Source organism: Camarhynchus parvulus, chromosome 1 (assembly GCF_901933205.1).
Source record: "Camarhynchus parvulus chromosome 1, STF_HiC, whole genome shotgun sequence".
Taxonomy (NCBI): Eukaryota; Metazoa; Chordata; class Aves; order Passeriformes; family Thraupidae; genus Camarhynchus; species Camarhynchus parvulus.
The window spans coordinates 40,649,577-41,226,292 of record NC_044571.1 but is presented as its reverse complement, the minus strand read 5'-3'; the positions used below and the strand labels follow the sequence as shown (position 1 = coordinate 41,226,292).

Here is a 576,716-nt window from a genome sequence, read left to right as displayed (position 1 = left end):
ACTCCAGTGTAAAATTATTTCATGTAACACCCCAGGGTGGAAGGGATCTCAAAAGATCATCTCATCCAACCTGGTTCATTTCCAGACTAGCCATTATTAAAAGATTGTTTAATAAAACAAAAGAAGAGACACTGAATGATGAAGACACATTTAAGATACTGAGCAAATTTTGCCCTTGGAACAAACTCGGAAACACATTCCTGGCTTCATCTTCATCCATTAAATCAGAAGCAAATGCCTTCTCCAAAGATAGACTTTAGTCACACTAAAAAGGTGAAATTGTTGAAATCTAACACATGTTGTGACATACAGAAAGATGGAAATGTGTTAAAGGTTCCTTCTTCCCTTGAGACACTGCAATATCAAGAGCTGGTGATCTATATGAGAGGCAGATAGTAAATGATGAGCAAGATGCAGCTTTCTGATTCATTCCCCTCCTCTTCAGTGCTTGCCCTGCTATGAACAGAGAGCTGAGAAGGCCTTAGATGCTACTGAACAGCTTCCTGCCTACCCTGAAGCTGCATTCATCTGCTGGCTTTTACAAGACAGATGAAACTGGACTTAGCCTGTGGCAGGCTGTAATCATGCTTTATCACCTCCTGATAACTTTGGATGACATTTAAGGTGGTTAGCAGTTCTCAGTCAGGTGTGTGTCATGGCTGATGGATTGCCTGGACGTGCTTTTAATTAGCAGTAAGGGCTGGATTTAAGAAAAGGGCTGTAGCTGCTGGGCTTAAGTCTAGCTGGGTGGTAAGCTAGAAAAACCTAGCAAACAAAGAGCTGTGCCCTACCTTTAGCTCCTCACATGTGCTTCACACCTGGTCCATTTGGAAGTGTGTGACAGATCTCTGTAATCGCCTCATTGCTCTTGGAAAACATGATGATGTTGTCTGAATTGGCTGAAACATTCAGAAACACTGTCAGAACAATACTGTCCTTCTCCAGTTTTACAAACTTGGGCTGTCTTTCAGTTTGACACAACACTGAGAACAGTGTCATCTGCACTCAATCCCACCTTAGTCTACCTAAAAACAGAAGAGGTAAAGGATTTCTTGAATATTTCATGAAGTTTCCCATTGAAGAGAAGGCTGAAGACCAGCTAGACCTGAAAGCTAATCCATATATGCTGTAGAAAACACCAGGTCTGGGCTTTCCAACAGGGTAAGCAGCATTGTTAGGAGTCCAGAATGTAAAAGAGAGAGTCTTTTTCTGCTGTAGAAGAAAAGGAGTTGGGAGTCCAGAATGTAAAAGGGAGAGTCCTTTTCTGCTCTAGAAGAAGTGGTCTGAGGCGAACATAGCTAGAGCAAGAATGAAGCACTTTGCACTGCTCCCAGAAGCAATACAAAGGACTTGCAGGAAGAACCCATACCAGTCCTAATGTTAGGCCTTGGAAGAGGTATGTCTGACATGTCATGGATTTGGGATGTCACTGGTGACAAGCAAATGTGTTAATGGCCTTATTGAAGATAATTTCTCTATGACATAAAACTGCTGAACTCTACTAAATTCCGTTTTCAAAATATGAGAAGGTCACAGGAATTGCTGTGTGGACGTATAGACATAGTTCTGTATTTTGTGCATCATCTTTAAGGGGTATCACCCAGTCTTTGCTGGTCCTGAAGTGCTTATGTGAGCAGCACAGGTTGGCAGTGCTCACAGGAACTTGCATAGCATGTTCAGTGCCTCAGTTGTTTAAACAGAAGGAGGTGTACATACGTGTGTTTACAAACAGATGCATTTCTACTGCCATTATGGAAAGAATGACTAGCAGCATAGCACAAGTCATGAGAACTGCATACTGGCAGATACCCCAAAAATTGTAGTAATTAAGCAGAGGCGTCTCTTCCCCACCACATCATTATGGGACATGGGTGGAAGCCCCTTCTTGAAGGGCAAGGGGAGATGAATCTGCTGCAGGAGGGCAACAACAATTTTTCCTTCTTGCCTAAATGTCATGTGAAGTGATAGCCTCCCAGAAGGCTGGCATCATGGCAGGCTGGTTGAGGCAAAGAGAGCTGTGTCTCCCACAGTCCTTTTGATATAGGCTAAAGAGACATGTAAAGAGTTTTGCAATGTGATTATGTGTTGCAATTTTAAAGAGCTGTATTATCAGATGAAATACTGGGAAGGTACCAAACCTTTTCTGGCATACAAAACACAGCATTAGGAAAGTAATTCAGCAGCTCCTTTTAATTATTAATTTTCATAATATTTTTACTTTATATTACAATATTCTATTGTTTGGATTACTTTGTCAAAGTTTATAACATCCTCAAAATTTATAACATCCTTTCAGGTCTATTCTTCATGTCAAGCTGTTTTCTCTCTCTCTGTACTCAATAACATGGCACAGTACCCAGAAAGGGTTATTTGCATGTTGTTTTAAATACACTCATTCAAAACTACTAATACAATCAGATAACATGAACTATGTACAGACAGGATTTGTTATTCCTCAGTTCTACCATGGTTTCTGCCCTTAATGCCCTGACATTTGGGTAAGAGCTCCCCAGGGCATGGCTCCCTTGTGTTGGGGTGGGACCTGGCTTCCAGAGCCCATCCAACCACCCTGTCCAGGAGCAGGACAGCCAGGGTCACCAGGGCAGCTCCATTTCTGGGCATTGGTCAGCTCCCTAGGGATGGGGACAGGCTGTGGCTGGGCTCAGGCATTGGCCCATGGATGCAGATCCAGGCCAGGATCAGCAGGGCCTGCAGGCAGGTGCAGGCTGGGCTGCACCACAGTGGGGTCTGTGGCTCTTCTAGAGAAGAGCCAGCACCAAAGATTTGTCTTCAGAGCAGATCCCATGGGAAGGGATGAGCCCTGGCTGTGGGATGCTGTAGACTCATAGAATCAGTAAGGTTGGAAAAGACCTCCAAGATCATGAAGTCAAGGCTTGACTGACCACCATGTTTGTCAACTAGATCATGACACTCAGAGCCACGTCCAGGTGTTTATTGAACAACTGCAGGGATAGTGACTCCATCAGCTTCCTGGACAGCCCATGTTGACTACCTTTTCAGATAAGAAGTTCTTTCTGATGTCCAGCCTGTGACCTTCCCTGGCCCATTTCCTCTCATGTTGCCCCTAGCTGCCTGGGAGAAGAAGCCAATCCCTACCTGGCTACAGCCTCCTCTCAGGTAGCTATAGAGAGTGATAAGATCACCTCCTTTCTCCAGACTAAACACCCTCAGGTTCCTCAGCTGCTCTTCTTATGACTTTCTAGAGCCTTCGCCAGCTCCATTGCCCTTCTCCTGGCCTCCTCCAGCACCTCAATATCCTTCCCAAATTGAGGAGCTCAATATCTGAGGTGGGGACTCACAAGTGATGAGTACAGAGGGACAATCACTTCCCTAGTCCTGTTGGCCACACTATTTTTGATGCAAGCCAGTATTATTTTGGCCTTCTTGGCCACCTGGGCTCACTGCTGGCTCACAAGTGTTCTCACACTTTGCACAGACCTGAGGTCATACACATTGGGTGTGAGGTGCCTTGGCCATGAGGGTAGGGTAGGGGATCCTGGGCAATGTCTGATGGGTCAGGCCGTGCTGAGTGTCCCCATGGAGCTATTTCCAGGGTCCATGCATCTCCCTGGCTTGAGGTGGGGTGGGTGATACATATCCATTCCCAGTGGCCAGCGAGCCTGGGATGATACTGCTGGAGTGTCAATATACAGTCCAGGTCGGGCAGTGGGGCAAGGGCATCAGACCGTCCCTGAAGAGCTCCAGGGGCATGGGAGGAACTGGAGCTGCCCCGGGTTAATGTCTGGGCTGGGTGCAGGTGTTCAGATGCCCCTGAGGAAGTCGAGACCTGGGGCTGAGCCGGAGCTCAGGGCTGTGCAGAGAGTGAACACTGTGGAGAGCCTTGGGGCAGGTGTGCTGCGCTCAGACAGGAAGGGTCAGCAGGGCCCGGGTCCCACAGCACTGGAGCTCATGGTGGCCTGAGGGCAGAGGGGGCTCCCCACAGGGGTGGCAGGACAGGCCCTCTTCCAGGGAATGGGACAGCCCCAGGAGTGACAGTGCCCAGTGTCAGACACAGCCCAGTGATCACTAGGGTCCAAGGTCAAGCTGGCAAGTCAAGACTGCAGGTCAGGGACAGGGTCCAGCTCTGGATCAGTGGCCCATGGCCCGGGACAGCCTGGGCTGCCAGGCACTCCATCAAGGACCAAGCTTAAAAGCAGACCCCACAGGGCAGAGAGGGACACTTGTCATGGCTTTTCCACAGCACCGTGCTGGCTGGGAGTCTCTTCCCACATCTCCAGCAGGAAGGGAGATGTGCGCCATCAGCTGCACCCTTAGTGAGCTTGCCTTAAGCCCTGGCAGCCAAACCTCTGGAAGGGTGGATGTGGAGGCACTCAGGGCGCTTACACAGGTTTTCTTGAGGCTGAGTTAACTTGTAAGAGAAACTAATAATTTTTTCAGCATTGTGCTGTTTTTCTTTAGTGTTTGCATGTGTCTGTAGCACTTATATCACAATATTTCTGTTACTTTCCTCTTTCCCAGCCCCCTTGCTTCTTTATCTGTGTTGCAATCTTTTCACTTGGCATCTATCATCATTCAAAGCACTGAACTCTTCTATCCACAGCACCCTGGAGCTTGTTCATGTCTAACACTACAGCTTCCATTAATGCTGTCAGTGTACTGTAACATAGGCTTATTTTATTAGAGGCTGGGTTTGATCAGTTCATTCTATAAAAACCACGATCTCTTCATTGAGCCAATCACTTCATCTATAACCCTTTGGAAGTTCTCAACAAAGCACGATGACTTTGAATTTCATCCCAGCTTTCAGCACTGATCAAACACATGATTTGTCCTATCATTCTAACTTCACTGCATTTTAGCTCTTCACATTTCATATTTTTATGTAGACAAAGCCATTTTGGCTTTTTGCCACATACTGCAAGTCTAGGTTGAGTGCCAGCAGCAACAATGCACTTAGTGACAGCAAATGGCTTTTATCCAAATAAGTTTGCTAGTGCCTAGTGTCAACAGCATAAAATAAGGAACATAATGCTCTATCATCCTAAAGTAGCATTTTCAAATTCATCTCTTATTTTTAATGCCCAGTTAAGGAACATGATGAGAAAATTAGTTAATCCCATGAGGTTTTATCTTCATACCAAACACTGATTTGAATCAGTTGTTCAAAATCCCACACATTCTTAGACAAATATTCAAGAAGTGCTCATATAAATAATGCACGAGTGAGCAGTTTGCCCTTTAAACAACTAACAGAAAATGCTTTAAAATGTTATAAAGCATAGCTTGTACCTACATAGGTATTAAATACATGCATGCATATATATAATATATGTATGCATATATATATATATATAACTACATATATAGTTATGTATTTTCCTAAACACATGTATACGTAGATTTTATAAATCTAGTGTAAACCCTGAATTGGGTTACCTGCTGTATCCATATATTTGCAAAGCAATTCTCCTAGTGATCAGGATATGAAGTTTTTCTTTCTCTTCTACAGCAATATTATAGACTTTGAAGCAATAGTTTGACTTTGAAGGGTCCTTTTAAAGACTACCTACATCTGAATTCTCTGCAATGAGCTGGGACATATTCAAATAGAGCAGATTACTAGGAACCCCATTGACCCTGACCTGAAATATTTACAGGAATGGGAATATGAAAATTGTACTATTAATAATGGAATTATACTACACTACATAACACTAATATAATCATGTTAGTATTGTGACTGCAGTGCTCAATAAAAAGCAATACATTTGTGATGAACATTGAACTGTTTTCCTTCTCTATTTATGTCAACCAGCACTTCATGATTAACAAGTTAAACAGCAAACGTCTCAAACTGCAACTGCTGCATACCACTATAATGTTGAAACGTGATGTACTCCTTTTGATATAGTAAACTATGAAATAGTCTTTTTCCTCAGCTTTCCCTCTTCCAGTGATTTCATTGCTCCTTGAAATTCCTCTCTGGGTTGTACGCCTTCAGCCTATGCCTGCTACTCTGCTTGCTTGATTTCTAGGTTGCATGCATCTGGCAGAGACAGCAGAACTTGGTGCTCATCTGGAATGCACCCTTCCTTCTTTCAACACCATCTCATACTTCACTGCCAGTTCTCAGGAATTCTTTTTGTGTTTGTGTAATAGAACCAGTCATATTACCATACAGGTGGTGCCTTGCATGACTGAATTTAGTAGAGATGTCTCTGGGCATTTGATTTCTTTAAGCACTGTTTTCACTTCTTTGACTTCTGCAGAAGTCCTGAGTCACTGATTCTGTCTTTGTAACTTCTAGTTTTATTGCTTGTCCAATTCTCCTGGTTGTTTAGGCTTCCCATAACTTCCTAGCAGTGCTCAGGATCAATTTGCATGGTCTACCCACTCTGCACAGAATTTCTTTGGCATAACTGATTATTTATCTCATACATTGTTGTCTCCATGTTACCTTAGGTACCTCCTTTGCAGAGCTCTCTTTTCTCTCATCTAGATAACATCAGGATTGATTTGCACTTTTTTTTTTTTTTTTTTTTACCATAATTTTCTCCATAACTGATTCAGTTAGTGAAGTGTTTGCTCTCGCTGTGTTTGTCTTCATGAGCAAAATATATGTTGTCAGCAGCCAGATCTGTATCAGCACTGGGAACTCATCCAATTAAAAGTTTACAACAATTGACACATGCTGAAGTAGAATTCACAGACCGAAAGCTACAGCTTACCTGTGTAAACATTCTTGTCCTGCTGCAGAGGCGTCAACTGTGTTTAAGAACCGGCACTGGACATTTAAAAAGATAATATCAGTAGTAAAAGGAATATTGCATGTTACTGGCACAGTGTCCAGTTTAACAGAGACAGCAATATGTCATAGAATCAGTTATTGTGTCTATGGAGTTTGGGAAAAAATGGTTCAACAAAGGCCCATAGCAAAATGTTTTCCCCTTTCCAACATCATATTTAAACAGTCCTTAAACTCCTGGCTGTTTTCCAACTTTTTGTCTGTTCAGTAACAGAGAAAAAAGTTTTGATATAATGGAAAACAACACTAACAGGTTAACTTTCAACTTCACCTTGAACTTCTTAAATGACTGATTAACTTACTTCTTACAGTTTATAGAAGAAATGAGGGTTGTAAACAGGACTGCTTACTTCTTTCTTATCACTTAAGTATCTGTTTAATTTATTCATCACTCACACACTAACTCTCTAGAAACAATGCAGGGTGAAGTGCTTGTGACCATGAATTCCACAGTCATGCACTAGAAAACAAGGAAGATAAAGGCCAAGAAACCACTAAGTCCTCCTCAAGCCATGAAAGTGTAGTCTACAGTTCAAGTGGTGTCTACAGGCACTTTCCACTAAAGTAAGCAGCCTTTAGTGTCCCACCAGCATAAGAGTAACGAGTTTGTACTGGATGGGATGTGGGTAGAAAATGATCTAAGAGTGAGAAGGGGAAGAGACTTAGGAGTATGTATTGCAGTTTATCTAGAAATAGAAATGTGAAAACCCTTCCCATGATAATAGCATGATAATGGGTTTAAAAGAGCAAGGTCTTGCTGAGAAGGTACCTCTGCCTTAGATCCAGGTCACTAAGAAACAGACCCTGTCCTGCTGACCCTGGGTAGCTCCTCACAGGCTATGCTGATAAGGCACACTGCTGTGAATAGCAGAAAAGAGGAGTAGGGAGGGATGAGAGAGTGTTTGCATACAGCCATCCTTGCTTTTCCAGTCCAAATGAGCAGCTTCTGAGCTTGGGGGGGCTTTTCAGTGGTTCTGTTTGGTTGGCTAGATTTTTTGGTTTTGGAGGTTTTTCTGTCAGTGACAACATTCAAGGAAAGTCCAGAACAAGGCTTGAATTTAGCATCAGATATAAAACATGTCTTTGAGCTACTCTGAGTGCTCAGCCAACATCAGTGTCACTCAGAGGGTTTTAAAAAGAAAAAAGATACCTAATTAAATGTCTTCTCAATATTCTATGTGAATTTGCATAGTCTTTGACAAACAAAAAAGCAAACCCAAACCCAACTTTTTGTATGGTAGATATAGAACAAAAAATAATCTCAGCTCTCAGGAATCTGCTTCAAAGCTGGACCAATTTCTCCTCTATGCCCTTTCAAATTTAATGAAAATATATACTAAAGATTACATGAAGTTTGACGCCTAACATAAGAAAAATATTACTATATTATTTAAGAGCTATGCAAAATTGCTTCCTTCCTGTGTAATATTGTCCTCAACATTAAAACAACCTGCTATATTATAATGATGCTCTGTAGCAAACCCACTTCTCGTGTCTTTCAAGTTGTCTATGTTTACAAAAAATTTTCTATTCACTCTAGATGTGTAGGATGTGAGCCTATTAATAAGTCTGAAATGAAATTCCTTCTCGTGGTATAGCTTTCTGGTCTGCACAATCCACCTTTTGGGTCCTCCTTCTCAGTGCTGAGCCGAAGACTGGTTAAAGTGGGAGTACCAGATGATGGTTCAACAGGAAGTCCCAGTGAAACTCCTCTTGCTCTTTACATGGAATGTTAGTGATGTTTTATCACCCTTGTTTAACCCTTCTATGATCTGTGAAAATTCTACAGAAAAATTCCAATGCCAATGTTCAGTGTGGGATTTTATCACAGCAGTAACAGGGAGAATCAACACTTGAAGTACCCAAAAGGAAAAATACATATTTTGTTACTGTCAAAAGTGAAGGTGTACACCCAATATTAAAGGTAATTTCGTGTCACTAAATGGCATACACTAGTACCAAAGAGAAAAGTAGTTTGCTCCTTCTTTAGGGAGGAGGACAAAAGTACCAGGAAAGGTATAAATATAGCTGGAAGTAGGAATTTAAAAAGAGTGAAGGCTACACATGTCTGCAAAATTATGTGTATGTCCCACACCAGTAATGATTGCATACTCAGGAACTGAATTAGAATAGCTGTTGTTGTGTGGTGCTGCCAGCGCCTGCTGCTTTAAAGATGACATTTTGTTAAGTCAGTTGCATACTTTGAGGTTTCTTCATGGCATGAGGTTGCAGGAGCTCAGTCAGTGGTGGGGCAGGTGTTCCTGCACTACGTATTTCATGCAGAGTGTAAGAAGCAGAACCTTTTCTACATTGGCCAAGTGAAAAGTCTCAGTGGGGCAGCATGAGGCTCATTCTGCTGACTGCTGCAGCTGCATCACTGCTCAGGGACCACTTGCTGTTTCTCTTGTTGTTCCAGATCTACTATTCTATAAATATACCCGCAAACACTACCTCCTCCAGTTTTAGAGCTGCTTGCATGGTGGCTGGTTATGCCTGAATTAATTTCACAGCCTTTCAATGAGTTATTTTTCAAGTGTTGTGTGATCCTCCTAAAATGTTGTGGTAATCCGTTAAATAGCGCTGTACAGTTTGGACTCTGAACCTATTTTGCTAGATGGAATGGTTGTAAGTTTCCAATTAACTAAAAATTAAGCATTAACTGGAATACTTTATTGGAAAAAAATGAAAACAATTAATTTTTACAATTAGAAATTAGTAAATAAGTGCTAGTAATTATTTCCTATAAAGTTGTACCTTGTCTTGCTTTCTAAATATTCGTAATGCCTAGGGCCTTTCTTAAATCACTCAACCATGAAAATTTCTTTCAGCCACATTAACTTTCTGTAGCAAGTGGTACTGAACTTGTTCAAGTATAATTTGCTTATGTTATGCCTTTTTGCTTACACACGTGACTGAAGTGCTTTTCTCTCCACACAGTGGCATTAGTAAGCCCCTGGTTTACAGAGAAACATGCTGGCAATACAGATTATAGCTTTCATATTTTGTTTCTGTGGGCTGGGAGCTGCTATTGCTGCTACTGCATCAAATGAGTGGAAAGTCACTAGTCGAGCATCATCTGTTATCACTGCAACCTGGGTCTTCCAGGGTCTTTGGATGAACTGTGCTGGCAACGCACTGGGGGCTTTTCACTGCAGACCTCACCTTACCATCTTCAAAGTAGAAGGTAAGGAAGCATAATTTAACTGGAACTTATGGAAAACCATGTGTATTGCAAGATGCGAGCCTGAGGAGTAAGAGATTATTTTTGCTTGTGCAAGAAATTTTGTTTAAAGCATTGTGATGAATATAAGTAAATGGTTTTGTAGGCAAAATATCAGAAACAACTTTGTAAGAATGACATGTATTCCAAGAAAGATGGTAAGCTCTACTCTGTGGTTGGTAATATGTGATAAGTATACTGGACATAGTGCCAGTAATAAACTGTCAGTATCAAACCACTGTTAGCAGAGAAATGGACCAAACTGTCTTACAGCTCTAATTTCCATGGCAAAATGAGCATTGTGCTTGCTGGATGGTGAGAGGGGGAAAGATAGCAAGGTCTGTGACAGTTATCAGTGCTCTTTTTAGTGTCTGAAAAAATCAGAGAGCAAATAACCACATCCACGAATATGTGCATCCTGTGCAAATACTCATATACCAGGAATTAAGTGCTAGTGTATATACTTGCTTGTATAACGGGCTAACATTTTAACTTTAAAGATAAAAGGTGTGCTGTTTCAGAATGTCCATTTTAATGGGAAGTGCTAGATTTGTGAGCCATCTATCAGAGCGTAGAAACAAATGGAGGCTTCTTGCCTTGTGTCAGAAAGAGTTTTTCTCAGAGATGGAGGCTGGCTGTGAGTGTACCATGCAATGTGTTTTGTGTTTCTCTCAGTGTGTGAAGCAGTAAATGAAGAGTTTTGGTTTTGTTTGCTGTATATTACTTAGGGTCATAGACTCACACATATATGGAAGCATAGAATCTTGGGGATGTTCCAGATCCTTACCTTTTTTTGCCTTTCATCCCCTGACACATCAGACTATGTGCTGTGACATCCAGATCAACTCTTACACATACAGATATTTTTGAGACAAAACTCAGCATAATTTCTCTACATATTTCGTGGTGCCCTGTTTCAAATCATCACACATCATCCGTGAGAAATGTGAATGGATAAGAAGGGTTTTATTTCTTTTAAAGAATGCTGTTCATCAAAATTACTTAAAAGGCACAGAAACTCATCCCTATTTTTGAAAAGTGAATATTGTATTTTGTGAATAACCATTTATGCATTATTTCTGCCAAGATTTAAAGGAAAAAAATCAGCTCTTCTTCTTGGACATTGTTTAAAGCAATGTAAAGTAACTAGAAAGTACCATTATTGCTATTGTTAGTAGCACAAAATCTGCTTTCAGAATAATCAGATGTAATCTGTTTGCCACTTTTTATTGTTACTGTTATTTTCATCACTGGCATATTGAAATTTGAATAAACAGAAATGTATGTTATGCATGCATTGTTTAAATATATACCTAATCATCTGAGTAAGATTTTGTATGTTTGTTTTTTAGAGGAATATAGAGTAGAAATTAATTAATTAAAGTAGCACACTCTTGTTCAAGTAAGAGAGTAACAAGCTGATGTAATGACATTTAGGAAGTCTAATTTTAACTTGCCGGTGCATGCACCAGCAAAGGATAATGTTACATGTAGCACAAGCACTACTGGGAAAGAGTGAGGTATTCAGTTTGGAAAACCTGCTAAACATAAACTCCTGATAATCCAAGGAAAACAAGAGTTCAACAGGGAAAGGGCTTTGCACTGTCACTCTCTCATGGATTGTAAAACAATAAAATGCTCAGATTAAAGTAATGAACTCTGTGTCCTCAGAGCTTCAATATATCGTTATAATTTACATACTGAGGCCACGGAGGGCTGGCAATATACCTTTTCTTCTGCACGTTCATCTTTTTATGGAAGCTATTTGGAAATTTTCCTATAGCCAAAGACAAATTGCACAAGTTCCTCATTCCATTCCTATCTTTCCATTTTCAGGTTACTCTACAGAAAGTATTAGTAGTAACAGCAACAGTAGCAGCAAGAGTATTATGTTAGTGTAGTAAGTCAATCCTACTCCAAAGCAGACTCATTTGATCATTAAATGTTTAATTGCAATTTTTGTGAGGATTTTGCAGGGGAGGCTTCTAAAGGGGGTCTGTGAAGTTTTAAGGGGCTTTCCCCCCTGTTTTTCACAGCAAAAAAGGAAACAGACACATTCCAGAGGCCTTGCTCTGAGCAGGATTACCCTGCAGTTGTAGGCAGTATGCAGATATTTGCCAGAACTGACTTTCAGCTTGAGGGCTAGTTGTGCTGATAGGAGCATAGGAAAGGCAGTGAGAGCTCAGCCTCTGCAACACAGCCCAGGTACAGATGTTGAGGGGTTCATGTTTCTGGAAGTCTGGGTTAGCAGGGCCACACTGCTAGCAGTACCCAAAGCTAGCTGGGCTGTTGCCAAATGTACATGTGCATTCACATGTCCAGCCACGGTGTGCTCTGAAACATTCAGATGAAAGATCTTAGAGGGAGATCCTGAATAGTAATAGCATTGTAGCTACAGTCATTTAAGACGGTGTTTGTGGAAAGAAGCAATATCTTTTATTAAAGTAACTGCTTTGGGAGAAGCATGCAACAAAGTCATTCATCAGATCTGACACAAATACAACAAGCTTCAAGCTAAATATTATCTGGGAACATTGTCTCTTCAGTTAACTTGGTTCTGATTATCAGAGCACCAGATACACCCATGGAAATTGTATGACTAAAATCAAGAGACCATTACTCACAAGCATAAACTCACACAGCCAATAAATGCCAGAAATTAAAACTAGCAGTGAGACAACATTTTTTCAAAAACAGTAACCTTTGATTAACCACTCAGTCCTTATCAGCAAGAAAGATACATAAAGAGCATTCAAAGCATGAGCTGGAGAATCAAAACTCTGGAGTCATGAATTCCAGAAAGATACTGACTTTTTATGGCAGAGTTAGGACCCAGCCTGCCTCCCAGTGCTCCACAAGTCATAGTTAACTTCTTTTGTCATTCTTCTCATGTATATAATTCTGAATTCTTACAATGACAGAATTACCCAGATTTGACAAGAGCCATCTTTTAGCTATCAAGCATGGCTTGGAGATTTTATTTAGGTATTTTGACTTTGGTGATGTTACACAGAGCTGTTTCATTCATATAAAGTAAAGAATTGTAACTAGCCAACTGAGCTGTGTCTACATCCATTTTCTATGACACTTCCTCAGTCTGTCAGGACAGCTACTAGGCTTCTTCAAACAATTAGTTTGGCATTTTGCATGCCTTGCTTATGGCACTGCTTAATGACTCCTGTATGTTCTGGTTTTCCACACCATGAATTCAGGGAGGTGTACAAGAAACTAGGAGAAATCTGCTTCCTTGAACCTTTGCTTTATTGAGCCTCAGCTCTCCTGCTGTCATTTTGTCGGTGCCTGTTTTGTCAGAGCCTGATGGGGCAAATAGTGCTATCTTGATGGTAGCCAATATGGAGCAGGCAGCGCCCAGCTGTTCTGGGTCACATCAGGGCTGCCTTTTCATGGTACCACCACTGCAATTCAGATAAGCAGCAAAGGAAGTTGATACAAGAAAACTGCTATTGCAGCACCTGTACCCAGAGCAGCCTTGCATAGTCAAACACCATTTGGGTTCATCAGGGTGTGGGGGGCAATTCTAGCTGGGCTTCAGGGTGACACTAGCAATTTTGCCAGAGCAGTGTTTTCCTCTAGAGCAGGAAAGGACTGACATGAGATTGTTCCTTACTTGACAGAAACTTACTGCCAGAGAAAGCACGCTATGCATTTGTTTGGTGCGAGTTGACAGACCAGCCAGATATACACGCAGCAGCCAAGGCCAGGCTTCTCCTCAGCCTCTGAGGAGGGCACTTAGTGCTAAACCCCCCAGGAGCCAACACCACAGCTTCATATCCATCCTGAATGGGTTGGCAGGGGGTTAGGCTGCGTGAGCGTCGGGGATAGGGACTGCGCTCCTGCTCCCTGCTGCTTGGCAGATCCCCGTGCCCTGCCCTGCCCTGTCCTACCCTGCTCTCCCCTGCCCTTTCCCGCTCTGCCCTGCCCTGCCCTGCCCCGCTCTGCCCTCCCCGCTGCCGTGCCGCCGGGGCCGGGGGGAGGCGGGCGCGCTGCTCTCTCCATGGTGCTGCAGGAGCGGCCCCGGGAAAGCGCCGGCCGTGCCCGGGGGTGGTGCCCCCCGCCCGGCTGGGGACAGCCAGCTGCCCAGCTCCCTGGAAAGGCGGCGAGCATCGCCCCGGCTGCCCCCGGGGGAGTAGCCACTGGAGAGGAGAGGTTGAACTGTGCCCAGAGCCCGGGCAAGCAGCAGCTGTGTGAGCTTTTGGGGCGTCTCAGGGGAAGGGGCTGGGCTATCAGCCCGGGATGATTGGCTTCAGCTGTCATCAGGAAGGGAGAAATCCACCGGCACGGCTTTCTTCTGGCTGATGGTCAGCCACAGGGGACTCTGCTGGAGGATCCTCCCGGTAGTCAAAATGACAGAGTCACCAGGGTCGTGATTAACCCCAGCTGGTAAGCACACAGCTGGTCACTCACTCTCCAAACATCCTCGGTGGGATTGGGAGGAGAATCAGGAAAAGGTAATACCCCTAGGCTGAGGTAGGAACAATTTAGTAATTGAAATAAAACAAAACATAGCAATAACAATAGCAGTAACAATAATAACAATAGGGAAAAGAGAAAGAAGAGTAAAACCCAAGACAAAGAAGTGATGGACGATATAAATGCTCATTACCCACTGACCAATGCCCAGCTCATCTCCAAGCAGCAATCAGTCCCACACAGACAATGTCCCTCCCAGTTTATATGCTGAACATCTCTGTGGTATGGAATGTCCCTTTGGCTATTTTGGTCCATCTCTGTTTTCTCCCAGCTTCTTGTGCACTTCCTCACTGGCAAAGCATAGGAAACAGAAAAGTCCTTGATAAACACTACTTAGCCACAAACTAGAACATCAGAGGGTTATCAACATTATTTTCGTTCTGAATACAGAACACAGCACAGTACCAGCTACTAGGGAAAAAAAAGTAACTACCACAGCCAGAAACAGAGCACAGGATTCAATATTAAGTTGAGAGGATAACTGTGCCAAAGAACTTTCCTGTAGCAAGCAAATCCTAGGAAAAGTGCAAACTGAAGGGAGACATGATTGATCCATGTTTATTAGGCTGAGCCACCCCTCTGTTGAGCTTTTCTGTTCAATGGGTACAGCATCCATTTGGTGACTTAGAAAACCCAAGTAAAAACAGCTTTGGCAAAGTTGTGTCAATATGAAAGGAAATATACACTAAGAACAATAGCTTAAATTTGGGAAAGATGGCCATGAAAGACAGACAGAATTCCTCTCAGGCTTTTATTAATGGCTTAATTTCTGTGGCTTAATTTCTTTAGGTACTGTCCATTTTTCTGCAGGCAGAAGGATCACCATTTGGACTGACTGAAATGCTGATTTCAGCATGGGGTCTTTTGTATATGCATAGGAATAGGATGTCAAATCTTGGTAATAAAAGGTTCTGCACCATCACAGTTTGTATCTCCATTGTAGCAAGGTTATTTCCAAGCTCGCGGCCTCTCTCTGACATTAGATGACTGAGTCTGCTCTCCACTCAAACAATATAGCCTGAAACATATTTGGTTTCTAGAGAAGTCTGGTAATGCACTAGAGGTCATGAAACATCATTACTCTATACAGCAAATACTTTTGGAATCTCTTATATTGCTTATCATTGCCCCCACACCAAAAATTAATGAATAAAATAAATTCAACAGTTCAGCCTAGGTAGCAGTTAGTCAGAGCCATGCCATGCCTTATTATTAGGCTGGTTTCAAGTTAGAAAATGAATAGATTCATATGCAGCAGAGCCATTCATGAAGTAGCCTCTGGCAGAACAGATATGAACTGAAGGAGGTGGCTAGCTCCCATGTATCCAAGACATTTTTCCCACAGGGAGCTCCAGTAGCAGCTTTGCAGTAGATACAGGGCAAAATCCGGGCTTTTCAATAGGATGGTAAGTTCCAGAGGAAACCCCCCAGAGGCAGAATAACCCTGTGAAACCCAGATTTGTGGATCTCAGAGATGACATATAGGTTAAAGGTTTTGAAGTGGTTTTCAAGGATTCCTGCTGCTGAATATTGTCTTCTGTTTGAGCTCTTTGATTCCACGATTTTAATCTACATGCTCTGAAAATCCATGAATCTAAACCACAATGAATCACTATTTACTGCTGTTCGCTATGCAGGCTGTCTGGCTCTGGCCAATTACTTGAACCAGAGTATCCAGAGCTGTGGGCAGACTGGAAAGAGATGTGCCTACTGGGGAATCTGCAGCCAGGAAGATATAGAAAGGGAGTCCAAGAACTGCAGGACTAGACTGCATGGGGCCAGATGGAAAACACTGAGGATGGAGCCTTGAGAGGCTGCTGCCAGTTTTGGAGAAGGTGGCGGCAGGTTACAAAAGACAGATTCTGACACTGCTTTAAAATCTTCAGAGTTACAGGAAAACACAAGACCTTGCAGACCACTCCTCCTTTTTAGCTCATTTATACCTGGCAATTTGACAGCATCTCTGCAATCCTCTTTTTTGTGCTCTGAGCCTTCTGTCTTCTCACTGGACAAGGACAGAGGTTACAATGCTGAGATTTTTTCACTTTTGTCTAAATCTGCTGTCTAGACAAGAGTAAGGTTGCTTTTGCTTCTCTTCACTCAATTTTACAGATTTTTGCCACCCAGAGTGGTCCTCATTTGAAGAAAATCATTCAGGAAACATGAACAGTAGAAAGTGTTGCTCTTTGTTAGTGTGGTGCAGCTGGTGCAAGGACAGGAATGCAAAACTTGTTATGGGGGCACTAATAACAAAGCTCTTTCATCTTCTAATACTCACATCAGGATAGATTGTTATCTCCACTTTGCTTTTAGCTTTCTTTGATTACTGCTACATAGCAGCAGAGAGTGTACTGCAAAATGAATAGGACTCAGCAGTAATTGGTATGCAGCCAATGTCTTAAAATATCTCTGTTCAAACAGGTTTTGTAGATTGGTCTGCCTTGTGAGCACTGAGGTGGGTGAGGGGAACTTCCCTCTGGCATATGTTGAGGAGCTGAAGGCCAATGTACCTCTTCTTATCTTTTTAGCAGTCATGCTACAACCAGAGCTTCATTCAAAGTTCAGAGATACAATCCATTTCATTTTCACAAGTCCCTGCAGCAGGAGGCAAAAGGAGGCCAGGCAAAACCAGCTGTGATAGGCAGAGGGTAGGAGAAGGAGACTGAAGTGCTGAATTTGTAAATCATTAAAGCTGATGATTTTGAAATTCTCACTGCTAAGATTTAAGCTCTTGAGTATTTATTTTTCCATCATGGAGTAGTGCAAGGCAGAGAAGAGAAGCTAAGCAAATACCTCGAGAATGAGTATGGGGAAATGTAGGGGGAAAATATATGTACATAAAAATCTCTCCTACGGTTATTACATGGAGTTGGCTAGGCAAGTAAGAGTCACATTGGCATTGGTAGAGAAAAGAAATCCCTCCACAGTCAGTAGGGATATTAAATCCACTAATGCACGTGTTACCCTATCTCTCATAGTACTTATACATAGTTTTGCAATGTAAAGCAAAATACCAGATGGGCACAGCCATTTTATTAGAGATCTGTAAATAGGATTCCTCCCCATATCCCACATGCATCAAGTCCTACAGTGTCCAGTTATCCTTAAGAGCTTTCCCTGGAGTGGGTGCCATGGGACACTCTGCTGGTTTAGAGGCTGGTCAATGTATTCCCTTTGGTTTTTCATTGACTCAAATTAAATCAAATGCTTGGAGCTGAGGTGTTGTCAGGGGCAACTCAGGGCTTCAGAACCCCACCTTTTCAGAGTACTTGACTCAGTCCTGGTGCCAGTACTTGAGGGACCTCTGGCTGTGCCCAGTGGATTCCCATAATCCACCTGTCCTGGTTCAGGGCAAATCTGGGAGACAACCCCCAGAGGGGCTCCTCTAGGAAAGCAGATTCAATTGGCCCCTCCCCACAACTGGTTCAGGAGAAAATACCTCCTTGGAGAAAAGTGCAAAAAAACTGCTTATTAATCAATAAAACCTAAACAATATTAACCAATAAAACCTCTTGCTGCTCCAAAAGAGATGACAAACTGAGAAAGTCCCCTCCCCAAGTTGCAGTTCAGCTCACTCAGTCTCTGATCAGTCCCTCCAGTGCTGGAAATGCCGTGGCCCAGGCCCGGCCCAGTGGGCCACAGGTGTGAGCTGCCAGTGCTCTTCTGATGTTCAGTCCAGAGCAGGTTTAAACAGGTCCAAAGAAAAGGGAAAAAGGAAAAAAAAACAGTCCAGGGAACTTCTTTGCCTCAGCTAGCTAAAACTAACTAAAAGCAAAAGAGAGCTCTGTCCCGCTGTCTGTCCATCTGCAGACAACACAGTCCAGGAGCAGGAATGTGGAGGAGTGAGTGCAGTGTCTGAAAACAAACTGTGCCCTTCTTCTCTCCCCCCCTTCCCTCTCTGGAACAAGTCTTAAAGGTGCAAAACTTATTATTCAGCATAAACAGAACAAGACGATTTGGGATAAAAGCATCATATAGTTAACCCAGAACATTCCACCCTTTATCCCCATATCGTCAACTTACTACTAAAACTAATATATATTCTAACTCTACAAACACATACATTATACATCCAATATACAGCTATACACAGACAATGGTAACAACATTCAGCAAACAGTGATATTTACACATAGGTCTCACCCAACAATGAGATCTCCCTGAGGTACACATTGTGTTCTTCCATCTTTTTGCATTATCCACCGTGTGCAACCTGGTCCCTGAGCAAAAACAACCCCACGAATGGGTTTGTCTGTATTCGAGGCAAAATTAATCCAAACTGTCTTCCCTAACAAACATCTGACACGTACCACTGGGACTTTGTCTCCATCTACCCTATGCAAAGGCTCAGATTGTGCAGGGCTCACTCGGTTAGTAGAGCCTCAGGTGTTAACTAACCAGGTGGCTTTTGCCAGGTGATGCTCCCAATTTTTGAAAGATCTCCCACCTAATGCTTTCAGGGTGGTTTTTAACAGTCCGTTGTACCTCTCCACTTTGCCTGCATCTGGTGCATGGTAGGAGATATGGTACACCCACTAAATGCCATATTCCCTAGCCCAGGTGTTGATAAGGCTGTTCTTGAAGTGAGTCCCATTGTCTGACTCAATCCTCTCAGGGGTACCATGCTTCCAAAGGACCTGCTTTTCCAGGCCCAGGATGGTGTTACAGGCTGTAGCATGAGGCACAGGGTAGGTTTCCAACCATCCAGTGGTGGCTTCCACCATGGTCAGCGCGTAGCGCTTGCCCTGGCGTGTCTGGGGCAGTGTGATGTAGTCAATCTGCCAGGCCTCCCCATACTTGTACTTAGACCACCGCCCACCGTACCACAGGGGCTTCACTCGCTTGGCCTGTTTGATGGCAGCACACGTCTCACAGTCATGGATAACCTGAGAAATACTGTCCATGGTTAAATCCACCCCTCGGTCTCGTGCCCTCTTATAGGTGGCATCTCTACCCCGGTGACCTGAGGCATCATGGGCCCATCAAGCTAGGAATAACTGTCCCTTGTGTTGCAAATCTAAGTCTATCTTCGACACCTCTATTTTTGCAGCCTGGTCTACCTGCTCATTGTTTTGGTGCTCCTCATTGGCTCTACTCTTGGGGACATGGGCATCTACATGGCAGACTTTCATCAGTAGTCTCCCTACCCTGGTAGCGATATCTTTCCACTGAGTTTGCTGCATATAGAGATCCTCTGCACACAGGTATCTTTGTGCTACACTTCCCAGGACCCGTGCCCAGTGGCTGTGAGGGTTAGCCCCCCTCATCATTCCTTGGCTGATGACAGGATCTTGTGACAGGGATCCCAAATTACTCGCTTCACTACCGTCCAAAACTGTAACCTCACCTACAGCATCCCAAAGACGGACTAACCAGCTAATTATGGATTCATCAGGTCTTTGAGTGTAATCCTTCCTTAGGCCATGGAGGTCCTTCAGGGAAAAGGACTCAGTATTGGCTTCTGATGCTGTGTCAGTTGCATTAACTTTGGCTTTTGTATCAGTAATTGGTGTCAAGGGTCCTTCCCCTGGATCATCATCATCGGTCACTGGCCGATTGGTTTTGCTCATGTGCTTCTTTCCTGCAGCAACTGCTAGTGGCTTAGGCTCACTGTCTGGTTTAGCTCCAGCCTGAGTGGCTGGGGTGTTGGCTGCAGCCTGAGTGGCTGTGGTAGCTGCTGATTTATCTCCCTGCTCCCCTGCCTCTGTCTGCTGCCCTGCAGTATCTAACAGAGTGCAATAAGCATAGGCCAGGGCCCAGCTTACTGCAATGAGACTTTTCTCTTTAGAGTCATCATGGCGCTTCTCTTTCAGGTATTTCCCCATCTCAGCTGGGTTCTGAATTTGTTCACGTGGAAAATCCCAGTCTACAGAGTCAGAAAATTCCTTCAGGGTTTGGCCTATATTTTTCCATTCTCCACACCACTCAGGATTTTCCACACCTGGGTCTACTTCTGGGTCAGGGGTCTCATAGGCTCTTCTGGACATCTCAGCCCTCATTCTAGAGAAGCTGCAGACCATATGGAGGAAGCTTACCAGATTGAATACCAGAAAGATGCTCTCTTTAACATTCAGGGGAAACTGAACATTCTCAAAAAATGACATAACAGATTCAAAGGAGAAGAAGGAAAGGAAAGGCTGGAAATCCTCATTCCTTGCTCCTCCTCCAACAAACTGGGTGCAATTACTAATAAATTCCCCAAACATACTACTGGAACTGGGATGCAGGGTAGGACGAAGAAACCATAAACCATAAATATCATAAACAGATGCCAGTATCTTTGTAAACGCCCTATAAATCATTATCACCAAGCTCAGCACAATAGCTATTCCAATCTGTGCCCCTCTATTGTAAAAACTGTGTGTTAGGGACAATAATCCTAGTGACCAGAAAGGTATTGAAATCTCAAAAAAGTCTAGAGACCAGAACCACATGAATGCCTCCACCCCAAGAGACATTACGAATTCAAGCAACATGGCTACTGACTGCTTTAACCCACTACACAGCAAGCACAACCAACATGCAATCAATAAAGAGTTTTTCCACTTTCTCGAGCCACATGCTGGCTGCCACTAAATGTATTTGTTCTTGTTCAGGCCAAATTTGGGAGAAAATCCCCAGAGGGACTCCTCTAGAAAAGCAGATTCAATTGGCTCCTAACCAGTCCGGCAGAAAATACCTCCTTGGAGAAAAGTTGAAAAAAAATGTTTATTTAACAATAAAACCTAAACAATATTAAACAATAAAACCCCTCACTGCTCCAAAAGAGATGACAAACTGAGAAAGTCCTTTTACAAGGATTGCAGTTCAGCTCACTCAGTCTCTGATCAGTCCCTCCAGTGCTGGAAATGCCGCGGCCCAGGCCCGGCCCAGTGGGCCACAGGTGGAGCTGCCGGTGCTCCCCTGGGTGTTCAGTCCAGAGCAGGTTTGAACAGCTCCAAAGAAAAGGGAGAAACCACAGACCACGGAACTTCTTTGCCTCAGCTAGCTAAAACTAACTAAAACAAAAGGAGAGCTCTGTCCTGCTGTCTGTCCAGCTGCAGACAACACAGTCCAAGAGCAGGAATGTGGAAGAGTGAGTGCAGTGTCTGAAAACAAACTGCACGCTTCTTCTCTCCCCCCTTCCCTCTCTGGAACAAGTCTTAAAGGTGCAAAACTTATTATTCAGCATAAACAGAACAAGACCACTGGGGATAAAAGCATCATTTAGTCAACCTAGGACATTCCACCAATCTTCTCTCCACAGATGACACTGAAGCCTGGGTCTCCTATATGACTTTCCTCTTCGGGGATGCATTTCCTAAAACAGGAGAGAGCACATCACCTCAGACTTCTGTCCTTTAATGTAGGACTTTCTTAAGTGCCAGAGCATTTCTTAGTTGCTGAATGGAAAACATTTATATTTTCAATTTGGCAAAGCACATGCTGAAATTCAGGTACATGCAAAGTCCCCTGAGAACATTTCATTCATATCTCCCCTTAAATAGCTTGTGCAAGTTACCCAGACATTTGCCACTTACTTTTCTAAAAAATTACCTGAAACAGTTAAAAAAGCAGAAGTATCAAACCCTTCTGAGGACCATGCCCAAGTCTACTGACACATTTATTTGAACATTCAAGTTATGTTTCTTTTCTACTGTTAACTTTTCTAAAGAAAATGTGTGTTAATCTGGAGCTCTAGTAACTAAGCTCTAGTAAAACACCTCCTGAGTATTAACCTGTGTAAAGGCAGAATTTTTAAACTGCATATCCTGAGCTAAGATATGTTGTACTATTGAACAGTTTTCCATAACCAAGGCTTCCATGTAGATTTTAAAACTGTACACCACCAACTGGATGTGTCATTAATATTATTTTATAAGATTTTTATAGGTTAGACTCAAAATTTTTACTTCTAGCCCCCACCAGAAGTTAATCATATAGACTGTACTGGTGTTTGAAAGAGTACAATTGCATAACCTGACAGTCAAAATGAGAAGCAAAACTGAATACTTGAAGTTTCTCATTCCTGTGCTTTCAGAATAATATATGCTGGTTTTCTACCAAATCCACTCTAGCAATTTTTATAGTCACTATTACTTTTGCATCCAGCTAAGATGTGAGGCTACTCTTCTGCAGATACCAGTCAGAAACAAAGATGTGTCTAGGGCTCATATTCAGGGCAACGCTCACTGAATCATATTTCCAAAGGAAACCAGAGCTCTGAAGTTCTGAATTTCCTCTGTAGATGGAAATCTGCCAAAATCTTATGTTTTTTTGGAGACTGCCTTTTCCTTCTTCACAAATGAATTTCTAAACAGTAACACAGAATGTCACATAAAAGCCTTTCTATTGATATTTCATCCTGTAAGCAGCAAAAGCAGAAACCAAACTGCAGCCAGTAAGAAACAGTGAAAGTGACTCCTTGTGGAAAGTACTCCTTGTGTAATCTCTGTGTGGTATTTATTGGGCCACCAGGAGAACAGGACTCTTGGGATATATAAACAACTTCTCCATTGCATGCTCACTATGTGCCCAAGCTGCTGCCCCAGGCTGGCATCTCATCCCAGCAAACATCTCACCACATACTGGGCCCTGAGTCAGCCACCTTTTGGTAATAACAGAAATAGTTATCTCACAAAGTGGGAGAAAGAGGTAATTTAATTAACTAACTAACTAACTAACTAACTAATCGTTAATGGCATCTGGCTTTTCCATATCATATTTTTAATGGAAATCTTCCACCTAACAAAACAGATGATAAACTATATTCCAGCAAAATTAGTGCAATGGACAACTTTAATCTATACCACCTTTCAACATCCTCAAGCCTCACATAATTTTGTTTTATTCAGTGGCTATTACAAAACCTCCAATATTGTGCTTACTTAATATTGTCCCTAGAAACTCAGTTCTTCACAGAAATGCAGCATTTTCAGCTGTCAGTGCCTCTTGTGCCTCAAGGCTCCAATCCCCTCCAGGGCCAGGACATCCTGCACTGCCATAGCCATACCTTGGCCTGGGTCTCACTGAGGGTGCAGCCCTCCCAACCCATGGCTCAGCTAATCTTTCAGAGCAGTAAAGCTCCCCTGCCCTGGCTGCTGGTGGTGGCCCCTCTGGAGGGGCTGTTGTTGGGAGACCAGGGAGGGAGGCAAGAGAAGAGATGGCAGCTGAAGTCAGCAGTGGGTGTCTGCAGACAAACTGTTCCCCAAACTTGTGTCTGAGGGGTGCAGAGGGCTGCAGTGTGGGGAGTGCTTCCCCTCTCTGCCCTGGGCACGCACGGAGCAGAACTCTCTGTGTGTTAACAGAAACAAGCCAACATTTCCAGCCAAGGTACTTCACTCCAGTCTGTGTGCCAAGTGGCTGCACTACCTTCTTTGGTTAAGGTTAAGAGAAATGTTGTTGTTCAAAGGAGAAAACAAGTGGAGGTGTTTTCCCCCCTCACCCTTCCTGTCTACAAGTTCAGGCATCTCTGGTCTGCAGTTCCTTATAAACAAATGAAGGAGCTTTTGTGGAGCCTGTTGATAAGAGGTACTCTTCACCACTCCACATCCCACCAACATTTATTATTATTTTTATGTATGCAATAATATGCAAATGTTTGAGTGCTTCCTAAGGTCATGCACTACTTGTGCTGCAGCGGGGTGATTGCTCTGGTTAGTGCAGAGCCTGAGGGCAAGCCCAAGGCAGCCTAGGACACCTCAGGTTGTCAGGGCCAGCTGATAAGATTTTCACCTATCAGCAAGGTCTGTGTGCGCAAGACTCAGATACAACCAGGTGAAATGAGAGTCTGGGAGATAGGAATGGCTTTCTCCTGGGAACAGTTTGCAAGGAGATAAAACACTTGCAGACAGGGAAAGCGAGTCTGCTGTACAACAGCTGGGTTGTGGGGTAGGAAGAGAACTCCTGAAAAAATACAGCCATCCAAAACACATCAGATCATTAGGAAAGCAGAAAGTGAGCTTGCAAGATGCCAGGCTCTGCCTTGACCTAATAGTGACCATTTGGCCACCACTTTTAGTACAAGGGAGACTGGACCCAAGTTCTCAATTTCAGCAAAATCTACATGCTCAACTGGGAGAAATTCAATGATTTCCAAAAATTCCTAGAATTTTAAGCAACACAATGAGTGAGAGCTCTTATCTAAAGACTCTGAGTGCTTTCAGCTGCCTGTTCTTTACAGTTTTGAACCTTGGATAATATCATGAATCTGTATCTAGCAACAGAAATCCATGCTATATCCCCTTACTCATACACACTTACAGGACATGGTTACAGTCCTTAATACTGAAGGACTTAATGCTGAATAAGGGATGGAAGCAAAGAAATGTATTTGAGACCTACAAGACTCCTGAGAAGATTTTTAAAAGAAAAGGGAATGATGAGGAAAAGTCTGTTCCCAACCAAGATTTATTTCTATTATGCATGAGTCATTCAAAGTGGATTTGAAGCCAGAGACTTTTTTCACTGGCTTGCTCATTTTTCTCACTAAGTGAAAGAAATAACATTACTTCAGGGTCTGAAGTTCACTGGGTTATATCTGCTTTCACTCAATTCTACCAACAGCAATATTTTTGAAATGGATTTATTTCTTTTTGTTTTCTTATTCTCTCAACATCCCTGCAGCCTTACTGTCTCCTTCATGCTGCTAGCAGAGACAGGACCATAAATTAGGTCAGTGCTATGTCTGACCTGGTAGTTGCTTGGGTAATCTTAAATTTTTATAATCTATCCTCTCCTTTGCCTCAAAACATCTACCTTCTCCTTTCCAAATAACTTACTGGAAACTCAGCAGAACAAGAATTCCCTCAAGCTTCTGGCCAGCGGTGGGGGCTGTGTAGATGGACTAGCAGGGATCAATCCAATATCCAGGATCCTCTCAGTTGAAATCAGTTAATGCATATAGATTGTACTGTTTTGCAAAAGAAAAAAGGAACAATGAGCCTTTTTAAAATTCGTTTGTCTGTAAGATGTGAGATGGCTTCTGTTTGGCCCAAACAAAGTCTCTGCTGCTGTTGTGTGTCCACTTTGGGTACTACACTTGAAGCAGGATGAGGAAGACTTGGAAAGGGCATACAGATAAAAGCAACTAGAATCCCTCAAGTTTATGAAACATGCTCTGTGGGGAAATACTGGCGGAGTTGAGACTGTTTAGTCTAAGAGTAGACTGGCTGTAGGCACAGAGATAGTGTTCAAGTACGTAATAAGTGGCTGAAAACAGGAAGAGTATAATCAGTTCCCCATGTCCAGTGGTAATAGCACAGGAAATGGTGAGAGTGGATTACTACAAAGAATTAAAAGTTAGCAGTTTTATCATTCCGTCCTAAAAGCAACTGCCCATTTTTATGAACAGCCTGCCTCTAACCCTTAGCTTACTTTTGTTACTCTGCAGTTGTTTCACTCTGTGATTATCTCCAATGTCTGTGATATCTATGATATCTAAAATACCTGAATCAGCTCAGTGTCATACCCCATGTTCAGTTCCAGCTGCCAGAAGTGAAATGTGCGTCTTGATGTCCTCACCTCTTCTCTCTATGGGACTCCCTCTTGCAGCCTGTTAAGGTGGAAAGCCATAATTCAGAAAATACAGTGTATACAGCAGCTAGTGTCCACTTGCCAGTAGCCTTTGGCCTACAAAGATCTTTTAGTGAACTTTTGATCTGCAAAGGCAAGATGGTATTAAATCTTCTTGCACTTTTTTTAGAAGTATTTCCTACTTTTTTCCTGAATTTGGAGAGGGCATTTTGCTCTGTGATTACAGAGCACTGAGCTCTGTGCAACACATTTGATGCCAGGATTTGGCCTAGATGTTGCTGAGAGATCAACAGCCCAAAACAAAGGCAGGAAACTCACATTCATCCTATTTCACTTCTCCATGCTATTTTTACTGCCAAACATTTTATTCTATTCTCCTAGCATATCTGAAAAAGTCCAAAACAGAAGGGGGGCCCAGGGGGCAGGGAAAGACAATATAGGCCAAACTCCATGAAGTACTCAAGCTATATATTATCCTTCCTCTATCACATATAAGAATCTTGGATGGTCTGGGTCCTACAGTTCTCCTTTTTTCCTGCCTGGGAGATGTTATCCTGGTTCATCAGGTACCTGAAGCTGGATATAGATGAGGAGCTAAAATTACAGCGCTGGATCTTAAGCAGAGGTTTAGGATTTATCCCAGACCACTTTAGACATCAGTGCTGTAAAATGTAGTGAGTTAGCTTATCACCCTGTGATCACTTTATAGGCAGCAACAGGAAAAGGGAACCTTTTGGGACAGATTCTGTTTTATCCTTGGGACATGCCTACAGCAGGTCAGAGGAGCAGTGTAGACATGCCAATTGACAGTAAAGTAGATGGATGATTAGTGAAGGTATGGGCATACTAGGCAGGATTCAACTCAATCCTATCCTGACTCAGAAGATACCTACAGGTGGATCCACATACCTCAGATCAGTTGGATGTAATTCATTCCTAGAACTTTCAATCCAAAGATGAGAGCACATGGAAAGCAATTTCCTTCTGTCCTTCTGCAGCTAATTTTCCCATATCTCACATATCTCCTCACTCCTAGTCTTTGCTTGAAAAGAGCAACAATTTTACCAAAAGCTGCTGCAGGGGCAAACCACTGTGGCCTTTAAATTGCCACCTCAGATCAAGGAGCCCCTCTTCACCCCACATCATTCAGTCTTCACTGAATAGACCTTCATCTCACCAGGACTCAGGCTGTCCCTGATGTGGAAACTCTTGTCACCCCCTCTTTCCACACAGCCCAGGTGCCCTACTGAAATCCATGTTCTTCTTTAGCTACAATGTGGTGATGAGTGTGAGTATGGAAAACAAGTCCCTGATAGGCACTTCCTGAGAGCCATGCAAGAGGTAGTGCCACCTGTTTCAAAAACAGCCTGCCATGTATTCCTTTGAGCAAGCTTTTAGATAAAACATAGTCCTTGTGCCCACATGTGCACACAAATTCATGTTGTCCCTTGCTTCCTTTGTTAAAGATGGAAGAAATTAATAGAGATGCTTCACTTCTTGAAAGGTCATCCACAAATCCCAGACTGGTGGAGAAGTAATTACAGTGGGCAAAAAGGCTAATCAAGAGGAAGGGCTGATTAAGCTCAGTTTTGAAGGCTATGTCATTACCAGGCAGCTCTTAGGAATCAATGGACATTTTCATAAAGTGCTTAATAGTTGGAGTGAACTGAAACTCTAGAAACCCTTTCCAAAGGAGCCCTTTGTTGAGATGTTGGCAGTATATGGCTGGCTGGAGTCTAATAAATTAGTCATCAGATAAATCAGTCATGCCAGCTATGAGAGTGACACCAAAATAAACAGAATGTTTTAGTCAAATCCACAAAACAAAAGGAACAGCAAATCTTATTTAAAATTCCCCCATGTAATTGATGCATAATTAAGCTTCTAAACATGAATGCAAGTGTGCTGATCCAGAGTGTGTGACGATGAAGATTGTATCTTTGAAAGTAAATGGGGATCTCCGGATGCAATTAAAAGTAATTTTTGAGTTGCTAGTTCCAAGTTCCTACTGGCAAAATCCAAGAAATGCAAAGCCTGAGTAATTCCCAAATTACTGTAGTTTCAGTGCCAGGGAAACTCCACAGATTTGATGGAATTACTTCAGACTCAGACTTCATGAGGCCAACAGAACTTCCTCCTTTTAGAAACAGATTGTCAAATACTTTAAAGAGAAAATGTCAGAAAAAGTTTATGGAAATTACATTCTACTGGTACAAGAACAAAATTTGGGGGATGTGCAACATATGGGATAAGGTAACACAAGTGCTTTATCCCAGATATGCTGCCTTAAGTAATCTACCTTACTAGTCTAAAATACACAAACAGTCTGAACTCATTTAAATTTTTCTTGTCCTAAAACACCGACAAAATAATAACAGTGATGTTCTTATTGGTCTTCTTATCCTTGTGATTAGCTCATATATTAATCATTATTGTAATATTAAATATTTTTTAAAGCCACATCTTTTACCTTACACCACTCCTCTGAATGCCTGTTACTCTGGCAAAGGACACAAGTCCTGGAAGGGAAGAAGCAGGGCAGGTGAAAAACAAGCAGTGCAACTGGGCAGCAGATTGTGGGAGAGGAGAAGCACTGCTTTTAATTGGATTGAGGAAGTTAAAAATGTTGTCAGAAAGGTTTTCTTATCTACTTAGTATTTGTTTCCCAATAGCTACTATTTCAACCTAAAATCCTACATTTTGGGTGCTTAACGTCAGTTAAGTAAGCAGATTAAGTGGCCTTGTTGCATAGAGGATTCAATTCTCATGGGCTTCAGATATCTGCACTGAGATCTGGCAATGTGACCAATAGTAGTTTTTAAGTTTGGCTTCTTTTTTACAGTAGTTTATATACTATTGAATTCCACATCTAAGTTTTAATTCCAGCAATAAAGTTACATCCTTTCCCTTGAAGGATAAAACTGTATTTGCATTGGAAAATCTGTGCCACTTTCATTTTTACTATAAACCACAGAGATTTGAGAACAGATAAGGACTGGAAGGAAAGTATAACTCTGTAGGGCTATACTGCTTAGCACATTTGTGAATCTGATTTTGTTTCATGAGATATTTTCACTGCTCAACTGTCATCTATATTCACATATTTGGGGCAATACTTCTCTATTATGCAGTGCTCCACAAAGGAACCAACCAGAGGCGTTGTGCTCTATTTGCACATATCAGGAACCAGTGAAACCTGAATAAAAGCTGATTGCCTATTATTGGCTTCTAGTCTGTAATTGGCACTGTGCAAACACAAAGCACAAAGCAGTTCTGTCCCACAGTATTTATAATCTAGGGAGCAAAATTCAAAAGGAGTGTGTAGGTTTATGGCAAAATGGAGGAGGAGGTAGAAGGAGACAGCCAAGCTTGTTTGATCACCCTACTTCACAAAAAAGAAAAGAAAAAAATTCTTTTGGATTGGTGAGGTTGGCAGGCTCTTGGCAAGTCTGTTCCTCCAGGGCACTGGGAGTTACTCTACCAGCCACTGCTGCACTTCTTGGCTTGTAATATTTTCTGTCAAAATCAAGAAGGTACAGCACCCTTCCTGTCCACTTGAAATGCTTTATAGCTTATAGCTCTTTGTCATCTTGAAGAAAAGGATGAAAAATGTCCAGCCATAGCCCTTTGTCACAGCTGGGCCACAGAATAGGAAACTACATCTGACAGCAGCAGCCAGGGCCTTGGTGAACCCACTTCTCTCTAGTGCCCATGGGACTGTGGACCTACTGGAATGAGCCCAGAGCAGGGCCACTAAGTGAAACACCTCTCCTATGAAGACTGGATGAAACAGCTGGGGTTGTCCAGCCTGGAGAAGGGAAGGCTCCAGGGAGGCTTTACAGGAGCTTTCCAGTACCTAAAGGAGGCCTACAGGAAAGCTGGAGAGGGACTTTTCACAAGAGCATGCAGTGATAGTAAGAAGAGGAATGGTTTAAGCTGATGGAGGGCAGGTTTAGACAGATCTAAAGAAGAAATTCATTACTGGGAGCTTCTTGAGGAGAGGACATTAGGCAACAGAGATTTTCTAGGAGAAAGATGTCTTTACACTTTATTCTATCCAAACAACAAATTCAAGGTTGAGAAGAACTCGTGTAGGGAATATTTTTGTAACTGTGTAAAAAAACTCTCTTGATCATACAGATTCTCAGTAACCACCACAAAGGCAAAAAGTCTCAGTGGAGGAAATTCCTCATGCTGTCCATTCCAAAATAATTCAGGAGGTTGTCAGTTGGTACAACTGGATTTAGTTGTCCTCATCAATAGTGTGCTCTTAATTGCATATTTGAAGACCTCTATACCATAAACCAATATGGATTTTCCCCTTTGGTACTGCTCATGGATCTCACACTGTTCTTTTCTCTTTTGGACAGCATGTTTTGATGTGACACAGGTCTGGTCCTAATTATCTGACTAGGAATGAGATGAGTTGGCCACTTATCCAAGCTTCTGCGATATACCTAGGAAGAAGCAGATTATTTCTCTGTGTTTGTATGTTGCCTTTTTACTGATAATTAATTTATAGAGTCATAGAATTATTTGGGTGTGAAAAGTGCTCCACAATCATCAAGTCCAATCTTCAAATTTACCATCATCCATTACACATATATGACAGAAGCTCTTATATAGCCAGTTACATCAGAAACTAGGGTCCCAGAAACAACTTTATGTAAATACATCAAGAATTGGCCTGCTGGCAGGATTAATAAATTTGATGTTGTCCTCTAGGGTAAACATTCCTGAAAATTTGATTTGGGGATCCACAAATTACTGTCCACACAGAAAATAAAACTTTTCTCACCTACAAGGAAAAAGGAGAGGGAAGTGTCACTTTACTCAGGCACAGGTGTTTCTTCTTTCTCCTGTTCTCCTTGCTGTTTATGCTGGCATGATCAATTGGACTTTATTTGGAAAGAGGAGAGGTTTTACAGTGGATAATCCTTTTTGTCCTTGAAAAGCCTAAGAACCTTGTTGTTTATCTCTAAGGGGTTTTTTTCTATGGATTTATTCCTATTTCTACATATTCAAAAGTTCACTGGTAAAAGCCTAAAATCATATTGTTAGGATATTCTGTCCAATTATGACTAAGACATATAAGAGTATACAGACCTGGTAAGGTTTCCACAACGTGTAAAACATTATGAAAGTTTCTTTACATGTTTCATTTGAAACGCTGTCTTGCACAACCCTTGGATGCTAAGAATGTATGCGATTAAAGTTTAAACTTACACCCAGAACTCATTAATCTGCTTAGAGCTTCCCTCAGCAATATCAGTGAAAAGGTATGCACCAAACCTGATACAATTAACCTGATTATGTAAGTTTGGAGTATAATATCTCATTTAAAAGAGGGATGCACCTCCTTTTATATGCCTGGGAACTCCAGAGGAGCCTTCCTTGGAGCCCTGTGACCCATCATGTCTGGGGCAGCACCTGCTCTCAGAAGGGGCATGCAGGGGCTGCCAGGGAGCTAGGTGCAACTCTAAAAATCATCTTTCAAATAATGTGACAGAATTGGGAATAGTTTCATGTACATGCACATTGTTTCAATAGCATGTGCTGTAGCTCTGCCAGCAGTGACAGGGTTCCCATTTGCTTGCTGTGCTAAGGAAGGATGAAAAGCAGTAGGTTCAGCACAGATCCCTGCCAACCCCTCTGAGGGCATCATGGCCAGGAAGGTACTGGTGATTCAGTGGGTGTTTGGCATCCTGCCTTAGAATGTTTTCAGCAAACCTCATACTGTTTGTATTGAGTGTGAAAACTCAAGTTATACAACATTAAAGTACACCTTCCTACCTAAGTGCCCTTCTAACCTTTTAGGAAAGAAATTAGATTGATTTGATATAGCTAATTTGTACTGTTACATGTCTCTTTATTGTTTTAAAGGTACTTACAAGTAGTTAATTTCAGTACCTGTTAAAAGAAAGTCCAATAATTGATGTTTGCTGGTTTGGGGGTATTTTTAAAAGTTTGGCCCTGTTTGTCTTTCTCTAGGCTTCTATAATGTCACAATCCTCCACAAATCTATGAAGGCTCCATCTGTGGCACAAACCAGAGCAGGGCAGGCTGGTGATTGGGATTGTTCAGAGCAGACTCCAGAGCAGATTTATGCTGGGGAGAACGGTTGGTCTCAAACTGAGCCATGAAGTTTTACAACTGGCAACCAAGGTCCAATGCCTGAGCTTTTTGCTTCTGTATAGAGAAGTATGCACGTACTGAAAATTACATTAACTTCTTTCAGGCTGCTTCAAACTCATTATCTCATTCCAGGCTATATATAGCACACCTGCCTTGTCCTCATAAAACAACAGCCAGAAGGGCACCACACAGGCTAGCTGCCTTGGCAAGTTGCCCACTGAGTAATTCCTGTCCCCATCAGCATGTCCCCAAGATATAAAGAGAATGTGGCAAGGGCAGAGAACTTTACCCATTGAGAATTTGCTGTCATTTCTGATCTGCAAAGATCTTTAAAATACTTTTTCTGCCTTGAAAACACGTTTTTGTGTAAAAAAATGCTTCAAACAGATGGAATTACAAGGTCACACATATCACAGCCTTTCAAATATGTAGTGTTTAGAAATCACCCTCTGAGACTTTGGCTCTGTGCCCATATGTAGGCATTTCTCAGACAACATGTTTGTCTGATCCCTCACAAGAGAGCAGACAGAAGTCAGGAAGCATCAGGTCAAGTATTTACTTCAACTCATAGCTTATAAGATCAGACAGGAAGGTATTTCTTTCCAGACTTGCTGAGCACCCCTTGCATAGTGTCCCAGATGCTCCTGTGGCTCTCCTTCATGTCCAACTACTACTTTCAAGGTGGCTTTTGAGGGCTAAAGGAAGAATCCCCAGGACACAAAGCAGCAAGGTCTCCTGACGAGCACATTAAAACCAAATAGCCCTGGTGTCCTCCCCTGTATGAGAGGTTTCAGACTGGAATAATGTGAGGGGTGTTCAAACTCACCCAGTACTACGCAGAAACATAGAGAATGAGCCAAGTGTCTCAGCTTCAGGTTTTACTTGACAAGATCTGGCAGCCTGTTTTTGCAAAAAGCTTGCTCTTGATCTGTCCATGGATTCTTTGGATCTGCTTCCCTCTAAAGGCCATTCAGTGAATTATTGCATTGTCCTGAATGTCAATCAAGTTTTAACATGAAATCGATTCTCAGATGTATTCCTTATCTGGAGAGGTGTTTGAGCTCGATGAAGGAGAGAAATAAATGCTTTCAGGGTTATTTCTTGTTGTAAGACATCTTAAAAGAAATAATGTAGCAGTAAAGGCAGAGATTTATATCAGCAAGCAGAGGTTTTCATGGTAAAATTCTATCTGAAAATGAGTGTCAAGCATGAATACTTTCGTAGTTCCTTATTGCACAGAAAAGTGAGCCACAAAAGTGAACTGGTTTGTCCCAAGAAGAAATTGGGATCATACTTGTTCCCAATCCCATGCTCAGAGGGGCGAGTGGTTCTTTCCAGATGGGCTGAGGCATTTCACCTCTCAGGCATGGCTGCAGTATTGCTGCAGTTGCATGTGATCCCAGGTAAGGAGTTTTGTGGTGCTGTAGAGCTTGGGTAGACTGCTTCTTATATCTAAAGGTGAATTGCTCCTTCAGCTGAGGTGCTCAGATGTGTCATGAGACTGAGACCTTTAATTGAGGTGTTGGACTTCCATTGAACTCAGTGGATAAAGAGAATCACAAACTGGAGTGGCATGCTAAGAAATTGGTCATTTTGCCTGCTTGGTTAAGGAAAAAAAAAAAAGACACATTTAAAGGATACCTGTTTGCTATTTGGGCAGGCCATGGGAAATAGGATAATCCCAAAGTATACTAGTAATCTGAGTAATAATCCTTGTCAGCCAGCATTGTTGCATGGCTTCAGCACTGTATAGGCATCTCTGTAAGGGTGGAGATCAAATTTTAGGTAAATGGAGAACATCTCTCCAGACCTCTCTGCAGAAGGAGCACAGGAAGTTACACTCCTGAATTAAATTGAATGAATGAGGGCCTGAAAGAAAGATTTATACAACTCAGAAGGGAATAATTAAGATATTTAAACACAGGACATCTTAAAAGTCCTTAAAATACCCGAAACTTTCTGCAGGCCTGGAAAAGATGCACATCCCCCAGTTAGGGCACTGGAAGGTGCTTTAGGACAATTAAAATGGCACTAGCCTTATATGCTTATGTACTTGAGTTGCTCCTTAGCTCTTTTTTTAGTTTACTGTAAGTGCCCTAACCAGAGAAGAAATTGTCCTTTGGGACTGCCTCTTCTCTCTGCAAACTACAAGAATCTGCACAACAAATTTGAGGCAAATCTTTTAGCTAAAGCTGGCTAAGCTGCATCCTGTCCTGATATAAAGATGTATCTTTATCATCCTGCCCTGATATCAAGATATAAAGTAGTAATGGGGATCCTTAAATGTTTTAGCCCCTCCAGGTGTAATATGAATCCAGGCGGCTCCCAGCTATCTGGGGTTGGTTTTTAGAGACTAAAGTCTCCAGGTGCATTTGCCCACACTCACTGGGTCTTCACCAGGCCCTCCATCATCCTCACCATCATTGTCCACTCTATGTAATTTATTTCACTTACAGCATCTATTTTGGTGGCAATAAATTCATTTGACCAACACATAAACTGGCATGTGTTTCTGAGGACAGCAGGCTCCACAGATGAGCTTTGCCAATAGACAGCACATTTTTTTTATCTTCAACCTGATCCTAAATACAATGTTAGTGTTTCTTAAGACAGCTCACCTCTCTGTTATGTAACCATGCAGCCTCTCCTGCAATATTCTGCTCAGTGCCTGCTGTAAACAAGAGTGCTGCCACACTCCTCACTCTCTCCAAGGTCAGCCCCAAACTATGAAGCTTGTGCAGTTGCCATTGCAAGGCGCAGATGTGAAAAACAAAATTAAATGATATGAGGAGAACAAATGCTTTCATGTACTCAAAAGCACCACCAACCCGGTCCCTTACTGTGATTCACATTTAGTTCTCCTGAAAGGCTGAAAATTTAATAGTATCTGGAGAACTGAAACTTGGCAAGTCAAATAAACTCATTCTGCAGTTCCAAATAATACCAGAGGAGGTCGTTGTGTTCCATCAAGGGGATTGGGTAAATCTACAGGGAAAAATGAGCACATGTAACAAATCAATACCATATTGGTTCATTTTTTTTATAAAGGCAGGGGAAAAGTGGCAGGACATCTCCCATATACACAGGTCTCTAACCTGCAAGAGTGAAGATTTAGCTCCTGCCCAGGAAAAAAAATGTTCTACTGAATGTCACCGGGAATGGAACTTGCCCTAGGAAGGACAGCTTTATAGGACATTGTGAGAGGGAAGCAGATGGCCATTTATGCTGTTGCCAGCACATTTGCTCCTGTGTCCCCCCGTCTCGTCAAAGTAGGAATGGATCTACACATCCAAAAATCTCCTGCAGTAATTTATAGTTGTGGGGCAGTGGAGATATGTGAATCCTCAAAGAAGAAAACACTGTTCCTTTAAATATAAGGTGCACTCTTAGAGAGACCATTTAATTTGCTCCATAACATCCGAAACTCTTCAACAGAACACAGAGATAGCTGAGGCAACTAAAAGAGAAAAAAAAAATCAAGGGTAAGTAGGCAAGGTAAAGTTGAATGAGTCCATAAAGGGGGAAAAAGTGATCCATTTCTTACTTCAGCCTGTGAAAAAGAAAAAAAATATAATGCAAGTAAACAAAAGCAATGGCAGAAGATTAAAGTGTGGCAAAGGATGTCAGGTAGGAAGTTAAGCAGGTGGAAAATCTCTCCCTCCCCCACAGAGATGCCATGAAGTACAAAAGAATACATCAGATAACTCAGCTGAAAAGCATCATCATGGTTTGACCAACACATGCTGAGGTCTACTCACATGGCAAATTTGTGGTAGACCTTGCCTGGGAAAAGAATTATTTTTAGGACAAAATCATTCACACTGGATCTTCCCTACCACTCCCACAAATGCCAAAGAAAAGAACAGAACAGACATTTCCATAAAGATCACTTTGGATAGAATACATTGCCTCAAAAAATTCCCACCGACTCCTCCCATTCCACACTCTAAAATGTTGCAGTCTTGTAACAAGAACAGATCCAGAGCTACTCCCAGTGGGCACCTTAGAAGTCCATGTTAATTAGCTGCCAGCTCTGCAAGTGCCAAGCAGTGAAGTTCTCCCTCACCCACCTCCCTCACCACCTGCCAAGCATCAGAGCAGCGCAGTAGCACAGAGCAGAGCAGCAGCATCCCAACAGCTCTCCCTCCCAGGGGTAGTAAATGATTCAATGAACAAGATCTGCCTGAATAGATACCTGAAGAGATGCCTGTAATTCAGTTGAGGGCAGTAAGAGGGCATGCCAAGGCAAACACATTCCGGGTGACTTGCAACACGGTGTGAAATTTCACCCCATCATAAATAACGCAGTAAATGTGAATGTTGCATTTCCCAAGGTACTGGTAAGACACAACCTTTCCCTAAAGGGCAGACATGAAGGAAATGTATCACTGCTGCTCCTTAGCCCTGAAAGGTGGATCTGATGGATTCCTGCAGCAAGGATGACAATGCTATCCATTCATCCCACCTGCTGCCTCTGGGGTAAAGAAGGATGCTTCAAAAGCCTTGCACTCTGTCTCTCAGGGCACACATAGTACATAAATACCTGGGAAGACAATGAACAAAGTTGTATGCCTTCCTCTTTCCTGATGTGACCTTTTCACTGTGTTCTAGCTGTCCACAGTGTGATAACTTGATTTCACCACAATTTGAGGCCATACCCTCCCATGTGCATGAAAGTTAACCCACTTGGTATGACAAAAGCAGAATTTTTTGTTTGTGTCTGTACCTTATTTGTTCAACCGTTCATGGATAAAACAGGCATCATCTAAGAAGAGAGAAATCCTTCCCAAGTGTGACCACTGGGCCTGTTCACAGACAGGAGATGACACAGACAGTTGGCAAATTGTGGGTACTGTGTGCAGTTCATCACTGGTCTAGAAAGTTGCTTTTCCAGAGATGCACAGCTGGTCACTCCTTTCAACAGCGCTAACTCTTGTATTGAGCAACATTTAGAAGGTGGAGCTCACATCACTAATTTTAGAAGTCTAAAGAGGGTGTCTAAGGTAATCATCTCAAAGCTCTTCTGCAATAAGTGAAAGGAGACAACTCCAGAGAAATATGTATGAGGTCAATGAACTGGATCATCCACTGGAAGTGTCCGTCTACCAGACATAGAGTTTAGAGTCAGTGGCTTAGGCTTAGGCTAAATCCGAAACTTGAGACAACTGTGTTAAGACAGACAAATCCCATTCAAAATAAGTAAATGGCTCAGGCTTGTGGTTCATAGGTAAGACCCATGTTTGTAATACAAATCCCTCACGGATTCCTCCCTATCCATAGCTGTGTTATTGAAGAGTAAATCTTTCTTATAAAATGACCATTTCTCTTACTTTGCTGTGCCTTCCTACCTTCATGCCAGAACACTCCTAAGAGCTGAGAGGCTCTTCCTCAGGCCTTGCTACTTCTCCTCACACCTGTTTTCCCTGCCCATAGGCAGCATATTCTGAAGTGCCAGACAATTCCATATCTCTCAGATCCACAGAAGACAGATTTATTTCCTCCAGGTTTGTTTGAGACAGGTTTGTTTCTCTCTTCTCCTTTCTCACTTTTTTCACTGTCCACTCCTGTTGCAGGCTGTGCATCCCCATGCTTTCCTGTTGCTTGCATGGAATATCAAAGTGTCAACAGAACTATTCCTCTGTCACTCTGCAGGGTTTGGGAACTCATGGGAAATTCAGTCCCCAAAGAACAGATTTTTCCCATCCTTAGAAAGCCTACAGGCCCTGCTGCTGTGAGACCTCGATAGCAAAATGTGTTCAGTTCCAAGATCATCTGTAGTGCAGGAAGCCATGCTGCCTTTCAAGCTGTCAGGAGATGGGACCCATCACTAATTCACACAGGCATGACTGGGAGTGGGGAGCAGTCAAGGCTCCCTGGGTGTGGAGCATGGCCAGATCTACAAGCTCTCCATTTCAGGGGAACAAATTATGTTTCTGGGGGTAGTTGGGGTCTGCTGGAGCTCTGGACTGGACTCAGTCCATCACACATGGTTACTGCACTACCCAACACAGAGCAGGAGCTGCATATAGAACTCCAGGTGTTCACTAATGGAAAAACTTTGAGTATATCTATAGTCAACTATTCTGTGTAGTTGTGGGTAAGAGCAACTGAGACCCAGCTGTCTCTTTGTGGAATGGCAGAAGGGTTGGACTAAATGTTTATATATGTTATAAAGTGTTAGTCCTTTTCCCCAGAAGAAGTGGGTCTACATCTTTTCATATCGATGTGCTGCCCCATTGCTCCTCCCTTTTCAAGGACAGTAAGCAAGGGTAATACCTGACAGCTCAGCAGAGCAAGGCTGGCTGTCAGTACCATGACTGACTTGATCCTGCTTTATCCAAGCTGGGGAGAAGAACTGGCCTGAAGAACAGCTCATTTCACAAAACAGATCTCATTTCTTATTCCTGGCAAAGTGCCTTTTCTTTCTCAGAATGCCTGGAGGGAACTGATTATTTTGCTGATCCTTTTCACACCCTTGGCTAAGACTGCCAAAGATGTTGTGACCAGGGTCTGTCAGCAGTGCAAAGAGTAGTTTGTGATATTTGCAAATTTAACACAGTAAATCCATCTGATAATGTGTTTTATTTGCTATTTGCTTACTGATACCCAGCCAGGATCCAGTGAGATTCTGAGTGATCACACACCTCCAGCGTGTGACCATGTCATATCAGTGGAAAGCAGATGCCCTGCAAACACTTCTGCTGAGAGTGTACAGACTCATTATATCAGACTCTGGTAACTACCTGCTCAATTTTACTGTATCCTGCTTAAATCAGAAGATTGGAAGAAGTGTCATTCAGCTGAATTTGATGAGACAACTCAGAGACAGGAATGTCCACATCCCACCTGGAAAGCTGTCCACATTCCTTTCACTCCACTTTTTACACACTTCAAGTTTCAGACAATTAATCTCTCATTTAGAGGGTAAACTATCAGCTCTCTCTTTTTTGATAGCCAAAATTACCATTCTTCCAAAGTCAGAGACTCTAGGACCAACCATTTCTTTCCCTTGCATTATCCACCTGCCACATTTGCTTGTTCAGGGAGATAAGGTGTGTGATGTAACCCTGAAAAGAGCTTTTTCTTTTTACAAGTGAAATAATAGTTGCTGTTTGCTTTCCTGTGACTGGGTAGAGGATCTGATTGTGAACTCAGAGCTGCATAGATCTTAACACTAATCGAGGAATGCCACTACAAAAATGCCATAGTGGAGCTTGTATTCAGGCTTTCCATGTTGTTTTGTGTTCTGGATTTTCCAGGTGAATACATCCCAATGGAAATTTTAAAAATAATAAAAAACTTTATTTCCTTTGAGCTTTAGTGTATTCAGTTGGAAATTATATTTCACAAGAGGCCACAGTCTGATTATTAACTTTGGCAGCAGGTAAATTCACAAACCAAGAGTCATGTGTGCCAGTACTCGTAAGTGATCAGAAATTAAAGATTAGTCAGCATATAAAAACTCTGCTGTAGGACAATGAGGAGATAACTTCACTGTAACTATGTCCCTTTTCCATGTTTTATATGCACCAAACATATTTTCCAGTAGAGGGTGCAAAATTCATCTCCAGCAATACAAAAGCACTGCCTTCCTGCCAGCCTGTATTTGTGAATGACAAAACCCTTTCAGGTTGTAAATATCTCCGTTTGTAAATATGGGATTTGACACTAAAATATTTGACAGTATAAAATCTCATCCCATGACTTTTGTAATATAGATGACTCCATAAGAATCTGCCCATTTTGCTTCCTTTACAGTCAATAAAATGAATTAGGCACTCAGGGACACAGTTCTCCCATTTCACCCTGTATTTATCATGTGAGTAGCTCTGCAGACCCCTTTGACTATGGAACACGGAGCTCTGGTAACTAGCCCAGATGTGGACATCTGTGCTTTGGCCATCTGAGTTAAACAGAATCCCACCTCTTGCATTTGCCAGGAAATGCTCTACAGTGACAGCGTGGAACAGGGCTACCTATATTGTGCTTATTGCCAAACACCACTTGTCATATTGCATCATATTCACTTCAAATGTAAATGAACTTGTGGGAAGCTCTAATTACTTTGTTTGTGGGGCTACCATCAGTGTTGCAATACAGAGCAGAATGAAGGCTCATTTGCAGAGGCATTGAAGTAGTCTTGGCTGGCAAGGAAAGGGAGAGGAAGAGAGTTGTCACTGTGGTTAGACCACATTGTTAGTGATGGCAGCTGTCACACAGATCGATAACTCTCTTTATTCAAGTGTCATCAATCCCTGTTACCACTTCACATGGCCTTAGTCAGTGATCTTTAAACTTCACAGACCAGTGGATCTTGAGGAAGGGTTTGAAAGCCTGAAGTAAATCCTTCATGCTAAGCTTTCCTCATCATTGTTCACATGAAAATGAGCAAGCATGGATCATTATTCAAAATAATGACTCATTTCAAAGACACAAATGCTGTGGAGATTGTATCACCTCCACTGGATATGATACAATCTTCAAACATAGCTCTTCTGTGATTTCTGCACTCCCAAGGAGTTTCTTTCAGCTCAAAGACATAACCAGGACCCTTAAGCATATATGAAACAGTCATGACACTAAAACTCTTCAGTTAATGTGTCTCTGCATGCTCAGGTGCAAAGCCAGTGTCACATTTCTAGCCATGGCTCAGCCAGATGGGGAGGTTACACAGTGTGCCCTCTGTGGTGTCAGCAGACAAAAGTGGGCAAAATTTTGCATTTCTCTGGAGTCTCTGGTCTGAAAATTGCTTCCTAGGCACAAAGGCATCTCACCCTCACTCCCAGCACGCAGGGATAGCTACTCTAGTAGTATTGTCTTAATTTCAGAAGCAACAAGAGCCTAAAAAAATACATGAGCATACTAATACAGAAGGCAAGGTCAACCCTTACCACCACCATTTACAGATCCTTTCTGACATGGGCATCAGAAAGTGGTTTAGGACCTGGAGAAACAGCACTCACAGATGCTTCACACCTTCAATAAAATACTCCAATATTAAGAATGTAAATCCCTCACTGATTTACCTCTTCTGGTGTTGATCCTTCACTGCTATAACAACAACAACAACAACAACAACAACAACAACAACAACAACAACAACAACAACAACAATAATAATAATAATGAAAAGCCACCAGAATGAGCTCATAATCGTAGAATCACAGACTATTCTGAGTTGGAAGGGACCTATTAGGATCATCAAGTCCAGCTCCTGGCCCTGCACAGCACCATCCCCAAGAGTCACATCATGCGCCTGAGAGCATTGTCCAAATACTTCTTGAGCTCTGACAGGCTGGTGCTGAGACCACTTCCCTGGGGACCCTGTTCCAGGGCCCAAACACCCTCTGGATGAAGAATATTTCCTGATATCCAACCTAAACCTCCCCTGACTCTGCTTCATGTCATTCCCTTCGGTCCTGTCTCTGGTCATGAGAGAGATCATTACCTGCTCCTCCACTACCCCTTGTGAAGAAAGTACTATTGGGAGTTAGTTTTTTATGTGAACCATTTAGGGAGCTGGTCATGAGCAGACATAATTTAAATAAGACAGCAAATCTCTGGATGCACTGTGTGGAAATAATTGTGTGAACCAGTGCCTGGCTGTCTGAAGGGAGACACAAGGCAGAGCAGGACTAGAGCTCATTGACATAGCCTGGCAATTTCATCCTTCTAATAGAAAATCTGGCAAGCTCTACTGATGAGTACAAATTACTCCAAAACTAATTGCATGAGAGGGTGATTATACAGGGCCACCATCATAACTCTGGGTATTCCCAAGCTTGCAAATATTTTGGGACAATAGAGACAAGTCACTGAAGGTGATGGAACACTAAAGTGAAAAGTATTGTGTTGCAACAGTGCAGAGCATGCCCACAGAAGTGCTAAACAGTATGCTCAGTGCTCATCTGAGGATCAGCAACAGCTTAAGATGGCTTATCTCGCCAGGCGTGAATGCAGCCATACAAGAAAAAAAGTGAAATCAGCATCAAATGCTGGAAGTTATCAGGGAAAAAAACCTCAGAAACACCTCTCAGTTCAATACTACTGCTGCCCTATCAAAAACAAATGGACATGACTCAAGTACTTCCCTATTGCAAAAAAGCTCAGCTGTTGCACAAACAAACCAACACAGAACGCCATCCTTTGTTGTAAACTGCTGTTTGAGTGGAGCTGAGGAATGATAGGCACCTGAGATTCACAACCAGCTCATTTGGGAGCTCTTCTGTCACGGATTACACACTAAAGCAAGTTCTAAACCCAGACAGTGTAAAAGAAAAAAAAAAAAGGATGAAAAGCAAAATCCTAATGAAACTATTGTCCTGGTAGGCATTTTTAGGCCTGCAAAGCAGAGCTACAAAGAAATTACAAAGGAAGTACCTCTCTGTTTTGTAAGTAAATCTAGATAATTCCTGATAAGGCTAATGAACAGCTGTAATTATTACATGCCCTTCCCACTTCTAGTAATGAATTATCCTAGGGATATATGGGTAGTGTGCAGTAGTATGTAAGAATATCAATTGCAGAAGAAATTCTGTGGATAAAGAGAGGCTCTGTCATAGACACCATTTGTAGTGCCCTATCATAGATTTCTGTAAGGAAAGGGAAAAGAACATTTTCATCTGCTAAGGGGAGGGCTGGCATGTGTGCTGGGTTGTTTCAGTCTCCTCTACTTATCCTAAACCATTAGTCCTCTCTTGCTGTTTTATGAATGGGTTTCATCAGTTTGTAATGGTAATGCTTACTTATGGAGATGTGTATGTGTTTAATGTCATTAAGAAAACATGAAACTGTGGTTGGTGAGGTTGTTGCCAAATAATTTTTCTCCCATATCTAGGAAATAATGGTTTTAATAAGAGCCTGATGTATTCTGAGACATAGTGTAAGGCAGGGATATATAAAATTATTTGTATCACATCCTTTCAAAATAAATTAATAAATATGTATATGAGTGTTCCTGTTTGCTGTGTTCTAACACATGAAAGATTTTCTTTGTGAAAGATCAGTGGTTGGTATTTCAGCCTTCTTGAAAACCTGCAGAGCAAATTCTGCTCCCAGGGGTGTGCATCCTAGACTAATGGCTTTATTTTATTTACTTGTCCATATTAATATATTCAATGATGCCTGTGCCATGTAAAGAACTTGTGATAATTTCTTGGCATGATGAGTTTGTGGCATAAATCATTCCCATAAGTGCAGTGCCAAGCTTTGATGTACTTGAGAGAAGGCTTCTTTCACTGAGTTCAAAGTTCAGAAGTTCAAAGGCATTTCTGATTAGAAATTAACCTAACACTTTACAAATGAGAAGGGAATGACCTATTCCATGCCTGAAGAACTTGGCAGAGACCATTGCCACAAGCCAACAGACCACCAGCGTGCTAAGAAATGTCTCACAGAAGAGAGGCTGAGTTCAGGGACAGCACAGACAGGAGAGTGACCTCTTACAGTCCTGCCTTGGAAAACAGACCCCCTTGACTTCTCCAAGCCTTGTTTGGAGAGCAAGCCTGCAACACAAGCTGTTACATGCCTTATTTACAGTGCTCTGCATCTCTCCAACCACATGGTAGATATTGATCTGAGTATCCAGAAGGACGCCCACCCTTGGGGCACCACACCAGTCCCAAGGGAGTTCAAGCAAATCTAACCTTCCTGTCTTTTCTTGTGTGGCATGGAAACCCCTAAGCTGACAGACAGAGGCAGCGGGTTAATCACTGAAATGCATCTGGGCAAGGAGTCTCTCAGCTGACAGGCACGCATCCAAGGATGCTGCTGCTCCCTGCCAAAAGCCAGGAAACACACTGGCACTTGTGAGGCTCTTGGGGCAACTGGGCAGCTTCTGCTTGCACAAGACACTTCCTGTGGGAGCCACTGCTGAAGATGTGAGAGGGGCAGAGGGATGAGGGCTCCAAACCCAAGATGCCCATCTGTTGAGCCACTCATGCTGTGATTCACTGGGATGAGAACAGGCAACCAATGTGTACAAGTTAGGTGGAAGGCCTTGAAGAACCCAGGATAATATTGGGCTGCTGGAGTGGGTGAGCAGAGGCTGCTCAGTCAGCCCTCCAGGAGTGAGATTTGCTGGAAAAACACAAGAATTAACTTCTGATGAACACAGGGGAGGATTGCACTTTTCCTTTGATTTAACTGTGGTTTTTCATTTCTGTACTTTAAACTCAGTCCTCAAAACCCATCATGTTTTCCATTTCTCTGGTCACCCTGCACAGAGCTGGGGAATGACCTGTGCCCGAGGCTGGCAGCCTGCGGCCACCATGCCCACAGAAGTGGTGGATTGACATACATGGAGCCTGCAGGCAGGAGAGAGGCACTCGAGCTTTTGGTCATGTTTAAGCCACCCTCAGTCTGCAGAAATGTGCAGCACTGGGGCTTGTGCTGCCAGAGTTGGAGAACAGTTGTGGTGGAGGTGGATAAAACCTCCTGTAAAGAATGGGCAGGCAAAGGGCTTGGAGCAAGCTCCAGGGCATACACCTGCTCAACGAGGATCCCAGCCTGAGCTTAGATCCTGTTTGGGATGGGAGGAAAATTGAGACTTGTTCAGGCATGTGATCCCAAAATCAATATTTTCACAGCTCAGGGCATGTGACGTGTCACTGGAAGGTGCCTGGTGAGGACAATGGCTGGCACAGAGCTGCAGCTCCACACAGCTCCAGTCCTGAGCAGCCTGCACACAGGCATCTGTGAGCCGCTGCCTACAGCCCATGCCCCCAGCTTTCCTTTACAGACAGGAAAATTCCTCACATAAAACTGCACACTTTCCTGAGGTGTCCTGGATTTAATGGGACTGGGATAGAGTGGGATTTCTGGCTGGCAATAGAATTTCATGCATTTTTATGTTTGCATTTCATTCTAAAGCACAGAACTTCACACTAACAGTATATTCAGCAATTGCACAAGCACTTCCTCCAGCTAAATTGTAATGTTTGTGTCCAGTTCTCTAATGGACACAGTAAGCCTGTAGCTTTTGTATGCCATGTCCTAACTCTGTCTTACAAAACCAGGTTTTTCTTGTATGTATTTAGAAAAGTTAACAGTTCCCAGGATACCACATGAACAAAATGCTCTGGGCCATCTTTCCAAATAAATCCTTAATCCTCAGACATCACTGAAAGTAATTTTTTTCAATAGTGTGCAATCCAGTAGAAAAACAAAGAGCAGTCATTAAAGAAAATCAAACACACTGGTGTCTCCAGTCTCAATGTTTGGCATCCGCTGGCATTTCTATTTTGCCAGTATTTGTCAAGCAATTGACAATCAAAATCCACCATTTTGTCACCCAGAGACTTCTAAAACATGAATTTGCTGTTGAAAGATTTTCTGATTCCCGTCCACATAAAATAATTACAGCAAACACTAGAAAAGAAAAGGAAACCGAACTTTCCCAGAGCTAGAACCAAGTAAAGAGATTTCTGCATTATCCCATTGTCTTCCACTATGTAACTTTTTAGAAAATAAAAAGTGCAGTGCAATATTTAAATCCATATAATACCGCCAAAATCAGAAACATGTTCAGTTTCCCACCTTACAAACTGCAACTTAAGTTAAAGCTGTTTAAGAATTTCTCCTTTTCTAAAAGCAAAAATGCATTTCTGATATAAAAAAGACATTTTACATAGTGTTAATAATGAATTTTCAAAAGTGATTCTGCCCTTCTTCACCTGGCTTGCAGCTAAAGTGAACTAAAAAGCTGCAATGAGTACATAAATGAGCCACTGAAATAAACAATCAGCTGAGAAAAGACACTTGAATAAAGAGGAAAACAGAGAGGAAAACAGAAGAAAACCCCACAGTGCATACCTGGATCTCTATTATCAGTGGAAAATGCTTTATTTCTTTGCAAGGGCAATGGCAAGGTAGAACTACTGCAATGTAATGGAAGAAAAATACTTTCCGTATGGGACCATGAAAGCATTAACATAACAGGCAAAGCACATTATGTCCTGCCCTTGGCAAATATCTTGCTGGCTACTCTGGACTGTGACCCAGCAAAAATAAGCAGTCCAAATGAATTTTCTCCTAGGTAATATACTGCTTCATTTACTACACGCAGTAGTGGACTGTTTCCTCAAGAGTCAGCATGGAGGCTGGCCAAACACTGCACTGAAGAAACGGGAAAAACATGGTGATGCACACAGATTGCACACAAAAATGAGCTGAAGGGTTGCTTGGTACATTAAAAAACTTCCAAGTTCATTTGATCCAGCCAATTGGGAAGACAAGGGGAACTTGATCATGTCCCCCAGCACAAACACACTGACATTGACACCTATGTTTTAAGATGTTTGGGGTTTTTTTTCCTCCTCATATCTCATTACTGCCACTTTTATTTGTAATTTCTTAAGATCAGAAAATTTAAATTGGATTTTAAATCTGTCCTCTTTATCCAAGAGCCTGTACACCTGGAGGCAACCCCCCCTTTCACTAGAGGGTTTTACCCACTTCTCTTTGAAATACACACACCACGTCAGAAACCAAATCAATCCAGAAGGATCAAAAGGAGCAGTATTGATGATGGATCAAATGAACACTAATCACAACCGGTTTATTGATTTTTGAATCTGTCGCATATTATTTCCTTATCCCCTTTGTTTCTGAATTGCTTGAGCATGTTGATCTAAGACAGCTTTTAACTCTGTTTTGTCACCGTGACCTTTTTTGATCCCAGTCCATTTGCTCTGAAATTAATTACACTGCAGAAGCTGCTTTGCTCCAGGTTGTGGTTTTCAGGTTCTCAGTTAAATTAAATCTTTCTATGCCACAAGCTGGGACAATTGGTGCTTGACGAACAGTGGGGCCAGAGACAGCAAACCACAACACCCTCTTCATGGCACAACCATTCCCTGAGTAAAAAAGGAGCCCCTGTGGGAGCTGGGGTGATGAACCAGAGGAAGGCATGTGGAAGAGCTTCCTTGCAGAGAGAGATGCTGGTGGGAAGGTATAAGGCAGAAACTCACCTTCTCCTGTCTCCCCTTCCTTCAAATTGGAAACTGGGACAAATGCATGGTGAGGGCCAGGCTACACCTAAGCAGGGCTAGGTAAAGTGCACGGTGTAAATGATCACCTCACTCATGCTCTGCTGCAGTTTATTTCTGCCTCCTCCAGGGCCCTTGCCAGTCACCTCACATCTCCTCAACCACTCTCTCCAGTTGCTGCCACCCCCTGTCAGCTGAAGCACACACTGAACATCTTTGCTCCTGCATCCACTTGGGAAATGAGTCCCTCTTTTCCAGGAGATCATCTCTTCTTTTCATCCCTGCTCTGCTGTCTCAGGAAGGGTATTACACTGGCAGAGCTAAAGGTCTCTGTGGCACATGCCTCTCTTGGGGTTTTCTCTAGCATGTCCAGAGGCATCCTACAAAAATAAATTTAAAAAGAGGATGAACATGGAAAATTTCCTTATGTGTAAACAGCTGAAAAAGTAGTTAAATGCACTGCTGTTATGAACTGAAACGCACCTATCTGTGAAAAGAAGATTCCAGCATGTGCACTAAATAACAGGGTAGCAGGAACCACATGGAATCATGTTCTGGGCATAACATATAATCTATGATCATTAGTGCACCTGGGTGCCACTTAGAGCTATAATAAGTCAAATGCAGCCCAGTGCTCCTCCATCTGCTCCAGCGAGGTAACAAAATCACAGGGTAATAAAGTCAGGTCAGGAGGGACCTCCAGGGGTCATCTAGTCCAAAACACATCTGATCAGATGGGCTGGCTCAGGGCCATGACCAGTTAAGTCTTGAGCACCTCCAAGGAGGGAGATGTCCCTCTGGGCAGCCTGCTCCCACTGCTTGACCATCCTCTGGAAACTGACTTATTCCTAATACCTAAAGAGTATTTCTTGCCTTCCAACTCGTGCCCTTTGTCCTGTTGCTGTGCTCCCCTCAGAAGGTCAGCTCCTGCTTGTGCGTGTCCTCTGGCTGGGAGCTATCCTGGTGCCTGGGAAAAATGACAGACTGCTCCTGCCCAGATCTACCAGGTGCTCAGGAAACAGCAGAAACCAGCTGTGGCACACGAGGGCAGAAGTCATGCTTGGTGGGAAAGTGTTCCCACTGCAGGGACACCAATATCCAAACACTGTCCTGCTACTCAGACATTGGTCAGGACTCACTGACCAGTGACACTCAACTTCTTTGGCTCACTGGCAAGAATCACTTCTGAACCCCAACTGCTCTGGAAAACCATTTGCCTCTCTGCCTGCCACCTCAGTTAAATCCTTTTAAATTCCATTAGATACAAGATTCTTTTGTTTTAAAAACTTTCTAAAATTTTGCAAACTTTCTAAATTGCATTACATAGGGCTACATGTTCTTAAAATCTTTCTGGAGGTTTCCTGCCTTTCCACAGCAACCCGCCTGTGCTTAGCAAAACTTAATTTGATGTGGCGGCCACTTCTGACAGACAAGAGCTGCACCTGTGCTGTTGGCCAGGAGGAATGCACCTCCAGGAAAGTAGGAGATGCACTTCTTCACATTTCCTGCTGAGTTTGTTAAACAGGTTATATCTATTTTTAAAAGATTGTATTACAAACTTTCAGGGAACAACACAGGCTTTTCTCAACAAAATTAAGGCAAGCTGAAAAAAAAAGAAAGAAACAAAGAAACAAAGCATTAATCACAGTGTCAAGAAACAAAGTCGGTAATGTCCAAATGCACTGAACAGAGAGAGGGAGAGGGGAAAGTTTATGGCTTGAGGAATGCAATTTTTCACTCCTTTAAAATGCTCTGGATTGTCAGTTCCTATTAATTTTTTACTTTTTGTTATGTAATATATGAACTGCATAGCTAAAAATCATTCTTGTCCTGGCAGTTTACAAAAGACATGCAGTAATTTAATTTAATTCCTTTTTCCACCACTTAAGAAAAACAACGATAGCACCCCCAGTGAGGACAGGTGATTATTAACTGATGTTCCCAGTCTGATGGATTTTTTTTTTTTTTGCAAACATTCTTTTGTTTGCTCTCTTTTGAGGAAGAGGATCTGGTTGCTCATTTTTTAGGCAGCACTTTGTTCTGCACAATGCAGAGCACTGTGCAAGCTCCTCACTTACCGTTGTGGTAATCTCCTCTAATGTACATGCCAGTTTGGGGAGCCCTCCCCAGATCTAACACTGCCAACAGACCCAGGTGTTGACACTCTTATAAGGCTGTCAATGTTCCCCATATCTGCCTTACTTTTTCAATATTCAGACTCTCAGGAAAACCCTAGCAGACAAGGAAGCTGTCCTTCAACCGAAAAAAATAAAGCTGGGACTTTTTCCTTTTGCACAAGTGCTCTAGGCACCCTGGAAATCATAACATGGCAAAGCCAGGAAAGAGTCTCCAGTTGCCCAACCTATGCATGGTAAAATTACAAGAAAAATTACTCTGGGACAAAGGCATGACGACCCTAGCCTGCTTATCCTGGCTGCAGAACAAACGCTGTTGTCATCCAGTGTTTAACTTATGAGGCAATAATGATTACTTGTAATTTTGAGCCTGCAAGAGCTAAAATAATATCCTGTATTTCAGACTTGAGAGCAAAACTGTCTCTGAAGGGTTCTTCTGTACATGGCAACATAATAAACGTTTGTACTTTATAAAAATTCAACTATTTATTAATATTCCAGCCTGATTTGTAAAATGTATGTAGTTACAAAAACCTCAGTAGCCTGGGGTTGGTCTCTGCTGACTGGATGCTAGCCAGTGTTATTCCAATCTACAAGAAGGATATGAGGGAAGGCCCAGGGAACTACAGACCTGTTAGTCTAACTTTAGTTCCTGGAAAAGTTGCAGAGAAGATCACACTGGGTACTGTCAAAAGGCATTTAAAGAACAATGCAATCCCCAGGCACAGTCAACACGGGCTCACAAAGGGAAAATCCTGTTTAACTAATTTCATATCCTTCTATTATAAGGTCACCCACCTGGTGGATGAAGGGAAAGTGGGGGGTGGAGTTTTTCTGGATTTAAGTCAGGGATTTCATACTGTCCCTTACAGCATCCTTCCATACAAGTTGTCCAGCTGTGGGATGAATGGATTCATGGTGTGCTGGCTGAAGGACAAAGTCCAAAGTGTTGTAGTGGGGCTACATCTGAATGGTCAATGGTCACCAGTGGTGTTCCTCACACCTCATTCCTGGGGGCCAGATCTGTTCCATATCAGCAATCTGGATGCAGGACTTGAACACACTATTAGCTGATGACACCAGCCCGGGAGGTGCTGTTGACACTCTTGGGGGACAAAAGGTGATATCAATGCATTGGAGCACTAGGCAATGATTAATGGGATTAAATGTAACAAGTCCATATGCTGGTTTCTGTACCTAAGACAGAGTGGGAATAAGTACAAACTGGGAGAGGAGCAGCTGGAGAGGGATCTGGGGGTGCTGGTCGGCAGCAGGATCAGTGTGAGTCAGCCAAATGTCCTGGCAGCCAGGAGGGCAAATCCCTTCCTGGGGCGCATAAAACAGAGCATCACCAGCCTGTCAAGAGAGGGGATCATCCCTTTCTCTTTAACACTGCTGCAGCCTCTGCCGGAGTGCTGTGTGCAGTGCTAGGTCCACAATTTAAGACAGATGTTGAGGTCTTTGAATGCATCGATAGGAGGACAGCAGCTGGTGAGAGGCTGGAAATCATGTCCTGTGAGGAGTGTCTGGGTTCTCTGGGCTTGTCTTGTTTGGAGAAAAGGAGGCTGAGGCGTGATCTCATTGCTCTTTGCAGCTTCCTGAGGAGGGGAAGTTGATCTCCTCTCTCTGGAATCCAGCAATAGGATGCATGGGAATGGTTCAAAACTGTGCCATGGAAGATTCAGACTGGACATTATGAAAAGCATTTCTTTACTGAGAGCATGGTCAAACCCTGGAAGAGACTTCCTAGAGAGGTGGTTGATGCCCCAAACCCGTCAGTGTTTAAGAGGTATTTGGACAAACCTTTAGTAACATGCTTAAACTTTGGGTCAGTTCTGAAGTGTAAGGCAGCTGGACTAGATGATCAACACAGGTCCCTTCCAAATGAAATAGCCTATTCTAATATTTTTCCCCTAAATGCCATTTTTATGCCCAAGAGTCAATGAAACTTGCCACAAAAAATGAACCACAAGGGTTGTTTTTCTTAAAAAAGACATGAGAACTTTTCTTAAGTCCAAGGGAATAAACCCCATACTCAGTCAAATGACCCAGCACAAAACTGTGCTGTCGTATTGACATGATCAACTTATGAACAGAAGAAAACAGAAATCAGTCCCACAGCGGCCTGAGGAACTTTCAAAAACTTCCCAAGTCATTACTTGTCCCAAAACACAGGAACAAAAAAACCCCCAAAAATGCAATGCTACAAAAAGGCAAAACAAAGACTGAATCTTTTGCTCTACTACATAAAATATAAATAGCTAAGAAAGCCAAGTAAGCAAATCCAACACCAGAGCTATGGTGGCAGGAAGACAGAGGTTGAAGAGAGATATAGAAATGTCTTCATATGGATGTTAAAGCTCCTACCACATCAACAGGCCACAGTTGGAAAACTGGAAGATGCAGGGGTTAAGCTGATGGTAAAGGGACTTGCAGTTGCACAAGAGAAAGGAGCTGAAAAAAATATACAGGGGAGAAAGACAGCCTCCCAGATGAATGCTTTCCAATGTCTTATCCTTACGGATTCTGGCCAGCATGAAGAAAATGTCACCATGGAAGAGTATCTTCTTGCAAATTCCCTTACTCCAGCCTGGGAGGAATGCTCAGCTGTGCACTATGTTATTTGGGGTTTATATCACCAAAGCTGAGATCAGAAGTGCAACATCTTGCTCTGATTTTAGATGAGAAAGATGGTAACAACTGGACTAGTAACATAAAACATCCTCAGAAGCAACAGTGTCAGGAGATGAAAGGAGGAACCTTTCCCTGAAGCCAAAGCAAGTCTGGTTCTCCTGTACACTCCCAGCACTTCCCAGCATTCTGGATAAAACAGGGCTTACAAGGGAGTGAACATATAAATTAGCTGTGCTTGAAGGGTTCTTATGGGCAGGCAGAGAGTGGGTTTGAGGTTGAAATAATTTCATTTGTCCTAAGCCACCGGCATGGGCTCGCCCTGAAGTGCCTGGCAGCAGACAGGTGGCCCTCAGAGAGATGTGGATCCACGCTGTACATGGCAGCCAAGTCTGGCTCTGTTGAAAGCAGCACGGCCTGGGACAGCACAAATGGTTGTTGGACATCACAGCCAGAGGCCACAGCAGGTTCAGCAGAACTGCCCACCCTCAGCAGAGTCACTCACCAGCCTCCACTTCTGCTGGCCCTCTGGGGAGTGGTGTCTCTGCTCTTCAGGGAGAGCCTCTTCCTCTCCTTCCCAGAGTCAGGAGCTCAGACTCAGGCCTAGAGGTGTCCTGGCTGTGTTCCTGTCCTTCAACATTCACTCCAGCCTTCTGGTTATTGCATGACAGCACACCAAAAAGTTCTGATGGGCCCTGGCCAAAATTTGCCCAAATGCTGCTCCCTGGATTCACCAAGCAAAGCAGCGTTATCAACAAAACAATAGGTGAGCTTCCCATGTCAAGAAACACAATGACCCAAGCTTGGACTCAAGTCTCCTACCTCAGACTTGATTAGATGCTAGTTGATAGCTTGGATTAATCTACTTTACCATTTTCAACATAATTCCAGTCTGCAAGATCTCAAAGCACTATTATGGGGGGAAATATTGAAAAAATCTTCCTTTCCTTCTTCCTTTCTGCTGCCATGCCCTACGATAACTAGATCATAATACCATGGAGATGGGACTTGGATCTACAGTCATCCCAGTGTTCCAAAGTGAGCTCTGGCTACAGCCTGACACCACACAGGAGGCTGGCTCTCCTTCTTCAGGACCTTCCTTCAGGACCTCTCCTTCTTCTTCTTTCCCTCCTGGGAAGAGAGGAAGGCATCTTGGCACAGAGGTTGAATGGAGCTGCAGCATGCCCCATGCCCTATGCTGCTGTGCAAACAAGCCTCCTGCCTGCTTTTCCCAGTCTCTCTTCCCTGTCAATGCAGGGAAGTGCGTCACCTGAAAATCAGAGTACCCTCCTTGCCTACCAAGGAGGCAGAGAGCAGGCTGAGAGCCGCTGCGTCACTAAATGCGTCTGTGGACCCCCTTTTATCCTGCTGGAGCATTGACAGATCAACAAACACCCTGTTCCCACTGAGCTCTGACACACATCCAAAGGTACACCCAGCTCTGAGATTTTTCTCCTTTTTCTTTTTCTTTTTTTTTTTTAATATATGTCTGTAAGGCGATTACATCCGGGTTTGTGTCCACACAGCAAAACCAAAGAGCATTCATCAGAAGAATAATGATGCAAATATGGCTTCTTATCCTCCAGTGATTGGCCATCTGGCAAAAAGGTTTAGAAAATGTAACAATAGTTTTGACATAAATAGGAGGAAAGTAAAGACCGGCAGTGTACTTTCCACATCAATGGCAAATATACTACTGATGTGGAAAGTAAACAGCTTCAAACGAGGAGAAACCACTGAGGATAATGCTCCACCTGTGAGCTGCAGGCTCGAATGCCACTGCATGAAAACCGAGGAAGAAAATCCCAAGTTCACCACCTCACATTGCTATAACAGGTATCACCTGTGGCTGGATAATATCAGGAGCCAGCTGAAATTCAGAGGATTAAAAAACCCTACTTTGCGTTTCAAAAGCTTATGCCCCTGTAGGGATATGGAACGCTCGCGGTCAGCACACCCGTATTGTACAAGTATTCCTCGAAGCCACCCTCCTGGCGAGGCTCTTTGTAGGGAGGATGGCGCGGGGTCATCGGGAGAGAGACGCAAGCCTGCAGCTGGGAAGGAGATGCTAAGGGCGCACCTGTCCCGCTGCTGCCATCCCCTCCCGACCCCTGCACGAGCCCCTGCGGAGGAAGGGGGATCTAACCCCGCATTACAGATCGTGCCGCTGTTTGCTTTCGGGTCTGGTTCATTGGGCCAGCCCGGGGAGCGCCCCGCCGGGCCGTGCTGGGCTCCGTTTGTTCCGCGCGCCCCGGGGCGACGCCGGGCCCGGGCGGGGCGGGGCCGGTCCGGGGCGATGCCGGGAGCTGCCGGGGCTGATTGGGCTGCGCGGCCGCCCCCGCCCCGCCGCGCTCGGCTCTGCTCCGCTCGGCTCCGCTCCGCCCGCTGCCGCCGGGATCCGCCGCCCCGGGCTCCGCCGGGATCCGCCGCGGCTCCGCGCCGCCCGCCGCTGCTGCCGGGCCCATGGCGAGCACGTCGGCGGAGATCATCGCCTTCCTGCTGACCATCTCGGGATGGGTGCTGGTGTCCTCCACGCTGCCCACCGACTACTGGAAGGTGTCCACCATCGATGGCACGGTCATCACCACCGCCACCTTTTTGGGCCAACCTCTGGAAGACTTGCGTGACCGACTCCACCGGCGTCTCCAACTGCAAGGACTTCCCATCCATGCTGGCGCTGGACGGTCAGGCTCCCGCTGACCCCCACCCCGATGACACCTCCCGGTGTCCCTGCGCCGCTCGGCGGGAGCTCCGCGGCCGCTCCCGGGCCGGGCTCGGCGGGGCGGGCGGGCAGGGGGCTCGGGGCGCGCCGAGCGGGGCCGGGGGCGGCGGGGACCCGGACGAAGGCGGCTCCCCCGCGGGGTCGTGGGCAGGTGCCCCCGTGTCCCCAGGCAGGTGGCAGCGTGCTGCCTGTGCACACCTGTGCAAGCGGGCTTCTTTCTGCCCCCAAAAACCCATTAGCTGAGATTATATTTAGTGCCCAATTGTCCGGTTTGGCCTCTCGTACTGTCACTACCTGCCTTTTTTCCCCATCAGAAGAGTGTGTTTATGTTGATTTGACACAAGAAGAATGCAGGCAGATTTTTCTTGACGATTTATTTCCCGACTGTCGTGACATTCCTCTTTTTTATGGTTTTGCCAGCCGTGCAACGGTCGGTGGAGAAGAACAAGCCTTGGCGTCGTTTTGTTTTAATTAATGTTCCTCTGCTGGTTTTGCTAAGTGGTTATTAACTCAGATGTAATTGCTTCATTGATAAATGACAGTGTGAAAGCTCGGGGCAGTCAGGGATGCAAAGGTATGCAGAAGGGATGCATAGCTTTGCTCCGCTTTAGGGCAGTGTTATTTTGAAGCAAACCTAAGAGTTTTGCTATAGGGCTTGAAACCAAAGATTGAGTTGGTGCTGCGTTTCTTCCCTCATTAAGGGGAAACATTTTTGCCCTTTAAGGAAGCTGTACTGGGAAACTGGTTCACTGCAGGAAATCTTTACAACTAAACTTTTAGTTGATAAATCCACACTGATCATGGCTGGTAGAAACAGGAGAAGTGTGTCTGACATCGGTTTATGGCTTCAGAAGTGGCTGTAAAGAAAGGGAGGAAAGGCTTCTAAGATTATGGCACCTTTTCTAAGTTTATATAGTTATAAATTAATTCGATATGCAGTGTGCCAGTGGCTTTGATACTCACAAAAGATCATGCCTACTGTTCACAGTCTGGCAAGACATTCCCTTTGCACTGGAGTCTGAGCAGGTATTTTGGTGTAAAAGCTCTGTTTAAGAGGAAAGGAAGGTCTGTTAATCTAATCACTAGCAGAGATTAATACTAATTGTAACAGGGATTAATATGAACATGACGTTAGTACCAATATCAGAAAACCTTTAACCTCTGTATGTAGAAAAGGCTGAAAGAGGCCGAGATACCAAAAGGACGTAACACAGACAACCCTCAAGCACCACTGCAGGATGCTTCTCTCAGGGGCAGAAGGGCCGTTCCCAGACTTTACTTTGACCCAACCCTGTGGCAGCAGAGGAATTTGCCAGTTCCTCCGAAGGACAGGAGTGCTGGCTGGCCTCCACTGACATCAGTCACTCTGTGGTCAAGTGTAGCAGCTGAGAGTGTAATTTCCAGGACTGGGCAAGGAGCAGGGGTCTCTGTGCAGGCAGGCATGGAGTGATCGTTGGTGCGGAACCTTTTGGATCCCATGAACCTATTGTTTAGCCGTTCTTGTAGGTCTGGGTGAATCTGATTTTAAAGTAAGAAGAGCATAGTTACAAAGTATGAAGAATTTGGAGCATTTAAATTTTCAAGAAGAATACAACACTTGACAGCAAGATCTTTTCCCTCCTTTCTCCCAAATGCTTGTGCACTGAAACCTTGAGTGCTGGGTAGCACGTTCCACTTGGCCAAAGAATGAGTTTGTGAGGTGCCTTGTGCACAGTGAAGGAGCCATCAGCTCATTTTGGACAGAAGTGAATCTGAAATGCACGTCTGGAAAGGCCCTGTCCCAACCATTCTGGCCAGGTTGTTTTTCAGTAGTAGAAAGTTCTTGGCTTTAGTGTTTCTCAACAGCATCTTTAAATGCTTTGGGGACAGATTCTGTTGCCCAGGCACAATATGAATGGAGGGAGAGTGATGTACCGCCACCCTCCCTGCCACAGCACAGACCAGGCAAGCTGGGTGGGGTCAGAGGGGCAGCCCCTGCAGTCAGGGGTGCTCTCAGTAGCTAGCCTAGCCCAGACTCCCTTCCCTGTGGTTTCAGGCTCTGCAGGGAGCCTGTCAGCAGCTGACTGTGGGTGTGTATGTCCCCTCTTCACCCTAACCCTTCCCCCATGGGGAGTGCATTCGGGGCTGCGGTGTGTCACTCGTGGCTTAAAGAATTTGTGTCTCAACAAGAAGACAAGTCTGCCTCAGCCCTTGTCTAGGCTCTTCCTTCCCTCCTCCTCCCCTTTGCCCAGACTTACATGCCAAGGTAGATCCCATTCCCTGTGACTGGGAATGTGGGAACTTCGTGACTCCATCCTCAGGTGGGAGACTCAGAGTACACAAACAGGGTAGATCTGGTTTCTGTTCTCAGGGAAGTGTTTGTGAGCTGAAACAATAACCCTGTAAAGATACATGTAGTGACAATATGTTGCTCTCCTCAAAATGGTAGCGCATGACTGGAAAATTCCTAAAAATATTTCTGCTGTCCTAGGGAAATGTGGCTCAACTCCACTCCATCACAGAGATGGAGAGGATCTGCCTCTCAGAGCAGTTCCTCTTCTACAGAAATATTTTTTTTCACCAAATTGGAAACCTCTAAGTAAGCTGAACTTCTTATCCCAAAAGACTGCTCAGGTCTTCCAGGGGATCAGAGGCAAAATGAGGGGGAAAGAAATCGGTGTGACCATGCTTTGAGGAACCTGGTCTATGTGAGGTGTCCTGCCCTTGGCAGGGGGTAGGAACCAGATGACCCCTGAGCTCCCTGCCTACCCAAACCTCGATGACTCTGTGATTCTATGTCTGTTGCTGGAGTTCTGTGGAGTGCAGGAGAAGTCCTTCCTTCTTCAGAAGCAGTGTCATAGTTCAGGTCAGGGGTGCTCAGGAGATGGTTCCTCTTCACCCTTGTTTTGGTTTCTATCACGGAGTGGGTTTGGACTGTCCTGCCCAGCTTGCTGTGAGATGGCACAGCAGCAGGGCTGCCCTCATGGCTTTCAGGCCATCACTCCACACAAGTGGCTTCCAGAGAAAATTGCTTGTGGTCCCCTTCCACCTTTATGCATTCCTACAGAAGAAACCAATTTGGCCAGCCCTCATTAAGTGCTGAGCCCTACATTCTTTATGCAAGCAAAAATGTTCTTCCTGTCTGTGGGGCTTAAAGTCATTTTGGGTTTACTTTTTGTGCCACTGGTCATAGGTGGAAATTTACTGATGAAACCACCTCCCCCTTAAGAGGACATATCAGTTTCCATGTTTCCTACAGTGGATCTGATGACCTTTTGCAAGAACAGAGCTGAACAAAAATTCAGTTATGAGCTAAAAGAGGGTATTAGAGCTTAGAAAGACATACAAAAGCAATGGGTGTGTACTTTTGGAAGGAATCTGTGCTGTATCTGTAAGGCTACCTCTTCACGTGATGTAGACTGCAAAATGCCACCAGAGGCATTTATTGTGAAAGTGGCAATCCCCAGAACTTCGCATATATTTTTTTTTTCCATAGTGTCATATGATATGAGTACATGAATGCCTTCTAAGTCTTTGAAAGCATGAGGCAAGTGTGAGAGCAGCGAGGCAAGAAAGATGAAGCTCTAACAAGATTAATTTCAATGCAAGACAAAACACATTTGTTTGAAACAAAAAAAAAAAAAAAAGCCCAAACAAAAAAAAAACCCAACCCACCTTGAAATAGGTTTCTCTTGGAATGCTGCTAAACATGACTTTATGAGCAATGCATGTTTGTCTGCTTGTCTGTTTAAAACACATGGCTTTTTGCTGCTTGGGAGCTTCATTTGGGTGGTTGGTATGTACATGACAAATTTCCTGCAGGAGCTGGTGCAAATACAGAAAATAAACATTTGGAAAAGGACAGCTCTTAGTCTTGAGTGGAGGACTGTGAAAAAATAGACAGCTCCCTTTTGCACGCCTCTTCATCGTCATAGAATCACAGAATGTTTTGGGTTGGAAGGGACATTAAAAACCATTTAGTTCCAACCTGCCTACCATGGGCAGGGACACCTCCTACTAGTAAAGGTTGCTCAAAGCTGCTTTCAAACTTCAACACTTCCAAGGAAGGGGCATCCACAGCTTCTCTGGGTAACCTGTTCCAGTGTCTCACCATCCTCACAGTAAAGAAATTCTTCCTAATATCTAATATCTTCTGAATATCTAACCTAAATCTGCTCTTTTTCAATTTAAAGGCATTTCTCCTTGTCCTGTCTCCTACACACTCTTGTAAAAAGTCCTTCTCCAGTGGGCCTTTCCTGTAGGCCCACTTTAGGTTCTGGAAGGCTGCTGTAAGGTCTCCCCAGATCCTTTCTTCTTCAATCTGAATAAGCCCTATAAGTCTTGGTGCCCAATATAATCTTGCTTTCTTGAAAGAAAAAAGAGGTTTATTTCCTCTTACAGCCAAATGTTATACAGTGTTTGAATCTAGGATCTAAGCAATAGGAGATTTGATTTGGTGAAAATGTTGATTTCAACCCTTCATGCTTCCTAATGCTCCAGTCCACCTCGTGGGACTGACTACTAGACCCTTCTGCTTTTCCACAGTACTGGTGTACTGTGTAAATTGGGATTTTTTCCCCTGTATTTTGGTTTAAAATGTGTGCCAGTTGGCTGATTGCTCTGGTGAACTGAAACAAGCCCTACTATAGCTGGCCTACCCAATTTGGTGAATTATTTAGTGAGAAAGGTTATTCATTCAGCAGAACTGAGCAGTCCTCCAGCTCATGCTGTTTATAATTGAAAATGATTTCTGAGTGAGTGAGTTAATTATTTCTTGCTGTCTCACTACCCTCTACCTATTTTAAAACTGTGTATTGACCTTCAGGAAAAACTGAATTTCAGTCCTGTGGTTACTAGCAAATGTTGGATATTTTAGTTGGGGTGATTATTTACTGGTTTTCCTAGGAGGTTCAGACATAAATAAAAGTTTAGAGGACCTCCGGGTAAACATGTTCATGGTTCAGCACTTTAATGTGTCAATTAGCTAACTAACACTGTCAATAAATTGGACCTGTCAGAAATAATAGCTTCCTTTCCACTCTTCATCTCGTGCTTTACCTGTCTGCTACAAGAAATACATTACACAACCATCTAAAGCAACAAAAGCCAAGTTTTCCATGCCTATAGCAAAAATTAACAAAGCAAGACTGCTGTCTTCAAACCTGAGTCTTGCACAAATCACTCTCTCTCTTACATTCCAACATGTGAGCCGTGTGACAGTCACACTTATGTCACTGACTGTGTCTTTCTTGAGCAGGTGGGCTACAGAAGCCTTACAGTTGCAAATGAAAGAACTCTATCTGTGTGCCAGCAGAGGTAGATAAATGCTAGTAGGTTGTGTTCACAGTTGGGCAGCACAGTTCCCAGGTTCAGCAGGCCTGCTAAAATGGGGTGTTATGCACTACAAATTGCTTTGGTGCTCAAAGCTGTGAATCAGTGAGGGATTTAAAACATTGTTCAAGCACGGGGTGGTCATCCTAGAGCTGATATACCTTCGGCAGTGGCTAAAGGAGGTAGCACTGAGGATAGCAGAAGGTGGCCAGGTGTCTGTGGCAGCCATCTGCATCCAAAGCTCTGCCAGCCAGACACAGACTTCTCTATCAGGAACATATCCAGTCTCTTTCTGAGTCTCAGTAAACCCTTAGTGTCCACACATCCTGTAGAAAGGAATTCCACAGCTTCATTTTACAAACAAGCATACCTTTGTTTTGAATCTGCTGTCTTCTGTTTTCATCAAATGTCCTTCAGTTCCTGCTGTAGTATATTGCTTTCTTACATATTAAAACGTTTATGCAGGGTTTGGTGGGGTTTTTTTGTTTATTTATTATTACATAAAATTTGGTGTAATAGGCAATGACAATGTGGTTTCGCTCTCAACATTTCCACCCACTGGAGATCAAAGCAAAAAGAATTAATGCCCTAATAGTGGGAGTTCATTTTCATTTTAAATGAGATGTAACAACAGGTTATGAAGAAAAACATCTTATGACAGTTATTCAGCTGTGTAAGATTGCAGCGTTCCACCCCGTAAGCAGCGATATGAGATTATCACAGTCCTTCAATTACAAGATATTCTCGGAAGAGAGAAGAGGCCAAGCAGCCCATTGTCCCCTTGAAGGGTCCTGGCCTGGGAGGTCCCTCTGGGAGCAGTCTCAGGCAGCACAGCCAAACTGTTTGTGGCTGAAGCCAGGTGCAAGCTGTTTGTCCAGGTTTAAATACAGCAGTGATTTGCTTTATCCCAAGAGACTGCTGCTGTCCATGGAGCTGAGTGCGTGGCTGACTTCCTTGCAGAATGAGGCCCTTCTGGGCAGATCCAAATCAAAGCAGTGGCACATCCAGGCAGGCTGAGGAAGGCCCAGGACCCCAACCAGGGTCACTGCTGCCAGCCTCACTGCCAGCCATATTGCACCTGCAGCACAACTAGACTGGTGTAAGACTTGCTTTGAGCACACTGCACTCAAAGGGTGGCTCTGCAACTTGTGACCTGATCAGACCATGTGGAGTTGCTCTTCTAAACCTCTGCAGATGCTATACTCAGTGCCATGGGATAATGTTTGGAGCCCTGAGTGCCACAGTATGATTCTTATGAGCTGGGCACAGCTGATGATGCCCTGTGAAGGGCACACATCACCTGGAGAAACACAGTGGTAAAGTGATACTGTTCCAACCAAAGTCTGAGTCCATTTGCAATAGTGAGTGCCTGATGCTGCACAGAGGGAGGGAAACTACAGGAAAACTTGTCATGGTCCCAGTTCTCACATTAGCCTTGCTCTTTCTCTCACAGGTTACATCCAGGCCTGCAGAGGATTGATGATCTCCGCTGTCTGCCTGGGCTTCTTCGGTGCCGTTTTTGGACTGGTTGGGATGAAATGTACAAAAGTCGGAGGCTCTGATAAGACTAAAGCAAAAATAGCTTGTTTATCTGGACTGATTTTCATACTCTCTGGTAAATATACTTTATTTTTATCAGTTTGCATATTTGAAGTCATACCAGAGCCGCTTCTTTTCTGCAGAAACCCGTGCACAATCCTCCATGACTTCGTTGACTTCAGGGCCAGGCCCGAAGCTCTGCTGCCAGCTCCACTGAATGGTTTGTCTTATGCTTTTCAGGGTTGTGCTCTATGACTAGTTGTTCCCTGTATGCAAACAGGATTACGTCTGAGTTCTTTGACCCTTCTTTTGTTGCACAAAAGTAAGTACTTTCCTATACCCATAAATCTTTCAAACAAGTATTCCTTAGGTTTCCTACTGCACACCACAGCCTGTTTAGACAGAGAGCAGCTGCTTCTCCCCGTGGGCAGAGGAGGAGAGTGGGCTGCAGTTTTATTTAACCACAATTTCTAACTGGAGCAACCAGGTGCTGAAATTCAACAAGCAAACACTCTGCTGCACAGTGATGGCTCTGCAATCCATGTGCCCAGCTCTACCACAGGCTGGCAGGGCAGCTGGGTTAATTGGGAATGGAGCCTGCCTGGATGCCAGAGGTGCAGCAAAAGGATTGCACAAGACACAGGGGTTCATTAGGTGCATCATTTGATAGGGAAGGGAGAAAAGTATTTCCTGGAGCCTTTGCTAGAAGGTGGCTTTGATAAAGGTGTCGAGCACCGCGCAATCTTGATTCCGATTCCTCTTGAGGAGAGGTTCCTGCAGGCTTGGTGGAATTTTGCTGGCAGACTTTCAAACCCAGGTGACTGAAATTTGGATCATAAACCTTATCAAAACCCACGATCTTTTAAGCATTAACATAAATACTTTGCCTATACCTGTAATTAAATTTAAGAGAGTATTTATAGAATTTTGGGATCCACACCAGAGATAATGAGCATCCCTGAAGACTTCCTTTAAAGCTGTGCAAATTCTCAGGACCTGCAAAAGCAGCAATCCACAAACCAACACTTGGATTTTGGATTGACATTCTTAACTACCAGGTCTGAAAATGTTGGCTGTAAATTATACCATCAGAGACTTTCATGTTTTGCCTTAATACACGATTAAACTCTTTTTTTTAAGGCAAGGATTTTAAAGTTTTCTTGGCAGTGATTCCAGAATATGCCAAACATCAGGTGTACATTTCCCTGGGACCCAAGTAAGGGATCAGTAAGGAACCCTGACCCTTTATGTTTCACTTTGACAGAAAGAAAATAGTCTGAATAAATAACACTAAAGGGATCTACATTTGCAGTAGGGTTGACACTGCTTTTCCTGAAACAGTATTAGTTTTGTATTAGTAGTCTTGTATTAGTTTTCTCCATAATTCCCCTATAGTTTCTGTTTATTTGATGTAGAGAAGACAGGCTTGAAAGGCCACCAAAAGAAAGGAGGATGTGAGGTTCTTTGAAGAAAATGGAGCCTGGCTATATAGACAGAAGTTGATTATTCATCAGGCTTACTGTTCTTAGTGAAAAATACCATGATTGCTGCCAGAAGTCCTTTTCCTACACTGTATTCCTACCCTTGTCTGCTGCAAAAGAGCAGGCAGACGTTACGGTGGAATTTTACTGTGTAGGAATGAGAAATCCAGTTTAAATATTGAAATGATAGTAAAACATCCTCTCCAGAAATTACCTTTTTTTTGTGGGACAACCAGCATAGCTCAGCTGCAGGCAGACATAATCATGATTGCAAAGATAAAGGCAGAGAGGAAATCCTGAAATTTTAATTTGAGTTGTGCACAATGCACGTAGTTCATGCAATGACCTTGCATCAGACTGAGCTAATGGTGGCATTCAGCTCCTTCCTCTCTCAACTGATGCAAAATTTCCATTTTGTTGCCATCTCCAAACCCTTACTTTGTTATGCATTGCAGGCACATTTAAAATGTTTGCAGGTATATTGTGGAAATTTGGAATTGTCTCTTCACTGAGAGAAGGTTTCAACCTTTTGCCTTTTACTGCACATTCCTCTCTGGCAGTGTCAAAAACAGGCTTGAGATACTGTTAGTGGGAAACAAATGACACAAGATATTCAGCACCTTGTGTCAACCATCAGGATTTCCCTCCAGCCTTCTTTGCTGTTCTTAATTTAAATTATCTAACTTCCCATATAGGCATTGACATGCAATTGAAAAGCTTGAGTTTTCCTCCTAAGTACCAGTATAAATCAGAAAGGTTGTTCTCTCTGTTTGAAGATGTGGAAGAAAGACCTATCAGGACAGCTCTGCAACTCATTAACCTGGTGGTGTGGCACTCCCCCAAGCAGGGCCATACTGTTTAATCTGTTTAATCATGGTATAGTAACAAGTGTTGCTTCAAAAGTTCAAATAATCCCAACTACAAAGGCTGAACTCCACGTCTTCTGTCCCAGCTAGTAGGTAACACTCAGGTACCCATTTTCTACCCAATTCTATCAAATATAGTCATGATTTCTTTTCTGTACAATTGAAGAGTTTCAGGAAGGGAAGATAGTGCTTGGTCCCCTTAAATCCCTCAGCCTCTGGTCAACCATTTCGTTTGTTAGATAAAACCATGGAAACCTGTGTTTCCCACTGTCTGGGCAAATGGTCTTGGCAAATGAGTTTTTACTGCAACAGCCATCCTGGATCTTGGTCCAGCTCTGTTCTCCAGCAGTGTGGTGATCTGCATTGACTTCTGTGGGGAGCCTCATCCTGGTCCTTGCACCTTAGGTGTGCTCTGGCAGTCCTGGAGAGATGGAGGGATACCCATGAGGGAGCTTACCTCACATCTGAGCTAGTCCTTCTGATCTGCTTTTACAGGTCAATGAAAGAGGTGCCTTTGAAGTGTTCTAGAAGTGCACTTGGTGTGTATTTCTTGCATGTTGAATATGATGGGATCTTAGGTGATGAGCTCTGATGTAGATTTCTGTTTCTAATCAGGAACCCCCTGTTCTCAGAGAGATACAAATCTCCTTGAGTCATGTGAAAACTGTAGCAAGGTGGTTGGAAATGTGAGCATAAGTAGAATTCAAACTTTACAGGTTTGACAGATTTTGAAATGAAAAGGGAGAGTTTTCCAGGGTGGAAGGAGCTATGGTTCCCTTCCCAGCAGTTAAAATTGGGGGCTAGGTCTGTAAGCTCCATGCTGGTGTTGAGGAATGGTTCTGAGGCAGACTCAGTTTATTTCAGCTTGAGCTTGGGGTCTCCAGAGAGGGAGCCTGAACAAAGAAATCCCTGGGTCTTTATCCCCTCAGTCCATGCACCTGATCCTCATGTGCACTTCACAGATTTTGCATGTCCCTCCTGGTCCAGTGATTATTTATGATCTGGAGTCTTCTAACACCTCACTGGATTCTTTTTGAGTGTTTCTCCAGTGCCCTTTTGTAAAGATACAAGTTTTTCAGAACAGCTGACAGGTATTTTCAGATAGATATTGTGGTAATGTGGAATTAGGGCCTGGGCACATGGAAATGTTCACAACTAGCTGAGAAGTGCAGCTACACAGTGTTGCAGTTGCACAGGCAGGCTGTCAAGCAGGGGCTTTTATTTGGCTGCCTCACCACAGTTTACAACAAATCAATTTAGTAGCATCTGCTTGAACAGCACAGACTCCTGGTTGGTAACTGTGGCTGGATGGGGGACAGGGGCCTGTGTTTCCATGCAGGATCCCAGAAGTCTGGAGAAGATAAATGTCTCCTTAACAGGAAACTGCAGCAGAGAAAGAGCAAGACACGCACAAGTGTTTTCTAAAGGTGAGGAATAGGAGACTCTGGAGACTGTTGGGCTGCAGCCTAATGCAGGTCATCCTTCACATGCTTTTAGAGTGGTACTCAGGCAGAGAGCTGGGGAATGGAGCAGACAAGGAGCATCCATGGTTTGCTGCTTGTCTTGAAGCTTCAGCACTGAGGGGAAAGAAAATAATCTCTTCCCAATGCCCTTCTTTCCCTTCATTTACTACTGTTGCTTTAGAAACATGGACTTAGTGGCATAATGCTCCTAAAGCACCACTGTCTCCTCTCAGAGACAAAGGGAGCAGTTCCTGGCAGCAAACAGTTTGTGGCTGGCTGAGGCAGCAGAGGGAACCATTGCTGGTGACTGAGAACTCTGCCCATGGAGGTACTGGGGAGCAGTTTCTTCCAGACAGAATCCAGCCACAGGGACTAGAGAAGAAGATGCTGGAACATGCACCTGTGTGTGCAAATGCTTATACCAGACACACCTGTGTATGTATATGCATACATTGCATACATATACATTGCATGTGTATTCCATATGTATATTATGCAGATGTACAAACCCTCATGTTTTAAGCAGGCTGGTGTGTGGATGATGAGGGATGGAAGCAGACACATCCTGAGAGCCAGAGGGGAAACTTAAGGAGAGTTGTAGGCAGAATTTGTAGTCTCTGGCCCAGCAAAAGCCCCAGTCCAGTTTGGTTTGGGAGCCAACAGGAACAAAATTGAAATGGAGGAGCTGGTGCTGTAAACGGGCCACAGAATGACATAACCCCACAGCAAAGCAATCCAGGAGGAGATGCACAAAGACCAGGCCTTCCCCTAAGCCTAACCCAGCTGAGCAGGGAGAGAAGCATTGCCCAGCTGAAAAGAACATTGGTGAATGGCAGAGCTGCTGATTTTGTGGTAAAGAATGTATGTGTCAATGGAAAGTTATTCAAGAAAAATATAGTATTTAGTTATTTTATTCTAGAAATAACCCTTTTAAATCCATGTTCTCTTCTGTTAAATACATTTATTTACTTCTTGTAGGTATGAATTAGGAGCAGCTTTGTTCATTGGATGGGCTGGAGCATCACTCTGCATAATTGGTGGCATTATATTCTGCTTCTCAATAGCTGAAAACAGTAATTCTGCAAGGTAAAACACAAGTTTTACTTATTGAAAGAAATCAAAACCTCTGTATTTTTACCTGCTATATGTATGCAGTTTGATTACTGTTTCAAAACACGTTGTAATGAGATTCTGAAAAAGATTGTGTGGATAAAAGAAAATAAGGGGATGTAAGGATAATGCTTTGTCCACCATTAAAGAAAAGCTATTGGCTCAGAACAAATACTTGTGATACATATCTATATATATATGTTTCATAAATTTACTACAGCTGCAAAACAGTGCATTCACTGATGTAGGAAAAGTGGTCAGGTGGCTTTACAGGCATGAATAGACAAGTTTCTTTGATCTCAAATCATCAGAGCTAGTGGTGGTGGCAGTGGGACCCCCAGCAGCTGAAGATGGATGATAACAAAGAAGAACAGCTGTAGAGAATAACTATTCACCTAGGATCTGCCACAATTTAAATCTTTTCATCATTAGGCCTCAATTTACTTAGCTGTGAAGGAGGGATATGTGTTACAGGAAAGTGTAAAGACAGATGCAAAGAGATAGCTGGAGTGGCAATGTTTAACTAGAATGGGACCACGCAGAGTAGGAATGTGCCACCTCCCCTGAAATTTGTAGGTCCATTCCCATACATTTCTTCTGGCTTTATTACTAGAATGCCTGGATGCAGAGATGCCACCTGTCTGTGGGAAGAGCTGTAAATGGTTGTTTTTTTCTCTTCAGGAGGGGGTATGCCTATAATGGAGCCACATCTGTGATGTCTTCTCGTACAAAGGTGCACAACAGCGTCCCTGACAAAAGCCCACCCAAGCACTTTGACAAGAACGCCTACGTTTAGTTGCACTGTTGGAAGACTCAAAGCGTTTTTAAACGTGATTTTGTACGTTTCATTCAGAGTGATTCCCCCCACCCCAAGCCCTATGTACTTACCATTAAGACAATGACTTTTAAAAATATTAACTTGCAGCTTTTTACATATTGATGTAAATTTTATTATATAATATTTTAAGATTGATGTTGGTATTGTAAAGTTTATACCTGGAAATCATGAGCTGATGTTGCATTCTTGAAAAAAAATAAACGAGGTATTTACTAATTCAGTTTGTCATGTCAGCTGCTTATGGGAATGGCATCACACATGCTGTATTGGCATATTGCAGTTCAAAAATTCAGCTAGTGCTTTTTCTTTGTCTGTCCATGGAAATGTGATGACTTTTGAGGGGGTATTTGTACAAGTCAGTAAATGAGAACAGAGATTACAAATAACCACAAAATGCTTTCTAGATTGAGTCCCTAAAATCAGACCCAAACTCAGGTTTTTTGTGAAGTTTGAACTGATGGACCTGTGGAATTTCAATAAAAGTTGGTTATTTTGGGACAACAGTGTAAATATAAAAAATGAACAGTCCTATTTAATAATGGCACAGTATAGAAAAGGTTTTGTATCTGATATTATCTAAATTACATTACAACTTCAAAGTCAAGGTTCTTTTTGTTTTATGTTATTTTTGTACTTCATTTAAGTAGAAACACTACCATGTTTTTTTTAAAGAAGGAAGCAAATATGGACAAAGCAGAAATGTCAAGTACTTCTGCCATGGCAGGTTAGTGCTTTCCTTACTGTGGCTTGACATTGTAATTTTTTTTCCAGTTGTTGTCCTTTTATGCTAACAATTACTGAACTCCAGTACAAAAAACCCCACAACAAATCAACTTCCCCATATAGGAGGCATTTAATGATGATTAGTTTTAGAGCTGAGGCTTTTTTCTTTTCATTTAGTGTTTATTGTAAACCATGGTAGAAACTTAATAGTTTAATACATGGACATATTTTCTTTAAAATGTTGACAATTTTATATAAAGTTCATGATAAAATATAAAAAATATGCATTAAAGATTGTATAAAGTAATACTCTGCAGTATATTCTGTTCATTGGTTAACAGGCTTTCTTGCAAGACCAGTTTCAATCTTTAATGTAAACATTAGAGGCAAAATCTTCACCTCAGAGAAATGAAAGAGACTTTCACCACTGAACTCATGAGTGTGCAGGTTTTGGCTGGGGTAGAGGTAATTGTCTTCACTGTGGCTGGTATGGGGCTGTGTCTTGGATTTGTGCTAGACACAGAGTTGGTAACAGAGATGTTTTTGGTATTGCTGAGCAGGGCTTGCACAGAGCCTTTTCTGTTTTTCATACCACCACATCAGTGAGGACTGGGGGTGCACAGGAGGTTTGGAGGGGACACAGGTGGGACAGGTGACTCAAACTGACCAAAGGCATATTCCAGACCATGTGACATCATGCACAGTATATACAGCAGGGGAAAAGGGAGGAAGAGGAAGACATTTGAAGTGATGGCATTTGTCTTCCCAAGCCACCATTACATGTGATGGGGCCCTGTTCTCCTGGTATGGCTGAACACCTGTCTGCCCATGTCAGCAGTGAATTAATTCCTTGTTTTGCTTTGCTTGTGTGTGTGGCTTTTGCTTTTCCTATCAAACTGCCTTGATCTCAACCCACGAGTTTTCTCACTTTTACTCTTTCAAGTCTCTCCCCAGTTCCACAGGTGAGGGAGTGAGTGTTTGCATGGGGCTTGGCTGGGGTTAAACTGTCACAAAAAGAAAGAAGAATTACTTTGTTTCCAAATAGACATGGTCAGTAATGCATATTTCAATATCCTTTTTCAGAGTCAGATTGAAAGACACAAGAGCTCCGTAAACAGTATTCCTTGTTATTACAGGACCAATGAGAGAAATTACTGGGAAACACTTGATGTTTTCATCACCTGCATTTTGAACCCCAGCAGAACCCGAAAGCAGGACCTCCAATCAATCAGGAATGGAACAATTATACGTCTGAAGAATCACTCCAGTCTGTTACAGTGACTAAGCTGCTTTTTAACGTGCTTGTATTATCAGCTTCATGAAGGCCTTTTAAAACAAACAGACAGAACAATTAACAGTTATTAATACTCTTTTGGAGATTTTTTTGCTTTGCATTGTCTATAAAATAAAATTACATGCTATGTGAGCAAACACCTTTGGACTTCAGGAAGCCTCAAATTGCAACCAGTAAGCAAATGACAAGTGTTGATAACATGTAGATTGTTTCTCTCACAGAAGATAAAGCACAGGACAAGCAGTCAGTGCCAACCTTACTTTCCCTTCAAAAATAACCAGAAGTATCCTTATGTAACTGACACAGCTTCAACCTTTACATATATTGAAATGTTAAGGTTAGAAACTACTATATAAATTCTATGAAAGATTGAGGCTTTTGCTTTAGCACTAGTTCAAATATTTATCTCAGCCTGGTAAATCAGTTAGATACCTTGAACAAACCTGAAATGTTATTATGCTCAAGAAAAAGGGAGTTCCCTTCTCCCTTAAATTTGGAAAGAAAAAATACCTCAGATGATTAATTTTTAAGATGATGTTGAAGTCCAATAATATTATGGTTTAAAATCTCAAATTTAAGTTGGTATCTCTGTGTATTTATGTGTTTGTGTGGTTTATGTACCACTAAGTATAATAAAAACATGATATTTATATAGCAAGAAACCAAACACAAAGGTTTTCTTGTTCTTTTCTTACAAAACACCATCTATTGAATTACAATTTGTAATACACTGTACTTAACCCTCCTCTAGGTGGGTCAGTCCCTTATGAATACATTACCTTCCTCCTTTGGTGCACTCTTCTTGGGAAGGCCCCATGCATGTACCACAGATGCAGCACTGGCCTCGTTTTTCTGAACAGTCATTGCCTTCTGACCTCTGTTCTCTTTCATCAATAAAATGTCTTCTTCTACTGATGAAATATCCCAATCATCTTCATCAGCTTCTGCGAGCTAAAAGGGACAAGAAAAAATTCACTGTTTTTATTCCGAAACTAAATGAGGTTTGTTGTTTGGGTTTTTTTTAAAGTCAGGAACTGCAAACATTTCAAGTTCTGCCAGTTCTGTATCTGGCATAAACCTCTGTTTTCAGGTATTATATGCCAGCCTTTAAATAGAATTATTTTTTCTGGGATATTCCAGTGAGATGAAAGTCACTTAAGCATTAGAATGTAGATTACTTACATGAAAATAAAGATATGACACGCAAGGTGGCAGTTTACAAGCATTCTATAGTCAAACTAGGAAAAAATATTGCAGTAAAGGCCTTTTCAATTTAAACCAAATTTATTTAAAGATAAAATTAAATAATGAACATTTTAAAAACTGCATGATGCTCAAACTTTAAATATACATTCCCCTCAAGACTGAGTGTCAGCATGTACAAACATATTTTAATTAAGTGGTGGATTTGTATACTAAGTTAACAAAATGAGAGTCAATTCAGACAGATGAACCTGAAGGCAACGAGTCCATGGTCCTCTTACCTCATCTGCCTGAGAACTAAATATCTTCATTCAGCTTTAGCAAGAAGAACTACAGAATTTCCCCATTTTTCAGTCAAATGTGGTTTGATGGATTTGAGTTGTTTTTAGAGAGCTTAACTGTGGAAAGCAAACAATGTTTTCTCCCAAAGGTAAAACCTTATTTCACTGGAGTCTTCAGTGTTACAGTAAGGATCTAGATGGTGCTTCCATTGCATAGAAGGAAGGTTCAGATGCGATTAGAAAGCAATGTAAGGTATGTATACGCTAGAGAAAAATCAACAAATATGAACATGCTGTGTGTCTCAAAAGTGGGTAAGAGACTGCAGTACTGCTTATCTTGCAACATAACTCCATTTTAACATTGCAAACTGTTTTTCAAAAACTGACAGATCTGCTCAGTGTGCTGTATTATTAACATACCAGAATTCATTATTGCACTGTTTCAAATGATCTGCATTTGGAGGGTGTGGTAATGGGAAAGTCAGTCACATATTGAGAAATGCTGGAGGAAGAGTTTCCTTGAACATTCAAGAAGTCCCAAATGATTGTTAAAGTAAAAAATAGAGATAAACATGTCAACTTCAAACAGAATTCAGTTTTGACCAAGTGTAAATACATGGCACCGATCAAAACTGCTAAACAGTTTTATTAACTCAAAGACTTATATAAAGACATCTACATTAAATATATAAATATGGGCATAAATATATGCATATAATTACTAAAGTATACAAGATGGTTCTTCTGTAAAGACTGCAGAAAAAAAAGTAGCAGTGCCTGCCCTGGTTTCATAAGCTTATTCTGAACTCATGGTGTCCACACAAGATACATCAGGGACACAATGTATTCTAAATGAATCATAGCAACAATATTTTTCATAAAATGAGGGAAAGATGTGGGTTGGAAGAGATTTCAAAGATCATGCAGTTGAACTCCCCCACGATAGCCAGGAAAACTTTCCACTAGACCAGGTTGCTCAAAGCCCCCTCCAACCTGACCTTAAACACTTCCAGGGATGGGGCATCCACAGTTTCTTTGGGTAACCTGTTCCAGTGCCTCACAGTAAGAAGCTGCACCCTCACAGTAAAGAATTTCTTCCTAATATCTAATCAACACCTACTGGCTTCTCATTATAGTCTAATTTTCTGTCCAGAAGGATCTGTTCCATGATCTTTCTGGGCACAGAAGTAAGATTAACAGGCCAGTAGTTAATCCCAGGGTTCTCCTTCTTACTTTAAAAAAAATAGATTTATTTTCAATTAGAGACTTTTTTCAATCAGAGACTACACTCAGCTGTGATGGCTTTTCAATTATTATGGAAGAATGGCTTGGCAACTATATCAACCAATCTCCTTAGGACCCTGGGAAGCATCTCACCGAGTCCCATGGATTTATATAAATTCAGGCGACTCTGGGAATCTCAAACTCATCCTTCTACAACAATAGGAGGGCTTTCATTCCTCCAATCCTTGCCTTAAGGTTCAGGGGCTTGAGAGATGTGGGAAGGGAGATTATCAGTGAAAACCATGGCATTTTAAAAACATACGTTTTGAGATTTATTTTGCTACAGGTCTTTACCCTTGAAGCCCAGATTCCTGAACACAATGGCTCACCATCTAAAGATCCTTACAAAATCATCCTGGCAATTTAACTGTGAACACTTTGTGGTCTTGAAAAATTTGACACTACAAAGAATTTGGAAATAATGCTAGATAAAAAATTGCGCTGTAATAGTCATGTCTGCATTGATAATTTTGTCTGGTGCAATTTGCAGCTCCCACATAGTCAATGAACAACTTAGGTGTAATCAATGGCAATTACAAGGATACAGGCTAAATGTGATTATGCCATCCTCATGGCCGAAGTTGATTAGGACAATCACTCCTTTCTGGAAAATGAAATAGAAGTGTCACTGTTTCTGGGGGGAGTGATGAGTTTCAGATTTAACTCACAATCAGGAAGCCCAAGGGTAACAGTTTTATTATGGATAACAGGATTCTCAGTAATTATTAGTTGCTAATTTAGTGAAAAAATGTTGTACTGAATGCTAGAACTGGTACCTGTCTGTCTACTTCAATCTAGTAACAACTACTCAAACTGAAATAAAATCACTATCTGCTGTTGACTTCTCATTTGGAGTAACTTTTGTTCCTTTTAAAAACTGTTCAGACAAAGACCCCAAATTGCAGCAAAATGGTTTACCAATTACAGAACTCTAAACCGAGGAGAAGACCAGGACCTTAGGAGCCTGAGGAGTAAAGAATCCATTGTGTTAGAATTCTGCTGGTGAACACAGGCCATGCTCAATGGACAGCAACAGATCTGATGCACTCTAAAGCAGTTAGTGATTGTGGATTGATGCAGAACAAAGACCTATGGAATTTGTCCTCTCATTAAAACGTATTTAAGAGACCCATATCAGATAAAGCTCTTGAAATAATGTTTTTAAATGTTAGACAAGCAAATTCCTTTTTTCCTCCAAACAAGACACTAGGAAAACAAGTAAAGAAGGACTCTCTATGCTGCTGGAATAGAAGATAAAATTGATACCATGGCCAAACTTTGACCTGTAGTGATCCAAACAGATCAAGGTATAAGCCAAAAAAGCAGTGTGGATGAAATAACTTGCCACTGGTCCCTTGCTATCATCCTCTCTATGCAGCAGTGCAGGTGTACCCAAAAAGACTACTTGGCTGTAATTCCAAAGCTGTCTTGGAGAATTAAGTTCTTTGTTGCATCAAGATGATTTCAGTGTGAAAAAAAATTCAACATACATATAGTTCAATTACTGAATGTAATAATGCTGCATATTAAAAGCAATACCTTTAGTTCTTTCACGCCTTCTTTCTTAGTAAATGCCTGTGCAACATTAATTCCTCCAGCTGGTTTGTTCTTACTTCCATGGTTAGAAAGACTCTCTCCAACTTGTTTGGTCAGTTTTTGAATAACTGTTCCTAAAATTCAGAAAAAAATTAAATTGACAGTTTCCATTTGCAAGGAGGGAAAACTTTACTGTAAACCCTCTAGAAATCTTCCCCAGAGTAAAAATAAATAAAAGATGTCTCTCTGAGACAAAGATTGTGTCTCTTCCTGCATTTGTATAAAGAGCATGATACACATCTTTAAGTAATTTATTAACAGAAGCACATTAGCAAAAACATAAAGTGTTTACCTATGTATATATATACAATCAGGACTAGGTAGTCTGCCTTCACTATGTTTTCTAACACAGAAATATTACCATGAAATGCAAAATCATGCACAGCTGTTACAACATCCATATACAAATGCAGTGAAAAACCTTTGGAAGTTTTGGCAGGTGTTCCGGTTTCTTGAGGTCCATTTTCCTCCATCCCATCCCCATTGCTTTTGCCAAAAGGCTTCTGAAAAGCATGGACTATGCTGCTTGATGGTTTTGACTGCTTTTGCAATGCCTCTGGTGCTACATCAGACTGTTTCATATCATCTTCATCAGCTTCTTCCTCTGAACTGAATGGTGGTGTTCTAGGGAAAACCACATGCAACATGAGCACTTACTGGGTTTCAGTGCGTGCATCAACGCATACACGTTTAGGCTTCCTTGCATTTTCCTTTCCAATAATATGCATTTTTCCTAGTGCAAAATGACAGAATCTCCCCTAAATTTTAACTATTTAAAAGAAAAAATTAAAAGAAATCACGCTGCTAATTAAATTCAGAAAGTTATCCCAAATACTCTCTTATACACACATGACTCTTTCCATTTACGCAACCATCTTTACAAAACAAGAGACCAATATAAAACAAGTCTTGCCAGGCAAACACAGATGGGCTTTCATGCATCAGCAGGTAGAGCAAATTTCAGGGTCAAGGAATCTGTGCCACAGAAAGTCTCTTGTGACAACAGTTAGATGTGGGAATTTTTCATTGCAGGAAGTGTCAAAGTAATGCATCTGTTGTGAACGGAACATGAATATTGTATTTCATTTTGGCTGCACTATGAAAATATCAATAAGTCTCTAAATGCTATTAACACAGTCAGAAAAAGCATCTGAGAGAAAAACTAAACCAAGTTATTGATCTTATTGAATATCTTTTTCTCAACCACAACAAAGAATACATGTGCCAAAAGAACAACATGCTATCTTTCCGGGATTATAATAACACACGCAAATGGAGTAACACTTTAAATCAAAAAATGATTGTATGCAGCCCAGACAATGTTTATGAATTAGCTTAATAATAGTTTTTGTGTGGCAAACATGTCAACAAAAATTTTGTCTTCAAAAAGGCAAAGAAACAAAACATACGTGATGCTAGATGTCTTTCTGGAAGCTCCACTTCCAAGAATCTTCCTGGGGCTAAAAATAATGAGACAAGTTATTTCAAGACTGATAGCAAGCATAAAGCTTATATGGAAGTTTTGTGAATTCTTTCCTCAATTCTTACAATTGAGGAAATGTTCACATTAGCCACAAAACCCCAAACACATAGTACTGTTATGTGAGGGATGAGTGTTTTTAGATTAGCATCTCTTACTTTGGTGTAGAACTATAGTCAGGGATGACTGCTCTTTGTCCAGGTGGGTGGACAGCTGATGGAGACCACTTGGATGGTTTTGGAGGTGTGGCAAGCGAGGAAATTCCCAATGGGTGGCACCTATGTTTTTCTACAAGAAAAGTTATCTATGTCATTCATACAATCAACATTCAATATCTTTCACATTTAATTTCTACAATTAAAAATGCTGCAGACTATAGTTTCACAAAAAAAAAAAAGAAAAAATGCAATTCTTTTCTTCCAAGCAATTCAGAGTTACCATGATTTGGGTTAAAAAGTGCAGCAATTTGGAAAAAAATAAACCCCTTTGCTTTACAGCGGGTCCTCAGAGATCAGACACATTTCATAATTTAATCCTTGGCTATGCCAAGCATTTTGACCCAGGAAATTAAGCTTGTGATTGCAATTGTATTGTTAGTGCTATAAACAACTACCAAAAGTTAATGTTTATAAACATATATACAAATGTATATATATATATGTGTGTGTACAGATGTATGTATATATACATGTGTGTATGTATACACATATGTATGTGTAATATGTGTGTATATATACTCCTGGCAATCCAAAAAACCACATATTTTGATAGACTGGCTCTTGGGAATGTGACCAGACCTAGGGTTAACAGACTGTTCATGCACCTGGTGTGGGGGCTGTAGTTACACTTTTGCAACACAGCAATACAATACCAAGTAGAGAAGGTGCCATGGAGGTTGTGTGTGCAGCAGAAAAGGGGAAGAATGGGTTAACAGCCTTAGGTTTAGACATTCCTACATCCAAGTGTCAAGGGCACAAAGGAGGTTAAGTTCCTCAGAGCCTGATAGATTAATGGAGCTGCTTCTGATACCTTGGAAAAACAGAGCATAGGTAGAATCTGTCTATATTAGAGGAATTACAACAGTTAATGGGAAATCTAGGATATTGGTGCAAACATCCCTGGTTTCTCTATTATTGCCCATCCCTTGTACAGTTTGCTCAAAAAGGGAGTCATGGGAGTGGACTGAGCAACACATGAAGCAGCTCTGGAGCTTGGTCCCACAACCCCCCCAGGGACCCTATTACAGCAGAATGGGATTCTGCTGACAACATGGCACTGCAGCCTGTTTCACACTGGCCCTGATGGACCAGAGAGATTCAGCCCAACTGCATTGAAAGAGACAGAACAGAGATATTCTGAGCTGGAAAAGGGACTTTCATCATTAGTCCAAGCCATTAAACAAGTTGAGCCACTAAGGAATAACCTGTCTGGACAAACCCCAATGAAAGCTGTATTGCCTTCATTTTCCAGAAATGATACTGAGAATGATGCCAGCACATCTTCACTGAAGATCAAGTTAATAATCTGAGGACTCCTTATCCTTGTTGTAGAAGCAACTATTGCCATCATGAACCAAATTTGGTTCACACATCAACAAGCTCGACCTGCAGGGTAGAGACCCTCACTTCTATCTATGGAAGCTAATAACTACGGTAACTAGAGTGCAACATTAATTCCTCCACACTTCTCACTTGGGAAATTTACTGTGACAGCAAATATAAGGGAAGGAGATGAGGGCACTTTGCCCACTGAAATTAGAAAGGTGACCTCAATGCCACTGAATTTGATAGGGAATTTCAGTCCTGGTAGCATTTAATCAATTTGACTTAGGACCTCATTAAGAATACAGTAAGAAGGAAGATGGACAGCATCAGTGGTCGGACTCCCTCTTCAGATGGTCACTCACAGCTAGAAGAATTTTCAATAAACTACTTCATCCTGCTGTTGCTATGTTCATCCTGACTCTAATATGTTTTGTTTTTATCATAGACATAAAAATCTGGATAATGATCTGTCAGAAACATATACAGTCTGGGTGTGGTATAATGAAAGGTGTGGGGGAGAGGTATGAGCAATTGCTCTACAGAGGCCCCCCAAAAATCCATTAAACAGGTGTGATAGGGGCACCAAATTGAAGGTGTTTCTGTAGTCACGGGGTGCATAATGTCGGAACGAGGCCTGCAGCGATGAGATACATGATGAAGGGACTTCCATGAGATGTGTAGCCAAGAGATGTGTAGCTAAGGGATTACGTGGCCATGATGGCATGCTGAGGGGGTGGTAGGTTATCAGGCAAAGGCTGGATGACCCTCATTACTGCAGTCAGCCAGGGAAGAGGGATTGAGGCTAAGGCGTCACTGTTGGCGAATCTGGGATCACAAAACGAGACCAGACTCAGACTGTGACCCATATGACTGGTGCACCTGGGAACATGATCAGACTTCAAATGTTGAATTGGCTAAAATCAGAAATTGAGCACAGCCATATTCAGCCATTCAGATGTGTGAGGACCAGCTGGAAAGCAAGGGGGTTTATTTGCTTCCAAAGCACTACACTCCCAACACAACACTATGTATCTTGTCAGAGCTAAGATATTTCCTGTTAAACACCATGTCAAGAACCCTTTAAAGAAAACAGTTTAGTTGGCCATAACTATATAGAATGTTGACATGGAAAAGCAGGAAAGCAGCTATACAGAAATGTTGTCAAATAAAACTTTAAACAGCAGTTATAAAATGTAAGGCAATGAAATAAGGCCCAAAATGCACTGTAACCTTCGCCAGGAAGATGAGCACAGGCATCAGATCTGCTAGAAGATAATGATCTCTCTTCAACCCGAAGGCCAACTTGACGTTCAAGGCGCTCTCGAATTCCTTGAATGGCGGGCTCATGCTTCCCTTTGCGTTCTCTGGCATATTCAATAGCTCGCAAAATTTTATTTAAGCGATCACTTGATATTCCACGAACACCCTAAGGAAACAAATTGTATTGTAAACACTCTTTTAGACTTCAGATATCACAAAGCTTGTAGAAAAATCACAGAAGTTGGTAACATTGCTTACAAGCGTAGCCATATCCTCCACAGCTGTAATTTGATGGGCATCCCCTCAGGTTACTGGTTAAGGAATTACAGTTATTTAAAACACGGAAATTTAGCTTTGGATTTTATAGGTTGAGAACTGTAGTGAGTGAAACAGGAGTGAAAGAGAACAGAAGAAAAGTGGTACAAAGATTACCCTTCTTTTAAATAATTCAATATCTTACTGCTTTAATTCCCAAGGATTCCAGCTTCTCCTCCAGAGCTTGCTCCAAAACAACTCGCAATTCTTTAGTTAAAGAAGGATCAGACTTCAGAGCATTTATTAAATAGTGCTTACTTCTGTCTGGTTTTAGATCAATTTTCTCAATTTCTGAAATAAGAAGGAAAAATGCTGTTAAGAGAAATTTTTAAAATCCACATTACACGAGACAATTAAAAACTGCACTTAAGCATGCGTTCTTTAGAACCAGCACAGACCTACATGTGCACTTTTTATCTACCTGGAATTGTGTCATTTTCAAAAATGTTTACAAAAAAGCTTACAAAAGCCAGCTCACTTGGAATTTGTACCTCTGCACATTGTACTCACCACCACAAGTATCTTATTGCTCATTACAGAATCACTGTAAAGATACAGCACTGAATATTTGGGAACAAAGATCTTTATTTTTAGCATTGTTCTTGAAAGCTTCTGATAATAAAGAGAGACTATCTTCTGATACTTAAGTTCTCTAAACGTGGTATTTCAAAGAAAAGCTGAATTCTAGCAGGAATCAGAACAAGAATACTACAAACTTTTTCTTAAAAAAAGCTTCAAGCAACATGACATTCTCCGATAAAATCATCTACTGAAACGAAACCTTTGCAAAGTTCTAACACTTTCAAAAGTCTTGGTAAAGACAAAACCTTGTCTGAGGCAGACTGTTTCACAGAAAATACATGATGGATAATAGTCATCTTCAAAAATCTTTCAAGGACAAAGTTCAGTGTCGTGTTTTCTTCAATGCACGTCTGTGACATCATACATGCTTAAAACCAGACAAAGAAGTTCCTATCTCTTTCCCTTGCTTTAAGTGTCAACAATGACACTTATGTCAATAAAAAACTCTTATGCAAGCAATAAAGAATCATCTAGACATATTCTTCTATCTAAAATGAAGACTGACATTTAAATTAGGCCAAAGTATTATTGGGTCATACAGGAAAGTAAAGAAGCAAATCACACCCATTTAGAACCTGTCTGTAAACTGTCACTGGCAAGACAAAATTTTACTGAATGCCACTTAAAGTAAATGAAGCAATAATCTGTGGAACCATGATGGCTGCTTCTGTCTGGCAGTGGCCAGCAGAGCTGGCTAAGGGTATAGAACATCCCAGGAAAGCATGCTGTAAACCACACTCCCAACTCCCCTGAAATAACAGGAAAATCTTGGGCAGGAGTTTGTCTCTTCCCAGTATGCCTTAAAGGGCAGCAAAGTCATCTGCTACCCAATAGACAAGCACAGGAATGAAGGCATAATTCCATATTGTGACTTTCAAATATTGTATTTTTAAACAAATGTGCCTCTTTTTCTATTTGTAAACAACGACAGCTTATTAGAAAGCAGTTCCATTTAATTTTCATTTTTCTTTAAGGGAAAGACAAGCACCCCAAAGAGGAGACAAAAAAACCTCAAGATGCACAAATGACAAATTAGGCAGTTTTGAGAAACTGGCTTCCCATGGGGTCCTGGAAAGAACTATAGATATTGAAAACTGAAAGAGAGTCCATCTGCCATACTATTAGATCTGTGTTGAAGAGGACATAATCAGGCTGAAATCTCATGTGGTTTTGGGAACTGTGTGGACAACTCAGTTCCTGACAGAGATGACATTAAAACTGATTTATCTGGAGAACTGAGTCCTAGAAGAGGCAAACTATTGGTCTTGAGGAAACACAGGGCTATCTGACTATCCCCATTCAGGACAAGATGGCATTATGCAGTACAAAATCCTCCCAGAAAGCCATAAATGAGACATTTTAAAGTGGAAGGCTCCCAGGAGCCTTCTGAAAATCCTATCTCTTTCCAATGTTAATCCTTACAAAAAATAGATACATTTAAACTAATTTTTAAATTCCTAATTGCTAAATACTAATAAGGGTAACAAGACTATCCAGCATTATCCTAATTAATGACAATATTAATTCTTGCTAATTAACTCAAGCCAAATCCTCTTTGCCAGAGCAATTATTTAAGGGACTGTTTTCTTATTCATCTCCAAATACTAGATTTAACTTTTGAGACAAGGGACTTTACATCTGGTCCACTGTCTCAGCTCCTACATAATCCTAGAAAATGATGTTATGAGTCAAGAATTTTCACACTCTCCCTTACAAATGACTGTCATCAAAACCAAAAAAATCTTGGTCTATCTTTTCAGACTGCATTCTTTCTTTTCTCTTATGCACTTTAGGCCATGCCTTTAGGCACAGCAGAAGAAACAAAGACAATCCATCAAGAGAGAAGATGGCAAGCAAGAGAAACAGCAGAAGGAACGTCAAAAATGCAAACAGTCTTTATTTCAGATTGTTCATAGGCACTGGATTTTCCCTGGGGAAACCTCCCAACACATAGACGTATTCAAACAACAATTTTGTTTTCAAAACAGCATCATTTCTTTGAAATTTAAACTCACTGGCTGTAGGGCTCAAGACTGATTTTGATTTTCACACACAGAAGAGATTTTTATTTGGCGTTTCACCTAAGGTACTATTAGCTGCCTTCAGGAGAAGAACACCATGCAGGATGAACCAGTGCTTTCTGTTCTGTCACTGTAAATGTGGCTTTCTCCAAGGTCTCCTCAGAAGAGGCACAAGAGCTGCCAATGCTGGGCTATGCAACTTTACTCTGAATTGCACAACCCTGGCTGGAGCTGTAGCTCCTTATGGGTAGGTGCAAGTCAGATTACTTGTAAAAGTATCTGTGATGCATTCATGAAAGGTGGCAGCTCCAACCTCCACCATCAACCTCCTTCCACCTGAACTCTTTATCCGCTTATGTAGAGTTTAAAAAGGGAGTGAGCTTATATTGCCATCGTGTCAGCACAAAAAAATTTCCTAGTCAGGGGCTTTTCCCCATCATTTTTGCTCTGCTTAGTTCAAATCCCTTTAGACATATAGAATGTGACTGCTTTAAGAAATTAGCCAGATCTTCATAAAAACATTGAACTTAGATAAGGAAATCACAATATTTATAAGCAATAGCAAACAGGAGACTGACACAAACAATATTCCCACCCAAATCTCACAAATATAATGAAATACAATGAAAAATACTGTAGGTATCAAATAATATTTTTTGTTTTCAAGAAACACATGCCAGCATATTTTGAGCTGAATCAGTCATTACCTTTTTCCTCTTCTGAAAGCTCCTCTATGGGCTCCAGCATATGCACCAAGGGTGCCTGCTCTAATAATGAGGAAGAACAGGAACACCAGACAAAAAGGACAGAAAAAGGTCAAGGTCCAGAGAGGGAAAGTCAGAAAAAAAACCACCACACCGATGTCAACTTTCTTGATTGCTGACAACCTGCTTAGCCATCACAAACCCACTGCAACATGACTCTTCAGTGCCTCAGGGGTACATTTTTATAGAGGAGCCCCTAATACAATAGTCACTTCAGGAGTGATTCTGCTGTCCAAACACAGGTGTATGGTGTCATCCCAGACACATCAGAGTTTTAAGCTGTCAGCACAAGGTTGACTGATACATCACACAACTTGTGGAATGGCACCAGATAGGCCAGGTAGGGTAGTTTTAGACATCTACAATGACAGGGCCACCCAGGATTACATAAAATCAATATTCATGTTCATTTCTCATAAGAAGAAATTTTTTGAGATGCATTTAAAAATATTGTTTATGTCCAATTTTATACTAAAAGTTTAAAAAAGACAAGTGAAATGGACAAAGTGAACCTCAAAAATATATGGAAAAATATATTAACTCACTATTCCAGAGAGTTATTAAGTACTGAGTCCATACGTGCAAGACAGAGATTTAACATATATATATATCTGTGTATATATATATATATATATATATATATATGAGATAATTCCCAATAAACCAATTTCAAAAATCTTCAATCACTCCAACTGAATAAGATTCAGTATTATCACGTGTTTTAAAGAATTCTTGAAATGTCTGTGCTGCAAACAGCTTCCTAAACACAATGAATTTATCATTCTATAGGCTGTCAGGCACAATTTGCTTCACAAAAAATGAAGTCAGACTACAATATATTTACTTTATTAACTTATAAGACATGCTTGAAAATGATTATATGTAGACCAATTCAGGTTTTTAAAATGTTAATATTCACCTTCTACAAATTAATTGCTATCAATGAAAACTAGAGCTTGAGTGTCCTGTAGGGTTTACAATAAAAACAGGTATGCAAACTGTACTTTCAGCATTCAACTACAGGCATTATAAGAGAAAACAATTTATTGGTCAGTATTTTGGGCCTACATGCATTATCCCCATCCTCCACCAAAAAAAAAAACGTCTTGCATTATAAATGGTTGCTATGCTCTATGGGTAGACAAACATGGATGCTCTGTGAGAGATAATCACAGTGAAATGAGCATTTGGAGCTAAGTGACACTGCCACATCTCCAGTATTCCTCAATAAAGGGAATTAAATCTGGTGGCATAAATGCTTGGGTATGGGAGCTGGTCTCTCCATGCTTTCCATGCCTGTGGTGATATTCAGCCTCTCACCTGCTTTTCCAAGCCAATTATCAGACTTAAGATTTGCTCCCACAGAACTTGCACTAAATAAGAAGTTTTAAAAAAAATGCTTCTTATACCAGCACAAATCATTAACAAGATGCAAATATCAAGTATCTTAGGAAAACTTATTTAAAAGCAAAACTCTGAGAGAAAATTGGGCTTCTGATCTTTTAATCTCTAAGGGTGTAAAATTTATCACTGGCCAGAGCATTCCTGGGCCTGAAATGTGTCTGTTTAGAAGGACAGAGCCTGAAGCACAGATGAAATGTTCTAGGAAGATTTAATTAAGCTGCATGGGCACTGAGGCCTCTGAGTTTCTTGGTTGGACTTACCAATCAGTAAGACAGCTGCTGTGTAGTAGGATTTAATCTATGCTTGTTTTACCTGTACTTTACTCAAATGCTCTCTGCTTAAAGGGGCTGACTCATCTCTGCACAAGCCCTTGCCAAGTGACTTAATGTAACAGGAAAATCCCAGTCCCCAGAACTCAGACCTGAAAATGGTCTGCTGATCAGGCATAAAGGTACATGCTTCTCTTCCTCAGTGTATCAGAAACAGAGGAGATGAAAAAACAGGAACTACTAAGAACAGCCGCATGAGCAGACCTAAGATACATTACTGTTATGTGTAATAATGTTGTTTACTGCATGGTAACAGAAGAGATCAAATGCTAAGGCAGGAGGGAGTGCAACACCTTACAACACCAACTTCCCTTATGTAAAAAAGCCTTTTCTTTCTTTTCACTGTACACATATTCTAAGAGATATCTACTAAACATCACAATGGAATCACATTTAAGAAAAACCACTACTCTGGTTTACAGGCAGGTGCGGAGATGACCTCCCTTAAGGAGCCCTCTCCTTATGTTTACCAGACATGTGCTTCTTCTGGCCATCTATCATCACATATTAATTCTAGCCATCATTAAGGCCAGCAGAGGTGTGTCTATCATCCCATATCTTCCAGAGTATCTCTTCTGACAGCTAGTATGAGTGGAGACACAGATGAGATGTATCAAAAGTACAGGTTACCTTAATTTCTCAGTGGATAATTATATTACTGAAAAATTATGTGCCCAGCATACTTTAGGAAACAATTAAATATCTGTTTTAAAGAGCATTTGAAGACAATTTCTACACAGGTGGAACAGGAAAATATATTTAACAATAATGAAGGATTCCAGCTGTGTATGTTTCATGCATATCATATATTATTTGTCTGTTCTTATCTACAAGTTAAAAATATTCTGACAGTGCTACTGGAAAAGCAGTCTTCTGGCCAACATTTAAAGAAGAAATCCCATTTACTTATGTTGAAATATAAAATGCTAAAAAACTTTTAGCCTGAACAGAAGCAATAAAATTATCTATGGTGTAGTGTCATCTACAGTAAACACTTTGTACTTGCAATGTAACAACCTAGGAAAAAATGTAAAATGTAAGCCATGGCTACACTTATTTCATGCTCCTTTAATTTATACTCAAATTACACATACAAAGAGGTGCCAGACCTAATCTGTGATACCTGTAATTTGGACCATTGTTTCTCAATTAATGCATTTAATATATTTTTTCTCCTAAGTGATCAATAGAAAGCCACATACTGCACATAAGCAGCAGAAATATTAATTTCAAACCAATATTCCTAAGCATGATTTTTTTTTGACACTTACCTGAGGCTCCTAAGTTAGGAGCCCAGTCACCTCAGACTTCTTCTACAGTCATTGAAGGGACACAGGCAACTTCAAAGAGCATTCAGATCTTAGTTCAGCTGAACCAAACTCTGAAGGTGCCCCTTTTCTCTGTTTACTGTCTAGGAAGTGTAAGTACTTTAACCAAATTTTCCTCAGATGCTTCAGCTATGTCCCTAGTGATAGTTGAGCCTTGGTGTCCACACCATGTTTGCAGACTGAGACACAGGTTTTAATGAACAATCTAATTGGTAGCTTTGCTTTTTAACTACTGTCTTCAATTCCACCTAATATCATTGACCTTACAAAGACTAAATACTGAACAAGTATCAACATTTCAAGTAATATAGAAGCCAAAACCTAATTTTAAAATATTATTTTAAAAAATAAATTGTAATTAATCTGTTGCCTTTTTGTGAGACTGAAGTAATATTTGAAAGTAAGACCTAAGTTATATCTGCACAAAACCCTATAGGTAGCTCAGAAATGGATAGAAGAATGTTCTGCCAGAATGGCATTCAAGGAGCTCTACTATCTTTCACAAGAAGTCAGGAATATTAACACAAAAACATCAGACTAACATAGCTATTCTGCTACTTTACACCTAGGATAACTCATATTTGCAACTTGGGTATCTTTTCATAACACCGATTTAAGATGTGCAGAATGAATACTAGGATGCAAAAGCATCTGAGTGGCTTTGAAAAGTGTATTTAAGTTCACATTAGAGAGCCTTTTCTAGAATTAATTTTTAAAAAAAGAATGAAGATATTTTATATGCAAGCAATTATGTGATGATCTGTGCTAAATAAATTTGTCTACAGAAGTTACCAGGAAGTGCTTTCCTTTTCATAAAGGCATGAGATGCAGCCATGATGTCTTAATTCAGAAAGTCAATCCCTTGAGGAGTCCTGAAAACTTCGGGAAAAACACCATAACTTCTGCTAACCTCCAGAAAATTAGGTAAGGCAAGTTTAAAAAACAATCCAGAAGGGAAGAAAGGGGACAGACAGAGAGACCTGCAGAGATAAATAAAATCGTAATCAGCAAAGGAATCTGAAGGGAACACCTTCTTTGAGGTTTCATAATAAATTGATGGTGAATCTTTTGTGTATCAATGGCAGGAATAGCCTTTTCTATCTTGAGAAGTTTCACAAGATGTCACAAACTTCATATTTGAAGCAGCAAGAAATTATGAAAGATCTGAATGAGCTGATTTAAATTGTCAGAGTACAAAAAATACTAATGTTCACAGAAGTGTTCCTCAGGAACTGTGCTCAGTACAAATGAAAGCAAATGCACAAAGAACTAATGCTTGACAAGCTTGGTGGGTAAGTCTTTAGCAGCAATAAACTTCATAAAACTTAAATCTTAAATTCAGGGCACTTGCTAAACTACACGCTGTGAGACTTCTTAGCCAGAACCAGAACTACTGTTTTGGTGTAATGAGGCTGGCTTAAATGAAAAAGAATTAATTGTTCAAAACGCTATCCCTAATTCTCTATACTTTATATACTATTACTTTTGTCTACACATTATTCAACCATATAGTTTAACTTAGGAAGCTACAAGCAATGAACTACTAAACCTTGCATAGTTTAGAAAGAAATCTCTGTATTATTCAAACAATGTTGCCATAAAATAATTAGCAATAATACAATAATTTCTTCTTTTTTAACTAATTCTTGTCATAACACATAGTTGAAAAGGAGCACTACATGATTTTTTCATTCCTCATCAAGTTATGGAAAGCTTGATACATAATGCCCTTTCTCCACAGAGGCATTTTCAGAATTTTTTGTATTTGGTGAAAAAGAAAAATTATCTACATTTTTCACAGACAAATTCCATTTAGTCTCCCTGTGACAGGCTTAAAAACTAAGAGAAATAATTAGAAAAAAAATTATTCAACTACAATTCAAATCAATAAACTGTTTTTAAACATTTTGCTTGCTTGTTTTTCATTACTTAAAAGGAAAATAAAGAATTAGTTGATCACAGAATATTGGTATGGTAACAAAACTCTCCATTAATTTGCAAACTGATTAAAAAACAAAACTATTTTCACAAAACTATTTTCACAAAGTACAAAACAATGTAAATATAGCTCCCTTGCCCCCCTCCCCTTCTAAAGGACACCACAGTGCCACAAGTTAAAATACCTAAATAATGATCTATACGTAACCACAGGTATATTCTGGAAGAACTAGGACAGGATAACCGCCTATTTTGATTATTTCTTCTGTATTTTTACTTCTTGCCATTTGAAGTCACATGGAAAATACATTTCAAGACTTGCAAAGAAACATCTCCACATGTTTCCCTATACAAACTCCAGCAGATGCATGTATATATACTCCAGAATATCCATATAATGTACCTATCCAGTATAAGGATATTTTCAATTAGAAAACACAAATTTCCTCCTCAATATATTTCATCTAAGTGATTCAATGATATAACTATTCTAGGAAATATTCTCAGATTATTTTAATTTGTTTTTCATTTATTCTTCTCAGTAGTGCATCCTTATAATTATTTCATAGAAATTCTCAACTCTGACATAGAAATTATGTTCTTTCAATGTAACTACTCTTAGACCTATGATTTGACAAAAGCAAATGATCTGAGAAATGATTGGACAAACCTATGATCTGAGAAAAGAAAGGGTTAGATTTGCAAGTACTGGATCTGGACCTATCAAAAAAACTTACCAGGTGGGGGAATTGATGGAGTTGGTTTAGATTCTTGAAGACGCTCTACAGAAGTGTTCACTAAAATAACAGAATAGTAAAAAAATAATAAAATTGTATTATTGTAAACAATAGCCAAAAATACAGATTCTTAAATATAGCAATATTTAATCATATTTATAAATCAGTTATTTTTTTACATTAATGGGCAAAAAATAAACAAAACATTTACAAAATAAAAACTGTTCCTTCACAACATAAAGTACATCTCTATGTATGCTTAGCATTTTTAACACTTCTAGAATCAGGAAAAGAAACTACTAACTAAATCATCACTGGACTAGAATGTGATCATTTTTTTGGTCATGAGTGCATGCGGCCTTTGTGTCACAGGGAAGAAGTCTTGGCCCAAAGCTACTTAGTCAAGACCAGCCTGACCAGGGCTTGTATTCCCCAGAGAGGATCTGCAGCATCCACAAGTGACATCAATGAGTGCAAACACTCATACATCTATAGATCATGTATAGGGTGTAGCCTTGGAGTGAATTAAGCTTCAATCCTACATTGCTCAGATCAGCTTGGGGCTAGGAGCAAATCTGCCTGTGTGCCATGGACTCTTACTTGTCTGTGCTTCAGTGTGAATGAATATGACCAGCTAGAGCTGAAAAGCCACACAGCCATGCTCTTACTAAGCCTTCCTCAATCTAAACCTACTTCCTGCTCTTTGACCCAGTTCAAGCCAGTGTCTTGTTAATACATAAAAATGGTTTCCAAACTGGGATCAGAATTAATTCAGCAGTCATCAGCTATTGCAATAAACTTACTTCAAGTCACTGCAACTGCAACATTAACCCATACGGGTGTTTGTAGTGCAGGACAATATCCTGAAACACTATTATCAGGTTTAGCTACTTGTAATAGGCTTCAGATGTTAAAGTATTGCACAGACATAAATGTAATAGTTCTTAACATTCTTTGAACATCTGCATCTTAACTGACGATCAGTTTTGTCTCTTCTTTCAGTATTTTCCCTTTTGTGAGTTCTGCAGCCTAAGGACAGTCAAGCATGAAAAAAATCAATTAAAATTATACTTCATAAAGCAAATCTGGAAGTTTTTTAGATAATACACAATAAAGTTGTTCTATTTCACATCTCTTCACTATTCAAGCAATCAACTTTGTACATTAGAAGTCTTTACAGCTACAAAGCATGATCTTTGTAAATAGTGGCATGGAAACAGGTAGGTACCCTGTGAAAAACAAATACATTTCCAGTATTGATTTTATTTCAGTATTTTGTTAGCCAAGTTGATGTCTATATTTGTTTCAGCCAGGCTGCAGAAATCAGAAACTAAGTCTGTTTTTTCTTACAGTTTGTACTTACCATCATATGTTTTAACACTTGGAGCTGGTTTCACAGACAATTCTCTTATCTAAAGGAAAAAACACAGATATGTGAATATATACAAATGTAAATTATCAATATCTAGAATGAACATTTAGCAGGAAATACCTAGTTTCAGTACTGTTCCATAAGAGAAATTATGGGTTATGATTTGGGGAAAAAAATACTACTTCTGTGTCCAATATATATTTTGTTCATGCTTAATGAATGTTTCTGTGTTGCCTTAATGTCCACTCATGCTTTGTACATCTGTTATTGCAAGTTATAAAGTCAAATGAGAGCAGACTTAGGGGCCACTTCAGCACTTAAGAGTTTCAATACTTTCTTCCTCAGCAATTCATACTCCATTTTGCAAGCCTGGCTTCCAGTACATGGAAACACTGGAGTGTTTAATTTCACATTGATTTTAAATGCATGAACAGTTCTCTCTCTGCTTTACAGGTTTATCTATGTGACACCCCAGGACAAGCATTGAACTGACAGAGTAAAGGAAACACGCTGTCTGTAATGTGATCTAAAGAAAACAGGAAACTTGTGAATCCTATATCACTAAGACAATGTTCTGCACTCCAATTCCCCCAAAAATAGAAGAACATGAATCATTCAAACACATAGCCACTGTCAGATGGAGCTGGCACAAGATATTGGACCCTGATCCTCTTTATTTATCAGTTTGGTTATAGCCAGTAGTGTCATTCATTGGCGATTAAGTTTGGATTCTGCAAAAGTGTAAGCTATTTCTCAAACCCTTTTATTTTCCAGGGATTGAGAATGTAGATCTGCACAACTGTATTTCACAAACACCAAACTTGGATTCCTCTGAACCGATTACACATCTGTGGTCATACTGTTATCTTTCCAAAGGTCACTTTATTAAGGAAATTCATCTATGATTGTCCTCCATTTCTCCAGCTATAAAATTTGTGAAGGTGGAGATGTAAAAGCTATTATTTGTCTTTCCACTTTTTAAGCATTCAAATATAAGTTTAACATTAATCTCAAGCAAAATGTGTAAAATCAGATTTACAAAGAATGCACTATCTAATAGAGGAGTAGGCCACATAATCATGCCATAGTCTAAACTCCAGACTACCCAGATCTTCCCCACCAATCATCTCTAAAAATCTATAGTTATGTTTCAACAAAACCTTATTTTAGGCAAAAACAATTTCCAAACATAGAATCACAGGCTATCTCACTGGATGGGACCTACAAGGATCAAGTCCAATTCCCTCATTGGACTACCTAAAACTTAAACCTAAGAGCATTGTCCAGACATGCCAAGAGCTCTGACAGGCTTAGTGCCACGATCACTTCCCTGGGGAGCCTGTTCCAGTGTCCAACCACCCCCAGGGTGAAGAACCCTTTCCTAATGTCCAATCTGAATCTCCCCTGCTTCATTCCATTTCCTTGTGTCCTATCACTGATCACCAGAGAGATCAGAACCTCCTCCTCCATTGCCCCCCTTGAGGCTGTGATGAGATCACCTCTCAGCCTTCTCTTCTCCAAGCTGAACAAGCCAAGTAACAAAAGCTGCTCCTCCTAAAACGCCCTCAAGACCTTTGATCACCTTGTTTGCCCTCCTCTGGATGTGCTGAAATAGTCTGGTGCCCTTCTTACACAGAGGGCATCAATAGATAACCATGTTCTGAAACTGCACACAGCACTGGAGGTGAGGCAGCACCAGCACAGAGCAGAGCAGGACAATCCCCTCCCTCAATCAGCTGGAGATGCTGTGCCTAATGCACCCCAGGACATGGCTGGCCCTCATGGCTTCGAGGGCATTGCTGACTCACATTCAACTTCACATCACCTCAAACCCCCAGATCTCCTTCTGCAGGACTTCTCTCCAGCCTCTTGTTCTCCAATACGTGGGTACAAGTAGGGTTACCCCATCTCAGGTGGAGAATCTGGCACTAGGTCTTGTTACATTTCACATGGCAATATTTCAAATAATTATTCTCACAGTAATGAATAGGATACTTTACTTTTAGTGTGAGAAGTAATGTATTTTCAGATTTCAAACACTAGATCCCATTATGATTAAATCCTTTACACTATCAAAAAGTTTTGGTTTATTAAGCCTTTCTTTATCAAATGTGTTTTAATTCCTGGAACATTTCTGTGTCTCTTTTCCAGATCTATTCTTATTTATCAACATAATTTCCAAAGTGTAACCAAAGCACTCCAGCAATACTATTACAAACTGCGAATATTGAATATGCAGAGAAATATAAAACCCAAGTGCTAGTATAGTGTTTCTCTGTGTCCTGTTCTCTCTGAAACAGAGTGTTTCACAAAACAGACCTGCTTCCTCTGACTAATAATCAGATCATTCTGCTCCTGAAGCCTCTTCTCCAATTCTTCTATCCTCTTCCTGTAAAAGATGTTATTTCTGTTCAGGTCTTCCCTCGCTGATGTTTTGGTGTTCTCAACCTCTGACCGTAGCTACAAAGCAATCAGAAGAAAAGTAACATCATATTAACACTATACAAAATATTTTAATGCTACAAAGTCTAAACAAGCAAGTGTCATGCTTAGATATTTTTAACAATTTTTTTCTCTCAGCAAAAACCTGGTGTCTTCTGTGACTTCACTAGGACTTGTATATACCATAGAACAGTTGTCTGGATCACTTTTGAATTACACAAGGGAAACTACCTAAATCTCAACATAAAGAAAAGCACATACAAACACATTGCTGAGATTGCCTAAAAATAAGATTGCAGGAAAAAGTGTGTAGATCTATAAAAATGTTTTAATTATAAATAGTGTCCAGAAATGATACTTTGAGGACATGATATGTGAATCTGCATAATAAACCTAGTATATTACCTCCAAACGTGGAAGAAAGGGAACATTATTTAGGTGCACCATCCCAAAAGTAATACTTACATTACTTCTCCCTTATTCTATTCTTGCACTGTATGTGGGTGTATCTTTAACTACATCCTTTTTGGGGACTGTTCCATGGTTCATCCCCAATGTTTTCTTGCCAGAGGAGGAGAAGCATTGGTCAGACCACTATGATCTGTTCAGTTCTTACATGGTCACGCAGATGAAAGGAAAATGAAAGGAAAAGAAGCAAGAGAAACAAAGCAGCAAAGAGATTAAAAAGAAATGCAGATGTAAAAAGAAATCTGAAGAATAAAGCTTTGTATAGTAAAATATATAAACTGATGCAAAATAAAAACCCATGGTGTTTTCTCCTGGAAAAGCTGAACAGATTCTGTATTAGAAAGCTACAACAGAAAAAGCAATAGAGAAGTGATAAGAAGGAGAAAAAAAAAGACTGAGACATATGCCATAGGTCCATGGTAGCAGCAGGTACAGGGTGGATGAAAGCTACAGGTTGGCAAGTCAGATCTCAACTATTCAGCTACATAACATAGAATATACTGTATAATGCAGTGCTCGCAGAAACAGCTGTAAGCTGTAAGCTTTTCAAAAGACAGATACAGTTTCAGTTTTCTGTCAGATTCTGAAATGCTAAATTCATTTTCAACCCTGGCCTTAACTGAAACACCAAGATCCTACCATAACAGAAACACAGAGATGATAAATACAGCTAAGAGGACATACTCTTATAAAATTTTGATATCTGGCAGATGTACTAGAGCATATCAAGAACTACTGAAAGAGTAAATTAAAAGAAAAAGTCTCCTTTAGGTATAAGTGGTTTGCTGTGCCACTTACCAGGGACGTTTCTGTCTCATGGTCATGACACTTGGCTTGCATACAAGACACCCACTTTTTTTCCTGCATAGAGGAAATCCACGTTAATTCTTGCAAACATTTAATTTGATATATGCAGCTTTGTTTCTTGTTAATAGAACATGAGCATTTTGTTTGATATATGCAGCTTAATTTTTCTAAATAAAGCATAAATACTAAAAAGATGACAGAATTGATGAAATTTGAGTAACCCAGTATTTAATGCCTAGAACAGTTGATTTATATATCTGAGTGTAGCTTTCCTAGCAATCACTCTAGAAACGGTATTTTCTCTTTGATTTGTATATGCAGTCACTGTGAGTGAGAAATACACAAGCATTTTGATACATCTCTGTGTATTAACAAAGAGTAGTAAGCGTAGGGGGTTTTCACTCTAAAGAATGTAATTTTGAGCACTCATTAACAAGGTATTTTGCATAATAATGACAAAATCCCAGAATTAACATATGAGTTTTAGAGTGAAGCCAATTTTCTTTGATGAAATAAATAAAAAACATAAAGCAAAACTAAGTTTTGCACATCTTTGCACAGAAGTGATCAAACTTCTGTATAACACCAGCAGTAAACAAAGGTCTTCACATCCCAAAAACCATGAAAGAAAACAAAAGGCACAGGTTGGAAAATCCTGCCAGAAAGTTTTCTAATTTTCATTTTGGGAAATGGAACATTCCAACTTTTCTGTAAGTGGCCTCACGGATGGGTAAACATAACTGCTTTATTAGAGTCTTCTGGAATTGAATTGCCACCACACTTGGCAAAGACAGATATACTTAATCATAAAGAATAAGAGAATATCAATAAATAAGCATCAATTACTTAATTTATAATAGATAAAGAAAATAAATCCTTGTTTGCCATTATATGGATAGTATTAAGTAGTATTAAATCTCTAAAACTAGCAATTTTTGGCATTAAAAATAATGAAAATTTTACTTAGGGATTTCATATCCTACTCAGAGATGAAGAAAAATAAAAAGAAAGCAAGTAATCTGTCAAAAGCAATACATTAAATTACAGTGTTACCTGTTTTTCCAGAAGTTTAACCACATATGGATGATCCCGAAGATGATGAGGTTTCTCCTCTGTAAACTCATGGCTGTCTTTCAGTGTTCCTAAATTGGATTTTTGTTGCATATTGGACTTTTGTAATTCTAACAGTTGCTAATAGGAGGGAGGAGGAATACAAAATTTTCTTTAAACACAGTTATGCACAGATTGCATCAGATATTTCTCCCATTTCATGTGAGGTCAGCATTTATCAAATTTCACGTCATCAATAATATCTACATTTAAAATAAATATGACTTGTAAAAGTACACAAGACCTAGCAGCTGCAGAATGTAAGCTGCTCTGGAAATGCCATGCAGATTTGACTTCTGACCCAGCCACACTTTCATGATTCTCTTGCTAGTGAGCATTTCCAAAGCATGTACTGAAAACAAATTAATTTTGTCAGGACGGTAATGCAGAGGTTAGTGTCCTCCACACCACTTATGAAAATATTAACGTAAGGATACTTAACATGCAGCAACCACAACAATATCTACTAACCTATAAACAGGCATTCAAAGGCTGAGGAGTACAGAAAAAAACTGACATAACTGCTGAAGGGATCATTCATTCACACAAAGCAATCCTTTAAATAAAAAGACCCGCAACCTGAAATTATGTCAATAAAATACCTGTATACAAAAATACAATTACAGCTACCATTCAATCATTGTTTTTAAGAGTTCTGTAGGAAGAGCTTTACAATGACTATATCCCATTTCAAATATGTGAAATTCACTGCCATCTACTGTAAGGGATTCAAGCTTTAAAATGTTGGAAAATTTAAATTGCTTACATTTTCTAAGGTTGAATTTCTTGAATGTAAGTCCTTAAGCTCTTTTGTAAACATATCTTTCACTTTTTCTATTTGATCAGCAAATTTCTCTCTTTCCTCGTCTTTCCATCTATGAAATGATTGTAGAAACTCTTCTTCTTTTGATTTTTGCTGCTCGCATTCCTGAAATTTAAAAAAAAAAAATTGGTAATTTTTCCTCACGTTTAATATAAATTCAAGCTCCCAAACTACATGTGGAATGCAGTCACTTTCAACATTTGGGAAATATTGTGACATCAAAAAACATAACACCAGATTTTTTAAAGAATTCTAAGGTAGCAAATTATGCATTTTGCTAAACAAGCTAAACAAGCATGCTTCAAAACAGTTCAGGCAGTTTAGTATTTTTCACTGAAAAACACACAAATGACCTTACTTGGTCATATCAAAGATTCACTTACTTCAGTATCCTGCTCTCACAAAAGCCTTAAGTGTGTAAGTAAGAAAGGCTAATACTGGGGCAAGCAAACATGCATGTTCTCCTTCAGTCTCTAAGTTGCCAGCTGTTTTCAGCTCAGAGGACTTCTGGAGCCTGATACAGCCCTGTGAACTTCATTAACTGCATAAACTTCAATACATTTCTCCTCATACACTTTGCAGTCAGCTCCTGTGGCTGCATCAGCTTTAGCAACTGCAACACCTTTTGCCAATGAGCTCCACAAGCTGCATAAAGAGCCAAGCATTTTTCTTGTTGTAGTTAAGTTTGAATCTGGCTCCTGGTAGGTACATTTGATGGATTCTGAGCCCTGAACTGGAGAACAGAGAGAATCACTATTCACTCTGTGTAACTCATGACTTCACAGGTATCATTATCTCACCCTCCATCTTCATCAAGCGTTTGTCTCTTTTTCAGACTGAGAACTCTTAGCATGCTCAGTAATTTTAAATACTGACTGATCATCTTTGTAGCCCATCTCCATAACTTTTATAGCTCTATCCTATCCTTTTTGAGATGAATGGACTAGACTCACACAACACATTTAGGCTGTGGCTTGCACAGTAATTTTTCAGAATAATCGGTAGTATTTGATTTTCTTTGCTAGCTACTACTAACATTTCCCAGAGCTATATATCACAAGCTTAAGATCTTGCCCTTCAGTAACAGAACTCAGCTCAGAACCCATTGTTTCATAAATGAAATTAGAACTATTTTATCCCTATATGCCTTTACCCCACTTCATCCATTAGATTACTTCAACCATTCCACTACACAGTGAGGAATTTTTATATAGTCCTCAAATTGTTTAAAGTCCTGCATTTCACTGCCCAGGACATATGTATCTTTTAGGAAACACCAACATTTTTCCATCACAGCATTCACTACAAATTTGTTGTCTATAATATGCAATCATTGTACAACTAGGAAGAACAGGATCATCTGTACCCTTCAATCAAGGATAAGATCTTCTGCTCTTTCAATCAGAAGATAGTAACATTGTGCCACCTGAATTGACAGTGGATGTCAGTCATGGCAGATAAACTGTAACCAGTCACACCACACATTTCTATCTTCCCTGACATCCCAGAAAAACAGAGAAGTTTTGAAAGCTTCTTGTTGTGTAACACTGCAGACTGTAGCTTCAGGACATTTCAGGTAGTCTCCTTGCAGTTAGGAGTCTCAGCTAAGACAAGTGACTTCAAAAGAGGCCCCTAAGGCACCAAAAAATCCACATTGTTATGAATGAATGTGTTATGAATACTCCAAGTTCCACCTCATAAGCAAAACAATGCTTTGGGGGCAGGAGAAATATGTTATAGATGTACTTCTCAAAAGCTAGGCACAAATGAATGAGTAGAACACCTTCCACATGTCCACATAGGGCCAAGACCCATTATTCTGACAGTGCCTGTACTCCTAAGCGAAACTCTAGCAGCTTTTGATTTGGTCATTCAGGACTTTTGAAAATGGAAGCTGAACACTTCCAAGAAAGGAGGAACAAAAGGACTGAAGAAAGAGAAGTCTGAAGCTGAGTTCATGGAAAACAACACTCCATGTTTCACAGAAGATCAGGATTTCCTCTGAAAACAAGGAAGAAAATAATCATCCATCATAGACTATCAGGTTGGAAGGTCATATTGGATTATCCTCCAGGATAATCTGGTCCAGCCTTTCTTGACAACAGCACAAACTAGACAAGGTGGCCCAGGACCTTGGCCAGCTGAATCTTGAAAGTGATCAACTTTGGGAAATCCAGTACTTCTGTGGGCTGAGTGAACACAGTTCAAAGTGCTAATTCTTTTGAGACATTCACATTACTTAGTAAGTATTACCTTAGACAACCTGGCCAAATTAGCCTGTTGTTCAAACTCTAACTGGGACTTGGTGAGCTGCAATTGCTCCTTCAGTTTTTCAATCTCATCCTGCAATTTTTCTATATTTCCTTTCTTCTTCTGTTCTGTTTGAAAGAAACACAGATTTTAAGAACATTTGTTGCAATTTCTGGAACTGTAATACTTACTGCAAATACATTTCTAGTGTTTCAGTAACATTTTCACAAAGTGTGACTTTCTTAGACCATTTCCCTTCCCACTACCATGATTGTCCATAGATGCTTTTAAATACATATATTCTCTGGACTGATAACTTACCCTCAAATACTTGTACCACTGACATGTGAAATAGTTTATGAAATATTTACATGAAAAAGTACTCTAGAACCTAATTTCAAAGGAATCTAAGGAACACAGGCTCATAAAAAGGATGTACGAAGGACAAAGCAAACCTCAGTTATTCAATCTCTTAGGTTAAGTTTATTTTAAATAACCTTTGTAAGGAGTCCAATTGGAATACAACAAATTATTTATGTGGATAGAATTGAGGGAATATCAAACAAAAAATGTTAAAATGTGCAAAAATCACAATGATCTTCAACTGTGAAACATTTCATCAATTTACTTGCCCATCATCTGGGAATCTGAATATTATTTCAGAAATAACTGAATGGGATATTTTCCCAGAAGAGCCATTCCAGGATTTCATACAATTACTTCAACTGTTTCTGCAGCATCTTACACTATCACTTTTATCACGAGTAAGGTGCACAAGAGCTTCTTTCTTCTTCCAATATATTCACACTTCCCCTGCTGCTTATTCAGAACCCTCTTACTCTTGCTGCTGTTTCATTTGCCTGACAAGCTGCACTTCAGACCTCATTAGATTCTTCCCACTTTTTCTCCTCCCAAATGCTCCTTTTTTCCTAACTTGTTCTTATGCTAAGCACTGTTACTTGTCAATACTTGCTTGTCCTTAGCAATAAATCATAAGCATGCAGCCTACCAAGAAGGAGAGAAATTAGATACAAATGAAAGAAACTTTGACATCATTGTTTTTCAAACTAAACATCTTTTAGCGAAGAGAGAAAAAAGTATGCAAGTTAGTGATAAAGCAACCTTCAGTATCATAGATAGATGAAGTTAGACTACTGTTCTTAACAGTTTCTCTATCACTACATTTTACAGTCAGTTTAGTTCAGGAGAGCCTGATCCTATTCAAACTGATTACAGGTGGGGTGGAATATTTATGTATTTCTAATTATTATATATTTATAAAATTTATTTTCCTTAGCGCAGATTGTTCATTTGACCCACTCCTTCATAATATACATGCCTAAAGAGGAACTGTGCTCTGAAATGTGCTACTGGCTAAAGTATTCTACAGAAATGCTAGTTTGAAAAGATGCTGGAGATACGGCACACAGGTTTTTGTTAACTATTTTCCAGACACTGAAACATATGTTGCCCAATACATTGTATCAGTCAGTGGCACTCGCATTCACACAAACTGGGATCTGCCACTCAAAAATGAAAAGTAAAAACTTTTCTTCCAAGTTACACAAAATCGTGGGCTGCACATCCTCACTGTATTTACACTTTCCTAAACCACCTCTTTCAATTTTTTTGGTAACATTAAAGTACATACCGATCTCAGACTCTCCTGGGTGACGTCTTTGAATGTGACTTTGTAAAAAGGAATAGGTCATAAAAGCCTTTTCACAAAATGGACACTACAAAAAAAAACCCAAAAACAAATCAGTTTAAAAAACATTAGTAACATCTTTTTGGTAAATACAGTGGTTACAGTTTTGAACAGGTTATTACATTTTGTTCAAATGTAAAAAGAAGGTAACTTCAACAAATCCCATCTCACAAGAATAAGAACAAGAATTCTCATGGTACCCAGTTACTGTAAAGTCATTAGTATATTAATGCTATTTAGCATTTCACAGTGATGGTCATGAGCAAGAATCTGATTGTGCTAGGCACTGCAAACTGAACACAACAGACTCTAGCCAAGCAAATTCAAATTCAGTTATAAACCACAGATAATGATTCATATATGTAGGTAGAGAACTATAATAAAAAGGCATGGCAACCCTGTTCAGCACAATACACAGACTCCAGCCAACCAGTAGCTCAGGTGTTCTTAAGATTCATGCAACACCACAAAGTAGAGAACCACACAGCTGGAGAAAACCAATAATGATGGGTTTGAGTATATGAGTTGTAAGATGGCAATACTCAAAGGACATGTAAAATACTCAGACATTTCAACCAAGGTAAAGTAGCAGTACACAATTTTGCAAGAAAAGGTATGCAGCTGCATTAGTATGCCACATAGAATCCTTCTGAAGCAGAAAGTTCTTTCAATTACTGTTTCTATAATTAACCTACTAGTTTTGAATATAAATTTGAAGTCAAATTTGGATCCCACCCTTTTTGAAATATCCTTTTTGTTCACCTTCAAAATACATTCTACTAATGTTCAGAATATATTAAAAATAGGTGGGTTGTACAAGGACAGAAGCTGCATCTACAAATGCTGTAACATACTTTAAGACTATGCATGAGGGCCCCTCATCACTTTAGGGTCATTCATTACCTCTATCTTATACTTTTTTTTTTCAAATAAATACATTTTAACAGACCACAGACACTCAAAAAAGTAATTTCTACATATCAGTGTGATATGACAGTAAGAAACTAGCTTAACAGGTTCAAGATCTTGTCACCATAATCAATGCCAGAAGGAGGATCTGGGGAGCTACAGGCTTGTCAGCCCAACCTTGGTGCCTGGCAATGTTCTGGAACAGATCATCTTCAGTGTGATCACATACAGGACAACCAAACAATCAGACCCAGCCAGCATGGGTTTAGGAGAGGCAGGTCGTGCCTGACTAACCTGATCCTTTTATTACCAGGTGACCTGCCTGGTGGGTGAGGGAAAGGCTGTGGATATTGCCTGCTGGACTTCAGCAAAGTCTCAGCACCATCTACCACAGCATTCTCCTGGAAAAGCTGGCAGCTCATGGCTTGGACAGGTGCACTCTTCTCTGGGTTAAGAACTGGATGGACGGCCAGGCCCCAGGATTGTGGTAGTGTCGCATCCAGTTGACATGTGGTCACTGTCATGTCCCCAGGGATCAGTGGCAGGGACACCCAGTTTAATACATTTATTGATGATTTGGATGAGGGGATTGAGTGCACCTTAAGTAAATTTGCAGACAACACCAATTAAACAGGAATGTTGATCTGCTGGAGGGTAGGAGTGCTCTGCAGAAGGATCTGGGTAGGACAGATTGACGGACAGAGGTCAACTTTATGAGGTACAGCAAGACCAAGCACCAGGTCCTTCACTTCAGCCACAAAACCCCCTGCAGCATTACAGGCTTGGGGCAGTGTCTATAAAGATGCTCAGTGGAAAAGGACCACAGGGTGTTGGTCAACAGCTGCTGAGCATGAGCCAGTGTGTGCCCAGGTGGCCAAGAAGGGCAGTGTCATCCTGGCTTGTATCAGCAGTAGTGTGGCCAGCAGGGCCACAGCACTGATTGTGCCTCTATACCCAGCCTTGGTGAGGCCATACCTCAAATCCTGTGTCCAGTTCTGGCCCCTCACTACAAGAAGGACATTAAGGGCAGAGAAGGGCAATGGAACTGGGGAAGGGTCTGCAGGGTAAGACCTACCAGGAACAGCTGAGGGGGCTGGAGGTGTTCAGCCTGCAGAGAAGGAGGCTCAGATCCTATCACTCTTTACAACTGCCTGAAAGGAGGGTGTAATTACACAGGGGTCAGCCTCTTCTCCCAGGTGACAAGTGACAGGACAAGAGGACTTAGCCTCAAGCTGTGACAGGGAAGGTTCAGGCTGGACATCAGAAGGAATTTCTTCATTAAAAAGGTGGTTAAACATTGGCATGGACTGCCAAGGGAGGTGGTGGAGTCACCACTCTGGAGGTGTTCGAGAAATAATGAACACTGCACTTAGCGCCATGGTCTAGCTGCCAAGATGTTGATCAGTCAAAGGTTGGACTTGATGATCTCAGAGGTCTTTTCCCCAAGCTAAATGATTCTGTGATTGTGTGAGATTCCCAAATTTCATATTATATTTCAAATGCTGCCACTGGTGATCGGGTAGCCTGTAAAATATGCTTTTCAGCAAACACTAAAGCCATGAATAATTAAGACAAATTTTGTTCAGCAAATGCAAGACCTAATATAAAACCAAAATAAAGTAATATAATATGGCAGGAAAGCATTACTGCCAACCAAGAGGGACCTTACAGTGTAACAGATTGCACATGATTTACAGAACTAAATTGGCTGTGAAATAATATTATCCATTCAAGCACAAACTTCATGTCAGTTTGACTTGCTGGTAGTGAAAGAAAGCTCTTACTGCAGGAGACAGGATTAACATAGGGAACATTTAGGTTTTGAATTATGCAACATTTTTCTTGCAACTACTTTTCACTGTTAACTACAACATGCACTTTATGCCTACGTTGTACATGAGAATGTAAGATTTCCGAACAATGTATCAAAAAAGTGAAAAATATTATTTAAAATTAATTTTGTATTACATGAAGGTAGTGACCAACAAGACTTAAATTTACGACTTGTAGGTATCAGTACCATTTTATAGTAGCATTTCATGGTTAAACTTATATTGATCTTGGATTAAAGGCATTACAGCTGAATTCCAAAACATTTACATTAGCTGTAAAGTGCACCTCTGCTAAAAAAGGCTTATTTGTAAACAAGTAACTGGCTAATTTGCAAAACATCCAAGACTTTGAGGGGATGGAATCTGAACTACCCTCTCAGGAACACCAGAAAAGCCCCTCTTATCTGGCAACAAAGATCATGGCACAGAAAAATATCACAGACCTATTGTTTACTGATCACACAACTACCCTGCATTTACAAACACTGGGAAATAAATTATTTTGGCATTCAAACTCAGAATCCTGAAAACACTGTATAACTTCAGGTATTGTTCAACATCGTTCCCTGAACTCATTCTTCTCATGTGAACTTAAATAACTTCTAGAGAAAAGAAACAGAAGAATGAAAGGGGGGAGGGGAGATCAGAAGTTTACTTTATACGAAATCAAATTACAAATGGGACATAGATTTCTATCTCTGTTTTACTGCAAATGCCATTGAACAGATTAGCAATGAGACAAGTTTACTACCATGTTTTTCAGCTTCCACAGAGACAGGTGCACACTACAAATATTTCTGGAAAATTTGGTAACATTTGGCAATCACAGTGTGAGAACTATTTAAGTTTACACATAAAATAACACATTTATCTTTTGCAACACAGGACAAACTGCTTTGTGAGTTGCATAAAGGTTTTTTTTTAAATAATACCATATCAGCAGCTTGTCCTCGAGACTAACACTTGAATGCATGAACCTTGCTTCATGTATAGTTCTACTCTTGGGGCATAAGGTACCTTTTCCCTTACAGAAACACTTGAGCCAACTTAGCTGATGTCTTAAATATTGAACTTTGCCTGTAACTTTAAACATACAGAGCTAGCCTGAAATCATGTTAAGCCTGTGTTCAGTGTACTTCAGTTTACATTTGAAGCTGGAATTTGCATTCCCAAAACCTGAAAATGCTGATGCTGAAAAATACTTAGATCAAACTATCACACCATTGTAGTGAGACAAAAAAACCCTCCCAATATAAAGAGAGTGCCATGACACTGTCAGTCAGAACAGCTGTGTAGTAAGGTTCTTAAGAAACACCCTTTAGGAACAGATTGTTGTGGAATCAGAGCTGACCTAACTCACTGAAGCTTTTTACCATCTTGCCTGAGTCACCTCTGAGTCACACACACAAGCAGAAACTTTGTGCCTGGAGAACATCAGTGCAAGACAGTGCATTACTGCTCAGCATCAGTTCCAATGCATTTGCCCTGTGTGTTTTCTGACCATGCAGCTGGCAGACAAGGAAAGATAGCAACACAACAAAGTAGTAACATGTTTATCATAGGTTTTGTATGTGTGTGTATCTGACATTTCAGATGCATCTAAAGCAAATCCAAGAGTAAAGAGCATCTGTTAGTAAAAAGAGGATTTAGCAGTTAGAGGATTTAGTTAAAGATGATGTAGCATTCTCCCAAAAGTCTCTGAAACACAGATGGAAAACAAGTGCCAGCAATGCACTTCCTTTTGTAAGGTCACTGGTCCTTGCAGTTCCAGCCTTTCACCCAGCAAGCAACTGCACTCCAGCAGAGTGGGGCTGCTCTGCTGCCCATCCCAGCAGGCCCAGAGCTGACAAGGTGTGGGTGACTGGGCCACCAGGCCCTCTCTTCTCACCTGGTGGTAGTTGGCTCGTGCCTCCAGCATCATCTGCTGGGTGCTGATCATCTTCTTTCTCCGCCGGCATTCCTCCTTAAGCCCCTGGATCTCCTGCGAGCGCTGGGCCACCTCCTTGGCCAGCTGGTCACGCTGGGCCTGTGTCTCTCTCAGAGCCTCCTCCAGGCTGCCGAGCTGGGCACTGAGGTACTCCTGGGAGTGCAGCAGGTACTCGGTAGAGAGCTGCGCCAGGCGCAGCAGCTTCAGCAGCAGCGGGTCTGCGGGGCCCTGGCAGTGCGGGCAGCACTCCCGCTCGGCGTTGCAGAAGGTGACATGCTCCAGGAGCGCCTGCAGGACCGACACGTCCCCCTCCCGCGCCACCCGCTCCACGTCCACGGTGCTCAGCCGCCGCCAGTCCGGGTTCTCGTGCCGCACGCGGAACTGGAATGCGGGAAACGCCGCCGGCCCCGCGCCAGGCCCGGTTGCAGGCGGGTGATAGGTGCGCTGGGAGAAGGGCTGCGGGAGAGAGACACGGCTCAGCCCCGGCCGGCGCTCCCCGCCCCGCCCGCCCGCCCGTCCCGGCGCTCACCATGCCCGGGCTCCGTCCCTGCGGCTCCGCTCAGCGCCGGCGTCCTCCGCGTCGCTATAGCAGCCCCGGCCTGCGCGACGGGAGGCGGCAGTGACGCCGGGCTGTGCCGCCTCCCGCCCGCCCCGCCGCTCCCCGCCCCACGGCCCTTCCTTCGGCTCCGTGCTCGGCACAAATCCCGTCCTTCTCCCTCCCGGCATCCTCCTCCCGCGACGCCTCCACAGCCTCCTGGCAGCGCCGCGCCAGGGAGCTCTCTTCCGCGGGTCCCGGTGCTCCCGCTGCCCCGCACGCAGCGCATCCTTTACCGTCTTCACACGCTACTCGCATCAACAAACGTGTCCTCGGCTCCGCTCTTATGTTTATGCATCCTTGACACAGCTACACAGCACACGCTTTCTCTCTCCGAATTCCCTTCACTTCGCGAAGTCTGTACATGCCACCCTGCTCGCACGTTCACTGCATCAACGTGGCTCCCTATCCTGTGCCTCCTCCGTGCTTCTCCTGACTCCAACACTTCTCAGTCCTCTACCCCTGTGCTGTCCTGATTTACACTCCTCTACCCCTGTGCTGTCCTGTGCCCTTCTCCAGCCTCGCCTAGTCAACTTTCTCCTAGACGTGACAACACCTGTCGCCTCCCCACCATCAGCATTCATACATATGTCGCTTCTCTGTACATCTTCATGCTGCTGCACCTTCATGTGCCTCAGCTGGTAGCTCTCTGCAATCTCTCCAGTGCACCTCCATACCCCTCCCAATGCCCATACACCTGTCGGGTGCTTGCAAACACCCTCCTCACCTTAACACAGCCACACACTTTGCAGGCCACTCCAACATGCTCTTGTCACTCATCAAATCCACACACCTCTGCCTGGTATCAGCACACACCAGACCCACTCCTGCAACCACACAACCCCACAACTTCACCACATCTGTCGTTCCTGTCTCATTCTACCAAGCCCAAACATTTCAGCCCCGTGAAGCACTTAATGCCTTGCATACATTACCTACTTTACCATCCAGGCACAAATACTTTTCTTCAACGCAACTAACAACTGCCTACATCCCTGCCTCACCTCAATCCCCAGTGCTCCCCAGTTTGGTGTTTCACCTGCTCCTGCTCAGTTGCTTCAAACACTAGTTGCTTCTAAGCAGCAGCATCCTTCTCCTCCATCATACAAAATTAACCTATTCCACTCGTCTCCAAAAACCTGCTTTTCCTGTCACCATTTCTTAATATTTCAGTCCCCTAGCTACGTCTGCCTTACTCCCATGTTCCACATTTATACCTCCCTAACTTTTCAGTCCCTTCCACACATATTTTAGTTTCTCATCCTCTTGGTCATTCCTAGATACATACCTCTCCAAGAACAGCCGCACAATATATCTCTTATCATACACTCCATTCCATAGATTCCTCTACATGATGCATTATAGACTCACAGAAATGTTCTCAAGGGACCTCTGGTGATCATCGTCCAGTCCAAATTTCTGCCGCACACTAGTTCACATCACCTGTGGCATTTAAGATGAACAGACAATCCATGACCTCCCTGTACAACCTGTTGCATGTCTGTGCTCTCCTCCTGATGAAAACATTTTTCTTAATGTCTTGATGAGTATCTGCTTTTACCAAGATTAAAAAATGGTTTGAATATTTTTGCCACAATTGTTCAAGTAACTGTAGGCCACTACTAGAGGGCCCCTTTTCCTTCTCTTCACCACACTAAATAAGCCCAGCTCCTTCACCTTCTTCTCATAGACTATGTAAATACTAATCATGTTAGGCCTCCTCTGTCCCCTTTCAGCTCCTCCACATCGTTCATACTCCCCCTTAGTATTTTCCCCCATTTGCCTCCTAGGAACTTGTAATGAACCTCACCTCTCATCTACACTTTCAACATCGCCCTCTCCAATATAAGCAGTAACATGTCTACCAGTAATCACAATAGAGAACTACTTCCAGAAAAATACCAGCAATGTTGCTACATGCACCAACATACGCACCCTCACAAATTACAAGCTCTTCATTTTATGTAGATTTCTATGTAGGTTGTTGCTTTTTGAACCTTGAAGCTTAAGCCTACTGGTCACACTTACACCCAAGGTTCAGTTCCATTTAGATTCTTCCATTACTTACCACGCCACTTGTTTTTAATTTAGAAAAGATACTGTGTGCCTGTTTGCAACATTGCGGTCTTCTCCTGCAAGAATGACATTTTTACCACCTCCTTTTCCACGAACAGAGTCTCCAGCAAATCTTCAAAGAAATCTATTTAACTTTTTTTGATGTTATCAAATATAACTCTGCCATATTACACATAATGAAATCTAACTCCCGAAGATCTAAGCCCAGTATGTGCTCCATCTATTTGACGTAGGAGGAATTTCTTAACATAAAAACCACATGAATTTTGAAAGCTACCACTTTTTGTGTCAAGGAGAAGAAGCCTGAAAAAGCACACATTAAATAAGGGCCTTTCACTGATAGGTGCATGGGTTTAATTAGAAAAAAATAACCAAACATTATTTAAAGCCAGCAAAGTAAACCATGCCTGAGGACAGCTTATTCTCCTCAACCAATGTATCTAGTCAGGAATATCCATACAGATTTGGAGCATGCTGCTCCAACTAAACCTGCTTTAATTGAATGCGACCTTGCAGCAGTACATCATCTATCCATCATATAATGGTCTTTGTTGGGATGCACCTTAAAGACCATCTAGTTCCAACCAGCTGCCATGGGCAGGGTCATCTTCTAGTAGACCAGGTCACTCGGAGCCCCATCTAACCCAGCCTTGAACACTGCCAGGGATGGGAGGGGCACCACGAAGTTGAAAAGAGTCACAAGCCGCCCAGTCATCTCGATGGAGACAGAAGAAGTACGGACGGGCGGAGGCGGTCCTTTTCGATCATTTTTCCCTTTTCTTTCTGCCGGATTTACTCTATTCTGGGAGCTGTGCCCATGAGGAATTTAGGGTCATCACCCACCCGCGAGGCCTCCTCGGTCAAGGATGGCACCGCTTGCTCCCCCGGCCACCCCTCCTCTCCGGGACGGGCGGCGCGGGGGAAAAGCGGTGCTTCCCCGCGGCGGTGTCCGCGGGCCAGGCCCGAACCCGGCGCTCCGGGAGATGGCCGAGCACGGCCGGGCCTGCAGGAGGCCCCGAGCCGGGCTCCATCTGCCTGCCAAAACCTCGGCTCCACTCCGGAGCGCGGCCGCCTCGCCGCTCCCTCCCGCCTGCCCCAGGGGAGAGGCCCCTCCGGACTCTGCCTCCCGCCAGCCTCCTGCGCCCGGGGTGGGGGCAGAAAGGGACACTCGGCGCTCACCTCCGGCTGCAGCTCCGCGGGTCTCGGCGGGCGCCGCAGGGCGCGGAGGGGCGGAGGGGCGGCGGGGCTGCGGCCGCTCCCGCCTCGGCCGTTACCGGCGGTGCCTCGGCGGGCGGCGGCTGCGCCCCCCGGCCTCCGCCGGGCCCGTCCCGCGCCGGCCCCGCTGCCCCGAGGCCGCCCGCGGGTGGCGGCTGCGGAGGGGTCGGCGGCCGAGGCAGGCGAGGGCTCCCCCGCTGCTCGCCGACTCTCGCTCCTCGAGAACCTGCACGGCAGATGTTGATGCCCAGGCGGGATGTCCTTTGTCTTGATCCGGTCCCGAGCCTCTCCGACCGAGAAGCAGCCTTTTCTCTCCCTTTTTGTAAAATGTAAGGGAAGTTACAACAAGCTTTGGAAAAACTGCATTTGGAAATTCAAGGCACGTTCTGCCACGCAGTCGCCGAACACGACACGTTTTAACCTGTGGAGCAGCGAACTGAGCGCAATGGGGAGTCCCCGCCAGCGCGGTGCGGGCGGCGCGGCAGGGCAGCGGTGGGGCGGGGGCAGGAGCCCGCCTGCCCACCGAGATGGATGGGGGGTTTGGGGCTTGCAGGAGCCCGCCTGCCCACCGAGATGGATAGGGGTTTGAGGGGCTGCAGGATCCCATGTGCCCGCCGAGCTGGAGCGGGGTCTCGGGATCTGCAGCATCCTGCCTGCCCACCGAGATGGAAAGGGGTTTGTTGGGCTGCAGAGACTCGCCTGCCTGCCCGAGCTGGAGGGAAACCCGAGGGACCGAGAGTGTAGTGATAATCTCCAACGGGAGGAGGTGAGGAGCTTTCATGAGAGTTTTCTGACGTTTGGAAGAAAACACCATGTTCCAGTGCCAGGATAAGGCTGGGAGTATGCTTTCCTGCAGATATCTTAAACGAAGTAGTGTCAGGTGAAGTTGTTATTCTCAATGAAAATATGTATTGTATCATGCAGATAGAATAATTCCAACAGCTACAGATTACCTCAAATCCTTCTGATTTGATTTCTCTTCTCTGTAAGGGTTTTGAATTGTGTTTTTCAATTACAAATGCTGTGGAGCCTTTGTGGCCACAAGGAAAATTTCAAACAGTTTGAATTTAATATAAATTATGCTGGCAAATTCAGTGATGGAAGTAATCATTAGACACTTACAATACCTAATCTTCATTTAGGAATTCCATTCAGCATGGGATACACCACTGTGTTTTCCAAAGTACAGACTTACTGAGACACCAACTTACTTTTCTGAACCGTGAAATTCTGTTGCGACAGTGTAGATGTGGGCACATACACTGTGAACACCAGCTTTAAGAAAAGAGGCAGTCATTCAGGTGCTTCAGTTTTTGATGCTCCAAGGGTGCAGTTTTGATGCTCCTCAGCACACTTCAGTCACTAATGGGTGTTCAATCCAGAGGATCAGGCTAGTCTGAAGGAAAACCTGAACATACATAAAATATGGACATCCAGTCCTCAGTACTAGTGACTTTTGTTTCTGCAGATATTCATCTGCTGGGCTACTAAAGCACGTATTGCCAGAAGAAGATGCTTTATGAAGGCTTTAGTGTGGTAAACCTTAATTAAGAGAGGACTTTGAAAACCTGCAGTGTGACAGTCACAGCCTCTATGGAGCAGCCCTAAAGGCAAATATGCAGTACAAGTTGATGAGCACTTTATGTGAATAGTTGGAGCACTCAGAGAGCAAGATGAACAAGTGCAGGCCCTTAGGTGCCCAAGAAATTTTATACCCCGTGCTCTTAGAATGCCCTAATGACAACACCACAGTCTGTTCAGCATGCTTTCTAAGGATCTCTCTTGCTATGGAAGTGGTTTTTAGATCAAAGTCAATGCTAACTGTGTGCAAAAATGCTGGAAATGCTCTTGGGTTGATGAAGTGTGCAGAAATGTGGATTTTGGTTGCTTATTCTAGTATCTGTTTAATACAAAATACACAAGCAGGCCTTGGATGAGAGCTATAACCAAGATTTTTATGCTGAAGGGGTAGTTCTCACCCTTTCATTCTTTTATTCCTTATTTGTTCCAGAGCTTGATTAATCTTTAATTACTTGCTGTAGGTGGTACAGCCTCACTTGGCAAGGGTGGGTATTCTTTAACCCACATTAGTGCTGAGTTCTACCCTTATATACCTTTTGGTGACAAAAGTACTCTCCTAAAACATGTGTGGTTTTACTAGGAGAGGACCAAGAGCATTGCAAGGTATTTGTGAGGCTCATAGAGGAGCACCTGGAGAGCAACTGGAGAGCAGAAAAAGGAGAGTATTCTGATTGTGGGGTGAAATATGATGACGTCTCAGCAATGGCTATTTGGGAAATGGCCTGAGTAGCAGAGGTACTGGGCACTGAGGGAGGCTGGGCAGGGACAGCCAGGCCTGGCACTGCCCCCAGAGCACCAATGCAATGTGTTAAGTGAAAAAGTTATTTGTCTATTTTGTACTATGGAGGAGGACTACACATGTAGTACAAGATGGTTTAATTTGAGAGGGCAGTGGACAAACTGTCTTGGGAACTGAGAACTACACTATTCAGTAACCTCTCTCCTACAGCGTTCTCAGAGTGACGCATACAAGTAATCATTAACTCTGGTGGAAAGCTGACTTCACCAGAATGGTGCAAGTATAATAATGAGTCTAGCCAGATTCTTAGTTTATTTAATCTTTTCCTTCCTGACAGTTCCCACCATGGCACATTTTTCAATTTTCAGGAGAGCTTAGTGGTTGGCTGGGGTTAAACTGTGGCAAATACCTATAATACTTCCATTTGTTCAAACTTTCCATCACTCAGTTTACCTGAGGAAATAATCCATGTATTTTTATCACAGGAAAACAAAATATTTAAAAGAAAGGTAGAATGAAACACTCTCCTGACCCCTTTGTGTCACCTCCTTCAATCCAACAAATGCCACCAGCCACAATTAAGTAATTTGAATAGAGACAATGCTCTATGTATTTTAATAAATTTTATTTTTAAGCTTAGGTGCTTCAGACTCTTTTCAAATTAAATCTTTTTTATCTTCAATAAAACAGTTTATCTTAAAAGTTTCTCTTTACATAACAAGTCTAGCTGGATTTTACTGAGATGGCCAGCTCATTTATCTTCCTTTCTTCCAAATTTGGAGGGAATTTAACTTAACTATAGAGAAATGTCTGCAAAGACACTGAAACCATTGATGCAATTGCAGTAATAGAAAGGTCACACAAGCAAGTACTTGGGTTTTAACACTTAACTACCTCTAGATGAATTTTTAATGGCATACATTAGATATTTGTTCTTTTTCTAACAACTACATTGCACTTTTTCACTGATGTGGCAAGAACAGCCTGCAGTTGGGTGGGTAAAAGAGAATGCTAGATGGCATCATGGACCAATGGCATACAAGAACTTGTAAAATTCTGCATGAGGGGTCTTCTGCTGCCAGTGGCTTGAATGAATGTCTTGAGAGATGGAAACATTCACTTAGGAAGGAAGAGTATGGAGATGTCTGCTAGAGGAGGTAGAGGTAAGGCTGCACACATACATGCTCTAAATTCTGGTTAAAGTGCTTGGAAGTGCAAGCTTTGCTTGTTCGATGTTTTGGCAGACAAAATAAGAACAAACACCTTCAGTGATAGCACAGCACTTTGTCAATGGTATTTTTCACAGTTTATAAAATCAGAGACATTCAAGAGAAACAAAACAGCTTCCTGGTATCACAGAGGTTTGAAATTTGGAGCTGACCTGGGAAAAATATATGTAATTAATGATAGGTAAACCAAAACCAGTTTCACGGAAATCAAAACCAGTTATGGAAATAGATTGAATTTCAGAAATTGTTTCAATCAAGAAACAGGAAGAGTTCATTAAAGTTAACATTTTTCATACATTTTCTAAATAAAATTCTTTATTTCAGAAAAATAACAGTATCTCAATATTTGAAGCAAATTGTATTGATTTTCAGAGTAGATTTTAATTGAAACATATTCTATGCCCTAAAAAAAATACATGTTTTAATAAGGGCATAATTTCATAAATTTAATATTTTACTCCCTTGCCCTAGACAAGACTGGACACTCACACTCCCTTTCAAGTCCAATGACAAAGATCAGCTTTTCCAAGTGCAAGTTTACAGCATGTAAATTAAGTTCTTGTGGGTAAGTAGGAGCATCTCTGTTTCCATTTACTGTTAAGGAGCCCAGGTAAAGGAATTTCCCCACAGCCCTTTCCTGTGAACACCAATGCAAATGTGAAATTCCCAAAAGATGAGCCTACATGAATAAGAATCCCATGTTAAGCAGATGTACACTACTATTTCATTTAGCTCCATCACAGCTAAGTTTCTGACAGGGATGTACATAGGTGAGAACAAAAATTAGGTACAAGGACTAGAGAAACCTCTCGCAAGAAGTAGTCCTGAGAATACTACTTCTGTGTTATCATCCTCTCTTTCCTCCTCCTTTATGTTCATACTAGATTGTGCATACAACACAACAGTCCCTATATTGCTTCTATATTGTAACAGTGATTGTCTGCTCAGTTCAGTCTGCTATATTGCTTTTATATTCCTGGATCAGGAAACTTTTGTTAGGGTGGTTTTGGAATTGAGATCATTAATGAAATTCTATCTATCAGTTGTTTCACTAAGCAAACCTGGGTCCTCCACAGATATAACTATCTCCACCAAATGTCACCTTATTCAGTTCACTGTCTCTGAAGCAAAGAGTAGCTTCAAGAGTCATTCCTTGCTAATTGCCGCCCTCTGATGTTACTATATATTACTAGCAGCAGCTCAGGAGAAATTCCTTAGCTTTCCATCTTTCCAGCACTTTGAACATTAGTGTAGTCTTTCTCATCCACCCTTTCATGCCAGACTCAAGAATTCTGAAGGAACTTGTTTGTGAAACCAGCCTAATTTTGATGAATCCATTTGCAAGAGTTTTTATATTTCAGCTATATTGCTTTGCAATATAGGGAGGTGATTGTCCCACTCCGCTCTGCAGTGGTGTGGCCTCACCTCGAATACTGTGTGCAGTTTTGAGTGCAACAATCTAAGAAACACACGAAGCTGTTAGAGGGTGTCCAAAGGAGGGCCATGAGGATGAAGGGCCTGGAGGGGAAGCCATATGAGGAGCAGCTGAGGTCACTTGTTCTGTTCAGTCTGGGGGAGACTGAGGGGAGACCCCATTGCAGTTACAGCTTCCTCATGAGGGGAAGAGAAGGGGCAGGCACTGATCTCTTCTCTGTGGTGACCAGTGACAGGACTGAGGGAATGGCCTGGAGTTGTGTTGGGGGAGGTTTAGGTTGGATATTAGAAAAAGGTTCTGCCCCCAGAGGGTGGTTGGGTCCCTGGAGCAGGCTCCCCAGGGCAGTGGTCACAGCACCAGCCTGACAGAGCTCAAGAGGTGTTTGGAGAATTCTCTCAGGTACATGGTGTGATTCTTGGGATGTCCTGTGGAGGGCCAGGAGTTGGACTCAATGACACTAATGGATCCTAACTCAGGAAATTCTGTGCTTCTGTGATAAGGCAAGGCTGTATTTCCCAGTCCGATTTTCAGTCTCTGTAATTCTCTAGGCACATCGTTAACTACTTTTCACTCAAGGGATGTCAAGACGAGCAGGGCAGGAGAGAGCAAAGAGACAGGAGATGAAATACAGACGGCAGCCAGGCACACGCCCCGCGCGTCTTTAGCGGGCGGCCGGGGCGGGGCGCCGCCATCCCTGCTGAGAGCCCGGGCCGGCGCGCCGGCACGTCGGGTGAGCCGCCGCCATGTTGGGTGAGGCGCCGCGCCTGGGCGGGACCGACGCGCCGGGGCCGGGCGCGCTCGCGCCGCTCCCTCACGTCCGGCGGCGGGCGCCAGGCAGGGGCGGGCGCGCGCGGCGCGGCCAATCAGCGTCGCCCACGACCCTGCCCGGAGGAGCTGGAGCCGCCGCTCGGTTGGGCCCGGCCCGGAGCCGCCACTGTCGGGACCGGGGGCGGCGACGGAGGAGGAGATGGTGTCCCCCGCTGCCTCGGCCGGGCGCCTGGGCTCCGCGCTGCCCTTCCTGCTCGTGCTCCTCGACCTGCAGTACCAGGGTGAGCCGGGCCGGGGTCCCTGTGGGTCTGCGTTGTGAGGGGGGCTGTGCCGCGGCCGTCCGCGGCCCGTCGGGGTCGGGTCCTCGGCCGTGGTGGTGGTGGCTGGTCTCCCTTCCTCCGTCCCTCCTGCCAGGGCTGCGCGGTGTCCGCCATGGCGGCGGGGCACGCACCCCACACCTCCCCGCCTCCCCGGGCCCGTGTCGTCTTGAGGGGGGGCATATTTCGGGCACGGGTGTGAGGAGGGAGGTACAGCGCTGCCAGCTCATCGCTCGGGGCTGTGGCGAAGGGTGCGTAACGAGGGCACGGCCGCTGCCGTGACCTGTTGGGGTTAGTGGGAGATCCTGGCGGAGCGCTTGGGGGCGGCTCGCTGTGTGTGCGCTGCCCGGCCTGCTCACGGACGGGCTGGGGCTGCCGCTCGCCACTGCGGGGCCGCGGGTGCCCTGGTGTCCTCCAGTGCAGCTGGGTGACAGCACTGGCCTTCAGTGCTAGCCGTGAATTCCCCACTCCCGTGTGGATTTCGTGTAGTTCCGAAGTTCAAAGGCTTTTCCATTTGCCCTTCTCAGCCGCAGCCAGTGTTAGTACCACACTTAGAGATTCGCTGAGGCTTTTGATGGTTGCGTTGTTGAATTAGTTCTGTTTTTGTTTTGTTGTTATGGTTTCTGTTGGTTTTTTGTTGGTTTTGTTTTTTTTTTTTTCACCTCTTGCCATCAGTATTTGAAGTTCAGCTTATCTGTGCTTTGTGTAGCTTATTTACTTTCATAGTATCCTGCCAGCAACACCTGTGTAGCCAGACTTTCATTCACAGGCTGCTGTTAAGTTTTTAACTCTGCTATAGAATGGTGGTTACAGTCAGGGTTTCACCTGAGGGACATTCTTTACCTGCCAGTGGCAGATGGAAGTGGAACTGAAGCTGTCAGTAGTCAGAAAAGGGCTATGGACTTAAGGAATATATAGGTTAACATTAAAAATTCAGTTGGTGCACTAAATTAAATAGTTTAGCTGCTCGGGTGGCAACAGGAACATACTGTGGGAAAGACACCCTGCATTAGACCATGTACTGTGGTGTCAAATTGCCTTTTTTTTTTAAATATGCATTCTAGTAGTGTTAGAAGACAAATAGTAACTTTTGTCAGAGTATACTGTTTTTTTCCTCCCTTACAATGTGGTGCTCCTGCTTAGGATTCTTAATTTAGAGCAGCCAACCTATTTCAAGTATTTGGTTTAATGGCATTTGGGCATAGGGCATTTCCTAATTTGGGGGATATTGTCTTAACTTCAGTTAATAAAGATGTAGAGTACAGTAATAAACTGAGAAATGGTAGTACTGAATCTTATTTACTGAATTCACTAACTTCTTAAGTTAGGAGTTAATTTCTCGGAATGTGTCATTAGAGAATTTTTGGGGGATTTATGTTATTTAAGTATCTAGATTTTTTTTTTCCTCACAAATATTACTAGTCTTTGAGCTCAAAGGTGTTCATAGTCACATTTAAATTTGTATCTTGATGTCTTGATTATAGAAGTCTGCCTTTTGTCATCTGATTCATGAATCTGGAAGAGTCATTCTGTATTAACTTTGTATCTCATAGTTGATGGCAATGAATACTATTTATATCTGGCTGGTAAATACTCTTAGTAAAGACGTTTTTGATTCCTCCTCTTCACCTCAATTTGTGATGAATTTGGCATAGATCCTCTTTTGGGAAGATTCATTCTTCACTGTTGTTTGTCCACACTAATCACAACAAAAAGAGGTGGCTGAGGAGGAATAAAGGAGTGTTGTTCATTTCTCCCCTCTCCTTCCTCGTAGCAGGAGAAAGGAAATGTAATATGGGAAAGAATAAAGGGGCTCTGAGTATACAGAGCTCAGTTAGTTACTGTCATACCACAAGCATTAAGTGTTTCTTTTTCTCCCCTCATTTTTTTTTTCGCCCTAAGTTTGGGAGCTTTTTTGGGTTTTTTTTTGGCCCCAAATACAAAGGCCACTTGAGGGTGGGGCTTTTTTTGTCGGCCAGTCTTTGCTGTGTTTACCAACTTCCTTTGCAAACGGAGGGAGTGAAAACTTGATGGGTGGAAGTTGCACATATCTCTGCTCTATACTCTGAGGCTCCTTGTAAACCTCAGAAATGTTGCTTCTGAAACTGTTGGTGCTTGTCCATATCTTACCTAGTTCAGTCTAATTCTTGAAAGTCATGTTAGCAAATACACCTAAAGCTGAAACCAAACTGTTGAAAAATAACAGCAAACTTGAGATTCAGCGTCATTCTGATAAAAAAAAAATGTTGCAAAAGCAGGATCTCCCACTCTCCTGACAAGATAAGGCAATCATTAAGTTCCTCTATTGGGAAAAAAAATAAAAGTTTAGATGAATGCAGTTAAGATTAATGATATGCATGCTGCTGCTTTATCGTTGAAACAACTGCCTTTGGTACACAGCAGGAACTAATTCTGTTTATTTTTGTAATCTTGTTACTCAGCTTGGGAACAAGATTTAGGAAAAAGTAGGTGGAAATTCTACAGTGGGGGAAAACAGGAATGTGTAGACAAATGCAACATCTTGAAACTGTTTTCAGGTTGCAGGGCTTTCTTGAGTTCTTTGCAATGTGGATGGGACTGATTATACAGGGATATAGTTCAAGTCTGTGGACTTAGGTGCCTACATATTAGCACCAATTACCCTAATAAAACAAAAATCCTACCAGGAAGTTATCATTTATTTGAAGTGAGTGTATTTAACTGGAAAAACAGGTTAGCTGCACCTGCTTGTCTTGCCTGCACCTTCTGATTGTTGTCCCTTAAACAGTTGTCAGGGTTAGTACCAATTATATGGAAATAGTCTGGGGGTTTGTGTTTGTTTGGTATCTTTCTGGTTTTTTTTTTTTTTTTTGGCTCTTAGACTCTTGCCCCAGACTTGCGAGGACTCCAGGCTCTGAATTTATCCAGAATATTTGACTTGATTTAACAGCTCATTTGCGTGGTTGTTTGAGGCCCAGGGTGAATATTTAACACTTAGGCAGTCTTTAGAAATTATATTAAAATTAAAATACATGGAAGTTTTTAAAAATAAATTGTAAGCTTGCATATCTCTTGGGTAAATTTAGTTTCTTGGTGGAGCGTGCAGAACTTCTTCAACTGGGCCTGTAGTATCCAGCTCACCAATGTGTATCTGTTGTAAAGAGCTCTGTAGGGTGGGGTTTGGTGGTTTTTTTTTTGCTCCAGCTGAACTTTACTTCTTAGGCTCATTCCCAGACCAAAGAGTGCATAGGTACCCAAATAGTTTGCAGAGAATTTGAGTCCTTGGACTCCTGTGCTTCTGTTAACAGTTTTCAGATGTCTCCTGTGGGCTGCTTTATTTAGAGCAATTGTTTGCCTACAGCCAGAAAATGAATAAGCATAGATTTCTGTGAATAAACAGCTCAACCATCAGGTCAGTGCAGTGTTCCTGAGTAGTTACGGTGAGTGTCACTTTTCATCGTGGTTAGGCTGATGATGCAGGCTGCTCGTGGAGATTCATGCACCAATTTAGGATGTTCAGCAACTTGCAGAGCTGAGGTTTAATGTATGTCAGTGTTTAATGTATTTTACAGGGAATCTAGAGGAGTTCACAATTTGCTTCTTTATTTATCCATGTTGCTCCTGCTTTTATTACTTGTTTGCTATCAGTGGGCACTTTCTCATTGTTTTAGTAATTGTCTTCATTATTTTCAAGGAAAAAGATGGCTCTTCCACCTAGAGTATTATGTAACTGTAAAACTGTACTGCACATAACATGTTTGAAAGATACTAAATTGTGTAGGTACATCTTACTGTGGAAAAATGTATTCTTGGAGCTATCCTGATGTGACTGAATGTAAATCAAGGATGCTTGAGACTGTGGGAATTGAATGCCATATTTGGGTAGATGGAAAGTTCATCAAAGAGTAATTTATAGCCCAATTCTAGGATACCATTCCCAATTAGCAAGTTTTGAAAGATTTCAGGTGTTTGTGTGTGGGGAAACACAGAAGGGATGAAATTTAAGAGTTTTTAGTTGGTATTAGGTCATGTTAAATACTTCAGTCTGTTTATAGTTTTATACCTACCATACTGCTAGCATACTTCCGAAGCCAGGGAAGTTTGTGGTGAGCTTTTTTTTCAGCTCTTAGTTTTTTCATTGTGTTTCATATACTTGTTTTGTCATTTTAAAGGACACTGGACTACTTGATGATTGAAGCTTTAAGCTAGTGAAGGAAAATGGGCAAGGAAGAATGTCCTTTTTTGCTGCAAGTTGGATACATAAAATGCGAATACATTTTTTATATGCCTAGAATTGACTTTAAAATGAATCGTTTAGTAAGATCCTCAAATAAATATTTTTCAAGTAGGCAGTTTTTTTAACTCCATGTACTTAAACAAAAATATTCACTGGAAATTTGGGACTTCATGAAGTAATTTCCATTAATTAAAAAAAATTTGCTTTCTGTCATTGTTCTAAAACAAATAATTGAGTGGAGCCCTTGAATCCAGCGTGCTGACTTATTGTCAGTCTTTTAGCAGATAGAACTGTCTCTAGTGGATGCAGAGGGGATTTTGTTCATTTTAGTAGAGACAGCTCAAGGATTTTCTTGTAATGTGGAATTAAAAGAATTATGAGCTGTATCATGGTGTAGAAAGGAAAAAATAAATTAAGAACCCAGGTGTTGAGAGCTCCTACATCTAAAATCGTGATGATTTGGTGATAAGAAATTACTGTTTGTTCATTACAAATACATTGTGGTTTAATCACCTTTCAGTGTGAGAAGTTTGAATATACTTTCCTTCAATCAGCTGTACTTTAACGTTTTAATTTGATTCTAAAAACAACTTTGGAGCGCTACTGCATTTTTGTATTTAAAGTGCCTATCTGAATCAGCTCAGTGCAAAACCTGAGTGAAATAAGTTATAAATCATTGGGTTTTAATATAATGTGCTTATTCAGGATTTCAATATATTGCCTTGCTTAAATCTAGGCATAGGGTATCCTCTTAATAAATGAAAATTTTTCTAGTGTGAAAGTTTTTTAATAGTCATAAGCTGGTGGGTAATTTGTAGTGGAATTCTGCCGTGATCTGAAGACTCCAGGATGCAGGACACGTGAAAAAGCTGTTGCTGAGTTGATGTATGTACAGCATGTACCTGCCCTTGGCTGCCCATTTCTTCTCAACAATAGTCTTTCCCTGTTGTTTGAGCAGCAGCAATTTATTAGCTTTAAACTCAAACTGGCACTTCTAAGACTTACCACTTTAGTATGGTTTTCATGCTACTGGTTAAAGGAAATAGGAGTGAGAATTTTAATTGTGTGTCTAAACTTGCAGTCCCGTAGAAGTTTGCCCTGGAAATTATAGAGACAAGTGTAGTGGATGAGAAGCCAATCTTTAAGTAGCCAAAGAGTTCTCAGTTAAGTATGAAGTTACCATCAGGGTCATGAATTTTAGTTTAGAACCTGTGTGTATTTGCTGCATGTGTGTGTTACGAGTCCTTTCCAGATTCTTCTGAAATTGAAAGTCAGAGTATGTTACTGAAAGTGTGGATGTGTATTTGGTGCCTTGTCACAGTGGGGTGCAAAGCAATGTCTTGTGTACTTTGACACATCCTAATTGGGACATACTATGAGGTTATTAGACTGCAGGGTGCTTTACAGAGTCTCAGAAGCCCTTAGATTGTAAAAGACCTCTGAGATTACCTAAAGTGCAGGAGGATGTGACTTCTGCCTCTGTCAATAATGGTTTGTTACATGTGTTGTATTATCACTGTATGTGTTTGCTGTAATCAAACTGTTCATTCAGAGCCTTCATCTTTTTGTTTTTCTTTAAGGAGCTGAGTGTGGAATAAATGCAGAAGTAGAAAAACAACTTGAAATGGGGAAGAAATTATTGGCTGCTGGGCAGCTGGCAGATGCTTTGTCTCACTTTCATGCGGCTATAGGTATGTATCTCAGGGAGGTGACTCTTGTACTGAAATACCTTTGGGTAGGTTCTTCTCACTGTTTGCTTCATTAAATATCCTGCTTTCTTGCAAATTACATTCCATGAATCACAGAATTTGGGCTATCTTTATACAGCAGTTTGGACAGAAGCCAGCAGAGATGCAGTAGAATATTTATGCTTTGGTTTTGATAAAAGAAAACTGTTAAATTAACTACACAATACATAAACACTTAAGTCACTGTTGTTCTAGAAGCTAGCTGTATGAAAGGAATTAGAGTTGACTCTGATATTATTTGATGAGGTATTCCCTGTCTAATCCCATCAAGATCAGGTTTCATCTTTATGATGTTTTTCAAAGTATGAGTATGTCTTTGAAAGGCTGACTTTATCCATGCTTTCTCCTATCCAGTGCTGTAAAAAATTCAATGTTTAAAATAGTCACTCTCTCTCGTCTTATTTTTTCTTAATTAAATCTTGAAGTAGGTGGTGTCTCAGTGAAACTGATGCTGCAAGTTTGAGATACTGAATTGGCAGTGGAGAGCAAAATTGTCCCTCTCTTGTAGTCAGATAGTGAGTTTGTTCTTGTTTGGTGTTCTGCATTTTCAGCAAACTGAGAAGTTAAATGCTTGCTTTTAAGAATTTTAAAACAATTTAGCTGATTAAATCCTTTAATTGAAGCCTAGAGACAGCACCAGTAAAAAGCAGTGTCCATTAACACTACAGTTTCTTAATTGCATGGTACTGTTTTAACTTCTTGGACTTTGTTATAATGTGTACAAGTGCATTTTTTTCCTCTGTGAAAAGAATATTACTGAGATGTTATACATTGATGAGTCATACTGTTAATACTTTTTAATTTATGCCTTGGTTTAATAGTGAGATGTAAACGAAACATGGGTTGCTTCTGAGTTATTAATATTTTCTTTGCATTCTCCAAGATCAACTTCCCTTATATAAAGAGAATGGAGGAGGCAACTTGCCTTTTTTTCTGTTATGGAAGTTCCTTGTTCCACCTAGATGCAGTCTGTTCTCCTTTGATTTGTATGTTGCTGCCAAAGCATTTCGATGGGGTCCGTGCACTGTTAGTGCTACAGCCTGATTTTTTCCTTTATTATTGATTGGCAAAGTTGAACTTGGATTTGATGAGGAGACCAGTTCAGTGTGTGGCTGTGCAGGTCCTGGTGGTGTTGTAGAGGCAGCAGTGGTGTGAGGTGCCTGCATGGGTGAAACCCACTGCTTTGCCAGCTGTGCTAGAGCAGCTTGTAGAAATATGCTGTGACCATCTCAGCTATGACCTTTATGGGATTCTTATTTGGATACTGATTTTGGCCTGATTGCCTCATTTTTATCAGACTTCTTTGGATTTTGCTTTTTTGAAAAGATTTTAAGCATGATTTGCCAGTTGTGCTTGTGAGGAGGTAAGAATTCTTTCCTGGCTGTACTGCATCATTGTAGACTGAGGTAAATAGATTTTTCTGTCTTGTCTCAGGCAGTATATTTTTGGTTTTTTTGCAAACATCTGAAATAGAAGAAAACTGCGGTCCATACTACCTCTCTTTAGTTAAATTTTCAACTCTTTCTTCCATCCCAGCTTATGCTTTCTGTCTGGGTTTCAATTGCTGTTCATTACTGTTGCTGGAGTGCTGAGGCAAAGCTATGTGTCAGATAATCATCTGGTGATGAAATGTGCTTTCTGTGTTAGCTCTTTCCTACCTTTCATCCTTTGTGTATTAATCAAGTTCCTTAATTTCAGCTGTCAATTTGTACCTAGCGTACACCTTTAGGACTCAATGGTGCTTTTTTTTTTAAAGGGTATTAACAGTTGAATTTATTTGGTGTTTATAATGCTGACATACAAAGACGCATACTGCATGGGAGTGCGTATTAAATTTCAGCTCTGGAGATGACCATTTTCACAATCAAGTTACTGTAGAGGAAGAGTACAGATAGCTTCTTCTTGGTAATGGAGGTGGCCAGCTATGAAACTTCGTTGCTGATCATAAGATTTTTGGTGGTGCTATTTCTTCCATTTATTTTGAAGTTCAACTTTAACCTCAGATGATGTGAGGAAGAAAAATACTACTTCTGTTCCTCAGATATGAATGTCTGCAAATTCTGAATTGATTTTTCTGTTTTTAATAGTATACTAAAAGGTTTTCTGTATTCCAACATTGGGATGTTTCAGTGGTTGAAGTTACTTTTCCTTGAGAGCCCACAGTAGCTGTCACCTGTTTCTGTTAAATACTGCATACAGAAGAATATTAAGAATATTATTCTTGTTTTCAGAGACTGATGTTTGCCTCTTGTGCAGGAGTATGTGCTAGCTTGGAGAGTGTTAAAGTTGCTGGATCTTGGAATTTTGACCAGGAGACAACATGGAATGTGTGGGCTCTGAAGTTAGCCTTCATGTTGATAGTGTATGTGCATTTGTCTGCTGGTGAGAGGGAATGTTGGTGCCCACTTTATTACTAAGGAAAGAAGTTGCTGATATTTCAATGAATGATATAAAGAGTTAGTGTCTGTGTTGACATTGCACTAACATATTAGTAATTTTGGGAGTATTTGCATGTATCCAATATGGTGATCAGCACCTGGGCTGGAAAATGATGAATTAATGTGCTTTCAAACGTAGGCCTGCAGCTGGAGGTAAAGCATTAATACATAGAGGCTGTTCTCCCATATAAAGCTGAAGAACACATGCATATTTGACCTTCACTCTCAATTATTTGGCATTTACAGTATTTGTGTAAACTTTATTGTTATATAATTAAACTGCACAGAAAATACTTCTTGCATAACATTACAAATTTTATGTCTTATTAATGTATGCCATTGTTTCCAGTGGCTTAAAAGTCAGATGATATATTTTTAGTCATTACGGTTCCACTGTACCAGAAATTTCAGTAGCTTTGAGATAGTATTCTGATTAGTGTTTGTTTATTTGCAGAGGGAGACTCTGAGAACTACATTGCTTATTACAGAAGAGCCACAGTGTACTTAGCCATGGGCAAATCTAAAGCGGCAATTCGCGATTTAAGTAAAGTGGTTGAATTAAAGCAGGACTTCACATCAGTAAGTATTACTGGAACTGAAGATTTGTTCAAGTGTTAAAAAAAAAGAACTGCTTCAAAGAAGGTTTGGGGTTTTTTTCAGACTTTGCTCAACAGGAATAGAGAATACATTGTCCCTCAGAGGGCTTTAAAGTGGGTAAAATAATAGCAATGGTGTATGTGCCTTAATTTGCAACAATGTTGAGTACAGTCTAGACAGTTATTTGAACAACTACTAGTTTTACTAAGTTAATGGATTTATACTAAACACTTCTCTCACTTGTGGTTATTCTGTTGTTCACCAAGGCTTTGCCATTTGGGACAGGGAGAAGAAAGCACACAGATGCCTCTGGGTTTTTTTTCTCTTAATCAGCATTAGATTTGAGGTATCTGTTTTCCACAGTAACTGTCCTAATCTCATTGCATTCCTGTGTGACTGTTGCTAGTTCAGATTTGCTTACCCCTTTCTCCATTCTGTGTACTATATGTGGAGACTGCCCTGCTAGTTGGAAACTGATGCTGAAGTCCTCTCCAACTGATTCTCTCCGCTCTCTTTTTTGTGAGCAGTGGCATGTCCTGTATAGTTGACAATAAAGGAGCGAATGTTAAATTCACTGTTGTATGAAAATATTCTTATTAGAAATCAAAGTCTTCTAAATCATTGACTTTTCTTTTTACGTAGCTTCTATTATTCTGAGAGTTTAATGAAATTATTAAATGTGGGAATTGTTTATTATTTCTGCTATTTAATATGTAAGCAATTATAATCAGAAAGGTGGTGTAAAGTCACATTCACTATGATTTGTGAAACTTCTTACGTGAGTTCTTTTCATAAAAATTGTCTGCTTTTTGTCCCTCAGTTCTGGTGCAGAACAATCCTTTGCCATTGAAGAGGCCTTATAAGAACATTGTTAAATCAAAAAGACAAAGAATGAGTGTCATGATCCCTGTTTCAGCTTGTTAGCTATACTAAGATGAAACTTGTGTTCATACTTTGCTCAATTCCCATTTGTAAATAAAAAGTTATGTTTCATTTCAGGCAAGATTACAAAGAGGACACTTATTGCTTAAGCAAGGGAAATTTGATGAAGCAGAGGATGACTTTAAAAATGTGGTAAGTTGGAGACCAGTGTTGAGCTACATCAGTACTTTTAAGGTTGGGTTCTGAGCCAAGGTCACATCTGAACTCTGATGCTCTGTAGAGTATATGCTGTCTAGGCCTGAGTTTGTCTTTCCTGTTCTTTGCAGGCATAGTAGCTAAGCAACTTTTGTATGAATAAATGACCGGTGAAATTGCAGTATAGTGATGCAGATGAAAGGGGGTGTTGTCTGAAACAAAGACTTGGGAAAGTCTTTCTTGTTTATGCCTGGTACTTCATGATCTCTGCTTACTGGTAGCTGAAGGAGCAGCCTTCATTCAGGAAAGAGTGATGTAGTTGAACTCTGGTTTACATCACTATATTGATGTCTCCCTGGGAAGTCACTAGGGGCATCATGGATCAACCTTTGCAGGTTCCTATCTCTTTTTACTGATTGCAGAAGAATTCTTGATTCTTAATTTTTAGTCACTGAGCAGTTAAATCAGTACATTTCGGTGGCATCCCTCTGTCTCCTAATCTGCAGAGTTCTCCATGTTCATGAATGTCTGACAGTACTTTCTCTTCATGATCAGGAATCGTGCAGCTTCCAGCTAGCTACAAGTAGTTGGATATTACGCACCTAAAACTCACTTGGGCTATTTTTAGTTTTGATGGGTATTTTGTGCATTTCAGCCCTATGCTGCCAAGCTAAACTGATCTAACCCCAGAAAAAAAGCCCTCAAAGAATATGAATCTAGATTTCCTCTCTATTGCACAAAATTAATGTAAATATGAATATACCTAAGATACAGTCTTCATTCTTGCTTGCTCTTCAGGAGTTGCTAGTTTGAACAGCTGGTGTGTCCCTTAAGCCAAAATAAGAAGAATTTGCAAAGAAACAAATGCTGTCTTGTTGGCTGTCTCTGAAAAGATTGATGAAAAAAGAAGTTGTGTGGTCCAGATTGCAGCTGTTTAATGGAAATCTTACTAGGAAGTGAGGATGACAAAACTGGAGTGGTTATTCTGTATGTTCTGCAGGGCAGCTACGAGGAATGGCTCTTGCAGGTAGAAATGCACCAGGCAGTTCTTGTGTCTGTAGCAGAGCTCCAGCAGCTTATTCTGAAGTTCACGTAGCAATGGCATCTCTGGCTGCTTCTTCCCTCAGTAAGTTTCTTAGGAGTGTGTAGTCTGATAGCAGCGCAGCCCTGCTGTCTGCAAATGTGGGTGAGAGTTGCTCAGCTCGGATTAACTGAGGACACAGTTGCTGCAGTAACAATTATGCAGTGTCAGGGTTGATTGTGAGTCTGTGTGTGCATCTCTTTGCAGTTACTGTTTCTTGAAGTATTGCTTAATGCTGCATATGGAATTGTTTCTCCAGTCAACTGTAAAATATCTTTTCCTATTGCCAAACCTGCTGCAAAAATTTATTTGCTGCCTTTGGTCAGTTCAAATAGTTACAGTACTCAATCAGGATCAGGCTTTAAGTCTGAAGTAGAACAGAGTTTCTTCCCAGAAGCTAATGTAGGAAACGAGCATATTAGTTCTCAATCTGACTTCCATTTTCCTTTGTTTTGTTAGCAGTGTTGTCTGTGTAATTAGGGTGGTCTGTTTTGAAGAGCATAATTTTCAGTTAAGTACAATATATTCAAGCAAAATGACTAAATACTAAAGTAGTAATTTGCAAAAGGTTAAATTGTTCATGTGTGGAGTGGGTTAAATTGTGCTACATACCTTGAAATCTTTAAGTGGAATACCTGTTTCTTTGAGAGGTTTTCCTTGTTTTTTAAATCTTGCAGATTTCTCATTCCTTCTCTTGTAGTCATGTTCCTTAAAAAGGGTCTCAATAATTTAGGAGATGCAGTCATTTTTGAGGGAGAGAAAGCAGGAAAAATTCAGCCCATCTAAATGGAGAGAAGGATGACAGGTAAACTTTCACATCTTGTCAGACCAGTGGCTTTGGGTAGAACTTCAAAAAAACCCATAACTATTCTTCATATAAAACAGTAAACCTGTCCTTTAATGTGTACTTGTGGAAAGAAAATTAATGTATTCAAATTCTTTCTATATAATTTCATAGTATCAGGAGAAGGTTTCATTGTGAGCACCCTAAATATCTTTAAATGATTGATTGCTAAGCAGTTTCTCTGTATATTCCTGCCCTCTCTGGCATATCAGTACTGGCTGCCTTGTGAGGCAGTGCTAGTGTGAGAATGGGCAGTGGAAATGCCTAGCTGCAAAGGATACAGTATTCCTTTTTGGGAGCAGAGCCTCTTGAGATTCAGCCTTCATGTGTTATTTTTAGCTGTGTTTTTTTTTGTACTCTGTACTTTCCTGTTGGCTGAAATTAATCACGAGGTATGGATAGAGGGTGTGATTCAGACTTGTGCCTTCACATATTAAGCAATGCTGTGTTTCTAGAAACCTCTCCTTTTGGCCAACAGATGAATCAAGCTGATTAAATTTTTTACATGGGTCAGGTTTTACACATGAAACAAGGAGTAAGCAGAATTCCTTTGGTGATTTTACAAAGTTGTTGCTCGTGCTGTATGAATAGTAATTATTTCTCTGCTACAACTTTGGTTTAGTGTTCATATGCTTTAATATCAAGTTCCTTCTGTTTGGGTTAGTGGTTTCTGATTAACAGAAGTCAGCAGGACAGATCTGTGGGTGCATCAACATTCGTGTCCAGGGCCTCAAGCCATGAAAATCCTGGAATGTTTATTTTACCTGTAAGCATGTGATTTTTACTGAATATAAAAGGGATATTGGCATACTTTCATTGATGGAAGGCCTTCCGGAAAGGTGACAAAAACAATGCAGATCCTGGCAGCCCTATGTGCCTTTCAGTGTTGTCAGTGACTCTGCTTATGTTTGAGAGGAAATTACAAGCATTTGAGTTGGTGAATTCTGTAGAAGGTACGGAATTAGAGCCTTGTCTATTGGAAAGTGGGGAAAGGTCCAAATTGTTATATTTCTTTCAAATTCTAGTCTTTTTTTAAGACTGACTGTAACACAGTGCAATTTATTGCAATAAATATTGTAAATGGAGGTGTCCTAAATAGACAATTCTGTCTGCCTCGGAAGAACAAACACTTGAAGGCTCTACACTGAAGGCACCGCTTCTAGTTCCACTAGATGTCAGCCAAGACCAAGTGACTGAGCTCTGTACATCTGCAAATTGCTTTCTCATCTAAAGCCTCGCCTGTTGCAAAATACGTTGGACAACAGCTTTCCATGGTTGGTTGTTATATGTAATAGTACTGTTTTGGATGTAGGTGGGAGAGGCCATCTTATGGCACTGTGAGTTAATCAAATTGGGTTAAGTTACTAGGCAATCTAGTTGGCTGTTTGAGGCTCTCTTAACCACATCTGAGATATTTAATATAACATTAGATATTTCCAAATACATTTCTCCTGTTTTTTTTTTTTTCATCTGTCTGTCATTTTAGCTGTGTTACCTGATATGTTACCAGTGCTGGGCTTTCTTCTGTGCAATGTCCTTGAGTGGATGGATGTCTTGCTCTTAGATACCACAAACTATGGACGTTCCCTCATATCCCTTGGTTCCCTGTTTTACAACCTGAATGAGCAGGCTTCTTTTCGCTTTAGTTAATGTTACTTATTTAAATATCATAGCAATATGCTATTACTTATTAGGAGCTTATGAGTGTTTATTTTCATCATACTGTAGCACACACTCAATGACTTTTGTTTGAATGATACCTTGAAAAATTTCCCTGTCTCTAACTGGACATGTTGTGCTACCTAAAATTACCTAGGATGATTGACTCAAATGGTCTTGATTACTATTGGACTTGCCTCCATGATTGTAACATTGCTTTTCATATTCCACTGACATTTTCTCCAAATACATTACCGGAAACATACCTTGAGTCTAAGGAGATCATAAGTTTTCATGGAAGTATAAGGCTCATCCATAGCAAAGGCTCTTAATTTTTAAGCAAATGCTGAGAAATTGAGGAAGAAATCAAACAAGTCTGCTGGAACTAAAGAGTTCAGAACTTCAGAGAGTTTTGTAGACTTGGTATTTTTTGAAATTACAAGTGCAGAAATTTGCTTCTGCTACAAGCTCCAGATTTTAGGGAGAGAGTGGATGTGCAGCATCAAGGGCTTATAGGCAGAGTTCTAATCAGAAGAAAAGCTTTATGAGACTTACATTGCGAATCTTACAAAGAAAGAAAACTCTTTGATCACATTGTTGTTCTCTTGCTGAAAGACAATGTAGGGAATAAAGGAGAATTTTCGGATCTAGGTACAAGTTGATTTTTGCCAGGTAAAATGAAAAACTGCATAAGATTCAAAAAGATTTATAAAGAGGAATTGAAGACAAAGTATGGGACCTGTGCATCATTTTGGTATAGAATTTAGGCTTTTTCCTTTTGTATACTCAAGTGGTAGAACCAGGGGAAATTCTGGTAAAGGACTTCTGAGGCCTGAAGTTGAATAATGTTAGAGACATAAGCACAAAATACATGTATTTCAGAAACGTACTGGTGAGAAAAAGGGAGATGGCCACTTCAACATAAATGGGGGAAGAAAAAAGTATTGGATGTCTTTGAGTGACTTCAGTTCACATTCTGTGTATAGAATGCAAGATAATGCAAGTTTTTACTTAAAAACAAACAAGAAAAGTCATGCTGATTTATCCCTTTTAAACTTTGAAAGTCATTGAACACCAACAAGTGTGAAGTCAGCGATTCTTTCAAGCTACAGTAATGCTACAAATTCCCTGGCTTTGCAAGGGAACATCTGAGATTCTCTCTGGCCGTGTGTATCTTCCTGGGTGATAGTAAAGCTGCCTGAAAGATATTTTTAAATTTTTTCTTTGACAAGATAAACCTGCCTAAGAAAGAGGCAAGTACAATGTAATGACTTCCACTTGCTCAGAGAGAGGGGTTAAGAGAAATGAGAGTCCTTGTAGACAAAATACTAGACTTGTTTAAAACTACGTAAGAAACAGGACGCCTGACTGCCCAGCTGAGTCTTTTCCCTGGTTGTAGCCACTTAACTTGCTGCTGCAGCCACTCTTTGTGAGGAAAATGTAAGAAGCACAACTTCACAGTAACAACTGTCTGGAACATGTTTCATTTATTTCTGCTATGAAGTTATAAATGTGTATAGTGCTTAAAGGGAGAGATGCAATTAGGCCATGTGATTACACTGTCTGTTGCTCTGAGGAATCCAGCGTTTAACAGCTGATAGCAGCGGTGAATTAATCAGGTTACACAGAGGTCCACAACGTCCAGCAGGTGATGGGGGACAGTGACTGTTGTGTTTGATGTGTCCAGTGATGATTGATCAGGCATGAAGAACTGGATTTCTTTGACTTCTGACATCTTGCATTGAATCTCAAAATGTTTTTTTCTTCTGAAGTTCAGAGGTAGAAATACTTCCAGTGGAGTTTGGAAACCCACTTTATTCTCAGCTTTAGTCAGTTCTCCATGATATGATTATTCATGGGACTGAAAGAGATCCTTGAACAAGCATTTGAGCCTCTCTCCTTATCCATGTTTGCAGCTCAAATCCAATCCTAGCAATAATGAGGAAAAAGAAGCCCAGACTCAGCTGACAAAATCTGATGAGCTGCAGCGCCTACATTCACAGGCATTATCTGCCTACCAGCAAGAGGATTATGGAGCTGCTATTTCTCTTCTTGATGAAATCTTGGCAGTAAGTGTTAAGTCAAATGGTACTGTGAAAGTAAGAACTTTTGACATCTTTGTTTTTGTTTAATAGTTTCTTTACTGATGTGAAAATAACTTTGGTGTAACCAGTTTAGTTTTGCTGAGCACTGTGGGTCTATAATTGTGTTGGAGAGAGGAGAGGGCTGAGCACTAGCTGCAGAAGAAGTCATAGTCTGTCTTAAAGATACTTCAGTTAAACATCAATTACAGATAACTTTATTGATTATACTTTTCTATTTTTCTACAATTTGTTATTCTTGGGGAAGCTGGGAAGAAGTTTTTCTGAAATCAGTGAAGTTTTGCCAAGTATAGGAGTTAGTTTTTTTTTAATCTGGATTTTTCGTTGTATATATGCAGACAGTTTTAGTCTTGAGAAAATGAAGTAAAAAAGATTAAAAAAAACCCCACAAAATTAAAAATGTAGATAGCTAGCTGAATTTTCATCTTGTTCCTTAGGTATCTGTATTCATTGAATCTTAATTGGTGTAAATAGCCTGATAGTGCAATGTAAATAACTTAGTCATGTGGGCATTTTGTGTGTCATATAGAAATGTACTGAAAGACAGTTAACTGCTATGACTCTGCACATACAAATTAGTGCTGTTGACTTGGAGTTAACAACCTTGGAGCTTTTGGTGATGGAATGGCCACAGTGAATGAATTGGTTTATGGGGAGGTAGCGTGGAAAAGCAGGAAAGCCTCCTCTAAGAAGATAATTTCCAAACAACTGATAAGACTTAGACAGATTTAATTCCCTAAATCAAATTTTGATAGGCAGTTTCTCATAAGTAATTAGTTTTGCCTTACTGTGACAATTTTACCTCTCTTTATTCTTAAAATCCAGATATTAAGGTCAAACTTGGTGGAGCTGCATCTTACCCACAGGCTTCTTCCTGGAGGACAGCCGACAGCTTGGTCCTTGCTGTTCATTACCTCTATTCTTTTGGGAAGATACAATAATTTATGATTCTGATATCCTTTCCTGGAGGCTCAACAGACTGTTCTAGTTTAAGCAATGCCAGTAGATTTAATTCATCTCTCTGCATGAGTTCATTGCATCATTTACAAAATTTTCAGGCCTTTGTTTTTCTATTTGGGCAGGTGCATCACAGCATCCACCAGGAAGCAGAGATGCTAATTTCATGAGCTCTGCATGCAGCTTGAACCTTGTGCTGTTGCAGTTGGCAAAGTGAAATTAAATGGGATTTTTCTTTTGGGGAGCAAAAGAACTGAAGTGTTATGGACCAAAAACAAGCTTTAATTTTGATTTCTCAAGGTTTGTGTTTGGGATGCAGAACTACGGGAGCTTCGAGCAGAGTGTTACATAAAGGAAGGGGAACCAAGCAAAGCCATTAGTGACTTGAAAGCTGCTGCCAAATTAAAGAATGATAATACTGAAGCCTTCTATAAAATCAGCAAAATATATTATCAGCTGGGGGACCATGAATTATCTCTCAGGTAATTTTACTATTTGCTCTAATCATTATAATTGAGACAGAAAATATAATTATATAGGTAATGATAAACCATGAAGTATCTCTTGTATGAGGTTTGGATGGAGAATGCTGTGGTCTAGATCTGATAAAGGGAGTTCCTTTCTAGAAACTAAGGATTGGCAGTGAAGAAACCCATGTTTGTTCTTGGCAAGACCAACCATCAATGGTTCGAGGCATCCTGTTTCCTTAAACAGAAGCCGGAGTCCCTCTCCATCAGAGATGCTTAGAAGTGCTGTTTTTGTTGTGTTTCTCCTAGAAGGAAGTGCTTCTCTAAATTTCCTGTAATGGAGCTTTTTTTTTTTTTTAACTTTAAACCTCTGTTGAATTTAAGATGCAAACAGAAGATGTCTACATTATGTTATAAGCTTAAGGATAAATAAAAAGTACAGGAGCATCCAAGTATGAAGAGTTTGGGGTGCAGAGCTGTTTGCCTCTCATTCCTGCAGACAGTCCTGGATGACTTTTTTATAATGCCTTGTCCTTTTATTCAAACTGAGTTAAATTTAAGGTCTTATTCCCATATGTCCCTAGTCAATCTGGCAGATAACTGCCCTTGCCCAGTCTGGACTGTTCAGTTTGTGCTCTGTGCCTAGCTGCACAAATGATGGAATTCTTCCTATTGCACAGAAGTGGTTTCTGTGCCAATCATAATTTCAGATGTGCTGCCTTCATCTCCAGAATCCTTCCAAAATTATTTCTGCCACAGAGTCCCTTCAATAAGGTGAAGAGAACTGAAAAAGCCTGTGTTTCTTTCATTGGCAGATGGAAACTGCATGTGATTATACTTGCAAAAGTTTGTTTTATAGCTAGCCAAAAGTAAACATGAAAGTAATTGGTTTGCATTAGGCATTCCCTTTCCAGAGCCTACTTAATCTTGTGAGCTCATAGGTCACTTCTGTGATGACTTTAGGGAGGTGGCCATCACTTTGCCCAGTGATTTCAAGTATAGGTGGCATTTTAAAGCACGATTGAGGGCACGGTTGGAGAACAGAACGGAATCAGAAAGAAAGGGATAAGCCTCTTTCCTTTATTCTTATCTGATACCATTAATTTTTGCATCATGAGATATGCTGATAAAGAGTTGTATAGCTCTTGAACTTGCTGGGTGCTCTCTCTTGTCCTTCCCTTAGTTTCTTCCTCTTAAAGGCCTAATTGTTTTCAAATAGTAGGATATTTTTGTCTGTGCTTAGGAACAAAATAAGATTTTGTAATCTCTTTCTGAAATTGACATAGTGGTTGTGCTATGATGACTCTGTGGGATCCAAAACATTTATTCCTTCATATGACTGCATTCTGGAGGTTTTTGGTTTTTTTTTTAGACTTTGTACTATTTTGACACATATTTTCCCTAATCAGAGTCTGATTAAACATTCTTCATGGTGAAACATCAGCCTCAGGCTTGGCTGAGATTCCATCAAGGAGGTTTGTGTCTTAGTTGAGCTTTCTATTTCAAGCAGCACAAAATACACTTGAGTGTAGGAATTTTGTAATATATCTATCTATTCATCTGATAACTGCTGAATATAATTTCTTTCACAGAGTGCCTTTTCCTTCAAAGATACTCTTTAGCTCTTTAGTCAGTTATTACTGTAGCATTTAATCTTTTGTGTATTTGGCAACACAAAAGAATTAAAATCAAACCCAGATAAGTATCCCTGTATATTTTGGAAGACTCTTTTTGGTCTTACTTTATATTAATATTTGGATGAAGGGAGAGATCTATGAAAGAGCTCAAGTGTTGTTCTGAACAGTTTGTATATGCTGAATTGTGTCTCCAGGTAAAATTTCATAGTATGTGGTGACCGAGGTGTGTTGTTTTTTTTTTTTCACTTCTCTTTACCTCCCTGTGAAAAGTGAGGTCCGGGAATGTCTGAAACTGGACCAAGACCATAAGCAATGCTTCTCTCTCTATAAGCAAGTAAAGAAGCTCAATAAGCAGATCGAGTCAGCAGAGGAATTCATCAGAGAAGGCAGGTAAGTATTCACTGCTATATAAAGGAAAAAAATAGAAGAAATCCCACAAATGAAGCACCAACTTACTGATTGAGGAGCTGATTAAAGTGATGCTTTTTGCATGTGTCAGTTGAAGTGGGTACTGAGCAGAGCTCTCAAATTACAATTAAAATAAATATTGACTTGCATAGCAACTATTCTATTCTGATTCCTTCTGATGCCACTGTGTCCCTTTTGCATACTTAACTTCTTTCTGCAGCAGGTTGTAAGAAAAACAGGGATGAGAGTTTTCAGCTCTCATATATTATTACTGAGCACTGATGGGAACCCCATCTGAGCACTGGGCTCCCCAGTGCAGGAGAGATGAAGCTACTGAGAAAGTCCAGTGAAGTTCCACTAAGATTGGAGGCGAGGAGCATCTCTCTTCTGCAAGGAAAGGCTGGGATGGCTGAGAGTGTTTGCCCTGAGACTTCTGTGCTACAGGGTGATTTCATCAATGTAGCTGAAGGGAGGGTGCAAAGAGGGCAGAGCCAGGCTCTGCTCGGTGGTGGTCTGTGATGGGATCAGGCCAATGGCTGCAAACTGAAATGTGAAGTTCCCTTGAAAGTTACGATAGCTTTTTACACTGTGTCATTTCCACTGGTGCAGGTTGTCCAGGGGGTTTATGGAGTCTCCCCACTTTAGAGTTATACAAAAGCACTTTGGACACAGGTGTAGGCAGATTTCTAGAGGTGGCCCTGCGTGGGCAGTGGGGTTAGACGAGATGATTTCTAAGAGTTCCTTCCAACTTCAGCTATTCTGTGATGAAAGGACCATATCTTAAGACTAAAACCACTTAGTAACTCTGCAGTGCCTTGATGGCAGAAGTGGTTCTGACTGATAAGCTTTTTTTCTTTCATGCACCTTATTCAATGATAGACAGTGCCTCTGTATTCTTGTAGTTCTTGCTATACTTCAATTTTGTGTTCCCAAGCACATGACATCCAGCTGTAAGGACCCTGAACAAATAATTAGGTATTGTCAAGGTGGCTTTTTAAAATAAAGTATATCAGGAGTCTGAATAAGCACAACTGATGCCGCCTTTATTAAGCCAGAAGCCTATTTGGAGTCTTTTCACTTATTTAATCCAGCATCAGCGAAGTTTCAGGGAGTCTGAGAGCTTGCATTTCTCTAACTTGTAGCAACCTGTGAATTCAGTCTCACTCTTGTATTTTTAGGTAAATGTTCTAATCTGTTTCTCACTCAAACCATGTAACTTTAGCATTTTGAGGCCTTCACAGCAGAATAACACTTGACTGTGTGACTTGTGAAAAGAAAAGGAGAAAACATCTGCCTGATTAAAACTGTCATAAGGAGCTTTTTTTGTACCTCTGTGAATAGGTACCTTTTGTAGTGTGCAGATAGTCGGGACTCTTACTGTGAGCACAGAACTGAGTCCATTTCAGGTAGCAGTGGGGGAGATGTTTATTTTGAAGTGGAGTGCCATGTTGGACAGGAGGCAAATCTGGAGACCCTTGGCTGTGCATGGTGAAGGATTGCTATTGTTGTTGCTTGTGCATAAGCCTGACAGGCCTAGTGCCTGCTCTTCTGCCTCTCAGCACAGAGAAGGGAATGGGAGTGTAATTCTTGAAGTGCCTGCAAGTTTCCTTTATACTGTTGTTCTACACCTGGCCTTTAAGGCTATTGAAGGGAAGGTCCTTTGGTAGAAGGATGGGAGAATCTGTGAATTTTAAGAATTTTTAAATAAAACGCAACACCCTGAGATAGTGATTACATTTCATGATATTACGCTTTGTGATTTAAACAGGTATGAAGATGCTATCAGTAAATATGAGTCTGTAATGAAAACTGAGCCAGAAGTCCCAGTTTATTCTACTCGTGCCAAAGAAAGGATCTGTCACTGCTTATCAAAGGTAATTCTGCTTATCTCGCTCTAAATGTCTTCAAGACAAACAGGAAACAAAACTTCCACAACTACATGACTTTGGTTTTACTTTTGCCTCTCTAGAATCAGCAGGCTACAGAAGCCATCAAACTTTGCTCAGAAGTTCTGCAGCTGGAACCAACCAATGTGAATGCCCTGAAAGACAGAGCAGAAGCTTATTTGCTAGAAGACATGTATGAAGAAGGTACTTTTATGCCGTTGGCACATACTTAATGTGGATGTTTAAAATGTAGTCTGTGTTTCAAAGACTTTTTTTTAACATGCATTTTGATTCTACACCATGTTGTCCTTAATTAGCCCTGGTAGTTGCAGATTTACAAAAATACTTGGTGGTAATTTTGTCTTGATTAGTGTAAGTGGAATGTACTTGTTTTATCTACAGCAGAGTTGTCTTTACAACAGCGGACTGTGTTCAGGATGTTTTATGGGACTGTGCAGATTACTCAACTCAGAGACGTTTTATATAATCAGCAATGTCAGAGAATTGCATTTAGGTAAAAGGTATATAGAGTTAGGGTAATGTAAATCCATTTTAGGAGCTCCATTTTCATGTCTTGAGATGGCAGCATGAAATAATGCTGCTCTATTCCCTAGCATGTGCTGAGGGCAGAGGAAGGTAACAGCCATTGCTTCTCCTCCATGGATCTCTGTAGTGTTGCTCAGAGAGTAAACTGATTCTATTCCCGAGGCTGCATTTTCCATATGGAGTTTCTGTACAATGCATCCTATTACATGGAGTGATAGAAATGACCTCTACGATTATCAAGACCGACCATTAACCCAGCACTGCCAAGTGCACCAGTAAACCATGGTGTCTCCAAGTGCCATATCTGCATCACTTCTAAATACCTCCAGGGAAGGTGACTCAGACTGTAGCGAATTGGAAGAAAGAGAAGTTTTTGACAAGGTTCTGCACAAATGCAGACAGCCAACCTGGTCTTGTGCTGGGGCAAATGCCTCCCTGTTACAGGATATAGGGAAACAGAGAGGACATACCTGGGGTCTGGGAGTGCATTTTTCCTGTGCTGGTGCATGCTGGGCTTGGTTCTTCCAAGTGAAGAACCATGCTAGAGCAGAACTGTGCTTCTCCAGATTGTGTAACATCTCCTGTGCCTTCCCCCTGCCCTTGACAGCAGCGAGGTGGATGTAGTTATACTCTGCCTTCCAGCAGAGCCTCCATCAACAGCATTGCAGCCCATTACTGTTCATCTGCCTGGAGGTGTCTTCATTTATCTTTTGATGGCTGGTTTCTCTTTGCCACAGAGAACACCAGAGCAATTAAAATTGTAGTCTCATATTTAAAGGGGCAAAATGATTCTCATTCTTCCCTCAAAAATATTTTCAAGCTGGAGGCACCTATTTTCTGGTTAAAGGTAGGAAATTTCCAAGTACTTGTAATTCAGAACTTTGAAGGTGATTATTGTTAAGTGTTCAAGATGCAGTTCACTTTGTATAGCTGTGTTCTTGAGATGGTTTTAATTACTTCATAATCACATGGGATCCAAGGCTTGTCTACAGAGACAGATGTTTAATGACTCCATTTCTGGCATACCTCGTAAGTACAGGAGTCTATCTGTCTAGAGCACAAGTTTTGTCAAAAAAAGAAAAAAACCTGCCTTGCTGTTTCAAAATTAGTCAGAACATACTAATTTTTGTGTTTGCTTTTTTTCCTCTCCCCACTCTACTACTGTAGAGATTTCAGTAAGAGCATAAAGTGTTTCTGTTACTTCTCTAACAGTCTTGGCATGAATGTAGGTTGTCTGCAGTTACTCATGTTTGATGGGAAATTGGCCATCATTCCACATACAGAATTAATCTGTCACCTTTGGAAAAACGCAGGCAAGATACCAAAGCCAGCAAAGTTGTTCAGACATACAATATGATTACCTTTTGAGAGATCATGAAGATTCTTGTATAGAAATAGTGAGAGTTAGATTTGACCGAAGTATTTAAACTGAAAGTGACATTGGGAGGTAGTTGCTCCTTTCATGTCATGGAGCAGGATGAAAGGAAGTTTTCTGAAATAGCAGACCAGTAAGAAGCAGCAGTGACTCTTCTGTTTGCTTGTGAGATACTACTCCTTTTAGAAATAGTGACTCAAAAGAATTGATTAAATATCTCAGTTGACATGCTAGGAATTAGTAATAAGTCTCCTGGCTTCATAGTGAACTTCTTGTGGTCATGAAGTTGCCATCCTTTTCCACCTGCTTCCAACCTTCACCCCTCAGATGAAGAGAGCAAAGAGGAAAATCCCTACACTGAAGTGTACCATTAAAGAGGGAAGGGGCAATGTATACTTGCAGGGTGTGCTGGATGCATTCCCTCTGCAGTGTGCCGCACTGAAACATCTTCCCTTGTGCTTAATGCTTGCAGTCCTTAAATAAGGAAGTTGATTAAGAAAAAAAAAGAGAGATCTAATACTGTCATGGCAGGTAGCTGACCCCTGAGCAGGTTTCCCATTATGGTGCTGTAGGTGATGTGGTGCTCAGTGAGGCTGGGCAATCTAACCTGCATTTGGCAGGACATTCTCCTAGCCCCTCCTAGTATTACCTGAAGCAGATGTAGTTCAGTGGGGCTTAACATTACTGGTGTAATAAAGCAGCATAATGAAGTCCCTGCATTTTCACTGCTTTTATTAGTTTTGATAGTATATATTCAGCACAGATATTAGTGCGCAGTCCTGTTTTGGGGTTTTTTTTAATGACTGGACAAATTATTAAAAATATGAGTAGAAGCCAGAATGCTTTACGCAGCAAAGGCAGTGTCCTGTGATGTGAAAATAAATAGAAATTTCGTTTGATTTGTAGTAGCCTAGGAAATTGTTTGGGCTCTGGCAATACTTTTTGGAGGGTTTTTTTTTCAGTAACTGAAACAAGATTGCAGTGGTATCAGATGTCTGGGTAATACAAATTCATTAGCACTTCCTGCTGTCTTGCTCAGAAACAGTGGAAAACAAATGTAACACCTGCTGAGAAATAGCATCTGCTTGGAAATAATCTGATGCAAGTACTTTGTCTAACTTGAGAAACTTAAGAGACTTGGATCTGCAAATGAGACCTTGAGGATTATTGTAACAGTGAAAGAAGAGCAGTCTTATTAAAGACTTCAACTTGCTTCCCTTGATAAATTTTGATATTAAAGAATATATCAACTTGGTGTCTTAAGTACTGGCAATAATACTAGAATTTACTTAAAGAAGCGTAGACCTCAAATTTCTTAAAAATTGTTGTCTCTTCCTTTCATTCCTGAGAAATGAAACTCTTAAAATAAAAGTGAGAGCATGCCTTTGGAAAAAACCCACTAAAATATAACTGTTTGCATATTATGCATGCAGAGGTGTAAAAAGCCAATATTTGCCTTTTGCTAACAATATGCACTTACTGGTAGTCTGAAATCTGTCTTTATAGTCACTAAAGAGGAAGAGACTTTCTATTGTGTTGATTGAGTGCAGACTGGGGGAGAAGAATGAGTATTCATTTAAGGACTCTGGTTAATTCATCCTTCAGTTGAACAACAATGTGGGACTAATGTGCAGTGGGCTTTTCAAGTACTAATTGCTGAATCTTTCTTGGTTTCTGTTTCTTCATCCCAGTCCAAGATGCATTATGTTCATCCTTGTGGCTGTAGTAATGTCCAGAGAATGTTGTGACCTACATTGGTACCCTCCCTTCTTTTTCATGTCCCACAAGTGTGATGAACCTAAAGAAAGAAAATTACCTAATTCATGTGTAAAAGTGAATTTCCTCTATCCCACGATTTTCTAATTTAAGAAAAAAAACCCAAAACATGTAATGTTGAAACTAAAGTTTTGCTGTTTCTCTATGGTAATAACATAGCTTCAGTTTTGTTGAGTGGCTGAATTCTTTAACTGGAAGTTTGTGGAGTAGTGAAACCTTTTTTCATTGACTTTTTTATAAAAGCTATTAAAGACTATGAGACTGCTCAAGCCAATAGTGAAAATGACCAGCAGATTCGGGAAGGGCTGGAACGTGCCCAGAGAATGCTGAAGCAATCACAGAAGAGGGATTATTATAAAATCCTGGGAGTAAAAAGGTGAGCTACTAATTCCAGAGATGATGATGTGAAAGGTGGTTATTTGAACCAGTACTTCTAGGGCTGATCACTTGAATTTGTTCTGCTGAGTGTTAATTTTTGTTCTGTATCTTGCTATCTTCACTCTTCTGCTGTACTAATTTTTAACGTTCAGCTTGTAAAGTGGCATTTGTTTACAATTCCTTTAGAAAGAATGGAAAAACAGCAAGAAGAGAGGAAATAAATTCTTTGGGAAGAAATTCTTAGTATAGATGATCCTGAGTCATGTGGATGAGTTGGGGAAGAAGTGAAGACTGGCAAGAATTACTAGAAGTAACAAAAATTGTGGCAGATAGTGTGATAGATCTGGAAAGACTGACTGAACAACTTCCCTTGCTAATGAGGAGCAAGCAAAAGTTCTGAACTAGTATTGGTCATCCTTCCAATTGTGAGCTAATTTGATCTGTTTTTTGTTATCCATCTGATGGTAAATTCCTCAGACTGAGAACTATATTCTGCAGAGTCACTGCAGTAGCATCTTTCCAAGAGAAGTATATGGGTGGTGAAGGAGAGAGTGAGGAATTTTTGCTTAAGGTTGCAACTTGCTTCCTTTGTTTTGTGTGAAGAGTCCTCAGTGCCACTTGCAGAAGGTTAACAGCACCTCATAACTTTCCTGATGCCCTTAGTGTCTCAGTGTTTAAAATAAACTTCATTAGTGTGGCATATAAGCAACCAGAAAATGAAGTTATCTGTAATTTTATCCATCTAGAAATGCTCGAAAGCAAGAAATCATAAAAGCTTACAGAAAGCTGGCATCCCAGTGGCACCCTGATAACTTCCAGAGTGAGGAAGAAAAAAAGAAAGCAGAGAAGAAGTTCATCGATATTGCAGCTGCTAAAGAAGTCCTCACTGACCCAGGTAATGATGCAGTAGCTTCTTAGTTTTAGTCACTTTTTTTACATCAAGGTCAAAACAAATGTGTAAGTCATAACAAGCATTTCAGCTTCCCTTTTTCCCTTTCTGCCCTTACCGATCTTGAGAAAGCAGTACACTAATACTTGTATCCAGTCTGTTGCATGAAGTCAGATGTAATCTGTACTTACTGTATTTCAGTGACTTTTGTTAAAAGTCAAATAGAAATTATATTTTGAAGGTCTCTTCTAGGGATAACGTCTTACAGAGATTTCTAGGATTGGCCAACTCTGGATATACTTATGTCAAGGATATATGTGTTTCCTTCTGCTTCAAGAGCTATTGCAAACTGCATTTAGATTATAACAACAGCTGAAGTACTCTGGGGAAGCCCTGTTACTACTGTGCCATGATTCCACCTTGGTTTGTTTCCTCCAGAAATGAGGCGGAAGTTTGACGCAGGAGAGGACCCATTGGATGCGGAGAGTCAACAGGGCGGCAACAACCCTTTCCACAGGAGCTGGAACACGTGGCAAGGATTCAACCCCTTTGGTTCTGGAGGAGGACCATTTACATTCAAATTTCACTTCAGTTAGAGCCAAGACTGTTTCTGGGTGGCTGCTGCTGTTTTTTACTTAATTCATTGAAAAATAAAAAGTCTCTCAGTTCAAGACCCAAAATCTTAATTTCTATAATGTTGTCCTTAACCCAGAGTCTTACTGCACTAGAAGAAAGCTCCTTTTTTCTTTCGTTGGGTTTGGTTTGTGATAAGCTTGACAAGCTCACACTGATGGGGGTTGTGCTGCCTATGTATTTGCTGTGGATATGCAGGACACGTTTATTCCGATGGATGGAAGAAACCAGTAAGATGCTACTTAGGACAACACCTTAAATTTAGAATTCAAGTATATGCTTAAAGATAAAAATGCATGTAAATATTTTTGTGGATTGGGGCCTAATAAACATGGCAAGGGTAGTTACAGTAGTCTCTACGTTAACAAACTGTTGGTTGTGCTCAGCAGAATGATCCATCTCCCAGTATTTTTAAGAGGAAACCCAAGTGGCCACCTGCTGGATTGGTGATGGCAGTGCCAGAGGTGGGGAAGAGGCTGTGCACTGAACCAGTCCCAACAATCGCTCTGGACAAAGAGTGCTTGGGAGTAACTGTATCTGAAATACCTGCTCACTTTGTTGTTCACTAACCTGAAATTAATTGGGGTGATTTCCTTGGTGGAATTGTCAGCAGTGAGGTGGGGATGGGGGGAAAGACTTGTTTTTCAGAACACTTCTTTTCTGAATGTGATTTTTGGGTGTTTGTTTAGGTAAGATTTTTGAGTAGTTTGCACTTCAACAAAATACCTGCTTCAAATTTGAGCAGAAAATTTGATGTGACGTTTCCCTGACTCTGCAGCAGTTTGTTGGTTCTGTACATAAAATCAGAACTGAGACAGGTTGTGATGTGAGTGTACTACAGGAATGTGAGATTAACTCCAGCCTTACCATGCAATACAACTTCAGTTCTGCTGGATGGTGCAACAGGGAATTAGTACTACATGAAATTGTAGTAATTTTATGTTACATGTAACAGCATTGGTACTGCAGAGACAACTGTGTGCAAAAAGAGGGACTCACTTCCCACTAGCCAAAAGTCTGTTTCTAATTTTTTTTTCTATATGCACATACTTAAAATGGGTTTGGTGTAGTGGGTGGAGTTGTGTGAATGTGCTGTGTGGTGTTACCAGGGCTGCAGCTCGTAGGAGTGAGGAGTCTTCTCATTGTGTAACTGCATCTGTCATAATTACTGACTTAATTACTGAGTTTCATCAGCAGCCATTTTCTTGGAATGCAAGAATTACAGTTCATCAGTGTTCTCTCGATTGGATTTTAACTGGAAAACAATAATCAGTTGCTAGGAGTCTTCTCTTGCTTCAACTCCTGGCACTTGAAAACCTAAGCAGCCTCAGTAAAACAAATGAAATTAGCAAATAAGGCCTTCAGTCTGAAAGGGAGGGGTTTCTTACTGTAGCTGAAGTTGCTGTTGAAGCAGAACCCTTGGCTCCTGCCTCAAGTACTTCACCAACGTAATTGCAAGGCCATGCAGCTTTGTAAAATGTTTTTCAACAGCAATTTAAAGGTCAGTGTTCACAAATTTATATTTAAACTGAGGAGGTTGTGTGGTGATTTCTAATGGTTTATGGTACAAAACCACCACAGCAGCCTCTTAAACTGCAGTGTTGGATGTTCACTAAGTAGACTTTCTACAAGTTCAACTTGTGCTTGTGACCTGTCGGAAATATTTTTGCTCAAAATGTTGGAGATGCTCAGGGCTGTTGAAAGCGCTCAAGGCTGGCAGGGCTCTCAGGGGCTGGGGCTCAGACACAGGAACTGAGGAACAGTGAGGAGCCTGCTGCCCTGTGGGCTTGGCCTCTGTGCACCTGCTGCTTACTGGCAGTACCCAAAGTTGCACAGGTAGCTGTGGGGGGGCAGCCGTCTGTGTTCTCCTGTGGCTCTTGTCAGCCCTCTGCTCTGAGGGATGAGTCCACCCAGCTGTGCTAGCCCTGGGTTGTGTGTGAGCCACTGGAACACTTGTGTATTGCCTTGTTCACTACAGCAGGGGCTTCTTTTAAATGAGTATTGAATGAGCACCATGAGCAGTGTGCCCCATTGCGTACACGCAGGAGTGGCTGGGCTGTGGGAAGTCACAGTAGAGACTACAGACGGCTGTGCTTGTGTGCCAGGGGACTGCTGGAAATAAGTTCCCTTTCCAAGGACTGCCTTTGAGCAGCTTTAAAAGCTTGAGCTGAGAGAATTGTTTCCTGAGGTTTTTTTTTTTTTGTCTAGAGAAGGAATAAGATGTTCCCTCACAAGTAAATTCTTCATACAAGGCACTGATGATGGAGCAGTGTGGGTTTGTTTCTCGGAGGCAGCGGGACAGAGACAAACAAAAAAGGACCGTGTGCATTTTGAAAATGAATGAATGGGAATGGGAAAATTACATTTTAAGAACAAAAAAGCTTGAATGTAGTCAGTAGAAGAAGGAAGATGATTGATGCATGATTGCTGTTCATAGATTCCTTTTGTTGGAAGACAGGTTCTTGGAAACAATAGCAAAACGCGACAGCGGAGAACAAGGCTTTCTAGTATTGAGCAGCTGCTGTGCACAAGAAGTGTTACCACCCCGGTGCTGTTTTGAAGGGCACTGTGGTATTCTGGGAAACCAGACAAAGTTGTGTTTAAAAGAAACCATTTATGTTGCAAGGCTCTCCAGCTCCAGTGCTGCATTTCCTGACGTGACTCTGGCAAATGAAGTGCTGGTCCCATGCTGAGTGTTAATGGTGCAGGCGACACGCAAGGAAGCTGAACTTGCCTTTTATTTATTCGTGGGTGTCTGTAGTGCAATAATGTTCAGTAACTGAACATTGAAGTAAGTAAATGTCTCGGTAGTTTGTCAACCCTGAGATGTGCATGAAACATTGTTCCCATCATTGGCCTGTATGTAGATGCAAACTTTCTCTATGGAGTTCTTTCAGTTTTAATAAACTAGTTTCCAACTTGTTTTAAAATGAAGGTGGGGGGAAGCATATTTTACTTGGTAAAATACTGATATAATAATTTATCAGTATTAAAAGAGATTCAAAGTGAATTACAACCTGAAGAGCTCAAACTTGTGACACATGCAGAAAATGTGGTAGTTTAAACTTTAAAAACAAACAACAAACCTTAATGCTTGTTATCATTTCAGTTTTCAGACCGGTGTTTGGAACAATAATTATTCTTCTGTTTAGGGCTGTGATTTATAGGAGCTTTGCTGGAAACTAGCCAGGATAGCATAGCAGGTTAGTTGTATTTAAAAGTGCCTTATTGTAAGGTATTGTTTGCTCTGTAATACACACTTTTATCCATAAAGCCGTAACAAAATTAATGGGAGAATGATTTTTTTTTTTTCCCCTCAGCAAATTACTAAGTAGCAGTTTCATGTTTTAAGAAGGGTAAGTAAAGTTAGCCAGAGATTTATCAAATGTTTCAAATTATAAAATGTCTTTATATGGAATCATAAATCTACAAAGCAAGAACTGTTTTTTCTAGAACTGTGGGAATTATTTTATGGTATTTTTCACAATAAAGATATTTATGATGACAAGAAAGCACTGCTGCATATTTGTCTTCCCTTCTTTCCTCATGCTGCTCTTCAGGTTTGAAGCTGGAGCTGTGCAGGAATGCACAGGGCACTTCTGCAGGAAGAGGACAAGAGGAGGAAGCAGCCACATTCTGTGTGGAAGAGAACCTTGTATAAAAGTTAACTACAGCAACTGTAGAAGCCCTGTTGAGTGCTGATTTCACAGTGAGAACATCCAACCCTTGGAATATCCCTGGGAAACACTGGATTCCCCAGCATTTTGTTGGACAATAAAATGTGCCTGATTGGGTGCAGAGTCATCTTGCCTAGACTGTGCTTTTGCCAAAGAAGGCTGGACCAGGTGATCTTTGAGGTCCTTTCCAACCTGGTATCCTGTGATTCCATGAAGTCTCAGACTGAAGGCAAGTACTTGATTCAGGGAATGGGTTAAAAGGAACCTAACTGAGAAATATTTCTAATACTAAAGCTCTGGCTCATCAACAATACTGCACTAATGCCTGGTTTGTTCATTTTCTGTTAAATTTACCAGCTGATGTCAAGATCAAGACATAGAAAAGACACTCATAGGAATATAAATTGTAAAACCCCTTCATTTGAATAGTTCAAATGTTCTTTTGCTTATTTATCGAGTTGCACCGTGTTTTGGCAACACCCTAAAGCAGCATGTGTTTTTATCCCTTTCACAGGGCAGAGCACTGAGACTGGAAATAAAAAACAATCTCTCTCTCTGCACCTCTACATCTCACCTCACAGCAGATGCCTTGATTTGAACATTGCTGTTGCTCCCCTGCAAAAACACTTTCAGTAGAGGAAAGGCAGTTGAGGATTGGTGGCCATTTTTTTTCTTTGGCTCTATTAGCCAAGTAGGAAATGCTTATTGTGTAATGCAAAAAGGGACAGCAGAAAATAATCCATCTTTGTTTCTCCAGTGGTACCTTTTAATATTTTGTACAACATACACAATCCATAGATTTAGTATTAAAATATAATGGCATGCTAATGACTCAAAGTGCTGCCTTAAAGAGATCTTTAAAAAGTAGTGAATATGTTTGTGGGACCTTTCTTATTTTATAAACCATTCTATATAAAAAAAAAGCTTTCTTTGAAAGTAGTATTATGCAGAAAAAAAATTTGACTAGAACATTTTGTAAAAATATAGAAAACACTAGAAGATTGCATTAAACCTTTTACATCTTCAAAATTATCTCCAACAAATTACATTTATAAAATTATATTCTAATCATTTAAGCAATCTCAAGGAAATAGTATTTAAAGAACTATTTCTTTTTTTAAATCCAGTAGAGGTAATCCAATTTTAAAAAGAACAGGATGCTACAGAGAAAATGAACATGAAATCAGTGCATGAATTACCGACTTTTTATACTGCAGAACATGCTCACACAGATAATCATAATTAAAGAGAACTAAGGCTTCTTAAAAAACCTTTAACTTCTCTCCTAAAGCAAGTTTTCCAATATATGCTTCAAGCTTGGAATACCAAGGCAGATGCACGTGAAATGCTGCTGCAGAGTCAGGCCACAGAATGGAATTATAAACCTGAAAAATATTTTGAAAATAAAATAAAATAATGCAGCAAACAGTTGAATAATGGTTTGGGGGTTTTTGTCCTCCACTATGGCAAATCAGTTACTTCCTTGTTATGCATGGAATTTTTAGTAATGGTGCACAGGCATCTGCTAAGTCAATTACAAATCCATCTCTGTGGTACAAAAACAACAACTTAAAGTTGATGTTCAAATATGTTTGACTTGCTGCATGGTATCCTGAAGTAATTAAGAGAACAAGCATAACAAAATAGTTGCTGCACTGAAATGGGTCAGACATAAAGCGAACTAACATTAGGCTTTACTGACTTTTGCTATTGGGTTACACAGGATATACTCCATTGGGTACTTCATAAAAAGGAAATTCCTCAACAGACATTTAAAAACCTGTATGTGACATGTTAAAACTGTTCAAAATACATAAAGGTAAAACCACAGAAAATACCAAGAGCTGTAAAAAAACCTGCATGTCTCACATTCCTTAGTAATATGGCTTCAAAATATCAGCAACATGTGATTTTAAATACTTGCTCTTACAGTAAGAAATTGTAAATAACCAACAGCTGAGGACAATGACAGTGGATACAAAATCTCCTTCATTTCTCTATTTATTCGGTTATTTGTTGCTATGGAAATAATGTGCAATTCTTGCTGATTCACCTACTTAGTGCTAATTACATGGCCTTGTGTAACTTCAAGCATTTAAACTGGAAGACTTCTTACAAGAATGTGTAGTCTCATCCAATCCCATTTTGAAACCAGCACAGCCTGAACAACAGGGTGTGTATTTAAGGCACTAGATTTCACTTTGAGACACAAATTCCTCATTTTCAAATATGTGCATTGTAAGAACTTTTCCCTGCAATTTTTGTGGGATCAAAATGTCAGTATCCCATTAAAGCAACAGTTTTGTGAGTACAGGTTTAGAAAATTACAGAAGACACCAGTGATAGTCAAAAAATACTCATGTATTTTATTTTCAGTTATAAACAGGATGATGATAATCAAAAGTGAGTAGAAGCAGCTTTCAGGTACTGACCTTCTGATACAACGTATGCTGGTCGGAAAATCACCTCAACCAAAACCATAATGGAATTTTATCACACACTATTTAAGTGGCCAAAAGGAGCCTAAGAATCAAAAATTAGTTTTAAGAATCTAAGAGGGCATCAACCCTGCATAATAAATGAAGAGTGTCATTCCTTGCTTTAGCTTCCACGTGGACTTATCTTTGTGTGGTCTAAATTAGACAGTTTTAGGAAATTGTTTATTGTGACCACAGCATTTCTTGAGGGACAAAACTATGGGCACATAGCCAAAATTTTGATATTTAAATACAGTAGCCTAATGCATGGAATATGCACAAAACAGTTTTCAAGTACATATTTAATGTGTGTGTCCTCCCCCAGACTGACAATGCTGAACACATCTTCCTTCATATTCCAAAGTCCTCTGGGCAAACTGTACTTTAAAGAAGGTAAAGAGAAAGCCGTTGGGAAAGCTGCTCCAGGCCACTTAAAAAACCCCAAACCCCCAAGTACCTGTGGACTCCTCATTTTTGTATTGCATTTAAAATGTTTTAAATAACACTTTAAGTTATAAAATATTTGACTTCACATTAAAGAATGCTGCAAATAGTGCCAATGTAACAGCTGTAAATTCTGTTCTTCTTCCCAGAAGACTCTGGAGCTGTCACCGTTGCTGGTCACGGGCTGTGCTAAAGTTCATCGTGCTTGAGCCCTGGAGCCAAAGGGGAAAAAATACACACAAGAGTTACATAGAGACAGTGCCTGGGTTTGTAAGATGTGGAGAAAGCCTTTTACTTTCCATTTCCTGCTAATCACTCAGTTCAGGAACATGAACTTCATTTTTGGAGCTTTGTTACAAGCTGACCAAAAGCTTTCATAAAGAATAAAACCCACTAAGAATTCTTTATAAGTAAAAGTGAATTTGTTTCTCCACTCAAGACTTATAAATTTATATTTATCTGTTAATTTTTTCTTCAACCTTGAGAGCTCAGAACATCTTTTAATTTTGTTTTACATTAGTCCAAGAAGTCAAGTCTTACTGGGAGTCCTGTGGTTTTTTCTTTTGCTTTTGGGTTTTGTTTGTCTGGGGCTTTCATGTTAATTAATTCAGTTTAAAAATAATTTTAGTTAAAAAAAGAACAACAAAGCCAAACAAAACAACAACAAAACCCCCCAGACAAACAAAAAAACAAACTCCACCCCCAAACTAACTAAAATAGCATTTAGTCTACTGCAAAAAGGCTTGGATTGATAAACCTAGAGAGAGAGAGATGCAGAGGCAAATTAATACTCACTCCCCGACTGCTCAATAGACATGAGCTTTAGATTATCCAAGTGAAGTCTAAGCTAATGTGCTTTACTTAATATTTGTGGCTAAAATAATGTGACTGTGTTTGAGGTGCAGGAACAGGACCACTGAGCTTTCTCTTAGGTTGTGGCATGAAACAAGCGGGTTTGTCCTGCCAGTGTAACTCCTGTGGAAAGAAGCATCACACAACTATCAAACCCCACACCATTTCTCTAGGAACAAGGGAAATTACACAAATACAAGATTTGTGCCTACTGACCCCAATCTTAATTTCAACTAGCTGATATTTAATTTTTGAAAGCTAACAGCTGAATATGCATGTAAATTACCTTTTTGAAATAATGATGTTAGATTTTTCTTCTCTTTTTCAATTTGCTGTATTAAGTTTCGGATCTCAGAGTCATAATCAACCCACTCAGGAACTATCCGGGCAGCAGCCTTTAGTTTTGGTTCTTTGGTTTGGGGGTTGTTGCACTGAAAGTTTAAAACATATTAGATGTAAACAAAGCAAATGTGAAACTAACACCTTTTCAGAGAATTCAGCTCAAATGAATCGTAAATACTTTTTGCTGACTGTCAGTAAAGCACAGACATAGCTGGCGCAAGACTACTAAAATTTAGACAGAGTTGCCTAGGGAGATGCAAGATTGACATTGGCACATTGAAACTGAACCTGATGTGGGTTTTGAACAGAGAGCACCTGTCTTTAGAGCATAAACAAACTCATTCTAACCACTGTAAAGACACAAAGAAAACTATTTGCATACTGAAAAATCACACCAAGTTCCAACTGTCTGTTTTCCTTTCAAATTATGTCTAAAGCATCGCAAACAGTGTATGTGTGTTGTCAAAAAATCTAAATGGGGGAAAAATGGGATGGGGATAATGACAGGAAAAATATTTTTGTCTCTTTCTATTCCCAAAGAAAGAAACTTTCTTCTTCCTAAACATGGATAGTGTCCTGAGCATTATGCTTTTAAAACTTTGCTTTATCTCCTGTTTATAGCAATGAAACAGACCAAGAAAACCATGACAATGTTAGGGTTTTTGGAGGAACCTTCCATGTGGGGAGGACAAGAGCAGCCCATAGTGCCCAGACAGGTAACAGCACTTTGTCACAGTTCCAGTAACTTGGCTGACTATGCAAAAATTATAAGGAAAATTCATGTATGGGCATGAAAAGCTTCAATCCCATCTGATTAAGAGACAACAACACAATTTTCTGGCACAGTTTTCAGCTTTAATGTAAGCAGATTTGGTAGAGAGCAAGTGGGAGCAGTCTCAGAGGAGAAAATGTTTCAGGGGAAGGGATGGAATGTTGCAGTGCCTTCCAGCAAGGCTGCCTTTCATGACATGACGCACACTCAACTTGAAATGCCCCAGAAATCACAGCAATATTTTGAATCTGTACAACTCATTTAAGTCAGGATCAACTCACCAGGTCTATTGTTTTAGCCTTCTTCTTCGATTTATCATCACACCAGGTTTCACACCAAAGCCACTCCTGAGGGAGAGACTTAATGGCTACTTGATGAATCATATTATTGGGAAGATCCTGTACAAATTTTGTAAAATCATAAATTAGCATAGAATACAAACCAGTTTTCCATTCCTTGAAAAAAACCAAAAACAAACCCTGACTTTCGATTCCTTGAAAAAAAAAAAACAAAACCAAAACCCTGACTCAAGAAACATATAATACGGGATTATGCCACTACTCTAAATTGAGCTGACTTCTAGGAAAACAGATTCCAGAAACGAGCTTGAGAAGGAAAAGCTTTAAACTGCTATTCTGGCTAAGTTCCTTACTTTACTTCTAGGGATTTTTTTGACCTTTATTACATCCTCAGGCAATCTTGTCATGAAAACTCTGGGCCAAGATCTGGCTGAATGCAGGGAACAGCATTTATAAATGACAAACTCCTCAGGCAGGATCCAGGCTGGCTGCACCTGCTCTGGCCAGAGCTGCAAAAAACAGGGGTAGTAACTGGCACATCCATTGGTAAACACCCTCACACGTGCAACCCTTACATTCTAGTTCAGAATAAATGTCACCACTCAAGTGTTAGTCACATCTTATTTTGCCAATTCACACTGCTAAATGTGACAGAATAAAATAGCACATATTGCTGCATTATGAAAGATGTATAATTTAACTGAAATACAGACATTGGTACCAAAGAATTACATCAAATTATATGGGGAGCCAAGACATTCAGCATTAATTGAAATGCTTTATTTTTTAAAAAATTTGTAATTTTTGGAATGTAGTTGATCACCATTTGGAATGGTTTATCACCATTCCAATTCCAAAAGAAGAGACTGGTTTTCTGTTGTGCCTCTCTGACTTTCTAAATGAAATCACAATTCCTGAATTACTGCAGTACTTTTAGAAGCTGTCAAATAAAAAATTGTTACATGCAGTAAAATGTAGAAAGTCAGCTGTTAGTTTCAGGATTTAAAGTAAATGAAAAAAAAAAGAATGAATACAAAAACTGCTCTGAACAACATTACTGTACTGGAAGCCTAGTTTTTATGATGTGTCATTTTTTCTCCCTAGGAGTTCTATACTTATTCTCCTTTGCATTTAAAAACATCATTTCCCCTTCTATCTACTTCTCTTCTGTGGTTTAAGAACCTGAACTGCCACCCATGAAGATGGCACTGCAGGAAGATTAACAGAGAGCTGGGATTGCTGCTTCTTTGAGAAGAGCAGTGAGCACTCCAGACACGTATTTAAAACAAAATAGTAATAACAGAATTATAATGCATCCTTATCAGCAGATGAAAGCTCTCCAGATCTCAGATACATTGCACCGTGGTTTGTATTTCTAGGAGTATTGCTGTATTTTGTGTAAGAAGAAGCAATGAAGACAGCAAGTAGCTCCTATCAATATGGTCAAACCAGATTATTATGAAAATTCTACTTTGAAATATTCACTTTCCAAGTATTTCCAATTCCATTCTGCCAAGATTTAGCTACCTTAACATCTAGTCCTTAAGTGGCTTTTGATTTGATCCAACAGGCTAATAGGAGATATATGCTATCATGTATTAAAGCTGTAATTGGAAATATAAGAATCTTAAAATCTGAAGTTTTAGTTTTTTTGAGAACATTAGATAAAACCAATTTTCTGAAAACCAGCATTATGGTGAAAACCCTGTAACCTCTGAATCTTATAAGGTCTTTCTGAAAGACACCTTGTGCTTGTGGGTAAGACAGTGTTTGGAGAACACACAGCTCTTTCACATCAGGACTCTGCATGGGCAAACAGGGCCAGGAATTCCTTCTGTTGTCCAGAAAGATGTGAACTCTGACTGCTGCTGTTATTTCAGCCTTTTGCTCTCAAAATACAGCTAAAGGCTGCTCCAGCTCCAGATATCCAGTCTAATCTGAGTTTTTAGTGTGGCTGTATTCCTACTTTTCTTTGTCCAGTATCATAAGAGCTGCTATTTTCAATTTTTACTTTTATTTCTGGAGAAAAGAATGCAAGTGGCAATAATGTCCTTTTGTAAGAGAGAAACCTGCTTGCAGAGCAGGGGTGTGGAAAAGCACTGAGCAATGTGGGCTCTGCTACCATGGGATCCTGTTGCTGCTAGAGGCAGGTAAAAATCTTCTGTGCTAAAGTAATTCCACAAGGAAAAACCAAAAGCAGGGACAATCTCACTTATGAAGTCTTCTGAGGTTCACCCAAAGTGAGACAAACTCCAGCCACTCCAAGGTAACCATGTACAGCAACCACCAAAAGTGCATTGGAAGTTAACTTACAGAAGAAAATTGAATTTATGTTAATGGAAAAAAAAGAAGAAAAAGGAAACAAGCTCTTGGTAAACATGAATATAATTACCATTATCAGAATGTAGGGTTATCATCAGAAAAACATAAATGCACACAGAACTACTACAAATAAAAGTGAAAAGTTCTGTAATTGGGGTTATTCCTCATTTTCTCATTTTTAAACTATAAAAATCAGCAGTTTTCTGAGCTGTGCTCATAGGCACTTCTGAAAATAGGCTAAAACATCAGTAAATGGCAAACAGCTTTGGAATTATGTAACATTTACGTTGAGATACAAGATATTCCATACATATTGAGAAAGATAAAGAAAATAAACCCAAAAATGCTCAAAACCATATATACCTGATCCAGATTTGACAGACTATTTGGATCCTGACTAAGAGCCTGGTACTGGCCCCGAAGCCTGTCTCCAGCTGCAATCTTCCTGAACTTCTTCAGGTCCACAACATACAAGGCACTAAAAGGAATAAAAAACCCAAAGAAATATGATTTCTGGGGGTTCACCCTCTTTTTGACAATAGTAATAAAATTAACGAGAAAGTAAAACATGTTCCCATCCTGAAGGGATATTTTTCTTTATTAAGTGGCTGAAACTACCATAAAACAATGTCATCAGAATTCCTGCCTTCTTCATCTCTTACTGAGAATGGCTTTTGAATGGCTCAGTGATCAATACCACCACCCAGATTCCAATCCAGTTCCCAGAGTGCACAAGCAGTGTGTAAGGGCTTGTCCCACCTGATGTGGTATTTCCTCTTGCCCAGGTGTGAAGCCCAGTATCCCGATTTCCAGAAGCGGTACCCGTCCATCTCCCTGCGGCTGTCGCAGAAAGGAGTGTAGCCATAGGGGGCTCCATTGAGGTCAAGGTCTCTGAGCTCTTTCAGGTCACTCCTCACAATCTAAACAAGAACAGAATTTACTACTGTTTTAACGAGGGTAGGGATTGCAGCAGGCTTCACAACATTTAATTTTAATTAAGAAAACCCCTCAGATGCTACAACAGTGGGGTACAGATAAATTATTCCACTGGGAGATATCTACCAAATTACTGTTCAAAAAAATTATTTATTATTTTTTATTATATTATTAACAGTGGCCATCTGTGTGACACATTTATTGAGTAAATTATTTAAAACTGGCAATATTTTTTTAATTCACAGACCAGTGTTTCTGGTTGCCCAATATAAAATTCCTTAATTAAGAAACATAACTTTTGAAATCTACCAATCATGTCCCTTTTGAAGAATTCTCCTATTTGTTACCCACCTTGGGCACTCCAAAATTATTGCATCATTTGAAAAATCCTTGGATCTAATGGTAAAGTACTTTCAAAAAGAGGTTTTAATGACATTTTACACATGTCCTTTATTTGCTAATCAATCCTTCTTCCATCAAACCCCACTTACCTAATTTATCAGTGGTAAAAAAGGTTATAGCTATTTGGGAGCACAGAGAAGTCCTTACAGTAGTTAGGACAGACAACCAGTGTTCCCAGATGGTGTATCCAGGTGAAATTGCATTGAGTTGCAGTCTGCATTGCTACACCTAAGTTTAAATTATTCTTGAGCTTTGGAAAAGGACCAAAATACATCAGAATTTGTCTCAAGGTTTTTAATAACCTTGTAATAAACTCTTCAATGCCTCATCTGAGGCAGCACTTTGTCTTTCAGTACATTATACAATGTTCATTCCTGAATGAAGGACTGCATGCAAATTTAAAACAGAGATAGGATTAATCTTGAAGAAATTCAGCCATCTAGAAGTTGCTCAAATGGTCCAAATCACCTCAGACACTGGCCATAGTGGAGAATTCCTCTCACAATCAGCCCAGAGATGGAATCACTCCAGTATGCTTTCAGTGAAATGCATGTATAAGATCACACACATCTCTCCAGGTGCCTTTCTCTCCACACAGACAATTTAGGACAACTCAGTGTAGGGAAACTCTTAAAGCCCACCCAACTGAAGACCAGTGAAATTCTTGCATCTACATTCTGCAACACCACTGGTTCTGTTTGTACAACTGCAACAGTCTTTTGAGACCAACATCTGAATAAAATGGCTACAGAGAATGACACTGGATCAATTTAAGCCCAAATTAATTCCTCATACAGTAATATGCCATTATCTTTTCTTACCTGGTCAGCATCAACAAATATTATTTTATCCACAGCTAAAGGGAAAAGAACATCCAAGAAAAGAATTTTGTAGCCCCAGATAATTCTTTGTTTTTCTGTCTGTTGATAAAGCCAGCGGGGCCACTTATACTGGACCAGCTCATACTTGAACCCATACTTTTTAGCCATGTGAGGAATTACATCCTGGAAGAACAAAAAGAAGAACAAAAATCCATCAGGTGCACATATATGAGACACACAAGGGCTCAAAAGGAAAAGGAGTGAATGCTCCAAGGCAGCTGCAGCTGTGTTGGCCTTACTGACTATGTAATTTATTATTTTAAAATGTTCCCTTAGTTTTAGCAGTATCCTCAGCTACACCAATAGAAATAGCATTTCATGCAAGCTCTTGGGAGACTATCAAAAGAGAATAAATTATTATAATTTATCACTGGGCTTCATGTCCCAGAAAAGAAGAACCTTTTACCTAACCCTGGTATTTAAAAGATTCAGGGATTATTTTCCACTGTGAAAATTTATTTTGAATTATATAATTAGTAAACTGCAATTAAAAAAAATTACTTAAAATTTTAAAGAAAAAAAAAAAAGATGAAGACTTTTCTCCTACCTTAAATGTTGGGGAGAGATAGTTTTTCAGAAACCAAAATTTAACTGGTGTTTTTGTATGACGCAGGACAGAAAGCATCATAATTCTGTGGAAATATAAGTCTACAATAAACAAACAAATACACATGGGTCATTAAATTTCAACTGCACTTAGAAAGTCCTAAAACTCTAAGTATAATTTCTTTAACCCAATTTAAGTAGAAATTTTTATCTACTTCTAATTAAAAGCTTTAAAGAGCATGTGTTCAAGGGCACTTTGAGATGGCCTTATTTGATCCAGACAGGCTAAGCAACAGTAGAAGGAACAATTTCAAAAGTGGATCTATTAACATGTTTTATTCTAGGAGAGGTGCCCGACTAAATCAGAATAATGGTTAGTACCTTAAATATTAACTTGGCTACTGAATAACTTATTTTAGAATCTATTGGTTGAGTTTAATAGGTTGCTGAGAAGAAAAAAAGCAAAGTTCAAGTCAGACCCTCTTCTGAAAACCCTTAATAACTGTAAGAATCCCTGGTTTGGGTTCAATTATTTTTCACTATTGTGGTCTTTGGTGTAAGCAGTGACTTACAGCCTTACAAGAAGTCAAGTCTGCCTTAAAATCAAGGCATAACAAACTTGAGAGTAAGACAAAGCAGCAAGTAGGATGTTTCAGATTACTTCTTCTCCTTTAAAGTAAATGTGTCTTTCCCTTTATGAAGGTGGTTGTAGGCTGAAGGGAAGAAACACAGTGCTCAAACTTCAGATGACTCAGCCATCAAATCACCAGTGCTCAAATCAGAAAAGTAACACAGATGGTTGTGAAGAGATCTGGCAACACTGTAAGAATTCCTTAAAAGCACTCACTGCTCATTGAAAGGACCCTGAGATAAGTAAGGCCATATGGGCACGTAGTAAATCCACTTTGTATGAAACACAAATAGACACAACTCTAATGAAGTCACTTCTGTTGTGTCTGTATACAGCGCTGAACTTCATATTTTATGTTGTACTTCATACCTGAAAGACATTTTCTGTCTTCAAAGAATAATGGTATTTTTGAACATCTATATGTTGAGTCACTTTATTCTTAAAGATTAATTTAGTTCTCACTGTATACAACTTTTCTCGGTTTTGAAAATTTATTATTTGGATGTTGTTTAAAAAGTCAGTTTCTTTAGGTTGCTTGGTTTTATTAAGAAAATGTAGAGTACTGCTATGAAATTCTTGCTTCCCCTTTTACCTTTCCTTACCTTAAAAAACGTTCATATAAGTGGCCTGAAGCAACAGAAAAAATATTAAGAATATCACTTTTCTTTTCCTTCTCATCAGCTGGAATTTCTTCTGAAAACCTAAGAATTATTATAAATAATTATATAAAGTTAAAATTCTGCAGAAAAGAAATCCTACAAAATTATCATTAAACTCACAGAGAATCAAAAAATAAGAAAATACACAAAAGAAATATACATCCTGCAGTAAACAAATATATTTAACATTTTACTTCCATGACCCATGCCTAGGCTTAGGAGCTATAACCTTCCCCAGAATACTCTCATAGCTCTCAGAGGTCTGTGGTGATAGGATTTCCCAGTGTTTTTTGTAACACTTGTTGAATTCTTCTTCAGATTACTGTGATTCCTCTCCCTAGCAGCTAACCTATGTATTTGAGGTATGTTGTACAGAGGTTTCTGTTTCTGCTACACAGCATTCTTTGCTTGTTTTGAATACCAAAGTCTGCCAGGGCTGGTTGTTAATCAGGTGCCTTCCAGCACACAGAGGCAGGGTATGGTGGCTGCAGTCTCCCTCAGGCACTGCTTCACAGATCTCAGAACTGCAGAGCCAGATTGGTTATAGTTATCAAATGGTTATCAAGCCATTTGATACTGTTGGAAATTTACCTCAATAGTCTTTTTTGTGAGATGAGTCATTCCTCACACACTTAGATTGCATGAGTCACCCTATTACTTTTTCTTCTGGTTATATCCCTTTCAAAAGTATCCTTTAGAAAGTGTAAAAATAGGTATCCTCATAATCTTTAAGAGCAAATAAGACAAGTCTCAGATCTCCAATGTATTCAAAAGAATTCAGATCACTCCACTGATACAAAGCTGAAAGCTCAGAAATAGCTGAGAGGCTGCAATGTGTTTAAGTGGTGTGAATAATCTTTTGAGAAGCCCACGTTCTATTCACTCAGGCATGGTGAAAGAGAGAGACATCAGTGGAGCGGCATTGTCTGCATGGTGTGGCATCTTCAAAGAAGACAGACAACCTCTCAAGCAGCACTGGACTCTCACAGGCTAAACAGACTGCAGTACACAGGTCCAAGCAGTCTGCCTCCTTTCTTCCTGACTTTTTGTCCCATGTCTTATATTTAGCGATAGCAGGATTGAAAGAGTGTCAAGCTCTTTATAAAGCAGCCATCACATGTGAAAAAAGAAAATCAGGGTTTGATGCAAGGATCTTGAAAATATTGATTCTGCCTTACAGAAAGCAGAAATTTCCCAAAGGTGCTGGGCTGACCTTTAAGGTCACATGGGAAAAGCAGTCAGTTGGAGAAGGGCAGCTCAGGTATGAAAGGGCTGGGGCAAAGTGGTGTGCACATCTCCCATGTTAGAGCACATGGGGGTTCCTGTAGCGAACAATGTGCTGGTGGATATTCATTTCATTCTGGAATAACAAAAAGGAAGGGTATTTGACAAAACCCTAGATAGCAAAAAGCTGACAGCCTCAAATCATGCCCTTGAGCCACAACCTTGAATCACCGGGAAGAGCAAATAAACATCACTGTGTGAGCGGCTTCCCTGGCCCAGCCAAACTCAGAGCAGTATGAATGCCACTGTGATGAAAGGCAAGACCCAGAAGGTTGAGAGATCTCTGGCCCTGTAACCTTCTTAGAGGGAGTCAAGATTTTGATCTTTGCACATACATCCTTTGACACAGCCAATTAGAAGTAGGAAGTTTGAAGTCAATGAAAAATTCCTTCAACAAACATCATTCTTCAAAGGAGGCACCTTTGTGCAGTAACGTGTGTCCAGGGTGGAAGAAATTTTAGAGAATTGTAGCATAGTGGTCTGGGAGGGTCTCTGAATCTAGTCAATATGGGTACAAATTGCAAAAGGGGAAATTTAGGTTAGATAGTAGGAAGGAATTCTTTAGTCTGAGGGTGGCTAGACATTGGAACAGGCTGCCCTGGGTGGCTGTGGCTGCCCCATCCCTGGCAGTGTTCAAGGCCAAGCTGGATAGTGCTCTGAACAAGCTGGTCTGAACAAGTGGGAGGTATTCCTACCCATGGCAGGGGGTTTGAGACTAGATAATCTTCAAAGGTGCTCCCAACCCTTAACACTCTGTGATTCTATTACATCGTAACAGTAAAATAATCTGTGGATAAATGGTGATAAACATAAAAACAGCAACAGACACTCAATAAAATCTCAGGTCTGCAGGTACTTGTGCCACAAGAGGCCTCATCATAAGACATTTTAAAGCTGGAACAGAAGCCAGTCCTGGATATACTGAGAGAGGTGTGGGTATAGGACTGACTGGAGCCAACTGATTAGTGGATAAAGTAGAACTGCTATGCCTTTTCTTTATTTTCTTTAGCAGTCTGTGACTGACAACCATTGCCTAAGCTACTGAAAACTGAATAAAACCTTTTTTGAGTCTTGTTCAAAACAGCAAATTAGAAATACTACAAAGTTATTAGCCCCAAATGTAATGCTTGAGATGCTTATTACAATTACTTAAAAAACTCAAACTTTAAAGTAAAAGGTAAAACACTTGAGATTTCATAAATTGTGTCCGGGGGCAGGCAAGCAGCATTGGTTTGCTTTTTGATGTTCAGTTTGACATATATGAGTACCACATAACCAGCTGAGATTTTCACATTGAGACTGATTCCCTGCCACAGCAAAATGAAAAAAACAGCCAAAGGAGAAAATGAAGAGAAACTGGAAATACAAAGGAGGGATTAAGAAGGGAATAAAAAAGGAGATTTATATGACATCATAGCTTGTCTTTCCCCCTTTTAATTTACACTATAAATCCACTGGAGAGACTTTTAACACATTTGTATCAGTATCAAGTAAGAAAATTTACTTGCTATGAGTAATAATAAACAGGTCCTGGAACAGTTGAATTAGAATCAAGTTATGCATTACCTTGCAACTGATTCCACCTTTCCTTTTTTTCCTGTTGTTCCGTCTGTAAGAAGCTCTTCATTTACTTTATCAGGCTTTTTCTGTACCTAGTCAGTAAAATAAAGGTCTTTGTGCAACTTGGGAAGGCAGTTGATAGTAATTACTACTTGTATTGTTGTATCTCACTATGGTGTACTAACTGGCTAGAGCCACTAAGCATGGTGATTAATAAATCAGCAAGCATGTTTCAAGCCCTTTCTACATCTTTATCAAACAACAACTGCAAGTGTGGTGAATTTTATCTCATTTTCCTCCCTCACAAGTTTATGATCCAGCCATTAGCTGGCAGAAGCGTAGCACCTCACAATGTCACTTACCTGAGAGGAAATTGTCATTTTCATAAGCCCTTCACAGGGAGAAAGTGACAAATTTGTCACTGAAACATAAGCTCTTGCATCCAACTTAAGCAATTTCTGCTGTCTTATCCAGATGTTTGTAATGGCTCAAGATTAATTTCATTTACCACCTCAATTTCCTTGATTAAAAGGAATCTAATTGCTTTTGAAAACCAAATAGCTTCTTACACCCTGAATGTATGACTCTAATCATATTAATTTCACATGTTTATATTGTCAAGCTAACACAGATTTCTGTTGACACTATCCTGAAGCCACATCCTACAGATCAGTGAAGTGATTCTAGAGTTCAACTGAATAGCAGAGCTTACATATTCTAGTTATAAGCTTAATACACATACCACCTTTCACATAAAATAATATTCCTATTTTGGCTCTAAATAGGAAAACTAGGCCCCCTTTTACCCATTCTCTGTTGTTTAAAGACAGGCTCATCATGCTCCAGAGTCTTACACACTTTCCCTGGCTTCTGGAAACTTTCAGTTACAGGACTGGGGAAGGGACTGATGTCTGGTGTTTTGAAATACTGACAAATATTTTAAAAATATTTAAAATATATAGTGCAAAATACAGCGTATTATGAGGATCTTTCTCCTCAGTAAGTGGTGCTTCATTAGCTGTTTTTGATACATCTAATGAAAGTAATGTAATTTTGTTGGCACAAATTTGGTCGCCTAGGGTAAAATTCAACATAATTGATTTTAACATCCAGTCTGGAATCTGAACTTTGTGTAAAATCTCTCCTTACCCACTGGAGAGAAATGGATGTCTCAAGAGGTCATTCTCTTGGTTTAAATCCATATATGAGCAGGGATGAGCAGTCCTTTGGACTCTCTCCTGCTAAGCAGAAAGGGATTTGAGTCACCAAGACTGCACACTTGGGCACCTCGAGCTAGATGAGATAAATGTTATCTATGTTTAACAGCTATTTAACAAATCTCCCACACAATTAGTAGAACATGATTGGATCAAATTAACTACATTAATTTGCACATCCTTCTCTTTAATTATACAAAATCTAAATTATATATTTCAGTATACATATTTCAATTAAATATAGCCTGAAACGCATAAGTCATATTTCATACAAGGAAACACTGCATACATACTTGAACTTTGATAATTTTGCTTCTGAAGTTGTTTAATACCACAATAACGTCTGCCAGGTCAGCTACAGAATCTGTTCCTTCATGGCTGTGAGGAGAAAAAAAGCCCAGGTAAATGTACTGTCTCATTAAAATATGCATTGTTACTTGGGTTTAATCAGAGAATAAGGTTTAGAATTGCTGATGTTTACAGAAAAAATTACTTCACTTGCATCTAATTATATTTCAACTTCAAATTAAATTTTTAATTTGAATTTTTACAAGAAATTTATTAATCAATGAAAAACTGCAGTAAGCTAGAGCTAAACACATTATTATGTATTTTATATATATTATATTCAAATATAACAACAATTTATTTTTCAAATATGGAAAACAGCTTAGAAATTGTGTGATGGCATTAAATGTACTTTTAAAATAGATTTGCTTTTAAAAGTATAGGGAAGGCTTCATCACAGAGCTGAGATAGTGAATATTGGCTTTCAACTGGCTGGCTTTGGAAACTGTACCCATGAGGACACAGCTGTGCAAGCACCACATGAACCTCTGCCCTACTGAACACCAGTTTAAAGCCATTCAGGTGTCTCCAAACTACTGCAGTCCACAGAGTAGCTAATATGAAAAATGTTACTGTGATAGAGTGTAATAACAACATAATTTTCAAATTTTCTTGTTTTACAGCCCCTCAATATATTTCCCCTTCAATCTCTTCTATCTTTTATCAGCATTATGTGGGCTCCTCTTGCTAAAGCAACCCACACAATAATAGGGTTTAAGAAAGTAATCTGGTACCCCTTAGGCTAGAAAACAGAAGTATTTAAATCTTGTTTCAATGTGCATCATACCACTTACCTGAACACTGCAGGATTTTACACACTCATCTGAATTTTCTATTTAATATATTTTTTTGTTAAAATGTGCCTGTAATCACTAAGTCTCATGGAGATGGCCTATCCTTGCATAAAACAATGTTCAGAATTATCTGAACTCTTTTACTCTCTATTGTAGTTTTATTTTCACACTGAAAATGTCATACATATGCACACCCAGCCAATAATGGTCTTTGCATCACAGGGATGTATAGTACTCAGATATTAATTCCATTTTAAATAAAGTGTGTCACTAAAAAGTTCTAAAATAGTAAAATTTGATCCAAACACAAACTGCTGATAGCAGCAGCCGGCCCAATGTTCCATTTTTGCCCCCAATCTTCATACAACCAGTATTTTCTCTGTTACTCACTCAGTTACCTCAAAATCCCTATGCTATCAATTTTGTAGAGAGATATAGAGGATTCTGCTGATAAAGAGGATTTTCCAAAGTCTCTGCAATATTCTCAGAGTGTTTGGTTTGGATGTAAATTCAACAACATTGCTTTGTCTCCCTAAATCTCTTTCATGGATGCCTCCCTGTGGGCTCCATCTTTACTGAGTGCCAACTGTTTTACTCTGCACAGAACTCAGTTTGATGAATTTCTGTCCTACTATGAACCAACTTTTTAAATCCAAGCAAAATATCTTGCATACTGACAGCACTATGACATATGTAATAACAGCTACCTTAATATTATGTAATTGTGAAAAGCAAAACATGTCTAGCAGACTATTTACATCACTACTTTAACTTCAAAACACTTAGACGCTTTTAATACAAATAAGTACCAATATAATACAAATTATAATTTTCCATATGGGGGACAAAAGAATTTGGGTTCAAGAAATGGAGATCCTTTAAAACCTCAAGGCCAAGAAACAAACATACAACTCTTTTCCTAAATTTTAAAAGATAATTTCAGCTAGGCCGTCTGCATGACATCAAAATATAATAATATTATATCTTATATATGTCTACCTGCCTTTTTAAAAAGTAAAATATCAGGATTTTATAGATATCTTTAGCTATAAATAATTTTCTGCAATCTTATCTAGCAATACCTACTTGTTTTCCTACCAACATCAAAGTCCCAATAATCAGAAGTGCTCAGATTATTGCTGAGTATAACAATTTTTACTTTCCTAATATTCATAGTAATTTATTAATAACAAATTGATTTACAAGTATGATTGCATCAATATAATTATCCTTGTTAGAAGTAGTCTTTAAGAAGAAAGAGGCAGCTTATTTTAAATGGTATGTATTTATATATAGTAAAAATAAATTACTTCCAACTATGAGAGAAGCAAGTAAGATAAATACTGAGATGTAGAACATTCTAAAACTTCCTTTATAATGTGCCTCAAAGAAAACAGGTTCATTTCACAGTTCAACAGGAGAGGGTGTGACTAATATATATGGATGGAGAATATACTGCAACAGCTCTTGGCAAAATTCCACCCCATCAAACAGTTGCCCGAGCTCTGATAGAAACTTCATACTGTTAATACTGTAAAAGAAATATCAAAGATCCTGGTGCAGCCCTGGTGCACATACTTTTCCTGTTATACTTTCAGTCTACAGTTGGAGGAATGAGATGAAATAAATTGCATTGTTTAGATTCCTCATGAGGAATTTAGTTTTTAGTAACTATTTAGTTTTCAGTAATTTAGAGTTTTTAGTAACTTAGCTGAGTTCAATTAAGCCCATTTGTGTTACAGAGGGAAAATGAGCAAAATCCCAGCAGATAATTTAAATTTCCTTTGATCCAGGCTAGAATGTAGAGTGGTTTTGTTTCATTTTGTTTCATTATTTAACCCAACTGCACCTCATTACATTATTTTTTAACCATGCTATCTTATATAAATCACTTTATATTTCTTAAGAATTAAATGCTAAATTAGACAAATGGTACAGATGCAGTTGGTGGAGATAAGGTGAACCTCAAAGGGTAAGGACTGTGTTTTTCTGCTTTTTCAACAGATTGTAAATGATTTCTGGAAAAAAAAAATTGAAAACTGCAAACAAACAGAATGAATCTAATATCCCGTTGATTTTTCTCCCTGTAACACTGATATTAACTAAATGTTCAAAACCACAAAGAGGTTCAGCAAGTTGTTTTTTAATAGTAGCTGATAATTAACAACATATGGAACTATGTATTCCTGGGCTTCAAGTAATAATAAATATTTTATAAGAAAGAGACCTATTTCAAATCACATAATTACTTTGAGGGATAAAAGATATAACAGGAAAAAGGGAAAAAGAGGAAAAACTGCAGCTGAAATTAAATAAACAATACTGCTCCTCTAGAAGTGATTAGATCTAAAGCTTCAAGAGAAAGCTCTCATAGGCTACAGGTCTATGCTTTTACATAAAACATGGGGAAAAGGTGATTCTTCTCAGGAATAGTTGAAATGATGGTGAGCACATATATTCCTTTACATGAAAATCAACCATGGAAATTACAGATCTAGAAGCCATAGAGATGTCACCTAAATGCCAGTTACAGGAATACAACTTTCTTTCTATGGACAGAGGTTTCTTTCAAGAGAGGGAAATGTGGTGCAGTCAACATGCAGCCAGAGTCTCAAAATAAAGGGTGCTTTGATATCCCAAGCTGGAGGTGTAACCATAGTGATCCTTAGATGACTTAGAAAACTAAAAAACACTCAGAATTAATCAAAGAAAAAAGTCTAGAACTAAAATTATTACAATGCTCCTGTTAAAAAAAGATGCCACTTTTAAATATATTGCATTCAGAGGGCTGAAAAAAATTGTGAGAGGGAAATTCGTAGTACTTCCTCCAGATAGTTCTGGAGATAATTCTGGAGAGCAATGCTCCATTGGACATACTCTTGAAATTACATGTTAGATATGTTGGGAATGCCAAAATATTACAAACAAAACCATGAGTGACATTTCTACAGAATTTGGTGCAGCCATTGTGTGATAATGCTAACCATGCATGGAACTGACAGGGAAAGTGTCTGGTAGCTGTGCAACTGTGTAGTAAGGGACACTGCTAGCATCCAGTCTAGCTGAGCAGCTTGGCTTTATTATGCCTTCAATGCCTTCAAAAACACATGTAGCCATCAAAAAACAACAATACAAGGAAATAAGGTATTCTTTACAAACTTTAAATCATCACTGGCATCTTATACTTTTTAATGCTATCTTTGCTCACTTTCCTTCAGTGTTGTCAGATCTTTTCAAAATATGTTGCAGTTTCAGATTAATCTGTTCCCAAATGATGGATTCATACTTACGAAAAAACCTGATAAATCTCCTCAGATCTTCCCTTACGCAATCTCAGCGTCCAAGCACCTGGATTTGCTTTCAGCTGGAAATACCCCTAAGGAAAAAAAGGCACTTGTTCTGGTTGCATTTCAGACTCAACCATCTTCATATACAAAAATAAACTACTAGGCATTTGTACTAGCCCTGAAAGAAGTGTGTCAGGGATGGAACAACTTTCACCTTTCCTGCATGTCTGTTTTCATGTCTTTCTGTGCTCTATTTGTTTCTAGCTGAATTTGAGTTGCATACAAAAACTCCACCAATGACAGCAAGTAAAAGAGCAGCAAAGAAATAAATTATTGAACAGACCCTAAATTGAAAAGCTTCTTTGAAACTCAAAATTTTTGTCTGGAACAACTTTCCAAGTCAACACAATTCCTTGCCATTTTAGTAACACTGTAAATAGCTATTGCTATGTTAAAGTCACAGAGAGCAAGCTTTGAAATGTGAAGAATTGTCAGAAGTTTCATCATGCCAAACATCATCTACTGTTGAATCCATATTCAATACTTGTGCAAAATCAAAGATTCACAATTTATTAAGCATTTCATTCCTTACGATACAGTATTTAAAAAGACTAGAGAACAGCAGATAGGTAAAAGGTCTTACTCATCAAAATCCTTCCCTATCAAATTCCCTTAGCCATCAGAAAATAAAACTTTCACTTCAGAAGTCACATAGTCTTCTGCTCTACAGACTGCCAACATGAAAAATAACTACTTTGCATGATGAGAGAAATTCTCAGGTGTGGCTATGTCTCACCAAGGCTCTAAGCACTCACCTGAAAGCATCTAAAATCAGAGTCTTCCTTTGCCTGGATCATTATGTAACAAAAGGGGTTATTTTGTTCAGAATGTGAATCATACCTTACATTTGTCAGGGAATCTCAGCCTGAATACAACTGCCTCCTACCACCTACTACAGGCAATTAGGCTGCCAGTTTAGGCACTTCAGGCAAGAGTATAAAATTAGGCTGTATTCAAACCTATACTGCATCACAGGAGAGGAGCAGGGGGGAAAGCTCAACAAACTGGAGATGAGCTCAGCTCCAGGACGTGCCCATTACTTTTAGCATTACTAAGCTTGCAACACAGAGAAAGGATTTAAAGAACAAGATGCTCATGAAGAATTCTCATAAGATGTGTGCAATTGTAATGACTATTCCTATACTAAGTACTTACAAGGTTGGCCATCACAATAGTATCAACCAGGACAGGATTCTTCTTTGTGCCCAGAGTGAACTGTAACCCTCGAGGAGGTTGTCCAGTTGTCACATCAAAGCAATGTCCTTCAAGCAATATATATTCCAGCTCATATTCTGCTATAACTGCCCCTTTTATCTATGGAAGGAATGCTTCATCAATAAATTATGTCACTTAACCATGTGGAAAGAGCAAAATATTACAGTCACAAACATGTTGTGTGGGATTTACCACAAGGTAACTCCCATGGTCAAAAAACCCAATAGAAAAGTCCATCCACAGGAACTTAACTCAATTATAAAACAGGAATCCAAGACAAAGAGGAAGGATCACACTCTGGAGGGACCTTCTCTCTACTGACTGTTGAGGAAGCTGAGGCACCTCTGCCTTGCTAAGGTAAATCTCAGCTTTACTTTCACAATACACAGCTTTGTTCAATCAAACACCCTCAATATTGTGCATAAGCTTATTGACTCAATCAAATCTAAAGATTTTGAAGATGGGGGATTAAAATAGAATTAAATAATAATTGAAAGAATTGTGAACTAAAAGAGGATGAAATACATTTTGAACTACATTAATAAACAGTCATATATTCCAGTTTATATGAAGATTTACCTAGGTTACAAGAATTAGGAAACACAAAGAATCCTTTAATTGCTTTACTTTTATCTTAAATGTAGTATTTCTCTAAACACACAGCTCAACATTGCAGGTAAATTGCTTTAACTTGTACTTTGCATTCTGACTTTTTCTATTCCATTGCTTTCTTTTAAGACTTGCCTTTTTTTTTAAGAGAGAAAAGGAAGAAAAGATTATGACGATAGAAATGGTAAAATATTGCCTAAATAATCAATTACCTAAGAAAATATCTCAGGAGAACTGACACAAGACAAATCTTGCAACATTTCCACTTCCCTCTTGAAGTAGAATGGCCAACACATGTTTTACAGTGTTTGCAAACTGTTACTTACTTCCTGCAAATGAATGTTATCAAGGTCACAGGAACTGTTTACTGCTTCAACCAGCCAGCTTTCAGGAGTGATCATGTTTAGGGTCAAAAGAGGCGATTCTGGCAGTTCTAGGAATTTTGCTACAGGTTCAGAAGGAAGGTGCTTATTGATTCCATAAGTTAATTCTGGTTCCAGAACAAAACGATAGAAGCTGTTGAAAAAGAAGTGTGACAAAACCCAACTTTTAGTAAAATACGAATTTCAAACATGAAGCTCCTCTAAAATATTTTCAAATATAGTGAGTATTTACCAAGTACGATGAAATTTGGAGGCAAAGTAGCTCCTTATTCTTTTGGAATATCATCAGGCAATACCTACAGCATCTCAAATGGGCTGGTAGATGAACACAGACCTATTCATTTTTGGTAATTTTTCTGTGAATGTGCCTATTTTCCATTAACACTCTAAAGGCTATGAAAGTGAATATCCAAGAGGTGCCTTGGATTCTCAGAATCTGTATCACTGAACTATGCAGAAGGACCAACCCCTACTGGATGAAAAATCTTTGAGAATGGCTACTGTCACTAGCAGCAGCAAGGACAGAGCAGAGGAAATGTAGGGTTTCCCTGTTCCTGTCCAGCTCTTACCCCAATTGTTCCATACATAAAAGTTCTCCCAAGCACAAGGAAAGAAGCAGGCACGCAGCTTCAAAAGCCATCAAAATGATGTTCACACAAGAAGACACTCAGAAAACTGATAATTAGGACCCTCTTGTGGAACATAAGATGCAAGTAATTTCTCTCAAAATGCATAAAAACTAAGGACTTCTGCTTTGTGGGCAAATGATTAATTCTGCAGCCCTCTGGCTAAAGGACAGGCACTGCCACCAACCTCTCTCACAGGTAATTAGTGATATAAGTGTTAGGATTATAGGTAAAATACCTGCCCAGGAGATGGCTGTGCTTAAACATTTCTCTTAGAGGGAAAGAAATCTTCTTGGAAGGAATTAATTTCAGTGTAAATGTCTATCACTGAATTAGTGAACCATGATTTTTACACACAGATAAAAGAAACTTCAATTTATAGTAGATACATTCAGGATATCACGTTCTCAATGAAATATAACATCATCTCAATATAACAAATGCAGACTGTATATTTATTCAAATGAATTTAATTCCTAGGAGTACGGAATCTGTACAATCCATTACCCAAACAGTGGGCTGTAAAAAAGGGAACAACTTAGACAGATAATCCCCCTCTGCAAGTTTTCACAGGTATAAATGATTCTATTGATTTATTTAAGGCCTGTTAATGAGAGGTGTATTTGATGGACTAAATCACTTCCCTGTGATACCATGCTTGACATATTAGAACAAGAACTTTTATCTAAACAAGTGCAAACTGCTTAGGTAATGTTCAGTGGAAAATGAGTCAACAAAAATAACTCAGAAACACAAAGCAATGTTTACTTTTTAAGAAAAATACACCATTAAGACTGTTTTTCCAAAATGAGCACGACAAGCTATGAACTACTAACCTCTTCAGTGGCACTTCGGACAGCTTAGATCTGCAGTTCAAAAATAACCTGAGTTTCATATTGATAATGTCCTTGAGTACCTACAGAAAAAAAATCTCTGTAAAAAATGGTTCTTGGTAATCACCAAACTTGGAAAATAAGCCAAAGTTACCCTTGTGACATCCTGCCATTTCTCAAGTTTCAGCAGCAATCTAAAACTTTTAAAAGATGAAAATATATCTGCATATTAAAGGTTATTGTCAGATATTATAAATAAATATATGACCTTTCCTAAAACTGCATGATTTAGTACATGAGATTCTTGATAGTCAAAATATTAATTAGTCTTCTCCTATTCATGCAATTTTTTCAAGAGCAGCTCCCTCAATTTTATAATGCTTGAGTAAATGATATTATCACCTTGTTACATTGTGATTTTAAAACACTTGAAGGTCTCTAAGTACAACACACGCCTTTAATCTAACAACCAGACTTAAAACAATTGCTTTCACTCTTATTAAAATCACTGTACATGGAAAATTGTTAAATATATTGAAGTTCAGAGAACTATTTTAATACTCAATTACTTAATAACTTTAAATGTCAACAATAGACTAATGATGTATTAAACCATTCAATTAACTTCAAAACATTTCGGTAAGTTAACATATTTCTATTTTTTTCTCTCAGTTTCTTCATCTGTTAATTTCTAAAATAGTAATGTTCTGGATGCTGTTATATAGGAACCATAATATTAGGACAGTATTATTTTCTTATTTTTGTGAGCAATCTGTTTTGTTTTGCTTAAAGCTAACAAAGTTATTAATTTCCTTAAAGCACTCATAAAAACCTTTATCAAATTACCTTCAGCCCTTGGTTTCTGACACAAAGTGCTTACCTGAAAGCATAAAGCAGCTGTGCCTACATTTATGGATATCAGAAAGGCCAGTAAGACATCAAAAGCTAAGTTACAACACCAATACTAGTAAGGCTAATATCTAAAATTACTACAATAGCAAATAAATTGGGAACAAAGCAAGACAATATTCCTCATTAAATCTCTTTTTTATTATGACTATAATTTTTCTTTCCTCAGTTCAGCCCATGGCTTACACACATTTTTTACTACAATACTGTAGCTTTACTTAGCCCTAGGGACCTGTTCTATCCCTAGTTTCTTATTCTTATCTTTTGTGTCACCGTGACTGAAAAACTACTGAATAAAAAACAAAGAGTAAAGAATAGCATATTGGTGTGAACAAGTGAAGAATCAGGAAAGGAGAACCCAAGAGCACTGGAAGCATAAGAAGGGCAAGCATTACATGACATAAGTTTAAGACCACCAAAATCAAAATAGAGGTCAAAGTGACTCAAATATCGATCTACCATTCAGAATAAAGAGAATGATAGAAGCCTGTATGGACTTTACCTATAAACTAAGCAAAACCCTCATCCCAATAGGAAGAATGATTCTTCAGTAATCTGCATTGCTAGGCTTTTGTGTATAGAATGAAATTATCTTGCAGAAGGCTGATGCATCATCCCAATTCATCAGCTGACCATGAAATTTTGTACAGTAGCCAAAAAAAAACTAAAAGCCTTTCTTAATTAACATTTCAAAGGACTTTAAATAGGAAATGACAAATAGGACAATAATTCATTATCTCTGTGTTTTTCAACAATACAACTTCTGAAATACTGAACTTGGTTCTATTATTTAGGGCTTCTGAGGACACCAGAAACCAGGGCATTTGAGTCAACACATGAAAATGGTGACAAAATTACGAAGACTCTTTTATAGGACACTTGAAGAGTTCAGTCTGTTTACTTTAAATAAGAAAATTCAAAGAGTATGGAAATTTAGTTCAGAGAACACTGTAAAACATGGTTGAAATATTTCAGGAGGCCTGAAAATTATTCAAGAGCTAGTTTTATTGTGTATATGCACAATAAAAAGTCATTTGCAAGACACTTACTTGAGTTACCACAACTCATCTGAAGAACATTAACTCAGTAAACCATGATTATCTAACCAATCACTTGGAATTGTTTGTGAACTTCAGGATAATACAAAGTTTCTGCACTGAAAACAAACTTATAATAGAATCTTCAACAGAAGTGGCAAAATGATGAGAACATCAATGCTTACAGCATAGATTTAAACAAAAACCTGTAATTCCAAGTCTGAGATTAACAGTAAGGTTAATTAGCCACTGGAAAATCTCAGTAGGAGCTCTAATCTGTACTGAGACGCTTGGTAATATTTAAATTAGGAATTGAGTAAAAAATTATTTCTACTTTAAATAATAATTGTGCAAATGGAGCCCTGTGACATGCATTATATAGGCAATCAGACTAGATCACCAAAAGGGGCTCCTTCAGGGATTCCTTTTACTTTAGGCATGGAATATTAAATCCTCACTGAAGACAGAACGAACAAAGGAAAAAAGGCAAAAGATAACTGACAAGGAAAAAATAAAAGGTTTGATTTTTTTTCTCCACGTTTTTGAATTGTTGGATACTTACTGGAACAAGAAAAAAAAAGGTGGATAATTCTAAGAGTATATAGAATAATCTTTCCTCCTGGTTTTGGTGAACCATGAGGAAAAAAAATCCACAACTCGTCAATTTTGTCCTCCATTTTAGCAGAAGGAATTTCTACGTTTCTCACATCACCTTAGAGATCACCTTCATAACTTCAGGACTAGTTAGCTCTTCCATATATTCTGCTGAGAACTTATGTGGCCTAACCATGGTAAAGTTATGGCTGGCATTTAAATATTTACAGCAGACAGTGACTCTGCCTTGTCTGGAAATACTTGATGCTGAAGTCTGTAACAAAACTTTTTGAAAAAAGGGAAACACACACTATATGGAAGGGGCTACCTGCCTCAGTCTGGAGAGGATTAGAACAGTTCTTATGATACAATCCAGTACATATTTTAAAAACAGACAGAAGCTTTGACTGAGTTCTCATTTGTGCTCTGACTCATACCTTCCTCCATCCTTACACTGCCAGTCTCTCAGATTAAGCAGTAAAGTTTAGATTACAGCCCACCTCTAGCTATTTACACCTCTCTCAATTTCAATCCCACTTAGTATGAGTAACTTTTTGTTTGTACTTTTAATAAAAAATACCAAAAGATTTATTTGAAGTAGCTATTAAGTGACAGAAAGTAATACAATAGTTTCACCAGGGTGGCAAAACCCAAGCATTATATGGACATATTCAATGCAGAATGGGGCAAGAATCACATGTTCTGCCATGGTAGTTACTCAACAAATTTTGCACCGTGAATAGTTACCAATCCAATATAATCAGCTCTAATCCAATTATGTAAATGAAAAAAAAAGAGCCTTTAAATATAAATATATTCCAGTGATTAAAGTTTAATATATTCCAGTGATTAAAGTTTATAGTATTTAAATCACCTATCTATAGTAAGCTAATCAGAAAAGATTCATTTAACAACTTTGAATTTGGGGCTTGCTGTATTTGCATGTCTGTTTTGTTTCTACAGCAGGAGATGGTGGCTTTCCAGGTAATAATAATAATTATATATATATATATATATACACATACACACATATATATATACACACACACACATATATAAATTTCCCAGCTATTTTTCATTTTAAAAAGATATTGAAAAGTTTAATCTACATTAAAATATTTCTGGTTTGTTTGCTTTCAAGAGCATTTCATTACTGTCTCCTAAGGTTTGGCTTCTTGACTAAAACTAGAGCTCCTATGACTCAAGCAGGATCTGCCACAGTTGAACAGCTGGGGACACCATGGGAGTCATTCGCCTGGGCATGCATGAGAGAGCCAGTTGAGCTCAGAGGAATGGGGGTTTCTGCTCTGAGCTGCAAGATCCTTGATGTGATTTATACTCATAATAGGAACTTTTGGCTAAATGGAAAGTTTCCAGTCCATTTCAACTTGAAAATATTTTCATTTGGTAATATCAAGCTTTCATTTTCACTGAGAAGGGTGAAATGAGAGACCTAGTTCTAGAGGTAAGCTACTATTCTAGAAAATAGAAATAGCAAAATTTTTCATGAATTTTAAAAAATGTTTTACTTCGCTCCACTATATGAAGAATGAGTGGATGCTTCAACATTTGATATAAAAGGGTATGAAAATGGGAGGGGGAAAAGCACTTTAAGAATTTATGAAACTTGCATAATTTCTGCAGGAAGAAAAAAAGACAAAATAGGATGCAGCAAAAATCAAGTTGGAGGTTTCAGAATTATAACAGACCATAAAGTGAAGACAAAATTTACATTTTTATGGGAAACTTATAAAGGAACCTGAGACACAGTGATCTTCTGCAGTAGGTGAAAGAAGAAAATTTTAGCAGCTGTGTTTTTAAGACAGTTTCTCTTTAAAAGATCAATAGCTACACACAATGGAAGCCTATCTAGATATACTTGGTAGCATTAATCAACTGAGAAATATCCCTCCAAGAGCTGAAAGCTTTATAGTCCAATCTTCTTATGATGATATTACAAGTCAGATTTAGACCATCTCATTTAGGTGCCTTGGAAAACTAAGGTGATCTGGTTTAATGGAAAGAAGCACATATCTCCTGAGATTCTGAGATGCAAAAAATTATGTACACAATCTTCTCCTTTCTTTCTACTGACTGCAGAGAGCACTTACAGGCTCAACAAAGAGGACTGGGCCATGGGGGCATCTGAATTTTACTTTCAAATGAAATATTCATAATGATGAACTAGATCATCCTCAACTTCTTTTATGAATTAAAATAACTAAACACATATTTTAAAGGAAAAGAAAGAATAACCAAATTTTGTTTACTCTTTACTACACTGTATATGGAAATTAGAAGAAGTTTAGTAACAACTGAAGTACAAATAAGCAAATTATAAGAAATTAGTCCCATCTTACAATCAATAAATGGGTCATCTTCTGTGCTTCTCTTGTCAATGGATCCACAATAGCAACGACATCATAGAATGGGTCATTCTCTTGGGGCTCGACTTTTATTACACTGTTAAAAAAGTATTCAAAACAAGTGACATGAAAACTCAAAACTGAATTTGCTGAAAGGACAAACATTTTTAGAGACAGATTTGTAATATCAGAGGCGTTTAAGATTTTACTGCTCAAGAAAATATTTCCCTCATTTCAAGCAATAATCATGATTGCTCCCTGTGATACAATTAGAAAAGCTAAATGTGAACAGGAGTAAAAAATGTAGCATTAATCTACATACTTCTATACTGGTTAGTCATTAGATACATTCTCTAAAACAAAATCAGTAAAATAAAACACAGTAAGACTTTAAAAAGGGTCTTTTTGTCATTTGTTTACAGTTCCCTTCATGGAGATCTGGAATCATTGGATCAGACAAGTAGCGGTGGTGACATAATTTAAAAAGAAAAAAAGAGGGGGAAAAATGGCATTTGAGAAGTGTGAAACTTGACAGGCTGGACTAGCTTTATGCATTCCAGAAAATAATTCAGTTTGATAGACTTGATTAGGCTAAGTCAAGCCAACCCTAGTTAAAGTACTCTGTATTTACAGGAAGGAAATGTCAGTAAACTTCATTTAAAAAAACAAACAAAAAAGTCATATGCTGTATATACAGAAAAGGGACTATTGGAATTTGTTTTCCACAAAATATATGGTAGCAGCACAGTACTGACTGCTACGAGTGTAACTTTGAAAAAGGTGTTGGCCTCTTAGAAAAGGCTACCACTGATTTCACTCCTGCCTTCACCAACAGGCACAGTCCAACTGCACACACAACTACTACTGGAGCACCTTATCAACAAAAACAAGTAGAGATTACGAAACAGCAAAAATTTTTATAAAAATTTGTAATTTGATAATAGCTTTTGTATTACCATATGTCCTTTTAAAACATGCACCCATCTGCCCTTTTTTCAGCAAAGGGTAAGGTTGGGAAATCAATAGGCATTACTAATGAATTTATTAGGAAAAAGGTAAAGATGCATTATGCTATGGCAGATGAGCAGGCTGCTCATACAACAGTTTCAAAATTAGAATGCTTACTCAACTTTCCAAAGACTATGTAATCATCAGTACATTCAAATGTTAATAAAAAATTACTCTAAGCGCATTAGCATGACAAAACTGACCTGTGCTGTTCTTTGAGTAATTCAACATCTTGTCTCATCTCTGTTTTAGGCAAAGATGACAGCAGGGCATCTATTTTCATAATCAAATCACTGCCACTGTATTAAATAATGCACATAGAGTTTGGTTGTCATTAGAAAAGGAGCAGAACATTAACATTTTAATGTCAGTCTCTTTGCATAAAGCATCTTTAGGAAGCCCACATCCCAGACCTGGACTCTAAGGTGATTCACAGCTCAGGACTTGTAGCTTGGAGTTAAACCTTCAGCATGACAACGCCCAAGAACCACTACAGCCTTAGAGAAGCCTTGTGAAATGGACACCTTAATTTTAAGAGATGCAGAATTCAGTCACAGCAATAATTTTTCTCAGTTGTTGGGTCTCCAAGCCTGTGTAATTCGATGAAAATGTGGAGCTTTGAAGAAAATGTGGGGCTTGGTCCACAAGACAAAGTAAACCTGAATTAATGACAAGTTTTTATTACTTACAAATTTGCCAAAGAGACTTGATTCAGAATCAAGAGAAGTGAGTATATGATGTTAAGATATGCTGATATTTCTAGCTCTTTATTTATTTATTTAATTAAAAAAAAAGCCCATTTATGACAACATTAAGGAACAGACACAAATGATCTGGTTTCAATTCTGGGCACATCTTTCAATGTTTTCTACTGGAATTTCCTACTGAAGTTCCCTTAGAAATCATAGTTCCATTTCAGTGTTTTTAAGTCAGAATATCTGTCTAAATATATTTTGTATCTCACTACTTATCTCCTTTAGTTCTGTCTCTTGTTGATTTTGGTTTTCTGGTAATGATTCTTGCAGTTGTGCCAGTCCTTCTAAATAACAGAAATTATACTCAAAGTCCAGAGATACTGTAAGAAGAGCGTAATTTTGCTTTCTTCTTTGTACACAAGCTGTATCCTTAGACTAGAAGATTGCCTGAACTCATTTAATCTTTACACTTCTTCAGTGAACAGATGTGTGAATGTTGTCTACTATGGTGTCAGGGCACAACATCAGCCCATGCCTCTACAGGCTCCCTAAGTAACAATTCCCAAAGACAATGACCTCAAATATTAATACTCGTATTTGGCCTAAGATGCACTGTATTTTCTCAAGCTTATTATTATGCTTTACAATTACTCTTATATAAACAAAACCTAGTAGGAATCCTTTACTGTTAGCTGTACTCTTGGTTGTAAGGAGAGTGAAAGTAGGGAGAGTATGTGGAGTAATTCAGCAGAGCTGCACATAAGTTATGAGGCAAGAGAATTTTACCTTTTACTACTGTTTCCCATCTCCTTGACAATAGCTTTAATCTTCTCTGCTGAGGTACTGTATGTTATCTTTTCCAACAAATTAAAGTCTTCTGCAGAGAATTCATTTTCATCTAAAGGACCCAGTATCTTAGAGAAAAAAAACATTAAGTGTAGAATGTCCCAATAATGCTCTGTTTGTAAGTAAAAATAAACTACTATTTTAAATGAATGCACAATATTGAATATGAAACCCCAATGTCTATATACATCAATATTATTGATTATAAAACTAATTGAATTTTAGAGTAACTATGCAGTTTTAGGCTTTTAGAGTTATATGATTACAGTTAATTATCAATCACAATCACAAAGAATAACTGCAATCAAAATATCCATGCTATTTTTCATTATACATCCTTCTGTCAAGAAATACACTATTTAGAAATAACTCTAAGAAAAAGCTCTCTTATGTAAAATATTTTAAACTCAAATTACTATTTGTCTACCACACTCTTTAGCTTTTTAATTCTATGAACACAATCTCCTTCTACTACTTGTCAAATGAAGCAGAATGGATAGAAAGAATGGGAAAGGATACAAAATGCCTAATATGAGAGGATACAGGATTACTACATTTTTTGGTGTCTGAAAGAAAGGAGAAGTGCCTTGGAGTCCCAGAAAATAGCTTTGAGGATGTTGTTTGGATTTCCTACTCAGTCTATCAGGCCAAACTGACCCAAGACAACTTCAATAGCCTACAGGGCTGCCAGGATGTAGAATCTCATTATGTAAGTTGGGTGCTGAATGCATCTTCCTCAAAATTCAACTGTTTCCTATAAATGAGAGGTTATATAACAAATTCCACTTTTGATTTTTTTATTAATGATGTATGAGACAGATGAAACCACAGTGTAATTATGAAATACTATGGTAATTTGGAGAAGTCAATTAGAAAAAATTAATTTGCTCATAAAAGCAAAACTTCTGTGATGAAATAGCAAGGACAGAAATGAAGGATATCCCTTGTCTTTCTAAAAGTGATAGTTTAGAGTTAATAGTTTAAAGTAATATACATTATTAAATTTATCCAAATATTTTTATGAAACTTATTTCCCCAAAACTTAAAATATGACATTATTTTTAGCTTTTTTAGGCATGGAGAACAGTAATAATATTTTATAAAATAAATTCACTAATTTAGTTATGAGAGAGCTGACACAAAAAACCCAACAATTCTATAAGGCTTCATCAACAAAAATGCTTTCTATGTGTTTTTTAGCAGTATTTCAGTTGCATGTCAGCAGCATTTAGGATGCATAAGAGTAACTAAACTCACTAAATTTAAAGAGTTTCCAGTTATGAGATGCCAACATAGTTTTCTTTCGAATGGTGGAGTAAATCAAAAATAGAAGAATTAAAATGTAGTTTGCAAATTGTATTTGCAATGTAAGGCATTGACTGTCATTTAACAAGCACTAAATATTGAATGCAACATTATATTTTTTGACCACAGATCATCTATTGACCAACTGTAATTAAAGCTATTGATTTCAGCATATACATACAAAAATTGAAACAACAAAATTACTACACTTTTATCTGTATATTAAGATTTAAGACTATAAAACAACTATATATTTATTAAAATGTGGTGTTTTAGAGCTTGAAACTAACCTGCTCAGTGAATTTATATACATTTATTTACATAGTAAAATAAAAGTAACTTCGGAATCAAAAATTATTCTTAAGCACCACAAATAATAAATCAGATACTAACCTATTTTGAGAATTTTGTCAGATTAACTCTAAAATAGCTGTGGGAATGACATACACACATAGTAGCTTCAATGGAATGGAGTTAATGAACAAATTAGAAGTAAAACAAAATAAAAAAGCAAGATAACATACCATTCTTGAACAACTCTCTGAATAAATGGGAAATCAATATAATACATTTTCTTTAGTTTGAAACTGAAGTTCCAGAAGTAAAAAAATCCTAAAAAAGATTGAGAGACTTAATTTCCTTCTTACCCTGCCATTGCTAATAACAGCCATTTGCCCAGGAAGCAGCTTCAGAACCTCCTGGCAGAACATCTGTTGAGTTTTAATTAAATCCAGTCCTAAAGTGTTGTACTTCTTCTCAAAAGTATCACCATCCATTCCCTAAAGCAAAGGTAAAGCATGAGATGCTGGAATGATTCAGCAAAAATAAATTTTGTATCATGTGAGGAAATCAAAGATTTTCTTCAAGTTATGTGGTAACCAGAAATCAAAGTAACACAGCCACCTCAGCTTCCGTGTAAGCACACAACTGCTGGTGGTGAGCCCAAGAGTGCAGTCTGTACCCTGGGGCAACTGTGAATAACCATGAGAGCAAAGCTGAGCCTGAGGTTAAGCAATTTTTCCATGATCCAGCACAACAGCTGCATGAAAAGTAACACTCTGTTAACAACTCAACTGTATTCCCACTTTTAGAAAAAAGGTATAAAAAAATTTGTAATACTCTAAAAACCCAGTCATTCTAATATGGCCACTGGATACAATTTGAACATATTTTGGAGAAGCCAACATCAACCAGAAAGACACAAATTCATTTTCAAAGAGAGCAAAAACATGCCAAAATTGGAATTGCGTCTCACCTGTCAGAATTATTCTGACATGTATTCATTAGTAATAAAGAGACCAAGCAAACAGATTCATTCAGATACAATTAATAAAATGACATTAATTAGCAACATACTTAGCATACACAGCTTCATTAGAGACCTTTATGTCTTTCAAAATTTATTAAACAATGAAGCAAGAAATATGACTCAAAAATATTAATTTTCTAATATGGTCCAGAGAGTTTTCTTAGTCTTCCAACACTTCCTATTTAAGAAGACTAAAATTTACAGCTACTTCTGAGACAAAAAACAGTAGTTAGCAGCTGTTATTTCATAATTCAGTTTCACTCTCATTTAGTCTTAAATCTTTCTGAAGTCTAAATTCTTGAAAAACATTAATACTGCAATTGTAACTAAATGAGAGAGCTATTAAAAAACCCAAAAATTAAAATTAAACTATTTTGATCTCAATTTTATTTTATATCTGTATTCTGAATTTCTCAGTACTGTCATATTTTCTCCCTTCAAAGAAACTCTCTATTATTCAATCACATGAAAGTCATCAAAAATCCAAACCTGCTTGAGAAGAAACTGTATATGGGTTATAAACTTCAAGGCATTCAGCCAAACACTGTTATTCTCACCACCTTCTTCCAATAAGATATATGTAAAATAAAAAAGGAAGTAATCTAGTTTAGCTTGTACTCACTGGCGTGAGGAATTTAACAATTTTAGTTCCAGCAGCAAGGGATTTTGCTGTCTCTTCCTTACTGAGTTTACTTAGGAAACTTTTTAAGTTGCTGTGGTTTTGGGTTAAAAAAGCAGTCAAAATTCCTCTTGCAATGGCTGTGTTATCTTCCTTTATTTTTGACGAAGGATTGTTCAAAATCCCAATTCGAGCATGACTGCTTGTTTTCTGCAAAGAAAAACAGAACAATAAGTAATTTTACAGTTCCATCTGCTGTTACCTAATGTATTCATATAATTTATAACTATGTGAAATACCCTTGAGTATTTAATTTTTTGCAGCTATTTGTCTTTAGAAAAGATACATCAATGACTAATTCAGAACTCCAACTGTGAGTTAAAATGTGATTAGTAAGGATTTACCTATTCTGTGATAAATATTTTAAATAGAAGTGTTAAGTTTCTTTAATAGAACAATTGCCTTTGAGCATTTTGCAGAAGCATGTTTTAAACAAAGGACATAAACAAGTGGTCATTTACAGACTTCAGAACTAGTTTTATACAGGTCTACTTTTCAAAAATTATTGAACTAAGCATAAAATAAATACAAGAGAATTTATCCACTTATCACTTTTAAAGTTCAGCAGGAGCAAAATCCTTCACTTGCTAAAATCAGTGATGCCACTGAAATTTTACCAGAGACTTTGATGATTCTACGGCAGAATCAAGTAACACCACTAACTGAAGAAAAGATAAATGGACTCCAATGCAGGAAGGAAAAAAAAAATAAGGAATGCAATCACTGGTATTGAGCACTGGAAAGGCTTCCACTAATGGACAGAAAACTGATGGTCAGAAAACTATGAAGAAATACTGAGGAATCTGGGCTTGCTCCTCCTGGCAAAGAGGAGACTACAGAGAATTTGAACAGCAACCAAAAGCTACTGAAGGGGGAGTGAAAAACATGTCAGGGCTAAACCCTTCCTGCTACCAGCAAAGAGTAACAAGGGGTAATGCTCACAAAGTTTGGTCTGGCAGAAAAGAACTACAATAGGAAGGCAATGCAACACCAGAGTAATTTGAAAAGTAAGGGACAGAGCCTCCTCTTCGGAGATTTTCAAAAATCCTTCAAACACACCTACAGCCGACCGGATGTAATGAAGTCAATAATTCCACTTTGAGAGGGAGGCTGAACTGGATGACCTTGAGAGGTCTCTTCCAGCTAAGACAGCTCAAGCTTTTTTTCAAAGGAAGTAAAAAACTACCAGAGTTTTCAAAATAGCATGTATTAGCTGGAATAGCTAGAAGTGAATTTCCTTCAGCCATTTTCACTCCCAGATTTTTGCATGCTTTACTTCAAATGCTGATGGCACGTCACGAGCAAGTGGTGACTGTGCCAATTTTGCTACTATCAGGAATTATACTAGACCCTGACTTGAGAGACAGAAGGGCCTAGAAAAGAGTAAATAACCTCAATAAAATCAATGGACTTAAAAAAAAAATACTCTTTCATTTTATGTCTCATAAAATTTGAAAAGAACTACACCAAGCAACACATGAAATTCATCTAATGTTTTGGGATTTTTTGCTAGATTCTTGTCACCAACACAAGGGGACTTGCCCAGGTGGTTGTCACCTCTTAGACAGGAGCTGTGGCACATTTCACTGCTGAAGAGGGTTAAAAAATGAAGCTACAGAGGGAGTACATCTGTCAAGCCCAAGACATAAATCAAGCAGTTCAAGAAATTAAATGCTTTTCTGTAACAAGGACTTCTACTGAATATTCTTCTTTATCTTTTTTAAAGCCCCTTTCTAAGACATAGTTATTATCACATTCTCTTGGCAACATCCCAATTTTCTAGTTCCCTTAGGGTGGTTCCTATTTCATTTCTGATTAGAAAGTCCAGATGCCCTCTGATTTCAGTTTAAGTACTCTTTTAACCTGCCCCAAACATAAGGTCTTTCTGTCATTTATATTGACTTGACATTTACACTTTCTGAAGTATATTCATATTTCAGACATTCCTACCTTAAATCCTATTATTAGAACAGAAGAACTTAAAAATAAGCAAACTCATAAATGTGGATGATCCTCTTAGCTTATTAAAACACACAGGAAAATTGTTCTTAGAAGCACACAAACAGTACAGAGGAAAATGGTTGCTTCATGGCCACAGCTGTGGCACATAATACAGGAGAACACTGCTTAATGGTTCACATCAACAGGCACTATCCCAAAGTCCTTCCAAGTAACATTTTGGGCTACCTGATGGGAGCAAGTCTAACTGGGAAGAAATTCACCCTTTTAATACACAGTGTCACAGTTTGTCTCCTGCCTCACAAGTCCATGAACTAAATGACCATTGCCCTTCAGGAACTGAGCAAACAAAAGCACAATCTCTGAAGTCTGCACCTGATCAACAACAAAGTTGTTACACTTTTATTTAAGAGTATGATTTTTGAATGTGCAGAGAGAGCTGTTAAGAACATATTCATAACAACTATTTTAATAAAACCTGCTAGAAACTCACCAGGCTTTTCAAGGCATCAGAAAGCAGTTGTCTACCAGCTGGCTTATCAAAATCAGCAACAATCCAGACAGTAACAGCATACAATGCATCTTCATCTGAAAATTAAAGATAATCCTGTTTTACATTCTGAAGAATCTTCTCATGACTAACGAAAACCAAATTAATTCTGTTTGTCATTTCTAAATTCATGTCTATGTTTGACTGCTGACTTCAACTGTAAGAATAATTGCCACATCAGAATCCTTTGCCCTCTGAATTGAAGTAAGATTCTTAGAAGGCAATTTATCATGTTAATAGGAGAGAGAGACTAAAAGAGCTGATCCATTGTTACAGCATTGAGACAAGAGGGCCCTAAATAATTAGTTCCAATTAACAAAACCTGCTTTACCAGAGGTTACTTGTGAACATTTGATGAAGGATGATCATACAGCCAAGAATGAAAATAAGTAAGTAGTTACAGGGCCACATGATCTAGGCCAGTCACTTTCCCTGGCAGGATAGGGAAAGTTCTTCAACTAAAGGCAGGGAAAAACGTATCATTTTGGGACACAAATGGGAATATAATAAATTCAGTTCAAGGAAAGCAAACTACTGTACAAGTGCACATGCAGATAATTTCTGTTTTTCTTGCTCTATGGTTTCCTGTTCTTTACTTGTCATAGAAGAGCAATGGTAGGTGAAAAATTCTGCAAAATTATCTGTAGAAGAATATGAAGAATATCAGCCTACTCAGGTCTGCCATACATCCCTGAAACATAATGCACAGGGACAGAAATTTTCCAGGGTTGTGGTGAGATGTTAGGAAAAGATTATTATCAACTGTTGCTGTGGTCTAGAGAAACACATTGGAGAGAGAGATTTGAAATGTAGATTCCAGCTTAAAGGTTATAGGTTTTACACAAGATATCTCAATCTTACAAATAAGCCCACAGATTGAAAGCCATTCATTTGACAGCTCACTGGGATGTCCCTGTGGTTGTAGACACAGAATCAAGTAAGAGTCAAATTTATTTTAAAGAAATGTAGGTGTTTGGCATTTCTTTCTGACAGTGAATTAAGTAAAACTCGGTAAATAACACATAAAAACCACTGAAAGAAAGCACTTAATTAACAGGGTTTTTGTGTCCCTTGAAGGACTGATGTAAATGAGCAGCTGTTTCATAAGGGACGGACTATTGTAAAATTCCATGCAGAATTATGACCCCATTGTTGTAATATCTTCTCACTCAAGCAAAAGCACTTGCATATGCAACAAAAACATTTTACATAAAAAAGCATTTGAAATGTACAAAGACATTTGAGTTTTAACAAAGACAAAATGTATAAATGAGTTATAATTCATCAGAATATAAACTCTATATTTTTCTATAGAAAGACAAAGGCTTGCTCAGCAAAATCAAACCATCTAACTAGAAGAAAAATAAGGAGATACTTAATAAATTAGAAACATAATAAATTATTCCTTAAACTTAGAAATATCTAATTTTGATATAAACATACAAACTCTATACATTCTGCCCCTGACAATGCTGCAAGTAAGGGTCACTTGAAAACCAAACAGACTTCAATATCCTCAAGTAAAACCAAATGTTTGGAAGCTGAATCTATCTTCAAAGCTGCAAAAGTCTCGTAAAGGTTTTTAACTTGATGTTTGTAAAACAAAAACAACTAGCCACAACATCCATCCCATTTCAAAGCCACAAAAACTAACTACCCTGTTAATTATAATTTAGGTTTATAATATTCAGATATGCTCTGCTTCCTGAAAGAAGATACTGGGATATTGAGAAAGATTTAATTTACATGGAATCCTTGGAATATTGACTTATTTGGCATATTTTACTGGTAAATTTCAACAATTTGTAATAGTCATAAACGGACAGATAGATAACCAATACAGAACATTATTTACCTTTTTTTGTTAAATACTTCATATTATCAGAAATTACAGCACTTTTATCTTGTGAGTCCAAAAAGGAGAAAGTAGAGAAGTCTTCCACATGAAATGGAACTGCATAATGCAAAACACAAAGTATTAAATTATGAAAACAAACCCAAAAAAACAACTCACAAATCATAACAATATCCAAGAAAAGGAGTTACCAGGAGTGGATCTGAAATGTATGTATCTTCTTTCTGCTCCAAGAATACTGGGATTTATACGGGAAACTACATTGTTCTGATCCATAAGAAAATCCACTGCATTAACATTATCATCTAACAAGCCCTGGAGTAACAGAAAAATGTAAAATTTGTACTATTAAGACAGATTTTCAAGACAAACAAAGACCAAGTATTTGTATAATGTTTCAGCTGAGCTTAAAGTTTCTAGACACATCAAGTATGGACAATGTCAGGTCAAAACCATATAAATGTCACACAGATAGCATTTCAAAATACCAGATATATATTTTTCAATGAACAACTGCAGTACATCCTCAGTTTCAGGTGGAAAAATTCTATATAATGATTATATGCTTAGCTGATCCTTCAGCCTTGAATAATTTCAATATACTCTTTCAAAACCATAACCACAAATGATTGTAACAACTTAACTGCAGGTGCGATATTACTAATTTCAAGCCATCTCATTATAAAAAACTATAATATATAAACATGACTGAAACAATTCACTGTCAAATGCTTCACCCTGCACTCGTTAATGTTAAGCATACCATGAACACTGCCCGCTGGAAGAAGCCGGTGGCATCAAAAATCCTCTGAAGAATGAGCGTCTCCAGCTCTGCCGCATCCATCTCCTCTCTGGGAAAGGGCACGCCATTAAACAGCGCCTGAGGCAGCGGGCCCAGGCCACTCTTCTTATAAAAGGTTGCTCCTGCCTGATCAAATCAGAAATATCACAGGATTAAACAGACTGCGGCTGACCGTAGTAAAAAAATTAAACTAGTATCAAGAGAGGACGAGCTCTAATCTCCAAGCACGTTTCACTGTCACACCTTGTCATCAGTGGCAGGGACAAAACAGTGTTTGGAAACCTGACGGGACAGATGGGACTCATTTGTCAAACAGAATGACAAAGGAAATTGTAGATCCATATACATTGTTGTGAACTTTTGCTTTAACATCTTGCTGAGAAATTGTTTTTCATTTTGCTTAACATGCTATTCTTTTATTTTAAATAAAAATAAAAATGAAGCAAATAACATCAGAGAAGAACCCTGAGACAGTCAAAAATGCTTTTACCAAAGAAAGAACCCTAAAAAAAGTCAAAAGGTTTTTATGTTTGTAAGTCAAGCTTTATTTAAGAAGAAAGCAGAATTCAAGAGAGACCTCTTGACACGCCTACTAGAAAAATACTTGTGGCTCCTGAAAGCAGCAGGCAAAAGTAAACTTTCATAGTGAGAGTAGTAATGCAGTAACCTTTACAACATTTCCATTAATGACTGAATGGTGGCTGAAGAAAAATTTTATTCAAAGGTGCTGTATTTACTTGCTTTAATATTTAGCAATCCTTCAACTTAGTAAATGCATTGAGTTGTACACACAGCAATATTTCTTACTCAGCACAGCTCTAAACGTACCTTCCTCCCTTCATCGTATTCAGAACGAACGCCCAGGATACTCTGAACATTAGCATGGGGGTACTCACTCCTAAGAATGTGTTTCACATCATCAACTGTCAGAACATTTCCATCTTTCACTTCATGGTACACCTGGAATAATTATAACCCAAAGAAATTAAAAAATGTAGAAAGTTGTCAAACAACTTGATAACATTAATATAAGTAAATAAACAATAAATAAGTATAATATTTTTATAGTGTGCTAGCAGATTTTATACTGGTATAATTTCATATTGCTTTTATTGCTGTACTGCAGTTTTTTTATACTGCTTTACTATCACCATTGCACATATGCACAATTTTTTATTAGAGCACTGCTCTGACTGATCTATTATTACACCTTTAGTCTAAATCTGAAGTGGCCAAAGAAATACACCTATGTGAGCTACATGTGAAAGGTTATTTCTCTCTACTAATTGGAGAGGTAATCTAAATTCTCTATATAAACTAACATGGGTAGTTACCTGAATCCATATTAATCCAAACCTAAACTAGTCATTTTTCTGAAGTGATAATTTTTCCTTACCAATGTTTTTTAATTTCATAGAATAATATTTTATTACTTTCATTATACGTAGAATAAAAATTTGAAGTGAAAATTATTCATTTGTCTTCAAATGAGGAACAATATTTTCCTCTATAGCTCTGAGTAGCTTAAACTTTATATTATTCCTTCTATTTTTGTTAACTTTCAATTATATTTATCATTCCCCTTTTTATATTATGAAACAAAGTAAAGAGAAGAATACAACATTTTAAAAAGCACACTCTAAGTTATATTTTTTGATCTAAAATGGATAATTGCGGATAATGGATATTTGCTACCCATGGATAATTGTTACCCATGCATGTCAGCTCCCTAACATTTGTGGATTTCTCTTCCAAGGTATTCCTAGTTACTTCAATTCCTTTAATGTTAAGCTCTCTAAGTTTGTCCATGACACCATGACATTTTCTAGGCACTAAGCATAAAACCAGAAAACAAATGGAATAAAAATTGTTAGGTATAAGTACCATATTCCCTAACTTTTACCCACAGAGCCTTTACATAGATGGTTCACCTTATTTCTCCTCCATTCATCTCTAATCTCTGAAATTCCTGTCTTATAAGAATGTACATTCTCTCACAAAGTTAACTGGTCTCATTAAGCTGCAAGTCTGAAATACTTCTATGCTTTCTGCACCCATGGACAGCTCAAGCATGACCAAAGAAAAGAAATTCTCTTACTGTTTCACTTCCTACACTAGACAATAAGAAAGGGTTTTTCAAATCTTACAGGACTGCCAAAGTGACATTAAAATCCCTGTACTCCAAAAGACACAGAACACAAAGACAGGCCCATTACGTTAACATTAATACAGAATAACTTTTGATAATAATAAAAGCTGAAAAGCATGCACCTACTTTTTTATATTATTGAAGAAAACCTGTCAAGAGGCAAAATTACAAGAGCAAATTGGTTTATGCAAGAGGAAAGTATTTCTGCAAATAATTCTATAGACTGTTAATGCTACACATGCTTTTAATACTTCATTTCTGCATAAAGTAAATGCATACATCTCATGTTATCGCAAGGTAGCAAGACCCTGACTATTAATAAATAATAAACCAGAAATAAATAGATGATTTCTTATGAAAGAACTAACATTAATTATCGACATAAAGGCCTGAGAGGTGTCAGATTCCTCTGCAATGTAATTGAAAAGTTCTCCAAAGAGCTACTCCAGCATCTTCATTGCCATCAATTTCTTCTTTTGTACTTAAAATAAAAACTATTCCAATTCTATAAAAAAAATAAAAAGGAGATCATACATATTTACACAATATCTGCTTTACACAAATTCTAACACAAACACAGAAGAACAAAATGTTTGCATTCAAGTGATCTGCCCAGCACTTAGAGATAAAAACCCTGTACCTGGGTGGTGTTCCCATGACTGTGTGCTGATACAGGATACCAGCCATGCATCTTTCATCAGCTCTACAGTATGCTTAGGTTACCAGCTATGTACTGACTTTACATACACGTTTTACAGCTAACAATAATTAAGATTCCTGTGAGTCAATAGGGTTTAATCACAGTACTTCCTCTCCTTACCTGTATGAAGGTTTTCATTTTTTACATTCCTGCCATCATCTCTTAATGGCTCAAGTCTTAGTCTGTGCATTCTCTGTCTTTTATTTTTCCCGACAGGGATATCTTAAGTAGATGCACGAAGACAGTGCTGGGGTACTGGTGTCCCATCATCAGTGTGTGCCACTCCTACCAGCCCTTCTCTCACCTTTTTAACCTTCTGGGCTTTCCACCACCCTGACACTGCTATTCATTTTACACTCACATTGGTTTTAAACACACCTACTACTAACCCCTACATTTCCATTAAACGAAAGAAAACCCAAAGGAATATGAGGCTTGGGAAGGAAAAAGGCCTGTTGGAGGTGGTGCATTGATGCTGTTTTCATGTAAAAAGCCTGGACTGAGACTAGGCCATACTATGGTCCCTTCCAACCCAGACCTTATACTATACTTACGGTCCCTTCCAACCCAAACCCTTCTGTGAAGACAAACAGAACACTACAATCTGTCTTCCATTATGCTTTTGTAATTGAATGATAAAAAATTAAGAAAAATAACAACAAAAAAAGAAATATCAGAACTAGTAAAATTTTAAAGTAAAACGAAACACCTGTAATTTATTGAGGACACAAAAAGCCATTTCACAGGAGAATTTTAAATTTTAACACGCAATTCGTCTTGCTGAACTTTGGATATCCTTCTTGTATAAACTGTGGAAATAAACAGCCATTTCTGAGACCAATTCACTTTTTTTTTACAACTAGGTATCTCAGATCAACCAGACTCTTCCTCAGAAGCGTCTCTCTCTGAAATGATGTTTCACTTTCAGAAATTCAAAACTCGATGAGGATAATCTCACTTTGGTCTTTAAGAGTGTATATTCAAACAACATTAGATAAAGCGATCACAATTGAAAGAACTGAATTTTAAAAAATCCCTGAAAGCATGCTTTACATAACAAATATTTTTATTAGAATGGAACTTCTCAAGGGGACCCAGTGGAACTATTTGACAAGATAAATTTTTATCAGACTTTTGCAGTTCATTTTACACACACTCAGGTATGTTTTACCTTGCAATCTATTTGCTTAAGAATACTTAATACCTGAGTAAGCTTGACACAAATGGGTAATCAATGTTCCTTATTAGAACGTTGTTGCATTGGATTTAACTCAAATTCACATCCTCATCTAGCACAATAGAAAATGAAGAAGAAAAAAGGGAAGAATCCTTTTTTTAAGATTTTTCCTCAAAACTTTCAGTTTTCCTTACCTAAGTGGTACATCATGATGATAGAATAATTCTGCCAGCTTCATATAATCACCAGTATCTTCTTGGACAGGATCAACAAAAAGTACCTAAGAACAGAAAACATATCAAGCATCCAATATTTATTCTTAGTGTTTGCTTTTATTTTTTCTTCAGACATAAAATCTAAGGCAAGAACATTAATTCCCAAAGGAGCTGTACGCCCAAGCTGTTTTCAATTTTTTTAGAGCATTCATTGTAAGAAAACATTTAAGACTATAAATGAAAATAATATCAGAATTAAGGAATTTGGACCAAACAGTGAAAATAGGATTTAACCACTCACTGAACTTCAAACCAAGTGATCCAACTTTTCTCCTTTGAAAGACTCTGTGTCATTACTTTGCATTTATTAATAAACTCCATATTTATTTTAGAAAGATATAATGCTGATTTTTCTGTTACATCTTTTAACAAACTCTCTTCTGTTGTGAAAACCAAACAAAAATAAATCAACAACATTTTGGCTGAAAACTTCAAGTGAAAAATTGAGCTTTTGGGAAGATTTCTTCCTTCCTGTCTCACCAATCTTTGTATTCACTCTTTCACTTCGTGTAGCTTGGAGTATAAACTCAGATCTTTCAGGTATGCACAGAATTTAAAACTGGGATGTGTCTGCATAGGCAAATTATCCTTATGTGGCTTTAATTGGACATCAGTACCTCATTTATTCAACTTTGCACTGCAAACTCCCCTTACAATTCTTCCAATTTGCTAGGGTAGATGAAATGAAGCAGAGTAACTTGAAAATTTTGAACACTCCCACTCAGATTATAGTGGAATGGTGTGCTATGGATTTCTGTAGTACAGCTCTTATATTTAACCCTGAATACATAGTGCAATCTACTTCATATTACACACATCTTACACTTCACTATAAACGTACACTTTTTTATTACCTATTGCTGGTATTTTCATTGTCTTTTTACACACAAACTTTGCATCACTTCAAGCAACTACATCAGAGGGATCAAGTGCACCCTCAAAAGCTTTGCAGAGGACAGCAGGCTGACTGGTGCAGCTGAAGGACTGGAAGCCATTCAGAGGGACCTGGATAGGCTCAAGAAGTGCATCCATGGGAACCTCAGGAATTTCAACAAGGCCAAGTACAAAGTGCTGCATCTAGGCTGGGGCAGCTCCAGTTTATCAACACAGGCTGAGGGATGAACAGATCAAGAACAGCCCTGCCAAGGAGGACTTAGGGGTTGCTGGTGAATGAGAGGGTGGATTTGAGCTGGCAGTGTGCACTCATAGCCCAGAAAGCCAAACGTGTCCTGGGCTGCATCCAAAGCAGCGTGGGCAGCAGGGCCAGGGCGGGGATTCTGTCCCTGTGCCATGGTGAGACCCCACCTGCAGTACTGCATCCAGCTCTGGGGTTCCCAGCACAGGAAAGACATGGACCTCAAGTGGGCCCAAAGAAGGGCCACAAAAACAATCAGAAGCTGGAGCACCTCTCCTGTGAGTACAGGGAGACTTATAAGAAGGAGAGGGCTTTTTTTACCAGTTAGTAGAGACACTGTAGTGGTAGAACAAGAGGCAGCAGTTTTAAACTAGAAGAGGGGAGATTTCAACTGAATATGAAGAAATGAGGATGGTGAGACACCAAACTCATTGGTTTGAACTGGCTGCTCAGAGAAGCTGTGGATGGACCATCATTTAAATTGTTAAAGAACAGGCTGGATGAAGTTTTGGCCCCTGGTCATTGCAGGAGAACTGGACTAGATAACTTTTAATGGTCCATTACAACCCAAACTATTTTATGATTCTATGGTTCATTACATTACCTTTTGTAATTTTCATTTAAATCAGCAATAGCTGCTTCCCTAGCTTACTATATGACACAGAATCCTATTTACAGGGAAAAATTAAGCTACAAGACAATAATTACTATGCTTTATAACTTAAATATCTTTGTACCTCAGTTTACCATCTCTAAAGCATGGACAGCTACCATTACCTTCCCTCATGCATTGATAGTAGTGAATTTTCTATGCGTAGCATGGAAAGGAACATAAAAACTCTTCACAAAACTGTGCCCAAATCCATCTGCAAATCAAACTAACAACCACATAAGACTCTAGATAAAGTAGTATTCACTACTCTTAGCAGATCCACATAGAAAACTTAACAATAAATCTAGCACGTATTTTTTAATAAGCTGTCTGCCCACATATTAATATATACAGTACGCAAAAAAACCAAGGTTCTCCAAACTTACCAAATTATATAAATTTCGTCTGATCTCATGTAAAAATCCAGGAAATGAGGGTTTTAGCAGTTCCTGATAGCTTTCAGGCCATGTGCTATAGCCGTGATCTTGTTCTATATTATTAATCCACTAAAACAAAAAAAACGCTGCCATTTAGAAAACATGCATCGAACACTGAGAGAAATATGTGGGCATAATAATACTATAAAATGTCTCCCTTTCTTTTGTTAAATAATAACATGAAATAGCTTCTAAATTTTATCTTTGTTTTTTCTTTTTAATCAAACTGTTTTTATCTGCAGTGCACAATAAAACTAATACTGGATGGAAAAGGAGAAAGGACCATTAGTACTGTGTACAAGGACGTGAATAAAACCTTTTTTTTTTCCAACGGTGAAAATTACTTTCACAATGCAAACATCATAACAATGTATCACACAGATGTGTGTAACACGGCACAACCATCTTGTAATCCATGACCAGTATTTATCTTCAGAGTGCAGCAACAGAACTTTAGACAGATCAAAACAGACAATTAACATGTGGCTGATGTGTTCTTCTAGTCCCTTCTGTGCAAGCTGGGGCAAACAGAAGAGTGAAATGTGGTTCCTTCAGGTGCAAGAAAATAATATTTTAGTGCTGTAGTGGTTTTGGTTTGTGCCTTTTCCCCTGCTGTATAACCTCTGTAATGAAACCTGTGTAAATTTGGAAGAAGGGTAAAACTCACAGTCATTGGACAGCTAGAAATAATATATTTAAGTGGCCCAAAATTCACTTATCATACTTGTGAAATACACTTAGAAGTCTTGCATAATATGAGATATTATGTAGTATTATGTAGCTACATTAATTGATATAAAAGACAAATTGTATAGTTTGGAGTGTGCAACTACTCTAAATATATATTTCTTTTCCTTTAAACACACTATATCTTAATATTTTAACAAGGTAAAAACTGGAGAAAATTACTCATAAAAATATTGAAGGAATATTATCCTTGAAAACATTTTAAACTGCTAATTGATATATGGCCTTATGAAGAGTATTTCAACTGCAGTAAAAAAAAGAAAAACTGTTTCATACAGAGAATTATCAAAGACGTAATCTCGAAATAAATAACTTTAGTTACTTACTATTATTGAAGAGTGACGAATATCTAGTGCATAATTATTATCTGTAGGATGTACATGCAACCTCATAAATTTACTCAGGGTCTCCCCTTTGATTCCAAGTTCATGAAGGCCATGCATCACTTTTCCTTCCAGTTTAAGAGTCTCTAAAATGCTTTTTCAGGAAGATAAAGTACATAGTGTCTACGAATATCTCTTGTCATGACGTAAAAATTATTTTTAAAACTAAAAAGCATCTTCATGTTAATAGTCTTAGGAATGTTTTCTCTTTATATTCTCCCACAGCCTAATGTTTAAACCAACATCAGTTAATAACACTATGCCTCTAACTTATTTCAAAACATAATTACAACAGATTATACAATTCTTTTATTCATTTAGATCTATTTTATACAAAGCAATTTTATCCATACTTAGTAAGAAGTGGCAGCTTTCCTGCTGCACTGTCCTGCCTGAGGCAGAAATCCAGGCTAGGGTACCCTAAGAAGCAGCTTTGCAAGCGAGTAGAGAAGCGAGCAACAAGTGATGGAGACACAGATAAACTCTAAGCCTGTATCATGGCAGAACTCAGCCCAGAGGAAACACAGAGCCACACCCTAAAAGCTCCCAGAAGACCCAATGGGACTCTGGAACATCTGCTGCAACCTGAAAGTTCAAATTTGAGAATAAAAAGCCCCCTGAAGATCTCCACAGCAGAAAACAGCTGGCAAGACTTTGTGACTGCCTCATGTCTGTAATTTCCTGATTGCTCAGTAACAGGGATATGAATGCATCACTTACTTTTTTATAAAGTGCTTTCCACACCTTTTTAAAAGTACACATTAGATTCCTTCTATTTCCAAACTAATTTGACATGGTGAGTTGTGAAATTATAAGCAAATTAGAAAACATATTCCAAGAGAAAAGGCTATTCTCAACCACTTATACAATGTCCATACTCAAAAGCAAAACCACTGTAAATCAGTATTCCTCCTACTGGAACATTTCCTTGCCCCCAAAATGCAACAGGTGAGATTAGGACCATGAGCACAACTCCCCAGTATTATCAGTAAGTCTGTGACCTTCAAACAAAATGTATATCTTACCTAAAGGGATCTTGAAAATCCAGGTCAATATTAAGGCCATTTAGAAACAAACGTGCTTCTCCAGGTTGAATTCCAAGTGTTTCATGGAAGTGCTAAAAAGTAAAAAGTATTGCTTACTTATTTAGGTATATGTCTACACTAACATATATGAACACCCTTAAGCAATTCCGTGAAACAGACACATCAAATCTCTTCCACACAATTTCTTTTTTTATCTGAGTGTTGGAAAAAATAATGACCACATATTTTATGAGTGCTATTTAATACACTTCAGATGTACAGATACAAATGAAAACAACCTACCTTTACAAGGCAGAGAAAAGGACATTCTCAGTGTTTGCCAACAGAAAGTGAAAATACACACATACAGAAACACAGCTTTTAAGTTTTTAAATTATTTCTATATATCCATTCAGCAAAGGGAAACCTTGCATGTGTCCCTCCACTTGAAACCAGCTTTCTCAATTACTTAATATCTCTCAATTCTGAAAAACCTGTAGTTGAATTGTTTGAGGGAATTAGGAAAAACAGACTAGAAACTTAAAATCTTGTCGAACAAAGGGACTATGGAAAGAACACAGATGAGAGAGGGATAGAATCTTTGCTTGGCAAAGAAGAAGATACAAGAGGAAGGTGGTATTTAGGGAGTAAAGCATGTATTATTATTTTCCTACAGAGAGCTCTGAGGCACAACACCATTCAGTCTGTAGCAAGATAAGTGACAGGAGCAGCAGCGGTAGTGTATTCTAACTCATGACACAAGGAGCAGTCAGATTTCCAGATCTGCCTTAATTCCCAAGAGAGAAATAGAAAACACAAAAAACACACAAGATATAATTTTTTCCCAATTTAGCTCTCACTTGCTAAGCAAAGTAAGTGTGAACAAAAACTGTACTTTAAGAAAAGCACGCCTAGAGCAAGCAACTCAGGCTCAGTATATCACTCCTGATATAAACCTGTAACTGGACAAACGAGAGCAAAAAGAAGAGAACATTGAAAATGGTATCATTTCTGTAAAGTAGTGTGGTTACTTTCACACAGTTAAATGTAAGTAGGAAATGCAAATAGGAAAAGAACTGAGCTGAACTGCAGAATGGTTAAGGTTGGAAGGGATCACAGTGTGTCATCTGGTCCCATCTCCCTCTCAAAACAATGTCATCCTAAAGCACACTGCACAGGATAGTGTCCAGATACGCATTCTTGAATATTTCCAGTGAGGGATACTCCACAACCTCTCCAGGCAGTCTGTTCCAGTGCTCAGTCACTCACAAAGTAAAGAACTTCTGCCTCATCTCCAGGTGGAACTTCCCCACTCAGTTTTTGCCCATTGCCTCTTGTCCTATTGCTCAGCACCATGGAGAAGACCCTGGCTCCAATCACCTTGACACCTCCCTTTAGATACTTATGGATATCCATAAGTCAGAGGTAAGATTCTTAATACAATTTTGATGCTAGATATTTGATTGTCTAGAAGTGCACTGACTTTGTCATAAAAACATTGATGGAAGGAGTATTCAGGCATCCAACACTAGAATTTAAGGCTGATAATATTCATGGAATATTTTCTTGCTAAACTTCACCAAATTATTGCATTGCAAGTTGTGAGTTCAGTTTAATGAGGTTTTTTTTTTCTTTTCTCTGTAGCAGTTCTTTGTCTATTTCTTGCTTAGGTATCAACTCATTACACCTAAATCATCACATGTCTTTCACTTTTAATAACTTTATTTCCTCCCATTGCATTTCCTATTCAACTTTCATTATCTTGAGAGGGAATCATCCAGTTACACACAGCATGGGATCATATCTCTCCCGCTGCTAGATGGATGTATTGCAGTTCAAGAATGCACATGACAATTTATTGTGCTCAAGCAGCAGTGTTCAGGAAGTTTCTTTAATTCAACAAATTTTAGCTTTTAGCTGTCTAAACGCCTCTAGACTACAGGAATGATGTGACCTCACATGAAATTAAAACTTAGTGTGATAGGTGCATAAAATCCTCTTAATGTAGTTAATACATCAATGGAATCATAGCAGTGATTCAGCTGACCAACCACACATATCCATTGTAGTTTGTTTCAGATCCAAATTTTAAGTTACTTCTCCCAATCATTTCATTTGACCAGTCATTGATGTCATTTCACATGACCAGTCCTACAAGAATGGTGCCTAACATTTAACTGCAACACTCAACTTGAAAGAAAAAATCCAAACTGAACAGAGACAGACATAACAAATTCAACAAATATTAAGTGGCATCTCAGAATAAATCTCAGATCAGTCAAAATCACAGGAACAGGGACTCCACATAGTACAAGGCACAAAAAGATGCAGTGAATCAAGAATGAAAACAAAACCATCATCTGCCACAGATGATGTTCAAAACACCTTGCAGCATGGCTGCATGTGTGATTCTGAGAGTGTGGAAAGCTTAAAGTTTGCATTTGCTGACCATAATATAAGCAGCAGGCTTAGATTCAACACCAAAGCCATAGAAAAAGTAACTGATACCTATTTTGCTTTCCCAGCACACAATCTGTGACTCAACTCAACACTCCATGAAAATTGTTTGGCCTTGCCTAATTCTGTAAAACCAAAAGAGAGAATGGAGAAAGTTTCACGAATTGCAGAAAGTGAAATATTTGAATTACATATTTAAATGTTACCTGTCTCACAACAAATTTTTAGAACACTTAGCTCTTTCTCTTTAAGGAAAACCATGGAAGTTGCTACAACAAAAAAACTCCAAGAGCAGCAATACAATAGCAGTTCAAATGTCCGTCTGAAGAAACAAAAACAAACCTTCTGATTTTCTTCTATTTCATTTTGCATTTTCTTGTCTACAGGTACTCTTGTCAATGATCTGTTAAAATAAAATATTTTTATCACTCAACCACCATGGTTTTTAAAAGGCATTATTTTATATGAAATTGGTATTTTAATTAAACATCCAATGCACTGTAACTGAAGAATGCTGTAATTAAATCTTGAAAAGAAGAGTAATGCAGTATCATAAATACTGAATTGTTAAGACAAATATAGTTCTGTTTTACTCAAGTAAACCCATGTTTCAGATTCAGGCTATTTTTGTTTTGCAGTAATATCATCAATGCATTTTTTACCACTCTCAATCTTTCCTCATGGCTTGTTTTTCTGGATGTATATTATAAAAAAGTAAGTTGTTTGGTCATCTAAATTATTACCTGAATACATACCACATTTGCATATTTTAAGTTAATATTACTGTCTCCATGGTACTCAACTTTACAGCATGGAGAGCCACAGATTTGTCTGGACAAAGGCATGGAAAACATGCAAACGATGACCACTTTAAAATTAGCTGAGACTTAGAAAAAAAGAGATTTGAGATAGCGACCCTAAAAATGTTAAGCATTCACAGACAGAAAAAGTTTTAGTTTCTTCAGTCATTCCATCTTTTGAAGGTAACACATTGATTTGTCTTTTTTACCTTTGATGAATGTTCTGGAAGACTATTTTATCTTCCCCTGCCACAGTGTATTGTTTGTGAAGTTTATAATTATCGGACTTATCATAAAACACTTTCAGAGGCAAATCAATCTCTCCATGTTTTAAAAAAACCTAAACCATATTAACCTAACTGTCCTGACAAATGCCAAAAGAAATGCTCTAGTTGCCTATATGAACATTTTTTTCAAAACAGGACTGCACACATTTTACCAAATTTGTACAGGGCTTCAAGAAAAACTGGAATCATCTTAAACCTGGAAGTTAACTAAGCAAACTGAGAATGACCCTGCTAAGCCAGTTTCAAACTTGTGGAAAATAAAGCATTTAATAATATAAATTCTCATCTCCCCTTTAAAGAAACTGATTTAGAATAGATCTTGATAGTATACTCCAAATTTCTCACAATATGTCAGAAACAAGACATAAAATCAGTTTACTTTAAATAGCTATTAAAGCATTCCAGACCACCAAAGAGACATACTGTAGAAGCAAACAGCATGATTTCCAAGCTTGGTATTAGAGAGTTCTGAAGTAAAAAATTTCAAAAAATACTTCAAAAACCTGAATTTTATCATGCTGAACTCAACAAAAATAGTAGGGCCTGCAACTCTCAGAAGCACACGCAGTTAATAAAAAATGCACAGATAAAAAGGACAATCTGTATATTTCCAAATGGCTCCCACTGTGAGTAGCTAGGCAGAAAAATAAAACATAAATGGGAAAATAATAAAAAGACAAAGGGAAATACAAAGGTGGTCCAACATTAGCAAGGAAGTAAAATACCCATCAGCAAATGTAAGCTTTAGATAGCTATTCTAGTAATAGGAAAGCAATCCAAGGAACCATTGAACAGTTCCTTGTTTATGCATGGCAGTTGACATTGCAGGATTCTAGCATGATTTTATGGAGAAATTGTGATGGTTGACCCTTGAAAAGGACACCCTACCAACCTGAGGTAACAAGCATACCTGTGAAAGACATCTGTTCATTTTGAGTTCCCTCTTTTGTTCAATTTGTTCAGAGCTTCAAAATTTTTACTTACATTTCTGTAATCATCAAGTGCAAGACTCTAACTAAAGAGAAACACTTCAGTGGCTGAAAGTAAATGGACACTATTTATCTTTCTACATGATGTAGGAATGTTCTTGAATCACCTTAAGGTTGAAATAGTCTCTATAATTTTATGCATTTATATAATTTATTCTTATCTGGAAGAACATGTAGTACTCAAGGTTCAGGGGGAAAGAAGGGAACCTTTCATGGGGTCATATGTTAACATTTGTGAATGATTAATAAATAGCAAGCAAGAGAGCATTATAATACTTAATTATATGCTCTTTAAGAATGTAATAATAGGACAAGTATATAACAAATCAAAGATGAAAAATACCTTATAAAATGAATTATCAAAATGTTGCCATGACATATATCAGCTGGTACACTGCCTACATCTGATGACATTTTGTAAAATCTACCTCAGACTAACCTTTTCAAGTGGAAATACTGCGACACAAAAATACAGGTGGCAAATTAGAAAGTGAAAGAAAAATTCAGAGGAATGGTATATTAATTTTTTTAAGGTCTAAAGAACCCCATTTTTAAGAAATGTGCAGTATTTTATTTTCATAACTACAGTTCTAAAATTTGCATACAGCCTTCTTCAACCAATTTTGTGTAAAAAATGGTTGTTTTCATATAAAAATTGTCTGAAACTTACACAGTTTAAAAATACTATTATTATACTGAATGGCTATTTATCTAAAGTGACTAAGCAATATCTCTTCATTTCCTGTTTATTCTAGTTTTGTTTTTTTTTCAAACTAGTATTTTGAGTCATCAGGTTAAGCATGATTAGACTATTAATGAAATTTAGTCTGTGCACTATTTTTACACAATGCCTCTTTAAGTTGTCAATGTAGACCTACTACATTCAAATTATTTAAATATTTGTAATCTCTCATGTTAAAATAACATGCTAGATTCGCATGTTAGAATAAGTCATGTAGGACAGAAACAGTGATTCCCCTTTTAATAATTTTAAAGTCTTCTTATACCTTTACCCAGAAAATCCTTGAAGAGTAGGTAAGTTGAGCTCTCTAATGCCACAAATACACAACGCGAGTTGCAGTGGAATGTAATGATTTAATGACTTGTAAAATCCATGATTTAAATGTCACCTGGCACACTTCAAAATAACTTTTTTCCTGTCCTTTAAAGAACAGAACTGGACTTGAAGTTTGACATTAAGTACACTTCCACTATCTCCTACTGGAAAGCTGGATTTTCTGATTGCTAATCTAAGTGCAAACTTATACCATACTATTTCATAATAATTATGCTTCAGGCATTTTAAAAGGCATTTTGCTTCCTTGACACAAGATGTTACAATGGTAGTTTTTCCATTATGGTGTAGATTTTCTCCAACAGACAATCAGGGGTGACAATGAAATACTGTGATAATTAAACAAGAGTGGCAAAATGCGAACGCACGCTGCGTTAAGAACCCTATTTAGCATCACATTTAATTCAATAATTCAAGCAAATATTGCTGATAGGATTACATGAAGAACTTAATAAGTGTGAAGAAAAGCATTTCTCAATTATAGTACTACTGGCTTACAAGAAGAAGAATTTTTCATATTTGGATAGCTAAAATCAGGACATGTCCATTTATTTAATATTTCTTTTGAACTTTTATTTAGTAATCTGTTACAGAAGACAAATCTTCCCCAGTAAGAACACTACCATATAACAGCCAGGGCCCAATCTCAATAGCAACATTGTGCTTAGAACTAATGTGTGTGGATCCCAACGAAATTTATTAATGGTATTCTGCCTCTTTCCACTGTGACTCGTTCTGCTACTAATTCAACAGAAGTTTTCACCTGGGAAAATATCAGTCCAGTGAAATCCATGAGAACTAACTAATGACTAGCCTGTCCTAAAGTAATAGTAATTAGCATAGCCTCAAGTAATGATTAGCATGTCCTCACGGCATCTCCTGCATCACACAAGAAACATTTAAGAGACTGATCATGAGCTCTCCCTGGAGTTATCTTCTACTCAATGAAATTGCCTGGAATCCATCTAGCAAGCTGTCAAACGTGAATATGTGACTGCAGGATTTGGATAGAAATCTGTATTACTGTCATTACAGTACAAATACAAACATAAAGATAGCATTTTAAAAAAAACAAACTTAAATACCATACCTGGCTCTTATTGGGAAGTTCTGAGCAATGTCTTTCATTACCTTTAAGGCATCATAAACAGGGGTAGACATAATTCGAGTAGCTGCTTGAAAACTAAGATCTATCATGGGGGAAGAAAAATAAAATTTAAAAAAAGGAAGGCTGAATCAAAGTGAATAAGACATTCCTAGTTTAGCCTGATAAGCACTTCTTGGATGACAAAAATAGATGAGTGAGAGGTGGAATGTTAACTTCCATTTCTTAATACCTTTAACAAGAAAATAAATCAATCTTAAAACTAGGTTTCAAGACCCTTTCAACAGGCATATAAAGTGTGATCTGTCGAAGCCACAACACCCAGTTGCTGCTGTTACTACAGATAGTGAGGAAGCTGTAAACTTGGATCATACACTTAAAGCCCTTCATAAACTGTTAATAATTTCCATTTTATGCTGAATAGCTAGGATCCAAATATTCAAATACCACTGAGGCCAACTGACATGTTTTTACCTCTTTGGTTATCTCTGGTCAGGGCTGTCACTTACAGACCTCCCCTTGCAGCACCCTAACAGAGCTGAGTGCTGTGTAAGGCACCTTGAGGAAAAAGTACTTACTAATTACTTACCTAAAATATAAAAGCTCTTGAAAGACAGCTCTTGAATGGTGTTTAGGTTCATTTATAAATAGAAGTATGCCCTATAGCTGAAGTAGTTTTGCTTAAATTTAGCTAGATTTTTACTCTGAAGCTAATTAAAGGAAATCAGAGAGAAGCTGAGCCATTAATTCAGCCACTATAATTAGTCATTAAGAATGATCTAGAGTAAGCACCCTGTCATGTCAGCAGTAAGGGTATCAAAACTGCACCAAAAATTGTGGGGGTTGAAGACTGAAGATTCTGCACCATAAGCTACTACAAGTTCTCCTGACATAAATTTACAGCATCCCAACACTTAACTACTTTCAACACTAAGAACTGGTTCTTTGGGGAGCAGGACCAGTTTCCTTTTTTATATATGTAGCCATAACACCACAGAAAAGACTACCACTAAATAGAGACCTTGTACTGTCTTTTGAAGGTAGACATTAAAGGGATGGAAGCTTCCTGGCTGCTTCAGCTTTAATATCAGCCAAGTGGCATTCAATCACAGACAAAAAGAAAAATAGTCCAACCCATTATTTTCTTTTCCTAATTTTTTTCCAAAGTGGATTTCTCAAGAGAACTTTAAAGCAATATTTTTCAACTCTTTTTAACTTTGGACAAAGATAAATCCTGCAGTTGATCTTCATTGATAAAAGACTGCAAGTGAAGTACAATTATCTCACACAGCTAATATCAGACTGGACATTGCTAGCAAGCTCTGTAACATCAGGTCCCAAAAGAAACTCAAGCTCAGATGATTGCTCAGTCTCCTTCACTACACTAATATATAGGCAAACTAATTTTGATCAGGTTGTCCTCTAAAGCTGAAGACCATAAGGAGGAAAATTTACTTGCATAAACTTGAATGTTGTTACATTTTATGAGATTTATATTTAATTCAAGCTACAGCATGTCCTGCAAGTCATCAGCACATAAGCTTTAGTGATCAATGTATTTGTTTTCCTTTTCTACAGGAAAGCTTGTTCTTTCACTTGATACTATATTTTAAAAAATGCATCAGTGTGAACTCCAGTACATTGATAAAATTTATAAATTAAATGAAACAAGCTGTCCTAACATGTATTTCATCCTAACCTAGCAGTCATGTCAAAATTATATCTTTTGCCTGACCTCTAAAAACGTATCTAAAGCAAGTTTTAATACCTGAGATGATACATCAGGCAGAAAAACAGGCAATACATCTCTCCATCTTATAAAATTACTTCAATGTTCCTTTAATTTCTAGCATACAATACAAGGTATCAGCACATGCCTTTTAAATACTTGAGGTATTAAGGCCTTTTTATAAAATTATGTCTCTTCTTTGAAAAGCTTTTATCATAATGGCAATACATTAAAATAACAAAAGAAATATTAAATAGATTATTGTGGTAATTAAAAATAAAATGTGATATATACCCTGCATCTCCCAAACCTTCAGGGGTTCCATGCTGTTAGTAGTTTCAATTAGATGTTTTCTAAACTCCATCAGATTGTTTTTCAGATCAGGATGCATCCGTCTACAATAAAACATTTTATTACAAAAAAGAATCAATTACATTCATCAGTGTCTGCTCTTATCCACAGTACTGCTCATAGCTAATGTTGTATTCTTAGGATAACAACCAAGAATAAACTTTAATTCATTATGGAAACAAAAATACAGATTTTGGGTGAGAAAAGGTGGTTTCTGAGGGCTAAACCCCAGTTAAAGCGAATCATAGAATCATTTAGGTTAGAAAGGAACTGTAAGGTCCTTAAGTCCAACCACTAAACTATGTCCCTAAGTGCCACATCTACCCAGGCATGGCAACTCAACCACTTTCCTGGCCAGCCTGTCCCAATGCTTGACAAGTCCCTCTGTAAGGAAATTCTTACTGAATACCAGGAGTTCACTTATTTTGTAGTGATGTGTCTCCAAACCTGCCATATAAATTTAGATGGAATAAATGAAGTCAAAGATGGGACAATATTAACACGCCATACAGGTAACTGTTTATTTAGCTTACTATAGAATGATGTATAACTAACTGTACCTCAACTGTGCTACATATTGACTGTAACTGAATGCACTCTTTCTGGCATTAACTATAAGAGGTATAGGCAATACACTGTTGAGAACATGTTTTATGAACTGACAGCACTGACAAAATCAATCTACTGAGCACATAAATCATCTGTCAGAGCTAAAGAACATGGTACACAAAAGCTTAGCTATTTGTTTTGAGAATATAATAGGTAGGTAAAGAAGTTTTGAGGACAAATATTTCAGAGCCTGCTAGAAGATATGCTCGAAAAAATTCTCCATTAAATTTCTAAACATTTTATGTCTTCTGCTTACATTCATAACTATTTCACAGCTGAGAAAAGTAAAACTTTTGACATGGCTGTAACAAGAGGGACAATTTACAGACTACTGAAACATCTATTTCACCTCCTGCATAAAACAGAGAAGAGGAAAAAAACCCCAATGAATCTAGAAACAATGTCAAAAAGATAGAATTATCTGACAGCTTCACAAATCAGTCACAGTTGAGAATCAAGAGACTAAGTATAGCTAAACCTAGCAAAACACAACAAGAAAAAAAAGCTCAGATAAAGATATGGCATAAGCATGTGGTATTATCTGCCGTGCAGAATCTCAAACATATAGGTGAAACAACAGGGAAGCCCCAAGATCTGAGTGCACTTCTACCTCAACATGTTTGAGAACAAAAAGGCAGGAAGGGAGAGGACTGGCTCTCAAGAATTTACACAGAATTAGCAGCTCTGAAATCTGAGATTTACAGTTTAGTGACAATATTTACAAACAAGTTTACTTTTTGTTTTAAATAATGAGAGAATGACATCTAGAGAAGACCCACAACCTTGAGGTATTTTGCTGAAGAAAAAAATTTGAGATCCATGACACAGATCTGTTACAGGAAAAGGGAAGCACTTTGCATGACTGATACCACAAAATGAATCCAGCTGAGGACTGGAAGGAGTGCTCAGTAGGGTAACATTCAATTCCATTTAACAGACTGCAGCTTGGAGATAAGAGTTCCTGATGGAAGAGAATACAAACTCACAAACTCCAGAATGAGATGGTATCTATAACAAGCCCATCTTCCTATAAGTACCACTCCTTAACTCTATGAAATCCATTACTATCCTTCTTAAAAGTACCTTATGGAGATACAGCTCATGTGTTTGGATTTCTTCTGCTACTCTTGCATTTTGAAAACCAACATTTTGATTCTAATTATCTAACAAATGCGAAATCTCAATGTTCTAAATTTTCATTAGTGTTACCCAGGCAGATATTTTTAATTTTAATTTAAAAGTTTACTGTACACATTCTAAGATAATTAGAAAACTAAAAGCAATACATCGAAATTAACAGAATAAATAACCGTTGCATCTTTATGTTCACAAGGCAAAAAAAATCATAATTTCCACCAAATTAAGTAATTTCCAACATAAATCTCAATTATTCTATTAAAAAAAACCACACCTGGTTGAGGTTCCAGAAACAAATGTAAGAGTTTAATTATAACTTATATCAACTCACTTCAATTTGCCAAAGAGAAATCCTTGGACATCACTTTCCTCTTCCTCATCTTCCTCTTCTTTTGTCTCATTTGCTCCTGAATACATAACACATGTAGACAATATAAGCCAAGAAAGTTATTGTGGCATCATGCTTTTATGAATTATAGAACAGTTAAATAAAAACATACAATCACAAAGTTGTCATTCCCAGATGTAGTTTTAATTAAATTTATACTTACATATTTTGGCATCCAAATTAATTACTCTACAGAACTTTGCAACATTAATTTTTAATATAATTCATTCAGTGGTAACAATTTTAATATAAAATTCAATAGGTGTGGTTTAACAGTTCACTTCACAAAACAGCCATTTCTCAGTTTGATTAAATGATAAGGTATAACTCTCATCAGTCAACTACTACCAAATTTACACTTGAAAAGCCTGATAACCTTAAAGCACTTGATTCTCCAGCTGGCATTTGATGTAAATCAAAGATCAGCTTCTTCCCCTTTAAAAAAACAAAACTATTTTTTGACATGACTCAAAGGTCATTAAACCTTAGTCTTATGAGAGTTAACTTTCCTTTTATCTTATGAATGTCCCTGCAAAGTAACTTCTCTGTCCTCATGCTGTAGTTAGCACTTTCTATAGTAAATGTCTTATTTCAATACATTGTAACATGCACCAGTCCAAATTCTATAGTACATCACACCTTTTCTACAGAAGATTGTGAAGGTATTTCCATAGAAATTCAGAAAAAAACCCCTCAGCCCTGAAACACTAATGTGTAGATACTGTAGCCATTACAATATGAGCCATGCCAACAATCATAAAGTAACTGAAATACAAAGGTAAACAATCTCAAAATTACTGAGGAAGAAGACCAGACTGTGTTTTGAAGAGCCACAGAAAACAGCAATTAGAGGTCAGAAAATTGACTGTGTCCTAAGCACAGATCTTTACAAGTATTCTCATGTATTTTGACTTCTTAGTTCCTAATACCTGAGATTTCCTTCTGTAGACAGAAATTAAGTATAACCTTCAAAACATGAATGACTGAATATTGTACAAACTGAAGATTTCAATGCATTTCAATAGTATCTCCAGCAAGATATCAAATAAATTAAAAAGCCCACATACCTTTAACCTGTGTGTCGTCTACTGCTTTATATTCTGTACTCTTTATTGCAAGTTCCACACCATATCCAGATAAATACATTTTCCTGGAATTTGGTTTCTGCTTGACGATATTATTTTAACAGAAGAAAAAAACATAACTTACAAAATGTATTTAAAGGAGATTAACAATATCGAATATTGTAACTTTAAAACGTTATGACATTTAAGTCACTACTTAAATTCATCTTTCAATTCAAAGTGCAAGGCATATTGACAGTCCACTGAGAAGGCATGTAAAAGAAGGTGACAATGTCCTTTATCTCCTGCAAATCACAGAAAGGCTGGTCAAAATTGTAGTCTTCACACAATACTAGAAGAGGGACTAGAACAGGCACAGCTCATAGCACCCTACATAATTATTGATGCCTCACAATTCACATTTTCAACTGATACTCATTTCTTTGTAATGTTGCTAGACTTCCAGGATGTTAAGAGGAAACACTCTATTTTTGCATCAGACTTACTCTTTAAAAAAGTTTGATAAAACAATTAATCACTTTCTGCAAGGAGTATTAACAAAACGTATTAAAGTCTCACTGCAAAAAACAAGTTGCCACTTACTAAAAACAAACAACAGCTACTTCTAACTTTGGAGTGGAAGTCTGACATTCAATAGTGTAATTACACAAAACATACTTATTTCAGAATACATGTCCTAATTTGACCCAAATGTATGCAAATCCCCTTTCCAAAATGCAATTTGCACATCCACAGCAGCAATTTCTTGAAAGCCTTTGGAGCTTTAGCTTGCAATTTCTAAGAACCTTTCTGTACTGAGAATCCTCCAGACTACAAGTGAAAACCCAGCAGGGCTGGGAGGTTTCTCTGTCCATCCTCCAAGCAAACCTCAAGGCAGAGGGAGTAGAGAGCACTCCGTAAGTAGTCTCAGTGATACCGGTTAAAAAAAGAAAGAGACAGCAGAAAGACCGTACCTCTTCTGTTATCAATGTTCCCTCTTCTGGTATTTAATGTAAAAAAGGAGGGAGAATCCATCCCAGTATGTACCAAAGAACAAAAATGGAGGTTGTGAGGAAGGAAGAAAAGGGAAGAGAGGTCTGAAGACAGAAAAGGTGCAGGCAAGAAGACAACATGCATTTGGGAAGACCATGATGCATAAGCCAGGTAGATCAATGAGACATTTAATATGCAAGTAGGCATTTCATTGAAATAAAAGTATAAAAGAACAAAGTTCATTAAAAACTAAACCTCATACAACTTTGAATTCAAGACTGGTTTCCTCAAGTTCTCGATTTCATTACTGTGAGCAAACAACTCAAAGTCATCTGCAAACTACGTATCTCATCTCCCTGAAATTCCTGGTCTACAAAAACCACAGCAACCTCTCACTCCATCAGATTACTCTCAGATTAGTCACACTACTTAAGAGCTGTACTTTGAATATAAATCACAAAAACCTTCCAATAATCAAAACTGGGGACAATACAGTTCCATGTACTGGTATTTTTCTTGTTTTGTGTCAGGGAGAAGAGTAATTTAAGAATTCAGAAACATAATGCTTCAAATAGTGACACTATGGAATATAAACTTTTTAAAACTGGTCAATGATGTTGGCATGATAGTCCATGCTGCTGTATCTCAATGAACATGAGATTACACGGAGAATATGTAAAAAATATAATTGGTAATTTCTCAGTTTGATTCTCTATTCTACTTTCCATTTTTCTAATTCTTGTTACTAATATGTTCAGTCTGCTGCACCAAGATTAACCTGAGATCTTACACTGTACAAAACCAAAAAAGAAGTATTTCAAGATCAGTAATGCAATCAGTGCTTGCATGCATGATTGGGAACATTACCATGCTTTCCTGGCTTCATAGTTTGTATCTGGTGAATTACTTACCTAGAAATATATCTAATATTAGAAAATTATGTGTATTACACATAATTTAGGCAAACGCAGAAATAAATGTAGAAAAAGTGTTTTGTCAAAAGGCAAGCAAAGCAAAGACAGAATGCTAACAGTTTACTGAAACACTGTTGATTTGAATTGCATACCTGAACATAATGCCGGAGAACATAAACAATTTCCTCCTTTTGTGCCTTCTCAGATAAAATCTTGTGGAATTTGACAAAGTCTCTCGTGCCCATTTCTGCATACAGAATAACCACTGGGCCATCCGCTTTGAGAGTTGGAAATTTATGGTCTACCTTAAAAAGATATGGCCTGGGTCTGGTTTTAAAACAAGTAATGGTGATATTATGAAGTCAGAAAATGAATTAAAACAGTGGCAGTTTTTCTACTTCGTAATTAAAAAAACTAGTAAATGTTTATATGCTAAAATTATACAAGCCGTGTTAAAATCATCACAAAATAATCACGATTGCTCACAAAGAAACCCAGAACAACATATTCATTAATTTAATCATAAGAAACTGAAAAACCAGCACCAACTATAAATAACTGAAATATATTTTATCAAATCACAACACAAGCATATGAAAAGCATAGCACTTGGAGATTTTGTGTATCAGTAACAGCTTGAAACTTTTAATTTGAATGATACATTACATCTATCAGAGATGCACAGAGCAATCAGTGAGTAACAGAGTAGCAGAGGGAGATTCTGTGAAGTTTGAGAAAGCTGTCAACACACCTGGAAACTAACTGAGGTTATACTATTTTGAAACCATCAGGCTCTGTTAATTTAGCTAATTTTGCAAATTTTGACTGCCTACCTACACTCCTAATTGAAAACCAGGACTAGAAAGGTTACGCTGCAATGATTTCTTAGATGAATAAAGACATCTTTTGAATAAAACCTGGGAAAGATGGAGAAGTAACAGAGGATATAACTGAGTAATACACTCAAGGTACTAATTATTGATGAGCACACTTTTTCAAAGCTGCCTTTGCACTGACAACCAAAAGACCAGTAAACTGTCTCAAAGCACACCCAAGACAAGCTAGGAAACTCTAATTCAACACACAATACAGAACTGTGTGTGGTAGACACTCACTGAAGGGCCATACTCGAAAGGTGTGAGCAGGACACCAACAGTTTCCTTGATGTAGATCTTTGGAACACATTCAATGTAAAAAAAGCACAGAATCATTTACACTGCAAAAGCAACCTTTGGAGGTAATGTGCTGCAAACCCTCACTTCAAGCAGGAGTAATCTGCATGAGGTTACTCAAGGTTTTAACATCAATGTCCTATGTACGTTTGGTAGGTATGCAATCAAGGACTCATTTGTAAGGCAGAAATAAATGGAGGGGCCCATTGAGGCAAGCTGCCCCACTGCTATCACAGGACAAGACAGACCAAATAGGTGAGATCCAGGAGTCTGAAATGGCTCTTGAATGAGTAACCTCTGTGGAAGAACTGATCCAGATTTGCCCCAATAAAAGCACATGTGTGGGATGTGACGTGTGCAACTTCCTTCTCATAACCAGAGAGACAAGAGCTGCCACCTCCATGGAGAGAGCGGAAAACCTCAACCAAGTGAGCTTCTCTTTTTCTAACTAGCGTTATCCACTCTACTTCAACCAACCAACTAAGGTGGTTACTGAGTGCTGCCATGACTTGAATAGTGACAGTCTCATATCACAATGAACATGCTCCATGTTCATTAAGTGCTGTAATAACACTGCACAGAGCTCCTCTAATGACCTTGGGTTGGGAGTAAAGTGTTCAGCCCTTGTAAATCCAAGATAAGCCTCTGTTCTTTGTTTCTCTTCAACACTGAATAGTAGTCACAAGTAATTGATTCTCCTGCTCTTAGAACTGACAGGTAATTAATTTCCTGCCATAAGAGATGCTCATAAGAAGGCTGCCTGAAAGACAAGGAAGAACAGCTGGGCATATGAAAAGAAAATGATAAAAAAAATAAACAGATGTGGAGCTCAGCACTTGCTAATCAGTTACTAGGGTAGTACAGGCAACTATATGCTTGTCTAGATAGTACCCAGGATAGGATGCAGAAGCAATGGGATAGAAGACAGCAAACATGTACTGACAAATGTAAGGCACTGATTGTTTTGAGCAAAATGTGACTTTATTAATGGTTCTGCTCTTCACAGTGACAGCCCCAGAAACCTTAGTGTTGTGTTTTGGACAGTTAGTAAGATAAGCCATCCCAACCATTTAACCATGTGTTCTTTGACATGCCCAGGGCACTAGAGCTCTAGAGTCACTGCACCTACACACAAAGTATTTCCAATTAAACCCACACAGTCCATTGCAACATGGCTGAAAATGCAAAAGACAATCACAGCTGTTGTTGCATAAAGGACTGAATGAAGCAAAACCTTAACCTTGACATGCAGAATATCTGGGCTCTCCTTAGTCCAAAGAGCCTGAGACTTCCTGAATGTTGGATTGAGATTATGAATCCACACCAAAAAATGCTGCAGCCTCTCCTTCCTCTTCCAGTGAGATTTGAAATTATCAGTCCCTAAAGTCAGGACACTTCTAGCATCCTCATCCAAATATGGTGAGCAACTAAAAGCATAGTTTAAATAGGCCTGGCTGAACTGGAAGAGTCACGACAGACAGAAGACATAGACAGGAACACAAAGGAAAATACTTGGAAATAAAAAAATAATCAATAAATCAAAAAGCTCCCTTTTAAGAAAAGACAGAAAGACTGGTTTAGAGCAACCAGCTGTGACACAACACACCGTCCCTTACACAATTTGTTCACCTGGTAGCAAGCAAAGAACAGGAGCACAGCCCTACCATTATCACCTAGCCTAAATATCATCAGCACAGGTGAAGCATCTGCTACCCAGAGTACAAAGCGAACTAAGAGGGGAACAATTACCTGAACATGTGAATGTGAACACGTTTTTCTCAGAGTCTAGCTCCAGGTACTCTAAATATTTGAGTGACATAACTACTTTTGGGGTAGTGAAAAGGAGGGAAAATTTTGTCCCTCCAACTCTGAATGGTGTGATGTGACTAACTGAAAAGTTATTGAAAATAGAAGATAATCAAATAAAGAAACTTCAGTTTTGATGCAAGTTCTTAACAATTTCTACAAGTCTAACCCTCTCAATTCTAAATAATTCAGGATTCTATTGTTTATTATTGTGATTTTCCAGAACTTTGTAAATTTGGAAATAATATCTCCAGAGAGGAGAATGTGCTGAATCCAGCTAATTGCTTTAGAAGTTTACTATATTCAGTCATTGCAATAAAATGTTATGGTCTCATGATGCCTTAATATATGGCCAAAAGAATTCAACATCATATAAAAATATCTGTAGTATATTTTGGCTTTTATCTAGGAAAAAAAAGGACATTTTTCAGACATTAGTATTTTTTAGAAGAATATAACTGATACTGCAAACTAGACGGTAAGTTGTTTTTACATAAACCTTGGCTATTGAATAAACAGAAGACAATGATTTAGTAGGTTGTAATTGTATCAATGGACTTGGAATACACAACAAATCACACCTGTAGAATACAAAATTATTTTCAGAAGCAACCAACCCTGAAAGAGACAAATTTATAGGTTTTCAGGGTTCCCCCCCAATTTATATTTGACAGAAAGCAAAATCCAAGAAATATACCCTACTAAATAACCTTTCAGCTCTGCATATCTCCATGAAGTGGCTGAGGGTATGAACACTAATGTAAATCATGGTGACCATTGCAGGGAGGGAAAAAAGAAAAAAAATTACACAGAGGTCTTAAAAAAACATAAAATAATATCTTTAAAATTTAGATTAAACATTACACTTTCATTATTCTGTTACTGGTATTTTGATAGGTTCTACACATTTTATTTCAGAGCTTAAATTAATTCTGGACTGATGTTAGCTACCACAGGACAAAACCTGCAGAAAGGGCTGATACATAGAAAATCCAGGAAGAGGTGAGGAAAGGTTATGCCTTTCTATGCCCTGTCCATGAGGTAGACTCCTCTTCTACTCCTGTGCCAAGCCCTTGCATCCCAGACACCATCGACTGCAGTGACACTGACTATAAAATACCCTGCTGACAGACCTGTGAAACTCTAAGTTTCTATACAAAAGCACACTGTAACTTAAACCTGACTATCCCATGTTGAAAAAAAAAAGAACAAATGCAAAACTGTCCATATGATTAGAGGATCAAAGGTCTATGATTTTATTTTAAAACCTACTCTACTTTGATTCATAACTGATGAACTCTACTAATATTAAGCTCTTTAGCAATGTATTTCTCCTCTTAAACTAGATCATTATGTTTACCTCTTAGTAGCCTTCTTCAGCAGCTTTTTTATTTCATTAGTCTTACAGGTGTGCTTCTCATGGATAACCACAAATGCACGGCAGCCTTCTGGTGGAGGTTCATCAGCTGCAATCTAATATTTCAACAATTATACTCAACCAGAATGCTCTGATTGCACTTAAACTCACATCCCTTTGATTAAAGTAACTCAACAGCTGCCATTAAGCTGTGTTTCTAATTAAGCCCATTCAAAAGTGGGTACATGTGGGGGGAAAAGAAAAAAAAGAAAAATATTAAAAGATTAAGACCCTATAACCTTTGTGAGGTGTAGTCTATTAAATGCAGTCATACTCCAGAAAATGAAAAGTACATTTATGTTCTGTAAAGCCAGGACTGAGAAATCATCTTCAAAAAATCAGAGCCTGTGATTCTCACTCTGAGATATTTTTAACTTTGGTTGCTATCAGCAATCATGTCAACATCCGAAGATTAGACTTCTAAACCAATAAATCCCAAGCAAATAATGTCAATTTTTGATTCTCTTTCTTTCCCATTCCCTGCCTTTTTTAAAAAACTCTACTCAGCTATTCCAATATGAAGTAGGAATCATGTGACTGCATGTCAATGAGTCTGGATTCACCAGCTGAAAGGTAAAAACAAAAAGACATGAGTCTGAGATGATGATATTCCTCCAGAGAACACCTGCAAAACTCCCTAACTTCATTACAGCTTATTACCTTTCAGAAACATGGACTTCTCACTTTATCCTAAAGGTGGCATTGCCAAAAGGAGGAGTAGCAATTTTAGGCACAGTGAATTTATGTCCTCTCACTTTTTCATTAATAAAACTGTTTTTTCTAATTTTTCAATTTCTTAAATACTAAAACAATGAGAAAGATAAGAAATCCACTAAATAACAAATATAAATTACTTGAAGCTTCAGGAAATGTCCTACTCTGGAAATGTCTGAATTCCCACAAGATTATTTGAAGCAATGCAAGAAGTCCCCATGACCTGAGTTTTCAAAAATGAACAATTAAAAAAAAAATACATCCATACAACTGAACATGAATATTTGTCCCTGTCAATATAACCAGCTTATAAAGCATCACCTTTATCATGTTTGATTCCAAATAATACTGGCATATATTTCACTGAACTGTAACCATGAACATTATTTGGCCAAAATACCTCATTCAATCATGTACCAAATATATCAGGCAATACTGTCACCTGCTGAAACATCTGAACAGTTGGAGAGTAAGCCCGTATGGAAAGTGCAAACTTCAACAAATTGATTTGCAAATTGGATAAAAATTGTCCTGCTTTCTTCAAGATTAAATTGTAATAGGAGTACTCTGAATCTGTCAAAGAGACAAAAAAAAAAGACAAGACAAACTTTTAGAATTTAGCACTAAATGATGTGGCATATCTACCTACACTACATAATAAGCAAGCATTAATGCCAGTGCTGCTTGGCATTCAAAAGTCTTCAGTGTTGTCCACTAATAACTGTTTCCTACGAATCCAGAGGCCTAATAACACCAAGAAAACACCAACAGAAGAGAGCTCAATTGCACTAGTGAATATTGAAATTATTTTCAGCCTATAAAAACCCACTCAAAAAACCTATATGGAGAGGCCTGAATAGAGCATAAATTTACAAATAATTTCCTAACATTTAGTTTTGAAACACTCCAACCATGCAATTTACATAGAAGTCTTCTAAAGGTGTCATTCTTTGGGCTACTCTCACATATTCTATTTCTTCCTTAAATATATATGATAAAGAAGAGCATGAGAATGGATACAACATGTGAAGTAGCTTCCTCACTCCCTGCATATCTTGTATTTTCAAAGTCAAAATTAGTACTCTGAGTAAGAAGGTAGGTGGATGGTGTCTGGGAATGACAAAAGTGATAATACAGAACATTGGTTAGAAATAATTAACCTTCAATTCTCATTCTACAGGCATACTCAATTTTCATAACTAAGCAGCTTCTATCCTCTCATTTTCTTCTTTACAACCCAGTCGTGATTGGAAAAAAAAATCTTCTTTTGCTCTTAAAGCCTTGAGTACCTTCTTTCTGCCTTCTCCTCCTTAAAAAAAAATCATTATTTAGAAATGCTGAGCTTGCTGTAATTCCCTAGGAAAAAACACTAACATTAGAAAAGTAGATAATCTGCATTTCAAGAAAGCTCCTTCCAGTGAATTCTATCTGATGTCCTGGTTTCAGCAGGGGTAGAGATAATTTTCTTCCTAGTAGCTGGTACATTGCTGTGTTTTGGATTCAATATGAGAATAATGTGATAACACACTGAAGTTTTAGTTGTGGCTAGGTAGTGCTTACCCTGAGTCAAGGACTTCACAGTTTCCCATGCTCTCCCAGCATGGAGGTGCACAAGAGGCTGGGAGGGAGCATGGCCAGGAGAAGCTGACCTGAAGTGGACAAAGGGTCACTCCATACCATGGAATGCCACACTTGGTATATAAACTGGTGAGCTGGCTGGGAGTCGTCAATCTCTGCTTGGGGACAGGCTGGCCACCAGTCAGTGAGTGATGAGCAATTGTATTGTGCATCACTTGAGAGAAGTTTTATTCCTCTCTTTTTCCTGTTGTTATTATTATTATATTTCAATTTATGTCAATGATTAAATGGTTTTGACCTCAACCCACAGGTTTTACCTTTTCCTAATGCTCTTCCTCATCCTACTGGTGAGGACAGTGGACACGTGCTACTTAGCTGCTGGCTGGGGTTAATCAGTGACATATAATTGTTACTGTCTTACAGGAAATTCAATGGATGAAAAACCTATCTACGTTCTCTACACCTATACATAGCCTAGCAGAACCCAAATGGCAACAAAGCTGGTGAAGGCTTTCAAGAACAAGTCCTGTGAGAAGCAGATGAGGGAGCTGGGGATGTTTAGCCTGGAGAAGAGGAGGCTCACAGGAGACCTTATCACTCTCTGCAACCACCTGAAAGGAGGCTGTAGCCAGGTTGGGGTCAGCCTCTTCTCCCTGCTAAGTACTGACAGGACAAGGGGAAATGGCCTCAAGCTGTGCCAGGGGAGGTTCAGGTAGGACATCAGGAAGAATTCTTTCACTGAAAAGGTGGCTGAGCATTAGAATGGGCTGCCCAGGGAGGTGGTGCAGTCACCATCCCTGGAGGTGTTCAAGAAGTGACCGGACGTGGCACTTTGTGCTATGGTTTAACTGAGAACAGCAATCAGTCAAAGGCTGGACTCAGCCTTGGGGGTCTTTTCCAACCTTAATCATTCTATGATTCTAAATGAGATAAATTTGGCTTCACACATTCAAAACATTGAGTATAAAAATTTGGAAGCCACAAATCCTTCCAGACTGAAGAAAATTTGAAAACACAGTTAGTGAAAAAAAGTTTCAAATTATCTCCACAAAAATAAAATTAAACCTGAAATTCCTGCCTTTCCACTTAGCCTAAATAACATCCTATTAAAGACAATGAAGAGCCATTAAATATGTAATTCTAAAGACACTACCTTAAAATATTTTTACCCCAAGTCTTTGATTTTTTTGTTTACAAATTTCATCTGTGCTCTCACGGGTGTATTTAAAACAGCTGACATTTTTTCCTGGAAGATGATTATGACTACTATGATTTCAATAAGTAAAAAAAAAAGGATGTTTTTTTATCTGCCTTCAAAAATGACTGTACAACATTGACAAGGAGCTATCTATCAAATCATCCACTCCTACTACTTCAACTTCTATTAACACTGTTGGCTTCACTTAGAATACAACAGTACTTTGAACTTCACCAAGACACATGAATCCATGCCAAATGCTATGAGCTATCTAATGCAAACCAAATTTTTATAGAGTTTATTACATACACAGAATCACACAGAATATTCTGAGATGGAAGGAACCCACAAGGATCCTCAAGTTCAACACTACAGTGAACTTAAGTGGACCCTTAAAGCCTGTACATGGATTGAACCTGTGGCCTTGGTGTTATGAGCACCATGCTCTAACCGACTGAGCTAATTTCAGTTAATCAGAACTATGGTTTGAGCATTGCAAATTATTTTCACATAGTACCAAATCCTTTACATTTGGTACTACCTGCCCTCCATGCTCATTTTAACATTGCCAAAAGAGTACAATTCATAGCAAGTTTCTTAGGATGTTACAGGGAATCACAAAGAAATAGATTCTTTCGGTTATAAAATCCTGCATGACACCATATTACTACAAAATCTTTAACAAAGTCAATTTAAAAGTAAGTAAGAGACCACATTAACAGGATACAGCTCCAAACTGCAGACATCTGAAGCCACATGTATGAACTTCACATCTGCAAACTTTCGTCCTAGCCATGTGAAATATAGCCAAGAGGCCAACAAGGGCTGAAAACCTCACTCTGAAGATGCCTTAATTTGTCTGCTGAAAAACTCTCTCAACTACTCCCGTAGCCAAATTGATTAGATTGACTACAGCAAGAACTGAACAGCCAGCGAAGCAAACTCACATTTAAATGCTGACATTTCCTATCCACAATTTACAGCAGTATCTTTTATCACAGGCAAGGCAAACATAATGAAAAGAAACAACCAGGGCAGTCACAAAAGATAAGAAAGTATTATAGCACAGGTCCTCAGGCCTCCTGCACACACAGCACAAAATTAACCTGAATATATGCTGGTAACCTGCAAGAGAATTTGAAATACTGAGGCACAGGAGGTAGGGAGAGTAAATGTAAGGGACATAATTAATCAGAAGAACAGAGTGCTGGAATAATTACTTGGTGGGATGGGTGGATGAGGATTGTTCCAAGTGCATAGATAGGAATATCTGGAGCCACAGATCAGCTAGGGAATTAGAGGTCTCAGGTAACAGCAGTTCAAGCAATCACTGGCCAGTCAAATCTCTGTGCCATCCAAGCAAGATGCCAGTAAAGAGGGAATACTTTATTTTACTGCATTATCAGTATAGAAATCAGTTTGTGAAACTGATTCCTCTGGCATCTTTAGGTTTATATACACATAAAAATACTCCTTTAATTTAGTTGTGAATAATGTGTAGTCTTCTAAATTGCAAAAAACAATTTGCATGATGGTTGTTTATATGAAATATACAGTTACATTTTTTCAGAGAAAATTGCTTCCATAGAGAAAATATGTTTGCATGTTGGTTTTGTTTTGGTTTCTAATATATATTTATGAGGCTGCTGAAAATTCAATATATAAACTGAAGCACTTGGAAAGACAGTAAACACTCAAGTGATAATTAGTCAGCAGGGAACTGGCTACTTACTTTCCCTCAGTGATCACAAATTAACCTTTAGGGATAAAAAAGCAGGAGCAAGTTAAAAATGCCATCTTTGGTGGTTTTTTAAGTGCTGGTTTTACTATGAAATTTCTGCAGCTTTCATTTCTCTGTAATATACCTGCAGCCCAAAACAGGATCATCTGCCTTTGCTAGTACTTCACAAGCCTGACAGAAAATATGTTGCACATTAAGTAGCTATAAACAATGTTGTCTGGGTTCCCTGAAGACATTAATTCAATACAGTGTATCCCATCACTAACCTTTTCATGTTTTCCACATGGTATAATCAAGATGCTGCCCAAGTTGATTTGAGTTCATATTAAAAGGGAAAAAAGTTAAAAGCACCAAATACATCACCAGACTAAATGTTTCACCAAATTCCATGTAGATAATTCCTACCAAATCCATTAAACTGCTACAAATATCACAGTAAAACAGACCATTAATAAACTTAATTCAGTAATGCTAAATATTTTAAATTGGCAAATTAACAAGAGATGTTGATTATTCTAAATTTAAAACAACAAGTAATGAGAATTTATTAAAAAAAAACAGATTGAAAATAATCCAAGGGAGGATTTAGAAGAAAGAAGGCAAGCACTTGATTTTTTAAGTTGCCTTCTAGCTTCAACACTTTACAAGTCTTCTGAAACATTTAACTGTATGTTGGGATACAAGTCTATCATTGAATTCCTTTATAAATCCAGATTTTCAGCTTCAAATCTAGGAATTCTTTAGCTTTTATGAAAATGTTTCTATTTAGAAAAATAAAAAAACAATGCTTTCATTTCCTGTTTATTCATCCTCTCTACTCTTGGCATCACTCGGAGAATTACTGAAAAGTCAATTGCCTCAACCAATCCTTTTCCAGCCAGATCCTTTAATTTACTGAAGCAGTTGTTGCTACATCAGTTTTAACACATCATGACCATCCTTCTACATCAATCTGTCTTGACATGCAGCAGTTATGACAGAACTCACATTCCACACCAAACAGAGGACCAACTTCTCCTCAGATGTTATGTACTACACACCTCACTGTAAACTGTGCCACTGCAGTCTCGCAGTACCAGATTCTTCACTCAACTAAGCAGTTTCTTGTAAACACCTAATGCAGACTTCCTGTTCATTAAAAGCATTAATTTCCTTGGATTAAGACTACTCCAACTATGACTCAACTTTTAGGAAAATCTCTTGGTGCCAGAACTTCAAAATTTCCTGCATTATTTTTATAGGTGTGGGTTGGTCATACAGATAAATATACACATCAACTACTCAATATACCTAATTAAAGTAGTATTTTAGTACAGTCTCAAGGTTGCCAACTGCCAACATCTAACAGTTCATTGGCATGATAGGTCATGGAGATCATCCTACTGTAATTTATTTATTCTCAATCACAGAATTTATCCAGGTGAAGTAGGTATTTAACTAACAGCTAATTTCAACAGACATCTGTGTCACTAATAATAAATGTCATTAAAGCTTCAAACCCCTTGGAAAGTGTGTCTAAGCAAGAAAAAAAGAGATGGCTGATAAAAAACCCTGACACATCATCTAATACAGCAGTCTTATCTCAAAGAAATACCAACTGCATCTAAACCACTCATAGAAAAAAAAGAGTAAGTTAAAAGTGACTTCTGGAGGTCACCCTATCCAAACTGTTATCTAACGCCTGACTAGGCTGTTCAGGGTCTCATGCAGTAAAATTCTGAATTATCTGAATTAATAGATTCCAGAGCCTCCTGGAGCAGTGTTTCAGTGTTTACCCAAGCCCACGGCAGAAACATTTTCTCTAACATCTAACCACAACTTCTTAACCACAACAATAATTCAACTTCTGCCCTTTGCTTGTCTTCATACTGCTGTGTACCTTCAGGAAGGGCCTGGTTCCACTTCCTTTGCACATTTCCCTATTAGGAAACTGAAGATACGAGGTCTCTCCTTACTCCTTCCTTTCTCAGGTTCATTCACAGCTGTCTCAGCCTTTCCTCAGAAGTCTGCTCCACCCCTCTAAGCATTGCAGAGATCCTCTCCTAGATTTGCTCCAGTGATGGACTCTTGTCTTCCCTTTCACAGGGAGCCCCAGCATGGCGCCAGTACTCGAGATTCAGTCTTACAAGTGCCTCATACAGTGGAACAAACACTTTCTTTGACCTGTTGGCTACTCTCTTGTGCAGGAAGTCTGTAAAGTGCCCTTGCTGAATTTCCCAGTGTTTCTGTTGGCCTGTCTCTCAAGCCTGCAAAGGTCCCTTTAATTACAGCCCTACCTTCCACATTCTCCTCCCAGTTTTGAGTCATTGCCCAACCTTGTGGAGGGTGTAACACATGCCAACGTCCTGTGGGCTGAAAGAGACCTTAAGCAGCATTAGTCAACAGCCCTTGCCTCAACAAATGCTGCTAGCAGCTGACCACAGGCCAAATTCTGCACCTACTTCCATTTTCCATGTCCCCATGCCTTGTACAGGATGGCTTTTAGCAGCATTCGCCACCTGGGCATTTTGTTCTCAGTAACTCTCTCTGGTTTTGCACATACTTCTGACCTTAGGATATTAATCTCACAGGTGCTTTTTTCATTTTTCCAGTTCATACTCTATAATTAAAATCACAGTTCTTCATACATTTTTTGCTTTGTACTTTTTCTATTCTAAAGAAACAATGAGGAAAACACAGGAAGACAGTCAAGTCAAACATCACATTTTACTCAACATAAAAGCACATCATGGAATCAAGAGCAGCACAATTATGTTTAACATGCATGTCCCTGTTCCCTTCCTAGTAATCTTTTAAGTCTCCTGGCTGCTTGGGGCACTGCTGAGCATTCAAATAATGTTATCAGATGTACATTTTTAAGTTGTATTCAGTCAGTCACAATTGCTAAAACATGTTGTTTCTCAAGTTCTTTTACCTATATACAGCATTTTTCATGTACCTGCACTTCTCACTGTCATTTTCTGCATGATCTTTCTACAGTTTGTTAGCTTATGACTATTAATTTAACATTCAATCCCCTCAAGTCTCTTCTAGTGCTAGTGTTAGGTGCTTGCACTCCTGCCTAAAGAGTTGTACTGTCCTGTAAATAAAGAGCAGAATGAAGCAGCCTTACCTTGTTTTGAAGCCTTTTTCACCTTGTTCATCTGTTGACCTATCAAGCAGGTCTAATACCACCCAACCTGGTGTAAAGCCCCATTGATCTCCCAATTTCTCATTACCATGGACATTTCTAGCCAACTTCTCTCCAAGGTTTCTTCTGGGGTGGCTTTTTATGTTTCTTCTCCTGAATTTTATGCTTTGGTCTTCTCTCCAAATTTCTAAAAACTTAATATTCTTCTGTCTAATCATGCAAGGCTTTTTAAGTCCTATTTTGTCAGTGATAAACCTTTATTCTAAAACAACAGTACTGATGCTAGAAAACAGCCTCCATGCTACGTAAGAGTATTAAACCTTTTCTGGTAATTTAAATTTTTCCTTTAGCATTACCTAGCATTCTCATTTTAGTTATTTTTATCATTTTATGCTCTGCAAGCACCCATCTTACAGAAAACATGAAGTCTCAATATCCTATAAGCTCTTGGCAAGTCATGTAAGCAGGTAGGTATCTTTAATCTTTACACTTCTGTTCCATATTGTAGGAGCAGTTAAGTCCATCTTGTCTTCCTTTTTTTTGTAAACTCCTCTGCAAGTATTGCTCTTAGGGGAAAATATGCTACAGCTTTCTGAAGGAAACCAACCAAGTAAGCAATAATGGAAGAGTCAGGCTTGGTCTGTCTACAACTAATTAATGTGTTGTGTCTCAAAGTTAAATACAGCACAAGATAACATATTAAAAACCAGCATGCTGTTTAACTTACCTCCTTGCTTATAAACTGTTAATTCCCGCACAGTTTCCAAGAACTGCCAAAACTTCTCATTACCATCTTCTGCAATAAATTCACTGTTTAAAAACAAAAATTAATTGCCCATAGGTTGATTTTGTCCAAAGATGTACCACAGCAAAAACCCTGAGTTGTTCAAAATAATAAATACCCATCAGCAACCAAACATTAGATATCCAGTGACTAACAACCATCTCCAGAGCATAAACACTGAAGTGAGCTGTATTTTGGTCAAAAGATATTTTGAACAAAGCACTATCATCCAAACTCAACAATCAGAGCTGTAAAGTATGCAGACTATTCTCTTTTTACAGAAAATCCCCAAAACATTCACTTTATTTTTTCCACAGATAATCCAATATGCAGTTATAAATGAAATCAATTCAGTACACAGATTTTATTAAACAGTAGCTAACTATACAAATAAGAACACACTCTCTGTCAGGTTATAGTTTTTCATTAAATTACAGGCTTTCATCAATGACATTTGCATGGAGGGAGGCTGTCAATCCTTGAAACACTTTCAAACATGGGTTAATCCTTACCAAAGCATAAAAGGTAAGGTTTACTTCATACTAAATACAACTCTTCTTTCTTTTTTTTTTTTCAAACTGGAAGAGGCAAAATTTAGAAATTCTTTACTGTAAGGGTGGTGAGGCACTGGATCAGGTTTCCCAGAGAAGCTGAGGATGACACATCCCTGGCAGTGCTCAAAGCCAGGCTGAATAGGGCTCTGAGAAACCTGGTCTAATGGAAAACGTCCCTGTCCATGGCAGGGGGGCTGGAACTCGATGGTATTTAAGGTCCCTTCCAACCCAAACCATTCTGTGATTCTATGATTTACAGATAACATTTCTAAGGTTTGTGGTTTTCCTTGCGGGAATATCAGTTGCTTTCTCTCCCTCTGCTTATGTCTACCAAAAAGTTCCATCTGCTAGCATGACTATATTGTTTTCTAACCTTTACTTTGGAAGTTTGCCTCTCCTTTGATTACTGAAGCTTGCTGTTCTATCCTTCGTGGGTTTTCTCCAAACAGCAGCAAGTAAGTTCAAAAACAAAACAAATTTAAGCCAGATGGGCAGGGGAGCCACAAGCATCTAAATCTGGAAAATGTTTTCCTTTCTATTGTGAATCACAGAGTGGTTTGGTTTGGAAAGGACCTTAGAGATCATCTGGTTCCAATCCCCTGCTATGGACAGGGACACCTCCCACTTGAGCAGTTTGCTCCAAGCCTCATCCAGCCTGGCCTTGAACACTTTCAGGGATGGAGCACCCACAACTTCTCTGGGCAACCTGTTCCAGTGTCTCGCCACCCTCACAGTAAAGAATTTCTTCTGTACATCTGCTGTAAACATGCTCTCAGTTTGAAGCCGTTCCTCCTCGTCCTCTCACTGCATGCTCTCGTAAGAAAGCTCCCTCCTCATCCTTCTTGTAGGCTCCCTTCAGGAGGCTGAAATTAGGTCACCTCAAAGCCTCCTCTTCTCCAGGCTGAAGTTATGATTACAAGTTAACAATATCTTTTAAAAGTATTTCACCGTGTTTCACTCTCACAGGTTCGCATCTACACTAGTACCTCTATAATCACTTAATTAACGTGCAAACTGCTTGGAGGCAGACGAAGATGTGACCCAGCAGAAGGCAGGGATGGTATAATTGGCCCATTACATATCCTCGACCCAGCGTCCTGCAAAACGCCTGAGCAGGGTAAATACGAATTTACGCTTGTACAGCTCCCTCACAGCGTGGGAGAGCCTTGCCAGCACGGTCCACGGCACTTTCCGAGGGGAGAAAGCAGTTCAGCCTCACAGCCAAAAAGTATTTTTAACACACCCTCCGACAGAGAGAAACGCTGCCAGCCCTCCTTCCCGCTCAGCGGAGGGAAAAGGGGGTCCCTCCGCCCTCCTGCTCCCCAGGAGAGAGCCGGGACAGGGCGGTGCTGGCAGGAGGAGCAGAAGGAGAAAGAAGAGGAGGAGGAGGCTGCACGCACCTCGCCTCCAGCAGCAGCGGGGTCGCCGGCCACTTCGCCGCCAGGCGAGCGGTCACGGGCTGTGAGGAGGAGGCCGGAGCGGTGCCGCAGGGGCACGGCTGGGCGCCCAGCAGGGCGAGCAGCAGCGCGGGCGGCAGCAGCGGCGCCCAGCCCGCCATGAGGAGCAGCAGCGCTCGGGGACGCCCAGCCCCGCACGGGCCCGGCGCGCGCCCCGCCCACACAGCCACGCCGCTCTCCTATTGGCTGCGCCGCGCCCTCGGCGTTGAGCTATTGGTCAGCCCGGAGGCCAATCAGCGGCTGACGGGAAAAAAATAGGGGGGCGGCCGGCGCCGTGACACGCGGCGCCAGGAGTGCGCAAGCGTAGGAGCGGCGCTGCTGCCCCTCTCTGCCCTCAGGCGCGTCTGGCCCCGCCCCATCTGCAGGCGTCGGGGCAATCCCGTTATTTTAAAATTATTTTAGGTTTCGGGTTGTTCAGTGCAAGTGCGTGATTTACGTAGGATGCCTTAGGCTTGGGTGGCGGTGGCTGCAGGAAGGACATGGCTGTGTCCAAGGACAGCAGCCGCCTGCCCTGGCGCTCCCCCAACCTCCCGGTGACCCGTGTCCTGGCGGGCTGCTCTCCCTCGGCCGTTACTACGAACAGTACTAAAAGTCTTACTCGGGGTGCGCAGCTTCAAAGATAATATACACATACAGTTGTTCTTCTGAGAGGAAGGCATTTAATTTCCCCTTCCTCCAAGTTTTCCAAATCCACTTCTATTTTGAGATGTGTTTTGTTTCCTATCTGCATTTTTTTTTCTCTCAAGAAGCATGAGCTTCACAGGAACCCTGCCGCTGCCTTCTGCCTAGCTTACCTTGGAATTTTCAGACTCACGTTCTCTAATTGCTATTTTTTTTTCTGTATTCAAAATCTCCGTAATTAATTCCATTTCCTCGACAAAGCTGCTGCATTCCCTCAGTTTTTCAGACCTAAAACAGGGCTGGCGCTGCTGGAGCTGTGTTGTGGGATACTGATACAGAGCAGCTCTGCGCAGTTGTTCATTGGAGAAAGAATCCCTCAGCTGTATTAAAAATAGGGGGTATTGCCTTTTCCAAAATGTGACTCATGGAACTTGAAGCTGAAACCTGGAATGACTCATGAAACTGAAACCTGGAATTTGTCACTGCTGCATACACTTTAATTTCTTTTGCATGCAGTTATCTCCTAACTGCTCAAAGTTGCTTTGTGGGTGGTGGGAGCCAGTGAGGGCATAACTCCAGGGAGAAGGCTATATATATAGCTTTGTGTATGTGTATATATATCTATATCTATATCTATATATAGATATATAGATATAGAGTATGTATACACACACACACATATATATACATACATACATAGATATACGTATATCCGTATACTTTGGATGGTTAGTGATATATATGTATACTTTGGATGGTTAGTGCTCATCTCAAGCTATGGTACAGAAGCTTGCCGTCACAGAGTACCTGTACTTAACGTGCTTCTGGGTCTTTATAATGTTAAAGTATGAAAAATACCTCCTGAGGGTCATTCGTGTGTCAATTCAGCCTGGGGTCTTTGTGGTTGATCTTCTTTGGATTTATTCACACAAATTTGTGCTGTTATAAGACCTCAGATAATTTCCAGCTACTACCGTGTCACATCAGTGATGCCAATTTTAATGTTATTAGGTTAAGTAAACCTTACCCAAAACTGGTCGTGTAGCCTTAATACGCCTCTGCAGAAATAATGAAAACCACAGGAGTATTTCTCTTGGTTTATGCGTAAGGCCACTAGAAATAACAAAATTCAGCATCTTTTCTATGGAGAAGGGCTGTGATACACTAAGCAACTTGATTCTTTCATACTGACAGTTCAGGAGTTGCTGCTGCTAACAGGGCCGGCTTGGCGAGAGTACTGTATGGATGAGTAACTTTGGTCCCTTTGTCTTTCTATGCTAATAACCCAGGTATTGGGCCAAACTCTTCCATTCATAGAAAGTAAGTGATGAACTGATAAAATACACTTCCACCACTCCCTTAAAAAATTCACAGCAAGTGTGAATTTACAAAGCAAAGTTCAAAATGCTTTTGATGAACTTGGAAGAGCTCATGCTACACTTCTTCTGCACAGAATACGCCATAGCTGATTTATACCAACCATCTAAAAAAAACATGACAGCCCAAGTAATCCTATGGTTAAAGGAATTACAAGTTGCTTTTTTGATGTCTCTTCAAGCAATACTGAGATGTGCACAGCACTTTCCCCATGTATATACATTTATCATGCATTTTTCATATCTCCATGTGATTCAATGTGATGATGGATGCACCCACCTTACCCTAATCTATCAATTGCTTTTCTATATAAAGTTGCTGTGTTATATTCTGTTTTATATTGATATTGAAGAGTCTGCTGTTGTTGCTTAAATGTGAACTCCTAAACTTGTACTTTTTTCATCTTGAGCTGTAACAATTTATGATTTGCCATACAAGAAGGTAAATAAAATCTGCTGGCATTGGCTATGGAAATGTAACTAACTTTGAATTCAGTGGCAAGATAAAACAGTAGCTCTGAATCAAAGCTGTGATCATTAGTCTGTGGTGAGCTACAGAAAACTGCTAGTTCCAGTAGTTTTCTTGAGAAAAGATCCTTTCTGCTTAAGTACAGAAACTTTTGTTAGACAAGAAGAGTCTCTCTGCTGAAATATCTCTGTCTCGCATTTAGGGTTATTGTTTTATTAGGGGCCTTGAATTAATGACCATAGGTAGGCAAAATGAAATTGGAAGGGACCTCAGGAGGTCTCTAGTCCAGCCTCCAGCTCAGAACAAGGTTAGGTCTGAGGTGCAGTCAAGTGTTGAAAAAAAATCCAAGGCTTTCTAGGCTTTCTATTGCTTAAGATGCAGTTTGGATTGCTCCTTGGGAAGAAATACCATGTTGTAAGAGAACATTGCATTCCTTATAAAAGCTTTTGCATATTTATCAGTTTTTCCTTTGCTTTGGTATCTTAACTACGTTCTAGCCACAAAGAACCAGTACGTACTTTAAAAAAATCTGTTTCTGTATATTTGAGAAAGGCAGATTTTAATCTGTTAAACAAAATGCAAACCTAGAAGATGGAGAGCAGACTTAATCTTCATTTCTACAACAGAATTTTATTTAATTATTTCAAATAACACTTGGCCATTCTTGTACATACATTCCATATATATATGTGTGTGTGTGAAAAAAACTCTTAGTTCTAGGAAACCGTTTTTCAGCAGAACAGAAAAACAATTAGACTCAAAATTTAAAATTATTCATATCGCAGCTGTGCAAATAGGAATTGATTATCATAGCAGTTTCAGTGTGAATAGAGGGAGTGATTAATGAACGCTTCTCAGTAAGATGAAAATGTTTTGCAAGTCACAGTAAGCTATATCTATTTTATAGAAACAGTAGCAATAAGTAAAAATAAGTTGAGCTTCATCAGCTTATTCAGTTAGCTGAAAATAAAACTTTATTTTCCTTACAGATTGAAAACAATTTTCACTGTGAAAGGCTCCCTTTCTCCCTTACTTGGAGGTAAGGTAAATGTCAAACACTAATCAAATGATATTCCTATTACATGGTCATTTACTGGTGGCCTCCTGAGCAGTAGCTCCTGGCAGTAGCGGTAGCTCCTTTTATCTTGTGTGAGATTGGAGGCCAATCTCTTCAGAACCTGTCAAAGTCACTACTATGACAGGCATTTGAGGTGTTTCCCTGAAAAGACTTAGGATGCTGTACTGCATCGATTTTTGCCCATTCCATTATAGACCAGACATGGTTATTTGATTAGCATATCTCAATATAGTGTTATTCTGGAGCAGACCATGCAAAATATATTTCATAGTCTGTAAACTTTTCATTTTGATTTACAGGGATGGGCCAGTGAAAGAAGAATTGATGCAGAAGTAACATAAGCCTGGTTTTAACAGCTCACAGAATCTGCTCAGTGGCAACTTTCTAGCAATGAGAATTTATGCTCCTTTACCATGCCCATGCATACAGCTGCAGTGATAGTAAATGGCTTGCTGCCAGCATGCTTCTCTTTCCAATTTTTACTGAAAAGAAAAAGAAAAAATGAAAAAGAGAAAAAAAATGAAAAAGAGAAAAAAAATGAAAAAGAGAAAAAAAGGAAACTGAAGGAACATTTTGCTTTGTGAATTGAACATAGGAGTTACTGCCTCTTATTTAAAATTATCCACCTCAGAAGTCTGTAGGATATACTTCCAGGTCAACAAACTTCCTACAAAACTCTGGGCATGTCTGTACTGTGTAGTGGAGAACAGTAGAATGGTTGTAATGGGGAATGCAGCTCCATTTGGATACACCAGCTCAAGTTCATAAGCAATGCCACTGCTCTGCTGTGCCAACAAACAGTGTACTTGTATTGATTTTTGTATTGCCCTGGCTCCTACCATGCCAAATCTGAGCAGCTAACTACCATGCCAAATCTGAGCAGTGGATAAAAGCAGGGCTTGTCTACAATGTTGCAGGGTTTTTCTGAGTTTGTCTATGCTAAATCTTAGCTTATTATTCCTGGGTCAAGCTCATCATGTAGCATGAGTTGGCACTTCTTATGTCAACTAACAATCTTGGTTGTTAACTGACGTGCTCATAGTTAATCTCTTATTTACAATAGGCTGTGAGGTTCTTGGGTGTTGAAAAAAGTACATTTTTCCTTCTTTCTCTAGTTGTAAGTTGTGAATCTATGTACTTAGTGAAAGGAACACAGGTGATATGTTGATTATATATAATTTAGCCTGAAATGTACAATAAGGTTATTAAATCGCCATTGTTGATAATTCAAATAATAGGCACATACTTGTATTTTAGACCTGATTTGTCACATGCAACTGTTTGGGAGATTATAACTTCAGAAGATAAAATATTTATAAATAAAATGCATGAAGTTGTGTATTTTTATATTAATTGAGAAGCTGGTATGTGCAATGAAATGCCTCAAGACGATTCTGGCCACATAGTGCCACACCAGCACCAAAAGAGACTTTAGTGTGAAGGTATAGGTGTATTCACTGAGAAAATAAACTATTTCCCAGAATAGGGTAGTAGGATTTGAACTGTAGGCCTATCATGTAGGCATCAAAAGGTGCTATGAAAGATGGAAAATATAAAGATAAAATGTACCTGTACAGCAAAGTATATTAGTGATTTTTCCTTTTTAGTCAGATCAGTGAGCAGAGTTCTGAATCCTTTCCAGAATGCCTAAAAAAAGTGTAAATTGGGAAATTAGCTAGTGAGTCCTGAATGTGCACTCAACCAAGTCATCTTTGACAGAAGCGAGGACTGCAGAACCATGACGTACTGTCTACTTAAAGCCAAGTGCAGTTTTTCTTTGAACAAACTCTTCTACCCTTTTTAAACTGGGTCAGAATTGCAATTGTATTTCCACCTGCTCAGGGTGCAGACTGCACCATCCAGAGGGCTCCAGTGATGGCATATGCTGGGAGGCAGGGCTCTTTGACAGCAGCTCCTGGCTCAGGCTGAAGTACACACTCGGCAGAAACCATTGCCTTGCAAGGTGGCATGGGCTCATTGGAGAGGCGACTTGTGCAGTACTTCCTGTTCCTGGCTCTGCATGGAGCAGCACTTGGGTCACAGCAGAGCTGGGTGCCAGGAACAGCTGGCTTGCAGGCTTTGTGTGACTGAGCACCTGGTGGGACAAATCTCGTGTTTATTCCTCACTTCCCATTGAATGTCTCGTTAGTGCACCTCAAATGCAGGAACAAAGACTATAATGCACTTGAGAGAATCACAGAATCATAGAATAGTTTGGTTGGGAGGGACCACCAAAGATCATCTAGTCCAATCCCCCCTGCCATGGGCAGAACCACCTTCCACTGGGTCAGGTTATTCAGATCCCCATCCCCACAGACCTTGGATATTTCCAGGGATGAAGCAACCACTACCTATTGTCCAATCTATGTTCCAATGTTTCACCAAACAAAAATGACTTTCCAAATCCCTGTGCATTGTGTTGTTTTAATTTCAGAATGGCGATATGGAATTACACCTGTCTTTTATGGTGCTCTGACTCTTGACTGGACAAGGTGCTGAGCAGCCTGAGGTGACTTTGAAGCTGGTGCTGCTTTATGCACGAGTAGAACAAGCTGGCCGTCAGTGCCCTCATCCAGCCTAAACTGTGTGGTGTGATTTGGTGTGCTACTTATACAGAGCTTGCTTAGCGTTGGTAGCTAAAGTTGCTGAAGTTGTAGGTTGCAAGCTGTGAAATTTCACCAAGATATTTTGAACACATATTATGGTCAAGTAAAAGAAGGCCCCAGAGCCAGTTAAAGTCAGAAGATATGGAAATTGTGATTATCAGCCGAAGCTGCAACCTTAGAGAGAAGAAGAGAAATGTCCCATGTGGAGAACCAAGGAAGGATGGGAAGACTGCAGTCAGAATCCCAGAATCATGGAATGATTGAAGTTAGAAGAGGTCATGTAGTCTTAACCCCTGCTAAAGCAGGTTCACCTAGACCAGGTGCACAGGATCATGTCCAGGCAGATTTTGAGTATCTACAACCTCTCTGGGCAGCCAGTGTCAATGCTCTGTCACCCCCACAGTAAAGAAGCTTTTCCTCATGTTTGGATGGATCTCCCTGTGCTTCATGTTGCGCCCCATGCTTCATCATGAGCTTAGTATTACTACTGGTCCAATCAGTTGCATGAGGGGTGAGAAACTTGCAAGGGTATAATTGCCCAGTGATTTCTTTGTTCGGGGTCCTTTTTGGGGGGCACCCAGCTTAAGCTGTAGCACTCTTTATAAAAAGTACTTCATAGAAGAGTCACTTTTTGGCTTATTGATCTAGTGAAAGCCTTGTCAAGCACTGTTACAGTGGCTAGCATGTGTAATACTCGTAACTTGTTCTGTGACTCTTAAGCGTAATTTACTTTAATTAAAAATTTATGTAGCTAAAGCGAAACAGAACAAGCTGGCTGCTTTATTGGGTGAAATATGACAGATTTGTTTCCAGTGGAACAAATTTCAATGCTGTTTTTCTGGTTTTTGCTGCGTCCCTTCTATTGGTCTGTCCTTTTGTTAATGTTAGTGGCAGAGCAGTAGATGAATTTCTTGTCTCTCAGGGGTCATTTCAGCTCACTTCCCAAAGTGAAAAAGAATATGTACAGACAAGTAATCTAAAGCTATTTTTTCCAGTAATTTATGCTAAATATCTTTAGAGGAAAGATAGAAATATTACTTTTGAATTATGCAAATTAATATTTTATGTCCTTTTCAGTTAATCTGAGTATATAAAATTTTCAGTTTTTATGATTTACACACAAAGATAATTGCAATCCATTTTGTGAAGGCAGCTTTAAAAATCAATGTAAAAAATAACAGTTACGTGTAAATGAAAGGGAAGCAAAAAGCGCAGCCACAAGCTATTACAAATATAATGAAAGTGAATTTATTGCTCAAGATTTTTATGACCTTCTGTTTTTAAACCATTAAGAAGGACCTTCAAGTTTAATCCAAACTGGAGAAGACACATTCCCATGCACATATACATGATTTTCCAGGCAAATTTATACTAATGGAACACTGTGAGAATTAAGGCTCCCAGAAGGAAAATAAAAATTATGATTCCCATATCTCTGAAGTCAGCATGCTGTGTCCATCAATAAATTATAAAATGTGTGCTTTAAAATGTTTATAAGCCATAGAAAAGTAAGGAATTACGGGGTTTTTAGCACTGGAACATACACATATAAATTAAATTTCAGATTTGTAGTAGCTTAATATATTTCTTTTTCTGGCCCTAGCCAGTCAAAAATCCAAGGAAGTGTAGTCCCAGAAAAAAAAAAGGAGTCACTGAACACTTAAATGAAAAGTTGTGGTTTATATCTATATACAAGGTGATTAAAATATGCATATTTCTGGAGCTTTGCACCTGTGTATTGAAGTGATTGCACATAATTAGCAATGTGATTATCGAATATGTTTTCACATGCCGCATATAATTAGACTTACAGAAACACACTACATTTAGAATATTTTAATGTAGATAAACTTTGAGGGCAAAAATGAAGTGTTGTTAAAGAAAAGTAAATTGTTTAACCCCTGATGTGCCAGCTGCTGCTACCTCTATCTCCTGTGTCCTTCTGCTGGGAAGAGCAGTGGGATGAGCTTTTCCCCCCTCTCTAGCGCTGCTGAAGGAGCAATGTGCAGCTCCAGATTATGGGACACTGATGACACAGAAAGGAAAAAAAAAGAAGGCAACAGGATTAGTTCTGGATGAATGCTATCTTGATGCATCCTCTTTTGAATAACTTTGTCTCTGAAATAAAATTATCATTATAAATTAAATAAAATGGTCACAATTCTATGTGATTACCATATGGTAATCACACAGAATTAACACCTCAAACTAAGGGAAAGTTATGTTTGTCTATTAAATTGTAATAGAAATAGGTTTCTGTCTGGAAAATGTGGCTTTATTTTGGTTTCCTGTTATTCTTTTTTCCTGATTTCCTACATTAAATGAAGTTAAATCAGAAGTATACTGCTTGTAGTGGTTATTCACATTTGATACACTGCTGTTCACACTATAATATTTATAACTGGCAGTTGTCAACAAGAATTTACTATAGTATGTTAGGTTGATAAACTTGGGCCTTCTGAAAGGATTAAGGTGAAATGATAGGTCTACACTGTGATACTAAAGAATGAAAAGTGAGGTCCTGCCTGCTGGAGGCCCCAGCAATTTTTTTCAAAAGTATCTAAGAATCTTTTTTTCAAAAGAAAGTGCAAGCTTCTCTTTTTCCCCATGGTTTTGCTATAAATTTGGGGTTCCCAACCACTTCATTAAAGGATTGCAATTATAAAATGTCTGGACAACTTGTATCATACTATTTCTTAGCAGTTGGGAGAAATTATGATAATTGTGCTAAAAAAGTCTCTATTTAAATAAAATACATTCATAACATGTGACTTTTTATAAGTTTCAATTCAAATATTTTAATGCTTGTCAATTCTCAGTTATACTTGCACAAAACCATGGAAGAGGGTCCAGGGTTGCTAATTATTTTACAGATCAGATTCTGGTATTTCACTCACCATCAATGGTCTGCAAGCCACAGTGTGACTACACTGCTGTGGACAATCTCTGTCTTCTCTTAGCAGTGCAATTCTTATTCTATTCCAGTTTTTCTTTTGCTACAAGATGACACGCAGAGTTGGTAGTTTGTAGGTACATGCTTCTCACTGAACCACTTCAATGTGAGGTGCCCTTCGACCCCTTGGTCAAACAAGCTGCTTTGACCAATCTGTATTTTGATTGCCTTTTTCTGACAGACGAAGAATTATTCCCCTATTTTTTGCCAATTCTTAATCTGAACACTCCAGCAATCTTCACCTCAACTGTCCCTCTGAGTTTACAGTTTATTAATCTGAAACCTGTCGCAGTGTTGAACAATTTTTCTTCCCTCTCATATTTCTTACGTAGTCACTGGTCTGTTGCAAATGGACTGCAAGGCCAACATATAGTTCTGCTGAGGCTTAGGAGAGCAATTTTAGTCTTGACATTTGCTACCACAGATTGCCATTATAGGTTAAAATTCCTGGCTCTCATGGCAATTACAGTTCTCAATACTTTAATCCAAGATCATAAGACAGATTAGTGCCAGAGATGGATGTATCAAACCGAGACTTCAAACTGTGTATGAATTTCTAACCTCTCACCTACAGTGCTAGTGACTTTTCTGTGCTGTGACTGTTGTAGGTTGGCCAGATTTGAGGTAATAGGAGTAATTGTGCTGCAGCCTCAGCTGTGAAATAACTTAGATCCCTTCAGCATTAAATGTGAATTCCTCTCAGCCTTTTCCAGAAGTCCAACTGAACTTTTTACTGATGATGGGACCAGTATTTCACTGATCTGGTGGGGATAATTTAAAGCATAAATATTACCATTACTATATATTATGAATACATGAAGAGAAAATATTAAATCTTTGTATGGCCATACGTTAGGGAAGAAGCACTGATTACATGCCTTTAGGTGCTTATAGAATGATAGTGAAATAAGAAAGAGCTAAGAAAAATTCCTGAAGAGGAGGACTGAATTGTTCTAAAAATTCTCATAACAGCACATTTAAAAGTACAGTTCTTGAATTTAAACTTCAAAGGGTGCGGGTCGGCTTTCTGAAAAGAATCCAAGAAAGGTCTTGTATGAAATAGCAGCAACCCAGAAAGTGATAGCAGTTCTCAGCTTGCTGTTTTTCACTATGGAGTTGGAGGTCAGTTATAAAAGAAAGGTTCAGATTTGCAGACAGATAGGGATGCCAGAAGTTGAGCCTGATCTACCATTTCCCATGTTTTTTCTTCAGTTTTCACCTGTATCCCACAGAGATCAGATGAAGGACTCAGAGATCATGTACTACAGAAATCTTTTTTTTCCTTCTTGGAGAGGGAAAGTTCTTGGAAGATTTTTTGTTGTTTCTCTTGGGGCTTTTTGGTTTGCCTTTTAGTCTTTTGGTTGGTTTATGTTTTGTTTTTTTGTGTTTGCTTTGGTATTTATTTATTTTTTATTTTTACATTACAGCCCAAAGACTGAAAAGATTAAAAAAATAAAAAAGGAGAGGGAAGGTCTAGTGGGTTATTTCTAATAATATTTCAGACTTTTTCCTCTGAAGACACTAAAGTTTCTAGACTACATATGGAGTTGTGATGGGGATTTGTTTTGGATCAAGATAGGCTATGTCTGTCCATGGCGTATCTAGAAGTCTGTTTTGAAGGAAAAGACAATATATGGCTTTCATAACTTCAAAAACCTCAGTAATTTCACTTCTAAGTACAAGCAGAGGTGCTCAAGATAAACTGATAGTTGGATAAGTGACGTTTGATGGGCCCTTGCAGATCAAGAGCACCTGAAAGGAAGCAAAAGGCTTTAGTGTGATGGTAGGAATACGAGAATGCTTCTGTGACGCGTATCACCAGGTGGCAGTATTACACAGTCTTGCAATTCCTATCCTGTGCGGTATGAGCCGTTCTGGGGTACTGATGGGAATGTTGGTAGGGATATTAGTTTTTGTAAGGCAGGAGGAAGCATGCACCAATTTCAGAAGAGCTATATCTCTCTCTGTTGATCTCGCTGATCAGAGAGGAAGCTCCAATATGAAAACTTGGTTGTTGACTGCTTAGACACCCTGATCTTTAAACAAGGGAGTATATCACATGCTGCTAGACTGTTCTTTACTAGGAAAACCAAAACACCATATGAAAATGCAGTAGCAATATCTTTTACATGCTTATCAGAGTGACTGAAGCATCTCCATTTGGACCCAAATGTGGACAAATAAGTGTGGATGTGGTGCAGGTGACATGCATTTTATCTGTAATAAGTAGCCAAAAGCTTCTCTACACTCTAGAGATTGCATCATAAATATTGCAGGATTCAGAAGGCTGAGGGCTGGAAGGAATCTATGTGAGTACACTTAAGTTTTTCTATGCACAGGGCAGAAAAGAGACAACAATTTCCTGTGTCCTGTGAAATGCTTTCCTCATGCTGTGTCCATGTTGCAGATTCTGATTGCAGATAGCATACACAAACATCCTATGTTTAGGATTACAAAAAAACGACCCTGCATTTGATACTCCTTGCTTTCTCCCTTTGGCTACTTGTCATTTGATATTGCATCTTTCAATAATTGGAATATTTCTCACTTCAGGTTGTCATTACATTGCAAAGGTTCCATATTGCTGTCTCCTTATTACAACAGTTTCATACCTCCCTGATGTTTCTCATAGGTAGCTCCGCTAAGCACTGACTCTTCCTTCTTCTCACAGTAGCCAACTGACTCCAGTTCCCCTTTCAACCAACCACCCCACTCTTTTATTGCACTCTTCTTCTTATTGGCTACAGCTGTGGCCTGTTAAAGTCGATAATTGGCCCAGCTGCAACTCCTTAGGGGTAAGATTACTTTCTATACTACCTTTGTTTTCTTATATTCTATCCCCCTACAACTTCATTCAAAGTATCTTCCCACTCCCTGACTCTATCTATGGCCACGTCACAAAGCCACACTCATCTTTTGAATGGCCACAGCAGCCAGAGGCCCTTTGGCTAATTTGCTTAGCATCATCCTTGTTTCAGTTGGGATTATAGCTGAATACCAGCAAGGCTCCCTGTGTGCCTCCCCACTGTCTGGGCAGTGGACACCAGTAAGCCCATACACAGCCTTACATGCCAGAGATTTTCTTTGCTAGTTAACACACTGTAACTTCAAGCTGAGTTTTGTAAGTGTAACTCGGTTACACCACAGTACAAAATGCAAGAGGGTGAACACAAATTTTTCTGGCTTAAATTGAAACCTACAAATGCTCAGCAGTGTTGTCTCCATTAGTAAATTAAACATGTTCAGAAACTGTCTTGGGTGCTGACACCAAATAGCATGACATGGTCTGACCTACACTGAAGCTATAATCTTGGTCACTGAGTGCTGGTTGGAATTGCTTTCTGGAATGGTTGACTTCCAAATTCTATCCAGAAGTTGTTTGAGAGAGTGCTGGTTGGCACATATCCAAACATGGTTAGAACATTTGGTCATTCTTTATTCTGCTAGATGTAGAAAAAAAGATGACCAAGTTTACCTGGTAGAAAGAGAATCTGCCTTTAAATATCTTAAATATCATTATCTAAAAAATGTAGCTCAAAGTTTTCAGATATGTTTCATTATTGGGAAACTGCCTTCACTGACATTGTAACCTAAATAAAGGCATTGAAAGGTATTCTATTAGTTCTATGAGGAGTTATATGGTTGTAAACAAACAAAAAAGAAAAACACTAGAATGTTGGAAGCAATTTATGATGTTCCAGTTGTCCAAGGTCAGCATCTTATAGAGGTGGAATTATGACTACTAATAATATAAGCATAATAGCTGCAATACAGCAATATAGGATAATAAAGCATAATATAGCTGATCCTTTCTTTCATAAGGAAAACGTGCAGCAATTTGGTGTAAGGAATGACTTGCAGAAGCTCCTGCATGTGGACTGGCATATATGAGACATTGGCTGAAAACACTGTTTCTGGAGTAGTTGCATTCTGAGTAAAGGAATTTAAAGGTGGTCATAGCTAGAATAAAATTATTACATCCAGAAAAAAGAATGGCAAGCAAGAGAAGTGTGAAGTAACAATCCTTATACTGAATTACAACTTTATAAGAAGAAGGACTACTGGCAGTATGATGCATAAATTCTTTTACAAGGAAGAATAAGGCACTCAATGTGCCATTGAAATGAAGGTTTGATAAGTGCACATATTAGAATTTAATCTAATCCCTTTAATAAGGGAGGCTTACACTTGAAACATCGAAACAAATTAATCCCAGACAAATTACTGAAGTTGGCATTCACTTATTAACAATTCCTGTCCTCCTGACAAGGGAAACACCTGGGACTTGCTGCATGATGACAAATTTGTTTATTGGAAGTCTCAACTGGCTACAAGTATTGAAACAGCTCAGGTCAAGCAGTGATAAATAATTTATAGAAACCAGTATGAGGTAGGTGTCACTTTAATTTTATATTAACAGATCTATTAAATGTTAACCTTGTCAGACATGCAATTGCTAAATGAAATCATGTTTTTGTACCTTTGCTTCATAAAATATCACTTGCTTACTCATGCATTTTGTACAAACCTTGATGTTGGCAGTGACACGGTTTCACATGCCCATTGCTTCAGACTAGCAAGTACTGTATTATCCTTTAAAATATATTGTAAGTATGCCAATTTTTATTTTTAGCAACTTGGAAAATGTGTTGAGCGTTACCTGGGAATTGGCAAGGACAAGGGACATACTGTGTTGGAATTCTGAAGTATTTTTCTGTGCAACACTTTTACATATTAGCCTGTTTCTGGTAGAAATGAGCGTAGATTTGGCATGTAAACTTTAACAGGTAAAGGTATTCTGCCTAAAATTGTCACAAGGAACAGGTCATTCCAGTATTATTTTATTTGAATGTTTGGTGGGTGAACTCTGAGATACCTGCTGTCTGATTGGGATCTTAGAGAATTCTGAAAAAAAAGAGAATCCTAAGTCTTACATGTAAGTGTTTTATTGTGAAATCCACAAAAAATACATTGATTTTTGTAAGTTTATCTCAAAATTAGCTTTTAACTGACTTTGGATTTTCCTTGTAGTTAAAGTCTCATTGGAGGTTTATAGATGAGTTATGTTTGAAAGGGAAAATGTTGTGATTGAGCAGCGTTTACAACTTTTAGGTCTTAATTTGAACCCAGTCATGATCCCATTAAATCAATGGGAACACTACTGTTTTCAAAATGACCCTTTTCATTGCTTCATTGATGCTAAGGAGTTACAGCCACAGACTTGCAAAGAAGCTAAATGATTTTATTAGAACTTAATCCCACAGGGACTTGCACAGAAACGTGGGCATCTATAAAGAGAACATAAAATACTACCAAATGAAAACTCTGTGTTGTTGGTTGTGCTGTGGTTTGTGACTTTACATAAAGTGTGGTCCATGGACCATCATTAAGAGCATTCAAATTCATAAGTAAAAGCCTGCCTTTGAAAGCTGCATAAATACATTAATTCATTTACACCAAGTAACTTCTTCTAGTTTCAGAAAAAGGAGAATTAAAAGTCAAGTTTTAAAAGTCAAGTTTTTCAGATAAACATAATTATAAATATTTTTACTTCTCTGGTACATCTATTCCATTAATTTTTTTTTACCAGTCTTCATGAATCAGTAACCGTCTTGAGTAAGTTTAAATAAATAAAAATTTAAAATTCTAGTGAAATTGAGGGTTTCTCTGTTTAGCAACTTTAGTTTTGAGCTCCTTTTCATGGAGATGAAGGTACAGTATTAACAATCTGGTATTTAATGAGAAAATCTTAAATTATTATATCTCTGCATCATGTTAAAAGCATCAGAAGAGATACTTGAGTCTAAATCTCTTAGCATCACTTCTATTTCAAATGAATTTAGCCATATTTCTTGTTATGTAGTGGATAGGCTGAGATGAGAACAAAATGTTTCTGGATCTTACACATATAAATATCTAAATTTCTCTAGGACAGGCTTTGTGTCGCCTAGTAAAAGAAAGAGGTGAAAAGATGAACTCACTAAGTCCACACTTTGGAGGCACAGGGAGTCTGGAAGCAGGTGAGCACCAGACTGGTGATGGTCAAAGCAGAGGAGAGAGTCTGGTCTCCCTAAAGGGAAGGTTGGTGCTCTGCTGCTCATGCTGGCAAATAACATGGTGATTTTTCAAGGTGAAAATGCTGTTTTCTACTTCAATAAGAGTCAGTGAGTGCACATCTCTTGTCATTAGACGCAGAAAACTAAATAGGTTTATTTGACCAGACTCTGAATTCTTCTTCCAAAGGATAAAAGGATTTCCAATATTATGGTGCATGGCTGTACAGGGGTGAATTTCACCGAGTAACCCATTATGTTTTCCTTAAAAAATGTCACTGAAGGTAGAAGTGCATCATCTCTTCTCATGTTTTGGCAAGACCCAAAAATTTGCAACTGTCAGACTTTTAGTGGTGTATTACCACTACTATGGGAGGCTGAGAGTGTGCATGCATGTGTGGTAGATGTTTGGAGGTGGGTGGGGTAGGCTGCTGTTCTTGTGGACACCTCTTAACATTTACAGTTTGATCTCCTTCTGTTTAGAACATTTTCTGGTAATTTTTGTGATTTCTGGCAAGCTCTAATGAGAGCAGATACTCTACCCCCAAAAATCCAAGTACTCTTGGTTTCTATAAAAAAGTATTCAGTTTAAAATACATTTGTCTATTTTTATAAGTTCTAAACTTAAGTGATCCCATGGGAAGGCACTGCTCTTCTGTTATCAGCCTTGCAGAGGTGAAGCTGCCTTTAGAGTTGAGCAAAAAAGTTGCTTTAGCACTGTCAGATATCTAATTAATCCCTCAGTAAATAAAAGCATTCTGTAATTAAATAAGCAAGATGTGCAATCAGTTCTAAGACAAAATGCTTTGCATATTAATATATCGTAATCCAGGCTTGGTTTTGGATATGAAGTGTTTGTAACAGACTTTTAACATTATAGGGACCACACTTCAGGCAAAACACTGGGGTTTATTTTTTTTGGCAAAATTCTGCTGAGTGTGATCTGCGGGCTAAAGATTTGAATGTCTATTTAAAAAAAAAAGGATAATTTTCAGTAGGGAAACCTACACACTTTCAGGAGGTGGATTGTTGTAAATACACAAGAGGGATTGAAAAGTAACCTTTTGACATTTTACTGGAGCAGCTGCGCTGCTGGGGAACCGATGTTATTGCCTCGGGGAGGTGAAGGTGTTCTGCGAAGGGGGTTCATGGTTTGGGACGGTTTAGAAGACCGCAAGAACCAGCAGCGCCGCGTACCAGCTACGCTACAATTAGTCAGTTAATCTCTAGGGTGGTCGGCGCCGTCCGCCTCCTTGTATGAAGCACATGGGGTTATAATCACGGCCGTGACACCGGGAAGAGCGCGCGGCGCCCATTCCCGCCGGGAAAGCGATGGGAAATGAGGGATGTAGCGGAGCCCCGCTCACCTGGCTGCTCCCCGGCCCCTCCCATTGGCTGCCCGACGCCCCGCCCCCGCCCTCTGATTGGCTGCTGCCGCCTCCCGCCCCCGCCCCGCGCGAGGCAGGTCCCGGTCCGGTACCTGGAGGGGAGCGCGGGGCGGCTTCCCCGCCCCCGCCGGGCCGCCGCGCGCTCCCATTGGTGGCAGGGCCGGCGTGCTAGGCCCGCCCATTGGCTGGCTGGGCGGCCGGCCCGGTCGCGATTGGCCGGCGGGCGGGGGGCGGGGCGCGCCCGCCGGGAGCCGGGCGCTGTGTTTGGGCTGGAGTTGCGGCGGAGCGGGATCGGGAGCGGAGCTGTGCGCCCGCCGCCGGGTAGCGCGTTCCGGGCACGGCGCTCGGAACAGCCGCGGGCAGGGGCGCGGGATGGTGGCCTCGGGCGGGGTGCGGCGCGGCGCGCTGGGCTGAGGGGAGCGAGCCGCGTCGCCCGCCTGCCAGGACCATGCCGTCGGAGGGGGAGCCGTGCGCCCCTCGGCTGCGGGATCCGAGCGGGGCGGCCGCCCCGGCAGCGGCCGGCAGCGCCTGATCCCGCGCCGCGCTGCCCCCGCGCACCGCCATGGATGAGCGCTTCAACAGGTGGCTGCTGCCGCCGCTGCTGGCGCTGCTCTTCCTGCTCATCGTCTACCAGTACGTGTCGCCCGCCTGCCCCGGCGCCGCCTGCTCCCGCCGCCCGCCGGCCTCCGCCGCCCGCCGCGGGGGGGGCCCGGAGGAGCGGGAGGAGGAGGAGGAGGCGGCGGTGATGCCGCGGCTGGCGGCCAAGTTCCCGTTCGCCCGGGGGGAGCTGTGCCGGCGGGTGCGGTTCGACATGCGGGGCCGCGACGTGATCGTCTTCCTCCACATCCAGAAGACGGGCGGCACCACCTTCGGGCGGCACCTGGTGCGCAACATCCACCTGGAGCAGCCCTGCTACTGCCGGGCCGGGCAGAAGAAGTGCGCCTGCCACCGCCCGGGTGGCGACAAGGACACCTGGCTGTTCTCCCGCTTCTCCACCGGCTGGAGCTGCGGGCTGCACGCCGACTGGACCGAGCTCACCAGCTGCGTGCCCGCCGCCATGGAGCGCCGCGGCTGCGCCGGCAACCGCACCCTCAGGTCAGTGCCTTCTTTCCAGATGCTCCAAATCAGATCCCGCCTTTCCCAGCGCCCTGGGAAGGTGCCGTGGCAGCAGGGCGAGAATTGTCCGCTGCCGTCCTCAATAGGAAACAAACTGCGGGGTGTTCCGGGGGAGGGTCTGCTGTGGGCACTTGCCTACCCGCTGTGTTACCTGCGGTGCTTTCGCTTTGCCTCTGATTCGCGCTGACTCCGCGCAGCGCGCCCGCAGCTGCCTTTGGCGCGGGTTAGCGGAGAGAAACTCCGCTCCTTCTCCCGCAAGTTTCTCCTCTCTGTCCGTCCTCTCGAAACTCGTCTTTAACAAATCACTACGCTCTTCTGCAGTAAGCAGAGTGCCCCTGCAGAATCTGGATGGATCGCTGCAGCTGCTGAATGTTGTAACTAGCGGAGTTGGAAGTATCCAGAAACCCTTAAACTCTCTCCCACCCGTGTTTCGCGTTGGCACATAGGCAGGGTCTGCGCTTCCCGTGCCGTCCTGGCCGCTCGCTCTCCCTGCAAGCTCGGGAGAACATGTGTGGTCTCTGTACTGGCAAAAATCGCACTATGAATGTCCCTTTGGTGACCTGATGGCAGTGGAAAAGGGAATTCTGTGTGCACACCGCCTCTCTGCATGTTGTAGTGTAGTTTTGTTGGGTCTTGTGAAAGATCTTGCCTGTTCTAGACATGGAATAATTGTCGAATGGGTGATCTCTCTGGATAAGAGATATCTCTGGGTGATTCAGGAAGTTTTGGTCTTTGTTCTGATTTATTCACCGTTCAGTCAGATTATTCAGGCTAGCATTAGAACCTGTCTCTATTTGATTTTGGGCATGTGTGTTAAGGAGTTGTGAGCTGAATTCACTTAAAGCTCTGCACTTTAATAATTGTAATTTCAACTCTGTAAAACATTAAGGAAAATATAGGAAGAATGGCTTTTAAAAAGTTACTTAGTTTGGCAGCTACCTTACGTTCTTTCATTTTAGTATCCATCTTGATTTTATGAGTCCACAAACTTCAAATTTTCAGTAGAATTACTTCCACGTTGTGGTTTGTGTCTTGTCACTTAACATGTATAGTCCGTGACATTCATGGGCACATTTTCACAGGGTTTATTCATCAGTACAATAGAGCTGATTATTGTTGTTGTTGAACAATTTGAAGGTTATTTGATGTGAACATCAAAGGCCTTCCCATACGGCAAAGCTAGTTGCATTTGGAAAGACTCCAGTTAGGATAATTTAAATTTATTGTGGAGGTTGTGGACTTTAGCTATACTTGCAGAATACTGATAAGGTAATTCGTACAATTTTATGAAAAAAATTTAGCTGAATATGAAGTGTTTGTATTTGCTGATGGAAGAGAAATGCTGTGAATGTCTTCAAGGACAAAATGACTTGGTGGTAGGTGTAGAGCTTTAAGGGATATTCAAGAAACTTGCAATGTAAAAGGGAGGGGAGGAGGAAGAGTAATACTTGTAAAAGTGTCTGAAAATACATAATCTGCCAGTGAAATCCACTTTTTCTCTCATAAAGAATATTAGTAGGTAAACGACTGAATGCTAAATTCAGTTGCAAAGATATTACAAATGGGCAATAAAATTGGAGTAGTGGCTTCAGTACTATTAGAGAAAAACATTCTTGTATTAGGTAAATTTAAAACTTCAAGTTGAACTACACAGCCAGTCATAGTAGTTATTCAGTGCATAGTTAGTAATTACTTTGACTGAAAAAAGACGTGTAGTGATACTTTGCTATTATAGGTAAGCAGTGTTTTCTGGGTTTTTTTGGCTACTTATTTTTTTTAAATTAGTGGATCGATTATTTGACTAGTGTAAGATTGCAGTTCTTGATTTGTCTTTACGAGGGAAGCGCTGTGAATTTATTGCATGGTTTTAATACATGTTTATTCTTGTATTATAACCTGTGCTGGGAGACATCTTTACATTTTCCCTTTTGTTTTGTCAATATAACCATGTAGCTTGGCTTCTGCTTCTCTAGAAACTCTAAAAGGAATCAAATAACCCTAAAGTATGGATTATCTCTGCTGTGAATGTCTTTGCTACTGGTGAAATTGGAATCAAGCCCAAACTACTTTGCTGTACTATGACAGGCATGGATTTAAGTATTTTTTTAATGTCTGAATGGAGAATTGAGGAGACTGAATACCTAAAATAGGCAAGAAACTAGCATACGAGTCTAACGTGAAGTGTACTGAGTATTTTCAAGTCGTCTTTAAAGCTCCTGAATGTATTTGAAGCACTAGACTTCCTTGAGTAGCTCAACTTTTCTCTTCTGCCTTCCAGCTATGGTGTCAGAAAATGAGGCTAAATTGGTTAAATATCTGACAATGGATTTTCTTTGTGGCCAGGAAAACTTTTTTTACAGATTTGGTACCAAGGTGTTTGATCTCCTGTGCCGTATATTTGATGCAGTGAAGATGTTTTGTGTATTTCAGATTTTTTTGGTTTGTTTGTTTCTCCACTAGCAGGTGTTAATATAATCTATTCTTTCAGATCCTGGTATATGCAGTCTGTCTTCTAGTACAGCAGAGGGAATAAGGATTTTTAGTGTATGATAGTGAAAATTTGTTTCTTAGAGTGCTAAAAATATTGCTAAAAAGTTAGATTAAGTCCTGCCTTTTAACACAGATCTTCAGAAGATTTCATGAAGAAACTATAATTAGAATTCATGGGGGAAGGGGCTAGCTGATAAGGAGTGGATGGTCATGGTAAAGGTCCTGGAAGATCTGTGAAGCACAACATATCTTCAGTTTTTTTCTTTCATGGATAGTGTTTTTAAATCACATTAGGGTTTTGAAGAGAATTTTTCTTAGTTTTTCCTCTTCGTAATACTGGAGTTTTGAAGTCTCAGGACCCAAGATGAAACATGGGGCAAAAACTGATGCTGTGCTCCAGAAATCTGAACTTCTTTAAGTCCAAGTGCCAGCATGGACTTTTACCTCTATGAGACTTAATGGTATGGTGTGCCTTGTCCCAGCTTCAATATGAAAAGTTGTTGGTTATTAATGTATTGGATGCTACTGTGAAGTTGTAGAACTGTCTCTCTTTTGTTAGAAAACAAAATGACATTACTTTTCATTTGAATGACATTACTTCAAAAAACAACCAAACCAAGACAAAAACTGGAGATTTATTCCTTCAAATGTTTGCATATGTTTTCATTTTCAGGATGTGAGATTTTCTGCTAAAATACCTAAGTGTCTACAGAGCCAGGCTATTCGTTTTTCATACTCATGTGTAGCTTTCACCTTTACAAAAGCTGCTCTCTGTATAGTGCCTTTAATTTTTTTTTTTTAAATTCAAGAATTTCTTTTTAAAGAAACAGTCTTTTATGTGTTTGCATTGCCCTCTGAGGAATCCATTGAAGTTGGTGTTCAGCTCCACCCCCAGAACTTGGCTTTCCTTCAGAGGTGCCAAGAAGCTGAGACTGTGGAATCTTAGCCAGTACTGCTTGAGGAAAGAATGGGAAGAGAAATGGTGTGAGATGTCTAACCTACTATGCCAGGGAACAGTTGGTGTCAAGTCTGAGTGACATTAGGCTGCCTCTGCAGACAGTGGGGGGGAATAGAATAGCACAGGCAGCTCTTTTAATGGTCTCAGACATGTCTGAGACCTGCTGAATTGTCTTCTGGAGAGCCAGTTCTTCCATTCACTGATACTAGGGAAAGACTAGAATTATGAATTGGGACTCTGTGTCTAAAACTAGAAAAGTTCCACGTCCAATATTGCAGAGACATTGTCTAAACTGATTGTCTGCCTCTGTTAGGTTGCCAGGTAATCCTTGGGGTATGAGGTAGGGCTTGCTTTGCGTCTCTGCTCTGTGGAGAAGGGGTTGAGAGAACCTGAGAAGTCCTGATCAAGGCACTTTTTTATCCCTTGCTGATGATGCCTGCAGTATAATGAATAATTATTCATTATTGTTTATTTGAAGTTTGATTAAACTAGGAAGGGAATCTTTTAAACTATACACTTGAAAGAACACTTTATTGCAAGTTTTGTCTAATCTTCTAATATGAAACAGTGAAATCACTCAAGTTGTGTAAACCCCATAAGCTTTATTGTTAATGCAGTTTAGTTTTCAAAACTATTGATATTCATTAATTCACTTCCATTATACTCTGTGTTTCCTTGTCCTTTTTAACTTGCCATATGCTACATTTTTCTATGGAAGTGTAAATCAGCAGTAAACCCATGAGTCCTGAAATGGAGAAAGCTGAATAGAAAATATTAGTAGAATTCTTTTTCCTTCTTTGGATTCCTTTATTTGACTGATATATAATATATAATTTGACTATTGTGTGTTTTTTAAGATCTAGCTATAAGATAACGTAAGACAGACTCTGGTCTTTGCAGCTGTGGTAACTGATCAGCAGAAAAAGGTAAGAGTGTTAATTGAAAAATAGGACTATGCTGAAGATAGTGGAGAGAAGAGAATAAAAAGTCACAAATATTTAAACTGAAAGAGAAGCACAAATTCTCTTGTACCTTAGTATCTTCTACTGAAATGAGCCAGTAAATTCTATACAGTTTTTAAAATAAATATAAGGAACAACAAAGACTAAACAATTTCCAGTGGTCCTGCTACTGACTGTGGGTTTTTTACTTCCTTACCTGTCTCCAGTGTAATCTGCTCAAGGGTTTCATTGTCCTTAAAATTGAAAAGTGGTGTTGTCTTCCCCAAGTGCCTTGTGTGAATCTTGTTAACTTCAATTTTAAGCCCATTGCATCTTCTGTCTTTTGAGTACCTGAGAACAAATGGATCTCGTTTTCTCTGCAGTGCCTTCTGGGTACTTTGGTTCTTAGGAAGACTTCTTTCAAGCCTCCCTGCTTAAATAGTAACCAAAGCCAATTCACTCTGTCTTTATTGGAGGAACACAAAGAATGGCCTACTCTTTGGTAGTCGTTTCCTTGAAAAGTGATGTTTCAGTGGGGATACAATATTTTGTCTCTTATGTGTAGTACAAAATGGACCAGAAAAGATTACTTGGCTTATTCTGAAAGTTGTGCTTGTGGTCATACACTTCACTGATGTTTACCATTTTGCAGTTGCCTGACATTGACTGTCAGCTTGGGATTTAGACATTATTCATTTTATTATAGACTATTACTTATATTTTCCACTGTCTTTTTGTAGGAGCTTTGTGCTCATCCCCTGTGGATTTCATTCCCCTTCTGTCAATTTCTTTAATTTGCAAAATTGATTAAAGTTTTTTGTTCTTCCTAGCTTTTCATCATTGGCACATTTAGTAAAAATGATTTTATTTTCAGCATCCATGTTGTTGATGCAAACATAGAATAGAATGAAGTCCCTTTGTAATAAATCTTTTGTTTGATAACTCTCAGAATTGCTTTCCAGGGGGTTCTGCCTTGCCACATCCTATTTTTTTTCTGGACTCTGTTTTCTTTTTGGCTTATGGGAGTAATTGGAGTTGCTTGAAGTTGTCCTTTTTTTTTTTTTTAAGCATTTGCTTTCTTATATTCCTATTTTAAGCCAATTGCTGTATTTTAAAGGGAAATTAGGCTGTTTTGGTCCAAATTGATTGAGATAGTAATGCTATATTTTTCTTCTATTTGTTTACAGACAACTTGTCTAGAACTTGTGGCAAGAACTAGCAACTATCCTTAACTACTTTTGCACTGTATGTGTCACCTGTGAGTTTTCTCCTGTCAGAATAGCAGACAAATGATTGATGTACCAGAACTTTTCTGCATCAAGGTTGTCACAACCCTGAAAAATCTTTCACCCAAGTCTTGTCTTCAGACTTTTGAAGATACTGCTATAAATCTCAGCAGGTTGCCTACGAAAAATGACTAGAACTCATGTTTACTGTTAATTGCTAGGAATGATAAAAGAGTGGTCAGCACTATTTCAAATTGGAACAGATAGTTCTTACTCATCTGTCATTGTAATTTATGGGTAACTGGAACAGAGTAAGTGTTGAGCCAGGAAGGTGCATGCTGTGAAAATGCTCAGCTGTACTGCAGTTCTAGTTGTCTGGAAGAGAATTTAGTGATTTATCCAAACAAATCTGCCTTTTCCTGGTGTTTCTTTCTGGAAAATAGGCTGTCTAATAAGGTTTTCTTTACAGTGCAGGAGCTGTTCTCTTTCTTGTGCAGCAGCCAGGCAGAGAAGTCCTGTGGGAGAAGAAAAGAGTGGAAGTGTCAGGATCATGCCCTAGGGCTGTACAGTGTTATAAGACATAGCCTCTGTTTTGACTTTGTCATGTTACGATGCTTTTTAAATTTCTATTAACCATCTGCCTCATTTAGAATCCTCTTGAGTAGGATACTGCTTAAATTCTTACAGAGCATTGGGATATGTATTGGTTTGAGGCAGAATGGGAAAGGTTATTTTGTGAATGGGAAAAGTTGCTGTGTAATGCCATTACATGGATAGAGCTCAGATCTGTAGACCCAGCCAGTGGCAAAAATAGGAATAAAATTGTAAGCTTGCTTGTGGAGTTTTTTTTTGAGAACTCTTTGTGGAGAAGAAAAAAGTCTCTGCCAGCTCAGCTCTGGTGATCACAGAGAAGCTCAATGGAAAGTGTAAAAGATGTGGTTGAACTGAATGATTTCTCCCTTCAGGTGTGTTGACAGTTTTCAATGTCCTAACTGCTAAGTAAGCAAGAGTAAAGTGTCTCCTCCCAGAGTTTGGTGAACCCATGGCAGTGAACTGAGCTTCTGTATAATGTAAAGCCTCTGCTGCTGCTTGTGCAGAATGAGATCCAGTGAGAGCTAGGGGAAGCCTGTATTCTTTAATATTTTTAGTATTGCATTCAACTTCCTGCCTGTTCTCTGCAAGTATTTATAACCCAAATTTCTATGATGTCGTAATGTTCCCAGTTGTTTCAGAAGGTAACTTTAAGTCCCTTAAAAGCTCTATTATTGCTGAGCAAGGTTTTAAACACTGTGTAGGAGGCTAATTGCATGAATTAGGAGTCTCATTTGGACAGCCTCTAGATTACAGTTATTCAGCCCTGAAACAACTACTATTTTAAGGGAAAAAACTTAACAGAAGTATTTTGGGATTTTGTTTGAGATGGCATGAATCTTCTTTCAGAGAAATTGCTAGAGTAGCAAAATCAATAACTCTTGAAGTACTTATGTTCTGTTACATGATCAGTACTTGAGATCTCAATATGTATTGACTGAAAAGGTGTAAAATGGGTTCTTGTAACGATAGGACCTATTAGGATTTTGATTCTGCTGTGAAGATTACGCTTAGGTGATCTTATGTGTACTTCTAAAAAGATTCGGAGTGTGGCCCCCAGCTTAAAGTCATCTTAGAAAAAACAATGTTTAAACTTAGTGTCTTAACCCCCATTTTTTTTTCTTAATTCTGTAATCTGTTAGAAAATGCTTGATGTAAATGTGGTACAGTGTATATGTACATACACTTATATGTCAATTGTGAAAGTGACAGGGTCATGCAGGGTGGACTGTGGCTCTGAGTGTTTAAAAACTCAATGGAAATAACAAACATACTGGCGTAGCAGTGAATGAACTTTGAATGCCATATGAAGAATAATGTTGGGATGGGAAAGCAATGAGCAGATGCAACTTCATTTTCCAGAGAATGGAACAAACCATGATATTCATAATTGACTCGAGACTAATATTTCCCATTCTGTGAAGTAACTTGATGTTGATGAGAAGTCTTGCCACATGGTGCTCTTTGATACAGGAAGGAAATGGTCCCTTCAGGGGATGTGTGCGCAGGAGCTGACATCTCTGAGACCACTTACTTTCTGCAAATAAATTAAATTGAATATGAGGTCAGTGAAATAAAGTGCTTCAAAAAGCACTAATAAAAACTACAAATTTTTCTTATTTCTCATCTAAATTCTAATGATCTCAGTGTAAAGAACTTGATGACTTGCAGATTTCCATTTGATTTGCAAGCTGGCTTTTGTTTAGATAGAAAATACATTTTTTTCTCAGTGTTTGTATATTTGCATACTTGAAAGTGTCTACTTGCAATTTTTTACTTTAATTCCATGTATCTTTGCACACAGGCTCTGTCTGAGAATGTGGGGAGAGGAGGAATAGCAACTGATGGTGTTTGCTTGAGGAGCTCTTCCAAGGAAGAGAAGAAAGAGGAGAAGCGGTGTAGGTATAAACTGAGCCTCAAGTGAGAGTGAAGTCTGGAGTAAGCAGGGAGCAGAAATAACTCTGCAGTCTTGCAAGGTCAAGGAAGGATCAAAATTATGCAATTTGAAAGTTTTTTTTCCAATACAAATGGTTTAGGGTTTAAAGCTCTCCATATGTTCATTTTATACTTGCTGGAACAGAAATATACAGAGGTAATGAAAAACTTCAAGTACAAAGTAGTTTGAACTCCTGTTTTACATAGGTATTTTATTTTTAGATAAGTGTTGTAGTAAAAGACCCAAATAGTAAGTTAAGCATCTTAGTTCCAGCGGTGTAAATCCCTAACAGCAGAGTTGTCAGGTGGTGTTTTTATCCTTTAACTAGACTTTAATTTTTAGTGATAGGAGTAGGACCATTATTTTCCAAGAAGTTCCCAATGTAAATGATGAATAACTTCTGCAACTGCAAAACCTTTGTTTTCATGCCAGAAACGCCTCTGTCAGGCTAAAGCTAGGTCATTTCTATTGCTGACTTAACAAGGTTCAGATGAGAAGAGTAACTCAATGAAATATTTTGTTGTTTGCTACTACAAGTCATTTGGATTTATAGCATTACGTAGGAAGGGACTCTGGCAGTCATGTAGCTCAAACCCCTGCTTAAAATCAGTCTAACTAGAGCAGGTTGTTCTTGGACATGCCTGGAAATTTTGAGTAACTCCAGGGATGGTGGTGCCACAGGGTCTCTGAGCAGCTTCTTGCAGTGTTTGGCCACCCTCATGGGCAAAAGAGCTTTTCTCTTCAGCTAGCAGAAATGTTCCATTTTCCACATTGTGTTGGTTTCTTCTTGTCTTACTGCTGTGTGCATCTGAAAAGAGTCAGGTGATGACTTTTCTATTTACTCCCACATGAGAATTGAATAGAGTAATGTCCTCAAACAGAACAAGCCTCATGTGGTGACTCTTCATGTGTCCCAGCCCCTTCATCAGCTTGGTGGCCCTCTGCTGGCAGTTCCCACTGTACCAAGGTCTGCCTTTTATTGGTGAGCTGAAAATCAGACCCATCAATCCAGGTGCTGAAAGGTGGAGTGAGGGGAAGTCACTTGCCCCAGCCTGCTTAGTTGCCAACGGAGCTCGATCCTTGGTTAGCCTGCTTCACTTCCCAAGGGTGCATTTTGGTCACTCAGCAGTGTCCACCAGGAGCCCCACATCTATTTCTGCAGAGCTGTGTTCACTGCATGCCCAGCCTGTCTTGTGTGTTACTTCACCTCAGGAGCGAGTTTTCTCTTTTACTTAGAATCATAGAATCATAAAACGGTTTGGGTTGGAAGGGATATCAAAGATCATCTGGCTCCAATCTGCCTGCTGTAGTCAGGGACACCTTCCACTAGAACAGGTTGTTCAAAGCCCTGTCCAACCTAGCCGTGAACATTTTCAGAGATAGTCCACAGCTTCTCAGTCCTACCACCCTTACAGTAAATCATTTACCATGGCTGACCTTCATGTGTTTCCCATCAACACAGTTCTCCAGTGTGGGATTACCCCTGAACCTGCTGACTGGTAGACTCTGTCCTACCATCCAGGTCGTTAATAGAGAGTTTTAAACACCATTGGCATCACTGCCAGTTCTTGAGTGACGCCACAGGTTATCAGGCACCAGTTGGATTTTGTATGGTATCCCTGTCCCACCAGCATGCCTCAAATTCCACAGTGGGAGACCATAGCAAAATCCTTGCTGATGTCAGTGCAAACAACATCCCCTGCTCCAGGGAAGTTGCTCACTCACCTTTCCAGGGATGGAGATGAACTACCAGGGATGGAGGGAACTACCAGCCTGTAGTTCCTTGAATACTTCTTGAAGCTAAGTGTACAGTTTGGTTTTTATTTTTGGAAATTGGGAAGAAAGATTACAATGGAGAAGATGCAACATGAGAAGGTGTTGAAGTAGGTATTTTAACTGTTACTTGTTCCTCAATTTGAGAATTCTTGGAACAGGCTCAGAAACGATATTTATTAAATAAATGAAGGATATATGCAATGATTTTTTTTTCAATGTGGGCATCACATTAGTTTGTTGGAAGAAACAACTTATTACAGCAGTAACTTTTTAAATGGGCTATGATGCTTCTGTGACATCCGGTGTAAAGCTGGCATTAAGCATGTGTTACAAAAAATATGTTCCTTTGTACATTTATTGTAAGAATGGGATGGTATGTTCCTCTGGTGACTGGGAGGGTATTTTTCTTATTAAATTGATTTTAGTAGGTAAATTAGCACTTGAGTAGCAGTTCAGTAAATAAGAGGCAATCTGTTCCAGGATATGTTGCGTCAGCCATTTCTATTGAATTGTTTTTATCAAAAAAGCTACCATTTTTATAATTTCCATATTCATATTGAAGATGGTGTTCTTCAGAGCTCTAACTTCCATCTACAGTGCTAATGTTATTAAGATGATTTCTCCTTTGTTAAGGAGAAATCATCTTCTGTGTTAACATGAGAACTTCTCAGAGTTTGTAATGAAAGAACATACCTGTTTTGCCTTTTTTCCCCTGAATTATTGGATTGAACTCTCAATATATGTCAGATTTTATTGTGCAAGTTTCAGAGCTTCTGTAGGCAAATACAGAATCCAGAAAAAAAAAAGAGCAGCAAATATATAGGCAAAGAACTTTGCATTTATTTAAAGTGGATTATAAAGGCTTTACAGTGCCAAGCAGAAAAGATTCAGAAGATGTGAATAGTTAGTGTGTGCATATTTATTTTTTAGTGCTTAACACTTTACTTACATGAAGTAAAGGTTTAAAGTCCCTGTTTTCAAGACAGACTTGTGTCACAAGCTTCAGCTCAATTGTGTTAAAGTGGTCATGCCTTTTTGTCAGGCTTTTAAAGCCTGAAAACACACATTGAAATTATTTTCTTCAAACTGAGAATTTAGTTGCCTAAATGAAAGGAGTAACTGAAATTACTTTTCCTAAACAGCTCAGGCCCTCTCTAACACGTTTCTTTCTTCAGCAAAGTCTTTGTTTTGCTCTCCAGAGCCATGTAAATGTATTTTGAGTTTTGCAGCACTGCCTCTGACTTGTGCAGATTACTTTTTATCAGGCTATACCTCTTTTCATTTTGATTGAATTGCCAGATACCTGACAATGGGATAAAGAATCCCACTGTGATATGGGTCAGTACCAGCCATCTAAATGGCTGCTGGGCCTTGCAGTAGAGTAATAGGAAAACTGATGGACTGCATCTGACTTAGAGGTTGACTGGGAAGCTTCAGTGCTGCCGCACAGAACTGTGGCTTTGATTAGGAGAGCAGTGGGGATGCTAGAAGTTTATCATTCTTCTTTTGTGCTCTGCTACTTGTATTCCAGAACATTTTCAGGTAGTTTCAAGGAAAATATTAAGCATAAATCCAAACAAAATGCAAAAAAGGTGAATTGGGAAGTCTTCATTAGCCAGAAGGTCGTTGGAGTTGCATGGATATTTTAAGCCAAATTGCATGTTGTGTATCCTTTCAGGAGGTAGAATTTATGCTATATGCCTAAAGGATTTTCCCTTTGTACTGTATATATGGTTAGCAGAAGAGCTTAGAAGAACATGGAGAATATGCAGATTTCTTTTTTACAATCACTTTATTTTTATCTTTTTTTTTTTTCCTGTAAAGATGCCTACTACTTCTTGGATTACTCGGGTCATTTTCTACACTTCTGGTTTACTTTCTTGGCAGCCTGATGTTGTCCAGTCTCCCACATTGCTGTCCTTTCTATCTTGCCAACTCTTTTGCCTTTGTTTTAAATGTTTTCCTTGTGTGACTCACATCCCCGTTGCATTGTACCTGCTTGCTGTGCATACAGAGTGAGCTGGTTGGAGTAGTGCTCCTCTCTGCTCAGCGTGTCCAGCAAGCTGCAGGCTTGAATCAGCTCTTGGGCTTGTCTGCCCTGTTAAAGTTCAAAGGGACTTTTAGCTGTTTGGCTTTGCAAGAGCTACCAGCACTGACCAGTTTAATTTATCCTAAATTCTTTCTTTTATTGTTCTCTCTTTCCCTAGCAGTACACAGAAACAGATGATAAAAAAAAATGTCTTTTCTTCCTATCTAAAAAGCCAGGGGATTGAAAAGATGCATTTTTGTGTAACTCTGTGTTTCTGTCTTCTCCCTTAAGCTGCTGCTCAGAGGGCTTTTATAATTGCTTCCTTTTGATTTGGGTTCCTAGTTTGTCCCAGGATAAAGCATTAAACAATTGCAAGTTGTCTTGGTAGCACATGGCTCAGTCTTCTACTTTTGCAATGACTTGGAGAAGAAGGATTTAAGCTTAGTGTTGACAGTATTGGCAGAAAAATACTGTGTTTTACCATCGACTGTCTGATGGCAGTACTGAACCCCAGCTCTGCAGTGTGAGACACCAGTTCCATCCTGAGGCAGGAGCACGGGTGATGCCTCAGGTTTTAGCTGTTATATTTTTCACATTCTGTACTGCTTTAGTGTGTGGTTCTGAACTTCGTTTTAGGGGATAGTAAGCTCTCTTAGTGAAGGAGTGAAGGCTGATCTGGAACAGAGACCAGATGGAGCTAAAGAATAAAGTAGGTATTTATTAGGAGGCCTCAATGGATCCACCTTGGGCAGCACAAGAGCCCAGCCAGGGCTACACCCAAGATGAGCCCAGAATGGTCACCAAATGGACGACTGGTCATGAAGTCTCACATTTTTATAAGTTCTGGTCCATTAGCATATTGGAGTTACTGTCCAGTTACAGCTTTAGCCCATGAATTCCCATCCTTCTTGTTTTTCTCTCTTCATTCTGCTGTTGTTTATGCTCTTGGGTGTAAAATCTGGATCTGCTGTCCTTGGTCCCCAGTGAGAGAAGGAATTGTTTTGTCTACCTACTCCATGAAGACAACTTACTATCCCCTCATATGAAGCTCAGAATTACACACTAAAGCAGTACACAGTGTGAAAACCATAAAAGCTAAAACCTGAGGCATCAAGGGGAGTCCTTCCCAGCAGGTGAAGGAAGGCAGATAGGCCCTGGCTTTGTCCCCTGCCATAGAGGCAAAGGAGGGAGGTGCTGAAGCTCCTGTAACCTGGGGAGAAAAGGTGATGGTTTGATGGGACTGGAAATGTATCAAGTAAAGATGAGAACTTAGGTACAAGTAGAGGGGGAGATATCCCTGGGTTATATAGAGGAAAAAGGGATTTCATGAGAGAAGCAATTTGCAAGGAAATCCAAATAGAACATCTGTTTGCAACAAGACACAGGAAAGCACACTTCTCTAGCAAGCTAATTTTCAGCAGGTGTATTTGCTCTGCAGTGACTTCAATCTTAGTAGTCAATTTTTAGCTTCAAATTTTTGAGCTAATTTTAAGCAGTTAGCACATGCTTTCTCATTATCTTCTAATACAGATTTGTTTGCTTCCTACTTCTTGAATTCACATCTAGTATCTGAATTTTTATTTGCTTTTCTCTATAATCACAGGTTTGAAATTAAAAGAAACAGCAGCTCATGAAAAATCATGTATGTTATTCCAGGTCCTGGAGCCTCATGAGCAATGTGCTGTGTAAATGCACACAAGCGGACTTTATTGTGTGGCTGTTCTCTTCCCCTTCTTTCTCTTTGGAGCCCTTTCATTCTGTTCTAACCTCCTGGTTGTATTTCTCCCTGCTCAGCCTGGTGCCTGCATGGCAGCAGCAGTGGCTGAGGCAATGACTGATGTGGGGACTAAATTGCTGGACACAGTTAGTGAGTGTTTCATGGAGCAGTGAGTCTGCAAACCAGAAGAGGGAAAAGCAGTTTTGTGTGTGCTTCTGACCATTGTGTGGAGGATCTGGTTCAAAGTGTTACTGTCATTCTGTGAAATGTGTTTACATTTCTTGCAGGATCATCTACCTCCATCTCTGAAAATCCCCTGCTTTGTGGGTTTTGTTTTTCTAAAGAAAATGACTTAAAATTAAAAACCATGTTAAAGACAATTATAAAAGTAAAGTCCTTGGAAGTGGCATGGAAACTACTTGAAGATGCCATGTGGGAGTGTTGGAGGAGATGCATGCACCTATCAAAGATAGTAAGTCCAAAAATAAACTGGCATAGCATCGTTAAACAGCAGGGTAAAAGGTGGTTGCACAAAGCAGTTTTCACCATTTTTTAAAAGTTAAGTTTTGTCTGCAAGGGCAAAATGCAAAGCTTCATAAATTTCTGGCAGTGTAAGGTAAGAATGCATACATTCAGCTAAGAAAGGTGTTTGAGGAACAATTTGCAGGAGGTATAAAATGAATCTTTTTGAAACACACTATGAACAAGAAGCCCGCTGGAGAATGCATAGGGCTAATAGATGATCTCTCCTTCTATCCTCTAGAAATAAAGCTCTATCAAAAAAGAAGCTGTTGTCTTACCTCTTGTATCCAAGTTCATTTTTGAGCTTGAAGAAGTTCTGAACTGGAACCTATCATTATGGAGGATGTATCAAAGAATCTCTCTTCAAACTGAAGTGTTGGTAGAAGCAATTATGGAACAAGCTTAAAAAGAAAAAGGAGGGATAAAAAAAAAGAGACATAAAGCAGATGGTATTTAAAAGTGCCAGTTTCCAGAACTAGATGGTATTGAAAAGAGCCCAGGAATTAAGCAACCAAACTAGTAAATATAGATGTGTCCCTGTGCTTAAAACTTGGTGTTTGAAGAATTTGAAAGTAATTTTTAAAGACTCCTACTACAATAAGCTTAGCATCTGCAATGGGAAAGCTAGGAGAAATTATTAGAGGAAGTAGAATTAGCAGATAATTGCCTGGTATGGCATAGTGGGAAGCCCACGTGGCTTTTGTAATAGAAAATCATGCCTGAATAGGATGTAGAAAGGGGTTAAAAACATGTCTGTAAGGGAAGTTGAGTGGTTGTAGTATGCTTCAGATAAAAATGGTAACCGTATTTATCTTCCTGTAGTTTTCTTCTGCTCTCAAACCTTTTTCTGGTCACAATCTTAAGAAAAGTTTCCAAATGAAGAACTGAAAATTTATTCTTAGTTCTTGTAATACACTTTTTTTTGCAACACTTAAGATTAGTCTTCTAGATCTGGAATGCCATTGTGTGAAGAAGAATCTCTTAAATGAGAAGTTCAGCAACAGTGTCTTGTTACTGAAAAGCTCTTAGAACAGGCTCAGCCTTTTTTTATTTATTTATTTTGTTCAGAACTGATTAATGGCCTATGCACTTCTCCCACAATAAAATGCTCTCAGTCACTGTTCGTGCTTTAAGGCAGTGTTACAAAGATGCAACTGAAAGTTGTGCAGAAATTCATGCTGTAAACTAACTAGTTTTATCTCTGCTTGTGTAGCAATGGTAGTAAGCCAAGCGTCTCATTTGGGGCTTTTCAGTGTGGAACTTAGGCAGCTTTTATAAAAAAAAGTTTCATATCTGAGCTGAGTGTTGTTTGTCCTGCTGCTCTCACTCTAACTCTTTATCTCTTTATTTCTTTGGTTTGGTTTGGGTTTTTTTGTTTGGTGGGTTTTTTTGGGGTTTGTTTGTTTGTTTGTTTGTTTTCCTATTGCTGGCATTGAGGCTTTAAGTGTTTGTATTGTACGCTGAAACCAGGACATTAGCCTTGATAGCCCAAAATCTAAGTGGAATTCAGTCTTTGCAAATGGAACCCTGGGTGACAAATGATTGATTTGTTTATTGGCTTATTTGTTTATTGTGACTTGGGAGATACAGAAAAACTTGACAAATTCAGTTGAAGGAGTTGGTCATCAGATACACCTAGATTAGGAAAAGTTGTGAGAAAAAGTTAAGGATAATGGCATGGTTAGAAATATGGGAAACCTCAAGACAGGAATTCTGAATTTGACATGGGAGTTAAAAGATTTGGAAGGCACAGAGGAGGCATCCTTTTTTTTTTTTGGATTGTGTGACGGAGGACTGACAAGGGAAAAAAAAGGACATGGGATGGGCTGTGTTGTAACCTTAGGTGGACTGCAGTGGTGGAATCAGAGCAAAATGTCAGTAAGGCTGTGGGTAGAACAGAGCCTTTAAGAACTGAGTGCGAGTGGAGAGGAGAAACTGAAGGATATCTGAAGTTTGGCAGTGAAGTGTAATGGAGACTGTTGGAACTGCTCTTCCCAGCTTTTAAAACTGAGAATAGGTGAGCCTGGTATATTTTTCCTGGTTTTGGAAATAACTCAAATGCTTGAACTCCTAGCAGTTGCCTGTTCGAAACTTGTACATTAAGGGACTCCGTGGTAGAGTGATCATTTTGAGAATCATTGATAGAGAAACAGTTCTTAAATAATAGATGTGAAATCCTTGTAACTTGCCTGAATAAAACACAAACTCTTGAGGTAAGGAGACAAGAAGTTTCTGCATGCCCCAATTTTTTCATGCCTTTACAGGTACTTGGTTTATCATATCATCTTCAAGTTTCCTGTTCTTAATTGCCCATATAGCACTCAGACTCAGACTCATGCAGACATTTGCACTGCAATAGATGGATTATAAATCCATTGAATCAAAGTAATCATCATGGAGTACAGTAAACTTCGTGTGAAGTTTCTGTGAGCTGCATGTATATGCACCTTTTAATCCTTTCCATAATGAAAAGGCATTTTTGGCTTGATGAGATGTCGGAATGAAAAGTGCTCGTGCATAAAAAGATGTGCTTAGATACATCTGCTATGGTAAATCCCTTTCAGCTGAAGTTCTGAATCTGCAAATTCTGACAGCTTTTTATTTAGTGGTACAGTTGTTAGCACAGGTACATATGGTAGCAATGCTTAGAAATACTACCCGTGAGTTCTTAAATATGTATAAAGCAAAGAAATCCTTTCCCTTCATTTGGCATTTTTAAGATAAAGCACACTGGCTCTTGAAAATGTAATTTTAAATCTTCAACTACAAGCCTTTTTAAAAAATGATGGATTTTTTTTTCCTTCAGAAATACAACTTAGGACCCTGAATCAGACAGTGCCTTTAGTTGGAATTACTTTCTATATGCATCCATATTTCCCTTTTTATATTTAGTATAGGGACTGAACTTTTCAATCCCTGAATCTAAAGACTTGGTTAAAACAAATACAGCAAACCTGGCCAGATGAACCCAGGAAAACCTCAGGCTGAAGGAGAGTTAGTTACAAGGCTGGAAAACAAATTACTGCTTGCTTCACGTCATTCAAGTGTGCTGGCTTTTCCTTAGTCCTTCTTTCAAACCCTGTTCATTCTTCCCTTGCAGTGATTCCCCAGCTTGAGACAATCTGCATTTTCCATATTGAGATTTTTCCTCAGAGTCCCTGAGAAAATATCCTTACTCAGTCACCTTTTGATGCTTGACTGTGGTTCTGCTTTCTGAAGCTGTCAAGAACACTGTCAGTCTTAGCTGCCCTGTAGCTTCCCTACTTGCCATCTGTCCCTATCTGTCACATGTGTGCTTTGTTACTATATTTTTAATGGCTGAGTGCTCAGTGTTTCGGGAAGACATCTCCTTTCTTTACCATCTCATTCCTGCAAACTGCTAGTTTAGTCTTTGCCACATGGCATTTTATGATTTGCAGGGAGTTTTATGGTGTACTGTAAACTGTAACCTCATGAAATAGTGAAAACATCAAATTCTGTAAAGGATGAACATGAATTTGTATCTTTTTGGAATAATATTAAGTGTGAGTTTGCCATGCTTCTGTTTTCCTGCATGCTTGCCAACAGAGGCTTGTACTCGACCGTTTATGTCAGTTACACTCAGGAAAATAGTGTTTGTTTACTCTCAGTATTCCCCCAATGACAGTGGCTTCACATTCTTTACAGCTATTAAGTGACCTTTTTTTTCCTTTGTAACTTTGATCAGTGCAACCAAGGAGGTATTTTATTCCAATTATGTCAGCTCATATTCCTTTGCACCCCTTATTTCATTCCTGTATATATATATGTTGATATATTTTAGAAAGAAGAGGTAAAAAGTGTATTGTGGAGAAGAACTTGTTACAAAAAATGTCCTTAATATTTTGGAAGTGCATAGGAAGAAATTTTAAGCTAATGACACCTCATTCAGTTTTTTTCTGTTGAAAGTAGGTCAAGACTGATTTTGACCCTGTTAAAATCAGAGTAGATTATTATTTTCTTATTTAACAGTGCCTGGCTCCTGAGTGTAGAGAAGGGAGTGGGGAGAAAGGGCCAAAGTACTTCTCTGGTCCCCGCTCTAGATTTAATAGTATTGTTCAAATAGTATTGTTCAAATACTGTTTGGTACTGCAGGCTGAAGTGCCTGTGGGGGAGCAGCAAAGGAGGGGCAGATGGAAAAGCAGCTCCAGAGCTGCAGTGATAGTACAGGGCTTCCTTGTGCTTCCTAGGAACTCAGGTGAGGAATCCCTTGTTTTATTTCCTTTTCCCCGCTGCAGTATGTACCACCATCATTAATGACTGCTTTGGATGTAAATAATAATGGCATAATGACACTATAAAACTTTTTTATTTGTCATTAATAGAAGCAAATTTTGTACCTGCAGCTGATGGTATGAATGTCTAATGCTTCTTCAACAACTGCTTTTATGTTAAATTTCTTGAGGAATTGATAAAATGTGCAATTAACTGATAAGCTTAGTGGGTGTAAACTTAATTACATCATACCCTACTTATGCAGAACCTACATGCAAGTTTACATCCCACTTTATTGTGGGAATTGAGACTTCTTTTTGTTTAAGCTTGAGAATTATTCTCTTCTTGCAGATTAGCCTTATTATAGGCTATTTGATGTTCATTTTTGAAGACACACCTAGGCATATTATCTTGGAAAGAGGACTGCAGTTACTGACGTACTTGAGAATAACTATCTTAACACTTTTGCTTGCTGTTTAGAGACTAGTTTTTCAGTGCTGACAAGTTGAGAAAAACAAAAATTCTGATTTATATGGATTTAAGAGCCTTTTATGTTTATAGACATGGGTAAATGAAACTCTGAAGTTCATCTGTTCTAATTTAGGAAATGCTAAATGTGTCTTTTTGTTATTGCCTAGCCTGTAGGCAAATTGTTCCCCCAGTGCACACAGAGTTTTATTTACAATTGCATAAGTGTCCCTGGTGCCTGCTTTGGCAATTCAGTCACATATGTTGGGCAGTCCTATCAAATAACATATCCTGCATTTGTGTCTTCTGGCTCTTGGATGAAAGGGAAGGGGAAAAATGTTTTCCTTAAAAGAGAGTGGTTTATTGATTTGTTTGTTTTTATTTTAGATACTTCTTAGAGTAGCAGAGAATGCTGATGTCCATAGTTGAAAAAGATTTAAAGTAATGATGTCAGCAGCATCCTTGTTTCAGAAGATGGAATGAATGCTTATCTGTAACTTCCCATATTCCTATGCTGCTATTGAGAAATAGTAATAAATAGGGAGGTCAGCTCACTGAGCAACCTTAAATGGGTTGTTGCTTGTTTCCACTGATCTCGGTATTAGACTGCTTGACTCAAATGCTTCGTCTGGAACCAGTCCCACTAACTAAACTTACAGTTTGTGCTATGAAGATTGAGAGGCCACCCTGAGATCTCCACAAGCGATACCAATGAAAGAAAACTTTCCTCAAATAAAGAAATGTGGAGGTTTCCTTCATACAGTATGAGGCATACTTACTTTCTTGTAGAAATCTTCATCGAGTGATCCAGAAATAATTTGCCAGTTAATCAAAATGACTTGCTTACTTTTAAGAAAAGATCTGTTTATCTTCCCTTCTTAAAAAACTCAGCTAAATAGTTCAGAGATATCACAGAACCACAGACTTCAGATTATTTGATAACTCCTTCAGAAGTTTATCCTTTCAAGTAGGATCTGAAATTACCAGCTATTTTGATATTTACAGTTTTTGAGGCAGTGTTATCTGTTGTTTAAGATGTTTTGTTGAGTTGCTAAGTGGCAACTGGCAGTGTTAGACTGCTTTCAGCATTTCACTAAAATAAGTAGTGGCTCAGATTTCTCTGACTTTCAGGTGATATTAACAGCAAGATAATCTTTAACAAATAAGAGTGTGGCATGCGAGGGACTTTTGGCCTCAATGCCACTGTTTGAAATCTATTAAAATTCTTCTTTATCTGAAATTGTGAGTGCTTCAATCTACCCAGAATGAATTTTTTTTAAATATTGGCACCAAAATCTTCTGCCCTCCCCAGTACAATAATTTCTATAAGTGACAAACATGGTGAACAGGAATGGAGCTTAGTCCATCTTCTATTTGCATTGGAAAGCAAGGATAATGGTATTTTGTTTGACTGCTACAAATTTCAGATAGTTTTTTTTAATATTTACTATAATACTCCAGGTTAATTTTTTTTCAATCTGATAATTGTAGAACATGGAACAGCATTCTGCTAGAATGGCATAGCTGGAAGTCCACATGAAGTGTTGTATCATTATACAATTTTTTTTATTTGAATCAGTAATTTTTCAGAGGAAGTTTTGCAACTACTGTTCAAAGGTCTAGTTGATTTTATAATAGCAGTAATTATTTTCTTCTTGTAGATAATTGTATAAAACGTCTTTGATCTATTTTTTAAACTAGCTGTCAGATCACTTTCTTCTGTTCTCTGTAGCTGGACATTATTTATGGAATACAGCAGGAAATAAATCACTGTTGAGCTACTAGCTAATGAGATAGCTTTTCTGAAATTTTAAGGATTGTAAAAAGCAAAATATTGAACAGTAGTTTGTTGTTTGGTTTTTTTTTAACGGAGGATGAACTAATGTTCATGGTAATGGTAATGTTCATGGTAATGTACTCTTTTGACCACAAAGAACAGCATTATGATTTCAAGAGCAACAGTTTTCAGGTACAAATGTTTATGGAAATGAATAAACATCTTCAGATTTGCATTAAAGGTCAGGAAGATTATTTTGTTGAAGCTAAGAAGTGAGAGTGAATAGTTATTGCCCTTAAAATCAGTACTGATTTTCACAGTTGCTGTAATGTTTAGTCTTTTTAAAAATTACTTATTTGTCATTGTTTTGCATTACTAAGGCAGCCAGATTTGCAATATATGCGTGCCTCGATGACTGTGAGCAGAAATGATGCTTTGAATGTGTAGGTTTTTAAAAAGTGTTATTTATTTTGTATGTGGAATGAGTCATGTGTACTTGTTGACTGATAATGGCCCGTTACACATAACTTTTTATAAGTATAAAGGCAGCTGAGGGATTCAGAGGGTACGGCAGAATGTACTTCAGGGGAAAACAGAGTCCATCACTTAAGAGAATAAACTAAATAATGGAAGCATCAAGCATGGAAGAAAACCTGGCTGTATAAGATCAAAACCAAATAGCTTGAAGAATTAAGTGAGGATAATACTAGAATTGCTGATTTTTTCAAACTAACATTCTTTCAAAGTGACTAGAAATTGTGAGTGCCAAACTTCAAGGAGGGACTCCATTTTCAGAGCTGAAGGCAGGCATTGGCTGTATAAAACTTGTGGAGAGGCTTTTTGTTTAAGATGTTGCACTGGTCCCCTAGCTGGTAGTTCTGGTTCCCTTAGGGTACAGTAAGCACTTAGAACTGGCTGGTGGGTGAGATGAAGATACAGATTTGTCTAGACCTGCTGTATTTCCAAGAAAAACCTGGAGACTGAGGTAGAGGGGGGTGTTACCTTACGATGCCTGAAACAGAACTGGTTGCCTGCATTTAAACTACTATATCTTATTTGACCTGAATGTCTTCTAAGAACCACTGGCTTGACTGTAAAAATGACTTTACATGACCAGTTACACTTTTTAAGTGGCCTTAAATATTAAAAGTAGTATATATGTAGAGAAATGATTGTTCTTCTATTTGATCCTCAAAAGTTGAGCTTGGTGGATTTTCTAGGGCTGTATTAATTTCTATTTGTACAAGGTGTATATTACTGATGCCTCAAGGAATTCAAGGTCGCATTATACATCCAAGATGTGTGATTTAACTACAGACACTGAATTCAGAATTCCATGTCTTTTGTGGCATCTATAGTTAATTTCTTTAAAAAAAATATCCTTGATGTATTTTGGAGAAGTTGAAATATGGCCAGAAGGAAAGAAACTGCCTAAGAAGCAGCATTGTGTGTTTCAACATTTTGAAATCAGTTTCTCTGTTTATACTCTGAGTGCCTTACCAGTGGAGGCTGCATCTGTCTCTGTGGAGAAACACAGGCACACTGAGTTTAGTTTTGTACACATCTGTAAGTACATAAATGTTCTTCAGGCAAAGTGCTTGTTTTCTTTTAATGCTGGATCATTACAGTAGTGTGAATATTTGCATATGCAAATTAATTGAAGCCTAATGCGTTCAAACAGGAACTCTTAAAAAACCTGTTTTTTTGTAGGTAACATTTGAAGATTTTTTAAATGAAAGAATAGTAATACACTGATCAGTATTTTTATGTCTTCTACCTGCTTGAATAGTAATACAATGAATTTTATGAGATGATCCAAGATGGTTCTAAAGTCATTGTTAATCTGCTTTGATGACAGAAAGACGGTGCTAATTATAAACACTTTTAAAATTGACATAATGCTTAAGAAATACCATAATTGAGGTGGTATGTTTTTCATTTACCCCTTCGTTCCCTTGAGCATGGGCAGTGTGATACAATCTCTAGCTGCATAGTCACATGTATATTTCTCTCTGCTCCCTCGACAGCCCCCCCATCCCCAGTCCTGTCTCATTCAGTGAAGAGGATAGATGATACTCACTTCCTAAGACATTAATCAATATTTTATCTTAGCCTGGTTGTTCATTTTGAGTCCCAGGCTCTGTTTAAAGGAGGCTATTAATTTCTGTGTGGATTTTTCTGTGGCTCTCATTGCCACAATGTTTGTGTACCTCACACAAAAAATTCCAACACCCTATTGAGGTCAAGAGATGATCTGGCAAGTGTAAGAATATAGAATAACAGAACCATGAAATGTTTTGGGTTAGAATGGATTTTGAGAGATCACCTAGTCCAACCCCCTGCCATGGACAGGGTCATCTTCTACTAGATGAGGTTGCTCAAAGCCCCATCCAACCTGACTGTGAATGTTTGAAGGTTTGGACCTTCACCTCTCTGGGCAGCCTGTTCCCTTGTGATGCCTGTGATGGCTCACCACCCTCATTACTTCAAATCCACTCTAAATCTACCCTCCTTTAGTTAAAAGTATTACCTCTTGTTCTGTTGCTCCTGCATCACTACTGCTGGTAAAAAGGCTCTCTCCACCTTTCTTTTAAGCCCTTGTTAAAGTTTGAAAGCCTGCAATAAGGTTTCCCTGGAGCCTTCTCTTTTCCAGGCTGAGCAACCCCAGTTCTCCCAGCTTTTTCCTGACAGACAAGGTGCTCCAGCCCTCTGGTCACTTTGGTGGCCCTCCTCTGGAGTCACTCCACCAGGTCCATGTCCATTTGTTGAGAGCCCCAAAGCTGGATGCAGTGCCCAGGTGGGGTCTCACAAGGAGAAGAATCACTTCCCTCAGCCTGTTGGAAAGGTTCCTTTTATGCAGGCCAAGAGACAAGTGCCTTTCTGGGCTGCAAGCACACAGTGCTGGCTCTTGTCCAGCTTCTACCAGGATCGCCAAGTCCTTCTCTGCAGGGCTGCTTACAATCCAATTGGAAGATTAAAAGGAAAAGATCCTGTGTTTTAGTATTTGACCCCTTACTTTGCACCTTCTGGCTTAGGTTGGCATAGGAAAGTGTTTTATTAGCCGCTTGGAGAACTGCCAAACAGAAGACTGCAGCATCTGTCTTTTAAAGATGCTGTTTCTGATTGCCTCTGTAGTTGCAGATCCACAGGAGAAGATGTAGTCTTTTAACTCCAATTAAATCACAGACAGATTAAAAGAAGAAAAGGTGGGTAAGGAAAAGAACTTTGGTGCAGGAAGGCAAGAGAAATAAAAATCAGCACATTCCACATTGAAGATCTCTGGCCCAGTTCAACAGATTTATTCCTAGGGTGAATCAATGACTAGGGAAAGGATTCTTTGAAAATCATGGAAGATGTTCCTAAAGCATGGGTGCATTCATATTTAGGTGTGTACAAGAAAACTTATTGGCAGAAATAAAATCTTAAAAACCTTAATAAAGTTTCTCATTAACTTTTATATTTGAGCAAACTTCCTTTGTCCAGGTTTTGTCCCTAGTCAGAGCACTTCCTCCAGCAGCCAGCTGGTAAAAAGTTGTGAGCGCAGTATGTGGATATGCTTTGGCATCTTTAAGTCTGGAAGCTGCAATTACAATAGAAAAGATGCGAAGAGGAATTACATGATGGCATTCCCCTCTCCCATCAGTAGGGTGAGAAACCTTTGATAGGTGGAGTGGACCATGTGTTTGTGTTTCTCTGCTGTAATGACAGATCTGCAGGGGGAGCTGATGTGACAGACACCAAAAAAAAAGACAAAACATCCTCTCAAGCCAGAGTATACTCATGTATACTTTGTGTCAATACATCTTTTCTATAATTGAAAATTAAAGATGCTGCTGAATTCTAGATGCCTTAAGGGACAGTTCACATCTATCAGCTCTGATTTTTCAAACTTTATCGTATTTGCATGAGTTCTGACATCCAGGTGATCTTCTATGAAAGGTCCCATTTAATATCTTAAAGATTTCAAGCATTTCAATTACAAGAGAGTTTTTAAAATTAAACTTTCTCTTGGAATAATACCCAAGTGTTTTCACAGAAATTTTTCCCTTACACTACTTCTTATACATCTATGTCTCATTTTGTTTATCTACTGTTGTTCTTCTTCTGAATATCTCCTAAGCCTTATATAAAGATAAGTTTTAGCTTTATTGGCAAAAGCTTGACAAAAATTATTAGCAAATGATAATGGAGTATGATAGGGGTCATTTAGCCATACTCTATAACTCATTTGTCCTCTCGTAATAAAATACTGAAAGAAATTCAGTGGTTTGAAGAAACTTGTCTTTGAACTCTTTGGGTCCAAATTATTACAGCCTGGAGTTAAAAGAGGTTCCAATCAATGCTCCATTTTCAAATCAGAAGTGTGAATCTCCTGTTCTAGACCTTACTTATTGTACGCTCCTTGCCAGGTTTTATTACTATATACTATTATTTTATACTATTAAAAATACTGCTACTAACTACTTAGTGGAATGAAAGTAATCAATATTGGAATAAATGAGTAACCCTTGCAAATGGATGCTCTAGTAAATACCCAATCTGTATCTTGCTTGAGAGACCTCTCTGTGTATATTAGATTCCTGCTGATGGATTTAAGTCTAGTTGTGATGTTCTTCTCAAGGTAATGTTGGATCAAAGTAGGTTTTCTTCCAAAAATTGTTGGAAGTCATATGTCTGTGTGCTGTCAGCAGCTGAAGCAAGTTGTATATACAAGATTAACCAGAATGTGTTTTACCTTACCTCATGCACAACCAAGAAATATGCAAAAGAGAAGTTGATAGTCTTAAGTGTTCTGAAAAGTAAGAAAAATATTTCTTAGGCATGTGAATCTGTTAAACCTGTTTAACAATTTAGCCAGTTTAGCAATTGTAAACTCAATTTTGTGGTGGTTCTTTGCTTCCAAATACTAGGTTGAACCATTTTTTCTGGGTCAGAGAGAGCTGAATATAATGAGTCTTTGACCTGTTCAAAGGGCAATTACTATTTCAAAATTTTATTTATATTTTCAAAAGTTGTTCTGTTACCTCCCTTTTCTCCATGCTGTGGTACATAGTAGTTAGTTCTTTTGCCACTCTTCATGTTTTAGCCCCTTGTTGCCTCTTATGCTGCAGAGGTAATGAGAGTATCGTGTTTGAAGGAGTGAAGAAAATTGCAAAAATCAGTATGAGCTCCCCAGCCTTTCCCAAGCTGATATGGTATGTCTCTTTTGAGGGCTTTACTGTGCTTGAAAAATAATATATTGTCATATAAAATGAATAGAAAATCTTCATCTCTTGGCTCTTTTGCATTTTAAAGAGTTATGTTGTATTTCTTAGTTTTATACTTCACCAACAAGAGTGTTTTCTTTTTGGCAGTTTTCAAGAGGTTCTTGTCTTTGATTAGAAGTTGTGTGGATAACAGCATACAGTTTATTTCTTGTCTGATGGAAATGCTGTTAGTAATCACTTACAACATTGTTATCTTGTATTTGTAACTTTTTATTATTCCCATGAGAATATTGCAATTATTATGGAAAGGCTTATTCAGAGATAAAAACATTTTCAAATTTGTATTGCAGAAAATACTTTCAGTGTTATCACAACACTTCAAGTTGTGTGTATTCCACAAGTACATCTGACAGAGCACTAAGCCTTAGCTTCTTGAAAACAAATTCTCCAGCTGTAAATTTTCCTGGAGTTTGCATGGAGACTTCAGTGTGGCTTACCAAGATGGAAATGCCTCTTGCAGTGTTCTTAGTATGCTTTCTGTGGCTCAAAAAATTTCCTTGGTATTGTGAGAAAAAAAGAGTAAATTATTTACCTTAGGCATTGCTCCTTTTGAAACCAGCCTCTTGAAACACAGCTAGACAAAGTCATGGAAAGAAAATTCATCCAGAGCCATTCAAAGGTGCCAGAAGTACTTAAGGCGCTTGTCTGGCAGAATCATTGAATGCTAAGTTTTCAGCTTGTTACAAGCTGAGTCTCCAATTGTTGAGTCTCCAGTAAGACCACCAATTCTTATATTATCGTTATAGTTATTTTTAAAATTCGATTTAAATTAAATTGAATTTAAACACATAAAGCTATTTAAGAGGCACTTTCTTTATATAAAATGCATGGGAAAGCAATTTGACAAAATAATCTTCTGGTATGTCTTTTGCCTTTAGTACATTTTAGACTGTTTTGTTATAAATTAAAATGAAAATGGGAGATTATTGTATTAGCAGTCAGTTTTGTATCAATATTGAAGTCCATTTCTGGTGGAATTGATATTACCAAACAGAATAGGTCTTTTTTTAAAATAATCTTGGTGGGAAGTGAATTGACTCAGAGGGCAATAAAGTGGGAACAGTTTAATATTTAAAAAATGCTTTTGGAATTAAAGCTTAGAAGGTATTCCAAATGTTCTGTCTGTTTTATCTGCTTTATATAGCTGTTGTGTTTCTGTCAGTTAGGTAGCCTGCTGAAGGCTGAAACAAAATTGGAGCATGTGTTTTTTCTAAATGCTTTTGATTCAGTGTAATATTATTCAAAATGACTTGGCAACTCTTGAGATGTTACCAGTACAAAAAGCAGATTCTGTTTGCCAGTGTTGTGAATGTTTGGTCAGTGCCTTTTCTTACGCTTTAAAGCATATAAGTCATTGAAATTATTATACAAAATTGGTCCTTCTGTGAATTTCTTGTTAAAATGTTAGCCAAACTTTCAAGTTATCTGTGTACATTGTAATAATGGAGAAGGAAAGTTGCAAAAGAACCTTCACTTTGATCTATGCTCTCTTTTTTCTTTTAAAGTTTTGACTTTTATTTTGGATATATGAATCTTTTACCATGCATAAGCATGTGAATGTACTCTGCAATTCTGTCTGCTATACAGTGTGATTTTCTTAGGGTTCTTTGTTACGTAGTTTGATTTTTGAGACCTTAGGTGTGTGTTTCATTGTATCACAGAATGATCCTGGGCTCTGAGCAGCCCCATCTAGGGAAAGATATCCCTGTTTGTGGTAGGAAAGGTGGATTAGCTGATCCTCAAGGATCCCTCCCAGCCCAAACCATTCAGTGATTCTGTGGTCTAGGTTGGGAGGCTCGTCTTTACATCATCAGTGCAAGAGGTCCCAGCCAGGAATCTTGTTACAAGTTTAGATTTTATTGTATTTCTTTAGAGTAACCTACTATAAATCCATTCCTTTGTGTTCAGGTTTACCTCTGAACCTTTTTGGTGTGCAGTGAATGATTTTTATAACATTCACTTATGTAAAGATAAATTCCATGGGGATTTTTCATATCTAGTCATGTGTGATACATGTGCTTATTTGTGTGAATGTACTGGCCTGTGTGCTTCTGTGCCCAGTTCAGTATTATATCTTCAAAAATTGTACAAAATGGTAGGAAAGTGGGAAAAATTGCCCCCTAAAACATAGTAAAACCACCCTCCAAATGAACCCAAACCTTCTTTCTACCTTATTGATAAAAAATCAAAATGTTTAACCCCCAAGACTAATAAAGTATTTTTTGCATGTGAATTACAGCATTGCTTTCTTAAGACAGAGTAGTAAAAAAAGTACATTTTAGAATACCAAAGATTTGTTTGAATCATATAGTAAGAATTCCTTGTATATAGCAGAACTGTAAAGCTTATTCTTTCTGATAAAATGGTTTAATATCTGCTCTGAATCTGCCATGTGTAGCTTCTGAAAAAAATTATGTGCCATTTAAAAGTTTCTAGTTGGAAGATTACTGAAATGTGGCAGGCTTTTATTTGAAGGATATTATAAATTAATGTTATGTATAAGCATATGGAGAGTAAGATTAATCAATGCTTTTCATGCCCACAGCAATTTATTATAGTAGTCAATGTCTCTCAAACTGTTGTCTAATTAATACTTTAGTTCTACAAGGTGTTAATTCAGATCCTTGAAATGTTAAGGATTCTGTTAGAGGAGTCTTTGGGAAGATCTCATTAAGTGGCCTGTTCTGTAGTAAAATACCCATCATAGGAGAAGCTTTTCTGGTTTTATCCTGCAGTGTCTTCATATATTGATTGGTGTGCTCAGTCAAATATAACATAGCATAAATTCAAGGCACTGGTAAATGTGGAAAGGAAAAGCTGATGCTCTGCTGCTTTGTCCACACCCCTTAGTCACACAGCTGTGGGGAAACAACCCACTTCATGGCAATAAGGAGAGTTTGATAGTGGCTGGGACCAATACAGCCGTTTCTGGAAATGTGGTCTTGCAAAAGAAAGGTTTTTTCCTTTGTTTCTAAAATGTCTAAAATGAAGGAAACTGATAAAGAGGCTATTATGGGACTAGGTACGTGGTACAGGATGTCTCCCTATTTTAATCTCTAAAAAGTATATGTGCTGTGGTTAAGCACATTCTGTCTTTACTGTCTTCAAGGAGATCTTGTAGGCATTCACATGGATGGTGGTCCTGTGAGCTACTTTAAAATGGGTATGAAAGTACAGCTGAAGGCTTCCAGCCAGGATAAACTGGCACTTCCTAAGAAAAAGTCACTTCTCTCTTGTCTCAGTTAGTGTGCTAATGCTTGTTTCTCCTTGCCTAGCCTTCCTCAACCCCAAAGCTCATGTGTCTGTAAATTGAACTGTTTTGGAAATCTGTCTCAATTAAAATTAGCTATATTTACGTTTGTGCAGCTGCATGTAAGGGAAGGAAGACAGCTTGAGGATAACAACTGGGGCTAGGAGAGCTGAGGCTGTTGATTCTTCTGCCAGCTTGATTAGGGCTGTGGGTTACAATCAATCAGTTGAGCTTAGCAGCTGTAGAGATATCACACACAGCTGCAGCTTTAGATCATGCTCAGATCGTATTTGATGTGAAATTTTGCCTCTGTTGTGGTTCATCATTTGCTGCCATGATCTGCTGGTAGGATTCCCCAGTTTTCATAGGTGATGTTTTCGAGCAGGGAAGAAGTATGCATGTGGAAACACCAGGCATACAGTCCTAAGTTAGGAGTCAAAAGCATTAGAGAAATCACTCGTCCTTGAAAATTTTTGGCTAATCTTTTCCTTCATCAGGAAGAAACAGACTCAACACACCAATGGGGGAAAAAAAAAAAGTTTGCACTCTTTTAACCCAGATAATATAAAGGCTGTGTTGGCTTTGGAGCATTACGTTTAATAGGTGGCAGTATAAATCAACTTTGGAACCAGAAAAATGTTGGATTTACTTAATACGCAAAGATTTTTTGCTGTTTCTTCTTTGTTGTTTTGTGGGATTTTTTCCCCTACTTTTTTCCCCATCTCCTCTTTTTTCTTCGTGGTTGTGATTTGCAGAACATATTCCCTGATTTTCTGGGCTTCTATTATGCTATTCTTACTGGTTTTTTTGTCTCCTGTTGTTCTGTGTCATGTTCCTGCCTCACTCTTGTTTCTTGTTTTAGTTCAGTTACTTTGCTCCTTCTGTTTCCACGTATCTCCCACCCACCCAAGCATCAATCCCCCCACCCAGTCATAGGATTTGAAAAGCCTACCAGACTGCAGGCTGGTAGTTGATATTTGAAATAGAAAGCCATGCTGTCTAGGGGCAGTGCCTGAGCAAGACACTAAAAAAGAACCCCAGTTTTGTTCTCATAGTCATCAGAAAAGGGAACATCCTGTGGACTTTGGGACTCTCCTGAGTAATAAAATGGTCTGATGAAATAGATGCTTTTAAGTAATACATTTCTTGTAAGCAAGAATTTTTTTTTGTTGGCTCTCCCTACAATGTTGGAGAACATCTTGTATTCCTGACCCATTCATCCCCTCTATGTTCCTGCCTGGGCCATTGTTAGTGAATAAATTTTGTCTTCTCTGTCAGCTTTTCTGGACAGCTTGAGGTTTTCTGTGGGTTTCATTTCTGCCAGCCAAGCTCTGAAGGTGGCAGATGCTTCTCAGCTGTATTACACAGATGTTGTTGCTATTACTGTATACATTCTTTATATTTCAGGATTGCTACCTCAGAGAAAAAGCAAATATTCCCAGGATGCATATGAAGCAGTTGGGTGTGCCAGGCAGTGGGTGTGAGGCTCTGGGTTGCCCTCCTGGAGGGATACAAGTGCCTGAGTGGGGCCAAGTCAAGTAAGTGGCCAATCTTCTGGGTGGGGCCATGGGCTGGCAAGAAGGGAAGTGGGCTCAGGTTGACAAGATGGGGAAGCAGAAGTTGAGAGGCCTCTAGGGCAGCTGTGTGGTTCCAGGACAGCCACAGTCTTAATGCTGCCTGCTGGGGGGTTCACCTTGTCCACTGGGGTGCTGGGGTGCCTCCCTATGGGCAACTAACAGGAGGCCTTGGCAGCCTCTGGAAGAGCTTGGCAGCTAGGGAAGCATATGAAAGGGTGTGTATGGGGAGTAGGAATCTCAGGGTTTGGGTTTTTTTTATCCACATGGATGCTCAAATTGGGCTGGGATGTCTCATTCAGCGTTGGAGTGTCTGTGCTTGGAGATGTTCACGAGTGGACACTGCCTGGTGCCATCTGATCAGACTGGCTTTGGGCAGGTGTTTAGACACAGGAGACCTCCAGAGTCCTGTCCAACCAAAATTATTTTCTGATTTGGTGATGTGCAAATCAGACTTGCTGAATAACTTAAAGTTTTAGTAGCCTTTTTTCTAATTTGAAGTTTTCTGGTATCTCATATGTGGCTTGGTTTATTGATGTTTGCAAATTGTCATTGTTGGCAAGATGCACACTAGCGTGGAGAAAAGCACACAGAAAAAATAAGATTTGCCATGCTGGGTGAAATTCTCTGGTCTGTCTAGATGTCTTCATTACCAAACCTTTAAAAGAAAGAAAACCCAAACCACCAAGCAGCAAAGACAGGAAAACAAAGCAAAACAAACCAAACCCCAAAAGATTCTGTAGGGTCAATGTGCAGTAATATTATGCTCTCTCTCTTTTCTTCAACTCTTTTGCCAGAAGCAGTTGGGTATCACTATTCTATTAATTGTTACAAGTCCATTAATATCAGTCCCTTCTGAGTTTTGGTGTAGATGAACTCTGGCAATCATTGCGGAAGACTTACACAGAATGTAGTGTTTTGTACTGATTGCCACTTATTTTGTTGACTTTTTATTGGCTTATTTTACTGACTGCCCTCTTCAGCATGGAGGATAGATGAGATGTCCACAGACATGCCACAGACACTTAAAATTCTTTAATAACATAAAAGCAAACAACAACTTTTATGGAAACCATTCTAATTCCTGTAAGTCTCTCTCTATTAGATTGTCTGTGTGGCATTTAAGTTCACTCTGATGTCAAGATTTTAGAGCTTTGCAGTATGTAGTATTAGAAAGGAGGCCAAACTGATGAATTACATAATGATAAATATTTACTTCCCATTTTCTCCAGTCCCTTATTTTTGTTTGCCTAGATCAGGTTGTTTCTAAACACCAATTCCAATTTCAGTTTCATTGAGCCATTCATACAGCAACTGAAGATGCTTTCCTTATTTGAGAACTGTGAATTTATAGTCTTTAATAGGCTATAACAAGCTTAAATTTTCGCTCCAAGAAGCCTTCAGTACTGTCAGAAATAATTAAGGAATAGGAATGTCTTGCCCATTTGAATGTCATTTGTCTTTATAGTTGTTTTCCGGAGATACTTAAGATTAATATGAATGCTGATATAGTGTGCATATACTTCTATATTCAGAATTTATTTCTGGACAGTGTATTCTCCTAAATACACTTCCGTGTGTTTATCGTTGGCTTTCATTGTATGCCCTGTATATAGCATAAGCAATCAAAACTCAGGAAAGAGCAAGAATGAAATTCAGAGCAAAAAAATTACTGGATTCTTTAATAATGAAAGTTTTATATCATAAAGCATGACAGTTCTGAAGTAGTTTGAGTTTTAATTCGGTATAGTTACTACTTGGAATCTAGAATCTCTCCTCTCCCACATGGATACCTCATTGCTTTCCAGATATGCTAATCACTGCAGGGGGTGGTAGGGAGGATGGAAAGTGGCAGGAACAAGTTTGTGCGTCTAAAACTGGCAATAAGAAAGCACAGACTTCTTTTATCATAGTAACTCTGGACTTTTTTGTTCAGCAGTCGTGAACATTCATTTCTTGAGTTTTGTTTAGGGATTTTGCTTGTCTTAAGTAGGACTTGGAGCTCCAAAAAGAGAATACAGTGTTTGTTTCAAAAAAAGAGGAAAAATAATAAATCCAACCAGATATGGACCATAATGTAAGATAATGCTAATGGCTTATTCTAGATACTGGGTTCCACTTTTCTTCCCTCCCCGCCCCCAATTCCAGGATATTTGGAAATGTTCTTCAACCTGATCCAGATCCTGGAAGAGTAAGGCAAAGTATTTTTCAGGTATTGTTTAAACTTTATTTGCAACCAGATGACAAAAATGAGCCAGCAAGTGATGTAATATTGCCACTTAGTTGATCAAAAGGCTTTCAACTGATGCTAGTAAAATGACATTTAGATTTTTTCATGATGTTGGAAAATACCTGCACATGGTTTGATTTTCCTAGAAGGTTGTTTGTATGTTACCTAGCATTTGGAGTTATTCTACTAATCTGAAAGTATAATTTATTTATTTGCATGCCCATCAGATCCTGTATGTGTGCCTGAAAGTGCTTTTCAACAAATTAGGCTTTAATTGTATTTCTCAGATAGCAGTCAAAGTAACAGATCTTGTCCTTACATCCATATTGGAACCTAATATGGATTTATTAAATTGAGAAGCTTCTGTAAAATTACTTTATCTTATTAATTGCTCTGTGCACTTAGATGTGAAATATATGCAGTGCTCATCAGAACTAAATGGTGGTGTGAACCTAAATAGAAATATGTTAAGATATAAAACTGTGCATATGCTTTTTTATTAGTGAATGAAACCAAGCCTTCATTTGTTTACCCTTGTAGAAGAAGATAACAAATGGAGAAGTGCATTTCTATCCATCTTATTAGGGTATGTCATGTATCATTCCTCCCACATAAACCTGTCTTCTCTTTTTTTGCCTCATATTAAGCTGCATATGTTTTTTAAAAGATAGTTAGACTTCTCTTTTTCTGTATTCATGCTTAGTAAAACTTTTACTTTTAAAAATCTATTTTCTTGTATGAGGTCTGTAACGCCGCCTGCTAATAGTGCACTAGGATGTTTGCAGATTTTTCCTTTATTTATTGGGGAAATTTCCTTTACCTGATCTTTCAAAAGGCTCTTTGAAACTACACTGTGGTAATCCCATTATTTCTCATTGGGGACATGCTTTCATACTGCTGTATATGTGGGATCTATGTGTAGGTGTTGTCATGTCCACCTCAAAATGCTCATTCTTCATGTGAAAGTGCATTAAGTTTTCTTGCCTCTTTAGCCCCCAGTCAGATTCTTAACTACAAAGGATCTGTGTAGTCAGTAGAACCAGTTGAACAAAATAAAATGACGAAAATCTGCCTCTTATTCTGCAGAAGATGATGCTGGCAAAACTGGGTTACCACTTTGGGAATTTGTAGTTCCATGTGTCAGACACTAGTGCAACTTCATGATTTTATTAGAGGACGTGCTGCATTGTAAACAGCAAGATTTTAGCTTTGCATAACAGATTTTAGTTGGGTTAGCCTCTAACATAGGTTTTAATATATTTAAATGTAATTTTAGATTGGATAGCTAAAATTCATGTTATGAATAAATTTTAGGTAAGAATTTATTTTCCTTGGCTTTTTCCAGATTGGGCAATACAAGCATTTTAATACAACATCAAGGATGCTGATGTAAACTGTAGGAAGAAATACCTAAGAAAAACCTAAGTTTGTTTTAGGAAGCAAATTAGCTTATCATGGAGTAGTGATGTTAGGTTTTTGTTTTGACACTGTCAAGGTAGGTGTAGGAAGGTGCTAAATGCCTTTGATATGGGTCTGGGTGCTACTTTGGCTGCTGCTATTGCAACTAAAGGGAAGCATGACTGTGTCTGAACAAGCTTCATCTTGTGCAGAGCATGAGCACAATGGAATAATCAAAGATTTCAGTTCAGTGGTTTGAATGTTGTAGGTAAAGTATTTGCAGGCAGTGAGCATACGGGATAAAAATTGATTGGGATGTCCTTGGACTAATGGAGAGATTTGGAGGTTTTTATGGCCCAACAATGCTGTGTTGAAGGGGTGTTTGTTACTTGGCTGGTGCGTTTGAGGAGGAAAAAAATCCTCCTAGTTTTAACATGGTTAATTTTTTTCTTTCATTTGCACTTGGTACCTAAAAGAGAGCTCACGATTCTTCTTTAACTGCTACTCTATTGGGTTTGAATGGCCAGATTTTCATAGTGGAGCTGCTACAGGCGTGGCTTCTGTGAGAAGCTGCCAGAAACTTCTTCCATGTCCAGCACAGCCGATGCCAGCTGGCTCCAGGACAGACATGCCACTGGCCAAGGCTGGGCCAATAAGAAATTATAGTAATGCCTCTGTGATAACATATGTAAAAAGAAGGAAAAAAAGTTTTGTTGTGTAGTTGTAATTGCAGCCAGAGAAGAGCAGGGTGAGAATATGTGAGAGGAGGAGCTCTGCAGATGCCAAGGTAAGTGCAGAAGGAGGCAGAAGAGATGTTCCAGGCACTGGAGCTGTGATTCCTCTGCAGCCCATGGTGAGGCAGCAGTGCCCCTGCAGCCCATGGAGGTCCATGGGGATGCAGAGATCCACCTGCAGCACATGCTGGAGCAGGTGTCTGCCTGAGAGGAGGCTGTGAACCAGTGGAAGATCCATGCTGGAGCAGGGTCCTGGCAGGGATCTGCAGACCAGTGGAGACAGGAGCCCACGCTGGAGCAGGGGAGTGACTCTTCTCCCTGAGCAGCAGCAGAAACAGTGCCTGATGCACTGATCATGACCCCCCTTCCCTGTCTCCCTGAACCACTGGGGGGAGGAAATAGAGCATGGGAAGGACAGAGGGATGGAGGAAAGGTGTTTCTTAAGCTTTATTTTACTTCTAATTGTCCTGCTCTGATTTTGTTAGCAATAAATTCAGTTGACATCCCAAATTCATGTCTGTTTTGCCCATGACAATAATTGGTGAGTGATCTGTCCCCATCCTTATCTCAACCCATGAACCTTTCTCTGTATTTGTGTTCCTTGTCCAGCTGTATAGGGGAGTGAGAGTGGCTTTGGTGGGTGCCTGGCATCTGGCCAGCATGAAACCACTACAGCCAGTATTTGCTTTGATGGCTTTAAGTGTTCTGAATCAGTATTAGTACACTTAAAGTTATTTATACTGATTTACTGTGTTACAACTTTTCAAAAAACAGCCATGCCATTTAAACCTAACCTATTAAGGGGTCTTCTTTCATACCATTTGTAGTGAGCCTACTCCCTCCTTTTCCCTTTTGTGATTTTGTAAGTACTTTTCTTCATTGATGCCAGTATCTACTTTATTTGCCACTGTTGAATAGAAAAACTGTCTAGTTTTAGTAAAGTGGCCTTTTTAACAGCTTGTGCATAAATATTTTGATGGCTAATGGTTTTCAAGGAGATGAGAATGTTTTAAATTCACTGCTAGGAATGAGCTAATAGCTCTCTGCTCTTGGGAAGTTAATACTTTATTGATATTTTGTAAAGTTTTAAAAAGTGGTTTTATTGAACAATACTGAACAATGTAGCTTTTTGTCATTTAGTTGCAAAGCCATAATGCCTCCCAAATATTAACTGCTTGAATATTCATTAATAGTCATCGAAAGCTAATTTTTGTAAGACTGCATCAACTGATCTAGTGAAGTGTTCACTGGTTTTTGTTCCTTCTCTGCCCTATACAGTAAAACCGATGTATTCCCTTCAACAGCTCCGTGTACTTTACATTCTGTTTACTTTCAAGAGCAGCATTAAGACGTTGATAAATGTGGCTGTAAGACTTCTGCTTGTCTTTTTTTCAGTTTCGCCTAAGAATACTGGGAAACAATAAAAAATGCTGGAGTGGTTTTGAAAATGTGCTCATGCTCATGTATGTTCATGTTAATGTTCGCACACCAGTATGAAAATTGTCCTTGCCTCCTCTACAAGCGCTAGAGGTTCTAGAAGGGGATATAACCACTATAGTCAGTGCCTGTGGCTGTTTGCAAATGCCTTCTGGTTTTCTCAATGACGTGAATATAAAAGGAGCTGTTGTGCATTAAGTTTTTTCAACTGGCACCTCTGCTTTGCCATCTGAGACTTGACAGGCAAAGATGTAAGGTCGTACACAGTGTTGTGATGCTACATGCCACAAGATTGTCCTCTTGTTTGCCTGAACTTTGTCAGGGTTTTGTTGCATTTTTAATACATTACTGTCTGTAGGGACCATAGTCAAGGGAAGGGTAAAATGCAGAGTTAAGGAAGTGAGATACCAAGGCTATATGATTGTGGATGTTTAAAACTTGCTACATAGCCAAATAAACACTCAAAACCAAAGACATTTCATAGTTTTATGCCCTCTGTTGTAACGTGGCTGAGGGACTGAGACAGTTAGCTTTCCATGGCATACTTTGAGTATGGAAGGAGTCACTTTAAATCCTAGAAGTGTGGGGCAGCGCAGGGGTCTTGTTGACACCTGACAATACTGCTGTGGATCATTCTTGTTGTGGCTGCTACTATTAACCACAAGATGGTGCAGTGAAATGACTTGCAACCTTTACATAGTCTTGCTTCCAAGTCAGCGGTGCAAGAAGATTTTGCTCTCTGTGGTGGGGGGAAAAAAATTTCAAAAGAAAGTTTAGTCTAGAGGGAGTAATATGCTGTTTTAAAATATTTTTTGAGTGGTGCGTAGTGCACAGATGCTTCTTTTGTTGCAAAGTGATTCAACAGAATAGCAAAATTACTAAACTAAATAGTGGATTATTTAAGCATTGGATGTTATTGGTATTGAACTCTGTCGCTTTTATATGTGCAGTGTGTGTAAAGGAATATTTAAAATTAAACAGATTTAGCCATGATTAAGGTGTGATTTTGATACAGAAAGTTTTTTCTTCTAGATCTTTATGGCCTTGGTAATTTTAACTTTTGTAGTGAAAAAATCCCAGGTATTTACTATGTACTTCCCTTATGATTTGCACTTTATTAGAAACTGATATATGCCAATCTGAAATCAAAACAGCTGATTCTGGGCCCAGCTGAGATTCAGGGGTACCCTCTTGCAGTACCAGCTGAGGACAAATGCATGGTAGTGCATGACCCCCGTGGTAGTCTTGTCTTCAGTAGTTTTACTACTAGAATAATGTTAGGAAGTATCACTAGTGCCTTTTCTTTTTTTCCCCTCCCTTTCATTCCTTGAAAATGCGCTAGCCAGGTTGTGACCAGAGCAAAGTATCAGAGCCCCCAGTGCTATTGATGTTTAACACACTGTTTTATCTCCTTTACAGATAGCTGCAGAAGGCTGCATGCATTTTCTTTATTGTGCTCTGTGTCTCTCTTGGGCTTTCTCAGTGAAGACAGAGAAGTTCAGCGATAGATATCAGCACCTCTGTTTTTGTATAGTTCACAAGAGAGATTCTAACTCTGACTTGGGTGGGTCAGTTTGGGGGGAAAATATTCTTCATCTGGAGTTTTAGCCTACTGGTGTCTGCAAAGCTCACGGCAACTGTGGCAGTGAAATATCTTTGGCACTGAGCAGAGATTAGGCACTCCTGGTTCCCTCATGCCAGACCAGCCACCACTGCAGACTGGCACTTCTCTGTATCAGACCCAGGCAAAGATATGTGCCAGGTGACTGTGGAACCTGGTACTGATGGGGGCAAAAGTGAAGGTGTTCATCCTGAGAACAGTTAAAGAGATCTCTTCTTGTTGTGGTGGTTGATAGAGTTGGTGCAATCTCCAGAGCAGCTCTCATGACATGTTACTCTCAAGCTGTGTTTGCTAATAGCTAATAATAATAATAATAAACTTGAGCTAGTTTGCTGACCAGCTGAGTGCTGTGGTTCAGTGATAATCCTTTAATTCTCTGCATCAGCAGTGGAGTTTTACCACTGGCAGAACCTGGTTCTGCCTTCTTGCAGGAAACAGCCCTACAACTATGATCAGTCCCTCTAAGAAAAGCTCCAAGAAATATCTTTGATGCCTTCGTAAATGAGACTCTCGACTCTTGGAAGTCTTTTTATCTATCATTTTTATACCAACACTGTAGGTAACTGTATGGGGCACTACCTGCAAAGCTTTGGGGCTGTTAACAAAGCTTCATCTGTTGTTTTTCTTTGTAGTTCCCTATCTCATAGAAAGAGTGAGCATGAACAGATCTGTGAAGAGTGGACATGACTTTGCAGAGCGCTTTGTCATTTGCTAGGACTGCTTATGTTCTTGTGAGAGTTAACCTCTTTGGCTCTGGTACTACTGCTTCTTGATCTTAAAGCATTAAGACTTATTTGCCTACCTTACATAATCTGTCCACATTGGAACAGTTCTTGTGAGAGAAAGTCTTAACTCCCAGTACTCCTCATAAATCCAGCAAGATCTTATGGTATTGTTAGATACCTTTTTTGCAAAATTTGAAGCAAATTAAAACTTGCCTTTTTAAAAAAATAGTGCTTAACAGTGATTTTTTTTCTTGGTATGCTCTTGGCTTTTTGTGGATATAAATATTTTTGCTTTATTTAAGACTTGTAATGCAACTTATGACACGGTTTTGTCAAGGAAATAGGAATATAATTTGTCCTATTTTCTATAATGATGTGTAAATATTCCATTTTGTTGTGACCAGAGAAGAGTATTCTACTGCTGTAGCCAACTAATTTACTGAATTTGTTTTTTTTTTTTACCTTTTTTTCCCTGTTTTCATTACGGTATAGAAGTATGTATTTTTTTATGGTGTGTAGTTTTTTATTATATTTTAAGTTTGTGTTGAGGTATCTGAGTTTGACAGAGGCATGGCTGCCTGAAGTAATTTTCATCTGTTGTTGTGCCCATGGTACATCCATTTCTAGGCTGTCGTAGTGATGTGTCAGCCTGAATGTTACAGCCATGGCGACTGATCCCCTCTGCCTCATGGTCCACAGCATGAAAGCAGACTGATCTAACGTCAAGGATATTTCTTTGGGGCTAACACCTGTGGAAAGTGTCCTGATTTTTGACAGGTAGATTTTTAGAACAGAATCTGTTTCTCCAGAGGACACCCTTCTGTGGATCTGAATAAAATTTGAGAAACCACTTCTTTCAGCTGTCTTGCCAGAGGAAACCCCTGAGGAGATGGGTAATTGGATATAAGAAACGTCAGAAGGTATCTTCAGCCTTACATGCATGTTTTTAGCCGGCCAGACTTGATAAAAGAAGGGAATACAATTTCTGCAGGGCTGAGGGTTAAGAGTAGCTGTGGAGCTGGGGCATGGTTTTTCAAAGTCCTTTGAAACCTGCCGCAGGTAGGAGGCACTTTGTCCTTTTCAGTCTCTGTGCTTCTGGAATTGTTTCCGTGTGTTATTCCAAGTGTTTGAGAGTGGGAAGGAGTCTTGGAGTTCAACCAGTGCTGGTTGCACAGCAGGCTGGCAGCTCCCTGTAGGTTCCAGAAGGGGATGAGCAGCCCAGTGGTGACTGAGGAGGAAGCTGTTCTGTCAGAAGTTAGCTCCAGCCCATGCTGGAGTGCACAAACTGGCAGTTGCATCCCACTGGTGCTCATGCTTGCTTGTCCTGGCCAGGTAACAAAGCTGCTCCCATACTGCAGGAGAGTTGGGTTTCACTAGGAAGTGCATCTGCAAGTCTGTACAAATTGTAGGCACAATAAATTGATTTAGAGCTGCAGAGGACTCAGTAGAAAAATGGGTAAAATGTAAGACTGCTTTGACTTCAGAGCAGATGATTAGTGTTTATTTTATCTGTTACAATTGCTAAACGGAACCTAAACTTGTATTTGCCAACCATGAGGCACAGATCAAAGACTTGCGCAGCATAAGAAAGTAATGCATAAACATATGATGTCTTTTAGCTTTAACAAGACATCTTGTAATTAGATTTATGTAAATGTATGATGTCTTTTAGCCGTAACAGGACATTTGGTAATTAGATTTATGTAAAAGAGAAGAAACACAGGTTTTGTCTTTTGGTGTCTGAGCAAGGTTTTCTAAACAACTGTGCTGCCACTATACTAATTAATCATTTCCATGCTGGAGAGGGATCATCAAGGAATGACCTATAGCTTTGAAACTTCCTGGCACTACTACTTGTGTATGTTGCTGAATAATTAAAACTTAAAATCAGCATTTTCTTTCAGTTGCTGAGTTGTGTGGCTCTGATCAAACTTTGAGAATGCAGACTGAGTGACTTGCAAAGTTAATAATGTACTGCTGCTGCTTTATTGCAACATCCGTACTTGTCTGACTATAACTAGAGAGATGCCAACACATTAACTCAATACACTTTCTACCTGAAATATCAACTTAATTAGGATCATTTATCAAAATGACACTTGTTTCATAAGGCCAAATCAAATTGATTACTGTTGTTTCTGCTGCACTTGTGCCAGCGTTAAGAGCAATACTTTCAGAAACAAAGGTGTAAATATATCTTGCATTGCATGGAAAGGTACTGCTAGAGGAAGAACACTTTAAGAGTATTGAAATCTATAAAAGAAAATACAAGAATCAGAGACACCAAGGCTCAGACTTCAAAATGTGTTTACTCACCTTAAAAGCTTTTGATGAGACTACGAGTTAAGTATATATTTATCTTCCAAGTTTCTGGATTTAAGTGACCCGAAGATTGACTGAAGTCAAACTAAGTATTTCCTGTTTCAGGAAAGTGCTACTCAAAACCCCAAACCATTTAAAATTCGAAGGGCTAAAACACTAATTTATATTACAACAGGGTACTTTTCTAGTGTTTTAATGAAGGTTGTACTCAGTAGGCATATTTTTTAAAATAGAATTCTGTTTGGATCCTCTTCTAGATGTTTTAATGCCATGTGCTTTGTGCTCAAGACCGTATGAATGGTATCATCTTATACCATCTTTGACCTGACATACATATCATTTGGTTTGTATGTTTAAGGTTATGAAGTTGGACTGACCTTACCAGCCCTCCAGTTCCCTTTGTATCTCCGAGTTCGAACTTTAAAAAGTGGATAGGATCAGCTGGGGGGGGAATGTGAGTGTTTAAGTAAATCTAATAAAAACTCAGCTAACAAAGAAAGCAGAGCATTGTCAGTCTGAGTAAGGTAATGTTTTCCCTTTAAAAACGAGAAGTTCCCAGGTGGGATTGAATCACCTCACTTCAGCATATAAAGTTTTGGTGAAGATATGGAAAGAAATATTAGGTGTCATCCACATGACCTCTATTGAGCTCCTGAAATGGAATATTCACAACTTAGACAGGGGAAGAATGGCTCAGAGAAGAAGAATGCAAGTAGGGTCCAAAATTTGTTTGCTGACTATATGCAGAACACATTTTGATATTCTGCTTTTGTAGGGAATTATTTTGTAGTCCTGAGGCTCATCTATCTGTCTGAAGACATTAGTAGCTAGTTTGTTAATTATATGGATGTTTGTGACAGAGGTGAGAGCATCTGCTGGGATGTTGAAGGGATGGTTTCAGAATTTCAAGGGAGCTTTATAGTTCAGAGAAGTGATCCTGTGCACCCCCAACTTCCTTGTCCACATGGCAGTAGGAAAAGCAGAAAAGGCCTTGGCTCTGTGTAAGCTCAGCTCACCAATAACAAAAACATCTCTGTATTATCAACCCCTGTTCAGCACAAATCCAAAATGGCCCCTTACCAGCCACTGTGAGGAAAATTAACTCTACCCCAGCTGCAACCAACACAAACTGCAGCTGATCACTATTGCATGATGCCAGGCGCTTTTGATAAAAGTCAAGGTATATTGATCTGCATAAAGAGGATCATCATCTGTGGGCATGTGGCACAGGTAGTGAAGTTTTTGTTCTGTTCAGCCTTGCTAAACCCTCTGAATTATTCTGCCCCGTTTTGGGCACTGTAAGAGAGACAAACACAATACAGAAACACACTTCAGGTAAACATAGTACAGAAGCAAGAAATGAGAATACTCAGGGTCTGGAGTATGCACTTTTCAAAGGAGAAATCAAGAGACAAGATAATTTATTCTAATCTATAGTAATTAGTATATTTATACAAATCTTAGCACCTACTTTTATACTCTTTTTTCCCTCTGAGCCATTTCTTTAATGTTTAGCTGGTGCATATCTAATTTCAAGAGCTTATGGAGCTGATGTTGATGACATTGGTAAGGAAAAGTTATGAGTCTCAAGTCCCACCTCTGAAATGTACTTGTTCATATCACTGAACTCCTCATCTTTAAAGAGGAAACATTATTCAGAAAAATGTGTAAAGTGTGTGACTTCCAGAGGAGAAGTGTAGAGCTAGTTTATTCCAGCCTGCAAAAATAGAACTGAGAACTAATGTGTTAGTTTTGCAGTGGAGAGAGGAAAAAACTCCAATTGTCTTTAATAGACCTGGCAAGATGTAAAATCAGGAAAGGGCAGTGAAATTATTTTTCTTTTTCTCTTAAGAGTTGGTGGACCCATAACAGCAACAGAAGTCAACACCTATGTTTTGTTTCTCCAACAGCTTGTTTCCAGTGTCTGGGGGCTTCAGGAACAAAATAGAAAATGCATTTATTATGGTCGATAGATCTATTTGTCAGATATTTGAATTTGATTTGACCTTCATGACCAAGGCTGCCACTTTTTGGGATGTACACTTAGTCACTTTGGGACAAGTGCTGAACCATGTGTAAATAAAATCATAATCACTAAAAGCAAGAGAAGCAAGCACCTTTATTTTTGAGACATCTTTTAAGTTTTCAGTTAGTTGTGAAGATTATTTTCTTTTATTTCAGTGGAAACTCAAATATAGAGATTGAGCATCTCAGATGTACATGCTGGTTTTCTACTTTCATGTTACTACCCATAAAGAAGCCTCTCAGTAGAGCAAACAATTTTCTCTTGAAATGATGAAAAAAGCAAGCACCAAACACCCTTGTGTTCAGTCTTTGTTTTACGTTGGTGACATTGCAATATGCCATAATTATTTTTCATACTAAAAGAAGAGAAAGTTGTTGCTACATTGGTTTTGCAACTGAAATTGAAAATACGCTTCGTTCTGGCCTATTTATTTTTAATTCTTTCTCTTCAGTTCTTTTTGCCTCTAGCAAAATACCACTTCACTCCAGCAAACTATTAAAAGAAGCAATATCCATGCTGCTTGTTTGGCCCATTCCATCAATGCACGAAACTGCAACAAAACCATCAGAAGAGACTTTTCTATTGCACTCACATCACTTGCTGAATTGTTCTGTTGATAATTTTTCTTCACTGATGTCTTGTTTACCAGCTGGGTTTTTTTGCCTTATTATGGAGAAGCTTAGCCCTTTGTTTGTTGTGCTTTTTTCACACTTGGTGGCTGAAGTGTCCCTCGTATCAATCACTGGAGCATATCCAAAGGAGGGCAACAAAGCTGGTGAAGGATCTAGAGCAGAAGTCCAATGAGGAACAGCTGAGGGAGCTGGAATTGTTTGGCCTGGAGTAAAGGAGGCTGAGAGGAGACCTTACTGTCTCGGGTTTTGTGTTGCTGAAATGACTCCTGAGGTATTAGAAAGTCTCTTTTTTCCCAGCCCCATGACTGAAGAAGAAGTCGAGATTCTTCAGCTCTGGCTTTCAAGGTTGTTTATTTTCTCTTATCTATTACATTCTTTCTCTGACCTGCTGAGATCTGTCCAACAGGTCGGGTTGTGGCACAGCCCCTGCCCTCGGGGCAGTGTTATCTTCTTATACTAAGAACTATGTGTACTTAATTTAAAATTAATTTCCAATACCTATCACGTATGTTAGACAGTCTGTCTCTACCCTAAACCAATCCAGAAGAGACACCATCACAGCAGAACATGGAGGATAAGAAGAAGGACAGGACATGCCCAGATTCCTCCATCTTGCCTCTTGAACCCCCAAAATTCTAAATTCTCTCTAAATCCCCAAAATTCTACATTTTCACCCTGTGACAAGTTAACTATAATTCTACTCAAACTCTTGTGGCTTGTAAATCTGCACACAAAGTTGGTAATTGTCTCCATGGACTAAAATTGAAGGCACAGGTGTTTTTGACTCCGTGCCAAGGTCTCTGAGCCCCTTGCCAGGGTCTCGAGTCCTCCAGGGCAGCCAGAGGAATGTCCTGGGTTCTGACTTTGCTGCTCTCTAGAACTACCCAAATGGAGTTTGTTGCAAGGTGGGGGTTGGTCTCTTCTCCCAGGTAACAATTTCAGGAGTGGATAGAGGGAAGAGAGACCCTAGCTTGTCAAAATACGCACTGCCCACTAAAATCTTGAGTTAACAAGAATGCCAGCCTGGTACTAGATCTTTCTTTTGTTACTATGTACTGATGCACATCTGTAGTAAGTATTTTACTTTGCTTGCAAGCTAGGATTATGGGCCCATCCCTGATGTTGCAAAGGTTGTGGAGAATAGACAGGGTAGTTATGAGTGTATATGAGATTAATAAAAGTTCAAATTTGTCTGACAGAGATGCTGCATGCAAATATGGGAGGGAGTGAAATGGCAATCACTTCATTTTGATAAAAGATTAAAACAGTTTAATCATATCAGGAACACCCTGAAACAGAAAACCTAGTGGCATATGTTTACTGTAATGTCCCATGAAAAGAAGTAATTTTTATTGTAAGTAAAGCCATCGTGCCTGAAATGATAGATACTGGGATGATTCACTTTCTGTGACTGTAATTGCTGTACTAAAAATTCCAAGTGAAATTCATGCAGTAGAAAAGTGGCTATGATGATATTCATTACTGCTTTGAAAGAAAGCTCATTTGGATTTTATGTAGATGAAACTTGTCTGATGTTGTTGGAACAGAAAGATAAAAGCTTGGTTTTGAGTGGACTATAATTTGAAAGGAACCCTGGGCCTGCTCTGTTAGACCTATCTGCAGAATGTGTTTCACACGAAGAAACTGGATTGAAAGCACAAGGAAATCTTTGCTTTAAACAGGTAAAAATTGAAGAGGTATCACTCTGGTCTTCCACTGTGACCTATTCTATGATCAAGTCATCTTGAAGGTGGAAGAACAGCACATGATCTTTGCTGTTATGTGCCTGAAGTGTGATAGTCCAGGTCTTTGGTTCTGCTTGCAGATCTGCCTTTTGTAGATCAGTACCTTGTGGTGGGTATGTAGTTAGTGAACTCAAAATCAAGTTTGAAAACTGTGGGTTTTAGTTAACAACAACAGGAAAGAAAAAAGGAGGTGGTGGGGTGCAAATCAACTTAGATGATTTGTTGCCACATGAAAAAGAATTAAAGCAAAGTAAAACCGAGTTGACACAGGTTGTTACAGAAGAGGGAAATTGTCTTGTGTCTCTAAAATTCTCTGGTGACACCAAAAGAACTTTTTATTAACTTATGGAAGAAACTACCTAAGCTTATTCATCTAATAAGGCAGCCCTATATATAAAATATTTTTTAATAATTACAAGTTTTTTTACTTTGAGTAATTAGTTACATTTGTCCCTTAAATAAATTATTGTTTAAGCTGTCTCTCTGGCTTATTTTTGCATGAATTAACTACTGATGGAACTTGCATGACAGCTTACCTTTTCTGAACTCTTTTGCCCAATACTTGTCCTTCCTTTTATCTATTAGTATTTTTAAGACATATTAGGAATGGGTTTGTTAATTGAGAAAAAAGGTGATTTTTCAAATAATGTATTTAATGTTTTTTCAACTAAGCATTTTCGTGTATTGGCAGGTTTCCCTTGCTTTAACTGTTGCCATGCCATCGCCGCCTAAAAGGAGAGGAGAGAAGGTAACAGGAGTTAGTTGCAAGTTACAGTGTTTCCTATAGAAACTTTTGAAAAGTGCACTTATTGCCGATAAAAGAGGATGCTGTTCTACCAAAAGCTGATCCTTTTCAGTGTTTCCTGATGCTTTATTCTTGTCTTCTTCAGGAGATGTCAGAATGTGGGTTTTGGGGGTGTTCCGAACTGGATGTAAGACAACATTATTAAACACATGTTTTGAGCATTTCTGTTTTAGCCAGAATTGTCCAGCTTGGAATTCATTTGGGGACTTTCCCTGCCTCAACTCAAAATTGTTCAAGATCTTAACTGAATAGAATTGACTGAGTTTCTTTCTTGTTTTTAATACTGTATTTCTATCCCTTAATGATCAACTCAAGAATATTTGGGGTTTTTAAGTGTAGGCAGAAATAGCAAAGCTAAGGTAAAGTTTATTAAAGTTGCCTTTGCCTTTTGTTAAACTTTTAGTTATGTAATTTATGGCTGGATATACTGTCAAGCTGAACTCCTCATATGGGCCAAGCCATTTGTTCTGGTTATTGTTCTGTGTCTTGTTACAGCACAGCAACATTTAGTAACTTGAAAATGATCAGTGTTCAAAACAGCAGCATAATTAACTCCAGTAACCACCAGGAACAGCACTAGAGAACTAGTTGCTATTAAAAGGCTATGAAAAGTTGCTGAACATAAAGCTTGATTAAAACGAAAACATTGTTTGTGGCTGGGACTGACAAATGAAGGAATGCAGGAGGCTTTGGAGCTAAGAAAAGTAGCTGAAGTCAGCTTAAAAGGGTGAGCAATGTGAGGAAGTGCAGAAGTCCAGATGCTGGTATGGGAGAGGTCCAGAAGAGGAGTTTTTGTAATTGCTTTGCAACAATACTGGATTTCTGTTGGCTATCATACTTGTTTCTGAATAGGAGGAATAAAAGTCTGTTTTAGGGTTACTTTCAGGTGTTGTACTGTTGAAGTCTTTTGAGAAAAATGCTGAAATTACTGATTACTTCATTATGTCTTTTGCTGAACAGTCAAGTCTGGTAAAGTCTATGAAGAATATCTTCTGCTAACCAGATTAGTTGAAGGTTGAGAGTCGTGTTTGTGGTTAACAATGTAGTGACTGCTGATGAAGGTTCTGCTGACATAAACTTCTCATTTAAAGAAAATACTAATAACTTGGAAGAAAGTTAAAAAAAAAGTCTTCTCTGCATCTGAAGTTGTTGATGATTAAGGATTTTGTAATGCTAGGAGTAATTGCTTTAATTAGCTATTAAACAGTTTCAGGGTCAATGTAAGAACAGGTTTCACTCTTTCATTTGATTTAGTAGGAGCAGGTAACGATTATTTTTTTTTATTATCTTTACTCTCTTCTTTAGAATTATTTACTTAGCACATGGAAGGCAACAGATATTTGCTATTATAAAATCAATTTCATGCCTGACTAAACTATCTCTTCCACCTCTGTCATTACTCTTAGTGCTCAGGGCGTTATCTTAGGTTTATTTGTGTTTATACAACTGGATTGCAGTGGGCCTTTGCAATAATTATTTGGGGATTTTGGACCCTGCAGCAACAAACAAAAAAATGTTCAAAATAACAGATGTGCAAGTATGCTTGCACATGATTGTTGTATTCCTTCCCTATAGAAAAATGACTACTTAATTTTGTATAGGGTATAAAGCACATAGATGCTGAATCATTTCAGCTGTAAGTTTTCCTTCAAATAGAGGAAAAACAGCTCTGAAGAGATAAGAAAAAATATTTTTATAGAAACTTCAATTGAGTCAAGTGAAGCTTGTAAGTAAACATCTGCAAAACAAGATCTGACAACTAAATGTTGACATTTACTTCTTACCATGCTCTGTACATCTGTAATCTGTATCGTCTGTGTTCATATTTTTTTCATTTTGAGCTGATGAATCCAGTAATTAAATAGATTACAGAGCAGTTTTTGAATTCAAAATAACTTCTCAAAGAGTAAGTCCAAAGTTAATTGTCAGAATGAAAACCTGTTTCCTTATAATTTTTGGGGGGTGTCCAGCATCTGTAAGTCAATTAAAAAGCTGTGGTGCATGAAGGGAAAAAAATAATGTAAAGGCAAAGAACACATACCAGACTCCCACAATGACAAGCACTGGGTGTGTGTGATTCTGGGGTTGATAAGCTGAATTAGTAACTCCAAGCAACGTTCAAGCTTATATCCTGAATGACATGGATTTGAAGAGCTGCACTCTTCAAATGTTAGATCACCTTGTGTAACATAGTAGAAGACAAGGTTTTTCTTTCCACCAAGGTAATGGTTATTTTTGGAATCTGGGAGTTGTTTGCTCTGTTTCCTAGATGGGTTGAGAGCCTCCGAAGTCTATTTCTACTATTTCTACTTGCCTGTGGGATTTAAATAATTTCTTAAGGGGCAAAGAAAATAGAGCTTGTGTGAGTAGGGTTGCACTGGACCTGGCTTCTAGCTGCCATTAACATATAGGTTGTCTCTGGTGAATAAGAGATGCAAGTGAGATAACTTTATCCTTCATAGCTGTGAAAGAGGATGTTCTTCTCTGTTGTTTTTGTTCCCAGTTTAAGTATCTTTGATAATATTTTTCTCCTGCGAAATACTCAGCATTGCCATTGTTTTCCTGTTGATTAAAAAAGCACTTGTGCAGTCTGAGTACCGATGGGTGCACCTGCAATGCATAGATATGTAAGAGACACACTGTCCTAGAACATAAATAAATGAAGATCTCTTTCAGCTCTCAAGTCTCCCACTCACACCTGCCCTCTGCAGAGGCAGATGGGCATTGAGCAAGGCTGTATCCTGTGGCAGTGTGGACAGTGCCAAGCCAGTATAAGTGAGATTTCTCATCTGTACTTGCGTTAAGAAAGAGGGAGAGGGGATTAGGGACAGGTTTACAATTGGCTCATACCCCACAGTTGTATTCTTACTCACAGTTATAATCACAAGCCAGCACCTTTTCTCTGAGACCTCTCATTTCTTCTGCCTTTCAGCACTTTCCCAGGAGCCAAGATGCTGAGTCTATCCAAGTGGCTTGTTTTATCGTTTTTCACGGCTGTGTTTCTCCTGTGTGCTGTGTGCATCAGCAAAGCTGCTAAAATGGAGCTAGGAAAAATGCTGCTTCTTGCAAGCTACTGAAATCAAGTTATAATAAGATGTTAGTTTTGAGCCTTACACTGAGCATTTTAGAACATTAGAAATGTGAAAAATTGAAAAATTAAGTTTGAATTGCCCCAGTTGAGTTGGTTGTTACTGAGGAACCAATAGCTCTTTTAAAATACTGTTTCCTATCTATTGCTTTGTCTTGATCAAAGTCTTAGAGTAACTCAGCTATAAATAAGTGAGCGTAAATTGTGATTTGAGTCTGCTGTGAAGTTTCTAACTGTTATGTAGAAAGCATGTCTAAATTACTTACAGATGTTGATGTTAAAAGGAGTCTTTTCAAGGACTAGTAATTTAAAAAGCACTCTAACCTGCATTGTAAAGGAATGAGTCTATATGAGACTCCTTTCACCACCTCATACATGCTTCGGAGGCTTGTCATAGGAGCAAAGTACTGTTTCAGGAGACAAATCTCATTATTTCTTTTTGGTATTGGTTTCATTTGGTTTTCTTACCTGCTTGGGAGAAAACATCTCCAGGATCCAGGTTGACTTTTTTTTTTTTTCCTTAAAGGAGTTAGGTGATCTCCCTCCCACACACTTGATGGATATAGCACTTGCTAGTAAGTTCAGCACCTGTGTTTGAGGAGATTTGGATGGGCTGTGCCAGTCTAGCAGTAAATAGAGGTTGTGTTGTATGACAGTGCTCTTTAGGAAATTGTGGTGGGACACAATTTTCTGGTGCAGCCAGAAGTGATGCTGTTCTAAAGAAGGGGATATTTGGGGGCTGCTGTTTCCCTTTGAGTGACTTTATGTGTTTATTTATACACACTTAAATCGGGAGGAAGCAGCAGTGGGAATAGATATAAATTGCCTCATTTCCTACTGAATTACTTCACTTTCTGAATTAAGCATTAAATGGAGGGAATCTGAAATTAAGTAGGGTAGCTTGGTATTGAGATTAGGGTGTGAAAAAGAACCTGAAAAGGAAAAAGAAAGAATTTATGAAGTCCAAGTAGATGGTGTTTCTAGTGACTGTTATTTGGCTATTTCCCAAACTGAGCCTGCTCCTTTCATCATTGTGGGAAGCCACCAAAGAGAGACAGCCATGAAGAGCTTAGACATAGCAGGAACCAAGTATTAAGAGTCGCCTTCTATAAACTTTGGAGTTCCTGAGTGTGCCTAAAGGCCTCTGGATTTTTTACTATTTCATTCTTGGGCTTGAGGCGTCATGTTTGCATTTGGTTCTGGAGCTCAGTCTTTGTGCAACAGGCTGTACATGACCAGTCAGTTTAGGTTTCGTGGTTGAAAAGACTGAGTGGGGCTGGGTAGTCTGAAGCTTCTGGGGTGGACACCCAGCTGTGAAAAGAGGTTTAATTGGATCACTCCTACTATGGTAACCTTGCAGCATGGTGGTTATTGTGGTGAATGTTTGCCTTGTCTTAGTTTGAGTGCTTAATACAAAATCTGTGTTTGATATCTGGTTTTGGCTTCATGTAACAGATGGTGACTCTTCAGTACTGTTCTATACATTATTTTTGCAATAAATTGGGTCTGGAGAGTACTTTTTAAATTAAAATTGTGATTGTGAGGACAAATGATACCTCTTCTTGTTCAAGAGCTCTTCTCTAGGAGGTGTTGATGTGCGTTCAGTGTGGTTTCTTAGTCCTGCTGTGGAGGGATAGAATGTGAGAAAGTAAAGATAGTGCAGAAGGTAGTCTCACCCCTGAGGAGTTGCACCTGTACTAATCACCAAAGATTAGGAACAGGCCTTCCCTTACTAGGCCACAGCTGTGTCCAATAAGGAGACAAGTGCTACAAAAGAGTGGGTTAGCTGGGTGAGGGGAGAGATGGAGTTGGTTGGTTGTGCTGTGAAGGGAGATGGCGTTTGTTGTCTGTACTGAGAAGAAGGAGTCAGTGCTGTGAGGAGCTGCCCATGAGAATCAACGAGAAGGTATGGGACTTTTGCAATAAGATGATAACATCCTGCTGTTTGTATGCCTTCCCATTTTTGTTGTTGCAGATTCACTTCTTAAGCAGTGTGTGGCAGAGGAGAAATCCTGCTTTCCACTCTGGTTAAAATTATTTTAATAGGGAGAAGTAATTAAGCTTCTGGGTGTTATTCAGTGATTTGTTAGTTGACAATGAAATAGCCTATTGATTTTTTTTTTTGTTGTTTGTTTTAAAGACAATTAATTGAATTATAAGATGTAATTTCACCCTATCTGAGTAATAGCATTTGCTGCCTGTATTTCCACACCAGCTGCTCAGGGGTAGGACTGAAACAGCAAGGCAGCTCTACTGTCAGCTCTTCATTATCTGGGGCAAAGTCTGGAACACAAGAAAGGAGACTGGAAAAATCCAGACAATTTGATTATATAAGATGTAATACCAATACTGCCAAGAGAGGTGTCTGCTATTAGCTTGTATTTTTTGAGCTGTGGTTGCGTACCACTCAAGGTTGCTTCTGAAGAACAAGAAAGCGGTCTCCATTGTGCATTTTAATATCCTGAGTTGGTAAATATATAGCTTTTTTTCTTGTGCCTCTGCAGGACTAGTACTTAGGTAAGAGATGGCTTTGGAGACCAGTGGTATCCAAAGTGGCATGGGTGCACAATTCCTTGGGATGTAGGAAAAAACATTTAGATACCACTAGTAAAGGAAAGGAAATAAAATAACAGGAATCTCTTGACAAGTTCCTCCTGCATGGACTCCTTCAGTCCTTTTTGGTATTCTACCTTTTGGTGGAATTTGAGGCCTACATGTGAAGATAAGTTGACTAGAACAATACTAGTTACCTCTTTGCTTTGTTTATTGCCACATTAAATTTAACAGAAGCATGGTCTTCCCTTTCTATCATCCTTTTCTCAGAGATTCAGTTAGTTCATGTGCTCACTGAAATTTGGAGCCATGTCTTTTCACCTTGTGTGCCAAAATGGCATTGTCCAAATCCTTATTTAAAGGAATACAATCATTAATACCATTAATGACATATTTTAAAGTGTGTAAGGTTATCCAGGCTGGGGCTTTTACATGTTTTTTGGTGCAAATCTTTTTATCATGTGTCAATTACTAATGAAGTTTATTGGTAATTACATATTACCTGTAATAGGCAAAAACAAACCCCAACCAGAATGTGGAATGCAGTTTTAATGCTGGATTTGAACTTTTATCAAGTATGTCTTGTATCTTTTTTTTGTATTTGCTGAGCTCTTTGTTTGTGAGCATTCTTTTGTGTTACTCCCTCTTTACTGTGGCTATTTATTCCTGCCTTTTTGTAATCCCCAAAAGTTAAGGCATACATAACTTCTATCATGCTGATTTTCTTTTGTGTAGTTCCATACTCTGTCTTCAGCAGGATCTAAGTACCTGACAGTGTTTCTGTAAAAGTTTCAAAAGACTGTTGCTTGTGTGTATTATTAGATAAAAGGAGAGAAGAACTGAGCACATGATAAGTTACCTTTTACAACTGTGCATTCCAAAGAGAATCAGGTCACTAAAAACTGATGTCAGGCAAAACTGGGTTTTTTTACTTTTTTTTTTTCCCCTCAGAAGACTTTCAGCATAGATGTTCTTTGTAAAATGATACCTCTTTTCCTTTCACTCTTCTTTTTTTGTTCCTGACTTCTCACACAATTACTGTGCTGCCTTTGCTATTGTTAGGAACAAGTGAAAGCTGGTAGAACTAAAATTGGTTTTATTTTTAAAGGAGGTGGTGATATAAGCATCAGGTTATCTCCAAGCACAAGTCAGAATTAAGTGGGTTTTATGACCTCAATAAAATCTTCACATACAAAACCTACCCCAAAATGAATATATTAACTGATGTTGCAGGAGTTCTGGAAGTCTTGAGCATTTATTCAGGTGGGTTAAGTTGATTTGGCTAATGATGCAGATTATATAGTCCAAAAGCTTATTTATTTCTTACCCATGATCCTGGTTTTTAGACCATCTGAGTAAATGCCACATGTAGATCCTTGCCATCTTGTATGTTACACACTCTTGTTTAAATCAGGTTATAACCAAATGGTTGCAGAATACAAACAATGTGTCGGTAGTGTACATGGACCAAAGCTTAATACAGAAATAACTGTGAGAATTTTAGTAAAATTAGCAACTGTTGTTGCTTGTACGGCATGAAGCTCACTCGTGAATTTTCATTAAGAGCTCATTATCCTAATAAACAGACCCTCTTTCCTCAAAGTTGTTTCCATGGGTTTGTTTTTTGTAAACAACATGATGTAGGAATAACAAAGTATCTTTAACACTGAGTATGTTTAACACAGGTAGTTTTTAAAGGTGGTGATGTGTGTCAGCGCAAGTTTACAACAAATTACATTAATTTAATTTGTGAAGTTCTTGGCGTGAAAGTGATGTTGTCTTCCAACGTTTTCTAAACTGTTACCTGAATCACAATAACGGAACACTCTCATTACCTTGGGCTGTTTTTCAAAGGCCTGCTAAAAATTGCTGTGTTGGCTCTGGGTTGGTGGGCACGGTTGTTCCCAGGAGCTGTCACGCGTCATGTTTCTTGCTTGAAAGCTAGAAACTAGAGATAATAGCCATTGCAGAGGAAAGGAAGGTTAAGTTTTTTCCCTCTCAAGTCAAATCAAAGGGCAAGGTGATGCCTCTGCTGATGGGGGAATGGTGGATGCAACAGCATCTCTGTCCAGTGCCTGCTGTGTAACTGGCAGGAGCCGAAAGAACGGGGGTGTGATTTACCTGGATCTCCCTTGGGACTTGAGTACTCATTCTTTGAGTTTCTCATTCTTAAGCCTGCCTTTAGAATGTGTGGAGGCTCTTAATGTGTTCAAGCTCTATTGTGACAGAGTTTCCTGGACTGATTTTCTAAGTGGAAAAAATAAAGTTTCTAGGAGTGGTTATATGTGCCTCCATCTAGGCAGAGGTGATTATGTGCCATCCAAACCCATCCTAAGGTGTTATGAGGCCTGTCTCATTAGCAGTCCTGAGGGCTAAAAAAAACTGCTGAAGGATCTTTTAGCTAAAAATCAAAAGGTTTGCCTAACATGCTGTGTTTGCAAGATAATATGCAAATCAAGGTAAGAGCCTTGACAGCTGTCTTTTGGTTAGATGTGGAGATTTCTATGTCTGTGTGTGTTGTAAGGTGGGTACACAGGGTGCACCTGCTAATCAAATACTGGAGTGTGCACAGCCTGGAACAGTGAAATGATGATACAGATACACTCATACATGACACTGACCTGGATATGTTAAGGATGCCTGTAGAAGTCTCTATTGCATAACTTTGAGAAGACCAAATACTGCTTTGAGAAGACCAAATACTGGTGAATGATAAAGTATTTTTATCTCTCCCAGGAATTTGTTTTCTAAACGTGTCGAATGAAATACTGGTTGTTGGCATTGTTGCAATATTAAAGGTAATTACTTTCTATGTCTTTTATCTGGGGATTTGTCTCTATTCTTTAAAAGTAATTGGAGTTTCTCAGCTATCACTGTGGAACTCAACAGTTAGCTTACAGATCTTGGGATGATGAACAGTCTGTATTCTCCAACAGCTTCAGTGCATGGCTAAATTTTTTAATGTATTTTCAGTACATGTTTCTTTGTAGCAGTGAGAACTGTTCAAAGATTTTGTTCTTCTAAGTGCCGTGCAGGGCGTCCCAGATATTCTTCAAATTCTATTTCTCCTGTTGTTTTGTATTGGAGAAAAACTATTAAATTAACCTCTTTAAAAAAATGGAAATAAATGTGAGTCCTGTTACAGATACTGTTCCGCTCTGTAGGCAGATTTTGGTTCATGTTATTGAAAGTATTGTTTTGATTCAGAAGCTGTTCCTGATGAAAAGCTTTAAAAAATAGCAATATCTGTATCCTCCTAAAAGATAATTCTTTTCAGTGTTTCTCTCTTCTTGTAAAACATGTATTATCTTAACTTTTCACAGTTCAAACTTTGGTTAACCTATTATGGCATATTGCAAAGCAGCCCCTTTGTTTTAGTAACATTCCCCCTCTGCCCCAAGGGAAACTTGGAATATGCTGTTTCTGTGGAACAAATTCCATTTCTATTTGATGGAAAATAAGAATATTATAAATTACTGTTTTGTTTTAGGCTTTTTTCCCCCTTTGAGAAGTCCTAGTAAGGGTCATGTTTTTATTGTTCTTGTAGAAAAATATATGAAAGTGTTGCCACTGTTGACAGCTTATCAGCATACAGTGATAAATGAAATTCAGAGCTGGGGATAAAGGCTATATGAAGATTAAATGCAAACAAAAAAAATTATTCATGTCACTGGGGATGTATAATACTATCATATCTTGCTTCCCCTGCTACTCTCTTCTCTTTTCCTCTACCTACTTTTACTATATTGGACTTTCATTTAACTGCCTTACTTTGTTAATGTAGAATGTATGAAGATTTTAAAGTATTGCTTCCTGGGATATTATGTCTAGGCTGCATGTGTTACAAAAAAAGGTGCAAACTTGGGTTGCTCTACATATATTGCTACTTAGACTCTTTCCTACCTAGCCTGAAAGTTAAGGCCAAGGAGATCTAATTGAAGTATTTCTTTGCATATAAAGAGCTGAGATAAGTTCCTTTGATGCCTTCTGAAGTCAATAACACAGCTTGGTTATGTAACAGAAACTTCTTATAAAGATTTATTTGTAATCTACAGATTTTCATGAAAATCAGGGATGATATAAGTATTCGCTAGTATGTCTGTCTTCTGAATTAGTCATATATGAAAGCCAGGTTTTCTTTGTATCTTTGCTAGGCAAAAACCTTTTTTAAATCTTATTCTGAATATGATGAATATAACTTTGGTGGTTAGGACAAAGTTAGAGGATCTTGCATTGTCAAAGTGTCTGAAAATGGCCATTACCTCAGTGCTTTTAACTGAAATATGCCAGTAAAATATACAAATGGTTGCACTGGCTAAAACTGAAGTCTCCTGTTGGCAATAGGATAGTGACTTTCATTGTCACTGGACAAAGACCCCAAAATACTCTCCTAGCCTATGGTGGGTTTTGGTTTAGTCCAAAAAAATACATCCAGTTGCTTTTTAAACATGAAACTTCTGATGTCTGTTGCAGGTATTTGAGCAAGAATAATAACTAGTGAGGAAAGCCCTCTGTGAACTTGACACATTAACTTCATTTAATGTTCCTCAGTTATTAAATTGGAAGGTGCACTGAACAGTTGTTCTGTCTCCATTTTCATGTTATTCATTATCTTATAAATTACCATCATATTTCAGTTACCTCATCCTCTGGACTGAGGACCCAGGTGTCTTAATGGTTCCCTGGGTTAGCATATTCCATGTGTTTCAAGGTGCTTGCTGTCCTTCTCAGTAACTTTCCCATTTACATCCTTTCAGTACTAAGAGGAATCAGAAGTGCCCAGCCTATTGCAGATGCAGTTGTTCCAAGAATTTATACCAGGCCGTGATGTTCTCTGCTCTATTCCTGCTGCTGAATAATTAGTTTGTCTATAGATAACAGAGTAGAGTGGAACTGAAGAGATTCCCACAAAATACTTCTAGGCAGTGTGTTTCCAGGAGGAGTCCTGCCAATTTATTTTTCTTTGGTTTTCTGGCCTTCATAAAGTTACATATCCAGATAACAACATGACTCTGACCCTGTGGCTGCTTTATGTCTTCAAGAGCTTTTTGTGAAGGACACTGAAGGTATGCCATTGGATTTCTAATTTGCTTTTATTGCATATGGCCTCTTCTTTAAAGGTTTGTCAGTCGTGATACCAATTTACAAAAGCTTTAAGCCTTTTGCAAGATGTCGTGTTCATCTGTGTAGTCATTAACTTGTATTTCATGTATTTCAGAGTGGTTCCTCTGGCTTTCTCTGGAGTCATTTACCAGGTTACTGCTTTGTGCTTACCCAGGTCTTATCAAAGGTTGGTGTCCATTAATCATGTTAAGTTTTTGTGTCTTTTCCAGATTGTTCCTTAAGTATTTCTGGGCACGATTTATTTGTTGGCCTGTCAGAATTATAATTTTTTAATTTCAATGGTCCCTTTTTTTTTTTCTTCTAACAGCCTGTTGTGATTTTGCTCAGCCATATAGGTTTCATTTAGATTTTCTCAAATACTTTGATAGGTAGTGTACATAATTTACATTTTTACTACAGTGTTGTTAAATAGTGTTGAGATTACCCACAAAACTTTTCCTTTCTATAATATTGTGCAAAAGTTTTGTGGTATTTTTATGCTGCTTTCTTCTTTAAAATTAAGCACAATACTAGTGACCCCTTCAACTTGTGTTACTCCTTCAGGAGTGCTGAATCTAAGTACACTGTGCCAGAGTAGCCCTTCAGCAGTTTTAGGAACTTGGTATGCTAATCCAAACTGTATCAAGGTTGCTTTTCCTTACACTCTTTCAATTTGAACGTGATTGTAATTCTTCGTTTGGATCCTGGGCCTCATCTAAGCACTCACCTCTGTGAGGTTTCATGTTTTCCATTGTTCTCCATCTTTTCCAACACTGATGCTGTTTCTTAGCCTTGCAGCTTCTGATTCCTACAGCCTGTCACTGCCCTTGTCAGTATCTAGACCACTCTGTGAGCTTGCCTAGACACAGATTTTAAGCCTAGTGTTGTTAAGCCTAGTGTTTCCTAGGCTGCTGAAGCCCTCCTCTACCCCATTTGTTGGTGTGGTCAAGTTACTTGACTTGACTAGGGTAGGGTTGTTCCAGTTGTCATGAATTAATGGATTTGATGGCCCACTGTTTCTAAGAGGAGTTTAGATGACAAGCTCACTTGCAGATGACTTCTTTTGAATTCCCACAGTAGGGGCTGATTCTGCTCCTGTAATCTGTCACCTTTCTCCTTACCAGGCTTCCACCTTGAATCTGCTGTTGGCTACGTGATGCCTTTGTCTTCTTCTCAGCTTCCTTCACAAAAGAGTGTACGCTTCATCCAGGAAATGTGCATATGGGTGCTCTGCTGGTGGGGAGGACCCAGCCATGGATCTCCCAGACCCCACTCTTACTCTTTTGCTTGTACAAGAATCTTCTGGAGCATTCAGTTAGGCTGGAAAAGTTTCGTCATCTCTCTAAATTTCCCATTTTTGTAGTTTACTGGTTCTCACTATTTCTCCCTGGTAGTTGTTTCAAAATTTGTTCTCCAGTACTCTCCTTCACCAAAATGACAGGCCTAAGCCTCATCTCTACATTTTTTGTATTTATTTCTTCATTTAATAATGGGTATGAGTTTTCAAACTCCATGCAACTCCTAATGTGGGTGCATTCACATCAGTGTAAAAGATTAAAGGAATGGTCTTTGCTATCAAAACTATGTTTTACCCTACTGTAATGACATTTATGTAGCTTGTAACCTTAGAGATTATTTTTAAAATGGTTCTGCTAATAGAACATGGAGAGTGAAGTGACAAGTCTTCAGTGAAGTTCTGAAGGTCACTGAAGAAAAAAGGACCATTGATAGCATAGTGGCTAATACTCAATTGCCTTTGGATTTATTTCCTTCACCTTTCAATGAGGTCTTCTTCCTCTTCCCCTAGAGTTCCTTCCCTGTTTAATATCATTTGGTGTGGCTTCTCTGAAGCTATACGTGTGACACCACCACACCACCCCAAAATTTTGCAGGTCAGAGAGGAAAGATGATTTAGTCCACCCCCTTTCCTCAAGCAGGGCTGTCTCTAGGGCAGGTTGTCCCATAAGGTTTTGAATATATATGGTGAATATTTACTCAAATATGCATAAACACAATATCTATTTAAATACAACACATGCTGAGTCTTTTTATTTCATTAATGAGGTGATGGATAGTAGATTGGTTAAAAGTTCTTTGCTTTCACCTATAAGCATTTTGTAGATGTCTCTTTTGTACTCAGCTTCTAATTTTTGTAGAATTTGCAGGAACTTAATTATTTTTGGGTATCCAAACTCTTTATCAAATGTAGTTGAAATTGGCCAGCAAATTTAAATGTGACAAGTGAACAGATGAGGGACTGCCTAAGCCTCATTTCCCTGGAGACTTAGACAGTCCAAGTTAAAAATGTCTCTATTTTTGGGTTCTTTTTGCATTACCAAAGTAATGTAGCATGAAGCTGCTCAACTGTGCTGGGGACTTAAGGGCTGGAATCTGCTGTTCAATGTGCATTGTGAGTGATGCTGTTCCATGCCAGTGATGAAAGCAGTGTATGTAAAGTCTGTCCAGAAAACTGTTAAAATACATATTTATTGTTATGATAATAATAATATTAAAAGACAGTATATTTTCTAAATCTCATTGCTGAAGCGGGAATTCTTTTCCACTGTCAAAGAAGCCTTTGTATTTATATGCAATGTGTTGAGTTTCTTTGTCACTTGTGAACCTTATTTTTCTGTTTTAGCCTTGTAAGAGCTCACTGAAGTCAGTGAGTGTGTTTCCTATCAGATTCAATTTCCTGAGAGCCCATCTGTTACATCTCAGAGGAGAACAGAAGAGGTAGTAGTAACTTCCTAGCAAGTACATCAACATCAGCTCAATAGAACAGCAACTCCACAAGGGTTTATATAGTAAATTAAGTTGTTAGGTACAGCAAAATGATTAATGTTGTGACTACTAATGATCTTGTTCTTGGCTTCTCTTGACTCTTAATTTTAAAAAGTCACAAGCCTTCTTGTAATTAAGGCAGCTTCAAAGAAAACTTTGTAAACCCAGAGATTTCATGAAGCATCTGAGTATATTTAAGCAAAGAGGGGTACTCTGTAGAATATATATATATATATATATTCTGTAGAATATTACAAGTAACAGTTGTGGTAGATTGTGTCATGAAAGGAGAACTTTTCCAGAGGATGGGAAATGTTTTCATATATACAGCAAATGATAGCATAGTATGCGTGTAAAGTGTCATTCTGATGACCAACAGCTTAGAATCTGGTGACTGAGCACTGCTTGGGTGGAGAAGGATGTTTCCCTCATCCAAGCAGTACAAGGCAAACTGCAATTAAAAATTCCTGATTTCAGAAGTAAAGTCTGTTTACCATTGGACTCATAGCCAGACTGTGAAATGCTGTCTTGCCATGTTATGGAGAGTTGGGGCTTTGTTACAGTCCTGCACCTTTTTCATTCTCCTCGCTCCCTTTTTTGTCTTTCTCTTCTTCCCTTTGTACCCTGCTGCCCATGACAGATGAGTGCAAGTGCAAGGATTAGGTATTAAAGTGGTAATTTGAAATGTATGTAATAAGAGGAATACCGCGTGGATGGAATTAGGTGATTTGCTTGTTTCTCTGTTTAATATTTTAAACTAGTGAGATACAATTAGACATGCTATTCAACAATTAATGGAAAAAACAAATGAGAATGTGGTAATTGCAGAGTGGTTTAACTGTGCCTGGAAGTGAGTTAAAAATGTGTTTCAGGTACCAGACAGAATGTATCCCACAGTGGAATAGGCAAGTCTGCATTAAGCGTTCACATCCAGATGTCTCACAGCAGCTAAGGCTTCTTGAAATCCATCTTTAACATCTACTTTATTCTTTATTGTGCAGATGGTTTTTGGGTATATATATAAGAAACACTGCTCTTAGTGAATGAAAAATGAGGATGTAATAGAAAAAATTCACACTTGGATTATGTGAGTTTGACTCAAAAGGACATTCATTTCAAGGCATGGAGACATGGTAGAGGTCAAAGGCTTGCTCTCTGTCTGTCAGCTGACTTGTCAAATGCATCTTCCTTTCTTTAAAGTAATTTCTGAAGCTATTGGCCAATTGTCAGATTGGAAAGAAGAATAAGGTTCCCAAAGGTGCTGGATTCCCTGTTCTGTGACTGCTGCAGCTAGGAGGTGAAGCAGTACTTTCTCCCTGTTGGGAGGGGGAGCTCTGCCTGTCCCTAACCTCTCCACTCCTCTATCTTGTTCCATGTAGTGTCAACCAGCTGGCTGGTCATCCTCCACCTGCTGGATCCTGGATGGGATGTGCAGGTGTCAGGCTGTACTGCCCAGTGGGGCTGGCACAGGCCATGTGACAAGTGTAAGCCATTCTAAATGCATGGCTTATATATATGTGGACTGGCTGGAAAGCATCCTGGTATCTGATGTCACACTTCTTCTGTAATATGCCACAGTGTAGTTATTTCAGGTAAGGTTTCATTTTTAAGAGGACTGATTGTGTACTTCAGGCAGAGGACACTGAATAGATGTCTTCTATTTGCCTACATATATATATATGAAGATATGTATACATAAATAGTGTTTTAATATTAATAAATTTATATTAGCTGTTCTGTGATGTAAAGAGTAAAGTCTATTGGAGTGAAGCACATGCTTTCTGTAGAGGATTATTTCATAGGAAAAGGTAATTGATTAACTCTTCATAATTGTACATCCTCGGATATGTTGCATTTTGACTGTTCAGTGCACTGAAGATGGATTCCATTACTATAACCCCAAATGTGTTTTTTTTTAACTTTTTGAACTAAAGCAATGTCTCCTGTCAGGTTTCTGTGGGTAGCAAACCCTCCAAAAGTGACACTGTGTCATGTTTTGCTTGGGATTTTTTTTTTCTTGTTAGATTGTGAAGGTTTTTCAGAGGTTCTGCAGCCTGCTTTTTCCTGTTTGCCTTTCTGAGACACTACTGTTCTGTTCTAGATGTTCTCAATAAAATAGGTTCACAGTTACACATATAGTAGGACAAAGAGGACTGTTTAACCACATCAGAAGGCATCAATGTGGTTATCAATAGATGCACAATTAAGAGGGTAAAGTAAACATCAGAGTATTGAATAAGAATATCAACTCTTAGCCTTTAGATCTCTTACTGGTGTAATTTTCTTGCCCCTGTTTGCTTAGGGGACAGTAGTAACAATGGGCTTTTCCAGCAGTTGTCAACAATTATTAAAATACCAGAAGAGTCTTACCAGCTTACTCCAGTAGGGAGTTATTCACAGAATTAGTAGTTCTGTTTTATCATTGTGAAGGATTTATGTACATCATTGCTGAAAAATAATTGTTTAGTATTCTAGAATTATCTGCTATCCCCTTTTGAAGTGGATGGTAGGATCTGTGAAGATATTCTGTATATTCTTACAAGCATGATACTACTGTTACTCTTTATGCGTGTTTTAGATCAAACCAGTTGGAATATCTAAGGGGGCTTGAAGTATTTTTATAGTATTTGTAATATTTTTTCTTTTCCCATAGGGCATGTATGTAATGTTAAGATATACTCAGTGGATATCTTTAACTCATTTAACAAAGTTTGACTTAAACCTTAATAAAAATTTGTCTTCAGATTAAGTATCATATGTCATATATAATATGCTTTAATTTGCACTTAGCAATTACAGCTCTGGCTGAAAAGGGAAGATTGATTTGATTAATCACACTTAAAGACTGTTACAGTGAATGAAAATGTAAATGGTTAGACTTCATTTCTGTCATTATTGCTTCATTTGGATTGGCATAACCTTCCACTAGTTGTTGAGAAAGGGGGACTAATTCCATGTTAAAGAATTGTGGAAGTGATTAACCAGTGCTGAAGCTGATGACATTTAAATAAAGCTTTATATGAAGATCAGTGAAAAGAGGAGAAAAAATTCACTTAACATTACCATTACTGTATTGCATTTTTTTAAAATCCTAACTCCTGAACTACTACTGTAATTTCAATAAGTTTATCGCTATTTTTGTACGCTGTGTACATAATAGAAATAAATTATGCTGGGAAGAAGGGGAAAGGGGAAACTAATTTTTTGAAATCCTGTAGACATTTTAGAACAGCTGCTTTTTGTTGGTCTGTAGCAATTCCTTCTTAATAGCTCCTGAATAAAATTAGAGTCATCCAACTGTGGGATTTGTGGGAAAGAGTTCCAGTCTGAAGTCTCTCTTCCCTTCAGAGCTGTCTTGTCTCCTCAGCTGCTGTGTTCTTTTCTTTCCTTGGTGCTTGAATAAGTTCCTTGATGCTCACAGCTGTATACTTAACCTCTTGCTTGGCAAGTGAGAGTGCCCTGTTCTGGTGCTAACCAAGTAATACTTCTAATTGTGTTGAAATACTTCTAATTTCATTTTAGCTTTAAAAGAAAGCAGCTTTGTGTTTTGGAATTAGTGAAATAATTGCAATCCCAATGTCCGTAAGCTTCTTGGAAGTATTAATTCTGGAGGCTTTTCAGTATCCTTGCCTTACAAGAAAGAGAAGGAGCTTTCTTATGTTTAGATGTCAGCTCATTTTGCTGTTTATTCTCAAATTCTTCCTCATTGCTGCAGGTGTTCCCACAACTGGGGAGTCCTGGTCTTGCAGGTGTGCTCTGCAGGCAGGCAGCTTTGGAATGAACCCTCTGATCATGACTTACCAGTAAAAACCAATTTGGCAGAGTTCTGGCTTCCCAGGCACCCAAATTCCATGCTGCAAGTACTTTGGAGTACTCTGTCTCACTGCTTAGGCTTCCTTCTTAGTAATAAAACCCTCAACTATGTTAATTCTGTTCTGATGCACTTCTGGTTGCTCATGCTCTTCTCTGCAGCTAACAACCACCTCCACTTTTTAAAGTGAGCAACAGTAACTTTTTAGTTTGAACCTTAATATGAATTTTCTGAACTGCATTGTGTTTTTCTAGGTCTCCTGTATGTTGTGAACAACATCTGTTATCTTTTCTCCCTTTTCAACTGTAATTTTCATGTGCAGGCGACATCAGTGCCAGAGTCATTCTCTTGTAATAACTCCTGGAACAGCTGCACAGTCAGCTGGTAGTTCAGAATGGGATATGAAAACAGCACAGGACCTGCTTTTAAGGCCAGTGCCCTGTGGTCTGAGGGTCATCTGAATTTCTATTGCTTTGTGGGAGAAATTCCTATTGCTGTTCTATTTCTGACTTTGTAGAGAAAGGATTGAATCCTGAGTGTTTTTTTTTTAATTTCTTCTTTCTCTCAAGACACCCATTTTTTTTTTCAAATCTTCAAATTCTTCTGCCCAGCAAAGGAAACTTTCACACTTTGTTGCTACTTCTTGACCACCCATGGCCTCTGCCAGGCTATGAGCTGTCACCTTTGGATGACAAGTAAAGTATGTGAACCCATTAGGACTGCATTTTTTTTGGCTTGGGCATGGATGTGTTGACATGCTGTGTGCTGGCATTTGTGGCATAATCATGGCAGGTGTTCACCAACAACTGCAGCAGATACATTGATGGTGGTCTCCCTCCTCCATGCATGCATTCATAAAGTAGGCATTCTTTTCACCTGTAAGACAAGGCAAGACAGGCTTTGCCATGAGCTGTAGCTATATGGCACAGTCATATCTTGTATATTTTTGCTCTGCTGCCAAGCATAGGTTGGACAGTAGCTGTAGGACAGTACCTACTGTGAATAGTATAAGCACTTTGTTTCTTTTACTCTATCCTTCAGCATCTTTAAAATGCAGACTAATTAACTATAAGAAGCATTTCAGTGTAGCTACCACAAAACCCAAAGCTAGAAATCAAGATGCTGTTCCTAATTTCACACTTGTGCTCCAGGTTTTATAGCTTTGACAAAGACATAGTGAACTTGGGAGTGGGGACGAGGTTAAAAAAGAATCTTTGGCAGTAGAAACTCTTTCTCATGAAGGGAGAGAGAGAAATAAGCCACAGGATACTTGTTTCAATTTTACCACTTTGACATCAGTACCTGTGGTCCAGTAGATCTTTCTCAATGTACTTGACCTTGCAGACAAAAGGTCTAATTGCTTCCAAGGAGGAAGTTTTGTCATTCAGTGGATGGACTGTCAACTTCGTTTTCAATGAAAAAATTGGTTGATTTATGTCCTGTCTCTGCAAAGGATTTAAATTATTCATTATTGGATGGCTTAGGCATGCTGTATGTCTTCAAGTCTTGTCAACCAGTATTTTTGGCTAAGACTGAAGTGGTGGAATATATGTCAGTTCATAGTAATAACTGGGAGCTTTGTAGTGCATGATAGCTGTCAGCAAAGACAGTGATGTATGGTGTACATTGCTAATGAATGTGCTTCCTGAATATCTGTAATAGTTTATCTTGACCTCCCAAAAAACCTGTGCACAGGTGTCTTTTAGGATGGTGGGAGGAGAAGTGTCTCCTGAGTGTTGGGAGAAAGCCTTAAAGTCCAGTTTGATGAAGCAGTTTGTAAGGATGGCTTGTTTCTTAAAAAAGCAACAAACCAAAACAAAACCCACCCAAAAAAAAAAATCCTGAACCTCACCAACCAAGCAACAAAAACATGTATGCAGAGTAGAGATATAGATTAGGAGAGTCTAATTTATTCCTGCCAAGTATAGGCATTGCATGAGCCAGCCAGAATAGGAGTTACACTTGCTTCTGGCATTTGTGTGTCTTTGTAAAAAAACAGCGTTATAATGAGGAGCTGTTAATTGTCAATTTGCAACAGCATTTAACACAAATAAAAGTGTTTATCAAACTATGAAAAATTATAAGTTTTAGGTTCATGCCTGAGCAGTTTGTGGCTCTGATGGGGCAGTCAAAAGAAAGTGGTACCAGCCCCCCCAGAACCCTCAGGTGTTTTTAAAGAAAGTTGTTAGTTTTCTTTGATAACAATTTCCATCTGTTTATTTGCATTATTCCCTCTACCGCAAATACTGAAGAATTAAGTAGAAGTCTCAGAAGCTGCTTGCAATATCCTTCACCCTCTTGATATGCTTTCTTTCCAGACACAATCTAAATAAATGTGCAGTAGAATTATGGCTTAGTCACTGAATTGAAAGCAAGGTGAAGTTTTGATATACTAGTCAAAATTAGTTTTAGGTAGCTTTCAGATTTGGTTAGAATGAGTGGGTTGGATAAGTAGGTTTCTAATAGCATAAATAGAAGTGTAATTGCTGTTAAATGTGAAGGCTGTGTCAGCTGGCAATGAAATGGCATGTCTAAATTCCTTGAAAAGATTATCTTGCACTGCATTTGAAATGTAAATGTTACTTGCAATGTCATGTTGGTCAGTTTGTGCTGGGAGTTTGCATCTTCTGGAGCAGTTATTGTATGCTCCATTCTTCACATTACACCTGTGAGGACAAGGCACATCAGAGGCCACTCTTAGGTATCATCAATAGCATATAGTGCTCCTCAGGCTCAATACTGAAGTCTTCGGCCTTTGTATTTTGCCTGGATTTTTAGTTGCTGTTTAATCAGTTTACACTGAAATTGCATATGAAAGCAATTTCATACAGATTCTGGGAAGCAATTATAAGTGCCAGTGTCTGTAGTTGGTTGCTGAATAACATAAATAGTAGTTGTACAGGAAATTGGTCTGTTATTAAGCATTTTTTAATTTAAAAACTTTGCAGCCTTGCTATATTCCTGAATAATCAATAGTCATCTCATGGAAAGCTGGTTTAAGGGGAATTTTGTACAAAGATACTTCAATTTTATATTTTTGTGAAATGAGGAACAAGCCCACATGTTTTGAAACATTTGGAATGTGGGAAACACTGGTATATTTTTTCTTTATTATTGGCATCTTTTTTATGCTTTTGAACTTCTCTCTAAATTATTTAAAGCTAAATGCATAGTCCTTATTTGCACTTACCATTATATAAAAATGTGAGCTATTTAATTCCTACCTTATTGCAAGATGACCATTTGAAAGGATGGCCCTACTTAGCTGCTCTATGAATTATTGCTTGTATAGTAAAAACAAAAAGCATTCCAGTGTTAGGAGTGAAAAGTGTTGAATCTGTAAATATTCTTGCAAATACTACCTGTGTATCATTGCCATGGTCAGTAATGGGTAACAGATGTAAATTCCTCATCAAAAGATTTTCCTTCTTTACAGAATGAAGCTAAGTTTTTTTCGCTTATATGTGGTAAAATATGCATGTGGGTCTGAAAATGTTTGGGTTTAGTTTTTTCCACTTCAAAGTATTGAAATTTGTATTATTTCTGTGGCTGTTTCAAACATCTATATTTAACCTACAGCCTTGTATAATGGCCCTGTGTTTGGGCATTTCTGGTTTGGATAATACAGAGAAGATAACCTACTGTACTGAAGTCTTTCAGCTGCCTAGATCCTGCTGTTTTCATTGACATAAAGGTCAAAGGAATGCTAAAAATTTCAACACATGTGAACAAAATAGTTTTCAGTGAAATAAACTTTCTGGATATTTAAAGAATCCTGTGGAAATTTCTTTCTTACTCACTTCTCCCCCACAGAAATCAGCACATTACACACAGGTGCTACTCAAAAGGGGGACAGGTTTGTAAATTGGGTATTAGGATATGTTAGAATGTGAAAACTTAACTTAATTTTTATCAGCAGAAGCCTTGACAATGGAATATCATAACTACTGTAGAGGAAAAGATAAAGAGCTATTTCTCTATTATCCTTTGAATATAAGTTACCCAGCTATCTCATTTACTTAATTGCATGTATTGTTGGCCTTTCTTTACGGTCAGGTATTTTGAAAAATAGTTTGCACATAGCTAAACAGGAACTATGTGAAGTTATCTGCTTTTGGATTGAGCAAACTTAATATATTAATCTTGGCTTAATTTAATTTGTTCTAATAGTAGTGGTGAATTTTTAAATGGTTCATTTGGTGCTTAATTATTGTTTAAAGGATTTAGTGTGCTTTCAGAACACTCATTCTGTTGTCAAGCGCAAAACCTTTTCATCTGGATACATTTCTTGTCTTTCCACTATGTAGGAGAAACACTGGGAGGTGGAAACTGGTGATTTGATTGCTTAGAGAGACAGTAAAGGGTTCTTCTAAAAAGGCTTTTAATGTCATGATACATTTTTTTTCCTTTGATGTAGGGTGAGAGGCATAGTTGCTGTTTGTGAGTGCCTCAAGCTGGTGGTCCTCTGTTGACCTCTTGGGAGTTTGTTGGAGATGCTGAACCAGTGCCAGAGAAGGAGCTTAGAGGAGGTCATCTCTTCACACAAAACTCACAGGGTTTTTGATAATTTGCATGTATCTGTTTAATAACAGGAATATTAGCATTTTTCTTCATGGAAAAGCTTTCCAGCCTAAATGAATTCAGTGAGTTTTAGGCAGCAGACTTTATGGAGTTCTTATTTGTTTATAGAACAAATACTGTGCAGAAGCTGATATGCTGCCCATGTTATGATGTTAAAAGTATATGAAAAGTAATGTGTTAATATGGTAAAGTGCTGTGGAGAGTGATACATGTGTAGAATTACACAGTTGATCAGAAATCACATTTGCCACGCTTCTTTGAGAGCCTCACATTCAGCGTTCCCATTAATCCATTTTTCCAGGGAATTGTTCTGAACATAGACAGCTTAGGGGGTTCAAACAGTTGTTCTTGGGAGAAAGGGAGTGAATGATTCATCCACAGGAAAGCTTTTTGGTCTATACTTATAAATATTAACCCTTCACAATTGGATTTACTTTTTAAGCATTTAATATGTTAGAAGCCTAGGACACTGTGAGTTTTTATGAGTTGCACTACGACTTGCAGAGGTGGGGGACACAATTAATTGGTTTCAACATTAATTAACTGCATCTCCTGCAAAAATGATTCTGATAATTCCTGTATCCCATCCTAAGCCAACATAACATGTCTGTTCTCCCTTCCCTAATCTTCTGTCTTTACTCAGGGTCACCTAGTGTATCAGAGTGATGCATGGGGTGCAATTGAAATACCACCTCCACAGTGAACCTCAGAACATTTTATACTTGTTTGTATCTAGGAAAACTCTCAGCTCATTTTGTGGCTCTCAGCTGGAAATGCTGTGCCTCCGGGTGTAAATAGTAAGGTCATGCTGGGGAGTTGTGTCTTGTTGAGTGAAGATGAGATTTGAATGCAGACAGTGGGAGATGGGTTTGTATTTTCTACTGAAATTACCTTCAGGTTACACTGTGACAGGACTACAAACTGAGAAGTGTCAGACCTGTCCAGCCACGCACTCCTGCAACGTGAGAGTGGCACACCTCATTAGTAAGACTTGTTCCTGAGTTAGAGTGGAATGAATTCGGCTCTCATTGTCTTTCGTGGCATGGTTTAAGTTGAATCTCTATTATAGGCTTGAGTCTTGTGATCTGAGGGCATTAGCAGTCACAATTATCACACCAGGAACAGCTGTATTACAGTTTGGGGCTCCCAGCTGGGAGCCAGCACTGGAAGTTTTTATCAATAGCTTTATACCTCTCAGGTAAATAAGTCTTCAGGGCTGTTTCCAGTGTTGCCTTTCTGTTGGTGTCTCCTTTTTTTCATCTTCTGGAAACGTGGTTAAGATCTTTTTTGTTTGGGAAAGCAATAAAAGCAAAACCTGCCTCTAAGATGCTTTTTTTCCATCTTGTATGCTGCCAGTTCCTGTCTAGAAGATGAATATATCTGTATTTGTTTTTCCAAGACAGTCCTTGGAAATGAAGTCATGGATCCTTACAGTTTTCAGTGAGAAATAGTTTTCTTTCCCCAGTTAGATCTAGTAGGACCAATAGGCATACTTATTGTTCATTTTATTCAGCATTTTCTGATATAAATAAGAGTCACTGGTGCATCTCTTGTATAATTTTATGTAACCATGATTTTAAAAAAATCAATTTGTCCATTTCCCCCCCCTCCCTCCAATAACTTGCTTTGAGTTTGGGATGAATACTATTTCAAAGTGTATGTAAATTCCTGGATTAATTTTTGTTGATGTGGCTGGTGTATAGTCTTCTAAAAATCAGTAGGTAAAGTAGTGATTACCAAAAAAAAATTAAGTAGTGATCACAATACCTGTGCAAGGGACATTTCAAATTCTTTACTGTCCACCTTTGGAGGACCCTCTTGCTTCACCACTCAATGCCAAATCAACTGTAATGGTGCTTTTGTGTTCAAACTAATATTTTGTCCCCAGAATACTTCTTCAGTAAGATACTTCAGGCAGAGATATGCCTGGTTGGGCAAAATGTCAGCTGATGTCAGCCTGTGACGCACTTAAGCTTGTACTTGTATGAGCACATTATTCCTGTTTTATGGAGAGTCATTCCTGTCAGATGTCAAAGGGGCCTTTTTTTGTGCTTTCCTAGGTTTTTTTTTGTTTTTTTCCCCCTGAAAACTTGTCAGGAAAGCTAAGCTGCTGGCTATTGCTTCAGCTGACCTTCTCTATATCTCGGAGGACTCTCTTGGAAACACTGGACTTTGGGAAGCTTTGAGTAAAAGTTGCTGGTCTTCACTCTGCTCCTGAAGTGAGATACAGAAGCATGATGTGAAAGCAAAATTCATAGTGTTGTGAGAAATGAGTGCAACCAGGAACTGGCCTTTCAGAGTGATAAAACTCAGAATCACAAACTGGATTCTGAGAAACTGTAGTGCTCAGCCACAGGAGTGATCATGCACAAAATTGAAGAACTTTAAAAAGTAGATACACAGTGATACTAGAGAGAAAACCACTGCTTTCACTACTGAAAACAAAAATTCTAGATAACCCTCCACTTCCAGTCTAGAAGTTGACTTTTGGTTTGTAATTTCTGTGTCCTATTCAGTTAGACATTGACAGAGCAGTTACTGTAAGTCTGTCTGTGGGGATACATGGATCTACAGAATCAGAGATGGTCAAGTAGAGCCTTTAATTGAGCACCCCAGATCTTCATTTCCAAAACAATTTCAAAATTTAAATGCTCCTCATGAAATTTTAATTTTATGCTCTTACATTCTTGCTTTCCACTGTTTCATCTCACACAACTAATGCAAACACAGATTATAGTGTTTCAAAGACAAAATATCCCTTAATTTAGTTTCTTTTGTATTAGGTTAGGAAAGAGCATCTCCTCTAATTTTATCCTGATGAAATGCTGATATTGTAGACTCTTATTATTTTAGCTCTGGTAAATCTCTGCAGCTGAGCAATTTGTAAAAATTAGAATAAGTGGTGGATCCAGAAATCAGCAATGTTAGATCTTAAAATTTTGCCACAGTGACTGTTTCTTTGTTCTTGAAATCTGACAGCAGTGGAGTATGTAAACATTAAGATTTTTGAACTTTGGGAATGAAAAAAGATACAGGTCAATAATTTGCCTGGTTTTGCTAGTCCTCTGCGTATTTGAGCAGAAAGTATAATTATTAAAGTACACAAATTCTTGGAGTATTGTTAGTAGCTGCCTTATTGCTGCTGAAAGTCATGTTTATCTCTGTTGTACTGTTAAGAAACACGGAGTTGATGTCTAGAGCATTTCCTAAGGCCTAAATATATTCCAGGCTTTAGGGATGAAGATTTTTTTTGTGGGAATGATGTCAAAAAAAAACCTACTGAATTTTATTTTCTACTCTGTGCCCATTCTAGTTATTTGTGCCTATTTGTTTGCTCCTTACTGTGGCCTCTGTCCTTCCTGCAACAGCAGTGCAAAAAAAGATTGGAGAATGGAGAAGGTTTGAGCAAAATAGTTTCATGTTGCTTCATTACACTTGAATGAGAATGAAATGAGGGGAGGACAAGAGGGATCACCAAGTCCTTTTTGAAGTGAAAAATATGGTATGGACTTTTCAAAATGTGAAAGCTGTGCTTGGAAACCACTTCCAAGAGTTATCGCTAATGTTTTTTACCATTCAGGACTAAAAATAGTACGTGTAATCTTACTGTGTGGAGATCCAATATGTCCATAATAAGAAAAAATCTGAATTTATTTTTAAATTTATAGTAGTATTTACTGTGTACGAAGCAAGTTGAGTTCCATAATATGCAAACACCATATAAAGTATGCTGGTATTGCTGTAGATATCTCACAACAGCAGACTAGTCAGCACAAATAATTTTGATTTCCAAACAGTAACGACACTGGCTTGTATTTGAGTCCATCAGCTTTTTGGTAACAGCAAAAAGCCCAGCAAAGTGGTTAATTGGTTTCAAATTTACTAAGAACTAATATTATCCTGTGAAAAAAAATTACTTGAAAAGAGGGAATGCTGTTAAACAAGGTGTCATGACTGAAAAAGGGGAGCAGACTATTGAGAAGTGTCCTATCATTATATCTGTCAATATACTGGTATCTAGTGCTGTGTAAAATGTGAGATGTCTGTTACAATCTGAAATCTTAGTAACAAGTCTGCCTTTGGATGTGTTCCTCTAAAATAAGAAATCTGCTTTATAAAGTAAGAAATCTGTAGTGTAAAACTGAGACATTCTGCTCCTTGCTTCTTTTTCACCATGCTGCCAATGTTCTGGCAGGGGAAAAGGGACAAATGGTGTTTGTTTGGAAAAAAAAATACGGGAGTTGAGAGATGGAAAAGTGGGAAAGCCGAAATGGTTTGTGCTCTTAGGGGCTGGGACTGAGGGACTGCCTTCATTCCTGTGAACATCATTTTGCTTCCAGCTGGTATTCATGTGTGGGGCAGTCAGAATTGCCTGGCAGCTGTTTATATTTTTAAGGAGATGTGTCTAGGTGTGCTGGCAATAATGCCATTCTGCACTCAGCTCATTTGGTTTTATAATAATTGTCTGTTTATGCAAAGCAGGGCTTTATTTTAAAGAATAAGAATTAGTTGCTCAATGCTTCTAAAAGACTTATTTCATGATCCTGTGGAAATAAGAACTCTAAAGACTCAGATGTCTCTCTCTGGTCCTGGCTTTTTTCCCCTCACCCCTCTCCCCCCTGTTTCTAAAATACTTAGTGCAAGATAAAATGCTGTAAAACAAAATTATTCAAGCACATATGCATTAATAGCTTATTGCTTTTTAAAATGGTCCTCATGGTCCTTATTCCCAAATATTATATGTAGGAGTGCTGATGAACCGAGTGCTAACTCTAAATACTGTGACGTTTCAATAACCAAGGGAGGGAAGTATAAAAAATTCCAGTTCACTTTGTACAAGTAATTGTAATCATCAAGATGTGAAAACAGCATTATTGATTATCTAGTAAAGGTAAAGCAGCTTGTACCACAGCCTTTCACTACTAACTCATACTGATTTTATTTGCCTTTTTCTTCTTCTAAGGGTTGTTTCTATATTTCTCTTGCAGTGTGAAAAGAGTGTCTATGCAAGCCTGTAGTAATCAAACTAGCTTCAACCTGGATGAGACTGCATTCCTTGGGAGTAGGAGGTGTGACCACCCTTGTTAGATCAAATGGAGATCAAGCAACATGGGAAAGATTTTATGTAAAAATTAAAGAAGGATCTAAATAACATTATTTTTACATAGGCTCTGTTGGTGCATCTCAGTTGGTTCATGACAATATGATAATAACTGCATTTATTTAGAACATTGAGCAATAAGTGTTGGTATATTGTGCTATTAGATTAATCTTTTGCCTTAAATAGTTGCATTTAACAGGAATATTACTGAATTATGAGGTGTTTTCAAAGTCCCTATTGAGAGGACCAGAAAGGTGTAACTCTTCTGTGCTCGTAGGAGGAAGCAGCAGCAGGTGTTGGCAGAGATATTCCATGGGAAGAAGGACGTGCTGGTTAAGGGCCTGTTGCTTTATGCAACTGGTTGAAGATAAATACAACAAAGTGTTTTGTTGTTTCTGTCTGTGTCTAGTTTTGGCATTTTTCATTCATGGGATATTACAGAGAGCTGAGAAAGTTGGAACAGAGGCATTATAGTTTGGACTGCCTTGAAAAACAGAGGAGAAAGTAGCTGAGTCTCAGGTTTCTGTGGTTGGGATGACCCCTGAGGTGTTAGGAAGTCTCTTTTTTCCCAGCCCCACAACCGAAGAAGTCGAGATTCGTCGGTTCTGCTTTTCAAGGTTGTTTATTTTCTCTTATCTATTACATTCTTTCTCTGACCTGCTGAGATCCGTCCAGCAGGTCGGGTTGTGGCACAGCCCCTGCCCTTGGGGTGGTGTTAGCTTTTTATACTATGAACTACAAGTACTTTATTTACAATAATATTCCAATACCTATCACCTATGTTAGACAGTCTGTCTCTACCCTAAACCAATCTAGAAGTGCCACCATCACAGCAGAAGATGAAGGACGAGAAGAAGAAGGAGAAGGACAGGACACGCCGGGATTCCTCCAGCTTGCCTCTTGAACCCCCATTCTAAATCCCCAAAATTCTACTTTTTCACCCTGTGACAAATTAACTGTCATTCTACTCAAACTCTTGTGGCTTGTAACTCTTCACACAAAGTTGGTAATTGTTTCCATGGACTAAAATCGAAGGCACAGGTGTCTTTGACTCCGTGCCAAGGTCTCTGAGCCCCTTGCCAGGGTCTCGAGTCCTCCAGGGCAGCCAGAGGAATGTCCTGGGTTCTGACAGCTGAGCACTGCCATTACTACAGCCACAAACACTTTATGCATCAACTATATATAATCCACATAGGACACTGCTGAGGCCATTAATATCTTCATTTAATTATGTCATAAGTGTCACCTCTATTTCTTGTGTGCCCCATGAATAGTTTACATTGCACTACTTAAGTTAATTAACTTTCTTTAGTGTATATTTATAACTCATTTGTGAATTAAAAGCTTTCTACCTTAAAAGTATTGCTCTCAAGTAGGAAGTTCATGTTTTCAGTATAGGGTTTGACTGACTTCTCTGTTCCACAATTTTCTTAGTCTACTTGTAGGTTAGCTAGTTCCTTGGTTTAGAGAAAAAAAATCATAATTTCTCTTCTAAGTGTCAATGAGAAATACCTGTATTAATTTAGTGTATGAAAATATGCTGAAATAGAGGGAATGGCCTTAGCTAAGTTGCTTCGTTAGGCCTTAATGTGTTATTAGGCTATTTTCACAACCTAAAAGTGTATTATTCTGTGACACTGGTAATCATTAGTTACAGTATTAAAACATGTGCCATTTCCACATTTTGGATGTATTCTAGCAGCAATGAAAGACCTGTTAGACAGTTGGAAGCTGGCCTAATTTCTACAACTACTGCTCTTAAAAGATTGTCTTTCTGGAATAGATGCTGGAGACTATTAAACATTGCTCATACTTCAACACCAATATGGGGGACAAATACAAGGATCAAAACTTTGGATTAAAACTTTCAAATAGATCTAATTTTTGTACTGTAGTAAGGCTGAAAACTTGGAGTAACAAGGATGGTATTTACCTTTACATTATACAGGTTTATTAACACTGACACCACTTCACACCCACATTTTGTCAGCAAACAGTGTGTCTGACATGGTACATGAGTGAGCAGGAACCAGCAGAGCCTGGTCTGATCTAGAACCCTCAGCTGGCATTTCCAGTGGCATGAACACATTTGAATTCTTCTGAGGAGGTTTCTCACCAAACAATCAGATGCGCTGTTTTGGTTATTAAGGCCTGACTGCCTGTACCAAGTTGAGGGACTGCATGAAAATACCTGTAATTTAGTTATTTATCCAGTAAATTATGTATCTGTCCTCAGGCATGCCATTCCTGTCTGAGGAGATCAAATCACTACAGTGACAGAGCCTCAAGAGTGAATTAGCTGACCAGTCTTAGGTGTCTGTCACAGGAGCACCAAATTGCTCCTTTAGGGTTCTCTGAATGTAGCAAATTTTGCAATTAAATCTCTGCTGAGAAGAAGAGCAAGTCAGCAATGTTTAGGTATCTCTACCTGGAGCTGAATCATACTTAGTCATGCTCAATGATAGATAAAGGAAGAATATTTTTGCTGAAAGTTTTAAAGTATACTGTTTTTTAAAAAATCGGTGTTTATTCTGCTTATCCGTTCTTTCTTTTTAGCCGACTGTCTTTTATTGAGCAGTCTGAGATAAATGTTGTGGTGGGAACAAAAAGGGTTCTGGTAGAACTTTTAAAGAAAACAAGGAACAAAGGAGCAAGGGAAAAAGGAAAAGCGAGGACATTCCAAACAAAACTCAGAATGCAAACACTTGGCCAAGAAGGTCACAGTCACACCCAGGGACAAGTTGAAGTGTCCGGGTGACACTGGCTGCCCATGTTCTTGAAAGTGAAGAGAACCAGCCTTAATGTTGAATACAAAAAGAAAAAAATGATGAAGCTGATGGACTCACCTGATGTATCTGTTCTGAGCACCCTGTTTTTATAACTTGCTGTGCTAAAATGTGTGTCAGAGCATACAGAAGGAGGGCTTTTTCTTCAACGCTTGAGATTTGTTTTCATTGATAATTTTGGTCCTTTTGATCCCCCTGCTGGCCCTATGAGTGTCTCTATTGCTTTTTTAGAGGAACAGCATCCACAGGGTCTTCCATTTTGATTCTGTGTTTTCCAGTACCCTGTAAAAGTGAGTGGTTGATAATTCAACCCCATAAATTTATGCCTTCTTTGCTTTAGAACAGGTCAGCTTTTGTTTTTCAGTAGGAAGAGTTAAGGTTTTTTTTCTTCCATGTTCTGCACAGAGCATGGGCTCTTAGGCTTTAATGTGAAATTAACTCTCAAATTCCTTGCCAGATGCAGTTCTTAATGTTCAAAGAAGCTTTGGCCAAGAGTCCAAACTGTTCATGCCTGTTTCATCCAAATAGAGTTAAAACCTTTGAATATTTTCTTTCATCGTGTTAATCTTGATCAGTGACACAAGAAGTTGTGAAAATTTCCAGGTGTTCTGTGCTTAGATTATGAGGCAACAAGGGATTTTGGCAGGTTTAGTTAAGCATTTAATACTTGGAGTGAGCATCAAAACCAAATCCTTGAGAGTCTGTCTTCCTGCCTAAACATTTGGGATGCGTGATTTCCATTGTCTTTTAGAGTACAGTGAAGAGCAAGGGAAAACAGATATTTAGCATTTGGGCTATGCAAAAATGATTTATTTATGTGGATTGCAGAGTAAGATTTTAAGAAGGATGGCATGTAGTTTTCTGATGCTGCCTTAAATTTTCATAGCTTCATTGATGTTGATGGAAGTGGGGCAACACAGATCTACTGAGAGTTTGCCTGTATTTGGTTTGTAAATTTGCCAGAGCTGTAAAGGAGAGATTGTGCAAAAGACAGTTCTGTTGTATGTGGCCCCTGCACATTTTTACTGAAGTTTGTACATGTTGGGATCCAGCTGCCCTGGTGACAGGACTGAACGTTTGTTCAGAGGGTGTCACTGTCCTTATGGAGGTTACGGTTGCTGGTGGGGTAGTAGAAAATATCCCATGGGAGAGACTGCTGTGTGTCCATGTTTGGCCCATTGTGGAGTATGTTTTTGATCAAATCCTGGATAGAACTGAAGCCCCTCTTAAGCTGAGCAGCTTGTGTGGATGATTTCATGAATGGGCTGAAGGGGACTCACTGAATTAAATCATGTTGAACAAAGCAGAAAGATAGATAGATAGACATTATCTATCTATCTATCTATCTATCTATCTAAACCTATCTCTAGCTATATATCTATCTCAATACTGCTGTTTGAAAGGGATAAAGAGGGAGATGAGACCAGACTACATGCAGATTGCACAAGGCACTTGGGGCTTTGAATTACAAGCCCTGTGTTGGATTACCATCAGTCTGAGACTCAGTAGGTGGGGGCATTAGTCCTTTACCTCTGTTTTGGCAAAGGACAGGTTTATCTAAGGTGGTTTCAAATGCCTTCCTGAAATTGTTATAGATACTTCTCCTGTCTTTTGAATAAATGTACAAACTTAATTACTCTTCTGTAAATTATGAAGTTTGTCATAATAACTGTGGCTTCTGTCACTCCAAAATCTGTGTTACAAGCTACTTTGCTAGCTGGAAGGGCTCATTTTATGATTCTTAGGACCTGCCTTCAAGCTCTAGAAGAGAGGCAAACTCACATCTGACACCCAGTTCTAGGCTTTGCTTTTAGGTCATGTTATCCCACTTTCAGGAAAAAGAGGAAGCACTTTAATAGGGGACCTTTCCTTTTTCCAAGGTCAACCTGATTTTCCTTGCAGATAGAAGGGCTGTGAAGTCTTTTGAGGGACATTCTGTGCTCACCTCCCCAGACTGAGTGGGACAGCTTTTCTCTTGAGGAACACATCCTTCAAGAATATTGACCCCATTAAAGCTCAGGGCACTCTGAAACAGAGAATTGCTGTTTTCCACAGGTTCAATTTTACATCAGTTGACATAGTGGTGCAAGATCCCATCTTTTCTCTCAAGGGATTTGACTTCTAGAAGGGCAATAATCCACATTCTATATACTTGGATTTTGGTACATCTCATGGGGCTTGCCAAACATTTTGTCAGATTGTCTTGGGAGCTTTTCTCCTGGATCAAAATTAGGAAAACGGTCTTTCTGGTGGTTACCACCTTAACGAAAAGATTGAGACATTTCTGTTTCTTTTCCCTGGCCCTCTGCCCCTCTATCACTGGGAGTGAATTGTCTCTGTGTCTCTCGAGTCCCTTCCTGATGCTGTGCACGACTCTTGGGGTTTTTTTGAGTTACAAAATTCATCTGTCTCTGCTTTTCCCCAAGTTTCCTCCTGTGGAACCAAGGGCTTCCACATGCTTGTTACACATGCTGTGTGTGGGAGGCAGTCCTACTTGCTCAGGATCAAGCCTTTCAGGTGGCCTTTCTGTAAATGTGAAATAACTAAAAAGCCAAAAAGTTTAGCAGTGTCCTTTCAGCAGTTGATTCAGTGATATAACAGCTTTGTCCAAGACTGTGCAGAGCCAGCTAACCTGGAATTACCTCTGGGATTATTCTTCACAGGAGGTCAGGGCATATAAATGACTTTATTAAAAAGCCCTTGTCATTTCTGGTAAGTACAAAGCAGTCCTTTCTCATAATCCTAGCCATTTGTAATGGAAACAAGTGCCCTGGAACTATGTTAGTGTACTGAGGAGCATTTCACTTAAATAAGTTTCTTTAGTCACCGTTTTGCCAAAAAATTTTGAGATTTATATCCCAGTCTGAGAGTTTGAATGTGTCACACTTGAAGTCGCCTGTACCAACAATGTGCACAGAAACAAGAAGGTAAGGGACAGTAAACAATGGAAATGAGTTTGTTGATTGAGTACACCATCAAGGCTAACTAATAGTCCTGATAGCACCCTGCTAAGAGAGGATCAAGAGGAAAAATAACATATTACTTTTGCTGCATGTGTACAGCAAAAGGAAGAGCCTGATACATACCTTCACATGTTACAGATACTGTGCAGACAAGTTTCCTTCACAAAGATCTGCAGTTTCTGGATCTGCTGTATGGGCAGGTACATGGGGAGTGCCTTCTAAGCTGTATGGTGGAGTATCACCATGATATTTTCTGAAAAATTCCTTTGGCAGGATTTCTTCTCCTGGGAAGTTGAGAAGCCTCAGAGAAAAATGTAAATAATAATTATCTGATTAGCTTCTCCTTTGTTGGGCTGCTTTGGAATGTGGTCTGGACATTGTTTACCAACAGGTGCATGTTTGATTGGTTTCATGTGAATTGTTTTTACATAATGACCAATCACCATCAGCTGTGTTCAGACTCTGAGGGGTCGGTTAGGAGTTTTTATTATTCATTCTTGTTAAGCCTTCTGTCTGTATCCATCTCTTTCTTTAGTATAGTTTTAGTGTAGTATTCTTTAACATAATAAAATATATAATATAATATAATAATAAATCAGCCTTCTGAGAACATGGAGTCAGATTCTCGTCTCTCACCTTGTCCTGGGGACCCTCACAAATACCACAGTGAGGTGAATGCCTTCCTTTATTATCCCCTGGTTTTATTGGCTGTGTAAGGTCTTATTCAGAATTGAGACAACCTGCAGTTCAGTCTGTAGATCGGACATGTATTTTACTGAAATGTAGTTATGCTGCATATATATTCTACCAAAAATTTAATGCAGGCATGAGTACAGCTTTAGCAAATAGACTTTGTGAATAAAATGCCTGAAGTGTGATCCTGTTGTGAGGATTTGTGCTGTGTTGTGGTGCTCTGTCAGAAGCTGTTGTGGCAGACTATCAAAAAAGGAAAACTCAGAATAAAAAAATCATTTTTAGGACACAAAGAATGCCATGAAATTGTATTGACTTCGTGTGTAGTTTCATTGTAGACATGAAATAGACACAATGTTGTTTCCTAGATGTTTTTAAAAGATGTGTATTCTCATGCAGGTGAACTTTCCAATGATGCAAAGGTTCGTCAGGTCTCCTTGATGCAGAAATTGCTATGACTGTGTCAGACTCTATTTTTTAACATTCCTTCATTGGAGAATGTTTTGAAGGTGATATGTTGCTGTATCTTAATCCCTTCTCCATACTATTCCAGGAATTGTGCATGTTGTTGTGGTCAGAGTGCTTGGCCCTTTGTCTGCCCTTCCCAGTACTCTGTTGCTCTAATAGCCATCTTTCTGTATAGGGGGAAAAAGATGGAATGCAGATCAGATTTGCTGTATAAACTTCATGTAGATTGAGCCCTCTGGTTTATGGTAAGCAGTAAGAAGTTGTGCTGAATTTGAGATGCATATTTGCCATTTGAACTTGTGAATAAGAAGTGAAATAACTCTGTAGTTACTGTGAATTACATAGGATGCTGCTTATGTAGCTTACGTACCTTATGTAAGTGTCCCATAGATTGCCACTTGCAACAAGCCCATTATCATACAGCCACATTTTAAATAGTGTGGCTTAAATAGTCTCTCACTTATTTTATTTAGTCTTGTAAAGAAAAAATGAACTGCCTTTTCACAATGATTAGTTTGCTAAAAATAAATCCGTGGAGTTGGCTTTCCTCACTGTAGTTACTGTATGTTACAAGGAGAAGTGAATGCTTTCTTTACTGCAGATTTCACAGGTGACAGCTCAGAAATGTTAATACAGGCTAAGACTGCATTTATTAATGGAACTAATGCAGGTATAGGCACAAAGCTGCCTCATATTCTGTGACCATAAGGCATGTTAATCTCTTTAGTTGATGGATTCTTAAATGAACAGATTGGGTGAATAATTGCTCTCTTAATCCTTAGTTTAAAATATGAATGGAAATTCTTTGATGTTTATTTGCATAAAATAGAATGCCTTCTATTTGACTTACTTAACACCTTTGTACTGAGAATTATTTAGTATCCCTGTTCCCTATGCTTTTGAAAAAAATTATAGAGATAGAAGCTTACAGTTTTGCTGTTCCTCACACAACTTTCAGCTGCCTAGTAAGAAGCTGGAGAAGCAAACAGTGCTTAGGTGAAATTGCAATATTTCCATTTTTGCTAGCTGTCATGTTTCTTGTGTGAAAGCCTGCAGCTATTGCCTGACATTGGTGCTGGGGAAGCATATGAACAGAGATGTCAAACTTACCTTTCTGATTGCCCTTTTATACTTGTATTCATGCAGTCCTCTTACATTTGTTTGTGTTATAGAATGCTTAACATGAGATGTCTGTTGATTTTTGCTATGGTAAGCAGGCACAGAGCAGGGACTGCAGACTGGACAGTGAACTGCAGGTTTGATAGTACCTTCCATGTTTTTCTGTAGTCTGGCTGAAAGTATGTATTGTAACATGTCAACAATTCCTTTTTCCTTTTAATGTGTTTGGGGCATGTAATTTTTTCAAAAGAGTCATTGTTGGGGTCTGATTTTCCTTAATATATGAAAGTCATGTAAAATTTATATTCTTAAAATATTTGGTGAACGTATGTGTAGGATGGGACTTCTCACTCTATTATCAAAATATAAACGTTATATTTTGATAATAGAATGAGAAGTGGATTGTTGTGAGTTTAATGTTTGTGCAGGAGGATTGTTGTGAGTTTAATGTTTGCACAAGCAGGGTTTAGCGTGTGAGAACTTAATTCTGTCACCTTTCATGCTGGTCTTAAGGCAACCTAGTATTTAAGTTCATGTAATCAGCCCTTTTGCTGCTTGTTTGCTGTGTCTGGTTGTTTTAGCTTTATTGAGATTTTGTCCATTTTTTGCAGCGTTTCATTAATTAATTCAGACTGTCTTTCTTGGCTGCAGGGCTTCTTGGAGTTTATAGTTTTCACAATATAAAAGATTGTGCTCTTGGGTGAGGGTTGGTCTTGTTTTCAGATTTCCAGTTTCTAATGTCAGTCTCAGAGCAGCTCTGAAGTCTTTTGTGTTTGCTGTAAAATGTTAGATTTTGTAGACCTCGAGCTACAGAAGTGGGAAAAAAGATGAAACATGTTATGGGAAAAGGGACTTTGTGCACTTATTACAGTCTCTTCTCCTGTTATTGCCTGGATAGACTGATACCATTTGCTGTCAAGTCTTTCCTCTGCGTATTGCACTTTTATTAGATTCTTCCTCAGAATCTGTCCCCCATCAAAATTATCTACTTCCATTTTTGTTTTCCTTTAGATATGGATGAGAATGATCAGTAAAATCCAGTATAATGCTTATTATGCTTATACCATTGCACTAAAATATGATTTTTTAAATAATTCATAAGGGCAGGATTTCTTTTGATATTTTTACTATAGTGGATTTATAAGTTCATAATACTATAAGGTATTCAAGTTTGTTCTGTATCCTCTGGGATACTGAATATTGAAGATCTTTTTTTTTTTAACAGGAGTTGCTGCCATCCTAGTATTCTTCAGCTTGGTAATGCTTTCCTGGTAATTAGTCACCCATTGCCCTATGAGAAATCAAAGGATTTTCTTCCATGGGGTTGTGGGTGATTTTTATTTTTTCTCTTCAGTCAGCTAGATACAAAGATGTTTCATTTTGTTTTGGTCTCCTTTTTTATTATTCATGATTCTTGGTGCCTATTAGCTCAGTTTCTCTTTTGTTATCTATGTTCTGTGTGAAGGAGACAAGGCATAACATACTGTATTCCAAGAGTGACCATGGTCATCTGTGCAGGCATCACATTGTCATTGTAAAATAAATACACGGTTGAGATCACGGTCTTTTGTGCAGTGGAGAGGAATTACTGAGAAACATTTAAGTTGCTTTCTCCTGAGTTCAGGGGCAGCCTCACACTTGCCTGTGTGCTCTCCCAGTTTGTCAGGAGGCAGCTGGGGCACTGGAGGGGAGGGCAGGGATTTTTTGGCAATTGTCGGCGATGGAGAGAGACAGGGAGACTGACTCGGTGATCAGAATCCGATTTTATTGTGGCATACAAACACTTGTATCCTATTTCAGGGAGACTAGTAATGTGTACTACAATGATTAAGTTAAAATCAAATACACAAACTTACGCATATAACAACATCTCTTGCTTGCAGAGTTTAATGGGGTTTTCTTTTTCCGATAAACCCATTTGATTTAATCTTCTTGCAATGTTGGTCTAATTTTCAAAGTTTCGTTTGCTTTTGCCAAGGCATCCTGTTAATCAAATCTCTTATGTTAACCAGGTCCAAAGTCCATCATCTGTCTTGTGTCCCCCAACATTCCAACAGGGATTGATCTGCAGCTTTGGATACCTGCAGTACTCCTGTGCTCACACCTCATGCTGAGCTTTGACCCAGCGGAGCGGTGGCAGCCGATCGATGAGCGTGTGTGTGTGGCAGTGCCACGCTAAGAGACAAACCCTTGCTTCATTGAAATGCTCATTTCATTAGCTGGTTAAAGTACCTGAGCTCAGCAAAGCAGTAAAACTGAAGAAAACCCTACATAAAGCATTAACAGATTGTAGCACTACCTAAGACCTATTCCAGTTGCCTACACTGCTGCCCACGCTGTGGCTATCCAGAGGAGTCTTGCCCCTGCTCTTCCATCCCTGGCTGACGGAGGCTACTTGGGCTGGACTTCAACCACGGAGCAGGACGGAGTTGTTCTGACCGTGGTCCAAGTCAGGCACCAACATGGAGTTTTGTCCCAAGTCCAATAACGAGGAAGAGGGCTCCAGTGCTTCTGCACAGTTGTCAGTCTTGTTGGCTGATGTTCTTCCAGGTCATGAGATGATCTTACCCCTTTCCTCTGACAAAATTCCTCCACCATTCCAGGAGATATCACCAGTCTCTTGGCCTGACCATTACATAAGTCTCTGAACCTTGCACTGCTTTGAATGATTTCTTCTCATGTCCCATTTTTTGTTCTTTTTGGTTATTTCCTCGTGCTACTTTTGGGCACTGGTCTTTAGGGTTATTTTTTCATGTTACTTTTGGGATGCTGTAATTTCCAGGCAAACTTTACTCCCCTTCAATCAGTCATGCACATACTCTATCTTAGTTCCCCCTTCCCACAGCCCAAAGCTATAAAGACTGCTATACGTAATTTGTCTGTGACAAGGTCATAGTGCCAAAGAAGGTCTGTGAGATGCATCCAGAGTTATTCAAGTGTTTTTTGGGATTTTTTGGAAAGGCTTCCTGGGGTAATGTTAGATGCTACGTTTTCAGCAGATTGGGTGAAAGAAGAGGAAGAAGCAAGTACCAGAAGTGGTGTTGCAAGGTTTTGAAGATTTATTGCTGTGTAGCAGTGAAAGCCTTCCAGCTTTTCAGGTCTGTCCAGACATGGCCAGACTATCACAGGTTCCTCTGATTAGATTTAGACTCATTAAGCAGGCTGTGCAGACTCATGTCTGTTATAACCAGTATAATTTAATTTCATTAGTAAAGTGGTTATATACTTTTCAATGTCATGGGCAATGGTGTCATAGCATGTTTGCACTACAATAGATATTTTATTGGTTTATTTTCATTAGTAGTATATTTTCCGCTTTTTGCTCTTGAAGAGATTAACCACTCTGATTTTAGCATTTTCCAGCGTGTCTCAGGCTCTCGGCTTAGCCTTTGGTCTTAATTATGAATGCACATCATGTTTGCAATTACATTAAACATAAGCAACAAAATGTTACATCAGTTAAGATGGACAATAGCCAACTTCTTTTCAGGGAACACCAAAGTCAAGGAGATAAAAGGTGAAAATCAAGCTAGATACTTTCTTATCAAAACTGGCGACAACTGTATTTTGAACTTCTAAAAAATCCATAACACTAGATTGTAAGAATTAGGATTACAAAACAATTGCTATTGGGCAGTATTTAAGTGTAATTTTTAAATAAAACCATGTAACACAGTTTTGTATAGAAGGAAGGATTTATGTGTTTAAATATAGGGGAAACTAATTTATCAGAAAACCCATGCCTTTTAATGAACATCTGTATTATGACTTGATTTTGAACTCTCTCTTTCTAAATGAGCACAGCCTATTTGATTTAGGAAAAAAGAGTATTGCTGATCTTTTGTCACTGATGCTTAATAAAGTCAAAAGGTATGCACCAAGTGTGTTCTTAATAGTTCCCAAAGGGAACTAGGAAGACAAATGTATGCTTTATATTAAAAAAAAAGAAAAGGAAAGAAAACCCATCAAAATAATAATGTGAGTTTAAGATATTATTTGGGAGCCTTTATGCATTTGTTATTCTTTTGTTTTCCTTCTTTTGTTATTCAAGAAGGTTCTGGAGGTTAAGCAGGAGGTACTCCTGGGGAGGTAAAGCTGAAAGTCCGTTTTTGTGGAAATCTACGTTGCATCTATAGTCAGAAAAGCCACAGGAACAAGGTGATCTGCAACTTGCAAGAAGAAGATCAATGACCTTGATTGAAAACTTCATACAAATAGCCAGGAGAGTTTTCAGTTACCATTTTTATATGAAGTTGGTAAGGAAGGCAAATACGTACAAAATGCAGCTCGGCGCATCTAAAAAAGTTACAGTGAAGCTCCAAATAATGTGGAGAATATAACTTTTGATTCGTTGTTCTCAATGATGGTAGCTATCTTAAAAAGCAAAAGGTGTGATAAGAAGTTTTATGTAACCATCAGGATCATTTGAACTGAATTAGAGTCACTGTGTGAAGGATGGAGAGAATAACATGTCAGGTATCACTCTGTTTTTTAAGGACTTCATTACCTTTCTGAGTGTTATTGAAAAAATAACTGTGAGGTGTTGAATGTGTGTGGATCGATACGCTGCCAGAGGGATCTGTACCAACCAACAAATGATACTAGAGAGAAGTTACTTTAAGTACCTCTGTAATTCACAGTTAATAAAATGCTGGTGTTATGGGGGAACTTCAATTTAAGAGACATTTAGTGGAAGATCTGTGCAGTTGGACATAAAACAAGCTATTGTTGCTAGAAAATAGAGGATAATTCGCTAAAGCAAAAAGGTATTGCACTGAATATATGATAAGTCAATTCTGGGTTTCCTTTTGGTGGATAAAAATGAAATAACCACTGGATTAGAAGCTGATGGTTGCCTAGGGACCAGTAATTGTGATCTGATTATATTTAGTGTAGGGAAATAGAGCACAAGTCCAATCACAAGCTTCTATCAAAAGGACTAATTTCCTAGAGCTAAGGGAAACAATATTTAAAGTTGTCTGGGAAGAAGATACAGACAGGAAATTGGGAGTTCCTTTAGAAAGAGTTAGGGAAAGGGCACCAAGGAAAGTATCTATAGCTAGGAAATGGAGGGAAGCAATGAGACTTTTATTCTAAAAAACATTCCAATCAAGAGAAATTACTAGTGTGTTACAGGCTTATGACTAGAAAGAGGTAGAAAAACTTCATGTTGATTCAGGGAGAAAAAAGGCAAAAATGACAAATAATTTTCTTCCTGCATTCTGAAGTGTGTATCATTGGTTGTACCAATGAGATTGCAGAAATCCCTCATCTTTTCAGGTCTTTTGGGAACAAGGGACAGCAGTGATAAATGACATAGACTTATGGAATGAGAACTGCTGTTACACCTGCACCACAAGAGACTGAACAAACCTACAGAAAATTGTTGCAGTTGGTTATTGGACTCGTGAAGAGGCATTTAATCACTCAAAAGGTTGCACCTTAGTATCTTACCCGTCTATACAAACTACAATGTTTTTTGAGGGAAAAAATTGTAAAGGCAACACACTTTGCTAAAGGCTTTTATGGGACTCACAGGACCCCCATGTTGGAGGTCTATAGCTCTGCTGTGGATTAAAAAATGGATATTAGCATAAAACAAATCACTGCTAGTATTTTGTTGGATCAGTACAGCTTGGCCTGCTGTGAACAAATGCAGACTGTTGAGCTTTTACTCCATCAAACCAAATCCTGAAATGACTAAATTCCCCAAGGAAGCAACTCAGAATAACTGCTCCATAGCTCTGTAGGTATCTTCCAACATAACTCTTCCAGCATTTATGGTTACCTATTTGGTTTTTGTTCAGCTGGGTAATGCAGGCCCATCTCTAATATCACAGTAGCTGAAGGTGGTGGTTCCTTCAGCAGAAAGAATAAAAAGTGCCAAGAACCTTCTTGTAAGATATGACAGCTCTAATGGGGACAATAAGATGCCCAGCCTGGTAGGAGGGTTACAAACTGAATTACAGTGAGTATTTCTTAGAAAAATAGAGGACAACTTCCCTGCAGTTTTGCAAACAATGTAATCAGCTGTTACAAGGAAGTATGGGAGGATTAGTTACCACTAATCCATCTTAGACCTGCTGTGTGTGCTATTTTGAATAATCTGTTTTTTGTTCAAATAAAATTATGTCAGATCTGTTTACATGTGATTACCAATGCTAATTTTTCTTATCCTTTCCAACCTTCAAAATTAATGCAGGAGAAGAGTACATACATTTTTATGTGAAGTTTTATCCAACATGTTCAAATTTAAAAAACCCCAAAACTGCAAGGGATCTGTGTCACTGATCGTTGTTTCCAAGTGATCCTGTAAATGAGTGCTTGATTCACCTCATGCATATTTAAATTTTGCTTGTCTGCAATTCTGCCAGTGCATTTGAAGCCCTGTCATGTTTGCACAACTAGCTGATTCAGAGTATAATGATGCAATGATAGGACAATCCCTTCAGTGATATGAGTTTTACCATGCTAAACTTATCAACAAGATAAATAAAGTTTCTCTGGCTCAAGCTGGTAAAAATCCTCCCTTCTCCTTTCCTGCTGCAGCAGGGAAGAAGATCTCTGCTTTGTGTAAAATGTTTCTTTTTCTCTGGGTAGGTTGTCTAAGGATGGAAGCGAATTAGGGTGCTTTTATTTTTGAGGCACAACATTTTCAAAGGTTTTCTGAGAAGTATGATGTGTACACAGTGATCGCTAGGTCCTTACACAGTCTGAATGCAGCATGTTTACAAAAGTAGCTGTGGTATTTCTAATCAGAAGGTTTCATACTGTGAGTGGTGGTTCATACTCTCTTTTTAGGTTCTCATAGGAAAAACTATCTCAAGTCATGATGTTGACTAATACAAAGCATGGAGGTTAAAATTTTAGGCTTATCTTATTGCTTTGTGACATACACCGTGCTTGCTCATTAATTTTTTTTTTTGAAAATGGAATCCAAACTGCAGGCTGGACACTGACTTGTAGGATTCCTTATATCAAAATCTAACAACAGCTACTATTCAGTGAACTCTGATGGAAATTTGGATTAAACCATTCTTTATTTGATGCTTATAGGTCATACATTTGCCTGTGATAGAAACAAGTAAAAGTGGCAGCAAGTTGAAGGGAGGATCCAAAAGAATTCCAGTTTTGGCATGATTGGATAACCTTTTGAGATTATTTTGGACACTTTTAAGTTTTGTGCAGGATCATTGCAGTTAGATTCAATCTTAAAGGTCTTCCCAACCTAAATAATATTATTCTCTTCTAGGTAAAGTTTCAGTTTTGATTTCTGATTATTTTTTTTCTGTGAGAGGACTAGGGTAGATTTGGGTCAGTACTGTTGGTTTAGTGACCATAAAGACATGATCTCTGGGCTACAGAGAGATGTTCTTCCTACTTCATTGGCCTCACTGTCCTTGCAGGCTTCACCATCTATCTGTCTTGGTTCTGGAAATGCATTTATAGGAGTTGTCCTGTTGGGTAAAGGCAGTTCATAGGTTTCTATGTTCCACTGTAATTGAGTATGAGAATAGTACTGAGCACTTATTTAGGCCCCAGCATTTCTTGGTTCCTGTGGCATCTGTTTGCTGCCATCTCTGCATTACAGTTACACTGCAGAGACACCAGGGAGAAATAGTTAATTACTTATATCAAGTACGTTTTACTGGTTTATCAACCAGAGAGATGCTTGGCAGACATTTCCAAGTACACTGTAGAGCTGAGTATTGCTCCCCACAGTCCAGTGTGTCTAATGGTTCTAGGTCACTCTCGAGCCTCAGGCAGGAGGTGGGACAGATGCTGTAGTGCCACTTCAAATGGCGGGCAGCATCTTTATTAATTCATGTATATTTAACTACACACCTGTTATGCATACATCTAAATCTCAGTTAGGGACTGTGTCAGGTGAAGATGATCTGATTTTACTCTCTCACTGTTCTTCCAAAGCTCAGGTCCACTAGTCCTGATTTTATTTTTCCTTCCTGCAGTCTGCCCTTGGATGGGACCACATGTCTGTTGGCCTTCTGCCAAGTTTCATATCCATTGAAACCTTTGGCTATCTACCCTTGCCAGTTGTTACATATGAGTTTGGAGTTACTGACTGGTTCATTATGGGAGCAGAAAAGCAGTTTCATCTCTTTCAGTCTCAACTACACAGCAAATTACTTTCTGATCTTGCTAATATGAACAACAGGATGCGGTGTTTGCATGTCAGAGATTGTTGCTACTGGGCAGAGATCACAGATGGCTGGGTGCAATTCCTGTTCTGGTTGAAGTCTGGATGAGATGATCCTGGTTCCTGTAAGTCCAGACTTTAAAACTATTCTGCTGTCCATGTCACCCCATCAAATCCCTTCCTGGGATGTGTAGGAAGAAGGGAGCAAGGCAGATGAGACCTATTGTCATTGTCATTGTGGTTGTTTCTGGGGGAGGGAGGCAGGTAGGCAGCACCTACAGATCTTTGTTCTCCTCTTACCTTCCTTATGTTCCTTGGAATAGCAGCTGTGTAAGTTTCCATTTTGATCTCCTATAAAAATCAAAAATATTTGTATTTTTCTTTACTTTTTCACCCCTAGCTGTTTCTGTTGACAGACTTTAAGATCTAAGTATTTGTTCAAAACTGAGCTTGGGCATCTTACTGTCATCTTCTGGTTGAGCGGTGCACAGTCTGTTCACATGTTATGCGTTACCAGCATCACAGCTGGTGAGAGGTAAAGGAGGCTGTTGGGGTCTCTCCAGCATCAGTGAAGCTCAGTTGCTGACCATACCTGGCAACAGATGAAACAGTCATTAGAAAACATCAGGAAAACAATCTCCACGTCCTCCTTCCTCTATGCAAGAGAAATTTTCTAGTAGAGTTCACTTGGCAGCATCATACCACTTACTGCTTCAGAGCCCGAAAAGAGATTTCACAGCTGGAGTAGTGATGGCCTTCCTAAGATGTTGCATCATTCCTTAAACTCCTCTCTTCATTTTAAGGATTCTCATATATCAGTGTTGGCAACACAAAATGAAAACACAAAATGATGGTATAATTCAAGGAGGTAGGTCATAAACCAAGTCTTATATTAATATGGGTAATAATATTTTGTTATTTTATAGATGAAACAGGCAACTATTTTCCCTTCATATGGTCTGTAAGGTCTTTTGCAGGGATTCAGGAAATTTTTACACTATTTCTGTAGAAATTGGGTGGAAATTAGGTAATTGTCAAACAGTGTTTCTCTAACATTTTTACTTATATAGGTGAACACAATATAGAAAACCAAGTGTTATTCTCCAGAATCTGATGATCAGATGCAGTGGGGTGCTAAAAGCTACCTGCTACAAATTTAAAGGCTGTAGAAAAAGAGTAAACAATTCCTACTTTCAGCAAATCTGCATATGCACAGATGACAGCCAACTTAAGCAGTTAAATAATTTTTATTTTGAATACTACTGCCTGTTGTGTTTTTGTAGGCATTTGAGAGAAACACTTAACAACTCCCTACAAGGTGGATTGAATAAAATGTGCACAAAGTTTTGTAACATTAAGGAAGGTAAGTTCCATGTAGCTAAGAGCATGAAAAGCTGAATTAGATGCCATTTTACCCCATATGGAATAGTTCAGGAAGTGTGTAATTTGGAAATGTCAACTACTAAGTAACAGTCTCAGATACCTTAGAAAATACTTATAAATGGCTTACAGGCATTATACTTTAAGATGAAATTACTACTGTGCACCTAAATGAGATGCTTATTTCAGTCCCTGAGCAGCTTAATTTCAAGACAGCAAAGGTCAGGGAGGCTCTACTAATAATCTAATAACGACTGACTGCACGTTTCTGGGAGATTTAGCTGTGCCAGAGCCTGGCTGCTGAGAGCAGGATGAATTAGTGGTTACTTAACTTGCACACCTTGGAGCAGCATCAGCCACTGAATGTGACTAACACGATGTCATGGAGTAGCAGAAGGCACTAATGCTTGCACAGCTGCACTAAAAGTTGGAGCACAGTCATTCTGGTTTTGAGCAGAGGTGCCTGTGTCCCACCTGATAAGGATGCGATTAAGTTGGGATTGGGGTAACTGATACCATGGTTTTAGCTGATAACCATCAGGTGATGGTTCAGGAGAGGAATTAGATGTTGAATGCATTCAGTCAAGTGAAAAAAATTACTTCTTCTAGCAGCCTTAATCACTCAAAACTTTGCCTCCATCGAACTTTTATTATTATCAGATTGCATGAGGAGTATAAATTCACTTTGAAATGCCCAGATCTTAGGCACTAAATAACGGCCAAGAATTGTTATAAAGCGATAGAAAAAATAATATTCTGATCACAATACCTTGTAAGAGTTTCCCTGGAATACTGAGTGGACATTTCAGTCTCAACACCAGAGGCTTGTTTACAGATAATTGAAGTAAATGCACATTAGCAGTGATATTATTAGTATTCTGTGTCTTTGGGAATTTACAGGCAATTAATCTTAATATTTCCTAGAGGAATAAATGATAATTTTGTGATGACAAATTTGATGTAATTCTAGATATGATCTTGACATTTATTAATATGATTTTAAAAAACATTTATTTTCTGGTAATCCAGTGAAGTTTAAAAAGGAAACTTTTTATTTTGAGTGAGTATATTTGTCTCTTGAGTTGGAGGTAAAATCTAGTATGTCACGGGATGGGGGGAGAGAGTTGCTCTTGCAACTTGCTCTGTGCCCTGCCCTGATGGTGTGGGGCTGTGTGGGATGGGAAGAATTGGTACCAAAGAAAGTGGGGGCTGTGCTCCCACTCAGTGTCTGTGGTGCTCCTCACACTGCTTTGCCTGAGAGTTAAACTCAGTAGCTTGGAGAGAAGCTAGGCTAACCTCTTTCTGGCTAGTGAGTGGAATCAGCAAATGAAAAGACATGCTAGAGCTGATGCCAAAGGATTGTTTGAGTAGGGGTAGAGGAAAATTACTGTTCTTGTTGCTGGGTTAGATGCCAGTCATGGCATTCCAGTTTCACCCAAGTATTTCAGCACGAAGATTGACACTTTCTCAAAGCAGCACCCGGTTGTTTACATAGGTGCTGTCTGGAGTATTAATTCCTGTTTGAGAGAGCCCTTGGAGAAAGGAGGAGGATCAGCTGAAGAGGTCTGAGGAGTCATGGCAATTCCTGGAATACAGTCATCCCTTGTCTTCCCTCATCTTCCAGACATTCTGATTTCCATTTTCCAAGTTATTAATTTCTTTGAGGCTTTAGGATGTTGGAGATAGCATCATTATTTCATTGAGTAGGAGTATGTAGAGCTGAGTTTTGTTTGTAAACTCAGTTTGGCAGTGAGACAGTGTATGGAGTTAACATGATATTTCTTTACTGGGGGGAGGTTACCACAAATCTGGCAGCAGATTATGATTGGGCTCTAACTGGAATCTCATTGAGTATATAGTATTCAACATATTTCTGAATCTGGAAAAATGACAAATAGTCATTAAAAAGACATAATTCTGTAGCATCAAATAATTAAAGCTTTAAATTAAAACTAAAGAATTACTGAAGAATCTCATGATACTCAGTGACTGAGCAATAATGCAAGAATTAAAATTGTAGCAATGAATTCAAAGTAGCGTAAAGGGGATAAAAATGTTCCTGCTAACACAGTGATGGACTGTAAATTATCCATTAGCACTCAGAAAAGAGATCTGGAAATCATTGTGATAGAAGCCTGAAAATGCTGGTGCTGTGCTATCAGTACCAGTCAGAGCAATGTTAAAAATGTTTAGGAGAGGAGATGAGTTTACTCTCCAGCATCTCTACCCAAATACATTGAAAAAGAAAGTTTGTGGAAAATAAAGCTTCAAAAATGGCATAGAGGAAATGTAGAAGTAGAAAACTTGTGGAAAAAACGTGTGGAAAGGAACACAGTGCTTGTTATTTGATAGAAAGTGCTTGTTATTTGATAGAAATGTTAAACCAGGAGGTAGAGAGCTTTGGACTTTCATTATACTGAATTCATATTTTTCAACTCATCTTGAAAGGATAAAATTGGAAGGCCAGCTGTGGAGAACTGTAGCTGAGTGGAAAATTGTGTGTATGACATGTTATGTGGAAGGTTATGGGTCCCTGGGGTTCCTTATGGATCTTAAATGGAGATTCACTCTGTGCCCAGAAGCCTGAGGAATTGATATCCTCAGTACCTTTCATGTAACAGCACAGTAAATTCTGGTGCCACTGTTCCACAGGCTGGTTGCTGTATTTCTTACTATCCAAAAGTATGTAATTTATATGAAGAAACTTACAAGAGTATCTAAATTAATTCAGAAATGGAAGGCACTTTTAACAGTAATTTGGTGTTCTGACTCCATAACCTAATGTCATCCATCAAAGCCTTGGAAAAAGGTTTTCTTCTCATCTCACTTGTTCATACAATTCTGCAGGCACAGAAGCTGAACATCATCCAAGGTGCAGATGAACACAGTAAAAGAGAGCCTTTGCCTCCTCATCATGAGCAAAACCACTGATGAACTGGGAAATTATTGCTGATTTATATTAACTTGTAATTTCTGATTCCAGTATCAAGAAATAAGATGAATAGTTATGGGAGGTGAGGGGTCTGTTTTGTCAGCTGCTGATGTGGCTGTGACCAGCACAGGGCGGACCATGACCTCTTTCCCAGGTTACCCTTGCAGGACCTACCCTGCCCCAGCCTGTTATTCCCAAAACATCCCCTTCTCCCCTAGTTCTTGACTTTGTTAGCCAAGTTTCAAGAGTACTGGGAAGAGTTGGCCTTTTCAGTCTAACCTGGGATTGTGCAGAGTTTTCAGAGCAGTAAGATGCATGATTTTAAATTCTGCAGCCTATGGATAGAGGTGAGCATGGCAGGCTCATAAGTGAGGGAAATTTTCTTACAGCAGCTAAATTTTAAAAAGGAAATTACTAGTTTTGGTTTGGGGATGGTCATGTGAATTTGGTACTTAGAAGGATGTTGTGACTGGCTTCTCAGGGAGCTCTTGCATTGCTTTCTGTAGTTTCCTGGCTTCAAATCTGGTGTAATCAGATGGGTAGCCAGTTGCTCAGTTCTGGAAACAACCAAACCCATGCACAACATACCCTAAAGATACTTAGGAAACTGGTATGTTGAAAGACCATAGGAATAGTGAATTTAGGGAGAATATGAAGAGTGGAGGTGGCATCACATTCTTGATTTGTGTACCAAAGTCCGCTAAATCCTTCTTTGGATCTACCTGCTATAGAACGTCTGATTATTTTCCTAATCTGCGTATGTTGCATTTAGAATGTTCATAGAATCGTAGAATATGCTGAGTTAGAAGGGACCCATCAGGGTCATCAAGTCCAACTCCTGGCCCTTTGCCAGACGCCCCGAGAATCACACCATATCTGGAAGCATGCTCCAAACTTCTTGAACTCAGACAGGCCTGGTGTTTTGACCACTTCCCTGGGGAGCCTGTCTGAGTGCTCAGCAACTGTTTAGGTGAAAACTTTCTCCTGATATCCAAGCTAAATGTCTTTTCACTCAGCTTGGTGCTGAGTCCTTGAGTCCTATCTCTGCTCATCACGGAGAAGACATCAGTGTCTGTTCCTCCCCTTCTCCTCACGAGGATGTTGAGGACCGCACTGAGGTCTGCCCTCAGGCTTCCCTTCTCCAGACTAAACAGACCAAGTGACCTCAGCCACTCCTGGTACTGCTTCCCCTCCAGCCCCTTCACCATCCTTACTGCCCTCTTCTGGATGCTCTCTGATGGCTTCCTGACTTCCTTATATTGAGGCACCCAGAACTGCCCCCAGCACTCGAGGCGAGGCTGTGCCAATGCAGAACAGAGCAGGACAATCCCTTCCCTTGCTCAGCTGATGATGATGCTGTGCCTGATGCTCCCCAGGAAATGGTTGGTCCTCCTGGCTGCCAGGGCACTGCTGACTCATAATTCTCAAAGAAACAGACTTGCATGTAAAAGCAAAAGTTTTTTAACAATTGCATCAATACCAGAATACAGGAAATGCTAATGCTTTAATTTTTCAATTCTTAATATTCTTTTAATTATGAAGTTTGTCCCAACAGTATTAGTCACTGATATTTAGTGCTAATTTATCTAGCCAGTAGTATATAATAGAAGATGCAATCTTCAAATTATTTTAGTAGCTTGTGTTCATAATTACCTTTTGGAAGTAATTGAATAGATTAAGTGGAAGTGGACATTCTACAAATCAGCTCAAGTGTTGTATTGAAATCTTTTAAGTGGGTATCAATATTTCATCTTTACATCCCAGTCTCACTGAAATTCTATACCACTATACCACTTCTAAACTATATATATATGTATAATGAGTAAAAAGGCATTAATGAGACTGATTTTTTTGTGTAATATGTATAAGTAGACGAAAGGAAAAAATATTGAATTAAAAATATTAGATTCCAGTAAGTTACACCCTAATTCTCCTCAAACAGCCCAACAGTACTATGCTTAAGCAGAAATGCTTTACGGAATCATGACCTTCAGTAGGAAGATCTAAAAATAGATCCATCAAATAAGAATAAATGAAGAAATGGATAATGATCTGGATATGTGCTGGGCTCAAATTTCTTTATGTATTGAAAAGTGGATTACTGTGCTTTAGTGATGGCAGATGGTATAGTACATACTGGGAAGAAAGAGATTAAGGAATAAAAGTCTGGAAAGCCTATTTTTCTAGTCTTCAGAATAATTCTGTGCTGTGAAGTGCTGAACCAGGATCACCTGATATTTACAGGGGAATTAGTCAGCATCACTGGCACATTTTCTACGGCATAAAACAAATTGTCCATGACATTGATTAAAATATTTTAAAGTAAAATTAACAAGGTAGTTTTGAATAGGAGAGAATACTTCTCAAGGTTTTCTGAGGTTGCTTTTCCTTTGCAGTCATTCATCACAAACATTTCTGGTGCCTTTCACAATCCCAGTGGTAAATTAGCGAGTTATTCTGTCCAAATAAACGCACAAGCCATGACTAAGATTATCTTTTAAAAGAGTCCCAGGAGTAACACTGAATCACTCTACATCATCCAGCTATTAGAGAGAGTGTGGTTGGTATTCTTGGGTGAGAATTTATCATCTTGTTCCGAATGTCATGGAATTTATGCAGGTCAGTAAGCTGAGGCAGAGTTTAATCATAGCCAGCCATCTGACCTAGCTACATGTGGCACGAGCGCTTTGAGCCGCTCTTGCTTCCATATGGAGTGGTGGAGGCGATCCGTGCTTTCCAACGAGAAGCGTGATTGGGAAGTTGGGGAGTGTATTCTCCCCTTCCTCCGTGCAAACACTGTGAAGCCCAGCTTTGAGAAAGATATGACACTCCTCAGAAAGCAATTGTAGAGGGGTAACCATCTTCAGATAATCTGTTTTTCAAGGTACTGTTTGTTATTTGTAAAGTTACTCAGCATTCATGCACACGTGATGTTTAAGGTTTCTGCTCTTGGATCTGTCATTGGTTACACTCTTGCTGCCCTAAGAAACACAAATTTGTGTGACTCTCTTTGTATCCTAGTCAGAGCATTGAAATGATTAATGTCTTTCAAAATACAGTGTACACACTTCTGTGATCACCTGCTTGCAGACACTAGGGAAACAAAGTTGAAAAAAGTCCAGAAAACTGGACACACTTTTATATAGCTCAAAATCACAAAAATTTATGAACAAAATGTATTCCTTTGACGTTTCTAGCATTAATGACTCAGACATCTCATTAGACTTAATTTATGAAGTAACCTTGAAGAATTAAATGGAACTAATTTGTTTCTCAGATGACTCACTGTGTTGTGTATTCACTTCTGTGGAGTTTTGTATCTGTAGTTTTCAGAAAGTAATAACAAGTCTGCAATCACTGAAGGAATTATTTATTTTCATGAAATGTAGGTGCTTAAGCCATACAGTGTTCTATTTAAAGAGCCATTCATGGGGCATTTGGTTTTATAATAGACTTTTTTTCACATGTGGATGACTTCTGTGGGTTAGGGAGATATGAAATCAGTCTGAATTGCTCATGTTTATAAATCAGTTTTGTTTTTTTTTTCTCCCCCTGCATGTAGGTAAGGAATTATATTTTTCTTCTTATCGGAAGAAGAAGAATTGGTAATTTTTTTACTTTTTACCTTGTTTATAGTGGGTATTTAGAAGCATATATATGATTCTTTATTATTCTTTTTAGTGGAAAAGAAGTTTTAAAACATTTTAAAAAATCATTCTTGAAAATATGATGACTCCCCAAACATCTTGTCAACAGCAAAAATTCCCATCTCCTTTATCCCAGAGGGTTAGTCTTGAGGGAACAGGCACTTGCTGTATGCTCATGTTCATTGTGCATTCTTGTGCATCATTTACGTACGACAGATGCATCCTACAGCAGATACAATCTTTTCATTTCCCTGAGCTGTTCTTTGTAACCCTCACTGTAAGATGTCAGGTTATCAAAGGCACATTAGAAAAAGTACCATCTCCTCCCTGATTACAGCAACCTCTTAGATCTTTGCAGCCAATCTTTAGAGCATCCCTGTGCAGTGAGGTGGTGCTATAATCACTGCACACATATGAGGAAATAAGGCACAGATATTGTAATAAATAATTTTGGCCAGAGGAATTAGGGAACTCTGGAGCTGAACATTTTTATTTAGCAATATATATCTTGCTGTGTTTTTGTTTTAATGGGATATATAGCTATTTGGATATATTAAATAATGCCTCAGACCTCAAGTGGTCATACTAGGTGTAGTAAAGATGTAGAAAGGCATCTCATGGAGACTGCTGGATCATCTGATGTAGAGACCTGACCTAACTGGTGGAGAAGAGCTTGGATCTTCATGATTGTCTTCAAAGAGGAGCCTTGATCACTGTCATACAGGAGTCACACAGCAGTGTTAGAGATTGCACAGAGTTTTCCAGCTCTGGAGAGTATAAACCACACTGAATCTGCTTTTCTTCTCAAGTCTCTCTCAGTCATTACTCACTATCTAACTTCTGTGACAGCAGAAATAAAGAGATCCATGTGGCTGATTTTGTAGACAGGTATAACTGACATTCTCAGATTTGTCTGTCCTTTATGTAATTTAATGGAAGAGTACATGATCATGTAATTACATAGTGCATTTAACAAAGAGATGGCAACATTGCTTAAGTAGGGTTTTTTTCCTCATACTTGAAGTCCACCATACTTGGTGGACTTGAAACTTAAGCATCCTTTTTGTGTTTTAGCATTCTAGATGTCCAGATTTAGAAGTCTGAATATGCTGAATCTCTGTGGATTCTCCTTTCCTTCCCCTTGATGTATCATCTCTGATGTTTAAGGGATTTTTTGCAGCAGGTTTCTGGATGAAGAGAATGCTGTGTCTTTAGACTTTCTCCTAGAAGATGGTGGAGACCTAAACTGACAATAGAGTGATGTTTACAGTGACTTCACTCAGGCATTTACTTATTGTAGACAAGTTGGGAGAATCCCCCTTATTTAGATACTATTGCTAGAAAATGATAGACCATCCCAGAGAGATCAACAAAGAATGCAAACCTCCTGATAGAACAGAGCTGACTTTATGAAAAATTACTCTCCAGACAGCATAATCCCACTCATAACCCTTTTCTTGAGGCCCATGATAGCTTTTTTTTTCTCCCTGATGTTATACTCTGAACTCTAAATGTTCATATCTGTTTTTTTCTGTAGTTCTTTTTTTTAAGCTTGTCATTTTATTTCCCACCTTCTCTGCTCTGTTTCACTTCATACTCTCTTTTCACTGCCATTTTACATTCCCTTCTAGCCTGTTTTTTTTTTCTTTCTATCCTATGTATTTATTTTGTTCACATTCCTCATTCTTCTGAGTTCTTGTCTGAAGTGCTTAGTTGTCCTTTTCCCTGCTGTCTCAAAGGGCAGTGCAGTCTTCCTTCTATGGTTTGAGGAAAGGAAATTACTGGAGACTCCAAAAAGCAGGAGGAGTGCTTGGAAAATATGCTCTATCTTAGCATAGAGCTTGCTCAGTTCTGTGCAGATGATGGCTGCAGTGTGCCATGAGCTCGGAGGAGTTCTAAGAGACAGTGCACATGAGATGTGCCCAGGATGGAGCTGCTCAGATCATCATCTCTGGACCAGGCTTGAACAAGTTCAGGAGGAATTTGTCCGAGACCTAAAGTCAAGCCATCTGGAGGAAGTGGCTAAAGAAATGTCCATGGAGGTAGAACATAACTGCCTGCTAGAGAGATCCATTCCAAAACATGAAGAGTATGCAATTTGGTACATTAGAGAAAGACTTCAAGAAAAGAAAAATCCTTCTAATCCAAGAAGCCCTCAAGAAAAGAAAACTCCTTCTAAAACTCATAGCCTGAGTTTGCCTGCAAAACACGATAATCCACAGATGAATATTGATGGAATAATCAGGCTTTAGCTGTAGTGTCTGTAGTTGCAGTGCTAGTTTTGTCATCCAGATAACAGTTTCTTTGTGTGTGGCACATGGGCTAAGTCAAGAGACTGAGAGCTTGGCTTGTGTGTGGCAAGGCTAATGGCTGGCTTAAAACAATCTATCTGCCAGTTTGCCATTCAATGGCAATAAATGGTCCAGCACAAACATGCATTTCTTCGAGGTGGTATTGACTTTTTATTAGATTTTATGATCCTTTTGGCTGATATTTGTCAGAGAAATATCTTCACTCTGTTTTGAGATTTGTTTAAAAAGCTGTCTATTGATTGGATTGAAATTCAAATTTGTTTTTTCTCTCTCTTGAATTGGGCCGTTTTTCATAACAGTTTTCTACTTTAATGTAGAAAAAGTTTAGATTTTAAAATAGAGGGTAAAAACAGGGTAGTTCAGGTAGCATCAGCTTTTGAAAATCTAAAATGCCATTGTGTTACAGTGCATGGCTTTTACTTGGATGCAGGTCTTGTCTCCCATCCTCAAGAAGGATGTAATAGCATTATATAAAGGATGGAACAGATTCTGCACACAGAAAGAGTAAATTGCATTCTTCAGCTTGAAAAGGAGGAATTGTAGGAGGGTTTTGATAATGTTAGGAAATGATCATGAGAGGAGAAGGAAGCATAAGTGAAAAGCATCATGCTCTTGTACAAGTCCAAGGGGTCTTGCATCAGAGAGAAGGAACAATTTCTGTGTAGAGAGACTTTAAAGAACTTTTCAGTTTAGAAAAATAATGACTCAGAAGAATTAAGAGTGAAGTATACACAATCATTAATATCATGGAGAAAGCTGAAGGAGTTGTTATTTGCTTTTTCTCATAGTACAAAAGCAAGGCCATGTCCAGTGAAATGATCAAGCAGTAGCTTTAGGACAAATGAAGGGAAGTAGTTCATCATTATGTACAGAATTACATTGCAGGGTTCATTGCTGCAAGAGTGTTGTGGAGGCTTAAAGTTTGAATGGGTTCAAAAGCAATTAGACAAATGCATGATGAGTACTTCCATCTAAGACTGTTAAGCATGATGATGGGAACTGGGAATTCCTGAACCACAATCTCCAGGAAGATGAAAGGTTGCTGGTTGGGCAGAGGGAAGGAATTGCTCTGTGAATGAGGATGGTACATTCTTTGTTAGGTATCCAGTGTCACTCACTGCTAGGGATGGAAGTAGCAGGGAAGGGAGTGATGGCTCCCTCCTATTTTATTCCTTCCCCTTATTTATATACACTGGTGAGATCCTCCAAACCTTCTCTTCTGGACAGTCCCAGCTCTCACAGCCTCTCATCAGAGAGGTGCTGCTCTAGCCACTTCATCTTATCAGTGTCCTTTTGCTGGTCTCTCTCCAGTACTGGAACCAGTACTGCAGGTGTGGCTGTACCAGTGCTGAGTGGGTGGGTTCTGATTGCTTTCATTTTCCCAATATGAATTTGAGAAATCTAGGCAATGCTGGTTTTCTTTCTGTAAAAGAAACATTGGTGTTTGCATATGTACAGTGTGGTTGTCTAAGATACTTTTGTGATGCTGCAATAGATGATCCCTTGTTCTGGATTAATTAACACTTTGCCACAATCAAATAGAAAAGATACTGTGCAAAGAGGAATATTTTATCTGAAAGTGTTTGAGAAATTAATTGCTTTACTTATACTTGTTTTTAGTTCTTAAATTATCTTAAAGGATTCTTGACATTTGGAAATGTTGAAAGAGTCTGCTGATTGTATGCATTTTATTGTTGAGAAAGGCTTATGGGTGTTTTTCCCTGTGGGTTTTGTGTTTTTACATTGTTCATCAAGTGATGGAAAATGCTTAATATTTCTGGGAAAAAAGGGGAAAAAAATCTATGATTCATATTTGAGAACTATGAAGTCATCAGAAATTGGAGTCTGAGATATTCCACTATGAGAATGGGTATGTTATTTTATGTAACTTTTTTTACAATCTTTCATGTGTTTTGTTATAGAGAGAGAACTATAAACCACATTGTTATATGAAATTGATCATATTGACTACTTAACACATGCCTATGGTTTTACAATATAGGTGTAGGGTCTCTGAAAAATGCTATTTTTGTAGCCTCTCAAAATTTGCCAAAGGAATATAAAGATACCATAGAACTGACCTGATAACTTCGACAAATGCTCTGACTTGGTAAAGTCTGTATTTTCTATCTTAAAAAAGAAAGTCTCACAAGTTACTGTAAGTAAAAATGCTGTTGAAGCAGGGAAACTTAAATAGCTTTTTGCTTTTAAATGAAGAATTAAAAATTCACTGGTGGCATCCTTGGCATGCTTCTTCTCCTTTCCTGCAAGCTCCCCTGGATCATTATCTCTCTGCTAGAAGTTTTGGGGCTGCTCATGCTTTCATGTTCCCTCCTTTCATATTCATGCAGTCATGGATGCCTTATCATTTTTCTTTCTTGCTTGCAGAATGATAAACCATTGGTATAGAATTAATATGTGGCCAATAAATATGTAAGTCTTACTATGCAGGAAACACTTAAGATTGTGTTCCAAGCAATCACTTAGAATAAGGCACAAGAAAGAAATCAATATATTAAAAATTCTTCTGTTACTTCTCTTGTACTATTTTTTTTGGTCTAGATTTTCAAGGAAAAGGGAACTTTTAAGTATTTGTAAAACCATGTTCCAGCTGAATAAAGTTTTACATGAGACATGATTGTCATTACCTTTTGTAAGAACTTGGAGTTATTAAATGTCAGCAGGTGGCAGGTTCAACATAAACACATTAAGACAGTTTTTCACATTAATTAATGAAATATTGAATTTTTGTGGTTTTTTTGGCAAGAGAATGCTTCTGTATCACTAAAAGTCTTCGTGTGTTGAACAAAAATAAAAGGTAAAGGAAGGAAGAAAACCTGCTGAGGGTTATTAAACACAAAGATACCATCTCTTTATCAGGAAATCCCTGAACTGAAATCTCCACTGTGATAAGAAAAAAGCATTACAAGCTTGGCCTATTTTTATGATCTTTCAGTACTGGACACTGTCAGGAGCAGAAAAGCAGATTAAAGAATCTTTGGTCTTATCCAGCATCTTCCTTTGGTTGAAGAATAGCTGCATTAGATTTCAGAAGGGCAAGGGTTAGCTAGCATTATGGTTGCTAAAAGATTATTTACTTGGATTTTTCACAGTGATTTACTGCTTTGTTTTTCCACATCAGAAAGTTATACATGGAACTTTCTCGGTGTAGGGTCCTTGGTTCTGCCTCACATACTTGCTTCAAAAGTGTCATCGTTGCTATTTTGGTTTCTTTTTACTTGTTTCAAATACAGAGTTTAAAGGCAAAAGCAAAAATTCACCTTGTTCTAAGGATATCTATTTTATTCTTTGTTACCTTTGTCCATTTCTTTATGATGTTTTGGTCTACTGGGTTACTCTAAAATTATTTTTCTTTCTTGAATGCAAGTAGTTCATGGATTCTCTTCCCCAGGACTTCATAGCATCTTCCCATGTTGAGTAAAGGGTTCTCTTTCATTCCTAGCTATCCTGCTGAGCTTGCAATAAGAATTGCCTGTTGTTCCATACAGCTATTGGGTTTTAATTCTAACCTGTTTTTAAGTTGATTCTCTTCCCTTTAAAAAGCTAAGAGCTCAATCCAAACAAAGCTGATAGATGTGAAGTGGTTGGTGCTAGCAAAGAATTTTAGTGTTAGAGTCTCCTTGTGTCATCTGAACCTTTCCTAAATTTTCATCAGGCCCAAATATATAAGCACTTTTAACTAATGTAAGTCCAATTAAATTTCTTTATTGCCTCAAAGTCTGCTTGTGCACACTTCTAGCAGTACAAGCAGTCTTAGCAGAGATATCTGTACATCCTACACAAGTTTTGAATATTTCTGAGTATCCCACTCTTTGAAGAACCTCTGAAGTGTGTACAGATCACTCTGCATACAAGTGCCAGAAGGAATGATGTGTACAATACATTCCCCATGAGTTCTGAGTATCAGTTTCTCTGGGTCTGGATTGAAGGCACTGGAGACAGTAGTTCATGTTCAGACTCAGGTATTTATTATTTCTTACCAGTGAAAGAGTCTCACAACCAGGAGTTCAGCAGCCTTTCATTAGCAAGGCACAAAATGGCTAATAATCTCTTCTTACAAGGCCTTTTAAGACTAAACTATCCAATTGAGAAAGGACACCTAGATTATGTTCCCTTTTAACCAATAACTGATCTCTCGAAGCCCACTATGCGGACTTTACTGTCCAATTACAAAACACCACTCAAACCCATAAAGAAGAAGGAAGAAGAAGGCAAAGAAGAACAACCTGCGTCTGCCCTAAAACCTCCATCTTGCTTCATATTTATTACTATATTCTAAAACCCCAAAATTAGTTTTCTGCCCTCTGATATTACACACTTCTAACCAACTACACACCTGTATCCCAGTGCTATCAATCAATTTTGGAAGCCTTCTCCACAGCCTCAGGTCAAATGCAGTGTTCTTTTGTGGATCTGTGCCTTTAAGCACAGAAAGCTTAAAATTCTCAGCATCCAGGATTCCAACACCTGAGCAGCGCAGACACTGCCTTAAGTGTCTCAGCACAGCGGTCTCATAGGGAACTGCAGTGTTTAGGATCACTAAAACAAGATGTACACTCCCATATTCTGGTCCAGGTTCCCTTCCCTAAGAAGGTAGCTGCAGGGTGACAAATCGGGGCAATTCAGGAGCAAGAGCTCCATTAACTTCTCCTCACAGTGCTGCTCCCTGACCTTGCCCCTCTGTTCTTTAAGCCCAGCATACCTTTCTGCCTTAGAAACAGAAGGCATCTTGTTTTCTCTCCTGTGCCTACCTGCATACCTGAGGGGTTCCTGTAGGGTCTGTGTGTGTCTGTGTTGGAGATAGATGCTGTTGGTCCTCTGTGAAACCAGCTTTGGAATGCAGGATATGGGAAGCCACATTGCCCTGCATCTCCATTGACATGCGCATCATCAGCTCCAAGCAGGCTCTACCTAATCTTAATCCAAGTTTCTGATCCTGTGTTTACTTCTAAAGCAAATATTAAAACAAGAAGGGAACCAAGCTTCCTTAAGATCGATGCCTTTGGTATTGTCCTGAAGTTGCTGCAATGTATATACACTCTCAGTCTAAAAAACTTACTGTGTATTGCTTTGTTACTCACATTGCATCAATTCCTAGGCAAATCATAGTATTAAATGATCATTAGGCCTTGTATAAACCATAAATACTGGTTTAGGATTATTTGTCTCTAATCACTGCTTTAGCTGACTGTTACTTTGCTGGGGACCTGCCCTGGAGCTGATTGAATATTGATGCGGAACAGTGGTCACATAAAATGCTTTCTGAACTTGGAGGAACTTAGTCTTCTGTTCTGATCTCTAACTAATGTTTGCTTTGCCTTGTTTATCTTGCCTGATAAATGGTAAACATCTCAATCTCACAGGTCCTATGTGATTTCATGATGTTCAATCTCTTTTATTAAAAAACATTTCCACAGTTTAGCCTTTCTGTCTTGCAGCTGAAATAACTTTTAATGCACCATCTAACCTGAGCAATTGCTTTTTACCTGGAGCCCCTTTCCTTTTTACAAAGTTGATGATGTTCCGTGAAGGAGCTGCAGGACTTCAGGAACCACACATTATTCAAATGCTTGGAGAGAAGCAGTGGGTCTGCAGGGCATTGAAGTATTATGAATAAAAAGGCAAAATTACAGTGCTTCATTTTTTCCAAGCTGCTGTGCTCTATTACTCATTCTGAGAAGTCCTTTCTGTGCACCCTTCCAGGGTGTGATACGCAACAGAAATACATCAGGTTTATAGGCAAATTTCTCCTCTAAAGTACATATTTTTTCAATTTATCTAATTTTTTGAAAAGAGCTTCTCAGCAAGGAGCGCACAAGCCAAAAATGATTTGCAAATCATTTGCCAGTTACTGTTAGAAATTAAACCATTTAATTACTAGAATTACTAAATAATGAATAGTCTTTGCCTATTCAGACAAGACAGGTGGTAATTCTAATAAATAGCTCATATGAACAAACTTATTAGATTCAAACATTTGTCATGGGCTTGTTTTCAAGCACTGTACATAATTTTACCTTACTATTTAGCACTATTTACCTGTTTAGCTGAACATCATTATAACTTACTTATATTCTACTATAATGTTTATTTCTAATAAAATTACCCGTAACTCCAAATTCTCATAAATTTTGAGCCAGCTTATAGAACAGTTCATGTTTCATAGGGATAAACTAGATCTGAAACAAACAAAAAACCCTAAAGAAACAAACAAACAAAGGAAAAAAATTACAACAAAAAAAGAGAAAAGCCTGCGTTAAGGTGCTTCAATTAATGAATTCTCTCTTAGAAGTTTAAGGTAAACTTGTTGATTCTTCTTTTGATTAGTAACCATTTCTACATCTTAGCGTAATCTAAATTTCAGGAGTTTTTTTCTTTTTGAATTCTTACAAATTCTGGGCACGGAAAACTGTTTCCCTCCTTGATGTAAGTACAGAGAGAGTGAGGAGGTACAATAAGGCCAAGCAGACACAATGTTCTGCAAACCTCAGATCTGGGGAAGGAGGTCTGTATTGGAACCATGGATGGAACAGGCGCATTGTGATGATGTATCACAGTTACTGATGTGAAGGAATCAGTGAATATGCCTTTGGAATATGTTGAGACAACGTCTCTCAAGCCAAAATAATACAGTGGTTATTAGGCAAATCTATAACCAGTGTTATCTCTGTGGATTAAAGTAAATTACATATAGTTCTGCAGTGTAGCAAGGACTTCCTAGTTATCAAGGTTATTACAAACCTAACACCTCAGGCTAACTTGGCTTTATGTAATTTATCTAATATGTCCTGACTTCTTCAAGATGACGCCTGCTTATGCCCTGAGTTCTTCTGGATGATGTCATGTAAATATGAAAGGCATTTTTCTTTGGACCAAAAATTTATTTGCAGTGCAGCCTTTTATATACACTTGGGAGTCTGCTTGGGTGATAGCATTATTCAAACCCATGAGGCAAGGTGCAAACTGTGCCTCTGAGAAGCTGTCTTAGGCAGTCATCCTTGTGTACTGTGCTGGACAGTTTAAGGGAATTGCTTCTTAATTACAGGGTTGTCCTTGATAACAGTGAAAAAAAACTGGTTTGGACAGTATCGATTCCAAGCACTTCAGTTCCTCTTTTGGGACATTCCCAGCCAGCAAAACATTCACTGACAGTCAGATAGAACAGCTTAAGTTCACCCCATGCTTAATTTAATCAATAGGAGCCTATTTACTTTGCAGAATGTTGGCCATGTTAATTCAGCTGTGGAAATATCATCATCATGATGTGCCTCTGAGGTACAATAGAAAACGAGTTTTGGTAAAATATGTACAAGACTATACAAGTCTCTGGAATTTCCCCCAATTATTTTTCTAGAAGAGCGTAATATTTTTTATAATATTCATTTTGGCAAGTTTTTCCCTTCTTCCTTTGGCTGCACATGGTGATTTTCTCTGTGTAAGTGTTTTGTTTGAAACACATCTGTTTTTAGCAAGAGCCTTGTGTCATCCCTCCTGTGTGACAGGGAGAACTGGAAACAGCCATCCTGGGCTAATAGTTGCGTAGTGCTTGGAAGACCATTGATGGAAAATTTCACCTTCAGAATATTTACCAATGCTAAATGTGTCTGTGAGATAAAAGAGTAACAGGATAAGTTCTTGGAGAGAAATTGGGATAAAATTGAGATTAATTGCTTTGCCTAGAGCCACGTTTCAGCTCAGTCATGTGGTCCAAAGGTAATGCTCCACAATGGATAGGGCTCAAGTGCTTTGCACGGGGAGTTTATTAGTCTAATTGTAAAAGGTTATCAGTGTGTTCTCATTATCTGAAGTGACTAATTAAAATGCAGAATAAACAATAATGCAGCATAGTTAGTTTATTTTTTAGCATACACCTGAGATTCCCACACGAATATGTTTTGGTTCAAGCTACAGTGTCCAGTTTCGCCTTTTGGATTTCTTGGTTGGCTCTGGGCATTTTCTCAGCAGCAAACTTTCTGACTTGCTATAGTAACAACCCATTACAGAAAGCAAAATGTTTTGAGATTGCATTTTGGAGACTTGAATTTCCCTGATCGTATTAGTATTGCTTTTATGGATGCCGTGGCAGCAAGTCCATTAGCAAAACAAACAGGGACTAGAGGGGGAGCTGGTGAAATGAATACAGAACATAGGCAGAAGCAGATAAGACAGCAGCACAGTCTGTGGCTTAAGACAGTACTTGAGCAAGGCTCTGTTAACACCTGGGGAATCCCTTCAAGGTGAGAAAACCAAGAAGCTAATAATAATCCTAACTATAAGCATGAAAATAACCATATTCTTAAAATTCTCTGCTGAAAAACATGGCAGAAAAGGGTCTGTGGCTGGGTGGGGAATATTGCAGGCAGAGATGATTGTGTTTTACTGCTGTGGAGCCTAAGTAGTGCTTGATCTCAGTAGTATTGCTGTAGTGACCAGTGGCACTCCTTGGACAGGTGACATGGATCAGTGTCAGGAATCAAATGAGGGTTGGCTTGGCTGCAGTGCAGATCACACCACACGTGTCAAGATGCTCTGCAATCTGGCATTTATGGGATTTCCTTTGTATTTCCAGCAGCTGATGGGGTGAGAAAGGATATACAGAAAGGAACAGCTAAGTTGTTGTTGTTATAGACTTGTGTCTATAAAAGAGAATGGTAGAGTAAAATTGGTTTTAAAAAGAAAGGGAAGAAAAATGCTCCTTCAGTTATGGTCTTCTTCCATAGCTTTTTTTTCTTAGCAAACAGAGCCTTGGTAGGGCAACTGACCATGGGGTTGGTAAATAACTTTGAAATTCATACAATGAAATGCGTCTTACATGCCAGTAACAGGTGTTAAAGAAATTATAATTGATTGGTGTTATATTTCACCATTTTTTTACCATTTAATTTCACAATATGCATGAAATGAAAATGAAACCATTTATTTCCATCTGTGATCCATTTCAGCTTTTCTTTTCTTTTTCTTTTTAATGATGAAAATTAAATTAATACTTCATTTTGTCTCTGATATGAAAATTTGATGTTACATCTGAGTTACGTTATATCTAGTAGCATCATATTTAATAATAACAAAGCTTCACAATTACAGAAAAGTGATATAATTGAAATAATTTTGCTTTCTCTGGCTAAAGGACTTTCTTCTCCAGTTACGAGATACATAAATGAGAGAAAAATAGTATATTCCAAATTTTTTTTTTATAAGTAATTTTTGTAATGCAATTTGGCATTGCAAACATAAAAGATCATTATCAGAAATTTGGACTTCAAATGGCACTGTTATGCCTTAATTAAACTCTCTGTTAAATGTGTGTGTGTTTCTTGTCTGTTGGTCTTAGCACTTTTTTCCCCCTTATAATTCTGTTTTTTGGAAACCAAATATGCTACACTTATTTTTAAAATACTCATGTACTAATAATTTGACTGTTGGTTTTTTTTTACCTGGTAGCAAATACACTAGCAATGTAGGATCTGGAGTGATACTTATTTTCAGGTACTCTCTGTTCTAGTCAAAAGTTAAGGTCCTCATTTCAGGATCACAGGTATTGTTCAAACATTGAATATTCTGTGCTTAGAAAAGCACAGGTTTGAAAACCTGGCTGTTCCATTTTTGTAACAAATTAAGCTGTGTTTCCAGGAAATATTTTTGCTGCAGCAGAGAGTGCAGAGCTACTCTCCATTTCTCACTCTCTAAATGTGCAAAATTCAGCTGCAGCTGCTTTGACAAGTTTTCTGCAGTGACCCCTGATATTGTCATATGTAAAAGTGAAAACACAATTTTACATTTGTTCTAAGTAACTTCTCGTAGGCAGGTGTTACAGATTCACATTTAGGCAGTTGCTTTTTCATAAGTTTAAATGTTATTTTCAATTTTTCTCTTCATCCTATTTTTCTGTGTCCTCTAAGAGAAAAGTAGAAATTCTGGGTGAATGGAAAAGCAGCAGTGCCTTCTATTCTGTCTGAAAAATAAAACCTAAACTAAAACAGTGGAGAAAGGAAGAAGCAGTCTTCTCAGAAAATTGTTTACATAAAATGCTGTAGTCAGAAAGTGATAAAGAATAACTGGTTTTTTAGCAGCAGAAGAACATAAGAATATAGTCTTCAATCCCTTACATGTTTTGTAATGCAGATTCCCTTTAAAGTAGCCTTGCCAATGTACCTTAAATATATTTTAGAATTATTTTACCATGAAATTAGTTTTTCTCCATCATTGACTTAGTTGAATCCTTCTTTTTGATCTATGCTGGGACATTAGGAGTGAAGCTGTGGCTGCACATACTGTTTTAGTAGGTTTTATCAGAAAGTGTTCTGCACTAGACCATACCCAGGGAGAGCAAAGGTTATTTAGCATAGCCTGGCTGCTCTGTAACCAGCTCCTTCAGCTCTCACCACGAGTCTTATTTAATTCCCACACTCTATACTTCTGCCACCAGGTTGTATTTACATATTTATTACCCAGAGGAAAGGCAGAGAAGGAATTTCAATCTTGAAAAAAAGTGCAGAGCAGCAAGAAGCTCTTCAGGTTGTCCTCATGCCCTGCTAGTCATCACTCAGCCTGACTTAAGCTCTGCTCTCCACATTTCCTATTTCCTCTCTAGTAACCAACCTGCAAAATATTGCCTGCCTTTTAACCTTATACATTAGGTTTTGGTTTGCCTTTTTTGTTTGTTTCTTTGGTGTTTGTTTTTGGTTTTTTGTTTTTTTTTTTTTGTTTTTTTTTTTTTTTTTTTTTTGTTGTTTTTTTTTTGTTTTTTTTGTTTTATTTTTTTTAGGACGGTAAATGAAGCAATTAGAAGTAATAAATTTGTTTGGGCAGACAATTTTGGCTTACTGATATTTAACCGTCACTGTCCCATTAATTATTTTTCCTATTTACTTGCAGATAGTTCATTTTTCTGCCTTTAAAAAAATTTATTTTGGAAGTTTTATCTTATAATAGCTGTGGGCGAAAATTATTCATTGCTTTTGATTTACACAGCCTGTTAAGGAACAAATATATTGAAATCAAGATGCGCTTTAACATTACAAGGTCACTTATTACCAGTTCAACCTTATATTAAGGAAAACTATTTTTCTTAGATCTTTGTGGTATTTAATTCCAATTTTATCTCTCCCACCTTTAGGTGAAATGCCTTTTTTTCTTTTGCATTTTTTTCCTGTATAAACCATAGTTTCTTGCCTATCACAAGCAAGAAGTTAAGTGAATCTGTAAAAGATGTGATAGCTGGATTTCAGGGGTTGAATGCCATATAGCAATTCTTTTAACTAGTCTTCATTTGAAGTGAAACACCACAAATCACTTTGTTTCTGAAGTAAGAGCATGTCTCTGTTAGGCTGCCCTAATCTAGGTTTTATGAGAACCAGGAACTCTGAGCATAAAAAGAATGTGGGAAATTACGTAAAGGTAATCCACAGCAGAATCTGATCCACGCCTCTAGGAGTCTAATTTCTTTTATTCTTGTGTATACCTAACATTGCCTGTTTGGGTGTAGGCACTGAATATCCACGATGGCTCTGTTTTCCATGACTGGCATTTTAAGATCAAGAAAAGAAACCTTACCTTTTTTGTGATTTTATATTATGTTTTTTTATATCTGTTGCAGTAGGTAACATTTAGACAGCCCATACAAAAATTGCCATGGCTCTGCAATCCTTTTGTCTTCTGCTCCTCTGCTGTGCTATGTGAAGAAAGGGAAGCTGGTTAGAAGGCGATGCTGACTTGTCTTTTCCTAGGAGTATACAGGAACACAAATGGACAAAGAAACAGGATAAACATTGTAATCTCTGCTTATGAATACAAATTCTGTTAGTGAAAAATGGATACCACTAGCATCAGAAATTTAGTTTTCATCTGAGTTTCAGATGTCTTAGTCCAGCAAGATCTGCGTACTACCACTGCCTCTGTTGTGAGCAGTCATATTGTTGTATATCCTATTATATATATTATGACATAAATTGCATTTGTTACATACACAGATATCCTGGTTAGAGCCAGAGGCCCTCACAGGGTGTGCCTGCCCACAGCTCCTCTCTGAAGACTCCCTTCCTTTTCCTTACCATGGAAGCTGGACTATGTGGAGCAATCTAGACCTGTTACATGATCCATAGTAGCCATCTCAACCTGAAATTAAAGATGCATATATTTGTACCCTACAGTTTTCTGACCCTTTGATATGTTGGACAGCATACATACTGCATGACTTAACACTTCAATAATTTGTATAACACATTTCCATTTTGACACAGCCTGCTAGCAGCAGGGCACTTTGGCTTTTGTCCGACAGCTAAAATATGTTGTGATGCATGAACGTATAATTAAAAAAAAAAAAGACCACTGATATTTTTAGAAGATGTGCTCATCAGGCTGAAGAGCTGGCTGGGTAGCAGCCAGGTGCTTTCTAGACACTTCTGCCTCTCACATGTCTTTGTGCTGCAATGGTGAGCAAGAAGTGGCGGAGAACAGTGTCCCTGTGCTCAGTTTCTGTGTCAGCTACCTGGACAAACTCAGCCTGGGACTTTGCACATCCATGAAACATCTTTTAGGTCTGTCTGCCTGTGGGAATTGGTTTCCACATTTGGGATCTTGAATGCTCTGCTGCAGTTATGTGGTGCCCAGTTTGTGCATGCAGAAACAGCAAGTGAGGATTTGTTCTGTTGGGACTTTGACTTGCTGTTTGGCTGGACTAATAATCCAGCACATAAATCAGTGCTCTGCTTCCCAAATTAACTTTTCACTGAGTTGAAATTTACTATCTTTCCTAACCTACTCAAGACTGATTTTTGACTGATTTTTCTTACCATTCTGTGGTTCTCTGCTTCTACTTTGCAGTTGCTTCTTTGGGTGGTTTAAGAATTGCCCAAAAAGGGTGTGCAGTGCCAGGTGCCTGCCCAGCTGCTCCTGTGCTGCGCCCCACTGCATGGCTGTGGCACCAGCCCAGCATGACAGCTTGCATTCTAGGGGCCCACAGCTTGGCCTTGTGCTGCCAACATCTTGGGCATGGTCCTATTACTTTAAAACCTGAAATATTCCCAGAAGCTGCTAGGTGTGGAGAAGAAACTAAACAGATAAATAATGCCCTTATCCCCCAGCCTTTGGATCAGGAATAAGCAGGGAGAAAATGTAAAAAAAGTTCCAATTTCATGAGTCAATTAGTAAAAATTCTCTTCAGTCACAGACTTTTAGATCCCTTTTTATTTCTTTAGAAGGGTAAATATTTCTTTATAGAGGAACAAAGAAGGGAAAACTATCCATTAACTCACCTCACCTTTCTCTTCACTAATGTATTATTTTGCTACCTATAATGCTGCTGTATCTTCTGGTGTGTCAGCTGCTGATGTGTATTGCAGGCGGAGAGTCAAATCAATTACAAGGAAGACAAAGCGTCTATGAATACTTAAAATCATTCCCATGAATGCTTCTTAGCTTTGTGGGATAGTGTAAAAACAGTATGCTGTTATTGTTGTTTTGAGCCTGTCTGAACAAATTTACCTGGGGGAGAAAAGAAAATCTACCTGGATTGCACCCAGGCAGAATGGAATACACTAAGGTATTAGAGCACTGTGTAACAGCAGTGTGTGAGTAATAAATCATCTGAGTAAACACTTACTGGAGGGTGGAATAATGCTACTTGAGCAAACAGGTATTTGTTGTTTGTTTTGAAAGCTTATTTTCTGCTTAATATAACCAAAGTTATGCAAGCTCACTAAGTGACGCTAACAAGCAAGAAGGATGTTTACTCAATTTAATGCTAATTTGAAATATATGGTTAAAAGTATTGAGTGACAGGGTGATGGATGGCAGATGAAATATCGAAGAGTGCATTGAAAAGGAAGAATTATCCTAACTTTATGTGAGTGGCAGTGAGTTCTTAAACATTCTATTTCCATTAAAGAAAAAAAATCTTCAAATTTTAAGAGGTAATTCCATAAAAACAGTGCCTCTGTGCTCAGTGGTAGTCCAAGAAACAGAATATTGAGGGTGATTATGTGGAGAATAAAACACAAAGCAGACAGAGCTGCAGAAACCTGTAACTTGTATGGTTCTGTCCCCCCTCCATCTTGACAATGAATAAATAGAATTGCAGAAAGTACAATGCAAAATAATAAAGAAAAAAAAGGTGGGAAAGCAATTCTGCACAAGTAAGTGATTAAATAAAGCTGGACTTACCATCCTTGGAATGAGAGAATTGAGCAGTGAATATAATAAGCACAAGTGGAGAAGGTGAGCAGTTTCAGGATGTCTCTCAGCAGATGTCAGAGGCAACAAGGAAAGCTAATGTACGTCGGGTCCAGAACAAAGGGAGATGTGCTTCCTGTGTAGTGTGGTTGAGGATATTGCATGCTCCAGCCATTTACATGGGTTTGGAAAACAAAGTGAAATAGAGTAAAATGGAATACAGATGTGTCATTGAACACAGAAAAATCTCTGTCAAAGCACACAGGTGATGTGCCTGTGATTCAGGACAGTGCTGATCTGGCATCCACCTGGGACCATATCCCGGGAATGTGTCTCTGTGTGGTCACTTTGTCCTGTTGCTGAAGATCCTGAGCTAAAAGACTTTGGTCTCAGTGAGACTGTTCTTCCATTTTTTTTGCTGTATGTGGGAGGATAGAGTTGAAAAGAGCAGCGTAGTTAGGTTCACTCAGTTGTAAAAGACACTTCAGATCTTTACAGTATACCAGCCCATCAAGGATTATTGACTGGACCCTTCTCATCTCCTGCTTCTTTTCTGTTCATTACCAGAAATTAGTTTCAGCTTCCTTTGCTTGTCCTCAAAAATGTAGCGTAAGAGGTTGCAGACTATATTATGTACTTAAAAAAATTATTTTATTTTATTTTATATGGTATTTATTCTCTGAGAACTCTATGCAGGCCTAAATAACATAGGTACAGAAATAAATAGTAACAGCTCTGTGTGTGCAGATGAGCTTTCTGTCATATAAGGAAACAGAAAAAAGGAAAAGAAAAATTAGGGAGGGGGTAAAAAGTCTACCGAGATGTAAAATGAGATGTAAAGTGATTAAAGCAGAGGGGGAAACGGATGTCTGATTAAAGATAAGGAGTTCTGATGATGTGACCTTTCATGCCTGCTGCATCTTCAGTGGTCAATGAAAAGGGCTGATTCAAAGGGCAGCACAATCTGAGGCTGGTTGCCTCACACAAAAAAATGAGTTCAAAAAGAAGGGGAAGGCATTTTTTAGTTATGCATTTTAAAAAAGGAACAACAAATGTAGATGTGAGGGATTGGTAGTGTAGTCACCTTTGTTTAAGTTTTACAGAGCTGGAGAACTGTGACATATGTGTGAGAAAGCTGCAAGCAGAAAATTCCCTACTGCTGAAAATGTAGGCAGGGGCTTGTGCAGGGCAGTGATGAAATAAGGGCAGTTTGCTGTCCATGCTGTAGATTTTAGAGACTGAAGCTGTAATTCAGCACTAGAGGGTAATATATGTTGGGTTCCCAAATAAAACATTAGATTTGCCCATTCTGGCTAGGCTGAGAAGCTGCCCCTCTCACCTGTTCAATGACATATTGGCCACTCCTGATGGACATGCAACCACTGCATGGATTTGCAGAGAAGAGGACAGAGGGCTGAGTGACAGCTGAAGTGTTTTCTGTAGTACCTTTTAACACACAAACACATGCAGGCAGCTGGAGGGTCTCCTCCCAGGGCCACCTTTCTGTGCTGGAAAAAAACCTGCTCTTAAAGGTGACAATTTCATGCAGCCATGGTGTTCCTGTCATTTCTGTCCCCGGGATCCCGATGAGTGCTGGTTGGTGTTTTCCTGACCCAAGAGCAGTCAGCCAGCACTGCAGGGGAAGGATGCACATCTTCACTGACCTGTGGGGATTTGGGCTGGGAGCTGCATTTCCTTCTCAGTGAACTTCTGCAGGGGGCATAATGAAGCCAAAATCCTGTCTCACTACCATCACACATTTTCCCCTCAACTCACAGCATGTGTCTTCTGTAAATTAACTGCCTTATGTGGCAGGGATCCATGACTGAAGGAGGACTTACAGACTCTGGCTTGGTCCCTCCCTGGTGCAGCAGCCTCTCGTTGACTTTTGGGTCTTTTTCATCTGTTCTCTGCCATCTAGTTGGGCTGTAAGCTGGCAGGATTCCTGGAGGAGCAATACTGGCCTGATTTATAGTTGTAGGGGGATAGAATATAAGAAAATAAAGATAGTATAGAAAGTAATCTTACCCCTAAGGAGTTGCAGCTGGGCCAATTATCAAAGATTAGGAACAGCCCTGACTTTAACAGGGCACAGCTGTAAGCAATGAGAAGAACAGCGCTATAAAAGAGTGGGGTGGCTATGTGGTGAAGAAGGGAGTTGGTGCTCTGAGGAGCAGCCTACAAGAAACACCAAGAAGGTATGAAACTTTTGTGATAAGGAGACAACAGTATGGAGCCCCTGCAATAAGATGACAACTTACAGTGGCACTGGAGAAAATGGGGGCAGGCAGGGGGATGGTGAATTTTGGACAGTTGTCCTCTGCTGATGACACCTCTAAAAAGTTTTCCTTGAGAGAGAAGTGCTGCCTTTCATCCTTTACTGGAGTGCCATCAATCCTTTGTTATCCCTTCAGGCTTTCTATTAATTAACAGATTTTCAATTGTAAATAGCTGGCTTAAAAGCCTTTTCTTGTGTTATCCCTGAACATCCCTAGCATTCATATGAGCCCTTTTCTCTATAACTTTGAAGCTGATCATTGTGATACCAAAAATTTTTTTTCTATGTAGTTCTTCTTCCTGTTGCCTAAAAAAGTGTTATATTTGGGTGCCTCAACACAGTATTACCCTTTCCTTTCCTTTGTTCATGCAAAACCTTTTTCAGCTTTGGAGTGTTTCCTGAAGAGGTCAGATTTTTCCGGAAAATCAGGAACAGCTGTGTTAGAATAAACCAGTAACATCATCTTTCCAGTATCCCACACCTGGTGGTGGTGCACAGTGAGCATCTGTCGTGGATTATTTTGTGAAGCACTGCAGGGGTTTACGGTCTTTTTATCTTATCTGTTGTAATCGAGTGTTCCTGTGAGTATGTAATCCCATTTCATGGATAACAGATGTACATATGTCAATATCTTTTCTGCATGTAGGTACATACAACAACCTCCATGGTTAATTATACATGATTTAGAAATTTAAAAACCCCACCCTTCATAATTTATTAAACAAAAAATATGTTTAAATTATATTTTTATTCTACATATACTACTTTTTCATTCAGTTTCTTTCTTTATTACCTTGTTCTTCTGGATAATGAAACAAAAACAGTCAATGTAATATGTCTGCAATGGTTGATTGTGTACCCTATGTACTTTGTGTACTTCTCCTCTCTATCTTACTTTTCTGTACCTTATGAGGCATCCTAAATATTTCTCTGTTTTTTCCACTTGCCCACTTTTAAATTTTACATATTGCTTGCTATAGCTTTTGCTTTTGAGATAGAGGGCAAGAGGTACCAATCATTTATTCCATGTTAGCATGTGTCATAGCATGATAAAACCAAATACATAATTAGATTTTGTTAATTTGCCAAGTATGATCAAGTGCTTGGTATATTTCTATGTAGCTGTAAGTGAACAGAAATTGTGTTCTTCATTACACAAAAGCTTGGGAGAAAAATAAACACCAAGGAGAGAGTTCACTGCAGAAATTTAGATTCTTTGTTCAGATTTTTTATAATTGTTTGTCTGTTTTCGAGTTGAGCTAAAAAAACCCCAGGCAAGTTCTGTAGAAGAAATAGTGGTAACATATGGCACAAATTCTGATCAGTTTAGAAAATCTGGTGCTTCAAGGGTTGGGGACTCTTGTTACCCCACGTACTTGACAGTCTCTTCCAATAGCAGTGGTCCTGCCAAGCCTCCTCCATGCACTTTTGGGGGGACTTTTGGTCAGGAACAGGTGTTGCTTTTTCTCATAAGCATTCCCAAGGAATTTAGGCAGCACATAAGGTACTTCTCTAGCATTGAACACACCTTTTTGTATCTTAATTGCAAGCCTGGTTGTACGCTGCTTCTAGGAAAACAAGTTGACTGTTCATATTGTTTGTGTGCCTCCTTGTTTGGCCAGGGCACACAGTGTATAAACTCTGCCTGTTGCCTTTGGCCATGATTCCTGCTGACTGCATCCAGCAATACCTGGAGAAGATTGCAATTTTCAGAAGAGAGGTTGTGGCAACTTACTGTGCCGGAGAAAAGAGACTTCTTAAATTAGACCTAAAGTGTATAGAATGAACTACACACTATTTTAGGAAAAATAACTGCCATCAGTATCTTTAATGCTTTCCCCATGATGTTTCTATAAAGCGCTGGTAAAAGTTTAAATTTATTTGCACTAGTCTCATTAAAACTCAGCAGTTCTTTTTAGCATGGAAAATTGTAAAGACACCTGGTAAATTATACCCTGAAATAGGTTAATTGTAAGCTTTTTGTAATTATAATCAAGGGCTTTTATATTTACTAAGGAAAAGTACTACATGGGAGTGTAGATAGTATTATTGAAAATACAGCTCTTGATTTATTTTCATCTTGTTTCCCCTTTGATCTGATTATTCTGAATGACAAATCTGTCATCTGTGTGAACACTGGGAAAACTGACTTTGGCTTTCTGTGTATTCAATTCTAACAAGAAACTTGCTTGTAAATCTTTCTGCAGCATAGTTTTCACCTATGCGCTGCTTCGAGCAGATGACTATTTTCATCTTGCACTATGCAAGATGCTTTTAATTAGTTTAGTGTAGTCAGCTATAAATCATTTGCTGTCCTTGAATGTCAGAATTGATGACTGCCATTACAATACTCTGAAGAGGTGTGAGAGAATCCAGTTTAGTGAAACAGCCACTTGGGCATCCTTATTCCATCCATTTATGTTTTTGTTTTGGTAGCGGCAATAAAAAAGTTTGTGGTTCACAGTTAGGTTTGTGTTTAGGTCAAACAGCTCTTCTTAGATGTGAGTGTGTACAGATGTACCTACAGACAGATATCTAATGTGCAAAACCTTACACAGTTGTTTTAAGAAGACAGAGGGTGGTGATTTTCTAATGTATGAGAAAGTTGTAGAGCTGCTGATTGTTAACACTGGAGCTCAAATGGGTAGTATGGAGGCTGACTCTTTGAATGTTACTCAGATGTTTTCTTTTCTCAGTCCCTTTATATGATTCTTCTGAATATAATTTGTTCAGAAGTATGGCTTCATCTATTTGAAAATGCTCATTGTAATATACAAACATTAGAGATTCAAGAGATGATGTGAGCTCCTAAAATGCTACAGGTTTTAAATGGAAGAAAAAATCTCATGGATTAATGTCACACTTCAAAAATCACATTTTAAACCTCTTCCTTCTGTCTAGCCATGCAAATATTGTAAAATACCTTATTGCTAAGGTGGTTAAAGGACAGTATGGACCCTGGATTAAACTTGGGATCTTTTGAGGATGCATTAAAACACATTTGTTTTGGCATCCTTTTTAAAAATCTAAATTACTCTCAAAAAGCATCTGAATGTAAATTTTAGAAAGACAAATGTGATCTGAATCACTAAATAATGTATTTTCTTTATGAGGTAAATCTCTTCCTGTTGACTTTATTGTTTGATTAATGCACTCAAAATATTCAGGGAGACAAAAACTGAAAGGCAGGGAGTCAAATAAATATGAGATATGTATTTGATTAGGAGTGTTAGTATATAAAAGAGTGCAGATAAAAATTGGGGTTTTTTCTGCATTTTACTGTTAGGATATTACAAAAGAGTTGCATATAACACAAATACAGCTTTTTTGTCAGTCCATGCCCAATGGGAGTGTGTGTGAAGGAGACTGTATTCCTTTCCCTTAAGTCTTTTTTACTCTCTTCCAGCAGCATTTGATGCTGATGCTTCTCTGTGACTTTATTCCCCCTGCCATTGCTATTCATGTTGAATCTATGATACATGTTTCAATTAATAGTGGAGTAGAAAAATGCCTTCTCTGCCTTGTACACAGCAGGCAAAGCATGGTACAGAATAAAGACATTGCAAGGCATAAAGCCACAAGGCAAAAGTAAACAAGAATCATCCTAATGGCTGAATGCTGATTAGTTGTAAATATTTACTTGTTAACTGTGTAGTTATATCTGCAGAATTTAAAGAGGAGGAAAAAAATCTGAGTGATGTTTGTCTTTATCTGTGTTTTCTCAAATGTGTTAAAAATAAGGATTTCCAAACAGAGCAGGAAAATGGGAACTCCAAATGTGATGATATTGGGCAAACTTGTGTATGGACACCAGATTACTTTATGCTTGCTTCCAGTTAAAACAACTGTCAATATTTGCATCTGAAAACCTTTGGAAGAAATTTTAAGGAAACAAGCAAGAACCAGCTGCCTGCAGAGTGATCTAAAAGTCTAGTGATTTACAGAAATGGCTTACCTGCTTGTAACTAATAACTTGGTGGGTTACAGTAGGTGATGGAGAACTGTTCCAGCCAATATAGGGTTGTGAAAAATGTAGAAACTCTCAGTTCACTGTTCTCCATCAGATAAAGCTATGCAAGTGTGGATGTAAGCTGTGAGTCTGGCCTGCACTGAAAACTCAGTGTACACCACAGAGCAGATGCCAAGCTGCAACGGGGAGGTACGTTTCTCCAATTCCCTCCCCCCAGCATTATCTGCTATCTTGTTTACTTCTGTTAAGTATAGGGCATGTTGGAGGTGGTGCAGCTCTGGGAATATCCACCCAGCACCTGAGGATGACAGGACACAGTGTCACTTGGCCTTACCCCATCTGAGCTCTTTGTTTGGCTCTCTTGGAAGCTGTCACTGATGCTGACCTGGAATTAAGGGAACAGGGAGTATGCTTGGCTGATGATGGCTGGTTGGTGCTGCTCCATTGCTCTTTCAATGGTAGTTATCAGTATATAGCTAAACTCGTTCTATGAGTTTGGAAGGGATCTTAACTTAGAGACCATCAAGTTCCAAACCCCCTGCCATGGGCAGGGACATTTTTATCACACCTGCTTGCTCAAGGTCTCATCCAGCTTGGCCTGGAACACTTCAAGGGATGGGACATCCACAGCTTTTCTGGACAACCTGTTCCAGTGCCTCACAGTGAGGAATTTCCACCCTCACAGTAAAGAACTTCCTCCTGATATCTATTCTAAACCTGCCCTCTATGTTTTGAATCCATTACAATTTGTCCTATCAACTTACAAAAAGTTGCTCTCCAGCTTTCCTGTAGGCCTCTTTTTGGGTACTAGAAAGCTGCTAGAACGTCTCCCAGAACTTTGTCCTCTCCAGGCTGGACCTGGGGAAGTAAATAATTTTGCTGTCAGCTGGTATATTTGTTAGCTGATTCTGCAATTTATTATTTGAGAACTAATCATCTCGTATCGATATGTGCAGGCTAGCAGAGTAATACTTTTATCTGTTCTAGGAGAATGGGGGGTTGTCTACACAGGGTCATTCAGGAAAACGAATCCAAATTGATTTTTAAAGTAGATTAATTAAATTAGTTTCCCTCTCTTTGAATTCACTAAGTGGCCAAGTTTGGGTTAGTTAAATTAGATCAAATCCTTGTTTAACCTTTCTGCTTCAGACTTACAATGGCCTTAATTTGATTAAGTCACTTAAAAATTGAGACAAACTTAAGAGTGGTAACTTATTTCCAAATCAGAGACTTAGATGAAATTTAACTAAAGAACTTTAAATCCAAATGTTTTGTCAGCTGGAATTCAAGTTTGAGTGTTCTGAGTGAACAAGTATGTGGAAAAGAAAGTACTGTGCAAATGATTTGTACATTTTTTAAATTGTCAATCGTTAATAGTGTCTGAGGGAATTAACATACTCTTGCAATGGCTGTAAGTCTTGCTTGTGTCCTCAGTATTTCATGCATGAATATAAAGATGAAAGAGAGAGCTAATATTTGACAATAAAAGAATTACTTTTATCTGCTGATAAAAAACGTAATATTAATTCACTGTAATTTGAAACTGTGTATGCAAAATACCTGATGATAGAGCTATCAGAGCTTGCCCAGCACTAGCAGCCCAGCATTATCCATCTGTATCTTATGTCTGAATGTGTTCCTGGGTGTATCAGTTGGTGGGGAAGCTTTATGCACTGTATTGTTTAACCTTACGGTGCTTTTAATGTGGAAGATAATGATGTGTGCAGCGAGCAGATTACACAGCGGCTGGTAATGATATGTGTGTGACAATTCCCTCATTCCTCTGCCTCTGGCACTGGCATGGCCAGGAGAGCTGTCCTGACCTTGACAGGGGCTTGCAGAGTAGAAGGACTAAATATTTAGTTATGAGCACTGAGGGTGAAGTGAGGTCTCTGATGTGCTCTGTTAACTAAGGTATTAGTCAGACTAACATTGTCTCAGCCGCTTCTCACCTGATTTATGTTGCAAGACTCAGTGGCATATTGCTTATTTATCACTGATAAACTCTTCCTGGATAAAACTTTTGAAATTTTTGTTTTTTCATATCCAGTTTCTGACTGCTGTGGGTTTTTGATAACATTGTGATTTATATTTACCTGTGTTTTTTCCTGGCAGTGGTTGAATAGCAATAAAATTTCTGTTGATTTTGGGTGGTCAGATGAAAACTTAGGGCTATAACCAATGTATTAATCAATGCCAGCCATCAAAATGCTCTCAGTCAAAGAAAAAATTGACATAAAAGTTATTTTATTTTGTTATCTTAGTGAATGGCATAAAATATTTCCTAGGTGTCCTTATCACTGGTAATGCATTAATGTTGGCTCATCCTCCTTCATAGGTCTGTTGCTAATCAGTAAATTATTTTGACTTGTGGTTTGTGGTTTTTTTTTCTCCAAAGAATGTATTATCTAGAATCAAATGAATCTTTGTGGAAGAGTGAACCTTCATGTTTTCTGGATTCAATTACATTCATTTTTTCAAATGTCTGATTTTGTTTGGCTAGAAAACTGCTTTTGGAATTTATGGATGGTTTCAAAGCATTGTTTTACCACTGCATAATGATAAAAGCAATTTAAATTTACAAATTATTTCTGCAATGGGAAACCAATAGTGATGGTAAATTGTGAAGTCTGCCCAGATGAGCAGAAAGGTTGCTTGTAGAATCAAAAAATGAAAAAAAACCAAGTATAGTACACAATGCAGCAGGTCTGTTATTGTCCTAGAGAAACACATCATACTATCTTGAACTAAGATAACAAGAAATTTGTTGCACTGTTCAACACCTTAATGGTGCACAATTCCACAAGAATAACATCAGCTACCCATGGCAGTAGATCTGTGTTGAAAAGAGCAAAAACCTCTAAAGATGCTTGCTTGAAAGTGATACTGTATTTTTTCAAGATAAAAATCACTGAATGGCCCATTTCCCACTTCCTCTCTCTTCTGAAATTCAACTCCCAAGCTACTTCGGTGTGGCTGCTTTCTGAAATGCTGCCTAATCAATTAGTAGCAGTAGGATATGAACTGGTGACAGTTACACATAATTTGCATTGAAAAATGAACATGCCAAATGTTTTGAGGTGTAGTCTACATGCTAAAGCTTATTCCTTTGTTTTGAAGTATCCATAGCTGTGAAGGTATTAGAATGCAAATAAGTGTCTTAAAAAATAATTAAAAACCACAATATATATTCAGTGGCTGGTTCCATGATAAAACTAGTGAACACCTTGTTCATTCACTCCCGAGTTTTTCAGTTTACTTCTAGTGAGTTTATTCCTATAAAGTTTCCTTAAGGAAAATGTTTGGGGTTGACATGTTTAGGTTTTCTGTTATCATAACTTTTTGTTTTGGTATAGTTTTTTCACATCTCTATTTTATTCTTGCTCTACCTTTCGTTCATCTCTCCTTCCATCTGCTATTGGTGATAGTGTTTTGTTCTGCTTTCATTAAAAGTTACCTTGCTTTTTCTTTAATTTCAAGAGGTGTTTCTATTTTGTCAAAGATAAATTTGCTGGTTCTGTGTTGGTGTTGAGAGGGACAATACTACTTCATGTCTTCTGGTTAATTTATCTCTTAGTTGTAATGCTAATCTAGTTAAGACATGATTAACAGTTATTCAGTGGCCCTCATTTTTTTCCTGTCCAGTCTCTTTTGACACTCAAATTAATGCTTTCCTATTTGCTGTATATTTACCCAGAGCTTAAGTTTGATATTTTTCTACACTCTAGCAGTGGGTTTGGCTCTTCAAAAATTATTTTCAATAATTAAAATTTGAAAATTTTCAGAGAAATTTAGGCACATGGGGCAGTTAATTAGGAAAGTGCTCTTGAGACTGCTGAAATTAATCACACAAAAGTTTAAGAACCATTTTTGAAGCGCTGTAGAGTGAAGCTTTTCGCTGGAATTTTTAGTTGCACAGTATATAATTGCATAACTGCTGATGAAGGCACCTCAGGTTTCAGCACTTATTTATTGGTCCAAAGTCTTAGACCTTTTCAGTAGAATAAACTAAGATATAGCTAGTCTAATACTTTAATAGTGAATTAGAACTACACAGTATTCAAACCATGTCTCTTGTGCCAGTTAGATCTTCTCACCTCTGTCAATGTTGTCTCATGCTGTTTCTTTCTACTTAATACTTTGTAACAGTCTTTGTAACATGCCAGGTAGAGAATAGTTTCTATCTCATGTCCCATTAAAATTATACAACAGATTCAAATGCTGCAGAACTTCTGATTTTAGATCTTAGAACGTGTTGTGTCTCTTCCTTGGGACATTGACCTGGACTGCGCCAGACTCTTCTATGCTGGAAACTTTCCAGGTGCCTTGTCTGATGTTTTTTGTTATTTGCCTAGTGTATCATTTATCCATTAGGAAATCATCCACCACAAGTACTTAACGTAACCATAGCTCAGGCTGCTCAGTTTTCATAGTCTTCTGGCAGGAAATGTCAGCAGGAACGCAGCAGAAAGGATCTGCTGGCAGATCTAGGGTGAGTGGCTGGGGATTTCTAGTTCTTTCTTCAAAGCAGTGAGACTTTGTGATTCAAGCGAATCTTTGTGATTAAGGAAAAACAAAGTTCTGGAAAAACATGAGCTCTCAGGTTTGTCCCCCAGGACATGATTTCTGAAGTGCATTTATTCTGTTACCTGGTCTAGCAGTTGATTTTGGCTACTTGAGCGATGGCGCCTTGTCTAACATGGAATTTCTATGTATCTAAGGAAGGAAAAAGAGGAGTGAGAAGGCTCCCTTCTGAATGATGGAGAAGTAATGAAATTATGAGGACAGAGAAGAGGTTGTAAATATATTTCAAGGGACATAATTCTGTTTGAAGCCCCAGGGGAGTGCAAAGAGGACAATGCCTGTGAAAGTGAAGGCATGCTGCACGATGTGGGCTCTGCAGTTGGGACTGTCTCTAGGATAGAGCATGCAGAAGACCTCAGTGTGTGTTGAAGTCACGTGGAGGAAAGTGAAAGAAAGCTTTCAGATTTGACCTTGATGTAGGTAGGCTAAATCCTTTTTCATTTACTTACTCACTTTGTTTCTTACAGTTATTTGTAGCTGTGTTGCCTACTTCAGATAGGTAAATTAATACTTTGAATAAAGATGGTTTTCAGCAGAACTATCTGAAAACAAAGCAAGTTTCCTAAAAAACTTACAAGAACTTAGAGTATATTTTAATTTTTGTGTAAATAACAAAGATTATTCAATTATTATTTTCAGTCCAAGTCAAGCAATTCTGTCATATTAATGTGACCATGAACCAAGGGCTTTCAGCTTTCTGCTGCTATAATTTGAATTAAATCTTCTTTCTTCTTTCTCTTAGAAAGGAGATTATATTAGATGAACTTGTTTTTTCATGTTCTAAAGGTTCAAATAGTGAAAGAATAGGAAATGGTTGCTAGTGCTTATTGGCACATTTTTATTTTTCATCCTGATTCAATTAAGCTTAGTAATTACTGCTCTGTTTGACACTGTCAAAGGGCTAGGGGTTGTTTTACAATTTAATAACCGTAGTATGATTCTAAACATCCTTCTGTTAAAAAAAGGGAAAAAGGCCAAAACAAAAATCATTATGCTGATATTTTTGAGGGGACTTTTAGAGGATGTACTCAGCATATACTCAGAGTACTTGCCATGCTGATTTGCTGTGTGGTGAGGAGCTGAATGCTGAAAGCGGAGATTGCATTGGGAGCATCACGCATGTGTGGTTATGACAGCTGGCAGGAGCGCTCAGGCGCTGCAGAGAGGGCAGGAATGTCCACAGAGCTGCTGCCCATAAAGATTACTGGGTAATATCCTAATTTCCTCCAAATGAAGGGTAAAACTAAAAGGTTATGTGAGGGTGCCTGTGCTCAGTGCAGTGAAAAATCTCATCTCTGTGTTTTGCCAGCTCCTATCCCCTATCAGTCGAGGTATGAAGGATGTCTCCCGCTGAAGGCAGTTTAGGTGCAGGTATGTAAACTATATTCTTAATGTGATTTTCTGCTTCCTTCTCTTCAAGCAGCAGCACAGCAAGAGTGGATTTTGGTACGTTGTACCTTTGTCCTGTGGCATGGTGAGAAGTTTGAGAAGCATTGAGCACACTGAAGCAAGAGGCTTTTGCTGACCTTTTCCTGGGGCTGACTGAAGCTGTTGGGAGAACTGGAGAAATAGCTTTATGACACATTTGGCTTTGGCATTGTTTATTTCTAAACAGCTTCCTGTTTCCATGCAATTTCCAAGCTGAACCTACTTGATATTGACAGGTAATATTTTAATGGGTAGATTGATTGGACTGGCAGAATGAATTAGCCATCAGCTTGACAACCATATAGCATTATGTTGTGTATCTGTTTACTCAGCACTGGGTGAAATGCAAGAGTCTATTGAAAATCAGATTTCCATGCTGCTTTGTCAAAGCAAATTTAATCACAGCTAGAACATGTGGCATCCATCATTTCCACTTCAGAAGGCATCAGCAGCCACAGATCAGCAACAACAAGCAGTGCTGCCACTGCTGTCTTTGACTCACATGGAAAATTAAATTTTAGCATAGATTTTTGATAAATGATGCAGTCTTACCCATCAAACATGATTACTTAAGTGTTCTCTATTAAAGTAATCCCAATAGCTTTTTATCTAGAAGCAAGGTGTCACTCCATTTGGCTTTGAGTCACTCCTCCTGATCTGGGATAGGCCTTTGGATATTGGCTTTGCAGATTAGACAACTGCTTTCTGTTTGTTGTTCTTGAAAATCTCAGATCTACCTGGCTGCCTGCTTCTACCTGCATTTTAGTGACCAGCTCAGTTACATACTATAGTTTATTCTGTGTTCTTCTCTGAAATTCCACATTATGCATAATGCATCTCTTTCTACCATCATGGATATCAGGACAGCAAATTTCATTAAAAGAAATCTCAAGGTAACTTAAGGAGTAAAACAGTATAGAATACCTGGAAAGATGCAACCAGCTGCTTTGTTCATGCCTCAAGTGTGGCAGAGATCATTTAAAGTGTCCAGATGTACATAAAGTGTTTAAAAACCTTGTAAATATTAGTCCTGCAATTTTACTTTGAAATTTTTTGAGTTCCTTTAATTCATCAATGACACCATTTTAAAAGCAAATACTTCTTTTGGGGAGATCTTTTTCTTCCCCCCACTTCTGCTTCCATTTAGAATATCCAGGCATTTGTTTTGTAACACCATTGTCTATTCCTATTATTCATGGTTAATTTTAATTTGATGTGTTAATGCCTCCATAACAGAGCCCAAAGTCTTCTTCTTTCAGACTTGAAGATAACAGCACAATTTTTCTAATTCCTACTAATTGAGCTATGATTCTTTAAGATTGTCTCAGGTCTTGTACTGTCTCTTCTAATGTCCTCAAAATTAATGTCGTCAAGGGAAAGGAGCTAATAGGTCTTCTGAAAATTATTTTTTATTTACAGCAGTGCTCAAAAAATACCCTGCTGGTAGAGTATTTGAGTTCAAATAATAATGCTTCTTGTGTTTTTATGTATAAACATAAAACAGCGTATTCAGCTGTTTGTAAGGATTTTGTACTGACAATAAAATTTAAAAATTTATTTCCTTTATAGCATTGCTATTAGCATATAGAGATTTTTAACCAAATGCCTGAATACACAATTTTGCCTCTTTGCCTAAGGTAAGTCACCTTGTGGAGGTGCTATTCTCTCCTGACTCTAGAAGGTACAAGGGGTGAGCAGTGTTGAATGTTGAGCAGTAAGCAGAATTTGAGGAGCCAACAAGCCCTGCCTCTCTGATGGATGCCACACAGCACAGATGCACTGCCAGCGCTGTCAGTGCAGATGTGTCGCACAGCTGCCGCTGGGAAAGCTCTAAGGAGGGATTGGGTGATGCTGGTTCTGTGATTTGAATTGATGCTGCACAAATGAATCCCGCACAAGCAAATTGTGTATTTCAAGAGCCACGTGCCGGAACTTGTCCCTTACTCTGCCAGGTAGTTGCCCACCAGATGTCCTCTGAATTTTGTTATCTGCACTTGGACATCTGTATCAGGGACTCTTGTGTAGAGTGACAGCTGAATACATACAAGAGCTAATCAATCCCTAAGGGTACAACGGTTTTGTCTCTGTCAAACTGGTTTATTGTTGTTTTTCTTAGAAAAATACGAAGCTGATGAAGTATAGCTTAATCTTCAACACCAAAAGGTGTTTTTTCCCAAAGACTGGGAGGTGTTCAAGATTTATGACTTTTCTGCTGTCTGATTTGCTGGTCTGCATGATTGATATTGCTATACTAGCTATCAGATTGTCCTTTTGAGACCAGAGTTTCTCACATCAGTAGCCAGTGCAATTTGTAATTAATTGTCACTGGCCTTACTATTATCTGAGTGGATTGATAAGCATCCACTGGGCAATAGGTCTTGTTTGTTGATCCACTTTCTTCTGTGTAGGTCTTAAAGGTACACTCAGGGTGACAAAAACTCAAAATACTGAGACCTGAATTCTGACACCTAAATTAGCTGTGATGAAGTTTAGCTGTGTTGGTGTCTGATCATAAATAAGTGGTGAAGTATGGGCTGGGATAGCCAAGCACCGAATGACTTCCCATCCCTTGCCATAGCTTCCACATACAGCTGACCCAGTTTGTGTTCCTCCTGACCTTGCCCAGTGTGAAAATTCATTTGTTTTTCTATCTGCATATGCCTGAATTGAGTGCTAGGCTGCTCCTTTGGGAAAGACCAGTGAGGAGAAACTGTTCAGTGTATGTATTATCTTAGCTCGTGCCAGCAGAGTATTTTCACATGATTTTCAGAACAAGGTTGTTCTTGGATGCTGAAGCAACGTTTAAATTCACTGTGTGAACCCTCATCTAAGCAATAGTGCCTCCAATTTGTCTGGAATGGCAATGGACCTGTGTGCTTGAGGTTGCTGCATGTTGGTTTCACTGAGACCAAGCATGTATGGGGATTTTGCTTTGATATGACAGAAAATATATTTTAATTTGTATACTTCATTCATTTCTATTCCTGAGAACTAATTTGAATTGCCTGGAATAAAAGGGTGAGTTGAGGCAGAAAATTCATTTTGATTGTAGCCGTCCAGTCTAGCAAAAAAGTAATAGTGCTGCTTCAAATTTTTGAATAATGGAATAAAACAAACAAAATATAGCAGAATTGTATTGATAAATAACTTTATTCTGGCTCGTTTTAAAACAAATTGCATTTTCTTACATTTTTATTGCAGAATTTCCAGACTTTTTTACATTGCAGTGTCCCCAAACTATTAAATTCATGAAGGTAAAGTTTCATGACAGACTTATTAATATAGTTGAGAAAAAACCTAGAAAGTACTTTATATGTAGTGCAGAAAAGAGAGGAATGGGCTTAGTTTGTTTTCTGAACAGAGTGAAAATATTGGTCTTTCCTACAGTATTTTATTGACACATAGGAACTTGTGTCCAGTTGAACAACATGATGTTGGGACCTTGTTCAGATATTACTCCAGTCTACTGAATCAAAGACTTTCCCAGGATTTTATGGAGCTTTCTGTATTCACATGGTCTCAATCACTTTTGCAGTAATGTAACAATTTTGTGTGTCTCTTGCTCTGGTATGTATACATCCATCAAGTTTTAAATTGCATGTAATCTTTTTGCAGCAGTTTAACAAGGGAGGAATAATGCACGAAACAGCAGTAAACATTTACAAGCCAATGCTTGCCTATTATCACTTGCCTACGTGCATTTTAAAAGACCAAGGCATCCTGATTTGCTCCAGTTGACAATCTCATAATTGTAGCAAATACAGTTTAGAGCACACAGTTCTGGAAGAAAAGATGCTGGGGAAACCTAGGAGGATGGAGATCTGGGATTGCAAATAACTGCTTGATGGCTCATGGGAGCCTGTGTTTTTAAGAAAGCAAGATATCACTTTCTCTGTCAGTTTAAGCTTATTTTTGTTGTCAGCGTGGGAAAAAAGAGTGGAAAACTTTGATGAAAGCACACATCTATTGTGGAGTAGAGGACCAAGACTTTAATATAAGTGATAACCTAAGTGTAGCATGACCTCTGTTATTGTCTGTCTCTAAAGAATAAAACAACCTCTCTTCAATTTTTGTTTGAGTAATTACAGACCCTTGCACTTCAGAAACTTGGACTCTGGTTGTTTTCTCTTGTGCAAGTGATCCCTGGCTGTAGAGGCCTCATTTCAAAGTCATTCCCACTTGTCTTGGAGTATCTTCAGGGAATTCCAGAGGAAAGAGAATCAAGGTGCATGACATATGTCATGAGTTGGCAGCTTAATTCAGTCAAAATCGGCTCCCAACTCATCCTTTCCCTCATAAGTGATTTAATTTGATGAAAAGGTACTGGACTTCACTCTGTTTCCAGTAAACCAGTGTGTGATGAGTCTGGTACTGTACATGTTCTATCTCCGCCTTAAAAGCTGTCTCTGTATTTCCCACAGAAGTCCATACCTACAGTTTCTCCTCAGTTACAGAATATCATTCAGACACCATCTACACTTGACATTTTTTCCTTTTGCTAAGCACAGAAAGTGGCAGAGGTTCCTGTGGAATGCTCCATACTGGATCCCTCTGCATTGGGTACTTGAGTAGGCTCTGTGAAGCAACATCTCACCAGTAACCCTCCAGCTAGTCAGGCCTGCTGTGCTGTGAATTGCCTGGAATACCCAAATCACAGGGAACTCTTCCTGGTCCAGCTGCTGCCATTTCTTGCCTCACACAGCCAGTATCTGCTCTTTTCAAAGCAGTCAATTTGGCTTGAGCCCTGTTTCCCTCACAGCTTGCTGGAAGCTACAAACATTTCCTGGGAGGGGAAGCTATGGGATGAAACTAAATTGCACTGGACAATTCCACTCTTTTCTGCACTGCTCTGTCTTAAGCTCAGACAGTCTCCCATGGATTTCTAGACTGAAGTGAGGTTAATTTCCAGCTCTCTTGTCTGTCCTTCAAGAATGTTGATGTGTCCTTGTGCATGCTTATGCAGTAGCTTGCTCTGGTAAGGTCACAGAATAACAGAGTTAATTTCTGGGAGATCCTAAATGTGAACCTGTTCGTGGCAAAACAAGGTTTTCTACTGATGAAGGCTTGTTTCTTCTTTCCTTATTTGTTCTGTGAATAAATCTTTGAGTCAGACCTTTGAGGTAGATGTACATAGATCTTTATCCTCTAATAAGCTCTCTGAAGGAGACAAAAAGCTTTTGAACTCAAGAATGATTTTATCTGAGTCAAAGCTAGAATAAGTAACTTCTTAAATCCAGAAAACTCAAGAGTAGATAGATAAGGATGGAATGAAAAGAAAGTAGACAGCATTTTTGTTGATTTAAAACCATCGTGCCTGTTCAAAAGATGTTTGCTTCTAGGCAGTTTAATTGCTCTAAATAGCAGCAAATGCTGCACTGACTCCTCTGATACTGGGGAATTTTCCTTCCATCTGCCTTCTGACGGCTGGATGCTGGCTGCTGGCTCTGGGCAGTCTCTGTGTGAAGCTGCAGCACCCCCACCTGCACTGTGACTTTCTCATTGCAGACACTGCAGGCTTGGGAAGGTGGGTCCTTTCTTGCTATGCTCAGTTCCTCAGAGGAAAGGTCATCTCTCCTCCCTCTCTCTGCTTTGCTGTTGAGGAAGAGTGTGCAAGGTGTACCTGTACACCCCAAATTGCTGCCTTGCTGTACAGTGCTAGCAATACACAGCTTAGTGGAGTGATCTGTTGGTCTTCGAAAAGGCAAGGAAAAAGGAAATCTTGACTTCAACAAATGAATATCAAAACACATAAATCTGAAAGAAATAACATGCTGAGACTTCAGTGTTACTTTCTTTCCTGGATTTGTTTTCTTTAGTCTGTTGTTTTCTTTAGTCTCCCTTCCCAGTTACCTGCTTTGTGATTCCCTGTTTACTTTTGTTCTCTCTCAGCATACAGTCAGTCTTTATCATTTTCATGTTATTCATAAGTAGCCAATGTTGATATTCATCTTCCCTTTCTACCTGCTCCATTTGTTCTTTTGATGGCCAGAGAACTCTTGCTTCCCCTCTCTTCTGTGGCCCACATGCTCCTTGGACACTTCCTCCAGGCACTGACACTTGATCATCTTTAAAAAGCATCTTTACAAATAAATTACTACAGTATTCCCTGACAAATATTTATGACAATTATTGTTTTCCTAAACAATTCTTTAGTGTGTTCAGGGACTTAGAATAATCTTTGGATCATCTCCCAGTGGCAGTCTGCATGCAGCTGTACTCTTCTGGAAAGTAATAAAAGTTTGATAATAAAATTGTGACCATGCCAGGTCATATGGCCACAGGACTGAGCAACAGGCCCAGAAGTGTTTACCTTACTAGTATATGTTAATTTTTAAAATTATTTTCTGAGAGTAAGGGCCTGAAGAAGCAGTCTACCTCGACCTAAAAATGTCATGTGTGACATAACCTGCGTGTACCAAGGACTGAAGCATTCCCTTGAGAAGGGAAGAATTGCTGTGTCCAGTTCTGGCCCCTCAGTTTAGGAAGATGTTGAGAGGCTTGAGCACATCCAGAAGAGGGCACAAGGCTGATTATGGGCTTGGAACACAAGCCCTGTGAGGAATGGCTGAGGGAGCTGGGGGTGTTTAGCCTGGAGAAAAGGAGGCTCAGAGCTGACCTTATCACTCTCTACAACTTCCTGAAAGGTGTTTGTAGTCAGGTGGTGTGACGGTGGTCTGTTTCTTGAGGCAGCAAATGACAGAACCAGAGGACACAGTCTCAAGCTGTGTCAAGGGAAATATAGGTTGGATGTTAGGAAAAAGTTTTTCATGGAAAGAGCGATAAAGTTCTGGAATGGTCTGCCTGGGGAGGTGATGGAGTCACCATCCCTGGATGTGTTTAAATAAAGACTGGATGTGGCACTTGGTGCCATGGTTTAGTTGAGGTGTTAGGGAATGTGTTGGACTCAATGATCTTGAAGGTCTCTTCCAACCTTGTGATTCTGTGATTCCTTTACCCTCCATATCTGCATCTTCTCTATTATTCTAGGGCTACATGCAGAAACACACATCTCCAGGGCAGTCACATTGTCTCTCATACTGCTACTCCATCCCTCTTTGGCTGAAGGAAGACGGGGGATTTTCAAAGCTCTCTCTCCAACTGCTCCTTCTGTTCCCCCGTGAGGGCAGTGTTTTGGGAGCCCTGTGATGATGTTCTGTTTTGTGTTGCCATTCCAAGAGTGTGAGGTCATATGGATTTCTTTAGTACTTGTATCTCTGCCTGTAGGACCTGCATGAAGTTTAAATCTTCAGTGAAGATGATGGCAGGACCTGAAGTGGGACCTTCTAGTTGGGTATCATTAAATGAGGCCTGAAACTATACCTAAGAACTTGTTATTAATAATTACAGAAGTGCAGGAGTTCTTGAGTATGTAGTAGATAAAAAGTAATAATACAGACTTTTCTGGCTTTGGCTGGAATAGAGTTCAGTTTCTTCCTAGTAGTTGCTGCAGTGCTGTGTTTTGGATTCAATATGAGAATAATGTTGGTAACACACTGAAGTTTTAGTTATGGCTAGGTAGTGCTTACCCTGAGTCAAGGACTTCGCAGTTTCCCATGCTCTCCCAGCATGGAGGTGCACAAGAGGCTGGGAAGGAGCATGGCCAGGAGAAGCTGACCTGAATTGGCCAAGGGGCCACTCCATACCACAGAATATCACACTCAGTATATAACCTGGGAGAGCTGGCTGGGAAACTCTGCTACGCATAGCTTGTTCTGCTTGGGGTTTATTTCTCCCTATTTTTATAAAACTCTCTTTTCATTCTTTTATTATTAATTATATTTGACTTTATTTCAATTATTAAACTATTCTTATCTGAACCCACAGGTTTTACGTTTTTTTTTCTAATTTTCGTCCCCATTCCATGGGGGTTGTGAGTGAGTGTCTGTGTGATATTTAGTTGCTAACTGGGTTAAGCCAGGACAGTTCTTTTGATGCCCAATGTGAGGCTCAGTGGATTGAGTTCAGGACAAATCTGCCTAGAATGTGTTAGAAAAAATTTGTTACGAGCATTCATTATACTTAATAGTCACAATGATTTCTTTGTTCTCAAAGTTGATGTGGCTGTTCTTAAAGTTGCATTATGTAATCCTTTACTTGCAGTACATGTTCCCGGTTGTGTCGTTCGATACCTGTGGGAACTGGACTAAGGTTATCACGTTGTACTTTGTAACAAACACTGGTTTATGATGTGATAGAATTGCTTGTACTCAGCATTGCAGTCATATCTGTACTCCAGGAAACTATAAATAAGTTTCTTTTACCTCTTACCTTTTCTCCTCTGAGATCCAAATCATGGCAGAGACATTTCCCTTTCTCTTCTCCTTCAGGATAATAATAATAGCTCTTCAGAATTTTGAATATCCTTGAGATGTTCAAACCAGCATGTTCCTATTGCTTTATCTTCGGAATGTGTTCCAGGTCTTATTTAAGGTTAAACAACTATTTAAGAATGCCACCCAGAGATCTGTCCTGAGACTGGCTAGTCAGGAGTGGCAGAATGTGTGGGATTATAGGGGCAGGTACTTAATTCCAGCAATTTAAAGTGGGTACATCCTACTCCCTTCACTAGGAACTTGGGGCAGAGGCAGCCAAGTGGTAAAGCACAGCTGATATCACTGATGGATTTTTCTCAGCCCCTTTGGTGGCAGAGTGCAGGCTACAGTTTGCTTTCACTTGTGGGGCTGTCCATACCCCTGGAATTGCCATTCCCAGGGGTGGACACACAGCCCTGCCATCTGCCAGGGACTGATGCAGACTGCCCTGGAACAGGGTGAAGCTGGGGAAAACCTGCAGTACAGTGATGGCATCATGTGAGGTAACAGAAGAGGAAGTTTTGAGAAGGGGAAGAAAATAGTCCAAATCCCTCAGAAAGCCAGTTTTGCCCTAAAGCAAAGCAAGGTCAGGAGACTGAAGGGGAGATCCAGTTTTTAGGAATAAATTGGCAAGATTAGGTCTCAATGCATGTGATCAACAATAATAACAATTTTATTTCAATTATTAAACTGATCTTATCTCAGTCCACATCCCATGTAGGATGGGATGGGTGAGTCAGCAGCTGCATGGTACTTATTAGTTGCCAGCTGGGGTTAAACCCTGAAAACTCAAGAACCAGTAAAACTAGTATGGCATGTAATTGGGAGCTGATTTGGGATGTACAAGTAGCTTTTGGAAGATGAGAATGTAATACTCAAGTAAGCTAAAAGTCAGTCCTAGGGTGGTGAGATTTCTCAATTCCATAGCACTAAAACAGACTTTCATAGTCTTTCCTCCACTGAAATTACTTATTTTATTTTTGTACTAGTTAATCATATCTTTGAATTCAACTAGGACAGTAGTACTCTGAACTTGTTAGCAATTATTAGAAGTAATATTTTTTATGCTGTAACCTCAATTATAGTTTCTTATGCTAATTCTAACATTTAAATAGAGAGGGTTTATTTTAACTGTGTAACGCTTGGAGAAAGATGGAATCTTACAATGGATGTTTGTTTATGTTTGTTTCTTTTTAGAAAATAGCTTTAGATTATATCAATGTAGCAATTATCTTTAATGAATCCATAATGATTAAATGCATATGGAAGGTTCTTAGTATGTAAAGTATCAGGTAAAGAGCAATAATTAACCAATTATAGGACTAATTTGTCTTTAAGCTCTTTTATTTTGTAGTAGTTTATCTTCAAACCTGTCAATAGCTTAGAGGGTATAATGTAACATTGTTTTGAAAATGATTCCTGTGTTGGTTTAAAAAAAAAAAGGATTGTGAAAGTGTTTGGCTGTATGTATCCACCCCAAATGACTCGTTCATTTGCAGACCCCTACACTGTGGAGCTCTGACACAAAACCAGTGAATCTGAGCTCTAGATTCCCTCCACTTTCACTTGACTAAGAGAGATGAACTGTAGGTTCCCTCCACTTTCACTTGAGTAAGATAGATGTTTTTAAGGGGGGGATTATTCCCCTCTGAAATAGGCAGCCATCTAAGGCATGCATACTAGGTCCTGTTATAATTGGCAAAGATAGCATAGCAAGCCCTCAACAGTAAAAGCCAACACAAAAAGAAGGTGAAGAGAAAGTACATTCCTCATGGTGGAGCCATGCTGTTTGAAAACTAGACCTGCCTCAAATTTGGGAGAAGCAATGGAGCACGCATCCCTGTATTCTATGTTTTGTTCTACCTGTGCACCTGCCCCTGTCAGTGGTATGTGAATGTCTGTGCTGTGCCAAGACTTCTTTTTGCATTAATTGCATCCTTACACCCTCTCTCCTCAGCAGTTCTTCACTGGTGTATACAAAGGAGTGAGATCAGCAGATTGAGAGGAGCTTTTATTTGTCTCTGTGTCACTCTTTGAGGCTGCACATAAGAATGCTGTTGTAAGGATGTAGAGAAACTGGACAGGTGTTGAAGGAGGGCTACTTGCAATGAGCAGGAGCTAGAATTCACGTCCTGTGTGAGTGATGTTGAAGGAATTTGACTTTTCCAGTTCTGAAGAAATGCCTTGAAAAGCGTTTACAGATGTGGCAAGGTCTTCTAGTAATGATGGAGAATATAACAAGTGGCAACAGCAGATTGTGCATGAGGTGGTTTAGGCTGCACATTAGAAAAAGAACTTGAGTAGGTGGATCATGTGGCACTGGGACAGGTTATCCAGTGTCACCATTCTTGAAGGTTGTTCAAGATGTGGCTTGATAAAATTCTAGGTGACCTAATGGTACAATGCTGGTGATAGTCTTGGTTTGAGAAGAAGGCTAGATGGACCCTGGAGTTCCATGTCACCATTTCTACAGTTTTGTCCTTTTCCTTTTACCATAGGATGTTGCTGTGGTGTTCCTTCTTTCTGGCTCACCCTCAGCTACGTAGAATGATCTTACTGCTTGTTTACAATCCAAATGATTGCTCTTCAAAAAGCATTAAGGCAAAAAGATGAGAAGAAACTGGCATTCTGCCTCTCCTGAAAGGTCCACGTGTTTTGGTATCAATATTGTTCATTTCTGAAAGAATCTGCAATTGAATTTTTTTTCTGTCCGTGGTAGGAAAGATCTCAGTCTATAAACTGCATGGGAAATTTGCAATCACAAAAGCTGATTTTAATTGCAAGGTAGTAGGAGAGAATGGTAGCTCTGGACCTCCACTATTTATGTCTTTCTGTGTGTGCTTAGAAGCAGACAGGTAATCAATGTACAGACTTGAACATGGTTGTTATAAACTTACTTAATTCCTACTACCCAAGGGGCTGTTGGTATAGTAAACCACTAACAATTAAAACTTGCACATCAAGCTTTGTGGATCCAACAAATCCTCTCACTATAGCCTGAATAAAATGTCAGTAAAAAAAACAACTTAGTAGTGTCCTCTTTACTAATTAAACAGCCTAACTCAGTGTCATAACCATTTAAATTCCCAGGGAATATCCTCTGGAAAGAAGGTAAAATACAATACTTGACTTCAAAGTGCATCTGCAAAAGGGTTTTAAATTTGTTTCCTTTTAAACCTTGGCTGACAAAATTCTGAAGAAAAAATGTTGTTTGATAAAGTTTATTTGGAAAGCAGATGCTTGCTGAGTCAGAGTTCATGGGATTAGAGTATTGTACACTGATTATATCAGGCAGCAGCTGTGGCTCTGATTCATGTGCCAGGTTTGCATTAAAGAAGGATATTTCTTCTGGGACCAATCAAAAATACTAATATTTGATCAAGGAATTACTAGCTGAATCTTTATTAATTGCATAGTGAGATGTTGTGTGACCTTTGTTGAAGATGATTCTTCAGCGGCTAAAACGTAGCTAATCTGTTTCATTTAGAGTAGACTAACCTCAGAAATATCATTAGGAACTAAGCATCTGCTCATCAATCTTAAAAAACTTTTTATGGGAAGAGCTCTTAGTTGATTCTTCTTACAAAGACAAAAGAGATTTCCAGGTGAAGTTAAGTCCATCAAAAGAGCAAATGATTATGAAGGATACATCTGGATTTGATGCAAAGGTAAAGATGAAACTTCATTATGAAGGATGGAAGTAATTAAATTGCTTTTCTCAGGTACTGTGGGGATTCATAGCATGTTTTCATAGCCTCTGCAATCTTAGAATAACAAGTTCAATAAAGATGGAATTTCACAGTAGGATTTTATTTACTTTATTCGCTACATTTGCTCAAGAAATCATGTAAGTGACTGCAATCTCAGCTAGGTATGTCTTGCTAAAAGATAATCATAATTATTTTAAAAAAATGTCAGACTCTGGCATAAGGAAGGCAGAGGCAATAAAAATGTATGAATTTTGTTGTGCATCTTGCTCTCTGCTGCACAAAGCACATTGACTTCAGTGAAGACTCTAGAGCAAGGCAGAGGTGAGGCTAAGTCAGCATTCTTCAGTCTCAAGGTTGTTCTTCATCAGCCTGCAATTTCTCAATATTTAGGACTCACTTTACCAGGTCTATTGCCTACCCAAGTATGAATCTGGAATTTTTCCACAGCACGAATATATTTTGCAATCATAGGAAAATAAATATTTTTTGTTTATTTTCATGGGCTCTTTCATTTTCATGAACTTTTCACTGGTTCGTGAATTTAATTTCTTCCTAAAAATATTCTTTATAAGTAGAAAATATGATTCTCTGTCCTAAGATGTTAAGAAATCATGGATATTTTTGTAGGAGGCAGTTTCAAAGCTGGAGAGAAGGGAAGATTCCTACCTGTTAACTGTCAGCTTGTGAGTTACTTGGGCTAGCAATCTGGTCATGTTTGTCTTTTTAGAGTGTGAGCAGAAAGGGGGTTCAGAAACAGCTCAGGGGGGTTCCAAAATTGTATGATCAGCTTTTAACATAGGCCTTTCGTTAAGTTACATTTGCATTTGAATTTGGATGAAAACAAAAATGATTCCTTTGGTTTTGTACAGTGATTTTATTTTTAAGCACTTTTCCAAAATTATGCATCGTTGAGTAAGCCAAGTAATGAAATAGTTTAGTCCATTCTTCTAAACAAAATGTTACTGGTACAGCAAGCTGGAGGGGTATTTCCCTATTTTGTTTCACTTGCTAGTCTTCAGGCAGAAAAATTAATACAAAGTACAAAATCCAGCCTTTTCTTTCACCAGGAATGTGTCTGTCATGAAGGTGTTGCCACTGTCTGATACACTGTTGAATGCAGTGGGATTTCTTTTTCTCAGTTTTTCAGTTTTTCCGCTTGAACTGCGTAGAAAACTTACCAGCAAACATACAGTAAGTGTGGGAACTCTGCACATCACTCCGGATGTGAGGAGTCCCCTGAGACCACGTCGAGAGCCGAAACCCCATCAGGGGGCTCGGAGATCTTGGCATGATGCCCGGAACACTTGGTGGCTGGATTTCGATCCTGCAAATGAATTGCCAGTTTGGTATGAGGGCTGGAAGGTGTCACAGGTTTAAAGGGTGTTTTTATAAGGTGTACACAGGGTGGAAATATAAGTTTTAAAAATTTTTGTATAAAGGTAATGGGGACAAGATGGAGGGAACAGGGCGTGTCTCATCCTTCTTCCTTCTTCTTCTTGTTCTCCATCTTCTGCTGTGATGTGGGCACTCAGGGATTGGTTTGGGGAAGGGGTGCACTGTCCAACATGGGTGATAGGTATTGGGAGGTAAAGGTAAATATGATATACGTAATTTGTGGTATAAGAGACGGAGCAGCCTTGGGGGCGGTGGGAGAGCGTCGTGGCTGCCTTGCTGGTCAGACCTCTGTCTGCCAGGGAGAAAATTTTGCAGATAAGACTTAATAAACAACCTGAAGACCGAACAGCAAAGAGTCCAGTCTCATTCTTCAGAGCCTGGGGTCGCTCCCTGGACCACCCAACTCACCTCGGGGGCAGAGAACAAGCAGCCGACCCCGAGAAGTAAGTATAGTGATTAAAAACTTAGAAAGCTGTAAATATAAAAACATAATTCTCTGCTTCACTTTTCTGCTCCTTCCTTTTCTCAGAACCAGTCCTTAAGAACAGATTTCCAGTGTACTCATTTTCCATTTGGGGTGCGCGTTGGAAAGTGAATGAGAATGCAGATGGAGTTCAGAAGTTTCAAGGTCCAGAACCTGCTTGCTTATTTTTTTCTTATTAATATACACCCTACTTGGGTTTTGATAAATGTAATTTCTCTCCATTTTGTAGCAGCAAGGAAGGAAGGACAACTATTTTTGACTGGTGGAGATGACATTGTTTGAAAGGATCTTGGCTGCTCCTAGCATTTCTTGTGGTTGGAGACACCATCCAGGAGAAAAATGCGATGCTCCTGCTGAGCAGGGAACGTGCAGTGAATTACACATCAATCAGTGATAAGATCTCTTTTTCTAAGCACTTCACCTCATGTCTTGTGGTCTTATTTTGGAAACAAAAAACCAAACACACCAAGGCCCCCCTGCCATTTGCAGCCGTGCTTGGAATTTGCTCAGGTAAGTAGAGTAAGCAGAAGTCATCAAAGGCATGTCAGAATTATCTCTAGTGATGCAGGAGTTCTGTGGAACAGCAGCTCTGGCCACATGCTTCGATGGGCTCAAAGGGACACAGCCTGTATTTTGTCCTTTCTGCTTTAAAAGTGGGTTTAGTTGCAAATTTAACAAGGTCTCTTTGAGGGTGGAGATTTTGCTTGGCTTGGTCTTGTTTTGTTTGGATTTTTACATTGTAGTGCAAAACCTTCAGTTCTATTCCAAAAAAATCAGACTGTAAACTGTGTATAAAACAACAATATTTAGGACTAAATAATTATTCATTATTAAATGAATAATCTGGATGTTCCTCTGTATAAAAAGGCACATATAAGCAGTCAGCATAATGTCCATAAGTATGACTGCATCAACCCTCTTGTTATCAGGAAGCAAGGAAATGTGTCTGTTGTTCTTGCTAGTTTTGAGTTTTCCATCAAAGAAATCAATACCAAACTTTTGAAAGACACAGAGATTAAAAATAAAAATTTTTTTTAAACTTTCTCACGTCTTCTTTTGGTTGATCCTGGCCTCTCTTCTCATCAAAAGACCAGTAGGTTGTGAGCAGGACTACATTTGCATTTCCCTTCAGCCATGTGATTGCCTGCTGAGACTTGCAGACGTACCTTTTGCCACACTGTTTGCAGATTTGTTTTTGATGCATATAAATGCTGTGGAACTTGAATTGATGCACAACATGTCAGTTGCTATGCTTTAAAATAATTGGTATGAGTTTTTTGCTGGTAAAACTGGGAGAAGGAATTAATGAGAGATACTTTTTCCTTTGCTGTTTCAGTGCTAAGCCACTCTGGACTTTTTATGTCCTTTTTGCCTGAATTCTTCCTTATCCTACCTAATAATTAGTAGCTGTGAAAAATAGCTCGTACTTTTAGAAAAAAGAGATGAGGTTTCTTGTTCTGATAATATATGGTAGAGCAGTTTTATTTTTGCATTGTGTCTGTTGTACAGTTTGTACCTCAAGATTTCAGTAATTAAGCAAGGGAGGAGATGAGGAGGAAATATATTTGTGGTGAGAAGGTGCTCTGAGGTTTCCTTGGTTTTTATCTGTGAGACATGCAAGACTGCAATTATTTTTTCTTGTTTAATTTCAATCAGGAAGCTTAATCATATTTCAATGCTAAATTAAATTCTGGTACATTTATAATTTGGTGTATTTAAAATTTGCTTCTGTTGTAGTAGAAGGTATTTTTTTAACATCCCTGTCAATAGGAGAATCTGCTTTTGCAGTTTAGAAGGAAATGGTTTGGGGTTTATATGTATTGTAAAAGTAAGATACAAAGACTAACTCACTGCTATCTCATGCTTGTGGTCTGTGATTACAGCGTCTACTTGCTTTATTTTCAACAGCTTTTCAGAGCAGTGTTTAATTCTGTAGGATCATTCAATTTGCTTCATGTTTCTGTCCTTGAAAGACTATGAGTCTGATTTCTGTTCTAATAAGAGGGTTCATGCAGAAGTCAAGGCTTCTAAGTTCCAAAGGCTTTGGAGTCCAGTAGCACCTCATTCTAGAGAGATTTAATTGCAAAATAACTCCTCTTCATTTTTCAAATACAATGAATTTTCCAGTGGGTTAGGACTATGTAAGGGTGTCACAGACATCTTTTGTGAAAATCCTTTTCTTTAGGATTTTTCCTTCTGAGAAGCTGAGGCCTCAGAAACAGAATGTAAACAATGGTTATCTGCTGCTGTGGAATCCAAAAGGTGGATCTGTGATTGGTCTGGTGTGCATGTTTTGATTCAGTGACCAGTCGCAGCAGAGCTGGCTCTCGCTCTCGGTCCGAGCCAGCTGCTTTTGTTATTATTCTTTTCTATTCTATTCTTAGCTAGCCTTCTGAGGAAACCTTTCCTTCTATTCTTTAGTATAGTTATAATGTAATATATGTATATCATAAAATAATAAATCAAGCCTTCTGAACGTGGAGTCAACATTCTCGTCTCTTCCCTCATCCAAGAACCCTTGTGACCACTGTCACATAAGGGTAAACTCTCCTACATGTGATAGCTTGAGTAACTCTGGGTGGAGCTGGAAGAAGAGCAATGGGATGCTCACACTCCTAAAATCCTCCTTGCTTAAGACCATTTACTACACAGTGCCATACCAACAATTAAAGAAGTGCTTTGTTGGTATGTGGTGGCTGTGCCCAAACTGGTCCTAACCACAATGGCAGGAGCACTCTATTTCTCTGTTCTGCTGCCTCCTGTGCACACCAAGTCCATGGAGGAATGCTTTGGAGTGTTCCTGGCACCCTGTGAAGCTACCTGAGTGTATGCTAATGGTGAGTATATCTTACCCAGAGTATGCTTAGGCTTATGGAATCACGTGCATTTCCAACAATGTTTTTCAAAAGAGAACAATCCAGCCTTGCTGATGACCCTTTCTTCTCCTGCACTTTCAGAAGTGAGAATGTTTCTACAAACGATTAAACGTTTCTAGTTAATGTGGACATCACTGAACTCCAGCAATACACATTATAATGTATCATTGAGGAAATGGTTTGGGATGCTTTAAATGTGATGATATAGCAGCTTCTTTGAAGAATACTTTATTCACTGATGTTTTCCAGTGTGACAGTGAAAAGTTAGTAAATGCGGTTTTAAAGACTTTGGATTTATTTACCTCCTGTTCTCATTGAAGAGTTTCAAAGTCTGGCAGGTACCTGTCTTTAAAATCTGTTGTATAAATGTCACATGAGATTATATTTTCAACTAAAACAAAAGTCTGCAAAAATGACAGGTTGGACAGAGAACAAATAGAACAATATTTTCTGTTTATGTGGCAATTCAATTCAAAATAGAAAACTATACTTCCTTCATATTTTTCTTCACTTTTGTGAAACTGTAGGCAATCGAATGTTTATCCTAAATGCAAACTCAGCTGCCAACACTTTTAGAGAAATGAGTGGTACATAAACATTTCATCTTAAAATTTCTTTTTCTTTCCTCAAAGTTTGTGTCTCTTTGGGTGAGTTACACAGATGAAATTTAGTCCAGAAGACATAAATAAATATGGTGGCGGGTATTATAGTACCAGTAGTTTAAAACAGTGTTGAAAAATTCCAGTGCAAAGCAAAGTTACTATAGATAGCAGCAATACGGCTCAGGCAGTAAAGGCAGAGATTTTCTCATCTTATAGCCAGAGCTATGTGTGGGATGAAGTTCTTCTGGCCATTCTCTCCTCTGTCTGCTTAGTCTTCTCCCTCTCAGTAATGCATGTCTGCAGGTCTTCTCCCTTGCAATAATACCTCTGAAAACTGGTTGTAGGCCAAATACTGACTTTTTTGAGCTTTTCTTACTTTCTTCAGTTCTAGAAGAACCAATTTCCCATCTTCCTCTGCAGGAGAAACAGGCTTCTCTGTGAGCTTTGATTATGTTAGTCTTTTTCATGGTGTGGAAAAGATGTGAGAATCTTAACTTTACTTATGCCTTTTTCTTTTCCTGTGCTGTCAGAAATGAGAATGTTTCTATAAATGATTAATCATATCCATTTACTTAGGCTGTGTCATAATTTCCTGTAAAAACATATGGGAAGAGATGTCTGTCTCTATTCTTTATCATTATGTCTGCAGAAACTTAGGAGGGCTAAAGAAGCTTTTGGAAATGATTTGATTTGTCCTGTTTGTCATGAAGCAACTTTCAGTGCAGAATTTCTTCCCCAGGGCTGGAAGTTGTAGCTTTAGAAGTCTCTCTGGTGTCCATCCTTCTGGAGGATACTGCTCCAAAGCATCCAGGATTCCAGAGGGCTTGCTAGGCAGGATTTTACTCAGCTGTATTAATGGTCCTCAGTGAAACAGGGCTCTGCAGGATTTCCTAAGTGTCTATTTCATGTAACAGACATTTTTTCCATAGCGTTGCTGGAACTTAAGGATTCATGTTCTGTGTGTCTTTTTAAAGGCAAACCTTATAGAGAAAGTCAAAGTTGTGTGGTTGTAAGATTGTTAGCCTTAGGAAGTGACAAAGGTTGGGTGTGGGGATTACTGTGTCTTCCACTTGTTTGCATGATAGCATCACACTGGGCATCAGGTGGCTGCTTGGCAGTCGCTGACTGTACTCTTTGCAGGAGTTCCAGTGTTGTCTTTGCAAATATGTTCCATTAGAGACCATCTGTTTCTTGTAGTTCATTCCTTTTGGCACTCTTGGAACTCTTTATTTTATCAGTATTAGTAGTTGTAGGCTGGACAGTGTGCTGTGGACCCTGACAGTGTGGGGTATGTGGCTGACTCATTACAAGCTCAGAGGTGTAGGTACAGTACCTGAATGTGTCCAGAATGTGCACAGTAAGGAGATCTTCCTTAAGTGATCAGGCGTTCTATTTCTATTCTACTTCTATTCTGTTTCTATTCTATTTCTATTCTATTTTAATTTAGTGAAGTATTTTCCATTTCTGTTTCCAGTGCCCCAAAGTGCCAGTTTGCATAGTTATTGTGTGCCTGTGAACAGGGATCAGTGCTTGCCTTTCTTGCCCATTTATAGTGTTTTACAGCTTGTAGTTACAGTCTTATGTCAAGAGAAGTGCATTGGCAGAAGAATTCTTAAAATACAATGACAAACTCAAGAATCACCAAGTTTTACTCTCTTTTTCCAGTTTGTGCTTGGGGTGCTTGTGTTATGAAAGGAGTTAGATAATCACAAGTGATTTGAGCATGGTGTGCCATACCCAACACCCCTCTAGCTCTTTCCTTGACTACTCCAGCATGATGCAAAGCTAATCTGCAAGAAAAATTGTGAGTATTAAAAACAAATGAGTAGCTGCTGTGCTCCTTCTATTTCTCACTTATGACCCTTGTCTAGCCTTCTAAACAAAAGAATCTAGCAATCTGTCACACAAAGTATTCTTGACATCTCCAAAATGAGCTTCTCCCCCCCTCTTTTTTCCCTTCTTACTTAGATTAAAGTTGTTGCATAATTAAAATCTTTTTGACATCCTGCTTACAGTCATATCCTGTTGCAGGATTGGTATCCATCTGGCACACAGCTGATGGATCTTTATACAAACCCACTCTCCTCACATCAGACACCACTTGAGAACCCATGACCTTAAATATCACCACAGATACATTTTTTAACCCCCTACCAAGAGTATTAATGGAATCTCCTGGCTTGGAAGTGACCCACAAGAATAATCCAGTCCTGTGATTTACACCATGTGCCTGAGGGCATTGTCCAAACACTTCTTGAGCTCTGTCAGGCTTAGTGTCATGACTACTTCCCTGGGGAGGCTGTTCCAGTGCCTGACCATGCTCTGGGTTGTTGCAGTGTGATGCAATTTCCTGTTTTGGCTATCCCAGTCCTTTCCCAGGTGTGGCAATACCTTCTCCCTTCCCCTCCCCTTGCCTCCTGCTGAGTGCTGTCTGTCAAGCTTGACATTACAGCAAGGGCGTTGTGTGATTGGCTAAAGTTCGAAAGATGCTTCTCAGCCCTGGGGTCATTGGTCTGTCTAGGTATCATTGTCCCCTGAGCCTTCCCCCCTCCTACCTGGTTGGTGGCATACCTACCCCTTCCCTCCCCCTGTCCCCGGGGTTTAAAAGGACACTGAGACCATGCGGTTGGGGTTCTATTGGAGCTGTCGCAACATTCAGAGGCCTGCGTGCCCAGGAATAAAACTCTGGATCAAGACCCTCCAACAGGATCCATCTCTTTTTTTCCTTCACCTCGCCTAAACCCTTTCCATCAGAGCTAAAACCTAAGTTCCTGCTTGCCTGGACTTGTCCCAAGTGCCAGCTGCACTTTCCAGCTAGCCAAAGATGTCTCTGAGGTGAAACACCACAGCTGCTGCCCTTGGTCAAGCAGCAAGGGTCAGACGAGCCCAGGCACGTTCCATCCGGTAATACTGGGATCATATTCCAATACTGGGTGAAGAAACTTTTCCTAATATCCAACCTAAACCTCTCTTGACAGAGCTTTATGCCCTTCCCTCAGGTCCTGTCACTGGTCACCAGAGAGAAGAGATCACTACCAGCTCCTCCGCTTCCCCCATGAGGGAGCTGCAGACCACTGTGAGGTCTCCCTTCAGACTCCTCTTCTCCAGGCTGAATAGGGTTAGTCACTTCAGCCATACCATATCATGTCTCTAGACCCTTCACCATCTTCATAGCCCTCATTTGGATGCTTTCTAATAGTTTTATATCATCTGTTGTGGTGCACTAAACTCCACATAGACTTGAGGGTGAGGCCACAGCAGCCCAGAGCAGAGCAGACTCTTTCCTCTCTCCAGCCTCTCATTCCTCAGTCTGTACCTACATCCAGGGTCTCCCTGTTGCAAGTGCAGAATCTGACACTTGCTGTTATTCAGTGTGTTTAACAGGAATTACCACACAGGTGAATACCTGGCTCAGAGCCTGGTGTTACCAGCAGAATGTTGAGGGTTTTGATCACAGGTCAGCTTACAGGCAGTGGGGTACACCTTTCTCAAAGGGGAAAAGGAACTCTGCTCAGGAGTAAACATGGCTTGTTGAGAGAGCTGTAAACCCGATTTGAAGGGGGAAGGGGATAAGTCTGGCTCACTAGGGATAAGCCTAGGGGCAGCATGCTGGTTTTAGGACAGTAGCAGAGGTAGGAAATGGTGTCTTTAATGGTAATGAAGCTGTAGCAAAAGGAGAGGAGAAAAGCTCATTTCTTGATAGAATGCTGCCTGACAAAGATAGTTGAGAAGCACTTGCAGTTGGCTCTTTTATGCAGTCTTTATCCAGAGCTTTTGATACAGATTTCTGGGAAGAAAGACCTGAGTGGCTCTGCACTCCCATGCACAGTGCTGCCTCCCAAAATAGGTCCACCCTTCCCCACTTCTGCTCCTGCCATGCTCATGCAGAAACAGGAAATTCAGTGGTAGGCAGATTCAGGAATTCAGGACAATGGGAGCACCTTGGGCAGCCCTGGTGGAGGGCATGGCCCCATGGGGCAGTGAGGTCACAGAGCCCCTCTGACTTGTTCTGTGCCAGCTGGGGGTGATGCAACAACAGCAGGAACAGCAGCAGGAACAACAGCAGCATGCTGTGGGCATGGGGGCCATGGTCCTCACCCAGTGCCTCCTCCTCTTTCTGGTGCTCCTGCAAGCCCAGGACACCCAGTCTGCTCCAATACAAGGGCAGGGAACAGCAGGTGGGCAGGCTGCACCCAGCCCCAGGCTGGCAGCAGCAGGGCCAGGGCTGGGGTTGGGTGAGCCAGAAAGGCTCCATGGTGCAGCATGGGGCAAACACACCACAAGGAGGTGTGGGGGGACTGCAGCTGCTTTGGGGGGGATGAGGGGTTCCTAACAAGCAGAGGGGTGGGGAGTTACAGTGTGGGGCTGGAAATTTGGCAGTGGGTTCTCCACCACTTGGCTGTGTTTAGTCAGCCTCCTGGTGTGTGCCCTGTCACTGCATGACCTCTGTAACATTCTGTACTCAGAAATGACAGTGGAGAGCAGATCATGTAATGGGTACATCTCTGGGGTGTTTGGTTGTAGATGTGGCCAGAGAGAGGCCTTTTCCAACTCCTCAGGGGGATCCCCTGCTGCTTCCCAGCTTGCGTCCCACGAGTGAGTATCTGACAGTCTCTACTGACTTCATAGAGCAAGCTTTCCTTTTCCATGTTGTTAATGTGAAATGTTCTTCATTTCTGTTAATGTCCTCATATAAAGCTAAAACAGGGAATAATTTCCAGCAGACACTTGAAGTTAAAAAGAAGGTCTTGAAAGGCTTGGAGGAAACTGAAAACACTTAGTAGAACTGCGTTCCTTAACTGTTAGGACCTGGGGAGCTGCACTTTTGGCCTCCTGTGCAGCAGGAAGGGGCCAGCCAGAGCCTCACTGCAGGAACACTTGGTTTCACGCCTTGCGTGGGCTGCAGAGCTGCAGGGATGGTCCAGCACAGTGTCTGCTACAGCTGAGCTCCTGGATGAGTCCCAGGGGCAGCTGCTGCTCTCATTGTACAATTTCTGGTCAGAGCTGCTTTGTGCAGATGTGAATATCCAGATGTCAGGAACAGGTGTGTGCTGAATTTGTGTTCAGCTCATGCAAAGCCCAGCTTCAAGGCAGGAATGACAGCCCAGGAGAGATTCTGCAGGCACTTCTGCTTGTGATGGATTGTCAGCCAGCAGACTGATGGCTGTGGTGGGATGAGTGTGGCTCTTGGTGGTGCTCCTGGAGTGTGTGAGAGATGTGCAGAGGAGCTGACTGCTCTTGAGCCAGCAGAGGGAGAACACCCTGCCCGTCTCTGGAGGAGAGAGGGCCCTTGGCTGCTGGAAAGGAGGTGCAGGCAGTTTTGGTTTGCAGGGACCAGCAGGCCTTGTCAGGGCTGCAGGCAGTGTTGAGAAAGAAAAGGAGCAGCTCTCTGAGGATAATTGTAATCTCTAGTGTGTGGAGGTTACTGCCAGCAGGGTATCACAGGGATGCTTGTGGTCTTGTCTGGGTAGGAGGAGAGATTGCTCACCTCCCACCACACCCAGTTCCCAGGAATTTCAGAACTTTGCTCTTTTGGGAATGTGGCCACTTGTGAGATTTTTTGTGGCACACAGTACAGTAATGTGTGCTGTTTTCTTTTCTCCAGCAGGTCAAGATTTTGAAGGAGAGGCCAGGACTCAGAAACCTAAATGGCTGGACATGTACTATGTTCTGGGCATGACAGCAGGCTTGGGTGTGCTGGTGCTTTGGATAATTGTGTGTTGCATAGGCCTGTCATGGCTGAGGGAGAAGGACATGTGAGTTGGCTTTTTGCTGCAGTTATTTATTGCTGGCTTGACAAAGCAACTGCTGGCAGTACTCTGCTGAGACTCCCCCAGTGCAGTCCTTTAACTGTCCTCTCAGTTAATTCCAATGATTAGTCATTCCTGAAATGCTTTTTGCACAGAGAGACCTGGAGACGTGGAGCAGCACTGGGACAAGCTCTGGAAAAGCAAATATCAAAGAGGTGGAGGTGAAGCAGAATCAGGAGAAGGACCAGCATGCAGATCTCCCAACTCTGCCCACTTGTTTCAGCTGCTCTCTGACTGATGGTGCCTCTTCACAGGACAGCTGGGTGTCTGACTCACCTCACCCCACATCAATCCCAGTGTCCCTGTAACCATTATCAACAGGGATATCATGCCTCAGAAGACCGTAATTTTTTCAATTAATATTTTTTTTTCCAAAAGCAGTGAGTTCTTGCTTGTTTTGTCTGTTTCTGTTTGGGTAGAATGCACAGAGCTGGCACTAGGGCTGTATCTGTGATAGAGGCTGTCAGAGACCTTTGTGTTAGCGTCAGCCTGTTTTCCTCCCTGGGGCTGTCATCAAGGCTTTCCCCCACCAGAATGGGGACTTGCTGGTGAGACATGAGGTGCAAAGGCTTGGCCATGAGCTTATTGAGATGTTGTCCGGAATCAGGATTGTCTGGGTAGAGAGGGAAGGAAGTGTTCAGAAGGATGGGCACCCAGTGCTGAGCACATCAAGGAGGGCTGATGGGGTGACAGAGGCTGCAGGTGCAGCAGTGTCCCCCACCCCAGAGCTCAGAGATGATAAATGAGTGGAAAGTTGGAGCAGGGCTGGGTAGGAGAGGAGAGTGAAAGCAATGTGCTATTAATCACAAGGGTGGCATTAAAAATAAAAGAGAGTTAAAAGAAATAACAATAAATAGAAATAATAATAATAGTAATAATAAATGTAAAAAGAGTTTAAGCATTGAAGACTGTCAGAAAAGGGGAGGAGCGCCCTTGGAATACATCTGAAGTCACGCTGGCTGAGTACAGCAGATCCTGTCCAGGCTGATGTGGAGTCAGACTCAGAAGGTTCTTTTCAGAGCATGTCAGATGACACAAAGTACAGACCCCAAAGTCAGTCGTATGACACCTCTTCCCTACAACTGTCTGAAGGGTACAGCAGCCAGGCAGAAAAGGCTCTAGACATTGTCCTAGGCTGCCTTGCAGGGCATTATAAACACATCTTCCCAGCACCCCTCTGTCACTGTCATATTTTCTGAAAAACCCCTTTGCCAAGATTTCTTCTCCTGGGAAGCTGAGAAGCCTCAGAAAAGAACGAAAACAATAATTATCTAATTGCTTCTCCTGTGTTTTCTGCTTTGGAATGTGGTCTGGAGATAGTTTACCAACTGGTCAATGTTTGATTTGTTTCATGTGAATTGTTTTAACTTAATGACCAATCACCATCAGCTGTGTTGGACTCTGAGGAGTCAGTCACGAGTTTCTATTATCATTCTTGTTAAGCATTCTGATGTATCATTCTCTTTCTTTGGTATAGTTTTAGTATAGCATAATATATAATATAATATATATTATAGTATATGCAATATACTATCTAGTACATATCATATATACAATATATTATGTAGTATATATAGTATATACAATATACTATAATATACTATACTATAATATAATGATATGCGATATATCAGCCTTCTGAGAGCATGGAGTCAGATTCTCATCTCTCACCTCATCCTGGGGCCCTCACAAACACCACACCCCTCCCACTGTGCAGAGCCCCCCATGCCACCCAGTCAGCCCAGCTGCTGACCTGGCTGGCTGTGCATTCCCATTCTGGGCACCTGCAGGAGCTTCCCCCAGTGCCTGCTTTTGCCCACTCAGGTGTCAGCAGCCAACCCTGAAATTCTTAGCACAGGGAAAGTGTTCTAGAAGATGCCAGAAAGTTCTCTAGGATGGCTGTGTCTCTGGTGTGTGTAGGTTATTGCCAGCAGCATGCCAGAGAGGTGCTCGTGGAGTTCTTATCTCCTACCACGCTCAGTTCCCAGGAATTGCAGAACTTTGCCCTTTTGAGAATAAGGCCTTTTGAACTACAGTCAACAGGAGATGGGAATTATGGCTCTTGACCTTCCATACAAAAAACAGACTGATAAAATCAGAATCATAAACTCTCTTGAGTTGGAAGGGACCCACAAGGATCATTGAGTCCAACTGCTGGCCCTGCGCAGGACACCCCAAAAAACACCCCATGTTCCTGAGAGCATTGTCCAAATGCTTCTTGACCTCTGTGAAGGCTGGTGCTTGCAGGGAAGCTGCCATTTGATGTTCAAGAGCATGTTATGCACAGCAACACTGACAGAGCTGGGAGCTGCTGTGCTCGTGTGTGTCAAGGTTTTTCAGGGCGTCCCTGTCATCCACACCAGCTCGTGCATGTAGGTCTAAAATGTCCCACACATTTTAGAAATATGGGCACAATTTTTTTTCTACCACCCAGGCACAAAAAATCTCCAGGAGGAAGAGCAGGACAGATCTGAGGGAAGAGAGCCCTTTTCTGTAATGTATCAGTTTTATTCCTGTCACCAGGCTAATACAGTGTAGGCAGTTCTGCTGAAAAGCCATTCAGATGCAGTGAGCAGCTGAGCAATGGTGTAATTCAGTGCTGGGCAAACAGCAAAGGGCAGATTTCTCAGTGAGGCTCTGCACTCTGTAAGTTTGGATGTGTTCAGGAGTTTGTCTCAGGTTGGGCTATGCTTTTTTTTTTTTTTTCTTTTTTTTTTCTTTTTAGCTATCATGCATTTATAAAAATCTATTTATGGAAATACAAGGGTTTCATGAATAAATGAGATGGCATATTCCTTTCTTCATTTCGTGAATTACAGTATCAACATTTTAGAGCCTGTTCATGAATTAATAATTACTTTAATCAATAAAAATAATTACAGTGCTAAGAACATTTTAACAATGAATGCTTTCATGCCATTTTCACTCCTTTTTAATTAAAGCATGACAACTCATATTTACCATTTTCATCATGATCTCTCTAAATGGTGAAATTTGTCATCTTTGACTTGGGCTCTAATTATAATTCTTTTAGATGGTTCAGATTTCTTCTCATTATTCAATTATGCTTGCTCCAATTTTAAACTGAAAAATTTTTCCTCTCTAAATCTCTTTCATGCTGTAAAAATATCTTTGACTTTATAATACCCATTTTAAATATTCTATGCTAGCCAAAATAATTGCAAATTAAATATATGAAATGGAAAAACAAATATAAACTGCTGAATATAAATAAATTCAGCAGAAGACCAATTATTTTCAGTTTAAATGCATCTATCTTACTTCAGTATAGCATGAAATATTGATATAAATTTGCTGCAAATACAGAAATTGTAATAAGACCATAATAAGCTTGCAAAAGCAGCATGCAAACTTAATTTTTGTGCCTGTGACACAGCCTCCAATTAAATGATCTCTTATTATTTTTTCATACAGAATCTCTTCCTTGCTTTTTCACTAGATAGCGTGGCATTTCCTTAAATATAGTAACCTGCTATGATAATCTTCGTCAGCCTATTCTCCATAATTGCCTTAGTGTTTTTTCATAATCTTGGCCATGTGAGAAAAGATTTACTTTCCTGGTCACAGTGAGATTTGTTTGCCTCACAAATTTGTGAGTTCTGTTAGTGCCTCAGTGATGTTTTGCCTGGTGTGAGCTAAGGGAGTAAGCCACTGAGGAACTACAGGGGAAATCCTTATGCTTGAGTTGATCACAATTAGGCAAGCAGGACCTAGGTTTTTAAATTTTTTGCTTTGTAAAATACCAGGTAATGCTAAGAAATCTTATGAGCACTCTAAGAGCTTTCTACTTATTTCAAACTCAACCTTCAGGTGCTTCAGGAATCTGCTTGGCCTGGAGGCTTCCTCGTGTGGATTCATACCATCAGAAAAACATGTGACTGTGATAGGAGGATCGGGGCAATGTCTCTTTGTATCCCCCAAACCCCACAGTGGTTTCTTTTGACACTTTGCTGTTATTATTTTTGTCATGCCTTTGGTACAAAATGTCTGCAACAACTTGTTTTGCAGTGCATCAGGTTTGCTGGCAAACAGTGGAGTAAAGAGTGCATTTGGGCAGCTATCAGTGTGCTCCAGCAGCTGTGCCTCTCGGGTGGTTTCACCTATCCTAAGGATGTTTTCAGACCTTTTTGGTTTTCATCACTGCAGAATGTCTGCCTAAAAAGCCAAATATCTCCTCCTGTGCCTGTCAGAAACTGTCACCTACAGCCAGACTGCTGCTTCAGGAATTTGTTGGGCATCAGTCTGCAAACAGATCCCAACATTTGAACCCAACCTCCATGAACTACTCTGATGGGACAATTAAGGACCAAATTATCGTTGTGTGCATGGAGGGGAGTAAGTTAAATTGGCAGACAAAACCAGATTCCTGCTGTCATATCTCTGGAGTGCTTGACTTAAAGTCATCACAAGGCTGTTTCAACACAATTTTGTGCCTGCACTTTCCAGTAGTTTTAGAGGATCCATTAGGAAGAAAGCAGCAAATAATTCAGTACAGAAATAGATCATGGTAAGGATTAAAAAATCTGAGATGCACAGTTCAGAGCTTTGCTGCTAAACCTAAATTGGCAGACAGCAGCTCCTTTCTATGAATGACTTTTTCAATAGCTTCATACAAACTGGTTTACAGTGCTGGAAATCCTGGGGTTAATTCCTGCTCTGGAACAAAGTGTGCTTCTGGGTGCCCACATCCCTGCTACCTTTTACCAAGCACTTCTGACCTGTCCTGCTTTGTCTCTTCTTTGTGCCCAGGTCCTTTTTCAGACTTTTTCCTTGCTTCTCTCAGCTTCTTCTCCATGGAGGCTCTTCAGGCTCTGTCTAGGCATTCCTGTCTGTTCCTGGGTGCTGCACTGTTTGCACATTGGCTTACACTCATATAGTACCAATATAGTAGTTAAAAAAAAGGAACAAAAGTATAAAACTCGATAATGGTTGCATTCTGGTTTTTTATCTGGAGGTCAATGCCCCATTGCAAAATATGTATGTAAGTGTTGCTTTACTTGTAATTGAGATTAGTTGGTGTATGAGACTCTTGTTGGCTTTCTGCACACAGCAGATTTAATTCGTGGTATATTAATTGCACTTGGTGTGTTAGCATCTTAGTGCATTTTAATAACAAATTTTTTTTTAAAATTTTTCACTTTATGTGGGTCACAGAATTGAGGAAGTGTATTTTTTAAGATATTTGCATAGTCTGTTTTTTGCAAGGAATATGGACAGCTTTGGACTGGATTGTCACGTATGCAAACAACTGAGACAATCCCTGATTTTTACATTTTCTTTTTTTCAGTGGCAGAGAATAGGTTTTTGTGAAATTCAAAGCAGCAGTTGCTATTTCAGTATGGACAGTAATTGCTTTAATGAAGCAGAGAGGAGCTCGGATACCTATTTTCCTGGCATGTGTTCTGCAAGATACTAAACAGTTGAAATATTACTCCCAAATCCAATGTCAAAATGCTCTTCCTGTGTTATTTCTTGAACCCAGAATTTTAATATACATCCAAAAAGTAGGTTGAGCAAATATTTGCATTTAGTGGATTTATCATTTGCTATTGGCAGCTACCTTAAATTATTTCAAGACATCTGAGAATACTTTGCCATGACATGATACAGCTTTTCCTTTAAAAAAAGGCATTAAAAATAATTGCTTTATAAGATGTAACGTTTATGAGGTTGTATGAATGGTTGCATAATGTGCACATGGTGAAAGCTGTGCATTTCATGTTAAATACAAGAATGACTGTGCACTGGGAGGGAATATTTAAGAAATCATGAGAACTATAAAGGGCCATCTGCTTCATGCTCCATTTTTATTTGCTGGATTAACCCACTGCAATATTTAAATAGATAATGAATTGCTGTTTCATCTACTCATTAGATTTTTCATGGCATGAACCCACCTCATCATGAAAAAGGTTTCCTTTCTATTCAGGGAGAGGAGAGTTGTTTGGGAAGAGGAAAAGACAAAGCCTAACTTGACAAATGGCACAAACTACACCTTCCCTGTTAACCTTTGCTGTAATTCCAGGTTTCTCTACTTGCTCTTGTCTGTCTCCAACAGTGGTCCTGATGTTGTTGGGGGGTTACAGAGGGGGAATGAAGAGTGAGGTCCTGTTACTGTCCTCCCTCCCATCCTTTTGGGCACTTCCCTGTGCTGAGTAGAGAGTGAGTGGGGAAGGAGTGCTGTGTCCTGCTCACTCTGCCTGCTTGCATGGACCTCCTGGATTGTTGCTGCTGAAGTCTTCATTTCAACAGAAACATGGAATTGTGGAATCATTTGGGTTGGACTTTCTAAGTTCATCTAGTTCAGCCCCCCCTGCCATGTTCAGGGACATCTTCCAGTAGATCAGGTTGCTCAAGGCCCCATCCAACCTGATTTTGAGCACTTTGAATAGCTCCTAGGCTGCTCTGACCCTTCTCTTTGCTGAGATTAGCGGAGTTGACAGGCTCAGTAGCATGAAGCTTGTGCAAAACATTTTTTCATTTCTTGTTTTCCTCTTTCATGCCAAACAGGGGCAATGGAGAAGGAGTCAGTGTGTAGTTGCAAGTGTGCTCTGACTCTGGACCTCAATTTTGTGCTTTGCTGCAACAGCAGACAGTATTTGAGTTTCATAGTTCTGTAAATATGCATTACTGCTCTGCCTAACCAAATAAGCAGTGTTCCTTTGTTTTGTGAAAGGTGTCCAGGGAGTGTTTTTTTAATGAATAAGTATGTCAAGGTAGTAGGGAAAGCCATTTCTGTGAAGGGTAAATCCTGGGTATGTTTGCATTTTTAAAAAAAGAGGAAGTAATGTTGAGTGTTCTGGTGTTATTTTTAAGATGTGAGGATGACTGAAGAATAATTTAGTATAATGTTATTTGCAGATAATAAACTGCATAGTATGATTTACCTAAACAGGCCTAATAAAGCATTTTAATCTTTTCAGTGTGATTATGGTTATAGTGCAGAAACACAAAGCAAATTACAGCCAAAGCCATAGAATCTGATGTTTGCAACAAAAATATGTTGCAGAAGGACATTTGAATACATTGTTAGAAGAGAAAGGCATCTGGTTTGGACGACCTGCAAACCCTGGAGTAAATGCAGATGATCGGTCCAGAGCTTATGTTTTCATGAAAATTCCTGTTATCTCACAGTCTCATTTCTGAGTGGAAACAGCCCACTAAGATCTCATTGCTAGGCTGAGTGCATGGTTCAGATTACTGTTTTCCCCATGTGTACCACATTTGTTTACACTGAATTTCACTTGCCATTTTATTGACTAATCACTCGATTTCATGAGGTTTTTCTGCAGTTCTCTTCCCTCAGCATAAATTGCAAGCTCCACAGTGCTTCTGCCTAGAGGCAGACTGTTTGCTCTCATGCAATTCAGTTTGAACTATCTTACCATCCTGCTTTAGCACCTATTTGTGAAATAGGACCTTATTCTTCAGTTCCTCCTTCTGAGTTTAGTTTTACAGGAACTCTAGCTCTTCCTCTTTCCCTCTCCTTGTTTTGGAGAAAAGAATATTTAAAAATTCATGGGCTGAATTGCTTCTTCCTGGATTTCTTGCTCTGTGCGAGTGCATTTCCCTTTCATAATGGGCAGTTTCAGCATTTGTTTTGTTTAGGAAAATGACTTGCCTGAAAATGTATTTTGTCCAGTTTGGACAAATTGGCACTCTCGTGCCTTGCTGTTCACCTCGCTAGCCTTCTGCCATCTCTGTCCAGGATATTCTGCTGGGCATCTGGTAGGAAGAGAAAAAAGGGAAGTATGAGTTCTCCTTGGACTCTGAGAAGTTCAGTGGGAACATTTTCTAGTGTATGGTTGCAGGGAAGTCATCAGAGAAGGTCGATCTCCTGCCTGCATCTTCAGTTCTGCAGTCAAGAAACTGCAGAGCATGGAGTAGGAGCCCATGGAGCTTCTTGGCAATACATCAGCAGTACCAAAAGGGTTTGTACATGGGATGAGATTTTTTAATACAAACATCCTTGAAAATTCCAGTGGTTGCTGTACACCCACCCCATCTCATTAGAAAGGTACAGTCAAAGTGAGCTTATACCTGCCCAGTTGTACACTGCTGCTCCTACAGTCAGAGTTCAAGCAATATAACTCAAATAAATCCTAGTGAATCATGTGGAGTCAAAGATGGGAATGTGATCTCACTTCCCTATCTGCAAGACAGCTCCAGAGAGCTTCACTGTTCAGCAGAAGGCTTCAACAGATTACTAAGATTTGTTTCTCAGGTACTGGCTTCACTTGCACTGATTGCACACCTCTCTGCTATTTCTGGAGGTCATTACTTGAAGTCAGATACTTAATTTTTTTCTTTTAATCCTTTCAAGCCCCTATAAGCTTGATGATGACATAAACATTAAAAATTGGCTTAAAAATATGAAAAAATGTTGATGCAGTTAAAAGATATTTGCAAGCTTGTGCATATTAGGCAGTGTTTTCTCTGAGTAGTTATGACTTGTTTTATCAGTCAAGACACTTTCAGAAATATTTAATACTGGATTACAGTAGAGAAGATGACTGGTGAAAGGGATGTTGTGAACTTCCAAAAAAGAGCAGAGCATCTTGGTTGCCATCTGGTACAGCTGCTGCAAACAATAACATTTAAAGATACTTCTAACTGAAAGTCAAGTGAATTGGCTTTGATCTACCTGGCTATAAAAATTATTCACTAACTTAGAATAATTATGAAGCATTTTTGGCATGCAGTATCTTTCCCAATTTCAATGAGTTTATGGACTTCATTAATAGTGGTCATAAAAACACAAGAAGCACTGTGGTTGCTAATTAGGGAAAAGTCAGTTAAAAGTGAAAATTTATAATTTTCACAATATGACACATGTTCTCTGAAAGGTTTAGAGTTAACAAGCAAGTATATTTTGTTTAATTGTCATGGTTAATAAGAAGAAAATCACTCTGCCTTAGAGATTCACTCATTAAAAGTTGATAACATTTTGCAGAAGTGGTGAAGCCCTCCAAATATGCAAGATTTCTAATGCTAGCACGTGCCCCTCTGTGATTACCTGTACTGTAGAAACAAAAGGAAATACTCTGTATCCCATACTCAGTGTGTAGGGGATGGCTCCCCTTGGCAGCTACTATCGAGATTTGTAATTTTAGACTGCAAAATCAGGGTTAAACTTCCAGATCTCATATAGGTGGATGCCCCATCCCTGGAAATGTTCAAGGCCAAGCAGGATGGGGCTCTGAGTGATCTGCTCTAGTGGAAAGTGTCTCTGACCATGTCAGGGAAATTGAAACTAGATGATCTCTAAAGTCCCAACCCAAACCATTCTCTGATTCTATGATGATTTTATGATGATTCTGTGTTGCATGGTGGTGGCTGATCTAGGGAGTCTCCCTTCTTTTCTCTAACAGCTGGATAGGAGTTACATGAACAAATTCAGAGCCTCTAGGCTTTTGATTATGAGGCCAGAAATATGTTGAGCACACTGGAAAATGAAGTCACATCAATAATTTAAAGTGCCTTACAAATTTTTCAATCTTATGAATTAGTAAATAAATATAATAAAGTCTTTAGATGTGAAATAAATGAAAATGAAATAGTTTGCTTTAATAATTATAATTGTTTATTGTGTGCTTCAACATTATTCTATTAAATCTTCACCCTGATTTGCTGAGACTGACATTTTTTCAGTCCCTGAATTATAGTAGATTGCACAGTATTGAACTGAGACTTTAATGAAAAGGGAAAATTAGGAAAATGCATAATATGCATCAAAAATAGCTCTGGAGCATTTAGGATACTATTTTACATTTGCTTTTTGGTGCATTATCTCTTCTTTCCTTATACTTCTACTTTAACACAAGACATTATGGGAGGTAGAAATACTGTAAATACGTAATTTACAGAAATACTGTAAATTCAGGTTGAATTGGTGAGTGCCGTGTACTTTTAGTACTGTGATTTTCAGACCTTCCTTCACATGGAAAACTTTGGCAAAGGTCTTTAAGTTGTCTTTTAGAACTTGGGGAAAATACACAATTTAGATTTCCCAGAGAGCTGGAACCAAATAACAGTGATAATGTTTGGCCTGGGTTTTTGCCAACTGATGGCTTGTCAGACTGCAGCTGTCTCAGAGTAGGAAGCAGGAGAGCACTCTGGGGCCATATCAGTGCCCCTTTCCTCCCTGCAGCTCCAGAGGATTTTGAGATTCTGCAACTCCAGGCTGACACAAGAGATATCAAAATGTTCCTCCCAATGGTTTTGATGCCCTTCTTGTGCTGGCCCTGGACCATCTCTCCACCTTTTGTCCCTTTTCTAAGGCACCTAGTTTTGATGATAGTCATTCCTAGAGGCAGATGGTTTTACCAAGTACGGGTTTGCCTTGCTTGAGGATAGTTTACTGTAGGAACTGCTCTCAGACAGTGTTGTGGACAAAAAGACCCATGGTTCATCTTCCTTTTCCCTGCAGTTCTCTGACACTGCCTGAGCAGACTCGGTCCTCTCCAGTTGGCCACATGGCTGCCTGTTGCCTTCTGTGGCATTCACCTGCCTACTCAGTTGTTTTTTTTTATAAAGCCCTGTTCTTGTTTAGTGCAGCATAGTCATTTCAAGTGCTTTGAAAATCCCTCCCAAAATCATTTTGTTTCGTATTGCTTGGGCTGGATGGGATGAATGCAAAAAAAAATGGAGCTGCTGGTGGGACAGAGAATCAGATGCTGGCCCTCCTTTTGCAGTGTTGGCAAGACTCCCGACGTCTCTGAGGTTAGGTGGGATTCTAGGTAATGTGCTCTGAAATTTATGGGCCATTCTTCAGTGTAAATTGTTCACTGTGCCTCTTCTCTTCATCTTTGAACTTGTCTTGTGAGAGATGCTGGCTTCCCATACAGATATTTCTGACATCTATCCTGAGCTGTACAGCTATTGTATGTCTAATTGCCCTCTTGGCTGGTTTTGAAGCAGAGAGGGGGCATGGGAGAGGTAACTGTTATTCAAGGAAACTGAATCAAGAGGTGTTACACAGACACGATTCCATTTCTGTTGCTTTTCTTCCTTTTTTCCGTAAGTTTTCTGAAGCTTGGTAACAATGAACCCAAAGGATAAACAGAGAAAACACTTGTGTCTTTTAATTGCCCTTAGTTTGGAGACCAAGGATTTGCTGAAGAGGTTTAGTGTGCCCTGTTCACCAATCCATAGGGAAGACAGTGAAGTTTGAATTTCTGCTGCAAGTGACTCCATTTTGGGATTCTTTGTTGCTTTTCTTTGGTTAAGCAGGTAGAGCTAGACTTCCTGAGATGTTAATTTTGGTGTCTGTTATGCTATTAATTTCCTATTCAGGTATCCAGAGGAAAGCTGTGTGTCAATGTGAAGCATTACAGCTGCATCAGCATTACACTTGTCACTTTCTGCATGTGTAAGGGAGCTATGCATTTCATTTAACTTAACAGAAAATAACCAAAAGACATTTGGGTAATTATAAGGTATTGTCATAATCTGTAGTGAGTTTGGATTGTATTTTTGTGTTTATAGCAGCCTAGCTTGCTCTTTATCTTGAGGGGATGTATTGTATTTTATCTTTCTTTAAAGTTCCTTAAATTAGACTTATCTTTGAATTTGATCTTGTCTTATAGGAAATACATAAAAATATAACCTAATTTTTAGTTTTAGTAATTTATCTGCTTAAATAATATTCTCATGTCTTTTGCTTTACTTTTATTATCACTGTAATTTTGGATCCCTCTGACACGTCTGTATTCTTTTTCAAAGAGTATTTTACTGGAACTGAACATATTTGCATGTATGCAATCTATAACATAAAATATAGATTTATTGTTTTAATTAGTTTTCAAATTCATTCCATCATCCTACCTGAACTTCTATATAAAGTGGGACTTCTCGGTGAACTATCCAATATAAATTTCACTCTTTTCCCATTAGAATGATTTAGTGAAGAATTCAGAAATAGAGTGTTCCAAGTCTTTTTCTAAGCTTTTTGCATTGTATACAATTATGTGTTTAATACTGTACACTTATTTAAGTGAAGTACTTCAAGAGACCTCAGGCCTTTTTAAAATTTTGATCAACTAATTGAAATGTTTTTTTTTTTAATTTGCAAAATTTTACTGCCTCTATTAATTTGTCCTTGAGATAGATCACAGAATTTGTAGGGATTTTTGTTTTGTGCATTGGGTGGGGACATTTTTCCATGGGAAGGGTCATCAAAGTGCTAGTTTGCTGCATTTAATATGCTGAGCAGAGTCATCATAAATTCTTTTACAAATTAAACTGCATTGTAAGCAAAACAGTGGATTGCTGAAAAATTGAAAAAATAATTTCTGCAGAAGTACTACTCATTTTATGCAGGAAGACTATAGAAGTGGCTTTGGTTTGGAGACGTCATTAAAATTGGAAATACATACTTAGATATGTCTTGAAGTGAAATCTCAGTTTGGATGTAAATAGTCTGTGGCCAAGCCTAGTTAATTTTATTTCATTAAAACTCAGAATAGGTGATATGATATTTTTTCATTTCAGTGAAGTGTATATGAATGTTTTTTCCCACAAGGCTCCAAAGTCTGTGTTTTAGGTCCAGAAGCCTTCTAAAATGATGTAAAGTTATGTATTTTCTCGGGTACAAGTAGTTTTAAATGATGTCAAGGAAGACAGAAGGTTTTTCTGCCTGTGACCAGGACCTGGACAGCAGTTCTTTTCCATTCTGCCCCTTTTTATCCTTGGGCCCACTATGCTGCAGCTGTAGGATCTGTAGGATCTGTAGGATAGAGGAGCACAAGATGTCAAATGGTTGCTCAGATCCATGTCAGCCAACTGTGCAGTCTTGCTCAATGCGTGGTTGTAGTGGCCAAACCTTTCTTTCAGCAGCAAAACCACCCAAAGCAAAACAAAATTAAATAAATATCCATGTTCTACAGTGATTACTCCTTGGAAAAATATCACACACTGACAAGTTCTCACTGATCTATTTTTTACATTGCTTTAGCACCAGGTAGGTTCCTTCCGTTTATGGTGCGAGGGAGTGACTCTCTTAGGAGCTGTTCAGCATGCACTGGAGGGGGGAGACAGTTCTGGGGGAGTGTTTCTTATCTGATGCCTTCAACCATTGTAAAGTTTGCTGTGGCTGTCAAAGGTAGTGGCCAGCTTTATTTCATATCCACTAGAAACCAATTAAGTCTCTCTGATCATTTCAACATGCAGGCCATTTAATAACTCTGGGTCACCACTGACGTGGATCGGATTTGAATTGGTGGTCTGGAGGTGAAAGTCTGGATATTAAATTATTAGTGCTTTGCAGTCTCAAGTTTCCTTACTGAAAGTGTCCTTCCCTCCCTTCTGCTTCCTGTAGAAGTTTGAGTAAAGTACACGTGTCAGGTCTGCTCTCAGCTGGAAACCTGGGATTTAGGTTCTCCTTTCCCGTCCTCCCCTCCATACCCCCAAAACATATACCTGGTCAACATTTTTTTGTTACTCTTTCTAGGTCTCCAGTCACTGTCTGCTTCTACAATATTGATATATTTTCTATTCCATGCAGGAGTCTGTGGCTTTATAGCTGAGGAGCCAAAGGTCATAAGTATTCCTGTATGTTTAGAGATACAATTTTGTCTTGCTCTATTTCTCTGTGGAGTTGGGTCTCTAGAGGAGCAAAATGTCATATGGCACAATATGATTTTTTTTTTTGTCCATTAGTTTTTTAGGTACTAACACTACAGGTCCTCTGTTCTGTAACATGTCAATGTAGTTCCATCTTTAAAAAAATCTTTTGTAGCCAAGAAAGGAAACATCACGCAAAGACAAAGTCTGCCTTTGCATCAGAGACAGAGAGAAAACATCTTTCAACTTAGATTTGTGTAAAGCCTGACATACATAGTTTGCAGTGATTTTACTTTCAGGGAAAAGCCTTTTCAAACAAATAAGAACTTGCTCCAGATTCAAATGACAGTGTCTCAGTAAAAGTCAGATCTGATTTTTTGCCCTTTTCTTGACAGTGATTATAGTAAGTGACCTGAATGTGGTATGTTCCTTTGAAGGGAGCAGCTTTGAGATACACTGAGGAGTCTCTTTTTTTTCACTTTTGAAAATTAGACAAGAAGGATTGTAGCATTCCCATCTCCATAAATGGGAGTGGAGCACGTGCCTGCTTGCGTGTGCCTTTAAAACAGTGTGCCTGCTACAATGCTTAAATATACTCAGTAGTTTATCATGCAACATATGCCAAGTTTGTTTTCTGTGATTTCTGCTAATGCCTTTTCAATAACTGAAACACATTAATAAATAGTTGTTTATTGTGACTAAAGGAGTAACCATATATTCTAAATTTATTGAGTGCTGCCTGGAACTTTTTGGTTGGAAGTTGGTTGGGAAAAATTACTGTCAAACTCATTTACAGCAGAAATGCAGTTCCTTCTGGGAACATAGGCATTTGTGTAATCTGACTCTGTGGCACTGAGCTATGCTGTATGTAGTGTATTTATGATTGAACAGAAAGTTTCAAACAGCAGCCTGTGAAATTGGATTTCAGATGTAATGTACCATAAATAAGTGCTATAAAGAATGCCTTTAATGCTATAAATCAGTTTTTATTGGTTTCAGCTATCTCATTCTGGTTATTGTATTACCCACAAAATCAATGGGAATCAAAGAGCTGGAATATATTTTATTTTAATGTCCCATCTCCCATGGAAATGGCATATGAGCCCTTAGATCACCTTTTGGGTAGGTTGGGCAAGGCTGATAAACTGCAGGCAATGAGAGTGTTTTCACAAAAAGGTCTGTGTAAATAGTAGCTGGATAACATTTGAAATGCTTTGGTATGGCACTTCCTCCCTGTAAGGGGATACTCACCTATCTTTCTGAATGTCCTTTCCTATTGTTGTTTCAGTAAATTTACCAGTTTGATTTGATTACTGTAGTTCTCTTCTTTAAAAAATGGCATCACAAAGGTACAAGAACCGTATGTCACTACTTCTGCACCCAGAATGAGGAGCACTTTGAGGGCAGGAGTTTTGGTTTCTTTGCACCTGCAAGCATTCCCTCTAGTGAAGGCTTGCTTGATCCTGGGAAAAGAGCAAGAACATTTCTAGCAGCAGTTGTGAAGCATAAAGTGCAGTATGAGCTCAGTTTAAGAACATATTCTAGTGGAAGAAGGGATGGTCATGCATCATGGATCTATGAATAGATTTTTAGAATTAGAAACAAGTCATACTATCCTATGAGAATGAAGAAATACAAAGAAAAATGTTTTCCAACTAAATAATACCAGCCCAATTTAAAACAGTATCTATGTTTCCTCAGTATTTCTCCCTTTCTTATATTAGTATCTCATGGTAGGATACAGTTAGGAGAAATGTTCACCTCTGGAGCTCAGTTATTCAGGGCTGGAAATCTGTGGCAGAGGGCACAACACTTGTCTGGATGTATGTTAGAAACCTTCACTCTGTTAAAAAATGAAAGTACAGATACACTACAGTTGGATGAGAGTTCACTGGTAAATGTCTTCTGGAATACTGTGCTCCTTTATGAGGTTACATGTGCCCAACAGTACAGATGACTGAAGAAGTAAATTTTTTAAAAGCTATTATATATGGGTTATTTACACCGTTCCACACATCAGCTTTGCATTTTTCACTGTCAGCCAAAGCTAGTGTAATTTATGTGCCAAAATTAAGAGGAGAAAGTAGACAAAGAACAATGATCCCTGTGGGGTTTCAGTAGGTTATTGTTGGCAGAAGTCTGAATACTAGGATGATGGTAGAGTATAGGAGCCAGAGGAGAAGATTTACTCATCTTTGAACCTATGAATAGTGTTAAACTGCCTTTGAGTCCAAATTGCTGATGTTGACTTACACCCACGTCACCTCACACTGGAGTTTAAGCTTTTATTACAAGGATTGAATGGCACGTTTTATTATTTGCAATAGTATTAAGCAGTTATTCTCACTGGAGCGCAAAGATGTGTGGCTTCACAAGAGGGGAGTGTTAATCATTTACAGGCAGATGGATGTGGTTATCTGTGGGAGTGGGTTAAAGAGACAGGTGTCAGACCTGGCTGCTTAATAGCAATGTAAGACATGAGTGATGCCAAGGAGGCAGAATAAAATGCCTGGCTGCCTCAAGGATGGTTATAAAGTTCCCTATCCCTACAGTAATTTTACAGGTGGTGATTATAGGAGATGTAATGATTTCATGCAAAATACAAGATAATTAAAATGTTTGATTTGATCTACAGACCTATGGTCAATTTGCAAGCCAGTTGCTGAGCAGCCCTGCACCGTGCCATAGTGAGCATGGCTCAGAATTACACCCTTGGTTTGAGTAGTGCTGTGTCAGGCATAAGTTTAGATGGTCTTGTTGCTGCTACTGATTTGGGTCGACCTAGTATCTGGGATTATTGCTAAGTCCAAAAAAGACAAAAAAAAAATCTTTTATTCTGATCAAAAAATGGTGGAGGGAATGTCCCAGGGCCTTTGTGTGCTGGTAACATGCAAAGCAGCAAGTTGTAGATTGTTGTGTCACACTTGGAGGGAGATGGGTGAGGAAGCCCTGAGAATAAAAGCTTGCTTAGATGGACAAATGAAGGGCTTCTCAATACTGAGGGTTATGTAAGTGACCAGATTTCTGCATATTGAAGAGCAGCGTAGGATGGTGGATTATTTACTTCTCCTGAGGCAGAGAATTTAGGTGTTACCACCTGGAACACAGATAGGGCCCTGTCCTGACACACATCAGGTACTATTTCCTCAATCAGTGAATAAAACAGTTCTTCTTGAGGCTTGTGTGAGCGCCTGGTCCTACACATCAACTTCTATGGTGTTATAGAAACACTAACCCCAAAAAAACTCAGCGACAGACAGATAAAGATAGCTAAAGTGTACACTTGAGATTTTTGCAATTATGGGTATCACCAGAGGATAGGATCAAGCAATATGGTTTTGAAATATCTAGAAAAAATATAATATATGGAATACACATGCACATGTTTCTCATTTGGTGCAGTGAAGTGCAGTTTGGAGCTCTGCAGAGTCCCATCTTCCTGAGTGGTCTAAACCCCTATGCAGTTGTTGGAAAATGTGCTGGGAGATGGGAGCTGTGGGTTAGGCAGTGCTGTGGTCCCAGTAGATTGCCATCTATTGAAAGATAAGGTGATAAACTAGAGAATTCGCTGGGTTAGTCCCTTGGGTGGGTTCAGGTACATTATCAGCTAGTTGTAGCTGATAATGGAGTTGGGATACTGCCATAACTGGCAGCAGCAGAGCTTTGGGCACAGCATCCCCCAGGCATGCTTTTTATGGTCAGCTCTGGTGCTGCAGTCTTACTTTAGGCTTTTAATTTTAGATCTGTCCATGAATTTGGAACAAACACTCATCCTTTCCTTTTGCTTCGCATGGCTGTGAAACCAAGAAGAGAGTGATGTAAATGATACAAAATAGCTACCTAAGTCTGTCCTCTCAGATCTAGAAAAACATTCTCATCTCACCATAATTTCTACCATTTGATGTCCCCCACTGACATGCATTCAGATAGTGCTTGTTGTTATGAAATAAGTGATTTGCCAGTTTAAGAGAACAGATGGATCAGTGGACAAAAACAAACCAAGGGGAATCACAGGTGATCTCTGCAGGCCTCATCTCTGGTTACTCACAAGGATGCAGCACCATGCTGTTCCAGATGTGCTTTTGGAGCTGGGCTGATTGCTTTTCAAGGCATTCTGCTGGGTGCTCTCCTGGATGGTGTTAAGCATGGCATTTTAGTCAATAAAAGTGTGATGTTTGCCAGCATTTGCTTAGTTGGTGCTTAGTAAAAAACTAGAACTGAGAATTGCAGTGGTGAGGGGGCCAACAGGACCAAGTGGCAGATCTCATGATTTTCCAGAAATACCACATCAAAGCTCTGTAATTAATGAAGTCCCAGTGCATCAGTCCATACAGTGAGAAACAGTGACAGCCATAGGACAGAAAGCTGTGGATGCAAGGGTGTAGCATGAGCTCATGCTTCCCAGAAAGGCTCCTGTCAGGACAGCGCCAAGGAATTCCACAGCTTCTTCCCTGCTCCACCATCCCATGCATCATTAGGGCTGGCCAGGTGTGTCAAGCATGTGGAGTGAAAGGAAATAAAAGGACACAGTAGTGTGTGGTTAATGCATGAGGAACATGCACTGCTTTTTAGGAATACCAGTGGGCTTTTGGAAGGATCTCTGAATGGAATTGGTCTGTGTGACTTCTACATGCGTGCTGCAGAGGGACACACAGATGTGATGTCAGAAAGTCATTGCCCAAGTGTTACAGAGCACTCCCTCAATGCATATTCGTTTGAAAGTGTGGCAGGAAACAAAAATTGCAGGTTTTTAAGTATGTACAATTTCAAGGTGTTAGGAACAGTGTTAAATAGATGAAGTTAAAATTGCCAAGCTACAAAGCAGCTTAACTTGAAGTCTGCAGAACCAACATGTTGCCGTTAAGCACCCACATCCTCACTGTTTCTTGTCTGACACTGCCATTGTCAGCTGCAGAAACAGAACATTTTCCATACAGAGTACATACTGTTTCAGGAAGATCTACCAATTAAAAAAAGCAGTTTCTGCTCATTCATTCCCCTGAGCTATGCTGGTATGAACCCTTTTGAGGCCACACATCTTAGTTAAGGGCCTGAACCTGCTGAAGGGTAGCCCAGCTCAGTCCCAAAGCCTCTCCAAAAATACTGAATGTGTTTCAACAGATTCAAATGCTGAACAAGCCCACCAGGTAGAGAAATGCCTAATCCAGCTCAGTCCTTCCATCACATCCTTCAGTTCATTCCTTGTCTTGAGTTTTTGATTTCCTGTCATACATCAAATTACTCTTTTGTTCTCCCCTTTGTCCAGTTGTTGTTTTTTTTCTTCTACAAATTTACTAGTTCTGGGAAGGGGAGGGAGAGGGAGAAGGAATATCTTCTTTTGCAAGTAACAGAAGTGGCTTTTTTTGTTGTTGTTTCTTGGGCTGCTCTGACTGTTCTGTTCCTTCTGCCTGTCCTTTCTCCACCTGTTCTGAGATGGTTCCCTTTAATGAGCGGCACTCCACAGAGTTATCGGAGTAGATCTGTTCTTTGCTTCTGCAGGGTGGCACAGATCAGAGGCTTTGCTTCTGAGCAGGACACCCAATTTTAGGTGACAGCTTTTCCTTTTTCTCCTGTGAAGTCAGTGGTGTGCTCAACCTTTTTTTTCCCGCTTCATTCCTTTATCACCGCTGCAAGTGCAAAAGAAAAGATGAAAAAGGGAGCTTCTCTGAATCCTCAATCAGATAAGAAGAATCCCCAAAATAGTAACACTTGGGTTGGACCAACAGACTCAGCACTTTCTCCTTCTATTCTATTTTTTCTCCTTTCTAGTCTTTCTAAATTCTACTTTCTAGTCTTTTTATTTTACTATTAAATAGAAACAATCTGAAATATTTGTATTTTTCTCTCCTGAAATTAAGCAAGTGTTTTAATATTGATAGTGTTTATCAAATTAATTATTTGCTAGTCAAAGAGAAAAGGTGGGCATAGCCAACCTAGCTGCCCAACTGGACAAAATTTGTTTCTTGAGGTGACTGTAGCTGTTAAGTATGCATTCCAGCCAATGAGCAGCTTTCCAGGGGTTAAGCTAAGCAGCCTGTGTGACTGCCATGTGCTGTGGCTGGGAAGCACTGGGCTGATGCTGTGGCAGGCTTCCCGTCACTGGGTGTGTGTCACTGGAGTGTGCCCTTTCTTTTGTGTGTGTCTCTCTGGCTTTGATGAATGCTGGGGCAGGGGAACATGAGCTCTTACCTTTTGTCATGCTTGGGTGGATACCAGTAAATTTGCGTATTGATGCTGATACAGTTTTTTCTTCAAAGTCAATTGAGAGGAAAGTGTAGTCCAAATGAGGTCAGTGACTACTCCCTGTGTGTGATAAAATAAAATGCACAGAGAAAGGAACAGGCCAAAGGGCTCAATTGATGTAAATAAGTGACAAGCCCAGGCTAGAATTCTGCTTAGAAACTGGGGCTTTTCAGGCATGTCCTAATGAGCTCAGCTTCACATCAAAACAAGAGCTCTCACAGATTCCATTCTTCATCTGCCTTAACCTGCTGAACTCTGTTGTGCTCTGCTGAAGTGGAGACAGAACGTGTCTCCAGCATGTACCTTCAGTCTTAAATTATCTTATTACACTTTCTTGCAAAAGCACTGGGACTTACTATTTCTCTCCAAAATGTGGTAAAATGGTGATCACAGAGTATGGTCTGAAGCTATTACTGGGCCTCTAAAAGGATTTTTAGAAAATGGGTAATGCTGTGATTTTAGTTGCCTCTTATTTATCAAACACACAGACTTTGGGTTTAAGCTTGATGGCACAGGCATGAGGCATATACTCACCTTGCTTTGACTTGGTGCTAGTACCTGCCTTAGTGATGCAATTGCTTATATTTCCTTTCTAGTCACCAGAGGAAGATAGGCCCCTTCAAGATTAGGTAACTGAGATGCAAAAAACACTTTGGAGGTGGTTGTAGTGCTAAATTAGTCACCTTACCTTAATGATTAAGCTTTAGTGAGCTAATTTGGTCCTTAGCTCTTTGTTTCATGTGAAAAGAAAGATCACTGCAAATGATTTTACCTCTAAAAGGAGTCTTTAAAAGAATTACTAAAGTTGCAGGAAAATTGTAAAGGTGGTGGCTACACTAGGCATGGTTTGCTAATACCTTTACCAAAATTTTCTCAGTCTCTGATAATCCTTTGAGTTTATTCAGAGAATTGAGAAATGCTATGATTTTCTCTTTAAAAACAGATCAGTATTACAACCCAGGAGCAGGAGGCTGCAACAGCTATTTGTAATAATGTTCATGACAGTAGCCAGAGGTTTATACAATCATGCAGGCTGTATTTACAAATAAGATTTAAACCAACCAGAGAGCTTCAATTTTAGGATTATGGAGGAACTCAACAGGTAAACAAAATGCACTTTCTTAGTAGCTTCAGGAAGCCTGATGACAACAGAGTTTCTTGTTCAGGAGGGAGATTTGGGAAGAGCTGCATGTATAAATCAGTAATCCTGAGTAGTTACTGAGTGGTCCTGAGTAACCAGTGGCCTCATTAGTGCAAGGGTGTTTTGCTTTGCAGAAGACCACAGAAGATGTGTTTTCATGAATAATTTGAAGGAAGGTGGGGATGCTGTTTAAAGGCTTTGATTGCGTTTTGCTTCCCTGAATAAGGGTCAGCCAGGGAGAAAGTGCTCCAGAGAAAAATGGCAGGGTGAGTCCTTAGGCAGAATGAAAATGTGGCTTACACTGGGATCAGGTAGGTTTAGAGTGGATGAAAAGGAATGAGATGGATGGGCATGGTGCAGTGACTCACTGAGAGTCAGGTAATGACTTGGACACTGGCAGGGTAAGACCAAAAGCTCTTGTACAAGCCCTCTTTATGGTATTCTGGTGGAACAAGATGGACAGGACTGATCCTGCCCAATGTGGATATGCAGGATAGGAAAGTGTAAGCGGATGGCTTTTCCAGAGGGCATTTTGTGTCCATCCTCACATGGATGTAAGAGGCGATAGAGATAAATGGACATGTCTCTGTCCATCTTCACAGACTGACTTAGTAAATACCAGATGTACAGATGTAGTTGAGAGTACTGTGCTCAAAATACAGACGAAAATTAGTGACTTTTGAAATATTTTAAGGGAAACAGGTGTGACCCTACTGCACATTTTTTAGAAATTGGGGGTAAAGGTAAAAATAGAAATCTGAAGAGAAAGGAACATATTCATTGAATAAGAGAGTTTGTCTATTGTCCTTCAAATCACTTAGAGGGAAGAGAAGCAGGTATCTGTGTGTAATAGAGGAAATTTCTAAAATTGTACAGTTGCCTATGGTTTCTGAAGAAAATAAAAGAAAACAATTGCAGTGAGAGCAGTAATGATGTATCTGCTGAAAGGTGTGTAACAGAGTCTTCTGATTTAAGAGCTAACCCAATTTGCCCAGCATGGGTTTGAAATAAAAAGGGATCCTTCAGTTTTGTATAATCCTAGATAACTGAAGATAGCTGCTGTTCAGTGCTTTATCTTCTCTCTCCTACTAGGACAGTAGAGACTGACCTTAAACCTTCAGTATTTTTGCTTGTGAGCACCAAATTGCTACTGCATGTGTAGACCTGCTGAGAAACAGTAATAGAAACCTTGAGGGAACCTTTCACTTCTCAGAGATTGAGGATTCATTTTTTATGCCCAGCTCAAACATTCCTTTTGTCCATATTCCTACACTTATTAGCAGGCATGAGATCTTTGCTTTTTAACTGAAAATTTTATTATTAGAACACCCAAGCTGTTTTTTTTTTTTTTACTCAATAAAGAGTTATAACTTCAGAAAATTAACTTTCTTTGGCTTTTTTTGCTGTGCATGGGGGAAAGCCCAGGTGTTGTCACTTCAGGTAGTTAGCTCAGTAACTGACTTCAGGCAGTTGCTTCAGCATTTTTACATTTTTCCCATACTGGTAGTCCTCCTGAGAAGCCCACAAATGTGTGGTTTAAATGACTGTATTCATTTTTCTTTTTTTTCAGAAATTAATGTAGTAAGAGTACTGTCTTTGCTGTTCTTGTGTGGATTTTTTTCTTGGGTTTGATTTGTTGATTTGAGGGATCTTTTCCTTTTCCTTTTCCTTTTCCTTTTCCTTTTCCTTTTCCTTTCTCCAACTCAACCTTCATACATGTTAAATTCTTTGCCAATCGTTCTCTGTTCAGGAGTAGCCAAGGAGCTGTAAACCTCCAGCAAACTGAATTAATGCCATTTTCTTTTAGTAAACCACAGCATCGTAGTATGGTTTGTGTTGGAAGGGTCCTTAAATATCATCCAGTTCCAGTCCTCCGACCCCATCCAGCCTGACCTTGAACACTTCCAGGGATGAGGTATCCACAACTTCTCTGTGAAACCTGTTCTAGTGTCTCACCACCCTCACAGTAAAGAGTTTTTTTCCTAATACCTCATCTACACCTGCCCTCTTTCAGTTTACAGCCATCCCCCCCCGTGTGTTGTCACTACATGCTTTTTTAAAAAAACCTGTCCAGCTTTCTTGCAGAGGCGCCCTTTAGGTAGTGGAAGATTGTCTTAAAGTCTCCCTGGAGCCTTTTTTTCCCAGGTTGAACAACCCCAAGTCTCTCAGCCTCTCTTCACAGGAAAGGTGCTCCAGCCCTTTGATCATCTCCATGGCCTTCCTCTGAACTTCTTCAACAGGTCCATGTCCTCCTCATCTTGGGGGCCTTAGAGCTGGATGCAGCACTCCAGGTGGAGTCTCACAAGGGCAGAGGAAAGGGCAGAATCCCCTCCCTTGACCTGGTGGCCACATTTCTTTGTTGTTGGCTTTCTGGGCTGTGAGCATACATTGACAAGTCGTCCAGTTTTTCATCCACCAACACCCCAAGTCCTTTTCCTCAGGGCTTCTCTCAGTCCATTTGCCCCCCAGTCTGCATTTGTGCTTGAGATTGCCTTGGCCCACGTGAAGGACTTTGGCCTCGTTGAACTTGATGAGTTTCACAGAGACATCTCCTAAGCCTGCCAAGGGCCCTCTCTTGCCTCCAGCATGTCGGCCTCACTACACAGCTTGGTATCACTGGCAAACTTGCACTCAAGTTCAACTGTCCAGGTCACCAAAAAAAGGTGTTAAACTACTATACCCAAAGAGTACCCCTGAGGAGCACCAATCTTATTGGTCTCCACATAGACATTGAGCCATCGACTGCAACTCTTTTAGTGCAACCATCCAGCCAATTCCTTATTTGCCAAGGGGCCCATCTGTGAAGTCCATGTGTCTCCAATTTAGAGACAAGGATGTTGTGGGGGACAGTGTCAGATGCTTTGCACAAGACCAATCAAAGAGCTCCTCTTTGCTGGTGGGGAAAAACCCACATACAGCAAAACCAGCAAAGAATTTGCAGTCTAGAATGTGTGTTAAGTACAGACTGACTTCTTAGATGGTTCTGGTTAGGAAACATATTATATTTAACTTTTTTTATGAGCAGAAGGATGTGTGTGTGCAGTAATGCTGTTGTCCTGTAATATTTGCTGATATTGTTCCTCTGTCACACACAAGTAGTATAAGTTAACATTTCTTGATACCTGTTGGCCTTTGATGGGTGTCAGATAATAACATGTAGCCTTATATGGGTTAGAGACATAAATACTGTAATTTTGTCGTCAATAAAATGCCTTTTCTGTAAATCACGAAATAATTAATTGAAAGCAAACTTGCTCAGAGTACTGTGTTTCTCATCTGATGAAATGGAAAATTCATTCAGAGTACCAGCGTCAGGAAGCAAGCTCTGAGGGGGTTCTGCTTTTTGAAATTATTCCCATTCAATACTGAAGTTGTCAGCTGTACTACAGAGTTTGATATTCTCAAGCAGAATTCAACAAATTTTGATAATGGGACAGACAGTGAAGACAAATACTGCAAAAAAACTAATTTTCTTATTTGTTGACTGAAAACTTCAGCCAAGTTGATTTTCACTTAACTGAGCTCCCGCCGCTGTTTGTACTATCTGAGATGCCAACTCAATAATAAGACACTTCTGTGTCCTGAGACCAATGTTACCTGTCATGGGGGGCTGTGTTAAACTGGGAGGAAATCCAAGCAGGCTATAGCCTCTTCTTAGGCACCTGGATGGAAGAGCCTAGAGAGAATCACTTATGAGAGAGCACAGGGGCTTCTTCTGGGGAAGAGAACATAGGGAGGGTACCTGTGAGAGTAGTTGTCATCCTTTGAGAGTGTTTTCTCAAATCACACCTCCCTCCTTCCTCCTGGGAAGGAAGGACTCAGCACAGTATAGCTGAAGCGCACAAGCAATCTGCCCAATGTAGCTTTTTATATCCACTCCGAGTTGTCAGTTCTGTGGAGGACTGTTTGTCCTGTTCTTCATTGTTCTGTTGCAAGGCGGTGCTCAAGGGTTTTTATGAAGTATAATTATACAAATTTAACACTTTTGAAGTATCAGACACACTTGCTTAGTCACTTATAGATTTTTCAGCTCCAAAAATCAGTTAGCAGATCCTGCCCACTTGTATATAAGATGTTCTTTGCGATAATTTTTGTACAGGTTGAACTTGTAGTACTCCTACGTAACTTCCCAATACTTAGTTCCTGCAAAAGTACTTTGAAACCAAATATAGTGAGTAGGCCTGATTTGCTTCTTAAAACTTTCAAGCCACATGCATTTAATTTTTCAGCACTAATGCACAAGGCATGAGAAGAATTCCTGATGTTCCTAGGTATGAAAACTATTTTCTTTTATACAGAACGGCTAAATGACACTTTTAATGGCAAAATATTTGCTCAGAGAAGGAAGAGTTCACTGTGCTTTCCTCTGGTGGCTCCTTCCAGCTGCTCGTGAATGTTTGCAGCTGTAGCCATGGTGTGCTGTGTATTCTGCAGTGGCCTGGGTCTAGATGCTCAAAACAGGCCTCTCCCTTTATATTTGCCCTTGATCTTCCTGTGCTTTGTTTTCTCATCTGTAAGTTTGGATAAAACCAGCTGTTCATCTTTCAGGGATATGGTGAGGATAAATTATTAGTGAACCACTTAAGTACTTAAGGGATGAATAATGTTGCACCGTCTGCAAGGAAATTAAACATTCTGTCTTTGGAGCAGGATCTGAATATTGTTTGCTAATCGAGGTACAGGGTCATACACAAAATGCTGACTAGAGTGCTGTGCATCCAAATGAGGCACAGCTCCTATCCTAGATTAGAAAAAGGATGAATCAAGACTTCTGTGCTGGGAGTGGAAGTGTACACACATGGGAAAGAACAACAGTAGCACAGTCCACCATAATTCTGATACATGCAACTTTCTGGCTGACAAGTTACAGTAATGCTGGTGTTAGGAGGTGCTATATTTTGTGATATTTTCTGTTGTGTTGCACAGACACACACACACACACACACTCTCATCCTCTTACAGCCAGCTTTGCTAATGCTGCAGGTTGTGACCAAAACATACAATGCAGCCATATCTGGGATTCTGGTAAATAAAAAAAAAAAAACTAAAAAAAAAAAAAAAAAAATAGAATGTTCACTTAGGGACTTATGGGGTATTTTTTTTATTTTTTAGCACAACTCTCTTTTAACATGGTATAAAATATTTCTAGAAGGTTCACCACTCAATTAAACTTTCCTATTAAATGCTGGGTGCAGAAGCCATATATTTAACAAGTTTTCCACTCTGTTGCTTTACTGTATAAATAATATGTCTTCTGGAAATTTCTAGTGCATGTCAGATATTCATGATGAAAAAGCACATTTGTACTGCCAGTTCAGAGATAATTACTTGCCATTAGGTTCATATGAACATAAATTTTATTCATTTCTATCATCTAACTTGTCAACTTCTTACATTTTGTCTACACTCTGCCCCTCACTGACAAGCAGCAAATAATTTAGTCTTCCACCAAAATGATAATGACTGGCAAATGAAAATTTCATTGAAAGAGACAGCACATCAATTGCACTAAAAGAACTTTTTTATTTTTAATTTTTTTTCAATGATAATTCAAGTGCTGTCACTGAAGGGAATTTATTAACGTGACTTCTATTAAGCTGCTCTTATTTAGATGCTTCCTTGTTATTTAAGAAGTAAGCTATTCATGCTGGCGATTCCATCTGAAGTGCATTTTAACACAAAGTCACTTTGGTTGTAAGTTTTTTTAAAAAATAACAGACTTAACCACCATAACAAAGTTTCTTCTCTCAGTTATTTGATTATTATTTGGGAAAGACTTTTCTCTTATTTGATACCTGCCCACCTCTGGCTATCCAAAGAAATTGACCATGTGTTCCTAGAGTAACTGAAAGAACTTTTTTTCCTCTCAGGGTTGGGTTCTTTATTTGGACCTCTTTCTTATCCCAGTGATTGGCTGCATAAAGGCCTTAGAGAATCATAACTAAGCTGGGAGAAAATGTGCATTGACGAATTTTACATTTCTAATAATGATTTGGGATAGTTATAGTATTAGAAAAATACACTTCAAATATTGAAAATAGTAATCAGAACAATGATTAATGTAGGTAATTTGAAATCAGAAAAGGCAAAGTAATTTTTAGCTATGTCTGTCAAGTGTGTATATTAATCTGCCAGTGGAGACAATCAGATGCTATTCAAGAGAACAAAAAGCAAGGACTAGAGAAGCAATTTTCCAGTGAATTAGTCTCTGGCAAAGGTTGCTTAACAGGGGAGCCTTGCCTTTCCATCAAAAAAAAAAAAAGTAAAAAACCAAAGTAACATCACCTTTTCTTCCACTGGGAGATATTCTTCATGGAAGAATACAATCCTGTTAGTCCCACAATGCCTTCCAGCATTCAAGAGCTGACAAGATTTAGAAAACAAAGAATGTCCTATCAGTGTTATGTTAGATATTGGTATTGTAGACTTGCTCTCATAATAGCAGGGAGATACACACATCCTCACACTGAGATGAAATGGTTTGTGAAATGATCATGCTATTCTTGCTGTGCATTGAGTACTTGAGAATATTTTAGTAAACATACAGTTGGAGGCTATTAATGCGTATTATTGACTTCAGTTAAAGTTTGCTCTGTAACTAGTAAATGGGAAAGTGTGGAGTTGCATGCATAATGCAAAATTAATGTAAATGCTTGGTGGACCAAAATGGTACCAATTCCCAAAAGTATTTTACTTTGCAGGGTAGTGTAGCTGCAAAGGTTTTGTTAATACAGTGTTGGCACAGAAATAAACTCACAGAGATGGGCAAAATAAATATCCCATGTCCTGGGGTTAGATAGTTCTGTACTCCACCAACTCTTTCACATTTCAACACATTGCTTGTGTAGATACTCTTGACAGTATTTTCAATATTTTTTTTGTAAGTGGCAGGTTAACACAGAAAGTAAAATACAAACCTGAACAAATATCTTTCCTTTTGTTTGGTTTGTTTGTTTGTGAATTGCTTTGGAAATCTTAATGTTTCAGAGAAATCCAGATCAATGACTGTGAGAAAAAAATCTCTTCTAGGTGATTTGTGCAGAATGCACACGAATTTAGCCAAAATAAAATATAATGCATTTGCTTAAAATTTTGTTGCTAACAGTCAGCTTTCGTATGAGGATGATTCATTTGGTCATTTTCCAATTCCTTTTTCTGGATGTAAGATTTAAAATCTTCCATTAAAGAAGAAAAGTGGAAGAAGGATTTTAAAAGAATGAAAACAATTTTTAAAAAAAGGAAGAAAAGGAAAAAATATGGACTTGCAGCTGGGTATCTTTTTTTCTGTTTTACCAGAGTCCTGGTTTCTCCTGGTGCATGAGCAAGAAAGGGTCTGAGAAAGAACAGAGGAAAGATACGACAAAGTACATCAAGTCATCCAAACCCACACAACTTCATATTCAGACATGGCTCTCCTCAGCCCAGGAGTCTTGGCTCTGGGGGGCTGTGTCCAGGGTTCCAGCACTGGTTTCATAGAATGGTTTGGGTGGGAAGGAACCTTATAGGTCATCTAGTTCCCAACACCCTGCCACACAGACAGGGACGCCTTCTGTCAGACCCGACTGCTCGAAGCCCCACCCAACTTGTCACTTTCCTTCTCTGCACCGAGCGTGTGTCACGCCACTTGAACCATCTGCCACATGAGCCTCAGAGCACAAGGAGGACATGTACCAGTAGCAAATTATTTAAATAAGAAGCACCAGACTTAGCGTTGAAATGCTGCATAATCTTGACAGCCTGGCTTTTAAGCAGGCAGGCAAAAGTAAAGTTCTTGCCAAACTTTGGCAAAGTTCTTGCCAAAACATCAGGATATTGGGACATCAAAACATGTTCGTGTACTGCAACTTCTGAAAACAAAATGATGAAATGGAAGAGTGATTCAAATGCATTTTATGAGATGGCTTTTCTACAGTATGTTTTACTCTGAGAAAGTGAGTCTTAATATGTGTGTTTCCAAAGAGAGGCTTGAGGTTTTTTTAAATGTGCTGATTAAAAGTCTACCACCAAAGATTTTTTCAGCTTGTCCATGACTAATTACGTCACTTTTGAGAACTTCTCAAGCTGTATCTTTGGGTCTGTGCCTTGTGGTTTTTTGGATTTTAGTTTTTACTTTTCATAAATAGACTTATTAGGGAGGTGCTAAAGTGTGGGGTGAACCTGTTTGCTGGGAAAATGCAGGAGTTGATTTCCCATGTGGCCTTCTTAGCTGGCAACTGCAAGCCATATTACTCTGTATAATTTTTAATTATTATAATTTTATTTTATTATTTTTAAGACTCTTTAACTGCTTCTGCTCACCACTTTGCAAATCTTGCAGTTTACTATACTGCCACAACTTGCCTGGAAAGGAACAAATAAGAAAGGACACAAGGAAGAGATCCATTGTATTTGAAGAAGAATGTGGGTATTAAGGGAGGCTTCTGAAAACCTGTGGTGTTCTACCCCTGCACCATCTTTCTCTTGGGGTATAATAAGAAGGATCATCCCAATAAGTTTCAGGTCTGAGAAAAAAAATTAATCTGAGGGAAAAAAATTAGGGACTCTAGGGGGTCTGATTTGTGGGAGTGATAGTACATGAGGCATCTGCTTTCCCACACAATAATCCAGCTGTGATCGATGCAAACCTGCTTGTTGTCATGAGATGGTGTGTCTGTCCCTTACCCTCAACAAATTACCTCTGTTTGGTCAGTAATGAATATACATTTTTGTTTTGCAGTAGCCACACAACTTGGATCTTAATGAAAACTAGAAGCAATTATACATCAGGATATATGTGCGGGTAGAAATAAGGGCTGAGGTTTTCAATTTGCCCCTAGAAAAGGGCATTTGAGGAAATTTCCTCACGTGGTAAGTTTTGTGACAAAACCAGGAGAGTTTCCTGTGATGTTTCCACACGGTCTGCACATTTAGATATAAGCAGCAATTTTCCTTCTTGTTTCCTTGTGCCTGGTTCCTGCTTTCCCACTCCTAAAAGTGGAGAAAAGGAATCTGAGTGCAAATTCCCTCCAAGCCCAGCAGATAGGCTGTTACACGATGGGACTGCTTGCTTGGTTGGTTTTGTGTATTTGCTTTGCTTTGTTGGGAGTCTCCTGTGTAGAAAGCTATTTGTGCTTTAAGGAACAGAAAATGACAAGTGCTGGTGAACCTGATGGGCTCTCAGAGCCCTGAAATGGAGGAGGGTGGGACATTTGTACCAAGAACTGACATGCTGACCTCAGTGTGTCATTTAAGTGGTTTAAGTACTCCTTCGATTGTATCTCTGGAAAAATATTAAGGTGTTCAATACAAATTTCTGGGAATGATGCTGCAGAGATTAAAAGAACAGGACAGTACTTGTCATTAGCATGCCCAAAGCAGGCTTGTTGAAAGGATCTCGCAACAGAGGCTTCCCGAATCATTAGTTACAAATAAATGGTATTTGATCATGTTGAAATTTTGTAGAAGCTTATTAAAACAAATTAACTACTTTACAGTTATCAAAATGTATAACTTAATTTATCCTGCTAATGAGAAAAATAAATGCCTATTAGGACCAACATGAAAAATAATCATAATCATTTTCTTATGTAATCAAAAAAAATTTACCAGTTTACTTCTATGACTTTCCTGTGTTTTCATTCTTTTATAGGATTTAATGGGTATGAATTGTCTGTTTCTTAAAACACAGAAATCCAATTGCTTTCCTTTAAAATCCTTTTTTATTTTTCTAGTGATTACATATTTTTGACTATTGCATCTGGTAGTCCAAGAGGTTGCATTCTTCTTTTGAAAATGCTTACATTTTTGTTCAATCTATAGCATGATGTGCGGTGATCTGTATCTGTAACCATACCTGTATCTGTAACCATGGTGTCTAAAGCCAAAAAGTGCATGAAGGAATGATTGTCAGTGGAGATACGACTTTGGGTTGGGTTTTTTAGTAGATAGTATGTGATTGAACAATTCAGTGTCAAGATTTACTTCTTGACAATGTGAAGAAATGTGAAATATGTCAAGATTTACTCCTCTTTGGCCACTACAGGCTCATGTTATATCAGATTGATGACCAGCATTCTGTGTTGGACCGGTTCTGTGAGCAGTGCCATGAATTATTGCACTTGCAGAGAAACACTTTTAAAATAATATTTTAAAACTTTGAAAGAAACCTTATGATTTTCAATATAGATTGCAAATAGGTTTTTGTGCAGATTTTAATGGCACAATGTCATGTGAAAAGGGGAAGTTGACCCTTAGTGTTTGATGTGTCTGTCAGTGCTCCAGGAAAGCCGAGACTGCTGGTTTACCCCCAGCCATCTTTCCACATGCTCAACTGAGCTAAATGGCTCTAGCTATTTTATTTCCAGCACAATTGTAAACATCCATGTAAGTTTTACATTAAAGCTTTAGATTGGGTGACTGTATTTAAGAGGGAAAAAACCAAACCAAAACAAACCCATCCCCCCTCCCTCCAAAAAATAATGCTGAGTGCTGAACAGGACATGAAGGGACATGCGTTAGGGTTTTACATTAGAAGAGCATTTTTAACCTGGGATATCAATTTGTCTTTATGATGCTAATCTTTTGTATCTAAAGGTACATTAAAATTTATTTTAAGTAATTTTTCCTAGAGTGTTCTTGGAATATGTCATAAATAATTATGGTAATATCTGTCCAGTATGGCAGGGTGGAACCAGGTCTACACTAACCTTGTTTCACCTTTTTTTTCATCATTGTAACTTACAACTACAGAGGGTTTCCAGAAGGTGTGTGGTACTTACTTGTTTTACTGAAGTTCTCCTGCATCTTTCTTAACAAAAGAAAGTTGATGTAAAAGATCTTTTGAAATTTTTTGCTTCTTTAATTTTTTCCAGACTTAAAAAAAAGTTCTATTTTCTTGCTTTTCCCTGCAGTTTCCTCATTTCCCATCTACCTCCCTGAATGAGGGCATAACTTTACTTTTCTGTCTGCGTGCAAAAGCTTTACTTCCTAATGGACCTCCAAGCTGGCATTAGTGGTTCAGTAGGCTTAATGTAGACATTGAATAAGCCCTTTCTGAATGTGGAAAAATTCAGTGTTGTTTCTGCAGTGAGCATTCACCTTCCTGCACAGGCAGTGCTTCATTATGGAGATAGACCAGGACACTTACTGAGGGAACATACAGGATATTTTACCTGAACTGAGAGCTTTAAGTAGGACATGCCATTGATTTCTGCTAAGGAAACTCAGGATACCACCAACTCTTTGTAGTTTCCAAAGTGATGCCTGAACTGAGCTTGTGAAGAGGCAGCAGTATTGACACCCTCCTCCCATGTCATCTTTAATCTCTCTTGGCAAAAAGAAAATAAAGGAAATACCCTCCACCTATGAGTATGTAGAAATGGTCTGTTAAATGATTAATTTCTGGTTTCTGATGAGAGCTTTGCACAAACCTGTTTTTCTATCAAATACAGAAAATTGATTTTGTATGTGATGGCAGTGTACCATCTGGGGTTTTTTAAGCAGAACATTATTTTTCTCCTTGCTTCTTCCTCCTAGTACATTTTTTGTGGGCCTTCATTTCATATCTGAGTCTTTTTCCCATGCATTTTTGAGCTTTGATTTTCAGGGAGAGACAATATATTTTATTATATATTATATTATGTGGTTATTAATTGTTGCGGTGTTGTGGGTCCCAGGACGAGGTGAGAAATGAGAATTGACTGCAAGTTCTCAGAAGGCTGATTTATTATTTTATGATATTATATTATAATAAAAGAAAATTATATACTAAAACTATACTAAAGAAAGAGAAAAAGATATCAGAAAGCTAGAAAGGAATGAATAATAAAATCTCATGATAGACTCAGAGAGTCCAACACAGCTGGCTGTGATTGGTCATTAAGTAAAAACAACTCACATGGAACCAATCAAAGATGCACCTGTTGGTAAGCAACCTCCAAACCACATTCCAAGCAATCAGATAATTATTGTTTACATTTCATTTCTGAGGCCTCTCAGCTTCTCAGGAGAAAAATCCAGGCAAAGGGATTTTTCATAAAATATGACAGTGACAATATTATAATATAATATTGTACAGTATGTAGTATATTTCACCTGAAAGATGAAAATCATCCTTTTCCAACCTCTTCTCAAATAATCAGCTACTTCTCACCTGTGGGGCTTTAATGCTCCATCAGCAGACAGCAGTCTAATGCCAGACTGCTTTCTCCTCTGCAAATATATTGGGATCTTTTGCTACTCCAGGATTTTCTAAAACGTATAGTGGAATTCTCAATTATCCCTGGCAAAACAGAAGTGAACTCACAGTTCTTCAGAAATTTCTTTAGAATTGAAGCAATGAGGAAGAGAGATATTTGTAGTTATCTCAACATTTGCAACTATTTAATTTGGAAACCAGGCAATAGATAACTTTGGTTAAGAATTTGCATTCTTTGTGACTTTATTTATTTTATGTGGCTTTATTAAGGGCAAAATATAATGATGGGTTTGTTTTTAAAGATTAATTATAAGATTGTACCTGGAAAATGTGCTGCTCAAGACTTGTGGGTCAAAAGTTTTGAAATTGCATTGTAACTGAATAGTGGCAGTTTTATATTCATTTTGTCTGGTGGCAAATAACTAGACAAGGTGAAATTAGCCCTATGTCTCTTCATCCTGTTTTGATTGAGGCTGCCATCTTGTAATACAGCTGCTTAAGATATATGAAAAAAAAACAACCTGAAAAAGAAAGAAGCTCGGTGAATCAGTGTACAGTGATGACTTTATTTATAGCCTAGTTCATTTATGATTGTAAGTAAACCTTTCACACACTGCAAAGTGTGAAATATCCAAATTAATCACGGACCTAAGTGCCTGGGGAAAGGAGATTTTAGGAGGATCGAAGGTATGAAATGAGAAACAGAAAAGATAGGGGAACAGGCCCTTTATGGATTACAGGGCTCAAAGGTCACTTAGCCCTCACAAACATGGCTCAAAGGCAGAGCTGCTATTGATTTCTTTCCTTAACTGAAATCCCATTTTCACAAAAAAAAAATTAAAGCATAGACACACTAAACAGATTTAAAACATATAGATCCCACTTTATATGCAGCCTCTGAATTTGTCTGGCTAATTGTAAAATGCTGGTGCTGTAGTCTTTCCACCACGAGGCGGATGTGGGACACATGGACAGCGTGATGTGCCGGTTTCGGATCCTGTCCCTCTGTGTGGGTCCTGCAGGTTCAGCAGAGCTCTAAGCAGCAGGTGTCAGACTCCTAGGCCTGTGGAATACTCTTCAGGGTTTAGATTGGACTGACCAATGGCCCAGTCAGGCTCTTTGAAAATTGTGTGGGTTTTGGACAGAGGGAGGCACCATGATGGCATGCTTGCTTCCTGCAGAGCAGCTGAGCCATGAAGAGCATTCTTCAGGACCTGCTGTAAGCTCTGTTGCTCCCAATGGAGTTGTGAAGAGCATGATGTCTGACAGACATCACAATGACTAGTATGTCCCAGAAAATCCATATGGCCATAGGATAATCTACTTAAGGGAATCAGAATTTTTATATGCTGCTGATAAAAGCCTCAGTATTATATTAGGACAAATTACATCCCACTTAAGGACCTCTTCTTTTATCTCAGGGAAGAAAAGCTAAGGTAAGACTAGCACCATTAGTGTGCTTTCATGTTCAGTGAAAGTCTGAACACCATGGAGAATGCCTATGGCACTGGGTATCCCACTGTTTTCCTCACAGCAGGCACCTTGCAGCTGAAAGTGAATGGAGCTGGACTGAAGTATTTGACTTAAAAAGTGATGCACTTTGCACCAAAACGTTCTGGGTTCTTCTGTCCAGCACAGTTTACTAGAGAATGTTTATGTTGTTGTCTTTTGGGGGTTTAATTTTCTAGATGAGTGAATGCTGAGGTGTACTGGAAACTGGCTGAACTGATAAATTGAAGAAGTTGTGATCAGTTGCACGAAGTCCAGCTAGAGATCAGTAAGCAGTGGTGTGCTCCAAGGCTGGACAATGGGACCACTACTGTTTAACATCTTCATTAGTGACCTGGCTGATGGCACAGGATACACCCTTAGCAAGTTTACAGACAATATAAAATAAAGCAGTGGTTGATATACCAGAGGGCTGTCCCTCTTACAAAGTTTTTGTACTCAAATTCCTTATGGACCATGGATGTTGAAGGGCATTCTGTGCCTTTGATGCCTTGTGAAGGCTGACCTAGAACAGAGACTAGACAGAGCTAAAGAATAAAGTAGGTATTTATTAGGAGGCCTCAATAGATCCACCTTGGGCCGTACAAGAGCCCAGCTAGGTGAACCCAAAATGGTCATAAAAATGGATGACCACTCACAGGGTCTCACACTTTTATACATTTTGGTCCAATAGCATATTGCTCCATTAGCTAATTGTGGAATTACAGCTCCAGCTCATGAAGCCCCATCCTTCTTGTTTTTCTGTCTTCAGTCCACCATTGTTTATGCTCTTGGGTCTGAGATCTGGATTGGCTGTCCTTGGTCCCCAGCTAGAGAAGGAATTGTTTTGTCTACTTACTCCATGAAGAGAGCTTACTATCCCCTCATATAAAGCCCAGACCCACACGCTAAAGCAGCAGAGAATCTGAGAAATTTAAAAGGTAAAACCTAAGGCATCACCTTCACCAAGCAAGCTGGGATGTTTTCCTAGTTATTCCTATTAGATTTGCATTGCTTTGCATTGGGAAGGAATGATGATTTGCTGTTCATGACTCTCACTTCAGGGAAGAGGAGATTTTTAGAAATAGACAGTCTTTTTTATTTTAGAGAGTGCTTTGGATAGGATGAGGAAATCTTGTCAATAGTTGTAATTCTAGAGATAGATGACAAAAATGAGCAGAACTCTGTCAGAGAAATACCTCTGCATGCAATGTTTAATTGAGCTGTAGAACATTTTCCCCTCGGGTGACAATGAATGGATGCTCTAAGTTTTTAGAGGTTCAAGAAGGCATTGAACAAATTAATGAAAGAAAAATCCACTCAAGTTGGAAGTTGCCCCCTTTGGACTAGAAAGTGCATGAATCAAAAGTTGGTGCACGCTAGGAGTTTGTCCATGCTTGCACTTCAACCTACTGCATTTGGTGGCCTCCTGGCACTGAGCTCTGTGGATCTTGGATCTGCCCCAGCTCTCTCCTTGTGCTGCTTCTGAAGTGCACTGGTCCCACTCACAAGTGCACAAGGTGGCAGAAGGGGCTGATGCTGCTTGGTCTTGGGCTTTGATGCAGTTCCCCAGCCCGCAGGGTGAGGGGGAGCAGTTGTGAGCAGCCAGAGATTTCTCCATGCAGATGCTGGGCACTCAGATTCAGCTGGAATGGGAGTGAACTGTGTAAGCTGTGGGTAAGCCATGTATAGGCATCTGGTCTTATTAGGTCTATAAGATTTTCAGATCATGATCAAATTGTTGAAAATGCTTTAGTTCCCAATGTCTTCTAAAATATGTCTGGTTTTAATGGAGGCCATGAGTTTAAATATGGAAGGATAGTTTCAGGCACCAAACATTGGTGGCTATCATTTCAGTTTTTCACAGAATAAACAGAAGAAAAATTGCAAACAGAAAACATGTTTTGTGTAAATACCACAACATCTTAGTGGAGCCAGCACAACAAAGGTAAAAATAACTTTCTGGTATTTTTCCAGATTTGCATTCGCATCTTGGATCAATCTGTACACATTGCAAACAGAGTAAAATTAAAAAAAATTAGAAGTGTAAAGCAAGATTTCAAGGGTTTAGTTCAGACAACAATGTACAGATACAATTCTTTCAAAGCACAACAAACTCCTCTTGTACTGTCAGTGTGATATTTGGCTATATGCAAACATAGACTGCTGCAATGACAATTTTATACCCTGTTGTACAACTCCAGTCAGCCCTGGTGTTTCAAAACAAGACAATTTGTCTTGCTGTAAATACAAAAAGAATTATACAAATGTATCTTTTTGCTTTATTATCCTGGCAACCTCATAGATCATGTGAAATGTTTGGTGTGTGGCAGTCCAAGGAGAAAAACAGAAAAAGAGATGGCATTTAATTTGGCTTCTTGCTATGTTTACCTCTACCTGATGTGGGATTAAGTTGTCATTTATGCAGCTTTAACAACATTTTTATTCCTTTTTAAGTTTGTGAAATGTAGGTTGGATGAATTGCACTATATTTTCTGAGTTTTCTCAGAAGTCGTTTAAAGGAGTTCAGTAGCTACTTGGGAGAGGAAATGTGAGAAGAATATTAGACATCTCAGGAAACCAAAACTCCCTTTGCTGAATGTGACAGAGAATATCGCAAAAAACACATTCAGAATAATTCTTACTTCTGAATGTGCATGTTTTGTCTAGTTTTTTACTGACAAGCCAAAAACTTTGGTCAAGCTGATGCAGTCTGCACACAAAGAGTTATGCCACTGCCTAACTCAGCAGCTTACATAGCAAGTGCCAATTCATAGTGAACGTGCCCCAGCACAAAACCCCTTACATCCCATAACCAACACAGGATTCTCTTGTGTTGTGCACAAGGTGTGTTAAAGCTTTACTCCCTTGACAGAAGCTGGCTGTTGTCTGCATATGAACTGCAGTACTGGAATTTAAGTGAATTTCCAGCTGTATTTTATGTAACATGAATAAATGAAGAACTGGAAAGTGTTGTTTTGTGTTGTTTTATAGTGCTGAGAAAAATTACTGCCACTGGTTGCCTTAATCACTTGCAGTAAACAAAAGACAGTGCTGTGCAATATTAAGACACTGATTTCAATCAACAGCATTTAAAGAAAAGAAAAAGTCATAAAATTAAAGATCTGCAAATGAGCTCTGCCCTGCTTGCAAGTATATGTACGTATATGACCTAGTAGCTATGGGATCAAGTATGGCAGTGGATACTCTAGGTATTAAAAGGTGGACCATTTATATCTTTGTGCCTCTTCAACATTAAGATAATGATTTTATTTTGGGGTAATAAAATCCTATTATTGTAACTGTTTATTAGCAGAACTGTAAAATAGCTTAAGAGATCTTAAAAAACTTCAGGTTACAGGGGTGACCTTGCATAGTTTTTTGCCTACCGTCAAAAAGGGCAGTTTCTGATTTTTACTGACAGATGGGAATAACTAAATAACCTCTTACAAATAGAAAGAATTGCTCTTGAAACCCTACTTTTGAAAACTTGGGAAGGTTTACAGTTTCACAATATCAAAATAAGTAGGACATTCTTGTAATATTTTTCCTACAGCTGGATAAATCTGTGAAAACAACTTTGTAGACTTGCCTTATTTTTCTAGTGCTGTCAAGTTCAAGTCAGTGAGCTACAGCAAAATGAAGAAACCAAAGCCAAATCAGGAAAACACAGGAAAGTAAATGTACAGAAGTGTTCTGGAGTCCTAAAAATGAGCAATAAACTAGATGCAATTATATCTGTGCATTTTGGTAATTTCATAAATCTGCTAATGTTTTCCTATTACTCTTCTCTTATTTGTTATGTGGCATTTCTAATAAAGGAAATATTCTAATTTGAGGGAGTTCCACAGAAGCATTTGCTAGGTCTCATTTTTCTTTTGCTTAATGCCCAAGAAAAATTGCATAGCTGTAAGCAAAACCAATGTAATTGTGTTATTGTATGTGTTATTTACTTGTATTTATAATACCTCAAAGGCATAGTCATGATACAGTATCCCATCACAAGACACGTAAATGCAGAACAGAAATATTATCTCTGTCCTTAAGAATTAGTGATTTGAATTTAAGATGAGAGAATAAGTTATTTCAGGAGAAGAAGGAATAGAGCAATACAGTATTGTTACAGTTGCTGATACCATGCAGGGCTCTAAATGGTGATGTGATAAACAACATTTGCACAGAGTACCACTGGCCTGGCTTTTGGGAGGCTGGAGGCAATGGAGAACCATGGGAAGAGATTTGAAGAGCAATTTTGTTTTAAGTTGGAAACATATGCAGGACTTAGGGATCTCCTGACGAAAAAAAAGAGTTTTTAAAAAATCAGAGTTAAGTCCGATGTACAAGTTGCAGGACCAAGGTCTGCACTGTGGTGGGGCTCAGAAGAAACATGAAAGGAGGCATGACAAGCTTCTGAGTCATGTTGAACTTGTATGGGCAGCTCTAAGACACATTTGGGGGTTTGTTTTGTTGTTTAATTTTAGCAAGCTACATCTGTCTGACTTCATTGTTGAGGTTCCTGTTACGGTTGGGGGCACAACCCATTTGTCCTCTTTTGAAAGATGACTTGGGGGAAGGTGAATTGTGCACTATGGGGACCTATTTCCCTGTTGGTGTAAAGGCAAAAATAATACCATCTGTGTCTAACAGGCTGCATTGTAGACATTTACAGTCCAGATGTGTCAACAGTGGGGTGAGATGAATCGCAGCTGTAAGACAGGTTGGAAGCACAGGTTTTATAGGAGAGAGAGATGGGGGATATGGCAGAGCCAGGTTGGCTTATTTCTCTCCATGGAAAGTCGGACTGAAAGAAAGAAAATGGCCAAAATAAGTTTTCATTTGGTATTTTTTAGAGAAATCAACAATATTAAATGTGGAGAGAGAAGCAGAGACACGAAATGCTTTGGGATTTTAAAGAACAAATCCTGGACATTGAAAAAGTCTCAGTGACTGTCAGTGGGGGAATTTCTTGGAGTTAAAATGAAGGTATTAAAAGGAAGTAGAGGGTGGGGCTGAGCTAAAGGAGGAGTAGATGAATCAATGGTGGTGAATATCACTGGGGACACTTTTCAGTATTCAGACACCTTTACCAAAGGTGTGTCGTAGAGTAAAAGCAGGTGCAGGGGAAGGAAATATTGGAATGATCCAGGCCCAGAGACCAGCAGCATGGGCTACATAAAGGAAAGGAGTGAGACAATTAAAAACAGCTTTGTCAGGAGAGGCATGAAAAGGTCTTGAATTCTGCTGAAACTTGATCATTCCTGTGGCATTATATATCCCATACAAGCTGGTGCCAGAAGGTAACTGGAGAAGGATCAGGAGGAGGGCTGGTGATGCCTGGAAAGGGAGAGTGGAACAATGGAGGCTTCTGAGAGAGAAGCAGTGTATATGGTGAAGATGAATGGGCTTCTGTAAAGATGAATGGACTTTTCTGTAAAAAAAAAAAAAGACAACAACAACAACAACAAAAAAGCCCCCAAAAAACAAAACCAAAGCAAAAAACTCTGCAACAACAACAATAACAACAACAACAACAAAAAAAAAAAAAAAAAAAAAAACAAAAAAAAAAAACAAAAAAACATAGAATTGTTCATTTGAGCCCACAGGTCAAATGAAATCTTACAGTGATGGGAACAAGGAGCTAAAACAGGTCAGACAAGTGGAAGGAAGCTGAAGTTATCAGAAGGACCGTAGGGCAGCTATTATTGCTTCAGGTAGATAAACCACTCTGTTTCTAAATTTTTACTGTGATTTCTGCTCTGTAGTCATTAGTGATCACAGTCTGGATTGCAACAAGCTTCCAAGATTTATGTAACTAATAATAATTCTTACACAGCTTTTTTGGTTTGGAAGAACTTTAGGAGCCACACAGATGAACCTCATTTCTTTCTCTGTCAAGATGAAATTAAAAATACATTTTTCTGTAACTTGGTCTGTTTTGGTTACAATAACTGAGGCCAGGCAAGAATGCTTGCTTGTTCTGTTTCTCTCAGCTTTAGTAAGTGTTTATTGATCAAGGTATTCTGCAGATATATATACAATTAGAGAAATATACATTCTAAATTTACTATTTTTCCCTAGCATATCATGTTTTTCCTGCAACTTTTCTGTGTCTGATTCCAATATTTTTCTTCTCTTATTGGTGGTAGGTTGTTGCATGTGCAGAAACTCTGCAGTAAAATAACATCTACCAACCTCTGAAATCAAGCCATTAACTTTTGGCACCAGAGACCTGGAAGGGTAATCACATCCAGAATGAAAGCAAGGAAGATTGACAAATACTTACTTCATAATTAAAGTGAAGTGTTTAATAATACAGCATTAACTACTGGGATTAGAGACGAATCTTTTAAACTGTGTTAGGTGAACCTGTCTGATGACAAAAAGGCTGAAAGTTGGGCAGAGAGGTTTTCCTTCTGGAAGCCTTCAGGGACACCTGCCTCTTTCCCACTTCCTTGAGGAGTGCTTTTCTAGGCACCTAAAATGAAGCTTGCAAGTTTGGCAGTACAGATCCTGAGAGGGTTTTTTGGCCTCTCAAGCTAGTTGAAGGCTGAGAGTAACTTTCATTAAAACAAATTGCTGTCTCTATTGTATTAACCACTATTACAGCTCTCTGCAAGCCTTTCATTTTCTGTAGGTGATACTAATCACAGGCTGCCTGTAATGTGCTGCTGCTTATGAACAAATACAATTGAACTATATTGAAATTCCTTTAGGAATTCTTAAATATATCTAATCTTACGTGAGTATTAAATTTTTTTTTTGTCTTTTAGAAGCAGATATTCACTCTTCCTGTTTGAATCCCTCTTTCTATCACATGCTGTGTGAAATTGAGCTGCAAGTCAAGTAATGCAGCATATGCATTCAGTATGGGGCTGAGATGTTTATTGAGTTGTCACCTATGCTCCTCAGGTTTGGCTTGATTCTGTTGTGTGCCTATTGCTCATTCCTGTGTCAATAAAGTAAATACTTTCATTTTTGGAAGAGTCTTAATAGAGTTGCTGGGTGTAAAATGTAGAATAGTGCACCCCATCATGTTTTAACTGGAAGGAAATAGCTAAAATTGTGCTTTCTTAAGCCAACATTCCCTTTGGGAGAAAGCTTCTTAGAACATGAAGCATACTGGAGATGCTTTTAGAGAATCTCAGTTGTACATTTACCCCAGATGACAAACAAGGATTTAAAATTTTAGACTGTTGCTCTCAGAACTTTATTTCTCTTACCACAAACATGGATTTGTCCTACAGTGAAAAATAAGATATTTGGTAGTTTAGGTTCCACTTTCAAACCGCAAAACATAACTGGCACACAGTAGAAACATGTAATATGATTGATTTAAAGCATAAGAAGAAAATAAAATATTCCTGACACAAAAGTTTAGCAGTTTAAAATGATATCTTGGCAACAGTGGTTTCCTTATGCAAAACTATGAGAAAGGTGAAGGAAAGCTAACTCCACCAAAATCTATCAATTCCTAGTTTCCTTATGGAAAGGATGTGGAGATGGCTTTGATGACATATTTTATAGACACCAAAAATGGACAGACAGACTGACAGTTCCGGAAGTGTTGGCTGCAATCCCCTGCAGTACACTGGTGGTTTGCAGTCAGGAGGAGTGGGGATGAAGTCCAAATCTGGTGAACAGTTGCACTGGTTTCCCCAGACCTTTTCTGGGGATTAAATGTGGCTTCCTTCCTCTCCTTCTCAGTGAGCACTGAATATGAAGATGGTGTGAATGCTGCCATTGCCATCTGGCTATTGCATTGCTCCTCGAACAACAGCTTGGGCAAAACTGCTGACTCAGATGTGAGCCTGATAAAAGGGAGGTAATGGGTGTGAATAAGAAATATTTCCAAGACTTAGTTAATACACTGTTCTCACCCTTTGTTGCTAATTAGTGCTCTGCATATGCCTTCTATCACAGAGACTGAATAATAACTTGGCATTATTTTTAAAAATGTGAGGATGAGAAGGGAGACGGGTGAGTGAGAATAGTGCTAGCAATATAGGGAGCTTAAAAGCATTGCTTATGAAATAATAGACTCTGATTTTCCGTATTTATGCAATGTAAATGATATTGTGGTGAAGTAGCTGCTGCTGCTCTGCAGTTCTGCCATGCCATGCAGGAAGCAAAGTGCTTTCCAAGCTGGAGGCTTCCTCTGGAAGCAGAGAGGATCCACTAGAAGAAGCCAGGGGGAAGTGGGGTGGCAGGGATGAAGGCCATAACTGCCAGCTGAACACTTTGTCAGAAAATTGTATTCTGGCTCAATTAATTATAAGTTTTCTTTCCTTCTCTGTTCACCTTCAGGCGATATTCATTAGGGCTGTGTGTTTATATTTACTAAGAAACTGCAAATTTGCTGAACAGTGTGATTTGAAGTCTCAGAAGCATTTGAACGCATCAAATAATTGTGGCTGGAAAAAATCCAAGGCTTAATTGGAAGTTTTCTATTTGTTAATCCCATAACTAATTTGGTGATTAGGGCATTCACCCTTGATGTGGGGGAACTTTTTTCAGTTCCTCTCTCTATCTCAAGGGCACAAACAGAAATTTTCCAAATCTGAAATACACCTAAGCACTAGATCTCTTCCTCTGCCTTTCCTACTGGCATATTTTCACTGTGGATTAAAGAAAAGGACTAGGACCCAGTCATCTAAATTAGAGAGTATTTTTCTTCTTGCTGTCTGTTTCATTTGCTGGTAAAGCTCACTATGCAAGAGGGAACAGCTCCATCAAAATATTAAGGACATTATTTTAGGCTCTCGTGTAATACTCTTCTATAGGAGTGTTACCAAAAAAGGAGACTTAGGCAGAAATGCCTGCTCTGAACTAGTTAAAGAAGGAATTTCAGTCCAAATCTTTTCTGCCTTTAAACAAATTCATGTTGTTGACAATATTTTGAGGTGGGTTAGGTTCAGAGAGATTCTCACCTACTTCCTAAAGGAGTGTGGGGGGGCAGTTCAGATGCTGGCCTGACTCAGATAACTACTGCTCAGTAATTCCCAGCTTGTTCCTTCACAATCCTGTTCAACTGTTAAAGTGGGATTAATTAATTTGGAGTGGGGGAGAATAAATGACTGAAAGAAGGTAGGTATTGAACACCTAAGACTTATCTGCTTCATTCATTGTGTGCTCTCTTTTCCCATTACAGAAATAAAGTGTTTCACTGCCTATTCCTTCTATTAACCTTTTTTGTTGCCTCTTATGTCCCTTACAAACTATAACTTGTCCTGTGTCATAACCTTTGCAGTATTACTCCTACATGCTGGTGCTGTTCCTGTGCCCTTGTCCATAAATAGGTGTTCTTATTTAAGCTTTCTGTATAGTGTTTTTTATTCTGAGGTTGCTGAAGGGTTCTAAAAGCAGTCATATTGTTTTATCACTGTGCTCTGTACCCTTCCTCTGCAATAGCATAGCTCTTTGCTTTTGTATTTAATAAAATTCTTTTAGCTCTCCAGAACGCTTCCATCCTTTCTGCCCCTCTCCTGGGAGACCTTTTCAACCTATTCCCTGGGTAGGTTGATTTCCACTTTTCAAGGTGATTGCCCTTTCCTTAAAATAGCATTTTCCTTAAAATAGTAAAATTCTTTTGCTTTCCTCTCAGCCTCGCTGAGTTTACTTGCACTTGATTTTCTCCATAATTTCCCATTAATGTCTATCACATCTAAATTATTTACTTCTCTAATATCTTTCTTTACCTATAGGAACAGTCTCCTGCTATACCTCCCAAACCTTGGATTGTACCCTAAGCATTTTCACTGGTTGTATAAATCAATGCCTTGTCTTCTTCCAAAATAGCAGCTTCTCACCATTAATTTAGCCTTTTTTAGACCTTCTTTGTGGCCTTTATCTTCACCCAAATCAAAACTCTGCCTTCCATCTCTTTTAGAAGCTTAAAATGAGAACATATTTTTTTTTATATATGATGCAACATACACTCTTTTTTTTCTATGTTGTTCTTTTACTTTCTGAAACAGAGACTGCTGTGTGCTTGGGCATTTTACTTCATCTTTGTGTTGACTGTTGAACTAATTCTTAATTTGGAATAGGTAAGGACTTTAGTCAAACAAATGCTTAATTATTAAATATTAAATTTCCTTACAGTTTTCAGAATAGCAGATTATTAAAAGATTTAATTTTACTTTGGAGTTCATGTGAGCTGTTAGTAATTACACTCAGTTTAAGAGCTATGAAATGTTAATTAAAAATCTGAAATGTAGAAGAAATTAGGAGAAACTGGCTAATTAAACAATATGATCATTTGTAATGGTTCCAGTTGCACAGTAATGTAATTTAGAAAAGAAATTGTTTGAGAAGTATTTAAATAATTATGGGAGATAATTATGTGTTGGTGTTTGCTTTGCAAAGTATGCACCACATACTGAACTATCTTTGAAATCACTGCACCTAAAACATGTATGAATAGGAAGAACTGTTTGGGACTTACAAATTATTTGGGGTGGCTATCCAATTATAAGTAAAACATTACATCTTTGCTATGGATGAAATTGCCTTCTCCAAGTCCTGCCTTTATCGTTGCCTCACCTTACAAGTTGTTCTTCCAAAAGACTGAGTGACCTCTTCCCCAGATCAAGACAGGCAGTAGAAAGATACTGTAGATAAGGAGACTGTCCTCAGACTGCTCTCATGTTCCTCAAAGGGTGCTCTACAGGGAAAATGAGATGCCAGGAAATTTCAGTTATAAATTATTCTGCCAGAACAATTGCAGTTATATGCACATGATGCCAGTTTGGGTTTTGCCTTTTTTTCTTTTACATGTTTTCTATATTTGTCACACATGTATTTGTAGCTCTCTAGTCTGTTGTATTAGTAACTAATTTTCCCAGTACTTTTCCATGGCCTTTCCTTAAGCAGAAAGACAAAACAAATTTCAGAGCTCCAAGCTCCAGGAAGTACAAGGCCCTGTCCTGTCTTGGTTCTTCCTGAGAACCAAGGTGAGAACAACTGCAGGAGATACATTCTCATGGACAAGTACGGCTGTTGCTGAAGGGGGGCTCCAGAGAAGGGCTTGACCTGGGGGAGAATTGCATCACCACTTGTCCTCCTAATTGGTGCTTTTAATCAGTTATGTTAATTTCCTAAAACCTATAAAAATGTACTCACCCCTGGAGTGGGGGGGGGGGGATTTTGTGGACATCTTTCCATAACTGCCTCTGAAAGCCTTCAAATAAAAATCCCCTTTTATATTATCTCCTTACCAAAATTATCTGGAGTTTTATTTCCAGGTTAGGAAAAAGGTAACACACGCTATGGGGAAGGTGACACCACTGAAAATAGGTAAGGGTTCTATTCTACAAACTCAGTTGCCAAAACAGTCTCTAATATTATGAGTAAAACCATAGGCTAAGCACTTCAGCCACTTTTGCATCTTCTTCTGAGCTGTTGAGCGCTGAGCAGTCTTTTAGATCTGGCTTGTGTCACGGGAGAACCTGGCCCACTCTGGAAATCCCAGCCCTTTCACAGGTTTGATGAAATGCTTCTGACTGCTCCTTGAAAATGTGGAAACGAAAATGTTTTTCACTGTGTAGAAGTGAGTGGTGTTTTCTTCTGATACCAAGCCAATGGCAGGTGTACAAGTTGTCACAGAAGACATCAGAACTGCTCTAGCATGAGTTAGCTTGAAGAGAGGTAAGGCAAATGCCACATTAATTCTGTTCTCCCCTAAAGAGTATAATCTCTGATGACTGATAGAAGTGTTTTGAAAAGAGCATTTCAGATAACAAAGTGCTGCAGAATACTGATGAGGAGGTATTTCACCTTCTCCTTGGTACTGTAAATTCTGTGAATGCTTTGATGTTACAATGTTATGAAACACACTTTGTTACCTTAGCAAATATTTTCTTCTTAAACAAAAGTAAACTTGTCCGTAGTTTTGGATAAATTATTAATGAGGAATTCCAGTATTTCTCTCCATTTTACTGTTTATTTATGATGAGATTGGTCTGTCAAATATGAGGAATCTAACCTTTCCAGCCCTACTCTTTCAAGAGTGTGAGCTTCCTTATGGCTCTGTGGGCTACAGGGTGTTCCTTCTACAATTCTGATTCTTTTTACTAATGTTGTTTATGGTTTTAGTTGGCATGGGGAGCTCACACTCTTTTAGCTTCAAGCATATCTTCTAAAGTTGGGAGTTGATTGTGAGAGAACAGGGTTGCTGTTTGCTGGTGAGTCCTAATTAAAAATGAAAATAGCATTTTTAGAGAGCCATCAAAAGGCGTTCACCTGTCATAGTGTCTGAAACTGTGCAGTCAAAAAGGATGAGATTGATGAATGCAGCACTCAAATGTTTTTTGTTAAATAGTACTTAATGGGAGAGACACAGGAATGGATTAAATGGTATTTACATCTACTTCTAGCATTGGAAAATAGATGATCAGTTCACCCTACCAAGGCAAAATCATTTGGTACTTTTCTACCCCCTTTTCTCTCTTTGCCAGAATCCTTCCAGCCCCATGCATGGGTCTGACTGCCTGGCAGGATTTAGTCCATTATGATTTAAATCAAATCTCTGGGCTTTGAGTTACGTGAGATAAGCCAATGTATTTGAAATTCATGACGATAATTTTCTCTGGACTCTGACTTGATAGCAGATGCCAAGTTCCTGCCCAGAACAAATTTTACAGCTCAATTCCTTTTTCCCTAGCTGTTGGAAAATGGTGAGCAATGGGTCATAGCTGATTAAATTGATAGACATTCCTTCAGTACTGCATTTTTTTAAAAATTTGGACTTTATTGACAATTAAAGGCAGACGCACTCAAGACTCAAGATACAGAGCTATGCTTTTAAACATAAGGTATGTTTTATTTATTCAAAATAAGTGAGAAAATGTAATGATCAGAACCCTGATTAGTTAAGGTTTCATGCTAATGAGAGAAACCAGCATTGCTTGCTTTCCCCTGGGTTAGCGAATATTTCTGTCCTGAAAGCTTTGCCTTCTGCACAATTATTTAATATTCAGTTAGGCTTAGGGAAAATGGCAGGTTCTCATTCCAAACCTTCAATTTTAATTCAAAGAAACCAGCAAACAGGATGAGGAGTCCAACCACCCTCGATCCTTTAGTCTCTTCCAGGAGACTTCCATATTCTAAGATGTTTTTAAAATGTGGTTACTGGTCTGGAGAACTGAACAGCAACTCTCAAATACTATGTCAGTATGGTCACAGTACTTTCAGGCATAGGAAACAACAGCTAATTGAAATTGGGAACTTTCTGGATCATGCTGGTTTGCTTAGTTGGATGGGTGTAATTCAGGTTTGTTCAAATGACTGTAATTATTTTATCTGAGTTAATGAAGCAGCTATTACACTTTATGAAGCAGATATTTATAATTTTGTTGTCAGTGATACTTGGGAAACTTAGGAAGAGATGCTCAATGAATTGAGGAAATCTTTATATTAAAACACACTATTTATGCATAAATGCTGCTACATGGGGAAAAGGACAGGATAGCAAAATCACAAACTTCACTACCAAAACCAAAAAATCATGTTAGATATTAGGACTGTCTTATGGTGAGGGTAATGAAATGCTGGAATGGATGAGTTTCCATAGGCAGTGCTGAAGGTTGGTAAGCACATCTGTCAAGAAGGCATTTATGCATACTCATGACTAGGTGACCTTTTGAGTTATTTATTGATTTTGCTTCCCACACTTTGTATATACAGCTAGTTCAGGGTTACATAGGCTGTTTCAAGCCATAGATTTCAGATAATTTCCGCTTTTGTAGAAATTCAGCTGATGCCTGGATCCTGAGCTGTTTATGCTGCTGCTCTCATGATTTGTAGATGACCATGGATGAGATTAGACTCCTAAACCCTTCGTTAAGATTTCAATACCTAGAGTTTGAGCCCAGACAGACACCCAGTCTGTTGAATTTCAGGAGATAGATAACTGTATTCTTGAACTTGTTGCTTATTCACTAAGGTCCCTAAATGCTTCACTCCAGTGGCCTAGGAGAGATTTTGGCCCTGCATGTGTTATCAGATGGGTTTAGAAAAGTAGTGTATAAATCTTCAAGAGATGTCCAGAAAACGAGATATGGGCAGATCTGAAATGGATTTTGGTGGGAGGCTGTTTTTTTATTGTTGGCTGGGGAGTGGGGAACACAGGTTCTGGTTGCTGATCAGCCTGGAGATGGATGACCTAATCTTCTGGTAAGGGAATTGGCCTGACCGACTCCCTGGTAACGAATTAGTCTTGAAATGTCCTCAGCAGAGCTGTCACCTTTTGTGCTGTGAAAGTTGGGCTGAGTAAGGAAGCAGGTAACAAGAAAGCTGGTTTAATGGGTGAGGAGGATGCTGAACTCATCTTCCCAGCTCAGGGTTCCTCAGAATATGGATGTAAACTGCACCATTACTGATAAAAGCAAAATCCATTCTTAGATCTGATTGACTGAAGGCTCCATTTCCAGCCTGGTACCCTGTTCTCTCACAGTAATTGCACAAATTTAGCAGGCTTAGTCTCCCTCTCAAAATGCACAAATTTCTTATACATTAATAGAGTCAAGAAGATAGTCCAGTTATACTTCCAGAGGGACTTATTTGCTCTGAAGAAGTGTAAGTATGGTGGTCTGAGAGATTGCTCCCTTCTCCCCTGCTGTAGTCTACATGACTAAGTTATGCACATAATCCTTGTGAATTGGATTCAGCCCTGTTTCTTAAAAGAGTATTGTTACTTGCTTTTCTAAAGATTGAAGACAGTTGATGTAAAAACTGATGTTAAACTGTGAATTAAATCTAGTTCCAGTGTGTGCAGAAAGTTCAAGTCTTCAGGAGACTGCTGATGGTCACTAGGAGTGACAGCCTCATACTGTCGTAATGACAGAAAAAGGCAAACATACCAACTGTATGTGTATTTTAAAAAATGAGTGCTGTCTACCTGGTCTTCAGTTGGCCAACTTGAAAACAAGCTAAATGAGGAATATTTGCCTTCTCTAAGTCCTGTCCTCTTATGCCTCAGGTAGATTCACCAGACCTGAGAAAAATTGTGAGGTGGTGATGCACAAGGGAATCTGAACTGTTCCATGTCTTCTCTTCCCAAATATCTCCCAGTGCCACCTGGTTTTGCTTTACACTCCTTGCTCCAGTGAGGGTTATAATCTTAAAGGTTACCAAGAACCACAAACTTTCTCAAAATCTGCTGATGACTTCTAGCCGGGACCATCACACCTGTGGGGCAAAATGTGTGTGCAGATTTGTGGGAAAAAGCCCAGTGTGTGTCTGGTCTCTGGACATTTTGTCTGCATGGCAGTAGGATAAATTTTTACCCAATACTGTTCTTTTAAGAATATTTTTATTCAGTTCTGCAAGGAATAATGTCTTAGAATATTAGTTAAAGTATAAGGTCTCAGTCAGGCATGTACTGTAAAGCAATCTACAAACTGGCTCAAGTTCAGACAATTTTGACTAGGCAACAGATGAGCAGAAGGACAGAATGTAGGTAGAGACATAGGCACTAAAAACAGAAGTCAGTCTTCTGTTTTTAAATAAATTCACGTCAAAGTAGTCATATTTAGTAATGCATGTGCATAACAACAGAACATTTGCTCTTAAAGAAGGAACCCAAAGAGCTGGTAATTTCCAGTTCTTCCCCAGACAAGAAGAATGTAAGGGGAAGGGTTAAAAACATTTTTTAAAAGCCAGTTTAAAAAGTGAGTAGCCAAAGCTACTGGTAGTAGGAAGAAGGTGAGAGTTCACAGTAAGAAGGCATATTTAATTTTTTTTAGCAAACAAAAAATCCTTTCAACATTTTTTTTATTCTGCCCTCCCATGAATATTTTTAACTGTGAAAAATGAACTGACAAACTACATAAGGAAATACTAAAATTAACTGCCTTTTTCACGACCTTGTTTCAGTCATTGTCATGTAAGATTTTAGTTGAACAATGCCTAATATTTTCCCACAGACTCACAAGTTTTTCAACTTGACTAAGCCCACTGAGCATTGAAATTCTGTGAGAAGATCTCTGACATTATTAAATTTGGCTATTACATATGTGCATCTAAACAAGGACAATATGAACCTGTATTAAAATTGGGTTCAGTCATGCATATTTCCTCAGAACTTCATATGGAAATGCTGTACCATTTTCTCTCCTCTTTGCCTAAACAAGACACTGCAGCACCTGTATTTCTTTGGCATAAATCAACAAATCAGAGCAACTCCAACTGTGGTACCTCCAGATGAAAATATTAATGCCACATCTGGAGTTGACTTGTGTACAAGTTACGAAACTGAGGTTTTCTAATATGCTCTATCTCTGTAAAAGGGTACTTATAGAAAGTGCTTTATATAGTAGCATAACATTCTGTAAGTATTACACAGATCTTTTTTGGCATGCTGTTTTAGAGAGTGAAGTAGAATTCAGTAGCTTTCAGGTAATGCCATGAACACAATGATTTAGGTTTCTCAGACTAATTGGAGGCCTCCATTGCAAGGTGAGGGTGAGTGAGACCTATTCTAAGTGTTAACTTTATTAAACTGATTGAAAGAGAATCAATATATGCATTTAGTTTAGCAGAAGAGACACCTAGTTAGATTGAGCTGTATTATTTTAATTGTGGTCCAGTTACCAAAGTGTTTTGTTCAGGTTAAACCTTATCCCCTGTTGGTTCTAAAAACTGGTGTCCACCACAGTACTTCTCATGAAAGTCTGAACTCTTCTTTAGTTTGAAGGCACCAGATCCATGAGATGTTGTACAGGACTTTGGGGAATCATTTTTTATTGAAAATGAGAATGACACTATGGGGAAAACAAATGAGCTATTTAGATTGGAATGGTGCATGGACTAGCACCAGTGCTGCTCTAATGGTGTAGGATGCATTTGCATGTATGCAGATGCTCTGTTTTTCACGTGAGATTGGGACACTGGCAGCAAAATGTTGGGATAAATATCAACTCTTTTCCAGAGCACCTTTTTCTCTTTGCTTTGGGACAGTCATTGTAACTGTGACCTGTGTGTAGTTGCATGTAGTCTCTCTGGAAGCCCTTTCAGGTTCCTCAGGGGCCCTCCTGAACCTGGATGAAGCAGCCTTTTGATTGAAAAGTTTGTTCAGAAGCCACGAGATAGTATCAGGGCAGATTGGGAAAGTACTGCTATGATGCAGGTAACCACTACAGACAAGACTGTATAGAAAATTCTTTGGGGTGTGCTTTTTGTAACATTCAGAAAGGATAAAACCCAAAATCATTGGAACAGCAAACTGAGCCACTTAGGGAATAGCACAGAAATGAAAAGGGAGAACCAGCTTAAACAGAAGATTTAAAGTCTCTAATGACAGCCTAATGTAATGACAGTAGTGATAACCCCACTCTTAAAACAAGTATGTTTTAAGAGTGGGGTTTTTTTAAATCTTATTTTGCATTTGTTTCCAGAAGAAGGAGCAAAGAACAGGAAAACCCACTGATATATAGTTTTTCCTAATTGAAACAATCTTCACATTCATTTTTGAGGCCTCGCTTTGCAAACCCAGCATACTGTTTATGCAGAACATTAATTCAAGTGGTTTAATCATTAGCAAGCTCCAATCAAATTATTCTCTCTAATTTTTATTACACAGATAATGTTGTTTGATATATTTCATGTTTGCTTACTATTTCTCTCATCATTTATGCCCTTTCTGTTTGAATGGAAATAAGTGCTTTACAAGAAAAGCTAGAATTTTACATCATATTTACAGTCATTGCATTTCTTATATCTTTATTACTGTAGTTGTGTCAATGTCAGGTTTCCAGTTCGAAGCAACTGATTTACTGAATGTCATTATTGTTTCTAGTCACTGTTGGACTGGGTTTTCTGGATGTCTAATCAGATATCAATGCAAAAATTTCAACAGTGTGTCCCAGGAGATAAAGTGTCAGGGTCATGCTTGCAGCAGTCCTTCAGTGGAGACAATGTTCTGTCAGAAAGGTCTCTGCTACCTGCCTGTACTGTTGGGCACCCATGAATATCTGTGCATGTCCTGCAGATTTTCAATTTGCCAGATCCCCCTTCTTCCCACGTAATTTATATTCATGTGTTGGGAGAGGAAAATGAGCTTTTCAGGTTTTTCAATTCAGAGTTGGTATCTTAACTGTAGATGAACTCGTGCAAGGAAAGAAAATATGCTCTTGACACCTGCTAGTTGTGTTGAAACAAAAAGTAATTAAGGGAAAAACTTCAAATTAACAATAGAAGATTGTAAATAACAGCTTTTCTCCTTTCTAAACACTAAGACATTTTAGCATCCTGAAGGATTATAAGATACAGTGGTATCTTTGAAACTGCATTGAACACACAGATTCTGGATTTCTCATAATCATTTATGTTTTTTAACCAGTGCTATTTGATTTTTTAATTTCTACATGATCCAGCAACATATTTTAACTTTTAAAACACATTGGTGTTACTATAATAGAGGGCTATGAATTTAAACTTGAGTAGTTTGTCAAGATTACCCATTTATTTGTCAACAGCTGTATTTTAAAGAGAGAGGATATTTTTCTATGAGTGTTTTTAGGTTAGACATTTTTGTCTATTCTGACATGAAGGTGATTTGTGTGGTGACTATTGTGCTTTGGGCACTTTTGCAGCACTTTTCAGTTTATGGGCTGTGAAATGTTTGTTTTGTGACTTAAAGCAGCATTATGATTTCTGTAAGCATTTCATCTTCATGGATATGCTGTAATCAAATTCATATTTTGAACCCTATAAAGTGATTACAAAAAGAAAATACGATGTTATTGCAACGGAAACGTATCTGTTTCTGATGGATGGCTTGCTGAAATACATCTGTTTGATTTGGGGGATGAGTTAATGACTTCACTGAGCACACCTTTTCATACACATTGAGCATGCAGGTTGTGGGTTTTTTATATATTTACTTAACAACATCTTTCCATTGGCTATGTTAAGGTAGATGTTGAAAAGAAATTACCTTCATGTGTTCTGCACTTCTTTCTTTGAAGAGGTTTTTTTTCAATAGCTCTGATTGATGATCTGTGACCTGCTTTGTTAGGTGCTCAGAGTTGCTTTGAATGCATACTTAAGTTTAGCAGTTGTGATCCTCAAGGTCTTCAAGCATTTGGTCTTGTGTTAATTTACCTGCAGGGGACTATTAACTTGTCTTATTATCTTGAGGTCATTATTTCCTGTCTGAATGAAGTGAAACTCAATTAGCATTTTCGAGTGTTCCAAATGTTAATTTGGAGAAAAGGGAAAGGAAAGGGGAAGGGAAAATAAAAAAGGGAACAAAGGAGTAGAAGGACTTGGCCTTTAAAATACAAAGCTCCAGATCCATTTCCAGTTACAACAATGCAAAGCTACCATTAAAAGTTTTATCTTCCAAGGTTGATTTAAGAGCACTTTACTCCTGACTTCATCAGAGATGACAGCTTGTCAATATATAGATGCCTGTTTTCCAAGGAGGCATCTCTGCTTCATATAGGAATGGTAGCCAGTGCTGCATTTTTGTTTGATTTCATGAGAATCAGGAAAAATACTTGGAAGTCCTGCACATGCATGGATGATGATTTTGTGCATTTGCATTGTAACTAGAAAGCCTTTGTTCTTGGGGGTGTTATGTTTCCCTAGATCCATACCTGTGATCTTGGTGCCTGACTTCTGTTTAACAGGTGTTGGGAAAGTTATACACACAGGAGATCCACAGTGCAAAGCAATGCCTTGAACTAAGGAGGTCAAGTGCTGCCATTCAGGCTGTATCTTGAATTCTCACCCTTTTCAGGTTTGATTGTCTGCTTCAAACCATTGAAAGATCTTCCTTGATCCCTTCCAGGAGCCTTATACAAATGTTGTTCTCTATAAACACATGAATGGTGCAATCTTTATTTTAGTCTAAGGGTGTGCAAACTGATGGAGAATTGGCTTGTTTGGGTTTAGGGATTCTCTCCCAGATTTGCCCTGAACAGGAGGAGGGTTAAAGGCCTTCCTTTCTGTGTAGCTGCCTTCAGGAGGTTGGTCTCAAAATGTTGGATTTGATTTTCATTACTAACTCAACTGTTTTCACCTCTTCAAGCAATAGAAAGTTTCCCATCAAGCGGTAGTGATTTAAGGCAATATTTGGCATCCTGATGTTTGAGAATCGGTTGATTGTGTGTAATTAGCCAGACTCAAGAATGCATTAGCAACACTTCAGTGAACACTGCTTCTCTGTCATCAAAGCTGATGCATGAGTTTGAGGCAGAAGCACTTATCTGGAGAACTGAGTAGCAAATGGGATATGTAACTTCCCTTCTGAAGGTTACTGATTTGAATCCAGCCTTAATAATGAATAATGTTATAAAGTTATCTAAATATCAAATGGGAAACTGTAAATCCAGAGTGAAAAGGTGTATTCCCTACCTACCTGGCAGGCACAGTCATTGCTGGAGGACTTACTTCTGCTTTATTTTGTTTAAAACTTCAGTGCCAAGGTTGGGAATTATTCTAATATTAATTTCCTTGGGGTTAGTCTAGTTACTTTATTTTCTTGTTTGCTAAACTTAATGTGAAGCTACTCAACAAATGTTTAATTTCTGTATTAGCATGTGTATGATGCTGGGCTGAGACCTTGAAAGGAAAAAAAGGGGTCATGTTGTCTCCAGAGATGTGGAAAAAACTGTGATGTGGAAATAGAACACAGTGTTTCTGTGGGCTGAGGGAACAGAGAAGGCTTTAGTATTTCTTGAAGTAATGCCACAGATATTATTTTGTACCATCTTGCACCCTCTGTGTATTTACAGCCATGCCCATTGAGATACCAGCTGTGCAAAAGTCTCACATTCTGGAAAGGACTTCTCCACAGAATGCCTTGGTCTGTGTGGTTTCCCTGCCAGTTCTACCCTATGTACTGGTGGATGAGGAATGCTGGGGAGATGTTAAGCATGAAGATGTTAATGATGAATAAGCAGTGACCTTGTTAGGATACACAAAGTAGGGGGTTGGGGGCAGTGTAAGTATCTGGTTGCAGAACAAGAGAACTCATGTCTGTGAATATGAGTGCTTCAGACTGACAGAGAATGGTCTGAAGATCTGAGCAAGAGAGAATGAAACAGGAGCAGGTCTTCCCTGGGCAGGGTTGTGGCAAAGGAGTAAGGAGGAGAGTGTTGTCCTGGCCAGAAGGTGGGAGCAGTCCCCACCATGCCTTGGAGAAACAGAAGGAGCTCACATCTGTCAGTAAATGCTCCCAAGCAGCCAGGGAATATAGTGATATATGTTTCAGCTTCCTGCACCCAGTCGGTGTGTACAGTGAACTTTATAGGGCACTACAGATGTTATACTTTCAGTCAAGAGAGACAAAGGTGTTCACATTCAAGAAGGAAGGTGTGTTTGTCAGAATTATTGGGTAGAGGGAACAGGAGGGCAGAAAATTTCCTGAAAATAAGATATGGGTTCATTTTTAGCAAAGTAATCATAGGATGGGATCCTGCTCCAAAGAGATATACCAGAGGAGCCAGAGAAAGGCCAAGTCCTAGAGCTTATCCAGACCAAGGGAATCTTTTGGACCAATTGGTGCATATATTGAATACTTTCAGAAGAAGTGCCTCGATTTCAAGGCTGAATACATGACTGTGACATCTGATGACTGTATCTCTGCGTGCTGGAAAGGACATATCTGTTCTTTTTCTCCCTTTGGTTGGTCTCTCCAGTTGATTTTGAGGTTATTTCATGAAGTGAACATTCAGAGTAAAGGGAAGGTAACTCTTGAACCCCTTTCACAGCAGGAGCTGTTTCATGTGTGTCACAGTAGAGTCATTGAAAAGGGGGGAAAGATGTAGTGCAAAGATAAAAATGGAAGTAAACACCTTAAAAAGAGAATTAATAAAAGACTGTACTTAGCACCTGACCATACAGTGCTGTTTCATTTCTTTATTATTTTCAGGTCAGTTCTGTACATGTTCATTTTTATTTTGTTCCTTCACTGTGTACTGAACACCTCACTGACTTCCAGTGGATCTATGAATGGACTCTGAACCTTTTAGCTTGGAGGAGGCCAACTGCTGAACCCCTTGTTGATAACATAGTCACAATAAAATAGCCTGGCTTTAAGATACCATTTAAGATATAAAAGGCATCTAATATAGGTTCCAAAAAGTACCTGCTATTTGCATTTTGCCCTACTAGTGACTAGTAAATCATTAAATCAGTTCCCTAAATCAGTTCCCTAAATCAGTTCTCATTGTACTCTTGTGTGTCACCATGAACCATACTTCTATCTAGTGACTGTAGTTAAAATCCCAGTTACAGAGAAGAAGACTGAAGCACTGGTGAAGGAGAAAAGGGTCTGAGTGGAATACTATTCAACTCGTAGAAAATATCCTTCATCTGCAACAGAAAGATTTAGTCCTGAGTACAAGAACCAACCTGTTCTTCAACTGTGCTGTCATCAACTGCTCAATGAATACGGTTTCATTTAGTCCATGAATATTGATGGCTAATTCCTCGGGGCAACTGACTCTATTAATACAGAGCATATACACAACCATCACTAGGAGAGGAACTCTGCTCAATTTCTGGTGGCTTGACTTTATTCACTGGGGGGAAATGGCAGTCTCAAAAGGGAAGGATGCTGACAATAGGGTTCCTAAGATTTCAGTAGCTTTGCTTTAGTAAATACAGACTTTTAAAGAGAGTGGTAATCAATTTATGAACTTGGGCAGTTGATTTGAGACCTTTCATGTGTCTTAATTTTGAGCAGCTGGTAAGAGAGTTTTTACTCTGACTTCATTATGGAAATTATGATACAGTGGGATGATAATCATGCTCAAAGTTAGACATTGTGTATAAGTGCATTCTGGGCTGACTGGCAACAGGAGCAGTTGGGAAACTGACCTTGAGAAGATAATCTCAAAATAGACAGAAATGTATTTCTTTTGTCTGTGTGACAAAGTGTGGAACAGGGAAAAAAGATATGTAATTTCCACAATACAGAAAATAGGACTCAACTATAACAACAAAATGCAGCAATATAAAATGTGAAAACAGTGAATCATGAAAGGCTCATTAGAACATAAGGACTCATTAGAACCATTGCAAGACTCCATCTTGTGTGGCCAAGATCTTCTAAGTCTTTTGGTTCCCCAAAATAGTACTGTACTACTTCTAGCAAATGTAGATAAAGCTTCTTCATGTATATAAAAAAAGTTAAAAATTTAGGAAAACAACCAGTGGGAAAGTTGAGGGAAGAATTTCTACAGTGTCAGTAGGAGTTGGAGGAATTTCCATTCTGTGGCTCTTGAAAACCTTTTGTGGTTTTTCTCTCAAATGACAAGAGGTTCAGCTTCCCAAACTATTGGTGGATAGACTCCATTTTAAGTCTCAGCTTGTACAGAGAACATATAGCTAGCAACTCTTCTATTTGATAGAAACACACTCTAGATTTTAGATGCCTGAGTATTTTATCACTTGGAATTATTGGGATCTTCTAGTTTAAATTTCTACAGTATAGTTGCAAGGGATTTATGTAATTCCTCCAGATGTTCTTGGCTGCAGCAGAGGTCCCAGTCAGCCTGAGAAATGTTTCGCCTATTGACTGATGAAAACTGAAAAAGAAACTTTTCAAATCATGTCTTCAATTCCTCTCTTTATGCAACATTACTTCCCAGCAAATATTCCTAAGTAATTTAAATTGCATAATTGGAGGTGTTTTCATCAGCTCTGATTACATTCCATATTGCTCATCTTATTTTCAATATATAACTTTTGGGAGCACTGCTTTAGGTTAGGTATAACTTAATCTCCTTGGCTGGGCATCTCCACTAGAAGTGCAGTACAAGGCCTCCTGAGAGGGAACTGCCCTTTAAGCTCCCCTGGGAGTGGCCACCAGAGCTGATGCAGACACCAGGAATGTGATGCAGTGCTCATGTCAGTGCACCTCAGGCTCATGGTGTGTGTGATGACCGCTGTGTTTATGCTGATGGTGCTTACAGAAGGCAGCAGACATGGGGAAGGGGCACCCATTTGTGCAGGTGGTCTACCAGACATGGGTTTGGCTGCAGACTTCATGGTCTGTGCAAACTGGCAGCCTTGCTGTACCTGTGCTGCAGCAGTGTTGCATAGCAGATGAATCTTAGTTTGCTGTTCTCTGCCTGTCTCTGCTTTCACTCCCAGTTTTGTGTCTCTCTTGGTATAGCAGTCTTGTGTTTTTCTGTCTCTCCTGGTATAGCAGTCATGCATATTTGTCACAGATGTTTATCTCTTGTGTTCTGCCTAGGTAGTGTTTTCTGCCCATTCTTTTCAGTCTTCCTGATCTAGCTGCTTCCTACTCCCCGTTTAATGCATCAATTTAAAGCTTAGTGAACTGTTTATTGTTCTTAAATTGCTAATGGGGACGTTACATAAATCCAAGAGATCAACACCATTCTGGACTTTTCTTTATATATCCTTGTTTCATACTGTTTTCGCTTATTATCTGTCAGCAATCTTAATTTATATTCTTTTCAGAGAGTTTTTGCTGTGTGTGCACTTGTTTTTCAGGTGGAGTGTTGTGTGGTATGACATTATACCCTGTATTCTGAAAATACTGCTTCTGTTTCATTCCCTTACTGATTCTTTAACTAAAATATAAAATCAAAATTAAGGTGATTATTTTTAAGCCAAGTTTTAATATTTTTTATAATAAGTAGTATTTTAATCTAATTTTTACATAAATAAATTTTTAGTGGCATGGCCAGGGAAAGCAGGTAGATTTTCAAATACAAAATCTGTATCTTTTTGCTCATAAATCTAAAATAGGCCTAAGTCAGCCTATTAAAATCTGAATAAGTGTATTATGATGTGAAGTAAATACTGACATCTTGAAAATTATTTGCATCTCTTATGGCATGTATTTATTCAGCTTTGTAGTTTTATTCATATTTATTTATCCAAGTGTGGAAAACTCAAAATACTGTTTGACCTCTGAGGACAGTCAGTTTGGCAGTGCTAGATACTTTCTTGCTATTTTAATGTTTAATTGGGAAAAGAGTAAATTTTTTATTTGTGTGTGATCTTTATGGGTTTAAAAATATAGAGGAATGGTCACTGCAAATGCAGCCTTTCTTCTTCTCAATGTGAAGGCAAATCAAAGGAGCAGGGTGTGGGTGGCACCCAGGAGAAATTGTATTTCTATCCTCTTTGGGGGACAGAAATTGAGTTCAGTAGAAATTGAAAAAATTGTGATCACTAGTAAAATTTGTAGTGATTTTAGTTCTGTAGGTGTGAAACCTAATAGAAGAAACCGCTGAAGAAGATGCCTTAGTGGAAGAGTCTGTGTGTTGCTCTTTCTCTGCCAGAAAAGTTTTTTCATGAAATAGGGATACCTGTGTGGGATGTTTTGCTTAAATGCCTAAGCTTTAAAAGCTCTTTGTTGCACAGATCTATCTGTGTTTTTGACAAAGTAGATTTGGACATGCCTGAGGAGAGAGGGCATGTCAGCTGTCACTGTCTGTAGCTGGGAAAGTGTTTTCCAGTAAAGGAGGGATTCATGCTCCAAGCAAAAGTCTAAGAGCTTTGTTGCTTGGGAGCAGAGTTTTATGTGGAAGGAAGGTTTGTGCCCTGTGGAAGTCTTAGGAGATTAAAGACACTCTGGAAGTAAACAATCCAGACCCACATTTCTGTAACATTCCCCATGTGGGAAAGGGAATGGCAGCTGCAGTTGCATTACACTGTTCACAATGTAATCACTATCTCATCAGGGCATTGAGCATTCAAGTGCCTTAGCAATGTCTTCCTCTACTAACACATATTAGACTGGGAGACAGATGTTTATGTCATGTTATTTTATTCCTCATCAATCAGCAGTTTCCCAACCATCTTATTTTTAACTTGATTATTTACTAATGAGCAATAAAACCCACCATGCCTGCAGCAATGTTTGCACACTGGGTCGTGAAATAGCAACACACACACTTAGTTTTATTTCTTTTCATGTTTACCACAAATCAAATCCTTTCCTAATGTGTATGTCCTTGTTTAAACCTAAATCACATCAGGGTTTTTGAGTTCTTTCAGTTGTTTCCTCTTAGTTACGGTCACAACATTTTGTCCACTGAAGTCTTAGCAGCTTGGAGCAGGCTAGGAGACCAAGCCAGATAAGTTCCCTAAAGGCTATATGTCGGGATGCTGGAAATTCATTTCTGATTTTTTCTGGCTTCCTTAGCCTGCATTAATTCTGATTTGTTATGAAGTGGATCAAAGCTAATAGGAAGTGAAGCTTCTTTCAGCTAAAGTAAGTAAACGGGTTGAGGTGAAGGGGTCCAAAGATGCCACAAGGCAAGATGGCTCTTAAATTTTAGAGTGACATATTCAAAGCTCTGTAGTCCTGGAACTCACTGCCTCATATTATCTGTTTGTATAGCCCTACCCTTCCAGAAAGCCAAAAAAGGCTTTGGTTTTGTACCCAACAAGCAAGTTCACAACAACAACAAAGCCAGAGTTGAAAAAACGACATGACCAGGGTGTATGGATGAGCATAGGAGGAGTGGGGGGAGTTCCATTAATAAGAGCAATTATTCAGAGAGGGATTATAAAGCCACCATTCATCAAATCAATTGAAGAAGAAACAAAAAAACCTGTCATGTTAGAAGGAAACCGAAGCATATGGAATATCAATGTAATTTTCTTGAAAACTGATTTGGCTAACAGGAAAACAGAGAACATGTATGGATTGAAAGGGAGTGAAGATTGAGAAGCCAGAAATTATAATCATAAAGATTTAACTCTAGAATAAACTAATCATTGCATGACAGCAAATTAAAAATAGAGCACTGTACGAACCAAATTATTTTTTTCTCTGCTGAAGTTCTAGGGTTTCAAAGTTATAGCATGTGAATTATAGTACCCTAGAGAATGCTGAGACTTAATTACCCACAGTATGCTAAGCTGCTTGTGTCAATCTCACTCTCCCATGTTCCTTTTCTTGGAGGGAAATGAAGGCTTGCAGTGCCTTGGTTTTCTTTAATAATGAAGTGTGCTGCAGCTGAGGGCAGTGTCAGTGATGCAGGCTTTGCTCCTTGTGCTGGGGTTGTATTCATTTGTGGATCTTCCTCAAGTTTATTTCACAGCCTTTGACTTTCTTTTGAAGGAAATCCAGTGGTTTGCATCAGTTGGCTTTACCTTGGCTGCACTGCTTGTCAAAACCGAGATACTTGACTGACTGTTATAATTCTGTAAATGTTGTAGTTAATTAATGTCTGCCGTGACAAGATGGGTGATTGTGGTTTCTAAGTAAATTAGTTGAAAGTAACTGCAGCAAACAGTAGAGAGAGAACTAGCTGATGGTTGTTTTCAGTGCAAGTGACTGCTCCTCTCCTCTTGTGTTGACTTTTTCAAGGTTAGGTAGGGATTGTCTGCACAGAATCTTGCACCATTGCAGCTAAATGTTTTTGGTTTGTTGGGGCTTTTTCCCTCCCAGTGTTATTTTAATGGATTATTATCTGGCATATAGACTAGCCTTTATTTTGTGTCTGGCATATTATTTTCCTTCAGCCAGGGAGCAAACTGCCTCTGCCCAAGGTGTGGTCCCCAGTGGGAAAGCCTAAGAGCAGGTTAGCAGAGAAGAGTTACACCTGCCATCCTTCAGGGATTCGTTACTTCTAATCTGTATCATTCCACATTTTAAAGATGGGAGGAGGGAAAGCCTCCTCCTCTCTGCCTAGCAGAGCTCCCGTGATTAATGTGGGATTAGCCTGACTTAATGTGGAGAGGTTCCATCTCCTGCTTTGAGAAAGGGCTGAAGGGGCAGATTGAGGCCAGCAGATAGATAGCTGGGACCGGAGTGGATTAGCTCAGAGTAATGCACAGCAAGGCCAGGGTGTAAACAATACTTGATCAACCTGATGCTGAATACCAGAAGGAGTCTGTGGTAGGAGGATGGATCTGAACCATAAGGATGTACCTCAACAAGGAGAGTAGGAAAATTGAGAGGGCTACTTCTTCCTCTTTTTGTTAAAAAGATATATAAATCCCCAAGAAGAAAATAGCCATTTTTTCATTTTGTTTTTAAAAGGTTTGATTTTTTCCCCCTGGCTTCAGATACATTTTTCAGCTATGGTGGAAGATTTTCTCACATAGTTCTGTTTTTTTATTGCCTGACTATAAAAGACCTTGATATCCACTTTCAACCGTTCCTATAAAAGTTATTGGTATAGCAAAATCCCAGTATCTTCCTTGTAAAGTGCCAGTCTCTCCTTGAAATCTGCCTTGTCCTCTAGAAGGTGGTAGTTTTTTCAGCCCGAGTGCACTGCAGAGAGTTCATTACTCTCTTTGCCTAATCTGCAGTAAGCAGGCTGGAAAGATCCACCAATTCCAGCATGTCTCAGGGCAATGTGTCTGCTTCTGGCACCTTGCTCCTCATTACCAAGCTCTGTTCTAGACTGGGAAGAAAAATGCTTGCGCTTCAAAATACTCCCCAGCCCATTTGCAAACACTACGACATTTATTATTTTCATCATGTTTAATAGCACAGCTCCTCATTTTCTTGCCCTTTTATTGCTGTTACAGTAATGTGGGCTATGACTTCATATGACTTTTCTAAGTAGGCAGTATCACCTCTAGTTAGCATTTAGATGGGAAAATGTCTGAGGGTGTAAAGGTTGTTCAGAATGTGACAGGTATCCATCTAAAACGAGACAGAATATGCTGGAAAGTGATTTACAAGAAAATGTTTGCTCATCAAAAATGACTATTTTCAGGTGAAAATAGCAGTTCCAATAATACCTTAGGGAAACAAACTGTTTAGATCAAAACAGGAGAAGCAATCCATGGTATGTGTAATAGCATGGTACCTGATGTCCTCGCCATGTAAGTGCATGAATTCATTAGTCAGGTCTTCCTACTCCTGGTCTTACACACAGTGGGAGACTGGCCAGATTCTTCCACTGCTTATTAAATTCTTTGGTGTAGCAATTTGACCCTTGCAAACTCTATATGAATAGTCCATTTGCCTAAAGGTCAATTTCCTTTCTGCATATACAAGCTCTCAACCAGTCTTATAAAATAAGGCAATTTCAGCAGGAAGGTTGTGGTGAGCTGCCCTAGAATGGCAGCTGTGAACAGGAAGAGGATGGAGAAGATTTAGGTTATGTCCTTACTCTTAGACAGGGAAAGGATTTGACTTTGCAACAGTGGCCTTAACCACTGTCGTTTAAAAACACTGCATGACTTTTTTCTCAGTCTTTTCTGCTAGAATTGTGCTTAGTTGTAAGAATTATGGAGCATCATTCATGTGGAGTAAAAAAAAGCATCTTCTTACATACTGGTATCTAAGGACAGATTTCTGGACTGCTATAGCTCTTTCAGTTATGGATATGTGTGAACCAGTATGTCTTTCCAGTATGACTGCTAATTTTTATGAAAGCATCTTACACAATTTTGTTTTCATCCTTCTAAGAGAAATTGCCAGATGTATATAGAATAACATATGTACATATAGAATAACATATGAATTTATTATCCTAATTTTATTGGTACAACTTTATGTTTGGTCAAACCAAAGCTGGTTCAGTTCAGCTTTCTGAAACTCTAAACTGAAACCCCTGATACAAATTTTGTTTTAGTTTGCATGCTTTTGCCAAGTTCTGCTGAAGATTGCAGCCTTCATGACCCAAGCCATCAATTCTTCTGAAATTGATATTAAAACTCACTCAGATTTCACAAGATAGCTTCATCCCTCCCTCCTTCCCTTTCTTCTCTCTCTCTTTCTTTTCTTTCTTTCTTTTCTTTCTTTCTTTCTTTCTTTCTTTCTTTCTTTCTTTCTTTCTTTCTTTCTTTTTCTTTCTTTCTTTCTTTCTTTCTTTCTTTCTTTCTTTCTTTCTTTCTTTCTTTCTTTCTTTCTTTCTTTCTTTCTTTCTTTCTTTCTTTCTTTCTTTCTTTCTTTCTTTCTTTCTCTTTCTTTCTTTCTTTTTCTTTCTTTCTTTCTTTCTTTCTTTCTTTCTTTCTTTCTTTCTTTCTTTCTTTCTTTCTTTCTTTCTTTCTTTCTTTCTTTCTTTCTTTTTCTTTCTTTCTTTCTTTCTTTTTCTTTCTTTCTTTCTTTCTTTCTTTCTTTTCTTTCTTTCTTTCTTTCTTTCTTTCTTTCTTTCTTTCTTTCTTTCTTTCTTTCTTTTTCTTTCTTTCTTTCTTTTTCTTTCTTTCTTTCTTTCTTTTTCTTTCTTTCTTTCTTTCTTTCTTTCTTTCTCTTTCTTTCTTTCTTTCTTTCTTTCTTTCTCTTTTCTTTCTTTCTTTCTTTCTTTCTCTTTCTTTCTTTCTTTCTTTCTTTCTTTCTTTCTTTCTTTCTTTCTTTCTTTTCTTTCTTTTCTTTCTTTCTTTCTTTCTTTCTTTCTTTCTTTCTTTCTTTCTTTCTTTCTTTCTTTCTTTCTTTCTTTCTTTCTTTCTTTCTTTCTTTCTTTCTTTCTTTCTTTCTTTCTTTCTTTCTTCTTTCTTTCTCCTTCCTTCCTTCCTTTCTTTCTTTCTTCCTTTCTTTCTTTCTTTCTTTCTTTCTTTCTTTCTTTCTTTCTTTCTTTCTTTCTTTCTTTCTTTCTTTCTTTCTTTCTTTCTTTCTTTCTTTCTTTCTTTCTTTCTTTCTTTCTTTCTTTCTTTCTTTCTTTCTTTCTTTCTTTCTTTCTTTCTTTCTTTCTTTCTTTCTTTCTTTCTTTCTTTCTTTCTTTCTTTCTTTCTTTCTTTCTTTCTTTCTTTCTTTCTTTCTTTTTCTTTTCTTTTTCTTTCTCTTTCCTTCTCTTTCCTTCTCTTTCCTTCTCTTTCCTTCTCTTTCCTTCTCTTTCCTTCTCTTTTCTCTTTTCTCTTTTCTCTTTTCTCTTTTCTCTTTTTTCCTTTCCTTTCCTTTCCTTTCCTTTCCTTTCCTTTCCTTTCCTTTCCTTTCCTTTCCTTTCCTTTCCTTTCCTTTCCTTTCCTTTCCTTTCCTTTCCTTTCCTTTCCTTTCCTTTCCTTTCCTTTCCTTTCCTTTCCTTTCCTTTCCTTTCCTTTCCTTTCCTTTCCTTTCCTTTCCTTTCCTTTCCTTTCCTTTCCTTTCCTTTCCTTTCCTTTCCTTTCCTTTCCTTTCCTTTCCTTTTTCTTTTCTTCTTCTCATTTTCTGTCTTTCTTCTCTTTCACTCTACCCCATATTCAAAATCCACATCTGTGTGTTTATACTAGAGGGAACCAGCTTATACCAAGATCCATGCCAAGTGATAATTTACTAATAAAACTTCTTAAGTTTTCGTGGACTCTCTGACTTTTGTCATTCCTTTTCCACCACGGGTATCTTGGTATTCCCTTCTGCTTTGTGGTGGGACACCACACACTGCCATAAATCTCATGATTCAGAGACAGACCTAAAAGGAGAAAAAGGAGGAGATGTTAGACACTGAGGAGAGCAGGTGTTACTGGAATTACATACTGGGAGAAGAGCTATTGAGTAACAGATACAGAACTTTTAAAAACCAGTTTGCTGTCCTCCTGGCATCTCACTTTTTGTCATAAACTCTTGTGTAGTGTCATGGAGTTCTGCTAAGCAGATGGTGCTTTTTATCTCGGTGGTGTCTGCTTATTGCTTGTGGATGAAGTGATTTTTCTATACAGTTAGTTAAAGTGTGACTTGAGGTTCTTTGGCAGTCCGAGTTGTTATTTAGAGAGTCTTAAAATATAAGTCATGGTTACTTATTGCTCTTTTTAGTTTACACAAGCTTGGCAGTAGGTGTGCTTCTAAAAATACAGGAAAACACAGATATCTAAGTGCACCTGTGGAGGTTTTCAACAAGTTTAGTTTCTGTTCAGGGTAAGGAATTGGGATTTTGTGCCAGCTGCAGGTTATACTAGGAAAACTTTTCAACAGTAGGAATAATGAAGAAAGCAATGGAGCTTGTAGAGCTCTTTAGTGCTTTGTTGGACAAACATCTATCAGGAATAGTTTAAGTATGGGAGGTGCAATGAATGACTGACTGAGGCATCTCCACCAGAACTCACATCCAATTCCCAGTCTAACAGGTTTTCTCAGGAATAGCACACAGATGGATGGTGCTGGCCTGACTCTTGAGACTTACAGTTATGGGATTTGTCCCTCTGGGCAGTGGTAGAGGAAATACATGTGTGTTTTTGCTCCAGTGTTTAGACTTCCCAGGGAACTCCTGGGATATGTATCTTACAGAGATACATACCTTTACTTTGGTTTTGAGGTGGGTTTTTTTGGTTGTATTTGTTTTGTTTGGCTTTTATTTCCCAGTTGGCTCCTTCCTTCTGCCAGCTTCACATCTTTACTATTTTTGCTAGTTTTCAGGCTATTTGAGGATTCCAACTCTGGTTCAGAAAAAGCAGATAAATCTTTCCTCTGGGTGGTTTGTCTTGGGAATCAATTTAGAGAACTCATACATGGGGGGGCTACATATCTGGGGTGCTATTGACCGCCACTGAAATGGCAGAGCACTGGCTGGAATGCTGCTTTAGTTCCTTTTGCACCACTGGAAGGTTTCTAAGAGATTACCCTAAAGTGGTGCCACTAAACTGTATTATCTTTCAAAGGTGTTTTATCAGTTTGGGCTGAATGTGGAACTTCCTTTTAAACTTCCTAAATGAGAGCTTTCTAACAGCCATTGCACTCCTCCTGCTACTTTTTAACACTTAGTGAATGAGATGAGCTATTAATAATTTGTACTCTACTTTTCTTACCATAAATAAGTGAAAGCTCTCCATCACATGCTAAATACTGTGAAACACTGTGATCAAAGGAATAATGAGCATGTTAGCCTCAAACTTGTCTGACATTCATTTCAGTTCTGCTACTCTAATAGCACACTTTAAATTGTCCCTCCATCTTTCAAGCCTCCAGGTAGTTTATTTGACACACACGTTCCCTTTTCTTTTTTAGTGTGCTTTTTTATTACCGTTGTCTAAACTGTTTGAATAGAATGTCATTCATTTGTATCATTATTGGAGATACTAACTGTGTATCTGTCACACACTTCCCACACTAGCAGTGAAGTTTGAGCATTTAAAGGATGGCTAAAGGAATAGTAACAACATATGGGTCTGCTGAAGCTCCTCACACACAACACAAATATAGTGCCCCTACATAAGATCACTGCAGGGAGGGGTTTTCAGCCTGCCTCTTTCCTTTGGTTTCCTTCTGCCCAGTTCTTCAAAGGAGAAGGTACTGGTGGTGTCCCAGTGCGATTAGTGAATATGACTGTATTGTGAGTGTGGGTGATACTGCATCTCACTCCCTGTATGAATAAATCATCCTGATACCTTTTCAAGACAGCCAGTGTTGTGGTGATTTTATTTGGTTTGCACTTCTTGAGAAAGGATAATTATGACAAATGTTGCCATCACCTATTGCTAGTGCTTTGGGAAAGGGAGAAGCCTGTGATTGCAATTAGCTCCTGTAGACAGCAGGAGAACTTAAACTAAAACTGTGTGTGCTTTGGTGTTAACTGTTTCTTTGGCAGAAATCAGTACTCACTGTAGTCTGACTTTTCCGTGGGCACAGCATTTGGGCATTAGTATCTCAACACTGAGTGATGGCACTACAGAAGTCACAGAAATTTGAACCATGACACTTGCCTGCTCCATTAGTTTGTAAGCTCCAGTTTGTCTGAATGAAATTCTGACTTTCCAGTTTCTATCAATTCTGTTTGATATTTCTGACGTGATTCCTCTCAGACAAAATCATTAGCTAACTTCTTCCAATCCTGTTGACTCACTCACTTATGAGGTGTCTTCTTCCTTTTTCAACAGAGATACTTCTAGGAGCAAAACACAACAATGTAGGTCCCAAATCCTTTTGGAGGGGTTGTAGCAACAAGCCTGTCAATGAGCTCTTCCACTCATGACACTTCTACTGGCTGTAGAGGCTGGAGCAGGTCCCTCATAACTATTTGTAGCATTTGAGTCAGGAAACCCTATTGATTCACTTGAATTAAGCTTGACTACGTAATTGGTTAAATTTTAGGTACTCTTAGTTATATGCAGTAATAGCAACACCTCACTGGTAGCCTACTCTCTAAATATTTCCAGGAGTCCCAGCTAGACTATTTGTATGGTCTGATTTGAACCTCACAGTGTGTACTAGGATGTGGTGTTAAGGCACGTGGCTGGTGAACACCATCATTACTCTTGGGTAGTAATCTAAAGTACTCTAGTTCACAGCTCTTGGGGCTGTTGTGGAAGAAAGGGCTTTGAACAGACTTTACCTGGGACTTCACCTGGTCTTTTGAAACCACTGTGACTTTTGTCCCAGCAGTGACTTGCTGTTGCTTTCTTCCTTAAGAATACAGACAAAGCAACCCGCAGCAGAATCACCAGAGTTGCTAACCTCCATCATCCAGTTTATACATCTGAAGTTTGGCTTCCTTTTCAAAACTATTTACATTAGCCTGCTTTCTTGATTGTACATGGTATAGGGTGAGTGGCTTGTAATAATCTTTACATAGAAAATATTAACATAAGGTGATTCCCATTCACTTTCTGGTTAATACCTGGGGACTCAGCTCATTAGCCTTATCCCATAGAGATGACCTACATCTATCATAGTTGAAAGCTTTCCGTGTGCAGAAGATGTAACTCAATCTCTATTCCTAAAGTTGAAGATCTTTACCTCCCTTCAGATGGCTGAGACTGTTGATTGCCTTTGCCCATTATGGCTGGCTTCTGTTCTTCCTCTGTTGCAAGACTGATCAGCACTGCAAATTAGTCTGGTTTTCTAAAAGAAAAAGTTACATGGGTAATTTTTCACCTGCCATGCTTAAAGCTTCACTTAATTCTTTCAAGTTCTATGTTATACCAAAATACATAGGCACTCGAGATTACAGCATGCATACATATCAGTTTAACTATACTTCAGTTATCCATTTTACCAGGCACCTGGCCAGAATGTGGCTGTTTTAAGTGTCATTAAAATGTAATGCCCTGTAACTCTTCACTGGGATCAGCTGCATGTAAAGATGAATGTGTTTGATTCTTGACCGAATATTCCACAATATCAGTTCCATGCATATGCATAGCCTCTTTTTCCCTTGAACTCCTGCAATAATCCTGCCTTCTAGTGATGATTTTTATGTACTTTGACCAGATCTCCTAATTGCAGATTGCTGGTTTTCACTTTACACCTTTATATTTCACAGCTGTACTCAACCGAGGATTTGCAACTAATTCTAGGTAAAAGGTATAAGATTTCCAAAGAGCAGGTCTATTTACCTCTTCTTCTATCACATCGTGAAGAACTGTTAGTAGCAAGGACTCAGTAAGGTTGTCCTACTGCTACAGTTGCTTTTAACACAAATTTTGAATGTCCAAAGCATGCCTCTTCTGAGTCACCCAGATCTACATTTTTACTCGTTAAAAAACTGTAAAGCAGCTTGCAACACATTTATCATGATTAGTTATGTGAAAATGCCGATGTAATTTCACAGTGATTTGTATGGAAATATTCTGTAATAACACTGAACTTGTATTGCACAGGGCTGAACACTGGAGCCTCCCTACAGAGTGAAAAATTAAAAGGAGCCTCATCCTTTGTTGGGAAAGATCATTTCAGATCCTCCAAATCAGATGAATTCTGACTTTGTGCACTGTTCAGCTGATGTCTTACTGCTTCATATGATGTTGTACATGTCTGTTTTTAAGACCTGCTTGTGGACACATGACAAACACAGCTTTAAAGACTGACTCAAAAGAAAAAGCAAGAAAATTTGTAAAATATATTTTCTCTTTTGAGATTGACCTTTTTGGAGCAGGGTCATGGCTACTTTAATTGGAGGCTGTGGCTGAGGCCCCTCTATTAACAGAGAATAGCAGAAGAGGGATTGGTAAGTAAGGGGGGAATTCTCATGGCAGCATCCAAGGCCAAAAAGCCTCATTTATTCCTGACAGCTCTTCGGTGCCTGGCTCCTCATAGAGACAAGGGTTCAGTTCTGTGACGGTGGGGAATGGTCCAAAGAGCTGACTAGAAAGAAGAACTCCAACTGATTTCAGTCTATTCTAAGTAATAGTGTTTTTCTAAGGCAACTTACTTCAGTTATATTTGAAGCCACACACCTGGGATCATAAAATATGTGACAAAATCTAAGGGGAATGGCAGGTGGCCTCAACTCTGTGAGCCAGTCTCTTCCTGTGAATGTATTTCTTTGGGGAAAAAAAAAAAACAAAACAGTGATCTTTCTCAAGGAATTTTCCTTCAAAAAATATTGTCAGAATTCCTCATTGAGCTAAAAATTAGTCTGAGCACTATAAGAGAAGCTCCCCAACTCACGGCAGGAGATACCAACATCCACAGGCATGCAGCAGCCAGAAAGGTAAGTAGCATCTTTCTTTATTAATGCTTTCCTCTCTTTTGAGGTTGGGGGAGAGGGATGGAGAGAGCCAAGACAATGATAAGGTGCTTTATAGGAAGCAATGGATAATTATTCCTGTCTGTCTTCTCCCTCAGTCATTTTCCCTGGAGCACTGAGGAGTTTGGGTTCAGTTCTGGTCCTTGAGCACTTTCTGACACAGCAGGACTGCATTCCCCTTCTACAATCAGTAAACAGCGTGCTCTCACTCTCTGCTGTTTCGTACTTTAGCAAGAAAAACATTCAAGCTGGGTGGCCTGCCAAGGTAACCTTATAAATTTCAGTGACTTTAAAAATTTCATCAACCTTAACCATATGTGCTGAATGCCCCCAACAGCTGCGGGTTAAGAAGGGCATTCAACATGTAATTACCTCAAAACTGACTTTCTCCTCTGCTTAGTGCCCATGAGTCTATCCTTGCCATGGCTGGCTGGCTCCCATTCAAGTGATGATCCAGCATGCTGCATGCTGGTGATGCAGCAGCCTCTGCTGAGCCCACTGAAGCATAGGACAAGCTGCAGGGGTGAGGAGAAGTGAAGTGCTGCCTTTCACCTTTTAATTATTTTTTACTTTTTTCTTTTCCCCAAAAATTCTGCAAAAGTATATCCAATTTTTGTTTGGGTTTTTGTTTCGTTTTGCTTAGTTTTTTAATGGCTACTTGTCAGTCTCTCTCTGCAAACAAATAATTTTGCAGAAGGCTTCTTGGACAATTGCAGCTTTACTCACAGTAGTAGCTGGGTAGACTTGGGCCACACTTAGGAAAGAGAGGACTGAATTAGACCTCAATTATTTGTAGTATGGTGCTGAGTGTTGCTTTTGACATCAGGACATTCATTATCTGTATGGCTGGTCACTTTTGAAAACAGAACTGGTAATTTGTAGAAAGTGTATTTAGATCAGTAATTCTCTGGGGAAAAAATGGTTTTTCATACTAGAAATGTTGGCTGAGGTGATGGTGATCCCCCATGGAGTGGGGAATGGTGACTGAATAAATCCATCAGCAAGTTTAGAACCCCAGTAGCACAAACAGAACTACCCTGGGTTTGATGTGTGGTACCGCTTGTAATGCAGTAAGGAGAGATTATACTGTTCAACCTGAGGGTAAAGGAGCTCAAGTTCCTGTTTGCTGCAAGGCATTTACACCCACTCATCAGAGGAGAAAGACACTGTCTCTGTCACATTGAGGTGCCTCCTGGTTGTGAATTGTATTTTGCTGTGGCATTTAACTCTGTTATACTGGAAGTTGGGAAAAGAACCTCTGTGCTTATACCTGAAAATGTCGGTCCTCTTTGTAGGAGAGTTGTGCATCCAAGTTTCTAGGCTTGAGCAGGTGCAGTGACGCTGAGGGTGGGATCCATCTGACCCTGAGATCAGCTCAGTTGGTCAGAGCATGGTGCTAATAATGCCAGGGTTGTGGGTTGGTCCCTATGGGCCATTCATGTAAGAGCTGGACTCCATGATCCTTGTGGCTCCCTTCCACCTCAGAATATTCTGTGATTCTGTAACTGGAGATATCTGCTCTAGTTATTTATCTGGACTCTTCTTACAGTCTATGGACAGCAATCCAAACTTTTAGGGCACAATTCATTGCATCCAAAATGGTGTCATTAGGCATCCAGAATTGTGATATGCCTTGTAACCCTAAAGGTTTCTAACCATTTCTTTGGCTATTGGTGGGTGTGTCTGCAGATGTCCTAAGTAAGCAAGATTACCCCATGAGGGCCTGATGAGGGAAATGAAAAATAATTCCTGAAAATGGCTGATGTCTGAAAAGAAAACAGAAATCACTTAATTTTTGAACTCTTTGTAATGCCCCATAGCCTGTGACCTTCATTAATACTTTGTAGGAATGCAGTGGCCCATGAGAAAATTTAGTGCAGTGCTGTGTTTTTATTTCTTTCTGATCTCTGATAAAGTTGGAAAGATCAGCATTCATATGAGGTACTGCCTGTTTCTAGTTAGGAATCAGGTTTTTTATTCCTAGCAGGTCTGCTTCTAATAATGTTCATGAATCTGACTTTGCCATCACAATCACATATTGATTAAATTCAGCATTTGACTCAGTTTTTAAACTTGAGTAATCTGTCACCATCTACAGATAGCCATTTTTCTAAGTGTTCTCCATATAAAACTTCTGTATATTTAATAAAAAGTTTTATCTAAAACAATAAAATAAATTAACTCAATGTTTGCATTACCATTCAGGAAAAGGCCTTTCTTCGCACCGAATATTTACTTACATAGCAAGTGGATATCACTATATTACTTCTCCACACTTTAAATACCAGGAGCCATAATCTATTGCAAGTAGTGATGCAGGCACAGTGGTACAGAATCAATTAGCTGTTTTTACATTACACTGCAGACTCCACATTTCCTGAAGTGTCACCAAAAGACAAGCTTTAGTAAAAATCCTGTAATTAAAGTAGAAGCTCGGCCTAATGCAAAGTGCTAGCTGCTGTTTTATCAGCATAATGAAGAGGACCAGGAGACATTGCCTCTGCAATCCAACTCCTGTACTGGCCAAAGTTCAGCACTATTTCAAAGCAGCAGCAAAGCCTGTAAGTAGTCAGGTAGTGGAATCGACGGTGCCAGTGCTGTAAATCAGTGGGGGCCCTGTATTTTCAGAGCCATAGCAGTGCAGCAGAAACACAGGTCTAATTTCCTGTGATTTCTCATTTTGGTGCTCAAGGGCTGATTTTAATAAAAAAGCCATGCATCCTAAAAATTGTACTGCTGAATTATAATTTATTTATCAGTGGTTCCTCTAAATCTTGATGGGGGTTTTTCCTGGGCTTTAGTACTTAAAAAAGAGAAGAGCATTCTCTCCCTTTCAGTGCACCTCATTGTCAAGGGTGCACTTTGAAGGTGAGGAGGAATAATGAAAACTATGATTTTTTTTTGTTTGTTTGTGTATTCTGTCATCAGTTTATTTCAGTGATGGCAGGGTTATAGATCTGACAACCTGGCTTCTGGTCTGGCTTACACTCAGATGGACAGAATGCATATTTTTATATCTTTACTGTATTTTCTGATAGTATAACTAGGAAAAATGCTTAATGAATAAAAACTTGTAACATAAGCTCGTTAGATCCCTTGACATCTCCTGGATTTGTTCCCTTGTTTCTGAATTGAGGCACCAGCCCTTCAGGTAAGATTTTTTAAAATCATTTTCGTAAAAGAGAGGACAGAAATTAAGCTGCTACCCTACTCTGCTAAATACACACTCTTCCCTATCAGTCCTGCTGGGCTGAGCCGATTTTTGAGGAAGTCTCTTTGTTCTTTTGCAGTTACAGACTGTACAGATTGTAGAGAAGACACTTGCCCATGATCAGTAGGAACTGTTCCTACAGATACAGAAATGGTCATTCAGGACATCTTTTGATTGTAGGTGAGATACTTAGGTTTTTAGGTAATTTAAGATAATGCATAGTGAAAGACCATGCATATGGTGGGGTAGTCCTGTAGGACTGTGAGCCAGCAGGATGCAAGAATTCAGCTGACTGGGGAGTCTCACATTTCTTTCAAGAGCCTCTTTAAAACTGGCAGCTTCACAAAAATAATTTGAAATTTTTACACTGGAATTTTTGAATAGGGTTCTCCTATTAGGGAATGTTCAGTGAACACACTATTCAAGCTGTAGCTTTGTAGGAGGTGGTGAGATCACAGAGAAATATGTTTCTGGGTTTGCTTCAGGCTGGCTGTGTGTCTGAGAAAGGAGCTCTTTTGGTGAGCCGTCCCTTACCCACTGATCAGAGTTCATGGTGGTTTAAGAGAGGGGCACTGGGAACTGACTCTTTGGTTACACTCAGAACATTTGAAAGAAATTAGTTTTTACAACAAGGCAAGCAGTGTTTTGATGTTTTAGCCAAGCTGAAGAAGGCTTTGTAAATGAATACACTTAAATATTCAGTTGTGGTATTCCTGTCAGCAATATTCCCTTTCATACATGCAGGAAATTTCACTGTGGTCATAAATACCTCAAAGAATATGTGAAGTGTTTCTAAATGCAATACCTAGAAAACTTACTCAAACCTGGTAGAAGATACTTTATGATTTGCTTTTTGGAGATACAATGAGTCACCTGTGTCACAAGGGAAGTTAGAGTTTGCATTTCTATTTCTGTGTTATGAGAGTCATGTAAGAACCTGTAGTGCAGTCACTTGATGCTGGAATGACAGAACATTTTGGCCTAATCCTTATTTTTCCATCAGCTGCATCCTGCTTTGCAAAATTTGGAGCTGTCAGGATCAGGCAGGTTTTTATTATAGCATATTAAACTACTTGCTATTTAAATATTTGGGTGGGAGGCATTACTTAGACAGACTTAGCTGATCTGTCTTTTAGACTGCCTGTGACAGATCAGGTAAGTGGTTTTTTTAACCCTGGCAAAATCTCCTGCCACAGTTTATTTGAAAAGCCTGGGCCAAAATAGAGGAAAGCATACTGCACTAAAATGAGCATAAAACTTAGAGTTTTTTTGGGAATCATAGAAAACTCTGGAGTTGACATTTTGCAGTGAGTAAAATAAAAATATTTTGTATTATTTGTGGAATGACAATACCCTCCTTTGGAATACAGAGGATGTCACTACAGTCAGAAATAGTTCATGAGAAGGGTGCACTTTTTAAACTGCAACACAGTCAGCAGTAGAAAATCAAGCAGTGAATGGATGCCTTTGAAATAAATACACTTGGGCTGGCTCATCACAACTTTGTGAGCCACGTGCAGTGTCTTCTTGGAGAAGAGATGTGGCTGGTGGTGAAATCTCCATTGCCAGTTTTATACCAATTTACTGTAAAAATCACCCAAGTAAACAGCAGATAGCAAAAACAAACAGCAATGGGTCATCTCACAGTTTTCTCTCCCTCACGTGATCTTTTCACAGAGCAAACCTCTCTAAGTGAGGAAAGGATGACTTTGGGGTGGGAAGAGGGTGGTGAGACACTGGAACAGCTTGCCCACAGAATTGGTGGATGTCCCATCCCTGGAAGTGTTCAAGACCAGGCTGGATAGGGGCCCTGAGAAACCTGGTCTAGTGGAATGTGTCCCTGCCCATGGCAGGCAGGGTGGAACTGGATGATCTTCAAGCTCCCTTCCAACCCAAACCTTTCTGTGATTCTATAATTAAAGAGCAGAGGAAAGAAGGTGGAAGAGCTTTTCTGGGCTCTGGAGCATGAGAAAACAAAGTAAAAGGATCAGGATGGGTCAGATGGAGAGTTGACAATGACTGCAGTGTAGTGATGTATCCGGTTTGTATTACTCTGCAATCTCTGTGCATTACATGGCAAAATGTGGAGACTATTCTCAGTGAGATTACAATGATAGTGTAATAAAATATGCACCTAAAGTAAGATGCCACCTTCTTCTAATATAAAAAATCAGTTAATCATCCTGTTAAGAAGCACACATAAATTTATTAAATGTCATTTCTGGTGATGCAGTGGTAATTCAAGAGTGAAACCCTCCATACATCATTTAATGAAACACTTTTGAAAAAAACACATGGCTTTACACATGACTGCTGCTCTGTCCTGCTGTGTCTTGTGGCAGATTGAGGAGTGAGGCTGCACATGGATGAGACATTTACCATCACCCTGGTGAGCACTGCCATTATTCCTGAACCACCCCTGCCTCTTCCAATGGAGAGGAGTGCCCATTTGGAGACATCAGTAAGAGTTTATGCAGTGGGACAGTTTGTGTGACTGACACCACTGAGTAGCTTTCCAGCTGTTGTAATGAGGGCTTAATTATCCATTAGTAAGGTGTGTGGCTGAATGGGGCTGGAATCAAAGAGTAGTATGTGATCTACCAAGAACATGTGCTCTTTGTATTGGGAGTGCAGTAATGTCCCCTCCAAGTGAAAATGCTAAATAGGACCTATATCTTGCCTTACTTTTAATGTGGAAAGAGAAGGGAAAAGGAGCAATTTAACCTTGGCTTCTTTAGTCTCTTTATAGAGCATACTGAAGCTTTTCTTACTTTGGAAAGAGCTGGAGTCTTACAGAAGTGAAGGTGGTGATGTGTGTGCATATGTGAGTGGATGTGGATGTGGATGTGACAGCTGTAATGCTGGCATTCAAGAAGTAAAGTCAATTTCACTCTTAAGGAAAAGCTTTGCATGTGGAACCCACTGACCTGTTTGACCGAAGGATATTTTCCAGAAAGTCATACAGCCTTCATCTGAAATTTCGATAAATGGAGTGACTGGCACTTCCTCTGGTAGTTTGTTTCAAAGGTTAATCACCTTCTCTGCTAGAAGTAGAGGCATTAATACTCATTTAAATTTATCTACCTTCAGCTTCTAGTCATTGGTTCTTGTTAAGTCATTCCCCGTTAGGTTAAATAGGCCTTTAATATTGGCGTTTTCTCCCTGAAAAGGTAGAGCTTTGCTGTAATCAAATCTCTTCTTGGTCTTATTTTGAAAACTAAACAGTTTTAACTTCTGAAGTCCTTCACTACAACAACTTTTCCCAGCTCTCAGTGAAGTGTTACATAGGTTCTCCACTTCTATTTAGTTCTTGTAAAAGGAAAATGGCAGAATGCTATATGATGTTCTGATATTGTTCCCACCCATAGTGGGATAGTTAGAGGGAAAGTTATATTTCTTCTAATTGTTGCTTTATTTATTCAACACAGTGCTATATTTCATATTTTTGCTGAGTTGTCTGAGATTTTTCTTCACTCAGTCCAACTTACTTGCCACTTCAGAGAACAGAGACACTGTATTGTTCATTAATTGTTGGAGAAGGGCACTTTCTTATCTTTTGTGGGGTCTCTGATAAGCAAAGACACTACATTCCAAAGAAGAAAATAAAACCTTAACGTGGCAGTCCAGAGTTTATGGGGGGAATGGACACTTTTAATGGCAAAAAGAAATCTACTGTATAACATGCTTTTGCTTTATTGCAGCAGGAGATCTGATAGAATTTTTGTTGTGCTTCAGCCAATTTTTAAGTCCAGTGGGAAGCAGCCACTGAGTTTGAGGTCAAGTTTTCAGAAATAAGGCTCTGATATAGTGATCTAAACTCTGAAACCACCCTGTGCAAAAGCATCAGGAAGCCGTTTGTGAAATTATTTGGTAACATCTAAGGACACCTTTATAAAGGAGGTTTCTATGCTTCTCTAATTAGAGAACTGACCATGCTGTACATCATATATGTGCAGTCTCTTCAACAAGCTGTCTTTCATCTCAGATTTTTTTGTCTTTCGCTTGTCAAATTGTAGTGCTTGGGTTATTGATTGCTGGTTATGTTCTGTTCTCTCAACAGCACTTCAGCAAAGTCCTTTCTCAGTTATGTGATTGTACCATATCTGTCTGCCTGTTTTTCTTCAGTGAATCTGCTGTAAAAAAAATTGATAGAGGTGAAAAGGTCTCAGATTATTACCTCTGTGCATTTCATAAAGCAGAGTAACTGGATGGAGGAACTGAAGCTCAGGAACTCTGCTTGGAAGGTCTCTATTGTGGGCTCCCCCCAGTGAAGAAAGGGAGAGGGAAGGTTTTGTGTGTTCTAACCATAAGAAATGATGTGACTGGAGTTCAAGCCCTAGCCCAGGGACACAATTCCTGTTCCTTCCTGCTTGTTGATGCCACAAGCTCTGCTGCACTTTTATTCCTTTCATACAGTCCATCTATAGGGTATCCTTTTCCAGGTTAAATTACATTTTTCATTTATTTCTAAGCAGCACTCCAATACTGAACAGACATTTAGAGGATGCAATGAAAGTACAATGTACATGGTAATAGTATGAGGTAGATGTGCAAAAAAACCTGTTTTCAGAAGAGTGTTGCTCTGTCAAATTAAGCATATGGAAGTCAAGGATTGCCAGAAGTAAAGCAGTTTAATGTTGTTTTAATTTCCTTCTTTCATGTATATGATTTATAATCCAGATTCTGGAGTATATTCACCCTGACACAAGTGTGTTTTTTAATTATACTGAGATGGTGCATAATGGCAAAAACTTTCTTATGAGGTGGATGAGCTGTTGCATACAGAATTCTTTATTCACTAGTTGTACTGTGCCATCTTTGCATTTTTAATTTAAATATTTAGAAGTGTGCCGGGTCGTGGGTAGGAAGAAGGTGGGATGAAGTGCCAAGACAGAGCATTTAATGTGAACTGTTTCACACAACTCCTTTGCAGGAGGCTCCTTTACATCCCCAGCATGGAGCAGAGCTCTGCAGTTTGTGAGGCAGCAGGTAACACATGGTGAGAGAGCAGAGCAGCAGCCAGGCTCAAGAACTGTGAGTTTCTCACCCAGCTCTCTCTCCTGCCAGCAGAGCATTGCTGAGAGGCCCCTAAATCTTAAATTCCCTGTGGGAGTGTGCTCCCAGGCTTTTCTTGACCTTTTTCTGCCACTGCCCTTCCCTCCCCAAGGAAGGAAGTCCTGCACAGATCAACATGTATGAACTGTTTTATGGAACTGGTACAATATGGGCACATTTGGGTAACACCTCAATGTTCTCCTGCCACTAGGGTAGCAGCTAAGCTGTGTTTTGCTATTCCAAAGCATAATCATGTTCAGGCTGTTCCATAAAGTGATTGTAAATTCTTACATTTCAACTGGGTGATACAGAGAAGAGACTTTTTAAAAAAATTTTTAACACTGACTTTCCTGGAGAAAAAAAAAAGTGCATGTATTAGTCCTTGAAAACCTCAGCCCCAGATATTGAAATTTGATTAAATTGAGAGTACTGAAATTGCCATATCACTGCTTTAGCAGAATATAGTACTGCCAGCTGTCAATATAGTAACATAAACTGGTACATATAATTTGGTATTTCATTATGTAAAACCTGCTGAAGGGGTTTCTCTGAGTCCTTTGGGTTGCAGATTTGCTTAAATTGAGTTCCTCCTCACAAATTTCAAGCTAATGAATCCCAGTTACAAGCATTAGGTTGCAATGTAAACCCTGTTTAATAATTGTTTTAAAAATTCAAGTGGTAATTTCCTGTGCTGCTAAAGGTTTCATATCTTGAATTTTCAATGATAAGGGAGTTCATTTGCCATTCCTTAGTCTTTATTGGGAAAGATAGTGCATCAAAACAAGAGTAGAGTTCATGATGCAGTGCCCTTTTTGATATTCCAGATAAATAATTCCATTTTAATTTCACAGTAGGAAAACAACTGATTGAGATTTAATGTCATATACAAGGAGCTGCACAATATGTTAGTTATTTGTCAATCTGATGGAAGAGCAGAGGAGTTTGCTTCCTTTGATTCCAGCCATGCTATATTTTATGACTGACTTTTACTTGTTTTACTCATTCCAGATAAAATCTGTCACGATTATACATCAGAAAACATTTCATTATTCCATCCATGAGAAATAACTGTAGTCAGTGCAGAAGCAACAGATTGCTGCCTCTTGCAAGCTTTATGGAAGTGTGCTGTAATGAGACTGAGTACCCTGGATCGATAGTTCTCTCTAGTAATACAATCTGCTGTCAGATAACCTCCAACAGCTTTACAGATTTAATGAACTCCCTGGGCTGATGATAAAAATATAATGTAAGGAGGAAACTAAAACAACATCATGTATTAGATGTAGCCCTAGGCAACATTTTATGACCATCTTTCCTTCAGTTGTATATTTTTAATTATAAAGTCAGTATGTATCAAGCACTGTCCTGAAATTCTCCATCAGTGAAATTCATCTTGCTCTTCTCAAGTCAAGGATAAGGAGGCTTCATGTAGGGAACTAAATGAGAATTTTAAGCTCTGCATTCTCACCACTTCGGTGGTGGTATTTGAACCTGTGAGCTGGAGGGAAAGCCATTTCTCCTTGTGACCTCTTCCAGGCAATTAAACTCTCGGAGGAACATACTCCAGTCCCCCTCTGCCCCATCCGCAGTAGGATCTTAATTCCTACTGGGTTTTTTTTGGAATGGAGGAATTCACAGAAAGCAGCACGAATCTGTAGTTGTGGCACAATCAGTGAAAACGAGTGTCTGAACTTCTCCTAAAAATATTGTTTAGGACTGAGTAGTAAGTAAAGTCTTAGGAAATTATACCTGTTGTAAGGAGTATATCTGCTGTGGAGAAGCAAGCCTCGCTGTAGGAGTAACCTCAAATGTGCCTAGGTTTGAGCACACTGATGCAGGAGTTGAGGATTTTTGCCTATGATAGAAAGGTGGAAAACTATCTTAATATTTTGGAGAGGCATTAAAAAAATGGTTTTCCTTCCTAGAAAGAGATAATTAAAACTTGCCAGTTCTGTATAGTAAGTTTGGGTGGTTTTTTGTTGGTTTTTGTTTGTTTGTTTGTTTGTTTTGTTTTGTTTTTTGGTTTTTTTTTTATTTTCAACCAAGTAGACAATAACTCTCATGCAGGTTTCAGGCATTACACACTACTTTGTCTAAAAGTTAGGAAAGGCAAATGTAGAAGCAGTGTGACCCCTAGTCAGATTGAAAAGGACACACTGTGGTTGTTCTTACTTCTTCAATTGTCTTTGCTCTCCAAATTAAAAAAAGTGGCATTGACGCAGCACTTACTGAATTTCTTTTGAGGATACTTAGACTTCCTCCCAGTAGTTTTGACGTGGTTCCTTAGTGGTTCTAAGCTCTGTCATTCACATGCTGCTGCCATTCAGCCTTCCTTTGCTCCTTTGGGGTGGTGGGAGTGCAGCATCCATCCATCCAAGTGCTTCTGCCAAGGTGTAACTCAGATGGTGCTAAGTGCACTCATGAAATAATCATAAAATTGCACAGCTGGACTTAGAATCACAGAGCCATTTAGGCTGGGTAAACCCTTTAGCATCAACAGGTCCAGTGTAGCAGGCACATCTCCCCTGAGACTCCCCCACATCACCCCAAAATCAGAGGCACAAGGTTGTGCAAGTGGAACTGAACAGTGATGAGGGCAGTGGTTCATCCAGCATGGTGGTGCCACTGAGGTTAAGTCATCAAAAGTGCTTCCTTAAAGCAGAAAAGAGAGGTCATTGTTGTAGGAGACTGTCTCCTGAGGGGAACAGAAGGCCCAGTGTGCAGCCTGTAGCCCTTTCTTAGGGAAATCTGCTGCCTCCTTTGAGGCTTGGGTTGAAGATATGGAGAGAAAGATTTTCACCCTGATACAGCCTTCAGATCATTGTCCATTACTGGTTTTTGGCAGCAATGAAATGGCAACAAGAATCCCAAGGGCAATCAAGAGAGACCTCAGGGTGTTGGGACAACTGGGTAAGAGATCAGGAGCATAGGTTCCCTTCTGTCCTTCCAGTTGCAGGGAATGATGAGGGAAGAAACAGGAAGAGCCAGCACCACTGAACCATGTCCCTAAGCACCACAGCCACACATCTTTTACATACTTCCAGCGATGATAACTCATAACTCAACCACTGCCCTGGGCAGTCTGTTCCAGTGATTGACAATCCAGTGGCTTTCCCTGCTCAACTGCAGGGGAAAATGTAGGGTTTATTCCTTTCTCACTGAGCCATCAGAAGGATCAAGGTTCAAGGTACTGTTGAGGAATTCAGGTGTAAGTTGGTGCTGGTGGCCAGATCTTCCTCAGGACCTCCCGAGGCAAGGTTACCTCCAGAAGGACAGTGGACAAGATAATCCATAACCATAGAAATTTCCTGATGAAAATTCACATCTGACAGGACACCAAGTAGAGATGTGTCCTTTCCTGAGCCAGCTTCACAACAGACAGTAGACATCAAAGAGGGATTGAGTGCAAATGCCCTAAAAAGCACAGTGTCTCCCACATCTGTGCATCCCAAGCAAGCCCCATCACCCCCACTGCAGCTTGGTGACCAGGGAAACCTGTTGACCCCCACAGTGGAGGGTGGCTGGCCCTCTGCTCTACCTGTCAGGCTGGCAGTGGCCATAAAAACAGAATGAGAGTTTATGTCTGATATGCAGAGGTGCCAGATATTTCTTCCCTGAACAGTCTATTTTTCGGCCTCCTTCAAAAGACAAAGGTGCCATCCACACTGAGTTATTAGAGGAGTAATGTTCATAACAGCATTGACACCACTTACTATACCATAGGTTTGATTGGTAACATTAGTGGAAAGAAGACAAAATTCATGTTAACATTTTAGTTCTGTTAGAATTACTAAAAAACGAAAATATCTCTAAAGGAATAAAAGCAAGAAGTTGTATTTATGACAGTACCAGAATTCCTGGAGAAATAGTGCATTAAATAAACAGGAACCACATTGTGTGTTTTGTTATCATGTTATAGATCAGGAGCTTTTAAACCAAATAAGATCACACTGTCCCATAAAAGTGAATTCTTTTCTTTTGGCTTAGATATATTTCCTATCAGGAAATAGAAGCAGAAGACTGGAGTGAATGTGTAAACTGAATTTAAAAAGAGGATGTTCACTTACATTATTTCTCTAAATGATATGAGCTCCAGGGGTTGGCAGATGATTTTATAGGAATCCTTTGAATGTTGGACAAAGAAATTGTTATGCATGCTGTTAGACCTACTAGCATTTTTCTTAAGGAGTCTGACTGCTGCTTGAGCCATAATTTTCAGTGCAATTCATTCTTGTTAAGTTCTAGAATTTACCATGTTAGCAGTCTGCTAAGCATGTTAATCCTCTTACCAGAAAGAAACCTCTTTTTGTGTTGTTGAAGACCGCTGATATTCCTCCATGCTGACTACATTTGATGGGGCTTCACTGATTTTGAGAGTTGACTGGTATTTTGCTGAGACTTACTTAGAAGGGACATTGGGTTTTGTTGCAAATATCTTGTTGTTTATGAAACACCTCAGGGGAAGTAGGTATATTTTGTTGAGAGGGGGAGAAGGAACTTGTGAGCTGAATATAATAAGCTTTTAGCTGAATACAGAGAGCTGGACATAAGTAGTTAATATGTCTTTTGGGAAATTATATTCCAGTATTTCCATAGGAATAGACAGATACTTCTTTCAAAAAGATCATAGTACCCTTCAGGGACTGTGGGCTGTTTGCTATTTACTGGCCCACTACCTTCCCTGAAGTTCCAGACAATGCCAGCAGATAATGAGACCACCAAGCCACATCACAGCTGTGCAGTTTAGCACTGTGAGTGATTGCAGCAAAAGGGTGTAATAGCTTCTTCTTGAGCACAACCTGAAGTAGCAAGCCTTTTTTCCCCCTTTAACTCATCTTTCATCATCATTTTCCATATTTTATCAGTCCTCTCTTTCTGTGTCGCACAGGAACAATCCAGCCAGCTGGATAACGTGGCCATCTGGTTGGCTTAAGCAAGGAAGCCTACAGGCAACCTACCTTGTCCTTGCAGAATGCTTTGATCCACTAAATATCAAAATCTAAACTGTACTTCCTCACAAATGTTTAAATGTGTATGCATGTATCTATAAGCTGGTAAATGTGCCAAAGGAGAAAAGAAGTTGGAAAACTCTAGTTATAATGGCAAAAATCAAGAGAAATATCAGTCAGTAACACACCAATTGAACTACTGTGAGTGCCTTGGTCTCAGGAATTGCAGCTGATTCCTCATAAGAGCTTTGCAGAAGTACACAATTATTCAGGCCTGTCTGAAGAGGTATGTGGAACAACTCTTCCTAGCTTTATTGAGAAAACAGAAGACCCAGAGGCAAAAGACATGGCTCTTGAGATTACTCTTGCCCAAATCAAATCATCTGTTGCTGTGATTTGGAGAGAAACTGTTCCTATTTGGAGAGAAACTTCCTGACCTTTTATCAAATCAAGAGAGAGCTCCTGGAAGTCTATATATTTTTTCCTCAATGTTCATCACCTCCCTTTTAAAGTCATAGTCTTTAGCAGCTTCTTAAAGTACATCCACAGCACAATTGCTCATTGTTCATTGTAAGTGTCAGAAATATGTTTTTAACATATGGTACCACCTTCATTTGCACAAAGCAGATATTTTTGATCATGACTATCCCTACAGAGTTCTTTCTGTGTGATCACATGCTGAATGAAGAATTTTTTCAGTTCAGAGGTCCCATGAAGTCAGTTTTGTAGTTCATCTTCATCTCAGGGGGAATGAGCTTGTTTAAATTATCTGTTCCTGCAGTCTTATGTGATTTTAGTCACAAACTTTTTCCTCTTCTAACTTTTCTGCAGCAGTCTTTTTTTACAAAGCTTACCTTTGATCTCGGTGTTATTCACTCTTACAGTGCATCAGTGCATTCTGAAGCAAAACTTGGCAACAGCTGTCACAAAGTAATGAAGAACATCCCTAAATATCAAATGTAACATGAAGCTCTGTGAGTGTGGTGGCTTGTTCCCAGGAAATGTCAACTCTTTTGCTATGCAGCATGTAGCAAATACAGTATAGACAGCCATCTCCCAATATGTGGACTGCTAGTCTGCAGCCTAAGAATAGGACATAATTTCATAGGTGACAAAAACCAATAATACTTGGTTGAGGTATTAATGGATGAAAATATCACCTCTGTGTACAAAAAGCCTGTGCTCTGCTGATATCAGCATTTTATTAGAGACAATCAGCATGTTTCTCTTTGATGATTTTCTTCTCATACACAGCCTTAAGGCTGTCTACAGAGAAGATTAAGACAAAAGAGGTTTTTAGTGGCAAAGCAAAAACACAATCTGCCCCAGATTTACAGAGTGTTTTACAGAGGAGCACTTATACCCCAGTGTCCCTGTCCTAATAGTATACATAAGCCATGCAACTAAAAAGAGAATAATTTGGAATTTACAAAAATACAAGAGAAAGACAAAAATTGACATTAACAAAATGAAAAAAAAATTAGACAGCAGGCTTGGCTGTGTTTCACTACACTGAACTGATTTGCTAATTTTATTTTTTTAGCTGAATCTTGTTTTCTTAGCATGAAAGATTAACATCAGCTCTTTTTTCCTGTGCCTCTTTAGAAGCAGGAGCTCTCCTAGAAGCCTCTCCAGACAAAGTAATATTAAATAATGGTTTATGAGAGTGGATTGGATAAAATTTGGAGATGATTGATGACAAGATTTTTACTGGTTGTCTATGGAATATCTCAAGCTTTCAACTCTTCTGTTGAGAGTATCATGCATAACACTCCTGCCACACAGATCTCAGCAAGGCTGCTCTAGAGAGCCACAATGTTTAAATGTCCCTTTTAACAAGAATATTCATAGTACACTGGAGATAGCTTTACTTGAGCTGAGCCTTTATGGAAACATCTGTTAATCAAGTTTTAGCTTTGTTTTGTCTTACTTAATTCTTAAGTCAGAGTACATTTGTGTGTATGCCATGGCAAGAATCAAATCCTTTTGATATTTTGATAGATGTGTCCCACAATATGATATGATATGATATAAGCATCAACTCTGAATATAGAGTGGGGAGGAAAATGCAATATTCAACAGAAGGGCTAAATTTAAAAAGTACTGGAGGTTGTGCATACACCTGTCCTCTGACCACTCCATAACTTTTCTATTTAGGGCATTAAGTATGTCTGTGGCTGACTTTGAAGCTGAGTGGCTTTGTGCCAAGAAATAAAAGAGCCTATCTGGAGGTAGACCACTGCCTATGTAGGTTTTACTGATCACATTTATACACCAGGGGAGAAAGGTTTGTGGAAATTAGCTCTTGCCTGCTGTAGTGCAGGAGAGAGAGGTAGACACAGAAACCCCATCATGAGTCAGATCAAACTCAGAAACAACAGCAAAAGGATTTTATAGGAATTGATGAGGTCTTCAAGCATTGCACTCTTCCCTGGAAATGCATTTTGAGGCACCAGAATAGTATAACAGTCTATATATATTATATATAATGGTATAACAGTACTGCTCATCCACGATATAGATTCAAAAGGAAGTGTTCACTGCTCTTGGATGTTGCTCCTCTCTGAAAAATCAGTGTACTTGATGCAAAACTGAAGGTACAAGAACGAAAAATTTTGTAATCTTGCCTCTTTGTTGAATTTTTAACATTTAGGAAGTGACACTTTCATTAAATAATTATTTTTGCCAAGCATATTTTACAGTTCAAAATGTAAGGACTATTCTCTTTGTATACTTCAATGCCTTTCTGGACAATTATAATTACAGTAGACACCTCATTTAGTGATTAGCTTTTTTATCAATAGGTCTCAAAGCACTACCTAAAGGAGCTGAGAATTATTATCCCTGTTTTATGTGTGAGGAAAGGATCAAAATATGATGAAAAGGCTGGCAAAGGACAACTGGAAGAGTGTAACAATGACCAGATAGGAACACAGATGAGGGCAAGCCTCATACATTATCCAGGAGGCTGTTCTTCCTCATTCCTTGCTTTCTACTGATGTTTTCTCTCAAAGATTAATATTCAGGTTATATAATTGTGTTTTTCACTGACAGGGAGGACTGCATAACATGGGATTTATATTTAATGCAGCACTTGTGCATGTATTGAAACACTGAGCAGCTGCCTTCCCTTGAAGGCCAGCTCTCCTTACCCAGAGCTTCATGTGCTGACATTTGCTGCATTATGGTCCCTAATGCCGAATGAAGTGATCTATTGGGCCCTTCCCTTTCCAGGAACGTGACTGTGCCAAAGCCAGTAGAATAGTTAGGTTATATATCATAAAATAATTTACAATTATTTATAATACAAGCTGTTTACAATAATTTGTCAGATTTATCTGACAAGAGGAATTTTCCTTTCACCTCACACGTGCTGTTCTGTATAAAACATGGTAGATAATTTAATCCAAGTTCATCTCACCAGCAGCTAGGTACAGAATAACCCACCTATTTCCCCCAGAGGATCACTGAGAACATTAAATCTGAATTGCCTTTTAGAGATGTCTGTCCCTCCCTCTTGAATGCAGAGACAACTTGCAGTGACCAGTATCCAACCCTGAGTGTCTCAGGAACTCCAGCCTAGGTAGGAAAGGCCTTTTGGTCTGTTTAGGGAGAGAACATCCCTCCTTTTTTTTGTGTGCGCAGCTAAACTTGTCAATGAAGGAGTATGTCAGCAAGTCTTCAGCAGAGGTTACTGTAGCAGGTAGCGTTGCTTAAACCTGTGTTTCCCCTGGAATGAATCATTCAAGACAACTCTGGTTTTATACAGTGCTCCTCAGTGTGTCCTCAGAATGGGGAGAGCTGACATGTTGTTTGAAAAGGTCACTTAAAACCTGTGGGCAGTTGGCAATTATTAATATTTATTACTTGTCTAAGGAACTTTACGTGAAGATATTCCTTAAAGCTTGTGAGCTGACAGATAAAACTGATAAAGTTCCTGTTCTTATCTGTTAAGAAACTTTTTTCTCCATTTCTCTTCCTTTTTAGAATTTATTCTGTGCATCACATTTTTGCTGAACAATTTGGAAGTGAGAGGAAATTATGTTACTATTGTTATTATTATTTGGAGCTATACAATTATACTATTAAGGTTAATGATGCCAGCAATTAAAAGGCATCTAGTTATTTGGAAATTGTCAGTTGGGACAAATCGTTCTTTAATGTCTCTACACATGGATTACTTTGATGGGATTGTAGGAAATTGGTAGGTCAGTGCAATATTTCTTGTTGTTTTTTGCTGTCAGGAGCCTTTCCCTGCTGTCCTTGAAAAGTATTGTAGGAAAGTATAAACCACATTATACCATCCCTTATCTTTCTTATGGGTATTAGTTACAAATATTCTCATTAACTCTTCGTCAATGAATTATGGACCAGCTATTTATGGTACAGAATTATAAATTGTCTGTGAATGTTTGTGCTCATGGGTTTCTGGCTCTGAAATTGCCTCTTTTTTTACAAAACTGTTAGTTGTAAAACATGTCTGGATTTCTAGAGTATGAGTGGCTTTGTCATGTAAGCCTTCCAATAAAATTTTTCCTTTCTGGAAGATATTGCAGTTCTTAATTTCTTTTTCCTCAGGAAAAACCATTGCAAGCACCGGGCAAGCTGCTCACTTGTGCTTACATGGAGCCACAACTTCATACGCAGCTGAGAGAGGAATATCTATAAAGTCAAAATTTTGTAATCACTATTTTTTATAAAGTCCATGTTATTTTAAAGCTAGGTGGGAACACTCGTGTTTTCTGGCATTCTATGCTCTCTTTGACTCTTCATTAGACTTCCCTCAGTGAGCATGTGTAGTGATACCTGCAGTGGTTTTCCCTGGAATATTGTCAGGTTTATTTTGGGCAATTAGATGTGACAACATCAACATTTAGAGTATTGCTTGTATTCCCGGTACTCAGTAAAGGGAACAGCTGGTTAATACTGATAATACACGGAAATGAACACATGTGAATGCACAAATACAATTATCTAGGGGACAGTTGGCATGATCTTTTGAAGCTGTTCTCTTGCCAAATAACAGTTAAAGGTTGAAAAAAGGTTTAATTTGTTTCCAGTCTCAAAGTGATAAACCACAATGAAAGATCAATGTCCTGATCTAGGAAACACTTCTAGTTAAAATGTTATTTGGATGCTTGAAGTTAAGGACAGCACAGGAAGAGGTACTTAGAACTGAGCTGCAAAATGGAAGCTGTGGCAGCAGCTGGGGGTGGATGCTCCCCTACCTTCTCTATGCAACTTCCAGTAGAAAAAAAATGACAGCAAAACCAAAGCATATATTAAACTTTATTTTCAATACAGGTGAAATACAATGTTTAAATGGGAATGCAGACAGTGGTCTTGGAATTAGAGCAGCACTAATGAGTTACTGGTGAGCTTCAGTGGGAGCCTATGCGAAGCACCTAATCACAAAGACCCATCTTAATTTACCTCCTTGCAGTAAAATGGGGTACTTGCTAAAACTACTCCAATTCTATGTTCCTTTAAAGGTGGAAATATCTTTTATTGATTCATCCTGCAAAGCAGAGAAGCTGCAGTGGGATGGAACGAAATACAGAAAGATTTGGAGAAGTTAATTTTTTTCATTATGTCCTGTTTCAACTTCCTGCCAGATTTCCTTTCCCTTCAAAGACAAATAAAATCTCAACGAAATTTTATTCTTTTATTTGAGTATTATTCTCAAAAGCAGTTTGTTTTAAGTGCTGAATGAACATTCTTTAGGTTTTTCATGTTCACCACAAATACGGATTCAGTTTGCCAGCAGCTCTCTAAACTAGCTCAAGTGTGAATTTTACAAGACAGGAAAAATCCTCCCACTTTTAATAAGAAACTCCAAAAGTGATTCCTTTCCCAAAGGCTAGAAATGCAAACTATCCATTCATTTTTGGTTTTCCTAAATAATTGCATAGTTTAACATAACTGTCTGATGAATATGGTTTATTTAGTCTTAATATTTAATTGCTCATGCGAAACAATTATCCAGGTTTTTGCAACAACTTTGAAATCTGTTTAGGAAAATAAATACAGTAATTAGAAATTAAAAGTCCTGTTGCTCAGTATAATAACTACATTAGTTTTAAGCAATAAAGTGGAGCTAAGCTTTGTTCCTTAATTACTATTATTATTATTATTTTTTCTAATGTGTATGTGCCCCATGCCTATTTCCTGCCTGGGGCATCACATTTGCAGAAGCTGGTCCTGAGACTGTCTCCAGCCAGTTTTTCATGTACACCATGGTGCACAGTTCATCAAGAACCAGGTGACTGATTGCCCTGCTAGAATGAAAGGGTAAATGAGAAAGCATTTAACTAACCACAGGAAACCTAATTATAATCAAAATCGAGTTATATTTTCTCCTAATTTCTGAAATATTTCTGGTGTGGGAATTATTTTTGCATCACTAGCTGTAATTGTTTCTTAAGTATATATAAACCTTTTCACAGTTGCAAGTTTCTGCATCAGACGAGAGAATCATCTCAGGCAAAGCCTCAGTTGCAATGCTGCTAATTCTGGATGCTCTAGGGGTGCAGCCCCTCAGCTCAGTCCGTACTAGAACTTTCTTCAAGTGCAATTCTGAATTCAAACATATGCCTATGTTTTGGATTTCCCAGCACAGTGGGTTCAAATCTGGACTTTATAGCTGGGCAGAACTGTGTTTTAGGTCCAGGAGAAACAGTCATATATTGTTGTGGCTGTGACCTCCACCAAATGAATATCTGTGAAGAACCTAATGAAATCTCATTCATATAGCTACAGTGATGTTTTTATGAGGCAGAACTAAACTCCAGCTAGGTAGGAAAGCAAAGGGCTTCCTATGCGTGCACCACATGATTCTAAAGGGCAGTAAATCAGATGTGGTGAATTTAGGGACAAGTGTGTGTCCTAGGTGAGGGAAGTGTCTCAGAGTTACTGCTGGATGTTGACTGTGGAGGCCTTTCCTAAATGGCTTCTGAGTTACTGCCCCCAAGATTGTGAAGGTAAACCCTGCTTAACCACGCTGACCAAGCTCCTCATAAAGCACATGAGCAGTGTCACTCTGACATTAATGCTTAAGATGTCTTGACTTAGTACTTTGCTCAACAAAAGTAACAGGAATTTCTCTAGGATGTGTTAACTCATGTGTTAGCCCCCTTGCCCCTGGCAAACAGCAGCATCTGTTTTCTCTCGGCCAAAGCAAAACCACAGTATTTGTTTTTTCAGGGAGTGAATACTGAATTGCCCAGAAAGACCATTTCCTGGTGGGAGGGTTGAGGACCCAGAGGCATGCCTCTGTGTGGCAAAGGAAACTGCCTATCTATTTTTCTAAAAAACAAGGATAGTATTGCCCTTCTCTGTGCTCCCCTGACCACAGAGAGACTTGTATGGTCCTGTTGTGGCTCAGGAGGTTGCAGGCTGCTCCAGGAGGTGTCCTAAGGGCAGCTGAACTGCAAGGACACAGGCCACTAGCAGTTCCCATTTGTGCAGGAGTTGGGACACCAGCCAGCCTGATCAATAAACTTATGGGACTCTGGCAACCTCAAAGTGCTGCTTCAGTACATCCTTGCATCAGGGGCTGAGCCTTGGTTTTCCATGCAGAGGATAAAACCCATCCCAGGAGGGAGAGAGTTCCTGTTGATGGAGAGAACACAAATTCACACAATCCTTTGCTTGTGCATAAAGATAAATTATGCTTTGCATTTTTAGTCAGCTGTGTCTTTCTTTTTAATTGCTTTTTATTCAGATCTGGGATACTTTTGATTAATTCTGAATCCCCTTGGCAATGGCTTGCCAAAATCTATGAAGGGTGTATAAGAGTAGACTTTTTGATCTGATAGAAGACACAAAAAAATCGCTTGCCACATGCACCATTTCTATCAGAGGCTGTTGAAGGGACTGAATGCATTTCAGTATCTTCATTGAACTTGATGTCACTTTTATATTTCCTCATTCTGTCTGTTAAGTTTCAGGGGAAGCCAAATTCCTCCACTAAGGGGAGCATGTGGAGTAGCTGGCAGTAATAAGACTTGAGCCAGAGGATGACAAGTGAGCTGGAGAAGCCCAGCAGCAATGCTTGTAAGAATAGTGTGTCACGGAGATCATTTTAAGGCTCTTATTGATTGGAGAAAGATGAATGTGTCTTTTAATGGTATTCTTTGGTGTATCATTGATCTTCATAGAGCCCTACCAAGCTGCCTTCGGGTGCTTCACTGAGAGCACCGTATGTTGTAGCCTGTGGCTGTGCAGTGATAAATTACACGGCACCAAGCTGCTACTGCGTGCTTCCCTCTCCCTTCAGGCTTTTCCCCAAAGACCTGCTTGCTGCGCTGGCCCAGCAGCCAGTGCTGAACTTGTACACAGCTTCTCTTTGCTTTCTTACATCTCTGGTAGGGGTTATGAATGTGCTGTTGTGACAGAGTGAAGCTTCTGAAATTTAGTTAGAGAGTAGTAAGAGAGTGGCTTGCCCTTTCTATACAATGAATTGCTTGAAAGTTATGTTTTCTGTTTGTATTTGTTCTCAAATAGCAGGACGTGCTTCTAAACAAACATTAGCATCACAGCTGTATTGATCTCTGGATTGATTGGGCTGACCCTCTCTGTCACAGCAAGAAGGCAGGAGGTGTGTTCCTGAAGGTGTGTTCCTGAAGGCAGTCTCTAGCAGGAATGGCATTCAGTCCCAGGCATGAATTTTTTCAAACAGCTTATAAGCATCAAAATGTTGTATGTTTATATAAAATCTGATTTTAAAATGTTTTAAACTTTGCAAACCATCATTATTTTTGAATGGCGCTTTCCTTCGTTTGGGAAGTTTTGTGTTTCATATGGCATGAATAAATAAATATTGTGCAGAATGGCTTCATGAAGAATCCATACTGCAGAATTAAGAAAATGTGATCCTTTGCACTTGTTAAGGCAGCTGGGTAGCTCACATGATGAAATTTAATTCTTCTTTATGTGCAGCAAAAATTCATGCCAGCCGTTCGATAGCCAATATGTTTTGTATTGTTTCTGGCCATGACACGGAATGAGGCTGTTTCTGAAAATCTTTTAGTTGAGTGCTGTGCACATGGAGAATACTAACTATGCATGTATTCTGGAAGCACCTCTTGTTAAGAAAAATGTCAGATTTTTTTCATAGTTTTTGTTGTCTTCATTCTAATGCATCAAAAAGCTACCACAAATCACACAGATGCATTTATTTGTGCATATTTTGCATTAATGTAGCTTTGAGACATACTCTTTCATGAGAGAATGCTTTTAGTATGAATGTTTAAATAAAACTTTTCTTACCAGTGAAAAGTAATTAAGTGTGGAGCTCCCAGAAGCGTACTGTTGTGTTATAGTTAATAACTGTGAAAATATCAGGAAGATTTAAAAAAGGTTAAACTGGTTTTGACAGTCTGTATTGATACTCCCAAGTAACTTACTGAATTAATTACTTTGGGGTCTAGGTGAAATTATGGAAGCACTCAAAAAATTGTACTCCTTTCCCTGTTATAATTTAAAAATTTAATCATTGACCTTAAAAAAAACCTATAATCTTTGAAAAGTAAAAAAAAAATATTATTAATTAAACATTTTTCTCATTATTGAGAAAATCTACAATTATGCCATGGTTCAGGTGTGATTTAAGCTCTTTGTCTCATCTTCAGGCCAGGCATAATCTCCATAATGACTTTTGGTGGCTCATGGCAAACCACGCCTTCCGTGCAATAAGGAAGAATAATAATTCTTCATGGGATCAAAGACAGTACAATTATGCTTAATAGATATTAAAAAGTGTAAGAGGATCTCCCCAGGGTCTGTGCCAGTGTGGCTCAGGCTGGAGTGGCACCTCCTTACCGCTGGTTCCTCACCAGCTGCAGTCACCCTGCAGGATCACACTGATGGTGGCTGACTGAGGCTCAGAGCTGGTGCTGCCATCTCACTGTGCAACTTTTCCAGAGGGAAGTCTTTGCTGCTGCTGAGGGCTTTCTCTGGTCACCATTTCAGCCAAAACACATGCAAAATCATAGATCTTTTACATCTTCCTTTAGATTTCTGCATTCCAGGGACAGAGGTCTTCAGTGAAGGTAAACTCAATTGTTTGGAAACAACCCAGAGATCACTGTGGTATCTCCAGATTTAAAACAATGCCAGTTTTAAAACAAAGCAGAAGGTTTCACCCCCCCAGATACTTCCTGGGTTTAAATAAGAACTGCTGCAATCAGGCCTCTCTCTTCTGAACTTACCTCATTTTTTTCTTCCATAAGGACTTTTCCCCAAGAATTCCTTGACAATTCCAGTTGCAAGTCTGCAGACTCTGGTACATAAACTTTTCTTGGTGACATGTTTCTTAATCTTAGTTGTAGAGTTGCATCTCTAAAGCTGGGCAAGTTTGGCATATTTACATTATGAGTCTAATCTAAAGCCTTCTGACATAACCAAACTGAGTATCTCCCAAGTATTCAAAAGAAAAAATATCCTATTTCTTATAATTCTGGAAATGTGATTAGTTCTTCTAATTATGACTTTTCTTCTGTGCTTCTTTCTGTAAATGACATGTTGAGGGGAAAGCTGTACTAAATTTTTGCAGTTTGGCACATGTTTCATGACTGTTCTTATCTCTTTTAAAATAAGTAAAAAGACAAATAAAATGTTCAATAGTCCAGGCTTGGCTCTTACATCAGGTTTGTTCCCTGTAACTTGTGTTCTTCTCCCCTATTAGGTGACAATTTAATCATGCTGATGGGCAATGGTGGGTTTGTAGTGCAATGTGACTTGTCAGGTAATCCCATGTGTATTAGAGGGAAATGCAAATAGTAAATGTCACTTTAGAAAGCTGAATTATGCCACACACCCAGTGGGTTGCCTGGACAGGCTGTATGCCTAAGTGGTTGCTCCCATCATATCCTTGACCTTTTTCATCTTGTGTCTTTTCCAGGTGTCTCATGAGGGGAAGGCAGAGCTCCTTCCCTTGAGGCCCTGGAGGCAGCGCACACAGGGAGCACCAGGATGCTGGGTGGGCAGCAGAGAGCTCTCTGCCACTCTCCACTGATACTCAGTGCCCTTGGCTGCTGCAGATCCTGAGGGTTCCAGGATCTGCCAGTAAACCTACTGAATTAAGGGGTGGTGTCCCACATGCAGCTTCCAAATTCCACAAGAACTTTGAATTCTTGAAAGCACTGCCTATTTTCTTTCAGCCCATACCAGAGTCTTACTTGAATTTGACTTTTGCTGGCTGTTCTTCATGCAGTACCAGTGGAACTTTGGGAGATGGAAGAAGCTGATCTTTCAGGGTCCAGCAGGATGTTTTTTCATTTGCTGTGGAAAGGGAGAGCTTTCATCTCAGTGGGAGTATTCAGAGATCTTATAAAGGATAATCCCAAGTCCCAGCAGGACCCTCTGTGCCTGCTTTCTGAACAAGCCAGCTCAGAAACAAACAGAAGGCACAGGTTCTGTGTTCAGCAGTGCTTTGTGGATTTTATAGAAACGTGATAGTTTCTGAAATTATAATAATACTGTAAAATGTTTGGGAGTAGAAAGTAGATGTTGGTTGATCACAGAGGCTGTCAGGACTGGTATCATTGAGAGCTTTTTGTTTGAGCAGCAAGACAATGGGAAACCAGAGAAAATCTGTCCTCAACTTTAAATAGTGCAGTACCCCAGCCAGGACTTTGGACATCATCTCACAGCTCTGCAGAGCTCTCATAGCTCTTGCTCAGTCTCCAACATACTGTTTCTTTCAGTCACTGAAACACAAAATGAATGTTTTCCCAATTTTTCTCCTGAAAATGTTCTCTTCAGTCTACTTGGCCAGTCTGGACATGGGTGAACCCTGTGCCTGGGAGGATAATTCTGTGCAGTGAGAGATGATGTTTTCTGAGGACAATTAAGTCTGCATGTCTATTTGTGCTCACTTTCAATCCATAAAATGACAGGTAAAAAAAGTCCATATTGCTAAGATACAAAACTAGTAACTGCAGATTTATATGAGAGAAAATTATTGCCTGACAATGCATTTGTGATCTGAAGGGGTGCTGTGCTCAGTTTCCTGAAGCAGTGGGAGATGGGATCACATTGCTTTGCTTTGCAAAAGCTCAGTTGCATAAAAACCTTTCCCATTCAAGTACTTCTGAATCAGACTCTTTCACCAGAAAGAGTAATATTTTAATTTATTTTTATTTTTATTTTATTTTTATTTTTTTTTCCTTGACATCTGCCCAAGACTGACTTTCACCTTTGTGACAGATGGAGTGGTGGTGGATGGTGCATCCATTTCAGCATGGCTACAGCAGGTTATAGGGCAAGAAGACTTCCTAACTCATTTGTGGTTATATTTTTAGATACATTTGCTGCTCATATATGGGACTAGATTTTCCAAGGAGTACTGAGTCCTCCTCGAAAAGGACTGAGTGCCTGCTCTCAGCCTGGCAATGCCCCCTCCACATGCTGGGGCTGGGCCCCTGCAGAGCCCAGGGTGTGTCTGGCAAAGGCAAAGGGTTGATCTCCACCTAGAAGGGGAATTGATGGGACCACACCAAAGCACTGTTAGATTTTACACCCAGCAGTGTTGCCCACCCTTTTCTGTGTGATTGCACAGCCTCTGAGTTTGTGTGAGTGACAGCAAAAGATAAAGATTGAGTGTAGTCACCAACATCCTCCCTGGTCAGAAGCATTATCCACAAGGAGACCAAAATCTATTGAGGAGATGACCCTGCAAATTTCTCTGCATTGTCAGGCAGTAATTTTCTCTCATATAAGTCTGCAGTTATTGGGATTTGTACCTTAGCAACACAGCCAGGTTTTACCTATCAGTTAAGAGATTGAGTGTGCACACAAAGTGGGCTTGAACTGGAAGAAAGTTTCAGTGTTGGAAGTGTGGAGGGAACAGGATGACTGGTCTGTTCTCCTGCAGTCTGCAGTGAACAAAAAGCTTGGGGCAAGGACAAGAAATAGATAATGCCAGCTCTACTGTCTCAGCCAGCAAGGCAGCCTGTTAGCTAAACTCCTAAGCTTTTCTTCTGGCATTATATAAAAACATACTGCTGTGGCTGAAAATTATTAACATCCAGTTGTATGGCCTCTGCATACCTGCAATGAAAGGGAACAAAATAAAAGTAGATAAATCACTTGTCTTTGTGATTTTTCCTTTAGAAAGTGCGAGCAGGTGTTCGTGCCAACATATTCTAGTCTATGACCTTTAGTTTAAAGGATTTATTTTGCATTATTCCTTGCTTTACAGCTTTAAAGACATAGTAATGAGGTACTCTCTGTGCATCCTCCTACTCAGAGAAGCTATATTGAGAAGTACAGCTGCAGCCAGCGGGGTGTTAATCACCACTTACCGACAGGCAGGACTAACACAGGCAATTGGAGAGTGTGCTAATTTCCAACAGGACATCTACTCTTGCCATCCTGTCTCCCATTAATAGGGTAACGTTTGAAACACTCAAGCGTGAGCTGTTTTACCACGGTGAATAGATTCATGTAAACAAACATCATTTTGGGGTGAAATTAGCCAAGGCATTAAATTGATAAGCAAGGCTGCAGACAGTTCTGATGACAAGAGTGTGAGAGGGATATGGTGGTTTTCTATGGTGGTTTTTTTTTTTCCTGGTGAGACATGGAGTACCACCCACAGCCTGGGATGGTGGGCTTGGTGACCTGTAGACTGGGTAACAGTAATGGGAGATTTCCCTGCACTCCATCAAGTTGAGGGATTTCCTGTCCTCCTGCTTCTTGCTGCTGGCCTTGACAGTAGGGAGTTTCAGTGTCTTGTGTTGTTTCAGACAACTGTCATTAGGACAGAGGTTATTCAAGATAATAATTAAATCCTTGTACAGGAGTCCCATCACAGTGTTATCTCCTACAAATTATGTCGTCTTCTCTGGATCTTCACCATTTGCTCCTTGATAAATTTTAATTCTTATAAAAAACCCCGCTTCCATTAGGGATAACATTACAAGCACAAAGGATCATATTAATTTTGGATCTCTATTACCTTTTCCAGTATTACTCAAAATTTAGATTGTCTTGAATAACCAGGAGACCAGCATGATGGATCCCAGTGACTAATCGCAGTAGGATAAGAGGTTATTACATCCCAAAGAATTATGAGTCTCATAAAATACTATTAAAAGTTAATGTGTTTGATTTTTCTCTTAAAATTATTCAAACAATTTTACTATCACTGGGTAGCTGACAATTTGCAAGAGGGTAATCAGAAAATATTCCAAGGAAAATGTGAATGCATAGCTTTTAGATTGTTTCATTATGTGTTATTTTACATTTGTTATGACTTTTAAACTTAATTATCTCACAGGGTAGATAGTGATGCACTCGGTGATTTGCCAGACGCCAAAATATTAAAATATAATGACTCATGGTGGAATATATGCATCCAGATATTTTCAGTGTTATTGCTTGGCTTTTAAAATATTCAGATCCAGAGCATGAATTGACACTAGCTCTCTCTTTGTTTTAATAGCTCTTTAAATAGGAAGAAAAATCCCCATTTTAAAGAGAAACAAGAAAATGTCTAAAGAGCTTTGAACCTCTCATGATGGTGCTTTGGCTTCTGTTGGCTTGCCCTCATCTTCAGCAACTAGAGGATTACATTTTTCAAACCAACTCCCATATCCAATTCAATGAACATTTGTTTCTCAAAAAACACCCAGAAGTCTGAGGGAAACGTCCCTTTCTGATGTTTTTATTATATGCATGTGTATTTGGTATTCTGTGTTTCAGAAACCCCTCCTTATCTTTTTGTGATCAAGTCTTTTGATTTGCGAGTGAGAAGAGGAAGAAAAATAACCCTTCAACACGAAGCATTTGCAAGCTTCTCTTCTTTTCATTCTTTCTTGGATGGCATGACACATCCATTCTTTGGACTTAAGCACCGTGATGGTTTGGATGCTTACAAGTGTCTGGGTAGGTCACAGCATGGACATCAGTTTTAGCAGCACACACTGCACCAGCAGAAGCTGCTGTTGAGTCTGGAGGTGTTGCATCCTCCCACAGAAAATTTCCTCCACTTGCTCCTGCTTTAATCCTTTTCCTTTTCTACAGAGCTAGTGTACATGCTGTGATTGAAGTAATTAATGTCAATCATTCAGTGGACAGAGAGGATGGCATGCATAGCAAGACCTAAAGGGAATTAGAGTTGCACAGACCTTCAGCAGCAACAGATTTCTCTTTGCTGGCTGAATTTTGGTGCTTGGGAATAGGCAGGTAAAAATAGATCCAGAGGACAGATAAAAGACTACATTTACAGCAGCTGAAGGATATGACAGTTTAAAGCAATAGGTTTTTGCTTTGTGTAACAGCCCTGCCATATTTTGAGATGCTTATGGAGAAGGTATTGCTTTGGCTTGCCTCTCAGCCTGCAGGTTCTTGGCTCCGTTATACTTACAGTTTATAGTTTGATGTGGAATTGAAACTAAAAAAAAAAAAAAAACAGAAGAAAGCTGACTCACCTTCTCTAACTAAACTCCAGTGTAGAAATTTTTCTGGGGCCCATTCCTAATGCAGCAGGCTGGCTCTCATGGTGGCCAGCGTAACAAAACTCTTGTGTTGTCCTTGTGGGGAGGAGATGCTGTTCCAGATTGTGTTGGGTGTTTGCAGCACTTAAAGGCTGTGTGATCACTCTGGCATCAGCTTCAGTGTGCTTCCAAACCTGCTCTGTACCAAGCCTAGTACTGTTGGCTATGGGTCAGCCTCGCTGTTATGAGAGGATTCATAACTTGTGGTAGCGCGGCAGCTTATCACAGGGGAGGGCTGCGCTCTGCTGAGATAAATTACAGTGCCAGCAGGCAGGAGCTGATGACAGTGATTAAACCATCGCCTGCTCTCACCACTATTCAGAAAAAGAGAAAAGATTTTTGCATGTGGAAACTTGACAAGGAACTATAGAAGGAAATAAATAAAAAAGCCACTTCTTTTTTTCTTCTTCTTCATTCCAGACCCTCCTCTGAGGTATTTCTGAGGCGGTGTATGCTCCGCTGAGCAGCAGAGTGTTGTTTGGCAGGTGTCACCAGGTGGCACTGCTTTCAAAATGTCATTGTGTGCTAGGAGAGGCAGAGATTGGCATCTCCTTCCTGCTGACATTTTAATACACCTTTCTGATGAGGCCATCGCTGTGTAAGAGGCCACAGAGTTTGCTTTCGGCCGATATCTTTGATTGAAGTTGCTCCCTGGGAACAGGGCATTGGTGTTTGGCTGAGTGTCTTGAAAGAAGGGATCGCCTGCGTGTTATTTATGACAATCTCCGCTCCAGGATGAGTGTCTAAATGTAAATTACTCAATTTGCGTTTAGAGTATATCCACTCTGATTTCTCCTCCGCTGAGAAACCAGTCTGCAGGGTGCTGACATCTGCTAGCATTCAGAAAGGAAGCAACACATGTTCCTAGAAGTTAAAAATGGAAGAGACATATTGCATTTTCTAACATTGTTTTTCCCTCTGCTACTGCCAGTGTCTATTCCCAGTGCTTTAGATCTGGTTATGCTTAATACAAATCCAAGTGGCTTAAGTTAGCGCAGTTGCCGTCATTTCTCAGAGCAAATACTGCTGCCACCATCCAGGTATCTTTTTTTTCCTGTTTAATTTACAAGGGTTATAAATTATTGTCATGTCTTTTTTTACTGTTTAACCATTTACTTTTCCCTACTGGATTTCTTTCAATGCTTTGTTTAAAACTACGAAGTTTTAAATGGCATCATTTTTAAGGGACCCCATTCCACAACCACTGACATTAAGAAAGAAGGTGATTCTTCCCCTCTGCTCAGCACAGGTGGGACCACATTGGTGGTGTGGTGGTGTATCCAGCCCTCAGCACCCCAGTATAAGACATGGGTGTACTGGAACAGGTTTAGTGAAGGATCACTAAGATGATTAACTTTTGGAGCACTGGGCATATAAGGAGAAGCTGAGAGAGCTGAGACTGGTTGACCTTGGATAAGTGAAGACTCAGGAGTGATTTTTCCTACATGTACAATGCCCAAAGGGAGGATGCAGAGAGGACAGAGCCAGGCTCTGCTCAGTGGTGCCCAGGAACAGGACCAGAAGAAACGGGCACAAATTGAAACACAGGAGGTGTTTCCTGAGCATCGGGAAACACTTTTTCACTGTGAGAGTGACCGAGCACAGGCGCAGACTGCCTGGGGAGTTGTGGAGTCTCCATCTGCAGAGACACTCAAAACCCGACTGGACATGGTCCTGAGAAACTTGCAGTAGCTGAATTTCAATGTCTTCAAAATTCAAGAAGCAAGAGTTAATGTAGCCCAGCTGCACAGATTTATTCTTGACCTATCAAAACTGCCATACCCTCAATTTTTTTCTTTTTTTCTCATCCCAAAATGTTGTAATTAATTGAGACATTAATACACTTAAGTCAGCAAAGTCGTACCATACAATGGGATATTTCTGGGTGTGAAGTAACAAATTTCCCTTTTTTGCCAAAATATAAATGTAAAAGGCACTTCTCATATTATTCCATATTCATAGAATCATTATGTAATGGTTTGAGTTGCAAGCAATCCTCTAAAGATGCCTCTGAAACCTAAAAGGTTTCAGCCTTGCTGCCATGAGCCAGGATACCATTCACTAGGTCAGATTGCTAAGGGCCCTATGCAACATGGGTATTTTTAAGGCCCCAAATGTTTCCTACTCCATTAAATACTTGTTTCAGAATACATTTTTCTGCATGCATTTCTATAACTTTTTTTTTAACTAAATTCTTTCAAGTAACTTTATATTATTTTCATGAAGTTAACTAGTATCTTCCAAATTACTGTCATTGTCATAATTAGTCCACTTGACACCTTTTCTCTTAAAGCATTTAATCATTGTACATTATACTGGATAACAGTGCATCCAATAAGAGTGATCAAAATAGAACCTGTTATCAATTCCTCCTTGCAGTATTTCCAGACTTGATGTTAATTTCAATTTTTTTCCCTATTGTTTAATTACCAGTCTGCATAACCATGTCAACAGCTGAGAAATGTTAGCATTTTTTCATTATTTTATGGGACAATACTGGATTTTACAGCAATTTGTATAATTTATTGCAGTCCTTTAATACCTGAATGGTGGTGACTGAAATCCCTGCAATTATCCACTGTGCAAGAAGCCAGTTGCCTTCTACTGGGATCTTAGACACCCATTTAAAAGCCTGATTGCCATCCTGTTTATAACACTCATGATGTCTGAGCTTACAATTTATGTACAAAATTGCTATCACTCATCAAGCCCTAAGCCCAGGCAACCCACTACTGCATTTCTCAAGGGAGCCCCTCGATGTTATTTGTCCTTATTGGAAGCAGAAGGAACTGAGCAACTCCACACCAACCAAGCACATGCCAAATGACATTGTAATGTCCTCTGCCAAGTAACAGCCATGAGCAGGTCTTGGCAAAAGCTCTGACACAAAAGTTTGAAAAATTAATTGGGCCATCATTTATTTTGAATGATAAGGCAATAAACCAAAGCTTTTAAACAGTAGACTGCTGTCTTACAAAACTGAGTAACTCAGTCCAACAATGAATCACCACAAGTAGCACTCAGAGAGACATCTTTTAAAACTCAGCATTTTGTAAAAGAAGTGATGCAACTGAGTCATTTTTCCAGTAATATAATGTATGTTACCTGGGGAAAATATCTTTCCAGGTGGCCATCAAAGACTATGACTGGTTGCCATGTTGTTCACCAATTGCTGTAAGGAAAGAAGTATCTGCAAAGTGCAGACATCATTCTGTGTGCTGACTGTCAGTCACTGAGTTGCATTTGATCTGAGCTCACTGACATCAAGGATTGTGATGGTGGCTGTGGCAGGGGGTTGCCAGCAAAAGTGAATATAACTCTGTAGAGCTCTACTGGAACACACCTTCAGAGACAAACTCATTCCATGTCTTGAACACAGCTGTCTTAGGAGGGGATAAATCATCTCTGAAATTACCTGCCTTTCTCTGCTTACTGCAGATGAAGTGCCTGAGACTCAGAATTTCACAGTGACAGACAGCAGGTTCAGTAGGTCTTACCCTAAAGTCCTGTGAGAAGGAGTAGATGTCAACAGGAGTCAAAAGGCAGTATGTTAAATAGAGGATGCTTTGAATGTGTTTATACTAACCATTTTCATCCTACAATATAGATTAGAAATAGAAGAGGCTGACATTTTAGAGATAAGAGATAAAGAATATCTGTGTTTGAATGTATGGTGCCTGTTTTCTATTCCCAGTGCCAGACTCCCCAGAGGAAGCCTTTTATCCACATAATTAATTTAAATTTAAATGTCAAAAGAGTAAGGAAGACTGGACACAGCTGTTCTCAAACCATGCAGATCTGTGCTACAAGATTCCAGAGCAAGGACATTTAAAGCAAAAACCATTTACAGAGATCAGTTATTTCAGCGGTTCACAGCAAGGCACAGGCATGGTAATTCTGAGCTCACAAGTGGGAAAAGTGAGAGGAACTTTGACCAACAGAGTCTGTAGATCTCAGAAGAGATCTCACAAAAATCTGTATTTCAATTTACTGGAGTTCAAGAAAGAAAGAGAATGTCAAGGGTTCAAGTAGCATCCTGCAGGCTTCAAAGACCAGAAGACCGTCGTATCCAAAGAATCTCCAAAAATTTGACTGCCTGGAAAAAAAATATATCCCCAGTTATTGAAAAAGATATTCAAATATCAGATATCATCTTATTTATAATCATGGATACTGTATCCCATAGAGTCATGATTTTATTTTGGACATATTTCAGTATTTTTAAGGTCAAAAATATTAATTTTATGTGAAAAATTAAACTGAAGAAGTCTGTCTTCTTGAAAGGACACTGGCTTGCCCTCTCCTGGTTTACCTTTGCACAGATGCTGCTTGATGAGTCAGGCAGACAGTGCCTCACTGGAGTTACCTATCCTTTCACCCCTGCATTTCAGCCTGGGCTCTTGCAGGTGTTTGGACCTGCAAGAAGTAGGTCTCCTGTAACCTTTGTTTCTCTGCTCCTGTGAGGGATAATGTCTCCTTACAGATTTTTGAGGTCTGAAGCAATCAGGTTTCAAACTCAGATGAATGCAAAACTTCCCCAGAACTGAGATATTACTGTGACAATTATTTGTTTGCTCATATTTACATCATTTACTTGCTCTTTGAGTGAATAAACCCTTGTCAGAGAAAGTAACACCGTGATTGCTTTAATTCCGAGCATGTATAGTTCACCTATCATCCAGCTAATTTACTGTGCTAACAACTGTCTCACTACATAATGAATTAGATAATACCTTTTTTAATGTCCACAAATAATTGATGTCCCGGTTCAGCAAGGCAGTTACAGGCTGTCCTTGTTCGGCAAAGTGCTCAGACACGCCTTTAACTTTGTACAAGGTGGTAATGGCGACAAGATGGCCAACTGGTCCCCATCTAATTGAGCTGTTATTTTTGTCTTCAAGTAACTTTGCCTGTGAAGTTGTGCCCATTAGTGAGTATAAAGTGCTAGGCTGAATTTAAAATAAAGTTTTCTGTGTAGCCTAGAAGTATGTTTTTAAAGGATATTAATGTTACTTGTTGGCTGACTGACAATACCTATTTCATCCATATGTCCTCTGGATTAAAAAAAGGAAAACTTTGCATTATTTATGGGTGTTTCAAATGTCCTTATGTATTAGATATTTTTTCCCTTATCAACTATTTGAATACAATTTTTGCATTCAGGAATATATTTCTTCATGAGAAATAGATGGACAAAACCAAATCATCTTTCTGTTAATTGTCCATTATCTGTGTCTTAGTTATTCTAAGCATCTGCCACTAAGTGGTGGCTATGAAAACACATTACTGCCTTATTAATGTCAGTCATTTCCTCATTAAGATTTGTACTGCCTGCAAGATGTCATGAAGAATATGAGACAGCCATTTCTAAATAAATAGTGAGAGAGTGTAATGATTTAACCCCAGCTATCAACCAGACCCCATGCAGCTGTTCACTCACTCTCCACCAATGGGCTTGGGGAGAAAATCAGAAGATAAACATTTTGAGGAGAAAATCAGAAAGGTGGAAGCAAGAGAACCCATGGGTTGAGATAAACAGGGAAGACAAAACCCATGCACACAAGCAAAACAAAACAAGGAATTAATTCACTGCCACCATGGGCAGATGTTCAGCCATCCCAGGAGAGCAGGCCCCCATCACGTGTAATGGGGACTCGGGAAGACAAAGCGCCATCACTCCAAACACCTCCTCCTTCCTCCTTCCTCCACTTTACATACTGATCTTGATGTTCTATGGTCTGGAATATCCCTTTGATCAGTTGGGGTCACCTGTCCTGGCTGTGTCTCCTCCCAGCCTCCCCTGCATCCGTCTTGGGGAGCAGAAGTGGGAAACACCTTGCAGACGTGAGTGCCACACCAAATAACAGTCAGGTCTGCTTTTGTGAAAAGCTGGTCGTGGTGTGTAGGAACTGAGGGATGTTTCCTCATTTTCTTCTATAGCCTAAGAGACTCAAGCTTGTCTTGACAATTCTCATGGGATCATTGCAGCTGTGTACTTCCTGTCTCTACAAGGAAGGAATTTTTCCCTGGTCTTTGGTTATGTTTCCTTTTGACCCAAAAGAAATCAAAACCTGGTGTCCAAAAGTGCAAGGATATGACTTTAGTAGGAGTTGTAGAAAATACTAATCAAAAAGAAATTAAGTACAGCATAGTGCAAGGATGATTGTGATAGTAAGAGCAATGAGGAGATATTCTGTGCCTGAGCAGAGTCTGGCAATCTGCTGTAAATAAAACACTGAACTATGGGCTTTCACATGATCATAAAAAAAATATTGAACAAGCATCTCAGCTGAGCACTGCCTGTTCAGCGCACTGAACAAAGCAGGAGCTTTATGAAAAAATAATAACTTTTATTGTAGATAAGTAGAGTGTTACAGTGGCAAAGTAAAAGCTGCGCAAATAATATTCTTTCTGGCATTTCCAACTCTCTGGATAATATTTCACCTTGTAATGGAGGCTTTTATACATTGCTTTTCTTATGGAATTGATACACTTTTGTAATTAAATATGTTGTACTCCTTGAATTTTATGTGTGATATTCAACTTTCAAGGAATTTAATAGTTTAGTTGTGTCACTTACTTTAATTCATATAGTTCTAGCAGACTGACACAAGGAAATGTGTGTTATGTGGAAAGACTTGCAGAGGTTTGGTAAGTTGTGACAGACACAGAAGTGGCCAGGGCAGCAGAATGAAGCAGATTGTCCTGGTGTGTTTGCACACTCATAAGTCCAGAGTAACTCGTGCATGGCTGTAACAGGTTGGGAATGAAGGCCACAATTTTTTTTTTTTTTCTTTGACCATACAGTCGAACTGGCTTTAGATATCCTAGTACGTGCTCAAAAGCAGAGTTGAGCAATGATGCAAATTGCTCCTCCGACATAAAACCACTGTGCCAATTCAAGCTGTTCAGAAGGAGTCAGCAAATTGGTTTTGTGCCATACCAGGCTGGTTTGTTCTGCATCTGCCTGTGTCCATCAGATATCACACGTGAGCACATAAAACCAGTGGAGGCTGGCATGTGCTTTAGCTAATTCATGCTGCCCGGGTTTGCCACGGGTCACATTTGCAGTGCCAGGCTGCATAGCCACACTCAGACCTGGAATGGAGCAGGGTGGAGTAGTCAGGAGGGGCTGAGCCATTTCTCAGCCCACCTGAAGACCTCAGCTGCCTTTCTGTGCCATGGCCTCAATGGGATGCTCCTGTCCTCTGTGCTGAACCTCAGCGGTCGGCTCCTGCATTCAGCCTGTTTCCATGGCTCATTTCTCTTTCAGAGCTGACATGCTGTTTGATGTTGCCTCCTACCAGCCCTTGGTAATAATATATTTTCTGATAGTCTCTTCTTAAATGAATGGAAAGCATTCATTTTTAAAAACGGTAAAGAACTGCCATTTGTAACACCCACATCCATTTTTAAGAAAATAGAAAACAGATTTCTTATTGAAGGTGAGAGAACATTTTCTATGGCAAGCATGACATCCAGATTCTTCCTTATGCATATGACTAAAACAGTACAGATTTTTTAAATTTTTTTTTTTTTTTTTTTTTTTTTTTTTTTTTGCTTTGACTTAACTCATCAACATGAGATACTTCTCTCATCAATGTCAGGGAAAAAAGTACGAAGTATGATTATGTGGGTGGCTTGAAGTAGCACAGGGATGGCTAAGCTGAGTCAGACCAAGGGTCCATCTAACCTAACACCTCGCCTCCAAAAATGGAGTTTCCAAGGAGGATAAGAACAAGGCAAGCATGTAGTGATGATACCCCTGGATATACTCCCCTGGTTGAAAAAGTCAAGGCTTGAGAATTTCTTGCTTATTGAAGATTTCTCCGTATTTAATAGCTGTTGGTGGGTTTATCTGACATGTCAAGTAGCTTCTTCTATGGCTTTTTAATATGATACTTTTAATTCAGCTATTTTTATAGAACATTATTGCCTTAAAGCCTTTTTAGGAAGCAAAGCTAAGTCCAGGCTAGGTTAAAATAACAAAGTCCAATTGCAATACTATAGTATTATAACTGCCTTAGGATAACTGGCATTGAAAGTTACACTGATGCAACTTGCCATATGCTGAATGAGAGGGTTATGCCAATATATAACTCTAAATAACAGGGGTAAACCTGCAGAAGGGAGAAGACTGCATACCAAGGTTTTCAAAATAATTTTTGGCTCTCAGATTTGTTAAGGAAGCCTGAATTAACAGTAATATACCTGATGCACAGGGATCTAAACTGAGCCCTCAGAGAATCTGTCTGTCTGATGCAAAAATGAGGCAGTTCCAGTTTCAAAGAGCTAAAATTTAAAAAATCTCAATGTAAAAAACTAGCTTGTAGAGGAAGGGCACAGATGAGGGCTTTGTGAAAATGGCTTGTGGGGAAGCAGCCACATAGCTAAACTAACACACTTCCAGGTGAGAGCTGTCCCGCATACTGCAGCTTTCAGGCTGCCCTCCTGAGCCAGCTGCAAGCCCCTGTGCCCACCCCGACAAGCAGCAGCACAGCTCTGGCTGACAGGGGCTTTGAGTGACACCACCCCACTGCCACTCATGTTTTCCCTGCAGCCAGCTCCCTGTACAGAGAAACCTGGTGCAGGACCAAATGGGCTTAAACTTCAACTTAGCTCGGAGAAGGCTGAATTTCTTCTGTATCAGCCCAACAGCCTGTGGTACATGGAATTACTCCATTTCCTCTGCAGCTTTGTCAGGTATAAAGTTATGCTACTGCTGTGTGAGGACACAAATAATGAGGGAAAACGAAGAGCAGAGATAGAGGAAAAAAGAAACAAAGTGGTGCCAAAGAAAGAGAGAGAAGCTAGGAAGTGTGGGTTTTCAATGATAAAACCCAGCCTGCACTAGTTATTGTTCCTTGTAGAAAAAGCAGTGTAACTGGGAACAACACGAAAAAATTTCTGAAGGGAGTTATTTTTAGAGTCGTGGTTTAATGCTGGTGTATTTATTAAGGCCATGGACCAAATTAAAGTGTCATGAATAAAGGTCTGTGTGCATGCAAACTTCCTTTTCATCCAGGCAGGGCTGTTCTTTAGCCTGACCATAGAGTGGCTTCTATCCCCAGAGGAAGAGCAGGGATATAAGTGCTAAACAGCACTTGGTGAGACTACTGGGAAATACCGTTTTACCATATATTAAAAATTATACAATTATAAACAAAAACATTGCTTTGGGAAAAGCCCATTGAAAAGGAACATCTCCAAATTAAAAAAAAAAAACTAACTAAAACCAGATTCGTTTGCAACCTTTTCTCTTATTTAGCTAATTTTTCTAGGAAGGTAGCACATCTTCAGTTACTCAGCTCTGATGAGATTTCTTTTTTAAATTCACAGGTGTTAATTGATGTTAAATTATGTAATATTCAATATATGTATCACAAATAAGATTGACCCAGACTATGTAATCTCTATTAGATAAAAGACAGAAATATTGAAGTCATTAAAACTGTAGAAAAATATTCTTGATGATATCTAACCTGAATTTTCTTTCCTGTTTGCATTGCTTATATACTTTTATTGGCAGTAATACTCCATATGAAACAGAAAGCAATTTACAGAATCTTTAAAGAAATCCTAATGAATGTTTCATGTTCAAATCTTTGTGTTACTTAGGATACACATCAGCAATTTTGCTCCTTGTTTATGCTGAAATAGTTTTCATAACCCTGTCATCATCCCACTCCTTTTAGAGCAATAAAAGTTGGTGACCTGAAGAGCACTCTGACTCTTCAAAGGGCAGGAAGAAATCTAAAGATAAACATGCTTACCATTAGGTATTTCTAGACCTTAAGTTCAATTTCAGATAGGCTTTGTCTGCTGCCTGAATTCACATTCAGCATCTGCACAGATTTTCATTAATTTCCATGAGAAATAGTTTTGGAAGTGAAGTCCCACACACAATTCCCCTGGCCTTTAGTTCAGAAAGATGTAGATCATGTTGAGTCTCAATGTCAAATATCTCTGTGGGGAAAGACTAGAAAACCTGACCTGTTTGCATATGTGAGCATGTATGGCAACAGTCTGCTGCACTTATGTATGAGGAGAAGGTTATTTGACAATAATAAAATTGCAAAGATGATAACCCACAGTTAAAAAAAAGAAAGAAAATTAAAAAAATACATTTCTCTGTGGTTTTATTGGCAAAAAGGAAGAAGGAAGAGAAGGGAACATCAGAGAATGTGGCTGGATTTTAATAAAGGCTGGATGGCTTCATGGCCCCTGAAAACATTTATGTATAAATGAGTTGAGATAATAAGGCTAATCAAATGTCATGCTTCAAGTCATCATTTCATGGCCTGAAGGGACTGGGAAGTGTTTTTTTGCCACTGTACAGATGTGCTTCATTGATTAGGATTTGTCCATTTCAGAGGAAAGTTACAGAGCCACAGGCATCCATGATGACTTGCTTGAGCCAGTATTCTTATGGAGACCCATCAGGTTCTTGGGAGTTTTATTTTGTGTGAATGCACAAGTTTTGGAGCAGCCTGAACTCTGTCATGGACATGGGTTAGATGTGACAGTATCATACAGCACTATCACTGAGAAATGATGGAAACTTTGCTCAAAGCTTGTGCTGCACATCGGGGTGGAGAGATTCTTTTGATTGAGTTAGCAGATTGATGGGTTTGTGCTGTATCTGCAGGACTGAATTAATATAATCTCTATCTAGTTTTCCTGAAAAGTAAAGAATCCTTCATAGAAGTTGTTTAGAAGCCTAGACTTTTTTATTTCATCTTATTAGCTTCTTTCTCAGAGCATGACATCCACAACTGATGGTGCATGCAGTCCACAGCCTGGCATGTGTGACTAAGCCTGATTAATTAAGAGTTGAGGTCAGAAGAAGGAGATAGTCCCATTTCTTCTAGGTATTCCAAGGTCAAAGGTATGGTAAATAATAAAAACATCACAGAGCTACAGCTGAGTTAAGAAGATGAGGACTTATAACGTTGTGTCTGTAAGACATTTAGAATATTAAAGCAGATAACAAGGAATGACAAACAAGATTTGTTTTTCATATCTGCAGAGAGTTGAGAGGACAGTGCAAATAACTTTAATACCATTTGTACCTTAACTGTGGTGCCTAGGGGATGCATTGTTACAGGGCTGAAATCACTCGTGATCCCTCACTGTGGGCTTTGCCTACAAATTCCAATATAACACAGAACCAGGCTGCATCCTGGAGGCTGCCTCACCATAGCATGTGAGCTGGCTCTGTGTCTCTGTGTGTGTAAAAGTCTCATTTTGCCTGAATATTGAAAATAGTGAACTTGGAAAAGCTTGATCAAAGTTCTTTGCATGCCAAGTATATAGTGGGATTTGTGCATAAAAGGTGATTCCATTTCAAACTACAGGTTTTGTTGTGTGAAATTGTGTCACAAAGTCACTTCCAGTTGGTAAAAAGCTTTTTTCCTAAGATACTATAATATCTGTAGACAAAAGCTTTATGACATTACTTTTTGGAAAGCAAGTTAAGCTTTTGTGAAGATTTGGGGAAGATTAGATGGCCCCCTTGTGGAGATTTTATGTTTGTATGTGTGTATATATATTTATATCTCTACCAAGATGCCTATTAAATCAATGGAGAAGGAAAATGGCAATTTTGCTTATATTTGAATTATATTATTAATACCAAACATTTCTGGGTTTTCTTAGAGTTATATACTCATACCAAATATTTCTGGGTTTGCTCAGATGCTATGAAGTATTTTAGTAAAACACAAAGTGAAAAATGGAAAAGTCAGCAGTCTGTCATGTAAGTATTCAATTGAAATACACTGTCATCTTCTTGTTTATTGGCTTACAGGTAAAATCATGCAGTTGCATTAGAAAAAGAGGAATTTTAGGGGAAAAATAAATAGCATTTTTGTTTTACAGCTGGGTAATTTCCATAGGTTTTGTGAACTATTTCAATGTATGAAGAGGGAACATTTCTCTTATAATATATTCATTAGTAAAATCACCTGAAATTCTTTCATATCTATGTTGTCATGTTGTTTACCATATGGGAGGCTTTAAAAACTCAGCATGTAGGACAAGAAAATTATTGTGATGCCTAGATTTTGTGATGATCATTTATAATTTATGGTCATTTTGCTTGACGTCAGAATTAATGAAGATTTGAGGCAAAGTTTAGAGAGAATAGTGTACTTTCAAAGGGATTTCAATTACTGAGCCCTTTTTATTGTTAATTACTTTATTAATTGAGCAGAATTACTGCACTGATTCAAAATGCATTGCAGTGAAAAATCCTGCAGAACTTTTATCTGAGCATTCCAGACTTGGAAAAGAGTGCCTACAACTGAGCTCTTAGTTGGAAATCAGAGAAAGCTCAGCTGGGGAGGGAGCCTGGTTACACTTGTGGCAAAAACTGGTTTCCAGTGAAGCCAGTTACAAAGGAACACTGGTGATGCTGGTGCTGCAAGTTTTACCTAGCCAGAGAATAAAATGGGATGGCAACAACTCCTTCAAAAAACAGGAAGAGCATGAAAATAAGCATTGTAGTTGCATTTAAAATAACTAATTTTACTTTGTTTTAGACCTAATAAAAATGACTGAAGAAATGTAAATGTCAGAAGTTTTAAGGATCTGGCTACATTTGATTTGTTTTTTGAGGGGCTCTTTGAAACTGAATTTTACCAACCAAGTGTATTCCTGCAGGCAGCCAGGACCCTTGTGATAACAGATCTCTCATAATTCTGCATGAAAGTATGCAGGGATTTTTTTTCCTTTAGAACCATTATGAAAGGCCTTATGTTGTTTAAGTTATTGGATAGGCAGGAGTTCTGTGTCCCCACCTTTTTGCACTGGAGCTGGAGGAGTGCTTGGTCACCCAGGCAGTGACCCCATGAGACTCCTCCTGAAACAGGGACTTCCTCTTACCTTTTTGGCAGCTGCTGGTTGTGAGGAAGGTTTTGTGGTTTGTCCTCTGTGCATGAGGGATATTTTATGAATTCTGTTATGCTAAGCTGTTACCCATGACTATAGGTATCAGACTTCTTCAGGAGACTCTCTTCCCAAACAGGTTTCTGTAACCCTCTGAGGCTATATTGGCAAAACGAACTCAAACTGCAGGTCCCTTGTGCAGCACTGTCTTCAAGTTTGCTCTTCTCTTGGCCCCTGTCTGTCATCACCTTTCTTTTCCATCCCCTTGGCTCGTTTCCTCTGTACTTGTAACATCCTCCTGAGAAAGGCAATTCAGAGCTTCCTCCCCAGGCTGGGGCTAGAGGCAGCTCAGGGAGGAGGTGGGTAGGACAGCAGTGCAAATGCATCCTTATTTCATGTTCCCTTCTGTGCAGTGGCCTAGCAAAGCAGAGAGAAAAGAAACAACAATTTTGAGTAAAGAGATCACGTGTACCTCAGATTTACATGGTTCTTTTGAGACACAGCAATGATCTGTGCACAGTAGATAGAATGGGGGTGATGTGAGCAATAGACTCCTCCTTTCCCAGACCTCTCCACAGAAGATTTTTCATTTCCCCAGCACAAATGCCTTGCATACCTTTAAAGACTCTTGTAAGACCCTGCACATCTATGGCTTTTGATTAGTACTTCCTCCTGTGTGTGCTCACACCCTGTTTCTTAAGAGGTACAAGGGTTGTTTTGTGTGTGTGCTCGATAGAACAATGCAATTCTCATTGTTTGAATTATTACTGCATTTTGTATTTGTATTTCTTTCAGCAAGGTTCTTGCTACTTCACTCTTTTCAGCAATTTAAGGAATACTTAGAACAACTGAGCTTGATATTATTTAGGCAAAGAGCAAAAATCACTGGAGGGAACTTGTTGGATTTGTGTCTCATCAAGAAATGATTTACAATTTGTATCAAGCTTGTTTGTTTTTCCACCAGATCACCTCATCTACACATTTCTATTCCAGATCACTTCACTCTGAAACAAACTGCCATTTCCCCATCTTTAGCCAACCTCTGTGTTCTCACAGAGAATGCAGCACCAAAGCTGGGGCCACCATCCTCTGGCTGTGGCATGTAAATCCAGCATCATCTCTGATAGCAGAATGGAAATTTACCTTCAATAAAGTATTTGATTGACCAACATGTGCAAAGTTATTATACAAGGCAGAAAGCATAAGGCTGAGCATAAGAATTTTCTGGTGAACAAGAAGCTGGTAACAAAACAGGATGTGCTGAAAGAGGAACTTAAGGGAAAGTTAGTTATGCATGAATTTCCACAGGGCTAGTCTTAACTCTGACCCTGTTTCATGTTTCCATTAATGATGCTGGCTCTAAAAGCTTGAGTATATTAATGAAATTCGCGTAATGACATTGAGGATTTAATAAAAATAGGGGAAATGAAGTTTGGTAGTGCAAAGTGCATGGTTCATGCATTGAAGCTGGCAGAAACAGCCATCCTCTATCAACTGAGTGCTTACCAGCCAAAATGGGGAGTCTTCATATTCATAGAATCACAGAATGGTTTGGGTTGGAAGGGACCTTAAAGACCATCAAAGGCTGTGGGCAGGGACCATCTGAGCCAGTGACTACTCTGACATAGTGAGGATGAGTTTCCAGTCATGTGGCCCCACAAAAAACCAAAATGCGATGTGAGGGTGTATCAGAGAGTACATTGCCAGTGGAGGTAAGAAATGTTTATTGTACAAGGCACCTCTAAAGCCTCGTGTGAAATTTGTTCAATTCTAGCCATGTATAGTGAAATTTGAAGTGTGCAAGTTCAAATGCCAGGAAAGGACTGCTATGATGATCAAAACCTGGAACAAATCTCAGGAGCTCCTTACTTCTGTAAGCCCCCTATCAAAAGCTAGCATGAAAAGCTGAGATGTTGGAAAACTCAGTAAAAGGATCTAAGCATGACCCAAGGGTTTTGGGGGCTGCAGTTTGGTCACTTAGGACTTTTCTTATCAGAGGAGACAATAAAAAGTAGTTTCAGCTTTGTAAATTGAAAGTTGAGAGGTGTGATTGCTCTCTGATCCTCAGCTTAAATGCTATTTCTCCTTCTCTGATGTTACATTTATAAATCTCCTTTATGTATTTGCATTGTTAACTCAAGAACAACTGGATCTAAGTAGACAAAGACCAGGTTTTGTCTGGGAGTAAGACTTGTGTTCCTAACTGTAAGAAGCAACCTTCACAAGATATTTTCAGTAGGAGCAATGGCATGAAAAGGATATTTCAAAAGTGGTTAGGAAAGGGATAATTGAGTGCTGTTATCTGTGCTGGCAGAGTAGGTAGGGCACTGTGATGTCTCTGAGAGCTTTTTTCCTAAATAAATCAACAAACTTTTTCATATCTGCTCATACTAGTCTCTATTTTCTTCACTGACAGTGAGGCTGAGCTTCTCTATATGTTTAAATATAGAGTAAAATGCCCAATTTTATGCTCTGTGTTTGAAAATGTATGCCTAAATCCTGAAGGCAACACACAGGAAAAACCTATATTAGCTCAGAGAGCTCACACATACTCATATGCTATTCATGTGCATTTTCTAAAATACTGGGATTAAAACCATGGGTAACTGCATCATTTCATTAGCCTAGGAGCTGCTCAAGATCCAGACTTGATACTTGTGAACAGAATTCATTTCTTTAGGGACATGTAGTGGCTGCACTGTCCTGTCCAGTTTCTGGAGACTATATTGAATGTCATTGAAATAAGTACTCATGAAGCTGCTCAACAATGCAGGATGTGCTGATTTGGAGTGTTATAGTCCTAGTTAAAATCTTATTAAAAAACCCCACAATCTCTTGAAAGAGACTAAAAATCCTCTGTACTGTTCCCAGGGTGGCCGGGAAAGAACAAGGGAGAGGGGGATAATTTAGTTGTCAGGTTGGTTCATGTTTGCTGTGTTGTCTGACAGGACTGTACATTTGGTGACAGCAGACTTTCTGCTGTCATTCAGAATCCCAGAGCCCCAGGGCTGGGAAGTGATTTCAGGAGAAGTCCAACCTCCTGCTCAAAGCAAAGCCACCACTGAGCATAGTTGGGGTTGCTCAGAGCTCTGTCCAGTTGGATCTCCAAAATCTCAGAGGGTGGAGGATGCAGAGCTCCTACTGACAAAACTTTCCAATGCTTAATTATTCTGATAATGAAAATTGGTTTCTTTTTATTCTCACCTTTTTCAGTTTATGACTATTGTCCCTCATTAGTTATCCCGCCATGCACAAGAGTGAGAAGCCTCGCTTTATCTTCTCACTGGCCTCTTCTTAGGTGCTGAAAGGCTGCTGTTTGATCTCCACCTAATGTCTTAGACACTTCTTTGAAATACCTCATTAAAGTCTGTATCCTCACAAACTTAAATTCTCCTAAGTCAAGAAAAAAATTCTCAGCACTCCCACTATCCTTTTGCAGCAGTAGGACTTTCACTGATAATTTTGAAGGTCTTGTGGCAATGTAATATGTCAAGAATGTGATTATTATTGTCATGATTATTCATTTTAAAAAAGTACAAAATCACATTTTGTACTTTAAAAAAGTACAAAATCACATGTCCGAAGTTTAAAAGCAGAGAATATTTAAAAAATAAACTGTCATTTTGCCTAGTCCGAGGCCAGCTGTCTTCATTCCTGAAGTATTTAAGAAAAAAAAAATTAGTCTCCACAAATGCAGTTTTTACCATTTGTTTTCAGTACAGATGTAGTGCTGGATTTTGAAACTAATCTTTTTTCTGTATTATATGAATCTGTGAACCAGTGCTATGTTAAAATACTTTACCTAATATCTCATTCTTTTCCTATCTTTGCATAGATCTATGCCATTATTGAATTTGTTCTAGCTTCACATCAAGAAAAATTGAACTCTTTAGGTGGAAAAATTCCTAATGTTGTATGTGTAGCATTTGTGTTGCCAAAAGTTCACTCCCTTTCTTTTACCCTTCTGGATTACCCTAAATCACTACTGTTGAAATTTGTTTGATGTCAAAGAGTGAATGATCTCTAAAGACACTCCTTGTCATCTGTCATTCTTTAATCAGGTGTAGGACACTAATCTTCTGATCAAAACCGTGCAAAAAAAAGAAAACCAAAAAACAGTGCTATAAAACTTTCCTGATGGCATGGATACAGAATTTAATCAGATATTTCAGAGGATATTTTTAAAGAACAAGGGCTTGCAATATCTAAACAGAAAAATTCAGAGTTTTGTGATGAAAGCAGTGAATTACTGTAAAAGAAACTGAAGTTAGTGACAGGGAGTATTCCTCCTAACATGCAAGGAAATAAGATTTCACATTTCTTAAGTGCTTCCCGGTGCCCCATCACTACATTTCTCTTGCCTGTAACATTCTGTGTCACCACAAATTGCTTCCCAAGTGACCACCTTTTCTTACCAGAGCCAGACACACAATCCCAGCTGTCTGACTCCCAGCCCTCCCTCTGTCACACTGATATACTGATGTATCAGCAAGGACAACAACGTTATAATGGACTGCTTTTCTAAGCGCTGAATTGGAGATTTGTATGAAACAATACAGAACTTGCCTAAAAACTTTGTTTTATTTTGGGAAATGTTCCAACTCTATAAGCATGTTTAGAAAGAGATATTATACTGTGACTGGTAGATGTATTATAGGTACAAAGAGTTGTGAAATTGAGGTTCTCTGTGGTTATTTCTCCCTCATTACAAAATGTTATGTTAGTGGTTAGGTTTTGATGTTGGCCTGAACTTTGCATTCTGTGAATACGTCCCTTCAGGCAAGGACCCTTTGGCTCCAAGTGCAGGGCTCACCTTGCAGACAGAGACACCTGTACAACACAGACACCTCCAGGTCAGCAATTTATCTCCCTCTGTGGCCAAGGTACACGCTGTGATGCAGAGGGAGCCTCTTAAGGGATGCAGCTCATGCCAGAGGTGGCCCCTGCCATGGCCAGCCACACCTCACTGCCCGTGCTGAGCAGCTCCCTGCTGGTGTCAGAGCTTGCCTCGATGCATAGCTCATATGTGGACCACTGCAATTAGCTGTCCTACCCTGAAAGCAGCATCCAGTCCCTTCTCTGAGCAGGCATGTTGTATGGATTTAGCTGCTCTTTCTGCCACTGAGGTAATGAAAAGGGTAAGTTTAAGGCCACAGAGACTTGTGGCCAACTAGGAAACAATGGCCAGTTTTTATTCTAGTTGGATTCAGAGCCATGGGACAAAATCTCAAAGGAATAATGAGACACAGCTAAAATTTTGTAGTTTTATACCTCAAAATTAAGTTGGGCTTTTTTTTTAATTTTTCTTTTATTTAACTCTGCTAAGTTTTCCTTTAATGGGGAGTGTCTATGGAATTTTACAGTCACTGTTTTAAGTAAAGTGCTCGTCATGCCAGATGAAAACTGCAGAAGTGGTGAGTGCTCAGATCCTCTGAGAAAACAACTAATTAAGCACTTTTGCTACATGCTGAGCCGGTGATGCCTGTGATGTGAGTAGATAAACCTTCACTTCTTAATGGTGGTGGCTGTTCTTTCGGTAATAGTCTTGTAAAGAAACCCATGAAAACCTGAAAGGACAGATAATAGTATTAAGCTCACAAATTTATGTAAAGGATTTCTTAGAAAACCATTCCATCACAGTGTCTAGCATCCTGTGAGAGACACTAAGCTTAAGAAGCCTATGTGCTCCTGCTGCATCATCTTTGCCAAAGTTTGTGGGACAGCTAGGGTTTATCAGTCTGGCTTGGTGGATAAGCTCTGTGATGTTTCCTGCAGACAGATGGACATGCATATATTTTGTGCACCATTTCATAGATTTTCGTTACAGTGCCATTGTTCTGGATAAGCATGCAGTCTGTTCTTGTTATTTTGGGCAGTTTGTCTGTAAATTAAACACATCACGGATGCAGAGATACTCTGCACAGAAATGCTGCCAGCCTTGACCTTATGCATCTGCATTTCACTGACTTTGACCAGTTCAGATCAGCCTGACAATGTTTCTTTGCTTTCTGCCTTCCCCCATCATTCCTGTTGCATGTTCTTATTCCCTAATTGTACATGTGCTGCATTATACTTACCTTTGTTTCATTTGTTTACCCTCTTCCTTTCACCATTACCCATACTGACAATACTTCGCCCAAAGAGAGGTTACTGACTGTGGGCTAAATCTGTTACTGCCTGTGAGAATTTGGGCTTTAGGATAAAACTGGGAAGTATGAGAGTATGAGGCTTTTGTTCACATAATGCTGATCCTTCTTAAGCCTTCATCTTGCCACAAGCTCCATTGGTAGCAGAAGTGTGCTGACAGGATGGCTTTTGGTGGGTATTTTAGACCTTTCCTCAGGAGCACACTCACTTCCACAATTAAAGCTTCTATCTTCTTATCTCCACTTGGGACATAAACTTGACCAGGGCTTTTATTTTCCTTTCTACCAGGAAGAAGCAGAATGTGGATAGTTTTATGATGCATCTGGATTTTTTCAGTCACTTGGGTTTTTCTTTCTTCTGTCTGCTAGTGTTTTCCAAAATATTCTCTGGTGACTCTTCCTCTCCACCTCAAACACTCTTCTGTCTCTGCATCCACTGCCATGAGCACACTGTTCTCCTTTTATGAAGATGCCATTCATCCTTCTTCCCCAGGAGGCCCTACAGGATGTTTCTGTTCTCAGTGTGCAGTGATCCTTCACGTATTTAGTAAATCTCCCTCAGCTGGGACATCTGCTCCATGGTGATAGAGGAAGCAAAATGCTCTGGTTTGGGATCACCTCTGCTTATAGCAGACTGCTCCTCTGAAATTAATTTATAAACTGGAGCAATACTATTGAAGGATTAATGTAAGATTAGAGTATTTATATTAAAATACCTTATAATGTGGAAGAAATACATGTTCTTTGATTATAAGTAGAAGCTCATTTTATCTGTTCTTTTAATTAAAGGTTTTCTTTGCCTAATGCTAATGAAGAGATTGGATTTCATGCAAGTAGGACTAGAGCCTTAGGAATTACCAAGTACTTCATAATTCCAGTGTAAACAATAGTGTGCAGCCCACACTTCACACTGGTGCTTGCTTGAGCTCTTGCATGGATCATCAGGCCCTTGGCGTGACCATCACTTGCCCAAAGAATCAACTATCCCATAGTGACAACTTCAATAATCCATTCGTTTCAGTACATCATGCTCAAAAGGAGATTGCTTAATCTGGGGAAGCTGCATAAAGTTTCCTTTCAGGAAGAACTGACACTGCAACTAGTGGGCTGGTGTTTGAAATGAAATCTAGACTGGTCTTACATGTGTATGTGTTTGTAGAGACAGTCAAAAGATACACTGGCAAACACACACATGCATTTTCTGTCATTTTTCTGTCATTGACAAATGCAGATTATGGCCAGATTGCAGTGTAAATTTTTACACACACACACATGCACATGCTGATACAGATATTGGTTACATAATTATATTATATAGATATAACTTGTATGGGTTTTAATTAATTTGGAGTATTTTCTAAAAATGTCTTCTCCCTGACATACCAGCATATTCTTCTTGGCTAGCCTTTAAGCACTGAGGGTATCTGTGGTAGTAGTTTCAGCAATCGATGATGAGAGTCTATAAAAATGAATCCAAGAAGTCTGTGATGAGTTTGCTTTGACAAACAGGGTAACAGGAGTCATTACATAATTCTTTGCTCAGTATTTCCCACAGTGGGTAGCCATTGAGTTCAACACAGCCATAAGTGTGAGCATGGATGATGCAAGAGGATCATTTACACCAACAAGAAGAAGTGGTCATCTGTATTCAGAGTAGCTCAGGCATATTCAGTGTTTAGCTAACTTTATGCTATTTCACTGAACAGTGAAGAAAGGCCATATCCTGTTTTGTATTTTTAACCTGCTTCTTGTCTTTATTATGAGCTGACTCCTTGGCTATTCCCAGTGTGATTGAATGCTTGTGTATGAGGCACTGAGGGCTCCAAAATGCTTCTATAATTATTCCATTAATGTCAACATTTGAAAACAATTTGAAAACAATTTCCTAAGATAATTCTATAATTTATATAATTTTCCAACTGAAACAAATGTGCAGGGCCTTAGTGTGTTTACTTGTATCATTATTCTGGAGACACACTTTTCCCTGAAAGAAAACTTTGTGCGCAAGTTCAGTGTAGCATTCCCCCAGTCCGGGGGCAGCATGTAGCAGTGTCATCTGGCCAGTGTCCAGGTGGAAGAAATCTTAAGGTCTTCCAAGCTCAGATTGATTAAAAGGGTGACAGAGGGTCAAAGCCAGAAGGTTAATCAGAGGATTGTAAACAGTGAATGCAGTGTAAGTTATCAGCTCCTCAGAAACTAAATGTGTGTCAAGCTGCTGTTAAAGTTTGTATGCCCGATGAAGAAGCCATTCAATGGATAATACAAGAAGGCAACTCTCTGGAAGCTGCAGAATCCAGCAGCAGATTTATCTGGGCAGTGAAAGAGCTGCAGAAGTTAGGTACTCACAAGGAGGAGCAGCAGCAGGCTTGGTATGCAGAAGGGAAGGTGCAGATGTTAACCAAAGATGTACTGCTCTCATTTCCATGCATTTGCTTTGTACTCCTGTTTATTGCACATCAAACACATTTACATATCCAGGGATGAAAGGGAAATGATTGATGCAAAGGAGGTATTTTTGTTAATTGTTGTTGCTCTGAGTCATACCTGACTGGGACTGCTGGAGATGGGTGAGGAAGAACAGAACTATTATTAGAGGTATAAATAACTGTCAAGAACAAGTTTAAAATCTGTCTGTTACCGCTTGTTAACATCCAAAGTTTTCTGAAGAGAGGAGGGGCAGCAATACAAGGACTAAGCCAATGTCCCATCTTTGTTGATGTAGATGTTTGCAACTGCCTCTGAGTCTTTGTCTATTTTTTTCCATCTTTGTTCCCTTGGAGTTTCAGCCGGTTTTGGTCACAACCCTATCAGTGCCTGCTGGATGTTGCAACAGCAGCTCAGAGCTGATGGGTGTTTGAAAGTTGGGCTGTTTTATCTGCACAGCACTTGTGAAATGCATCCCCTTTTTTCCCTGTAAAATGGAAAGTAGTTCTTAATGTGCTCTCGTACATGCAGTGTGGACCCAAGATGAGATAAGCATCCAATCTGAGAAGAGAAAGCTGTGCCTCAAGTGCCCACTGCTTTTTCATAGTGGAACAATCCTGCAGAGTACACAGGAGGATTTCTGGTACTTCCTGCTCTGCAGGAGAAGAGAGATTTTAGAAATACCTGTCTATGAAGGGTTGTGGGATTCTTGGGTTCCCTGTTGATGTGGGTGGTGTAAAGAACTGAAGGGGACCAAAACAGCTGATGTGCAATATGGCTATGTGTAAGAAGCAGTCAGAAGACCCAAGCTCCAAATGATTCTGGAAATATCATCCTTCAAAGCATCATCTGATGCTGATAGAAATCTTGGCTTCCAGTGCGATTGATAGTGAAAATACATCCATGACATTCCCTAGTTTAAATCCTTCCACCTGTAAAGCTTCTCCTGTGAAATAAGTATTGAAACAGCTGTTTCCATTAGAGAGTAGCTCAGGAAATTACCCTGCAGCAGAACATAGTCCATAGTTTGGTCTCATAACCTTATTCTGGAAAGTATATTATAGGTCTTGTAGATGGAAAATCCAGAATGAATACAAATGAAGTATTCAGACCTGTTGCCCTTTGCTTTGCCTGCACTGGGAAATATATCTGCATATTTAGCAGTATGCAGGGAAATAAATATTTTTATGGTTAACCTAAGGTTCATGGAATTGGTGAATCTTTAGTGGCGGGAAGTGGGTGATACCTGAGAAAGTAAAGTAATTGTCTTGGAGGGTGTTAAAATTTTTGAGATTTTTTTTTTATTTTCCTGGATTTAGTTCTTGTATGAGATGACGTTGCCAATGCGTTGGTTTGTTTACAGGTATCTTGTCTTCAGCAAGCTTGCTTCCTGCTTACTTCCTTCATCCTTCTCTGCTCTGCTTCCTCTCTTCATCCTTCTCCAGGCTGAATAAAAAGTACTGAGATCAGACTTTTCTTAAGAAATCTTAGGGTTCATGATTTATTAATGTGTAGTTTGCAGTATGATGAGTCATGCAAACTCACGAGCCTATTTTTATACCAGATCATGTGTTAATTTTAGTCATGAATCTTCTTCTGGTTATTCTAGCTGAGAGAAATCATAAGTATTTCAGTTTTGCTTTGTGTTTATGACATCACCTTATAACTCAGATGAGTTATTATTGAGTAAAACATCCCTCAGTTAAAAAAACCTTAATCTACGAAAGTTTCCTTGATACATATTTAATTGCAGTGCCTTTCAGATTGCCATAAATAAGACATACAAACTGAATTTAATAGCAAAAAAGATGAACTGACAATGTGAGATCTGTAGTTATTTTCTCTATTTCAGATCAATATATCTTGGTGTCTCTTTTGTATTCTTGACAGGTGAGATTGAATAATAACAATCCTTACACCAACAAAAGCTTTTGTACTACAGGATTATAACTAATTTCAATCAAGCACTTGTCTAAAATTAAGTTGTATTAATGGATTTTTGGTCTCTTATTATCTTCACTCCAACCCACTTAATGATAGGGTTTTTCTTAAGTAGGTGGCTCATGCCATTCTTCCACATGGTGTTATTTTTAGCACTTACACCGTCCACATGAAATTGCTTAAGATTTTCTTAGGTTGTGTCTGAGTGCTGTAGGGATTATCAACCCCTGCATCTTGTGAGACGTGCATGTCTCAGACCAGAAGAGAAGGGGCAGGATTATTACAATCACTTTTCACACAGTTTCTGATATTGCTGATGGTTAATAGTTCAATGTGGAGGGGAGCACACTTCAGTTAATTGGTTTCTATGTAAAGTAACTATCACTGAACACCTGATAGGTCAAAGTAATTCTGTTTCTCTGATAACTGCTTATTTCCTTTCATATCTCTCTCTCTTTCCCAATTTACCTTGTATTTTATTCACAATATTTATGAAGATTTTGCTGTCTCAGAAAGAGTCACCTGTAGTGCCTACATTGCACTGGAAAAAGTGAAGGATGTGGTGCCAGCGTTGGGTAATAGTTTTATTGGAGAATAAATAGGAAAATCTACTGAAATCCTAAAACCGTGTTTAATTATATGTTTCAGGAATTTCTATTACATCACCATGCTGAGGGATCCAGTGTCACGGTACTTGAGTGAATGGAAACACGTCCAGAGGGGTGCGACGTGGAAAACTTCCCTTCATATGTGCGATGGAAGAAGCCCAACACCAGACGAGCTGCCCACCTGTTACGAGGGAGACGACTGGTCTGGAGTCAGCTTACAGGAATTCATGGATTGCAGCTACAACCTGGCTAGCAACCGCCAGGTGCGCATGCTGGCCGACCTCAGCCTGGTGGGGTGCTACAACCTGACTTTCATGAATGAGAGTGAGAGAAACATGATTCTTCTCCAAAGCGCCAAGAACAATCTGAAAAACATGGCCTTCTTCGGGCTGACGGAATTTCAGAGGAAAACACAGTATCTCTTTGAGAGGACATTCAACCTAAAATTCATTTCCCCCTTCACCCAGTTCAACGTCACGCGGGCCTCGAACGTGGACATCGGCGAGGACGTGCGGCGGCGGATAGAGGAGCTGAATTTCTTGGACGTCCAGCTGTATGAATACGCAAAGGACCTGTTCCTGCAGCGCTTCCAGTACTCCAAGCAAGAGGAGCACCAGAAGAACCGGCTAAAGAGGCGAGAGGAGCGGCGACTGCTGCGGGAGCAGAGAGCTCACCAGTGGCCACGGGAAGAGGCAGCAGAAGTAGCTGTTACTGAAGATTATAATAGTCAGGTTGCAAGGTGGTGATGCTCCCCCATCTTGCCTAACCAATGAGAGGATCAGAGTGTTTGTGCAATGTGGCTACCTGGGAATTAGCCAAGGGAGACCTACTGCTTTGGTAAATGAGACATCATCTGACAACTCCCCCTTCTTGTCTCAGTTTTTCTTGGTTTCTGCCAGTGAGAATGTATTTTTTTCTCAATAGGTACTAGTTAGTATTATTAAATGGCAGTAGAATAAGATTCCTGCCATAAAAGACTTCCTTCAAAGGCCTAAGCTATGAGGATGGGTTGAAGAGAGAGAGAGATTCTTTGCATTAACAGATGTACCCTGTACAATCTGAGCTACTAAAACTTGTGCAGACATGAATGATAAATTGGGGAAAAATAGCTGGCTTGTTTTTTTTTGTGACGTGAGAACTGGTTTAGTTCGTACTGTTCATTACAACTGTAGTGCATAACTTTCTAGTGAATGAAATGGATAAGATGCACACATTGCCCTTCAAACTTCTACATGCTGTGTTTTGATTAAGAGAAGAATATGATAAGGTGATTAAAAAAGATAAAGGAAGGATTGGATTGGGTCACTTCTAGCTCTGTTCCAAAGGCCAGCAGTGAGAGATCGATTATAGATGAGGTGGTAGAGGGGTTGGCTTATTTCTCTGCAGGTGCTGAGAGTACTGAGCCCAGCCAGGTAGGAACCATCTTTCTAAGTGTGTGTGGCAAAGGCAAGAAATGAGAAATGAGGCCCACGTGGCAGCTGAGCACACATCACAGAGATTATCTGGCTGGGGGCAATGAAATCTGCCTTCACATTCACAAAAGGGGTCAAGCAAACTCCAGGGAAGAGGAAAGAGAGAGAAGGAAAAGCTTAAATATTAGTGCGACATTTTCCAGATTTGCTGTAAAAGCCTGGAGATACATTGTCTGTGAAAGAAGGCAGGTTTATTATATTATCTGTTAAAATACATTGATGCTGAGTGCATCCAGCTTAAATTGACTTTCTCTCTAACTACAGTAGTGGCTAGAAAAAAAATCAGCTTTCATTTTTATAGGATACAAAATGGATATGTGGAAAGTCTTGATATTTATTACACTATATGAGGATTCTTTGTAAATTTATTGTTTTCATGATGAGAGATCTGTATCTGTTTTTCTTCCTTGTCTAGAAAATTATTCAATGGGTTCTTCTTCCATGTGTTCCATTCTTGTGGCTAAACTGCATCTGTTTATTCCAAGATTTTATGTTGTTCCATTTGTAATAGTGAAATTTCAAAAAGAGGGTCCTGTGCACCATAGATCTTCTGAGAGTTTTTTTCCTTCTTCTTCTGGCATAAATGTAAAGCATTAGGAGGAAATTTCTCTAAGTGCCTCAACATGGCTGCTAAATCAAGATGCTGAAAGTATATTATTGCATGCATGAATGGCTTTTACTTTATAGATTTGCTGATTAGAACTACTGGAGTACCTGATGTGGATGCACATTTCTTGCTTGTTTTCAAAATTCAAGGTTTCTATCCAGTTGGTTGAAAAAATAACATGTTACAGAAAAAAGAGGCTCAATTTGAAAATTTGTCCCTTCATTTCCAAGTTGGATTTTTTTTGTGCATGCTGTATCTTCTCTTCTTCTGACAATGCTATTGCTACTTATCTATGCAGAATATCAAAAATAGAGTCTAATGGTCCTGTTGAAAGTTAATGCATACAATAATACATTGAACATGAAATATCATAATAGCATTAAGAAGTGAAGGGGGCTACCAGGATGATGCCTCATTATCAATGTAGTTCAATTAACAGTCTGCTGCTTTACATCTGATTGTCAATGTGTTACTTTGGGGTGAGTAGTAGTGGCGTTTGGTCCCTAATACCTCTTCCACTCATGGCTCATGTACATCTTCTCCCACCTCTGCATTCAGAAGGAAAAAGGAAGATTGTTGTTCTCCTGTCTGAGCATGGGATGACTGCCTTAGGGAAGAGTGAGGAGTTCCCTGGGTTCCTGGATGGTGCTGCTTGGATCCCCATTGCCTGGAAGAGGTGATCCGACACCTCGGTCACGTACGGACACCAACCTTCCAAGACTTAAATTGAAATCTTTACAGTTGAGGCCTGAAGCTCACTCTGGGTGTCCTGGCTGCAGGACAGTGGGGCCATGAAGAGCTAAGGCTCACTGGCACTATTGCACCTGTAGCACAGTGCAGGTAATTCACAGTGATCTGACAGCTGCTGGCACCAGGGCTTTAGGCTGGGCTGGCCCTGGCCCTGTGGAGGGAAGGAGCTTTCTGGTTGGTGACACAGGGGTAATGGGAGCTGTTGCGTCTCGCCATTCCTATGCCCATTGCCACATCTTGCTGGAGGCCAAAACAGCATGAGAAGGGAAGGAAGGATGCTTTTGGCACCTGATGCTCAGTCTGCAGGATTTGCTGGTGCACTTCTTGTTCCCATGAGCACAGGTAGCTCAGGCTGCTGGGGAGACCGTGAAGGGCAGGGGAGAAGCCAGCCATGTGGAAGGAAAGATGCAAGGCCAAATTCACATTAAGGAGCAAGGTGAGCAAGGAAGTAAGATAAATTCCAACTCATCTTTTGTTCTGTAGGGCATCCTTTTCTCTTCCTCCTAAATGCAAAAACAGTTGTCCCTTCCTCACATACCTCTTTGCTCAGCAGGCCACCTCTCCATGCTGCTCATAGCAATTGGGACCCCATTTTTCATTTAGAAAATGCAGTGTTTTTCTTTTCAAGGGAGAGGAGACAGTGCTCAGAAATACTTCCCTGGAGCCTCACCAGTGACTGTAAGTATCAGTTTCAGCTGTCTAAGCACACCAACTGTTCTCCAGACTGTTCCTTCTGCCTGATACAAAACAAAGCCTAATGAGGAAAATCGAAGACGTTTTCTAGGTGGTTTATATTAGCTTGAATAGTTTGGCAACATCTTAATGTGATGCCTAACCTTTTTCATCTGTCATTTCCCAGGAGTCAAGATTAGGGTCCTGAAGAGCTGTTAATGTGCTGTGGCATCTGTATTAATGGGATTTGCCTTAATGCTTGGGGTTTAGTTAAAACTGAAGTTGGTTTGTTGGATTTTTTTTTCCCCTCTGGAGCCTGTGTAACAGCCCTGGTTGTGGAGGAGTAGGTTCGTTGCTTTTGTTGTTTTGATTTTTTTATTTTGGGAGGGGTGGCAGTCAGCGGCTAAGACCTTGCCCAGAGCCCTGGGCCTGAAGGACCTGGTGCCTCCTTCCCTACCTCCAGCTGCAGATCCAGCAGACTCCCTGCACCAACAGTCCTGTTTTTCTTAGCAGAGTTTACCTACACATGACAAATAAAGCAGTTTGGAAACACCTTCAGGCTGACTTCTAAGATGCAGGCCTGCAGCTTTTTTCCTCTTGGGCACAGTGCCTGAAATAATGTAATGCAAAAGCAAAATAAAGGTCCTGCTTCATATCTCTGTTATTCCAGGTTTTCATTGCTCTGACAGCATGAACTTCACCATAATTACACTGGTCCGTATAAGATCAGGGAGCAGCATGTTTCTTTCTAAAGCTTTGTGAGCAACAATGCTATAGGATTTCTGTCCATCTTCCTGGCATTCTTTCATTGCTTAAACAAGGCAATTTGGCTTCTGCTGCTGTGGTGCTGAAACAAATCTCATTCTTCTGTAATGGAGATGTACTTGCTAATCTCTCCCATCGCATTCCCAGCACTGCCTTTTCCAGTTATAATTCACTGTAGGCTTGGAGTGGACAAAGAAACATGCTGTGTCATTAGAATTTGGTCCTGATAATTTGATGTCTAGTCCAAGCACTCACCGTATGGCCTTATGGCCTTATTAAGGAATGAAAATTTGTCCACTCTTTTCCACTCACCAGTGCTGACAGTAAAAACCTTTTTCACCATCAAGAGAAAAAAACCCCACTGTTTCTGATGTTGGGTATTTTTCCACTGCTGTTGTGTTAATAGTGAGGCTCTCAAAGCCTTGTTAGGGATTCTACCCAATATACAGCAGTTACTTGCTCTTCACTAACAACAGAAATGTGGGAAAAAAAGTGATAGAAGTCATATCCAGAGCCACACTTCATAACTGTATCATACCCATTCAGCCAAAGGCAGGTCACATCACCTTTGTGTCTGGAGATGTTTCAGATTTGACATCCGTGACTAAATCAGGAGGTTTCTTAAGTTGGTCTTCTTGTCAGAACATGCTTCCTTCTGCCCTAGTAGGATCTTGTATCAGTTATGGACACAGCTGTTTTAAAACATATCTCACTTTTTCTTCCCTGTGTTGCTGTTTCCCTGATACACATGGAATTTTTTTTTTGGTCTGGGATAAGGATTATCTTGTTTCCAGACTGGTGGGGAATACTATGTACAAGATGAACAATCACAATAAAGTCATTCAGCTGGAGTTGATGGCTGTATCCTCTGTATGTGCATGGGGAAAAAAAAGCAGGCTTGAAAAAGGTACCAAATTCTCACTGTAACACTTCTTTCAGTTTGGTTGCTGTAATACTTTCTTTGTCTACATTTTGTGGATGGAAATGGGTTCCATGCCTGCAATGTCCTTGGCTTTCCTCTTGGCTGTATCACTTGCTCTGTGATTTCAAATAAATGTTGGAAGAGAAGAAAAAAAAAAGAATTCCCATCAGTTGCCATATTTAAGATGAAAGAATAAATGAATAGGTTGTAAATTACTTTATTCTTTAGGAATTTTCCTTCTGTTTATGTGCAATAATGTTTGTGAATTCTGCTACTGAGAGATTGTATTGTGAGTAATCATATATACTTCCATTCCTATTTAAAAGATAGTTTGTAGATCTAGGGATTTTCATTGACATAAAGCACAATTTAATGAATTATTTAATGTGTTTAACCATTGTGATGTCAAAAGCAATTGTTTTCATATATTTATTTGTTGGTGATTTTCTGTAAAAATGCTGCTCATTAAGAGATCTGTTAAAAATGAAGTTTTGTTGAATATTGTTGGGTCCATGAATTACTTATGAGAACAAATAAACATTGATTGTGTTTTTGAAACACTAAAGATTCTATCTTATCTACATAGCCATAAAAATGACTGAAAATGTTTCATGTCATAATAAAAATCTACTGTGTGTTTTTAACAAAATGTACATGGAGAAAAATCACATTGCTATAACTTAATATTTAATTATATTAGGGCCCAATACCAAATCTTTTGCCTCCAATTGGACTTCCTTTCTGCTCCAGTGGCACTGAGGAGCAGTCCAAGCTGTCAGGATAATCTCCTGAGCTCTGTGGGGAGTAATGAGAAGCTGAAGTCTGTTGCTGCACCGTCAGCCTTGTACTGCTGGTTTGCTCTTGAAGTCTACCTAGATGAAAGCTGTGGGGAAGCCCTCTATGGTAGGGAGTGTTTTGACTCTCCAGAGTTTGTTGATAGTGATGAAAAGAGTGTTGATGAGTTAGGATCATGGGAAAGGCCAACAATATCTTGGTGGGGGTCTGTTACAAACCAGCCAACCAGGTTGAAGAGGCAGATAAAATATTCCATAAGCAGCTGGGGTAAGACTCACAATTGTTAGCATTTGCTCTTATGAGGGACTTGAACTTACCAGGGGTCTTCTGGAAGTACAATACAGTGGAGAGGAAGCAGGTTCCTGGAGTGTGTGGAAGAGAATTTCCTGATATGTCTGGTGGGCAGCCTGAGCAGGGCCTCACTGGAGCTGTTTGTGGACAGAGAAGGACTGGTGGGTGATGTGATGGCTGGAGACTGTCTTGGGCACAATGATCACGAAGTGATAGAGTTTCCAATTCTTGAAGAATAAGATTGAGTCAACAGAACTGTTACCTTGGGTCTAGAGGGCAGACTTTGGGCTGTTTTGGAGCCTGGTGACAGAGTCCCTTGGGAAACAGTCCTGAAAGGCATAGGAGTCCAGGAATGCTGGACATTCTCCAAGAAGGAGGTTCTAAAGGCATAGGAGCAGACTGTCCCCATGTAATGAAAGATGACCCAGCCGGGAAGAACCTCAACCTATCTGAACACAGAGCTTTGACTGGAATTCAGGGTGAAGTAGAGACCTTTAGGAAAAAAAGGCAGGTGATTCAGGAGGACTACAAGGATATTGAGAGGTTACACAGGGAGAAAATTAGAAGGGTGAGAGCCTAGCTAGGACCTAATCAGGCTGCTGCCATAAAATACAATAAAAATGTTTCTCTAAATACAACGTCAGTAAAAGAAGGGCTAAGGAGAATCTCCATTCTTTCTTGGATGTGGGTGAGAACAGTGATAAAGGATGAGGAAAAGGCTGAGGTACTTAAGATCAGTTGTTCTCAGGATACCCAGCCCCCTGAGCTGGGAGACAGGGACCAGGAACAGACGGTTGCCCCATAATCCAAGGGTAAATAGTCCATAATCCAAGGGTAATAGGGTAAGATGTTGTTGACCTTTCCCATGGTTCTTAGCTGCTACACTCTCAGATACGCAAAGGTCTGTGGGGCTGGGTGGGACCCACCTGAATGTACTGGGGGAGCTGGCAGAAGGACTTGCTGGGCCACTTTCCATCATTTATCTGCAGTGCTGATTAACCAGGGAGGTCCTAGTTGACTGGAGGTTGACAACTGTGACATCCATGTATAAGGAGGGCTGGAAGAGGCATCTACAGGAGGCCTGTCAGCTTGACCTCAGTGCCAGGGAAGGTCAAAGAGCAGATCAGCTCCAGTGCTTTTTTACAGCATGTACAAGACCAAGGCATGAGGCCCAGCCAGCACAGGTTTGTGAAAGGCAGGTCCTGTCTGACCAACCTGATCTCCTTTTATGAAAACGTGACCCACACAGTGGACGAGGGAAAGACTATGAATTAATAATAGGAAAAAATAACGTACAATTATACACATGCCTTGCAGCAGGATTGTGTTGGATGATGTTTTGCAGCCCTTTTCTGTGTCACCAATGAAATCCCTACTGCAAATATCTATTTTCCTGCCACTTGTATCACTTTCAGGTTGGAAAGGGTTGGATGGCTTTGTAATCTCCAGATTTCTCTAAATTGTGGTGGTGGTGGTGGTATCTCACTGCTTGCTTGGTTCTTGATGTGAAACTAACTTAGTTCCTGGGAGACAGATGTCAGCCTCCATAAACTCACACTATTGTTTGAAACCAGACTCCCAGAAGCTGCTGGCTGAGTGGGCCCAAAGGCTGGATCATGACATGGAAGGCAAGATGGCTTGGGGAGTTCATGCTACTGGGGAGCAATACAGGCTGCTAAACAGAATAATCCAGTGCTGTTTATGGTGCCCTGAGGTTGCCCATCTGACCTTCAGCTGCTGCTCCAAAAGGATACAGATCTCAAAATAGAAGATTTGTTCTATATGTAAACCCTGTGCAGATGTCTCAGATACTTGCAGATGTCCAACCAATGGTGTCTCTCCTTGAGAGTTATGGTTAGGAGCCTAAACTTCTCTTGCAGTGTTTGTAGCATTTGGGGGTGTCACTTGAGACAAGTGGTCTGCAGACTGAAAGTCTATCATCTTCACCAGTTCTGAGCACAAAATCACGTTTGCTGCAGGGTAGTGTGAGGGATGGAGGAGGAAAATGAAGATTGCTGTGTTTCTGGGTCCTGCACTTTAGTGAAAGCAGTTATAAAGCAGCAGCAGCAAGATGATAAGTGAAATAAATATCTGTATTGATGATAGATACTACTATATAGCCAAAGGAACAATTGATTTTGCCACCAGGAGACATAACTTTTTGCCACATTCATGGTTACATTTCAAGAAATACATCAGAATATTGTGCTGTTATGTGTAGTTTATGTCACAGTTAAAAGCAAGAGTGAGACTCAGCATTGCTGGCCAGTATTACATATGACTGGAGAAAGGCTGGGATTTTTAAGATTTCATTTACATTTATTTCTATTTTACCTCTAGACACTACCCAAGTTTTGACACCTTTCAACATTTCCTAAGAAATTTGTGAGTATGCTGCTCACATTCTGAATAAAATTCAGAGCATGAGCAAGGAAGATTAGATAATATGGAGGTAAGTCAATGACCTATAAATCTCACCATCCTGTAAGAGCCCAGAGTGATGTAAATGTGTAGCAGTGAGAGGATATAAGGGCTGCCCTTCTCAGACATGGAAGCTACTGCAGGAATTTTTCCACTGGGTAAGCAGCTCACCATTTCACTGTGACACACATTGAATGAGACTCCTTTCATATAAGTAGAGGTCAGCTGGCAGCCAATGTCCTCAGGTAACCCCTGGGGACCTCCCTGTGGGTGATGGGGGCAAATGCACTTTCATCAGCCATGAGCATCTGGCCTGCTTTGGACATTTAGGATGGTTAAAAGAGTCTCATCCCAGAACTGCATCTTTTCCCTCTCTGTTCATAGAGGGGGAAACAATCCCCAAATATGCTTTTGAGAAGGTAGAACCTCAACTGTGCCAGAGAATGATGGAGTAGCATTTCACTTTCGAAAAGACTGTGCTTGAAATGGAGTTAAGGCTTCCAAGTGGATAGGTCTAGAAACATTTGAAGGTGCAACAAAGATCAGAAGGGGAGGTTTAAGGACTGAGAGAAGATCTGGGGACCATCTGTATAAAGTTGATGACAAAAGTCACTGTAGTGAGTGAGGTAGCAAAGAAATAGGAAATAAGGGGAGGAGGGCGATGGGGCAGCTTGTGAGCATCAAATACTGCAAAGAGCAAGCAAGGATGTGAAGATCTTCAGAAAAATCTGCTTAGCTGTGCCTTCCTCTGGATCTGCTCCAGCAGGTCCACATCCTTCTTATGTTGAGGACCCCAGAACTGGATGCAGCTCTCCAGCTGGGATCTTGTTAGAGTGGAGTAGAGAGGCAGAATCACATCCCTTGACCTGCTGGCTGCCCTGCTTTGATGCAGACCAGAATATAAATGGCTTTGTGGGGACATTGCTGGCTCATGTTGAGCTTCTCATCCATCAGCCACCCCTAAGTCCTTCGCTTCAGGGCTTGTTCTCATCCATTCTCTGCACAGCCTGTATTTGTGCTTGGGATTGCCCCAATTCAGGTGCAGAACCTTACACCTGGCCTTGTAGAACTTCAGCAAAATGAACACTACCAATACAGCATGAATGTTTGGGAAAACTTTAATGCTGCACAGCCCAGGTATGGTCCCAGGGATCAGTGGGGTTCTTGTGTGTGTGTGGTGCACGTGTGTGTGTGTACTTGTGTCTGCATCCCATGTGTGCAAACACCTGATGTCTGTCAAAATGCCACTGTTGGCCACTTACTGGGATTGATACCTACAGGCTGGGCACACATGCTTTGGATTTGAAGACAGAGAGAGCCCAGATATGCATCTGCTCTTGTTTTGGGGGGTTATTTTATGTAAGGCCTTCTTTGACTTCTGATGTGCTTACACAAGCACTTAGTTTCTGGGTCTATCCATGACCTGGAAGATGCCCCTTGCCTGCTCCAAGCCTGCTGCTCTCCATGCAAAGGAGACATGAACAGATTGATTGTATGGGAGCTAGGGCCACCCTACTACCCCCCAATAGTGAGTCATATGATGACCAAGACTTCAGGTTGTGGATTCCTCATTGACCATCTAAATTGCACAACCCAGAGTTTACTCAGCTTTGTGTTTATGAGAATTAAGTGGCAAATAAATGAATTGCAGTTTATGTAAGGTTTAGATAAACAATCACAGGATGTTTCATCTTCTATTTGGATCAACTGGGCAGCTAGCTCAGCAGAACATGAGCTGAATTTAAACTTCTAGGTCTGAGATAGGCTTGTCTTTGCCAGATTTTGTTCCAAAGATGCATCTTTATTTATGAACTCCAACCAGGATTTATCAGTCAACATTGTTTATGCTACAGCTAAATCTATTTAAATAAATAATAAAATAGAATAACTGTCTGAAGGAATTAATATGTAAGAAATATGTATTTCTGATACTCCTGGGCAAAATATGCTCTCTTGTTGACTCATAATTGTCCCAGACTTGGAAATACAGTCACTAGTAGAGGCTGATTCATTTCCTGAAACACCTACTTAAACCTAGATATACTAGTCTGTCTTATTTCTGTATACTACAAAGGAAGATAAATTAAGAAATCTAAAGCAGATTAATTGTATCTGTAGGCTCTAATTTATCTGCTATGATACCATGATCACTGGATGAACTGAAGCTTACAGTGACTTCCGTAACTGAGAAATCTGCGTGGCTCATCTACCTCTGCCAATATCATCCCATGACCAAAACAACAAAGATTTGCTTTAAAAACAGTTTCTGGAAGAGTTCAGCTATGTCCGAGGAGACCCACACCCTCTCTCTAATAGAGGCCTGAGCGGCTTCTTGCAAATATATGTATATATATGCAGGAAAGCATGTCTGTCTAAATACATATATATATATGTGTTGTATTTATATAGATGACAATCTGTCTCCTAGCTGCCAATCATTTTTAGGTCAAGGACTTCTTGACCCAATTTAGCATCTTGGAATTTAAAGGGTTTTTCATGGACTTTTTTTCTTCTTTGAATTTACTCAGTTGCTCCTTGGGTTTAAATATTAACTTCTAGAACTGTTTAGCTTAATTATGGTGAAAGTTTCATGAATACAAGAGGAGACTACTGCTTTTTGATTGCTTCAAGTTGGACACCTTCTAGGTTCATTGAAGCACGCCTAGATGTTAAATTTGGAGAGATGCTGAGCAACAAGTCCCTGCTCATCTTCATGCAGCTCCTGATTTTGTGATTCTCTATATTTTGTATCTCTCTCCTCTGTCCATAGCAGGTGCAAGAACATAAGACTGTTCAGTAAGTCTCCATGTCTTTGATTTTGCTGGTTGAGCTTGCCTGCTGCATTTCTCAATCTGCTACATCTTTCTTTGGAGATGGAGTGACCACAGCTGCCCACAGTACTCAGTACACCAAGGACTTATATGAGGTGAATACGAGTGGTGTTTTATGTGTCGTTTACTTTTATTTTCGTAATATTTCCTAGAATTCAGTTTCAGATTTTTCTGAGTAGTTCTGAGCAAAAATCTGACATGTCCATAAAATTATATATTCCAATGGCAAGATCTCATTCCCAAGTATCAGTAGTCAACTCAGAACTCAGCACAGTGTATGGGAAGTCAAAATTGGCTTTTTTTCCCCCCAGGTGCCTCACTTTAAATTTATCTACGCTGAATTTCATTTGTCATTTTATTGCCGTCACTCTATGTCATCAGGGTCTTCAGCTATTCACACTCAGCCCTTGTCTTTAGTACCCTGAATAATTTAGCAGCTATTCTCCAGCACAAATTAGCATCCCTAGAGCTCGTTCTGCAACCTGCCTAGGCAGCGGGGGAGCAGAACTCGAGGCAAGCTGATATAACATCCCAGTAGCAAATATAAAGGCTTCATTTGCCTTCCCAACCATTCTGATGAAAGTGCTGGGATGTGTGCTGCCATTCTGCTGCTCTCACCATGGAGCTGAAAAATCAGGTTTTATTAGTGTTGAAATTGCTTTTCACACAGGTCGCCATTAACAGGAAGGTATTGCTTTTGCATTCGTTCTTTTAGCAGAAAGTCCTGTTTGAAAGGGTGTCTAATCCTCTTTCTCATCTGTATTTCCACATTCTATAAAAACTTTTGAAATTGTATCTCTGCTTCCCTCCTTCACACGCAAATTTTTAGCAAATGGAAATTTCTGTCTTTCCAGTGCATACGCAACTCCCATCTTGTCTTGGTCTCCCTGCTGTAAGGCTATAAACAAAGGCATATTGAGTGAGCTGGCAGTGAAATTACAGAGAGATGAAAAGGTCAGAATCTTAAATCATAGATCAGATAAGACAAAGAATTTCAGATATCTCACAGCAAATAAAGTACAGACAAAGTGATGAACAGTGTATAACACAGCATGAAACCTTACATAGAAAAATGTGAAGTACTATAAACTTTCTTCTCTGATTTCATTTGCTCCAACTGCCTTTAGAAATTATAGCAAAAATGCAGCAATAACCACATTATTATTTGCACACAGTAGGAAGCAAAGCCGAGCTACATGCAGAGACTGTCAATAAGGGGGGAGGCATTTTTACTACTGCAAAAATCTCATTAATTTTGTTTTCGTTTGGAAGCTCAAAAATCAAACTTACCATCCTAACAGGGGCTAGAAAGGTGTAATTATAATGGTTTAATGCTTATATTTCAATAGGATGCAAGAATTCAGGCTTGGTTAGTTTTCTGGTATCAGCAGTAGGATACATAAGGGAGAAGGTACCCACTGTAGAAGCCATAAAAAAGGGGATCAGCCATGATACCTTGCTACAGCCTGGTCTGGGTCTGTGGTGTGTTTTCTTTAGGAGCATGCAGCTGACCCAGGGTTGGTGCTCAAGGATACCAAAGCCATTACTAAGTAAATAACTCCAGCTCCTCATTTGTTGGGAGCAAGCCTTCATCCTGAGCAGAACATGGTTTCATAAACTGACAGATTAGGAGGAGGAAAACAGCAGAGGAAAGAGAGGTGGATGCCTTTCTCCTTGCAGTCAGTTATTGGAGAGTAGCAGGAAATGGAGGTGAGCAGGACAAGGCTGGAGAAAGGAGCTGTTGCAGCAGGACTTAAACTTTTTGGGTAAATCATCCCTCTTGCTCTACCCTTTCCACGGCAGAGGCAGCAGCCACCTGGTTCCCCTCTGCTGGCAGGGCAGTCATGGGATCCAGTTGGTTTACAACAGAGGTGAGCTGGAGAAGAGTTAGATTAATCGATTTTGGCGGCATTGTGCAGCATCTATTTTTCAGCTTTTTTCCTGTAAAGCTCAGGGACAGGAACTTTAATGTTTCTTCTTAAAATATAAGACTTAACTTCTTATTTATGAGCTGTTTCTGAAACTGAAAATGTCTTGTAGCCTTACTTCAATATCCTGCTGTTTGGCCTAACCTATAAATAATACAGCAGTGTGAGGAGGTGCCTTCCCATGCCCAGGCTGTAAGGATGTGGTGAATATGGATACACTCTCTCCTAAAGCAGGCATTTTTCTTGTAAAATCTGCCTGCCCATCAGCATGGCGTGTCTCTGGAGCTGGGTTGGAGGGTCAAGGGGGTCCTTCTGCACAGTGGGAATTTTGAATTGTGCTTGCTTCATGCATCTAGTGCAGAACTTTGGCTCCTACTAAACCTCCAGGTAAGGAACCTCAAGCTGATTATGGCTTAAGGTCTGCAACAATATATCTGACTTTCCTTTCAGTGGGCAGTAAATTCAAGTCTGTCAATCAGCTGTAAGGAAGACAACCTTGCCTGAAACCCAGGGACCCAGGGAACCTTTTTACCCCTCTATGGGGAGGAGACTGTGAGGAGTCAGATGAGGAATACACCATGAAAATAAAAGTCATATATGCCTGTGTATTGTTGCAGGGCATCCCCCAACTGGGGAATAACGTGCAATGGCTCCAGTGATTTCAGAAGGCTGAACAATTGCTTTATTAAGCTATACCATATTATATAACATCCTAATACTATACTATACTATACTCTATACTAAACTATACTATATTAGACTAAAGACAAACCTGTGACCCTTTCATACAGTCACGACACAGCTTCGACCTAATTGGTCAATCAATCCAAACAACCAGTGGCCAACCAACAAATCCCTTTTTGTAAACAATCTCTGTAACACATTCCACATGTGCCAAACAACAGATGCAGCAAGTAGAGATAAGAATTGTTTTTCTTCTTCTCTGAGCTTTCACACTGCCTTCCCCAGGAAAAATCCTGTGCCTGCTGCTCTCTGTGAAGAGGGCTGTGGGCACACCTGTGCACCATCCATCAAGGGAATACTTCGGAGGTTTTTTGGAGTATACCCCAAAGTATCACTGAAAACTGAGAATGAAAGTAAAACCCAGTTAAAGCAAAGCCTCCTAACATCTGACAACATCTGTCCCCATGCAACTTCATTATTGGAAAGAAAATTGCATCTCAGGGACATTTTTCCATGTTCTTGCCTGCACACTAAGAACTTTTGGGCCATGTATCATTCACAAGCACGTAATTACCATAGACCCTCCCTGCAAGCCACCCACTTTCTGCTTTTACTTTACATTTCATCAAAGGGAAGCAAGCCCAGCAGAGGGAACAAAAGGGGTCTGGACCTACTTTTGGCAAGGAAGTTACAGTGACATAAGGCAGGGAGGAGGGAAGCCAAGAGGAGTTTGCATTACCAGGTCAAATGCACAGGTGGCAGGCAGAATCAGTCTTCATAAAGGAAGCATTTGCAGTAAACAAAAGCTAACTGTACTCAGAACCTTAAATCACATGGAGGAAAAAAGCCAGGTAGGCAGCAGGAATGGCTGGAGGCCTGGTGACATCAATTATTGGCTTCCTAACTCCACTGGTAAAATGTTTTCTGAGAGGTCTGTAGAGCCAGTGATGCAGTCTCGAAGTACAGTAATCAAAGCAAAGTAATCTCAGGGACCAGGCATGATATTTTCTAAGCTGTAATTAACCAGTAAGCTGTCTGTTCATTCTCTCTTTTCAGTGCCCTCCCTTTTCTGGCAAGCATTGTTAAAATTCCCAAAATCTGTGTTTAAATACTTAAAACAGCAAGGACCCCCACTGCTGTAAGAAATAATGTAATTGGAGTGCATGGTCATGTAGCTTTCAACTTTGTATCTTAGATATTAGTAAAATGGCTGAATCTCTGATTAAAAAAATGAAATCCAAGGGACCAAAGCTGCTCTCTGTTGATGCAGAGAGCTTCCCATGGAGCAATTACTGTTTAAACTCTATGGTAACTGTCATGCCAGGAGGCCAGAAGAAAACCTTTAGTCCCTGAGGAATTTATCAAGGACTTTGAACAGACATCTCTTTTTTCCCTGCTCATCACAGATATGAGATAAATCCCAAAGAATCATGTGCATTAACTCCATCATTGCTACAGTTATATGGGAATCAGGAATGTTTGCATTAATTCCTCCCTCAGACTTGGTCTCTGTGATACCAAACTTTAACTTGTGAGAGTTTTAACAGTTCCTCTGAACAAGGACTTGTCAGCTATTGCTTTAAATCTGCACCATTAGTGGGAAGACCATTAGTAAATTATACACCCCAACGTGTCATGTGTTTCTGGGAGTTACAGGAATCCCATATGGTGCTTTCAAGGATGGCCAACAAACAGAGAAACAAAATCCCAGACCATTCCATGTTAGGGTTAATGACAGCAAAAGGCCCAAGGTGTCCATCCTGACACACTGCTTTGGCCAGTCCCCATCCTTCCCTGCACTGATTTACCACGTCTGTTTCTGGCTAAAACCCAGCACTAATTCTGCCCCCATGTAAGCCTTGGCACTGCATACAGTTGCTCACATATCTCAGATGAAACAGGATCAGGTCATTGAGGTCTATTTAAATTATTCTTGAACCCCTCTAGCAGGGAAGAGGCCAGGTTTGCTCTGCCCTGCCTGCCTCTGACCCACAGTCTCCCACACACCAGAGCCAGCAGCCATGTACCCTTTGTGTAGATGGCAAACATGGGCAGACCTGAAGAAGGGGCTCAAGCTGACCCCCACTCCCTCTGTGGATGCTCAAGTGGCTGACATGAGGGAGCAGGGGAGAGGGAACACTGTGGCTGTCTTTTCAAGCAGCCTCTTGCAGTGAGACCACAGCAAGCACAAGCCCTGCTGGTCTCCAAGGGTGCGGCTGTATGGACTGTGTCACAATGGCTCTCAAGTGCTGATGAAATCTAAGTTTGCTGAAGATAACTGGTGAATAGACACTTGCTAAAAAGAAAAAGCAGGCAATAAAGGGTTAATAGTTTCTGTTCAAGCAAGCTTGGCTCTTTGGTTATTCCCCTTGTTTGAATTCAGAGTATGGAGATATATTACCTTTCAGTGTCTGAGTTTGATTAGATAGATACCTGAGCTCTGTCTTTTCCCTAGGATATATCACTAAAATGCTATATCCTTTTTAATTCATTCTACACATGACACCTTTTCTTCTTGCTCACCCGGCAAGATATTTTCTCAAGCTCTCACAGTGACTATTTACCTGCTGGAACATTTGCATTGATGCTTCAGTGTGGGCAGCTGCTCTTGGCAGCTGTCCTTTTGAACCTGTTGAGCCACACTTTGAACTTTCTCACATTGAAAAGGTCAGACCATTACAGTAACTGACAATTTTTAATTTGATAATTTCTGTGGATACTGAAAGGTACTCAGAGAACAAATAAATTAGTGTGAGACTGACTGCTTTAACCAAACTGCAGTTGTCATTTGGGGGAAGAAGTAAATTAATTCCAATAAAGAAAGATAAATCCTTGATGCCCTTCTGACAACACTGAGATCTCAGTGAGGAGGCAAAGAAGTTTAGCTTATTAATTAAGTCTTTGGCAAACTCCCAGAGTTTATCTTTTCTGTTTGGGTAATGCTAATGTTTTGCTGTTGTATAGAAAGAGGGGCCATCAACAGCCCCTTTGCCATGCAGCGGGCTGGGGGGAGTGGGACATTGCATGTGGTGGGGGACTTCAGGTGGGTTGTCACTATTCAGGAACAACTACAGCAGTTTGGGTGCCTCATGGCCACAATATCTTCTGCCAGAGGCAAACTAACATGGCACAGAACAAGACATTTGGATGTCATCATGGCCACTGCCACAAGGTAATGGGAAAACAAAACACGTTCTCTTGCAGACCGGCTCTAAGTTTGGGTTGGTGGGATCAGTGCCAGCTGTGAGCAGCCATACACAGGGGAGGAGGCTCACTGAGCTTGGCTTCCCTAAGACCTCTGGGCTTCTTACTGACACCAGGCTTAAGAGAAACAATCGTGGTTTTCCCTTTGCCCGCCACTGAGGTGGATACAAGCCTCCCAGGGGCAACAAGCCCTGTCCCTGGTGGATTGTCTGAGACAAGTGGAACAAGGTAAAACCTTCAGCTGAAATAAACTTTATATTCTTTCTTTAGAAAGATGCCACAGGAGAGTCTTCTACCTTTTTTTTTCCCCTTAACAAATCTCATTTTTAAAGGAGATGAAAATCATTATTTCAGTTGTAGGATTTTTAATGATGTGGTTGTGTGACTGAGAGATGAGTCACTTTGTGCCCTTGTAGAATTTATACCCTAAACACAAAGGAGTAGACCTTGTGGAAAGGCCAATGGCCAAGGTAGCATTGTCAAATACAGAATATTTCCCTAACTACCAGCCACGGACACAACAGGTTCAGCAATATTCTCAAGGAAATGCCTAAAGTTGACACTAAGCTCCTAAGTGACACTTAGAGTGCTGAGTTAGGGGTTGAAGGGGGACATAGAGCGCTTCAGTGGAACTCATAACATTGATCCCTGAAAGAGCTGGTCTGAAACCCTATTTCATGAGTGGACAATGCTCAGAGCCTCTACCTCCCCTCTGCCTTGGCATCCAGCACCAGTGGGGCATCTCAGCCACACCAGGGTGCTTCACTCCCCGTGCTCTTGTGCCAGTCTTGTGCAAGTGTGCACGAGTGGACCTCTCTATGCATACATGGTGGAAGTGAGATTAAAATACATAAATGTAGCCTGTAAATACTTGTGGTCCAAGGAGGTTTGAGCCTACTGACCTTTCTTCCTAAGAGCCTGGCATGCCTGTCGGTTCAGCTGAGGGCAGAGTTGAGCTGAGGGTGGACGAGAAGGATGAATGGCAGGTAAGCAGCCTCCTCTGCTCCAATTTCAGCTGGGCTGGGAGAATGTGAAGGAGATCATAGCCTCTTATATGCACATCTCAACAAAGAAGAAGTTGAGTACCTGTGTTTCGAAGGGAGAGTAGTTGGCTGAGGTCCCTGGGTTTGTTTGGATTGCCCCTCTTCAATTCATCACCATGTGGAGGGGTTTTTTGGGTTTGACTTCATGTTCTTTTTGCCACAGAGATCTTGCATTTAATCTTGGTTTGATTAAAGTTAAATCAATTATCTAGCACCCAGAGACTCAAGCTGCTGTTTCAAGGTCAGTGTTTGGTATGCAGCTCTTTTTCTGGTGCCTTAAGCACTAGACCTGCAGGTGGATCAGTTTAACATGAGACAGACCTCAAAAACAGGGATGAGCACATCAGCTTTTTCTCCATGGGAATCATCTTGACTATGAAGAGGCTTGATTCCCCCTCCTCTACCACATATTAAAGTCTGAATCGTTTTGTCTTGTGTTCGCACACTTTACCTTAGGTGAAGATTTTGTGTGGAGCTATCTGTTGCAATCCCCATCTCTGGGTCCCTGTAGAGACACAAAAAACGTGCTTGAGACCACAGCTCTGTAACCCACTGCTGGCTGAGCCTAAACCACCCACAGAATAAAGACACAAATCTGTCATTGGTACTGAGAAAGGTCCAGAGCTGGTCTTGGCCAGGCAGCTCTAGTGCAATGGAACTGTGTATCCTGTTTGGAGAGGTCCATCATCTAATGATTCTGCTGAGTGGGTGCTTGGGAGGAAGACTTTGTGGGGACAAGGCTGTGGGATTTGGAGGAGTTTGTGGTAAGTAGAAAAGGTTGTGGGGACAAGGACAGGATGGTAAAGCAAGATATGGTAAGGATCTGGGGGTTTTTTAATCTACATTTCTCACTCCAGTTTCTGATTTGTTGAAGTGGAAGCCACGTAAAGTTTAGGACCTCCAAAACATATTCTTGAGTTAATACAGAAGCTGTTATTTAGCATAAAATAGCCCCTATCAGAACTTCTACAGTAATACAGAGTATTTAATTCTTTCTTTCACTTAAACTGGAAATGAGACCTTGTGTCCTGTTCTCCAACTGTCTTGGTATAGCACACTGGTTTTAAGTTCTATCCTGTAAATCAGCAATCAAATTCATGCCATCTGCTAAGCAAGCAATGAATATCAAGAATGTTTCTAGAAGAACTATAGCAAGTTGAATTCTTTAGATACTGTAATTAGTAGGACCTGCCTTAAGGAATAGGAAACATGGTGTTTTTAGGGACCAGAAGTCTGAAGAAGGAAAAGCCTGAAGGAAAACTGTGCAGGGCATAGCAACAGAAGAGCAAGTTAAAACATAGGCTGTCCTGCTGTTCATGTCTTTAGGTGGTCAATGTGTTGGTCAACACAAACACACAGAAGCTGTGCTGTTGTTGCATATACATCACCCAGGGGCTGAAAAGGCCTTCCCTAGTGCCAGCACCCTGTGTGTGGTCATGCCTGGCCTGGCTGTTCAATTCATTAGCCCACTGCTGAAATGATGGTAAGTAGACATGGTTGCATATTCTATTCATGATTGCTGACAAGCTGAGGGAGAGCTCCCTTCCCAACTTATTTGAGCTTCAGACTGGGGCCTGAGCGCTTGATGGACAGTTCCTCTGAGGAAAGCAAGCATTGTGTCCAAGGCTGAAATGTCATTACTGCAGGACCTGAGATGGTCACAGAAGAGAAGGATGGGTGGGCATAAATAATGCCTGTAGTGCCTGTGCCATGACTTGCACTTCAGTCCTGTGGGAAGCAGGGTTACCAGCTCATGGTTGCATTGCCAGACACTGTTCCCTCCTCCCAAACCAGGCTAAGTTTGCCTGCACAACTTGTTAGGAGCCTTCCATGTAATGTGCCAGCCCCTAAACTATCCCCAGGCAGTGTCTGAGGGAAAACCAAGTTAAAACTTTGCTGGGGAGAAGATTAACAAATAAGAACACCTCAGTTTGGGCCACTTGTGTAGATGTAGCCAGCTGCATTCTCCATTAGAAAATATCTCATATCTTTGCCCAGTGTAGCAGCAGCAGGCTGGGAGACACCAGAGGTGTTTGCCTGAGACCTTGAACAGCTTTGTGGGAGCAGTCAATAATTTGTGATAAAAAGCCCAAATGTGTGTTCATTACACTGAACAGGTGCCTATTCTGAAGAGGACAGCAATTGAGGGCAAAGATTTCCACTCTTTCCTGGAGTTTCTGCAACAACAGATACAAAGAGCAGCAGTGATTGAGGAGTCTGGGTCAAAACCCCATTAAAGAGTTTGATAAGGAGAGAGTGCAAAGCTTCCTTCAGCTGCCAGGCATCCAACCAGCAGAAAAATTAGTTTGACCAAATCTTAGTAGGGCTGCTGTATTTGAGGAGTTCAGATTTCCTTAGAGCAGGTGATAAAGCAGGAAAATTTAAAAGTCTCTGTGATCGCAGTCCCTTGGCATAGCTGAGAGCCTCAGGAACACTCTCCATTTGCTCCTCTGCTCGCCAGGGACTCACTCTGCAGACTGTGCCCTGTCTGAGACCCAGAACCTCCCCTCTGAGAGCCATCAGCCCATCCCATGTCTGGAGAGACTGGGGGTGTGGCAGCATCCACTGGCAGGCTGTCAATTTTTAGTGTCACAGGCTGGCTAAACATTGTGGTCTGCACCTCTGGCAGTGAACTCAGGAGTGTCACTTGCTTTGCCCCCCCTGCCTTTGCAAGCATTGTCATCCACTGACTGAAACAGATCTTTAAATAATGACTGTGCTGTGATGCCTTGTGCTTTTTTAGCTGGGAAGTGTAAGACTGCAGCAGTGTGAAACTCATCCTCTCCAAGAAACATGACTAATAAGTTTTTACTTTCCTTTCCTATCACTTGCACTGGCTGTGATTCATTTCCCAACCTGAACAGGGGCAAATGCACTGAATGCCACATGGTATAGAAATCAGGGGGTGTTGGGATGTCCTTCCCTGTTGTCCCTTGCAGGGAAAACCGTCAGGAGAGGCTCTGTGTTATAGAGGTTTGTAGCAAGCAGTGAATGAAGGCACAAAGGTGATGTGAGACCTGCATATCCTGTGTATGTCAATTTAATTGAGAGATGTAATGGCCATTTTACTCATGGGCAATTTTATATTAAATATGCACAACTAGCATAAGTGCTACTAATGGAGAAGCCTTTTTGGTGATGGGTTACTGCTTTTTGAAGAAGTGGTACTGCAATCAGCTGAGACTAATGTACTTAGGCTAAACTACACCTTTAAAACGTGCCTAATTGTCAGTTTTTATGCTGGGTAAAAACTGCAAAAAATTCACAAAGAAAAATGCCTATAAACCTCTGTTACAACTTCATACAAGGGAAGGCAGGGATGTGACTTGTGGGCTGAGCAGTGGAGGGATGCAAGAACATTTCAAAACTAGCAGCCATTATGAGGTTTGGTCAAAGGCAAGAGAGGCAGGTGGGTACTTGGGTAGCACATGTGTGAGCTATGGACTCAGAAAGGTGCCTTTGGAAGTGTAGCTCTGGTAAAGTATTGTTGAAAGATATTTTCTGTGCTATTTTACATCAAGATAAGAGGGAACTGCAATATGGTCCCAGCTGTGCAGTAGCTGTCAGGGACCAGTACACACCAGGGTGTGTGTGGCTCCCACTCACCTTTGGGATGAGGAGGAAAGGTTGACCTGAGGGGATCCCAGATGAGATTCCAGCACATGAGGATGGCTGAGTGTGCAGAGGCACCATGGTGCTGTGCAAAAACCCCCTCCATGCCCTGAGGCTGGCACTGCCTGCAGTGACAACCTTCCTGCTGTGGCCCTGCCTGGCAGGACAGGAGAATGAGGGAGGTAAAGGCCCCTTCTGAGAGACATGCAGTGATGATGGAGTGCTCTTCCTCTGACCAAGCCCTGAGCATTGCAGCTGACCCTGAACACTCCCAGCACAGGAATTGGAGGTCCACAGAGCCCTGGGAGCATCCTGGGAGTGCCTGGGTACCAGTCCAACTGCTGTTGGTGGGATTTGTGCCACCATGAGTCTGTGCTGGAAAAGGGTGAGGGAAAGGGGAGTAAAAGACATCTGAACAGGAGCTGAAGGGACAAAGAGCTGACTGGGGGTTTGTAAAGCAATCAAGCACCAACTCAGCTTGCCCTGCTACCAGTTCCATGTCCTAAACCTGACCTGGCCTGGCACTGTCTGCAGGCTGTTCCCATTTCTGTGTGTGCCTGCCTGCTTTTCAGGCAGCTCTGTGCTCTCTCACATCCCACACCATGCCCCCAGTGAGGCTCTGGCCTCTCCCACAAACAGTCAAGGGCAATCAGACCACATCTTTCAAACCTGGATTAAAATTTTCCTCTTGACAAAGATGGAGAGGCACTTTTTCTGTCTTTGCATTTTATGCTTGCCATTTCAGGGGGACACCCAGTTGCTCAATTCCTCCCTGAAGTGAATCTGGAGGATGTGGAGAATTGCATTCTCCATTTTCAGCAGGACTCTCGGGGTGGTTTGCCTATTTTTTCTTTTTTTTTCCCATTTACATATGATAATCACATTGGGACCTCACAGTTACTGCAGACTTAATGACACTGAGATATGAAATGTTGTCTCTGATGGTTGTCAGGCAGGAAATCCTTAAAAACAGGCCTACTCATTTAAAACTATATCTCTGGCTATAAGCTGTGGTAGGCAAACTGTGGGAAATACACTGTAGGAATGTTTATGAGCAGAGCTGTGGTTTGATCATGCTGCTGCCACTTTCTCAAATTTATATTTCGCTACTGCAAATTCTTACTATAAATTCTGGCTGCAGTAATCTGTATTCTTATTAGCAGCTTGGTTTAAGAAAAGAGGGATGTGTGGGAGGTAAAGGATTAAAAAACAGTATATGCATGCCTCAGATACCTCTTCTTAGCAAAACTTGCTTAAATGCAAAAACGACAACAAGCCTTTATATCCTGGGCAGGAGGGGGCTGAGCAGAAGCTGGAAAGGGAAAAATCACATGGAGACAGTGGGTGAAGGGCTGAGACATCAGGTGAAGCTGTTTGCAGTGAGCTAGAAAGGATTTAGGAAATAGTCTATGCTTTTGATAAACAGGCACGTCATCACAGAGGAAGATGATATACCAGAAGAAAACTGGCTTACAAGGTGCCTTCAAAGGACACGTGGGCTGCTTGGTGAGGGGATGCTGCTGCCTGTGGTGATGTGACTGCAGGTCCTTGCTGCCTGATCCCCTGCTTCTCCCAGCAATATGCTGCTGCTGGGTCCTGCTATGCTCTTGGGGTCTCATCCACAGCTTAATGCTGAGCGGCCAAACCCTAAAACATTCCCTCATTTAGTGTGACTGAGGTGAACTTTTAAGTATCATGGTGTACTTTTTATGCCATGACTTTTCCTCCCAAGTTCTTCTAGCACTTCACCTGACAGAGATTTTTTGAAAAATACTATTTCTAAAGTGAGTCAAACACAAGTGACCCCTCACCAACTTTTAATTTGAGCTCAAATGTAGATCTCCTCACATTTGAAGGAATACCAGGAACTCTCATCAGGGCAAAAGTTACTAAGAGAGCCCTGATGGAAATAAAGTGCATAAAATTGTTTCCAAAGGCAAATTTTTTTACCACAAATGCCAGAAACACACCTCCAGCTATATCGACATTACACATGGAGGCTGGGATCTAGCCCAGCAGAGCTCTCAGCCTGTAATTGCTGTATCCAAATTAACAGATAGCCAGACCCTGTGTCTCAGCTGGGAAGCAGCTACTAAGAGCCAAGAGGCACTAAAGCACTTAGACTGTGTCTGAGCCATGCCTAATTGTGCAAAGGCTCTTCTCCTGGCCACCTTCACCGAGTTTAAATGAACACTTTTTTGTTGTTGCTGTGCTGAAACAGAAGATGAATATTTACAATGACAGGAGGAAGGAGGAACTTCACATCAGAACACAGACAGCTTCTCAAGCCCCTCAGCTTTCTGTGGTAGCTGTCCAGCCATTGATTCCAGGCTTTCTCCACGCAATATCCAAGATGTTAGCATGAATCACCCTTAACATCTGACTTTGTAGTGCAATGGGCCAAAACCAGTCACAGCCAGATGCAGTTTAAGAGGTATTTCCTCACTTCCTCTTATTACAGGTGGGATTCAGTCTCCCTAAACTGGGATGGAGTCTGGCAGCCTGGCAATTGCACATTAGAATTGAACAGCAGAAGCTTCTTCCCACGTCCCCCCAGCCATTCACTTTGTCCCCTGGCTTGTCAGAGGCAGCTGCTGCTGAGGCAAAGATGTCCAAGCCACTCACAAATCAGTGGGGCTGCCTGCAGTCTGGTGCACCAGGCTGAAGGAGAACCCAAACCAAAAGAACAGCTGCCAAAGCGACTGCTTAGATCGGGTGTTGTGCCCTTTGTTGGGGTCCATGAGTCCCTCCAACCAGGACCATCTCCAATTCAATGGAGATCTCATGACAAATGCATGCCCCAGCAGCCACCTCCACCAGAGGAGGAAGCTGCTTTGGGCTTTCAGGCTGAGCAGTGTCCAGCTTCAAAAGGATGTGTAGAGAGTGTTGTCCTCCCCAGAACACCCTGGGGCCAAGGGGATGGGTCACCTCCTGGCCACTGGCAATTTTAAAAGTGAGAGAGCCGAGCTTCCCATCACCTCCTCTTGGGAAAGTCATAACTACCCGACTGTCCATCCTATCTGTCATCCAAAAAAGGTGGCTCTGCTGCATTAGATGCCCCTGCTTAAAAATGCATGAGGTAAGCAGACCAGAAGAGGAGAAAGGTGCCTAGTGTTTCCTTTGACTGAATCAGCCTCTGGATATCTTTAGAGCAGCCCAACCCTTCCTCCACTGGAAATGGAGGTGCCTGGGCATCACATATTACCCTCCAGGCCTGTGTGCAAGCTGTGCTGCCTCCAGCTTTGGATTACACTCCCAATAGCCACCCAACATCTCCACCCAAGTTTTGCCATTGATCCATGTCACTGCTTTTATTGTGTAGACAGAAGGCAGGTTTTTCTTGTGAAGTATACTCTGAACTCAGACAACATGTGGATTTCAAAGCATGTGTTGAGGGTTGGCACAGCCTGGAAATGGAGTGTTGGTCACATAGACAGCAGTGAGATTGAAGAAAAGCAGAAGTTTGGGCTCAGTGGTGTGCCATATAGAGGTGTGGTATATGACCATATGGAAATGGTAACTTAGTACCACTGTCCTGCTAGCATAGAGGAATGAATGGCAGCTTTGTGCCAGAAGTAAGGACTTCTGTTTAAATGAAAGATTTATTTTTTGATCTTCACTTCTTTGTGAAATTACATTGTTCTTAAGTACCTGTCTTCTCACAAAACACATAAAAAGTTCTTATGCTAAGACTGATCACAAAAGAATTATTATTTCAGTCCCAGAAAGAGGCTTTTGAAGTACCCATCATCTCCCAGGAGTTGAGAAATTAATGTCTCCTCAGCAGGCAGGTCCTTACTGCGATCTTTGATGGGGAGCAGCTGCCTTGTTGCTCCTACTTCAAGTTTTCCCAATATGTTGTAAACCTGAGCAATCTAGCTCTTGCTGTGCTTTTCAGGAAGACTCCCTGGCAAGAACACTCATGGGGAGGGGGAAAAGGTAATTTGGGTTAAAAGACTTAAATAATCTGTGAGCCAATCTGCTGACATGAGTGGGAGTGGAGTGAGTTCAGCACTTGAGAAAGCAACCACCACCTCACAGGCTCTGGAAGAACAGTTCCTCTGCAAAACAGTGAGTAATAATTCTGGTTATGTCACTGTCTCTCCTTGGGGAAAACTAAATATATCCTGATACCATTGCTCCTAAGTTAGCTTTCTGATTGCTCTACTTCCATTTATGCTCAATTAAACACCAATGCTTACCCCAGAATTAGCCATGGAAACCTAAAAGATCAGTCACTCAGGTTGCTCCAGCAAGTGGCTCTATTGGGTCCTGTTTACTGATGCTCCTCAGCCTTCCTAGTACCCTGCTGCTTTTGTCCATCCACTTCTGCTGGAGCTGGACAGAGAGAAAATAGGAGAGAAACTTTTCAGAATCTGTGTATTCACAGGGCACATCAGTCTGCTTTTGTTGGTGCTCTCAGAAAGCATCTCTGTCTCCTGAGGTATGATTCATGGATAGCTGTTTGCTTAGCAAGTTATCACTTTGCTGGCTAAGTATGCTTAGGAACAAACAAGGTTTTGGAATGAGCTGAGGTTTGTTTGCTTGGAGTACGACATTTTCATTGGAAGCCAGCTGTGCACTCCCCTTGGTCCAGCACAAAGGAAGAAAACCAACAAGAGGTGAAAATGTTGGAAAGCTGGAGGAAAAGGGTGCTGTTATTAGAGCAGAAGATGCCTGCTGAGACAAGGGCAGAGAGGTCTGACCCCATCTGTGCTCTTGTTTCCCATCTCAGTAGTGGCACCAGCCTACATGGCTGTCCAGGCAGCTCCTTGGATTTACCACCACATTATTTACTCTTGTAAGCAATTTCTCACTCTGCTGGGGAGCAGAGATGGGTGCACACTGGAGCGAGTGCAGCTTGGTTTGTAGGAGTCCTGTGTGCTGCAGGGGACACAGTGCAAAAAACAGACCCAGCTTTTGTTGTTGATTTTGGTCCTCCAGAAATTTTAAAGGCAAGAAGGGACTGTGTGTTACACACCATGAAACTGTATCAAGAGATTGCTGCATCAGGCCTGTAACTCCTTGTTAAGCTATGACATGGCCTTTAAAAAGGCATCCAGCCTTGATTTAAACACCTTGAGTACTGGGGAATGGAGCGTGTCTGTGCATCTCATTTTGAATCTCCATTAATACAGATTCTGCTCCCTGCCCAGAGGCTGTGCTTGATATGCATTTGTTCTTTGGATTAAAGAATTTTCTATTGGCACTGATTTCATCATGAGGATACACCTAACATCAGACTAGCCCAACACAGCCCCTTCTTTGTTAAGCCAAACAGGTTGAACATCAGGGGTTTCTCAGCACTTTTGCTCCTGTAACTGTGTTTTGAAACCTGCCTTTAGCATCCATTTGAAGTGTGGGCATCCATACTGGCTACCACTGGCTGGTACCAATCCCAACAATGCTGCTTGCAGGATTGACACTGCCTCCTTGTGTGCAGCAGAAAGGCCCATTCTTTGCCTGGGGATTGTATGAGCTCATTCACATCCCTCTCTGCAGGCACACAGGCCAATTTCATGGCTCTTCATTGCTTTTTGAAGTTGATAGGGGGAAACTTTAGCCCATTCCCTGCTCCTGTGTCTGTCTTGTCCTCTCCCTCTATGCTCCATCAGCTTGTACAGGTTTGGCTTTTTTTGAACTCCTGGCTGAGCAGCTTCAATTGACTCCAGCAGCAGGAAACGACACAAATTGAGATTCTTTCTGAGGTAGTTTTCTGCAATTATGTGAGGGAGGATAGCCCACAGGGGATCTGTCCCTCACTGGCACAAGGCAAGAAGCAGGAACAAAGGGTTGGGAGCAGGGAGAGGGCAGAGTGGAGGCAGAAGTGGATGTGTGCCCTATTGGTGCCTGTGCACTGGCCAAGGTTGTCCCTGTGAGGGATGACTAGGTCTTAAATGATACGTGTTACTACCATGACCTGGTCCTGAAGGTAGGTCTTTCCTAATGATCCTTGTGAAACAGCTGTGTGAGCACTTTCTAGGAAAGAGAAGGGCCTGATCTTTTGGTTAAAATACCCTTTTAAATGGGTTGTCCATCCTTATTTTGTAAATGCATGGTCCCCCATGCTTACTATGGGGTGAACAGTTCCATCACCATGTCCAGATGACAAAAAATAGTGACAGCAGATCACACTTACAAACCACTGTCGTTAGGTATTTCTGTGAAGATGTTTGGAAAAATGAGCCTGTCCCCATTTATAGACACATGAAGAAGTTAAAATGACTTTTTTAGTGGCTCAGCCACTGAGAACAGAGTCCAGCTGACACTGTGGAAGTATCTTTCACCAGCTCATTTTTCAACCCATAAGCTGCAGAAACCTGCAGTGAGATGTTTTTAATCAACCAGGATTTTGTATTGAGCCAGGTAAAATCTTGGGCAGCTGCAACAAAACCAGCTCCTTTCCTAGCTTATAAATGCTGAGAAACTTGTCAGGTACCCTCTTGTGAGAGAGGATAATGTGGTGGATGCTTTGTCATCATCAGCTATTCAGAAAGCATTGCACCTGGATCCTGTCTCTAAGCCCTCAGTGCCTTAGATAAGACAGTGATATAAAAGATGAGTGTGTGTTTTTGTGTGCATAAAAGCCTGGTGTTCAGGGCTTTAAATCTGCCTCCTTGTGAGGAATGTCTTGAGAGCCGTATGTCAGCTTATTATTCTTCACTTCACCACTGGATACTTGGTGGCTGACTACTTCCACCTATTTGTTCCAGAATTATGGCAGCTTTATTTGGGTGATAATAGGAGCACTGTGCTGTTTTATGAGACTGTAATCCAATTCTCATGTGGATGAACACTCTTCAAGGCCATGCAGTTTATCCTGATGATTCAAGGAACTGAATTACTGACCAAAAAAGTGGTGGTATTCCTTCTCATGTTGTTATGCTTCAATTCTCCAATAAATAAATATTCAAAATATCTGTCATGTAAGAAGAAAGATGCTAAGGAGATGGGAATGACAGTGAGGCAGAATGGCAGAAGGAGCTGGATAGGGGGATATTTTATTGTTTGCTTCTTAGTTATGGCAGTAATTTCTTGATAATATTCCTCATCTTTCAGACAGGGAGTGCACCTTCACCTGAAATCCTCTGGCTCTGGGTTAGTCACAAACCATATAATTCCCACAGGCCCAAAGAGCTGAAGGTTATTCACAACTGCCAGAGTCCAATCTGTAGCTGAACATACCACAGGGTTAAAGTGCTCCAGCTCTTGCACTGTGCAGGCTCAGGCTGCTCACACACAGAGCTTTTTCCCTCTGCTCTGCTTTGTTGTACTGCTTCCTTCTGAAAGAGGCTTAAATTGACTTTTACAATTTAAATAATAGGGTTTTAATATAAATGTGCAGGTGTAGGAATAAGCATTATGTAGCAAATAAACACCTACCTGTTGGGTGCATGCAGTCCTCAATAAGGCTGAGGTGTTCAGCGTGCAGCTCAGGACTGGGGCCAGGATTTTTAATTATAATGATGTTTATTACTTGACAAGAAGTGATCCCAGCTAACAAGCTAGGAGTGAAACCAGGCTTTTACTGTGGACCCATGAATTCACTGAGTCTCCTTGTCTGTAATGTAAGCTACAGAGTGCAAGAAATACACTGCTGAGAATAGTTATGGTCCCAGTCTTGCTCTGAGGCTGTGTGCAGCTCTGCTGGGAGGGTTTGTGTTCCAATAGGAACTAGTTGGGATCAGGTCTGTAAATGCAGCTTACCTCAAGCATTGCACAGATGGCATTTGTATCTTAGGGCCAGCTGATTCCACAGCATTGTTGGAGGATGTTTTCTGCTTTTCTGTGTAGGGTGTCTCTCTGACACTTGTCACCTCTGCACAGACCTGGATGAAGATACTCCCTCTAGGCTTGGTGGGGGATCCTGGAAAACAGAGGTTTGCTGGCTGCTTCTCAGCCCCAGCTTCTGGAATCAGGTGAATTTGGAGCTGTTTGGAGGGTTGCCCTCCAGCCACTATAGAGACAGCACTCGTGTTTCAGCCTAAAGATTCAGGTCAGAGGGGAGAAAATCTCTGGGGAGTAACTCTCATGAGAGATGCCAAACACTTCAAAAAGAGCCTGCAGTGAACTATTTTGGGAGTTTGCAGAGCACTGAAATACTAATTAAAAGTACGATTAATTAAAAAAATACCAGATAAACATTACCACTTCCAGTGCACTTAGATATTCATCCCTGGTTTGAGCATGCAGTCTTGGTTCCAGTGTAATTTTTGCTTTGGACTACTTAAAAGTTGAGGCTTACTAAGTCCCAACATCTCTTAGGTCCTTTTGAGGCTGATAAAAAAGAAGCATTCAATAAAAGCAGTGCATTTAGTCATTATTTAACAGTGTATCTCAAAGTTATCAATCTGATAAACATCACTGGCCATTTAATCCAATGTTGTGCAGGACGGAGGCTGCTTGCCCAGGTGCTGGACCTGCTGCTGACTTTATCTTCTGCTGGTGGTTCATTAGTACCTTTCAGACCAGCAGTAGTCTCACAAATGCTTGGCTAGGAATGCTTAAGAAGATTTTTAAAAAATAAAATTAAGTAATCAGTCCAGGAGCTAATTAAACATAGCATTTGGTTTTCTACAGTAGCACATGAATCATAAATTTGAGGGCAGGATTAATTTATCTCTTGGTGACAAATCTGTGTAGCTGACATGCCATGTTGGGGGCAGACACAGATACTTATTCAAATAAGTCATGGATAGAAGATATGTGCATTAATTATCCTATGACAGCTGCAGCCACATTCAACAAAACATTTATCTGCCTAGAATAAGGTAAATAAACTCTCTTGCTCTGAGGGATGCTTTTGGCTTGGTGCTTCCCACACATCTGAGAAGCACACCTGATACCCAGTGCTGCTGGAGGCTGCAAAGCACATGGAGGAACAAGCCCTGGTGAAGTTTCTTAAATGGATGAGCAAGGATGCTGGCATTAACGGGGAACTACCCTGTGTTGGTGTTCATCACTGCTCTGGTCCTTCTTCCACTGACCTTGTCAACAGGTCAACAGTTAAATACACTGGTGAGGCAAGAGCTGGCAGTGGTGGCCCCAGTCAGCTCCAGTGCCATTAGTCTGTGTCAGAAAACCCTCTGCCACACAAGTGAGGGTGACAGCGGTGTGGCAATATTTATAGACATGCATACTTTGTGACAAATGACCTGAAAGCTGAATAATATAAAAATCTTCATCCTAAAAGAAAAATAAAATGGATCACACAGGTATGCAAGCAAGATGAAGGCAAATCTGAAAATAAAGGGCTCTGGGGAAAAGAAGAGGTTTCCAGTACATGAATTTTGCAGGGAAGGGAGAGATGATGAAGCTGGTAGGGAGATGACTGGTGTCTGTCACAGCACCCAGCCATGACAGGATGGCAGTTCAGACCCTGTCCCCCTGCAGGGACTGTGAGACAGGGCTGTTTGCAAGAGATACTCAGGCTGAAACGCCCTTGGCCTCACCAAAGTGAGATCAAGGTCTGGGCTTTTCAGTGTGTTTTGAGGGTGATGTATGTATACATGTCACCTGAATGTGTAACAGATTGGGAGAGGTTGCCCAGAGAAACTGTGGATGCTCCATCTCTGGAAGTGTTCACAGCCAGACTGTGTGGGCCTTTGAAAGGGGATGGTCTTTGAAAGTCCCTTCTAACCCAATCATTCTATGATTCCCTGGTGTTGTCCGTGCACAGATATGTAAGCGGACATCCAAGTGCCTGGATAAGAGATTCCATAGGTGCTTCATGCCAGCTGGCTTAGGAGGAAACATGTCCCTTTCGACATGCCTGTCTCCTTCCACTGACTGGAGGTAGGTCCCAGTGGATGAGCTCAGAGTGTGGGTCAGAGCTGTGGATAGATAAGGAGAGGGTCCTTCCTCCCTCAGCCATCAAGGGTACCTGCCTTTCTGCTCTTGCTGATGGAGGGATGTAACGTGTTAGCCACTGATTTTCCATCCTCTGAGCTGCAGGCACATTTTAGGTCCTGTGGAAACTCTTTTTTGAGGTTCTCTTGATGGGGAGACTTTTAAAAAGTTTTGTGCTAGAATTGAGAGATGAATGGGATTGGTTTGGTTTTTGGGGTTTTTTTTGTTTGTTTGTTTGGTTGGTTTTTTTGTTTGTTTTTTTTTGGTTTTACGTTGCTGTTTTTTATTTATTAATAGTTTAGTACATTGTTTACATATTAGATTTAGTGTATAAAGAGAAAGGTACTAAAAAGTTATGAGATATACAGGTTAAAGGTTTTTTAAAATTATTTTGTTTAATTAATTTTTAGAGCATTTTTAAAAAATTAATAATTAATTGTTCATGCAACATCTGCATTGTGGCTCTTTCTAACCAATCACTCTGTGCTACCAACACTGTAGAAAATGGAGTAGATGAAGAACAAGAAGGAGATCAGACAACACCCAAAGTCCTCCATCTTGTCTTTTATCTACCTCTATACTAAAAACCCAAAACTCTAAGTTTTTCACCCTGTGATAAACTACACTACTATCTATTTCACACACTCATAGATTCCACTTCATCCCAAAGTCTTGGAATTTTTCTTCATGGATGAAGATTAAAAGTAGTGTTCTCCTGGGAATCAGGACTTGTCAGGACAGGGAGAGGAATATTCCCTGTGCCCTGGGCTCCAACAAGGTCCCATCCTCAGCAGAGGGATTTCCTTGGGTCATTGCAAGGAATCCCAGGATCTGCTGGGCTGAATTACAGGGCTCTGTCCAGCTTGTGATCTCACAAGAGTACCCAGCATGGAAGAAGAGCACAATTCTCTCCAGGAAACAACCCTCTAAACAAGTTGGGGAAAATTATCAGAATAACCTTTATTTATGAGCCCTTATGGGTGTCTGAATAAACTTAGATTTTGAGAAGCTAGGGCAGCTTACTTAAACATGGATCCTGTGAGTAGACAAGGAGCTCTCTAACCTCCTCCTGATTTGTTACTATGGTTGGTAGGTATGTCTTTGTAAATTTTAGAGGACAAAGATAATATTGAATGGATAGTATAAAAACAGCTGGATCAGCAAGACACAGTGAAAGCTTCAGGACACAAGGAATAAGCCACATACATCCCTCTATAGCCCTGTCCTCCCCGTTCATCTCACAATGTTTGGTTAAGCTATTATGTAAACAATTATTACTGTGTACATGGAGGATATTTTTATATCCTCCATTGCTTGGATACAGCTGAGACAAATTTTCAGCTGTGTCAGTTTTTAACTATACATGTAGCTTAGAGATTACTAAGTACTAGGAATGAGCATTACCGCTTGTCAGAGCAGGAGCAGGTTCCACAGGTGGTGAAGATATCTCTCCAGCAGCTGTCATCCTGCAGGCTGCCATTCACTTTAATCTCCCTGCCACCCATATTTCTCGGGCACTTGGCAGCCCCTCAATTTCAGTACTGAAAATTATGTGCTTCAGAACTTTCATGAAGAAATTTAATAGTTTGGTTACATTACAGGGAGGAATCTACCATAAATTGTATTTCTGAATTTCCTTAATATTTTTTAAATTATCCATTTAGTGTGTGAGTCACAGTGTGTCCCATCTCAGAGCCATGGCAATTTAAAGGTGTCTAATGAGAAATCCTTTTTGGACAAGCTACTCTAAGGGCCCTTCAGAAAAGTTCTCCAGTGAATTCAAAAAGTTTGGAGGGTTGCAGAGCAGGGATACTTCAAATGTGCACAAACAAGACTTGGGCATAACAACCCTGTGAACAGCTTCACTCTGTGTGTGTGTATGTGTGAGTGTGTGTGTGTGTGTGTGCGCACCTGCACCTGTATTGACAAACAGAAGTCTTTCTTTTCTTTCTTTGTGATGTCCCTCTGCCTGTTTATTAATTTTTGAAATAAATTTTCATACAGTTTTCAAATCTTGTAAGGTCTTTTTAATTTTTTTCTCCAGCTTTTTTCCCCTTATAACTCAGCAGGCTCTTTTTCTTTAGCTGTAGAAAGAGCTCCAGTCATCCTTCCCAATTCTGTTCTTGCTCTTCCTTGGTGTCCAAAGCCAAATCCTAGCACAGTCCCCTGCCTTGGCCTGACCTTGCTTCCCCATGCAGCAAATTCCTATCAGCACCTGGCTTGCTCAAGAAAATCAACCCTTTAAATGGTGTGAGTTCCCTGTGGATGTGTGCAAGGAGTTAGTGGGATGCTCCCTGAGGGCTTGGGATGGTGGCAGAGCACCCCAACCCTCATGTACCACATATTTGAGCCAAGTCTTGTCCTTGAAAGTTTTTACATTTAATTTTATTTCTTCATGGTTCTATGTGTTCAATCATATATTCTCTCAATATATAGAATACATATTGAGGGCAAATATAGTACGTTCTTTATTATTTTCTGTGTAACTGTAGCCAGACACTTGAATATGATCCAGACTTCTTAAACTAGGTTACCTGAATATGATGATCCAGAGAGAGTTTTAAAAATTCAATGTAGCGCCCTGCACAAATACTTCTAAAAATTGTCACAATATCAAAACTTACACCTTTTCTTTTTGCCAAACCTTTCATAAGAAATAACAACCAGCCTAGAGATGAGACACAGTGGACCATTATCATTGTGCCAAAGCCTCAGCATTGAAATAAGAAACAGGGACACCATTGACTCCCTGGGCAGGCACTTCTAAGGCACAGATCATCTGACCCACCTGGTGGGGGATAATTGGTCCCTCCAAGCTCTCAATTCTGCCAACTGACTATAAAAACACTCTAGGCAGCTGTCTCAGAGCTAGGCCTTTATGTTATCTGGAGCTGGTTGAGGACATTTTAACCAGAATGACCACTGGAAAAAAAAAGAAAATTTAAAATAAAACAAAAGGGATAAAAGACAATTTTTTTCTCCAAGAGGAGAAAAAACCCAGATCCTTTAAAACATAGGTCAAAAATAGTCACCTTAAGAGAGCAATGAAGCTGTATGTAATGTAAATTATATATTTAAGCAGGTCAGATGAGAATATTCTTTGTGTTCTACATACGTGAATAAGCCTAAACTGCTGGGATGGTGAAACACAACCAATTTTGTAGTGGAGAAATAATGATAATCAATTTCAATAATCTTGAAATACCAATATATAAAGAGCAAAATTTACATCAAAATTTACACAAGCAAATACTCCAGACTTGAATAGCCTGCCCTTAAACACATATCCAAATCCGTTTTGCTACACAACATTATAATTTATCACACAGTAAAATACAGCTATTTTCCATGGGGAAAAAAGAAAAGATATATAGCTTTAGGTGCTGTTGGTATTAGGCATCAATAAAAAGCATACTTAAAGAATGGTCTTCAAATTAGCAGTGAAATCTTACTAATTTGTATACAGCAGGAAATTATACCTGAAAATCACAAAATATTTTAAAGTGCTTGAGAAGGTTTTGTGCATTGCTGCAATTACTTTTGTAGCAGTTGCTTTTTGTCCTGAAAAGGGATTTCTGTTCAGCTGACTTCTGTCCTGTGTCACACTACTTTCATTCTACAAGAGAGAAAAGGGACAAGTAAAATGCATAGTCATATCCAGAGGAAGAGTCTCAGGCACAACATATTGCTGTTGCTTTAAAAGAGTTGTATTTTTGCATCAGGCGCTGCTTCCCCGTGCATTTGTATCTGCATATGTGTATTTATGTGTCTCTAAATGCAAAAATGATAAGTAGCTACATGGTTTACATTTTTATGGCTGGAGCCCTTGATTGAATTTTCATAATGCCAGGAGGGCCCATTCAGGATTCAGGTCCTGCTGTGCAAATACTCGCTAAGACATCTGCCCCAAAGAGCTTGTAACTCTAAGAGGATAAAATGTGGCAGGAGAAATAATTAGGGGGAGATGCAGTGACTCTCCGTGGTTACATGGGAGGGTCATTCAGACACAGGATCAGAACAAGTCTTCGTGCTTGTCTGGCACTGATTTATTGGTGAAGCAGCAGCACAATTCTGTTTTTTTATCCTGGGCTCACAGCCAAACTGTCCCTCCCTCTTGTGCTCAAACCACAGCATCAGGATGTCCCCAGCCACAGCAGAGCTGCACAGCAATATCAGCCCCTTCCAGGAAGACCCCCAATGCCATAAATCAGTCCTGGTTTTCCACATGCACATTTCAATTCATGCAAGGAAAAGATTTTGCTGTTGTTGGGTTTCTTTTTGAGGTAGGAGTGAGAAAGAAAACGTTTCTCTGCTATGGGCTTGTTTCTCCATCACACCTAAAAGGAAGGGCAGGTAAGAGGAAGCTCTCAAACCTCTATGTCTTTCCCCAAGGGGACATTACCAGGAACCACCAAGGAGCAGTGAGTTCTGGCATGTCTCTTCATGCCAACCCTTCCTAGCTCTACATGTCCACCTTCCACAATGCTCCCAAAACATTCCCAAATGTTTTCCACAACATTCCCAAAACACCAGCATCTCTGTGCCTCAAGTCCAGGCCCTGATCTCCAAGATGCAGACATAGCTAGGCAGGGAAGGAGGGATGTTGTCTTTGGATCTGGATCAAGTGACATGGAAAGCAAGTCACAGGAACATCTCTGGACCCCCACTCCTTTCTGCGGCCAAGGTACCAGGGCCATTCTGAAAATCAGATACCTGCATTTGCTCAGGACTAGGAGTGATGGTTTGCACTGGTGATTCTTGCAGAAATTTTGTTCCTCTGTGTTTGCATTTGTTGTGAGCCCTGCTGCCTTGGGGATGAGCCAGAACATGACTGCTGATACACTCAGTTCAGCCTCTCTGTGGGTAATGGAGGAGAATCATGATGGTACAAGTGCAGCCACTTGGCCAGTTTCTCCCATGTTTTTGTATCTCTGGTGAGAAACTGCCCAGCTGATCAGAAGAGTGAGCAAAACAGACTGCTTTCTTAAGACCTGCTGAAGTAGGAGCAAAACCTTCTGTTGTGGTTGTGATATGCAAAAATGAGAATGGGTGCTGCAAATTGGTGTGGTTGTCCACCATACCTCCCCAGTGGAATTATGTAAAATTCAGAAATCCCTCACATGCTCATTTTCTGCTACTATACAAAACAATTATTTCTTTATGGTCTCAAGAAGAGGGCCCATGGGAAGCTCAAGAGTTTCAACAGGGCCAAGTGCAAGATGCTACACGCGGGTTTAGGCAGCCCCCAGCACTAACACAGGCTGGGGGATGATGATATTGAGAGCAGCCCTGCTGGGAAAGATTGAGGGTGCTGGTTACTGAGAGGCTAGACATGACCTGGCAATGTGAGCTGGCTGTCCAGAAACACAAATATATTATGGGCTGCACCAAAAAACTGTGGCTAGCAGGATGAGGAAGGTGATTCACCCCCTCTACTCCACCCCCATGAGACACCACCTGGAGTGCTGGATCCACTTCTGGGGCTCCCACCATAAGAAGTGTGTTGGCCTGGGAGGTGTCCCTGCTCATTGCAGGTTAGGCTAGATGGCCTCTAAAGGTCCCTTTCAACACAAACTCTCCTAATATTTTATTTTGGTGTTGTCACCATCCCTGTCAGCCTGGCACAACATATCATAGGAATTTTGGAAGGCTTTAGACAAGAGTTTCAAAATGTCAACATAATTTGTGGCTAATGCCTGAATGCCTGTGCAATGCCTGTGGCCAATTTGTGCTAATGCCTGTGGCTAATGTTCTCAACCTAGTGCATTTGCTTTCCTTAGTTAAGTCATCCCTGCCTCTGTCCCTCAGGGTTTGCATATGCAAACCCCTGAGCAGCCACGGAGGTTGATGTTTGGGTAGGTAGTTTTATAAAGTGGAAATCCGCTGATGGATCTGTGGGGAAACTCTAGGTGCTTATTTGCATCCAATTTGTACATGTAGAACAAGAAAGGTTACTGGCAGTCATAGTTTTTCAGTACAGTGCTTATAAATTGGTATGTTTAATTGAGGTTCAGGTTTACTCCTTGGCAATGGACACAGCTGATAAATTGGCATAAGCTCCTTGTCCTCCACCTCTGATGCAGGACCAAAGAGAATTTTGTATGTCCTTCCTTGTGTGGTTACACTTCTAAACCAAATGTAACAATCTGATTTGGTTTTGTGGGTTGGTTTACAAAGTCTTTGTGCGCAGGGCCTTCCCTCCCCACAGCTGTGCTGGACGGGTGGACCGGTTTGTCCTGCCTTTGTGGGGTCTGCAGAGGTATCCCAGAGCATAAGCTGCCAGAGAAATATGAAAACTATATTGAATAAGCAAAAGGAAAGTGTGTGTGTATCATATTCATTCAGAGAAGATAAGAGTATCATCAAAGTTGATACGGGTTTTCCTCCCCTCCCCATTTCATTGTCCCTTCTGCCCTCCCACACATGACACACACACAAGTCATTGGAAAGTACAGGGCATTTCATTAGGTAGTCTTGGGCTATCTGTTGGGCTCTTTAAGAATTCTTAAAATGGACATTTCTGTCTCCTCAGAGGTAGGGATCAAATGAAGTTTGTGCACCTTATAAAACTAGCCTTGTTCTCTTTTTCAGTGGCACTGCTGTGAGGTTCTGGAGACCCATGTTGCTATCAGAGTATGCCAAAAATCTAAGTATCAAGATATGGCAGCAATCTGCCACTGTCATGCTGAAGGCAGCACATGGGTTTCTCTTTGAAATGCTTTCTCCCTTGTTTGTGTAAAAACGTTCACAAAGTTGTGGATGCCCCATCCCTGGAAAATATTCTAGGCATCTTCCATTGATAAAAAGAGTACATAGCCTGGATGTATGAACAAATGAGTGTGCTGAGTAATTGATCCAGAAAACATCAAGTAGAGCTGAAGAGGGGCTAATACAGAGCTTCATTTAAAGTTGAAAGTAAAACCTACCAACATATTGTTGCAAAACCAGAGGCAGTTCCTTTTCTATCTCAAACACCAAAAGAACCAAACTCCATGCTGCAGATATTAAGGTAGGACTTGATTTGAGTTAATAAAACTTAGGTGTTGATATGCAGTAGAGGCTTAAAAGATAATGTATAAGCCTGATTTTACTTTAAAAAAACCCCAAACTTGGTGGTTTTCTGCTAGAATAACATAAAATGAAAAACCAGCTAAAATGCTATGTTCATCATTGCCTTCTCATAGCGTATCTGCTGTGTCTGGTGTCCCAGGAGCAAGTGCTTGAGAACAACACTGCAAGTGTAGTGGAGAAGGAGGAGCTGCCCCTGCTAGACTGTCAAAATCAATTCAGCATGTGTTGTGGGAGACATTTTCTTTTCATCTTTTGGATGGTTCCATCATGCAACACCTCTAATGGCTAGCTCCCTTCTTCACCCTACGACTTCATCCACAATTTGAGGCTGGACAGTTGTCTCCAGGGAAATCATGCTGTGCTGTGCAGAGGTTTTTGAACCTGATGAGTAGCTAAGGGTGGATTAAAATACGATGGCCTATTTTGGGAGCAAAATGGCTTCTTCCTCTGATTTCTGACAGAATATTTTCTTCACAGGCCGTCTTCTGCCCTAGCCCAGAGAAATGCTCTTGTTCCTTTCCTCATCTTGCTCCTTCCTATGTCAGGGATGGCTTCTTATCTCCTCTCACTCCCTCAGCAAGCCTGCTGCTTTCTGTTTTCTCTTGTTCTTCCCAAGCTGGCTGTGGGATAGGCTGGAAATGGGCTCCCTGTGCCTCAGGGGAGTCACAGGCTGTTTGCCTGGCACTCAGGCATGTGTTTAAGGGGGGTGGCACTCCAGTGGTCTTGGTCTGGTGTCACATGAAGAGCAGTCCATGCATACAGGGGTTGGATAAGGAGAAGGGTCGTATGAGAAGATTGAGGGAGCATGCGTTCCCATTGATTAATGGACATTTTGGGGTAGAGAGCAAAAATAATGAAACATGAAATAAGGCTGTTATAAAAATGTGTTGTAGGATTCACTCTGTGATCATACTTTTGGGGTCTGCATCTTATGTTGCTAATATTTTTTATTGCTGTTGGCCAGGGTACTTCAGCTGGTACTGGGACCTCTCTAGATAGATCTTCAGTATTGGACTCACGCTTTTCTACAAGTCTATTTCCCTCCCTGAATCAGCCCATATTGCCTGTAATATATGCTATTACTTAAATCTATTCCTTGCTTGGTATGACCAAGAGGAGCTTCACTGAATAATGTAATGGGCAAAAAATTATTTTGATTTCCTATGAAGTGTGGAAAAGGATTTGGTGGTAGTGGTGAATGAAAAAAGAGCCTGCAGTGCATACTCACAGCCAGCCATATCCTGGGCTGCATCAAAAGAAGTGCATCCAGCAGGAGATTCTGCCCCTCTGCTCCACTCTCATGAGACCTGGAGTGCTGTGTCCAGGTCTGGAGCCCCAAAACTGGATAGAGTCCAGAGGCAGACCATAAAGATAAACAGAGGGCTGGAACACCACTTGTATGAGGAAAGGCTGAGAAAGTTGGGGTTGTTCAGCCTGTAATAGAAAAAGTTCAAGATGACCTGATTGCAGCCTTTCAATGCTTAAAGGGGTCTTATAAGAAAAATTGGGAGATACTTCCAGTAGGGACTTTACCAATAGGAAAAGGACTAATGGTTTAAAACTATAATAGGGCCTAGATATACGGATAACTAGATATAAGGAAGAAATTTTTTTACAATGAGGATGGTATAACACTGTCACAGGTTGCCTAGAGAGGTAGTGGATGTCCCACCCCTGAAAACTTTCAAGATCAGGCTGGACATGGCCCTGAGCAACATGGTCTAGTTGAAGATGTCCCTGCTCATTGCAGGGGGACTGACTCTGTTGCCTTTAAAGGTCCCTTCCAAGAAAAACTGCTCTATGACTCCACAGATTCTATATCAGTAGTGTGGAAAATCCTTGTGAGAGTGATCTTGTATTGCCCCACCATCACTCTTCAGGCAATCACTAAAGGCACTGAACGGAGCCTTACTGTGTAAGCTGCACTTTTAGCAACCTCTGGAGAGTGATCCATCCATTTTCAGTCAGTACTAGAGCTGTGCCCCAGCTCTTTAAAAGCAGGCATGAACATTTGAGTCTGTGTCTGATCTACTTACCTTTTGTGGTCAGTGGAGAGAAACAGGCACTTCTAGGTCACGATTCACCTTGTCCAAATGCAGACATCAAGAATAATTCAGTGAATCGTACTCTAGAACTGCTTATTTCTTTCCATTATAATGGAAAATTACAAAATGAGGACAAGGTGATTAGCTATATGCATATGCCCACCCTGTCAATGTCTCCAGGGAGGTGAGATGAACCTCTTACAGGCCTAAGACAGGTTTTGATCTTCAGAGGGTCTTACCGCTCTCCATGGCTTAGGAAGAAAGTCAGACAGATCTCTAGCTCAGACTACACTTATATTTTAAGTTAATAAAATTAATTTAGGATTACTCCCATCCTGGATCTGTATCTGCCACAAATAGACCAATATTTTTTTCCAGAACTGGCCATTCTCCAAAAGAGCTACCATACACTCAGGAAGCAACCGCAGAAACATTTCTGAGAATTTCACACTTTATTTATTAGTATCTTATTTTAAACTTTTTATTTTTAATCATAAACTTTCTCCTTTGATGATCAGCTTGTAACACAGAACAGATTGACTCTCCTTTGGCACTAGCTGGGTTAACCTGAGTACTCTAATGGCAGGAAGGTTGCGCCTGGCTGGTTGAGGGCAGGTTTCAGTCCTTCCTCCATAAATGTTAAACTGCATCAATCTCTTCTACTTCAGACACTTGTTTGTCCAAAACTTGAAGAGCGAGAGTATTGCCTGCTGGAAATTATCTCCTGCCACTACATAGAGCAGCAAATTTCCAAAAGTATTCAATGCTGCTAAAGGTTTAGATATAGTAAATATTAAAAGGATAGTTTTCTTCAAGCGGCAGCTAACTGGCTGTACTTGGAGCTCCAGATGAATCTCCTTGAAGATATGGAAGGGGAGGAAGCACACATAGAAGAGCAGTAAGAGGAGAACAGTGAGCCTGCGAGCCTTTTGTTTGTAGCTAGCCTGCGTGTGCAGCCCAGTGGCCAAGACGCTAAAGATGACCACGTAGCACAGAGTCACCGTCAGCAAGGGCAGGAGGAAGGCAAACACAGTCAGTCCCCAGTTGTACCAGCGACTTGTGACAGCAGAAACCAGGTCTGGGCAGATGGTCTTGTTCTGCCTGTCCCTTGGGGAAATCAGGATGGCCAAGGGGCTGAGGGCCACCAGGGAAATCGTCCAAATGACTGCGCAAGTCACCACTGCCCATCTCCGCTTCCGAAGAAAAAGGGATTTCATTGGGCGCACAACTACCAAAAAGCGGAAGATGCTGAAGCAGCTAAGGAAGATATTACCACTGTACATGTTGAAGTAGAAACAAAACTGAATAAACTTGCACATGAAGTCTCCAAAAATCCAGTGATTTCCATTAACATAGTAGTGTATAAAGAAAGGAAGTGTGACTACATACAATAGGTCAGTGATAGCCAGGTTTAACATAATGATGGTGCTGGTTTTCCAGGGCCTCATCTTAAAACAGTAAACAAAAATTGTTGCAATGTTTCCTGGGAAGCACAGCAGGAAGATGAGGCTGTAAAGGATGGAGACATACATATTCACCTGTAAGAAATCTTCATCCTGGCAGCTTGTCAATCGGTCTGCAGGGCTGGGCTGAGCAGTAAAATTGCTGGTACATTCAGATGCCATGTTTGTAGAAGTCTCCTTAAGACAAAAATCAGACATTTAGTTTTAATTGGTTTGTTGGAACAAATGTTGTCAGTTAAACCTTTTGTTGCTGGAGAAAATGTACATTTGAGAGGTCACAGTAGTGAGTGGAAATGAGGATTTGCTAATGTACCCAGTCTGACCTAGATAACACCATTGAAATGTTTAATTTCACCCTTTCCTCTCTTTTACATTTAATTTTGATAATTATTAATTTTACTCTTTCTTTGTTTAGCCTCCTTCATTGAAGACAATTACTGCTTATCTGTAAATCTTCAGGAGTAGGCAGCACACATTTAGAGAGCTAGAGGGAGTTTGGGCTTAGATTTTGCAAGTGAACTAGTCTTAACCTTTCAGAAAGTAGAACCATATCCATATATTATCTTCACTACTCTGAGCTAATCAGTGTTTTATGCTCATGGAACAGAGATGTCATTCTGCTTTCATGAAAGCCAAATAATGTTAGGTTTAGTTACAGATCTCAGGACCTGATGCTCCTATAACCTGACAGATTGTTCCCTGAACATGATTTTATTCTCTTGGAGTCATCAGAGTATAAAACTAGTATAAACGTTTTTGTTTTAGTGTTTTGGAGGGTTGTTTTTGGGAGAGAGGTGTTATTTTGTTTTGGTTTGTTTTTTTAAAATCAAGCTCCACAGTGGCATAAAATTGATTTAATTTATTGAAGACTGTTCCCTCTCAAAGGCAGAGGGAAAATGGAATGCACAGACAGAAGGCTTGCTTCCCATTCTATGCCAATGGGAACCAGGTAGACTTGTCTCCGAAATGATTTCTTGTCTGACATAGCCAATTTGGATTTCTCCACGGGGAGTTAAAGCCATAACGTTTCTTGGTCGTGTTTTAACCTGAAAAAGTGGTAACCAAGCATGAAAATCATCTAGCTTCAGGTATCAGAAAGTTAAATGCTTAAATTGGAGCCAGTCCTCCTAAGCCCCACTTTATCATCAAAGGAGAGAAGTAAGTTCCTTCAAGACATAATGTATCTACCCACAACTGAGGGTTCTGAGATAAATTATTTACTCTTTTGGCATACCTATTTCTTTCCACTGATACAAAAGGTAGCCCAAGGTGACTAGTTCAGCCTTGGATATCTCAAGTGAGGCAAGAGCTGTGTCACTGTGTGTCTTCACCACTTCAGGTGAGTACCACTCTTCCATGGTGATTCTAACCAATTCCATGTGAGAAAATATTTTAAAGAAAGTTCATAAAGTGCTAGACAGGGTACTATCAAGCCTAGATCCTCTCTCTTGTCTCAGAAACAGCATCTTTAAACTTAACCAGTGCTACATTAAACATCCAGGGTGAAATCAACACATTAGAAAAAAGCAAAGGAAAACAAAAACCCCAAAAAAACACTAAACATGTAAAAAAGACAGAATTGTACCTTATTCAGTCTTGGAAAATGTGATTCAGTTCACGGCATTTAACATGTTACCTGAATGACTCTTCCTTATCCTGATAACTAGTAGAACATGACCAACTTGCTCTGACAAACCCACTCATTAAAGCTGGGACATGACAGGCATTATTTGATCATAACAAGTCAGCAAGATGATGATCTCTTAATCAAATTAAGAGATTATTAATCTCTTTGTTACTCAGAAGCACTTCAGAGTGAAATCTGAGCAGTTTCCCCACGATTTAGTTAAAACACTAATACTTTTTAACATGAGTATTAGATCTGGTATAGAAGCTTTGCAGTAAAAGACGCACTAGGAAAAGGCTGCCAAGCTTGTTTTAAACCAATCTAGATTTACAACCACAAAAGCTAGGGGTGTGCATGTTTTCTCTCTTTTCTGCTGCTCAGTGATACCACTGTCACCCACATTTATGCCTCTCCAGTATATTTCATATCATGTTAGACAAATTTACTAGAATATTTGATTTATCCCAGCTTTGGCTTTCTTGCACTGCTGATCGGTTCTTCACCACAATCTTGAACCCTCCAAATTGAAAATGGAGAAATACTGCTTACCTGAAAACCTGCAATTCTGCTTCTCCCTCTGATATTGCTTTGAGTAAAGAGCTCAAATGAAATGTATTTATGTCTTCCTTGCAGTGAAGCAGGTTTTAGTATGGCTTTGCAGCCGTGTAGATTCACTCCCTGTCTGACTGAGGCTCCCTGTGGCTATGAATTAGGAAAGTGGTAGAAAACCTCAGTTACTGGCTCAAGTGTCAGCTCTTAGAACTGGGTGGCTGGAGGACTCCTCTTTTGCCCTCTGTCATTCACTTTGTCTTGCCTTCAGTGGGCAGATCTGGCTTTGCTGGCAGCAGCTCTGTGTGCTGATGCAGACCTGCAGTATTCAAATAGCAGCAAATCACATTTAAATTAGCATGTATGTGTGAGTGCATGTGCTTAGAAAAGATGAAATTAAATTTATTCTCCATTTCCCATGAAGTGAAACCTGACCACCAAAGTGAATAAGGAATGTTGTCACTTCAAGGTCAGGTGAAAACAGTTATGACACACTGTCTTCATTAAAATCAAATTTCTAACAGAGTAAAGATTTCATCTGATGAAATAAATGAATGTTTCTTTTGGCATGATGTGCTTTTCAGAAACTGTGGTATTCTTCCTGCTTATTTTTGGTGAGTAAAATATCTACAGTGTGCTGGCTGGTTATTACTGGAGTAGCTGAAATTGCAAACTTGTTTTATTTTGAGCTTTTGCTTTTGGGCTTCATAATTCACAAGATCTGCAATTTTCTTTGCTTCTCGAGCCCAAAGACTGTTCTTGAATAAAAATCTCATTATTATCCTTAGCTCGAGGAGCAAGATCAAAAGAGATTATTATTATTTTAAAACAGACCTTGCATCTTGAATTTTGAAACTGCACTCTTCAGCCCTTGAGCTGGCAACCTGCTCCATGCACAGAAGCTCCAGCTGCCCAGTGTGGCCAGCAGCCCTTCTGTCCTGGTACATTTGATGGGTCTTTTCTCATTGATGAGTTTATGATGCTGTACTAAATGGGCAAGCTTTCATGCCTGAACATTATGTATGTATGTACATACAGGAGCATTTTTCAGAAGGGTGTCTTGGCTCTCCTGTGCTGGGCAGGATTTGGGAGCTGGCTATCTGTTTTGTTAATCATACTGCAGGGAAGGGTGGTAATGGGGGCAATCAGGACTGGGGCAACAGTAATGTCTGACAACCAGATCATTATCTATCTGTTACCATAAGGGAAAGGGCATCCTCTCTGCTCTCATCTAGCCAAGCTTTTCTCTAGGTCAATGCCCAGAGCACTTTTAAAAAATGTCCAAAGTTGCTCAATAATTGTAAAATACACTGTCATGTAGCAGCTCAAGGATCAGCAACTGTTTAAATAGCTATTACCCTGTTCCTAGGCACTGCATGTGTCATTAGAAACCATTTGTATGAGGCTGTAGCATTACAAGCACAGAGGGAGCTAATTATAGTTAGGGATCATTTAATGCATTCACTACTTAATCCATTATACCCCTGAGCAATGGGGAACCTGTGCAGCAGTGGCTGGTTTTTATTCTTCCTTGGCACTGGCAGTGCCTGAGGTGAAGCAGAATTGGGCTTTCCTGGTGCTGTGACCCAGACCTGAGAGGGATTTTGTGCGCTGGGGTCTCAAGCAGACCCTGGGGGCACCTCTGTATTTCTAACTCTGGGCAGGAGAAGAGAAAGAAATAAAATACAAGTTTTCAGACCAATCTTGGGAGATGGTGACTGATAGAAAGTCAACTCATACAGAGCTGCTCTGCATGGAGATGGAGATATGCTCCTTAGCTTGCCCAAATCTTGTCCCATCATCAGCTGGAGGGACCTTGTGGCTACTGCACCCCTACATCCTCCCTGTATCTTTCACCAGGGTTACAGCAGTTCCTCATTGCACAGAGACCTTTGGGGACATTGGCTTCTATCACAGCCATGCAACTGGTCCCAGGCACTAGGGAAATTGAGAATAAACTAAGAAGGACCACATGTTTAAATGGCTTATCTGGCCTCATGTGGGATCTATATGGATAAGGGATGATTCTACAGTGTGACTTTCATCTCCTTAGTTTGTGGACATTTTCTCTTTACCAGCCATTTCTCTACTTTATGTCCATGGACCTCTTAAGTCAGCCCCCTGGTAGTCCATTGTGATCCTTCACAAAAACAAGGGGCTTTTTGCACTTTAAGGCTGTCCTCACCCTTCTCCCCTCTACGAGCATTGGAGGGAAATCAAAATACCCTGTTGTTCCACAGTCAGCTTAAGTGACTCTAATTGCACGCTGCAGTCAAAAGAGCTGGCAGCACCACCTTCCTCCTGTCATCCTAAACCACATGTTTTCAACAACCCCAGTGCTTGTGCAGTCATGGGATGTGTTGGATAAGTGAGCTGACTGAGGCCAAACCAGTTTTCTTAATCTTGTGTATGGCCCTGTTGTGACAGGTGATTTCTCTTTCTGTGGACGTGTGGGCTCCAGGGCTGCTGGTGAGCAGTGGTGGGGACTGGCTGGGGGCAAGGGGACAACAGCAGAGGCAGATTGGCTGGGGCTGGCACTGAAGCTGTGCATGGGTTCCTGCTGAGGAGGTGTGTTTCACTCACTGTCCCCAGCAATCAGTCACCAGCTGGAGCTGGTCTCCAGCAACACTTCCAAAGGGACAGCACCCACTTTGTGTTTCAACAGCCTTCCAGGTAGGCTGGATTAATTAGTCAGAGGGGCTGGCATTTTCCCTGACATAATAAAATTCTATGGAGCTCACGTGAACGTATTAATGTTGCCCTTAGTCACCGTATAGAAAGGAAACTGGAATGAGTTGGTGGCAGGATTATTAATTAAATGTTTCCTCTTGAAACTTTGTACGATAGGCAAAGCCAGTTATCAGAGAGTGCATATCACAAATAGGATCATCTTTTCATGCTGTATTCTTCCTTCTGAGATGGTAGGGTGAACAGGATGCACAGGATGACTGATGGGTTTGCCTTCCTGGGCCACACAACCTCCTTCAAAAACTTCCAGGCTGAAATACAGAAGTAGAGAACAAAACCCAGTACTTTTATTTTGCTTTGTGGCTGGTTCCAGACAATGTCTCTCTCCTCCAGATGGGCTGGCTGTTGGCTTTTGTGGGCACTGGGGTGGAAGAGGCCATAGCAAGGCTTTTTGTTGTGTCTCACCATCACTGCTGAACTGAACTGTAATTAGGCTTTGCAGGCATGAGGGTCCACAAACCAGCACAGGGGCCATTCTCATTTCACAAAACCTGACCTAAAATTCACAGGCATGAGTGAAAGACTCCTTTCAGAATCAGACCTTCAGGGCATGACAGCACCTGGTGTGGTGCAGTAGAAATGGCTCTGATAAATAATTACACAGGAGAACAGGCTTTTTTTTTGGGCAAGGGTTAGGCTCCAGAGTCTTAAGAGCTTTCATTATATGTTTTACTTTTGGTTCAGCAAACACATAATCTTTGCATGGGTTATTTCCCTTAGCAGACATGCATTTGTTTGGCTGATCTTACTCTGTGTGTGATTGAATACCTAATTACCATTGTTAACAGACCACCCACTGGGAGATGCTCTGTTCCTTCGAGAATGATATCGTGTGTCTCCATCACATGGGGAAATCAACTCCAGTTCTCCCTTCCTACTTCTTCCCTGAGACAGAATGGTAAGGGCAGCATTTTTTAATCCCTAAATGCACTGTAACTCTAAATTAATCACAGCTAAATGCTGTCATCTAATTATGTAGGAAATAGAGACTGTTAATGAAAACTTTTGGAAAGGGATATTTTACCTTAGGAAAACTACATATATAATCTGGAATATAAGCAGTGCTGCTGCCACATTGGCTGAGCAGAAGTAAGTCGATAGAGTTCCAAAAATAGCCCATATGGATCTGAGACACTCTTTTATGCCTAATATTAGTCCTCAAAGTGAATTGGTGCTCATCGACTACAGGGCATAGAAGATGAAATCTACTGCAGCCCTTACATGATGGCTAAACTTTCAGAAGGTGTGTTGCCCCATGGGAAATAGGGAGAGGAAAGACAATGGGACAATTTATCTGCTCAAAGCCAGCATGTGCTCAGGTACTCTGGTGCAGCACTGCCAAGAGCATAAACCTGTGAATAAAAAGCCCCACAGGAGCACCCAGCTATGAAGAGGCCCTAAACACAGCAGCTGCACCCGTTAAAGTTTTCCCAGCAGACACTAAAAACCAAACTAAACTCATTGGGGATGTGACAACAGCCATAATTGTTTCAGGTAATAGGCTGTTTCCTGAAAATGACCCAGTTCAGTGGGACTGAAAACAGAGAGGACCAATTTGCTGCCTCATTATTCTGTTGGGGTTTTTTTCAGTTCCAAGATGAAGCAGGCTCCTTGGTGCTCAGTAATGTGTCAGTAGAGGATTCAGCAAAGGATGCTGCTGATGTGGCTTCCAGTGTACAAGCAAGTTTTCAGTCACTGAGGATATATTCTCTTGTGGTGCTGTTGCTCTTGTAATTTGTTTGCAGGATGCTGTGGCACGTGAAGGAAAGTCTGCCCTTTGCCTTTGGTCACTCAAATAAGGCTTTGTCTTCAGAAAGTGACTTGTAGTATCACAGCCCTCAACACATGAATTTCATGTACACAGCCAAGGATGAGCCTTCTTATTAGGCAGATACTGGCAAGTATCCCTCACAAGCCCTGCCTGGCTCTTGGTCCTGCTACCAGCACCAGCCATGTCTGCTCCTACCTGCAGCCCCAACCCCTCCAGTTCCCACCTCTGAAAATTACCCTTGTGCTTTGGAAATGAGCCTTTTCCAGTGGGGCTGCTGCCAAGAGGAGCACAAACAGGACAGGGGAGGGAGCTCTATCATTTAGGACACACTTCATATTTCAAAAGTATAATTTATCTCCCAAGATCTAAATCTTTTCTTCATACAGTTACTGAAATTATGTAGTAGTGAGTTAGTTGTTGCAGTTGTTTAGCACTTGTTTCTGGTAAGATAAACAGGTGCCTGAAATTATCAGGCAGAATTTTAATATTATAAAGAAGTAAGCAGAAGTAATTTTTGCTCAAACTGAAATGAGGACATTCTTTGACAAAACAGACAGAAGCAGAAATTCACAAGGAAATGCCCTGCAAATCATCACTTAATGCCCTGCAAATCATCACTTAGCCACAGACCCAAAGGTCTTGTATTTTTGGAGCAAATTCTCTTTTTTTAGGCAGAGCTGTACAACAGGGAAGGCGCTCAGGCTCCTCATCCCAAGCACTTCCCACTCTATCCCTCATGATAGAAAAGCTGCTCTGTCAGAAGGAAGGCAGCTCCCTCTGGTTCCTCCTTGCAGAGGCAGCTTTGCCAGCCTACCCGGGGAGACATGCGGTTTCCCTGCATTTGGAAGAGTTGTGCTCTTTAAGTGATGCTTATTATGATCCCCAGACTATTAACTGGATCTCCAGCAATTCAGACTGGGTGGAGGTGCAGATTGCTAAAATAGTCTTCAAAGAGATAATTCATGCAAACTGAACCTGTGAATTCATATTTTTTTTTTTTAACCTATTTTTTTTCTCTGGCTATTTTGTTCTCATCTAAATCAAATATATGAAAGAGAGGTGCTATTCTCTGCAGAGACTTTCTCTTGCTTTGCCTGTCTATGCCACCTTTCACCAGGTGCTTCAGGATCTCTCTCTCAGCTTTGCAGGACTCGAATTACCAGAGCACTGGGCTTACTCACCACACCTGGGTCAGCTGGGGGGCTCTGCTGTAAGCTGATGTACTGTATTTGTCTCCATCAGGACACGAGTTTCAGCTGAAACACCAGCACTTTGTTAAATGTGAATGTCATTCTCTTGTATTTATTGAGGTTTTCAATAATAGAGAAACGGAAGAAATCACATCACCATGGGACAGAAGATGACACAAGAAAAGACAGAAAAAGCTCCCTGTGCTTGACCTTGGGTTTTGATTTTTTAAAAGACAACTGCTTAGTAGTTGCTGATAAAATGAAATTATATGGTGTGTTAAAGGATATAAAAATTTCAATGCTCGCATGTTCAGTCTGTTTGGGGTAAGGCTTTTTACCCACTACTCTGTGTTTTTCCAACATACAACTCTCCTGGCTCAAATTGCTATGACTGCTGGCTTGCTGGGATCTGAGAAGAGAATCTCTAACCAGACTTTTATCAGGTTTTTCACACTGTATTCTAAGTAGGTCTAAACTGGTGCATTGCCACTGACTTCTTAAGTCAGCTTAACCCACCTCAGCAGCATCTAATCCATTGCCTTTCATGGCACAGTCACTGCAAAGGCCTGAGCACAGACATCTCCCCTCTCTGAAGGACTATCTCGGTGTGTGCAGCAGGATGATGGTTTCTCCTGAATCCTCTGTCATGATTCAAAGGGATATTTCCCATGGCATTTCAGGAGATGGGGTAGAAGGCAACTCAAGACATGCAGTCCATCTGCTGCTCCAGACAGGGTCATATTCTTGGCAGTCCCAGCAGGTGCTTTTCTCTCTACCAAAATGCTTCTCTGTGACCAAAGGATGAGTTGTCTCATGCCTGACACCTTCCTGATCTAGTTCTAGCTGGGGGCACTCTGTTTTCCAGATACAGGTCAGGTGTGTGATCACCATCACTTTTCCTTCAGTGGCCCTTCTCCTAGATTGAACAACTCTCAATCTCACAAAATTTTAATTTTTTGGTTCATTTTTCTGAACCTCTGTTCTGCTCCCTGTCCAGCAGGTCCCCTTCCTTCTCAAAGTGCAGTACTGGAGCAGACATGCTACCCCAGGAGACACATTACAAAAGCAGTAGGGTTAATCATCCTACCTGGAAGCCTGTGCCTTATTTCTACACCCTGTAGAAATATAGAACTCTAGAAATATAGAAAAATAGAACCCTGTGCCTATTTCTACACCCATTCTGCTGCTTGCCCTTTTCACAACAGCAGAGGACATCTGACTGATGTTCAGCTTGTGTCCTGAGCAGCCATTTGATTCTTTACTGCAGTACTGCAGCCTAAGCAGATAGTCCAGTTTGTAGAGTTTTGATTAATCTCCAAACATAAATTCTGTATTTGTCCTCATTGTATTGCATTCTGGTTTTTTCTAGGCCATTTCTCCATGTTCTGTAAATTGCTTTGAATCCAATGCTGTCTACCAGAAAGCCTGGAGTCCCCTCACTTGTCATTGGCATGCTTAAAGGGTATGCTTTCTACTCCATTGCCCAAATTGCTAGTGAATATAATAAGGGTGAGCTCACTGCATAATCTGGACTTGGATGGAAAATTTTGTCATGGTAAATATCCTAGAGCTGAGCCTTGTACTTCTCTCCTAGAAACTCACATCAGTATTATCTGTGCCTGGAGTAGCAGCTTAGCCACAGCTCCCAGTAGTGCTGGCTTTTGTGCAAAATCTGAGAAAAGGAGCAAATTTTGTTTCTCAAAAATACCAAGGGTTGTGTCTGTTCTGCCCTCTTACAGAGCATTTCAGATGGAAACCTGCTCCATCCTAAGAAAGTAGCTGGATTCTGCTGGACCATCCTGATGGAGGATGCAGCAGACCTGTCCATCATCAGCTCCCCTGCTCTCTGTCTAGGGCTGCTTGTTTACCTGGGGGGGCTAACCTGTGTTCTGCCTACTTGGCTTCTATCAACTTCTTTAACAGATTAAAGACATCCACATGAAACTTTTTGATTCTGTTGATTCAACAGTTTGCAGGGAAGAAGCATTCTGTCAGAAGTTATTTGATTAGCTGAAAGCAACACGTCTGATTTCTTCCCAAATAAACTAGGTACTGAGACAATCAATCCTAATTCAGGGGTCAAATCAACCTCTCATCTCAGGCAGGGCAATTTCTTTCCTAATACACTCCCTTAGTACATGTACACAGATAACTTTCAGCACTACAATGGCAGCAGCTGGGTTGAGCTGAAATCTCCAGGACAGCAAGGAGAAATTGCTGATCTCTTTGGTAAGTGGCAGCAAAGTATTATGTTGCCTCTACCAGCCTAGGTGGAGGACAATCTTAGAATCATTTAGGTTGGAAAAGACCTTTAAGATCATATAGTCCAACAGTTTACCAGGTATTGGCAAGTGCATCACTAAACCACCTATATACATCTTTTAAATACCTCCAGGAATGGTGATTCCACCACTTCCCTGGGCAGCCTGCTCCAGTGCTTGACAACCCTTTTGGAGAAGGAATTTTTCCCAGCATCCAGTCAAAGCCTCTCCTGGCAAAACTTGAAGCCATTTCTTCTCCTCCTATCACTTGTTAGGTGGGAGAAGAGGCTGACCTCCACCTCACTACACCCTCTTTTCAGGGAATTGTAGAAACTGAGCCTCCTTTCCTCCAGGTGAAACAACCCCAGCTCCCTCAGCTGCTCCTTGTTGGTGACATGGCCTAGGCTGACACCCCCTTAAACACCTCCTCCTCAAGGTGCAATCCATGTCTGTGGAGAAACACTCAGGGATTTGTTGTATTTCCTTGAAACCAAGGGGAAATTTGGATGGGTACTTTTACATGCACAGATACAGATCTCCCTTGGCCTGTGTGAATTTATGTGAATTGATGATGATACAGATGTTTGAGTATTGTGAATCTATAATTAAGTCACTGTTATAACTGTAGAAAATCCTATCAATCACTTTATAAATGCCACTTGGTGTAGCATTTCACCCTTGAGTATCTGCTTGGGAGCAATGGTGTGGAAACTTGTGTTGACGAGGTGGTGCATTTCATGGACCCCAGGAAAACAGGAACAGAAGGCTTTCTCTGTAGCTGAGGCAAGGTGTGTGGTTTTAGCTTTGTAAGCCAATTGAAGAGCCTTCAATATCTACAAAATCCTCACCAAAAACAAAATGGAAAAGAGGGTCCCACAATAAAGGTCGTCTCTCTCTCTCTTTCGATATCTTTAATACACACAAGAAAAGGAAATTTTGTACAAAATTTAACATCAACTGCCACCCTGAGGCAACTACTTCGTGAAAGAGCACAGCTGCAGAGATTCATCTGCTCTTTACCAAATCCAGCTTCTTGACTCCCTGAAAGAGAGATTTTTTACTTTTCACCTCATATCACAAACTTTTGTATAGCAATAACTCTTTCTTCAATAAAATATTCTTTATTTTTTCAGAATGATGAAGACAGGAGATTTTTGCATGCAATGTGCATCATTTGAAGTAATTCTTGCAGTTATCATGGCAAGGACAGGTGGAAGAGGTATTGATAACCACAGGGAATGTGAAATAGAGTAGTAGATACCAAATGCAGCCCTGCTTCAGATTGCAGATACCTCTCCTCAGCCCATGCCAGCATCCCTCAGACCCATCATTCACACCTTACAGTACAGATCAACACTTGTACCTTTTGCATCATGATCTAGCAAGAAAAACCAAGCAAAATGAATTTAAGTTTCCCATCCTGAAACCCAAGCGAGCTACTTACGAGCAGCTATTATTGAGTGAACCCATCTCTGTGGCAGAAGAGTGTATAGGGAATATATACTATATATATTCTCTATATACAAAAGAGAATATAGAGAATATATACTTTAACCTCATTTGGCATAGCTGTATTTCAGGATTAATACTTCCTCCTTTGTTCCCAATACTGTGCTGTGAAAATCTTTGCCATGGCTTCAAGTGCTTTATTGCAGTGAAAACCTGTCTGGCTGCCCAAAGGGCTCCTCTCTGGCTCACTAGGGCCACAAAAGTAATCCTACTTCAGGCACATCTCCTGTTTAGCCCTTTGATGTGACAAGTGATGAGACTGTGCCTGTAGTGGCACCCAGTTTCAGCAGCTCACGTAGCTGGAGAGAGAATTGCTGCCACACATGTGGGACCAGGGGATGGGGCACATCCAGAACAGAAGGGCAACAGAGGTTTTCCTTTCAAAAGCCCACACCTATTTAGGGGCCAGATGAGATAAATGCAGTGCTTGTGCCAGCAAACACTGGCATGCTGGTCTTCTGAAGTCCAGTTACTTCAGCCTTTAATTATCCTAGCTGTGGGAGGAGTCCCAGTGCAGAAATGGCTCTGAGAGCTCTGCTGCTTTGCTGGGCCTTCTTCTTTGGTTCTTACCTCTGCCAGCACAAACAAGTCATGTTTCAGAAGATTGAAGCAAATCTTTGCTTAGCATTCAAAAAAAATTGTTTAGCTCACAGAGGTGATGCTTCAGGGTCTTAGGACATCTTTGTTGATCTGGAACTAAATAAATAAACTCAGAAAATAAACTCTGAATTGTTTTGACTTCCCTAGCATTGGCTTGCGTAATCAGTGTGAAAACTTGCTTTGGAGTGGTCAGATATGTGGTGAGAAAACCTTTTCACAGTGCCCTTAGCTGCAGTGCAGGGAGCCCCCTGAGACAGCCGATCTCACCTGGAAAGGAACTGCTCTTTCAGGGAGAGCAGGAGAGGGAGATGTGTTGATGCCTGCAGCCATACTTCCCCTCCTGCAGCAAGGTTCAGAGAAACCTGTCTGCCTTTCAGCAGCGGAGAAATGTGTGAGCAGAAAACACAAGCCATCATTACCTGCAATAGCAGACTGTCAATAAAAAAAGAGAGAGAAATGCACCATTTGATGTTTCTGGCTAGGCCATCAGGAGGGGGTGAATTCACTGCCAAAGTGGATAAACTCTAATTCCTTGTATTTATCCTTTCTAAATATTTAAAATTCTTAAATTGTCTGCTATCAGTGTTTGTAAGACAACATCTGCAGGGGTAAAACCAGCTGTATTTCTGAAAATCACAAATCTATATTTTCTGTAAATCTGATTTACAGTTTATATATTTATAACAACCTAGCCACTCCAGCTATATTTGATATAAAAGTATAAAGCAGAGATTCTGTTTCTTTAGAGAAATTTGGAACAATGCTCCCACCTTGCTCTTGCAGCTGGTATAAACATATTCTTGCTTTTCCTACTCTTTGCTGCTTCTCAAGCACAGATTTGCTTTTCCAAATCAGACACTGCTTTCCTGCATACTCTTTGCTTTTCCAGAGCGATCCTTTTACTGGAAAAGTTTTGTCTACCCTCTAGTGGGAATTTGAATTATTACACCTGCAGATCCCAGCTGCAGAAGTACAGAAGGGTGGAGTCCCTCGGGCACAGCCTGGAATTACTGCACGGCCAGTGTTCCTAGTGCTCCCAGCAAAGACAATCCCCATTCCTGTCTTTCTCTTCCCCCAGTGAGTTGCGGGTTTGCATCTTGGCAAAAAGGATGGGGACTGTTTTCTGGGGTTTTGTTATGGTAGAGGGACAGATTAGTTTTTCACTGGCATTCATGGCCAAGTATCTAGCTCTGATAAGGAAGTGTGACTATTATTCATGCTGAGTCAAAGTAAGGATGGAAATTTAGAAGACATATGGTAAATCTACATCTTAATTCCATTTGCTCTTCTCCCAGTAGAAGAAAAGTTCTGAAGGCAGGGCATGGATCTGGGTTAGTGTCTCCAGGGAGAGGGCCTGGCCCAGCTCTGAGGAATGACAGCAGGACCCATGTGCTCTCCCAGAGCTGGCGCACATGCATGGCCAGCAGTGGCACCCTTCCCCTGGGTGAAGGCACCTGGCTAATTATGGCTCTTTCTGACCTTTCCACCCCACAAAGAACAACCTCCCAACCCGTGGTGCCATGCACAACATTTCAGCCAGAAAGGTTTCCCTGTGTACTGCTAATATTTTGTGTACTGCTAATATTTTTAGTTGCTGTTAAGTTCGCTGCTGAAACAAGGATATGTGCTTCAATTGCAGTAGATAGGAGACACTTCAATTGCAGTAAATAGGAGACCCCTACAAATTAGAAAACACTTGATAGAAACCTGTAAATGGGATAGATACAGCTGTTAATTACTGGCTCTTGGCTAAGGTCACACACAGTGGCAGTCAATCAGCTTTGGTGAGCTGGTTCCCCAAAACCTTCTCTGAAAGAAAATAGGAGTGCTCCTTCCACAGATACAGAGTATGATGTTGGGAATGAAGTAGGGCCTGAGTAATGCAGACACTGCTCTAACTCAACTTTTATTACTGAGGTGCCACCACTGAGCAATCAAGACTCCCTTGAAAATCTTTCTCTAAGCCTAAAATGCACTTTGTAAAAGCTCTGGGCTGAGAACTGATCTCTTCCCCACTTGGCTGCTAATTTGCTTTGTGACTGGAGGCAAGTCACTTAACTCCCCTGTGCTTCAGTTTCATCACCTGTAAAATAGGGATGATATATAAATATCTCAGAGCAGCTTACTAGCAGAAAGGTAATGTGAGGAAACTCCTCTAGGCAGGTGCTGCTGCCTTGTCTGCTAAGATAACTTTCTGTTGATAAAAAGCATCATGAATTGAAGGGAAAAGAAAATTTCCCAAAAGATTTATGCTTGAAATTGTTGCATAGTGCATTTGTGTGCCCCTGTTTGCCAGGTCTTCTTCATTGCTGAGGCCATAAGTGATGGGCCAGCCTGGCTCACTCAGTAGAAAATTGTCCCTTTGGGATCATTTGGGGCTGGAAATAAATCCACCCATAATGCTTTCCTGCTTTGTGCCAAGCTGCCTGCTTTTTTTTTGCCCAGCTTTACAGATCTGTAACCAGAGCAGAGCTGGAGTCTTTACCTTGGATACCCTTTGAGGCACCTACAGAGAAGGTGTTTTCTATCCCTGCCAGCTGCAGGTCCAGGGCATCACTTTGCACAGTGGCTGGTACCATGAAAGTCCTTGAAAATTAGAGATGTGTGAATATCACAGGGTGTTCTCAGGGTAATACCAAATCACTTTGTCATAGATCTGTCAAGAAATCACCAATTCTGCAGAGGAGTTGTCTTGGAAAGGTCCTGGGATTCAGCCACTCATCTTGTGCCATTCAGGGGAAGTCAGAACCACAAAGGTTTTGGCAGAGCTGTTAGAAGGGACAAAATCAACTTCCTAATCTCTTTTCCAGAAAACTGATGGGTCTTAAACAACTGAATGTCTCTTAAGCTGGATGTAGTGAAGGGAAAGATGGAGTAACCTGCTATCATGTTTGCTGGCCTGGGTAGCAGGGAGCATTCTGGAAATACAACTGTGTTTTTAAAAAAACACATAAAGGAAAATTTCTCAAAGAACTATATTTTCTTGCTTGCTTTATTAGCATTCAGTATGGCATTAGTATCTGTGTGCAAAGTTGCATTTCTTTCTGCTTCACCTCATCTTCTTGCACTATTTTACAAAATAGAAGGAAATTAATACGGTAATTTGAAAACCACATTTTCTTTTTTTTTTTTTTCAATAAACAAGCACAGAAACTCAGAAATTTTGTTTTTCTTTTAAGAGTGGAGGCCATGGCTGGTACTATAACTTCCAGGCAACCATCTCTCTTTTGGTTTAGAAATCAGTGCTATCAACCATTTTGGGGAGTAAAGAAACCAAGGAGAAATCTTAGAAGGTAACACACCTTATAATTCAAGTGCCTTTTAAGGTTCCAGCAAGGATGAATCAAACATACTGTGCCTTATACTTGCCTGCAGCGGGTCTGAAAAATCATTTTTATTCTGTGTATTTAAAAAAATCAGCATTTCAGCTTTAAATTTTGTTTTGGAAATACATGAATCTTGGTTTACCAACTTTAATTGTCTCCTTCTCCTTTTCTCCAAAGTACAGCTCTGACTGAAAGTGGGAATGCAACTTTTTCTCCTGCTTTAAGAGGCATCCAACTCACTCTGCCCTCTACCACAGCACTCTGTGGGGTAGGGCATCAAGTCAGAAAGATACCTCAGTCAGAAATACTGCTCTTTTCCAGGTGCTTTTTTAAAATAGGCCTTGAAATACATTTTCTTTAGTATAAATGGGTTTTCCCCCTTCTTGACTCAATTCTGGGGCATTTACATTGAAGTGGCATCAGCTGGCAGTGTTGAATGCCTCTGCTCTCACAAAACATAAGGGAACACAGGAAGTATTTTCCTTTACATCTCTACTCCTTTTCTGCTGGCAGGGAAAAGCAAACTGAGTTCAGAGCTGGTAGGACCTGAACAGTGATGTGCTCAAAAAAAGTCATTTGCCGCTTTAAAGTTTAGGTTCACTCAACCTGCATTTTCACAGCAGAAAATCTTGGCAGATGGAAGCAGTCATTCAAAGTTAATTTTGCTCACTTAGCCTTATCAGCAAAATGGCAGCATCTATGTGAGGTCTAAATGACTCGGTGGTGAGCCTGGCACTGCCCTGGACTACGTGATGTGGATCATGGCTCTGTGCACTGTTAACTGCACAGCTGCTGCAGCAGAAGCCCATATATATGTATATATATACACACATATATATTTATACACCATTACATCAGGACAAAATTGAAGCCTTCTGTCACAGCAATATCCAACATAGACATTGTCAAAGTAGACCATTTCCAAGCTGTTTTAACCTTTCTCGCCGCTAGCTCTTTACCCAGCTATTCATTTTGAGGCTACATGCAGTCCCCTACACAACTCTCTCCTTAGGTGTTCTGCAGAGCAGCCAGATTAGAACAGATTTTGTGAATTCTCTTTTATGCAGGACATTACTGTCAGTATTTTTGCTCTCTGGGAGGTTTGAATATGAGGAAGGCCTTTTTGCTTTAATTTCTTTTGCGAACACATGAACTGGGGAGAAATGGGAAAAAAATTGTTGATTGCCCACCGGAACAAACAAAGGTAGAAAATACCTCTGCTGCAGTCTGTGACAGTACATGAGTCACTGTGAGGAATAAGATTTGACTTGTCTACAGAAACAGCTGGCAGCTCCCAAGTTTCACCTTTAATGTCATCAGAGTTGACATTCCCTTGAGAGGTTTGCCTTGTAGAGTTATTCTGTTGGTCCTTCTGCAGTCCCAGGCAGAGAGCAGCCTGCTGGTAGGCACTTGAGCTGATATGACTGTCCTTGCAGACAAACCTACCAGAGACTTCTGAGAGAAGCCTGCTCACTGGAGCATGGCTGTGGTGTGAATTAGCCTGCAACAGTGTAGTAATTTATGTAGCTATATTGTCACCCTGTGTACAGAGCCTGAGAAGTGTCTCCTATTTACTGCAATTGAAGCACTTATCCTTGTTTCAGCAGTAAACTTAACAGCAGCTAAAAATAGAATCTATCGAGCTTCCCAGTAAGCAAAAGGAATGAGTTGCATGAGAGAATGATCTCTCAGTCCTGCAGAGCTCCTGAGCAGTCCTCGACTCCTTTACAAGTGTCTGTGTTAAGGTTGAACTTTTCTCCTTTTCTAGACCCAGCCATGCTACTGGGAGCCATGACTGCCCTTCCCCTGGAGGTTTTTTCCCCATCAGTGAACTACAGCTCCATGACCATCCCCTAATCTACTTTGGCACTTTGAAATCAGCTAGTTTAGCCCAAATTAAATTAGGAGACGTGGTGGATGAGCAGGTGAGGTAGGAGGAGGGCAACCAAACAACATCTTTATTAAGGAGAGAGAGGAGGGGACAAAAAGGTAGCTGCTCTCCAAGTCACTGAAACTGTGAGACTGTCACTCTTGCTGTTAGAGATGGAAAGCTCTGAACACTTCAATTTCCCAATTTTTACTTTCAGCTGCTTCATTTTCTATTGAACATGTAGTTATACTGAAGAGCTTCTGCTTGTGTGTGATAAGCTTGTCATGGGCCTGAGAGGGAAGAGCTTCTGAGAACAAGAATTAAAAATGCTCTGACAGAGCAAAAAAGATAATTTTTTATCCACTCCTTCAGATGTATATGTGTAAGTGGTGGACACATTTTGTTCTTTCACTGATGTGGAAGAAGAGAATTTGTGCAGCGTGTTTGTACTTTTTACCAATGTTGGAGGGTCGGGATGTAATGAATCTATGTCAGAAAATATTTATATTGTGTCAATCACCTTGTGTTGTGTAACTTTTGGGATTGAATTTACCATGCATATGTGAAATCAGGATGCTTGACCATGATTGATCACTATCTACTGGCAACCTGTAAAATTTGGCCTTTGACAGCAGTGCAGAAGAAGAGAAATTAAACTAGAAAACATCTCAAAAGGTCTGTGGCAGTGCTTCTGAAAGACATATCTAATGGATGGTCCTTTAACAAAGTTTTAAATATCCACAAGATATTTTAAATATCCACAAGGCATCATAAATACTATTTTTTATTTCTACATCTGCTCTTTTGCCACAGCAGACACTGTCAGCCCACTGAAACTGTCAGCTCCTGTCCAGCCTATGATTCACAGTATCCACAGATCTTCCTCTACAAAACTGCTACCTGTAAGGGGATACAATATAAGAAAATAAAGGTAGTATAGAAAGTAATCTTACCCCTAAGGAGGTGCAGCTGGGCCAATTATCAAAGATTAGGAACAGGCCTGACTTTAACAGGCCACAGCTGTAGCCAATAAGAAGGAGAGTGCTATAAAAGAGTGGGTTGGGTGGTTGAGGGGGAATTGGAGTCAGTTGGCCACTGTGAGAAGAAGGAAGAGTCAGTGCTTAGAGGAGCTGCCTACAAGAACCATCGAGGAGGTATGAAACTCTTGCAATAAGGAAACAGCAATATGGAACCTTTGCAATATTATGACAACAGGTACCTGAATAATGGTTTCCTTTTTTTTTTCCTCCATTTGTGCTTACACAATTAATTATTTATACTTAAACATAGAACTTTGCACCTGTCACTGTTTAGTAGCAGCCTGTGTCTCTGCAGATCATAGCTGTAATTTGTCAGCTTAATTTTGTCCTCTTAGCTTTAAGTAAATATGTAAATGTAAGAACCAGACTTTATTTCATCATCCAATTTCATAATAAAAACACTAAATACTCCTGAACCCAGGACAGACTGGTCAACTCCCTACCCTGTGTCTCCCTCTACTCTGATAGTAAATCACTAATATCTTGAGTCAGCACTAGCTATGGAACTAGCAAAAGTAGTTTCCTCCAGACTATTTCCTTAGTTTACACACAAGAGAGTCATCTCAGATAACCAAAACTTCTTCTGGAGTCAAGTTATGTGACATCATTCTATCCTTCATGTATGAACCTATTAATTCGTGGTAGTAGGAAATCAGAATGATCTGGGGTTTTACACAGCTGATAGATTCATACAGGCTGGTACTCATCTATAATCATCTTCTGTAGATGAATATGATTTAATTCATTTTTTTCCTCCATTTTTGTGTGTATATATATTTTAGTGTAGATATTTATATACATACACTTATATAGTCTTGTAGTCACTATGTCTCTCCTATTCTTCCCATCCTCTCCTAGGGCAAGAGATTTTGCCATTAAAGTGCTCAGTGCCTTATGATGAAGTTCATTGAACCTCCATCCAATCTGAAAACATTTGATTTATCTAGGAGCATTCTAGGTGTGCAATTTAGTGGTTTCAGCAATCATGAAAGTATCTGCTGTGTTTTACTTAGGCTGTAATAAACAAAGCACTACATCAGTGGCAACACTGAAATCAATGGAAGTTGCTCTCATGTCCAGACTAAGCTCTCTGTGTTTCTGGAATCAATAGCAAAGCCCAGAGCTAGAGAACCCTGTGTTTCCCAAATGTCTTTGGGAACAGCCTGGCTAGATGGCTTTAAATTTTGCCCTCAAGGTGGCTTAATCTTGTCTTTTCCCTCCTCTTTCTTTGGTTGCTAGGAGAGGTGTATATAAAACTGTTTCCAAGAAAGCTTTTTGACAAGTCCTCTGCTGCAGGGAGAGGGCAAAGTCAGATGCAATTCTTGCTGTCATACCAACACAATTGTCTTAGGAGCTTAGAGTGCCAAAGCTGTCCTGAGTTTGCTGGAATTTACTTCTAGGGACTCCTTCACAACTTTAATGTGATTTCTGACTTGGTCATATAGTTTTTGCTCCTGAACTACTAGCTCCTGGATGTATTTGCTCCACTTACACCTTGAATGTGAGAGAATGGCTTGCTGGAAGTTGTCTCCCACCACAACATAAAGCAATAGGTTGCCACATGTGTTGAGTGGAGCTGGTGGCCGAGAGACACAGTAGGCAGAGTGGATTTATTCTCCATGTGATAGCTGACTGGACACAACTGTAGTTAACCTGAGCAGTTGCCTAAGATTGGAAGAAAAACTTCCCAAACAGTATTAGAGCATGATAACATGAAGAGCAGTCTTTTAAAGAAAGCTTTCAATTAAGACTTTTCATAAAAGACATTAAAAAAGACTGCTCTTCATGTTATCATGTTCTAATACTGTTTGGGAAGTTTTTCTTCCAATCTTAGGCAACAGAGCCACCCAAAAGATATGGAAGGGAAGGAAGTACGCATAGAAGACCACCAAGAGGACAACAGCAAGTCCTAGAGCCTTCTGTTTGTAGCAAGCCCATGTGTGGGGCCAGTGGCCAAGGTGCAAATGATGAGCACATAGCACAGAGTCACTGTCAGCAAGGGCAAGAAGAAAGCCAGGCTGGTCAGCAGCCGCCTGATTGTGCCCAGGTTTGCAGAGCTGGTAAGGTTGAGGCATGAGGACCTAAAGTTTTGTGTCCCTTTTGAAGAGATCAAGACATTGACAGGGCTGACAGCTTCCTGTGCCATCAACCAAATGGTTGTGCAAGCCATTGCTGTCCACCTCTTCCCCTGGATGAAAGCACTGAAGCAGGTGAGGAAGAAAATGCTGCTGTACAATTTGAAGCTGAAGCAGATGAACTTGCACATGAATTCACTAAAAATTGAGTGACACAGTAGTGCATCAGGAAGGGAAGGCCAGTGAGGTAGAGCAGGTCTGTGAGTTCTGGGTTTAGCCTGATTTATGGTGCTGATCTTTCAAGTCTCATCTTGAAGCTGTAAACACAAATGACAATGAAACTTCCTGGGAAGCCCAGCAGAAAGACCATGCATGTTATACATAATGTGGAGGTACAAAGTCTTCAGACCAACTTCCACACAGTACATTTGAGAAAATCACCTTCAGTGTCTTGCTGGGTGATGGAGTTGGCTAAGTTGTCATTTGTTGTGTTCTTTTTTTCTCCTTAGCTATGAAAGAAGAGAGAAATGTTTAGTGTTCACTGACAGATAAGACTCCTCACTTCTCATTAAAAACGACTTATAATCAGGTCTTTCAGCTGTTCATCAGTGCTCCTATTAAAGTGACTCTTATGACTAAGGAAAGACCTTGCTGTGTTAATAAGAATTGATCTTGATCTAGAAGATTTTATCATATCTAGACACACCAAATTTTATTTTAAAATGCATATTTCAGGAGAGGGCCAACAGAGGCACAATGAAGCTGTAATATAAGGGATTCCACTGTGTTTGATGCATGTGCCCTCATATACAATGTTCACTTTCTGCCCTCATCAGGGGTCAAATGGAGAAGAAGGACAGATTGGTTGTATTGTGTTACTGACCAAAAGTAAAGAGGCTAATTTCCAGAACATAACTGTTCCATAGAAGGTGTTTGCAGCCTTGTTGGTTAAGCAAAAAAAAAAACAACAAAACAAAAGGTGGATGTTGAAGTGTTTTCACATTGTTTTTGCTACTCGAGTTGATTGATATTTTTTACATTTTTCTTCTTGCGTCTTGGAAAGCAGTGATAGAGGAATATTTCATTATTTTAGTTCATTAACAAGATTGATGTTGCCAACAAATAAGTTATTTTTAGGCTTGTCGTTGGCTGCTACGTAAATTTCCATCCCTGTAAAAATTTTAAATGGTGTTTTGCTTTGACATTAGTCTTAGATAGAAATTTTCTGAAACATCAAAATAAATTCATCCAGTTTTGTAAAGCAGCCAGTTGCAAGATACAATATGGGACATGAGCAGGACTCGAGGAACATAAAGCCAGCCTGGTATACAGCCTCTACAGCAGAAAATAGACAGTCACTGAGGCACATAGCAAATTAGTGTTAACATGGCATTCAGTAAATACATTTTCTGTGAAGAAGTTACCTCTTCTAAAATGGAGCAAATGTTCTGCTGGAAGAAAATGAATACATCTAGCATAATTTTTTTCCAAAGGAATGCAGCTTCTTATAGGATGATGCCTGTCCTCAAATTACTGTGGCCTGGATTAGTTAAAATGGATCTTACTGAATCACTGCTTCTGTTTCTTGTTTCACACTGAATTTTCTTGCTGTAGCTTCTACCCTCACTTGTGAGATCACACAGAAAAAGGTTGCACGATTTGGATTCAAATTTGTAAAGAACATTTCGTTCAAATATATTTTAAATATTTTGAAAACTGAAGCTGGAGCTTGAAAAGATGTATGCCAAACACTGGCAATGGTTT

At 39.7% G+C, this 576,716-nt stretch overlaps 6 protein-coding genes and 1 pseudogene across 7 annotated transcripts; 3 read left to right on the top strand and 4 right to left on the bottom strand.

Annotated features, from left to right (window-relative positions):
- The first annotated feature begins 54,300 nt into the window (after positions 1 to 54,300).
- CLDN10 (claudin 10) lies at positions 54,301 to 67,450 on the top strand. The gene is given in 6 exon segments (XM_030946631.1): positions 54,301 to 54,495; positions 54,497 to 54,584; positions 61,386 to 61,547; positions 61,712 to 61,793; positions 66,260 to 66,367; positions 67,073 to 67,450. Coding segments are annotated over 6 exon segments (687 nt in total). The 5' UTR covers positions 54,301 to 54,363; the 3' UTR covers positions 67,188 to 67,450.
- Positions 67,451 to 68,076: 626 nt separating this feature from the next.
- On the bottom strand, positions 68,077 to 106,931 carry DZIP1 (DAZ interacting zinc finger protein 1). 2 transcript variants are annotated; one of them, XM_030952626.1, is made up of 20 exons: positions 106,811 to 106,931; positions 104,844 to 104,998; positions 103,490 to 103,559; positions 102,922 to 103,416; positions 98,236 to 98,320; positions 96,588 to 96,712; positions 94,278 to 94,439; positions 93,455 to 93,592; positions 92,393 to 92,455; positions 91,004 to 91,144; positions 88,676 to 88,724; positions 87,313 to 87,372; positions 78,355 to 78,500; positions 77,865 to 78,060; positions 75,249 to 75,378; positions 75,020 to 75,070; positions 74,032 to 74,234; positions 73,554 to 73,684; positions 70,026 to 70,197; positions 68,077 to 69,278 (listed from the first exon to the last, which is right to left on the bottom strand). In XM_030952626.1, the coding sequence occupies exons 3-20, from the start codon at positions 103,490 to 103,492 to the stop codon at positions 69,196 to 69,198; spliced, it is 2,433 nt and encodes an 810-aa protein (XP_030808486.1). In that variant the 5' UTR covers positions 103,493 to 103,559; positions 104,844 to 104,998; positions 106,811 to 106,931; the 3' UTR covers positions 68,077 to 69,195. The 2 variants fall into 2 exon arrangements, with proteins under 2 accessions (XP_030808486.1, XP_030808478.1); XM_030952618.1 differs by having other exon boundaries at positions 104,927 to 104,998.
- Positions 106,932 to 112,672: 5,741 nt separating this feature from the next.
- On the top strand, positions 112,673 to 143,137 carry DNAJC3 (DnaJ heat shock protein family (Hsp40) member C3). Its single transcript, XM_030962361.1, has 12 exons — positions 112,673 to 112,879; positions 118,712 to 118,822; positions 121,772 to 121,896; positions 122,914 to 122,988; positions 128,492 to 128,644; positions 129,935 to 130,116; positions 132,009 to 132,128; positions 133,915 to 134,020; positions 134,116 to 134,236; positions 137,973 to 138,105; positions 138,854 to 139,002; positions 139,435 to 143,137. Exons 1-12 carry the CDS (start codon positions 112,798 to 112,800, stop codon positions 139,590 to 139,592), a joined length of 1,515 nt encoding a protein of 504 aa, XP_030818221.1. The 5' UTR covers positions 112,673 to 112,797; the 3' UTR covers positions 139,593 to 143,137.
- A 904-nt stretch (positions 143,138 to 144,041) lies between these two features.
- UGGT2 (UDP-glucose glycoprotein glucosyltransferase 2) lies at positions 144,042 to 221,267 on the bottom strand. The gene is given in 40 exon segments (XM_030962349.1): positions 144,042 to 146,439; positions 147,366 to 147,510; positions 148,475 to 148,591; positions 151,178 to 151,292; positions 151,574 to 151,734; positions 152,974 to 153,156; positions 153,581 to 153,665; positions 154,813 to 154,911; positions 157,720 to 157,805; positions 159,224 to 159,308; positions 163,363 to 163,448; positions 164,575 to 164,733; positions 165,570 to 165,759; positions 167,089 to 167,168; positions 171,986 to 172,088; positions 173,203 to 173,298; positions 174,481 to 174,608; positions 176,493 to 176,624; positions 177,777 to 177,983; positions 180,286 to 180,380; positions 182,198 to 182,296; positions 182,389 to 182,512; positions 182,961 to 183,125; positions 183,828 to 183,959; positions 185,517 to 185,573; positions 185,575 to 185,653; positions 187,220 to 187,305; positions 189,474 to 189,593; positions 190,598 to 190,748; positions 191,680 to 191,771; positions 194,479 to 194,539; positions 198,378 to 198,477; positions 200,416 to 200,516; positions 202,550 to 202,625; positions 203,674 to 203,770; positions 205,730 to 205,904; positions 209,916 to 210,028; positions 211,129 to 211,259; positions 219,061 to 219,143; positions 221,072 to 221,267. Coding segments are annotated over 40 exon segments (4,575 nt in total). The 5' UTR covers positions 221,230 to 221,267; the 3' UTR covers positions 144,042 to 146,416.
- A 16,967-nt stretch (positions 221,268 to 238,234) lies between these two features.
- HS6ST3 (heparan sulfate 6-O-sulfotransferase 3) lies at positions 238,235 to 512,788 on the top strand. Its single transcript, XM_030951793.1, has 3 exons — positions 238,235 to 238,354; positions 238,403 to 238,767; positions 512,002 to 512,788. The coding sequence occupies exons 1-3, from the start codon at positions 238,235 to 238,237 to the stop codon at positions 512,705 to 512,707; spliced, it is 1,191 nt and encodes a 396-aa protein (XP_030807653.1). The 3' UTR covers positions 512,708 to 512,788.
- A 40,794-nt stretch (positions 512,789 to 553,582) lies between these two features.
- LOC115908517 (2-oxoglutarate receptor 1-like) lies at positions 553,583 to 554,548 on the bottom strand. The gene has a single exon (XM_030957168.1). It carries the CDS (start codon positions 554,546 to 554,548, stop codon positions 553,583 to 553,585), a length of 966 nt encoding a protein of 321 aa, XP_030813028.1.
- Positions 554,549 to 574,232: 19,684 nt separating this feature from the next.
- On the bottom strand, positions 574,233 to 575,322 carry LOC115902946 (annotated as a pseudogene).
- Between the last annotated feature and the right edge of the window lie 1,394 nt (positions 575,323 to 576,716).

Bases quoted from the DNA above. Each gene is read 5' to 3' on its own strand.
- DZIP1 (XM_030952626.1), bottom strand. The intron at 92,456-93,454 runs GTAACACTGTAA...TCCTCTATGCAG, and splicing joins TTAAACTTCTGGAAAAACAG to GAAAAAAAGTGGGTGTCTTG. The intron at 78,501-87,312 runs GTAAGTTTTTTT...TTCTTATTTCAG, and splicing joins TCCATCAATTCCCCCACCTG to AAATTGAGAAAATTGATCTA.
- HS6ST3 (XM_030951793.1), top strand. From the start codon at position 238,235: ATGGATGAGCGCTTCAACAGGTGGCTGCTGCCGCCGCTGCTGGCGCTG. The intron at 238,355-238,402 runs GCCTCCGCCGCC...CGGGAGGAGGAG, and splicing joins CCTGCTCCCGCCGCCCGCCG to GAGGAGGCGGCGGTGATGCC. The intron at 238,768-512,001 runs GTCAGTGCCTTC...TATATGTTTCAG, and splicing joins GCCGGCAACCGCACCCTCAG to GAATTTCTATTACATCACCA.
- DNAJC3 (XM_030962361.1), top strand. From the start codon at position 112,798: ATGGTGTCCCCCGCTGCCTCGGCCGGGCGCCTGGGCTCCGCGCTGCCC. The intron at 118,823-121,771 runs GTATGTATCTCA...GTTTATTTGCAG, and splicing joins TCACTTTCATGCGGCTATAG to AGGGAGACTCTGAGAACTAC. The intron at 130,117-132,008 runs GTAATTTTACTA...CCCTGTGAAAAG, and splicing joins GACCATGAATTATCTCTCAG to TGAGGTCCGGGAATGTCTGA.
- LOC115908517 (XM_030957168.1), bottom strand. From the start codon at position 554,548: ATGGCATCTGAATGTACCAGCAATTTTACTGCTCAGCCCAGCCCTGCA.